The sequence below is a fragment of the Catharus ustulatus genome, chromosome 2, assembly GCF_009819885.2.
Source record: "Catharus ustulatus isolate bCatUst1 chromosome 2, bCatUst1.pri.v2, whole genome shotgun sequence".
NCBI lineage: Eukaryota > Metazoa > Chordata > Aves > Passeriformes > Turdidae > Catharus > Catharus ustulatus.
Window position 1 is genome coordinate 53,102,724 of NC_046222.1, and position 555,005 is coordinate 53,657,728.

At 39.0% G+C, this 555,005-nt stretch overlaps 6 protein-coding genes and 1 long non-coding RNA gene across 21 annotated transcripts; 4 read left to right on the forward strand and 3 right to left on the reverse strand.

Moving 5' to 3' along the window:
* The first annotated feature begins 51,255 nt into the window (after positions 1-51,255).
* FRY (FRY microtubule binding protein) lies at positions 51,256-252,349 on the forward strand. Of its 8 annotated transcripts, none has more exons than XM_033053179.1 (63): positions 51,256-51,432; positions 117,923-118,122; positions 132,582-132,635; positions 141,779-141,918; positions 143,844-143,934; positions 144,320-144,399; positions 144,516-144,596; positions 146,068-146,236; positions 148,573-148,665; positions 148,762-148,860; positions 151,315-151,416; positions 154,273-154,376; positions 154,840-154,948; positions 155,880-155,966; positions 157,693-157,864; positions 158,913-159,045; positions 164,000-164,107; positions 169,166-169,421; positions 170,508-170,690; positions 171,579-171,665; positions 173,161-173,420; positions 173,735-173,924; positions 174,680-174,804; positions 174,998-175,055; positions 178,284-178,375; positions 178,576-178,748; positions 179,826-179,986; positions 180,802-180,912; positions 182,123-182,277; positions 184,319-184,418; positions 184,721-184,892; positions 186,597-186,853; positions 187,222-187,368; positions 190,745-190,913; positions 191,681-191,771; positions 195,301-195,383; positions 198,553-198,703; positions 199,254-199,357; positions 202,464-202,649; positions 204,609-204,807; positions 205,394-205,515; positions 206,345-206,532; positions 207,448-207,542; positions 209,243-209,844; positions 211,425-211,522; positions 211,615-211,785; positions 216,992-217,132; positions 217,801-217,980; positions 218,661-218,822; positions 219,651-219,725; positions 220,773-220,943; positions 223,046-223,054; positions 226,602-226,802; positions 227,216-227,377; positions 230,781-230,944; positions 231,806-231,995; positions 236,083-236,232; positions 237,729-237,827; positions 238,284-238,367; positions 244,245-244,262; positions 247,875-247,985; positions 250,135-250,328; positions 250,891-252,349. In XM_033053179.1, exons 2-63 carry the CDS (start codon positions 118,003-118,005, stop codon positions 251,147-251,149), a joined length of 8,898 nt encoding a protein of 2,965 aa, XP_032909070.1. In that variant the 5' UTR covers positions 51,256-51,432; positions 117,923-118,002; the 3' UTR covers positions 251,150-252,349. The 8 variants fall into 8 exon arrangements, with proteins under 8 accessions (XP_032909070.1, XP_032909071.1, XP_032909065.1 ...); XM_033053180.1 differs by lacking the exon at positions 51,256-51,432 and adding an exon at positions 70,567-70,644; XM_033053173.2 differs by lacking the exon at positions 51,256-51,432 and adding an exon at positions 87,302-88,165.
* A 780-nt stretch (positions 252,350-253,129) lies between these two features.
* ZAR1L (zygote arrest 1 like) lies at positions 253,130-255,227 on the reverse strand. Its single transcript, XM_033053061.1, is given in 6 exon segments — positions 253,130-253,354; positions 253,753-253,827; positions 253,976-254,068; positions 254,469-255,018; positions 255,077-255,144; positions 255,147-255,227. Coding segments are annotated over 6 exon segments (1,011 nt in total). The 3' UTR covers positions 253,130-253,210.
* A 1,850-nt stretch (positions 255,228-257,077) lies between these two features.
* On the forward strand, positions 257,078-292,039 carry BRCA2 (BRCA2 DNA repair associated). Its single transcript, XM_033053597.2, has 27 exons — positions 257,078-257,133; positions 258,019-258,122; positions 258,733-258,978; positions 260,839-260,944; positions 261,664-261,716; positions 261,813-261,853; positions 261,952-262,063; positions 263,661-263,716; positions 264,590-264,704; positions 266,412-267,596; positions 269,027-273,784; positions 274,976-275,068; positions 275,963-276,032; positions 276,380-276,798; positions 277,803-277,993; positions 278,563-278,750; positions 279,101-279,271; positions 279,617-279,968; positions 280,720-280,875; positions 282,831-282,975; positions 285,709-285,830; positions 286,905-287,106; positions 287,331-287,497; positions 287,586-287,721; positions 288,379-288,635; positions 289,079-289,222; positions 290,539-292,039. The coding sequence occupies exons 2-27, from the start codon at positions 258,044-258,046 to the stop codon at positions 291,082-291,084; spliced, it is 10,110 nt and encodes a 3,369-aa protein (XP_032909488.1). The 5' UTR covers positions 257,078-257,133; positions 258,019-258,043; the 3' UTR covers positions 291,085-292,039.
* Positions 292,040-292,137: 98 nt separating this feature from the next.
* Positions 292,138-302,088, reverse strand: N4BP2L1 (NEDD4 binding protein 2 like 1). The gene is made up of 5 exons (XM_033053603.1): positions 301,601-302,088; positions 295,845-295,969; positions 295,018-295,106; positions 294,464-294,540; positions 292,138-292,699 (listed from the first exon to the last, which is right to left on the reverse strand). Exons 1-5 carry the CDS (start codon positions 301,873-301,875, stop codon positions 292,474-292,476), a joined length of 792 nt encoding a protein of 263 aa, XP_032909494.1. The 5' UTR covers positions 301,876-302,088; the 3' UTR covers positions 292,138-292,473.
* Positions 302,089-302,848: 760 nt separating this feature from the next.
* Positions 302,849-345,503, reverse strand: LOC116993207 (NEDD4-binding protein 2-like 2). 5 transcript variants are annotated; one of them, XM_033053598.1, is made up of 12 exons: positions 345,417-345,503; positions 344,105-344,189; positions 341,594-343,005; positions 332,959-333,083; positions 332,467-332,555; positions 332,035-332,111; positions 328,242-328,385; positions 313,463-315,234; positions 311,157-311,242; positions 310,523-310,568; positions 308,798-308,984; positions 302,849-304,346 (listed from the first exon to the last, which is right to left on the reverse strand). In XM_033053598.1, exons 3-11 carry the CDS (start codon positions 342,928-342,930, stop codon positions 308,830-308,832), a joined length of 3,831 nt encoding a protein of 1,276 aa, XP_032909489.1. In that variant the 5' UTR covers positions 342,931-343,005; positions 344,105-344,189; positions 345,417-345,503; the 3' UTR covers positions 302,849-304,346; positions 308,798-308,829. The 5 variants fall into 5 exon arrangements, with proteins under 5 accessions (XP_032909489.1, XP_032909490.1, XP_032909492.1 ...); XM_033053599.1 differs by having other exon boundaries at positions 344,101-344,189; XM_033053601.2 differs by lacking the exon at positions 345,417-345,503 and adding an exon at positions 345,238-345,389.
* Positions 345,504-345,614: 111 nt separating this feature from the next.
* LOC116992572 lies at positions 345,615-348,600 on the forward strand. The gene is made up of 3 exons (XR_004417075.1): positions 345,615-345,694; positions 346,289-346,353; positions 348,235-348,600. It is a non-coding gene; the product is annotated as an uncharacterized LOC116992572 (long non-coding RNA).
* A 6,046-nt stretch (positions 348,601-354,646) lies between these two features.
* On the forward strand, positions 354,647-462,286 carry PDS5B (PDS5 cohesin associated factor B). Of its 4 annotated transcripts, none has more exons than XM_033051349.1 (35): positions 354,647-354,810; positions 374,862-374,987; positions 378,360-378,563; positions 383,038-383,124; positions 383,224-383,321; positions 384,395-384,521; positions 392,352-392,432; positions 394,205-394,345; positions 402,509-402,624; positions 404,255-404,349; positions 406,625-406,770; positions 407,684-407,835; positions 409,492-409,605; positions 411,117-411,198; positions 414,311-414,359; positions 415,845-415,984; positions 416,059-416,174; positions 417,145-417,250; positions 418,885-419,045; positions 419,680-419,803; positions 421,454-421,612; positions 422,398-422,466; positions 425,372-425,508; positions 428,800-428,923; positions 434,236-434,440; positions 438,529-438,643; positions 439,000-439,132; positions 439,935-440,054; positions 440,385-440,447; positions 442,660-442,805; positions 444,850-444,949; positions 448,337-448,779; positions 448,871-448,972; positions 451,865-452,006; positions 452,823-462,286. In XM_033051349.1, exons 2-35 carry the CDS (start codon positions 374,880-374,882, stop codon positions 452,856-452,858), a joined length of 4,341 nt encoding a protein of 1,446 aa, XP_032907240.1. In that variant the 5' UTR covers positions 354,647-354,810; positions 374,862-374,879; the 3' UTR covers positions 452,859-462,286. The 4 variants fall into 4 exon arrangements, with proteins under 4 accessions (XP_032907240.1, XP_032907239.1, XP_032907241.1 ...); XM_033051348.1 differs by having other exon boundaries at positions 354,729-354,810; positions 444,850-444,955; XM_033051350.1 differs by lacking the exon at positions 448,871-448,972 and having other exon boundaries at positions 354,729-354,810; positions 444,850-444,955.
* Positions 462,287-555,005: the final 92,719 nt, after the last annotated feature.

Sequence of the window (555,005 nt, forward strand, 5' to 3'; positions counted from 1 at the left end):
GTGTCAGTCTGCCTGCCCACATGGATGTCTCAGTTACCACAGGACATGCCCAAAAATACCTGATGGAGAGTTACTCTGGAGAGCCACACGGCAACCCAAAAGGTAGCCCAGATTGAGTAAGTCTTTCTGCAGACCCCTGTGGTGAGTAAGTCTTTCTGCAGACCCCTGTGGCTGTGTTCACCTCTGCCTGATCCAGTTGCCCATGTACAGAACTCTGGTGCCATTGGAGATGCCTGTAGATATCCTGCTAATCCATAAAGCCACAGGTACCCTGTAGGTCTTCTGTCTTACTAGACAGCTCTACACGGGCACCTCAAATGGGTGTCTCCAGGACACAAATTGGTTTTTGATGGATAACTGAATCAATTATGCAGCAGCTGGGCCAGAACCATTTCCTTTTAGATTCTTTTTGAAGTTGCCTTACAGCCCACAGTTTCATTATTAGTCACAGAATTAAATGCATCAGGAATCAGTATTCTAGTCCATAAGCCAACGCAGGAACAAGGCACTAATCATAAGACAGGACATTGTTTTAAACCATGGAGGGAGACGTGCTCTGCTGCCACACAAACTTCAACCAGAGAGGGAAAGTGTAGCTATTTCAATCTGAGAGCACATTAATGTGACAGATTTGGTCCTGCCAGTGTAATAGTACCACCTGCCTGCCTGTCAAAATGACTGCCTGATCTACATTTCCAGGCGAGAATATGCAGCGCAGAAACAAAGAATGTAAGACAGACATAATGTCACCCCTGAAATCTAACTGAGCTAGAATTAACCAGAACAAAGTGATTCAGTAATCATTCATTTTTTTCCAGAAGCACTGCTGACAGGATGACAGGCATTTCATTTCATGGGATAGACAGTATATAATCCAAAAAAAAAAGAGTTTAAAGTTAAAAATCTTGAGGGGGGAAAATGTCTGTTGGCTCAGGTCAGGACAAAAACCAAACAAAATCCTGAAATAAAATTTGAGATTCTTGTCAAAAAGAATCTTCCCTGTGTCTTCCTAGAAGTGAAGCAGACAATAGAGCAGGGAATAGCTGAGGCAGGAACATCTACTAGGTTCTATGGAAATACAGGAAATCCTGGATTAGGTATCATGTCTGCCGTAGCACCAAGGCCATGGAGTTTGCAACCCAGGATTTAGCCTTTTCCTATAACTGGCATGAGCACTCTTCTGTCTTTTTCATAGAATTGTAGGATGGTTTGGGAGAGAAGGAAATTATAAAGCTCATCTGGTCCAATCCCTGCAATAAGCAGGGACATCTTGTACTAGATCAGGTTGTTCAGAGTCCTCTTCAACCTAACCTTGAATGTTTCCAGGATGGGGCATCAACCACATCTCTGGGCAGCCTTGACACAGCCATAGCAATAATATTGTTTGTATTGGTCCTAAGTCCTGGACAGATGCTGCACACACATTGTCACACGTGTCAAGAGGACCCTCACAGTTCTGGCTCTGATATTCTTTGAATATGCAGAAATCGTTGTTTTTCTCCTTTCATCAAAGCAATTTCAAAGTGACACAACCCAAGTGCCTTTTATCCAAGTAGATCACCTGTCTTGGTTATTTTTCTTTTGACCTCAGTTGTGATGTTTTCCTTTTCTAAAACATGATCAAAGAATGTTTTTTACACACTCTTGCCATTGCTGGGAACCAATTTCAAGTTACACCAACTGAATCATATGAATATCATGGGGTTTGTTTTTCAGGTTCCTAGAGCCTCTTTGACAGGAATTCAGTTCCTGTCACTCTTCCGATAATAACCCTAACCCTTTCCCTGAAATATCATGCGCAGATATTGTACCAAATTGCTTGAAATGCTATTTTTCAGCGGATTAGGTGAAATTTATACAATGCAGCTCAGATGTGCCAGTATCTGCACTGAGTGTCTCCTGCAATGGACTCACAGGTTTCTGTCACCATTTTTGCCTCTGTCAGGTAGCTACCCTTGGCTTTGAGTATGCCAGCTGTTTCTCCTCCTTTTTGGATCACAGATAATCAAATAAACTATTTCCATGGTTTGCTGTTTATTTCTTTTACCAGTATAGACAGATTATGCAAAAGAAGGAGATTCTGTCACTGTTTCTGGCCTTGCTGGGTCTGTTCATCCTTCAGGACATGCACTGCTGACACTGAATTTGCAGACTGAAGGTCTAGAGGGATGCTGCAGAATGAAGCTCGGCTTTCAGACATTTCAGGAAATGCTTACTGAATATACTGAGTACACAAAGTGCTCTTTCACGGCAGCATCACCATTAGGTCCTTTATAAAGTTGAACACTTTTAAGGCTCTCAGTGCCAATGCTGGTTTTTGCTTGCACGTTTGTAATGTTATACAAACCTTGCTTTCTTGTCTTATGTCTTCCTCTCTTCTGCTTCCGATAGCAGAAGTTGCCTTTTATCTCTGCCTGTTCTGGGCTTATTCACGCTTTCAGTTCTGTGACTCCTTTGTTAGTTGGAGGGCCCTCTGGCCAAGGTTTTAACAATAAGATTTTAAATCACCCTGCTGTCAGCAGTTGAGCTTAGCACCCAGGAAAAGAGACAAAACCCTGTGCAATCACTCCTTGTGTTTCCCTTAATGGCGATCACATCATTTCAGCATGGCATAACTGCAAAGGAAGTTCAGGCTAAATGTATCTCCCTGCAACAATCTTCGAGTAAAAAGCTCAGTGTGATAAACAATCATAGGATCATTCCTACTGAATATAGTCAGGATTTCTTCCAGAAGTTAATTTCTTTAAGACCTATCACCTAAGAAAAGGTTTGCTTGTGTAATTAAAAATTTAATAACTACAAATCCCCCCTTTTAATATATTTCATTTACAGATCACAACATTTACATATTTTACTGATACCTGGAAATGACTGAGCTTCTAGATGTAAGTGGAAGAATTTTTCAACCCAGGAGTAACCCTCTAGAAGAGGTTAATAAAGGGGGTGGGAGGCTGACATATAAATGTCCAAAACCATCCCAGGGTGTTGCTTTTTCATATTAATTCCTGAAAAATAAACAAAATATTTCATGGTTTAACACAGGTCCTCATTTTTTCCCCTCATTTCTACATCATATCACGTTACATTTTTTCTGGCTGAAGTGGAATAAATAAAATTGTTTGCTTGCTTGGGAGTTACTGTAGCCTTAAGCTTAGCAGGCAGAAGTAGAATATTCATTCACATGTTCCCAAAAGTGGGAAGTGAGTTAAGAAACAGAAATGTGATTATATTTTTGGACATGAATAAAAGCCATCTATGGTCATAGAGAAGATAGGATGTGTGCTGAATAGACATCTTAATTAGCTGCCATAATGCATGTTCTTTTCCGTCACGATATGTCACAGCCACAGATCAGTAACACCAAGTGACTCTGAACTACAACCCCTGAGCTGTGGCAAAGGGCTTTGGGCGTGTCACACCTTCAAAATTCAGGACAGCCAGGATAAATACTCAAATACTTCTTGCCTCTCTGAATGGCTGAATTGTCCTTCTTGATGAGAAATCTTTAGGCTTAACTTTTCCTTGTCTTTGATCTTTTAGTCTAGAATAATTTTAAAGTACTTATATTTGCTTATTCTATACCATTAATGAAAGTTGCTTCTTCAACTGACTTTTTCAATCATCTTCTTCCTTACTTTATTGCTAAAGAACTCACACTATACTTCACTCGACTCCTTCCTACCTCTTGAAAAATAAAACTCAAATCAGCTACCGTCCACTCACTTACCAGCAGATGATGGACACAATTAGTAAGACCACATAAACATTCTTACAAGGTTTGTGAAAACAAAAACATATGCCAGCTCTGACTACTGCATATTAGAGTGACCTGAAAGAAATCACTGGTGACTGCGGCCACTACCAGCAGCATTGTTACCAGGGACTGAAAGGACGTGAGCTGCTATCAAATACCTAAGAGAATCCTCCTTTGATTTAGTATCTCAAAACATGCCCCTAATACACACTGGGAACTATTTTGTTAAAATTTCATCTCTGATTACTGTATGTCCCTTCCAGCTGAAGTCATCTATCCTCTTCTAGTCTAGTCCAGTCTATCTCCTCTTTTTTTTTGGAACAGGAACTAATAAGTGCTTCTGTTATTTTTTAATGTTGTATTTCAAAACGTGCTATTTCCAAATGATTGCACCATATCCTGTCCAGCAGTCGTTCCCAAATAAAGAATAATAGAGCCAGTAGAAATGGGGCTCAAATTCATACTTGCTGTGGCTAAAAGCTGCTTCCTTGCAAGCTTATGGTGCAATGTTGTTGGGCAATTAATCCTTTAAAAGCATACAAGATCTATTATTATTTCCTCTCTCTTTGTTCAAATTAGTCAAACCTGTAAACTCTGCTCTCTGACTGCCTGTTAACTTCACACAGGAAAGATTCTATCTTGGATGACTTCAGGGGTTTACAGTGCAGATGTTTATGAAAAGGTCACTTGCTCTCTCTTTATAGTCAATGAGTTGTACAATTTACCTAATTCTGAAGAAGACATCCAAAGCAGGCCTAGTGAATCATATCCCAAAATCATCTGTTGACTTCATTGGCTGTAAAGACAGACAAGGCATGACTGGCTCAGATCTTCAGCTTTGCAAAGGATCAAAGACAGGTAAAATTAATTCATTGTTTATAGGTATGAAGAGCTGAATCCAAGGCAAGGCATCAGAGGTGTCCTGTGTATCTATTCCACAGTGCCATGTATATATTGTATAGTGACATTGTATAGTGCCTGAGATCCTTCCTGCTTGCTCCTGGCTGGAATGCTGCCACTGCAGAATCTCTAACCTGAGGAGTACCCAGACACTCTTGCAGCTCTCTCTAGGTCTGGCTGCCTGTTTGCCAAATATTGCAGGGATTCAATATTCTGCTGCAGAAGTCCCTGTGCCGGCCAGAGCCAGGGAGCTTGACCCCGGATCATTGCGTGCTCACAGAAGACCCATTTGGCAACACTTCCATTCTTATATCCTGACACAAATTTTCACTCTCATTTGTAATAAGAAGGTTTGCAGCCCCACAGCAAATGAATTCTGATGCCACAAACACAGGGTTAAATTATTTTTGAGTACTACCTCAGGTTTGGCTAAACATGTAAGTATATTATTGATGGAGTATTTTTCATTGCTATTTTTCGGTGTGCTGTGAAATCTATTTCTGAAATGGGTGCTGATTGTCTAATGGGGGCATATTTGTTAGATGTTTTGATATTGAATACTGTGGACAACATAAAAATAAAATTGTAGATATCATGGGCTTCATTGCATGCTATCTACAGAGTTATTAGTCTTGCTGTTGACATATCTGACACGTATTTCCTGTTTGTCTTTCCCGTCAGTTAATCCATCCTGGAAAGCAACATACAGTAGTGATTCTTATATCTGTATGGATTGATGGATTGTTTGTTCCAATCTGTATTTCTAAGCAAGAGCCTGTTTTTAGGTTGTGGTGGGCTGACCCTGGCACACATCAAAGCTGCTCTATCACTCCCCTTCTCAGCTGGGCAGGGAGATACCAGTCAGCTATTACTGTCATGGGCAAAACAGGTTTGGTTTGGGGAAATTACGTGGATTTATTGCAAATCATACCAAAGTAGGATAATAAGAAATAAACCCAAATATTAAAAACACCTTTTCTCAACCCCTCCTTTCCAGGTTTAAGTTTGCCCTCAATTTTCTCTCCCACCTCCTCCGCTCCTCCCCTCAGGGGGACAGAGAACCGAGGCTGTGCCCTGTTCATGATGTGTTGTCTACACTCTTCCTTCCTCCTCAGGATGAGGACTCCTCACACCCTCCCCTGCTCCAGGATGTGGCCCCTTCCACAGGAGACACTTCTCCATGTGGGTCCTTTCCATGGGCTGCAGTTCTTCACAAATTGCTCCAGCATGGATCCCTTCCCTGGAGTGCAATCGTTCAGGAACAGGCTGCTCCAGACTGGGTCCCCTGTGAGATCACAAGTCCTGCCAGCAAAACCTGCTCCAGCATGGGTCCCTCTCTTCACAAGGCCAGAGGTCTTTGCTAAGAGCCTGGTCCAACATGGGTTTTCCAGAGGGTCACAGTCTCCTTTGGGCATCCACCTGCAGTGGCGTGAGATCTTCCAGGGGCTGCAATGGATATCTGCTGCACAGTGGACCTTCATGGGCTGCAGGGGGACAGCTGCTTCAACACAGTGTTCCCCATGGGCTGCAAGGGAATTTCTGTTCTGGCACATGGAGCACCTCCTCCCCCTCCTTCTTCACTGACCTTGGTGTCTGCAGGGCTGTTTCACATATTTTAATTCTCCACTCTGCTGCTGTTCTCCATTTTCCCCCCCACTCCTTAAATAGTGTTATCCCAGAGTTGCTGCCACCGTTGCTGATGGGCTCAGCCCCGACGGGTGGCAGGTCCATCTTGGAGCTGGCTGGTATTGGCTCGGTCCGACATGCAGGAAGCTTCTGGTAGCTTCTCACACAAGGCATCCCTTGAAGCTCCCACTGCTAAATTCTTGCCACACAAACTCAATACACAGGTGCTGAGATCTTGACATAAATGGCTCTTTTAATGGTTCTCAGCTACTTATCACAGTTCTCCACTCCATGGTGTTGCCATTTGGTGAACAGTAAAAGCCTAGCTCTGAAACACAGCACAATGTGATTAAAATATGAGTCGCATAGCTTGTGCTGCACATGGCCTTCCACCAGTACTTTGGGACAGATATTAATGCAGAGCCAAGGAAACCAACATACTCCTCAATCAGTTTGTCACAATGCTGGGGAATGTTAGTTTTTCCATACTACTGCAGAGAGATCTGCAGGTGGTTTCTGCTTCAGGTTTACTGCAGCATTTCCAGTTGGGAGACCAGATCTCTGTGGAATCACGAGCCCACCCATGCTGTGCATTAATTGTGTTTCTATAGTAACTTCTTACAACTTATTCACATCTTGCTGTATAACAGATGGGAGCACGTGATATACAACATATAAGCAGGATGTATGGCAGCAGATGATATGGAGGAGCTGTTTCTAACATAAAATTGGTATCTATATACTACAGATACATCAAAATTATAACAAAATAATGGAAAAGAATGAAAAAGAAAAGTGGTTAGAAGAAAAAGAAGAGAGGAAAGACCATTTCAATGCTCTTTGTTCTGAATCTCATTTCCCCACAGGTGTGACCTGGCTACCCTCCATCACCATTGTATTTTCATAGGTTAGCATGTTTTGTTTTGTTCCATTCAAAAGAAAGCCCTTCAGGCATCAGAGTTAAGAAATCACATACACAGGAATGTAGTGGTTGACAATCAATATATTTTTCAATAGTATTCACTGATGCCATCTGCTGGAATTGTGCATTTGTCACTGAAATCCTCTCCTCATTCCAGGTGGAAATTCCGAGTAATGCTCTGTGTGTGTAACTTCCTTTGTTGAATATTCAATTTAAACCAAATCAATTCTGCCAGAGGAATTCTAGCTAACCATTGGTGAAGAGTAAGTATTGCTCAAAATATTTGACCCTGTCTACATTCAGAAATTGACTAAAACAGTAAATATGTGAGTACTATTCATCCCCCTACCCCAAAGAGTCAGTTTATCATAATCTTTATATAATATATAGATTAAAGGAAAGGATCTTTTTCTCATTTGGTCTGTACCTCCTATTTCAGGATCCATCTTTCTGGGGAGGTGTTTCGCACAGGATTGGAAGTCTTTGGTGGGAGAAAGCCAGAACAGTCTGTGCAATGTGTAAATCTATATTAATCTTGCAGGATTTAAGTAATATATGAGCTCTGCAGAGAGGTGAATGTCTCTTTGTGCATATAAAGTCACTACTCAGGGCTGCAAGACCCGAGCAGTGTTATTACTATATTTTAAGGCACTAAAAGTCAAGTGAAACTTCCTGTGTAAGCAACAGAGCCCAGACTGAAATAAGAATTAAATAATGAAGCTCTCAGAACGACCCCTGAAAGCAGTCAATTCAGTTTTCATTGCACCAAGTTTTATGAAGCATAGGCATCCGGGCATCATGGGCAAGCACATGCTTATGGGGAGTATTTATGGCACTGAGGCACTTGTAAGGAAGAACAAGGCCCTGCTATTACCTGTGTTTTCATAACCACCTTAGCTATATATTGATTTTATTGCATATGAGTTGCTGACCTGTTATAACCAGAAGAATCAAGCTCTTAGAGAGAGAATAAAGCAAAATTTTCAGCAAACTTTTATTTTGTTTTAATATTTCACAAATATTAAAATATTTCCAGAAAATGTCTCAGAAGCTCTAGTTCATAAATCATTTTGAAGTGTCATCAAAGGGGTTTGGAACAATGAGGAAGATCCAGAAATGGAGAAAAAACAAGTATGTGGGAAAATCACTGAAAATGAGGAGCCTGAAGAGTTAACATTTCAGAGCTGAGATGGTGGGACTGAGAATGTGCTTCAGGCCCACCCAGGCTCCAAAATATGATGGATATATTTAAACCACCACGAAAGCAGGAAGTGAATAATAAGGTGATTTTACTGTGGCAATGAGCCCAACTGTGAAGTTTTGACCCAAGTATTCACACAGCACAGACTTCAACATGGGATTCTGCCTCAAGGTATCTCTATTTCCATTTAAGTACCAGAAGATTCTCTCAGATAGTGACATGGTTGACCTACTTTCCAGTACTGACCAACTCACCGTAATTTGGTAGACACTGTCCTACTTGTCCTTCAGCGTCCCTGGAGCCTCCTGGGTTCAGAATGTGCCTGGTGACAACAGAGCAGGAGTCCAGGGGCAGAGGAGCTCGAGCAGCCTGAGGGTTTGTATCAGTGGTTTCTCTGTCTGTATCTGTGCATCTTGGCTACTCCACTCCAGGTACTTCCCTAGGATAATGTAGGCACAGTCTGTCATCTTTTCCTCTCCTTGACAAAATCTTCACTTGAAACTTACTTTCTCTTGAACTTTGGGATAAAGTAGAAATTGATCTTTATCCAGCCTTTTCTGCCCACTCAGATTTGATTCATAAAGACAGAAGTACACTTTTCTACATTAATTTTCAATCTCTTCCAGTATGCCATTTTTTAAAATAAACAAATTAATTCAAATTTGTCTTTTTTGGGTTTCCATGTGTAACTGAACTGCCTATAACTATGAAAGAAGCAAAAAAGCTATCCTTTTTCTGACTAAAATACCTAAAACACCAAAGTCTCATGGTAAATTCTTAAAAGCTATTTGATCTTTTCAATACTGCTGTTTTTGTTAAGTTGTGCACCATTACGGCCCTGTTATCCTCTGATAAGTGGCAAAAAATGAAAGACAGATTGTTAAAAAGCAATAAAGGAGAAATTATGCAAAGAATAGAGATTATAGAATCACAGAACCATGGAGAAATTGAGGTTGGAAGGCACCTCTAGGGATATAATCCAAAATCTGAATTTAAGCTGGATCAACTAGCAGGTCTTGCAGGATCATGACCACCTTTGTTTTGAGCATCTTTCAAGAACGAAGATATCACAACATCTGTGTATTGCCTCTTCCAGTGTTTGACAACTGTGCAGTAAAGATTTTTTATTTTGCTCACACTTAAACAGAATTTTCTGTATTTAAATTTATGCCCATGGTTCCCTGTCCTGGCATCAGGCATGACAAAGAAAAGTCTGTCTCTGTCTTCTTTGCTCCTCCCCAACAGGTATTGAAACACGCTGGTAAGATCCTCACTGAACCTTCTCTTCTCCCATCCTCCTCTTGCATACCAGGTGCTTGCAGCCCTGAACGATCTTCATGGACCTCTTCCTTCATCACACCTCTGCAAGTACATCTCTCTGACACGGACCCAGCACTCCAGATGTGCCTCTCCAGGGCTGAGCAGGGACAAAGGATGGCTTCCCTTGACCTTGTGGAAACACTCTTCCTATCCCAGCCCAGGAGTCTTTGCTCTTTTTTGCTGCAAAGGCACTTTGCTGGCTATGAACCTGTTAGTGGTCCACAAGGACTCTCAAGTCCTTCAGTGCTGCCTTCCAGAAGGTGGGTCCCCAGGGTGTACTGGTGCATGGCAGGATTCCTCCACAGAGGAAGGGATTGGCTTTTTCCTTTGTTGAATTATATGAAGTCCTTGTTAGCCCATCTCTCCAGCCTGTTAAAGTCCCCCTGAATGGCAACACAACCAATTGGTGCATCAACCCTTCCTCACTGCCTTATATCTTGTGCAAACTCCGTCCCACTGTCCAGGTCATTGGTGAAGACAATAAACAATGCTGGATCCAGTATCAAGCTCTCGATTACTTCACTAGTGACTGGTCTGCAAGCTGGCCTGCTTGCCTCTCAGCTGCTGAGCAGTTCAGTTTTCAGTCCACCTTACTGTCCATTTATCTAATTCATATTTCATCAGATTGTCTATGGGACCTTACAGGAGACAGTTTCAAAAGACTTTCTTAAGTTGAGATACACTGCATCCACTGCTCACCCTTCATCCACCAAGGCAGTAAAGTCATTCAAGAAGGCTATCAAGTTAAAAACACGCTGACTGCTCCCAGTCATCTATTTGTCCTTTATATATGTTTTGAAATGGTTTACAGGATTATTTGCTCTGTCACCTTTCCAAGTATCAAGGTGAAGCTGACTGATCTGTGGTTCCTTAGATCCTCTTTCTTGACCTTCCTGAATATAGAAAGTGACATATTCTTTTTCTTTTTTCAGTCTCAGAAATGGCCTATCATTTGACAGAGTAAAGTTTCTTAGCATATAAAATATTTGGAAGTCGAAAAGATTTGTCTCCAATGTCTGTAATTCTCTATAATTATTTCCATGGCTATTTGCTTAATTTTGAATTAAAATAAAAGAAAATAAGATCAGAACAAACAGCTGTGCCTGGACAAATATTGTTCAGATAATTGCCCACCATGAAGAACTGAAAGGAGAATTGCTTTTGTACTGTGCTAAACATTTTTACTCTGTTCTTACTGGGTTTAACAAGCAAATATTAAAAAAACTAAAGTTAGCTTTACAACATAATTTTTTGACAGAACACAATCATGAATAAAGTAATATCTTGTCCCTAAGAGCTAGTATGTAATCAATGACAATTGAAACACAGTGGCAGGAACTGAAGGTGAACACTGAAAATCCCAAGTGCAGTTCAATTGTCTGCAATGCAGGGAAGTTTTTTAAGGTCATTATCACCCTGATAGAAGCAGAGAAAATTCCCTTGTACCTTTTATCAGCGTACAACTAAGCAACTAACACTTCATCCTTAGAAATCCTAACAGGAGATAATCTAACTCAGAGAAAGATCTTTCAAAAGGTAATCTTCTTTTATGTTATCTTCCTACTTGAAATACAAGATAAAATGGATCAGACAGGACTGGCTGCAATGCTCCAGAGGATGAAGTATCTTAAAACAGGGATTTTCAAACTGTTGCAGAAGTCCGTATTACTCAGCATTTTCAGTTTAGTGTTTTACAATAAGTATGTGCCCTTAGGATAGTTCTAAAATACTGTGCATTATTCATCGTTTGTCCAGGATAAAAACACTTGGTTTTCCTACTCTGAACAAAGGTTGTTCAGGAGGCACACTGTAATATCAACAAAGGTAATCTCAGGTCAACACATGAATAATGGAACAGAAAGCAAAGTTAGACACCTTCCTATCTGCATAAATCTGTAAAAAGTACTTCAGTATGATGGATGGTGGTGATGCTGGACTGAACATAGAACTGTCTCTGCATTCAAACACATACATGCCTTACATAATTTATCAAAAGAGAGTATCTTAATTCTAAAGACAAGGCTGCACCAAAACATATTCATAGTTTGGGCTGCTCTCTCTTATTATTCTACTCATTAGAAATCAATAATATCAATGCTTTCTGAAAGGTCAAAAATATGATTCCTTCATTGGTATAAGTAGTATTTCAGTGTTATTTGTCCTGCAGTCTAAAAACAAGCACTGAAATACTTGTCACATGCAATACCTATCACAGTTGCAACGCTGGTTGGGCACACTAGTTGAAATTTAAGTTTTTATTTAATGCCTTTGTTTATAATTTGAAATTCATTAATAAAGGCAAAGGCAAAAAGTGCAAGTATTTCCTACAAGACACCCCTCCTTCCTTGAAAAAGCTAGGAACCCCCAAAAATGTTCTGGGAATTTCCTCTGCACCTTAACCTAGAGTTTTAGGGATTTCAACCAGCTCTACACTTTTTGAAGTACAGTGTAATTGTAATGCTTGTAATGGTACTGTTTTATAACCTCACTGCAAGTCAAGACACAAAACTAGGGAGTTCAATGAGAAAAAGGAAGATGCTCTACTCTTTCAAGGTTACATATTTTTTTCAATGCTCCCTGCCATTTACTGTCTTCTCTCCATCTGTGTTTTATTCCTTTATTATTTTTCAGCTCTTTTTTGTGCACTGATAATAACACTGTGTAACTGAATGAAATGATGCCTTTCAGAAGCTGACATTTTAGTTACTTTTGCTTTGTTTCTGCTACCACACAGAGAAAGGGCCAAGGGAATGACAATGGAGGAATTGGAGAGTAAATAATCTCGTTTGTAAAGGTTCACCAAGCAGCACAGCACAAAGGAATTAACAAAATGTTCATGGCAGCTCTTTAGCTCTTTAATCACTTCTCTAGCATGTGGGAGTAGTGAAAAGGTATCTCAAGAGAGGAGTTTACTTTTACTAGAGATATTTTTGCCCTTATTGATAGCACTATTAAAGGTAACAGCTGTCCTAGGATTTTATTTCCACTTAACAATTAATGTCTCTTATACACTCCAAGAGCCCACACCTCTGTTTCAAGAGCCTCTACACTGACTGCCTGGAGCAAATCTCCCATATACTCCTTCAGAGACCCTTTGGCACAAAACAATACCCCTAGGGTTTGTGGCATCAATTACAAGTCACTGCTGACCTTGGTCCTAACTCATATATTCCCCCATCATGTCCTGTGATGCCCTCATAAAATTCCAGGTAATGAGCTGCTCCTGCTGCAGTCTCTCAGCATCCACACTAACCCTGGTGGTCCCTGTGTGACCATACCCATGAAACCGAGAATAGGAAGAGAGGAGAGCTGGGTGCTTCAAACAGCTCCAGGAACTGGACAAAACACCATCTGTCATTCTGCAGTGACAGATGCAAGGAACAGCCAAGCAATCGTGCCACCCAAACTGACACCAGACACAATTTTAGGATCCAGCATTTCCCATGCTTTGGGAGCATGGGTGAGGGTTACCAAGCACTATCAGGCAGGGAATTTATTTGCTAAGGAAGTGGCACAAGCAATATAAGAAGACTTCAGACACAGTCTACAAAGCTTTAATGTTTTTACATCAATCAGCAGCAGTTGGCTGAACAACAAGGAGAGTTCATACTGTACCTATTCAAAGGGAAGCAGAGCTGTGACCGCAGCATGACATCCCTGTGGACCTCCAGGGTTCAAGGTAGCTTTGCTACATCTGATCCCTCCCCACATGACTGTGCTGCCCAGAAAAGATCCAGCTACCCAGGAACTGCTTACTGTCTTGCTTTTCAACACAAACAGTATTAAATCATTGGAGGCATTTGAACTAAAAAAAAATCAAGAGACAAGGGGAAACTAAACTAAATTTTTTTAAAATGGCATATATAGATGAAACTATACACAATTTGAATGCAAAAGTGTTATTGAATGCTGCACTTATCAGTATTTATTGTGATGGGAGAAAAGCATTAATGCCATAAATCTTAAAAATCACCCATATATAGCCACTCAGATTCCAACTCTTTTTTCACTCTAACAGCCGCTGAGAGGATTATGTCAGAGTAAAGTGTCCTTTGCCACATCAGACAAATGTTCTCTGACACTTTTGTTACAAAATACTTATTAAAAGGGAAGGAGTCCCTCAGCTTCACTTTTCGATGCTAGGTGATCCTTGATGAGATAGTTTCCCAGATGCAGAGAATGAAGTAGGAGCCGCGAGACAATGAAATCCAAAAGGGGTACAGACCCAAAAGTGTGGCTCATGATGGCAGAAGTGTTTTAACTGAAATACCTCTCACATTTCTCCTACGATTTCCCCTTTATGAATCAGTTCTGCACCTTGGGTAAGAAAGCAGACAAATAAAGAAATGTCCTCCTATTGCTGACTAGTGTAAAACTGGCCCTCAGTTCCCCAAAATCAGCTCCACTCAGCATGAGAGAAATGTTATTCCAAGACAGAAATATCCAAACAGAGCTCAGATCATACACTGAATGAGTTTCCACTGCTTCATACCTACAAAGAAATCAGTAGTCTTCTTTGGGGGTATAAAACTCCTCTGCTTTGACTTCCTGAGATCTCTTAGTACCACTTGTTTAAATCAGTTTTGGGCACAAAGACAAGATGGTAAACAACCTGCTGCTAACAAATAGATTAAAAAGCATGAAGAATATAAGAGACACATTTAATATGAACATACTCTAAAATAATTTCATCCTTCCTACACATTACTCTTCATCCGTAGATTTGAAAACCATTACTTTATCACAAAACTCCTTTTTTTTCAATTGAGGTATTCATTTCTTATATCACAAATTGAGTATTCAAACAAGATCCTTGGAAAAAGGATCTGTTTGAAAGGATGTACTATGTACTATAGTATATATTGTTTAACAGTATCCATAATTACATTTTCTAATGAAGACACAGCTACCAGAACCTTCCAAGAGGCAATTTTTATCTACTTAAGCATGAGTTTTCAGATTTGTATTTTCTGTCAATAACCCTAAAAACTATGACACTTATAACAAAGATTGCATTGCATAAGAAAACAGAGCCCTTGATAATAGCCAGTTTTAATTTAGGATGGTGACACACCAAGCATTTATGTGAAATGAGCAAGAGAGATGAGGAGATTATAGCCCTGTGCAACATACAGTAACTTCAGGTATAGAACTAATGACATCAGAAAGACAACCTAGAAACTTCTGCTGCAGATCTGGGTTGAGGAAGAAGAGGGAATTTCTGACAATTTCTAAAGAAGTATATGCACTCCTGCCCATCTTTATCTGTTCATAAAAGTTTAAACAGTGCTTGTTGATTTTTGCTGCTTCATCCTTGCAGTTACAATCACTTAGCAAAGGTGAGATACACTGCTTTCTGAAGTTTGATACTGAAAATTATACTGTATAAGGAGGTAAATCCCTTACACCAGAGAGATGTAGAGGAACGGGAGGCAGGAGGACATAGCAGGTTGTAGAACTGATTTTCACCCAGATAAATGAGAAATAAAAGCTGCAACAGATGTTGAAGCAGACCATATTAGACCTTCACCACCCTTCCAGCCCAGAGGACTCCCAAGAGCAAAGCAAAATCAGGTGATCTGGTGTTCTGTGTTACAGCTCATCATGAGCATGGTGAGAGAAGAAGGGTGAAAAGACACAGGGCTGTGTACACATACGTGCCCTTGAAATATGGTACCAACATATTTCAACGCCATCAGGGGCTAAGGCTGAAGCCTGTCCACTTTATGCTACCTTTCCAACTTCCACCTGTTTTTCCAACTGATTTATTGGGACAAGTGTTTTGCCCTCAGGTGAAAAGCCTCTCCTGCTTGTTGCTTCACTATTTAATATATGGGCAAAACAGTTTCATCATTCATAATAAATTTGAAAAGAAGGTAAGCCAAGGGACAGCTGCCTAAGTCACCTGGATTCCAAGAACAGACATGAAAGCAAGGTCTAATTATATCCTATTTCCTTTCTAGAGTTTCTGGAAATGTGATGATGTTTCAGGTAGCAAAGGGAAACTAGTTTTTCATGAGCAGCACACACATACTTTATAACCACTCTTCCTCAAGTAGCTTCATCATGTCACCTCAGTCCTGTATTTTCTTTTAATTCATTAAGAACATCTCACCTCCCATTTTGGACAAGCTTTGTTTCCACTGATGTAACAGCTATGAAAAACAAGCACTATATGCTGTGAAATCAAAGTGGAAAAGGGCTCTTACTGGCTATTTGACTCATCATGCAATAATATCCAGCCAGCCCTTGCACTACTGAGACAACAGAACATTTGATTTGAGACATAATAACAGTCAGAGACAGCATTTGTTTCTAGAATTTCAAAGAACCCATGTGTTAACACATGCTAGGCTTATTATCACTCCTGACAGTCTCCAGGTGAGCATGAGAAGTCTTGCTTCTGAAATTAGGCTCTCCAGTGTCTCCAGAATCTTAGCAAGTGACAACACACTGGATTTGTGTGCCGTTCTTTTTGGTCATGCTGCTACACACAAATCCAGTCAAGCAGACTAAAGTTAGATTCCCATATGTCTTATTCAAGGCACAGCTATGTCATTCACCAGTGTGTAGATCAGGGAAGCAGCATGCAGATGAAGCTGCTGTAGTGCGTATTTAGTGAGTAACATCTTCTTCTGTGTGCTTTGTCAAATGTTCTAACATGGGGAAAGTAATTTCTGTGCTTGGTCTAATATTGTACGTCCTGTTAAACAAGTATGAATGCTTCATTAAGGTTGATTTCCCAAACACCCGTGATCCTATTCAAAATTGCTCTAAATCAGATCATGCTGTTAGAGAAGTCACTTGTGCAAAGTGTTATAAATCATCATCTTTTTGCACCCGCATTTGCACTGGTAAGAATGAAGAGAGGCAAGCAGTACTGAAAACTGTATTGAAAGCTTGAGTCCTTTAGAGAGGACAAACAATTACAGCCTTATTTATTCATACAGACTTTGGCAACCAATTTCTACCTTTTGGTTCTCCTGTCAGAAAAATCAGTACAATTAGATGCAAGTGCACAGCAAACAGAATGAGGAAGACATCTGAACAGTGTGTAGGCATCTGAAGGATGGTGAACATGAGTACAGTAATTTCACTAATACAAGCCGCACCGTTTTGACCAAAATTTTGCTCCCATACCAGAAATGCAGCTAATACTCAGGAGCAGCCAATATGTGAATAATTTTCTGACATTTTCAACCCCGGGAGTGCAAACCAAGTCAGTGCAAACTGCAAAGTTGAGCTCCTGCCAGTAAAACCCTGCATTTACGCGGTTGTTACAAATTGGTTACTCTGTTGCGCGGCGGGTGGAGCTGCTCTGTGCAGGCAGCACAGGGGGTGGGGAAGGCAGGGCAGCTCCCTCCTGCTGGCCCCACGGCTCGGGGGAGGACGGGGCAGCTCTCTCCTGCTTAGCCCCGCAGCTCGGAGGAGACAGGGGCTCTCTCCTGCTTGGCCCCACAGCTCGAGGGAAGCAGGGGTTCTCTCCTGCTGGTCCCGCGGCTCGGGGGGCTCCCGTCCCCGCGTGCCACCGCCACAGGAGCAGGCAGGCTCTGTGCCCCCCCTGCCGCCGTGGGGCAGCGCCGGGCTGGGGTGACCGAGCCCAGCGGTGGTGGCGGCCGGCCCCGAGTGGCCCCGCCGAGCGGCAGCGCCGAGCTGGGCCACCCAGCCCTGTCGGCAGCCCCGAGCCCTCATGGCCTGAGCCGAGCCAGTAAACCCCGCCCTGCCACGGTTCTGTTATTATTTGGCAACTTTGTTGCACACGGATCCTCGCTGCGAAGGACAGAGCGGCTTATATTCGGGTGCGGCTTATTTATGGACAAAGAACGAAATGTTTGCCAACACCCGGCGATGCGGCTTATACTCAGTGCGGCTTGTATTCGTGAATTTACTGTACATTAAGATGGTGCCTCACTCCATGAATAGATGAAAGCCATCTTCTAAATGCATTTCCTCCATTATTCCCCAAGGATGAATCTGCACGTGGCATGTTTTGCAACTGGTGTTTTGCAGTCATCTAACCTACTCCCCTCCTTACTTCTGACAGATGCCAAAGTAACTCCACCATCACCTCCCATTCAGTTCATCCACCCTCAGACCAACCAGCAGAAACTGGCAGAGGTCAGTTCACACATCTCACAAGTCAGAAGCTGCCAGAGCCCTGCCTGAAATCTCATTGCTGGAATAAGATGCTCTTGGACAAAAGACTCTGCTAAGAAAGGCAAACTTTTAAAAGGTAAGATCCATTCCAGACACTGGAAACAAGTGTGACTGTATCTAAGAATGTGATTTCTACATATTTCTGTGATCCAGGCCTTCAGTGAATGGAAACAGGATTTCCTTGGAGCAAAATTAAAAGAAATGGGTGAGCTCTGATTAGCACAAAATGACATTCACAATTTACTTAAAAATAGTTCTCAATATCAGGAGAAAAAGGAAGTGTCAGCTCTTAGCACTAACAACTTCCTCTTTTATTTCTGTTAATGTAACGTGTTATCTTAGGAAAAGGAATTTGAAAAACCACATATATAAACGAACTTGTCACAACTGAGCAAATAGTTGATCTTTGAGTGTTAGCAAAGTGTGAGTAAATTTAATACAGCAGCTGCAGAACACTCATTCTCAGTACACTTTGAAAAAGCAGGCAAGAGTCAAGCAGAAAGATGCATAATGCCCTGTCTCGCCATCATACCAAATCATTTGAATATGTTAACTTTAAGTTTTTTGGAAGTTTCCCTTGTCCTTCATTGTTGATAGGCCATAAATTGAAGAAATGAGAAGAGCTGAAAAATTGGGTAAATAAAGCTGTGTTAGCTGCTCTGAGAGTTGCTCTCTCTTCCAAGATACAGTGTGACAATATTCTGCTCTTGGGTACGTCAAAATGCCCAAACTAGGAAAACTATTTGTTATTAATTTAATCAAACAATAAATTACCATTTACAACTCCAAATTATTTTTCCAGACATTCATTTCAAGCATGTTTCCTTGTTTCCTTGGAAACTAAGAAATGAAGAAGTCAAATTAATCCAAACTGCTCTTCCAGATCATGGTCAGTGTACAAAATTTGTTCTCATTAAAAGTTGTGCTATAAAATTTCTGTTCTGTGTAGCTTCCAAATATTTGTTAAGTCGTCAAAATAGGCATCTTTAAGGTCAAATGATGCACAGGTCAAATTTTTTAAGATCCAGCTTCCTACTCTAAAATATACTGAGCTTTAGAGAGCTTCCACACAAATCATGTGATCTTTACAAGTGTGCAGGCCAGTTCATTAAATGACAGACCAGGTCTCAGCCCTGAAGCCAGTAAGGATGCATACCTTGTGAGTAATCACTTCAGGCTGGAAATTCAGCTTCCAGCAACCTTGTAGGAACAGAGGTATTCAAATTTGCGCTTGCAAGGGACTTAAGTATTGTCATTTACTCTTATAAAGGGTTACCACAGTTATTAGACAAATCATAGAAAATAAGGCCAAAAGAGTTCAGATATAGTCCATTGTCTTCCTCTTCCATGCAGTGACCTTTCTTGCACAAATTCCAGTTCAATATTTCCTCCACATCACCGTGTCTCCTCTACAATGTCCTTCGATTTCCCACTTCATACCCTGGTCCTCACATTCAGCAACCAAATACTCTTTCCCAGTATACCCTTCATAATATCTTCATCATCATCTTCCTTCCTGGTTTTCATGGATGCGGAGGGAGGGTACTTGTGTGACACAAAATTAATGCTGGCCCTTTCCATTCACTGTAAAACACATCACAGTCTGACTATTTCCTATTTTTGTCTGCTTCTAGTACCTGTCAAATATGGCACACAGAGATGTAGGATATCGTGGGTTTCGCGTTTTATTGAAGTCAATTATTTCAAAGAGGAATAGATAAATAAAGCATTATGTTGTCATAGCTCTCTCCTTCTGTACCAAAAGGACAAATGGGATAAAATTGCCTTCTACAGGATGTCACTGGTTCTCAAAACTGCTTTACATAAAAACGAGAAAATCAGATTTTCTCTGACCTGTGGCTTTAAGAGATATCCTAATTAAATGTAATTACAAAATCTAGCTGCCCATAAGACAAAGGGGCTCATCCAGTCCTTTCTAAATCACAGTATCACTCTGTTCCTCTTTTTCCCTTGAATGGTAGAAATTTTGTCCCAGTATTCACAATCACCATCAGACCCATAGTGGCTCAGCTGCATTGGTTAGTCTACTCTAGGGAATCAGCCAAGATTTAATTTATTGCCCTCTAGGAGATGAATATTGTGTAACCTTTAAATTAGGTTACTGTATAACCTTTAAATTCTTGTTTCCCAGTGGCTTTTGAAAGCTGTGTGAAGAGATTTAATTGGGCTTCTCATGCAACTTTACACCCCTACAAAATTCCAAGATGTTTTCTGAGAGCTCAGTCTCAATCTGTAAGACGGCACAGCCTGAAAAGACATTACAGGTGCTCAAGGTAATGACACATGTTATTCTTGTATCTCCTCAGAGTGCCCTTCCTTTTCTAATGAATCATTATAAAAGTCAAAATACAAAATGAAGATTCTGATTTTTCTTATAATATAATCCCCAAGACACAGGTCTGGGTAGATAAGATGTCTCCAGACCAAGACAAACAAGTGACATCACGTGCAGTGTAAAGGGATACAATGAGAAACACAGTAAAGCTGGTTAATCAGGAAAAGGGAATGAGAAACATGAACTCACAGTAAGGGGGATACTGGTTCTCAGGTATAAGTATTTATATGCAGTGTTTCTACAGAACATCAAAGATGAGATTTTTGGGAAGGTTGAAGCAGCGGGGTAGCTGATGGTATAGAAAACACTCTCTGTTACCTCCTCACTCTGAATGCTCTGACACTGACACAGAACATTTAAGAGCCTGCTCTGCAGAATGCCGAGAGCACTAAAAGGCGGAGGTCTATTACCCCACTCTCCTCTAATGGCTCTGTGCTGCCTGGCAGTAATGCACAGCACAGATGGTGTATGGATGATATACAGACAATACCCAATTTTCACCAGCCTGCAGTACCCTGCTAGACACATCCTTGTTAGATAAAAAATTGCCATTTTTAATTACTGAGATGCACAAGAATTTAGCTCCCATAGAGGTGTCTAACTGTAATACAAATATGCTTTACAATAGACGACAAACTAACATGAGTCATATGGGGTCCAGTACTAGCCTGGAATTAACCCTAAGCAATGTGGGGCTTATATGACTATTTTGTTATTCCATCCTTTTGTCTGTGAGTGCCTTTTGCCCCTCCTTACAGATTTTGAAGCCTCTGCGAGTTTGACAAGTCAAGTGGAAAATTGGGATAGAAATATCAAAGACACTACATTTTCTGAAATTTCATGAGAATTCAAGGAGTAAAAGAGACACTCCAATTTGTCTCTTGACTAATGTCACCACTAATTTCACAGTTTTACTTGACGCTCTTATGAATTTGGAAAGAGTAATGACACATCTCTTGATTGGTGGCTCTGCACATGGATGCCAGCCCGGCATAAGCGCAGGAGGAAAAAACTACAGGTGACTTTGGCAGGAGGGAGAGATCCAGAGGACTCAGTGGAAATAAACAGAACGAACATCCCTCCCTAGGCAACCAGGCCTCATCAGCTGTGGCACTTAAGCAACAGTGTGTTCCTTGTAGGAAAACGACACCAACCTACTTTTACAAGCCCATCTGTCGAAAGCTGAGTAGAACTTGATACATATCTTAGTATTAACAGCTGACAAACTTTTTATTTCCCAAGCAAACACATTCACCTTTATAAGAATAACCTTCTCATACCTGTCTGTGTTCCTACCGCTATTCCTTGGTATTATTACAAATGATCTAAAGCAGCATGAATGGGTTTCAGTCTTTCCCGGTTGACTTCTTTCACACATACTGTCACCTTTTAAGTTACCTGAGACCACAGACTTAAAACCCCATCCTTCACCAGCCCCGCGGCGAGCAGATAATGGAGCGCTGTTCTCCTCGGGATGCCTCTCAGCAGCGGCACTGAGCTCCTGCTCCTCCCGATCGCAGCGCGGAGCATCCGCTGCAGCTTCTCTTTTTCTGGACTTCACTTAACCCTTTCCGCCTTATTTTAAACCCTCACCCCATGCAAGAATTCAGATCAAGACTTCCTTGCCGTCAGGTACTACCAGAACTGCCGTTTCCCTGAAAAGTCCCCCATTTTACACCCTCCTTTGTATTTCGCACACCGAGCATCTCTCCTCACGAGCGGGGTTATCCGATCCGGCACACTCGCTGCGGGATCGTGTGACACGGAGGGAACCCGCCTGGCCTGCAGCCGCCCCCGGCGCTGCCAGCCGGGCTCCACAGCCCCACCGCCGGCTCCTGCCACCTCCTCCCGAGACAGCGGCGCGATCCCGGTCGGCTCTCCCGGGAAAGCTGCCGAGCGTTCCTGCCGCGATGCCCAGGTCTCTCCGCGTCTCCCCGAGGGGCAGGAGGCGGCCGCGCCCGCCATGCCCACCCGCTGCCGGCACGGCACGGCACGGCACGGCACGGCACGGCACGGCACAGCACGGCACGGCACGGCACGGCACGGCACTGCCCGCCGCCCCCCTCGCCTCTCGGGGCGTCCCGGCGGGGAGGAGCCCACGGAGCTCCGGGCGGGGCGGCGCGATCTCGCCGCTGGCTGGCACTGCCCGGAGCCGCCTCCGCTGTCCCCATCTTGCCCCGCTGCCCCCGCGGCGGCGGCGGGACCAGGTGAGAGCGGGGCGGTGCCCGGCTCCGCCGGGGGAGGGCTCCGGCGGTGGCGGCGGCTCCCGGTGGCGAAGGAGGGGCCGGGCGGGGGGAGGTCGGGCGGAGGGAGGCCGGGCTCAACTTGACAGGAGGGAGGGAGGGAGCGAGGGCAGGAGGCGCTGGTGGCTGCGCGAGCCGGCCGCGGGTGAGTGAGCGGCGGCGGCGCGGGGAGGGCGGCGGAGCGCGGCGGGCGCGTCCCGGCGGATGGCGGGCGGCCGGAGCGGGGAGGCGGCGCTCGGCCGCGCCCGGCGGACGGGGGGAGAGGCGGGGACACCGCGCGGTCCCCGGCTCCGCTCCGGGGGCTCGGGCGGCGGCGGCCCGGAGGAAAGTTTCGGGGATGCCGGTGAGGCGGGGGCTCTCCCTTCCCCTGCGCCGCCCGCGCCTCTCCGCCTGCTCCCTGGAGCCCGGTCGCCAGCCGGCGGCTGCCCGCCTTGACGCCGCCGTCGCTTAGCGCCCGATCGCAGACAAAGCCGCCTCCCCACCTGCAGCCCCGGCCCCCTCCCCGCCCCAGGCGGCCCCGGGGAGTGGGGACCGGGCCGGCTGCCCTGCCGGGGACGGGCGTGGGGAGCAACACTGGCCCGCTGAGCGCCAGCCAACTTATTTTTAGATGTGCTTCCCATCACAATGCGTCTTAAAAATAGCACCGTTCTTATTTATGGAGTGGGAAATAAACTGGTTTTCGAGGCCTCCTGGTGGGATTTTTTTTTTTGTAAGCCCTTTCTTTTTTAGAGAGAAAAAAAAATGTTTCAGTGGTATAGGCGACTGTGGGCTGGTTAATATCCACAGGTCACCCGGGATGCTTTTACTACGTCTTCATTAAGGTCACCCCTGAAGCATGTGAACAAAGGTACCCATGGCGTTGTCCTCCGCAGTGTGCCTTCGGTGTCTGATGTACGTGCACACCTGATTCATGCAGTACTTACTGTAGGGTCACTCGAGCTTTTTTTGGTCTGTTTCCTTCGTTTTCTGTCACTCATCTCCAAACGCCTGCAACATGTGGGTGATGCAGGCTGATGGAGTGATAACAGCCTGCAAGGATCAGAGCTGTTTATTGCTTTATAAATGAGTGTTTTGCTTTTGTTTTAGCTACTGTATCTCAGCAGACTGTGGTGATGGAACTACCATAAAATAAATGGGTCTTATCGCTCCAAATGTGTAATATTACATCATTTGTATTAATGACCTTGTCGTGATTGCTCACATGACAGAGTTCTGATTTTTATTTTGAAGCCACTACAAATAATTGGGAGACTTGTGCAAAATGAAGCATAATTGAAAATGGAAAAGTACACCTCCAATAAGGAAAAGAACTTTAGGGGGAAAAGCACTGAATTGTAGAGTGTTTTAAGTTGCAAAAGACCTCTGGATATCACCTAGTTCTCTCTCCACACTCAAAGCAAGTCCAGCTGGGAATGTTCCTCAGACTTTGTCCATGTGAGTTTTGAGTGTTTCCAGGAATGGAGGTTGTACAGTCTCTGTGATTATGGTGGTGCCAGTCTTTGTGGTGATTTTTTTTTTTTTTTCCATAATCTATTGCCAGTTTCCTGTGTTGCAGTTTGTTTGTGTTTCTTCTTATTCTGCCACTGTGCACCTCACATCCATCCACGGGTGATCACACTCATGTACATCTCTAGTTTTAGACACTGGAAGAAACCATGCTAGTGTTTGGAACCATGGATATCATGTTTCATTATATCATTTTAAGTATAATAGCTAGAATTTATTCTTATACCTCGGAAATTTATTAATCCCAAATATTTGCTTAACATTTCCTATTTATTTGAATGTGGTTGATAGCAGATTAGCATATTAATTTGAAGTGCATAAACACCTGATGGAGACTGTTTGTTGGTGCTTTCCTTAAATAAATGTCTCAAATAATTTACCCATCTCTGTCCATTGGCCTTGTGTTCCTTAACATGAAATTGAGATTGCTTGCTCACAACTTTTTACTAGAGTCCTTTCACCATCAACAGTGTCATATATAGTCTTATGGAATGACAAAGAGTCTACTCATTTTAATAGAAGGAAAGCTTTTTGGCTTTAGTCCTGAAATAGATTTTCCTTGGGAAGGGATGTGCCATGAACAATACAGTACAACTTGTTATTACTGAGAAGTTGCCTTTGTACTGTACAAGCGTTGTTTAATGCTGTGGAGTTGTTTGATATTTACAATGCTGTTGATGTGGTAAATGATGTGGGCACCTTTTTTTTTTTTTTTTTAAGTCCAGCAGGAAAATAGAAAAGTTTCTGCACTGTGCAGAATAAAAATCTGCATGTTCTCCACCATGGCATAAGGCTGTTAAAATTACTTGTTTCTTAATTTGCGTAAATTCTTGGATATTGCTGATACTACCTCAAAAGCAGGGGAATGTATTTGTAATGTGATTTATAGCATGTCACTTCTGGACATGTCTGGGTAGAATTTCAAAACATTAGTATGATGCTGCTTAATGGCAAATGCTTCCGAGTAACTCATGCTTTCCATTACAACAGTATCAAATAATTTATTAGAAGCCATGTGAATGACTGGCTGCACTGAATTTGATGATATTTAGAATAATTTCACATATAATTTAATTTATGTTTCCAGATATAAGCTGCCTTTTCATAATGATGGGAACACCTGATGGGTCCATTCATTGACTTGAATTAATAGTAGTGAGTTTCCACTCGAGAAGAAATCAAATGTATGGGTCATTTTTTGGTGGTAGTGTTTCATATTTTTTTATTTACTCCTGTAATGACTGTGTGAGTCTTAGATACTCTTGACACTTATAAATCTCTTCTCCAAGCTTACTAAACTCTATAGCACATATTCAAGATTTTAAATTTCACCACCACTCATATTTTGGTCGTATAAAATGGTATTTTCTATTTGAAATGTGGACTGCTTAGTCTGTTTATGTTTTTCCCAGTCTCTACTAATCTCCTGCTAGCATGTAAATATGGTAGAATAAATAAGTAAATGACATGACACTTCCACAAAATAAAACTTTTCAGGGGTATAAAGGCTATATTTTATTTGACAGTATTTGAGGGTGATTTGCATAATTGGAAAAAACAGTTTATCTTGGACTGTTAAGATCAAAGTCTTGGAAGAGATCATCATCAGCATAGCAGCAATTCATATAATAAATTTCAGTTTGAATTTGGTCAACAACACAAAACTGGGAATGCTATTGTTAGACTCACAAATGGTTTGCTTATTGTAGTAAGTACAGAAAGGCTGTCAGTGGCTTTATTGTTATAGGACAGAATTTCATAATGCAGCTCATACGTTTTCAGTTTTATGGCCTCGAGGACTGAATGTTGGAACGGCTGTGCTAAATTAAACCTGGGGTCTGTGACAACGACTAATAAAACATGCTTCAGAGGGAATTGTGAGAACAAATGGGAAGTAATTTGCATCCCCTGCTCAAGGTGAATAAGATGCTTTGTAGTTTGAAATTGGTTTAAAACCTGAATAATGTTTAATAGCCACTTCAGATGTTATTATGCATAATTATGATAATTTTGGACATATTTGTTGCTGATAAAAGTAACCAGTCGAGAGCTGTGGCTAATTTGGGGGCAGATAGTTTATGCTGGTGTTTTATTTGCTTGCTTGTTGCCAGACTGTTTCTAGACTCAGGCCAAATTCACTTAATATGCTCCACCAGATTCAATGATTGGGGTTAATGTGACATTTGGGGAAAAGAGATTCTTCTGCCCACGAAGTTTATTGTTTGAACCGTAGTGGTGACAACCACTCATCTGGGTGTGAAACCTGCCCAGTTGCAGATTGTGTTTCTGTTTGTGTTGGAGCAAGGTCTGGAACAGAAACTGTTTCTCAGAGAATCCCATTATCACCAGTTTGTAGGAAGGTCTGGGGTGTGTATGTCTCACTTTCTCTTGTGGAATTAACATAGAGACCATGCCTGTACTTGTTAATTACGTCTTTTATTTTGAACTTGGAACATTTGTGACATTTGTGTTCCAACAGACGTCCTAGTGAGTATTCAGGTATTATAAATATAAAACAGCATCTACAAAAAAGCCTGCAATTACGCTGATACATACTAACTTGAGTCTCCTGAGCTCTGGGCTTGACTTAAAAGTTGGGGTAAAAAAGCATTGTCATGGTACATTCTGTTCCTGAATATTGCTTAATTCCAGAATCATATCATCTTGAATGAGGGATGCTTATCATCTTTCATTTATTCTGAGCAGTTGCTTCTGAATACTGTTAGGTTTTTGGTGTTGATGGCTTCTGGTAAGAATAGATTATGTGCTGTATGAGTATTTATTTATGAACTTGCCATTGTGTGATGGAATGGCACCAGTCAGTATTATTCAGTGAATAACTGTGAGTCTAAGTATAAATTTCATTATGTTATCGATTAGGAATTTTTAATGACTTTTTTTTAATCTTCATAGATTTCACATGCAGCCTTATGAAGGGTTTTGAAATAGCGAAATTCCGCAGTTCCTACCACAAGCTCCTGACAGGCTCCATACTGTGTTTGAGGACTTATATGTTTGAGCTTTGATTGAAATTGCAGACAGTGCTGTTCCAAATCAGTGTTCCCTCAGCTTCTGTGTGTGGTGGATGGCTTTATAGTCGTCTTTTCCACAAAGAAATCCATTATTTGCATATATATACCCAACTGGCCCTGAAAGGAGTGCTCTGCTTCTGCTGGAGAGTTACCTTTCCTAGACTAGAAGTCAGTAGGCTGCTGTGTTAATCCCATGAAAACTCCACCAGTTTAAATCATGGGTCACTAATATTTGTGCTAATGTATGATCAAACCCATTTTTTACAAAATACTTTGTGTTTGCAACACGACCACGCATTCTGTTCTCATCAGTGCTGGCATCACTGCTGCAAGCACGAGACTGCTATAGATGGCAGTGTCAGGCTGGGGAAATGATGGGAGAATTTCTGGTGACTACAGCCACAGGAGGTGAGAACTGAATTTAAAACCTGGATTTCTGTCCCCAGTAATTGAAGTTTCTTTCCCAAAATAGCACTGATAAAAATCATAGCTTCCATTGACTTTTTGTTTTATTATCCATGTCAACCAGGAAGTGTTCTTAAATGCTTTAGGTAAATGTCTAAAAGGAGGGTTAAAAATGTAGTGGGTGTTTACTGTCATACTTAAGATTTATTTCTTGGAAATTTGTACTTCAGAAAAAATGATTCTTATAAACCTCTTAACATATTTTTAAATGAGCTGGAACAAAACGTGATATTACAAATAGTATTACTAATGTCTATTAAATATTAGCCCATGTTTCACAGTAGAACGTTTTGTTTTCTTTCAGTTACGTAAGAGCACAGGTAATTAGAGTGCTTTGAAAGGACTTTAAATACAAGTGTTGGTTGTCATCGTAAATGAGTGATTGTTAGGATGTGGATTTATTTTATTCTTTGCATCATAATACATACTTTGTCTTGGAGCAGCAATTGCAAGACCTTCAGACCAGGCCATGACAGTGTATACAAATGCAATTCCAAACTGGAGCACCTTGCTGTAGTAAGATTGGAACTTCTTGGGACATTCCACTTACAAGGGAGTGGAAGACATTCAACAGTGCTATAGGATATTGCTGTCTTCTAAGTTAAATAATAGGTGTATTCTTATTTAGATAGAAATTAGTTTTCAAAGATAGGCTCTTTGCACAACAGATCCCTGAAAAAGAATCTTTGTCTCACCTTGTGGAAAGCTTTATTTGGAAACAGAACACCTCTATTCATTCACTGCAGAACTTTCACTGTGATCATTTTATGTGTACCTGAGAAGCTGTACAAAAACAGTGAAGTGACATTTGAGTCTGTTTTTTTTTTAACTTGATGAAATCAACCACTACATCCTTAACATTTTGTTTCAGATACCTTTACTAAAAATCTGATTCCATGCAAAAGCAAAAATATTTTGAACAGATGATCCTGTTCTTCGGAAAAAGTACTGCATACTTGTGTACTTGGCATAAGGAAAATAAAACTGGTGCTTTCAGAAAGCAAGCTAAATTTCTCCAGTGGTAGAAACAGGCTTACTTGTCGAGACTGACAAGGTTAGTGTTGCTGGGCAAGAGCATGACTCTAACCTCTGCGTGTGTGATGATTTACTACAAATGATGCTGTAGTTAGCGTTGGCATTGAGGGTGAAATGACAGACCACAAGTAACATAGTTGTTTGTAATTGTACCAAAACTGCCTAGACTATTCCCAAGTCAGTGATTCCATACATTGCTGTTTAAAAGGAAATTTTAACCAACTTCACATAATTCATATGTCTCACTTTTTTCCTTTGTCCCCACAGCATGACGAGTTTTGAAATGAGTTAGAAGGAAAACTCTATGCTTAGCAATTTTTCAGAAATTATTTAATGGATCTGGTTAATCTATAGATGCACTGTCAACTTGGTTATTATTGAATGAACATTTTCAGTATCTTAAAATTCTTCATCTTGTATACATAAAAAGTTGTATGCGTTGTTTGCTAATGAATATTTGTAGCAATAGATGTTGTGAGAGAGAGATTGTTTTGGCTATTGATTGTTTCATTAGACAACCTTTATTAGAAGATTTAAAATTAAAATAACATGATTCACATCTTTCTTATTATATTTGCCTATTTCTTCTGTCTCCTGATTAAATGTGATCACCATTAAGAGCAAGTATGCTCTCTTGTGAAGTCTGGAATTAGTAAAACTCATTTTCTTATAAATTTATTTTACAATTCCTCCGGTGGTTATGATCAGTGTTTTTATTATGTTGAAGGCATGGTACGGTTTCTCTCCACGTGGATTCTGTTAATGTGTAATATGATGCAAATCCATACTGCAGCCTTCATCTCATTCAGGCATCTATTAGAGGTGTTTGTCAGAAGCTTGTTCTTCACTTGACCATCTGTTTCTGTAAAGCATGTAGCAATTTAACTACCTTAGAGGTTTCTATCCTGTCAAAAATCAGTAATATATGTCAAGTGGTTCAAAACTATTGGGAAGGGAAGAGAGAGAGATGTTCGCAGACCTCGTGATCGCATAAGCTTCTTAGCTTTAGCAAAGCAGACCTGAAATCTGTATTTTAATTATTCTGCAGCACTTGGGATTCTGATGCTTTCTTAAAGAGATATATCCCAAAAAGAAAATTATTTGTGTATGAAGAGTTTAAAACGTGCTGAAACCAGGTAATGTTTCATATAATGCTTAGTGTCAATAGGACACTTCCGAAAATACTGATTTATTTTTAAGAACCGTTAGACCCACCTTTTTCCTGCTGTGAATTCTAAGATTTCAAGAATATTTTGTAAGCAGTAATAGCTACAATTCATTCAGGCAAGACATTTTGATGAGTGTTTATTTTACTTAATATCCTTTACTTGATACCCTTCAGCTTAATATCCTGAATATCTGGAGGAGTTTGTACAAGGAGTGCAGAGTCACATGTAGTTCACCTGTAAAGAAAAGTAGCTTAAACATGTAGTGTAAATATAAGGCTTCTGCTTCCCCTAGTAGACATACTTGTGGGATCACATACTCCAACACAATGTTTGTCTCAGGTTTTTTATGATGTGTTATTTCAGTTCTGGTCTGTTGCAGTGTCATTTAGCAATCTTGTTCTGGAAGTCATATTGAAATTAATCCATACCATGCAAATAGGAAGTTGCCCCATAACAAATTAAAATCAATATCCTGCTTCTTTAATTGCAGAAAGAAGAATAGAAGACTGTTTTCTGTCAATAATGATCAATCACAGTTAAACCTTGCAGGACTCTGGAGTGTGCTACTGGTATTGACATGCTGTACATTTTCAGGAGTTTTCTTGCTGTAAAAACAGGAGATGACAAGTAAAATCCCGAAGAGGGAGATAAAAGCAGAGATTACAAAAATAAATGTTACTCTTAATTTAAGGAAATTTGATAGATTGATAGGAAGGCATTGGAAGGGTGAGATTGGAAAGAGATAGAATGAATGGAGAGCATAATCAAGAATGAATGGGAAGAAATTACCATTGATGGGGAAAAAAGTGAGGACTGGTAAAGCCTTTTGGAAATCATTGGTGTCCCACTCAAAGTAGAGCATATATGAATTTGAATAAATTCTTCAAAGGGATCTGCATTATAGGTTTATGTCAAGCTGACTTTTTGAATAGCTTCTTAGGTTTTATTGCATGATTTGTTAGCTGTAACTAATTTGCAAGCTGTAAATAATCTAGGGTTGAATCTTCACTTCTCAAAGTTTGTCTTATAGAAAGATAAAGTAAAATACTTTGTAAGTCTGGACAGGCATTGTCAGAACCATGTGAGAATTTTGTATTGGTGATTCTCCCTGTTTAGGAACAATACTGGAAAGTTTTACACAAGGAGGACTTTCTGTCACCACATAGGCTTAATAATGCTACAGGGGTATTTTTTCCCCAGTCTAAGCATGGCAAGTAAAACAACAGTAGTCACATTAGGCAGGTGCCCTTCAGAACAAAAATATTTTATTTTGCTCTTGCAGTTCCTCAAATGCTTGCTAGCATCATCTTGGAAGGTAAAAAGACACAATTTGTACACATAGTGAACCTTGTTGGAAAACTGCTATAATGTTATCATAAAAGGACAAGAGAACAGCTGGCTGTACATTTAGCCCTGATTGTTTTCTTGGATCAGACTGAATGTTTCTGGAAGGGGGAGAGAAGGTCAGCTACCGTCAAGGAAGCTGTGATCCAACTGCAGCAGCTTCTGAGGTGTAACAAGGAGGGAGCAAATCAGAAGGTGCACTGCTGGTAAAGTTTGGGAGATGGAGAAGAATGGGTCTGCCCCCAGCAGCAGTCAGTCCTCAGCAGCTATGTCTGTCTGCACCACTGCATGCACAGGTCTGGATCTGGACACGTTGCTGAGCTGAGCTCAGTCTGCAGCAGCTGGATTGTACAGGGCATGAATCCAGATCCAAGGACAAGCTGAGTGCTGAGCAGAATAACGAGTTGGTTTGGTGCTCAGGATGGCTTCTTGTACTGCCTTTTGTTCTTCTGGTAAAAGATTTTAGGGCTCCTAAAACTGTATATAGGCTTATGGAAATACCAAATTCTCAGTGATGTTATTTAGAAAGTGTGGTTCTAAATTATTTATTAGTCTTTGGAGGAAACTATATGAATATTCTTTGCCTGAGGAAGTGGCTGAAGATTGCTGGGCAGAAAATAAGGTCCAGAGGAAAGTGTATTTCCCGCAGGGGCATAGCTATGGGTTAGATTTGGTTCTGAGCTTTTTTTAATACTGGCAACAAACCAGCTTGAATTCTTGTGCCCAGTTGCATTGCTTAAGGTTCCTATTTTTGTGTTTTAATTATATACAACTTCAGATCTCAAAAGCTATAGCCTGAGGGGTTTTTTCTTCTTACTTTTGCCTCTGTTTTAGGGGTGATGGGGAAGCAAGACTGTTTTCATCTGAATTCTGCACTGGGATTCAGCTGCAAGTGCTAATGCAATTTACACAAATAACAGGCTAAAAGGAACAGTCAAGAGCATATTCTTATCTCTGATAGAATGCGCAGTGCACAAAGTTCTTTGTAAATATAGGTATTTAATACGATGACATGATTAACTTTTGCCAGCTTTCCACCGAATTTTTTTAGTGAATTTACAATTAAAATTTACAATATATAATATTTTAAAATATATATAAAATATAAATATATTTAAATTTATTGTAAAAAATGGAAAAGGCTAAAATTTCCTTAGTTCATACAGTGAAATTGTGATTAGAGAGAAACAGTGTGGAAAGTGGATGTTGCTGTAGCTGGCTGTTTTTCATTATCTTTAGAGTGATTTCCATGCTATCCTTTTCCTATCACTACTTTCTTTCTCCTGCCTTGTAAGTGTTGCTGTGGAGTCTTTCTTCCCTTAATAATTCTGGTCTAGTAATTCACATGCTAATACCTAGCTTTGAGGTATATAGTAACAGGATCTACATTCCCACTATTCACAAATGAGTCTACATTCTTGAAACAATCTGATTATGTTCCCCATCCCTTGGGAGGATCCACAGTGCTGCCTCCAGGACTCTAGAACAATTTGTGACTGATGAAAGTCTGATGGTCCTCAGGCCGGTGAATCCACTTGAGAAGGAGCCCTGTTCAAATGATGTCTGAAACATTCTGTAACATTATAACCCTTCTTATTTCTGCCACGATTCAAAAGTGAGAGAAAGGGGGAAATGGCCAAGCTGGTTGCCTGCTGTTTTCAAAGATTTGCATAAATCGCATAGGTGGTTTGTTGTTTCTTTTCCCCTTTGGGAGATAGGGAAGAGTAGATCTATGCTTAATATGCCATGTAAGCCGTATTTGAGCAGTGCTGTGGCAGGTAGTTCTTTCTATACAGCTGATGTTGTTGTTACAGTAGTATTTAGAGTAGGTTAAAACTGTAAATTAACATTTTGTTCTTGTAATAAGAACTGTTTGAAAAGGAGCGCAAAAGGCAATAGTTAAACTGCTACCTATTGATTGAATATTGTGATACTGTGCTGGATGAAAAGTTAATATCAATATGCTTGAGGATGGCAGATTGCTTAGGGGAAATTACAGAAGATTCTGGGTAAGTTTGTGTTGTGTGAAATTCAGTGTTGACGTATATTAGGTTCTACTTTGTTGACAAAAGGAATAAAATAAAATACATATACATCATTGGGACATCAGAGTAAATATCCTTCTGTGTTGATGGCTTGATAGATAAGCCAGACATATATGTAGAATACTAGCCTTGATGAGGAAAGGGGAATTGTGTGTTCTATCTGTTTTGATGAAAGACTAAAGTTTGTGTAATAAACTAAAAAAAATTCAAGTATGCAAGAACTTCTTTTTAGACGGTGTGTTGTTAGCTTGTGTAATTAACTGACAAGAATATCTGAGCAGTGAGAAAACGCTATTATTTCTACAACAATTGCTTAAATGCAATATATGCATTCAGGTATTCTTGAAGTCCTTTCTTCTGTAAATCCTTGCACTTCAGAATGCAAGCAAACTAGTTGGATCAACTGAAGAGACACTTTCCCAATCCAGAATTGTCCGCTGACAAATTTCTTGCACCTTCTGTCAAACCATCTGCCACAGGCTAATGAACAGACAGCGTGCTGGATTAGATGTAGCACTTGTATGAGCTATTTTGATAGCTCCTGTGCTCCTTTCAGTGGGAACTCTGTGATTAATGAAGCTTAGAGTTAAATTTTTGAGGCCAGGGGTGGCAAAGTGTTCTTTCTTTGAGCTTCCGCACTGCAGGATGCCGTTGACGGAGAGGAGTGACAAACCCGCATCACTGTTTTTGAAGCACGTTTCAATGTTTTCTTATAGGCTTTTATTTAGCAAAAGAACATCTCAGTAACCTGTGTCACATGCCCATGGGAAGCAATGACTGAGTTGAGAGGAGCGTGGAGTTGTGCCTGTTTTGGGCTGGGGGATTTCATAATTCCAGGCACCAAACATACTCTGTAATACAAAGCAGATACCAGAGCTGGAGCTACAGCCTAGCTAGAACAAATAGCAGCTTCATTTCAGACCTCTGTCTCTGAGGAATCAGAAGCATGCTCTCTTAGAGTTTCTTCCTGCTATCTGGGCTAGATACCACACTGCAGGAGCTGACGCTGGCAGGCCATGCAACAAGCACAAATTAGCAGCTAGGACACAAAAAATAAATTTATTTCTATTACCTCACTAACTGGGGGATCCCCCAGCAATAACCAAGGAGAGGCACACAAGTGGAGAGACAGGCACTATTAAGTTTTGGTCCAATGCTAGAAAATCACTGGCCTGCAGTTCACATAGGTTAATCAAGGGCTATTCTAGCTGCAAGGTCATTTGAGTGATTTACAGTCCTTCTCACCAATCTTTGACTTTTTAACACATTCCTCCCAACACACACAAGTATTTTTTCCAGTAGCAGACACAGATCTTGTATTTGAAACTCTTTCTATACAGACTGCCAGAGAAAGTATTCACTTATTTAATTAATTCCAGCATATGCTCTTTTGAAGTATTCTTAGATATACTTCATAGATGTACTTGTGAAGGATCCAGTTCTACTTTAAGTCAATCATTCTTGCATTTTTCAGGATTTAAAAAAGGTTAATGATGCTTTTTGGTCACTCTTCAGTGATTGTTATGATGACTGTTGAAGTGAGAGCTGCTCATAAACATCAAAGATCCAGTACCAACAACAGTAGGTGGAAGTGACTGGCATTACCATCAAAGCTGCTGCTGGATTTCCAGTCTCTAAACCTGCTCATGATCAAAGCAGAAGCACATCACTGAACACAGGTGGGCTGCTCTAAGGACTAAGGAGCAGTGAACCAAAGGAGGCTCTTCCTACGGTGTGGTAGCTGCAGGAAGAACATCCTTTTTGCCTACTAAACCAGTCTTCCTGAATCTAGACTAAATCTGTGTTGGACTGTTAAGAATTCTTGCTGGAAGCTTTTGCCATACTACATTTGCTCTCCATACAATAATATTTGGCTCATCATTACTGGGATTTCGCATGTAGATCAACAATGCAATTTTTTTCTTTTGTTTGTTGTTTTTTTATAAAGTGTTGAAGGGTGAGCATGTTCAGGTGTTCCTCAGCACCACAGGTGCTTCTCTGCTTGCAGAAATTCTGATGGCTTAAAAGTTTTGCTAAATCAGCTATGACTTAATGATGCCATTGCAAGAAGATCCATAAAGTGAAAAACTATTATGGTCATATTGGAACAGTCTGTGTGTTGTGCCTGCGTGCGTTGTGTTAATAACCAATCACTGGAACTAATTGATTTTTTTGCTCAATCTGATATACAGCGTGTTATCTTTGATGTATTTAATGAACTCTCCTAATACAATAAGTTGTATGTAGATAGTGCACAAACCAAGAAAAACGCTGTGGACATGACTGATAGATCAACCTCTTTCATGAGTTCTGTCCTAGCATAACTAGAGTGACTTCCTGCTCTCAGTGTGCCTACTTGCAATAAACTGACCAGTTTAGTTTATGCAACCACCAAAGAGGGCAAGAGTCATTGCAGTTCATTTGTCATTCCTCATCTCCCCCAGCTGAACATAAATCCATGGAAGTTAAAAGTAGATTTGAGGACTTTCTGTAGTTAATGTAACTGGGTTGTGATCTCCATTTCATACCTGAAAAGGCTCTGACATCTCTGTGTAAACACTTACTTTTATTATTTAATATGTAGCGATGTCAGTGAGAAGCTAAAGTTGCTAATCATTGGCATTCTGGTGACCAACTAGGGCATGATATTGTGTAATGCAATTTGTAGCAAGTCTCCTTGATTTTTACACAGGATATAGCTAAATGACCTTAGACTGATCAGTTAGAATTCCTTTTCTCTTTCTCTCTCTCTGCCTGTTTATTTACCAGCATAAATGCTTTAAAACAGCCATTGTTGTTTCCTGAAGCATATTCAAATTTCTCCAGTGTTTGAGGGAGTGGAGAACAGATTTCAGGGTCTGTCTCTTAGTTTTGTTTGTCCTAAGCAAGGCCATGAAAGGGTAACTAATTTCACCCATCTGAGATCTGTATCCTCCTCTCAAGCAGCACTGGACATTTGTGTGTGTGTGAAACTAAATCAAGACCCTAAAGCCATATAAAAGACATAAAACTGTTACAGTATCCCATAGCTACAATATCCTAATAATTGCTGATGTGTCCTTTGAAATGTCTTGAGGAAAAATACTAAGGTCAGAAATTTTATGGCATCTGATGCTCTTAAGGAGGAAAGGGGCATCATTTAATGAACTTTTAAGATGTGTGCTACTGTACTGTAACTTTTAAATTTGTCTGTATTCTTGCTCTGCTGGAAGGATCAATCCCACTAACAGCAATTTGGGCCGGGTGCAGTTATCATTACAAATGATCTTTCAGATCAAAACCATTTTAAAATTTGGAGTGTAGTCATATATATCTTTGAATAGATAGTGTTGCTATTTTTAATTAAGTTGGAGCTGGTTTATTTTTATTTCATTTCCACTTAAACCTATCAGTCATAACCAGAATGTACTGCATCCAGTAATTGTCTGGCCTTTTCTTTTCTAAAAGATCTGAAAACTCAGTTAAGTTTTAATTAGTGTGTATAGTGCAGATTGTGGTGGGTGCATTGCTAATCTTTTTTTTTTTTTAAGATTGAAAATAAATCCACTCTAACTTGCCTTATATAACCTTACACTTCTGAATATCAGCTGTGGAATATTGCTCTACAATCCAAATTTAAAAAATCCCCATACTAAGTCTCCATCATCAGGCTACATATGATTCAGAAAGCCCTGTGGATTTCACTGCTGGTCAGATGGAAAGCTATGTTAAATAAGAAAATAACACTTTCCACCATAGTCTTGTTTAATATTCGTGATGGAAGTTTTACTACTTAAATAAAGAGCTGAGCTATAAGTGTAATCCTAGGGCCCTCTGTTGCTGGTGGACCAGCTTCTACTCTCTGAAAAATGTACAATGTAGTGGTTTATATTCACATATGGACCCTTATGGTTAACTATTGGGAATGTGTGCATCACTGGCTGGCTCAAAATATGGAGATGTGGTGATCTTGTTACTGATGCATAGGAAAAATATTTTAAAAATCCTAACTACATGCATTTTTCAGTGGTATTTTGAGTCTTCCCCCCACAGTCAACTCCCCCCAGTTTATATACTGGTCATGGTGTTCTATAGTATGGAATATCTCTTTAACCAGTTTGAGTCAGCTCTCCCAGTCACACTCTGTCCCAGCTTTTTGTGCACCTACTCACTGGCAAAGTATGGGAAGCTGAAAAGTCCTTGACTTAGAGTGTGCACTACTTAGCAACAATCAAAACATCACAGCATTATCAACATGATTCCCATACTGAATCCAAAACACAGCACTGTACCAGCTACTAAGAATTCCATGTCAGCTGAAACCAGAGGGAGGCTGCCTACTCTCAAAGGTGGCACAGTGTAGTCCCACACTTCCCAAACAAGAAGAGTGGAGCAGTCTTGACACTATCCAGCTTCAGCCAAAGAACAGCCCCCTTTGCCAGACAGTCTTGTGATCGTGAAGCAACTTCCTTGTAACTGTGGTGAAGATAATGAATGTTTAAGGGAAATATCTCACAGTTCATAATTTTAACTAAGAACAATATAGGAAAAATATTAAGGATTTACTGGGAAGGGGCATGAACTTTCTGTGCATATCACAGTTTCTGTGCTGTTAACACTGTAGTTAGATTTTTACATATTAGAGACATATTAAGATTTTTATATATTATTAAAACCTTTGAAATTGATGCCAGGATGATAATGAGATGCTCAGGAGCATAACTTTAATCAGTGCTCCCTAGAGATCCCAGCAGAAGTATCACATGTCGAACACCTTTGTGAAAAAGCAAGGGTTGGGAAACAAGAAATGTTGGCTGTTCTGCTTTACAAGGCGAGGGGAGAAACCTTGCATTAAATGAATAAAAAAGCATTCAAGATGTCTCTTCTGGATTAATGAGCTACATAAACAATTTTCACAATCTGGAGAGGAAAGGAAGCATGATTGTGTGATGGAGCAGCTAAAAGAAGGCAAGAATTAATAGGATCAAGAGTGTTGGAGAAACGCAGGGGAAATGGGTGAAGAAAAAGACAAAAAGACAAAGAGAAGACAAAAAGAAGAGAGAAATTAGAAAAAAATCACTGAAAGGGACAAAATAACTCAAATGAACTAGAAAAATATGCATTTATGTGGGTGTGTATATATGTTTAATAATGCTGGAAAACATAAAAAAGCAGAAAGAAAACATTGAAATTGTATAATACCAAGAAGACTGTCAGATATCACATATTTAAATTAAGGTACAGTAGTTTCACGAATACAAGCCACACGGATTATAAGCCGCACCCCCGGTGCCTCGACAATGTTGCTGTCTTTGTCAATAGATAAGCCGCACCCCGAATATTAGCCGCACTTTCATTCGTCGCGAGAATCCGTGCGCAGCTTTCACAAATTGGCCAATTAGTAAGAGGATCGCGGCATAGCGGGCTTTACTGGCTCGGGGCGGGGCCAGGCAGGCTCAGCCCGCTCATGGTTGCCGACGGGGCCGGGTGGCCCAGCTCAGCGCCACGGCTCGGCGGGGCTGGCCGGGTGGTGCTGCCGCCGCCGCCGGGCTCGCTGGCCCCCCTCTCCCGTCAGCACCGCCCCGCTGCCACGTTCGCTCGCCCGGCTGGCAGGGCTGCCGCCGCCGGGCTCGCCGTCCGCCCCGCTGCCGCTTTCGCTCGCCCCGCGCCTCGCGAGCGCCGCGCCCGCCCCGCGCCGCGCCCGCCCCGCGGCGCTTTCGCGGCTCGCGGTTCGCGGCTCGCGGCGGCGCTTTCGCGGCTCGCGGTTCGCGGCTCGCGGCGGCGCTTTCGCGGCTCGCGGCGAGCGGTTCGCGGCGAGCGGTTCGCGGCGAGCGGTTCGCGGCGAGCGGCGGCGCTTTCGCGGCGAGCGGCGGCGCTTTCGCGAGCGGCGGCGCTTTCGCTCGCCCCGCCGGCAGGGCTGCCGCCGCCGCCACCAGGCTCGCCGGCCGCCCCCTCCCGTCTGCACCGCCGCCGCGTTTCCTCGCCCTGGCTGGCACTGCAGGCCCCCGCACCGCCGGGCTCCCCCACGCTGCTGGCCCCGATTCTGCTGGGCTTCCCCCGCTGCCAGGCAGCCCCACCCGCCGGCCTTCCTGCTTCTGCCATGCTCCCCTGCACTGCTAGCCCCAGTTCTCCCGGGCTCCCCCACCCTGCTGGCTCAGGCTCTGCCGCCCGCCCCCGACACTGCTGGCCCCGCCTCTGCCAGGCTTTCCCACCTCTGCCGGGGCCGGCCGGGCTCCAGCTTGGCTTGGGGCTGCCGCGGGCTCTCACTTCCGTGTTGGCAGCTTTTAGAATTTTGTTAATAGATTAGCCGCCCCGGAATATTAGCCGCACTTCCGGGTTTCCACCAAAATTTTGGTCAAATTGGTGCGGCTTGTATTCGTGAAATTACTGTACTTGCTGAAAACAAGCGAAATTTTTCTAAAACTGAAGAGTGACTAAAATTTATGGGTTTTGGAAGGTCAGCCATTTCCCAGTTTGTGAAAAAAACCATAGAAGTATTGCATCCAGACACTAAAATCCATTCTGAATTGTGCTAGTGGTAATTCAAAGCTACGTATTTATATTTAGCAGTAAGAGAGGAACCGGCTGGTTCTTAGACAGTTACCATCTCAATATTGCTAAGCAAATGAAAATTTATTTGTATCTTGGAAACTGTATAGGGTTCATGATGTAATAAGAGAGACATGCCTATGTTCATGGTGCAATAAGTGGAATATTAAGTAATGCAGCAGCTAGGTCTAATATTAGTTTACAGATTCACTGATTAAGGCTAACAAGGGAAGAATAGTGTTGCCATGGTGAAGTCTATATGATAAAGCACAAGAAGAACAAGCTAGTGAATAATTGATACATGTCTAAGATTAGAAACGATCATTTGCACTGTGTGCTTTGATGTTCATGCATGCTTTTTATTTTAAAAAAGCTCAGAGAAACACATTAGCACAGACTGTGACAGATTTTTGCATAAACTTTTAGGTGAAGTACCATTGGCTTGTGTGTGAAAGAACACACAAATATACAATTACTGCAGTGCTAAGGTTCAAAATTCGGGCATAAGCCAAAATGTTCCAAAATTGAAAGCTATTAACATAGGATATATTTGGCCAGCCTGCATGTATTACTATATTTCTTTAACACAGAACACAAATGAATAAGAATGTTTGTCATAAAATTCAGTACGATAATTTATAACTTTGTGCCTGTGTCCATATCTCCTTCTGGGTTTAGCCATGTATTTTTAAAATCTTTAGTTTAGAAGTAATTTAGTAAGATATCCTAGACCATCTTGAATTAAGGAACAGTGTTTACAAGTCCTGGCAAAATTTAAAAAAAAACCATTTTTCAAACAGATAAAAATTTGACTGCTGTTACAAAGGGATCTGAGTAAAATAATGGAGAACATTTTGCCAGGATAAACCTGTAGATCTGCTAGAGCAAAGAATTGCAGGCATCATGCTTTTATAAACAGGTTTGCTTAATGAATCTGTGATTTAGTTTTATAAATATATGATGGAAATCAGTGAACATGCACAATAATTCTAAATATAGTCTATCTGCCCTGTAGCAAACTTCTCATAAATTCCCTTTTAGAAATCTCAGTAGCAAGGTCTATTTTTCCTTATTAGTTAGGCCCTTAAAATAAATAAAATGCATGAAGTTGGCTTGTGTAGAACTATCCTGAGGCTGAGGGTGTTGTGGTTTTTTGTTTGCAAGCGGAATGAAATTACTTATGGGGGAAAAAATGACCTGTATGGATTAATCTCTGTATAAATACTGCATGATCAATTTTTATAATTTTTTTTTCACTTTTTTGATGCCTCAAGTTTGCAGGGCATTTTATAGTAATCATTAAAGGAAACATCTGCATGTTCACTAGTGTGAGTTACAAGTTAGGTTAATCTCTGGTTGTGCCCACATACTAGTTCAATAGTTTCTGTGAAATAGTGGTGGCAATTGTCAAAGGATAGAATTGAGAGATATTTTAAAGAATGATGGCAAATGTCAGTATCAGGTTCAATTTTAGTTCATTTACTGCCTAGAATAAGTAAGGAGTAGCATGCAGCACATAACAAAAAGTTTGGATTTATATTACATGATGAGGCACTTGATTTCTTTCATTAACTTACAAAGCTGCACAGCCTTCCTGTGCTTTTATCTGTTGAAAAATAGACAATCTGGGGCTAATGATTACATAGGAATCAAGACATAAAAGCTAAAATGAAAGGGAGTTTGGATTTCTTAAACACAGTATGGATAGAGGATCATTGAGGTACTTGATACATATAAACGTAATTAGGTGGTTTTTTTGTCTGCTGGTTTGTAGTATGCCTAAATATTCTTATTTTCCACAGACCAGTGTATTTAAAGATTGTGGTTTCAGACTGGACTTTTGTTGCCTGTCCCAGAACTGAATCAAGTGCATTGGTGTTTCATATATTGAATGTTTTATACAGATCAGCCATGGTCTGTATAGAAGAAACTAGTCCAAACTTTTATGTTTTTCATACTTGTGTGCATACTTCCCTGCACAATGCTTTAAAAATGGATTTATACAGAAAAGGAAAGAGTCTTTGTGTCTGAAGAAGCAATCCATGTAGATGTAATAATAATACTTTGTGAGGTCCTCTTCAAAAAGATCTTCATGTAGAATGGTTGTGTTTCCCCCTGTGTTCTTCAGTCAGTGTTATACTTGATATTTGAAAACATCCTTATTAATTGCAAAGCAAGGGTAGGATTTTCCAGTACCTTGAAGGTCTTGGATAAACATGTCATTAGGGAATGTGGACTTGATAAATATACCTTTGATAGCAGACTGGTGAAGGTTACTTTTTGCAAGAAGGGAGTTCTAACTCAGCAATTAAAATAGAAGTGAAAATGATACAGATCAAAAGCTAATAACTGTAATTATCCTCAAAATTAAAAAGCACTTGTCTTTTAGCATGGCCTCATCATTAATGGGAGACTTGAGTGAATGGCAGCTGTTGTCTGGTCTGTGCCTTCCTGTTCATCCCTTTGAAATGGAAGTCTGAGGGCTGCAAAGGTTCCCTTCCAGATGTTGCAGTCAGCAACTCTTCATGTGCTGCACTGAGCCAGGGTCACAGTGTTGGCAGCAGAGGTGCACTTTGTGTGACCAGTCCCATACTGTCCTGTGAGGCACTGCTGGATGGAGTTGATGTGGGCTGGGTTTTCAGGTCTACTGCTCAGTTAAAATTGCATTTCAAAATTACACACAATTACAAAAATCTGTGTAATTCCATAAAATCTAGACATCATTATTTTCCCTAATTAGCTCTTCAGAAGTTTCAAAGTAACATCTTGGAAAAAGCATTGAAGTCTGTCTGGTTTTGTGTGCACACCTCCTACAAGGCAAAGGGGGTATCTTCCTTTTAATAGATGAGTGAAGGGTTATGCCTGTATTTATCCTACCTGGTACTTGCTGTTTTTCTATTAGACATTTCCATAGAACTTAGATGTTTTTTCCTATGCCTTATTTCCCATATAGGTTGCTAAACATCAATAAATGAATTCTATATATATTGCTGTCTGTGATTTGCATACGGGGGGACATTATCACAGAAGTTGCGTGCATTTGTTAATATTTGTTTCCATCATTTCTTTATAAGTGGTGGTTTGGTTTGGTTTGGTTTGGTTTGGGTTGGGTTATTTTTCAGAATAGCAGATAGTACTTAGTATTGCAAATCAGTATTTGCAATTCTCAAGTTTGCAAGATATTCCCAAGTTTGCAAGATGTTCTCAAGTTTTCCTGTTAAAACTTGGAACTGTATCATGTAGTTTTCCCACCTTTTTTATGATAGAGTGGTAAACATTTATCAGAGGCTTCGCTGTCAGAAACAAACAGATCTGAATCTTCTGAGCATGGTGGAGACGAGAAACACATTAAGGACTCACTGTTATACTTTTGAGAAAAGGTAGCTAAGATACGTGTTCATCTCGTTTTGTTGGTCTTAGTTTTGAATAAGGTATCATCTGCTTTATTCTGAAGCAGTTTGCTGGCAGCATGATTAATAGTGGTATATTGTACTACCAAAAAAAGCAATACTGATTGCAAATATAAAAGGCATCCTTACAGATACTTTCTGAATTGTTTAGTTTTCCTAAATGAAGTAATTTTTAAAATAATGTTACAACTAAATGCTCTTTTAAATTTATCTATTGTTCTGGAAATCTTTATGATTCTGATTCCTGATTTCATTTTTGAGATTGCCAGTTGCGTGACATCTAGAAAGTGCACATACTAAAAGAATTAATCAGAGCACTCGTATTATCAAGTCTAGACACCTGGTTTTGTATTTCTGTTCCTGTCTCTTTTTTGGCTTTAAGTATTTTAGTAAGTAAGTGGGCTGTAAACTGATTGGTATTACAACTGAAAGTGACTTATGCTATCTTTGTTAGCCTTTCTTAATTATTCACTCCGAAGGAGTGTACTTTAAGTGTAAAGACATAACAGATGGATAAGTCAGTTCTAAGTCAAGGGGAGGCCTTGTTTGGTTGTTGTATATATTTATTATTCAATTTATTATTGTACTCTTCCATATCTAAAATGCTAAAGAGTTACTTGAGATGGAAAAAGCAAAAAGTAATGCTATACTGAAGAAGTTGCCTATTAGTTAGACAAAAGGAAATTTAAACTAAAGAGATGGCTAATTTTATGACATGAAGGGAAAGTACTGGCTGAGGTGGGTGTTTTGTTTCTTTTCTTAAACTATTTAGCTGCTGGCAAAATATTTGCAGATCATGAAAGGGTCTCTGTAAAACAAGTTTCTGTTCTACACTTTTTGGTACCCATGTTTCAAGCTGTTCTTCATGCTTGTGCCTCCAAGTAAAGCTGAAAAAGTTCAGGTCTTATTCTTGTTCAGGATTTAATCTTGTTCAGGATGTTGTACAGACAGTGTAAGAGTTTCATCCAGAGTTTATTTACTGAAAGTTGCATGACCTATTGTCTGGGTCACTGAAGTTGCTTCCATATCTGATTAATCAAAACAGAATGGGGAGGAAGTTCAGAAAAAGGAAAGTTATTAAATGAAATGCCATTTTAGAGGTTGAGTTTAATTAAAACTAGCACGACAAAAGTAGTAGTTCCTATCTGAATACTATTGCTGCCAGCCACATCAAAGAAGACTAGTAAAATAAAGATCAGATTTTCGTCTCCAAATAAAAATTTGAGGTTTTTAAATAAGGGGATTATTTTACATATTTTTATTCAAATGGACTCTCACTCTTGCTGTAGTCACCAAACCAACACCTGATGCAGCATTAGAGATGCTTGCAGTAGGAAGCCTTTTAGTCACAGGTAGAAAATTCCTTACCTTTTGAGCAATTAAGCGCTTTCTTTTTATTGCTTTGAGTCCCAATTTGAGGCCATGGGTTATGTGATCACTTCCACCAGGAGGAAATCAGGCCTGATGCTGGAAAATCAGATTCTGTCTTCCTACATTCTTCTCCATCCCACTAACTCTTTTGTGTTGGCTGTGCTCAAGTTTTCCCAATGAAAGTTAATGTGAAATAGTAGGAGGGTTGGGTTGTTTGGGGGATTTTTTGTGGTTTGTTTAATTCCCTACCATAGACATTAAGACCTTTTTAGAATACAGTCTCTTTTTGTCCTTTTCACTTCTGAGTTCCTTGACAAATGCAAGTTATTCAGGACTGAAAGGCAATTTTGAGGTGAAATGTGTCTAGAACTGTTGGGTTTTGAAATGTTCTCTTATGAAATAGTCATGAGAGTTTAAAACTAGAATGGGATGGCATTTATTGATGCTAACTCTCAAAGTATTTATCAACGTGGAGCTCTCCAGAGAGCTGGCTTGGAGCTGTCAGTGACCACAGTGGGGACAATAATCCAGGTACTGTCAGCCTGCTGGTAATCAAGGTTGATCCTAGCCTTCACTTAGCAATTTTTCATAGTTAAGGTGTTTTATTTTTCACTCTATCTTCTTTTCTACCAGTGAATTAAGTAATCTTCAGGGCCACAGAATGCTTTTTAGCAAACTGCCTTTGCTAATAGCAGTCAGGTCATACGATGTACAGTGTATCAGTAAGGCGAGCATTTTGTCATTAATTAGGTAAATCTTAAAGAGGCACATCATCTTGTGTGTGATGGGTAAGAGACACTGCCAAGTTGAGCTCTAGACACTGTGTAATAACACATCAGGGAATAGTGCCTTCCTGCTGGTATGTTTATCAATGTGTTCCACAGCATGAATGATGTATCTCAACTCTTCATTTAGGGTATTTACTAAATGAGTAGTTCATACTAAATAAGCATTTACTTAGTGTGTGAAGCAACATAGTTACTGAGAAGGCTCCTGTGTAAGAGCCAGTGTACTGGGATGAGAGTTGAAGTGTAAGTGAGGAGCAGTAGCACTTGTCTGTGAGCTGCATGCACAGTGTGAGCTGGACCAGCAGAAATGCTCATGCTGCCTTCCTGAGCTTCTTGCACCAATTCAGAGCTGCAGGTTGTCCAGGCCTGGCCAGGGAAAACCAAACACTCAAATGAGCAGTTCTTTGGGTGGATGTGGACAACTGATAGGGCTCTGCTCCTTCCAGCCCCCAGACCAAAGGCTTCATATTGTGTAGCTGCTCTGAAGCAAGCACAGATGTTCCTAGGGGGGCATTGCACTCCGTGGGCTGGCCAAGAGCATCCCTGCAGCTCAGAAGGTGTGCTCCTCTCTCCTGCATGAAATACTTAAAAAAATTAACAGTGTCACTTCTGTATGAACATAAGTGGTCAGCATCCCCAGCTAAGCTTGTTGTCTCTGTGGTATATAATAAGTTCCTGGCCAAATAGAGAATTCTTTGAATTTTGGAGGGTGGAAAAATTGTTAACGGGAACAATTTTTTTATGAACACAGAAGTGACACTATTTTGTGTACCAAAATAGTTTTGGGTAGTTTTGTGGGGTTTTTAATTTGGAGGTTTTTTTATACATTACTGTTTGACGTACTGGTTTAATTGGTTCTTTCACAGAATGTTTATTTATAAATCTTTGAAGTCATGTGTTTTATCCCATAATTATGCCTATTGTTAACCAGCACAAACTTAGTAAATTAATAGTTAATTTTATTCCTAAAATTGTCAACAGTATCTTTAATGTTTGCCTTCACTGTTTAAAAAAAAAGTAACATCTTGATACGAAGATACTAGTACTGAACTTTTCTCTGTAAGTTTTCAACATATTCGGCTATTTAACCAGGAACATTTTTACAGGATTTTGTTGTAAGTGAAGATTTTTTTCAGGTTTCGGTGGTAAGGGAAGATTAGTGCAAGAATAGCAAAGTATTTTCATGATCTTTTGCAGAGATTAACATGTTCTCTGCATTAATTATTTCTCTTAAGAATCATTATCATATTATGATCTCAGAACTAATTACCACTCTGAGTGAGAAATAGTTTAGCTGCTTTTGATTCATTCTTCTATGTTGTTTGTTGCCTTATTTTCTTAGACAGTTACATTTCTCATGAAGAAAAGTGGTATTTCTCCTTGCACATCCCATTCCTGTCTCTTTTTTCTCCTCTGCCATTAGTTGCAGAATGTGACTGGTGCAGTTGCTGGTTTGGACCCCTCCCTTGGGGTTACTAAGCAGAGGAATGTGGTTGCATAAGTAACCTGTTACTGAACAGGCTACTGCAGCCCTAATCAGCCACCTAATGACAGCCAAGACCTAAAGGAAATAACTCCTACCATTTACTGTTTGGATCCAGACCTTTTAAACATGGAAAAAATTAAGTGTTGAGTTTGTTTTAAAATAACAAAACAGATAAAGAAATCTACCAGCAGGAACTAGTATAAAGCAAAAATATAAATATCTGAAAATAACTGTCACAATGATAACCCCTGAAAGGGAAAATGCAAGTGGTCTGTTGGGGTTTTTTTTTTTTCGGTTTTGAGGTTTGGGGATGTGGATGCAATTTGGGTCCACCTCTGGCTTCTTGGATTGGTTAGTCAGTGACCTCAAATGAACCGCATGGATTTTGTGAGGTAGTTTCTACTTTGTTTGGTGTAAAAAATATTTGACTCTAATAATTCAGATCTTGACATTCCAAATCAAACTGATTTCTTCATCCCAGTTAAGTGGTATAATATAAATTACCCAAAGTAGAAGCATGTGTGTAAATATTTGAAATAGGGTAGTAATGCTTTCTGACAAATAGTACCACAGATTTGTTTGGTAAAATGTTTGTATGCATTTCTGCATGTTCTGGAGATTGTTATCAAATGGATCATTGTTTATTAGCACCATCTTAAAGTTGATAAACATTGAAATATTAGGAGATAATCATGTGAAGCTGCATGTGGGAAAGAAGAGAAGCAGAGACCAGAGCCTGGGAGGGTGGTGAGACAGTGGGTATGAATTTCAGGTGAGCAGACAGGATGCTGTGAAAACAAAACTAAGGAGATACACAACTGTAGAGAGGTTAAAGGTGCAAAGTTAGGAGGCAGTGAGAGGAGCAGGTTTGCAATAGCTGATGACATTTTTGAGAATAAATTTTCCCCTGTTGTTAAGATCAGCAAAGAAAAGCTCTTTTGTTGTTTTTTTGGGCTCTGGCCAGTGCTGGCTTAGCCACAGGCAGATAAAGTAGTCAGTTTCTCAACCGCTCGGCTGGTGGAAGCAGACAGACAGCTCCATAAGATCTGCTTGTGTCCTGCCTCCCCTTTGTTTGTGGCTCCTCTTGAGTGGTGGTCCAAGGACTGTGAGGTGGCCAGGCTGCAGGTCTTTGCCTCTTGCTGCACAGCCAGGCACAAGCTGCTTTCCCTTGTTGTCACACACTGAGGGGCCAGAAAGGACCAGGCAGCCCCGATAACCACCCTGCGTGGTTTTTCTCAGAAGCAGCTCTTACCACCCATACCTCCCCCAGCACCATGGGAGCACACCCGCCTCTCCATCTCAGCCCTCCTGCTTCCTCCTTCCTCTTCCTCTCTGCTCCCCACTGCAACTTCACATCTGTCTTTGCAAAGCTCTGAGCCGGCTTTGCGAAGCAGCTGCCAGGCTCACTGGGCTAAGGGCCCTTGCTTCTGGAAATTACACCATCTGGCTGTGCACTGTGTAGGGAGTTTATATTTAGATCACCTTGTGTCTGGCATCTGGACTTTATTCTGTGTGCTTGATGAGACCTGGTTGCAGCATTTTCTTTTGTGGACGATATTCTGTATAATGTATGCATTGTTAGTTCTCAGCAGCCACGGTGAATAATGTTCCATAAAGAGAGTTGTTCATTCTGTAGAGCTGGTGTTTCTATTGGTGAGATCTGCATGCAAGGTGCCATTTATTATTGGTGCTTGTCAGAAATATCAGACACAGACAAGGCTTGTAAAGAACATTTTGCCCTTGAAATTAGATGAAGTACAAATATCTGTAAAGATTGTCTAATGCATGACAGAACCAGCAATACTGAGTTATCTGATATTAAAATATGTTGTGGTATATAGCTGAAGATTTTATACATAGAACTGCATTGCACAGTAGGTTTCTGTTCACTTTTTATGTGGTTTTTTTCTGTAAAAGAATCTTTGTCATAGCTTCGGGGTCCAACAACTGACTTTATTGAGTGCACAAAGTACCATGCTGCCTGAAGGCCAACAGAGGGTGCTGGAGTGATGCAGCTCTTAACTTCACTCGTTTTTATTGGTTTCTGGAGAACAAGGTGCATTTTGACAAATCTCTTATTTGGGATGTCTTACTCTACATCTATGAAGTTACTGCATTTTTTGTGGATTTAATATCATAATTTTGATACTTCTAAAGATTATTACATGTTACAAAGGTTATTTCAGGAATGCATGTTTAACAGTAATATTTACAAGAAGAATGTGTACATACTTAAGGCATTTTAAAATTTTCTTTACTGCTAAAAAAGATACAAATAAAAATTATTCTTGTTGAGCACAGTGGGAGTATCAATTATTTCTGTGACTTGTGTACATGTATTATTGCATATATATTATATAATGAGGCTGATGTAGCAAACCACAGATCTATGAAAGTTGTGGTTTGGTGTAAATAATACCTGGATAGAGATAGCATGCTTTCAATGGAATCGTTCAAGGAGGATAATAAAAAGTTAGATAGCATATGGCATATCATTGTGCAACACTTCACCGTTAAACAAATTATTTCCACACTGTACTTTATTTCAGGTTCCTCATTTTTATCCTTGTTCAGGGTCTGGTTTTCCTCACTTTGTTGAGGACCCTGTGCCCTTTGTATACTGAACTGAAAAGGTGATGTGTCTGCAAAGGGTTGTAATATTTGACTTGAAACTGCTTGTTTCAGGTTGTGCCTGTTCTTAGAAGTAATGTCCATGAAAGTCAGTAATTACACTGTATTACACAGTCTGGTATGGAAAGCTCTTCCTCCCTCTCCTCCTCACCATCCTCCTTCCCCAGAGCACAGGACAGTGGCTTCACGTTACCAGAGACTGAAAAGTGCAATTTGTCACAGGGAAATGCAAAAGTAGGTGATTACTTCTAACATTCAGTCTCTCCTTACTGCACAGATGTGATGTAAGATGCCTAAATCTGCTCTCTTGTACTGATGATGATAACCTGAAGCATTCCATGTAATTGGGATTTCCTTTCATGATTTTAAAACTTGATAACCCATTTTTGTCCAGAAATCTTGTATGTCTCTGACAGCATCTCCCAGGCATTAGCAGACTTCTCAGCAGGGAGATAAAATAGGGTGGTTTCAGTAACCTGTCAGATTTACTGTCTGTCATTTCTTATATTACAAAACCAAAAAGCATCTAAACAATGGATGCATCTTTAAAATGTATCTGGAGTATAACATAGAAAAAAATACCCAAATCTGCAGAAATATTGAAGGAGCAGATCTGACCTGTGACTGCCCTGTATCTCTGAGTGACTTTACTCAGATGCCACAGTTTGATACTCTTAATATTCAGGAAACCTGATAAACATAATAGAAGAGAATTATTCAGACTTAGAGTAGTGCTGCTTTAAGTGTGGACAGAGGTACTATTGTGTTTTTGTAAACATCAGCTGCAAGGACTATGCAGAAGGATAAAGGCAGCGAAAAGAGAAATCAAGCTGTATAACCCCTTTAATAATGCATGCTGAAGTGGCAAGGGTGGTTCTGTTGTCACGGGAAGGGTGGGGAGAGGAGACAGGTTGAAAAATACCCCCTTATGAGATAGGTGACTACAACTACTCAGTATCATTTGTTAATATCAACTCAGGAGATCTTTTAATTATATGCTCTTGTCAAACATTTCATGGGGCTGAACAAGTCGAGGGGGAGATGGACTGTCCTGCTTGCTGGCATGGATCTGGAGTATTCAGGTGGAGACACACTGCCCAAGAGGCTGCTCTGACAGCACTGTGACTGTCCAGAGAAGTGTCTCTCTGTCCTTGGAGGTATTCAATGCTTTGGTTGGACAAAGCCCTGCTAACTGCACTTCAAGTTAGCAAACAAGGTGTCTTACACGTCACAGATCTACATAGCATCATCATTCCTTCAGCTCTCAGAGAATATTCAAACTGCCTTTGCAGTAACAAGATTCAACTTGGACTTGGTAATTCCGCATTATGGGACTCTGGGCATACCAATCAGGGGTTGGTGCTCTCCCTCCAAAGTGTACCTGCATCTGCTGCCAGTGCTTTTGCAGGTGGTAGTCTTGGCTTCAGAGCCTTTTGGCAGCCAGATGCCTGTGTTTGCACCAAACAGGAGTATAATGTTTCCTGTTCTAGTAGGGCCCTTGCAGTTATACCCAAATAGATAGCAAAGCACATTCCTACTTTCAGCACTTTTTTCCTCCCACAGGCACCATTCTGTTTACTTCTGCTTAAGGAATTACATTATAAGTCAGTTTTTGCTGTTGCTTATAGCTTCTGACCAAAAATCTACCCCAAAAAAGTCTAGTTTAAAGTCTAGTTTATAGTTCATATTGTCAGTGTAAAGGCAAATTGTAATTTTTTAAAAATATGACATTTGTATATAATTTTTTCTCACTTGTTTTATGTCTCTTTCCAAGAACATGAACTCCTGGTAAGAAAGCATGCAATAATTCTTCTAACAGCATCTGTTATGAAATGTTTGGTAGATAAATACAAATTTTAACATCATGTTTTAAGCCATGGATTTCTTTTAAACGTTTTGTTTAATCTGGGAGCAGTAATATATCACATTGTCCAGGTGACTGAGGGTTGGCTGTTATTTTTCCTAGGTAGTTGTGATGGCTCACAAAGCAAAACAGTGATCTCCAGGAAGCAAGCAAGATAGCATCCAGACTGCTTGCAGTTAACCCACCTCTGCCTGAACTAGAAAACCATTTATGAACAGCACATTGCAGAATTAAAGCATTAAGAAAGATCACTGCTGGAAACTGTTTCTTTGGGGAAAGGTAAGACTTTGCATTAATTATCCTGTCATTATGGATTTACATGAGATTTTTTTGGTAAGACTGATAATAAATTCTAGGTATTAATGCATTTCTTTATTGAATATAACTATTCTAAAATTTTGAGTAAATAGTTAAAAATATTTTGCATAGCTATGAAGAATATAAAACAGATTGGAATTTGGAAGCTCTTGTATACGTGCTTCTTACCGAAAAAATTGTGAGCATAAATTTAAATATTGGTAATGACAAGTTTTGGGTTCTTATGACCTGACTTTAAACATGAATTGCAAAGATATATTTGAGACCTTCACATGTGACATGAGACTGTGCATACTTTACTACGGATGTTTGTGGATTCTTTGTCTTAATGTTGTTGAAAGCTGCCAAACCATTAACAGGAGCTGAAGAAACCTGTGGCTTTTAACTAATCTGATACAGTGCAAGTGTTTAGTTAAAGTCTTCCTGGGGCTGAAATTCCTTATAGCAAAGAGTTGGCTGTATTTGTTTTTGTAAATGCTGATACGTTGCTGGAAAGCAGATGAACAAGCATATTGCAAGTGTACTAATTAAAGGATATAAAATAGCTGCAATTGCTGCCATGCATTCATATCAAGGAGCCAGGGGAAAAATATACAGCAACATAAGTACATCAGTGTCCTCTTGAACAAAACAAAGCCTTTCTTTTCCTGCTAGAAAGAGGGTTGTATTGGTTTCAAACTACTGTTAGGCTGTATTTAGTCCTTCTGTCATAAAAATAAAATTTATTGGAGAGAATTAATATTGCTGTGTAATCAGCTATAAGCCACATGAAATTATATTGTTAGCATAATTTCTCCCAGAGTGCTGGCTTCTATAGTGCTCCCAATTCTACTCCAAAGGGAAGTGAAATATTTTCTTTTGCTTTTAAAGAGCAGTACTATAAAGACTCTTGACAGGGTCACAGCCTTTTCAGTCAAATAGTTATGTTATTTTTTTTGTTGATTGCTTAAATACAGATATTTCTGTTTTAGTTTTCCTAGATTTTTGAGTGATGGTTTTAAGTACATTGGACAATTATTATAAAGCCATTTATTATTCAGTGCTTATTTTATTTTGATGTAGTGCAGACAGTGCAGATCAAAAGAAGAGAAAGGATGCATTTATGCTGTAGAGCATAGAGATTTGTAAATGTGTGATATGTATTCTGGACCTTTATGACCCCTGTGAAGATGGTGATTTTCATTGCCTAGAGAGAAGCTGTTGTGTACACCACAGATGTGTATCTTACAGCTGACATGAAAAGAGCTCCATTTGACTGACTCTGGAAGTTTGCTTTGGCTTGACATGGGGCTCTAGGACACATCTTCACAGCAGAATGTCCAGTTTCAACCTGGTGCATCGTTGGAACAAGAGGAAATTCCCATGACAGTCACGGGAGGGTGTAAGGGGGACCTCACACCTTGGCTCTTGTAGAGCAGTGCAGCCCCAGGAGTCCAGAGCACGATCCCCTGTGCTCCAGACACGAGACTGAGCACGAATCATTGCACCACGTGAGCCAGGAGGGAATGAGTGCCTGATGACTCTGGTCTGGAAAAGTACAGCTGTTGGAATAACAGGCTGGTAAGCTGGGAAATGCAGGAGCTGTTTCCTATACTACCTTGCAACTGTAATTGTAAGACCTCCAGGTTTAAGCAAGCTCAGGAAATACTAGATCTGGCCACTTTGGTTTTTTGCCTGTTTTACTGTGCCTTCAAAAAACTGATTATACTAATGGTTCTCCTTCATGAAGCAATTTGAGAAGATACAACATCTCAGCAGTTAAGCTAATGGCTTCTGAGTGGAAATGGTCTCTCATGGCAGCAAACTTCCCACTCCAATGAATACAAATTTGGCATAATAGCAGATGTCTTGTAAGCATCCTTAAACTCAGAGACAGAACTATGTGAATATGCAAACATATTTGTGGGCTTTTATTTTCTAAAGGGAGATGAGACCAAATGGCATAATGAACTATTGTGAATTTCTTCTACAGTTTAGAAAAACTTCCAGGGAACTGAGGGACTGATTTAGTTCCATTTAACTAGAGCAGTGGGGTTTTTTAATCACACTGGTTTCATGTCAGAAAAATTAGCAGTACTGAAGTCTGATGGATGTGTGACCTATTATATTCCCATAGATCTTTCAGGTTTTGGAGGATGCCAGTGCTGGCCTCAACAAGAGAGTGCTAGAAAGAGGGGAGATCATATCTGTTGCTTCTCATAAACACAACTGCCTTATTTTCCCTTATTTATTTTAATGCTTCAGGGTGAATTTATGCTATTTGTTTTATTTCATCTGATGATATTTTAATAGTATATTTGTCCAGCTGTAGATTGAAGTCAATTAGTTCTGTGCCTTTGGCTTTTAGAATTAACAAATTAAAACTGTGTATTTCAACCCAGCAAGGCATGTGACAAGCTATCTGGCAGTAATCTAGGAATGCAATTAATCGTGTTTAATTATGCACTTTCTTTGCTAGGCTAGAGTTTTATAATTTTGCAAGGTGGACACAGGACATAAAAGTTCAACCGTTTTATTTTTTTTTATTACTTTGACTTCATTTTTCAGAGTTTGAAAAACTCCATAATTTCTTCACTCAGTTAATTGTGCAGCCTGTGTTACCTTGGAAGTTTCTAATTTTTGCTTAAGTTCAATAGCAAACATCTTTGACAGTTTGCTGTCAAAGAAAAGTGCAGAACCACCAGCTGTAGGTTCAGGGAGTTGTTCTCCATTTTGGTTTCCCTTCTTGGAAGGCCTGGCTCTGTGGAAGATCCAATTCTCTAACTGCCTAAAATATGTACATCTATATGTGGATTATAGTACTTCACAAACTGGAGTATGAAATGTTTAAACAGGTCTGATTGATACAGGAAAATAAATGAGAGCTAAGTGTCCAAGAATTGAGATGGGACACCAATATAACAGTAGTTCAAAAAAAATAAAGCAAGAAAAAAAGCCCCAGAGAATGAAGAGCTAAAAATAGACTTGGTTTGTTATTTTTAGGAATTCCTACTGGTTGCATAGAAATCACTGAACTTAAAAGGTCATCCTACCAATGCTCAGTACCTTTCAAACATTCATTTTAATCTAGTGCAGAGATCCAAATGAAGACTGACACTTGGAATTTGAGGGAGGCAATATAAATTTTTCCTAATTAAATATATCAGTGTTCTAGCTTGAAACCTGTTCTGGGAAGGAGATCAGCATCATACATCATGTTGAAGCCAGCAGTATTGATACTGACTTGAGTCAGGTGATATTTTAGAGCTAATGAGCATTATTTAATATTGTCTAAGAGTGGATTTTGGTTTTCTTTTCATGTTAAGGAATAAGTTAATAGTTCAGGAAAGAAGTTTGTCAATATTAGTTCCAGAAGAATTCTTAAGAATCTCTATAGCTATAAGATGTGTGAGTGCTTAAGTAATTCAGTTTTTGCTTTAGCTTTTTTAATTTCTTAAAAATGGGGATGGGTGAATAAATAAAAGAAAATATGGGAATAAATAAAAGAAAATATTTTTCTTGAAGAGTGTGCCTAGCATAAAAGATATAACAAAATAGGCAGCAATTCTTACTGCAGCATCAGATACTAAAAAAAAAAATACAAAACAAACAACCAAAAAAATCCCCACAAGAAGAACAACAAAATCATAGACAGTATGCTGTTATTTCCAAAGTAAATATTTTACCAAATAGGTTTGTGATACGAGGAACAAGATGTGCAAGGAACAGGATGTGATACATATCCAGTACAACATTTTAAACACATTTTAAACATCCTGGCGTTTCCTTTGGTTATATTTAGATAAAGCTTAAATGGTTTCACTCAATGTTGTTTTGCTTTGATTAAAACAGAAAATATTTTACCCATGTAGGTGGTTTATTTGGGGGCTTTTTTAAGTATAAGCAATTTTTTCTTGTGCATACAGTAGAATAAGAAATAGGCTTTCATCCTTCATTTCCCCCTACAGAGAGATGAGCTAAAAAGTCCAAAGGTGCAGATATACTACTTTTTCTTTCAGTGCTGATGTGCTATTTTGGAATATGTGCTGACCTACTTTCTGTGTTTCCAGAAAATAAGCTGAAAAATTCTAGCTTAGGCTGCAGACATGGGTTTATTTTTCAGTGTATTTTTGTACATACTTTCACATAGATATGCACACACACACATTGGCTAATGTGGGGGTTGATGTACAATAGCAAATCAAGATTGCCAATTTTGGTGCAATTTCAAACCACTCACAGCAGAAATCTGCTGCTAGACATCTTCCTTAAGAGGATTTGACAGGAGGATATTTTCAATCTAGTGGTGCCATTATTTAGAGTTACATCATAAGATAGAAAGTTTTCAGTTCCCAACTTCAAATAAATTTGATACCTAAATAGAATCATCCAAAATTGCAGTGAAAAATGCTGTAAGAATTTCATTATTACATTTTTTGCTATTTCTTCCACATTTTCTTAGACACTAGAAGATAAAATCCCTTTGAATCATTTACTTTCACTCCATGCATCTTTTTATGCTGCACTCTGACCATCAAAGAAAGTTCAGCCCATTAGTTTGCCAGTCCCAATTAAAATAATGATACATAAAACTTTGGAATTGTACGAGCAAATTAGGAGAAAACAAGTAATGAGAGATGAAGCCCTGCTCTGTCCTCTGCTTAGGGCAGAAAAAATTTATCAGTTTTGGCAACTCTGTGCTCACTTCTGAGTTTTCCCCAGCAGAGTGGTGGAAGAAAATTGTTTTTAGTGTAAATTGTATTTAATGTACTTCACTTACAATTACTGTAGTGCTGAAGGTCTTGGTGTGGCTTTCCTCTCATCTAACCTGTGTGAGAATTCAAAGGGTAAGCATCTGTAAGTCTCAGTAAAAGGCTGCAGTTGGGGGAAAATACAATTTCCCCTCTCCTCAGGTAGAGGAGATGAATTCTGCCTTGCAAAGGTGCATTTCTATGTCTCTGTTAACTACAGATGGGATTTAGACTTTGGCAACTTAATCTTTGAATGTGTGCAGCTAGGTGTGGGAAATGCAGTCTCCTTTCTTTGTATACACCACAGTGTCCTGATGTACTGCAGGGAAAGGTAAGACAGTGTAAATGAGACCTCAGAATATCATGAGTGGTAGATCTGAGTCTTTCTGTGACTGACGGGCATCTTACTTCTCTGGAAAATATTATGGCCTCCTTAAGCTAGCTGTGGATATGTTGTATTATTCTAAGACATTTGAATTTCTACTTCCCTTCTTTAAATTTACACTGTATACCTTGAAGACTATATACAGTATTTTAAAAAACCTGTCTTACAGGTCTTCACTTATAGTTAATAATTGAGATGAGTTTTAGCTCTACATGACAGTTTAGAATTCTACAGTTTAAAGGCTTTTTTGTATTTTTTTTAAGCATTTGAGTGATGTAAAATTTTCACTTGGTAAGTATCCTCAACAGTTCTACTATTTTGCAGGGTGTCTAAAATTGGTGAGGTACTAGGTAATAATCAAGTTAAATCAATGTAACAGCCTGATAGTCATATGTGAATTGTGTAGTTAAGTGCTCATGGTGGAACAAAGCAAGTTCTTAATGCTGTTACATGGAAGGTAACTGGCATAGATAGACAGGTTGCAAATACAAAACTATTCTGGGTAGTAACCTAAAGAAAAACCAAGGGGCAATTTAAGAAGCTTCTTCATCTGGGCTGTTGTTGTGATGCTACAATATGGTGGTACCAAAATATTGTATCCACTGCCTTAATATTTCCACTTAACAAAGAGGCATAAATAAGGGAGAGAGCTCAAAAAAAGAAGCCTGTGGAATCTTTGAATGTTGGGAGAAGAAAAAAAAAAAGGAAAACTTTTATATTGTGAGGCTTCAGGAGTTCAGTTGAATTGATTTATAGAACAGAATTTTGCACAATGAGTTGATCATCATAAACAAATTCTTGTATTTTAAAAAGCCATCTCAAAGCAAGTAATTTCTCAGCCTTAGGTTTCTCAGCCTGAATGTTGAAGCTGAACTAGCTTCATACAAACCCAATTTTTCTCACAAGAAGGAAATACTAATACTGAAATAGATGAGTTGTCATATCTTCTGCCAAAGACAGAGGGATAATCCTATGACTGTGGGACAGGCACTCCCAAAAGCTAATTTTACCCCTGCCACTATTCAGTATAGTTAGTGAAGAGGCAAAGGTTATTCCCAGCCCTGAATCAATGGGTCTATCCATGGTAAAACAGGTATGGGAGAATAGCCTCTCAGGCTGAAATTAGGCTTTGTGAGTTAATTCATATGAGTCCCCAGTACTTTCCAAAAACCTGTTCTTAGCTAGCAGGAAAAACTCTGCAGCCTTCTGTATGTGGTTGGTCAGAGCCTCGTTTACACTTGCCTCTTGGGTTTTGTATTCCTGTGCTCTATTCTTCCCCATGCAAGATGTGTCCTGCTTGTTAGACTAAAGAAACATATCTGAAAATCTCATTTCTGCTGAAGTGTGATCTGAACTTCACCCATTTCTCCACATGCTTCCAATCTGTGTAAGAACCAAGGGAATCTCTGGTTATTTAGGTCCCCTTGGGCTTCTTATATTTTTCACCCTTCCCAAAATTATTTGTTATGTTTGCACACTGTGTTGAAAGAGCTGTTTCCCTAATACTTGCTGTTTGGAGTCAAGACTTGTAGAGATAGCCTCCAAGTAATTCTTTCCATAATAATAATTCCCTCTCTAAGAAAGATAGGAATTATACTGCACCAGCAGTGCAAAGTGCCATGGGTAGGTCTGACCCTTACTCTAGTACTTTTTCACTCCCATACCTGTAATATGTTCTCAGTGCAGAGTCACTTAGCTAAATTTATAAGTGCTAACAGTAGTGCTTAACTGCAGAAAGGTAGGGGTAGTGTCTCCTAACACAAACTGATTGAAGGACTTACTTTACTGACATATGTCTCTCTGAACAGAATTCCTTTCTACAGTATGACAGCTTTTTATTGGATGTTTGCGTAATTGCAGAAGGCTCCAAGCATGTGTTTGCCTGTTCTAGAGACTGGTAACAACTTCCCAGAGATAAGCCAAATTGTGGTGTTCTATGCTATCATATACATTAGTTCTTCAAATTCCTCTTGAAACTGATCTGAAATGTCAGGAAATTATTGTTTATCCAAGCTGTATGTTTGCGTATCTTTGAATCTGGATTAATTTCAGGATTGTCATCCTGAGTCTAGAAGCCCTTAATTAATTAGCCAACAGTCCAGCTGAAAAATGTATTGCTTCTCGATATTTGGCTGCCCATCTTCATTCCAGGGTTATAAGCCTGAAGCTGAACTTGGAAGAAGCATGATGATGGTGGTGTTTCATGCACCTCCCTGGACAGTGGAATGAATGACTGGAAAAGTTCAGTGGGAGTCTCACTAAGGTTTGGGAGCATTTCAGGGTTTATCTCTTTTGGCAAGCTTTTTTTCTCGCTGACTAAGCTCTTAATTAACTTTGGGTGAAATAAATTCCCTGTTTCTGGAGCCCTGTATAAAGACAACAGTAGAGGGCATTAAGGAGTGAAGGGCGTTTCCTTTTCTTGACAGCACTGATACTAGCATGGATTAAATGTTCACAGTCGGTGGGCAAACAGTTGTCTCAAAATTCATATTTGCTGCAGTGAGTGTCTGACTTGAGCTAGGTTATTGCAGAGTTTCATTTTACACCAATGCTGTGTTTTTCTCAGCTGTTTTCATTTGTATTACTACTCAAAATAGGGTTGTGTTGTCTTAGTTTAAAATTTCCTGGTTGCACAGCTGACATTCAGAAAAGTAACTCTCCTTTTCTATTGTGTTGATGCAAGAGTGATCTTTGTTTCTGATTTCCGTGGCGTACAACAGTCTGTGTGTACATATATATGTGTGTGTATTTGGTGTTTATCCTGAAAGCCTTGGGCCAGTGCAGCACTTGGAGCAGCACAACCCCTAAGGGAGCATCTGTTCAGCACATGATCTCTCTTACCATTTTGACTGTGTTTAGGGGGCTTTTGAAGGGGACACAACTACCCACTTCTGCTAATACTGTTTTGAATGCATTCACTGTCATTCTTGCAAATTAATTGTCAAATTAGTCTAAATTGTTATCTCAGGCCTGTACAAAGTCACAAACAATCCCATCCAAATTCTAAAATGTTCTTCTAATTTGTTCTTTTTCTGTTCTTTTTCTGTGTCTTAATATGAATGTTAATAGTACTAGACATGTTAAATATCTACATATTTATATATGAAATGCACAAGCACACTGCTTTAAATTTAGCGTTGTCATACAGGCTATACAAATTGTGTCATATTTATGGCAGAGTAATAGAATATGGTATTTTTCCAGTCCAGTCTAGGAATAATGTTTCAGGCATGATTTGGAAACAATCTTTGTCATGCAGCTGATTCTTCAAGAAGTCAGAGGAAAATAATCAGTAAAATCGGGAATTTTAATGTTGTTGTTTAAAATGGTGATGCTCTTTACCTAGTTAGGTTCTCAAACCTCTCTAGTAAACAAGGTGGATGAAAGTGTACCTGAAAATATCTCTGGCTTCAAATAAATCTGTACAGCATCTCTTATTCTTCTTTTCATGTTTTGTGGATTTTTCTCTCTTTTTCAGTCTTTAAGCATTTGAAATGTTTTCACTTACCATAAAGCTTGCTTTAGGGTTCAGGCCCTGCTTGTGCTTGCCAGGCAGGGCTCACTGTTGCTCTGTCACAACACTCTGTTACTTGCTGTTGGCCACTGCTTCCTGTGGTTTGGAGACCCTGAGTTTCCTCACATCCTTTCTATTTCCCCATCCTTCTCACATGCAGACTGGTTGTCATTTTTTTTAATATTGTAAAATTAAACATGGACAAATGTTCAGCTGTGGGATTTTGTTTCTGTAACTGGAGGTTTAAAGGTCATTTACACATCCTGCTTTATGATGCTGTAGCAGTGTCACAGAGATTCTTGTATGCTGCTGACTTCTGTAGCAAAAGCTGAAATCCAGGCGGGGGTTGTGCATCAGTCAGACATTTATAGTTGTTTGGGATGTGTTCTGGTGTTTCTAGAGGTCTGGCCTTAGGTGGAGCACCTTCATTTTATATTGATTGCTCTTGCGCTTGAGATGGTGATCCCCTCTAAGAAGTACTTTCAAGTTCCATACATGGTGATTTTTTTGCTCTATAGCTGTATCACTTTTTTTTTTTAACAGAAGCTCAAATGCTGTTATAATCTCACACATATGTGCTAACAGAATTTATTTTATGTAGAATACTGAATGCTCAGAAGTAGTTTTAAATAGAAAATTGTCTCTGAAATCTGTAACCTTCATATGCATAGTTTGCTGGCAGTATTCACTTTCAACATAGGAGGCAAGAGGAAAACCATCTGCCATGTTTATTCAGGACTAATACTACCTCATACTGAGTAAAATTCCCTGAGAGCCTCAGGCCTTTCTCTTACCACTGTACCCAGGGCATAGGCTCAATGTCCCAGGTTGCAGTGGAATCATATCAAGCATGATTTTGTGATTGCAAGTGTTACCATTGTGCCGATTCTGCCTTTGGTCTTTGGAAGATGTCCAGCCACTGCCACTTGGGCAGAGCCACGTGTACTGACAGCTCTGGGGCCATCTGCAAGGAGCCCTGTCAGCTAGCTGGGTGCTTGTCCTGTGCCTCTCCACCCTGCCAGAAAATGCCTATTTCCTGGGTTTGCACTGCTTTTCTGTTGGAGAAGGATTGACTTTCGAGTCCTCATGAAAAGAAGGCTGCGACAGCCATCATGTGATGGGAATATCAGCATGAAGTGAAATTATTACAAATGGACATTTGCATATGAATTGTTCTGCCTATGAAATGCTGTGATTTTAATCAGCTTTCTGTTTTAATAGGGGACGTGCACATTATAGATCAAACCGTAAAGGACTAATAGTATCTTAGAAACAGATTACAGCTTTAGCTATATGTTTTTTTTTGTTGTTAACAGGCAAGAATATGACTTCAAATTAAAGGTGTTTATCTTCTTTCAGCTGAAGGACAATGCATTTGAAATACTTTGCCAAATCTCTTCTCAATATTCATCTATTGAAACCAACATTCCAGCAGAGAAAGCAACTCTGTAAAACCTCTGTTCTTTTCTTCATGTTTTATCTATTAGTATTTGATAATTCGTATCATCTTGGCTGAAAGCCTACTTCTCTTTTCATAATTCAGTGTTAAGTTATCTACCACAAGTTAAAACCATAAATGCAGTGCATGATATGATGAATCTAATACTCTTATTTAGCTCCTCAAAGGCCAGGTGTAGCTTGGCAACTAAGTCCTATTTGCAAAATTCTATGAGCCAGTGTTTGCTACAGGGTAGAAATTAATGTGAATCTGAAGTGATCTCTTTGCTTTCTTTTAGACTGATTTTTGCACTTTAAGACTGCGACCATGACTGATTATTTGCTGACCTTTTCCTCTTATACTCACTTCTGAGAAATGATGCTTGACTGAAGATTAATTTTTTGGATGCTAAGGCTCTCCTTGTCCAGACTCTGCTTCTAACAGCATTAAACCAGAAGAAATAGGTTAATTGAAGCAGAGAACATCAGATGTTCACATCCTATGGATTAAGACAACCAGGATATTCCAGAAAATTAAACAAATACTTTTTTGAACAACAGTTGGAGGATTTGAACAGGTGATATTTCCCTCCTTCCTTATTTTTGATACCCTGTTTTCTCCCTCTTTGTTGTTTAGCTTTTCTATTTAAAATGCAAAGCAAAAGGAATTAGAGACTTCATGGCACAGATAACTTCTGAGGTCTGTGACTGTACTGCTGTGTACAGGGTGTGAGACCTGGGTAATAAGTGCTTACAGGGAATAAAAGAAGATTGGTTTGCTAAATTGGTGTGTACATTTTAACAGTCTTCTCAACAAGCAGGTACCCAGGAATATTCAGCTCAATTGGTAACAACTTAATTTCTTTAAATATCTGAGTCCTGTAAAATGTACTCTAATTAATTAAGTAGCTTGAGCGTTGCCTTTATAACCTTATTTTTACAAATATTTTAAAGGGTAACACTTAAAATTTTCTAACCTGGCACAGTCACTAAAAGAAGTAATTCATATATCCCTGTCCTGGATGCTTACTCTTGTCTTTCTGTCCTTTGGGGCAGCATGACTACAAATAAATAAACAAATAAACTAAAGGTGACCTAGGTTTGTGCCGTAGTTTGCTGTGCAACATCACAAAATAGGTGTTAATGCAACAAGGGGGGAAGCTCTATGGGCCACAGGCAAGAAGGATGAGGTTTGGTTGATAAAAGTTTTCTGGTTTAAAATATTAGTAAAGCTCAAACTTTCCCTTCATGCCTTTGCAGTTCCTCCAACATACATGGCTTAGAGGCCTCGTCCTCCCTTGAGGTACTATTCTGTTCTGGTGTGCTGTCAAGGGCCATGAATCCCTGTACACTGATACAGAAGTTACTTTACTCAACCAGACAGGAGCTCACTGCAGAGCTGGTTTTCCTTTTCCATAGTACAAATTTTCTGAGTCAGCCTTCAGAAGGTGACACATTGATAACACTTTTTCTAAAAACCTTTTATTGCTTCTGCTGTTGATAAGCCCAAATATTTCCTCAGCTGAAAAGTCAGCTCTAATGCAGTCATAATAACAACTGGCTTACTGCACATGAAATATAACAGGGTTTCCTGCTGCATTATTTTTTAAAAAGCTAATGATAATTCCCATGTGAGAATTTTTTAAATTATTTTTTGGACCAGGCTAATTTTGTAACTTCCAGTCTGTATTACTGCAGTACAGGGCACCATCCAAACAGAAATCAAACATCAGTTACCTTCAGCACTTACTTACAGCAATAGAAACTGTAGACACTGCAACTGGGTAATTTGCTGGAGGCAAGGGGTAAGATGTTCTGATTTAGCCTTTGACTGTAATGGACAAACCAAATGGTTATTATACTGACCTTTTAAAATCATAGGAAAGTACTGAACTACACCAAACCTACCAGAGAAAACTGAAGCCTAATAAACTTTTGCCAGCCTGAAAATGTAGCCTAGTATTTGTTTTTCATAATTTGAGCACTTTCATGATTCAGTTCTGAATGTAACACAGTGGTTACTTTCTTGTAGTATTCTTTTCTGAAGGATCTTGTGTAAACCTTTGACAAGATAAATAACAGAGTTAAGCTACTAAAATGACACTTGGGCATCTCATTCTCAACAACTTGCAGACGTCACTAGAATTCTCAGTTTCTGTCTCACCACTGCATATTCCTTTGCTTTACCTACTCAGGGTTTTCACTTTTCAGAACAAATGTTTGCCTTTTTTGATTTTCAGTTCTGAATGCATTTTCAAGAATGTGTTCTAGAGTAGATCCTGTAAAAGGCAATTTGGAAGCCCCTCAGAATTAAACTGTTCTTAGATTCTGGTGTACTCTGACTGGATGAGAGGTTTGTGTCCCTGACAGATTTTCCCCATCTGAAAGAGTATGACCACTACACAAATTTGAGTGTCCCAGCAGCAATTTCTCCCGTTAGAAATGTTCCACTCGGCATGAATATTCATTGGGCTGGAGAAGGTAAGATTGTATGGTGCAGCAATTGTATCACTCAGTGAGAATATGGGACACTCACTCTTCAAATGAGTATTTAATTATTTATATGTGTTAGAGTTTTTTAAGCAGGAAAAGTTCAGAGCTGTTTTCATAATATCCTGTAGCCTGGAGCTTAGATTACTTACTGGAGATGTTGAAATATTATTTAAAGTTTCCTTCAAATTCAGTTTATAGCTCCTCAAAAGTTAATTCCTGCATTATTTATTTCTCAGTCCTCACTCCTGGTTCAAATATATTCATTTGCTCAGATTTAAGCATTTTCTGTTGTTTTGAAAAGCATTTGATGAATTTACTTTGATTTATTTGGGCTATTAGGAATGGACTAAATATTGTTTTGCTGATTCAACCTAAGCTGAAAAAACAAATGGAGTTGGAAGAGAAGAGGAAGCAAGGAAAACTTCTTGGACCTATTTTTTGTGGGTTTTTTTAATTAACTGGGAAAAGCAGGATGAGATCCAGAGATTATACAGGTTTGAAGGACATTAAATATTTTGGTGTTGAATTATGAAGACCAGAGTGTAGAGAAGTTTTTAGAATGTAATCGACCGATTTAGACACAATTCCCTTTGGTTATAACCTAATTCTCACCACCTAACCTCTTTTGGAATCCAGTGGAATTTTCAAAAGCTTTTTTCCACATGTGAAAAGAGTTCATGATCCCTAGAATACTCAGCAAGATCAGAAATAGTCTGTTTTCTATCTACATTTAATGTTCATTTGGTTTAAATGATCAGTTTGTGCTGAATGCACGGTATGATTTCTGAGTCCAATGTATTTAAGATTGGATCCTTCCATTTCTAATTTCAATTTTCAGCCTAATGTGATATAATTCCCAGAGGAACAAGACAGAATCTAGCAGACTATTTGCATCCTTCTGCATTTCTAGCACAATAAAATACTTTAAAAGCTGCACACTTTATATATATGTGTGTGTTCATATATAAAATTTCTCCTCTTCCATTCCAAAAGCATGTAGATGAACCATTTACTTTTTTCAGCCATAAAACTGTGAAAGGTTGTAATGAACTTCAAACAAAAACTATATTTGGAACAGCCAACCTTGTGATCATTGTACCAATCTTACAGTGTCCCTATCTTTAGGAAAGAGTTAAAGCATTTGTTTTTTAATTGTTATTTAAAAATTAAAGAAATCAAGTTCTATCTTCAGGTGTTAAAATCACTTTTCCTTAGGTGTCCACAGTTGAAACATTATTTACTCTCCTCCTTTGAATTAGGAGGAAAGTAAATAAATCTCTCTGCTTCTTCACTTTGCCATATTAAGCGCTGTTTTTTAAAAGCAAAATACATATAGTCAGAAGATTTGTTAGTTTTAATTTACTATTTCATTTTGCCTCATTTATGGTAGAATTCAATAAGAAAATTACCTGGTTCATAGAAGATGTTTCTATTTGTCTTCTTTCTGAACATTTGAAAAAGGAAGATCACATCCTTGGGGGGCTCAAAAGATTTCATTGGGATAACTGAAACAATACAAGAAAAATACCTGGAGTTTTATTTAAATGGATAATTTATTGACCATCTTTATCATACATGTATTTAAATGTCTTATTTTTCCAGTCAGCAGTTACATAGAGAAACTTGTCACACTACCGCATTTTGATTTCTTCAGTAGGAAATAACATTATTGCTCCTTGAGGAAAGAAACCCCAAACTGATAGTTGTGTCCATAAAACCCTTCGTGATTTGGACTGTTTATCACTCTTCAAAATGTAAGTTTGTAAAACAACAGGACTAAAAACCCAAACATATTGATTGGGTAGTGCCTTTCCCCAGACAACTCCCCAGGCTGGCTTCTGGAATTGGGTTGTTTGTTTGGTTGTTGGCTTGTCATTGTTTGTGTGTTATTTTTATTTGTTTGTGGGTTGGGGTTTTTGAATTTTGGTTTGTTTGTTTTTCTCTCACATTGTTTTCTTTTTGTAAGGTTAAGCAACACCTGTTTAACTTGCCAAGTTAATGAACTATTAATGAACTGATGTGAGAATGCTTTGGGTATGATATAAACCATACTAACCCTAGACAGTGCTTGATATTCAATTGTATCTTCCACTTTGCAGAGATTGTGCTGCTGAGCTCAGGTTTGCTGAACTTCCTAATTACCTCAAAACTTCCAAAGGCATTATTTCAGCCTGCCTCCTCCCTGCGCTGTTTCACTGATGCAAGGAGGGGCGATGCAGTAACTCTACACCTGGCCCAGCACACGCCTCTCAACCTGCTCAGCTTCCCCAACGAGTGAGTTGAGCATGAGAACGTCCGAGATTGCTCGGTCTGTGCCCACGGGTCCCCACACCTCTGGGTGCTGGGGCTGGCTTTGTGCTGGGGTGGCTTTAGCGCTCGCGCCTCCATCATGGCACTCGATGACAGCAGCTTGTACTCCAGGACTAAGAGTAAACTTAATCCCCATCAGACTCGCTATAAATCAACAAGACGGAGAAGCCTGCCACCAGACATCCTGCTAGAAAATGACTTTAAAGGAAAGTTGCAAAAGAATATTAGGAATATAGACCCTATACTCCCAAGGCGCACTAAGAAAAGACCTTCTATATTTTCAGGTAGGAAATGCTATTTCAGTGGTATGTTAGTGCAGTATCTTTTAACCTTTTTGGTAATACAATGATTCAGCAGTGGATTACAGTCAGAATTTAGTCTGTTTTAAAACCTAAAACAGATTTCATGGATAGATTTAATCAAGTGCCATTTATATTAAATTATGTCAGTCATTAGAGTTAAAATGATGGAACCAAAAAGAGACTTCATGCTTTTGATTTCATTTTACTTGCTTGAGGGTTGTTTTTTTTTTTTAAAGCTTAGCATTTAAAGAAAGCCAGTTGTTTCTCCAGAGCTTTAAACTGCATTTTCCTTAACCCCACGTACAAGTAATACAGTAAACAGTAGCAGTGTAAGAATCTCTCTTGCTGCTCTAATGCTGTATCTCATTGCTTTTCTGGAGGAGAGTGCTTTGGGGAGTTCTTCAGTCTGGCAGATTTTTTTTGTGTAGCCAGAAATTAACATCACTAAATAATCAAATGCATGCTTTAAATTCCTGGTTTGAACTGAAGCCTGTAATGTCAGGAGTTAATAATTTAGTTTAACTCTGTAGTTGTTAAGAAGTAGGAACAAGGTGTGAGTGGATTTCAGTCAAACTTATGGCAAGTCTGGAATATTTTGTTGCGTTGTGCTTTTCAATAATTTTAAATGTGGCCTAAAAATAGGCAACAGATTATTATGAGGACAAAGGATTTGTTGAAAAACATTCAGGTCATCTTTATGAGAAGGACTTAAAAGGTTCTAGGGGGAGAAATCAATACCAGCTCATCCCTGCTGAAACTGAAAATGTATTTGTGTGAGGTGATCAGAGGAAATGAAATCCTTTATAGAAACAAAACTTCTTTAAATTAAAGTATCTCCCTTTTTAGATGAAAATCAGGATTTTCACATTTCTGGGGGAATTAGTACAATCATACAGATCTTAGAAGAGTTGTGAAGTATATCAAATTATTTAAATATTAATTTATATTAGAGACAGCTAAGCTTACATGGGTACCTTTTCAAGAGCTGAAACACTGGTGAAGGAATGGGAGTACAATGTTCAGAGACAGCACAAGGCAGCAGCAGCATTGTTTGTGTGGGATTTAGATCCTCTATTGAAACTTTGTTAAGGCAGTTGAAATATTTCAACACCTCAGGAAATAAAGCTTTTTTTCCTCCTTCCTATTCTACTTCTCTAGCTTAAAAAAAATGCAAAAAAGCCTTAGCAGATTTTGAGCCAGATGACTCAGACATGCCCAAGGCTCCTGGGCTTCCCAGTGCCTGAACTACAGTGATGTGGTCTGTTGGTGCCTCTCAAATCACATTATTTTGGACAGAATAGACCCTCTGTATCTTACCTGACTTTGTATCTTATCTTTATCTCAGTTGCCACTTTTTATGTTTCACTTACATTTTCTGCTTCTTAATTACTTGTGTCTGTGGTTTTTTCCCTCCTGTAACTTTTCAGGTTTTTTCCTGTACATCAAGATTTTTGTTAGGAAACAAACTTATTAAATATGTTTTTGGCCTTGTGTTTGGTCTTCAAAACCCACGCTTTGTTGTGCTTACCCAGATTTCACCTTTATTCTGTGATTTTTTTTTTTTAACACAGTTCTTTCTCTCTGCTCTTTTTCCACACTCCTAAATTACCACATTAGGAGGAGTACTCCATTCTTTGTGCTGTGTCAGACATGAGCACTTTAATGCCTTTTGTGTGTCTGGAACACTGCCATTATGCTTATGAAATCCACTGCAGATGTGTTACTGTACACTCAAGGGCACTTAACTCAAAGGTAATGCAAATTGATTCCTATAAGCAACTGATGGAGCATGATGGAAAGATGGGTGTAGCCTTTCATGTGGTAGGTCAGCAGTATACATGGGAGAAGCTTTACTTGATTTGCTTTTGAAAACAGGTTAACAAAGTACGCTTGAAGTCCTCCAGACCATTGTGTTTCACACAGTAAATGTAGGTTAGAGTGGGAAAAAAACTGTATCATAGAATCAGGGAATGGTCTGGGTTGAAGGGACTTCTAAAATCCATGTTGTACAGCCACCCTCCTGTGAGCAAGGACATGTTCCACCATTATCAGATTGCTCAAGGTCCTGTCCAACCTTGAATAGATGGATGGATGGATAGATAGATAGATAGATAGATAGACAGATAGATAGATAGATAGATAGATAGATAGATAGATAGATAGATAGATAGATAGATAGATCTATCTTAAATGTAAATGTAAATAAATAGACAGGCTTGCTCTGCAGTCTTTTGGATGAATGAAAAATTTGAAGAATGTGGTAATTCCTATGTCCTCGTTTCAGCCTAGTCACCTATTAAAATAGGTATTTTAAATTTATATCATATTGACTCTTCCACATTCTTCTAATCCCTGCTTAGTATGACTTAGTGTGTCTGCCAAGTCTGTTATAACACTGTTAGCTGGTCTTGCATTTAGAACAATTTAGGCTGAAGTCATGGACTTGTTTTCTTCTCTTTTATTCTACCTTACAGAAGTTAGTAGTTCATGTATGTCTAGGCAGGGATGTCCACCCAATGGTATCGTTGGGTTATTGTGTTCATCCATTTGTGGCAAGGGGAAGACAGAACCTGTGTTCTGAGAAACCATGGCATTGCCCAAGGGATACACTGCAGAGAGATGCCTTTCTCTTCTTTCACAAAGCACTTAATTTCTTCTTTTTCTTGAAATTTGAAATGTTTAGAGCTGCCATGTACTTCAGGACTTGGTGAACATCAACTGCTATTTATATATTTATACATAAATTTTGATTTTTACTGTTACATGGTTACTCTTTAAAATAAAAGTAAGAATAAAAAAAAGACACAGGCACAAGGGACCATAGTCAACGTTATAGGGCCATTTATTGCCAAAAGAGAGGTTCATCACCTTAATTAGTGGATTTTGTTCAGATCTGCTGATATACTCTCAGTTCAGCATACTCTTATGTCAATGACTGAACCTTGCTCTGGCAGGACCATGCAAAATTGAATAGTGTCTTGTTTTAACCTGGAGATAAACTCCTCACTTCTTAAAGAGACAAGAAAGAATTGTATAAAGGGTGGGCAATGAAAGGACCTTAGGAGACCATGTCTTGACAGAGCTACCTAGGACAAGTAAATTGGACTAACTGAAGCAGCATAAAATCAAAAGAGGTTAGCTAAACATCATTAAACGTGTATGCTGACTTATGTTCAAAAGCATAATAGCCTTTAGAAAATTAGTCTGTATTTTTAAATTTTAATCTAGGGAAGTGAAGGGTGAGTTTTCACTCCTGTTTCTTTTTGAAAGAAGTTTGCTGATGTTGTTTGGGTTTTCTCTTTATGTATGGAAAAGACAAGAGATTTTGGCTGGGAATGTTAATTTTCTATAGAAAATAGGGTAAGACAGAAATAGCAAAGGTCACAGTGCTAAAAAAATTGTAATGGTCAAATTCTACTTGGAAGCCCCTTGTATTGTGGGCTAGGGATGTTTGTTTAACTAAGTACCATTAAAAGTCCTCTTACAGTACTGTTATTAGTATCTCATAGGCTTTCTTTTCTTCTCCTTCATCCCTTGCTTATGTAGGTAGTCCATATTATTGTTTAATGATGCTTGCTCACTGATGTGTCAGGGAAAGTGAGAAAAATACTTGGGATTTTCCACCTTTCCCAGGACCAGGCACACCTCCATTTCATGGCTGTATGCCTGTGCCTCAGGTGTTGTCTTCCCAACCAAAATAAGCCCTGTGTATTCTGTGGGACAGCATATGATCACTACTTTGGTAAAAGCAGTGTGGTGTTGCTCTGAGTTAATGTAACAAAGGTCACTGGTTGACAGTACTTTACAGACCTACTCAAAATAACAATATAGGTTGCTAGTCTGTTATTTTACAACTGAATAGCTAGTATTTTTTAACAAATTCACTGCCTTTTTTTTTTCCAGTGAAAATATTGTCGCAGTTAGAAGTCTTGAGGTACTCTCTCAAAGCATTTCTGGAGTTCAAGCCAGCATACAGTCTAGCAAAGTCACTTTCTAAAATAAGTAAGTTGATTTGACGTCATATTTGCATGTAAATTGTAATAAAGAAAAATAATGAAAAAAAGAAAAAGTTTTATATATATGAAAAATTCAAGTTGTTCAACAGTGACATGAATAAATTATTTAATTTCCCATGAGTCATGCAGCTAAGACAGCCAGTATGTAAGACTTACTTTTTACTTTTGACTGGCTGTGTTAATTGGGAAAGACTTGCCAAAATCTAATTACTTTTAATAAGGATGCTTAAAGTCATGGGTACAGTATGTGTCTTGATTCAAATGAGTAATAATGATCTGTGTTCAGTATTTTAATTTGGTGAAGATTTGAATATCCTACCTCCTCTGTGAATAAATTGTACTGCATGGAAATAATGTATGCTTGTGATCTGCATATGATAATTGCTGTTCACTTATTCCCTGTTGACATTTGGGAGATTGGCCTGTGTTGGTGCTGCATTTTACAAGTATCATCCAGTAGACGGAATGGAAGGCAAGTCTGACTTGTCCCGAAGTTTTTCTCCTCCATACCTTACTTGAAAATATTGGCTTGGTTTCCCACTAATTACCCACTGTTACCAAGACCTTCTGTTGACTGAAAATGCAGGAGGAGGGAAGGGTAGCATTTTTTGTTGTTTGCTGTTCGTGTTGTAAGCTGGCATTAGTTCTGCTGTACTGTTTTTTTATTGAGCCTTATGCTAAGATATGCCATTGGTACATTGCTGATTGTGTGTCCACCCATTGATCTGGGTGAGTGGCCACTGCTTCATTAACAGAAATTATATTACTGATATTATCTTGCTTTGATCTAGCCTTCTGCATTTTTGTGGTCTCATACATATTTGCATATATATTACTTAATATACTATTCAGCATTTTAGTTAATGCATAATTCTATTAAAGTGACATATTCTTTAGGAAGGATGGGTTGGTTGATGACTCAGAGAAAAGCTCTGGATTTCTCATGAAGTCTGATGTAATAGATATATGTTGTCAGACTCGTTTTCTTCTTGGGTTCACTGGCATTTTATGGACTGGGGAGAATGATTTCCAAATCATCTTCTAAGCAAGTGATGAAAATGCTGCCTCATCTTTAAGTTATATTTAGGACTTAATTGAGGTTCTCTATGTCCATTGCAGAGTACAGTAGTTTCACGAATACAAGCCGCACGGATTATAAGCCGCACCCCCGGTGCCTCGACAATGTTGCTGTCTTTGTCAATAGCTAAGCCACACCCCGAATATTAGCCGCACTTTCGTTCGTCGCGAGAATCCGTGCGCAGCTTTCACAAATTGGCCAATTAGTAACAGGATCGCGGCATAGCGGGCTTTACTGGCTCGGCCCGCTCATGGTTGCCGACGGGGCCGGGTGGCCCAGCTCAGCGCCACGGCTCGGCGGGGCTGGCCGGGTGGTGCTGCCGCCGCCGCCGGGCTCGCTGGCCCCCCTCTCCCGTCAGCACCGCCCCGCTGCCGCGTTCGCTCGCCCGGCTGGCAGGGCTGCCGCCGCCGGGCTCGCCGCCCGCCCCGCTGCCGCTTTCGCTCGCCCCGCTGCCGCTTTCGCTCGCCCTGCGCCGCGCCCGCCCCGCGCCGCGCCCGCCCTGCCCCGCGCCGCTTTCGCGAGCGCGGCGCTTTCGCTCGCCGAGCGGCGCTTTCGCGAGCGCGGCGCTTTCGCTCGCCGAGCGGCGCTTTCGCGAGCACAGCGCTTTCGCGAGTGCGGCGCTTTCGCTCGCCGAGCGGCGCTTTCGCGAGCGCGGCGCTTTCGCTCGCCGAGCGGCGCTTTCGCGAGCACAGCGCTTTCGCGAGTGCGGCGCTTTCGCTCGCCGAGCGGCGCTTTCGCGAGCGCGGCGCTTTCGCGAGCGCGGCGCTTTCGCTCACCGAGCGCCGCTTTCGCGAGCGCCGCCGGCAGGGCTGCCGCCGCCGCCACCAGGCTCGCCGGCCGCCCCCTCCCGTCTGCACCGCCGCCGCGTTTCCTCGCCCTGGCCGGCACTGCAGGCCCCCGCACCGCCGGGCTCCCCCACGCTGCTGGCCCCGATTCTGCTGGGCTTCCCCCGCTGCCACGCAGCCCCAGCCGCCGGCCTTCCTGCTTCTGCCATGCTCCCCTGCACTGCTAGCCCCAGTTCTCCCGGGCTCCCCCGCCATGCTGGCTCAGGCTCTGCCGCCCTCCCTGCCCCGCCCTGCTGGCTCAGGCTCTGCCGCCCGCCCCCCACACTGCTGGCCCCGCCTCTGCCAGGCTTTCCCACCTCTGCCGGGGCCGGCCGGGCTCCAGCTTGGCTTGGGGCTGCCGCGGGCTCTCACTTCCGTGTTGGCAGCTTTTAGAATTTTGTTAATAGATTAACCGCCCCGGAATATTAGCCGCACTTCCGGGTTTCCACCAAAATTTTGGTCAAATTGGTGCGGCTTGTATTCGTGAAATTACTGTAACCTGAACATGGCAATGAGAGAGGAGGTAGGGAGGAAGGTGAGGTTAAGATAAGGAAGGCTTCTTCTGCTGTTATGTCTTGGATTTTGTGTTTTGATTTATTGTTTGTTTCTTTTAAAAACTGTTTAGTTGTCTCCTAGATTTAAATTGCCACCATAAGTTGTTATAGATGTTAAGACTCTTCTTGAAAGCAAAGACTCCAGTGTTCAAGTGAATGAATCTCATTGTATTACACAGTATATACCTCAAATATACCTCAAATCTTAAATGTCTAAGGATTTGTAGACTTCATTTGTGCTGAGAGACCGGTGAAACCCCTCTGTTTCAAGGTAAAAAGGTCTGTACTTATGCAATGTATATTGTGTGTGACACAATCCCGTGGCTCCTCTTACAAGGACCTGTTGTGTAGTGGGCTTTTTATTTATTTAGTTGGTTTAGAACTGCCTGAGGGTATTGACGTGGCTTTCTGTGGGGTTTTGCTCTTCGCCTTTGGAGTTACTGTTTCATGTTGGCTGTAATGGCAACATGCTTTAGTTGCAGAATGTGTTAGAGTTTATCTATACTTATCTGTATGCTCGATTTGTTGTGAATTATCTGCTATCAGAGTAAACCTTTTCTGGGGTAATTTATGCTGCAAACAATATAAGGCTGGCACAATAATTTTTAAGTCTAATCTTAAGTCTGTGTTTTGGTAAGGAGAGGGACAGTTCATAAGTGCCATCTTTCTGACTGTAATCTCATTTGTCCTGTATTTCCTGCTTCCTTTAGGATCTTTGAGGCAGGCAGTCTCTTGCTGACCTGTCCTCTCCTGTTCTTCTTATGCTCCATTTCTTCTGCATTTTGCCTGGATGGCTCTCCTGGCAATTCTCAGACCCAGTTCAGAAGTTGGCAAGAGCTGAGGAATTGAGAGAGAACTGGATTTGCCACCAGAATTTAGATGGTGTTTTTCTGTACACTTATAGGCTGCTTCATGGTACCTGGCCTCACCAGTCTGTCCAGCAAGACATACAGTAATTTCACGAATACAAGCCGCACCAATTTGACCAAAATTTTGGTGGAAACCCGGAAGTGCGGCTAATATTCCGGGGCGGCTAATACATTAACAAAATTCTAAAAGCTGTCAACACGGAAGTGAGAGCCCGCGGCAGCCCCAAGCCAAGCTGGAGCCCGGCCGGCCCCGGCTGAGGTGGGAAAGCCTGGCAGAGGCGGGGCCAGCAGTGTGGGGGGCGGGCGGCAGAGCCTGAGCCAGCAGGGCGGGGCAGGGGGGGCGGCAGAGCCCGGGCCAGCAGGGCGGGGGAGCCCGGGAGAACTGGGGCTAGCAGTGCAGGGGAGCATGGCAGAAGCAGGAAGGCCGACGGGTGGGGCTGCCTGGCAGCGGGGGAAGCCCAGCAGAATCGGGGCCAGCAGCGTGGGGGAACCCGGCGGTGCGGGGGCCTGCAGTGCCGGCCAGGACGAGGAAACGCGGCGGCGGTGCAGATGGGAGGGGGCGGCCGGCGAACCTGGCAGCGGCGGCAGCGGGTGGCCCGCCGGCAGGGTGAGTACGTGAACGCAGCGGCGAGGCGGCCGGCATGCCTGCCAGCGGCGGCAGTGGCTGGCCCGCCGGCAGGGCGAGTACGTGAACGCAGCGGCGACGCGGCCGGCATGCCTGCCAGCGGCGGCAGTGGCTGGCCCGCCGGCAGGGCTAGGGAACGCGGCGCGGCCGCCGAGCCGGGCGGAGGCGGCGGCAGACCGCCGGCAGGGCTAGGGAACGCGGCGTGGCCGCCGAGCCGGGCGGCGGCAGCCCGCCGGCAGGGCTAGGGAACGCGGCGCGGCCGCCGAGCCGGGCGGCGGCAGGCCGCCGGCAGGGCTAGGGAACGCGGCAGCGGGGCGGTGCTGACGGGAGAGGGGGGCCAGCGAGCCCGGCGGCAGCGGCAGCACCACCCGGCCAGCCCCGCCGAGCCGTGGCGCTGAGCTGGGCTACCCGGCCCCGTCGGCAACTATGAGCGGGCCGAGCCTGCCTGGCCCCGCCCCTAGCCAGTAAAGCCCGCTATGCCGCGATCCTGTTACTAATTGGCCAATTTGTGAAAGCTGCGCACGGATTCTCGCGACGAACGAAAGTGCGGCTAATATTCGGGGTGCGGCTTATCTATTGACAAAGACAGCAACATTGTCGAGGCACCGGAAGTGCGGCTTATAATCCGTGCGGCTTGTATTCGTGAAACTACTGTAACTTTAATTACCATAGGGGTCATTAAAACTCAGCACCAGTTTGTTCAGTGAGTCACAATAAAGTACTTCTGATCAGACTTGTTTATGTTTATCATGGACAGTTACTGACTCCTCTGTAAAGAATCATTCAAGTATTAAATTTCCACTAGTTGCTGAGGCTCTGCTCCGAAGCATAAAGTCTTATCTGCAGCAGAGGTTTTACTATTACACAAAGATGCCAAGGTGAAAGAAGGATGACAAGAAAAGCAGAATACCACAGACTAAATTAAGCTCACAAGTTGGAATTTCAAGGTCTGAAATGTAATTTTCTGCCCAGTGAATTGAGGATAAACAAAACATATGTGTACAAGTCCAATTTAAAATCTATTCTGGAACTAGAAAATCAGCAGTTCTCCCTTCAGAAGCCAGTAATAATGTAATTTAAGTTTAGATTTGTCATACTAAATGTTGTTTTACTCTTAAGTAAGAGTAGTCACAGTTTGTCCTTTATCTGTTTTCAGGGTTAAGAATGTATCTGTATAATCTATTGTTATATTTTTATTCTTCCCACTTGAAAGCCCATCCTAAAAGAGGTCGCAGTGACTGTGTAAACTTCCCTCAAGAGCAAAGACAATGATGGTGATGGAGATGGAAAAGGCCCAGGTAGTCAGTGCTGCCTTTGCCTCAGTCTTTACGTTCAGGAGATCTTCAGGAATCCCAAGGGACAGAGACCAGTGGGAAGGCCTGAACTAAGGCTTTGCCCTTGGTACAGGGATAACAGGTTAGGGAACATTTGAAACAAGCTGGACATCCATGGGACCTTGTAGAATGTAACCCCAGTGCTGAGGAAGCTGGCTGGTATCATGGTCTGACCAGTCCTGAGAGTTTTGGAAAGCTCATGGCTACTGGGGGAGGTTCCTGAGGACTGAACGAGACCAAATGTGACTCCTTTCTCCAAAAAAGGCAAGAAGGAGGATCTGGGAGCTGCTGGCTGGTAATCCTCACCATAATCCCTGGGAAAGTGATGGGGCAAATAATCCTCTAATCCATTTCCAAACATAAGAAAAGTAGACGACTGGCAGCATGTTGGTATGAAAGGGAAATCTATTAGTAGCTTTAACAGAGTTATCATCCTATAAAGACTGGTTTTCACTGTCCATACTGGCTTTTTCAAGCTCATTTTCTGACCATGCTCCTTGCAATTAGAGCTAAAATGTATCTGTTCCTGACAGCCAAAGTTTAATAAGGGCTGAGCCAGAAAAAATGGCTTGGAAGAATGTTCTTACTATAAAAAGCAGTGCCTCTTATAGGTAAAAGTGCCTCTTACAGGTGTTTGTAAATGCATATGAGCAGTTGGGAAAGCTATTTAACCACGTAATACCTATGAAAAGCATGTCTCTGGGTTTTTTTAAACAGGTTGGGTTGTTTATTGGGTTTTTTTTCAATTTAGAAGCATAATTTTCTTTTGCTTCTTTCCCTCACCTGAACACCCATGAGCCTCCATTGCATTGACCTGTGGGGGCAACTGAAGGTGATGAAGGTAACACTGTAACCCCAAGACACACCTGCTCCTCAAATCAAATTTCTGCTTCTAACTAGTACTGGCACAAGGAGACCTGGTGGAAATTTTGGGGGAAAGGGAGGGGATGGAAGAATTTCACAGCTCTTTCAACAGTAGCACAACCTCAGGTTAGCTGAGGTTGCTTAATCAAACGAGAAAACACACTCTGGGTGAAATCTGTCATATTATCCTTTGGGTGGGAAGTTCCTTCTGTTCTTGGAGAAGTTTCCATTTTATAAAGGGTTCTGCCTGTGCTGATGCTACGTTTTTAGTTCACTGAATTAGTCAGTAGCTGGTGATGACCTCCCTTGATCTGTGGAAGAGGTCAGGCAAGGTTTGTGCATTGGAGCCCAGTGTGAGTTGGGAGGATATGGTGTCACTGAGTGCTGGTACCCGACTGAGCATCAGCTCAGGTTCCACACCCAGCACTGCCTGCAGCTACACTGAAAGATTTCAAAGCAGGTGAATCCCAGTTAGTATTTTTTTATGGTCACCATTTCCTTTTGAATTAGGTTGCAATAATAGTTAACTGGATTTTTTCCAGATCTACGCACCGTATTCAGATAAAAGAATTCTGTCTCAGTGGATTGTTTTCAGTTATATATCCTATATTTCAGATCTCACTTCACAGCTGAGAAGCCAAACCAGAGATGAAAAAGAAAGAACTATTTTCCTCTTCTGATCTGGGAAAATAAAAAAAGGGAAAGAATAAGATCTGCTCATTTTAATAAGTTTAAAAAAAAAAAAAAAGTTTAGATTTTCAAAGCCTTTAATGATGCAGTGGACAAACAAGTACATGGGAGTTTGATACTTACCCAGATTAGACACTTAATAATATACAAAGCATTTGTTAGATGTTTCAGAAGCTAAATGCCTTTGAAAATCTAGGCTGTGGTGACTCAAAATCATTAATCATTTTAAGTGTATTAAAGGCAGCTGTAATTACTACTGCCTTTTCTAGGAAACCATTCAATTTAAAATGTGGTATCTTTTTGTGCTTTCTTCCTGGTGTACTGAACCTAAAGTACTTTCTTTTGTCTTTTAGTTAATAAAAAGCAGATTGTATATTTTGTTCTGTACATTTTTTTGCTAAATGACATCTTCCATTCAAATGTAGCATGTAAGAAACTTTGAGTAACATAACCCTCTTAAACAGGAAGACAATTTACCTTTTTTCAACATAAGCAGGCAGTGGTATTAGACCTCATGTCTCCGGGAGACCCAAGACATTTTCTGGTTTAGCAGGAAGGGATGGACTCTGAAGGATAGAAAAGGCCCAGTTACAAAGGCTGCACATATATTTAACTTGGCCTCAGTGAGGACACTTGTCCTTCTGTAGAACAGCAGCAAGTTGGAGAATGCTGGAGCTCTTCTATTGCCTGTGCCCAGATCAAAGCATTGCTGTTGCAAAACCTTCACCACTGCAAGGGAGAGCCCTTGAACAAGTGCTCATCAGTTAGAAAGTACAGGGGGGAAAAATCAGGAAAGAAAGATTCTACCTCTCAAATTGATGTCTCTCCTGGCACAGATTACTCCAAAGGGTCAAACAATACACACTTACAGATGATGTTCTAATTTAAAAAAAAAAATGTTTTGCTTCCCAGTACTAAAAAAAAAATATAAAAAATATTTTGCAAGTCCGAGCAAGCATTCTTATGTAAGATCAGTGAGATTTTTTTAATCCAAATTATTGTCTCCTATCTAGCCAGCAACTAAACACACTGTTGTGCTAGTTAAGGGTGTCACATAGGAAATTCCAGATGCTGTGTTTCACCAGTGCTTGTCTAGGAGGGTTGTATGAAAAGTGAATTCAAAACTGCATAAAACAAGACATTCTCTTCAACAACTGTTTAGGATTGAAATCAATTCTTGAAAGAATGGGAAAAATAATTTTGAATAGTAACAGGAGAGCGCTGAGGCAGAAGTTGTAACTGAAAGATATGCATGTAATGAGAAACAGAAATTTCACTGTAAAATCATTTGGCCTGATTTTTGCTGACAGCACCTCACAGCACTGTTGTCATTTATGTAAAGTTGCTGTAAAGTAGCCAGTGGCTTGAGTCATGAAGATTTTTGCTGACAGCTATTTATGTTTACTTTGGATATTCAGAAATATTTTCAAAGGGATGAAGGGGATGGCGACAGCCTAACTATTAAAGGTATCAAGTGAGCTAAGAAGTGTATGTGCATGTACTGTTTATAACCTACAGTGAGGGAAAGAAACATTTTTTTTTTCGGTCTACCACCTGGCATGACATCTGGGGTAATTCTGATTTTTGAAATGTGAGTTCTTCCCACCTTGAAGCAAAAAAGTTTTAAAAATTGCTGATGTTGTGTAGCTTAGTCATTAAGTTCCTGGTCTAATGGGAGGTAGCTCTGTTCTTGAGCTCCCTGCACCTGAACTTTCTATTAGCACCTCTGAGTAAAATGAGAAAAAAGCTCTTATACTATAATGAGCCAGGCTCCAGCTATTCCAGGCACTTCCCTCACAGCAGGGGCCTGAGTCCTGGAGGATGTACAGTCTTGTTTGTGGTGGTGCATGCCAGGGAAGTACACGTCAAGGAAGGACAATTGATGGCAGTGATACAAACAAATTGATACTTCATAGTTTGAAAGACTGGTAGATAACCTATGGTCAGCTAAATGTGATGGTGCTCAGTTTCCTTGTTTCAGCCACATAATTCTGATGCAGCTGTTGCAAGAGGTAGCATTTTTTGGAATCATTTAGAGTGGACACTGTATGCACAAGGCCCACCTGAGGACACTGGAGGTGTTTGCATTACAGGGGCATGTGTGCCAGCTCAGATCCAAAGCCTGGCTGGTCTGACCCTCTCTGATCGTGGGCAGAGCCTGATACCTGATAGGAGGGTGTAGGAGGCAGCAAATGTGGTACAATCTGATCCTATGTCCATCTCATCTTGATCTATAGAAGATGGAAGCTGGTTGAAATCCAACATTTTTGTTCTCATTTTATGAGAGAAGTAAAAAATTTACTTCTCTTCTACGGTTGATGTTTCTAATGGAGCAAAGGGACATAAGCAGAAGGATGCCTTTCTGCAGAATAATGTAAACATTGAGGTGTGAGTATCAAATAGGTCAGCCAGAAAGGAAGAAGTGTTAATAATTAAAGACAGAATGAGAGAATGGAAAGGAAAGTTTAAAAAAAGAACAAGTAAGCAAGTAGCCTGTCACTGGACCATTGTATTTAAAGTCAGCAAAAACTTGAGGAACTGCTCTGGCAGAATTAAGAGAAAGAAAATATATCTAAAATATATGTAAATGTATTTGAGATTGTTAAAAATCACATTCAGGAAGTGCACTGAGGTAAGATCTGTCTAAGGGATGGTTTAGTATTAGAGAACAAATTGGAGCTACTGCACTGAAAATTCCACCTTCTAATTAGATAATCAATGAAAACATTATACATGTGCAACATATTACAGGGAGGTGTCTTGTGGAAAATGGGCATTTTGAACATGTTATCTACGAGGGAGACAAAACCAAGGTGTGTGATATAGTTTGGGTCGGGGTGCCTTCCTTTTGGCATCAGCTCACCATTCCAAGTGGGTAACCCCTCTCCTTGTGTGTCTTGCTGTGCTTTCCATCCCATCTCAGGCACCTCTCTGAAAAGGTGGGAGCTTTTCCTTTCCAGGTTCTGTGCCTGGGGAGGAAAGGGAAAGGGGAATTTTCCCCAGCTCCATGGCCCTGGCAGAACAGGGCCAGGGAAGCTGTGCTTGGAATCTCAGGGTGTGTCTGAGCACAAGATTGAGGAGAAATGAAGCTGAGAACTCTTATGATCTCAGCTGCAGTAATTTGTGAGCCATCCCCAGAGATCCTGTAGGAACAAACAGGTTGCTTAGAACAATGCCGTGTAATCGAAGGTGTCCCTGGCCATGGCAGGGGTTTGGAATAGTCAATCTTCAAAGGTCCCATCCAACCCAAACCTTTCCATGACTCTGTTAACATCTAGCAATGGGCATGCTCCAGCCCTTCCCCTTCCTGGCTTCCACCTCTCTGCCTTCCCATAGAGTTTCCTGGAGGGTAGAAGACATACAACTGCCTGACAGAAGGGAAGTGGAAAAGGGAGTTTATGACTTATTTGGCCCTAAATTTTGCAGTATTTGAGGGTTCAGTCTATGCATTGTGTAATGAGGAAATATGTGTAATAACTTGAGAAAAAGAGGGACAGCCAAAGTCTGGATTCCTTCTGTGCTGGACCTGGTACCAATCTCTTAAGAGTAAATTAGCAAATACAAATTATACTTTGAATGTGTGGGTGGGGTTCAGTTACTCCATCTCATCTCTGAAACAAGCACCCAGAATCAGTCACCTTCAGTGGTGGTTTGGAAACTTCCTGCCATGAGGAAGTTCTGACACCTGATGCGAGGATGTTTGGAGAGTATGATATATAATCTTGTCTCTAAAATACAGGTAAGGGTTTGCTTCAAAACTGAGAAGGGAAGAAGTTTATAGGATTTCAGTAATGAAAAACAGCTTGTTTAGGGATGGTTCCTGGAAACTTCAGATGAAGAGCAGGAAGAAAATACTGCTTAAGTTATTCTTTGTGCCTGCTGATGCCTGTGGTCTGTGCTTGTGGGACACAGGCTGCATTTTGACATGCACAGCAGTATTTCTTGCATCAGTGTTGCCTGTGTCCCAGTGGTAGTGGTGCAGATTTCCTAATGGCTTTCAGGATGGTATATTTTTAGCATGTGTTTGGTAAATCTGGGCAAACAAAATCTGTTCCTGGCTGGCCTATGCTTCCAGGCACTGTTCAGCTAGGGAGAAACTCAGAGGTGAATGACAGAGTCCTAAGAGGACATGTCAGTTTGACAGCTCCAAAGAAATTTCAAGGGAAGAATAATAGTACCTTGAATCTTGAAGGCACAATTCCAACGTTAACCAATTAATCCTCTGCAACATGCCTAGTTATCATTTGTTATTTATAGATTAAGTACAAACTCCTTACAGCCTATTTAATTACTCTAATGAATTCACTAAACAACCTGAGGTTGAGAGCTGGGTAATGTATAAATCTATAATGTATCTCAGAAAATATGTTATTTTATTCTATTAAATACCATTCAGTAGGTTTCTGTCTAAATATTTTATATAACTGTACCCAAATTGTCTGATGCCCTTGCTTCGGAAATACAAACACGTGCTTCATTTCAATGCTGCTGTCTTCCATTTTGACACAGTTTGTGATGTAAACATGCATTCCTTATGCATTGTTTACCGTTCTCTTGTTGCTGCCTGTTTTGCTTCCCGTCACTAGGTGGCAATAGCTGAACAGCCACTTGCAAACAGGAGGCAAAACAAAATGGTGCAGCGAAATTAATGATACATAAACTAAGAAGGATTTCTATTACTTTATTTAGCAATTATTATATTAAATGAGATTTCCTTGATGAAATCTTATTTTGTGGAGTGCTTTCAGTCACTCTATAGTTTTAGTTTGGATCATAGCAAGATGTTTGTTTTACCTTGGTAAAACATGGGACATCATAGTACATAAAACTTGGTTGATTTAGATACTACAGTTTTGATCTGTGATCCAGCAGAGGACGTTAGTAAAGCTGTGGATCTAATGTATGTGTTATGTCATATCTGCCAGTCTCTGTGAATAGCTCCCATACCTTGGGCTATCTATAATTGTCCTAGACGCCTATATTTAGGCACTGGAATACCATTGAGTTATGACCAGCATCCCTCTGAAAGCTAGCACAGTCTTTCAAGAGCAGGGCAGAGAGAGGTTCCCAGAGAAGGGAATGTGAAACCATGAATGCAATGCAGCCTATCCCAGAACAGGACAATATATTTTTTGTTTTCCTCTGTTAGGTGTGTTCTGCACTGGCATCAAATAAATCTGGGGATCACTCTTTGTAGGGTTGCTTTATTTTGCCCAGGAGGACTAGACTGTATCAAAACCACAGAGATGCTAATAAGCAGCCCTCACTTATTCCTGAGGTGAAAAACTCAAGGCAGCCAAATTTTTATACAAAGTGTACCGCTGTGAATCCAATCTGATTCCATGGAAATCAGAGACAAAGATGTAATTCAATATATAGTATTACTTGGCTAAAAGGACATAGTATTTGACTCAAAATAAGGAGGAAAAGCTAAATGAAGCCACAGAAATTATTAATCATAATCATAATAAGGTATGTTAAAACCTTCAGTAATTCAGCAGGGCTACTTTTGGCTTTGAGATGTGTCCACATCACTGCTTGAAAGACAAAATTTGCATCTATATTTGCTTTGTTACTGTTGTCATCGCTTAAAGGCTTTCGGCTACTCTTTGCATTTAGCCTCAGATTCTGAAGAGTTAAGATTGCAAAATCCACATAGGCCCTTTCATTCCAAGCTAAAATGAGCCCTAGAAGATTGTGCAAGACTGTGCTATATTCAAATCTCCATGTGCTTTTTTAAGGATTCCTGCAAGCATTGCTGAAAACATAGAGGACTAAATTGCCTGAATGACTGTAATAAACAGCAGTCACTAAAACTGTAAACAAAATTGGTACCTATGCTACTAAATATTAAGTATCTAAAAATCCAGTATACAAAAGTACTTACCCTAAGTATCATGTATATACAGCAAGGAGAAACAGGCTGCTTTGAACAAATAATTGTGCTCTTTACTGGAACTCTTTGGAACTATTGTGTCATGCTGAAGGCACTCACCTCCCAGTGTAGGCATCTGAGCTGGATGCCTCAAGATAGATATTGTGAATACCTCCAGCAGTATGTGGTTTTGTTATTCTTGTTCCTTTACTGAGTGAAAGCTTTGGAAGTCTATTTTTCAGATGTTTTGCATTGACAATAGATGTTCATGCAGCATTCTGCTCACAAGAACAGTTCTGACCCTGCTGACGAACAGTATCTCCCAGGTCTCTTCCCCAAAATTGGGGTATGGAAACTCCACAGCTCCAGAGTCTGTTCAGACAGAGAAGGGTATTAGCCAGGTAACAAAGGCTCCTGGATATTTGTTACCTCTGATCTCAGAAAACAGTGAGAGAACAGAAGGTGCTCAGTGTGTCACAAATGTGGAGTGTGAGTTACACACAAATGTTTATAATTTAAACAATGCTTACGGTAATCAGCAGGTTTATCATGGCAGACAAATGAAAATCCTTACATTTTGAATCTATGATTTTGTATGGTGAAAAAAAAAAAGGCGACTTATTGTCAATTCCCATGTAGCAATATCATAAAGAAGGAGCCCACTGTAATTCTGTAATAGCCTTCATCAAATAATTTACTTTCACTCACAGATTTCATATGCTCATGCCTGTCTCTTTCACAGCCTAGAACATATAACTAAATTGTGAATATCGCAAAGTCAACAAAAATGAAAGTGGAACTTCAAAATTGCTTAGTCTTGTGAGCCTACCAAAAATAAGTTCAGAACACTAAATTAGAGTGCTGATGTTTCTACCATTTCAGTGTGTTATTCCTGCTTTAGGAGTGTTTCCAAAATATGAGTAAAGTCATTACATATGGAAGATGTTGTACATGCAAATTTTGACTTGCAAATATTTAAATTCAATTTAGCATTCAAATTTTTTCAAAAATATTTTATGACTAATCATAGAAACTAGAAAGATTTTAGTTGATTATACTTTTAATTTTAAAGAAGCTGTTAGAATAAAAGTTAAATTCTGAGGCATTTATGTTATGAATGATACTTTTGAAAGCAGAACCAGTAATGGAGGAGTGTCACACTTGAATTAAACTTAACAACTACCATTCTGTATGAACTCACTCATATGATGCCAAAAATATAGACTCTTAGAGAGGTGGCATTTTTCCCTAATATACTTTGTCTTAATATACCCATTAAGCTTTTCAGTATTTTAGTACAGTTTCATACTGTCAGTGGAAGCACACAATAGGCAGTTCTTCAGAAAGAATACTAAATGGTGAGAGCAGTGAGATTCTGCATTCACGTTATGACGCAATGCTTGAAAAAGACCTGGAATATACATGAAATTGGATTACTATGGCTTCATATCACTTTGGAGGAAGTCAGTAAGAAAGGTGCTGGGAATCTGCCTCTCCTAGGCAGACAGCTGAATGTAGCTGTAGCCTTTTTAATGTTATTCCATAAGGAAGTGCAAATAGGCATTAGGTGATACTTTAACATACCAGACAAAAACTCTACCTATGGTAGTCAAATACATTGATTTGACTTGGATGCAATAGCCCATTTATTTCTTCACCAAATGATCACAAAGTCAAGGAAAGACTGTTAGACTGGTTAGACTTGATAACTGGTGAAGACCAAGTGGCAGGAACATTACTGAATCCTGTTCATACAAGGTGACTCAAAATAAACAAGGATAGATCTGCAGATTTGAAAATACAAACTTTAGAACTAAAAGGGAGCTGGATAGTGACAGTTAAGAAAACTGCCTGTGTGGGATGTCTGAAATTTCTTTTACTCGCAAGCACCAAAACCAACCAACCAAACCCTGAATTTTTCATTCTGCCTTTGAGGGACACTTGGGACCCTCAGAGCATCCCATGGAGCTAACAGGTCACCCATGTCAGCTGGTATTCTCCTGATAGCAGCAGTACAAAAGATAAGCTGAGTAAGACTATGTGAAGGAATAAAAAGCAAATGGTTAAACATCCTTACTCCTTTACAACTTCAAAACAAGAACATTGATTTTAAAGACTCCAGTATCCAGTGAGGTTGAGAGATGGTGCAAGAATAAGATCTGAGTGCTAAATACATGAATACCTTTAGTTTTCATTTTTGCCTTGTAGAAGAACAGAGGTAGGAGAAGTAATAGAACAAAAAAGTCAATTGTGAGGTGTAAAAAAACCCTCAAAGATCTTCAAATTCGTATTACAAAAACCAATTAGCTTCCCATTCATTCACTCAAGGAAGAGCAGGCATATGACGTTGCAACTTGCGTAGTAACATTTTTGTTGAGCATATGAAAAGAGAGATTCTGCCCTGTAAATATAAACCACAGGTTTATTGGAGGGAAACCATCTGCATCAACAGAAAGGTTGCTTGATACTCAAGACTGAAACAAAATTTGGTGGGAGATTATATTTAAAAGTGTGAATTTCACTTCAAATTGGATAAAATCTAATATGGATTTAGGAAATACAACTACTTGCAAATTAATCTCCTGTGTTTATTTTCAACAAGATAGTTGCAAAAAAATTAATTTATCAGTCATCTCCAGAAAAGCATATGTTATAGTGCCACAAGGGAAATTATTACTTATATCCTTGAACATAGGAATTGATGCAGTATTTGTGAGGGTGAATAAGGACTTCCAAACCTACTTTGCATTGCGTCTGATGAAAAATCAGTTAGCAGGATGGTGGAAAGTCATCAGTCTTAGATCTTAGGACTTCCCTTATTTGGTGCTAAATTTAACTTTAACTGTAAAACACTGGATTGTGCTGGCTAAAACAGGATGGCACAAAGAGGAGACTGTTAGTGGAGAGGTAAGGAAGGAGGTACAAATGGGATAGCAGGGTCTCAATATAAATTGGGGATGCAGAGTGACAGCAGTGGGATGATAACAGCATAGAGAGGAAGAACTGTTCAGCTCTCATTGACATGGGTGGTGAGATCAAACCTGAGTTACTCTGAACATTTCTGGTTGTTCAAGTCCATGAAAGGGTGTAAACAGGTTTTGAGTGAAGTTCATTTAGGAACTGAAAGGTTTACAAAGTGAATTTAAACAACAGCCTGTCATTAGTGAGGACACAAAACCTTATCTCTAGATGAGGTATGTTTGCAGAAGACATTTAGCATATTTTCAGTGAGAACCACAGGAGCTTGGTCTCAGTAACCCTTGGTTTCCTCAGTTTCCAGTCCAAACATCAAATATTCTGCATACTGAAACTAAAAGTAATGTGTGAATACAATTGCTGGCAACGTTTTTAGAAGAATCAGCAGCAGACAAGCTCTATTTTGTCTCAGATACTGTAATTATGAAATGCTGCAGGAAATTTATTTCACTAAGTGAGAAAAAAAAAGTACTGTTATTCCCAGGAAATAATATCTGGAAGGATGATATCAAGAATATGTGAAACAAAAAGTATTTTGGAAACTGATTCTTCTTTTTCTTAATTACCATTGAAATACGCATAGTGATGTAGTGTGATTATATGAAATAAAACCTCAGGAATATGGAAATCGTACCTAGCAATTAAGTATTTTGTAGAAAATACAGAGAGATTAACAAGCAGTGAATTGCTTCTGCCTTATTTTTCTTATGTGAATTCAGTTCCTTTTAGAAACCATTATTCAAGATAAAAAAAGATATCAAACTGAGTTTTCTGTGGCTCTTTCAGGGGTGAATACAAAGCAGTGAGCTCTCTGGCTTATTTGCCCTTATGAATTCAGCTTGCTGTCTCTCATCTTTGTTGGGGGGGGCAGCAAAAGTGTCAAGAAAAAAATAACAACACGTTTTTCTGTAGCAGTGAAAGAAAAGCAGAAGCAGCCAGCCTGAATGCCGTGGGTTTAGTACTCTGGAAGCGCTTCTCTTGTGCAAGTGAGGCAGAGCCTTTTTTCCTTCCCGGCGTCACTGCAATCAGATCTATGGGTGCAGCTCTGCTTTACCGCAGCATGATGCAGTTGTGTAGAGTTCAGCGCGCTCTTCTTGGAAGCAGGCGGAAGGAGAGCAGCTGACCAGAGCAGGCGGAGGATGTTCATTAGAGGGTGCTTTTTTCCCCCTAAAGCTAAGCAGTGCGTGTGAGATCCCTGCAGCTGCACAGGGAAGGTTTCGGCGAGGCTCCGAGCTGCTCCTGGGCTGGCGAGAGGAGGCGCGTCCATCGGGCTGGAGCTTCTGCTGGGAGAGACCTCCAGCCAGGCTCGGGGCTAAGGCACGGCTCTGCCAGCCCTCGGGAACACGCTCCAGCTGTGCCCATGGAACAAGTGCTCTGCTGCTGCGTGTGCCTTCACCGAGCAGACGAGATGTGCCCGCTTGCGGAATGGAATAAATGAAAATACTGAGTACTGAGGGGGCGAGGGAGTAAAACACTCCTCAGATAGAATTAAGAACAAGCCCCGAAGGAAGAGCAAAGGACAAAAATCTCATGGTGTGTTTTTGTTGTTGTTGTTGTTGAGCTTTTTTTTATTTTTTTTTTTTTAATGAGCTTACCTACCATGAACGGAAGAAGTGGATCTGCGGAGACTTCATTTCCTCCTCTGACCCCTCGTTTACATCACTGACTGGTGACAGTCACATCTACATACATAGTACCTGCCACTTCAGCTGCTCAGAATTATAGAAGCCTCTTTGTATGCAGCAGACATGGCTAGCCAGCAGGATTCAGGCTTCTTTGAAATCAGTATCAAATATTTACTGAAATCCTGGAGCAATAGTGAGTAGCAGAAGAGTAATCTTTTCATATTACGCATTGCTTGGTAAACAGCTAGGATAACCTAAAGGATAGAATCTTACCTTTCTGTATGTTTGTGTTATTATAAACCAAGTAATTCTTGTTTTTGTCGGCTCTAAAAATCAAAATGTCAGAGATTTAAATAGGTTTCATTAACTGCAAAGGCTGTAATGAGATTATACTAGATTTTGCTTGATTGAATTCTGAAGTTAGGCTGCTTTCTGGGTCTAACAGTACATTGCAGGGAGTGCATTCCAAACAACATTTCCTGCCTACATGTTTGTTTGATTTGTTCAGACTTTATCTAATTCTTTTTCTTTTTAAATTATGTTTAATCACAAGGGTGTGGCATTGCTCGGAAGTTGGTTTTTATTAATTGTGCACCAAGGACAAAATGTAATTATTCTGCTTCAGGTCTGAAAGTCATTCTGGTGTGATGGGAAGCAAAACATCAATTGCTTATAGCTGCACTTCCCACCCTCTATGCTTAATTTCAGAATCTTATGCAATATTTCTGGCCAGAAAGAATCCATCTGTTTATCTGATCCAGGCTGGGTTTTGCAGAATGTAAACAAATAGCATTTTAGTCTGCCTTAGTATTTTCAGTACTGCTGTTCCTGATTTCCATTGCTTTTTAAATCAATTACTCTATAGACGTTTTAGCTATATTATGTAATGAAGATGTCTGAATAAAATTTAGTGCTTGCAAATATATTCAGATTAGGTAAGGTGATGAGATAACACTGGCAGAAATTTGCTTTTTAAGTTAAAGTACATGAACAGTATATTCCTTCTCTGTAGAAGCTTTTATTAACAGTGCTGAATCTCCCTATTTAACTGTTTTTAAAAGATAGGACACAATGTCTCTGGAAAAATCCAACTTGGCTACGTGTGAAATAAGGTTCTGATCATCCTACTAGCTATAATTTAATAATTTCTGCATAAAAGTCTAGTGTTTAAAAATTCTATGGTATAAAAGAATTGCAAAATGTGCTCAATACAAGAAGAGTACCTTATACGTGCAAAGAAATAAACAAAAACTATATTAGATGTGTGACATGCAAGACTTGTATTCATTAAATTATATCCATAGAAACTGTTTTTTCCAGGTCATTTGTAACCTCAGTAGCACTGTAGTGCTTGTTTGAATCTGTTTTTCTACCACAAGTGTGAAGTCACCAGGGAATAATAGTATTACCTAAATAACATTGCTTATCTGCCCTCCTACAAAAAAATATTTAGTGCATATTCATTCAAATAAGTGATCCCACAAGGACTAGGAGAGAATTTTATGACTCAGTTACCTTCTTGGACTAATATTAATCAAATACTGAGAGCATAAGTGTGTATTGTGACAGCACATATTTTATAACAAGCTAGGCACAGCTTATGACAGAAGAAAAACAAGTCAGTTTATGGTGCAGAAATCAAATCAGTTCTGGCATTAATTTTGTAATAGCCTACTGTGTCTTGAAGTAAAACCAGCACCTAAGAATATAAAACCAACTACATTATAGAATTAAATATAAAATGTTGGTTTTTTCTTCTTCCTTTGTCTTGAAGTATATTGAAGGTAGTTCAATATAGGAGAAGTATTTCTAGTCTGAAATTAGAAGTCCTTCAGTTCTAGTTTGGGGAAATGGAAACAGTATAAGGATAATTGATATTTCTGACATTCTTTTAGTGGATAAACACCTCTTCTGCTGTATCTGAAGGAACAGTAAGAAGAAATAGAGTAAATTAACCCAAGTGGCCTTAAACTTGTTGCCTACTGGGGTTTTTTTTGCTTTCATACTGGAAGGGTATGTTCATAAATCTGAATGTATCCTTTCTAGCTGAAAAACAAACGATTTGATAAGAAGACAGTAGGGAGTTAAAAAAAAACCTAGGGCTTTCTTCAGCTCTGCTATGTGATGGGTGGAGCAGAGGAAAACACTTCCCTTGCTTGAGAAACTGCTGGGAAGCCTGCACATGCATGCACAGGAGCATGTTTTTCAGAGAATTGGTGCTCTGTCTGCACACCCAAGACCAGAAGTAAGCCATAAATTATGCCGGGGCATTTATATAGCAGCAAGAGGTCTAACATTTTTAAAAGAAAAATAACTTTGGTTCCTACAGTGTATGTTTTGCTGCAGTGTTAATAGCCTAGAGGTGCTGTCCATATATGTTTCTGCAAACTGGCACTTTAAAACATCGGTTTAAACAGCATTTATCCTTCCCAGGCTTTTTAGTCCCACCAAAACCAGGTGGGACTAAGCCAGGTCTTTCCACTGATTTGTGTTTTGGCTTACATAGAACATCAGCACTTGCTAGCAGATTGCCATCCATGTCTGTTGCCCATACCCTGAAATATACTCAATTATTCTACTTGGAATGACGTTTTCCCCTGATTTCGCTAAGGAGTTTAGCAAACTAGTGTTCTTGACATGCCAGGCAGGATTTCAGTTCAGTGTCACATAGCACTCCCTGAGGTGTTCCCCTAGCATGCTGCTTGCATGTTCATCGTCCAGTTAAGGAGGCAGGTGATTTATGGACAATGGGGTCGGTTCACTTTAACTGTTGCAGTCAGGGTGATACAGTCCAACACAGTCCGTGGTGTGTTCTCAGAGAGCCTGCGCTCTTCCTCCTGGCTGGTAAAAAAGCCAAGTCACAGTCTGGCCTTCGAATCATCCCATCAAACTGAGCAATCTCAAAATACTCCTTTGTGCAGTTCCCAAGACAGACTTTTGCTCTGCATGCGTCTATAAGATACTCTGCAAGTCATGCTGTCTGTAAAATATTCCTGTGTTGTGTTGGAGATGGAATCAGAACCTCAATTCTCTGGTTCGAAAATAAGAACAACGGGATTTTATTAACCATCTCATGTGTGTTCTTATATTTTCTTAAATATTGAGTGTTTTTGATCTGCTACATTAATCAACAACTTCATTAATAATTTGCATTACTTAGTTTTGAAAGTACTGCTAAAATGCCTAGGACTGCACAAGGTGAGTGGTGCTCACTTGGCCAACTGAGGTCAATAAGCTGACAAGAATAAAATAGGGTTTACCAAAACTAGGACAATTAAGAGTCTTTTCCTCAGATGTGTTGAGGAAATACTGCAAAATGCATTTTTGAAAATAAACATTTGTAATTTATTCAAGGAATAATACATAAATATAAATGTTAAGAACTTGAAGCCTGATCTTTCCTAAGATTTTTTTTAATGAATAAGGTAGATTTATTCTGAATTTAATTTCCAAAGGTATTTTTCAAATTCATAGTTTACAAAGCTATCTGAACAGAAATTTTGAAATCTAGCTACAAGCGCCTAGAGTACCGTCATTATGAACTGCAGAAAAGTCTGTAATAAATTCTGCCTTTTGCAGTTCCTAGATCTGATCAGCAATTAAGTTTATTGGAGGAAAGGATTCTAAATGGCTCAGGTAGAAGAATCTAAATGGCACAGGTAGATGGCTCACTCATGCTCTCACAAGTCAGCTTCTGTGTGGGCTTGTAGAAGCTGCATTTCTTTGTCTCACTAGAGATAGGTTTTAAGGTTTCTTTCTTTGTAATGAAATGAAACTGCATATTTTGCATAGGGAATATTATATTTGGCACTCACAGAACAGAGTTACCTGCAGGGCCTGATTTTAAGGATTGAAATTCTTGTTTATCTACCTTTCAATAGCAAAAGGGTTTTTTGCGGACTTGCATTTCATGCAGCCTCAGAATAAGGACTTCTTATCAGGTCTCTTTCCCATGGCCATACTTCCTTGCCTTCTTCCATAGCAGCCAACATTCACACCAAAATCCTCATATCATCATCCCCTTCCCCTTTGTGCTGTACAGAGCCCATTGCTCAGTCCTACAGCAGAGTGTTCTCTTCCCTGTGCCCCTGTGTGCCCAGTCCCTGTAGCAGTTGTCAAAAGCTACTTCTTGTTTACTAGTGGTGGTAGCATCAGAGACAGCCAGGGCTGGGACCACACAGACACCCACATCAGCTCACATCCCACAGCACTCCCAGTAGGATCTCTGGCTCCTCCACAACTTGCAGGTCACATACCGAACACAGGGCTAGCATCAAAACAAGTTCTGTGCTCAAAAGAGCATCAGGTGTCAGAGACTTTCCAGGGGCCAACATGAAGCTGAAGGGTTCCTAGCTGCCATGTGGTCAGCCATTTTCTGTTCTTCTCTTGAAGATATGTTTCTACCATGTCAGGAAAAGAAATTAATGAGGAACGTTTAGTCCTTCAATAAATGAACATGGCAATAAAACTCAGCCTTTTTACAGAGAATATTCATGAAGTCCTGTGTCGATGAGCAAGAGGAAAGGGAAGGCCACAGACACATTCTTAGCTGAAAGTCTCTGTTATGTCCAAGTCTGTGATGCACTTGTTTGAGCTTCTAATAAGATTTTATTGTGCATAAGGGTGATAACAGCTGTTTTGTAGGGTTCCCTTATCTGCAGTCAAACACAGGCCTGTTTAAGGCTGAATACCCTGAGCACACCATGCTATCAGAGATTTCTAGCAAGATACCACTCTTGGAAAGAGGGCTCCATCGTGTGTCCCAGTGCCCACTTAGATAAATACATTCACTGAACAAGGAGAACCTATCCTTCCTTTCCCTATCTGTTGCTCTGGCATCTGTACTCTTGCAGGCCCAAATAACCTGATTCCAGAAGCTGATGTGCTGCAAACTCACCCTACAGGGAGAGGATCAGTTCTTGCCTGAAGCAGCTGGGGAAGGGATGGGGCCAGTGCTGAGTAGACCGAGAAACTGGGATTTGTGTGTTCTGCTGGCTCCTGATGTCTCACTCCGATACACCTGCAGAGTGCACACCTTCCTTTGGGCAGCCCTCGGCACAAGGTTTAGCATCTGCTCCTGTCTTGGCATCTGAGCCTGCCTGGGACAGGGGATGCCATTAATTCAAGCTGTTGTGCTATGTGTAGGGGATTGATTACTCTGTCCATTGAACCTGAAGGGAGGGTGCTTAGTGTATTCTTCAGCTCTAAGTAGTCTGTGATTGTCAGCAGTGAAGTGTCTTGCTTGATAATGGTGACTGCTATCTCCCAGGAACTTCCTTTGTATTTGGTCTGATCCGAAGGAAAAGGTAGTAAACCACAACGTTTAGACTGTTTATGTTCTGGTGGTTCCCATTTTAGAACTTGCATTTTGACATGGTTATTCTCAGAAGTAAGGGAAAATGAAAATTTTATTACTTTGGAAACATGAGAACTCTTTAAAAAAATTTTTTTTTTGTTTATTTTGGTATTTGCTACTCAGTTGAGGACATTCCAGAAGCATTTTTACCATACGGGAGGGAAAACAGGGATGAGAAAATCATAAATACTTTATTGCAAGATTCAGTTGATTTGTAGAATGAGTTGCCTTGTCATTAAAAAGTTTGAATTGCTGCAGTAAAAATCTACAAATGCTTTGACTGTAATATGGTATACATAAATTTTTGTGGTAAAACCTCAAAACACCAAAATATAAGATGACCTGGAAACTAGGCTTTGTTAATTACTAGTAGATATTCCATCAATGTTCTATTTTACCTGTGGTAAAAATAAAACTATTCTGTTATACTGTATGTATTCACTTTGAGTGAATACGTATTTGTTATATCCTTGATGTTATCAAAATACCAGCAGTTTGTTTTTTTCTAGTGTTGCTAGTTATTATTCAGAAGGATCCAGGAAAAAACTAACAATTGTTGTTTCTTCTATTCATGTAATATACCATTGAATAAGCTGTGGTATCTTTTATTTTTATATGTCTATATAATTACAAAAACTCTAATTATGAAAAAGGGAGTATATATATGTATAAGGAAAGTGATAAACAGAATACCTTAGGAGTAGAAAATGTACAATAGTGTTTAAAATTTAATACTGGAGAATATAAGTTATTGTATTAATATGTTAAATTGCTACTTAATAATCATTTTGTATTTTCTCCACTTTTGATACACTCATTGCATTGACAGTTTAACTCTTTTCTGTGTATTGACTTGGGGGCAGTAGGAAGCAGGCTCCACACCTACAGAATTACAGTTGCATGTGCTTGCCCAACTTTATTTTCTGTATTCTTTTCCTGAGTTTCTAAACAAGCAGAAACTATAGACCCTTGCTAAGAGTTGGTAGCTCTAGAGACTGAATTCCTGTGGGTGTTGAAACCATGAATGGTACATATGGCACTGCAGTAGCTGTGACTGGGAGGGACAATCTCATCCCAGTCTCTTACTCCTGTCCCCTTGCCTCCTGCCCCTTCTCTGCCACCCTAGTTACCCACAGAGTTACAGTAATTTCGCAATTATAAGCCACAACATTTTGACTAAAATTTTGGTCCAAACCCAAAGCGCAGCTTGTAATCAGGTGCGGCTTATAATCATGAAATTACTGTAATATCCTGAATGCTAAACTTCCTAAAATGGTGTAGATGCTGGTGTCAGCATGAGAAAGGGGATGAGGGTACACTGCTAGGAATGGGAAGCACTTTTGGCTGATCCATGCTATTAGGCTGGTGGAACTGTATGGTAAATCATATTTACTTTAATAGTGACTCCTGTACCTATGCCCACTTCTAAATATTGGTAATAGTTCCTTTCCCAGGAGGAAGACAAGTCTAGCTTTTGCATCCCTCTCTTTTCAGACCATCAGCAGCGATGTTGTTGCCATTGTTTCCATGATAAATTTGGAATGCAGAATAATTTCACAGAGATAAGTAGCTGAGTTATTTGTGAGTCAGTAATTTTTCAGTCTCTGCAGTTACCTAAACTAGATTAAAATCAATTGTTCATGGAAAGAAAATTGCTTCTCCTCAAATATTTTCTTCTGAATCATCCAATCCTTTGTCTATTGCACTAGCTAAAAGGAATACTAAACATCAAACTTTGCAGTAGCTCTATCAGCGAGATATTTTAAGTTCTTGCATGGTTTATATTTTTAAGAATGCAAGTAGAAAGGTGTTCAACAGTATGAGAAAGCAGGACAAAACACCTGCTGCCTGGCTCATCATCCTACTGAGAGCTGGAAACTAGGGGTGCCAGTAGAGGGGGGATTATGACCCATAGTTCAGTTAGCTGGCAGTGAACAGGGGTGGAAAGCAAAGGATGCAGGGCAAAGGGAATAAGAGAAACATAGTAGGAACTGCAGAACAGGATGAAGAGACAACCTTTTATATATATTAAATGTATGTACACAAATAGCATGCATTCTGGAAAACATTCATGAAGAAATCAGGTGCTGCATGCAGGCACAAGTTACAATGTCACAGCAGTAGCAAGCTGGGTGTTAACGGCTCTCGCTGTTGGAATGCTGGGATGGATGTGATGGATGGATGGATACAAGCTCTTGAGGGAGGGCCTTCAGGGAACTAAGGAGTGAAAGATGCTGTCTTTGTGAAGGAACTCCTTGTGGATCTGGAACTCTTCTATGGGATGAATGGGTGACAGTATGATGGAGAGTTTGTGGGTCAGGATTACAACAGATGGCTTGAAGTGTTACAGGGTGATGATGGGAATATGTTACAGGGCATTGATCAGATGAAGTGTAGAATTCTTCTTTGAACAACTTGAGGAAGTTCATGAATTGTTGATATTGGTTCACATGAGAGACTTCCTGATGTCTGCTGCAAGTGTGAAATAGTAGGATGCAAGCAGACAAGATTTCTTGAGAGTATTGGAAATAGCTTCCTGAATTACAGTGGACGAAATAGGTGAAGTGCAACTGGGTCTGTTACCCATTAACATGGAAAACCTGACTGGAGCTCAAAATCCTGAAAAAAGTGGGGAAAGAGTGGTTATGTACAGACCCTGCAGATAGGGAGAGTAGATTTCAGTTTTTGAGATTTCAGAAGCTATTAGTGGGGATCTCATGAGGGACAGCTCTAGAAAGCAAAGGAACTTCGGAAAGCTGGCAGGTCTTTGAGGTCAGCATCTTCCAAGAACAAGAATGGACTCCCCATGCTTAAGGGAACAAACAGGAGTATGGGGAGACTGACTTGACTTATCAGGGACCTCTTGGCTGAGCTCCACTGTGAAAAAGGCAATACATCCAAGGCAGAAGTGTGATTTGGCTGCAAAGAAGGAATTTATAGACATTGCCTGGGCATGCAGGGACAGTGCTTGGAAATTCAAAACACAGCTGGAGGTGGGCTTTGCAAGGAATATCAAAGTCAAGAGGGAGAGTTACTCTTGCTTCCTTAGTGGCAAAAGGCTGAGCAAGGGCAATGTGGACCCTGAATGAGGAAGGGAATTTAGTGATAGTGGAGTGAAGTACTGAGCGAAACTTCTGTCTCCTTCTTCAGTAAGATGGTCTCTCTGGCCTCTGTCTTCCAGATTCTGGTGTTCCCTTTGACATGGCGCATCTCAAAGGGGGAAACGTAGAACTTGTTCAAGTTCAGAGTTCAGAAGCCCAGACTCTCTTCTTCACAGGAACTACAGAGAAGCCTGGCAATTCCTTACACATTTATGATCTTCTATATATTGGCAAATTCACATTCAAAACCGAAGGATGGCAGAGTTTTTCTTTTCAAGGTAGACAGCAGAACTTACTAAAACAAGGCACTGAATAAAACACGTCTGAGAAACAATGACTTCCTGGTTTTCTCTCAGCCAACTAGCAGTAGTTTCACTGAGTTACTGAATGCCACTTGCTTCCTCATCTGTGTGAAAAAGAGATCACAAATACAGAAACACCCTCAAAATATTGATGTTTGTGCATAATATAAGATCACTGATACAATTGGTATTAGAGGTGCATGAGAGATTCATCTTTGTCCTGTCTCAGAAGAGAGATTTTGGGGCTCTTTTCAGGAAGAAGAGAAATCCAGGTGTTGTTTTGTAAATACTGTGGGATCACTATAGTGACAGTATCGTGTTTTTCTAGGGGAATACATTGCTGATAAAGGGTTTAATTATGTGATTGGAACCTTAGGAGAGAAGTTTCACACATTAAAATAAAAAAGGGAGGCCCTTTTGGGAGACATGCTATACAATCTTTATCCTGGATACTTTCTATTCTTTCAGAAATTTGCAGTCATCACATGTAGTGCTAATGCATACAAGTTGAGAGACTGCTGTGGTTTTTCTCTAGTCAGTGAGGGAGTGAGAAATCACAGTTCGTGTATGGCTAAAATGTGAAGATGTTAGATGAATTAGTATCAGACAAGGGTTGATCAACAGAATGCATCAGATCTTGATTTTATTTGTAATAATGAAATTACAGAAATTACAGGTTTTAGTTTTATTTTGAAAAGCTTGAGTTTGGAAGACTAATTTATATTCCCTTGAGTTCTTAAGTAGTATGTGGCTCAGCACAGAAGTCTGACAAAGATATTGGTTTGAAGGAATTATCCTGTAATTGGGTGGTCATTATGCTAACATTTTTTCCTAATCTCAAGCTATCTCCTCTCTCTCTGTAACTTTGAAGAGTCTCAACTTGTGTGTGGAGTAAACTAAACTTCAAAGGATGTCCATTTATAAATTGGTTTGTTTAGATACTGTTTTCCTTGAACAAGATAATATACAGAATTATCTTTCTTACTGCATTTCTGATTGTTATTTATGAATGCCTTTAAATGTGTCCGTTAATTTCTTTTTTTAATCAGAAGGTTACCTGGATCGAGTTCTTGTCAAAGTTCTTCCTTGAGAGGTTTGCAGAATGGATTTCTGCATATATTCACAACAATGCCTAGTTGTATGTTTTCATAAGGAGGTTTATTCTTTGCACATTACTGAGATACCAAGTGCCAAAAGTAGCCATTCCCTTGTAGCTGGAAATGTTTTAGATAGCTTTCCTGTGGAAGCAAAACTTATTCAGTCTGCCTGCCTACCGTTTTTTTGACATCTTAATCAAATTCAGAACAATTCATAGAAGGGTAGAATTCATAAAGATACTTAAGTTTCTATGAATTTGCAAGTTGAGGCTGTTTGTCAGAGAAGAGGGAATCTCAGATGTTGGAAAATGACTGCATGAGCCTCCGGCCTTCTTAGATGCAGGGAAATCCTTGCTGTGACAGCCTTCATTAGTACCCCAGCTGTGAAACAAGCTTCAGTCACACCTTTGAGAGGACTGCACACAAAACTCATTGTGTTGCCTGTTTTAAACTACATTCACAAGATGCAAATTGACATTCATTAATTCAGGTGCAGGGAAACCACTGCAAATAACTTCATTGCTATGGTCTCCATTATAATAATATTCTCACAGTGCTTCCCATCTGGAAGCTTTACAGACTTAAATTCTTCCAGCATTATTACCTGAATATGAAGGATTGCTGTATTGCTATTCCTGGGCAAATCAAAACAGAGAAATTAACTGAGAAACACATATCCTGTGCTGGATCTGGAAATGACGCCCTGTCTTCTATTTTTGAACTGGAAGAACCTTTTTTCCTTCACATTCTTGGTAGCCAAGTGACACATTGTAAATTGGAACTCAGCCAGTTAATATATAGAATGAGATTTTTAATTGACAGTAAGTAGTAATTTTCATATGGAAATATCATTGGATTGTTTTAAAATTCCACAGCATGCATATTTGTTGCTACTGATGTCTTAAATGATGAGAAAATTACTTAGCTGTATTTCTTTTTCTATGAAGGCAGATATTTGAAAAAAATAACCTCACTCCACCCTTTATCTGTGTGCCATCTGAACTGAAGCTAGGTGGTCATTTTGATTTTTGTTGTACTGTTCATAGGCAGGAAAATGGGACAGAATAGACTATGTATTCTTTACTGGGATGAGTGTTTGATCAAAAGCATTTCTGATTCTCTGGGAATCTGAAGTTGGAATGTATCACGTCTTGAAATACACAAGTCATCAGTGTTTGTAGTAAATTAAGCAAAGTCTCAGTGTGTCCTTGGTGAATCTTTAACAAATATGTCATGGAAGATGAAAATATTTTCCAAGGGTATGTGAGGTTAAAAATACTGGGGTTTTTTTTACTCATTTGTCTGTAATGTATTTAAGCAGTAAAGGATAGGACAGGTAGAAGTGAGTGTTATAGGGAGCTGCAGACCTCCATGGCAACTGAAATAATTTGAATTGTAGTTTTAATGAACTTTTAAAAGTTGTTAATACAGAGAAGTTGGAATATTTTATATATTTTTTTTAAATTTAATATTGTTGTTGTTATTGTTGTGCCTACTTTTAAAATGCAAATCCCCTCTTTTCCTGAGCTCTGCAGTTTGGGCTAAAGCACTTCTAAACTTAACGTCCCCACAAGTGAACTTTAGAATTTTCTGCCAAAATGGTTCTACCCTCTCTAGGAATGAGAAAATGCAAAATAAACCCTGTTGTTAGTTCATATTCAAAATTCTCTTGTTGGGATGGGTGGGGGACAGAGACCTTACAGCCAGCTGCCTCTGCACAGTGACTGCACAAAGAAAGTAGGGACAGAGGGGAGTGAATCTGCAATAAAAGCCCAGCAAAGAGCCTGTGGGAATGAAAGGAGAAGACGCAGGGGAATCATTATGGGGAAGGAATCAGAAGCAGAGGAACTGATACTTCCCAGACAGTGGGAGTGGAAATTGAGAGTGCCTGGCATGAGATGGAACCAAGGGCGTGCTGGAGAGGGGTAGGTGAAAAGATAGGGATGGGAGGAGGAATGGGATGGGGTTAAGAGTGCTGGAAGGGTGAGATGAGCAAAGTTTAGATGAGTGAACAGTGCCTGGGAGTCCAGAACTGGAATAGGGAGCCTGAAGTGGGGAAGACACAGCCATGAGACCAGATTGTAGAGATGGAGTAAGAAGAGAGCAGCTGGGAAGATGGGGGAGGTGAGAGACAGAGAAATTCCCTCCCAAGAGCAGAATGCAGTGCAGGAAACCTGATTTCCATCCTACATCCTTGCTTTATAGCACATCCTTCCAGCAGAGGGTCTGCCTTCCTTTGCCTCAGTGCTGGGGGGGACATAAAGTGTTAAATGTTACCAGGTGAGGAGAACAGCAAGTGCCTTGCACATGCTGTTAAGGTAACTGGGTCAACAGTTGGTTCATTTGGCATCAGATTAATCATACATCCTCTGTATTACCTCACTTCTGAAAGCCTGAGTCCAATGAGGTAATGCAGCACAGTGGAAAGCACACAGGTGTACAAAGAAATGTCCTCTCAGCTCACCATTCTATTTATTATTATTTGTAGTTCAGTAGCAGGTAACTTCCTAATGGACTTCTCCTCCAATACAGGAGGTAATGTCTAAGCTAATAATAAAAACTATTCTGTAGTAGCATCTCCCAGGGGAGGGTGTCAGACAGATCTGGGCACTTTTGACAGTTCTCAGCTGAATGAAGAAACAAACCATGTTTTTGGGCATTAGGGAATATTTGAGTGTCACTCAGTATACATTCAGGCATAATAGTTTTATGAGCAATGTGTTAAAAACTGGCATGAGGCACTGTAAATATTAAAAGTATCCTCGTGGATGGTTTGTTATCACATTAGATTGAGCTAAGAAGTTGTGTACTGCAGGGATGGGCTCTCGGCTTTACTTTATCTCCTCATCAGGGATTTGAAAGAAGGTAAATGGCATGTTGTGACATTTAAGTATATGTATATACATTTGAGTATCTAAGTATTAGTAATGAAAAAAGAGAAAAAATAATCAAGTGAAATAAATTATTTATTGGAATTGTTTAGAGTAGAAATCTGGAAACTTATTTACCATCTCAACCTGTAAATGTCTTTCAAGATAGAATTTATTTTTAAAACATGATAAAAAAAGACTGACTACATCCTTAAACTGCAGTGTAAGGGCCAGCTCTTCACTGAAAGGGGAAAAACAGGATTTCTCACTGCAGCTGTAGTGACAGAAGGTGCATGTATATGCATAGATGCTCCTGGGCAAATTCCCAGCTCTGTTTTGCCCGAAGTGGGAATTCCAGGTGACTGCTACAATGGAGCTCTGAGAATGGCATTTACAAGTAAGGGGTTTTCATTTATTTGAGGACAAGCAGTAGTCCTTCAAGGAGTAAAATGGAAGTGTCACACTGCTGGCAAGTTAGATATTTATTTAAATTTATCATATGTTTTGATATTAATAGATACTTAGAAGGACTATCTGCCTAATATTAATACCATTGTTTCTAGATCACCATAAAGTCTGTTACTAATTTCTGCAGTAATTTCCTTGTTGCATTAAGGAATCTATCCGTGGAAGGTAATGAAACAGTTTTTTCAAACGTGCTACCACTGATTTTAATAAAACATTTTTCTCAATCAAGTACAAAAAGGTACATAATACTTTTCAGAACCTCTTGAACAGCTAGCACACTTACTTGCCAAATTTTTTTTTAATTGGTAAATTTTCCTAAAGCCTGACTGAGATGTCATGCATTTTAACAATTCCATTTGTATTATGACAATGTCCTCGGGGCATGAATTTTTGTTACAAAATGTTCAGTTTTATAATATTAAATCCAGAAAAGATGTTTCAAATTGGTATTGTTTACATTTATTGGGTTGGATATGATTACCTGCTTTATAGGGAGCACAGTTCGAAATATTTGCCTAGAAGATTCTAATATCTACATTACTGTTACCTGTATGTGTGTGTGTAAATATGAATAACAAATTATATACAGTAATTTCACGAATACAAGCCGCACCAATTTGACCAAAATTTTGGTGGAAACCCGGAAGTGCGGCTAATATTCCGGGGCGGCTAATCTATTAACAAAATTCTAAAAGCTGCCAACACGGAAGTGAGAGCCCGCGGCAGCCCCAAGCCAAGCTGGAGCCCGGCCGGCCCCGGCAGAGGTGGGAAAGCCTGGCAGAGGCGGGGCCAGCAGTGTCGGGGGCGGGCGGCAGAGCCTGAGCCAGCAGGGCGGAGGAGCCCGGGAGAACTGGGGCTAGCAGTGCAGGGGAGCATGGCAGAAGCAGGAAGGCCGGCGGGTGGGGCTGCCTGGCAGCGGGGGAAGCCCAGCATAATCGGGGCCAGCAGCGTGGGGGAGCCCGGCGGTGCGGGGGCCTGCAGTGCCGGCCAGGGCGAGGAAACGCGGCGGCGGTGCAGACGGGAGGGGGCGGCCGGCGAGCGTGGTGGCGGCGGCGGCAGCCCTGCCGGCGGGGCGAGCGAAAGCGCCGCCGCTCGCCGCGAACCGCGAGCCGCGAAAGCGCCGCTCGCGAAAGCGCCGCCGCGAGCCGTGAGCCGCGAACCGCGAGCCGCGAACCGCGAGCCGCGAGCCGCGAGCCGCGAGCCGCGAACCGCGAGCCGCGAAAGCGCCGCCGCGAGCCGCGAACCGCGAGCCGCGAGCCGCGAACCGCGAGCCGCGAAAGCGCCGCCGCGAGCCGCGAGCCGCGAGCCGCGAGCCGCGTGCCGCGAGCCGCGAGCCGCGAGCCGCGAGCCGCGAGCCGCGAACCGCGAGCCGCGAACCGCGAGCCGCGAGCCGCGAGCCGCGAAAGCGCCGCCGCGAACCGCGAGCCGCGAACCGCGAGCCGCGAGCCGCGAGCCGCGAGCCGCGAGCCGCGAACCGCGAGCCGCGAACCGCGAAAGCGCCGCCGCGAACCGCGAACCGCGAGCCGCGAAAGCGCCGCCGCGAGCCGCGAACCGCGAGCCGCGAAAGCGCCGCGGGTCGGGCGCGGCGCGGGGCGGGCGCGGCGCTCGCGAGGCGCGGCGCGGGGCGAGCGAAAGCGGCAGCGGGGCGGACGGCGAGCCCGGCGGCGGCGGCGGCAGCCCTGCCAGCCGGGCGAGCGAACGCGGCAGCGGGGCGGTGCTGACGGGAGAGGGGGGCCAGCGAGCCCGGCGGCGGCGGCAGCACCACCCGGCCAGCCCCGCCGAGCCGTGGCGCTGAGCTGGGCCACCCGGCCCCGTCGGCAACCATGAGCGGGCCGAGCCTGCCTGGCCCCGCCCCGAGCCAGTAAAGCCCGCTATGCCGCGATCCTCTTACTAATTGGCCAATTTGTGAAAGCTGCGCACGGATTCTCGCGACGAACGAAAGTGCGGCTAATATTCGGGGTGCGGCTTATCTATTGACAAAGACAGCAACATTGTCGAGGCACCGGGGGTGCGGCTTATAATCCGTGCGGCTTGTATTCGTGAAACTACTGTAATTATGATGAATACAGAAAATTATCTTTAGTCATTGAACTTCCTAAACACAAGTTACTAGTGAACATTTTATATCATTAAACGCAACTGATCAGTGTGATCAATGGCAATCTTTTTCAATCTCTTTTTTCTGTTTTGAATCATGCAGTCATATGCATTTTGGATTCAAATTATAGCTATGATTTTCCATAAACTGTAGAAGAACTGGCACTGTGTCCTGAAAATCTAATAAGTATCTGCATTGATAATTTAAGTACGATATACTGAATAGCATTTTCAGAAAGCTGAATATTGTCCTAAGGGTTTTCAAGGAAAACTAGAGAGTATTTATCTGTTTACATCAGTGGAATTGGAACTAGATTGATTTCATTAAAAGGAAAACAAACACAAAACAAAACCATCACAAACTTTATTTTAAAATTACTGTTTTAGTTATTCCACATGAAGGCTTTTTTAAAGCCTTGAAGTCTAATTAAGCATTTAACCCCAAACTGTCACATTCTGGGTGAGTTTTTTAGCCATTAAGTTGTTATATAAAAAGCGATTACAGCCAACTGAAAAGGAGAGAAGCTGCTTCTGTGTTCTGCTTTGAACATTTGAGGTGACCCAATAATGTGAGGTCGCTGTGGGAATGTATCTAAGGCAGTGTTGTCTGTTGTGGATCATCTTCTGAGATGCTACTTTACCCAGTAAATTTACCAGCAAGTTTTACCTAGATTTATCCAAGTGATTCACCATTTGGGTAATTTTTTTATGGCTTCAGTTCCACAGGCTGATTTTAAGCACTCAGCTTTCCCAATTGGTAAGACCTGAGAAGAAGTGTCTTGGAAATGCCACGTCCCCACCAAGGCAATGATTGGCTGACAACATGGGGAAAATTTCCTTGTATATCCAGAAAGAAGTGTCAGTGCTGGTGTTTAAATTCTTAATGTGTTAACAGCCTTATGTACCATTTCAGGTGCCTGAGGTTCATGCTTTGTATAGTTTTCTACATTCTTACTGACAAAGGCGTTCATTATCGTTGGGTTGCCATGGAGTACTGATCACATGGATCTGGGAATAATAACCCATTATGCTAATATAGCTTGTCATTGTTTTTGATGCGAAGTGATGTCCCATAACAACATCTGATGCTTGTAACTAATGGAATTTATGGTAAGATCACAGGTCATGGAGCAGTCTTGGCAAAATTGCCTGCACTCTTCACTTTGAATTCTCTGGTTGCATACCTATTAGCAAAATCATTTGTGCCTTTTTAGGTCAGTATTCTTCTGGTTTTAATGTCCTTCTACAGTGAAAATTAGAGGTTTCTAACAGAACAATTCTGTCCTATTTGCTTAATGCTAGAAATGTGTGTTTTTCTTCTGAGCTCTCCTGCCCCTTTAGGAGTCGCAACTTTGATACCCTGATCATACAATTTATATTTGTACCTGGATGTACAAAGAGAAATCAAGTACTGATAGGAATTCAGACTTCTGCTTCTTGATGTTATCATGATTAGAGAAAGAAGAATCCTTTTATAACATCTGTATCCTAGCTTTACCAATGAGAGATTGTTCTCAGAACTATGTTTTCTACTAATATATTCAACAAGTCATAAATTATACAATCAGAAAAAACATTGTGTCATCCAATCTGTGCTCTGCATAGAACAGGCTTTATGGCTTCTCTGAATTAATTTCTGTTTGAGACAAAGCACATCTTAAAAAAATCTTAATTTAAAATTCACAGTAATGGAAGAATCAGCACCAGACTTAATAGCATTCTGGCAGTTAATTTTCCTCTCTTTGTGTTTAACTTCTTTAATACATTTGTCTAGTCTAAAATTCCAGACATTGGATGTTAATGAACAAAATGCTGTCTCTTAGCAAATTTCTATTCCTGATATTCATGCTTAATGGGCACAGAAATCATCTCATCTACTTTTCAGGGATCCTTACTATTTATATTTTAAATCTTACACAATCAAGCCTGGTTTTCTGGATAGCTAGTGAAGAGGTTGGGGGGTACAGTTCAGATGAGCTGCTTTGAGTGTCTGTGCTGTCTATAAAAGGCATTTGGTGGTAAGTGGTTCCATTAAATAAGTTTTGCAAATAAGTGCCATTGTAGGAACAATAAGTGCAAATTTCTGCCATCAGAGGATATGATGATGTCACTTTCTCATGATCCAACTAAACTAAACTTCAAGGCAACTTTTGCAGTGTGGGTTATTTTTCACCTTTCCCGAATGTTCTCTGCTTCACCAGTGCCTTTTCTCAAGCTGCAGACACCAGCGCAGGACTGGGCATCCAGCAGTGGTGGCAGAGCCCCTGACAATGAAACAGTAGGGCTTTCCTGCTTTTGCTTTTTTTCATACTGCTTGAAAAGGCTCTCCATAGCTCTTCAGGTCACAAGAATAGCTGCCTGTTTCCAACATATTAGTCATCCTGGTCTCAGGCCTTTTTTCATCATCAGTGTTTCCCAGGAAGAGAAAGCTGCCTTCTGTCTGTGTGGCCTTGTTTCTGGCTATGCAATCCTCCATAGGTTAAAATTAATATCTCATGTATTATTTGCTCATTTAAGTTTCAAATGGTATTCAGAGTAGAAAGACTCTTTTTTTTGCTATTTTTTTCTGTCTGCCACTTTTAATTTTTATTTTGCTTGTAAACTTTATAGAGAAGTTTTTCTTTTATGTCATTTACAGTAATGATAAATAGTACAGAACCACTAGAAGTACATTCATTACAGTATGATTCTTCCTTAGTTTATAGATGTTACCTATCTTTTAATCTATATTGGTTATAAATGTTGATTTTACAGTTTGGTAAAATATCAATCCAATTGCCAAGCAGAAATGTAGGACTACACTTTCAACCTTGCTAACCAAATTTATAATATCATTAAAAGATATAGTTAATTTAATAAAATTTATTTTCGATAAACCTATGGTTATGGCATTGTATTATCATACTTTGGTTCTTTATTAATCAAATGCAGCCACTCCAGGATGAGTCTCAAGCCAACTGTGCTGTGGTTTGCCTGGATTGCCCTTGCTCACACTTGAGAAAATCTGATACAACATTGATTTTGTCCCAGCCCTCAGGAATACTGAATTTCTCTTTGAATATACTATAAAAAGCATATTTTTATTGTTTTCAGATTTCATCAGGCTCTTTGGTTTTCCTAATGAATTACTATGTTTTTCCAGAGTTTAAGCTGTTTATTTGAAAAATCCTATGTGAACCCTAGGATTCTTTCTTTATTTTTGTAATTAAATTACACAGAGTTCATCTCTATAGGTGCCTGTTCCTCTCTAAATTTAATAACAAAATTATGGCATTCCAAAACATTTAGACATTTCAATGCATGGAAGGAGTTTTCAGTCATGGCCCAGCATGAGAGCAATGTCCTGTCCATGTTGCATTAGGAATTTGCAACTGACTGGTCATGCAGAAGGTCCCTGGGACAGCAACTAAATTCCATGCACTCCACTTAGCTTTTCAAGTGAAAGTTTCTCAGTGGGCAGCTGCACTCGAGCCAAATTTTCAGAAGCCTTAACTGAGCTCATGTGGATGGTAGAATACATTATCTTGTATTTCAGTCACCATAAAAAGTATTTATATCCTGGAGCCACAGTCTACCAAAGCAGCAAACATTTGTATTTGCATTTGCATTTAGGTTTGTGGCTAAGGAGTAAATGAACCCACTTTCAAAGAATTGCTAATGTATGTAATAAAGGGTTATTAGATACAATGGCATCACAATGGTCTGTGGCTAATAAAAGATGGCTGTAAGCAAAGAGACCAGGTAGCACTGAATATGGAAGATAGAAAATGTTATGAGTGTGCTGCTGCTGTCAGTGTTAAGTAATGATAGTAGTGATTCAATCAGACATACAGTAGGGGATTGATAGCAAATATTAATCCAGATTTTGGCTGCAAATTTTTTTCTTTGTATAAATATTACTTTGTGTGCTCCACTGTAGAGGGAAACATGAATTGAAGTCTCTCTCATGTTAGTCTTTATTCAGAAAAATCCCTCCTAGGGTGTCATCACAGAAAGCTTCTCAAAATTTTGTGAAATTCTTGGTTTGTGATGGTTTAACTTGCCAGTCCACAGATCCAGCTTGTGGCTTGGTTTACTGCTGGTGTTATGCCATTTTCCACCCACACAAGCAAGGACAAGAATTTGAGCCAGCAGCAGCTAAAATGCACCACAGTGCAGTTTAGTCTATACAAGGTGCTCTTGAAGAGTCTACAGATTTAAGAGTGAGAATCATCACTTAATAACTTTGGGTATCTTCATTGTCAGTTCTCTTTCAGTAGTCACTGAATGAATGATAGGCACCTCTAGAAAGTGATTTATTCTGTCTTAAGATAAGGATCTAAGAAAGGTTTGATGGATCACCTAGAAATGTCGGTCTCAATTTGCCCAGAGTCTGGATGGCTAGATTAAGTTTGATATTTGGTTGGTGGGTGGCTAAATTTGTAACTTTCCCTAAAAGGCACCCATATAGTAGATGAAGTGCACCAGAAGATATAAGAAAGCAAGTATAGTTTTAAAAATTTTCCTTAGTAGTACTACACTTTGAAACATAACTAGACATGACATCTTTATTATGGAATGAAATAAACAAAGCTGGAGGAAACCAACCCTTAGACATTGGTAATAAAGTACTGCTTGTTTGCATCACAACACTCAGGTTTTCATACACATGTGTACATTGCACAGAAGACACGTCATCCACAAGCAATATGCTGTTTCATTCCAGTGAAAGGAGTTTTTAACAGCATGATCCAACATGCCAGTAGTTTGGAAGAGCAAGTGTGAACAGACAACAAAAATTCAGGGATGGTTCCAATTCTAACATCTGAGGTAGCTACTGAAATTGGAAGAGGACTGAGATGCAGGCATTTAATGTCTCTCTCTGGTAAAAAATAAATGGTTTAAATATATTTTCAAAATTCTATTTTATCCAGACTCTCAGTTGTATTACAGAACATTTAAGTAGAAAAGGAAAAGTAAATTAACTCTACCCTGACCGAAATCTGCACAATAGGGAAAGAAGATATAGTTCACATCCTCCCTGCTTGCAAGTCAGTCCCTCTTCTGGAATTAACAATTCCTTCTCTTTTGGCTCTTTTAGCCTTGTACTTCCTTGGCCTTTTCCCAAGTTCCCTAAAAATAATTCTTCTGCTAACACCCATCAGCCACAAAATGACAGGAATATCTTCATCTCCTTGTCTCTGAAAAGGAAAGCAAATGCAACAAAATGTCTGTCTGAAAATCTCATAGGAGACTATTTTCTTCTCCAACAAAACCAAAGTGGAGCTTAGCCTCTTTGCCCTAGTACCTGAAAAAAGTGTAAAAGAGTATGAATGTCTTTATTCAAAAATCAAATTCTTTTTAAGTTCTGTTTGAGCTCAAGGAAATTCTAGTGTCGCTTCAGAAATAAACCTTGTCTCTGTTTTAATTTTTTTAGAAATAAACCCAACAATTACTCCTCTGAAAATATCTTTTCACCCGTCTTTGGAGGTTTTTTTTTTCTGTTTGAATAACTGGAAAAGGTAAAAAACAACCTTGTGAAGTTACGTAGAAAAGATACCAAGATTTTGAAATCTTTTGAAAGTATATTGTTATTCTCAAGTCAGCCTTCAAAGAGGCAGCATGTCAATACCATATAAAACACAGAAACTGAGAAGTATTTTTGTTTGATTTGGGTCCTATCAGAAGCAAGAAAGGTATTTCCTTTAGTGAGAAGTCACCCCTAAATAAAACACACAAATGTGAAAATTTTAGATTTTCCGCAAGATTTTCCATGTCATTTAGTGTTTTCAGTCTTTAATCTCATAATAAACCAAGCAATTTCTAGAATTGGTGCAGTCAAAAATCTTTGTGTTACATGTATACATTCCCACTTATCTCCAGCACAGTGGTATATGTAAACAAGAAAATGATTTAAAGAAAAAGAAGCAGAAAAATAGATGGTGAGCAAAGAGAATGAGAGGGAAGGAGAATTGCTTTCCTGCCTCACTCACATGTCTTGCAAGAATCTGAGATAAGAACCTAGAGAGCTCTGTTAAGCTACTCAACCCCCTGACCTGCCAGTTAGGAGAAAGAGAGGGGAAAGTCTATATTTAACAGGATACTTATCCAAGTCAGTGAAAAGACCCTTAAAAAGTCAATGGACACATGTGACAGGATTTCCTGTTTGTTTATTTGTTTTGGTAGTCATCGTTCTTGAATCCTCTGCACATGCAAGGGAAGAAAATGTGTTCCACTCACTGCTTTCCTCTACAGGCTCTCACATCAATTACCCCTCTCTTGCAGGGAATTGCAGTACTCCTCTGAGGATTACAAAGCTTAACACTTACCTGCCATCAACTGGACCAGAAGGTTGCTAGAGGCTAATAAAGCCAAACCAAGAGTTTTATTCTTTCCAAGGTTCTAGGTTAAACAAGAACCTTTGGCTTCAAAGCTAACAGGCACTTCACCAGATCAATCTCAAATAAGACCTGTCTATATCTTACAGTCATGTAAGGACTGTTTTAATGTTTTCCCCAAGTTTGGGAAAAGGGATCTATATTAAACTTATTTCCTGGTGGGGTCCATCACAGAAGATGGCTGCTTCATAAGCATCTCTGAGTGGAATGAATGTATGTGCTCTTTGTAGATGTGCAGAGAAGAGCATTTCCCACACGTGCTATTTTAGCATCCATAAGGCCTACTGAGTGACCATATATTTATTTCCAGGTTGCATTTTGTTTCTATCCTGTGGAGGATTAGATCTGATTGTTAAAAAATGATCACATCTGGGGCAGGTTCTTAGACTTCATTTCTGCAAATTGTTGTCCACTCTTGGATTGAGGGAAGGGCTGAATGAGTTTGCTACAAGGAATTAGCCTTATGTCCCAAGATGTTCAGTGTCACTGAGAATACCACATGGTCTGTTTCAGGCCTTTTTTTAATAAGATACTGAAAATAAATTCAAGAATGGCAAACATATGCACACACAGACACACACACACATACAACATTCAAGTCTCCTTTTCCTTGGGTAAAGTAGTTGGATTGGCCAAAGCTTACGCATTATTGTCAATTCTTCCACTTCTTAGTGGATGTAATAATTAATTTGTCTCCTGTTTTCTGTCTTTGCTGTTCCTTGAGTTCACATGAAATTTGTGAATTCTCCTATTACAGTGAAAGGAATAGGAGGTTTGGACAAAAATTGCCTAACCAAGTCTACAGGATTTGGAACTGGTCTTTTGTAGCTCCACAAGTACTGTGAAAGGAGTGGGATAATCATATCTAAACCTGGCAATAGCATTTTTTTCGCTAAGTACTCAGTCAGAAATAATTTAAAATATTGATCTTATCTTGGGTAAATCAGTAACCAAGTCCTGGAGTGCCTTTATTATGGAAGCTTTCTTCCTTTCTCTTCCCCATGCCGGTTTACACAAATGAATCTCCTGAGGCATGTCTCTTTAAAGAAATTAAGGAATCTGAGATGTATAAATTAGCCTTTTCTCCCTTATAGTTTCAGCATAATCAAGTATTTGATGATATCCATTTTGGAGATCTGAGGTCATCTCAACGCCTTATTGGATATCCTCCCAAATCTATTCTCTTTAAACTTGTTTTCCAGATGAACTGTTTTGCTCCAGAATCTTGAATTTCTGTTGTACTTTTCCCTGCTGAACCTACTGTCTCTTCTCTATTTTATCTTCTAGACTAGTACTTGCTCTGGCATAAGGATTTCCAGACTTTTGTTTTGCATGTAATTGTTTGGTTTTTATCTTTGTTGCATCACAGACTGTCTATGTAATTGGTCAACGAAAGAAGCTCTTGCTGAAGAATCCTGTATTTGGGTTAAACAGGCTTTTGAATGTCAGGATGAGTTGGGATAATTTTATGTCATGTTCTTGTGTTGAGCAACTGTACAAAATGACTGATTGTCTTCTCCAGTAGTTGCCTGAACAGTTTTAGACAGTCTTCAGAGTCTAGAATTTTAGAATACATGTTTGCTGAGATTTCACTGCATCACAGAATTAACTAGGTTGGAAAAGACCTTTAAGATCATCAAGTCTAACCAATGACCTGACACCTCCTCATCAACTAAACCAAGGCACTGAGTGCCACATCCAGTCCTTTTTTAAATACATCCAGGGACGGTGACTCCAGCACCTTCCTGGGCCAACGATTCCATTGCCCAGTCACTCTTTTGATGAAGAACTTCTTTCTAACATCCAACCTAAATTTCCCTTGGTGCAGCTTAGGACTGTGTCCTCTCATTCTGTCAGTTGCTGTGTGGGAGAATAGTCACACCTCCCAGCTGACCACAGCCACCTTTCAGGAAGTTGTGGAGAGTGCTAAGGTCACCTCTGAGTCTCCTTTTCTCCAGACTAAACAATCCCAGCACTCTCAGCCGTTCCTCACAGGGCTTGTGTTCCAATCCACTCACCAGCCTTGTTTACTTCTCTAGATTCACTCGAGAATCTCAACGTCCTTCCTAAACTGAGGGGCTCAGAACTGGACACACGCAAATTAATTATGAAAATAATGTTTACATTAAAATAGTGCTATTGGTGCATCTTACTAACACACTGGAATAATATTTTCCTTGGGAATCTTGCAATTTATTTCACCGAGATAAAAATGGATCTGCTTTAGTTTGTTTCTTTCAGCAAAAGTTTCTTTTTTTTATTCTCTGTCTATCAAACTTGAATAAATTTGGAAAGTTCTCCTTCAGAAGGTGAAAAAACAGCCTTTTGTGGCAACCTTGTAAATTAAATTCTTCATGCTTTATTTAATATTTTCCTTTTAATATTATAATTACTCTTTTAAAGCAAAGCAAATTTTTCAAGACTACAGCAAATGTACAGTTATTCTTAAGGATATGTGGTTCCTCACTGTTTCTTGGCATGGGAAAAGAAGAGATACTGAGTTGGCGTTATCGTAAGGCATTTAGACTGTATGTACTTTTGGCCAAAAGACTTCAGTTACAAAACAAAAACCCATCCTGTGTTGTCACTGTGCTTCACATTTCTATGCTAATTGCTTTTAGCTTGGATTGTATGATAATACATGTGTTTGATATGTGTGGTTTGTTTTTGTCGAACTCCATTATCCTGTCTCATGTTCTTGGAGTGCCTGAAGTAGTTTCACTAATCTGTCAGCATAGTATGTACTTGTGGATAAATATAGACGTGCAGCCACTCTGTGAGTGGTCATCATCATATGCTGAAGCTAAAAATTACCCCTTTGGTTATGGAAAGGCTGAGCTGATCTGCAGGCCTGCTCTAGCTCACACATTGCAGGTCTTCAGCATTTGTCTATTGAGAAACAATACCAAGAAACTGGAGGAAATGTCTTCCTCACAAGCAGTGAGGAAGTGTGAAACAGGATTATGAAACAACTAATTTATCTTTCAATTTTAGTTAGAAAAGGATTCTAACTTTTCTAACTGAAGGAGTGGAACATTTCAGGTATTCACAGGCTCATGGATATTACAGTAGCATGTTGGAGAAAATCCAGCGTGATCGGCTTTATAAAGGGGCTCGGTAGGTATGAAAATACTGTAAATAGATGTTTGCGTTTGTCTTACTGGTTTGTTCATTGTTGCTAAAGTGTAAATTTGACACAGTTTACTAAAAAAATGCAACCTCTGCTTTTCTGCTTAAAGATACTGAAAATTCAGTAACTGTATGGCTGAAGTTATATTCAGTGTAGCACAGATTCTTGGCTTGTGCATTATGATCGTTCAGTTGTTTTGATTAATCTTGCAGCTCTAAGAAACATACCTTCAGTGCAGATCGTAGCAGGGGCTCTCTTATGATCATTTAATTTTGTACTCATCCCCAGTATCAGCTTTTGATCGTGTGTTGCACTAGAACTACTATGCTTTTTTACAGCTGTTTTTCTGATCAGGGAAATGATCAATACATGGAAAAATCTAGCAGTGATTTTACGTCAGGAGGCCTTTCTGTAGCTGTAGGGTATGGTTGTGGTGACAACCATGTGTGATATTTCACTGATACTTCCATATTTATTCCTTGTCTTTAATTATTTTAAAAATACATAAAATTGAGAAAATAATATGGTTATAGCCTGCGCTAAACGAAAATGCTCTGTGGGATAAGAGTATAATTTGAAATACAGCTTATTGCACATTTAGTAGAAAAATAAAGGACCATGTTAGAAACAAGAAAAGATGCTTCAGACAGAATTACACCCCCAAATGGTACAGACATTTTATAGTTGATCTAACATGGTTAAACTTTGTTACAGATTTTCATAATACAGGAGCTTTAAATATGTATACAACTTTCTAAACTTGATCTGTAGATTCTCTGCTATGGCAGAGTCCTTGGGCACCAGGGTTACCATGGTCTCCTCCATGTGCATCACCATTCATTCTCTTTGGGGATGAGCTACTTTTCTCTAGGTAAAGGGTTTAGCTTAATTCAGTACTTGTGTAATACCTTACAATATGTAGACATTCAAACTAAATGCTTCTGTGGTCACTTCTGGTACTTCTCTTTGTATAGCATTTACTATTTTGAAATCAGGCAGAAAAAACTAAATTTGTTAAGGAAATCAGTGTCTCAAGTATAACTCCTTCCTTCCACCTACCTCCCTCCATATATCTTCTCCATGAACTGCATGAACCCACAAAAGCTATACATGGTGATTTCTCATATTAAAATTATGAGGGAGTGTTTCACTGGTGTAGATGACAAAACTGAGCACATCTTTTTTATTGCTGTTTCTAAGGTTCCCATTATAATGTGTCAACACAAAGCGACCAACCAGGGATGACTTGAATGCAGCTACTTCTTAAATTTTGAGTTCTTGATTTCTAATTTTATGTCTCAGAGGCAACTTTTTTTTGGTGATCTTTATAAGGCTGTCGGTCTAGGCATAAAAGCCATATTGTTAGAGCTCATGCGTTATCAGTATAGGTATCAGTGACAGTCTTGTCACTGGGCCAGATTTTTGCAATGCAAATATCAAACATATGCAAATGCTGGAGCTAATGAAGCTGGAAAGATGCCTTAGAAAGCCAAACCTAAATATAATAGTTCATGATCAACCCCAGACCTTCAGAGTATTGGCAGTGTTAGCTTTTGGACTAAAGATGCTTAAATGGAGTTAACAGCTACAAAATGGTATTTTAAAAAATTGAACTAAATCAATGTCATATGTCAGTCATTTCTCTTAACTGCTGTAATTGCTGTAGTAATGATAGATGTTAACCCCCAGGATGTGCTTTTTTTCTGTATTTGGGGTAAGGCTGAAAAGTTCTTTATTTCCGAGAAGAACTAGAATAAAACTTTTTGCTGCACTGGCAAATCTCACAGACAATTACATTCCACTATTACAGTGTGCAAATATGTGATTTTTCAGTTAGATGTCTGAAAAAAAATTTAAATCCACCTGTGTCACAGACGTAACAGAATCATTGTTAAAAGGCTTCCTGCTAACAATGACTATGTGGATTTAAATTCCAGTCTCAGAATCCTGGCTGAATGCTACGGTGATTGAAGATTAGGGTGGCAGCTCCCAGGTAGCATGGCTAAGGCTTTTTAAACTTAATTTGACCAGGACGTGGAGCGTACCTGCTCTCACACACGACCTGCCTGCCTCCCTTCAATCCTGCTTGCCAAAAAATTCTCCTGACTGAGCACTTGGAGATCAAGATGATTTCATGGGTAGATGTGAACCGGTCAAAACCACACATTTGGCAAATATATTCCTAATTGTAAAAATATTGTCTGACTCCATCCTAAAACTATTTGTGGAGAGATTTCCGTTGCTGGGTGTATTTGATAGCCCATAAAAATTTGCATCTGATCCTTTGCATCCCACTGTCTTCATGTTTAAGTTTTAAGAGAGCCTAGGTGATGACAGAAGAGCAGTAGCATTTACACTCTTCTCTGGTGGCACTTTTTTCAGTACTTTGAAGTAGATTATTATTGAGAACAAAAGTGCATTTTTAGAACAATTTTATGTAATATAAATGTAGGGCTGTTTTATATACTTTGTATTATGCAAAGAGTCCTAATGCCAGGAAGATTCCATTATAATGCTTTTGCCCTCAAAAATCAAGTGAAACTGCAGGAAACAAATCTAGCAGGAAACATCTGTTGCAGTGGGAGAAGTGCTGCTGCTGTGCTGAAGAGTGATGCTGCACCTCGCCAGTGAGGGGTTATTTTCAAAGAAAAGTATAGCTTTGTTATGCTTGCAGAATAATAGCTACATGAAGAGGAGCATTTTTGTCTTCTATTATTGTCATATAGGAAATTCTAAACTGATTTTTCTAAAGGAAAACGTTCTCTTTTCTCTAGCAGATCCTTTTTGTTTTTCAGTGTGTAACTTTGAGTTCTGATTTAAATACTCTCAAACCATAAAGTTTCTTCTTTTAAATTTTTATTTTTTTCTGTTCAGCAATGAAGTCTTAAAGTCCACAGGAAGGATCAAAAATCTAATTTATCCTTAAAACAATCATATATCACTAATAATTGACAATTAATTTCAGTAACACTTGCAATTCTGTTCCTCAAAGGAACAGACTAAAGGTGTTAGATGTGAGACAACCATCATTGTAGTTCATTTTTCTTTCTCTCTTTCTTTCTTTCTTTGCAACTTGGATGAGACACAAAATGTAACACTCTGGAGTGCAGTGCTATAGGGAAGTGCTGTAATGGTTTTAGTTCACAGTGTTTCCATGGTTTGTATTGCATTAAAGCATCTCTGTCCCAATCACCAGTAGCACTCATGGGCATTGCGACACTTTTATTACATTCAGAGTGGATAATGGCTGGTCTTGCCAGTGTTTCTGAATTTGCTATTTTTAAAGTCGCTGGCAAAACTAACAGAGAGAGGATGCTACCAGTACCTCCCTGAAAACCAAACATGACTTTCATTGCCAATAAGAGATGAGCCCTGAGGATCTGGGGTTGTAAATTTTATGTGTGAAATGGTAGCATTTGAAGTGCTTCCGTCTATTTTTCCTTCATTCACAGAAAAACAGCAAGTAGAGTTCAGTCTAGCATACAATATCTTGATACTCATTATGGGGAATTCAATCACAGGATAATTTAGATTGGTGGTAGATCACCCTAGTGGTTGATTAGTCCAACCCCAGGTTGCTCATGAGTTAGGGAATGTTTCTCACGACCTTGTCTGGTCAACTTTCAAGTGTCTCCAAAAGTGGAGTTTCTGCTGTATATCTGGAAAACATGTATCCATGTTTGATCACCCTCTTACAGTGGAAATTATTTCTATATATCTAATAGAAATTTCCCACATTCAGACTAGTGTCTGTTGCCTCTTGTTCTGTCATCCTCAGCTCAAAGAAGAATCTAGTTCCTCGGCATCTTTGCAATACTCGATTAGGTAGCTAAAGAGTGCTAAAGAGTCCAGCACTCTCAGCCTTTACTAATCTAGCAAACCCCTGACCATCTTTATGGTCCTCTCTTGGCCTTGCTTCAGAAGAGCAATGTCATTCTTGTATGGGAGAGCACAAAACTGAACGAAACACACCAGGTGTAATCTCAAAAGTGCCAGATGAAACTGTAGGGTTTGGTACCTTCAGGAAAGCTAATGTGTAATTAGTAATTTCATTAATATAAGCCGCATGTCCGGGTGTCGGCGACTTTTCGTTCTTTGTCCATATATAAGCCACACCGGATTATTAGCCACACTTTCATTCGCAGTGAGGATCCACGTGCAACTTTCACAAAGTTGCCAATTAGTAACAGAATCACGGGATTGTGGGTTTACTGGCTCGACTCAGGGCTGGGCGAACTCGGCTCGGTGCTGCCCCACCACCACCGGGGCCGTGTGGGCTCGGCTTGGCGCTGCCCCACCACCAGGGCCGGCTGGCTGCCGCTTGGCGCGGGGCTGCCCTGGCACCGCTGGGGCCAGGCAGCTGCCACTCAGTGCTGCCCTACCGCTGCCAGAGCCAGGCGGACTCCGACTCGGCTCAGGGCTGCTGTGGGCTCACACTTCCGGGTTGGCAAATTTCTGAACTTCATTCATATATTGATCACTCCGGAGTATAAGCTACACTTCCAGGTTTGGACCAAAATTTTAGTCAAAAGGGTGCAGCTTATACTCGTGAAATTACTGTATTTTTTGGCCATGGAAAACATTCCATGTCTGACTCTTCATGTAAGATTTAGACTGGTAACATGTATGTTGTTTCTTGAGTCATTCTTGATGGACCTCAGTATAGATTACAGGAAGAATAAGACCCTTTACAAATCAGCATAGTCAAAAGACCAGACTCCTAACTTTTGCAAAGCTAAACCTTGCAAAACGGTTTAAGTTTGAATAGCAATTAAGAATAAATTTTTGCTACTTGGCAACTGAGTTACAGGTCTGACTTGCATGCAAAAGATAAAAACTGAGGATGTTTTTCAGTTAGGTGTCAGCAAGTCTTACCATGTAAAAAAAAAAAAAAGAGGATTGAGTATGCACAGCATAGTAAACACCACTCAATTTTAGCATAAAAGATTTGGTCTTTGATTTCTTCTTCCAGTTAGGTAATGTGTATTTTACCTATGGTTCCATGGGAGTTATATCAATGTATTATATATTTCTTTGATTAGCAGTTAGTCTCCCATTTTGCTTTGGCAGTGTAGTGAGCTGTTGAGGTGCTCTATGAAAGTTAAACCATGTTGAATTACCCAGAAGTAAATGTGTCTCTTCTCCCTTTCAGCTTCTCCAGTTGGTAACGGATATATCAAGCCACCTGTCCCTCCGGTTTCTGGTACACAGAGAGAAAAAGGACCTCCAACCATGCTGCCCATCAGCATTGACCCCGACAGTAAACCAGGAGAATATGTCCTGAAGAGCTTGTTTGTTAACTTCACTACTCTGGCTGAACGCAAGATTCGCATCATCATGGCAGAGCCTCTTGTGAGTAAAAAGAAACTCCATGCATTTATATATATGTACTGTGCTTTTTTTAAAAAACAGGCTTACTTGCTCTGCAGTGAAGAATATTTTGCTGCAATCTGCGTTGGAGTTTGATAGTGTTTCCCAAAGTGTAAGATATGCTGCTATGGCAATTAGAATGTTGTGGGAGAGGGCAGAGGTATGCAAGATATGCCAAAGGGGTGACATGAAAAGGAATTAATATTTAATTTCTGTTTGCAATATGGGCACGTGCTAATGGGATTGAGAGGCAGAAGAGGTGTCAGCCAGCATAGATTTCACAGCTGGGAGAGCAGTCACTTGAGTCAAGATGTATTAGAAAATAATGAACTATGATAAAAATAGTATTTTTGAACATTACAGGTTTTCACCCAAAACATGGAAATGGCTACAACTGCTGGTCTCTCTTTTATTTCTGACAGTAGTAGATTTCATAGTCTAACAGAGGACTATGGCACCTATTTTTCAGATAGGAAAAACATGCAGCAACTTGAAAAAGGAGTTACATTACAAGGTCTTGCACAGTGAGAGAGCCATTGTTATTTGTATTTTTAGGCAAATTTAGCATACAAGTATGTCTGTTACAATTTGACTTATGTAACTGAACTTCCAGGACTCTGCTCATTTAACTTGAGATTACATTTCATATATATTCTTGTTATTTTGATTAAGGTAGAATATTTCTATAATTTATATTTTAGTTCTGATGAGGCAAAAAACCTGACTGAAATCTCTACTTCTGTACAATAAGAGAATTTTAACAAAATCGTAGAATGTTTTTGTTATAAAGTCCAATGTAGAATACTTAGTTTGGTTCCCCATATTCAGGATATTTTGAAGAGCAGAATTAAAATTTTCTTTGTTCTGATGGCATCTGTTTAGCTTTGATTTAGATTCAGAAGCATTTGATGCTTGGAAAGTTTTACCAGGCTTTCTTCTGAAACATTAGCTTAGATGCAAGATGACAGAACTATCTTACATAATTTGGAAGTAACACCAAAAAAAGCTTACAGTAAAGAATATTATGACAAAAATCTATTTTTTTCTTCTTTGATGAGTTCCCTCCAAATCACAAAAAGTAGAATAAATTGACAGTCATAGTGTAGGTTCTTTTAAAAAATAAAATACCAGCAACTATTTATTACCATCCAGTCTTCATGTGATGCTCAGAGAACATCTTTAAAATTTTAAAACAAAATGTGCATAAAATTACTTGACAAGATCAGGAAAACAGCAAGACAACCAGTACTGAATACATAATTTCCTTGCAGCACATTTGTTAGTATTAAACATGAAACTCTGCATTTTCATATAAGATTTCAGGCATGGATTTATTCCCATTTCACCTTGTGTTAAAATGATTTTAAGTTACTGTGTGGTAATATGTTGGGTTTTTTCACTTGAAACTATTATTATCTGAATGTTGATCTTATTCTGGTTCAATGGAATTTTATTTGGTAAATTCTGGACATTTATTTGGTAAATGTAGAATGTAGAAATACTACAACAGACTGGAATGTCACCTTCTTGTCATCATTTTCAGAATGTATTTTTTACAGGGGTCTGACCATGAGACACTAACAATAATTCAATTACATACTCACATCTCATTAGTACTAATAAAACTTACAAGTCATGGCATGCTGCTATTTGAGGCTGGTTGTGACCAATGAGTCAGCAGGATTCTGTAGACATGCAGTCAAAATGATCTTGAAATAATTAAGTTGTAATGAAAGAAGTGACAAGGGAAAATGGCAAAAATTATTCTCGAATAACAGCTAAGAATTTAAGTCTACCCTTTTTGTGATGTAGCTGCTGGATGTTTAGCAGATTTGTTCCCACATTTTACTCTACTGATTAGAAATGTGACCACGAAGTCCCAGGGATTTGGGAGATGAAGTTTATAAATTGATGGTGAAAAGCCTTTTGGCCTGTTTTCACAATAGGCAGTCAGATGGTGAACTCTTTGAAGTTTATGTTCTAATTAAACTCAAGTGCACTTCAAAGAAAGTCAAACTTGCACAGTGCTCAACACTGAGATGTTTCTAGTTTGATTTCTCCAAGTCATTACAAGATATGACAGTTTAATTTTATAATGAATGAGGAATATTTGGGATATCTTCTAGAGAAGATAAAATTATCTGTTTATAATATTGTTGCCTTTGCATCTCTTTTATCACATAGTCTAACTCACAGTGAAGCCCTGAAGTTACTATGGTTAAATTAAATATTTACTGACACCTTTTTTACCTAGATTATTCTTTTCATGCACCTATTCTGCCTGCTTATATTTTCTGTTTATCATTCTATTTATCTATTTATCATTATCATTTTTCTATTTATCATTTCTCTCTGTTTTGTTGGGTTCTCTATGCCCATGTGATATATAGGTTTCTTTCTTTTCTGATGCACACAGAGCCAAAGTGTAAATTAAGTGTTCTGACAACTGTGTTGGAAAACCGTGTTTGTGTCACACCATGAGTTGCAGATGCTAGAAAGGACTAGAAATCTTTGCTGTCTTCTAGGGTGTCAGTGAAGGACAGAGCAAACCGCACCCCTTCCATGAAGCTTCATCTGGGATAGCAATATTCCAGTGGGAGAGAAAGCAGAGGGCAATGTCACCTACTTCTGCTGCCTTGGCTGGCAACTGATTATAATTTGAAATTTTGGTTACTGGATCTGGCAGTGATCATCATAAAAAACACACTTCCCAGTTAATATATTTCCTAGACATGAATATAATGTCAACTATCCACTGCTATGTCTTTAACAAGTCAAAACAGAAAACTTTTGTTTCCAGATTTGACATTTTTTAACTTTGTCTGCAGACTATTTTATTCAGGTCAGTTTTTCCCATTTTTAGGATCTCTTATTTATAAAATAATAATTCAGTAATTTGAAGTTCACAATCATGTGGCTAATTTTTAATGATTAACTACTGTACCCAGATTGTCAAATTGTATTATTTCAAAGTATTTGATGGCAGACTTGATTGAAGTGGATTGTCCAGTTTATAAAATTAAATTCCCATAAATGAAATGTAAATAATTTTTCCTTGATAATCTTTAACAATTTCTTGGTTCTTTTCTGTAGATAATTTGTTCTTATTTGTAACAAATATTAAAGATTTTATCCCGCAGACCTTTTTTCACAGCTCATTTAATTCATATTAATTTTTATCAATTTTTATTCTAAATCTTCTCTGCATTGCTTCACATATAAACACAATTTGATATTTTATTACTGCTGATTTTTTTCAAGTAGAGGTGACCTTGAAATGAAGCTAGAAAGAGGAAGTGAGGGAAATATTCTTACCAGTTCAAATGAAAGAATATGTTTCATAGCTCTGTAAAGAGGAAGCCCAGAAAACAGTTTTCCTTTTTTAGGACTGTTGATTATCACTTTGGGTAATAATTCATCCTGTGCATACAGAGCAGGCTAATCTTTAAATACGGCTTTCAGCAGTACTTACACACAGCTGTAGACATTGATAAAACATAGGGAGCTACAGGCATTGACAGTTGTTAATGGTTAATTTAGCTGTTGGTAAACTTTCATTATGCTCTTCTCCTGCAAGCATCTTCTTTTAGTGAGCTTGTCTAAATTCAGGATCTCTCTGAATACTGAAGTCAGGGACAGAATTTACTCATTATAGGATTGGGACTATAAGCATATTCATGTATTCTGCATGTAGCTCTTTCCTTTTATTCAGCAGGTTTCATCTCACCATTAGGAAAAAACGCTGAAAGGACTGATGTGGTTGATACTAGTGTCTTTATTACGCCCATTTCATTAGAAGCTTGAAGACATTAAAGTAGAGATCTATTTCAAGACAGGGCTGGTGATAACAACCTAGCAGATGGTTCAGACAACTTTGAAAAAAAGGAAAGAATAATGGAAAGTGCAGAGACTGACCAACAAATAGATATAATGGGACTGGTTTCTGATTAGCTTCAGTCTAGGTTTTACTTTCTCTAGGCAAGAGAAGAATATGCTAAGAATGGGGAAAAGGAAGAAAAGGAAGTAGGTTTTTTGTTTTCAGAGGACTGTGATAACTAGTAAGATTTATGTAGGCTATGATAATTCCAAGCAGTTTTATCCCACAGCTGTAATGTAGAATTTTCTGGTTTACATGGACTAAAACTTCAGCTGCATCACACAAGGTGACAACTCCTTGGTTGTCACCTGTATTGGAACACATTACTATTGCACATATTTTATATTTGAAGTCCTCATTAATAGTTTGGCATGTACAGGGACTTTGGACCCCTGTTTGTTCACAGTGAATAGATAGTAGTTACTGTAAGGGACAAGTAATTTCCTGGAAAAGAGGAAATGCGAGCTGCCTTGCTCTGTTCTAGCTATTCACTCAGTATATGTATGCCCAGACAAATTCACAATTGCACAACTTTATTTGAATATCTTTTTGCAAATATATATTGAAAATTCTGTTATCTTTTCTCATACAAAACCTATCTCCCTAGGACCTTTCCTGTATAAATGCTACAAGCATGCTTGCTTCCCATTGTCATCTGTCCCCATCCACCTCTGTGTCACTGAAGGATTATGCCACTTATCATTAATCTAATTCTTTTATTCCACGAGTGTTTGTGCTACTCAAAATTTTGTGAGTAGTCAATCCCAGCTCTACGGACCTCATCATCCATAATACCATAACTCTGTAACTAATGTCTCATACTGTATTTATTATTTATTTATTTAGCATTTAAATTATAGAAATAAATATTATTATAGTAGCATTTATAGACCTAGTTGCAACAAATAATGTGTAGGTCATTAAGAATAATTATTCGTAATTATTCTTTCAATAATTGTCTCTGAAGATACTTCTTTATGAAATTCTGCCTCACTTTATTATACTGTGCTGAGGACTGTTCTCTCACCTCTTCATAAGAAAGGGAAACATCTCCACAACATATTACTTTAGGTACTCAATATGTAACCTGAACATGTATGATCCTTTCATTGTAGGGAGCCCCACAGATCTGTGACAGTGCATATGTTAATTGAATGTGTAAATTTATGTCTGTCAATTGGAGGACAGTCTGGAGCCCCAAGAACAGTCATTCACCTCAGGAAAGGATCTGTTTCCTAGTCCTCCCAGAAAGTGTCAGCTCAGCAGAGTTCCTTTCCTTAAAGTCATTGGCTGGATCCTGGGTCAACTTTTTAGACTAGTAGCTGGTCTTAGCATTTTATTTAACATCTAGCCCCATCTAAGGACTTCTTGTTGCCCAGAGAGGCTGTAAGTGCTGAATCCCTGGAAGTATTCAAGACCAGAATAGAGAAATCTAGGGTAAGGTGTCCCTGCCCATGCCAGGAGGGTTGGAGTTTAATGATCTTTAAAGTCCTTCCAACCCATACCATTCCATGATTCTATGATTCTGAGTTTAGTTTCAGTGTCGACTCTCTCCTCATTTCTGTTTCCTTTTACTCAGATTTTCCAGCAGCTAATTTATCTGTTTCAAGAATCAGTTAAGCAGAACAATGGTTCAGTCATCTCTCCCCTCCTTCACTAATCAGCTTTCCTTGGGAGTTCACTGCCTTTTCAAGTATAGTCCAGTGATAACGAAGTCCAAGCTCAGCCAGTGTGTTCTTTTCTCCAGCAGAAGGAAAGCAGAGAACCTACCATATGCCCTTAATCACATTTTTGTGTCATTTAAGTTTCAGGGAAATATATCCATATATCTGGGTGCTCTTACCACTCTCCAGAAAATGAAAGACCTACTACAGTAATTTCAGGCCAATCTCATCACTGGTATGCCATCATGAAGGACAGAAGAAAATCAAGCATACACTTGGTAGCATTCTTGCCAGATAAGTAGCAATTCAGTAAAGAGGTATCTTCCCATAGCTTCACAACAGCTTCATCCTTTGCATGCTTTCACAGTTACATTTGAAGTCAGTGAGGTACTGCTTAATTTATGTGCTCTTTTCTGGGACTGATTCTGGCATGACACCATTTATACATCAGACAGCTTTAATTATACCATATTTGACCCTGCCTATCTGGTGGCATGACAAATGTGAGAAAACTCGAAATACTTCACATAACTACCTTCCTAAATTGGAGATCCACCCAATTTTTCCACCCAATTGTTTCACCAGCTGGGCATGCAATAGGTGTGGAACCTATGGCTTCTAGGGCCAACATATTTGTAGCAAAAGAACAGTGAAGGTTTACATTTGCTCTGCAAGGGCATCTGGCTTCCTCCTTGAAAGTCTGTCAAATCAGTACCAGTAACCAGGAAGAAAAGGTTTCAGATCAAATCACCTGGGAACACCTCTCATATGGCACAGTTACAGCCTTTTAAATAGACACATAGCCAAGAGAGCTCCAAGTAACAGAATTTTAAAGAAAACTACTGGCAGTAATTCTCAAGGTCACTTTAAAAATACACTTTCCCCATCTGTTTTTCTGTTCTGTGAAAACAGGTGCAGTTGGTGACAATAAGTATCTACTTGATGTTGAAGCAGTAGTGGACGTCAGACAGCACACCAAGGGCAGGGGCATTTGCTGTCCTTTATTACCCCTGATTGTTTGGATCATGAGAGAATGTGGTTCCTGTTTGCAGAGATCTCTACTGTGCTTGGAGCAGCCCTGCAATTACAACCCTAAATTTATTCAAATCAACTGATAAGGGTTTCCCATAGGCTTTATTGAATTAGGTCACATTATTCTGAGTGGGTAACCAATGGTCAGGGCCCTAAGGGCACTAATAAGCCTTAATGGCCTCCTCTGAGTCTCTCCCACACCTGCCCATAGGCCAGGGCTCATTCCCATGTTTTGGAGCCATCAGTCCCTGCCACAACAGGACTAGTCTCCTGCTCCCACAGCCCTGCCCCCCGTAAGCCAGGTCACATAGCTAAAAAACCTTTAAAAACTTCAATAAACAGTTGAAACAATACCTTGAATAGTAGTTTCATGCAAAGGTCTTAACATAGACTTGGAAGTTTTCATCTCTATCATCTATCATTCTTATTGTTACATGGAAATCACTGTATCAAAGATTTTTTTTAGAGAATCATGCTTATTCCAGTCCAAAGGCTCATAAGTGAAAGATCTTGGACTCTCATACTTCATCCATCCTATGACACCACTCCTGACTACGGCCCTATACATTCCCTACCCTAGCAAATTAGATTCCAATCAATAAAATTTTATATTCTTATATTGAAATATTTTAGGTTAGAATCACACAGTCTGCTAACACAGGGCTGTGATGGACTTACAGTGTCAACATTAAGTGCCCACATTTTGTCTACAGATGGTCTTCTAAAATTTATCATACTTACAGGTTGTAAAATCTACCTCTTTTTCTATACATTGTAGTGTTGGAATAAATAAAATCAGGGAAAACTAAGGGACAGTGTTATAGTACTAACCAGGAGGATCCTAATAGACAGAGGATTTTGATGTGTTCATTAAGTTACAATTTCAAAAAGGCATTTCTATTAAAACGAACTCTGAAAACAGCCAAAAAATTTCCTTTCTCACTTGTACTAGAGTGTACCTCAAATATCTATAAAGTTATCCTTAGTACTCTTTTCAACTTACAGGCTTCACAAAAGCATGCATTTGAAATATTTCCTTCAGGTTTTACATGTCTTTAAAATATTTATTTCAGAACTTGTCCACTGGTAGTTGTCAGATTTATTGGGCTTAAAATATGGTAGTAAAAGAAATGTTTTACTTTCTGCCTAAAATCATCTTACTTTGCAATGGAAAATAGAAACTGTGAGAGTAGTAGGTTTGTTGTTTTGATTTGTTGCGGGGTTTTTTTTTGTTTGGGTTGGTTTGGGGGATTGTTTTGTTTTGTTTGTTTGTTTGGTTTGGTTTGGTTTTCTGGGGTTTTTTTGCTGTTGCCTGCATAACTGTAACAGCATTTAACTTTTGTAATAGTTTATTGCCAACAGTTGAGGGAATATCTGGGAAATTTTGTACTGTTCAGGTGAGAATGGTAGAGTTCTTGGGTTGCTTGCTAAAGGCGAGTTGAAGAAAATTGGGTTTGTTTGTTGGGAGTTGTTTTGTTTGGGTTTTTTATACATTCTTGTTGTCTCAGGAATGTAATTTTTGTACTGTGCATCCAATAACAATCTATAGTTCAATGGATTTGCTTCTTTCTTCTGGATGCTTGAAATTTACTTCCACGGAATATTACTTCTGAAAATCATTTTGGTATTTTTTTGGCCTGTATGGCCATTTTTTAATGGCATACCAGTTACTTCAGACTAAACATTTGTATAATCAAAATTTATGTGTCCACATTTTAGTTTCCTTGGTAGACAGCCTAGGTAAAAGATGCCTTTTGCAGAGAATGTGGCAATCAGACAAAAATTAACCTGCAATACCTGATGTGATGGCACAGTCTATTATTGAATCAAAACAGTACATGACGGGGATGCCAAAGAGTCAAAGCCAGGGATTGAAAATGTGTATTTGAAGCTGAACTGATATTTTCCTGGGTTTTTTAATATACAGCAGCATACATGCACATCGTTTTTCACATGAACAAAACAGGAACTGTTACAAAAAAATCCCCAAAGCAATTACGTGAGGAAAGGAGAGATTCGGTAATACTGAGCTTGTCTTTTGAACATGCGCCTTTCATTATTTTTGCACATTAACTGTAATGACAAGTAGGTTTTTAACTTGAGCTTGTTAAATAATTTTCTTTCCGAGATGTAGCATATTTTTACATATATTTCATGGCCACTTGAAATATGCTTATTTCCACCAGATGATGTACTATGCATAATTAGCATTGCTTTTTTACTCAATTTTCAACTGTTAAATGAAGTCCATCACAGGTTTTGTTAACATTCTGTAATTTTGTCTTGTGCAAAGTTGTGGTTTTTCCTTGAAGCTGTATTGTCATATCTTTTTTATTATGTTTGTCTTTAGAATTTCCAGTTGCTGTATGCTTGGAATTTCATCTTATTTTACTCTCTGTGTATCGTGGTCACTGACACAGTTTCTTAAAAGAAGTGTCTAGCATCTAATTGATGCTAAGAGAAGTCAAAGATTCTGTTGTCAACCACCGAACAGGCAATTTATGTGTTTATGCATGAGGACCTGCTGACTTGCAAAGGATGGTTAATGAAAACAGGACACTAATTTGCCTGTTTCATAGAACTTGCAGGTGGGAGACAGTTGGGAGACTATCAGAGTAAACAGATTATCCTTTTCAGTCAAAAATCTCTGCCCTCTTAATTGCTTAGGTATAAGTTAATTAGACTCCTTGGGGTGGTGATGGGAATTTCCAAATAGTAATAAGGTATATAAGCAACAAAAAACACTTCCTGAGAAGTTCAGAGCTATTTTCCATACAAGAGCTTTTAATGGGACCATACAGTGTTCCATATCCAATTTTGAAAGGGCTAAACAGATGTAAAAGCAGGATGCATTCTGGGAGGGAGGAGGCAGGAGCACACAGCTGGAGTGGAGGACATGGGTTACCCATCACACGAGTGCAGGATTGACAGTGCTGCATTTTCCTGGGTTTTGTATGTACAAAATAATCAAGGCCAAAAAAAGTTACTGGTATGCTTGGGAGCAGACCTTTTCCTACAAACAACAATGCTCTTCCTGCTGAAAAGTATGTAAGACAGAGATGTTCATTTGGGAGAGGGGTGATTCATCATGAGAAGAAAGAATTACACTTGCGGTTTTTGGTCTCTTAAGATTGTTCTTACATGCATTTTGCATAGATTGTAGCGACAGTAGTTGAATGTGTTCTATGTCTACTCCATTTTACATGAAAAAGACCATTCTTTCTGTTAGGTGAGTCTTCCACCTCAGCAGAGCAGAGCTCTCAGTAGAGTATGTCTGGCTGCTTTTTAGTGTGTGGTGCAAAAGTTAAAAATTGTGTGAAAATATCCTTTCACCATGCTTTTTTGGGGGGGGGGGGGGGGGGGGGTGGCAGAAACAACAACAACAAAAAATGGGTTTTTATCTCAATCAGTAATACAGTAGCCTGTCACAATTCAGTAGGAAAAGCAGGCCTAATGGTTGCTGAGATTAAAAATAGCTTTAAGGGGCATTATATATCATTATAACACGGTGACATAGTGAAGCTTAATAGCCACTACAACATCCTTTTGTTTTTGTGTTTCCCTGAACACTCAGTTCTGTGACAGGTGGCTATTTCTGTGTAAATTTACCCAATTATATTTGTGTAGCAGCCCTGAAAAAGCCTAAATATATTAACCATTAAAAGTCGCCGACAGTCTTTGGAGAAATATTTCAGTGTGCCTGTGTGAGTAGCAGGTTTGAATAATATGTTGGTTTTTATGTAATTTATAAATATTATATTTAGTTGATGCATGCAAATATGATAAAATATGTATTTTCCATTGCATAGTTAACATATTCTGTTTTATCATATTCTATTTATGTTTTCCCAAGAGCAATGAGAGAGAGGAAGGAGGTTAAGTTTTAGTTGAGCATTTTGTTTTGTAGGCATTGGTGACACAATACATTTGGCTGGTTTTATTGAAAAACAATCATTTCAAATATTAAATTGCCTTTTCTATTTATCTCTAACGTGTTTATATCATGGGAGTTCCCAGTGTGAACAAATACAGAGTACGCAATTGAAGGCAACACTTCAAACATGAAATAAGGATGTTTAGTTTAGTGATTAAAAATAGAAATGTTGCTATTGAGAGTCCATTCTTCTGAAATTTTCTGATGTTTTTGATAGTTCAGTAAGCTATGGGCCCTTCCATACTAATCAAAACTTTCTTTATTAATATTTTGTTGTAGGCTTTGGCTCCAAATTCAGCCAAACTATTCATCTAAGATTTGGATGACATTTCTGTAAAATGTATTATCAACAGAGACTTGAATAAGTCAGCTTATTATATAAAAAGGCCTCTTTGCCATTCCTGAGTTGGGTGGGCAAGATAATAAATTGAAGTAAAATTGTGCCATGGGGCTAGAAAACAGTTTTGGGATTTTTTGAAAACTAATTAAGTGTATCTCCAGGGTGAGTAGACTACTATGGAATCTATTGCCCAGAGACAGTTTCATATTATTACGCATTTTAACCTTTCTTTGCAAGTCCTGAACCTGTGGTATGCAGTAAAGACACCTACCATGAGTATAAATGTATTCTATATAGTATCTGCCATAGCAACAGTGTTGAAAATACTGCGATGTATTACAATGAAATTGTAAGATTTGTAAGGATATTAGAACTAAGCAAATAGAATAGGCAAGTTGTTTACAGTCGATGAAAAGAAAATATTTATTGAATAAAGAAAAATTGCTGTTTTCAAAGGACACTTGAGTATCTGCATATAATTGATTTGCCTTTGAATTTACTCAGTAATGTCTCCCTGACACGGTGAGTTGTTACTCTTACCATGAATGTATTCACACTTTTTAATTTTGGGAGTGCTTAGACAACAAAACCCCACATTTCTATCTGGCCCTTCATCTTTAATCAGTTCTTTACACATTCAGCACTCAGCATTAGTAATAAGTAGTACTGAGTTCTACACTGAGTTCTCTCAAACCTCCAAACCCCAATACAATCTTACATGGCAGGGATACAGTGGGTGGCTCTGGTGGCTCCCAGAACTGCAAGGGTGTGTGCAAAGATCGTGGTCTCCATGGGGTCAGGTCGGGTCCTGCAGTGGCTGCAGGCAGCACCAGTGGCAGCACTGTCCTTGGAAAGAGTCAAGGAAGAAGCAGAAGCAGCAGCAGCAACCCAAACAGGGGCATGACAAAGAGGCAGAGACAGCTGCAGCAGCAGCTGCTGCCTGGCAAGAGCGTGCGGGGCAGGGAACAGCAGGAACAGCGGTAGGTGCAGGATGGGATGAAGGGAGGAAAAAGGCCTGAACTGAAGACCTGAACTGGAGACATTGAGAAGTCATGGCAGCAGAAACCTTCCTGGCTTTTGGTAGTTCATCCCAGCTGCCTTCTGCTGCCACCAAGGCTGCTGCATGGCCTGGGAGTGGTTTCTTTAGGTCAATGCTCCATGGCTGGGGAAACCCTGGTGTAGCACCTGTGATGACTTGTACTGCATTGTCAAATGGAGGCATCTTCTTTAACTTAGGGGTGCACCCCCTGGGGAGTGTCATCATCAGAAACTAAACTCTCCGGGAGGTGTATGTGCTTCTCCAGATAGGTTTCAGGTGGTGAGGACATGCTCAACATTGCAATTCCTGACTGGGGTTTGTCTTGTTTAATTGTGTCCCCCTTAGAGACAGCATGTGATGAGGAATCCCACACCTCATTTCTGCCTGAAACTCTGCTCTCTGAAAGCCAAGTACTACAGTGTTGACCATGGAAACACAAAGCTTCTGCATGCTGATGCCCTTTTTGTTGAAACAGACTTTAAGAAGCTGTGGTAACACAAGTCTTTTGTAACAGAATCAGAAATTTCACAATTAAAAAGAAAAAAAGGGGGTGTTTCTTTTTTTTCCTATACTGCAGTAATTCTTAATATGCTGATTTGTCCAGGATCCATGAAAACTTAAGAATCCTTTTCCTTTAAATAAGTTGAACACTACTTTTAGAAGTTCATTTACTGTCCTTTTCAGTGAGCAGCAATAGACAAAAGAAGTATCGTCCTCCTGTGAGACAGAACTCGACAGGATAGCACCGACTTACTGATTGAGGAGGAGGAGGACTGTGGGTGGGGCAGTGTCCGTGTTTTTCTCAAGGTTACAAGGTTTTTTACTGCAGATGTTCATCACCAATAATCTGTGATAAAGTTATAATTAATAGCCTGTTGTGCCCGTAATGTAACCTGGAGGAGTCACTTCAGATATGGGAGAAAACAATGAAAAAGAATGATCGCTGTTCGGGTAAATCAGTGACTCAGTAGAAAGCATTTTGTTGATTTTTGTATTTGGTAGGTAGTCAGGGGATACTGCGGTCACCCCCCAGTTGGCCTCCTTGCCAGCTGGCATTACAAGTGGATCAGCATAATTAATTTCAAAATCAGTCAGCATATTATACTGGGTAACATTTGCTTCTGAAAAAAAAAAATGAAATAATAGAAGTCTTTGGTCCATCTAAAGTCTCTCCATTTCCTTATCTAATCAGCTGTACAGATTTCCTTATTTTATATCTAATATCCCCTGGCAGGGATGGTATTTTGTCTGCTACATTAACAGATGCTGATGAGTGTAATAGTTTATCAAAAGCTGAACACAAAATCTCATTCTGGGCTTGTGGGAGAGCCCCAGTCTTGCAGCTGTAGGAGAAGAAAGAGTCATGATTTATAGAAGAATAAGGCACTGGCACATTGCAGAAACCAAAAACAGTAGTGTAATTCACAGCAGAATTGTGATGGTGACAAGTGATGTGTTTTTCAGACTGTCATCTGCCCTCATGTGTTGTTTATTTTCATTGTGATGTGGGAGATTCATGTTTTGGATACTGTTGCATGCATCTAGAATATAGGCCTGTGTACTTCTCCATGTCTCAGTAGTTCTACCTGCTTGACAAAGCCATGCAGGTGAATGGACGTTCACACGTTGTTTCTCTGAGTTGGGCAGTTCTCTTTGCCTTTTCCAATTACTCTGAGAATATGACCTGAAAATTTGCTTCCATTCTGAAAATACCTTTTTAAATTTTTTTTAGTAACAATTTTCCCCACAACTGTCTTCCTTAAAAATGAACTCTATGGTCTTTGATTCTTCTAGGACTACCTTTCTTTCAGTATGCCCTGCATGATGTGTTATATCTATGGACATGTTTGTATTGCCTGGTAGTTTTATAACAAGAATGTACATCATGTAACAGAATCACAGAATCACTGGGTTGGAAGAGACCTCCAAGATCATCGAGGCCAACCCATGCCCTAACAACTGAACTAGACCATGGCACTGAGTGTCACATCCAGTCTTTTTTTAAACACATACAGGGATGGTGACTCCACCACCTCTCTGGGCAGACCATTCCAGTACTTTATCACTCTTTCTGTTAAAAACTTTTTCCTAACATCCAACCTGTCTTTTCCTTGGTGAAGCTTCAGACTGTGTCCTCTAGCTGCCTGGAGGAAGAGACCAACCCTCACCTGATTACAAACACCTTTCAGGGAGTTGCAGAGTGATAAAGTCACCTCTGAGCCTCCTTTTAGCCTAAATAGAGCCTCGTGTTTATGTGTTAGAGGAAACACTAGGTGCTTTTGAGGATGTTGAAACAATTTATCATTAGTGTGAGCACCAACTCAGATGTAATGAATGCCCAATATTCTTTTGTGAAAAGACACCAAAATCACTCAAAACACTCTGTCAATATTGGCTTGTGCATATGCAGAGGCCTCCTTTGCAACAATTATCCTGGTATCTCCAGGATCAGATCAGGAGGCACATTATGTGAGTAAAAACTCTACCAGAAAAATAGTAGTAGAATATCGTGGTATTGATCTTAAGTAATACATATTTAATATACTTTCTTTCAGGAGAAGCCACTGACCAAATCTCTGCAACGAGGAGAAGATCCCCAGTTTGATCAAGTAAGACACTTGAAATTACATAATTTCCATTCCTCAGGCTAGAAGAGGAGTGCATTGGAAGGCATTCTAGTGTCCTTATACTGTTGTTGCATACTGCGAAAGTAGTATTTCTTGATGTGCTTTGGTAGCATGATAAGTGGTTGCCTAACCATTCTTGGATATAAATTGGAAGAATTTTTCCTCTGTTTCCAAGGTCAATATTTTTCTACCATAGAATTTGTTACTTTTTCTAGTGTATTAGACACGTGTATTGTTTCTTGTCTGTTTCCCCTGATGGGGATCTTGAAGCAAAATTTGTGCTTTTTCAAATTATGTGGTTTTTGAAACAGGTGTGTGGCCCCCAGTCTTTCTTTTATGAGGTTTCTTTTACAGTTAATATGAGGGCCTATAAAATCATGGTTGTTGCCATCAGTCTCATCAGTCTGGTCTATCTCTGTAGCTGTGGCAGCATGACTTGTGTGTGTGTTGCACTTCTGATAGGCTAAGCCAACCTGTTGTATTTAAAATTAAGTTCAATTGTCATGATAAATGCCTGTATATGACAAGGTAAATAATTATTAGGAAAATATTGGGCAGGGGAAAAGTATTAAAAACTAAGTAGAGTTTATGTAGTTGGTCTGATTTGATTTAGTAGAACAATAAAATTGTAATTAATAAAATGAGATTTATATCTGGCATTAGATTCATTTATTATGTACGGGAAATAGAACAAGTATAAAAATAAAAACAAGGGCAATATACGCACTTCTAATTGATTACATAAAGCAATTTATTTTCGTCAGCAGTCTTTCTTTTTGTCAGCAACATCTAGAATAACTTGTGAAATAAAGGCAAATAGATTCTAAAGAGTTTAAGTTACATAAAGGATGCCAGAACTGGCAAATCTCACTCCCCATGAAGAGGAATGATAAAATCTAGTTGTGCCATTGCTGTCACCATTGCTACCCACCCCACATCTGCCCACACCACTGTGCTGCCAGCAGGGCTAGAAACACAGGACAGAAAGGCAGAGCAGAAGTACCACCAACAGAAACAATTCAAAAGGAAGTTGTGACCAATGCCATTAGATGCAGGTACCATATTGATTAAGTTTGGGAGAGGAGATAGGTATAAGTACCATTTCAGAACCTCAGCTGAACATTTATTGAGTTTTCTGAGACATTTCGCCAGAAGTAAAGATACCTTGTGAGACTCCACTGGCATTAACTAAGGTTCCTTTTGTAGTTTTAGCTTGACAAAGTAGCTCTAGATTATTCTGTAACTGCTTTTTGGGCAGAGAGAGCCTGTTTGGAGGGCTGCAGGAGATGAGCAGAGGAGGTGAGACTTCTGCTTTATCCTGGGGAGCTCCCTGTCTGCCTCACTGACCACAGAGTCCCCGCAGGGAAACCAGCCACTGCAGGCTAAAGGACGTTCTTTCTGAGTTCTCCCTACCTGCCTCATGAAATTCTTTGTGGTATTCTTACCTTAATTTTACATACATACTCTTTTCCTTCCTGTGGGAAGAATGTTGCACTCAAATGGGAAAGTAAAACAAATTAAGCCGCCCAGATGCAAACCTTGTGATACTGTTCCTGCAGTGCATAAAGCAACCTCAGAATGGGTGGCTGTGATTTGATTAAATATTTATGGTTTAGCAAATCTGGCCCTTTAAAAGGAAGAATTGGAAGACTGATACTTCTCCTAGTTATTGGTAAGTAGACAGAAAATTGAGTAATTAAGTCAAGATCATTTAATGAGAACAGCAAAAGCTTCCTAGAGTGAAGCAACTGTGTGTTTACTGCCATAGCAATTTACTCTGAATGCAGGCAGAAGGGAAAAAACAGATGCAGACCAAACACCAAGGTACAGTAATTTCACAATTATAAGCCACACCATTTTGACTAAAATTTTGGTCTGAATCCAAAGTGCGGCTTATAATCAGGTGCGGCTTGTATACGGACAAAGAACGAAAAGTTGCTGTTTTAGTTTGGAGGACAGGTGTCTGCTGAGAAAGGCAGAAACTTCTCTTTGAAATGGAGAATGTAAACCCCCTCCCTCCAAATTATTATAATTTTGAAGTCAAGGGGCTTTCAGGCAAAAATATGGGAATTAAGAATAACAGTTATTTTCTAGGGAAATTAAAATAGAAATACAGTACTACAAAGAAACAAACTCCAAACCCTGACAAAGTCAGAGTACAACCTGACACCCTGTCAGGTAGGGTGTTGGTAGCAGTCCCATTAAATGATGGCTGCATCCTCCTGCAGTGACAGATGTGATTCAGTTGGAGCAGTGCTCCTGTACAAGGTGCAGTTTCTCTCTAAAGGTCCAATGGTGATGTGGAGAAATCCGGTTTTCCTCTGGAGTCCAGTAGAGAAAGGGGCTCCCTTAGTGTCCCAAAACCTCTGTTTTTATCTTGGTAAGAAATGTTGAGCTCTTCCTGCTGGCTGGAGCAACTTCCAATGGGATGAAGTAATTTTATCAGTCCCACAGTGGGACTCAATGGGTCATTAGCAGAAAATGACTCGCTGGAGGAAGGATGGGTTGTGAAAAGATAATAACAATGCCCCACCTGGTTTCAATGGATGGCCCATTAGCAGAATGTCTCCCACGGAGATAAGGATCACTGCCCCCACCCTCAACAGATGCTGATAGAACGGATACCTTTTATCACACTCTGTATTGTAACGTGCGGCTTATAATCAGGTGAGGCTTATGTATGGACAAAGAATGAAAAGTTGCTGGCACCTGGAAGTGCGGCTTATACTCAGTGCGGCTTATAATCGTGAAATTACTGTAAATTTTCTTATATGTGACATTCATATATCTTTCTATCCACATATCTGAAGTCCTACCTAGGTGCAGAGTTGATAGAAAAGTACAGTGGTGAGACTGACTCAGATGTCTTGTCAGAAAACCTGGCTTTCAGTTGCTTGAAATTTTTAGAACAAACTATTTAAGCTGAAATTTTCAGAATTTTTCAGCCTCAGACCAGGTTGCTGGCAATGTTTCCCTCTTCGGTTTTCACATTGTTTTCTACTTAAACAACATTATAATTTTGAGATGTTCTGGTGCTTCTGGGTTGATGTAGGCCCGTGATCAGCAGATGGAAGCCTGAACCTGGCTTACAAGCCCATTTTCAAGAACATGGTTCATACTTACCAAAATTATTTTAGTTCAGCTAAATCCATGCAATCATAGAATGGTTTTAATTGCATTCAAATAGTTTGCATTCAAAATTTTGTAGTGCACAATACGGATTTGATAGAACTGAGCTAGAGTAGAGACAGGAAGACAGAGCAAAAAAATCTTTCTTTACCTGGCATGTTTCAGTCACTAGATTATATGAGTACATCACATTATTAAGCTGTTTTTCAAATGATAACATGTCGGTATAAATTTGTCATGAAATAAGGATAATAAAATTAAGGTATGGACTGCCTAAAGATAATGATATGACATGGTACCAAAACCCAAGTAAGAAGGCATGTGCTTTTAAGTGAAAGCACTTAAGTTTTATTTTTGAAGTTACCTCAAGTATTTAAAGAATCTATGGGGTGAGGGAAGACCAGGAGGGTAATCCCTTACTTCCCTTTTCCAGTTAGGGTGCAGAAAGCTTTGGTGTTTATTTCTGAAACCCATAAAGTCATCTAGCAAAAACAAAAAAGGCCAGCCATGACATTCCTGATATTTTTGCTATTAAGTGGGAAAAGAGGGACAATCCTTGTGAACAAACTTCAAGAAGTGTCTAACAATTTTTGCTTTCAGTTTTAGGGCATATAAGTGACAGATTGTCAAAGGAACCTATTTTTCTCTCTTTTCTCATAATCAAAATTACTCAATTTGAGTGAAATTAATAAGTAATGCTGAAGTGAGTAGGTCACTATTTACTTTGAAATGTCTGAGCTCAATCTTCTAATGGTACATTAAAAAGCAACAAAAATAAGGCATGACCTGATTTAAAATTTGCTTTTTGCAAGTCAGCTTCAGAGGTGGAAAAAACAGTCCAAAAGTAGCTTAACAATGAGCAGAATGGCACTTTGGGCGCTAACCAAAGCAATCATCATCAATTTTAACATTGAAACCCCAAACCATTTGAGATGGCTGTGAAAGAATTGCTTACTACCCCTGAATAGTTCTATATCTGGCTCCTTGAGAACCAGCATTTTCCCTGCCTGTTCTTAAACACCGTTTTAGGAACACTGGTTATGATGGTGGTGATGGATCCAGTGTCTGGAAACCTGGCTATTTCTTTCCACATAGGTGTAGTCATTGTCTCCTGTTGGGCAGACAGCATGTCTGGCTGCCAATTGCATCACCCTCCTCGAACAAATAATAGGATCTTGAGCAATGTATGAAGTGATGATACTTATCCTGACTTGCCAAATGTCTCACCGTTGCCCTAACAAACTGCATTCCTTAGGCTGACTGCGTTTTCCTTTCTAGGTGTGCATGTGTGTAAAGAAAATATATACAGGAAATTATGTAGGCTTTTTCATACGGTTTCAAAATATTTTTATAGTATATTTAAAATTATGTTTTGAAAGTCCTAGATTAGACAGCTCTCGTTGCCTACTGGCAAAGAGCATTACAGCTCCAGCATTAGCATGCTCAGTGTCCCCAGTTACAGAAATGTTATTAAACATTGTACTAGTGAACTATGACTTAAACTTCCTATTACAGGAAACCATAAAGTTGCAGTACATGAAAAGATCAAAAGCTAGCAAAAACCCATAATTCTCCAAGAGGGTTATCCTCACCTAAGGAAACATTTTTATTACTCTTTTCTCCGCCTCTACTAATGTATCATTTGTTCTTACCACGGTGTATGAGTGTTCCACGAACTGGCAACGCTGGAGGTAGCAGAAGGGTGCTGTGTAATCTGAGACTGAGTTACAGACTGTTTTCCGTATAAAAACACAAAATGAATGTAATGTTTTGGCCACGGAAGTGAAAATGTAACAGGAAGGCTTACTTTTCATATAAAGCTATCTATCCAGGGTGCCTGTTGCAGAAGTTTCAGCTCTTGCTACAGTTTTATTTTGCTACTCTCTTCTTAGAAGTGCACTAGGTTGGAGACTGCAGATTGGAGAGCAAAAACATTTAATATTTTTTATATTTTAAGAAGATTTTAAAAAGAAATCAGCCAAGGTAAAGAAATTAAACTAAAATGAATAATATAATAACAATCATAAAAAAATTGGAAAATGCAATAAATAAATAAGGCACTAAGCAGCATACTGGTGATAAAATGTCATTTTTCATGACAGCCTAAATGTTTTTAATGATATGCTGATAATGATTCCTTTATTATTTTTTAGATGTAGTTAGTGAATACTAATATCATTGTCACTGCAGTAGCACTGCAGTTGGATGCTTTTGTGTTTTCCCTTTCCCTAAGTTTCACACATTGTCCCTCATCACAAGAAAAAGGCACAGGGTAGAGAAAGTATAAGAAATGGTGGTCATGGGGTCATAAAATAACCTTTGACTCCTGGTCAGAGATTTGGGTTCAAGCAGTGCGTAAAAAAGTACATCTGAAGGCAAATTAAAGGTAACACCTACAGAACTGAATTTGCTGTCCACTAAAAATAAATGGGTTTTCTTGTAAACTGTTATACTGGCAGTAAAATAACTAAACATTGGTAGTGTATAAGTATGCTAACTGAAATTACCCATCCACAAAATTATGGTACTAAAAAAGTCCTACTTTCTTTTTTTGTCTCACAAAGCCAAGGCCATTAATGAAATCTAGTGAGTTCCACTTGAATAGTTATCAGTTTTAACCATTTCCAGGGAGATTTAACTTCACAGCACAGTCCAAAAAAATACTTAGAACAAAGATGTGAATGAAAGGAGATTGCCACAATCACAAATGCATTCAGAAGCGTTGTTAGAAAGTGTAGAACCTTACTTGTGCTTGTCCATAATTTAGAATCTGCACAACAACAATTTAAAGATAAAATATGCATACACTGTACAAAAAATAGAGTCACAAGAAATAAACCAAGTGCAAAAATGAAGTACTGCAATTCTGCTTTATTAAAATGGCTATAAAATGCCCATTCAACATATATATTGACATATGTGGTATAGAAAAAAAATGCCCAGCCAAAAAATTAATGATACTGCTGGAAATTGGGTGCAGTTTTGAATATATTTAGTGTTAAAGCACATATAAATTCATTAGTGAAATAAAAAAGGTAATCATATCAATTTGCTGCTAGTGGAAACATTTCTTATGTTTGAATTTTGACAGTATAGCGAGACTTTTATGAAAGTATATAATTTGTAGTGAGCTGTCTGAGCAGAATTTCATTAAATCTACTCTTGCATTTTAATCCAAAATAAATACTAAACATTTACATAAAGTATATTTAGTGCTCTGTGAACTCAGGTTTTAAACAGCTCCCTACTTGTGCAGCTTTCTTATCCTTAAGCTATACAGTAGGTAGTTCATTTATGATGGAAGAATATGATCACTTGTCCAACAAGGACATATTTGTACATCTGTGCACTCCCTTTCAGGAGCAGCACAGAGCTAGAATTCATCTCACTCCTGGATTTACTTCCAGTAAATGAAAGGGTTGAGTAACTGGCATGCTGGCTAGACTTCCCTCCCTTCCTGTTCCCTGAGAGCCAGGTCTTTTCCCAGTCCACCCTTCCTTCCTGTCTTAAAAGTGCAATGACAGAAAGATTAAAAAAAAAAAAAAGGAAAAAGTAAAAAGCTATATTGACCTTTTATCCCAAAAGAAGTCAGACGCTGTAAAGTCAGCAGAGAAAGTATAGCATGAGAATATTTAACAGGAATCACCTTGACTTTTTCTGGTGAAATTGTGTAGGTGAAATTTAGAGAACAGCTGTGATAAGTATGTCAGTGAACATGCAGGAAGATCTGATTGAAACAACTTTTCATTTATAGTTAGATACTGTGATTTCTGAAAAGATATTTGGGTCTGTTTGAGGACAGACTTTTTAGTAGGGCCCCTGCACGTAGAACAAAGGCTAAGGATTTTAAACTATAAGAGGGTCAATTTTTACTAACTAGAAGGAAGCTAGTTCTTACTGTGAGGCTGGAGCAGGTTGCCCAGAGAAGCTGTGGATGCCCCATCCCTAGAAGTGTTCGAAACCACGTTGGTTGAAGCTTTGATGAGCCTGGTCCAGTGGAAGGTTTCCCTGTCAATGTTAGGGAGGTTGGAATTAGATGACCTTTAAGGCGCCTTCCAACCCAAACCATTCTGTGATTCTATGATTTTATTATTCTTTTCTGGTCTTCCCTAGGAAATCCATTTTCATTGTATTTCATCATTAATAATCAGTGTTGTGCTAACTTCATAAAAAGTTTTGGAAAACAGTAAAGAAGTGGGTTGTTAGTGTGTAGTTTGCCCTGACACCAGGTGATTGACTTTTTCTGAGTGTTTATCTGAAGCCTTAACACTAGAAGGCTTTGGTTAATTGAGCCTGAACTCCTAAAGTAATTCTTTATGAAAGACCTCCTGTCAGGGCTGCAAGCAATTGCTTCACCATCTCTTCCACAGCAACTTGTTTCATATTTCAGATAATAAAATCTATTGCAAAGACTAGATTGAAAGTTTTCCAAAAATATTACTTTTATTGAAATTTTTAATTTAACTGGGGCAATTTTTAAATCTTTCTAATGCAGCATGTTTAATTTTAATTTAATACCTAATAATAATATTATTATATAATATTATATAATAATGCTTCATCCTCCAAGTGTCTCATTAACTTTAGCCCACAACATCACTGTGAATTAGTTAAATCCTGAGGCTGAAAACTACAAGGGAGATTCAGAGTTGCTCATCTAGACTAAGGGTCATCCACAAAAGTTCTCAGTTAAGGCTATAGTAATATTTGTGAATGCTTGGTCTGCCAATTTTGCTCGTGACGTAGTCACAACATTCACACAAGTGTGGTGTTACATGAGACATTAAACTCTATTGTTTTTCCACAAGCATTGAAACATGCTGGTTTAAGTTTAAGCAGGTGAATAAACCTGACAGTTAATTACAGGATCAGTGTACTTGGCATGTAGTATACACTTCAGCTCTTCACTCCTGATACTCAGCACTTTGCAGGATCAAGTCCTGCATGATCATGAGGTTGTCAAAAATCTCCATATCACTAATTTCTTCCCTATTTTAAGCAGTTGTTTTTTATCTTCTTAGAATATTCACAAATGCTGTAGCTGTGAACATTCAGTTCCAATACATATATTATCCTCTTGTATAATAATGGGGGTTTTTTTAACCGTGCTTTTTGGTCTTTTTGTTTTTGTACCTTTATGGTTTCCTGTAATAGGATGTTTAAGTCACAGTTCAGTCCAACATGCTCAGTAACATTTCTGTAATTGGTGACACAGTTAATACTGAGTGAGCAATAATCTTCTTATCCAGTATGCCACTAGAGCTGTTTAATCATCAACCTCTAAGGAATAATTCTAAACTATGTTTTGTTTATTTGTGCCCACAAGAAACTCTAAACACTTTTCTGTATATAAAAGAGAAGTTTTCAGATTTTCATAAGAAACTTACTCCATAAGAGTAAGATATATGCATATGCATATTCAGTTGATTAAAATTATTGCAGAACTTGTGGTGTTTCTCAATATATTCTGAGTTTCAGGGGAGCATCCAGCAGTCAGGTATAACCCCTGAAGACAGACCTCTGATCCATGACTTTTTATTTTCTTGCAATCTATTTCAACTCAAATCAATGTTGTGTAACAAATCAAAGTAACCTTCTTGAAGAACTAGATGGCTTACTCGTATGTTGGAAGATGTTATACACTATTTTAATGCATTTTCATATCATCAATATAAAGACTGTATCGACATACATTTCAGTGTTGCATTTCTCTTTATGTTTTATATAATCATAGATTCACTTAGGTTGGAAAAGACTTGAGACCATCAAGTTCAACCACAAACCCAACACTTCCAAGTCTAAACACTAAACCATGTTCCTATGTGCTGTGTCCACACATCTTTTAAAGACAGGAAATGCAGAATACTAAGTCACTGCTTGGGCCATGGTTCTCAAAAAAGGATGAAAACAAGAAAGAACCATTGAATTAGTACTTCTTTAAGGAGGAGAGAAAACTTGAACAGCATTTCATTTGTTGACTTGTATTTTCCCAATAGGTTATAAGCTCAATGAGCTCACTCTCCGAATATTGTCTACCCTCTATCCTGCGCACTTTGTTTGATTGGTATAAAAGGCAGAATGGCATAGAAGATGAATCTCATGAGTACAGACCAAGAACAAGCACTAAATCCAAAAGGTATGATTTTGAAAATGCATTATTGATAAATTCTAAGGTAAACTGTGTTACATTTCACCCATCAGCTCTTGTGAGGTAACAGTTGCTTGAAAGTTTTTTTTTTTTTTCTACTTGTTCCTGGAATTCTTCTCTTGGCTTCTTGATGGATGGAATAATTGTGTCTTTCATGTTACACTCCTCATAGTTCAAACATAACTGTGATGTTGTAATTGTCTTAATGATGTTTTGGATGCTTTCACATCATTTAAATACCAGTTTGTATAAACTGTATTTACTCAAGTGATCGGGCAATAATTCTATGCCACTTGGAAGAATTTTTCTTACATAGAGTTCTGCTTACACAGACAAAAATTCACACATACCTACCCTCAATCGGAAACCTTGAGAATCAGTCAGAGAGTTTTAGCAGCATACTTCTTAAAAGTAGCAAGCACACAAAAATAATGGTATCAGTAGTTTCTCAGTGATAAGGCAGCAGACTGATCTTGGTTATATTGAGGTCTGGCAGTGTGATTCAGATATATTCTTCAAACTTTGAGTTTTTCTGAATACTTCAGTACTACATTTGCACACTTCAATGAAACAGCAGCAGAATCAACACTGTCAGACCTGGTGTTCTGAAATGCATAGGCAGATCTTCACACTGGGATTGTATGATAACCCAGTAACTACAAAGAGCATTAGTTGCTGGAACAGAGGGGTAGGGGCTAGGTTTAGATACCAAGGTATAAATGAACCTGAATTAGATTATTTATGTCCGTAGAAGTAGGCAGTATGAAGACACAGGTCATTAGATGTCTGCTTTTGGGTGAGATGAATCCCTGCCTTGAATTGCTTCTTTCTCTCAACTTGTTCCACATCTACCTGCTCATAAATAGCTGTCTTCGAGAACTCCACCCAAAATTTAGTTGAAAGTCAGTATAGCAGTGAAACAGACCACTAGTGTTACAGAAAGAATGTGTAACAAGTCCTTTCTCCAGTTAATGTAAAACCAAAGGAAACCAAAATGCAAATAACTTGCTTCATCTGATCAAGGTGTACTCTTAAATGCCTGTTTTATTACAAACACAGAAGTACAATTGAAATCACTAAAACTCTCAATGTTTATAAAAATTGTGCTGAATTTACACAAAAATCTCACTGAAATAATTTGAACATTTAACATTTCAACGTTAAATGCTTCAAATGGACTGCAGAACTGTTTCTTTAATGTTTAATTTTACAAAAAGTACTGTCTATTTCATGTTATCATTTCAGTACACTTTGAAACTTTGGTCAGTTTATTCAATTAGGTATTTTTTGGTATTTTTATTGGAAGCTATTCATTTCAGACTTTTATTCATCTGTGTTGTTCTGTACAAGAAATATGTTTGAAAAGTTTGACAGGTGTTGTCAAAGTTAAAAAAAATAACACTGGAACAGTTTTTAAGAGATAATATAGTTTGGTTGTGAAGTCTCCATTGGTGCTTTTAAGGCATTTTTCAAAAGTTCATGACAAGTCTAAATATGAATTTGATAGCACAAGGTTACATTTGCCTCCAAAGTGTAATTAAGAATAGTCTAAATGGTGTCATCAGCAAGGAATTTGAAGTTAAGTCCATTTTTCAGAATACAAAATCCACAAGTTCCCTTGGTTTTGTTTTGGTTTTTTTATTGTTCTGTATCTTTAACTGGGAAAAAAAGAGAGGGGAAATGGATACGTGATATTTAGCCATTAGAAAAAACGTCACAGTAACAAGTTAGATTTGGTCTGTTTATCTCAAATTTTAAGAGCATAACAGTACATTATTTTCTGAAATGCTGGCCTGCAGTTTAAAAGGTAGAACACAGTTCATTGTTTTCTGTATTTGTATAATTGAAGAAGGTATATAATATGAATTGTGACACTTCTCCAAAATATTGTGTTTCTTGGTTTGATTTTGCAGCGATGAACAGCAGAGGGACTATTTAATGGAGAGAAGAGATCTGGCTATTGATTTTATTTTTTCTTTAGTATTAATAGAAGTTTTGAAACAGGTAGGATTTCTTAAATTATTCATTAACTAATAAATGATGGAAATAACCAATGCAAGTGAATTCTGGGATTCTTCTTTCTGTTTGCATCTTTAAGATTATAATAAAAAACATGGAGTACATCCTGCATGCTTCTTCATTGCTGTCTTTCTTACACTTGTATGATGCATAGCATTCTGTGCTCATACAGACCTTACTTTTTCAAGTCTTTGGAGCTAAAGTATTTCTCTTCAAAATGAAATAAACATTAAATGTCTGGCTCATTTTAACCATTTTATTAGCTACATGCTATTTTAACTGATATATTTTTGAATGGATGATATCCATGACTAATACTTGCACCAGTGTAATATATGTGTACTTGTTATATTTTATTTTGTGCTTTCAGATTCCACTTCACCCTGTAATAGACAGTTTGGTAAATGATGTTATTAACTTGGCTTTCAAGCACTTTAAGTACAAAGAAGGGTAAGGCTCTTTTTCATGCAAGAATTCTATATAAAAGATATATTCTAATTTTTTTAATAGTTGTGGTTTAAACAGTATGTTTTCTCAGCTGAGAATTCTTTCTTGTCTCTTGCTAGGTACCTTGGTCCTAACACTGGAAATATGCACATTGTTGCAGATTTGTATGCAGAAGTAATAGGTGTTCTAGCTCAAGCAAAGTAAGCAAAATTCACTATATTATTTCCTCTATAAATATGACAAAGTCTACTTGCTTAGCATGTGAATATTCTGATTTTCTCACTTTCTTTAAGTATTCTGTAGGAATAAGTCATTTCAGTTCATTGGCCTTCTATTTATCCAGATGTTCTAGAACATAGGCCTCTAGGGAATCACAGGCTTTCTGCATTTAGTCCAGTGATACTGAATAAATTCAACTCAACTACAGCAGCATTATTTTTCCTATCTCAGCAATGACGTCTGTAGAAAGCCCAAAGGGGTGAAGAGAGCTGTTTTAACTATTTTTTTTTGGTAGATGCTATTTTTTTCTTTAGCTGGGCAAACCTATAAATGGCTATCCTCCTACATAGCAACAATATTAAGGCTCTCTGCAGCTATTTCAGATCAGAACTTAATGCATGTGCTTCTGAACCCTTCATCCTTCTTAGAGCGGATGACGTAAAACACATTGTGGGTCAGATCTTAAATTTTGAATCTGAAAACAGTCAAACTCAGGATCCCAGGTATCCAATATAGCATCTCATTGTACACTTAAACCACAAACTAATCAGAGGATGAATTTTGCTGCCCTGATGTAATGCTGTCTGTCTCTTGACACTTAGGTTTTGCTGGGGGTGAGTCTCAGCTCTACAAAACCAATCAGTTTAGCTTGATGTGGCTAAAACAGTTTGAGATTCTGGAAATCTTATCAATTCAGCTAAGATCTTACCTGGGCCTCCAAGTTGGCTGGGTCCGATGCAAAAGGAGAAGTTGCATCTGGATCCAAAGCTTCAATTTGACTGTCAAAGTTCTGAAGGGCCCTGCTAAGATGTTTCTATCACTGAAGGGCTTCTTCCCACTCACCTGTTTGTTTCAGTTCACTTGGGTTGTCTCTTAAAGGGGGTAACAAAAAGTTGTTAAATGCTATGCCTTCCCCGACAATTAAAATCTTTCCATTTTGTGTGGGAGACCAGAAATGATCACAGAACTCCAAATTATTGTAGTTAAGGCTTAAGTATTACTGTAATGGCTATTAGGAAAAAAAAAAAAAAAAAAGGAGAAACTGCCTAAATGAATATTTTTAGGATTATAATATTAAAAAAATTTTTTTAAAATATTACATGTACTTGCAAGATAGCTATCTTTCATTATGGATTTTTGAAAAATATTTGAAGAGGTTATTTAAATGATATTGTTAGCTCCTATGTAAAAGAGGTGCATGGTAATAAAATAATTTGAAAGATGTGGTTATCTAGAAGGGCTAAAATCAGGCTGTGTACTTCCTTTTCTCAGTTTATTAGAAGTGAAAGAAAGCTAAACCAAAAAAAAAAAGAAATTCAAATACTGAGTGAAATGATACTTTTATACAACCTAAGTTTTATCTTCTGTAAGAATGTCCTGATTTATATACTTTACAACTTATTTCAAATATTGATTTTGAACTTTTTGAAACTAACCAATCTGAATTCTTAGATTTCCTGCTGTAAAGAAGAAATTTATGGCAGAACTAAAAGAGCTGCGGCATAAAGAACAAAGCCCGTATGTAGTTCAAAGCATTATCAGTCTTATAATGGGAATGAAATTCTTTCGCATTAAGATGTATCCTGTGGAGGACTTTGAAGCTTCTCTTCAGTTTATGCAGGTAAAATTCTTAGGTACATAGCTGAGGTTTCCCAGACCTTTTTGAATGGGCTAGCCTTTATTTTCCATGTAATATTCTAGGAGATTTTCCATGTATCATTGAAGCATAAACCTACATGCTGCTACTTTCTGCTTTTTCTGAACCCCTCAGTGCTCTGGTCTCTGCAGTGTGCCCTCCCATTCCAACTTTTCATCAGTCACTTACCTCTAGTCTCTACACCTCACCCTCCAGCTAGAAGAGGTTTTGTTCTGTAGACCCCAGCCCTTCTAGCCACTATCCCACAGCTGTCCCTTGCCCTGTGTCTGTGCCTAGCTGCTCACTGCTTCCAAAGTGAGCCTTCCAATACTGACACATTTCCAGAAAAGAGAGAAACTTCTGATGGAGGAAAACACTGAGGAAAAGACAGAGAATTAAGGCAAAAGCTGGACAGAATTTCCTTTGGATGTGTTGTCTCCTTCCACCACACCTTCACCCTGCTTGCTGTAGAGTGCAGTCTCTACCCTCCTGGTTTAAAAGTCACTAGTACAGAGCGTAGTTCTATTACAATGAATGCTTTAAATCAATAGATTACATAATTTTACAAAACGCAAGAAAACATTTCATGTTTCAGCATTCTTGCTGGTAATGTACAATTGGTTTTGTTCCCACCAGCAAGTTTCTTTAGCTTAATCTTTTTATTCCCCTGTTTTATCTTGGGATCACCCACATGGCTACATGGTTTGTAGTCTCTTATCCGGTAAAATAAATGTTTCATATAAACCTCCATGTAAAGATTAGTGTATTGGTGGTGTAAATGGAGGAAAAAAATCTATATTAGATCCCCACAAGTAAGGATTTGACATTGGAATACAAATATACAGGCATACTGACACATTGAGCTTTTTCTTTTAAGTCCTGAACTGAAAGCACATTATATTTCAGCTTTGCAATATGTTCTAAACCATATTTAATAGCATATTTAAGACATATTTAAGCATTTTTAACAACTCAGAAAAAGGTAGTTTTTCTTCTTACCTTATTCTTAACTATGTAGACACATGCTAGTATGTGTCAACTTAGTTTAAGTCATCCAGAGCTGGCAAAATATCAAAGTAATGTGTGTTCAGTGCACTAGACTTGATGAGTGAATGGGGTTGTGGCTTAGCTTTATCCAGTGTTCCCTACTATTAAAATCTGTGGTAAAACTCCTATATAGTAAAACTGAAGTTTAGATCTCTACCTTCCCCTGCTAGAATATCTCAGTACTAAATGAATTCTTGTATTTACTACTCTGCATCATAAGATGCACAGTGCATGTGGGAAAACCTTGTTTGCTCAGTTCAGTGAAGTACATTTCAACTCTTTGGGTAGTTTGTCTGTCTGAGTATCTCCATGCAGCGTTTCAACTAAAACCTCTGTCACACCAGTGCTGCTGTAGGAGAGAGAGGCACTTTTAAAAGGTGAGATAATTTCAGGAGTGAGGTCCAGAAAAGCCTGTCTTCCTGCAAAGTGTGCAGAAGCACCTCGGGAAGGCTGGTTGGAGTGCCTGAAGCCGTGTGCTGGATAATCCTGTTAGCACACAGGAAAAAAACCCTCATGATGTGAGGTGTAAACTGCTCTGCATGACTGTGGTCGGTGGGGACCTTCCTCACACAGTCGGGGACTGTTTGGGCCTTGGACCTGGAGAAAAAGTAACTGGAGCAATAGGATTTGTCATCTTCAGAGAAGCTGTACACACAAGTGGGTGGATGCTTATCTCCCCTCCCTCACTTCCTGAGAAACACAGCTGTCTGGAGAGTAGTTTGCTGCATGTTTAGGACAAAGTCTGCTTTTATTTTTTTCTTAATCCCCACTTGCAGGCTGGAAATTGTCCTCACATAGCACAATTCTATATTGGCCCTCAATATGCAATGAATCCTAGCAATTAAATTCATCCAAAAATATTTACAGTAAGATTGTTCATTGCCCTGTGTATCTTAACAGAGAATTACATTCCTTTTTTGGCCTCTCAAAGCATTGTGTAAAGCAGTCCATGTTGACTATTTGTTTTGCTCCTGAAGATACAGACAGGGGAGACAACTGAGTCCAACTCCTTTTCCAGTCCAAAACACCACCAGGCACAGCTGGAGTCAGTAGAGACTTTCTGGATTAGAGTAACAGCTCCTTGATCTTGACTTATGTCCTGCTTTGTGCTTGCTGCAAAATGCAGATTTAGAAGTTAAGAGGCAAATGTTTTCAGTGGGATTTGCGCGATAAAAATAGTCACTGACACATGATACGCATCCAGCAAACGTTCAAAGGTCTTTATTCCAGCTGATATGCAATTTATGTTTCTTGTTTTTGTTTTTTTTATTTAGGAATGTGCACATTATTTCCTTGAAGTTAAAGACAAAGATATCAAGCATGCACTGGCAGGACTGTTTGTTGAAATTCTTGTCCCCGTAGCTGCTGTGAGTTTATTTTTGATGTTGTTTGCATAATTTTTTTTAAAATTGGATAAACCAGCTTGTGAAATAGTGTTTTACTAACATGAAATTTTCTTTCAGGCTGTTAAAAATGAAGTGAATGTCCCCTGTCTGAGGAACTTTGTTGAAAGCCTGTATGATACAACTCTTGAACTTTCATCACGAAAGAAACACTCACTGGTTAGTAACCCTAAGAAGCAGAGGTTAAAATTCTTTGTCACAAATATTTCTGAGCAAGATTCTTGGGAAATTGCAAAACATTTTATTTGCATTTTGCTATAACCAATACATTTCTATTTGCAGGGAAGATTATTTTGTTTGAAGAAAATAACTGTACTTATTTTACCCATTTTATGATATAAATTAGTTTGAATCAATTATGTTGTCAGCTTCTGGTTCTGTGATTATTAAATGGTTAGGTTGTCTCACGGTTGTTATGTGTAAACATTAGGAGAAGAGAAAGAATAGAGTTCACTTCTTGTCAAGCGAGAACAAATGAGGCATGTGGGAACAACTCTTTCACGGGGTTTAAATAATACATTTTAGGAAGGAAAAAATGCCCTTTTAAATCCATAACTTGGCTACTGTGTAGCTCCCTATTTCATTTTTTTTCATGTGAGATGAACAGTGGCACTGCAGTATATTTTTGGAATCATGAGTTGATCTGAATTAAATGAGGATCTGAGTCAGTTTGATGCTGGCTGCCTTAAGCAGTCTGTCTCTCCAACTGGGTCAGCGCCCGTCAGCAGTGTGGCATTAGCTAATTCATTTTGAAGTCTTGGACCTTTTAAGTAAAGAAAGTTTGTCATTTGTCCTCCCTCATTCCAGGGGAAAGTCAAAAAGACTTCCCTGTTTCCAGTTCTTTCGGCAAATGCTGGTCACTGGCTCTAGTGAAACTGCTGGGAGGACTGCAGGAGTGTGCCTGAGCTCTCTGCCTGTTACAGCATTCCCAGGGGACAGTCAGAGAATCCCCTGGGGCGCAGTCCTGATCCAGTTTGAATTAGTGGGAGGCTTGAGATGGATTTCTGATTTCACTCTGCTTGCGTCTGTGTGGCTCTGTTCCACTCTACCGAGTTAATAAAACATTGTTGGAACTTCAGCAGGGTAGAGCTTTTCTGCACAGTTTTTACATTAAATAGAACTTCCCAAACTGTGGCCATACTTGCCAAAGTCAATACTACATTCTTGAGAAAGGATTGCACAGCTGGGCCTTTGCATTTGATTGCTTGTCTACACATACCACACTGGAGGCTACATAGTTAAAAGTGACAAAATAGAATAGATTCTTGTGAGGGTGTGATTAGAAATACAAACATTGCAAGGAGGAGGAGGAGGGGAAAGGCAAACAGTAGACAGAAATAGCTGCAGTGCATATTTCCAGGCTTCCAGGAAGAAAGCACCCTCCTTAAAGTCTGAACGGGACCAAGATTGATGTTTGGTGAATCCATGCACTCACTGTACAGACAGGATGGGGGAATTATCTTGTTTCATTTTCTATCTAAAAGTACCTCTTATGAGCTAGTCATTAAGGTTCTCTTGGTAGTGAATGGAGAGAATTAGGAAATTCTGGGAGATGGTTTATCTTCCCTTCTAGGGATCTTCCTTAGGATGGTTTGAAATGCTCTTGGAGTGTTACTAAACTCCACGATCCAATCAAGTACGCAGTGGTGTACTAAGAAAGTCTTCTATGAGAAGTCTTCAGTTATCCTGCCCTATATGTGTTTTGGACGTGAAGATTATAAAAATAAAAATTAATTTACATTTGCCATTTCCTCAAGAATTTAACCTATAGCTATGGACAGTTTATGTTATGAGTTAATGGAACAGAAGCTGAGATTTATTATATGTTTGTACTTTGAGCTGTGACTGAAGTTAGAATTAGAGATAATTTTAAGAATCATTCGTCTTAAAGTGGACATTGCCTTATTTTTGACTTACACCTTGTGAGTCCTGACTGGGTTTATCAGCATTACAACTGAAACCTTAGTCTTCTTGAAGTAGTGGAGTCAGTTTCAAAATCATTAGGTGCATTTTAGCTTCTTTTTTAGTGTAACATTTACAAGTGTTAAAGTAAGTGTCGACAAAGAGGCTGCGTTCTGGTGTTTCAAATTCTATGTTCTGTTTTGCTTCTTTTTTTTTTTTTCACTTCACAAGCTGTAACTCCCAGCAGATCCAGGCATTCCCTGTATTTTCACACAATTCTTTTGGGTGTTTGACGTGTCTCACGGTAAATATTGTGACTGTAGATTTTGAGGAGTAATAGTCATCTGATTCATAAGTTCCAACAAGCTCTGTGGGTCCTGTTGTTAAAATAATAAGGTTTAGTTATTTCCATGCTTTTATTTCTCAGCAAATGGCAGAACTTAGCCCTGAGAGTGTGTAAAATTGTGCCCTGTCTTACACTGCTGTGAGTACATATATGTTTGGTTTTAGTTCATCCATGAAATGTATCTGTAACAGCTTTAGAGAAGGCTCCTTTTAAATAGTACTACTTACTAATGTGTTTATGTTGGCTAGCTTGTATTGCACAAAATGGAGGAGTTAGAACTTCAGGTTTACAGTAGCTGTATTAAGTTAGTTTTGCGTTGTGTAGATGTGCAAATAACACTGTATTGACATCCATTTCCTGTTTAGGCTTTGTACCCCTTGGTAACATGCCTGCTTTGTGTCAGTCAGAAGCAGTTCTTTCTAAACAGATGGCATATTTTCCTCAACAACTGCCTTTCTAATCTCAAGGTTAGTATCTCCTGGTTTTAATATTCTATTCAGACTTCGGTATGCACTGTTGATCTGTTGGATAGCCTTTTTAGGTAAATATGCTGAGTTATTGCTATTATCTGATTCCATACATAATTTTATTCCTGATAGTACAAGTTCTTTAGCTGTGCAGGTTTTTTTCAATAGTAAAAATGTATTCTTGGGCCTATTTTAAATTTCTACTGTTTCTCTAACTCAAGCCAAGCTTGAGTCAAATACCTGTGAAACAGAAAAAAATTGCTGATGAAAGTTTTTAGGTTGAGTGACATACCAAAACTGACCTAGTACGTAGTAACCTGCTTTTTCCACAAAAGCATTGGAAACAAAGAACTTGTTAGTACTTTTTCAAAATGGAACTACTTGTAGGACACTGATTCCATGACTTTTTTCACTCATGTTAAGGGTTTGCATTGCAAAAACCCCAAACAGTTTCAAGTTTTTTCCTCCATTCTCATTCCCTTGCCATTTGTTATATCTTTGAGATTTAAGGTTAGCTTTCCACTGCAATCTGCTGTGGTTCCCAGGCTGCACGCACCGTTCAACGCACATGTGCTGGTTATCATTACTGCTCCTTGACTTGCCTTTTACTTTTGCAATAACTCATGTCCCATGCCATGCTAAAACTGCATCCCTGTGAAAGGATTTTCCTGTGCCCATCTGTAAAGGGCAATGTAAGAAACACAGTGAAGTGATTAGAGCAAGTGAAGGGCCTCCCAACTGTGTCTTGATGAACCAGTGGTTAGGAGGCTTCTGCTAACAGCAAACTTCAAACTTCACACAAACTTCACATTTCAGCCACTTGCTCAGCTCAGAGGCAAATACCTGTTCTCCAAAAGTTGAGTTCTCAAGCTTATCAAGAAGGCATATATTACATTCTTTTTTGCTCTTGTTTTCTGATTTGTTCGGACTCTCTTCATATGGATCCTATTGTTAGAATAGCTCTTCAGAGTGTTCCATCTGCCTGAAGATTTTTTCTGCCAGTACCTAAATACCTTACTTTTGGTGACGATGCCTTATAATCTTACTTGTGAAGAGATTCAGAAAATAAGCATGTTGTTACTGAAATTAGTTTTATGGGGTTTTATGCAGTTGTACAAGCTTCAGAAAAGGCAAAGCCAGCTGGGAATATATATTTCTCTAAAAATTAAGGAGATCCTGACAAATTATTTGAAACCATCAGAGAAAATATAAGAAAAATTTGGTCCTATCTTACTGATTGAAAATAAAATTGAGATTTATCTTGCAAACTGTAATTCATTGATATATACTTCAATTTATAGGGCTCTCAGAAAGATCTCTCTCTGGGGAGAAAGTAAGGTAGCTGAATACATGGCTAAAGTAAGAAAGTGGTTGTCCACTCCTTCTCAGTACAGAGCAGGAGATGCCTCAACCATTGAAATAATATTTTCACCAGACAGGTTGGCACCTCAAAACCCAAGCTGAACTCACATTGCTGGAGGAAAAGCTGGAAATTCATCTGTTAGAGGGAGAATTGTGCATATCAACACCACGAGCTTGGACAGATCTTGCTCATGGACATGCTCATAGTGTCCCTGGATGTATCTTAGGCTTTTTGTCATCTTCCTCTTAATCCTGTTTCTGCCGTGCAGCTTGCTGTTCTAACAAAAAACTGGTCCACTATTTTTTGAAAACTGCAATGGTACTGGTGTCAGCCCCTTTCTCCTCCCTCTTTCTCAGTGGGCCTCACAGCTGTCTCATCACTGGGATATTTGGACATTTGCTAATTTGATTAATGTGCCAAGTAAACTTTGGCATTCCTTTTACTATTTATTCTAAACATGTGCAACAACCATTGTATGCTGCTATAATAAAAAAATTACATTCCAATTTCGTCCGTATAAAACTTTATTGCATAAAATTGTCAAGGAGTTGAAAATTGTTGCCCAAAAACAGTGTTTCTGTTCCTATGCTTGTGACAGGTGCCACGTTGAAAGTTAAAATCCTCTCCCACATCACTGGTAAATTGTCTTCCCATCATTTTGCAGGACCCAGAGCAATGCACATTCAGGAATTACTGATGGCATCAGTTGCAGTTTCTTTGATCAAACCGCAGTCTTTGATCCGTGACTCAACATTTGTCTGTTGAAAATATCTCAGATTTTTGCCATGGAGATTTGCCCTGTGGGCCAGGCAAACCTTATCTCAGGTCAAAGTGTACTGGACTCCTTCAAAGTTTAACCCAGCAGATGGCTCAACATGTGGGAGACCATCTGATTGGACTGCACTTACTTGTTTTTTACTCAGACAGCCCTTACCACTGCCGTAGAAACAGAAAACTGCATTTGACTGGAGACCCAAAGAAGATCCTGTACTAGTTTCTAAAAATAAGCAGCAATCCAGACAGATAAACCAATTCAGTCCAGCTAATCACAGATGCCATGTTAATTAGGACAACCTGAGCATCCACAGATTTTTTGTCCTTTCACTTTTGAGTATGTGTGGTACATTCCCTTATCTGTTCTATGTACCAACCTCCACCATAGGGCAACAACTTTTGAATTGATGTAATTTACTGAATAGGAGATTTTCTTTTCATAGTCAAATTATGGGGGTTTTCAAACAGAGATTTTAAATTCTAACATGTATCTAATTTAACTAACTTGACACTTGGGTTTTTCAACAACTTAAGTAATAACAGAAGCAGGGTCGAATGCATGAGCATCCTACAGCTACAGGAATGGTGCACTGAGCAGTTATGACTCTCTGTCTTTTTATAGTTTCATTATCAAAATGCTGAACCTTGGCATCCATTAAGTGTAGAACTTCCTTCTAATTTGTGCCTGAAGTTTTTTCTTATGTGATATATTTCTCTAGAATAAGGACCCAAAAATGGCTCGAGTTGCACTGGAATCTCTGTACAGACTACTGTGGGTTTACATGATCAGAATTAAATGTGAAAGCAACACAGCTACCCAAAGGTAATATGCTTTATTTGTAATGAAAATCCATTGTAGAGTGGATGTTGCCAGTGAAGAGGTTTTATAGTTCTCCTGAATTCCATCAAATTGAACCTATTTTTGCTGTAAAACAAGAAACTCAACTGTACACAACAAAATATTCCCTCTTGTGGCACTGTCAGTTATTCTGTCACCTATGAAAATTACTGTATAAAGTGTTTCTGCTTTTGGAAAAATTAGAAGTCACTCCTTGTTCAGTGTAAGTTAGAAATACTTTTGTAGTGGCCATTGACTAGTTAATTTACTTGTAATGTAGTAATGAAATAAAAGAATTACACTGGATTTGTAGCAAAGGATCAGAACAAGATACTCCATTGCATTTTCATTTCAAAGGAAGTTTTTTCTGGTCTTCCTAAATGGAGTGTCATGCTAAATAAAGGTCTGTGAGATCCAAAAATATCTAATGTCTCTTTTTCTTTTACAGTCGACTCATTACTATTGTCACAACCCTTTTCCCAAAAGGGTCCCGTGGTGTTGTGCCAAGAGATATGCCTCTAAACATCTTTGTGAAGATAATACAGTTTATTGCACAGGTATGGGAGAACAATGCATGTATCTTTCCATATAAAGAACAACTCATTTTCCCCAAAACAAATTAACAAATATATAAATTTCTAATGACTGAATTTTTTGCAACCCTGTTGACATTATCTTTCATCCAGGGAATTAAGAAATTGTAGACTGAGCTCAGGCAAACTTCTTTTGAACAGCAGGTTTTGATTAGCCTCATTCCACTGAAAATAGATTAAAATGTGCTCACTTCAACTCACACGTAATTTTTGTAAGTTTTTAAAATTTCCAGCAAGTCAAAAAATGCATTTGTTGGCACACTCTGTCAATAAATTTCGAAATAATAGACCGTGTTTTATCCCGATACAGAGTCATCCCTGCTGTACAGGACAGTAAGTTGCACTGCTTTCAAAGCAGTAAGTCAGATGTCAGCCAAGTTCAGCATGGAGTTGATGCATGTGGTTTTCAGTTCAAATGGGAACTACTAAAATAGACTAACCTACAGCACTGGAAGTTGCATCTCTTTTATGACTTAAATTCAGAAAATTTTCCCATTGAGCAAAGCACTTAAGCACGTACTTAAAGTCTGTGAATAGGAATGAAGCAAACAGATGCTTAAAATCTTTCCTTAACTGTGCCATCTGTGAATAAGCTCTCTTTATGTAAAATACTGTGTTAGTGACATAATTACTGTGCTTTAAAAGAAATAATTAAAAGCTTTATTTCCAAAATGGATCATTTTGTATTTAAATGCTATACATTTTTGATTTTGTCAACAAAAAGCATTGTAAAAAGCCTAGATCTGATAATATGTTCTACATACTTCTGAAAATCTGTTTTTCCATATATTTAAATAAACCCTGATTAAAGTGGTTTTCAGTGTTCTGTAGCCTTAATGAAAATAACTACCAGAAGTGAGCATCTTAATGATTTGCAGCATTTTTGCTATTTTAGGAACGTTTAGATTTTGCAATGAAAGAAATTATCTTTGACTTCCTTTGTGTTGGAAAACCAGCAAAAGCTTTCAGTCTCAACCCTGAGGTATGATTTACATCTGCTTCTTCTTTTTTGTTTAGTTGTATGTATTGCATTGGGCTACTTTTACTTCCTGGTTACATTCTAGGCATGCTTTCACCTTTGTGCACTTTTCAGGTCAAATCTTGAATCTGATTTATTGGTAAAATATATCTGTGAATTTCTGTCTGTAAAATGTCACATTGTTTATGCCTTTCTGATGTTTTCTCAGTGACGAATATCAAATGTGAACTAGTGCAAATGTATAGAACAAAAAGTGAAGTATAAATGAAACTATTGGTCACAGTATGAACTTATCATTCTGCTATTGTTGTATGTAACACCTTAAACAATTTTAATATAACAATAGTTTTTCTGCAACAGTGTCAATGTTTTTCCAAACAGTTTTACTGAGAATACATGATGCAAGAAAACTTGAAGAAGAAAACACTCTAATAAAATTTTACCACTCTGACAAGCAAAGCTCCACTGGTGTTGGTGTCATGAGTCAACTTCCTAGTGCTTTTCCTAGAGAAAACAATCAGAAACTTGAAAAACTTTTCAAGAAAATTAAAATATAAATAAATACTAAAATAATAAAAATTTCTCTTAAAAATATATCATTTCTTGAAATTTTGAAACTATTTTCATTTGAAAATTAAGAAAAAATACAAAATAGTTTGTGATCCTCTTATAAAACATGTCTGTTAATCTTGCAGAATTAAACTGGTGTATCTTTTCACTAAGATGTTAAAATAGAGTGATTGCCTTGCACAAATTATATTTGCTACAAAAAATGTGGAAAAGTAGATTAAACTTTCTACTGACAAAGGCAGGAAAAATGAAAGGCAAGCTTTACTTTGAACACGGCTTTCATCTTTCTGTAGCATAGTGAAAAAGAATGAAACAGAATTTTTGCGCGGGCAGTCCACACCATGCTCTGGGTCAGCCACCTGCAGCATTGACTAAGAAGAGCCCTACAAAGGGCATTTTGTGTTAGCCCAGCTGAGAGGGGGTGGACATAATCCATAGCTTCTTGTCAAATCAACATCTGAAATTTTACTGTTTCTCAACAGCATTGCAAGTCTGAAAAACAAAATTACAGCACCGCTTTTTAATGTACATAGACTTTAGCATTCTAAAAAAAACCAAAAAAACATAATCTGTATAAATGTATCTCTGGCTTAGTTTTTGGAACACATTCCAGAGAAACTGAAAACATTTTAGTCTTTCAATCACTGCAGTGTGAAGCTTGCAAGTTTTCCTCTGGTGCATTCCCAGAAGGCATTCAGGTCACTTAGATTCAGCTTCCTTATATTTTCACATTGTAGTTTTTGCATTGAACATTCCAGACTTTGTCAGTATGATAAACCCTGGGGCCTTTCAAGACAGTTATTGATCTTTTTTTCATAACAGATGTAGGTGATTTATGTGTAACTGAAGGTCCATTTAAGATGCATTGCTACACTACACTGTGGATCATATCCAGGTATTTTATCCTGAAGATAAAAAGATTATGTGCTAATGCAAATACTTAAAGTTCTGAGGGAGGAGAGCACTGCTCACAGTGGAGATAAGAATTCACTATTTATTTCATGGGCACTTTTTGTGAAATATATCAGACTAGTTAATTTAGTGAAGATACAGGAAAAAATGCCAGCAAGTGCATTCTCAAAATTTCAAAGTGAATGAAGAATATGAGTAGAATATGATTATTTGATTATGGTACTCATCCATCTTCTAAACTTCACAGAGAATGAATATTGGCCTGAGAGCTTTCTTGGTAATTGCTGATAGCTTGCAGCAAAAAGATGGTGAACCGCCAATGCCAGTGACTGGAGCTGTTCTGCCCTCTGGAAACACTCTCAGAGTGAAGAAAACTTATTTGAGCAAAACTCTTACAGAGGAGGAAGCTAAAATGATAGGTCAGTAAGAGAATGGACAACATAGAAACTTGTGTGAGAATGGATGTGAGCGTTTTCAGCACCTGATCAGAATAGTTTATTATTGTTAAGTATTTGATTTATTTTTCTGTTGTAAGCATTTAATTTGTTGTGTGTTCTAATGAAATGTATGGTTCAGTTTGACAAATGCTGCTTTTTGTAGGTTATTCTGAAAAGTCCTCAGTCATGCTTCACAAGAGGTAGTCACCCTGTATTCTGCAAGGGTTTAAAGACTTTAATCTTTCAGTAGTAGCCTTTAATCTTTCAATGCTGATAGCTGTGTTTATTCATGGATATTCATCCTATTAGAAGCAGTACCTGTGCTCAAAGACGTGCCAGCTTTGAAAACCATCGAAGATTCCATTGATAGCCTCATTTTAATTGCAATATCTTAAACTTTCAAAATGGCAAAACTTTTACATGTAATATAATGTTGTACTGAAGTGCCTAAGTTATTAACACTACTGTCATGGCCTTCAATGTAGAGCAAGAATCTTGTGCTGTAGAAGAGCCTGTCTATCATGTCCTGAAGGTGCCTGGTTTTGTTGGCAAAGAGATAAAATCTGGCTGCTCACCTTCACATTTCATTAAGTCCCCAAGTTACATGAATGAAATGAAGTCTACAGCAGTGGTAAAGACCTGTATTGTACTGTGCTAGATCACTGTAGTAATATCAAGAAAATAAGCAGTGTAGGACCCACTGCTGTTGAAGTATTCGAAGATACTATTTTGTACAGTATAATGTTTGCAGTATTAAATTTTTGTATTAGCCATTTTATTGCTGTCTTATGATCCAGTATTCCAGGTTCCATGTGTAGTATGTAAGCATTCCTTTTGGAGAAGGCAACATATTCTGGTTCTGGATCAGGATATCATTACTAGTGGAACATTCTATCTCATGAGGAAAGCATTTTTCTTACTTCATGAACCACAGCATGACTAAGCAATTTTCTTTTCCAGAATATATATATATATATATATATATGTATCTATAGATATCCCAAATTATACAAAAAACATATTTTTGCAGGTATGTCATTATATTATTCTCAAGTAAGGAAAGCTGTGGACAACATACTCAGACACCTTGACAAGGAAGTGGGTCGGTGCATGATGCTAACCAACATACAGATGCTTAACAAAGAACCTGAAGACATGATTACGTGAGTGCTAAAGAACACTAATTCCCATGAAACATGGAGATGTAATTTTGGAACTTTTTCTCTATTTCTGTCCATCACGAGTCATCAGAGAAACAGCAAGAAACAGGAATATTTAGCTTAATTAGTATATACTTTGAAAAAATGTGTAAGACAAGTCGACTGTGCTTCTTTGAATGCTGCACTGTTTGGAAGTGAAGATGTTCATGATGTAGGTAGAATCATGTGTGAATCCCATGGCTGTTTAGATGGTAGAAGTAGAATGCTAAAGTAGAAAACATGGCAGCCTAGTCTCAGAACACTGTCTTAGGGTATATTTGCATCACTGAACTTCAAAATGAATGCAATGAATTCTGTTAATCCCTATTAATAATAATATTCAAAAATCCGCTTTGCTTTTCATACCTGTAATCAAAATCAAATCTTAATTAAAAAACAAGTAATCTTGTGGTAAGGCTTGGATTTGAGCAATATCCCGCTGGAACAGAATCAAACCAGTGTGCTACAAGCTGCCTTGAACAGCACCATTTTTCACTTTCATCCAAAATGATTAGAGGTGGAAGTTTCCTGGAGAGTTCTGGTGAGGTGAACATCAAGCAGAGGTTAGAGACACAGAGACATCATCTGAACATGCAGAGCAGAGATTGTGGAGATCTCAACTGTAAGGAGACCTTGCATACTTCTCTTGTTAGAGCAGCGGACATGGTCATTATTCTAGAAAAGAAACAACCCCTGGAAAAATTCTGAGATGTAATGAAAAGGACACTCGTCTCTTTGAGATTTTTTTATTTACTGCTCAAAAAAGTCAACTTCCAAGGAATGCTGTGGGTAATAGACTGACTGCAATGACTGGCCAAAATTGAACTACCTTCTACAACTGATTCAATCTTTATGTTTTTGTATCTCTGCCCGTATATTGTTGCAGTGCCTCTAGGTGAGACTGTAAGCTGTGTCACCAGCACTCTTACTTTATTTATATTCGTAGCTAATATTACTATCCAATAATATTTCATTTTTTTCTTGCAGTCCTACCCCGCATCCTGTTCAGTTCCCACTCACAGTTTTCGTAACCATTTTGGGTGTTCAGGCTTTTGTGGTAGGGAAAGCAAGTTTTGAAACTCACATTTTATTCTTAGAGATAATTGTACAGTGAAACCTTGGGCACTAAGATAAGAAGTGTACTTAATCTTTGCAATAAATATCCTTTGGTGGTTTCTCAGCATCACCAAAATGTTGTTTGTTTTTAGAGTCAGCAAACAAATAGACTCAAAAGAATTTTAAATTTCAGGAAGTCTTAAGATTTGGTAGTAACATGAAGATTGGAATATTTAGGTACTGCCTTTTGTGTTGTACTTTATATCCAGATGAGCTCTAATATATACACTTGAAAGGCAAAACAGATTATAACACATTTTTACTTGTTCTTTCAAGGGAAAGTATCTGGGATACTTAATTATCAGTTGATCTCAAATCCTGTGAACTCACAAGAAACATCAGTGGCTATTACTATCAGGATTGAAAATGATCCTTTAAAAAACTGCATTGTGGATATGTGAAAAGCCAACATTGTTTTTATGTAATTGCTTCCCATTTTATTCACAGAATTCTGTGCTTCACTAGAGTTACATATTTATTTGAATTCTTATGAGCTTTAATTGGTAGATATCACACTATATTTATGTAGATTTTAAAGTTATTGCTTTTGTCATATGTAAAGTTTATGTGCAAACTGTACAAAATGAATAGCACTGTGGTATTTTTATTAACCAATAAAATAAGAATCAAAGGGAAGTAGCTAAACAGTGAGCAGACAAAACATTGTAAAGTATGCAGATTCTGGAATTTTCTTTGGCAGTGTTAGGCTTGCTTCTTGACAATATTTAATTAGTGATCCTTTAAGCATTTATTGTTGAAATAATGAATGCCAGTATGGAGGGTCTTATTAAAATCCTGAGTAAGAAGCATCCTTTGCATCCTGCACTGGGATATGAATTTCAATAGTGGTTATAATTACTTTCCAACATTTAGTTAGAATAGGGCACCCATTTTTCTAAAACACAAACCTGTCCTTGCAAGCACTTCAAAGGCTTTCCTTTCCTCCCTTGTGTGCTGTGCCTGGTAGCTCAGATGGTGAACTGGGTACTTGAGCCTGAGGTTTGAATCTTCTCCTGCTACTCTTCTGAGCAGCTGATAAACCACGGAACACCCACAGATTTTATATTTATAAATAATTACTCATTTGCCTTCAGAAGAGTTTCCTCTCAGACTATTATTTTACAAATCTCCATTTGAAATGCACAAACTTTGCCCTTGCTAGGGTCTGAGCATAAGGAAACTCAGCAAAGTTCATTTTCCATTTCAAGTCATGAAGGAAGACTTGTTTTGCCTGCACATGAAATTCCCAATGGCACTTTAACGTTAATAACTGTAAAAATACAGCATTTTGTGCTAGTTATTAATCCATCTACAGTAATTTCACAATTACAAGCCGCACTGACTATAAGCCGCATCTCCGGGTGTTGGCAACATTTCGTTCTTTGTCCATACACAAGCCACACCCAATTATAAGCCGCTCTGTCGTTCGCAGCGAGGACCCGCATGGAACAAAGTTGCCAAATAGTAACAGAATCGTGGGATGACGGGGTTTACTGGTTTGACTCGGGCCGTGAGGGGTCGGCCCGCTCGGCGCTGCCGACAGGGCCAGGTGGCCCAGCCCGGCGCTGCCGCTCGGCAGGGTCACTTGGGGCTGGCCACCGCTGCCGCTGGGCGCGCTCGCCCCGGCCCGGCGCTGCCCCGTGGTGGCAGGCGGGGTCGGAGCCCGCCGGCACTTGCAGCGGCAGGAGGGGAAGGAGCCCCCCCGCTCCTGCGGCGGCGGGAGGGGAAGGAGCCTGCCTACTCCTGCGGCAGCAGGCTAGGCGGCAGGCGCCCACCTCCCCCCCGAGCCACGGGGCGGCAGGAGGGAGCCCCCGCCTCCCCCCTGGGCCGCAGGGATGGTAGCACGGAGCCCCTCGCCTCTGCCCTGGGCTGCGCTGCCTGAAGGAGGGAGCCCCCTGCCTTCCCCCCACCCTGCGCTGCTGGCAGGTGCTCAGCTCAGCACCTCGGCTCACACTTTCGGGGTTGGAAATTTCAGAAAATTTTTCACATATTAGCTACTCCTGAGTGTAGGCCGCATTTCCGGGGTGGGAGCAAAATTTTAGTCAAAATGATGCGGCTTATAATCGTGAAATTACTGTACTAGTATTTGCTTTAGTGGTAATAGTTGAAAGGGATTTGTTTATAAACAAATTCTAAGTGAGATGTTGTATTGTACTCCTTTTCCAGTCAATTGCTGACACTTTTCAAGTTCTATCTGTTAGAATACAGACACAATGAGACAGAGGTAATTAATCATGAATATAGTTTCCTCCTAACTGTACCATTAAGACAGTTAATTAAAAATATGTCAAGATTTTATTCATGTAATATATGTCTAAGCTGATAAGTAGGGTTTTAAGAGACAGTACGATATTCACTACAAAACTGTCTTTAATCTTAGAATTAAGTAAGTCTAATACCAGTTTATGTCTTTTCTGTACTCACTGAACTGTACTCAGTGTTACTCACAGAAATAATGAATACAGAAAATCTTCTTTCAGACTGCATTGCATCCAGGCTTTTTCTGTGACTGAACACAAAAGTAAGATACCCAAATGCAATGTCGTCTGTTGGGTGGAGAGACAGGGTAATGTAGTAACCAGGGCAACGGACTGGGGTGCAGGATAACTAAATTCATTTTTTGTTTTGTCACTCCATTTCAGTGTGGTGTTAATTTAAGTAGCTTACAATGCTTCTTGGTGTCTCTTTTTCTCCCCTTATTCTTTTCTAGTTTTATTGGAAGCATATTAAAAGAGGAACAATCTTTCTCTGCATGTTTATAATATGGCCTCTAAATAGGACCTTACTTTTTTGATTCTTCCAAAGCGTATTACAGGCTAATAATTACTAATATTGTGGGAAAGACTGCACAGTTTGAAATGCTGTTATGCTTTGGTAATTTCCTCTACTTTCCACCATCAGATAATAGATGACTGAGATAAAAATGAGCAAATTTTTAAAAATCCACACTTTGAGGTTTATCTGAAGGACTTATTTAATCTGCAGACTTATCAAAAATGTTGAAAACAAGTCAGAAAACAACTGCATCTGTTTTGAAAATAATCAACAGCTGAAACTTGAGCTACTTATAGAAGACTCGTGGACTTCCAACCTAATGTTTGGTTCATGCTGAACTTTGGGCTTAATGACTTTCACAGGCTATTAGGGAACAGTTGTGCCATTCCACAGATCAGAACAACCTTAGGGCTGCTAAAACATGTTGTAGCTGATAAGAGTTGCCAAAATGCTGTTATCTCTGGCAGTGATCAACAGAAACTCTCTGACCATGGCTACCTCTAAATTACACACCTTTTTCAGTATAAAAATGTATCATGATGGTTTTCCATAGGCTTGTCCTCTGTTGGGGCAAATCTCTGGGTCTACAGTCATGTTATTTGAACTTGTTACACACATCCTATTTGCTTTATACAACTGGTAAAATAAAACTGCACTGTGATGGAGAACACCCCAACTCTTTCCTCATTGCCTCATCCAAAGCTTGCATCATATAAGTGCTGATGGAGGATCTTGATGGCGGAATCCTCCTACATTATACCTTCATTTTTTATATATATGCCAATTCCTCTCAGAGAGAAACAAATGAATCCTTAATAATTGTTTTTTCAAGCAATATGATGCATGAGAAGTGTAAAAATCAAAACCATTTATTCAGTGGGAAAATGTAATTATGTTTCCTTCTTATTTCATTTTAGTGTCTAGCTGTCCATTCTGATGCTTGTAGTAGGCCTCTGGCACTTTAGAGGTGGATCATTTAAAACAATTCCTTCTTAAGTTTAGTCAAAATTCTGTTTTAATTTTTCAGTGGTGAAAGAAAACCAAAAATTGATCTGTTCAGAACATGTGTTGCTGCTATTCCTCGATTACTTCCTGATGGAATGTCAAAACTTGAGTTGATCGACTTGCTGGCAAGGTGAGAATTGAATGATTGCTCCAGGGGAACACTGTGAAAAGCTGAGCTACAGAATATGAAACTGTTTCTTTTTATATATGCTTTATAAAAGTAAATTGTTCTTAGTGAATTAGAGATGTCATAGCAACTTAATACGGTTTTTGCGGTTTTATTATGGTTCATTATTTTATGAAAAAGTGGGGATGTCCTCCAGAACTTTCCTATCAGTATGTAGGTTACATGATATTCGCTATTACACAGGAAAGTCACAACATATTACTGTTTTCTATCCATCACAGCATTCTGATTAACAGGAGAAAACATCTTTTCTGTGAAGTGGAAAAACATGGAGATACTTGTTTAGTTTTGATTTATGATTCCACATGTCGCTGGTAAAACAGAATGTGCCAAATGTAGTATATTACAAAAAACTTTTTACATTTTTATTATTATTGTTATTATTATTTTTTAAGCCGTAAAATAAAGAAAATATAAGTTAGAAAAATATTATATCCCTCCATTTAATTTGTCTGAGTAGACTTCACTGAACAAGGTAGTCTGTGACATGACTGCTACACCACTTAAGTTTCAGGACATCAAATCAGTGACTTGTGGCAAATAATTATAATAAAAGGTTCTGGTCAGTACAGAAAAGTCTATTACATTTCAGTATGTAAGTGGATTATGGTAGTAAATTGAACCAAGAGAATTTTGCAGCGTATTGCAAAGCAAACTTTGCCACCCTGTTCTTGCTTTTCAAACATCACAAATGTGGGAATGGCAGATGTGGGAGCCCGAAGGCTACATACAAATACAGTCTTTTCTCCTCTATGAACAACTAATTCCCAGTGATGTGCCGAAACAGTGAAACAATTGATTCTGGCAGTAGTGGAGAGTGCAAACAGCCAAATAAGCCAAATCATCAACCAGCAGTAGGTGTGCTGTAGTGCATGACCAGCTTGATTTCCTTGTGTGCACATTGTCTGCTATAAATCACTTGTAGGTTGTTTTAAATCATTACATTATTAAATTATACAGATACCTTATTAAACAGTTGCATCAATTCTGCTTAAGGGAAATTTAAAAGGACATGTTTTCCTTTAATCCAATATTTTAACTAGAGTTCTATCCTTATTAATGGCCTTAACTGAATTGCTAAAAAACACATATCTATTCTGGTCACAGCTCTTCAATCACAGTATTGTCCAGGTCAGACCTGTCACTACCCTTAAGAAAATTTGGAGACTGGTGTGAGTTTCTTCCTAAATTAATGCTATCCTCCTTAAGTCTCACAACTGTCAATATAACCACTGGCCTATTTTTATTCTGTCATCAAACTTCATTCAGAAAAGGTCAGCTGTGATTCTAAGTATTTCTTGGGTAATTGCCCTGCTGGGACAGTGCAAGCCCTAAGTTTGCTGAGTTGTCTGACTCTGTGAAAAGAAGTGAGATACAAGAGGGCCTGAGGGAAGCTTCTCTAGAGCAACTTCAGAAACAAATACATGCTCAGCCTTTCCCCAAAGAAGACAAACTCTGGAAATCTGTTCTATCCTTCATGTACTCATGCTACAGCATCTTTGAGACTTTGGTTGTGTTTTAAGTCGTATCCCTAAGTATAAGCAAGGGAAAAACAAATAACTTAAAAGAGGTAGGTACACAATAGGTTGGAAAGCAGTTAACAAACTGTTTAGGGTTTGGAAGCTGTACAGAGTGATGTTGAAACAACTGGGTATGGTCTCAGTATTGCAGAGCAGGATCACAAACTGAGCAGATACAAAGAAGTGATGTTCCTATGAAAAGACAAACCTTATTCACATGTATAGGTCTAGAAGGTTTTCAAAAAACTGCTTCTGGTCATATCAATATCAAGAATGCCTGATTTGGAGAAGGAACATGCAAACTGGGGCATTGTAGTTGAAGAAGAGACTCACCAGAGAACAAGGGAAAAAAAGATAAGTGAATTGAAAAAAATGAGTCTATTTAGCCTGGGACAGCACGAACTGAAAACTGTCTTCAGAAACATACAGTAATTTCACGATTATAAGCCACACCATTTTGACTAAAATTTTGGTCCGAACCCAAAGTGAGGCTTATAATCAGGTGCGGCTTATATATGGACAAAGAATGAAAAGTTGCTGTTTTAGTTTGGAGGACAGGTGTCTGCTGAGAAAGGCAGGAACTTCTCTTTGAAATGGAGAATGTAAACCCCTCCCTCCAAATTATTATAATTTTTAAATCAAGGGGCTTTCAGGCAAAAATACGGGAATTAGGAATAACAGTTCTTTTCTAGGGAAATTAAAATAGAAATACAGTACTACAAAGAAACAAACTCCAAACCCTGACAGAGTCAGAGTACAACCTGACACCCCATCAGGCAGGGTGTTGGTAGCAGTCCCATTAAATGGTGGCTGCATCCTCTTCCAGTGACAGATGTGATTCAGTTGAAGCAGTGCTCCTGTACAAGGTGCAGTTTCCCTCCAGAGGTCCAGCAGTGATGTGGAGAAATCTGGTTTTCCTCTGGAGTCCAGTAGAGAAAGGGGCTCCCTTAGTGTCCCAAAGCCTCTGTTTTTATCTTGGTAAGAAATGTTGGGCTCTTCCCCCTGGCTGGAGCAACTTCCAATGGGATGAAGTAATTTTATCAGTCCCACAGTGAGACTCAATGGGCATTAGCAGAAAATGACTCTCTGGAGGAAGGACGGGTTGTGAAAAGATAAAGAACAATGCCCAACCTTGTTTCAATGGATGGCCCATTAGCAGAATATCTGCCGTTGAGGTAAGGATCACTGCCCCCACCCTCAACAGATGGTGATAGAATAGATACCTTTTATCACACTCTGTATTGTAATGTGCGGCTTATAATCAGGTGCGGCTTATGTATGGACAAGGAATGAAAAGTTGCTGGCATCCGGAAGTGCGGCTTATACTCAGTGCGGCTTATAATCGTGACATTACTGTACCTTCAGAGAAGAAAGTAATAAACTGTTTAAAGAATTAATACCTCGCCTAAACTTAATGTAAATCATCAGAATGCCCCAGTATCAGAACTGCTTCTGCATTCTGTATACTGTCCCATGTTTATTTGGGACCAGACTGACTACTCCCAATTCTGAAAGTGTAGGCCCAGAAGGTAAGCATCTGCAGTTCTAGAGAACTCTACATTACAGTATTGTGTGTTCTTGGTCAGAAACTAGACTCAATATAGGGATAAGAAATTCAGAAGAGGTAAAGTTTCCATTTCTCCCTGTTTTTTAAAAGAATCCTAGAAGCTGTTCCACCGGGGATTTCTGTGGGCCTGTGCTGTTGAGATGGAAAACTTAAATATTTTCTTTTCACAAGAGATGAAGTTACGACTTTGAGTTAATTGCTTCTTTTATTCACCGTTTGGTTTGAGTTTTTCATCCTCACAACAGATGTGTCATTTAGTCGTTTTCAGAAGGAGTCTGTAAGTCAGCAGCTAGACTTTTTGCCAGGACAGCTGTATTCAAATTATAAACCATGAAGCAGATGTCAAGTATACACTGTACTTTTTGCCCTTTCACTGCCCACTGCAACCATTCATTAGGAATTCCTGAGTTGGTCTTAAATTTAACTGACTCAAGTGCAAACAAACTTGTACTTGCTTCCTGCACTGCCTGTCATACGGTGATAATACATAGATGCATTCTTATGCTCAATTTTAATTTCGTTTCATTAGATAAAACCACTGGGCAGTAACTTTGGCTTAGGAGATGTCTTTGGTATCCTCTCCTCTGCTATTGTTCTGTGTCATTGTGAATGTCATTTCATGGGTGACTTAATTGTGGTCTCGAAAGGTTTCGCTTGTTTATCTGGTTTTGGCATTCCAAAAGGGAGACAAAAATGATCATTTCTTAGCACAACAAAATACTGTGTTTCTAAATATATATGGGAAGTCACATGATTATTAAAGCATAAGTTATTTTTGGAGTCCTACTCGCCAGGGGTGAATTTTCATGGCAGTTGTTTTCTTTTCGCTTAAATAAAATGTCCCCTGCCTCCAAATTAGGCAGCTATAATGAACCAGATTTTTTATGAACCACATCTTATCATACACTTCCAACTGAATGGACTTTGGTTCCACTCCATTTGCTATTTTGGGTTTTTTTTCTCCTAGCTTTCTGTCCATTTCATTATAATGAGTCCTCCTTTTCAACTGTGTAGATTAAATGTAGATAAAATACTTTGAAAATGAGTTCTAACACACTACAGAAAATTACAGTCTCATGGGTAATTAAAACAAAATGCATCATAAAGGCAATGAACCAAAAATTGCAGAACACACTAATCTGAATTTACTTCATCCTGCCAACTTCTAACACAGAAGTGGTTTGATGATTTCTGTGTCAAAAGAAAGTATGATTTTTTTTTTAATGTCGAGAAGGACTTCAACATGATACAAATAAAGAAGAAAATAAAATTTGAATATGAGATCTCAAATGTCACCATCTTTCAGAATGACTTTGAGGATGTTCAATGTATTTCTGAAAGTATAGAAAGTTCTGAGGCTGTTTTCCCCACTTCCTCATCCTAAGTTATTTAAAACATAACATGTTTTTTAATTCAACTGCCTCATTTGAATTCTTTTGAAGATTTGCTTTCATTAATTGTGATTTGCATCTTGGCTAAAGTTTTGTTTTAACTGTTAGCTGACCTGTTGTGATTCTTTTATTTTTATATTTATTGCTAAAAAATAAATATATAAGTCCTGAAATTATGTATTTATTTGTAAGCCTTTTATTATCATACCTATATGGAAGTTATTGAGTTATGAGTGAATTAAAAATATACTTAGCTTGAGAAAAGTTGCCTAATTATGTATTTTAGAGATTTTATGTACTTTCCTGTTTCAGGAAGGGAGTACACTTCTTTTGAATCCTTGAATATCTTCTGCTATAGCAAGAACTACAATATAGAAAACAGGTCAAGGATGTTAATTGTGGTCAGCAATAATGAACCAAGATAGCATCATCCGCCACTGTCAGTGAGGATTTTCCGTGCCTGTCATGTACTGATAAACACGCCTTATATCTTTTATTATCTGACTTTTACTTTTACTTACAGGCTGTCCATCCATATGGATGATGAACTTCGACACATTGCACAGAATTCTCTTCAGGGCCTACTTGTTGACTTTGTTGACTGGCGGGAGGATGTACTCTTTGGTTTCACCAATTTTCTGCTCCGTGAAGTGAATGACATGCATCATACCCTTCTTGATACTTCACTCAAGTTGCTGCTACAATTGCTGACGCAATGGAAGCTTGTAATACACACTCCAGGAAAAGCTTCTGAGCAGGCCAAAACCAGATCTGCAGAGGTATGGAATCAAATTATCTGTGTCCTAACATTTTTACTCATTGAAGGCAGAAATTATGTTCCTTGGTACTGCTGTGGTTTGTGTGTTTTGTATTTACTCACCTGAGAAGAATTCACCATGCAAAATTTTTTTAGGTAATTAGTTCACGTGTCTTTTGAGGACAGCCATGTCCTTGTGTAATACAGCAGATGTTGTTGTTGAGCAACATAAGAGAATGCATGTCAAACTAAAATATGCACATCAACAAAAGCACATAAAGTGAAATATGTGTATGTAGATGTGGCAGAAGGACATTTTCCCAGGGCTGAAACAGATTGATAATGCTAGTGGGAATGCTGTAAAGAGTGAGGTAGATGTTCTTTTCCCTTGGTTGATTCAGAAACATCAAAGAACCTGATTGTTACCATAGCCTGCTGTCTCCACGTATAGCAAACATTTCTGGGAACTGAACAGCTTTTCTCCTGCTCCTCCCATCTGCACTGTCCCACAGATATTTTCATTATGAAAAATTATTTTAGGCTTATCTCCTGCACTAATCACACTGAGTATGTTTTCGTTTGGGCAAACAAGATGTGTGTTTTATGTCACAGAGGACCAGTAATTAATAGGTAATAATAGGAGTACATTAAAATGTAGAAAAGAGAGATCCTTGCATATTTTTCATTGAATATTATTGTGCTTTACTGGTGGAGTTGGATTCTAGAGGCCACCTACCTAAGGTGTTGGCTGCTACAGGACCAAAGAAGCACCTGAGGACAGGCTCTCTGGAGTAGAAAAAGTGTGGTGTTCACCATCTGATGATTCATTCATGTTTTAGTGGAGGATGGAAAAAAGTGGGTAGATTAACTGAAAATTAGAGGGAAGGATTTGTTCAAAGGACTCTGCTCATACATTGCTTATGTGGAACAAGGTAACCTAAAGCAACAAAACTTGATTGTCTGAGAGAAAATGTCAGGTTTCCCAGTCTGGCATCTACATGGCCTCTGCATTTTGATTCTTTACATGTCCTAGTTAAGTAGAACATTTCTTGGAGATGTGGCTTGCAAAACCACCACTGCATTTTCTCCCCCTTGCACTGTTCTCCAGCTGATACCAAATGGATCCAGCCACAGGATCCAGTCTGAGAGAAGCCCCTACTCTAACGTCCTGCACGCCGTCGAAGGATTCGCGCTGGTTCTGCTGTGCAGTTTCCAGGTTGCAACACGGAAGCTGGCTGTTTTAATCCTCAGAGAAATCCGGTCTTTGTTCTTGGTCCTTGGCCAGCCAGAGGTAGGATTTTTCTCTTCTGGAACTTTGGGTTAAAATTTCCCAAAGATAAAGCTCAAAACTGCTCTTACAGTTGCTTTTAACGTAATTGCTGCAGTGTAGCATGTATGCACTTAGTTTATGAAAAGGCTTTTGATCTCAGCTTATTATTTCTGTTTGCCTTAACACTGCAAACCTTTCTGTGGACTCAACAATGTAACATGAATGGCAAATGTCCTATATAATAATTTGAAGGGAAATGTACAGCAACTTCTATTTTCTCTTGGAATGATGTGAATGTAAAATACACTGTAAAACCTTTTTTGCTGCATGGTCATTTTTGTATTGTCAAGGTTATGAATTTATATTGGAAATGAAACCCATTCCTGTGGCATACCATTGTGGATGAAAAAGCTCCCAGCATAAGACACCTTTAGATCATTCACATGTATTTTCCTTCTATAGTAAAGATGTCTAAGTCTTTTTTATGGATATAGAAATCTGGAGAGTGATGTTGTGTACTGGCGGTCACAGCTCAGTGAGCCATCTAAATGCCTAAGAACACAAATATGTGTGTTCATGGCAAAGGAATGCTTCAATAAACAGTAAGCTAATTTTTCAGTCTTTTGATACCAGCTATCCAAAGTCATTTGGGATTTTCTGATATGTGCTTTTGTTCGCTAAGCAGTGAGCTATAGCCACAAATTAACTTCATTTCAAACCACAGCTTGGACTTACTTCTGAGATTAATTTGAAATAGACAAAATGTACCCATCATTAACAATGAATATTTTTAGCTACTTCAGATTCATGTCCTAATTTTTAGATGTTTCTGTTGCATATCCCAGAGACATAAGAAAGGAAATAATTTGGTCAGGAGAGCAATAAACTTGTATTCTCTGTGTTATGCAGGATGATGACAGACCTATGATTGATGTTATGGATCAGTTGAGTTCTTCTATTCTTGAAAGCTTTATTCATGTGGCTGTTTCAGATTCAGTAAGTACTACTTTACTGTTACTGCTTGTGTTTATATAACAAATATCAGACATGAAATACTAAAAATAATACTGCTAGAATTCAAAGAAATCATACAGTTTTCAGGCTCCAACCCAAGAGCTCCAAGGCTCCACAATGTCCCAGACAATCTGTTCCATGAAAGAAATCATATATGGATATGGAAGATACTGCACACAGAAAATAGAGCAGTTGAGAAAGTCTTATCGCTAGCACCACCTAATGCTGGAGGAACTCACTGCTATCATCTGAGAAGGGAATATTAAGCTTTAGCTCCCTTGTGTCCTCAGAAAGTGGCCGTGCCTACACACCTGAGCATAAGCTCCACAGTAATTCACAGCTGGGGTCAGTCTCTCATTTCGCTCTCTCAGGGGCCTGATGTGTCTGACACGCATCAGAGGAAGCCGAGATTGAGCATTTTAAATAAAAAAAGTGTCAGTAGACATAAGACAACTGATTTTACACGCTGTCCTAGAGATTAATGAAAGGCCCATTTCCAGAGGGCAGGAACAATCAGTTTGGGACACTTTTCAGCCTGAGTAAGTTTAAACCAACAAATGGTCCTTGCCACATTGAGTGCCCTTTCCAGGGCTGTGGGTTTGTGCCACATGTTGGGTGCTTAAAAAGGTTACCCCAGCTAGCAGTCAAGCCTCACATACCCACTCACTCACTTCCCTGCCAGTGGGATCGGGGAGAGAATCAGGAGGGCAAAAGCTGGAAAACTCATGGGTTGAGATATGGACAGTTTAACTGGGAAAGCAAAAGTTGTGCACACAAGCAAAGCAAAACAAGGAATTAATTCACCACTTTCCATGGGCAGGCAGCTATTCAGCCATCTCCAGGAGAGCAGGGTCCCATCACATATAACAGTGAATTGGGAAGGCAAAGATATTCACTCCAAATGCCCCTCTTCCATCTTCTTCTCCCACTTCATACACTGAGCATGATGTCATATGGTCTGGAATCTCCCTTTGGGCAGGTGGGGTCACCTGTCCTGGCTGTGTTTCCTCCCAGCCTCCCCAGCATCCTCACCAGTGTGGCACTACAAGAAACAGAAAAACCCTTGGCTCTCTGCAAGCCCAGCTCAGCAATAACAAAAACATCTCTGTATTATCTACCCTGTGTTCAGCACAAATCAAAACACAGCCCCATACCAGTCACTGCGAAGAAAATAAACTCTACCCCAGCCAAAACCAGCACTGAAAGGGACATTAAACTGGTGGGGAGGTTGGGCCCCTCTGCATCTGAAAACAGAAACTGAGCAAGAAAGAGACATTCTGACTTCATAATACAGGAATTAGGAAATTTGTCTGAAATAACAACACCTGGGTTTGGGTGTTTCATTTTCTAGAGACCAATATTTGAATTTTTGTGTTCATTCTGTTCATTAATAATAAAGCAAACCAAATGTGTTGCCTCTGTGCCTGGTTTCTGACTAGTACAGCAAGGAGTGTTAATTTATCTTTTCTCTCTGTAGACAACAATCCCGTTAACACACAGCGTGGATTTGCAGTGGCTGGTGGAGTGGAATGCTGTCCTAGTAAATAGCCATTATGATGTGAAAAGTCCTTCCCATGTCTGGATTTTTGCGCAGTCTGTTAAAGACCCATGGGTTCTCTGCCTCTTCAGTTTTCTTAGGCAGGAGAATTTACCAAAACACTGTCCTACAGCTCTCAGCTATGCTTGGCCATATGCCTTCACGAGGCTGCAGCTGATAATGCCTCTTGTGGATCCAAAGTAAGTGGCCATCTGCATTTCACTTTATTTTGTATGGGCTGTGTGATTTTAGTATAAACTTTCCTTTGGTCTCGTGTTTGAGTATCAGTCCACACATCCTGCAAGGTGCCATACAGAAATCGGTGCCACATGGGTTTGAGTTTCATAATTACAACTTGTAAATTTTTATTTATTGATTTTTCCTGTGTATCATGTCATGTTGAATTGCAGTTGGTAGATGCATACCATGTTTTATTCTCTCTTAAATGTTTTTAAATACTGTAATTAAGACTGGAAGATCACTTTAATAATTATAATTTATTTGTAAATTCTAGTATTCCTGTTAATGCAAAGAAAACAAGTACAGCAAGCAGTGGAGACAACTATGTTACTTTGTGGAGAAACTACCTTATTCTGTGTTTTGGAGTAGCAAAGCCCAGTATTATGAGCCCAGGACACCTGCGTGCTTCAACACCAGAGATCATGGCTACCACTCCTGATGGAACCACGAACTATGATAATAAGGTGATGCAACCTGTTGCAAGCAAACTGTAATTTTGTTTAGGAGAATTTTAAGCTGCATCCACATGCAAAATCATGTCCTGATGAAAATATTTCAGTTAGGGAATATTTGATATATGCAAACTACGTAACACATATAATTAACAATTAAAACATCTTTATGATATGGTGTGTTGATAAATATTTGGCAAAAGCCATAGTGTTTTCAATATATTGTTTGGGGTATTTTTGCATTCTGGGTGATGTGCATTCAAAATATAGAAGGTCTGGATATGTGTTTAAGTTAAATTTAGTTTGTCACCCCCTTTCTTTCCTTGTAGAGCACTCCAACTTGTAAATTTGAAGCGTTAAGCAATGAAGCAGATTTCCAAATGCAAACTGTATTCCTGTTGGATATGTGCCTGTCAGAAGCAATAATATATAAAATACACTTTCAAGTAGTAGCAACCTGTGAGGAAAAGTAGCTCCAAAATGCAGTTACTGGAATATTTTAATGAAGCAATTAATTAAGTAAATTACAATAATCTGAACTAAAGCAAAGAGATTTCCCAGATGTATTTATATGTTAGGTATTATTGAGATGACTGTCAGGTAACAGACATCCAGTTAGACTGGTGGATTGATATCCATAATAGCAAAATCATTCCAGCATGTTTTTAAAATATGTATTAATTCTCAGACAGTTTGTAAAAAAAATTGTGTTTACTTAATATTGATATTCTGACAAATAAATTCAACAATATTTTAATATATTTTAGGCTATTGGAACTCCATCTGTTGGAGTCTTACTAAAGCAGCTAGTTCCTTTGATGAGACTTGAAAGCATAGAAATAACAGAATCACTTGTATTGGGATTTGGAAGAACAAATTCCCTTGTTTTCAGGTACTTTTCCACTTATCATATATTCTCAGTTATTTGCCTCTAATACAACTGCTTTATTTTTGTTGTAACTTAAATATATATTTAAATTTTTATTTGCACTTCAGAGCTTTGTTTTTATATGTTGGATAAAATATTTATGCTTTTCAAAGGTCATTAGATTTTGTGTACAAGTATTTATGTTTTTTTGATTTAGGGAATTAGTAGAAGAACTCCACCCACTAATGAAAGAGGCCCTAGAAAGAAGACCAGAGGTTAGTTGCAAAAACCAAATGTACTAGCTTTTTAAATGAAAAATTATTTTTAAAATAGTAATTCTGTTGTTTTGAAATGTATATATATTGTTTTGTACTAACTAGCAAATTAAACTCTCTGTGCAACAAGAATTTTATTAATTACATAATTTAAAATAATTCCATTAAAACCTAGTTTAATTTAAATTCTATCAGTGATCTGAAATGTACAATATAGAATTCCATTCTGAGGAGAAAAATTTCCCATCCAATATGGAATGTCCCGATAGAGAACTTCGATATATTGGAAATTCATTTTCAGTATCTGGAAAAAAAAAATCTTTAACACAGCTGGGCTACAAGCACATTTTTTAGCAGAGTTTAGATGTGCTTTTATTTTCAGGGCAAGCAGGGTCACATATTTCAACTTCATGGAATCACAGAATCACAGAATGGCTGGAAGGGACCAGAATGGTCCAACCTCCCTGCTCAGGCAGGGTCATCCTGAATCACATGGCACAAGATTCATTCTAAATAAGATCAGTTTACTGACAAATTCATCAGAGTTTTAACCTTCATTGTAGTACAGTAATTTCACGACTATAAGGCGCACCCTTTTGACTAAAATTTTTGCTCGAACCCAGAAGTGCGCCTTATAGTCCGGTGCACCTTATATGTGGGCAAAAGTTCGGAAATTTGCCTACTCGGAAGTGTGAGCCGCGAGCCGCGGGGGGAGCCGGCAGGGCTGCGGGAGCGGGGTGGAGGCGGGGCCGTGGCTACTGGGTGGAGGCGAGTCCAGGGGCCCGCGGCGCCGCAGCTGCTGGGTGCAGGGGGGCCGGGGGCCCGCGACTACCGGGTGCACGGGGGCCCGCGGCGCCACGGCTCCTGGGTACAGGCATGCCCGAGTGGAGGCGGAGCCATGGCTGCTGGGTGCAGGGGGCCAGCGGAGCCACGGGTCCTGGGTACAGGCGGGCCCGCGGCGTCCCTCCTGCCGGGTACAGGCAGGCCTGGGCCCATGGCTTCCGGGTTGAGGCGGGGCCTCAGCCAGCAACCGCGTGGGCGGAGCTGGGGGCGGAGCCTCTCTGCAAAAAAAAAGTGCGCCTTATAGTCCGGGGCGCCTTATATGATCTACAAAGTTGCGAATTTTGCCAACTCCCGGGGGGTGCGCCTTATAGTCTGGTGCGTCTTATGGTCGTGAAATTACTGTACTCTCTTTTGTTACAAATGAAAGTAGTGCTGGAAGGGTTACCAACAGATCTTCAATCCACACAAGAGAGAATTCTGTGTTCTTAAAAACCTCTGGTGATAAAATCTGTAGCCTCAGTAAGCAGTTTAGTTTCAGGATGTGTCTATGCAGCTAACCAGAAAAGTCATGGGGAGAGCTTCAATACTGGACTCAAGTTCTGCTGTTTTCCCTCCTTGACTCAGTTTTAGACCATTCCATCTGGCTCCAAGATAGAAATCTGAGATGGCTCATGGACAATTCTTAATAATTCTGTGTCTGGTAAATGTCCACAATCATTTCCATTCTGTGTTACTTCACACCTCAGTTCAGTAGTGTGGCGTCCATCCCTATGAAGTCACTCATTTGAAGGTCACTTGTTTTGATACTGTGCAGAAGTGGATTAATACACCTTGGTGCAGCCGCTTGCCTCTGCATTTTGTCTGTGCAAAATGACAACTTAGACTTGAAAAGCCTTTTCTGGAGATGTACATATCTAGTGTACCCTTGGGCAAGGAATTTCAAGGATTCAGAGGTTTACTGTATGCAGTAAAAGCAAATTTAGCACATGGAATTTTCAGTAGAGGAGTATGAGAACAAGAGACTGCAATGTTAATTGCTGTATTTTTCCTGATATGAATAAATGGGACACCCTCCTGCAAGCAGTGCCACCTGGAAACCCAAGAGTGACTGTATGGGCTGTGTGGCTGTAGAGAGCATGGCAGGCCTCCATGTCAGCAGGCAGGTATCCAACACACCAGAAACAAGGTCCTTGAACATATGCTGTGACTAGGAAGAGAATTCCCAGCATGGCCAAGAGCTGCAGGGATAAGCCAAAATGGACATTACACAAGATCCGCCCTGTGGGCACTGGCACGGAGCTTGCCAGACCACCTCTGACACTGCTGCAGGAGGCAGCTGTGTCTGGCAAATACTGTATTACAATAAAACTGCTTTTTTCTCTACATGTGCTTCCTGGAGCCTTAAAGGTGCAACAGGAGAAAAACAGGGCTCTGAATAGAACAAATCAAATGGCATAATTATTTGAATAAAATCTTTGGCTGGGATGCTGCAATTCTGCCATTTCTTGGTCAGAATACCAGACAAAGCATCATTTTGTTCTCCCACACATCTAATACTGGCCATGGACAGAGCCAGAGTCCTAGAAGAGATAAGCCTTTGATCTCAGTATTACTCAGTTTTGAAGAGCAAAATCTGCATTTTCTCTGAGCTTTTCTTGTTTCTTTGAGTGCAACAGCAGTTTTTTTTTACCTTCTCATGTTTTTCTTGTGTAGACAAGAGCCAGAATACAAACAAGTCAATTTAGCCTTTCAGCAAAGAACAGGCCTTGTTGCATTCACATCTTTCCAGGAAAGTTAGAAGACAGAAAGGACAGCTTTCTAGAAGACAGGGAAATACAATGAGCCAGTTAACAGCCGTGCAGTCCTGTTCTGTGGGAGGAGTACATCACTGTGGGCAAAACTCCTGCAGTCAACACTGCAGCATTGGACTGGAGTAGTGTGTGCTAGGAGCTCATTTGAATGTGAGTGTTGATGTGTATTGCCAAGTTCAGGAATCAGGCTAATCACTAAGATACCTTCCTTGGTTTGGATATACATTCTGCATTATGAGTGCCTCCAGCACCCAAACTATATGACATTAAACTAACATGAATATCCCTGAAGATAGCATGGGATTTTGGTACAGGAACCTTGAATATTAGTTATTTTTATCCAGTATTTCATTGTTTTGTTTCCACATTTTCAAGTGGAAAGGCAGTTGTTAAGAATTTTTTCAAGAATAGTTACAAAGACAAAAAAATTTATCATATTCAGTTCTTTGTTGATGTATAAACTCAATGTCCAAGTGCAATATCCAAAAGTACTTGGGTTTCTTTTCAAGGAAATTTCAAAGAAATTCTTGAACTGTAATTCTTAAATCTCACTACAATACTGGCATTTCTGAAGCTACAGTTTTTAATGTGTACACCTATGCATATAAACATGCTTGTTATTTTAAATTCCAAGAACAAGAAACGTCGAGAACGACGAGATCTACTAAGACTGCAGCTCCTGAGAATTTTTGAACTCCTTGCTGATGCTGGTGTTATAAGTGACAGGTAGGACTATCATTCTTCATAAATACTGATTTTTAGATGAAACAATTTTCAGTGTTTGCCACACTGAGATTATGTCAGTATGTTCTTTGAAGAATTGTGTGGTCTGTCAGATATGGAGACATTTGCATGCACTTCTGAAGAAAACTGTAGTATAACTACTCTGTTATTCTATATTAATGTGCAACTTTCCTTTATGCTAGCACAAATGGAGCCTTAGAAAGAGACACACTAGCCCTTGGAGCCTTGTTCTTAGAGTATGTTGATCTAACTCGCATGCTTTTGGAGGCTGAAAATGATAAAGAAGTCGAGATCCTTAAGGATATGAGAGCACATTTCAGTGCAATGATTGCCAACTTGATTCAGTGTGTTCCAGGTACGGAGTTAAATTGTGCATTTATATAGGTATTGTAAAAGTAATTTTTTGTTTCTTTTTTTTGTCTGTGCTTTCTTCATTGCTTGTGAATTTTCATATAATGAATGTAAAGTGCAATGTAGGAAAAAGGTGTTCAGAAGTCTACTAAGGTTGAAATAAAAATACCTATAAAGCTTGATGAAGCTTGTAATAGTCATGTCTAAGAATCACCTCTTTAAAAGCCTAGCAAAGAAATTGTCTGTGACCTCCAGGGACTCCAGATTTCTTTGGCACAAGGCTTTATTTTCTCACATCTGACTTGATTGCCAGACTATTCATAAACTCAGACAGGCCTTGAAAAATACAAGTGGGTACAGACAATGTGCGATATTAAATGCAGTGAAAAACTTGCCCAAGGTGTTGAGACAGTATCTCACATTACCTGAGTCCAGCTGTATCACAAAGATTTATCCAACTTATTTCATGCTTTTTATATATTGCAATATCACTTCAGAAATGTAAATAATTACATTAGCAAAAAAAAGGAAAAAAAAGACTCTGCTTTAAAGGCCTGAATGCAATTACTGGAAGATGTGGTCTGAGGCTTTTTTTTCATTTGCTCGGGTAATTCAACTGTTTAGAATATATACCATGTATTTTTCATAAACAAAGAGTCACCAAATTTCTTTTATTTATTGTTCCTACCTATAACTGTATTAGAGTAAGACACATGTGTTTTTCAGGCTCAAATTTAACTAATTGGAAGAGCCAAGTAAATATTTGCCACTAAAGGAATGCAGGAGACAGTGAAAAATCCTGATTTTATAATTAGATTCTCAAATGTTTTTCTGTAGTCAGATGTACATGTTTGTATAACTACACATTTATTCAGAGCTGAAGCTTCTTAGAAATAAGATGCATGTTACTCACTTGGTTAGATTTTTTAAAGTAACTTAGATACTTCTGAGGAAGTGTATTTTAAACATATTAAAAACCCTTCTCTTTTTGTAGAAATTGGAAAATCATGGCATCATTGTGCCACATGAATGTGTATTTAATATTAGCAAATCACAACTATTTCTATTTCTGTTCACTTAGTTCACCACAGGAGGTTTCTCTTCCCTCAGCAGAGCTTGAGGCATCACCTGTTCATCTTATTCAGTCAGTGGGCAGGACCTTTCAGCATTATGTTCACACCACTGGACCGTTACAGTGATAGAAATCACCAGATTACAAGATACCAGTATTGTGCATTAAAGGTACTGAAGTTTCCCTGTAACCAGTAACAGCAATTTTTCAGTGAAAATACAAGTAGTTGTGGGGTCTATTTCTTTTTATTTCAAAGAAATTTGAATGGGCATACTTGATGTAAACTTGTATGCTCATATGTAATGGTACTGTGATGTCACAGAATGTAGCTCTGAAGTTACTTTTTTTTCTTTGTTGACATTTTTCAAGGCTAACCATTTTAAAAACCAGAGTGCATTCTGAAATTCTACTTAGCTGTTCATTAATGAGTTAGCAGATTCAGCAAGGAGATGTTAGGCTCTGAAATTAGGTGTAGCTCCAATTCAGTACCTCAGGATACCAAATCTGTACCAATGTACACCTCAGGAATGCCTCCCACACTTGGAGACATACTGAGTTATAATGTACTTCTCTGGCAAAACTAGTTCCAATTCCCCTGCATGAGTAAGCTGGGAAAGTAATAACTTATGTACTTACATAAGCTGCACCACCTGCTGTAAGACAGTTTGAATTTTTAGTAGTGTACTGTTGAAACATCTGAGTATATTTTAATTGTTTTTGTAGCTTGATTTGTGAAAACTGAGTAAAATGACAAAATGTAACTTGAATATAGTACTCCCTCTGAAATGCTTTGAGCATGATGTGGAATCCAGTAAAATCTATAGCAAAATAATTCTTGAATTCAAGCAGTCAGCTGGAATTGCCATTTTCACCATAGTTCCCTCCAAACAGAAAGCAAGTGGCAGTCCTGTTAGCCTGGACTCAGATCATTCTGAAAGACTCCTTGTGTTATTTTTTATGTAACTGAAGTTTCACCTGTTTCTAGGCCATGTCAGCTGTGCTCTGCTGTGGACCTGTGTTTGATAATGTTGGTCTCTCCCCCGATGGATATCTTTACAAATGGCTTGATAATATTCTGGCTTGTCAAGACTTACGTGTAAGTACTGACCAAAACACTACACTGATGGACAATTACTCTGTACTGGGTGAGGAAAAAGTTTGTAAAGTGTTGGTTTTTTTTCTTCTTAAAGAACATGTAATAGATTATTCTTGCCATTTTCCATTTTTGTGAAGATGAACTTTGACTTTGTACCTACACAGTCATAGTTCTGTGTTTGTAGCTGATTGCTGGACTGCCTCTTTGATTAAGGAGGAGTAGGCTGGTGATTTTAATCAAGTGGAGAGAGGGAAAACAATCTTTCCCTTTTGATATCTTGCACTTTGTCCTGCTGTTCTTCCTAAAACTCTCGTACCAGCACACATAACTCTGCTAAGGAAAGGTAGATAGCAGAAGCTAAATAAATGCATGTGAAGCAGCTGGAGTATAGAGGTTGTGGAAATTGTAATTGATTAGGAAAAAAAAAAAAAAGAGGTTGAACAATTTAAAGAAAGAATTAATAGCTTCAGAGAAAATCCTTCAGAGATTGCATAGGATTTTGGAATATTGGTAGGGACAGAGCTGTAAAGATATGTGCAAGTGATATGCAGGCTCTACAAGCAGTCATCTGCACTTGGTGACAGAATATTAATAGGCCTTAGTGTTTGGTGCACCAGCACTATCCTGTACTGAAAGGACACGATGTCCAAGCCTTAGCTGTGAAGTGTTTGTAGCAGTGGTGGTACCAGGGTTAAGTGATTCATGCTCTGTAGGGAGAGTCATTACATTGCTTGATGTAGTTGGATTAAACATACAAGTTTTCAGTCTTGTAAAAGGTATTTTTCTTTGTCTGCCTTGCTTGTATGTTAGGCAAAAGAAGGATAAACATGAAAGTTTGTCAGTCTGTGAAATTCACATGAAGTAGGAAACCACTTAACAAGTCCGTTAATTGATATAAAAGAAAGTTGCCCAAGAACGCGTATCAAGTATCTTAGATTTTACAACGATTCTACTTTTTTGTTGCGCCCAATTTTGGAAAATTTATTTCATTTGTGTAGTCTTTATACATACCATTTTTTCAAGTGATGAGTATTGAAACCTGAATCACATTCCAACTCTACTGTCCCTAAAATATATTTATTACAAATATTCTGATTTCTTCTTACATATTTGAGTTGTCCATTTTTGCCCTGTTTTGCCTATGTCACTCTGAGAATTTTAGGGAATGAACATATCTGACCCCATTAATCGTGTTTTGATGTTTGCTCAGGTTCACCAGCTTGGCTGTGAAGTTGTAGTCCTGTTGCTAGAACTGAATCCTGATCAAATCAATCTCTTCAACTGGGCTATAGATCGATGTTACACAGGATCATACCAGCTTGCCTCTGGGTGTTTCAAAGCCATTGCCACTGTGTGTGGAAGCAGGTATAATTTAATTTATTATTCTACACTTTCAAATGTAAAGAAGACTGAAGGTTCAGCTTGCTGTACTGATAGGAGTTGTTGGTCACACTCATCTCAAACAGTTCTTGGAACAGTATTGCTTGATTTTTGTGATTCTGAAAGCAAAGTGATGTGCTTGGTAGAAGATGTTCTTACTGTATTTGAAATCTGGGGAATTTTGATGCTATTTTGCTAAGAAATATACCAAAAAAAGCTACAACAGTTTTATTGGAATGTAGGTCATTAATCTGGTTTCAAAAGATTAGGCATAGTTTTTAATTTAATTTATAAAAGGAAAAATGTTTTAAATGCCAATAGCTTGAAAATCATTGCTTTTACTTATCATTATCTTGAAAGTCATGTTCTTTTTTTAAACTGGCTTTCATTTGATTTGTTTAGTTCCTTTCCTGTCAACTGGTATCATCATTACTGCTAATGCTGAGCAAGCACAAGCTACATGAAGACATGAATACAAATATTACTTTTGTGTCAGGCCTTCATAAAACTCTATCCCCTTCTTTATTTTCAAAGACAAAATTTATAGAAAAATACAATAATGCAGTAATTTGCATTTTATTAAAATAAATGTGAAAATTTACTCTTCACAAAAATAATATGGCAAGATGTCTGATGAGCATAGAGAAATAAGCAGTAGAGAAATAATTGGGATTTGGAAAATCAAAATAAGTCATGTATTTCATAGTTTTCATAGTGCAAAACTGTTTTGTTCTTGCAGGAACAACTAGACTAGAGACTGCGTTATATGGAGATTTTTAAAATATCAATGTAATTTTGTGTTTGCAAATTCAGTTATGTTAACAGTGGTTTTATTTTAATGAACACAGAAACACAGTTTCAGCCAGTCTTTTTTCCTCAAATTGTGTTACCTGCACCACTGTGACATAAAAATTAATCTCTTCCATTCTTACAGTAAAAATTGACAGTATGATCTTTGTGATTTATTTTGAAGGGAAAGTCCTCTTTATGGCAAGTTGGGAATTTTTATTAATATTTGAAAGCTGTTAATAGTTTTTCCTCTATCATCTATCAAAATGTATCAGAAGGCCACTGTTTAAACTACCTGTAAAATGAGCAGCAATTGATAAGGTCCATCCAGCTTTCTACAGAGAAACCACTTCCCTTCACTTCTTTTCTCTTTGTATTTATTTTTTAAGCAGTGGAAGGGCAAAGAGCCAGTTACAGAGCTTGGCTTGCAGCTAGTAGATGGAATTACCGAAAAGGTCCCATGCCACACTTGTATCTGCCGTATTAAAAAGTCCATACAGGCATCCTGCAACCATCCAGGAGCACTGTAGCTGACATCTGGGGTGATAAATTGATAGTTCACAATTCAATCAGTTCATTTACAAATCATCATGAGAAAACAGAAACCTATTTAGTGCAAATCCAAATATTGTGATGTGGGATTTACTCCTCTAACAATATTCTTGTTAACACTTTGATATGTTTAACCTTACAATTGATGCTGACTTTATAGATAGCAGACTTTTTGAAGCAGTTTACTCTTTCATATTTACTCTTTGAAAACAAGTTTCATAGAATTATCTAATACCTCATGTCAGAGATAGTGTCTTTTGTCCAAAGGGACTGTTTTAATTGCAGCTTGGCTTAAAAATTTCTTTATCCCTGGAAATTTTCATACTCCCCATTTTCTTTCATGGGTGTCAGCCTGCCTACTATAAACAGTTTATGCTATAAATTAAAATGAATTGACAGTCATAGACATAGGTATTTCATTTCTCATTGTGGGTAACTCAGTGCATTCCTAAGCATTAGTCTAAAGTAATTATAAATAATCCTTTCTTTCTTCCCATTCACCAGATGGTCCTTTGATCAAGCAGTGTGTATTCATAAGAGCTCCCTTTCCCATATTCTGATGGTAGAAGAGAAAAAAGAAAGATTTCTTTTAATTCTTTTTAGACCATATTACAGAGTAAATCAGAGTGAATATAATCTGCATTCCTCACCAGCATTCACAAAAATGTTCTTTTTATTCTTCTAGGAACTATCCTTTTGATATCGTGACGCTTTTAAATTTGGTGCTGTTCAAGGCATCTGACACCAACAGAGAGATTTATGAAATTTCCATGCAACTTATGCAGGCATGTATTAGCTACTTAATTTTTCCTCCTATCGTTGGAGACTTTTTTGGTGAACTTCTTATAAAGTACTCTTATTTGTACATTAGTCTTGTTTTCAAAATAAGCAGTCTGTTTTGTCTTGGCTATAAAAACTTCAACAAATATTTATATTAAAATAAATGTTATAGTGTCTTTCATATTTGGAGCATATACCCTGGAACATAGAGCATTCTTTGGCAGCTAAAGTTCAAGTGCTAGTATTTTCTGATTTAATGATTTTTTATTGTCTCATTCCTTTTTTTTTTTTCTTTTGTCTTCTATAGATCCTTGAATCAAAGCTTTTTGTTTATTCAAAAAAGGTAGCTGAGCAAAGACCAGGCAGTATCCTGTATGGAACACATGGTCCATTGCCACCTCTTTACAGTGTCTCCCTCGCCCTTCTTTCATGTGAACTAGCAAGGATGTATCCTGAACTTACCCTTCCACTTTTTTCAGGTACCTATATTTATTTCACTTATTATCTCCTTTACATTTTTGTACAAATGCTAGGCTGCTACCATTTTGAACCATAGTTCTGTTTCATAAATTTAGCTTGACCTGTTTTCATTCTAGTTCAGGTCAAATGAGATTTAGGAATTCAATATATATTTCCTAGAGGTACTCACACGAAGTCCCTCTGTGGGGACTCTGTGCCACTTACGTGATCTTAGAGTAACTTTGAAATTACAAGTGCTCTGAATGAGTTACAATGACATTGGCAAACTCTACTATGATGCGTTCTCAAGTTATTCTTCTTACACATGGATTTACACAGATCATACTTGTGAGGATATGTTTCTTCATTTTGTATAAACATGATTTTAACCTTGGGCAGATTGATTGCCTCTGAGTGATCTCTCTTCCTGTTATTTGCCACATCTGCATGTCTCAGAATTTTTAAATTTTGTCAGAAATATGTATTTTCAGAATTACTGAAAAAAGTGTTAAAGAATGAGACCTGCAGGAGCACAATTCAGAATATGCCAACTGTGAGGCCATTCCTGGGAACAGTGATGTTTTGAGACACGTCTATCCAGTTTAATCAATCTTATGTGTTGCTCTAGTTTTTAAATAACAAAATGCAAATGTCTGTAACCATAGGAATTTTTACTGGCTCTTAAAATCCCTTTCTGTTGTTCTTACTCAGTCTGTAGGGGCTGGAGGGAGGGTAAAGGAACAATACATCACCCTTACATTTCTCAGTGCCCAAGATACCATGAGTTATAAATAACTGGTGTAGGGAAATTCTGATGGCTCATTTGTCATTAAGCAAATGCTGTTCGCTATCTCTGTTACCGTCTACTCATGTTGCTGTGACAACTGTGTTGTTTAAAAAAAATCTCAGATATACAGGATATTACAGTCCAAGTGAGACATTCTTTCTGTACATCTAGAATCATAAGGAGGAGGGAACAGTGTGTGTCTTCATGATTTTTAAAAACCAGGCAGTGAGTGAAAAAAGGAAATGTTTGCTCTACTGATTTTACAGAAGAATTCTGGTGAAGAGAGATAAAGTTGTTCACTTTGGCAGGAAGTTGTATTTCTATCCCAGATTTTCCAAATCCCTTTGCCTTACAGTGCCAGTTCTTTTTTTGTAAACTATATAAAGTGCTGTATGCAAGCATTCCTGAACTGACAGCCAGCTATGAATTTTATAGACATTCCCACAGGAAGTAGGATCCCAATATATGCAAGATATTTTTTTGTAAATTCAGTATAATAAGTGCCTTATTATTTAAATGATAGCTTAGAAACCTGGGGGCCAGTGAGGCATTTGTAATCTGCAGAACACTTTTGTATGCTCTCCAGAAGCTCTTGGCATTCTAGAGTAACCACCAGTAACTGAATTATCCTTTTTTCTCTTTATTGACATCCACCTCACTTAATACATAACATGGAATAGTAACAAGAATTGACTTTCTGTTTCTAAGCCCAGACTGAGTTATTTAGACAAAAGACATGACCAATTGTTTGCTATTATTGAACATTAATTCCAGGTTTCTCTTCAAGAAACTCAAGAATGTGTTTTTTTATGTTTGTGGTGTGCAAGGTAAAAACCATAAAGTAGTTTAACAAATGTCAGAAATGTGATTGAAACAGTATATTTAGGATTTTCATCATATATTCATATGTCATTCTTTTCAACTCTTACTATTTTAGAGGTAAGCCAGCGATTTCCAACAACACATCCAAATGGAAGACAGATCATGCTTACCTACCTGCTACCATGGCTTCATAATATTGAACTGGTAGACAACAGACTGCTCCTCCCTGGCTCAAGCCCTACCACTCCAGAAGATGAGCTGAAGGACAAGGACGGGGAAATAGCAGTCACAAGTGGACTAAAAGGCAATGGCTGGGGCTCACCGGAGGCCACCTCCCTGGTTCTTAATAATCTCATGTATATGACAGCCAAGGTAAAAATACAAATCAAAGAAACCTGTAAAACTTTTGTTTCTTTCCTCCAGTACCACAAATTTACACTGAAACAGTCTGTACCAATCAAACAAAACCTGCTTAATTTTAGGATTACTTTTTGAATTTACAGTCCTCAAGACTTATTTTTTCTCTTATGATTTAAGTCCTTCTGTGGACTTCAGAACCTAAATATTTTTAAATGGAGTTCATGGTCTGAAATCTCTCAGGTAACTTTTTAAAATACTGGTTTGCAACTTTTTACAGCATTTCTCTGGCGTTCTTTTGCATGAGAAAATGTTCTAAAAGAACCTTCTTTAGTCTAGAAGGCTGCATATTTCAACAAATGTATGCCTATGTTTCTTTGCAGTATGGAGATGAAATTCCTGGACCAGAGATGGAAAATGTCTGGAATGCTTTGGCCAACAATGAAAAATGGAGTAACAACCTTAGGATAACATTGCAGTTCCTTATTAGTCTGTGTGGTGTTAGCAGTGATACCATCCTTTTACCCTATGTAAGTCTTGGTGCTTTATTTTATTTAATGCTGATTACACAGGTTGTAGTGAAGAAAACATCTATTACTTACAGAAAATTAATTTCTGTATCAAAACCAAGAAATACCAACATAACTGTACAAAATTAAAGGGCAGGAATAAAAGTACCAGGAAACTGAAATTTAAAAAAAGAAATTGAATAGTTCAAATCTCAGCCTGCACCAGCAGAGCACACTCCATTGCAAGTGAGAGGTGGGTTTCTCTCAAGCAAAGAGAAACTTTTCATGTCTGTGAATGGGGACAGTAACAGAGACTGGCCATAAATTGCCAGAAAATGCTACATCCTCTTCTTCAGCAGACTAGAGCTTTCTGTGGGACATCTTAAGAGACTGAAGATAGCTAACCTTTATAAGCTCCTTACCATTTCAGCTCCTGCCTCTGCATGACTGTCATAAATTATCTAACATTTGCTGCAGTGTGCAACTCAAACTGTGCTGGATATTGTTATTATTCAAGTTAAAATAAAATCAGGGCAGTCTGAGAAAACCAGGCTACTTACATTCCCATGTTCCTTATTGCTCAGTTGCTGAGTGAAACAGAATCTAAATTTAGTGAGTTTTCCAGCCCAATTAAAATATTGTTTTATTACTTAGCCTCTTTCCATTTATTTCCCTGAAATAAATCTGAAATTACTGTTAATGTGATGAAATTTATCTAAAAAGCCTCATGAGCATACTTTATTTACATTTGCTGAAATAATGGTTTGGCCAAAGTGTTTATGTTATGCATATTAGAATAAAGAAAATAAAGAAGCCTGTAAAAATCTTCAGAATGTCATTGTTGTACTATAGGCATCCTGTTTGTTTCCTTTCATTTGTAGGGTTTACTATTCTACATTTTCAAATCAATGTATATATATGCCTAGCTAGTCAAAAGTAGAAAAATTTAAAAGTGGAATTGGTATAAGAACAAAGCATACAAGAACAAAGCTCAATGTTTATGTGGGAGGAAGACAAGGGGGTTGATCTGAAATAAGACTGCTCCCTCAGTTGCTCAGAGCCTTTCCATTCAGTGTTGACCATGACCCAGCTCCTTTCCAACCTGCCTCATCCTACATCTGTGACAGATTTGGGATTAGGCCCAAAGGTGCTCTTCATCTCTGTTGGCAGCAGACAAGTGGAAATCACTTCTTAGAGATAAGACAGAAAATAGGGCTGTTGCCCTCATTTCTGGCAGCTTACAAAAGGAACAGGGGCATTTTCTGAGAGGAAGTAGTCCTGTGCCGAGTATGTCTGACTCCTATTGTAGCCTGACTGGAAAAGCCTGAGCCTGATAACCCTCTCACCCCTTGCCCAGCAGCCCCTCACATACCTTATCCCCCATCCAGACACTTGCTGAACCAAAGCTTTCAGCACCTCCTTTTTCCATAACTGTTGCCATCCCATAGCTCTGAGCAGCTTTTCCTCCAACCCCCTCCACCCAGTTCACTTCTCTCTTCATATTCTTTTTTTGCCTCAAAGCCTTGGCTTTTCACAGTCCTGTCCTCCTCCAGGACAGTACAGCACTCTTACTTCAGGAAGAGAGCAATCTGTTCTGACATCTCCAGCTTCATCTGCTCAGCATCTCCTATTTTGCCTGTGGGACTTTTCTGGTCTCCCTCCCAGGCTTCTCGTGGCTGGTGGCAGCAGCAGCTGACAAGGTTTCCGTGTTTTCTACCACTCAGTTAGTCTGTAATGTTTTGTAATGTTGAGGTAAAAGCCTAATTCTCAGATTTTGCAAAATTTGAAAAAGTTCTTGGCTTCTGTAGGAAGCCTGACTGTGCTTATGAGTCACTCCTTCACTGCTAGCTTTGTCTGGAGTAGGAAAACACACTGGTCTTATCGCATGCATCTGCTCAGTGTTTTGCTAATGCCCTGGAGTTTACAGATAAGAAATCCTACCTAACTCTGTTAACTACACAAGACTGCTGATACCATAAACATGTGTCTTCCATTATCATGTAGATAACAGATACACTTTAGCAAATAGATCATTTGGACAGTTTATCAGCAGTGTTCCAGGTCACCTGGGCATAAAAGACCACAGAGCTGCAAGATTGCCAGTTTACCCATCTCCTGTGGAAGCCCCCTGTGCCCTGAGGCAGTCACCAGCTGCTTTGTGCCTTCAGCCATCTGTTCTCCCTGTGTGGGTCCAAGCCAAAAGCATGCCTGACTCACATTTTTTGAATTTTTTTTATATCATCTAAACTAATAGCTTTGTCTCTTATGTTTCCTTTAAACATTTTTTCCCAGTGCCCCAGTACAAATTGCTGAGCTGTCCATTCTTTAACATTATGCACTGAAAGATTTCTTAGGGTATTTACAGTTCAGAAATCTCTTCAGCAAAGACTCGGTGTCAGGAGCGTGACCTCTTCTGCAGTGAGAGAAGCTGGAAGTGGCACTGTGAGCTCAACCAGAAATGAGCTCAGGAAGGAGATGGTTTTGCCTCTGGAAAGTCCCTGGGAAATTTTTAGCACAGTAGAGTTAAAGAGACCTTGCATATGTGCATTTTCTCTACCAAAAAAAAAAAAAAAAAAAAAAAAAAAAAAAAAAGAAGGAAAGAGAAGCAGGAAGGAAGTTATTTTAATGGAAGTGTTTAAAAGTATAAGAACAGCAATAAGTATTGCTGATGAGGCCAACAGGCAGTTCAGTCTAATATATTAGCTCCCCTATAAGCATCCGTTTAGGGACATCTTTAAAAACAAGCAGGCAAGCACAGAGAGATATTCCCCATATGGTCTCCCAGCTCCAGCAGTTTATGAATCAAGTGATTTTGAGCTGGAGAGAGTCTTTGCTTTTAATAGTGATCAAAGGTTTTTTTTTCCTCAAGAGTTCAGCTGAATTTGGTCTCAGTATCTCAACAGTCTTCATTGCTGCAGTGCAAGTTTGAGATCTTGTTCAAAGATTTATAGATATTTCCAGAGTTTCTATAAATTATACTCTCAGATTTTTCTAATCAGGATACATTAAGTCTGTGTACATAATTGCTGTGACTTTCTTCCATTTGCTATTACTTTGCTTGCAGACACAGGTAGCAACTCAAAGCCTGGCTTAGTCTTTGTGGCCCCAGCTACAGTTTTGTACATGTGCATGTTATATAGCTAGATACATAAACAATTCATTGTGAATGGTAAGCAAAAAAATTGAAGTAATCATATCATAGATTCAGTCTGCTGGGGAAATTATCTTGATGTCAAAGTGAGAAATTTTATTTCTGTATGAACTGTATATGGTTGTGGTGTCTGCCCAGGAGCAACACTTGCACTCTAGATCATTTCAGTACTGCGGTGTAACATTCATTCATTCCTTTGGAAATTCAGTTTAGTCAGAGTTTAACAACTGTTACTTTCTTCCCCAGATAAAGAAGGTTGCAATATATCTATGTCGCAATAACACTATTCAGACAATGGAAGAACTTCTTTTTGAGCTGCAACAAACTGACCCAGTGAATCCCATAGTCCAACATTGTGATAATCCTCCATTCTACCGTTTTGCTGCCAGTAACAAAGCCTCAGCTGCAGCTTCTGGTATGACCTGAATGTGTTTACTTTATGCTCTCCTGCTCTTTTGAGTCTTCATCTCTTTGCAAAAAACAATCTCTTACTTTTGCATTCATTCAGACCGGGGTACATAAAGTATGAGTTTCGGGGCCTTGTTGCATGTCTAAATTACAGTTCTTTTTAATTCCTACTGATGTGTATGCTTTGTTAACATGTGCTTAATTCTCTTAGCTATTTTAATAGCATATTACCAATATTTGATGCTGTTCAGAATTCTGCCACTGTTTAGAAAATTCCACACTCTAGTGGTTGTTTCACTCAGAACAAGAAGTCATCATCAATGCTGTACACCAGATGCATCAAGCAGAGTTTCCTGAAAACTGAAAGCCTCAGTGGTGTGAAAGTTCTGTTTTGAAAGGCCTAATGCCATGTTCCAAGCTGCAGCAGTCGAATATACTTAAGACCAACCCCACATTTAACCTTGTCAATGTTTTGCCAAGTCCTTGAAAAAAACAATGAACTGTGTCTCTTGAGCATGAGCTTAGTTTAAGGAGTAGAAGACCATTATTCTGTTAATCTGCCTCTCAAAGCATGTAAACTTTACACCATCCAGCTGTGGAAGCAGGTCCTCGTTTGTAGAAGTAACACTGTTCATTTATTCATATGTGAAGTACTTGCAGGATGATCACTTTGACTGTAGCTGCTAAAAAACCCTGCAAGTTATGGGGTTTTATTGCTTTGCAGATGCTCTCTGCTGCGTGTAACAGGTGTTCTTATTCTCATTTCCTATACAGGAACCACCTCCAGCAGTAACACTGTTGTAGCTGGCCAAGATAGTTTTCCTGACGCAGAGGAGAACAGAGTGGTGAAAGAGACTGATGAAAGGTTTGTGGTTTGGGGTTTTTTAGTCCAAAATATAGGTGTTTTCCTAGGCTGAGGGTGAGATGCTGGACAAAGTTCTGCATTGTACTGTGAGGAATTCTGGTGCTAAGATCGATCCCAAGTGGCATTATCCCAGTATATATAATTAAAAAAAAAAAATAAACCTATTCTCATTATTCTAGTTCCTGACTCTTGTTTAATTGTAAAGGAACAACTGTTAAACATGCATTCAGTGAATTGTGCCATTCAGTGGTCATGGTTTTGTAGGAATTACCCACAAAGGTGAAAGAAAAAACAGGAATGTGCACCAAATAATGACTACTAAAATCTTTACAAAAAATCAGATTTGATTACAGTAGTTTCACGAATACAAGCCGCACGGATTATAAGCCGCACCCCCGGTGCCTCGACAATGTTGCTGTCTTTGTCAATAGATAAGCCGCACCCCGAATATTAGCCGCACTTTCGTTCGTAGCGAGAATCCGTGCGCAGCTTTCACAAATTGGCCAATTAGTAACAGGATCGCGGCATAGCGGGCTTTACTGGCTCGGGGCGGGGCCAGGCAGGCTCGGCCCGCTCATGGTTGCCGACGGGGCCGGGTGGCCCAGCTCAGCGCCACGGCTCGGCGGGGCTGGCCGGGTGGTACTGCCGCCGCCGCCGGGCTCGCTGGCCCCCCTCTCCCGTCAGCACCGCCCCGCTGCCGCGTTCCCTAGCCCCGCCGGCGGGCTCGCCGGCCGCGGCGCGCCGCGTTCCCTAGCCCTGCCGGCGGGCTCGCCGGCCGCAGCGCGCCGCGTTCCCTAGCCCCACCGCCGGGCTCGCCGGCCGCGGCGCGTTCCCTAGCCCCGCCGGCGGGCTCGCCGGCCGCGGCGCGCCGCGTTCCCTAGCCCCGCCGCCGGGCTCGCCGGCCGCGGCGCGCCGCGTTCCCTAGCCCCGCCGCCGGGCTCGCCGGCCACCCCCTCCCGTCTGCACCACCGCCGCGTTTCCTCGCCCTGGCTGGCACTGCAGGCCCCCACACCGCCAGGCTCCCCCACGCTGCTGGCCCCGATTCTGCTGGGCTTCCCCCGCTGCCAGGCAGCTCCACCCGTCGGCCTTCCTGCTTCTGCCATGCTCCCCTGCACTGCTAGCCCCAGTTCTCCCGGGCTCCCCCGCCCTGCTGGCTCAGGCTCTGCCGCCCTCCCTGCCCCGCCCTGCTGGCTCAGGCTCAGCCGCCCGCCCCCCACACTGCTGGCCCCGCCTCTGCCAGGCTTTCCCACCTCTGCCGGGGCCGGCCGGGCTCCAGCTTGGCTTGGGGCTGCCGCGGGCTCTCACTTCCGTGTTGGCAGCTTTTAGAATTTTGTTAATGTATTAGCCGCCCCGGAATATTGGCCGCACTTCCGGGTTTCCACCAAAATTTTGGTCAAATTGGTGCAGCTTGTATTCGTGAAATTACTGTACATCTTTCGATTTCATGGACAGTGAGTAAAATTTAGTTTGCAGATTTATATCATTGATTGTAAGGACACTTCCTTTATCTGGATGAAATGTTTTATAGAGGAGAGCTATGGAAAATAACTTGCTTATAAATGATATATTCCATTTAGACTTCTGCTACTTACGGTACGTACTGACAACTGATGAATGAACCAATGCAAAGTCTAGGGGCATTAGACCCTAGAGCACAGACATATAGATTATTTCTCTCACAGAAACATTCTTAGTTTTGCAAGACAACTTTGGACAATTTGCAATGGCATTTGTCAGTTAGTGTATTACATTAATCACTGGTAGTCAGTAGTATCACTTCAGTAGTCCAGCCTTCCTTCTCTAAGGTGCAGGGCTTAGAGGTACAGAGATAATTATGCGAGCAAACCTTTCTGTACTTCAAAACTTTTTAATTACTTGCTCTCTCCATGTTACAAACAAGAATAGCATTTTGTCAGGTTAGTTATATGTGTCTGCTAATTTAAATATAAGTAAAAAATGGCCCTCAGTGCTAAGTTTCAAATTGATAGTAAAACAGATTTGACTCTAAGTGATGTTTTTCAACATACGCACTAGAAATATGCATCAAAGGATAATAAAACAAATTTCTCCTCTGAATTGTTTTATTATTCTTTACATGAATGTTTATGGCTGCATAGCTTTAAAATAAATTTTTATCAGTTGTTTTACAGCCAAGTTGAACAAATGTCACTTATAGTAGTTCAAGTCAGGATTTCTTGTCTCATTTAAGTTTTAAATGTGACTCCAGAAAGATTTTTAGAATTCAGATCTGCCAGAGACTTTATGATAAAAATGAAAGAAAAATTACAAAGTTCTGATATTGGTATTTAGGATCCTGCTAAAAGACACCTCAGAAGCAAATGGAAAACAATTTGCCTGAACTCATTGCATTGATGTTACCGAAGCCAGCTGTAAGTGCACCTGCACTTCAAAACCAGTGTGTCAATCTTAGAATGCTCATTAATATTGACTTCATATGCCAGGACATATGAAATAATGAGGGTCATCGATAGAATACCGTGAATTGGATGGCTCACAATGCCTTTTTGTCAACTGTACAAGGAATTTATTGCATGCTTATGAGACATGTGCTTTGGAAACAGTGCAATATATTGATGTATAGTGTAATACCCTACACTAAGGTGTGTGGACATCAGTAAAAAATTGAATTGAATTTTGTCTAGAAAATCTTGAGTCTTGTCTTGTTTGATCCATGTTTATTTGTAATTAGTTTCCTAGCTTTGCAGGAATGGTGATTTTTTAGATCATGACTAGTGTGTGAGCTGTGAGTATGGCTCCTCTCATTCCACTTCAGTCCTGATTACCCTGAGAACACAAGGTGGAGGAAGTAAAAGGAGATCACCAGGAAAAATCAGCTTACCATGAATGTGTGGCAGATTTGAGGACAGCTGTGAGCAGTTTGCTCTGGCTCTCATTTCCCTTCACTTTTCTGTTAGGTCTGCTCTGGCATTTGCTGGGTTCTGCTCTTGAAGGGTAATCTACTGTAGTTTTTCCTACTTGGTACCTGTGTGGGCTTGGTTTTGGACTATCCAGTCAGTCACAGAATCACAAAATATTCTGAGCTGGAAGAGACCCACAAGGATCATGGAGTTCAACTCTCAAGTGAATGGTCCATATGGGGATTGAACCCACAGCCTTGGTGTTATTAGCACCATGCTTGGAATGTTTTATCAGTTTGGCAGGATTTTACCCATGAACATGATCTGTGACAAATACTAGCTGTGAACAGTTTATATCTCAGTTCATCCTTAGCAGTTTCTTCCTTAAAAAAATCACACATTTGCAGCATGAGTTTCCCTTTGCTAAATTTTAAAGGCTTGCGACACAGGAGCACACCGTCAGAACTTCTCAAAAACTGGCTCAAAAATGTTTTGTGGAAAGAATCAGCATTACATTCATTTGCTTCTACGCCTGTGTGAAAATGAATGCTTAAGGAAATGTTCTTTTTTTTTTTTGGGTAAACATAATGGCCAGATGTTTAATGTCAGTCTGTGTTGCTAATGAAGATGTTTTTTTCTTGTATTTGAAGGTTCAGTAATGTCACTAGAGCACATACCCGACTAGAATCGAGGTACAGTAACAGCTCTGGAGGATCTTATGATGATGACAAAAGTAAGTTATATTTGATGAAATTTCTGGTGTTTTGGTTGGAGAGGAAAACATTCTAATGACCAGAAGAGCCTCTCTGTTTAAGTTCTGTATAAACAGTAATGTAGCATCGCTATGCAGGAGTGTCCTTATTTTACCTCCATTCCTCATTTAAGTAATTTACTTTGTTTAATCTGGGTTCAGTCAAACCTATTTGAAGGCCAGAGAACTTCACAGAAAGCAGCAGCTGAGAATCCTCCAGAGGGTAACACATTGGGCCTTTCATACCTGGCAAGGCAAAAGACTTGTAAGAGCATTAGAGCAAGTACTTTGAGTTGTGCCATTTGGCAGTATATCTCTCCAGATCAAGTGCTGTTATATGATCATGAAAAGAGGCTCAGAAGCTTCCAAATATGAGATCTTATCTCCTCATTAACTTTTATCTTCTTCTGCAACCGTTTTCTGGCTGTGCTGTGCCAGAAACTGTGTTAGAGGGGAGATGGGCTCCTGAGCATACTTCTTGTTCTTTATGTATTTCTGCTAAATGGGCTGTAAATGGATGGTGGTGCTCAGCAGAGATTCCAAAGAAAACCAGTTAACTATTAAACAATAGTGCAAAACTGAGGAGTTGGACCGTTTGACTTTATTTCTGGAGTGAATTCAATTTACAGATTTTGTCTAGGCCCTAACCAAACATAAAAAAGGCAACATCTTGTTATTTACTTTCATCACTGGCTTATTAAAGCCAAGTCAAGTACTGTATTAGCCATAATGTCATGGTGTGATATTACAGACACCATTTTGGAACAATATTTTGACATAAAAAGTAAAGATTTCATATATTTTTCAATCCAAGTAATTTTTGGCATTACTCTTCTGCAAAATATGCAAAGATTAAAATACAATACAGTAGGATAATTTAATGTACACCAACAACTATTATTCACAATTATGAAGCACAGTATTGACAAAATAATGTGTATGTACAAATTCCAGTGTTTAAATGCATAAGAAAGTGGGCAACATCTTAAACTCAGTGGGGTTTATTATATTTGTCTTGGATTTTTTATGGCTTTCCAGTGCTGCAGCTACTTAAAATGCTTCACCAGATGTTAATTGAAGCCCTGGTGCTAATCTGATTTGCATGAACTTTCATTCAAGGCAGAACAGTGTTTATATTATAAGAACAGCCTTCACAAATACCTGGTTTTGACATGAGCTTAGAGTGATAAAAGGTTAAAAAATACTGACATTTTCTTTGCTCTTTTGGAATGTCTCCTCCAGCCAGTGCCCAAATGTTTTTTCCTGCCTATACCTGCAAGCTTTGTAGTACTGTGAGTATTTATGCAAAGTGTGCTTCTCACAGGGGTTCCTTTAGCAAATATATAAATACCTAGAAGGAAAATAAAATGTACTTTTCTTAGCTACTGACATTTATATAGAATGCTAATAAGATAAAGGAATTTTTATACCTCTTGTCATTCTACAAGAAACATAATGCAACTTCCATTAAGAAAACAACTTACTCCCTCAGACAGGCAGCCCAGGCTAGGAAGGATTTGGTGGCATGGCTTCTCCCCTCTCTCCAGTCTAATTTGACACTCATTTATTGCTGAGGATATAAATAGGGGCAGCACTCAAACTTTTCTGTTCTGTTTTCCTTCAAGGTCCTTCTTTTGTTTTTTTCTCAGTCTAAGCATAAACCTGTGCAAACAGAAGTGAGGATCTAGGTCTAGGTGTGAACTTCATGAAGCCCTTTTCTATGAAACACTTAAACTGATAGAGATAAGTAGTTCCTGTGCAGTGCTTTCTCTGTGAAAAGCATCTGGTAAACATTATCTGGTTAATTCTTAGAAGAAGAGTATTTGAAAATGCAATACTTTGCTACATTATTAAGTTATTTTATTCTTCTTTATCTGTAACTAATCAATCATCCTCCAGAGAATCTAAGTAGAGATCTAAATCATAAAGATATAAAGTGTTCCTTAAAAAAACAGCACTTAAAAATGGGAGTTATAAAGCTGACATTTTAGAAGTAATTGGAGAAGCAGCTACTTCATTGAAAGTCTCCTGAAGATCTGGAAATCTGAAGATGTTTTTCTAAAACTAAGAAGTGATATGCATTAGAAGAATCCAGCTCAGATACTTTTGTAGGCATCAAAACAGATTTGTTTCCCGTGGGAAAGCTGACAAGCATCAGATACATGCTGTTAAAAAAAAAAAGAAAAGGAAAATGCTGAGGGTTTCAAGCTTACCTAAAATACAGAAGTGTAACAAAACAAAACCAAAACAAAACAAACAAATGAAAGCACAAAAAGAAGGAACTCATTAAAAAATAACACTCATTAAAAATTCATTAAGGGCAACGTTTGAATGTATGTCAAAAACAGACCTAGAAAGGATACTTTCCATGGCAGGTATCACAGACTGCCAGACCTCAGAAATAAAAACTGAACAGTGAGAAAACCAAGAGAAATGAGAGGGAACAAAATACAGGAGAGATGAATGAAACTGTGCAGTTGAGATAAGACAGAAAGTGGTGGAAATAAATTATTTGACCCACATCATTGCAGATAAACAGGTGGAAGGAAAAATCCTAACACTCATTAACAAACAGCAGCTGTCACACTAAAGCAAAATTAAATACATCTTTGAGAAATTCAAGATATAATTTATCCCTGTTGAAAGAAAATTACCCTGAAGACTTTTTTTTCATTCCTTATGTCTCCTTGTTAATTCAGGACATTTCACTTCTGCCTTTGTAGCATTGCTCAGCAGGGCACTGGTGAGGAGTTGCAAGAATGTGTCCCTGGTACTCGGCTCCTTGCAGCAGATGGCTTCTGACAGCGGCTCTGTTGGCTGAACTTTTCCCTCATTTTTGAAGAGAAAGTCTGTTGCTTGGTGCTTTGTGATCTGGATCCAAAGCAACTAAGTGACAGCAGGGATTCAGCTGCCGCTCCTACCATTCAGTGCTGTCTGCCTGGAATCTCTTTAATTTCCAGCAGCATGAAAGAGGGATTAAAAATGCATCACTTGTTATTGAACACAGGAATTTGCAAACCTCATGGCGTCTTATCACATTGTTCCAAACAGCTGAACTCATATGTTAGGGTAAAATCTATTCTAGTATTTCACAAAAATAGGTAACCAGCCTTGAGTTTTATGCACTTTTTTTGAATGTTTTTCCATGCAGATGATCCTGTTTCCCCGTATACAAGCTGGTTATTGAATATTGTTGAAACCAAACAGCCACATCCCCTGCCCATGCCTTACAGTGGAGGATGCTGGGCACCACTTGTGGACTATCTCCCAGAAACCATCACACCCCGGGGACCCCTTCACAGGTGAGCAGCTTCTCATTCTGACATTTCAGACAGTGAGATGCTTCCTCTTAGTAGCTGACCGACACCAATCCAACTGTCCCACCATTCAGAACATCTGAAAATCATACATTCAATTTCTGCTGATTCCCAGTGCAAAAATCAACATGAAGTGAAAGCTCACAATTCTACCACATTTTTACCAGAAAGCCTATTTACAATGTAGGACATCACTGATAAGAATAAGACTGATGAAACAACTGAAACAGAAAAGGAAAATTTCTTTTTCCCGGGCCTCTATGACTGTTATTCATAGCACTTTGATCTTTTATTCTAACTAGGCCATGCATATTCTGAAATTCCTCTTTTACATAATTTATATTGACAATAATAGGGTCTTTTTCAGTAATGGGTACTTGTTTGCTTGATACTGTAACTAGAGTGCTCCAGCATTAATTGTATTGAGAAGAAATGCTACAAAACTATAGATTTTGTATCTCTTCAGAATAGGCAGCCTGTTTGTGCTTTCCTGTTTCCAAGAGGTTTGAAACTGATGCTGTGGTTTAACTTCCAGGTGCAATATTGCTGTTATCTTCATGACGGAGATGGTAGTGGATCACAGTGTGAGAGAAGATTGGGCTCTTCACCTCCCTTTATTGCTACATGCTCTCTTTTTAGGTAAGACCAACAGAACAAGAAAGAAAGTATAAATTTACTCACTCCTTTTACTTTAGTTTTGCTGAAGCTATAGAACTGTGTTTCTTACATATTTTATGATTTCCTCCCTGCACCCTAAAAAAAAAAGCCCAAGGTAGTTGCAGCATGTAATTAGTCTCAAAACTCTGAATATTTTATCTCAAAATATCTCAAAACTTTTTTGAATGTTTTGATAAATTTCACCTTAATTTGAGAGGTGTGTTGAAACTTGAAGATGAATGACGTCCTAAAATAGCTCTATAAAAATGTGTGGCATCGCCCCTGTAAGAAAAGAAGATGAAACTCATGCTTTTGTCCTGCTTGGTTAGTGATGACAGTCTGCATGTACCTTGGACCTGGACTACACACACCTGTGCTGTCTCTTGTCTTCACAAAAATAATCTGTGAGAGAGCCAGGACAGCTGCACTGCAGAGGTAGTGGAGGTAGGACACAGACCGCTGGAAAGCAAAGCTTCATTAATTTCAGTGCTGATGGAATACTTTATCATCACTGTGTTCCCTTATGTACCTGAGCACTGAGCTTTTTCCCCACTGCTGTGTCTGTTCCTGACTGTCACACAGTTCATCTGGAGGCTGTTACCTTCCTTGTCCTGCCATTCAACATTACCAAAAGTGAGTGGCCTAATTTTTTAGCACACAAGAGTATTTAGCATTATAAAGCCATTCCCCGACTTCTGTGGTTGATTAATAATAGTGTTCACAAATAAACCCAGTTGTGAAATAAATTTATTATAGCTGAGATCACAGTTCCCTTCTCATTCAGTCACCATAGTTACCACTAAGTATTCATGGTCAGTCTGGGAAGAGTCTGCTGATCAGCAGGCAAAAAGAGATTAAATTGGGATGTTATAGCACAGTGGGAAAATGAAGTATGTGTTGAAGAAAGTACTTGTTCTCCTTTACTGCTACTCTGTTACCAACTGTTCTGCTCAAAAGTTTTTGGTGAAGTAAGGTTTCGTATATCAGTACATTGATTTCACAGACTTCTAATGAAACACAGGACTAACAAACTAGGATTGTGTTGGATGGGACTTCCAGAGTAATTTTTTATGATATTTCACATATATTTGCTTAAAATTTATTTTGTGGCTGCCTATAACAATTTTCTCATTTTTTGTGTCTATTTCTCTGATCTTTCTAAGTGTAAGAGGGAGCTGAAAGAGAACTGAGTAATTTTATGGATCAAATCAATAACGATTAACTGATCAAACAACATCTTTATTATAATTTGTAACAAGTGTGAGAAAACCAGTGCTTACAGTTAGAAATTGTCACAAGAATAAATCAAGAACTTAAGAAGGAGTAGAGCAATGTGACCATTTCAGTTAAGATGGCTTTAAGGATCCGTCAGGGAGCCATGAAAATAAACATATGCAGAAACAGAGTTATGATACTAGTAATCCGTTCAGAAAATATCTTTAGTTGTTTGTTTGTGCAATAAGGTTTCAACATTACAGATTTTTAATAAGGAATAAGTAGAAATTTATTAATACCATATGAGACAATCCCTTGGCTAAAAACTGTCAATTCTGAATTGTGAAATTAAAATTAAATGTAACTGGTAACTAAACGTAAGTGGTTTAGTGGTAACTAAAGTGAGATCACAGCTTTCAGGCTTCAAGGTCAGTTTGTCTAGAGTTGTTATACCTCCTGTAGACAATTTTTCTGTTCTGTAGTAGAGCTCTTGTGATGATGTAAAGAAGTTATGCCACACATTAGCTAAAGGTATGAATGTAATTAATAAAGTATTATCCTGTTGGAATGTGAGCAGGCAGATGCATCTGACTGAAAAGCAGACTAGAAATTAGTATGTTGGCTACCTGAAGAGCTGGTATCCTTTCATTTATCGAAAGGAGTGAAAAAATATTAAAATGAAAGGATTTTGCAATGTCTGTGTGTCTAATAGGCTATTGCATGGTTTGTAGCACTGTTGGTGAAGCAGGCAGGCTGGCTGCAGTTTTGAACTTGCCTATCTCTGGTGCATGAAAATCACTGCTGTTTGAAATCTCTTTTGCAACCAGTGTGAAATTAGTTGAGCAGCTAAACTCCTTTCCCATGGAAATGTGTCCATGTCACAGAAGCTTCCCCTCCTTGGAACTCTTACAGGTTAAAGAAGGGACCAGTACTGGGAAAGCACAAAGACTGAACTGTCCTTCTCAGTTCCTAGTTAGCAGATCTGTGCCAATAATGGGCAGCTTCATTACTGCAGGCCAAACAAGAACCAGCATGACTAGAGAGTATTAGAAAACACCTGACTTGAAAGATCTGTTGGCTGCTGCCACACAGAGTAATGAAGTAGCTGCTTTTTTGAAAAGGAATATATCCTGAAAGGAGAGGAGTTGAAGAAGAAAATATTTAAGTTTTTCAGCACTGAAACTACTCTTAAACAGAAGAAAGTATGTTTAAATATACTGCAAGGTACTGAAAGAGAATCAATGCGAGATTACTAAAACAGAGTGTAGAAATATCTGTTTCCTTCGTATTTGTAATTTGTGAACTATTCTGGCTGTTTTAAAATCTTACAGACAGCAGTAGTGTAAACCAAATCAACCTGTCAGTGCTAGACTTTCAGTTTGAGTTCTGCATCCTGAGTTAGGGGCTAATTTCTCATGCTGCTTACTGGTAGTAGAAGTTCTTTTTCAAGTGATTTGTCTGCCACTTCCTTTTTAATAAATCAGTACCTGCCTCTTACAGTTTACACTCGTTCTAAAACTGATGTCTGTGCTAGAAGGCCAGATACTGTGGTAAGCAATGTAATTACAACCACCACAGAAAATACCTCATCTTTAAAGGTTTTCCACATCTGTCAAATTAGGTGCAGTGAGACAGAATGCATAAATCTGTATTGCCACTCATTCTTTGTAGCTCCTGTGTGGGACCTCAATCTGGAAACTGAATATCCACATACATTTAAGTAACAGCACGGGTAACTGTGTCTGGATATACTACATCTTTTGTTTATTTGCACTGTTGTCATGAACTGCCTTGGAATTTTTGCTATTTCTGGAATGTGAACTTGTTTATTATTACTTCATATTCAGAGATTGCTGTAACCTTTTCTTTTTAGGTCTTGACCATTACCGCCCGGAGGTCTTTGAACACAGTAAAAAGTTACTGCTTCACCTTTTGATTGCATTATCTTGCAATAACAACTATCAAGCCATTGCATCTGTACTTCTTCAGACCAGAGAGATGAATGAGACCAAGACTCTGACAGTACAACCTGCATACTTACCTGAATATCTTTACACAGGTAATGAAGCAAAAGAAGAACACTGTATCATACTGTCAGGTTTGGATAGGTCAAAGTAATAAAGGGGCAAATATGAACAGTTCCCATTAATAGTAATTCCACATGAACTACCCTAGGGATGCATGCAATTTATTATTAGACAACTTTTCATGATAGTGAGAAAGTTATCTAGTGTAAGGCAAGATATGTAACGTAGTACTTTAAAATTCATAGGGTTAATATTAATAATTTCTTGATTCCCCCCTCATGGATCCAGAGCTGCTTTAAATGAAGGCAATCATTCCTCAACCTTAAAAGAAATGAATAAATAATTCTGACACAGAGCAGCAAGAATGTGCAGCTCAGATTTTCCATTATTAAATTAAGTTTCTCTTGATACACACCCTCCTTTATATCACTGATACATTGCATTTCTGTCCTGAAATCTGTTTCTACATTAGGAGTCTTATTTCAGACCTCTGCTGAGGTCAGTGTTCTATTACTTTTAGCAATTTACCTGTTCTTAAGGAGTTGGTTGGAACCAATTTGTAGAAAGCTACTTGTTAGATTTACTGTTGTCATATAATATTACCAAAAGGAGGTGTACTCTTCAGTTTTGAAGGAATTACAGAACCAATATAGGGTTGTGGATGTAGGATTGATCATGAGGAACAGGGTGAGGAACTTTACCATACAGTGAAAAATGAAAAGTAAAGATTCTCAAATCAGTGGCATTCCCATGGTTCTTTAGGAAATAATAAGTAATTTGTCTTTATAAAAAATATTGCATGATAACTTACTATTTTTTCTGAGACACAACAAAATTATTTTAAAGTAATGAGCAGAAGAGATGGGTATTTTAGATTCATGAATTATTTTGGCCAAAGAAATTTCATTCTGAATAACTTCTGTGAAAAATTATCTCACATGAATTTCCTGTATTGAGTTGGGTGAATTTCTTTCCCAATGTGCATCTATGAATTATTAAATACAGAATAAAATTCTTACATTAAAATTACAGTACTGCTTTTCTGCCAAAATGCAAAACTGTTTTCATTCTTGCATCTAAAAAATGTAATTCGTACCCTGAGTCTGGCCCTCTGGAGTTCAAGAAGTTACCAAGACTTGATATTTTGGACTGGTTTTTGAGAAGCTAATATAAAGAATGGGAGTGTGGGTGAGTAGCTATAGCAAAAATCCTACCTGAAAGTGCTTCAGCTCAGGTTTGTTCCACATAATGTCAGGCAACTAAATTAAGAGTCTTCTGGCTTGCAAGGGGTTTTGTCTTGCTCCCATTTTTCTCTCAAGGCCATTTTTTTTCTGTTGTAGATACAGCCTAAACATGACTAGAAGTCTAACCTTAAGAAAACAGGTCTTGATTCCTAATCTTACCTCTGAAACTGTGGCAAACTTTTGATTTAGCAGAAGTCTTACTCAGGTGTTTCATCCTAATGCTGAAAATATTTTGCATGACTAGTCCAGTAGGTACAATTACTAAAGGTGTTGAACAGAAGCCTTAAACATTTGTGTCTTGATTTCCATTACATTAGTAAAATTGGATCAGCACAATTGCTCTAAAAATTCCACCCTGCAGTTTTTTTTCACATCAGACAAGTCCAGAGAAGTGAACTTTGCGTGCACTTGGCCAACTTCTAAATTCACTTTTCAAAATTCCTACTTCTGAATTTAAAATGCCGTAGAATATTTGCTTTCCAACTACTATTGTCCTTGTGCAGTAAAAAAAGAAATCTTGACTTGGACAGTTTTCATTTTATTCTGGATTCTACACATTTAGAAACAAAGTACCATTTTCACCCCCATCAGTATTTGAGGGTGGCTGTGTTCTGCAGGTTTTCCACGATTCCCAGTGGAAGGTTTCAGCTGCTGCTGACTCTGAAGGAGCTGCTTGGCAGACACTTTCATCTGCAAAGCTGGCCCAGCAGTGCATTCCATCTTTATCTCCCCCCTTTTGGCTGGCAGGTGGCTTTGACTTTCTGCGGGAATACCAGTCATCTCCAGTGCCAGACTCCGGCTTGAGCTCCAGCTCCACCTCCTCCAGTATCAGCCTGGGAGGCAGCAGTGGAAATCTCCCACAGATTACACAAGAAGTTGAGGACATGGACACTGCTGCTGAATCAGATGAGAAAGCAAACAAATTAATTGAGTTTCTGACAACCAGGTAATGCAGATAAGCAGAGGATACATTTGTACTCCAATACTTTCATGAAGTCACTTAAAGGAAAATGACTGAGCTTTAGTAGTAATTACAGACCCCACTCCTCTTTTATTGATACTTACAGTACTAGGTAGGTGCTTAAAAGCACTACAGTGTCAGAAAAAACAGAAAAAAATATTGCCTGGCAGAAATAAAATATTTATTTGACTGACAGTTTTATGTTACGAAATGAACTAATAAAAGAAGCCAGTTTCTTTATTATAAAATAAGATACAAAGTGTACAGTGCATAGTAAAAGGCCATAGTGAAACAAATATTAGCTACCAACTACAGCCAGCAGATTCTAGGCACAATGTTAAATGAAAAACAAGAATTTGTTTAGGCTGCTCTTTCCACAGCATAGCTTATATTTTAAAATACAGCATAGGAATATTTATTTACTTTTGTTTAAAATTCTGTTTGGTTGCATCTTTACCAGGTCATGGCCCTGTAAATACCTAAATGCCTGTACAGATGATATATTTAAACTGATCACATTTATTTCAGATAACTCAAAGAAATTTTTCACTTTGTTATGTATTTCTTTAAGGGCATTTGGTCCACTTTGGTGCCATGAAGATATCACTCCCAAAAATCAGAACACCAAGAGTGCTGAGCAGCTCACTAATTTTCTGCGCCATGTTGTATCTGTATTTAAAGATTCCAAGTCAGGTAGTAAATATTTTCCTTTCACAACTAAAAAAATATTCCCTCACGCTCCCACTTAATGTTTATCCTGTGAGTTAGTAGATTTGCTTATGCAGAAGCACAGTAAATGTGTCTTAAAAAGGATGTATGACAAATGAAAGAATTGCTTTAAAACAGTCATATTAGATTAAACTGGGGCTAAATATTGAATTGCATATTTCTTCAAAGCTGTTGTTAGAAAGCCTTTTGATTGATTCTGCCAGATAAAATCTCCTCTGTGTCCTGTTAGTAATCACAGCTACCAAGTAAATATACTTTGTTAAATTTCTTCTGGCAATAGGAGTTTAGTTTTCATTTATTATGGTTTTTAGAACATAAGGAATGTGATGATTGCATTTTGAAAACCAGCACAGTCACTAATTAAATAATTTCCAAGATCAAAGTAGAATGCAGCATCAGTATTTATATTAAAGATCTTATCCAAAGCCTCGTGAAGCTAATAGAAAGACTCCTAATTCAATTTGGCTTTAGGTTTGGGAGTTTTCAGAAGTTACTCTTGCTGCCAGCAAGAATAGTGGATGGCTTGAAAGTTTGTCCAGGAATTGTAAAAAAAAAAAAATCAGATTATCAATTTCAGACTCAGAATTTTGTTCTGCAGTTAATTTTCTTACATTCTGTGCAAAATAAATGTAAAATTCTCCAAAGCACACACATTTCTGCACCCCATTTCTCAGTGTTTGCAGCATATCTTAACGAGCATATCCTCCTCAGAGCAGATTCAGATTTATGACCCACAGTAAAGTCTGCAATAAAAATGGGGGCAAAAAACCTGATATCCTATTCTTTTGCTTAGGTTTTCATTTGGAGCAGCATCTGAGTGAAGTTGCTTTACAAACAGCTCTTTCAAGCTCTTCCAGACATTACGCTGGTCGCTCTTTCCAGATATTCAGGGCCCTAAAGCAGCCCCTTTCTGCACACGCATTGTCTGACCTCCTGTCAAGATTGGTGGAAGTTATTGGAGAGCATGGAGATGAGATTCAGGTATGCACGTGTAAATAATACTTTTAGAACTGTTGATTCAATGCATAGTTAATTTAAAGTTACCATTTTAACAAGGTGTTCTGGAGTCACGTGGTGAAGGGTAGAATGTGGCCTTGGAGAAGGTTACTTCTGAGTTTGCTGAATTCTTATGTACCTTGTCCAAGCCTTCATCAGGCTGTTACAATCTTAAATAGCTCTTAAGAGAACAATTAGAAAATTTTAGGAATTGTCACTCAAACTTAAATCTTTGTGATGACCATTTTTTCCAACTTCATTAATTTGGGCTTAAGGAATCAATCATCTATCTGGTGATGTAATCTCACAACATGAAGTAGACACTATCTCATTCCTCAAAAGTTATCATGTTTACGAGTAAAGAAATCTGCACCATCCATAATAATACAAAGCTTACATTGATTTAATTCGATACAGACCTTTCACAGCATTATGATGTTCAGTCTGTTGAAATTTTACAATCAGAGACTATTTATTGCAAGATTCAAGGCTTAATAAAGAGAAATACTGGCTCTCAGTAAGAAATAGACTGACATCACCTCCATATTTTTACTTAGGTAATGAAACTGCCACAAGATGACAGTAATACTCTGTCACATCTGCTTGTTGAATTTAAATCAGCGACCTGCAAGTCAAAGGTTCAGTGTGTCATTACCAACCCCTTGATGAGATATGTGCTCTTCTTGCACACCTTCATAGATCATTCAGAGGCAGAAGATAAAACACACTTGTGGTGACATTTTAATGTTATGGGCAGTGGCTTTGATGTGAATGTTGGGGTTTTTATCAGGAGAAATTATAGGTTTTCAGTAGGTGCCTGTTCCTTTTATGAGCTGAAAATTTTTAAATGTTGCTATTTTGAATGTCTTTGCTAAAATGCTTAACCTCCTGCATTGATAGGGGTATGTAATGGAGGCACTACTTACTTTGGAAGCTGCAGTGGATAATCTCTCTGACTGTTTGAAGAACAGTGATCTTTTGACAGTGTTATCGCGGTAAGAATCGGTTCTCCTAACTGTATTTTTTCAATGTTTCATGACATTGAGTGTGCAGTTCTGCAGTCTAACAGCAAAAAATAATTTTGATAAGATTGAGCACATTTGTAACCTTCCAAGAACCAGACTATGAGCATATTTCAGCCAAAATTTGCCATAGTTGAAATAATGTTGATAGAACTAATAAAACCTTAAAATGTATTGTAAATTCTACCTTGCTGCCATTTGGCTGTAATCTACTTTAACGTCCTTTAAAAATACTGTATTTTTGCACCTTTGTGTCATAAACTTGAAAATATATCTGGGAAGGATCATGGGTTTTCTAGTACGGGTTTCATACAGCATGTCATTCTCAGGTGAAATATTCCCCAGAAATAAATGATCATGGCTTGTTCTCAATAAAAGTAGGGAGAATTTTGTCCCATGTAGACATGGATTTTACTTGATGTGTTGACCATCTTTGTGAAACCCTTGGCCTGAAAGTAGACCTTTGTACATGGAGGGAAGTCACAAGCTCCCTCTATAACATGGCTATTGATAATACTGAGGGAGGTGAATGTCTATCTGACTCCTAATAGTAACAACAGAATACGTAAATATTTTTTATAAAATATCCATAAATTACTATGCTTTACCTGCTGCACAAAAATACCAGTCCTTTCTGAAGCTAGCAGACAGGGTGCTGTGCCATGGCAGAACCCAAGGAGTGCCTTGGGACAGAGTAGAGTACGGTAAATACACTTCTACTTTCTAAACTAAGAGCTGTTTATCTTTCTTTAGTGCACATTTCAGCAAAGAGCAAGATGGAACAAAGAGTAGGACACACTCCAGAAAGCAGTAGGATGCAACATACTTTACCTTGACACTTGATTCTAGGATAAGATTCTCTTCAAGTGTTACAGACAGTACAGACTCATAGTGTATGAGGTAGGAATGGGATCAGAGTCAGGAATTAGCTGTTCTCCAGAACAAACTTCCCTTGCATGTATCAACACAGCATGTTCCTCTGTGCACATAATTGATAGGTATTGTCTGGATCATTGCATGGTAGTCCATGAGGAGGCATTAGTCATTGAAATGGAAACGTCTACACTTTCCGTAAAACATCTTGAAGAGATCTTAGAATACAGGGAGGATAGGATACAATGACAACTAATTTTCAGAAGGACCTGTATTTGCAAGAGCCTGGACAATTGCATGACAGGTTTCTTGAGGATAATGGGGAATATTTGTTGTTCTGCTTAAGGCTATTTTTTCTGCCCACAGTTCTCACATTACCCAGCAAGCAATTGTGCATTTGCCTGCCAGCTGTGCCAAGTTCAGGGCTTGCTCCATTGATGAGGACATTTTAAAGAGCAAAGTTGTTTTCAGTTCTGCCAGTGTCCCATTGGGAATTGCCATAAGTCACTTCACAGTTCTGTATTTCTTGCCTATGTCCTTCTTCCTCATGTCATTCTTGCCTATGTAGACTGTAGGCTATCCTGCTGTGGTTTGGTGCGGTGCCACGTGAATCTCATCTCTTTATGCCTGAATCTGTCTTCTGGAAAAAAGAAGACAGGCTGCAATAGGTGGTTTGGTGTTCTACTTCTACCATTTAAATATTTTTTTACAGTCTGATAAATACTTAGCTCGCATCTAATATGTACCCTTTCAAGCTGTGCATTCACACAAGTAATGGATGTTACAAATCTTGGTTTCAGTTCATCTTCACCAGATTTGACATCAAACACCAAACTGACAGCAAACCGGAAGAGCACAGGGCAGCTGAATATGAATCCTGCAAGTGGCAACACAGCCACTGCTGAGCGGAGCAGACACCAGAGAAGCTTCTCTGTACCCAAAAAGTTTGGAGATGTGGACAAGTCCTCGGACCCACCGCGCAGTGCCACACTAGACAGAATTCAAGCATGCACCCAGCAAGGCCTGTCCTCTAAAACAAGAAGTTCATCCTCTCTAAAGGACAGCCTCACCGATCCATCCCATATTAACAATCCAACCAACCTCCTGGCCACCATCTTCTGGGTTGCTGTAGCTTTGATGGAATCAGATTTTGAGTTTGAGTACCTAATGGCACTGCGGTTGCTGAATAAACTTCTGGCTCATCTGCCACTAGATAAAGCTGAAAACCGGGAGAAGTTAGAGAAGCTGCAAGGGCAGCTGAAATGGGCAGACTTCTCAGGACTTCAGCAGCTACTCCTGAAAGGATTCACTTCCCTTACTACCACTGACCTCACACTCCAGCTCTTCAGTTTGCTGACACCAGTGTCTCGAATATCCATGGTGGATTCCTCTCAAGCTATAGGTAAAACCATTATCTTTTCCTCTCTTTCTGTTTCTGTTGCATTGACATTTGCTGAGAGACCTCACTCAGCTATCTGAACAAAACCAAAAATAGTAATTTTTCTTTCTCTTTGAATATAGCATAATGTACTATTGCTTTGAGCTGGGTGAGCTTTTTTGAAATTTCATAGAAGTAATGACCTGTTTCTAGAAAGTGAGTCTATTGCACAATAAGGTTTTGGAGGAGAGAAATCGCGTATTGTTTAGCATTTCATTTCTAGGGCTTTAGCAGCATATAAAGTTTCTGAGCATGTAAGGACATACTGTCAAAGCTTCTTTTAGCTATTTTGGTCAGTTTTTCTGTTCAATTGACTTAAAACTATGTCCAACTGCTTGATTTTAAATTAGTGTTTTGTGGTATTTTCTCAAAAAAAATAAATATCAAAAACTCTTATACATTCTAGATAAACTACAATAGCGCAATGGTGAGTGAGGAGAGAGGCCTGGGTGGTAAGGAAATAAGATTTCCTTAATAAGATTTTGAAATTCCCCATTATTTAGCTGAGGTTGCTGCCGCTTCTAAATTATATTTCTTTAAGAGGCTTTCTGCATTGTTCCAGATTTTTACTCCTCTCTTTTGGTCAGAAACACAGATACTAAGACAAATGTCCAGGCTTTACAACTAAGTCGTAACAAGCCTAGACACAGAGTAAATGCTAGACATAGAGTGATGAATGCCATGAACAGCCTGTACATCTCTAAGCACCTGTGTGGTGCCTGTATTCCAGTTTTGCTTGGGCAATTCACACACTGAATTGCTGGGACAGTACCATCTGGAGGTATCTTTCTTTTTCCCTGAATACAGAGGGAGAATAGGGAAACCATGATTCTAATTTCAGCAACTCGTTTAATTGTGTAGAGTGAGAGGGAATGAACAGTTAAAAAATTATTTTCATAGAACAAATTCTTTCCTTTCAAAAAGCAGATTCTGTCCAGATACAATTTAGTTGACTTCTGAGCTCCCACCTAAACTAGAACAGCATTTGTTAGAGCTCTCTGTTGCAGCTGCTGCAGGTATTTCATCAATTACCTTGAGCTATGAATTGGTGCAGAAGAGCTGAATCCCAGTTCCAGACAGCACTTAAGCTAATTACAGCACCCAGAATCTGGTGCATTATTATTATCTTGAACAGTATAAAACAATGGAAGCTGTGCCTGGCAGCTGACCAAAACAGTTGTTTATTAATCAATACTTACTGAATTTCTTGTGTTTTAGCAGCTGTAGTGAAAATGCCACTGGCTAAGACTGTCAATAAACCAGTTAAGTGGAAAAGATAAAAATTATCTCTAATAGGAATGTGCAGTAGTGTTTGCAGAAATGGGCTCATGCTTTACAAAACTGTTGTTGCCTAAATGACATACTGGATTTTCAAATTGAGGCCCCTTTAAGACAAATGTGCTGTGGCCAGTGGTGTGGCCAGCTTGACAGGGCCTGTGTGAGTTTATGGCTGCTGTAATATTGAAACCGTGAAATGCCAATATAAAGATCACTGTGGCTCTTGCTGTCCAGAATGTATGTTTTGTTCTGTGTTTTTGTTCTAGGATTTCCACTGAATGTTTTGTGTCTCCTGCCCCATTTAATTCAGCATTTTGACAGCCCAAACCAGTTTTGTAAAGATATAGCCGAAAGGATTGCTCAGGTATCAAAATCATTTACTGTTTTGTACATCCTCAAACCCTGTAAATGCAGTTGCCTTGTTCTTGATATATTTTGATGTTTATATTTAATTAGGTTTGTTTGGAGGAGAAGAATCCCAAGCTATCAAATCTTGCACATGTCATGACCCTTTATAAAACACACAGCTATACAAGGGACTGTGCTACCTGGGTAAATGTGGTTTGCCGTTACCTTCATGAAGCATTTGCTGATATTACTTTGAGTATGGTTACATATTTGGCTGAGGTAAGTTTTCAAAAACTTTTTGGTTCTCTAACTCTTCTGTTGCCCAACAGCCCAAAGAGATGAAGTATGCCAGCAAATTACTGAGAGCTCTGCATCTATTACTTATAATTAGAAAATAAAAGCAGAAATTGGCAGGAAAAAAGTAGAATTACTTTTAAAATGCAACAATATTGAACACTAAAACAAAAGCTGATACATCTTAAAGCAGAATCCTTCATCAGCCAGTTGGATTTTCCAGTGTGAAAGTGAGAGGAAACTGGATAGTTATTTAGATCTCATTGAGGAAGATCAGAAGACTAATTCCACAATGGGTTTTCCAGCATAGTAAGATACCATTTGCTATATAAGGATCTGGTTCTTTATACAAATTTGTATGCATTCCTCTAATACTGAATGGTATAATCTTGCTGCAAAGGTTTTCCCATGTTCATTGTTTACTCCTAACACTTTTCACATGTGGAGTATAGTGCTGATACAGTACTGGGCGTCCAAGGTTCAGTTCTGCTCTTTAGCATGAGGCTGCTTGGTATTCTGTCCTCTCCATTGTCAGATCACTTTCACAACAACATTTTCTTACAGGGTTCTCAGGTTTATCCCTTCCCTGCTGAGTTGTCTTCAGTCTCCCCTCTCATCCAGAGAGAAGACAGTTCTGTGTTCACAGAATCATTTTTAGGCTGGAAAAGACCTTTGAGATCATCAAGTCCAGCCCCAAATCTAACATTGCCAAGTCCACCACTAAACCATTTCCCTCACTGCCACATTTATACATCTTTTAAATATCTCCAGGGATAATGAGTCCACCCTTTTCCTGGGCAGCCTGTTCCAATGCTGGGCAACTGTTTTCATGAAGGTATTTTTCCAAACACTCAATCTAAACTTTCCCTGGCCCGACTTGAGACCATTTCCTCTTACACTATCAATTGCTACTCTGGAGAAGAGGTTGACACCCACCTCTCTACATAAATTAACTAGTGCCTGCCAAAGGATCTATAAAAAGCCCTCAGGCATCTCTGATACTGGCTATTCACAAATTTTCAAGAGCCTGAAAAGCCAGGTGCTGCTCCCACACTCACTTAAGGCTTCAGAGCAAGCTAAGCCCTGCTACACCGGGCTGCAATTCCTCACCTTGCTTGCACATAGAGGCTCTAAGTAAACAATCGTATGTGATCTTAAGTGATGGTGAAAGCCATTGACTCCTGTGGGAGCCTTAAACAGGACCTTGAGGTTTTTCAGTCTCTTTTCAAGTCCAATTACTCTGGAGAATTATTAGCTCTTCCAATGAAGAGTTCTTCATGGCATTGAACCCTCCATAGTCAAGTGTCTTCTTCACACTGGAAGCTTGTATTCCTAATAAAAAAATGCTATTAAAACTATATTTGTAGTAAGGAAATGCTATAAAAATGTAAGTGTTCAGATTCTTTCTCCTTTGCTTTCCCAGCCTTAGGAAAGCAGTTGCCCTTCTGTTTTCCCTTCAGTGCTCCCTGTACAGTCACTGGTCCCACAAAGGCCATTGCTCGTGATCCTGCTCCCCTTGAAACCAGTTGAGACGTGCATGTGGAGCCTCCTTCCTGCACAGTTCCCCCTTGCTGTAGATTGGCACCACCTACTGTATCAACAGCAAGCCAGGCAGGCTTTTTACTGTAATTAAGACACATTCCTCACATAGCACCACCAGCAACAGGATGGCAGAGTTGTAAGCACTGACTTCCTTTCTCTGTATTTACATTGAGTACAGCTCTGTTGAGTCATGTCTGGAGAATATTTATATGGGCATAGAGTAGCTACCACTCTGGTGGTGTATCAAAAGACAAGAAACCATCTTATTCAGCGCACTGTGGCTTTGAATATTTTTTTCCCCGGCTTTCAGAATGTTTCCTCTTTACTTCTTAGTTAATCCCCCAGCCAGGATAAGCAATGTGCCCCTGTCTCCTGTAAACCAGCTGTAGGATATACTGTCAATTGGTAAAGCCAGAGAGGTTAACAGCCCTACTGGGCAACCTGCACTTGAATGTTTAAGCCTTACACAGCCTTGAGCTTTCACAATCCTGGTTCAGTCCCCAGGCTCGGACAGAGGGAAATTGTGAGACAGGCAGAGTTTAAGAATATCAAAGGAAATCGAACTGCAACAGTGACCCTTCCAAACACAGGTATAGCTTCAGAAGGAGACACTGTACCACAAATCAAGACTGTGAAAACAAATGCTCTCAGCACAAAGTAGAAGTTTCAATTACTGGCATTCAGATAAATTTTATTTCTAACTTATTCAGTGGCAGGTCATTGCTTGTCACCAAGGGATATGATTCTAGCACAAAATAAAATATTTGAGCTCTGTTATTATCCAAATCTTACAGTGACAAGTAGTGCTCCTTACTTACTTTTACATATGCTCCATTAAAGAAAGATTATAATTTCTTCTAGAAAAATACTGGGAGATCTCAATCTACAGATGAGGAAAAATCACTATTCAGTTGTGCAGTTGTGCAGTAGAACTCCACAACCAAAATCAGATTAGTATACAAACATATTACTGAAGGCTTACTGTGGTTTTATGCTAGATTTTTGCAGATTAATTTTTAAATATTTAAACTTTAGTCATGACAGCATACTCATTCTGGGAGTATATCTGAATTGGCATGGATCATATTAAACTGGTGACTCATTAAGTCCAGGGTCATGCTCAAACTTAAGTAGCTCATGCTATTAATAGACAAGAAGGGACAAGAATCCGTAGTGCATAGTAATATGCTTATGGTAGATTTTTCCACCTCCTCCCTGTTAGATGGAGGAGGATTGCTTGTGATAAAAACATAAGCATTTATAACCTGTTCAAAACCAAAGAATCGGTAGAAACTAAACCATCTGTATTGCAAGGGGAAGCACACCCTAGATAAGGCATTAACCTGAGTAATAGCTTGTCTATCAGACATGGCTTTTGAAATGCCCTCTGTGTTTCCTCAAAACATTTGTTTGACTTCATGGCATTGCCTCAGAGCCAAGTATCTCTTCACACTTCCTGCCAGACTGGGAGGGGCAAAGGGAACTGTCTCCTTTGGTAACAGCCCAGACAGCCCTTGAAAGAGAAGGCTTCTTCACGTAGTTCTGGGCTAGATGTTGCTTCGTGAAGGGGGCAAATGTTGCTAATAGAGTGTGAATTCCTGACCCCAAATAAGACCCCCAATAGTTACCACACAGAACAAAAGAGGAATCCACAATTCTCCAAAGCAGGTCATATGTACAAGAGTCAAAAAAAAAAAAAAAAAGAAATAATTCTGGGAACAGAATTATTTCTTTTTACATATACAGTGGAAACTCATTGTCCTGGAATTCTCTTATCCAAATGATGTGTTACCACAACTCCATCTTGCTGCTATTTTTGTTACTTCTGGCAGCAACAGAATTCATATTGCACTAAAGGCATGTTAAGGTTGCTATTCTTTTTTGAAACAGAAATACTCTTTCAAATTCATTATGTATTTAAGGACACCCTTGAACTACCAACTGCCACATATTTTCATCTGAGCAGATGAAAACTGATACAGTCCTCAAATATGTCAGATTTAAGAACCAAGAACTGTTTCAGTCAACAAATTATTTTGACAACAAATTTATACAAACTGTAATGGAAATGACAAACTTTCAGAGGTAAGGTTCCTATAACAGCTTTCTAAACAGCAGTTGAGACAAAACTCCCATTATTTCCCAATAATTCCTTTTCCTATCCCAAAAGGGATTGTCTGATGCAGTAGCCTCTATCAGAGAACAAAAGCATTTCTTTCTGTCATCCAGATAGTTTTTTCTAATCCTACATTGAAATGGTATGCTGGCTGATGTGCTGCATCACACAAACTATTTGCAAACAAGGAGTCAAACTTTCCATTGCAAGATCCTAACAGAAGGCAAAAAACCCCTCTGTAACCCGATTTTGAAGAGGAATTGCTAAGCACATTTTCTCTCTCAATAAAGGTATCTGATAGGTTGAAGGCATCTAAGGTCAGAAGCAGGTTGCCATGTAGTACCTTTAATTTAAAATTCCTCCTGTCTATTTGTGGAGGAATGGATAAGTATAATGAGTTCCCTTTATTGTGCTCTTAATGGAATTTGCTTGCTTTCTTTTATGAATCCCTAATGGCTGCTCACTTCTGCTGATGAGAGAAATCAGAGGATATTTAGTGGGATAAAATAGGTTCCATTTGCACTGGCATGAAACATTCTCATTCAATAAAAGGAGAAACCCTATCCTTCTATATCCTTAGAAAGATATCTAAAAAATTACTAAAGTCTACTTGGATAGGAATTAAAATTTTTCTCTGATAGAAGGCAGGAGGCATCTTAGAGTTTTTATAGGCAATTTTTTTCTAGAATCAAATAAGTCTAACAGCCAGTGATTGAACTTTTCTGCCAGCCTGAATTGGGAGAATGGTGTCTAGTACTGAGGCTCTGATAACCTCCAGCAAAAATATTTGATTGCCTCTGAAATTTGTGGAGTGGAACAGTGCCTGTCACCAGTGAAAGAACATGCTGCCTGCCAGGAAATTTTCAGCTGGGATATTTCACACATACACAAACAAATCATGGTTGTCTATATGCCTCTGGAATTACTTGCATTTCTAAGGTTCACCGTGATATTCCAGGATCTACACTCAGGTGTCTGAAAATTCCAGGATTTAGATCAAGCCCTTCTTTGTATTACTCTCTACAGTAAGAGAGCCCAGGGACTCCACCTCCTCCTAAATAGAAATGTTTCTTTGGCACTTACAGCCAGTGAGCACTGGCAGTGAAATATATTTGATAAATATTTATTGATGTCTGAATAGTAGTAGTTTTGTTTCTTCAGCAAGTTTTCTTTTTTCTCACTGACTTCCAGCAAATGTAGACATGAAAAGATCCACCCCTGTTTTTATTGGACGTGCTTACCCAATTACAGTGTAAATTTTGCCTACCAGTTTACTCAGTTGCTGAGTGTGTTCTCTGGATAAGTTAGGGCAGGCATATATAAAATTAAACAGGCTGGCATTTGGCTTCAAACTTAAACTCTTTTTTACTTCATTCCTATATCATCATCAGTTGTGAAATTATTGTAAAATGGCATTGCAAAATCAGTGAGTGCAGAGTGATGAAGAGTACAATTGCTGTTTGTGAAACTGGTAGCTTTTTACTTAAGAAGAAATGTCTCAAAATTTTGTTATATTCACTTTTCTTTTAACAGCTTCTAGAAAAGGGCCTTCCTAGTATGCAACAGTCCCTCTTACAGATGATCTACAGTCTTCTTAGTTATATGGACTTGTCAGCTATTCCTGTGAAACAGTTTAACATGGAAGTGCTAAAAACCATTGAAAAATATGTACAGGTAAATACCATACTGTTTTTATATTAATGTAGGAACTTGGCAACATTTACTATCATAAGTTGATTTTCTATGTAAGAATTTAAGACTAGATTAGCAGGGAGGGCTGCAAGTGTCTAGTGTGGAAGAATTACCACTTCTTACCTCAGAGCAATCTTAATACCACTCAGAGATTGAGTGACCATTCTTTAATTGTCAGCGCAAGAGAGATGTGGCATAAGCACTTCTCTTCAGAGACCTCTGTACCTAATTCTTGACAAGTGAAAAATACCTGGGAATACTAGGAATTCACAGAGGTAAAAACCTGTGACAAGTCACCTTTTTTGTTAAATGGGGATTCTGCTATGGCCCTTATATTTATTCATACTGATTAAGACATTCAGGTAGGAGATTTTAAATCCTCTGCCAAGTTGGCTTTGTCCACGGGTTTCCCTGCTTATGGGCCAGTTCCCTAACAGTGGCACCTTAGGCAAGTTTTGGTCTTAGGCAAGTCTGGTTTCTTGGTTGAAATTATTTTGCAATTACACACCTTGTCACTGGCCCAGAGAGACAAAGAATATGGATCTTCCAATTCTACATTTTAATTATGTGGTGAAAGAAAACAACTGTAAGTGTAAATAATCTTGAATGTGTGTGAATTTCTGTTTGCTGAGTAAATATGTTATTTCTAGAGCATTCACTGGAGAGAAGCCTTGAATATCCTGAAATTGGTAGTTTCTCGTTCTGCCAGTTTAGTTCTACCTTCCTATCAACATAGTGATCTTTCAAAAATGGAAATACATCGAGTGTGGAACAGTGCCTCCAAGGAGTTACCAGGGAAGACTTTGGAGTTTCATTTTGATATTTCAGAGGTATTTTTTGTAGATTTGCTACTTAACACTTTGATTCTGACTTCTGACTGGACTCTCTTACAGCAGTCTTTATCCTGCAAACCCTTGTAACTTTATAGAACCGAATGGTCCTAGTGACTTTAAAGGGCAACTCACTTTATTTTTAGAAGCTGCAGAATTTTTTGCATCATTATAGATTATTTCATATTCATATGTTGAGGTTAAAAGGAAATACAAACATAAAAAGGCATATGGTACTTTTGGCTTTCCTGTCAGTTATAGAAAATGCTGAGCATCCTATTGTCAATCCAGGAAAGCATTTCAATACCTGTTGGAAAAGGGCCAAAATATTCAGCACTCTGAGGAAAAAAATTAAAAATATGCAAGAAGTGCAGATTTGGCATTAACTTTATAAGCTTTCTTGGGGTTTTGCTGGTTCTTATGTCAGGAACTTGTCTGGCAGTTGCTTTCAGTATTATCTATCCATGAACATAAGTTCTGGCTACTAAGTATGGCTGTTGCTACTGAGATATTCACAGTGGAAAATAAGAAACCTACCAAGTGATGTGAAATTTGCTGCACTCCTTGTTTTACCCCTGTATACAATCTTCAAAATAATCTTTTCCTTCAACTGAAGCAATATGGCTCTTCTAAGTCCATCCTGAAGCAGGGTGCTACTGAATAATTATTGTCTGTTTAAGACTCCAATTATTGGGAGACGATACGATGAGCTGCAGAGTTCTTCTGGGCGAGATGGTAAACCCAGGGCCATGGCTGTCACCAGAAGCACTTCTTCAACCTCGTCAGGATCTAACTCCAATGTCCTTGTTCCTGTGAGCTGGAAGAGACCCCAGTACTCTCAGGTAGGTTGCCCCACTATTCATTAGCAAGTTGCAGTCAGAGCAACTGAATTAACACATTTGGATCCTTAAATGCTTGTGCCCTCTGTGCCCTGTGAAGTGCTCCTGGCTGTCTGGAGCAGTGGCAGCACAACATCCAACCCTATGTGCTGAGTCTTTCATGGACTCAAAAATGGACTGAGTTATGTCACCTTATGTCCCAAAGCTGTTTATCTTTCAACCTGCAGGAAATGCATCTCTTTAAGACCTCTTAAGTCTAGGCCAGATTTAAGTAAACACAACAGGTGAATTCAGATATTAGCAAGGGGAGCAGGTGGATAGCTTGCGCAACTTTTAAAGTTGTTTTCTTGGGAAATTCAGTAAAAATAACAATTTTCCTAGAAGTGATATTTGATTACCTTAATGATTTTACTTATTTGGCAGTTAAAATAAAGCCATGCGGAATAAACTTATTTTTTGTTCTTTTCTCTTTTTTGATATAGCAGGTTGTATAGCAGTGCCTCAGGCCCAATTCTGCAAAAAAAAAAAAGCATGTGCTTAATTTTATGCTTCAGAACTGTCTTTTTTAAGTGATGCGGATGATACAATGTTTCCTTAATATACTCAATGGAATTTATAGACTAATTTAAATATAATAAACAGCAAAATCATTAACAGCTATTTTTATGTTTTCTTGATGCATAGTTGCTCTGAAAGCAACAATCCTTTGAGCATTTAATCACTAATTCTTTGTTGGTTCCTCCTAATTAAAAATTGCTAATGTATGTTTCTAGCCACAAGGAGAATGGGTGGTTAAAAACATGCTCACTTGAGAAATATCTTGTTTTCTAGAAAAGAACAAAGGAAAAGCTGGTGCATGTCCTTTCCCTATGCGGTCAGGAAGTTGGGCTGAGTAAAAACCCTTCAGTAAGTAGCCTTGTATTGACCAGATTTTTGTTTCATTGTGTCCTAAGTGTTGAAAGCAAAGAACTGTGTTTCCCAGAGTTGCTGACCAGATCTGCATAGTTCTGAAGTCACTACTGTCATTATCCTTTGTACTGGCCCAGGCTGTGTTTCTCAGCATATGGACCAGGGAGCGAATGGCCCTTTCACTTAAAGTGGATTCACTTTGAGAGCTGTGTGTGGTTTTCATGTGAGAATCTGTGATGCAGTAGGTTTTATTTATGCCATCTCAGTGGGTAGAGAGTAATGACATATTACCAATCCAGAACCTTTATAAAGTAAAAAATTAAATTACAGAAATAAAATGGGAGGGGAAAGGGTGTGTGGGTCTGATTTTTCCATTAGGCACTAGTTCTGATGTTACTCTTTAAAAAGTGTTATCTGGTGCCAGGAAAAGGATGATTGATCATTCAGGGTGGGAAGCTCTTAAAATATTTCTGAAATATTTTCTACAGAAAAAAGAAAAAATTCTGAATGTTTGTGAACGTGGCATATGTCGTGTATTACGGAGCACAGGTCCTTTGTTTCTGCAAGATGGGAACTGTTTAATTTTTGCAACTGAATTGCAGACACAAGTATCCACAGTGGGAAAGAAAAAAATTATAGCTTGTTGTATTTTCTAATCCTGACATATTTTTTAACAACTTGTTAACTGGAGGGTTTTTTTAAATGAACTTACTATATCATCCCCTTGACAGTATTTTCTCTGCTAAGTTCTCTGAATTTTGTTCCTATATATGTATACAAACATCCAGGCAACATCAATCTGCAGCCATTAGGCGGTAGCTGTAATATTCTTGGACGTGTTCCCACAGTATGAAGTTGTTTCTTTGTACGAGTTTAATCTGAAGGCACCTGTCCAACATAAATAATAAAGAGTGTTCTAAAAATACTCAGTGAAGGAATTAGGTGTGTACTGGAAATACAGTCTTCTGAATAACCAATTACAGCTTTTAGGAAGAAACAACCAGAGGGAACAGTTTGTAACAAAAGCAATCCTTTGAACTGTAGGTGATTTTTTCTTCCTGTGGTGATTTGGATCTGATTGAGCACCAGACGAGCTTGGTCTCTTCAGAAGACGGAACAAGGGAGCAGGAGAACATGGATGATTCAAACAGTGAACAACAATTCAGAGTCTTTAGGGACTTTGATTTCCTAGATGTTGAGCTGGAAGATGGGGAGGTACAGTATATTTTCTCTGAAACCACTTCTTATATTAAAACACTTTTATGCTCCTTCTGCTAAACACTTCTCTTCTTGTAACATAAAACTTTAACTGCGTAACTATAAACGTACTTTTAAGTTCAGATTATTTATGATCTTCGCTTAGTGTTTATTTCAGTAGTGTAGCAGTAAAAAGACTACCACACCCTTCCTTTCTGAATCTACTTTAGGAAACACTGCAAAACTGGTGGTGGAAAATAAAGCCTCTGTTCTAGTACCTTTTTGGTGAATTTACTTTTAAGTGAACTTTTTAAAATACAGTTTATAAAGATCTAAGTTTTTAAGAAAATATATATATTTGCTAATTAAAAACATATAAAACGAAATTGTTACAAATCTGTTGGTTCATAGGAACCCTCTGAAACATTAATTCAGGCCTTCAGGCTGCTGTTATTCCTGCAAGTGCCGATGAAATCACTTGGAGATGTACCTTCCACTCTGCTGAGGTGTCTGTGATTTTGTCATTTCAAGCAGGAACTACGCAAAATCCTGAGCACCCAGATCAAGTCTTGACAGGTGGAGCCTGTCAGCTCACCTTGAGCTGAAATTGCTGAAGGGAAAAATTTGAAGAACGGATAAATTTGTGGGGGCTACACCCTTTAACCTTGCTAATATCAAACTTGGGGTATTTCTTTCTGTTTGATCAGGAAAAACCAAAAATTAATATCCGTTGCCAAACAAGTCAAACAACTTTGTTGCTGTTTAAAAGTTCAGAAACTTTTAGTTCTTTTGAAGGACTTAAGACTCAGACATTCAGCAAACTTAGAATTTAATAACTTGTCATAATCTGGACTTGTTTTTAACATAAATTCGGTCATCACTCCTAGCCCTGAGAAGAACATGTGTACAGGAAGAAATATTCATTTTTCTATCTAATTTTACTACAGTCGTAAAATAATTTTAAGGTAAACAGAGCACTCAGATGTGAACTCTTGTACATCTGATTTTTTTTTCCAATGAAGACAAAGGATGAAGGAATGGGGAAAAAAAACTGTTCCAAAGTCCTTATTTTTCCAAATCAGGAATTTCTGTATCAAAATAATAGTAATCTTGGCTCACAGCTGCCCATGACTTTGCTAAGGAGAAAAAAAAAAAAAAACAACAACAGCAAAAAGAACCTGAAAGGGTAGTTGGCAGCAATGGTTGAAAATACATTAGACAAATATTGAAGGAGCTTCAAGGTTCCAAACAAGGATGAATGATAAAACAATAATGCCAGGTTGTTTGGCAAAAATATACTGGCTGCAGTAATTTCTGTGTCTTAAATGCTGTGTCTTAAATCCTACAAGGATGCAGGACTGCAATTTTGACTGAAGATCATTTGATAATTTTTTGACCTGAAATTCAGGAATTTCTTTCTCTTCACCAGTTAAAACCATATAGAGAGTATATATAATTGTGCAGAACAATTCTTTTTAAAATAAATTTGCTTTCATGGACTCTGATTCTGCACTGACTTTTTTTATACATGTGGCAAACTTCAAGACTGAGGCCTAAATTAATTGGTATCCTACTAGTCTTAAGTTGGCCATGAAACAGATACCAAGCTTCTCTAGTTTTATGTGAAGTAAAATTTAAAATGTTGAGTTTCACTTAGTGGTTTTAAATTGCCCTGGATTATGTTCCAAAGTTTAGTTCAGCCTTGACTTACTACTATTTTAAAAATAAATTCAGACCTGGTGGAAAAGGCTCGTTCTCTAATGACTGAGTTGAAACTGTAACATTTACATCATATCTGAGTGTGTTATATTCATAAAAATGAAAAACCAGTGTTAGAAAATTTAAGCTAGCAAGAGCAACATCAGTCCAAAAGAATGCATATGATTTTAACAAGCCAGTGATGCTTGGATCAACCTCAGACACAAGGTATACTTGTTTGAAGTTTCCTAAAGATGTGAAAGCAAGAAATAATTATTTTCAGATTTGAAAGGTAGAGTTGAAGTTTCTGTGATAATATTTGATAAAATTGTAGGCAAATGTTTGTCGATGATGTCTTTCATGCAGTGATTTTACATAGATTCTTTCTATTTGTTTTTCTATCTGTTATATCTGCTACCCAGGAACTTCAGGTAAGAATGCTACTTGAATTCAGATGTGCCAGCATATGTTATGCCTTCTTGCAAATTTATATTGTAGAATAACATCATAGTTTTGCTGTTGCCTCCCCCCCTTCAGTGTGTGCGTAGGTGAGTGTGTGTGTGCGCTTGCATTTTAGACAGGTGCTTCATTTTTTGTCTTGTGTTAGAAATATTCCTGAGGTATTTTTCAAAAATTTTGATTCACTTTAAGTTTGTTTTTGACATGTTCAACAGTCTTCACAAATTTTAAAATATCTTAATTCTAGTGTCAATGTTTTTCAAACTGAGCCCTTTCTCCTTGAGATATCCTTGTGCATGGTTAATATGTAGAAACTTCATTATTTATACAGTTTGGGCCATTTGTTTGTAGGGGAAAATTATAGTAATTTCTACCTTTTCTGTTATGTCATATTGTCTCCTGTTCGCACCTTGCTAAAGCTGATGTCTGAGACCTCTTAGGACAGTTTACATTATTGCTATCAGACTGAATTTAATTGAATAAATAAATTAATTTCTGCAGCCTAATTTAATACAGCTGTATGGTCCTACCGATTTTGCTGACTCATTTACCCTGTGAGGAAAGCTGAAAAGACACATCAGTCATTGGCAGTTTGGTGCCTAAATTTTAAGTTTGTCGATGTATGGAGAGAACTGAAATGATAGAGATTTTTATGGGTTGTACAAACAATACAATCAGCAACCACGGAATTTTGCATATCTGTTTCTGATCATTTGTACATCAGTTAGTATGCAAACACAACCCCCAGGAATCTTTGTCTCAAAATGCCTGTGCTGTAAGAGATACATCCATATGGGAACAGTACCTTACTATGTAGTTCCAAAATACTTCTGCCCATACCCTACAATAGTTGAGCGTTTCCATTAACTTTGTGTGCTTTGTCAATACAGTAAGGATGAAAACTTGTGTGAAAGAGGTTTTGCATGATTCTTACTGCCTCTGTGGAGGAGCTTTACTGCTCTCCCCCACACAGGATTACCTTCCCTTCTGTCTCTACTTTCCCCTGGGCTGTTGTAAAGTTTGAAGTAGCTGCAAGGGCACATCTGCTCCTTCACCAGAGGGTGGTGACTGTAGGAAGTTCTGTGTGGTACCTGCTCACCAGACACGCTTATAACATGACTGTATTCCTCTGAATTGATGTTTATCACTGGTGACTTTTCAGAAAGGAGATGGCTTTGCTCCTGCTGTAGATAAAAATGAACAGCCTCTCAAACACATCTTTGCTCTTTCTTCTTAACTGTGAAAGAAAGATTGCTAAATAGACTACAAAAGCAACAACTCCATCTTCATAGACGTGCTGACCTCTTGTTTAAACTCGATATGGTTCTGGGTGCCCCTGTAGTAAACTTACTCTAATCCAAATGCTATGGGTATTTGCGTTACAGTGTTTCATCTCTTTTACCCTTTTCCCTGACTTTTAATTCACTACCCCTTCTAACTGCATGCCCTGAAAGTGTCCCTTTTATTTTTCTTTTTTGCTGGCTTCCTTCTTTAAGGCTTGCAGAATAAAACTGCAACAGGAAGCATTCCCATAGACATGGACTGCTAAATTTACTGATGGCTTTACTAGGCATCATGAGGATAAGGGTGTGATGGCAGTCATCTTTGCTTGCTTATTTATGTCATTTTGTCATTTGTTAGTTCAGTAATTGATATGTTTGTGGAGGATGTCTCATTGCTGCATGTGCCTTTGAGGGGGAGGATGGACAACCAAAGAATTTGTTAAAATAAATAGCTTGGAACTGAACAGTCATTTTTATGATTTAAAGAGACCTGACTTCTTAAGTTAGATGTGTTCTGTTGTCTTTCCACACAAAACTACTATATCATACCAGTCCCAGGATGAAAACACAGGGTTCTTCCAATAATGTGCCAGGCTTCATAAAAATGTCATCTTTATTTTCTCTTCATTATAGTGCATTCCTTAGTTCTAAATGTCCTTGTGAATTGCAAGGGTTGTCTTTTTCCTTAAAAATATTTTTTTCTATTTTCATCCTATTTTTTCATGAAATGGTGAGCTTAATGTCATGAAACTGAGCTTTCCCTCCTATTCAAATTCCACAGTCCATTGCATTAAATGGTAATGATGCAAAATAGAACAATTTGTTGATTATTAAGGTGGTAAGATTGCAATTTAATTCTTTGCACTTTATGCAATTTGGTCCCCATTCAGTAAATGTCTGAGTAGTCCCAAAAGGGCATCACCCAAGTGTTTAAAATCCCGAGTCTGCTTAAGGGACCTTACTGAACTGAGACCTCTTTCTCAATGGCTGCACCCAGGAAATAATCATAATTAGTTATTTGATAATCATATTATTTTTTAGGCAGAACTATTTTTTAAATTAATATTTAAAATATCACTGTTAGCTTGAATTTTCAGTGATTGACTTGCTTGTCAAAGAGTATTGCAAAAAAGAGTCTTGTTTAAAACAGAAAGCCCTGAACCTTGAAAGGAAACATTTTTCTCTATAAATTTCCTTCCCATGTTGATGCAGGATTGAGGGCTTTCACCTAGCTAAAGTACCCAAAACTGCATCTGAATACTTCTGGGAAGATCTTTCTTGCTGTGTAAGGCCCCTTTTGCCTCTGGAGGTCCATGGCAGGAGCAGTTGTGGTCCTGCATTTGCCAGAGAGGAACCTGGCTAGACATAGGAAGGGAGCAAGAGATTATTGCAAACAGGGAAAAGGCATACAGTCCACTGGAAAATACATACAGTAAATAAATGGAAAAAGGGTGGGAAGCTTATTGTCATTTTTATACATGAAAGAAATAAAGTGATCTTTTTATCAGTTTACCAGCCTAACAAATGGTTACATGATTTGCTTAATGCACTCAGCTTTTATGTAACTAAGTGTGGGATTGGAACTGAAAGTCTGATAAATATAAAATGTTTGGTCCATTTGACTGTGTCCTTTTTTATAGTGTGAGATCACAGGCAATGCTTATCAGGCTATTCCCAAAATATAGTTTCAAATAATTCAAGTAGATTCAAAAATAAACAATATGGGCCTAGAATAAAAGTTTAAAAGGTGTGCTGCTTAAGGTGTTACATTTTTTGTGTAAAGCAATGGTTTGTTCAAATCTAATCACCATTATGGTTATGTATATAAAGCAAAGAATCTAAATTCTTTAACACAAGTTTTGCAATTGAACCATTGGTATGAACTGTGCTTCTAATACTTTTAAACATCGTGAAAAAATCCTTTGAAATTGCTTTCAAACTTTTTCTTTGCGTGTCACTGCTCTACTGGTATCGAGGAGTGTGTATATGTGGACTTACAAAAACAAATTCTTAAATTAGCAAATGCATGAAAAATACCTAATACTGAAAAGAATGAGTGTTCATTTAACTGCCATTTCCATGCTTCTGCTCTTATCTCCAGGTGAACAAGCAAGATAATGCTTATTTCAAGTTTTTACTATACTTTTACATAAAAATATTTCTGGAGCTAACTTTGATCGGATGCTAGCATATGGTTGGTTATACATCAAGCAAGCTGACCTCTGTCTGATTTCAGGGTGAGAGCATGGACAACTTCAACTGGGGGGTGCGCAGACGGTCCCTGGACAGCCTGGACAAGTGTGACATGCAGCTGATGGAAGAGAACCAGCTCTCAGGGAGCACACCCAGCTTGAACAAAATGAACCATGAGGACTCAGATGAGTCATCAGAGGAGGAGGACCTGACCACCAGCCAAATCTTGGAGAACTCAGATCTAGTAAGTTGCAAACTTAAAATTTAGGTAAAGATAGGGTGGTGGGTTTAAATAAGCTGGGCTTTTAGTTTGGTCTGCCCAATTGGTGCAATCTAATGAGCTGATATTGGTGGGTGCATTTTCCCTTATTTGCAAAGGTAAACAGGAATTTTAATGCAAAGTTTGAAACACGGGAATCATCAGATCTTACTATTTGCCTTTTTTACTATGGGACAATTTTTGACAATTGGCCAATGGCAGATTTTTTCTGATATATTTAATGTTTAGAGAAATAGAACGAGACTCTGGGTTGGTAAATGGTGTCAGATTTTCATTGTTCACTTCTGGGATGCTTTTAATAAAATTTTTATGACTGAAATATTGAAATATACAGCTGTATACTCAGTTCTTTTACACTTTTATTGTCTTTTAAACAGATTATAAATCTTTCCCCATCTGAGGATGCAAATCATATTGACTCACTTTCTACATCATGTGACACAACTTCAGCAGACCCTCATCATTTTAACATGGGAACATCCAGTTTTGATGTGTCTTTGCCTGGTATGAATAATCTCCAGGTATCTGAAGGAACCAAGGTGAATACATTTTTTTTTCTTTTTCAACTGGACTGTATTCTATGTAGCACTGTTACAATTTTTTTTGCTTGCACTTTCATAAAGGGTTTGATCTGTGAAATCAAATACATTCTGGCTTCCTCTGTCTAATGGCATAGTACAATACATTCATGCACTACTGCACTTTCATACCATTTCCTTTCTACTTATACTTTCTTTATTAAGAGGTTTTATTTATTGTTTCTTAAATATGTTGCACTACATATGCACCAAAATACTACAAGCTTGTCAGAAGACAAGTTCATGAACTGACTACAAGTTATAACTCCAAGGCAATATTCTTTTGCTCTTCATGCTGAATTAAAGAACAATATGCCAGCTCATGTGGTGGGTGTATGCGTGTATTCTCATATTTTTGTATGTGGGGACTTATTGTACAGTTGTGTGCCCTGGATTCAGTACTTGCCTTTTGGCAGACACACAGAAATTTTAAATTCATGACCACAATATTAAACCATCCTGGGGGTGGGGAGGCAGGATTTGCAAGGATACAACAACCATGTCCAGCACAGCATATTTCAGAGAACTGTGTGAGAAGATGAAGACAGAGCAAGGTTGGAAAATCATTATTAGTAATGGGGATGGTTTCTTTAATTTTCTGTTCGACAGTACTTGCTCATGAGAGATGAGGTGAGCCTACTCCTTTGAGTGTCTTTCCAGAAATATAATCTGGTTTTCAGGGTGTGTGTGAATTAGTGGCTTGATGATACTGTTGACTTCTGTCAGTAAAGCTTCTCTATCATGTCTAAATTATGTGACTTCTGCAGAAAGTGCAGTGTATGTGACTGGGGTAGAGGAGGAATGCATCCTCTGTAATCATTGGCTTTCCTTCTTGCCCTTGCCCCCTCTAAATGCAGCCACACAAAAAATTGATCCTGCTAGCACTGCATGTTTCAGAAGTAATGGAAACTTCTGCTGAAGAGGTCATCGAAAAGGAGTTTGGAATTATGCTGAATATTGAACAAATTGTTTGTGTCAGAAACTGCTGCAGTAGGAAAAAAGGATAGGAGGAGGGAAGTGTTTGTAAGGATAGGAAAGGAGGGGAGCCTCTCCAAACAGTGGCTGTGGAGAAGGTAAACTCATTATCATTTGTCAAGACAACTGTTGGTAGACAAGTAACCACATAACAATGGTAAACAGCAGAAGCTGGCAGAATTTCAGTTCAGGAAGCAGCAGTCAGAACAGACACATTTGCAGGTGGTAACTGCAGCTGATCTCATGCATCCAGCTGCAGTAGCTGTTGATGTGTACATTAAGAACTGAAAATCACAGCTTAGGAGTTCAGTGTATGTCTGGAGGTTTGAAATCTTTATTGTGAAAATCTCTTTAATGTCCCATGTGCCAATATTCATCAAAAATGAAAAGCTTTGGAATAAATAAGTAAGTGAAGAATGTAAAATCAGAGCAGTTTCTTGTGGAATTGACAGGCAAATTCAGCTAGTCCTGGTAGAGGTTTGATATTGGTGTAAAACATAACCCATGTTACCACTGTTACAAAGATGATTGATTTCGTAAGCACAGAATGCTTAATTGGTGGGGGTTTTGCCTCAAAGCTATTTTCTTCTAGTGTGCATACTTCTGTATATTTACTCAAAATAATTAGGAGTCAATGTAGACAAGAAGTTATCCAGGTTTTAGTCAGAAATCTTGAAACTTTAACCTAAGTAATTTTTACTTAGTTTCATATCAGAAAATCTGAGCTCTTTACTGTTTCTCTTTTCTCTGAATTCTTCTTTTCAGAGAGCTGATGAGGTGTCATCAATGCAAAGTTTCTTCTGCTTCTTTAGTGATTTACAAAATGTTTACTTGTTGCATTATAAGCAAAACCAAAAAATATATCAACCTTTAAATAGATATACAGCAATTGAGAGAAACAGACTGATTATGCAGCCTCTTCCTAGATGTTTCAATGCCAAAATCCAGTTATTATTGTTAACAGCACTAAATTAGTTAAGCTTATTTTCTGTTAAAGATAGTGGGATAATTCTGTGAGGATTACAAAAATTCAGATGATGCTTTGTTATGTAGTTTTTCAAGTTACCTAAACTGACATATTTCTGGAAGTGTACTACAGTCCTCCATGAATATTTAAAGTTCACATTTCTCTTTTGCTTTTGGGGCATCATATTAGACTCCAGTGGGTGGGAGGTGTTTGCTTCCTCTTCCTTCCTCCCATACTCTATCCCATCAAAATGTGTTTTCCTCCTACAAACTCTGTCATTGCAGTGAAGAAACTTCAGTGGTTCTTTCAAGCTAATATTTAATATTTGAAGGTGGTTACTACTAATTATAAGCATGAAACCTTTACACTTTTTACCAGGTGCTTTGGTTCCTATTCTGATAATTCAGCCATATAGCTTGCATTTCTCTTTTCAAGGTGGTTTGGGCTCTATTTCATTTCATTCACCATGAACTCAGGAATATTCCTATCACTTTTGTTTAGAAAACAAAGCAAACCAAAAGATTATTCTACTTAATTTCTGATCCTGTTCCCTCTTTTACAAGTCTTGTTTAATTTTTACAAATACAAATTGCCATAATTTATCTGTAGGATCCAAGCAGCTTTGATAAACTGCAGAGGGCCACTTTCCTCATTTAATTCCACTTGCCATGGATTTCCCTCCCTATTCATTTCCAACACATGTATGTACCTGCACATGGGCATATGTGCACAAAGGTTTCAGCAACCCACTGCAGTCATCCCTACAGGAACTGCTTTGACTGCCATCGATGAGGCAGACAAAAGTAAAAAGATTAAAGCTGAAACAAAACTTGTTCAGAGTAAAAATGTGAGAGAAATTGGAATGTTTCAAAAAGAAATCATGAGCTTTAAGTGCTGATAGATGAAAAAGGAAGGAAATTAAGCATAATCCTTTTAATGGCCTGTTACAGTGCTTTGATTCCTCTTGAATGTAAATGACATGTTAAAATTAATTCCCAGTTCTAAATAGGCATATAGGTTTCCAGACAGTGATTGTTTTCAATATATTCTGAGAGGCTTTAGTACAGTCTTGGGCACTATAAAGTGTTAAGAGACAAGGATGGACTGACAGTAACAGGAACCCTATTGTTTTTCCTGAAAAATTACTTCCTTGCTTTGTTTCCACATGCGTTGGAATCTGAAATTCTTTGCTAGACAAGTTGAAAAAATACCTTAAAAATAATATTTATCCAAGGCAGTAAGTTGAGCAAATGCAGTATTTTTGAAGAAGTGTAAGTTGATTCATGTCATTTATAGGTGGTTTTATATCTGTGCAGTTTAACATGTTGTCAAGTGGGTTTTTTCATTAAATGCTTTATATTTATTAGAGGAATTAACTTACTAATTTGCTGTTTTCTAAGACATCATCATTCACTCCCCTAGGCTGAAGCTGTACCTGAAGAACAAGATATAGCAGTCCATGAGGATGACCTTTCAGGGTCTACAAATGAACTCCCTGGAGCATTTGAATGCAGTGATAGCCTTAGTCTGGACATGACAGAAACTGAAGAGAAAGCTGACAGGCTGGAACAATTTGCTCTTGCTAGGTACTTTGATGCACTATTATTCACACAAGTTCTTTTACAATGTACAACAAAACAACAACAAGGTGGTAGTTAATGGAATGGATGTTTTAGCCACAGGAGTTATAAAATTCTCATGAGTTTGGAGCAATGAGAAGACAATGCCCTGATTACCTGCACAATTATCACACAACTGAAAAAAAAAAAGCAAAACAAAACCAAGCTTTTAATTCTAGGAAAAATAAGATATAAAAGTTACGTACATTTATGCAGCTAGGCATTATGTATATAATATGCTTAATTAAAATAAAAAGATTTATTTTTTATTTGCAGTAATGGAGATATTACCTAGGTACCTGTTCAACAGATCAGATATGTATTCATCCTTCTGATTTCTCATGAAACAAAGTCTCAGTATTGTTAAAAATCCCAGCTATATGCTCTTAAGGCTGCTTGTGAGTGTGGCTGGACCCCAGTATATGTTATAAAAAGGCTGTAAGATATTTTTACATGCCATTGGGAGCTCTTCCAGGTTTTGTATGCTGAGTTAGACTGCAGTTAGCCTGGGGAGGGGGAGAGAGAGAGAGAGCTTTATTCCCCTGTAAAATTACAGCCTTCTTCAGTGAAATGATAGTACAAGGAAACAATTCAAGTGTTCTGGAATGGAGAAAGATAGATGATAATGACCTGAAGATAGGGAATATGATTTGGAAGTTTATCTCATTGCAGCCAACATCTTGTCATCCTTCAGAAGTAATTTGAAAATTCATTAATTAGGAAGGAGCTGTAATTGGTCCTGTAATTTTATTTCCCTGTTATAGCATATTTTATCCGCCACCTTCTTGGTATTTTCCTTTCATCACCTTTTTCTGTTTTCTCTTTCAGTTTTGGGGATGTTGATCGAAATGCCTCCCCTCCTCCCTCACCCTTTTTTTCCGCCATCCTTGCTGCATTTCAGCCAGCAGCATGTGATGATGCAGAAGAAGCCTGGCGTAGTCATATCAACCAGCTCATGTGTGACTCTGATGGTTCCTGTGCAGTTTATACATTTCATGTGTTCTCTTCCCTGTTTAAGGTGAGAAAATAAGTTTAAGATGCAAAATCATAATTTCTGTTGTGTGGCAATTAGTATTTCTTGATAGCAGCCCCAGTAATGAATTACTATATATATAAGTCTTGTAATTTTGCATACAGCAGAATTGCTGTGCTACATTTTGATTCAGCACTGTCTTCTGTGACCAGTTTTGTCATGAAAATACTATGTATCTCATACTTGCAGGTTTGGAGGTCATGTTGCAAAATACACATCCACTTTAAAGAGTGTTTCCTTCAGTACTTTACAAACAGACTGCAGGAACAGTAACTTCAAAAGACAAGGAACTAACCTTTTTAAACTGTTGTTAATCTGTTCTTTTATCTCAAACTCTTGAAATCTGAGCGTGTTCATATAAATGTCAGCATAATTAAATGGTTTGTACCTACTCATCTGCATAGAAATACCCAGGTGCTACCATGTAACATAAATTCCAGAGACTGAGTCTGCAGACTAGAAATACATTTCTCTTTTCTAAAACTTTATGCTTGCAAAGATAAGAATCTTGCAAAAAGATAAGAAAAGAAGGAGTCAAATGTGCACGTTGTTCTAAGGAATGATTGTCTGGTTTTACCTGTAGCTAGTTTTAAAACCTTTTTTAATTGTTTCTCCTGCAGCTGCAGGATGGTTAGCATGCTCCAGCAGTGAAAGCAGTAGCCAGGTAACTTCAGTACCTATGATCTCAGAGTACACAACGTTTTATTAACAAGGAATACCCTGTTAATAAATTCACAGGATCTTTTCTTCCTTCTAAAACTAACCTAAAACTATGAAAGACGCATCCTACAGTAAGAAACTCTTCTTCATCATGTTTTCTCTGTGCTCCACTGGAGTTTTGTGTCTTATTTACCTACACATTGTCCTCCTTTAAACATTATGCCACTGTAAATATGGGTTTCTTATAAGCATTCTTTTAAACACTCATAAATAACCATTTGGAAGGGGAAAAAACCCGCAGTGCTGACTTGAGTGTTAATCCTGTGTTTATTCATTATGTCGGCTTTTCTGTCTTAATCTCAGTGCTAGAGGTTAATAGGCCTATCTGTTTAGAGACTTATTTGCCCTTGATTGTCCTCTTTGAAGAGGTGAAAAGGAACTGGTGTTGCACTTCTGAAGACTAAATAAATAATACTGTGTAATGAAAGACATAAACATCACTTGTAAAGTACCTGTTTAACTCCAAATCCCAGTATGCACACACTACATTTGCTGTTGTGCATGCCCTGTATTCAGAAGATACCCTACTCATTTTCTTCAGTTGATATTGGAGGAGAAAGAAAAAGGCATTAATAGTATCAACAACTTACAATTTTTAGCTGGCGTCACTGCCATCTTTTTAGTTTATAAAATTAACTTTGTTTTTACTTTAGTATTATTTTCCCTTATTTTTTCATAAGATCCCGGCTTGTCTGGAATTGTATTTTGTTTGCACTATTAAACTTTACTACTCATCTCCCAACTTTGACTTTAGACCCTCATTAACAGGAAATTTCAGAAACAAATCCTGTATGTGCTAAGCTTGCAATGCAAAGTACTGCCAAAATATTTGACTGTGAAACAAAATCCTTGTTTGGAGGAGCTTGTCAACTAAATACTTGGTGAAGTGAAAGAAGTGCATTTTCCAGGGCACCTACATTTCAGTCCTGTATTAAGTTAATGGTATCTTGGATGTTTGCCCACAACATACTAAACTTGTTTAAAATTCCTGGAATTATTGAAGCACTTTTCCTGTAAACAAGTCAGAGATGTCTGGATTATCTTTACTGCTGCCTCTTCATCTTGCCTCAAATTTAATGTCTTTCAGCAGATCAGACAGCTGCAAGTCAAGTAGATTTCAGATTTAGCAAGTACTTTCCACAATCAAACTCTTTAGTTATGTATAGTCCTCTTCCCAGGAGAGGAAACATGAGGTTAAGAAGAAAGCTTTCTGAGAATATTTTTTTATTATTTACATGGACAGTGACTATATGCAGGTATATATTTATTCATAATATGCTGACAGCTGGCATTACTATTCACAGTAACCTCATTTCATTCAAGGTCTGCATTCAGACTTTGCTTGATAGATTTCAGCTCCTAGTCTGCACCTAAAAGGACATAGCCGAGATGATAATTTATTGTAGAGCTGTTAGCCCATGTAATCGCACAATGAATATATTTACTGAAGTATTATACATTGATAGCAAAGTATAGTCTCTCACTGTTTCACACTTAATAATTTAAAACACTCTTCAAGAACCATTATCATCTTAGCTGTAGATTGATTGTTGCTTTTATGAATATCTGAAAAGGAAAGGAGTAAAGAAAGAATATCTCTTACTTTTTCTCTAATCTGTCTCCTCACTGCCTCAGATTTACAAACTCAGTTGTTGTTCCCCAGGAGGGCATTGCAGCAACTAAACAGGTTACCCAAAGCCTTGAGAAATGTTGGAGATATTAAGGCTCAGCGAGTTAAAAGCAAGTCTGACACAATCTGGGGTCAGCAATAGTCCCACTTGGAGTTGAAGGTTGCATCAGATGTTCTCCAGAGGTCCTTTTCAACCAAGGTCTCTTAGATTCTCTTTCCTAATCTGTTGTTTTAAATTTCCTTCCACTTCTTTGTTCTCAGCTGGGTCTTTTCTGTTGATTAAGATCAAATCTAGATCTCTTTGCTTTGCCAGGAGAGTTATCAGCAGCAGTTTCATGAAGACTTGGCTGAATCTTTCTTTCCGGAAGACATCACAGTAGTAAATCTCCAGTGGTCACCAAGCCCTATGATTCAGATGATTCTGCTAGTTGCTTATAAAAATAATAATTTATCTGGTTTAGTGGTAATTAGTGATAACCCCTTGCCTCTAACAGACTCAGTGCAGCAGAAAATCTGTACCATGTGCTGAGTGAGGTGTGTAGCACTTTGTTTCTGTGTTGAAGTAAGATGGTAGAAACAGTAAGACCAGCAGCAGTCTGCCTTCTCCCTGTCTGTGCTCAGATGGGCTGTTGAGATGCTTTCAAGAGAGATTCACAAATAAGTAGTAATGAAATAGATTGGTACAGGAACTCTGACCATTTTGTAAATCATTGATAGTGTATCTCACTAATCAGTTGCCTGGCTTTAGTTACTTAACTTCCATGCACCAGTGCAGGAGCAGCAACAGGCTGCTTCTATGTCTATCATCTAGACTGCATTTGGGAAGTGCTTCACTCCAGTGAGAGAGTACTTATGGTGCAGGTCCTAACCTACCTTCCTCCGAGAAATGCCTTTGGTAGCAAATAAATGTTGCATACATTTATTTTTAAAAATATTCTCATATTGCTCCTATCTGCTGAGCACTAGGCTTTAATGAGATATATTTGGGCAGTGAAAACTGATGGGTATTCATCAAAATCATTGTTTCAGTTAGTGCAAGTTTAATAAATTATTTTTATTCATTATTCACTTCATATATTAGTCACTGAAAAGCACTAGAATGTTTCTGGAAGACTAGACTGGTTTAGGACTCAAAACATTAAAAAAATCTGCTGAGAAGAATAATTCCTGGATGCAGTGCAGTATTTCTGGAATCTTCCCAAGCAGCAGTAAAGTTTTAGTAAGAAGGTTCTTCCCACAGGGGAAAACAAAAGGGTTTTTTCTGATTTTTCCGTGCTGCTGTTTGGCATTAGTATGTCCATTATATTATGTGATTAGCCATTTGACAGGAATATTAACAAAACAATGCCCGGAATGGGCAGAAAAAGTAATGTGCTGATCAACTCTGTTAACCCTACAGACACAAGAAAACAAAGCTACCTATAGCTAAAAGGCTTGTAAAGATTGATTTGTCTTTACAGGATGTAAAGAATGCATTTCAGTAGTAGGTTGTGATGAACTCTGTAATTACTTTCACAGCTGCCCAGCTGTACACTGTCTCCAGCATAATGACTCTTATTCATTATCCTAGAGCAGACATTCAGTTCTCCACAGGGAAATGGTCTCTTTTTTACACTTTTTTTGCACTTTATTGTGCAAAGAAAAATAACATGCCATTTGTTAACAAAGCAGAGCAGCTCATGCTTGAGTAAATAATGTAATAAACTGTATTTTACCTTCCAGAATATTCAGAAAAGATTCTGCTTCCTAACCTGTGATGCAGCTAGTTACTTGGGAGACAACTTGAGAGGAATAGGCTCCAAGTTTGTGAGGTCTTCTCAGATGTTAACAACATGTTCAGAATGTCCCACCCTCTTTGTAGATGCAGAAACAGTGAGTATATTCCTTTCAAAAGTCATGTACTTCATTGCAGTCTGTTATTTTACTGGCTGTTCACTTTTGAGCAACTCCTGAACAAATATGTCAAAAAGGAATTCTCCTCCTATCTTGTATTTTTTATCTGCTGTTCATAACCATATTTCCATTCATCTTCTGTATTATTTTACTAGGTAAGTAGTGACAGGTGGGCAGTATAAAATCTTAGACTCATACAACAGTTACAATGTGTTGAGCCTGTGTGCCAAACCCCAGTATAAAGCAGACGCCCACTGGACCCAGCTGGCTCCATAAATGAAAAAGAAGCAGCTATATTTTACATAGTTCATCAGGAAAGATGGTAATATGTGTGGAGGTTTCATTTGAGTCAACTGTGATGTGAGCTGGATGATGCTGGCTGAAGATGAACCAGCTGTGCCCAGGTGGCCAAGAAGGCCAATGGCGAACAGGACCAAAGCAGTGACAGTCCCCCTGTCCTCGGCACTGGTGAGGCCACAGCTCCAATCCTGTGCTCAGTTCTGGGCCCCTCACTACAAGGAGGACATTGAGGGGCTGGAGCGTGTCCAGAGAAGAGCAACGGGGCTGGGGAAAGGTCTGGATCACAAGTCCTGTGAGGAGCAGCTGAGGGAGCTGGGGGTGTTCAGCCTGGAGAAAAGGAGGCTCAGGAGAAACCTCATCCCCCTACAACTGCCAAAAGGAGGGGGTAGCCAGGGTGGTGGGCAGGCTTTTCTGCCTTGCAACCAGCGACAGGACAAGAGGGAACAGTTGTTATGCCAACAACTCCCCTGGTTGTGCCAAAGGAGGTCTAGGTTAGATATTGCGAAAAGTTTCTTCCCTGAAAGAGTGTTAAGTTTTGGAACGGGATGCCCAGGGAAGCAGTAGAGTCACCGTCCCTGGAAATGTTTAAAAAACAAGAGGATGTGGTACTTTGTGATATGGTTTAGTGGGCATGATGGTATTTGTCAAAATTGGACTTGATCTTGAAAGTATTTTTCAACCTCAATTATTCTGCAATTCTATGAAAATATATGTTAGGGAATTAATGAGATGGCCCTTCCCATTATCTTCATTCTGGCTCATGTTTATCCAGCAGCATCAGGAGAGTGTGACTTCCCACACTGAAGTCTAGCGGTAGAAACTGGCCAAGTGTAATCTTGGGCCCACTGCTGTGACTGTGGAAGAGCTGTGCCTTACATCATCAGAGAGATGTGGAGAGAAGCTGGTTAAGCTTTGTGTACTGTTTCATTTTAGAGAAGTCCTCTGCTAAATCATTAAACACAGAGCACAATTTCAATTCCACATTATCATAGGTGCAACTTTTACTTTTCAGTATAGTATCCTAGTTATGTAGATTTTTGCATAAATGTAAATATTTTTCAGTATTAGTATATGTAAATCTAAGTATCCTTTTGCAATATCTTTTTTATACTGTCTACCAATATTTGCGTTCTTTTATAGTGACATTTACAGACCCTTTGATTTCATTTCTCCAGCTGCTCTCTTGTGGCCTTCTTGAGAAGCTGAAGTTCAGTGTTCTAGAGCTGCAGGAGTACCTGGACACATACAACAACAGAAAAGAGGCAACACTCTCGGTATGCTGAATTGTGCTCTTGGTCTTGTCTGTATACTTAGGCTATGTCAGGAAACTGCACAGCCACTGAGATCTGTTTAAACTAACATTCAGTAGAAAAACATGTTTCAGATGCTGGATTCATCGAATGTTTCTTCTTGGACATATGAACCAGAACTAAAAAGTAGCTGTTGTGTCTCTTAATGTTAGAAACGATGGTATCTTTAATACCCCTGGTCTCTCTCCTACTTATTCATTAATTAATTTTCTTAGTTCATGCAATTGAAATACTAATAGAAATCAAGACTACACTTTTTTAAATTACAGTCAAAGGAAATTGTCACAGTCTGTGGTAATAAAAATGCAATTGCATATTTTTATTTACATGATGTGCTGTAAAACTAAAATACTGCTTATCTTTCTTTGAATCAAACCACAGATCTTTTTCATATTTTCTTTAATTTCTTTCTGAAAACAGTGGCTTGCAAACTGCAAAGCAACATTTGCTGGGGGCTCACGAGATGGAGTTATTACCTGCCAGCCAGGGGACTCTGAAGAGAAGGTAATGAATAGCCAGTACTATTTCTCTCCCATAAAGTCACATGTGTGTGATATATCTTGTTCTTGAACCCACAAGAGCCTGCTCTACTTCCTCCTTGATTCTCTGCTGGGCTTGGGCATAATCCAGTTTTCACACTTTAGGCTTGAAGCTATTGTTGTTGCCTCAGTCCTGGCCACAGGAAAAGGGAAATATTCACAGGAGGCACTTCTGCTGTCCTACTCCAGACAAAGAAGCAGAGATGACCCTAACCCTGTGCTCTCCCCTTTAGAAAGATGTTGCAGCAGCAGTTTTCCACAGTGTCTCTGAAAGTCATTCCTGCTGTACTCTCCTTCCATGTTACTACCATTTTATCTTCAGCTGTTGCAGTCTCTGTCTGCCCAACAGCAAAAATGGCCTGGTTGAAATACAATTAGACCAGTAGCTACAAAACAATGACTGCAAAATTATTTATGCTGTAGTTAAGTATTTAGAGCTAAGACAAAATATCTCTTTATAAATTTTTAAGAAAAAATTCATACACACATGTACATGTATTTCTTGATTCCGGTTAAGGAATCATATTTTCACATATCAATACCATCAGCAGTTAATACTGTTATTTGATATACTAAGTATATGTTATTTGATATACTAAAGTGTAGGAAACAGATGGTATCTTGGTGATTTATAATGAGTTAAGGACTGTTATGTTGTTGGGCTGTTTCCTTTTGGAAGAAAAACAGCAGAGTGATGGGAAAAGAGGGAGCTGGACAGAATTAGCCAAAATTGGGAAGCAGGCAAACAGCACGTAGAAAAAAGTGATGTTTCCTCTTCCCATGTATTTTAACTTATAAAAGAAAATTGTGACATATTCAGAACACATACTTGTCTGTTGTAGCTGTTTTTTTCAAATACCTTGTTTTATTCTTATGTTGGTTTCAGTTTGTCTCCTCCTCCAAGTCACTTTATTTTCTTCTGTCTTTATCTTAACCTCTCTTTCTCATCTCTATGTATTTGCCTTCTTGTCTTTGAACTCCCTTGATTTTTGTTTTCTTATGCCATTTTCCAAGACTCCCAAGTCCTTGCCATCCCTGCATTTTGGCTTCCTTGACCTTATTAGCAAATCTGATTTTCTAATAAATCCTCTGGCTGCAATCACAGGCAGTGGCAAAATTGTTCGATCTTCCCTCCCCTAGCACTGGCACCAGCATAAGTTAGTGCATTTAAATAAGATACTCTCTCTTCTGTAATTTTGATGGTGTGCAAGGAAGTTACAAGTGAGCTATTCTTAAGTCTAAAAAGAGAGACCTAGAATACATACCACTGCCTCTCCTGTGAGTACATGGCAGAGTACATGGCACTACAGGGATGTGCATGGGCATTCCATTCCCTCTGATGTACAAACATCCTGAACAGTGACTTCAGACTGTGATGTTACATACCTTGCTGTAGACTAGCTTAATTTATCCTCTGCATCTCTCTTTTGGAAATGCACAGAATGGGATGGAGAATGATACATCTTGCTGATCAACTGCATTGTTTCTTTTTTTTTTTTTTTTAAATAAAGAAATAATGCTAAGGAGAAGGAATAACTTGTGAACTGAACTCATATAGCTGGCCTAAACACTTCTGAAAGTTAGTAAATGTCATATTCCACTTGTGTGGGTTTTTATAACTAGGTGTTCTCTGTTTCGGAATTAAATGTGGGTTTTGTGAAGCCAGGGTTGGTATTTATACTTCTTATCAGACAGACTGAAAAGAAGGGTTTCTCATTCCTTCAGGAGTCCTTGGTTTCTCCCCAGCAGTATTCATTCAGGCAAAAATGCATTATTCCTTGGAAGTCGACAGGATGATCAGGCATATTCCTTTTCTTCTTCTTCACCTCAATTGAAGCAGCTTTTCCCAAAGGAACAATCTGTTTATTCAATGAAAGTGTAATGGGAGGAAAAGACAAGGGAAAACTGAGGAAATGCAATTAGGAAGGGACAAGGAAAAATTACTTCTAGACTGGCAAGTATTTGTTTTCTTATCTTTCCTCTCCACTTCTCCCTCAACACGAAAGGGTAAATAATCTAATAATTGTAGGGGGGAAAAGTCTGTCTTACAGTGGTAGTCACAAGGGAACCTGCCTAAACTCTCAAACTCATAGTCTAGGGCCATAAATCCTGCTGAAAACATCTGTCCTACAAAAAAATTGTTTAGCCAAGCACAAAATCAGGCTACTTACTTCTGGAAAAGGTTCAGAATTGATTGTAAGGAAGAGAAAGCAACAGCTTGCTCTGCAGAAGGCAGAAATCTTAGATTCTTAGAACTCCCTACCTGGTAAAAAGCTTGAGGGGAAAACAGACCCCTTTACAGATGAGACAGATGTGAGACCAAATTCAGCATTGTCACAAGTGGTTGTGTCACAAATGCCTCCTGATACTGGTAACTAATTTGGCACAGTTTCTCTAATCAGATCTTATTTCTGAATAATTGCACATGATTTGTTGACTATTGTTACTGTTACTGAAAATGGGCAAAGGCAAAAATTGTTTATTCTGACATTAAAGAAGCTTGAAATAGAAGTTGTCTAGGTCAGCTGCTAGAGCTAGCAGCTTTTCTGAAATCGGGTAAAAGCTTCATGTCCCAGAATGCCTTTTCCCAGCCTTATTATTGCAACAAATTACATTATTTGAATGTGTGTGATTTATAAGCTTTGATGCTACTTTGAGCAACAAACACAATGACATAGGAGCCAATTTATAGACAAAAGATAACTGTACATGCCATTGTGCTGTCTGTCCAGGTGATAGTCTTATCTAAGTACAGCTATCAGTGCATTCTTCAGCCTTACTAAGAAAGGAGTTTTTTAAATCTGGTCAAAGACTGGATTGGTTTGTTTCTTTGTTTGCTCTTCTGGAAAAACTGTATTTGGAAAATCCTCTTTTTCTTGTCAATTAACCCTGCTAATTCAAATAAATATTTATTTCCCAATGAGATATTCCATTTACTCTAGAAGTCTAAAGTCAGTATGCACCTTTCTCAAACCTTCCTCACCACAAGCTAATGGATGTGAACTTTGCAAACTCAAAATGTTAATGGATATTTAAAACATGCTGCACCCCATAAAAATTTGCCCCCAAAAATCAGAATATACCTGCTGCTGTGAGTTTCCCTGTGGCTAAAGGTACAATCACTCTAGGCCACCAATAAGGCTGGAGGTGTGCCCATTAGTACCACAGTCATCTGGAGCTGAGTTGAGATACAGTAAAGCTCAAGGCACAGTGAGACCACTGTTACGCTACAAATTCTTAACAGTCAATTATCTGATTGTTGCTTGAAAGATCCATGGTTTGACAATGAGGTAAAATTGCCCCAGGTAGGAAACTTCCCTAAAGGAGGGACACAGCTGTGTGTAGATTTCCCCATGCAGGGAAGTTTCTACTATCCTTCAAGACCAGTGGATATTCAAGAATGCACAGCATATGCTGTTCTCTCTGTATCTCTGGTATATATACAAGTTTGTGTATATACTCAACTTCCTAGATCATGGGAAAAGGTTCTGTCTGCTGGCATATTAAGGCAAATAGAATACCTTAATAAAATGCTCTTGCATTTTATAAAACATTGCATGCAGTGGTTATTTTGTTCTGCTGGGACTCTCCTGTGCCAGTAAATCACTGAAGTAATTATGTAACTGTCATCTCTTTTCAGTATGTAAAAATTATTCCTTAAAAAAGCAAGAAAATCTGAGATCTAAAAATTAGTGCCTTGCTGTCTTTCTGGTCTGCTAACAGTACAAAACAGTAATTCTAGGAATAAAAAACTAGAAGTGTTGCTCCTAGGTACTGTGTCCTTCTTAGATGTTGCATTTACTGGCTGCTTTAAAGAATAGTGCAAATGGTCCAAGTACTCTAAATATTTGGTATTTTCAGCTGCCAAAATCACTGTTTGTGTAGTATCTATCAACTAATCTAAAACACTTCCCTTACTCTAAGAATTGAACCAGAAATTGAAAAGTGTGAAGGCTGTGATGATTCCACCTGAGCCCTTGATGCTCTGGAATAAAAGAAATATCACTCGAGCCAGTAATTAATCTCTTCTCAACTTCCAAGGAATCTTTCATTTTATGCTGAAGGAGAGAGGACGTTATAATCATGATATTGGAGACCAGTATGGAGCTGAGCATCGGTGGCTCAGGGAAATTTTGTATCCAGTATATTTTCTTCCAGTGAAGAAGGGTTTTTCATGTAATGTGAAACCCCTTCCTCATCCTTTTTTTTTTTTTTTTTTTTTTTTTTTGCTTGCCCTGGTTTTGGAAATAGTACAGAGGAGACAGTATTTTCTGGCAAAAAAAGACCATGGAATTCACTTATTTGCTGCTTTTGCCTCCCTCTTCCCCCCTCCTTTAAAGTAAATTCCATGGCAAATTAGAAATTATATATGGATTCCAGTATTTCTGAAAGTCCAAGTCAAACTTGGTGGCATGCTAAACTTCAGAGTAGCTTGAGACAGCAAGATTTGAAAAACATGAGCTAGCACACCTGTGAGTTTACTGGAACACAATGATCTGTCTGCTCCTGCTCTTGTCCTCCTATCTTGAATTTAGCTTTATAAAGCTTCATTTATGTAAACTGCATGGAAGCCAAAATATAAAGGATTTTTTTTTAAGAGTACTAAATAGAAGAAGAAACTATTCAAGCAATGTTAAAGGCAAAAAAATAAGCATCACAAGAGCTCAAAGCTTAGTTTGTCATGGTTTTATAGAAAAGTAGTGCAGGATTTTAATACTAAGGCAAATGTAAAGAAAACAGACTGAAATACTTTGTTAGATTCATCAAAGTTAATATTATTTCACATTTCTTTGTTTTGTATTGATGGTAAGGTAAATAATTTTAATAAGAATTCCATGTGCTTATTAACACTGTGTGCATATGCACGGACATCAGGCTATAACCGGGCAGATGTGGTTGTGTTTGTTACTTACAGAATTTACATGATGACTCTCTTCATGTAAAATGTAATGAGATGGTAATATTTATAAAATAAGAAAAGCTGCATTGAGCAAACACAGAGTACAAATGTTAGTTCTTGGCAAAGAGAAGAGGAACACTTATGTTTTGAAGACAGCACTTAGTCCCCTAATCTTTGAAATGCTAATGTAAGTCAATTAGAATTTTTATTACTGTTGCAACAGGATTTAAACTGACATTTTAATGGCTTCAGAATTATAAACCAGTGAATCATTACTGGTCAGAGGAAGGGATACAAGGCTGCCTCAACTTGTGGCATTGCCATGGAGTTAAACAAAACTGGCATTTTTAATGCATTTTTTTCTTTATGATATTCGTAACTTGAAAGTTGTATGCAAAACGTTTCCATTGTAATGTGCCAAGTAATAAGCCCAGCAGCTATAAAACTTATCCTGCCAATTTCATTAGATCTCTTCATCAAAAAAGAGAAGTATTTTTAAACAAGAAAATATTTAGAAATAGCACAGTTCAGTTTTGTTCTCTTGGAAATCCTTTCTAATTGTTTTAGTACTTTGCAATATAAGCTCTTTTTAATAAGAAAGAAAGGTAATTTAAATAAAAGTATTACTTCAAGAGTTATCTAACACTATTTCACTGTAAGTTCTTGAGCTACTGGGTGGGATAAATCTAAACTAATAAATCTGAAGATCTAACAAAGGATATTTAGACTGGAATTTACCATTAGAATTAAAGCTTGATTTTATTAAGAATGCTGTGCATGTTGAATGTGATATTCCAACCACTTATCAGGTTGAGGCAAGCATTGCTAATACTGCTGACAAGTTATGCTATTACAGATGGGCTGTGCTTCCTACTGCATGCATTACACTGACACTATACTTTCTTTCCTTTCCTTTTCTCCTGTGCCATGCTTGCTGTGTAGCAAATGGAATCTCTTGCAGTAAGTTGAAGTTCTTTCATATTTTTTGTCCATCTGTGGATGGGCTAATACACCCCAATTCTACTGTTTTACTTCTAAGCATGTTTTCTTTTTTTTGTTATAATTTTCCTATACAATAGGTGGTTCTAAATGTGGTGACTAAAATAATTTACTAATGTATGTTTTGTGAAGTCAAAAAATACTGTGACAAAATTTTGACACTTTCATATGCTGTTTCAAATGGTCATTTACATACATTTTTACAAAACAAGCTTTTGAATGGATGCAATAGGCCGGGGCAGGAAACATTTTTTGATATTTTATAATTAATAGTTTTCCATTTGTCCTAGTGAAAAACTACAATTTATAATTGGCAGTTACGTTTCAAATGGGTTTTGTGTATATGTTGATGAACAGTTTCACCATTATTGGTTTCTAATACTTACTCAGGAAGAAAAAAAATTTAGTTACTTGATACAAATAGCTAAATATTAAGTGAGTCAAACTAGAACAATTAGTTTGACCTTAGTTTGTTTTCATTCAGGTTAGCAGCCAGAAGGGTGAAACTGAATTATTGTTCTCTAAGGACTAAAAAAAATCCAGTATTACATGCCAAGCTATCATGAGATGTTTTGGGGTTTTTTTTTAATGATGTTATGCTTGTTTTCAATTAATTATTAACTCCCTGAGTGCTCCAACTATATGTGTGTATAATTGCTATGTAGTGTTGCCAGGTCTCCAAAATTTGAATAGAGTGAATTTGATCCCTGTGGGGAACCTCAGGCTGTGTCCTTACTTGTGAGCTGAACAGGACCAAGGAGGAAGAGAATGTTCCTGGGCTGGTGCTCGCTCGGATAAGCAGTCAGCACCTTCCCTGGCTGGGCAACCAGCCAGCCCCTGGCATGCCCAAGCATGGTTTGAGAGAAGACAGAAGCCAGAGACATCTCCAGGAGGCTGTATCTAAACCGTCAATCTTAATTTTGGGAAGAGAATGGTTAGCCACCCAATTGAAAATTTGGCAGTGCTCTGTGACCTTGGTTACAGAGAACAGCCCCTGGGCAGGTTTATTTCCCTGGCAGTGTTCCTCATGCCCTGCCTCTTTGTTCTGATAGGTTTTGTCCCTGTCCACAAGTCAGTTCTGCCCTAGCACATCTGCTCCCCACTGTGGATCTGCTGGGCCTTCTTTCTACATTTGTGGATCTTTGCTGTCATACCCAGTCTGGTGGGGTCATAGAATGGTTTGAGTTGGAAGGTACCTTAAAGATCATATAGTTCCAATCCCCCTGCCATAGGCAGGGACACCTTCCACCAGACCAGGTTGCTGAAAACCTCATCCAACCTGGTCTTGAACACTTACAGGGGTAGCGCATCCACAACTTCTCTAGACAATCTAGTGCCTCACTACCCTCCATGCAAATAAATTCTTCCTAACACCTAATCTAAATCTCTCCTCTTTTTGTTTAAAGCTCTTGCCCCTTTCCTGCCATGATCTGTTTTTTTAAAACATTGCTCTCCATGTTTTTATATGCCCCTTTATGTACTGGAAGATTATTATAAGACCTTCCTGGAGCCTTCTCTTTAGCCTTCCCAGGCTAAACCCTCTCAGTCTGTCTTCACAGGAGAGGTGCTCCTGATGCTGCATAGGATGTGGTTTGTCTTCTGGGCTGTGAGCACACACTGCTGGCTCATGTTCAGTTCATGTTCCCCAACTATTCCACACGGATGCTCCCAATGAGTTCTTATCCCAATGAGTTCTTACCTCAATCAGTCTGTGCTCATGTCTGGGATTGCCCTAATGCAAGTCCAGCCCCCTGCACCTGGGCTTGTTGAACCTCATTAGGTTCTCATGGGTCCACTTCCCAGGTTTGTCCATGTCCCCTAGAGAGCATCCCATCCTTCTGTCTCATCTGCAAACTTGCTGAAGGACTCCTCCTTGCTGAAATTCCTCCTTTCCATTTGGGACAGGAGCTGCCCACCAGTAACAGAGATTAAACATAACAATGTAGATACCAGATCCAGAATGGCACAGAGCTCAGACCAGGGAAGCTCACAGTGCTGAGCTCTGCTGCTGTGGTGGTGCTGAGGTGTGAGCAGCCTCATCTGCCTGGCCTTCAGCAGGACAAACCCTGCTAGGCTGACACCAGCTGGTTTGCCACTATCCTCCTGCTCCCACTTTCCTCCATAAACCCCCTTTAGAAGGGGACTAGCTCTGCTTCATCTTGGCAGTGCCCTTGGCTGTCTGTTCATAGATGGGTAGTTGGTGCCCACCTCACCCTGATGAACAGAGATGAAATTTGCTTTTGACCTTAGCCCCTCAGCCTTGTGAGGCTGGTACAGAAATCTGGGGAACTGGGAACACCAAACTGTGGTTCTAATTTTGGCTTGTTAATAAAAAATGTAGCAGTTAAATGTTGAACCATATGTAAATAAAACACTTCAGTCAAATTAACACTTATAATGTAATTAAACTACCTTCTATTAGTGTTTGTGCTGACATTTGCACAGTCTCAAATTCAGCAAAGAGCTGCAGCATGTGCTGGTAACTGAGCATGTATGTTTGCTTTAAAGAAGCAAACATGAGTAGCTTCTTTTCTGACAACTTTGGCGTGAAACTCTGCTTTAGTTCCTCCAAGCAGATGGAAAGATCGTTGAGCCCACCCTTGGTCACGGTGTCTGTCACAGTAGGCAAATCAAATACGGTTGGAAGTCTGTAAGGTCTTCCTGCCAAAGGGTCAGTACAAGGTCAGGACTTGTACTTGCAGAATTTTCACTTTTTATATAATTAGCTGAAGATTAAATGTTCCTCCCTTCTTCACCATGATCCAGCTGTGGAACTATGAGATTCCTCTCCTGTTAGACACAAGAATACCAGGAACCATAGGCATATTAACTTGAACCTCTCTAGCAGCTGTGCTCATCACCCATTATTTCAAAATGTCTGACATCTTTTATGTCATGCTGCACTTCACAGTGGAAGAAACAAGTGAATATTCATACAGCAGTATCTACTTAATCTGGGAGAATACTTCATAGAAGTCAAATACCATGTTATACATTAAACTCCTTCCATCTGTTCTATAGTGTCTTTAAGACAGTGGAAAATCCACGAGCAGTGTTTTAAGTTCCAGGGCTGGCATTTCCTCCTTCTCGCTCCTAGACAGATTTATCACCTCTGTTTCTCTCTCCTCAGAGGAGCAGGCAGGAGATTTGACCATTTTGGACAACTATTTCAAGGCTTTTTTCTTAGATTTCCATCCCTTAGAAGAGGTCTTCAACCATATCTGAAATTCAGAAGTTCATATTCTGTACAGGAAAGTCACTTCCCTCATATTCTGTCTCTGCTTTCCTGCTGCAAACTGGAGACAGTGAAGCTAGCCAAATTAGAATGTTTTGAGGCTGATGCTGACATGTGCTGTGTGAGAGCTAGACATCATAGTTTTACTTTCAATGTCATAGATGACTTAGCTGTAGAAGAAAAATCATTACTTATTATCTGAAATAGTATATGATCATACTTCAGTAAAAAAATGTTTTTGAGAACAAATGATCTCATTGTGTTTTGTTAGTTATCAAAAATTATCTGAACTCACTAATATTTATTAATTATTTCATCTCTTACAAATCTTTCCCTAGCAATTGGAACTCTGTCAGAGATTATATAAACTGCACTTCCAGCTGCTGTTACTTTTTCAGTCCTACTGTAAACTTATTGGACAAGTGCACGAAGTGAGTTCTATGCCAGAGGTATGTAACAAGCTACAAAGTCCTGTACTGAAAAATTCCACTTTATTTTAATGTTCTTATTTTTTCTTTCTATGGACTTAACAACAAGGATCACATTATTTCACCGTGACTATAAACCTGAAAGCATATATAACTAAATACCTTAATGTCCCGTATTTTTAATTCTGTAATGTTTACAAGCCTTTTTCTTGAAATATTTTTGAAATGGCACACTCACTTTTTACCTAAAACAGCTTTTTGTTTTTAAATAAATCCATGCATCTTACTTTAAAAAAACTTCACAAGAACAGTACTGTTAGTCAAGTTTATTTTCAGCAGTTGCTTAAAATATGTAATACTTTGAAACATCTTTGAGGTGATCGCTTTCAGCTGTATAATTATCTTTTAAGGATAGATTTAATTTACCATTCAATGCGTATTTTTCTCCTGGAAAGGAGAAAAATGTATATGTTTTAAGTTATTGATGAGAAGAGGTTGTTGCACTCTGCTTTGTAAAATAAAATTTGAAGCTACTATCTGTATTTTATGACATATTATAGTACTTTAGAGGTGGCCTATAAACAGAAATTGTTTTACCAGATGTGCTGTCAGAGTAAAAAGAGTTTGAATATTTATTGTATCTTAAGAATACAATAAATGGTATGTTGTGAAGGCCGGCTCACAATGTGACTGGGCTGTTCACTTTTAAGAGAAGATGGGAGAATAGACATTTATTACTGGAGCAGTCTAAGTTTTAGAACTGTTTTGTATTCTTTATAATCAATTTCTGTAAGTATATTTCACAGTTATGACTTTGTTAAATTGTTATAAATAATGCAGCCCATGGAACTGAGAAACAATTGTACAAAGAATAGCTATTTCACCATGACATTTGCATATTTTGCTGGAGCCATAAGTTATTACAGTAATTTCACGATTATAAGCCGCACCATTTTGACTAAAATTTTGCTCCCACCCCGGAAATGTGGCTTACACTCAGGAGCGGCTAATATGTGAAAAATATTCTGAAATTATCAACCCCGGAAGTGCAGCTGAGGTGCTGAGCCAAGCACCTGCCAGTAAAACCCGGAATTGCGCGATTGTTACAAATTTGTTACTCTGTTGCGTGGCGGGTGCAAGCGGGCTCCGTGCTGGCAGCGCGGGGGGGGAGGGAGGCAGGGGGCTCTGTGCTGCCATCCCCGTGGCCCAGGGAATAAGCGAGGGGGCTCCTGCCCCCGCCTGCCGCCGCAGGAGCAGACAGGCTCCACCCCCGCCTGCCGCCGCGGGTGCCGGCGGGCTCCGTCCCCGCCTGCTGCCGCAGGGCAGCGCCAGGCCGGGGCGAGCGAGCCCGGCGCAGCAGCGGCTGTCCCCAAGCGGCCCCGCTGAGCTGGGCCACCTTGCCCCGTCGGCAGCCCCGTGCCCGCACAGCCCGACCCGAGCCAGTAAACCCCATCATCCCGCGATTCTGTTACTAATTGGCAACTTTGTTGCACGCGGGTCCTCACTGCAAACGACAGAGTGGCTTATAATCAGGTGCGGCTTATTTATGGACAAAGAACGAAATCTTGCCAACACCCGGAGATGTGGCTTATAGTCAGTGTGGCTTGTAATCATGAAATTACTGTACTTGAAGGAAATTCCATTGTTAGTTCATGTGACAGTGGTTATTTTTAGCATGTACAACCATGAAAAAGGAGATACTTGGAAATTATTAACTTGCTAAGTATTTATTAATCTTGTGCCATATTAACTTTTCAACCTGAGAAAGGGTTATACATTTCCTGTCCATCTGTTAGTCATGTCAGATGCTGCATGTGTTTTATAAATAAATATCAACATCTTGCTAGGAGAAGTACGTGCTTTCTTCAGCTCTTCAACTATGATGTGGAAAAAGTAGCAAGGGTGAAAAATAAAAGCTTGTTTAGATATACTCCTGCATTTTAGCAAGCCAAAACTACATAATGTTAAAGGATGCACAGAGGTAAAAAACCCTGTAGTTTGCATTTTGTCTATATTGTAGAGAGATCAAGAAATGTCCTTGTATTAAACTGGGGTCTTTTCCATAATGTGTACATCCAATGTAGTAGTAAGGAAAAACTTGAAGTACCTACTCCATGTGGAGCTTATGGAGAATGAAAATACCCATCTCCTATTTTTCTCCTTGGAACAGCTGTTAAATATGTCACGAGAACTGAGTGAGCTGAAGAAAAATCTGAAGGATGCTACTGCTGCAATCGCAGCTGAGCCTCTGACAACAGAATCTGAGCCCACATTCAACTCTACTGAAGCAGCTATTCAGTCCATGCTGGAGTGTTTAAAAAACAATGAACTTGTTAAAGCTGTCAGACAAATAAGAGAATGCAGGCAAGTTTTGCTTCGTGGTTCATATTAGACTTTCATGTTATTAGAAAAATATGCATTTATTATCTTCCTAATGAAACGTAATGCACAGGATCAGCATAATTAATTAATTGTTTCAGCAAGGCTCATGGTGGGGGCATTGATACTGACTTTTGGAGAAGTGTGCCACAAGTAACTATCAAACATATGCTTGCAACAATTAATATGTTTAATTACATTCTGTAGATCAAAAGTCCTGTGAGGCTCTTAAGAATGTTTTTATTGAGTTAATTCCATACAGGTGCATGTCATTGCCATGAGCTAACATTCAGCCCAATTTCACTTACACCTATTTGAATGAGTTTTCTTAAGGTTTTTTTTTTTTTTAGATAATGGAAATTGCACTTTTATGTGTTTTCAGTACCTGATACCAGAATATGAGTAACAAATGAGGTGTAAAACAGTGAGTTGCTTTAGGCTTATAAGCATGTGCAAGTCTATTCTTTTAGAGATCTCTGTCATATAGCCTCTGTCTCTGCTAATAAACCCATAATGAAATGCCTGTTCTTTCCCTGTTTCATTGCAGGATTTTGTGGCCCAATGATATCTTTGGAAGCAGCTCTGATGATGAAGTCCAGACACTACTGAATATTTACTTCCGCCACCAAACCCTGGGTCAGACAGGCACCTATGCACTGGTGGGCTCCAACCAGAGCCTGACTGAAATCTGCACCAAATTAATGGAACTGAACATAGAGATCCGTGATATGATTCGCAGGGCTCAGAGCTACCGGGTCATCAATACTTTTCTTCCAGACTCCAGCGTTTCCGGCACAAGTCTCTGACAGGACCTTTGGGCCCCCTTTCAAGCTGGGAGTGCTGCCCTGTGGGAGTGAGGTGGCTCGATGTCTTCTCAGCCTTACAAAGGTTTGGTCAAACTGTACTCACTCTTGTTACATTTAGGATTTCTTCTAAAAAGCGATGGGCTGAACTTCAAACACGTAGCAATACTGTAAGGACAGAGGTAGCATAGAGCACCTGGGACAACGTCCTTTGGTCTGTGTTGCACAAAAAACAGTTAGCATTTCACTGAGCAACTGCAACTCACTACTGAAGAAGTGACTTCCATTGCATACCAAAGCCTACTACACTGAACAATACTTCCTTTATAGCAAATTAATTTTTGGTTGGCAAAAGTGCAATGTTTCCTTCACAAAATAGTATTTTTTGTTAAAAAAACAAGCCTTGTACATTTTTTCCTTTTTTTTTCTTATTTAGTCGAGTGAAAGATGGGCAGAATGAAGCTGGCCACGGAATCTCACAAACTTGTTGGTCAAAAGCTGAGAGCCTGTGTATATGAAACAAACTGTAAACAGACTATAATTTAATGTACACTGTAATTCAAATATGATTACTGTATCTTAAAAGAATGAGCTGCTATGAAGTACATTTCCTAATGTTACTAGGCTACTGTCTCTGAAGGTACTGGATCATATTGCAGAGGTCTGTTCTTAGGCCCCCCCAAGGATCATGAAAGGTCTTGGCAGATTTTCTTTTTTTTTTTTTATTAAGGACCTTGGCTGCTTTTTACTAGAGGTTTGCTTTTATGAATATATTTATACTATTAAAGGATAGTTGATCTAATTTAACTTGCCATTTTGTAGGAGAAAGTCCCATCACAGAGTCAAATCTTTTGAACTGTTAAGCATGCATATTTTTATTTAATATAAATTTTGAGCATAAAAAGTAAAAATATGAACGTGAAACGCGAGTTCTCATGTTAAGTTTCTTCAAAGATGTCTTATTTTATTTGTAATGTATATATAAAAGTCATAACTATGTTTTTTTCTTACATTTAACTGCTGTCCAGTGTTAAATGTATGCATGTAAATCTGTTGCACATCTGAGACACTTTTATTCTGACAACTATGTAACTTATTCACAATGTAAATACACTTAATTGTTTTTGTGAAGTAACTTTGAAATTTGGATTAGTACATCCATTTAACTAAAGTATAAAAGTCATATATAGTCACAACACAGTACATGCTTGTTCTGAAAATTGTGTTTTTTACTAACTCAGTACTATTGCATGTAGTACCCATGAGCAGCCGTCCCTCAAAGATACTTATCTCCTGGTTTATGCTGAAGCCATTCATAAAAAATGTGAGAAACCTAACTACAGCCTGACAAAAAAAATATCCTTACACTTCAGTGTGGAAGACTACAACAGCAAAAATAGTTCCATTCAGTGAAAACCTTCCACCTTCCCTCTACCCTAAAGAGGTGGTTTGTTTTTTTTTTTTGTTTTTTTTTTTTTTTTTACACTGGAACAGATACTGCCCTTCAAAAGGTTTTTCCCCCTCCTCATTTCAAATTTGGGCAGCTTAACACCCTTTTCCCTCCTCTTTTACAGCCACAGTCTTTTTCTGTCAGACTGACTTTATTACCAAGCAGCCATGGTTTTATATATGGACATTTGACAGAGGCAGGGGGAAGACATTTGCATTTACACCAGACTTTATGCTCCAGAACACTTGCATCTTCCACCCTAGTTCAGCGTGAGTGACTGAAGGAAAACCTTGCTAGTGTAGCTTGCATCTTAGCATTCTCTGAAGACTTCAAAACAAAGTCTACTATCTTCAGGAAATCAAATTGCTTGCTTCCTTACAGATATACTTTCTTCTTTCATCCAAGGAAGATGAAACTAAGGGGTATCAAACTAGTGCAAACTTTTATTGAACTTTATTTACAGAATATATACAGTGAAATTACATACTTTAGGTTATTATACTTTACAATAATACTGAAGTCTTCATCCATTATCCAATGCCAGGTCAAAAGCCTTAAGTCAAAACATTGCAATAGACAAAGTGCAAAGCACAAAACAGAAGAGGGCTGGTGGATCAGACAATGTATTTGAAGCTGTAAGTGCTATCACAGGACAGCCTTTTGCCTCTGCAGCGGCCACAGAGTTCTTGGCGATGGGGTCTCTTGAGATCAATGCGTCTCTTCCTCTGAGGGCAAGAACAACGATTCTTGGAACAGATCTTAAGAAACAAAGACATGTTAGTAGTAGTAGATCAAAGAGGATGCACTTCATGTTAGACTAACATTTGGTTTTCCTTAATCACAGCAACACATTGGGGCTGATACAGTTAAGAGCTCTTGTAGTAAAAACCTGGTGGATTTAAGGCTTAAGAGTCTTCTCACCTAGAAGCACAAAACCCTAGCAGCATACATGCAGCAAGCCACAATGCTGTATGAAAACTGTTCGAGCCATCCATGGGAGGAGGGAGGCCTACCCCAACACACAATCCCCAAATAACATTTCCTGGTATTTTGAAGAAATGAAGTTTACTTTCAGATAAAGTCAATATCAAGTTCAACAACAGTGTAAGTGTATATGATAACATCTGACAATCTAATTGGAGTACAGTTAACCTACCTGGCACTGGATTGCTTCCACTCGATAGGGATTGAAGCCCTTTTGGCATTTGCGACAGAGCTGCTTGAAGTACACCTGAAAAAAAAGGCAAGTTCTGTTAGTATAGAGACTTATTCGAAGTGTTCTGTACAAGTATCCAAACTTGTGTCAAAACACCTGATTTATCAGAGATTTTATGCCATTCTTACAAGCCTCAGGAAAAAAGAAATTACTTGTTAACTACCTTGTTGCTTCCAGAAATGCACCACACGTAAGCACTCTCCCATCTGGTCTTGCAGTCCTTGCAGTGGAAATAGCCATACTTCTGCTCCAAGAACTGCAGAGACAGAGTTCACTGAGCATCCTCCAACACCCAGAGAACACCCAGCCCAGCTTCCCTCACACTACTAGTCCCCGAGGATGGTGAGACACTGAAAAAGGCTGCCCAGGAGGCCACATGGAAATATTTGAAGTGTATTAAATGGGGCTCTGATCGGTATGGTCTAGTGGGTGGCATCTCTGCCCATGGAAGGGAGGTTGCAACTGGAGGATCTTTAAGGTCACTTCCAACCCAAACCACACTGCCAAGCTTTGATCCACACGTGGGTTTTCACAGGCTGGAGGCCCTTTTGCTCTAGGTGAGACAGAGCCAGCCCAGGGCAGGACAGGGACCACCGTGCTGCTCACGAGGTGATTTCTGGCCGCCCTGCTTGAGGGCTCGCCCCATCCCAGCGCACCTGGAAGGTAGCTCTCTGCTTGGGAGCCGCGGTCTCGTCCCGCGGCGTCCCCACGGGCTCCTGGCGTGGCGGCAGCGTGGTCCCGGCCGGGCCACCGTCCGCCGTCGGGGTCTCGTCGGTCGACGCCGCCTTCTCCGGGAGCGGCGCGGCGTCGGGCAGCGCGAAGAAGCGGCGGTCGGGCGCGGGTGAGTAGAGGGCGAGGCGTCCCGGGGAGCGCAGGGCGGCGGGGCTGAAGGGGCGGGCGGGCGGCAGCGTGCGCGGCCCCAGCGAGCACTGCACGGCCGCGTCGGCCCGCAGGCTCACCTGCACCGCCGCCTCCTTGGTGCTGGCCCGGCGCGGCCGCGGCGCCAGCGCGGGGCCCACCTGCGACAGCAGCGCCTGCAGCTGCACCCGCCGGTAGCTGTCCAGGTAATCGGAGGGCAGCGGCGTGAAGGGGCCCCCGAGGAATGGGCTGATGCTGCCGCTCTTATTCTGCTTCCAGCTGGGCTGCTTGGCCGCAGCGTCCCAGCCGCGGCCGAGCGGGGGGCTGCTCCTGAAGTTCTGGTACGTGCTGAAGGGGGAACAGACAAAGCTGTCCATGGTTATCGCCGCTGAAGGGTCAGCCCTACCTGTCCCCCTGCTCTGCTTTTATCTTACCTGGGGAGCTAATTGATGGGGAAAGTGGGGCCAGCTGGGGGTGCTGGGGTGTGCTGATGGCAGGGGAAGGCCGGCCGGCCTGCCTTCCCTCTCTGCCACGCTCTAATGGTGAAGAGATGTCATTCAGCCACAGCTGGGAAAACCACGGCCTGCATAGCGAGAAGCCTGCTTGCTCGCAGTTCCTTCTGCTCATGGTCTTGAAGGAAAAGGGGGTTTGGGAAACTAACAAAGCCCAGATAAACTGGGTGTCCTCTGGAGTTGAGCAGAGAATTCAGGAAATTACGTCTCTGAAAAGAAGTCTTTACCAGTGTTAAAAAGGTCAGAGCATCCCCACTGTTCCATTACTTGGGCATTATCTACCTGAAACCTTTTCTGTCAACTGAACTGCTTTAGGAAAAGATGGAATATACTTGTGTATACAAACTGACATAGGGGAAAGCAGTGGCTTGATTCCTGTATAATGAAATAAGTGTTAGTAATACAAGCAAGTAATAGAAGCACGTTTGTATTAGACTAATAGTCCTTCCATTATTACACCAATTCAGTTCAATTTTAAGGTAATACAGTTAAAATAAGGTAATGAAATCATCCGAACTGTGTGTGTAAGCCTTTAGAGACTGGAGAAACCTTAACTCCCTGGAACTGCTGTGATGTGAAATCCTTTCTTTGTTTGGCTCCACACCATCTTTATAAATGCATCACTTTATAAAATTCAATGGGTCAGCAAGAGGAGGGCTAGTGGAAACCTGATAGGAATGATGTCTTAAAACATTCATAGTGTATCTGACACTTCCAAGTATCTGAGATAAATCAGTAGGAAACAGCACTTTTACAGGGCACAAGGAGGTTCAGATTCAGGAACCCCATTCATCATAATTAAAAGAAACATGTCTCAAAGCTCCATGTTGTGCTTGGGTTTTCAAAGAACTGTTGGTATCAACTCAAAGCAAAAATGGGGTATCGAGATAGCCAAGTTAAAACTTAATGATTACAGTTTGGCAGCAAAAAGAGGAAGTTTTTAAGGTGCTTTGGGAATGGAGATGGAAATCTAATTGGAAACTACATGCCATCATTTAAACCAACAGTTTGAGTTCCTCTAAAATGCCTTGGGAAGGTTAGTGCTGCTCCCCAGAACACTGCAGGTTTAGAAGTTAAAGTTTCCTGAAAGGATGAGGAATATGGAAAATTATTTTATGACAAGAAACTGATGAAAGTGACAGGTAGTAAAACTGTGCAACATAGGGACTGGTGTGGACAGGTAAGAAGAAACCTCTCTATGGCACAAGAATAGATGAACATCCCACTAAAATGAAGATGGTGAACTGAAAGTTGGTGGTGATGAGTGTTCCACCCATCTTGAAGATGTCGCATCGCCAAAGCCAAGAATTTAATCAAGAGACAAAGCGGGAATGGACGTGTATGTGGAGGATAGTAACATTCCCTTTATTGGCACGCCAGCAACCATTTCATGTCAAGGCCTACAAAACCCCCTGAGAAGCAGAGGCTGAGGCTTGCACCGGCCGTGGCACTTGCCCGCTGGGAGCCTTCCAGAGCCTTTCCCGGGAAGGTCGGTGTTTGCTGTTGCCCAGCAACACGGGTCATGTCAGCCGTGGATGTGGTGCTTCATCCCCTCGCCCCTACACGCGTGAGGGAAGCTGCTGGCGGCCATCCCGGCTCGGAGCACGCTCCCTTTCCGTCCTGTGCGGAGTCAGCCACGGGGGACATCCCTTACGGCGGGCACCACGCCTGTCCCGGCTGCACCGCCGGGCCCCGGGCAGGGCGGGCCGGGGCGGGGCCGGTTCCCGGTTCGCCGCCTCCGTGCCGGGAGGAGGGCGGAGGGCGGGAGCGGCGGATGCTCCGGCTGCGCAGGCGCGGGGCTGCGTTGGCGCCAAGCTTCGAACGGGGCGGCCGGGCCGGGGGTCTGCGCTGCCTCCTCATCCCCCGCCGCCTTCCCTGCCCGCCCCGCCCGCCCCCTCCCCTGCGTGAGGCGATGCTGCGGCCGCCGCCCCGCCCGAGGCGCCGCCGGCAGGTAACGGCGCCGCGTGGGGCTCGGCCCTGCGCCGGGGCTGCGCTGTGCTCTGGGGGTGTCCCGGCCGCCCCTCGGGGGACCCTCACTCTTGTCAGAGCCGGCCGAGGCTCTGCAGTCACCGGGTGTGGGAATGGGGGGTTTGGGCCTGTCCCCGGAGACCCCGCGCTGACCCGGCGGGGCTGCGCAGGCCGCGCTCCGTGCGGGGTCATTGCCCGGGAGGAGCTTCCCCTCACGCAAAGCAGCGCGGACTGCTCAAATCGCACTCTTAAAAATGTGCTGCTGAGGCAATGCTGAGTTCCTCCGTGTTTTGTCGTAATGCAGCCCGTACCATATTTTAAAGCCCCCGTTTTCCCCATGGTTTTGGTAAGACAACGTGTGTGACACGGCCATCGTGTGGGAAACAGCTATTAGTGTGGAAGGCATAAACGTGTTATACGGTGAAGTCTCACCGTGGGCTTATTTATACATGTTTTTAATAGAACTGTGAAACTGGCAGTGTCTGCTTCACTTGAAAGCAACTTTGAATCAAATTCTTGAGGTGTAAGTTGTAGTGGTTGTAAGAGTAAATATGTGATAGTACATATTCCAACCTAACATGTCGTAGTGAGTGTGGGGTTTTGATTTGTGTTTAAAACACCTCAGAAGTGTTCTGCCAATTCCATCTCGGTTTTCTCCTGTGTTTGCTGAGTGTTTTCATTATCTCTGGTATAATTCCCTATGCTCTTGTCTGTTGTTTTCCTACCATGTTCATTATTGTGGTGTTTGAATGCTCACATCACATTCAAAGCTGAACAAGCTGGGCTGTGGCACACCACGAAATGCAGGAAAGCAGGCCTAAGACATTCAAGCAGAAGTGTGTGAAAGTGTTTTCTTATTGCTTCTCAGGCTTTTCGACTGTTCCAATAATGTAATGGATAAGAAAATGGCTTGCAAACCTGTGGAAAGACCAAGTTTCTTTGAAATATTTAAGGCACACTGCAGTGAATCAGGTACAGCTTATCTAAAGTAAATAATTCTTATTAGGATTGCTTTCTGGGCACCAATTTTTTATACACATTTGCTGTATGTTCCACAGAAAGCTTTATACAAGTTGTTAGCTGCTGTTCTTGCCCCAAACCTGTATTTCCTAATACCTAGATTTCTTCAAGTTTGTATTTGTAGTTTTCTTCTATGATGTATGCTTAGTTACTTTTTGTACTTGCTTTTTTAGAGTTGTCACCTCTATACATATCCACATGCAGACCAGGCTTAGTCTTTTGCTAAAGGCACCTGTGGTGGTCAGTAATTTTAAAGGGAACCTGTTTAACTTGCCAGTCTGAGCAAAACCAAGAGAGACTCTAAAAGTCAGAGTATACTTGTAATTTTAAACAAATTGGACATTTTTTTCTGGTCCTTTGGTTATTTTATTAATAGTCTGAGAATCTGGGAAGACATCCCTTTATATTTTGTGGTTATCAGAGTTCAAAGCCATGTAGAAGCCAGAAGTATGGCAGTGAAAGGAGCAATGTGTTTTGCTGTTAGCATTTAAATGCCAGGTGCATTTTCACATCCTCCATGGAGGAACCTTTTTCCTTTTCATGTGTATGTTTTCCTTCGTAGATTTAGGGCCTATCAGTCTTAATTGGTTTGAAGAACTCAGTGCAGAAGCACCCCCATATGAGCCCAAATCGTTTGGAGAGGTTGATGGGCCCTCTGGCTGGCCTGATCAAACAGCTTTTAAAACTCCAAGGACAAAACCCTCTACATACAGTCAGCTGGCATCAACCCCACTACTCTTTAAAGAACAAAATGCAATATTGCCACCTTCTCCTGAAAAAGAGCCAGATCAGAAAAAAATAGGAGCAAGTGAGTAACTTCTTTTCTTTCTTTTGACCTTTTGTTGCAGCTGGTGGTCGTTAATGTAATAGATAACGCTACTGCAGGAATAGTGTGACTAAGAAGCTTATTTTAGTAGTCTTCTGAAGATCATCTATAAAAACTAATCTTTATAGTGAATTCAGCTTGTGATAAACTGGTAATATGTAAGCAAAATTCTGTTTATAAAAGATACTGTTGTGGTCCAGACATTCTAAATACTGTTAATATGAGGGGATATGAACTTACTAGTGTAACCTGTTGACTGCAAATCAGAGTGAAGTTTTTTAGCAGTCTCGTTTTTGTTTCATGCAAAAGTTTTGAAGCTTTTCAAGGGGGAGAATCATCCTTATCATGATGAAGCATGAGGCAATCTGTAGGGCACTCAACCTTACTTGGAAAGTTTTAGACGCACCATCTCTTTGAGTTACTAAGATTGTAAGTTATAGAAAAAATTACAGTCTTCCATTTGGAAAAAAAAAATGAATTTATGAGGTACTTCTCATACATTATAATCCCAAGTATGTCATGGAAGTACATGTCATTCTGCTCCTTTCTGATGTACCCAGCCTCCCTGGACAGCGAGAAGAATCTTTTCTATGGAGAATGTATGCAAGATTGTATGTAAGAATCTCTTCTATGGAAGAGTATTTAATCCCATTCCTGAAGTATGTGATTGGTACTTCTGCTGTGTCTGTGTCCTTCTGATAAGCTTTTCTAACCAGGTTACAGACGAACTAAAGACTCCCTTTATTACCAGAATTGTTCTTAGATCCTGAGCAAATTCTGTGAAGGGTTAGAGCTGTGCTGCAGTCCAAGTATACTTTATAGCGCTACTTCCATAGAATATTGTAACTCTCTTTGTTTCCCTGAAGTTTGCTGCTGAACTTAAATGTTGCTATTTGTATTTTACAGTGTTAAGTCCCTAGGGAATTCTTGGTTTCAGGAGTTTCATCTGGCAGTTTCACAAATGGCAAAGAAAGGAACCTTATGATTGTTTATTTCAAAATTATCAGTTTTGCTCTGCATATATGCAAAGTTCACATGAGACTGCCTGAAATATTCTATTTTCTTTCAAATGGAGCCTGGATGGGAGCTCATGGATTTCATACTTTGGTATGGTACTGAGATGCACCTGTGCTGTGCATGTGAACTCAGGAACTCAGAAGCAGAAAGAAATGCAGAAATTAAAGTGTGATTTCTGGTACTAAGGTTGTTTGGAAACTTCAGAGTAGAAATTCCCTTTAGTAGATTATTGTCCATGTAAGGGTCTCACCGTTCAGAGGATTCTGCAGCTTTTGGTGGGAATTCTCTCTTTTGCCTGGAGATGCTTTGCAAATAAATGGGTGCTGCTGACAGTGAGTCCAACAACAGTTCTGGAAATAATTTTTGCTTTTTGGTGCTTACTTGAATCAATTAAGTGTATGACTTGGTAAATTTGAGGGGAAGCTGCACAAACCTGTGTTTCCATGTATTGCATATTTGCTAAGAATAACTTCTGCAATTACAAGAAAGGCACAATGCAGTACATTAAAACTGAAATAGAATATATTACTTGATTAATACCAAGTGAATAAAGTAACATAATGAGGGGTCTTCTTGGCTGTGCATTTGAAACATGTTTACCATTGTTTGGATATAAAATTTGAACATACTTAAAATGCTAGAAGAGAAATTAGGATTGGGGTTTTTGTTCTTGTTTTTTGTTGTTGGTTGGGTTTTTGTTGTTTTGTTTGTTTGTTGTTTTATTTTTGTTTAGGGTTTTTTTGAAGCTTGGCTTTAAGCTTCAAAATTGAAACTGTTACCTGGAGTTCTGCAAAGTTTTGCTGATTATTATATTCTATGTTGCAGATAAAGAGACTTTGATAAGTCCAAGTAACATAAGAAAGAAAACAGACCAAGAAAATGAAATACTTTCTTCTCCTCCTGGTACCTTCCACAACTGCTTTGCTGCTAGGTATGCTAAATATGTCAACACATATAGAAAATAAGCTGGACCTTAAGCAAAAAGCAATATTTAACCCACCATATTTGAACTTTAAAAGCAGTGAATAATCTTGTATGTCTGGTATGTTTATGATACTTGTAGGTTGCTAAGTGAGTTGAAAATAAAACACTTGCTCAATCTGTAAATGTCCTTGCTTTCAGGTGATCTTTCTTCCTATTTTTCTGGTCTTTCACAGCTGGAATACACAATCTTTAACATGATTTTAGCTTTCCAAGTCCAAACATTCAAAGAAAGAGGATCTTTGCTTCATGTATTATGTGCTTAATAATAGCCTTGATTTTGACACTTAAATGTCTGTATTTCAGATAGATTTTATCAAAGTACTCATGTTGATTATAAGAAGAGTTAAAGTAGTTAAGCCAGTTTCCCTAATTTCATACAGCATATTATAAAATGTGTGGTTACACTGGCATTTATTGCTTCTCAGACAATTCATCACTGAAAATATTTCTTGAAAGAAATATTTTACAGTTTATAGTGGACTTACGGTAATGTTTACAATACTGACATGGTTGGGAGGAATCTGCATTTTATCTAGTCAGGAAAGTAACCATGGTGCAAAGAAAAGAAATGATGTAGATGGCAATATATGTAATGTTTGAAATATTCAATTATTTTAAGAAATTGAGACATTAAATTAATATTTTGGTTTTACTTTTATTTTGCAGTCCAGCTATTTTAAGGAATATTTACAGAACACCTCAGAGAAATAATATCCCTGGTTTGTATTTTTGCTTTTTGGTTCTACAAAATATTTTACCTCTAGATAAAAATGCTCATTTTTTACTGTTTAATGTTCTTTTTACATGTTTTTTAGGACCATATGGAAACTTGTTTTGCACACCAAAACTTTCCGAGGTACGTATTTTATTCATGCATTTTGTTTCCTTTTCCTGAGTTGTACATTTAGAATTTGGCATAGAAATTATATATATGATTATTAAATGTGTTTCTAGGTCAGAACTCCAAAATGTATTTCTGAAAGTCTGGGAGCAGAAGTGGATCCAGATATGTCCTGGTCAAGTTCATTAGCCACACCTCCTACCCTTGGTGAAACAGTGATAATAGGTATTTCTAAAAATGAGCAATTGCTAAGGGTTTAAAGCTTTTGGTTTTGACACTGGAAGTTCACTCAATATGAACGGTTTGCTTTTCAACTAAAAAAAGACAAAATTCTTAGAGTGATTATTAGTGGGTGCCTTTAGATATGCAGCCCTAAACAGAAAACTTTTCAGAAGTTTTCTTCTCTTTTTCTGAGGGGTTAGGGAATATAAATTTAGAAGTAGCATAGCAAAGCATAGAAGGAGGATTAGATACATTGGCTTGCCTTATCACAAAACTAGAAACTATTGGGCTAAGTTAAATTGATTTGTTTATGAAGTGTAAAAAGGTGGCCTGCTGACTAAACCTCCCAACAGCTGTGTTGTCTTCAGCATTTTTAACCGCTCTCACTGTGCCTGCCATCATAGCAATCCAATGAGACTGACTGGGATACTCGTCCAATTTAAGACCCGAGCTCCTGGGTTCGTATTTCCTGGGTTGTTTGGACAGGGCGATTCCTGGAGCTCATTTACTGTACAGCTGCACAAACAGCTGTGTCAGCAGAGCTGTGAATGAGAATGAGTGGGTGATAATTGCTGCAGTGGTAATCAACAGTGATGATAAACATCAAGCCTCAACCTAAGGTGTTGGTGCAAGTGAGATTTCATTAGCATATGGTAAGCAAAATGAAATCTGAATGTATGATTTAAGATGAGAATCAATTTATTGATGAAAATTCTTGAGAAAATGGGAAGACCTGGGTGTGTCTCCTTAGCTTCTGCTATTGCTCTTTTTCATGTTGTTAAACTATCACTACATAGAGCATATAAGGGATATTAAGAACAGATTCTAGGAGTAGGAATCTCTTTCGAGATGTAGGGGGTGGTACAATTCAGGGCTATTGAGTTGTGCCATTTTGGATGTTCTTTGGTCCAGAAAGGTGTGAGCTGAAAAGGAACGCAAGGGAAGTATCCATACCTTAATGATGGTGTTCTGGGAGATGAGCTGTGGTTTGAGCTCTCATTCTCCCATGTCCTGGATAAGCCTAGTATTTTATAATAGTGATATTATACTCTGTGCCTTCTGACACCTGTGAAAAGAAAGAGCTGCTATACAGAACCTAGATGCCACATCTATAAAACATTTAAGTATACTGCTCTTCAGACATTTTAAAAATAGGGTTTATTTTCTCCTTTTTTAACAAAAGTGAAGATAGTATTGCTGTTTGGGGAGGAAGTGGGGAAAAACCCCAAATTCCTGAAAGGCTTGAAGATCTCATCCAGATCTTTGGACAGAAGAAAATGGGGAGTAGTGCCACGAATAACTGCTTGAAAGGGGAATGGCAGTGCTGTTTCAAGGTGGAGATAACTGGAAACAACAGAAACCATAACCTGTGATTTGGGGCGGTTTGTGCTATTACAGAACTGCTTTTGTACACTGTCTTTCAGCCTCATCTGTATGACTTTTTGTTTAGAACTTTTAATTTTTTAGTAGTTTATTTACATATTTGAGTGGAATTTAAAATAATCCAATGAAAACCCTCCCAAAACACAGCTGTATTTGAACACACTCAGCAGAACACTCAGGAAAAAAATAAATTGACTTGTCTGTCTTTCTTCTAAAGCTAGAGAAAATTATTCTATTTCTGAAGCAAAGCAGCAGGATGGAAGGGCTGATACAGTAAGTAGTTTTAAGAGCTGTGTTGTTCTTTAATTTCAGTTACGCTGTTTGGTTACATGTTTACATTCCTTGACCCAGGAATAAAAAATTCTGTCCTTTTCATTTTAAGCTCTCCTGACTGTTTTTTAAAAAGTTACCGATCACATGCCTGAATTTGCAGTATATGGTTGTAGAATGTGTTCTCTCTGAGGGTTACTAAAAAAACCAAAGCACCTCCACCCCCCCAAGCCACTTGGCTTCAGCAGCACTCAGTATTACTCAGAGAGAAATCAAACCTAGAAATTATGGCTTGTTTTGTTTTTCCCCACTTCCATCAAATTGTTGAAAACTATTCTTTGGGAATAACTTCTTGCTCTCAACCACTACAATTAAGAATTGAGACTGAGTATTAATTTCAGTCCTTTGATAGTGGTAGGGAGAGTTCTTGCATGATTGGAATTTGACTCTGTGTACATGAAAGCTGAAACATTATTGAGACTGAAAACCAAGGATGGCACTAGAAGCATTCAGTTACAAATTTAAGTTTGATCCTTAACGACCTGAAACTTCACAGTTAATAAACTGTTACAAGTGAAAATAAGCAAAATGTCTCTCTCCTTCCTCATATTTCCTTTGTTCCCTTTTTGGGAGGATTACAGTGAACTGCTGAACTCATTCACTGCCCTTAAGGTGACTTGAGAATGGAACCTGATTTGCATCAAAAACAGGGGTTATCTGCTTGCTTGTTTTTCACTGGAACCTGTGGAAATGGTACCTTTCATTTTAAAAGATGGAGCATTAGTCAGGTGCTGCAGTAAATGCAGTTCTGTCCTTGACTGTTAAAAATGACACTTACTAGTACATGATATAACAGCTTTTGTCTTTGGTTTACAGATTTTGCACAACTGTTTTTCCAAGCATGATAAGTGTCCTGGAATAATGGATGCAAGTATACTGTCTATACCAGAGACAGTAAAGCTAAATGCTGAAGATGACATCAAAGATTTGGGTATGCATTGGTGCTTTACCTAATGAGTATTCAGTGAAGCAAGACTGAGGGTAAAACAACATTCAGTGTTTTGGGCTGTTGTTATGGCTGGTTTGTTCTGCCAGCTGTGTACTCCCAGTTTCTGAATTGATTCAACTTTGTAAAATTAATCTAGCCTTAAAAAGAGAGTGTCTGTTGAGTCAGTGAATTAAATCAGTGTCCTGGTTAAGCCAGGAAAGTCAGGTTATGGTGCCACTGGACAAGAACCAGATTAGTACTGTGAAGTGTACTCACTGCAGTTGGAGAGGTTAGACTGTGTGAGAGCTGAGACAGAAAAATGGTACAGGCTCAAGGGGGAGCAAGACTACTGCTTCTAGCTATTGATCTAACTTTATCAGGAAGTTTCATCGCAGCATTCACTATTCTGTGGTGAGCTTGTTTTTTGATCTTGCTGTATCATTTCCTCATTTCTTTCACTTGTTCAAAATAGGTAGTTCAAAATGTGACAAATCCTTTTGGAAAAAGAGTGTTTTGGATTTTTTTTTAATGAATGCAGAAAAATAGACAAGACAAGAGAAAAAATGTTTTCATTCTGCATTCTTAGATCATGTTAGTGAACAAACAAAAGTGTAAATTCCAGTGGAAGGTTTTTTGATTTTAGTTGAGAAATGATGGCAGAAGGGGACATTATTACCAGAAGTTTGTTCAGCATACATTGATGTAAAAGGGTGCTGTATGGATTCACTCTGGCTAGACAGGATAGTATATAGTTAGGATTTTATGTACAGTAATTTGACGATTATAAGCCGCACCATTTTGACTAAAATTTTGCTCCCAAACCGGAAATGCGGCTTACACTCAGGACCGGCCAATATATGAACAAATTTTGGAAATTTCCCAACCTGGAAATCCAAGCCCTCAGCAGCCCCGAGCCCAGCCAGAGCCCGCCCGGCCCCGGGCAGCGGGGCAGTGGCAGCGCAGCGGCAGCACTGCCTGGCCCAGGGGGGCACGGCAGCAGCCGGGCACGCTGCACCCCCGCTTCCCTGTGGCAGCGGCGAGCGGGGCCGGGGCCGCTCCCTGGCGGCCGCCCCGAGCAGAGCCGAGCCAGTAAACCCTGTGATCCCACGATTCTGTTACTAATTGGCAACTTTGTGAAGGTTGCACACAGATCCTCGCTGTGAATGAAAGTGCGACTAATAATCCGGTGCGGCTTATTTATGAACAAAGACCTAAACGTTGCTGACACCCAGAGCTGCAGCTTATAATCAGGTGCGGCTTGTAATCGTGAAATTACTGTAACTTTATCTGAATTGAATGGCCTGCCCTAAAAATAACGTTTGGTGCTACATGCCTATGAAAATAGGCAGCTTCTTAATGTGTCTACCATCAGGTATAAGTTTTGGAAGAAAAAAATCAATATATTTTTCTTGTCAAATTAACTACCCATTCTCTGCCTGTAGAGTGAAAAAATCCTCTTTTAAGATAGCCAGGTTGTATCTTGGCAGCCTTAACCACTACAGAGCTCAGGAGGCCAGGACATTTACATGTATTTCCTTTGCCTCCTGTTTCCTCTAACAGCTGCTTACATATCTCTTTACCAACTCACTCCTGAGTAAAGGTAATGCCTATAAAACTAAAAGTTCTATTTACCAGTACTGTTCCCAAGTTATTTCCTAAAGGTTATTTTCTTACTTCTTTTCCTCTCTCCATCTTCTCTAAACTCTTTAGAGTCGGAGGTGTTAGATGGCTTACTGTGTGACATGGATAGCTTTGAGGACACATTCAGCATACCAGCTGAGTCCAGTGGAACTCTTCTGCCGATGCCACATGCTCTGGATGCAGTAGAGAAATACGAGATAAATACAGATAAAACACAAGAAAAGGGGGATGTTCCCTCTCAGCAGCCTAATGGAAGAAAAAATGGCATTTCACAGGAAGTCAAAACAAATAGCTGGACTGAAAACAGCCACTGTACTCAGGTGAACGGTTCTTTACTGCAAAACACCAGTGAAGATACAGGGGATGGTAAAGATGGCTGTTTAATAGGACACAAAAAAGAGTTGGAGTCTCTTAGAAAGGCAGGAGATGTGCATGATTATAGAGCACACAAGTCCTTTGAGAACGAGAGACCTATGAAAGAAGGTGTGCAGTCTCCATCAAACCAGTGGTCTCAACTGAACTTCTCTGATCTTGATGTAACTCACCAGGAGATGTCTGTATGTAGCTCTCCGCCCTCTGACTTACATAGGGAGGAAAATTCAGAAGAAAAGTCATTACTAACAGCTGAGGATGATGCTGTGGAAACATCTTTACTGAACTCTTCAGGCTTGATAAAAGCACAAAAGCTGTTCAGTGTCGATTTGTCAGAAAAATGCTGTAAAATGAAAAACACTGAAAGCAACCCAACATCGGAAATAACTCCAGTAAAATCTGTGTCATTGGGTGTTCAAGATCCAGAGTTAGTAAAAGAATGTGCAGCTGAGGTTTCCAAAATGAGCTTCTTAAACTGTAATTCTTTTTCAATTGAACATGCAAATGTCACGGAGTATTCTTTAGTCTGCAGTGGCAACTTTTACAAGCATTTAAAAGCAGCTTCTAAATCTGTTGTAACTGATGTTCCCTCTCACCCGCTTGTGCATAGTGGCACATCTCCAGATAACTGTGATGACCTACATTCAATAAATAGTGAAAATACTCTTACAAAGTCTGACTTTAAAAACCTGAAGATGTTACCCAACTTGAGAAAGAGATCCAAGAAATTTATTTATAGAATAAATAATACTTTACCGTATCAAGAAGAAAAAATACAAAAAGAAATAACCTCTGAATTACCTATTCATACTGTATTGCCACATTTGGAATCCGATTCATACGAATTTAGAGGGTGTCTGCTGGCCAGTGATGTTGAGCAAGGTATATTGTTAAACTTTTCATCATTTGTGGAGGATTAATTATTTGTTATGAGCCCTTCATGTAAATGTTTCAGATAAAATCATGTGAAATCTTGTATTTGTGGAAAAGTAACTGGGCAATTGGGAATCAACATATGGGATTGGTCTGTTATACACTGATAAGGATACCATAATTTTCAAGTAATCTTGTACTAACTTTTTTCCTGACAGGTTAGTTTCTGGAATAGAAACTTCCACCCGGAACCATTACTCTAATTGACAAGTTTAATTACCTTTGTTGATTTTAGATCCATAGTGTCAAGGGCCATTTTGTCTGAGTTGGTTACTTCCAAGCGATCATAAAGAATGTTAAAGTTGTATAGTTATTTTTCTAGAATTAGGTGCTTTAAAGAGGTACATCTGCTTCTTCAAAAAACAAAATATTTTAAAAAACAATATAATGAAAGCAAGCACATGCTTCTGTTTTTAGAAACTGTTGTTCTTGCTAGAAGAATTACAGTAATTTCTTGATTACAAACCACACCTGATTATAAGCCACAGGTCTGGGTGTTGGCAACATTTCTTTCTTTGTCCATAAATAAGTCGCACCGCATTATTAGCCGCACTTTTGTTCGCAGCGAGGATCCGCGTGCAACTTTCACAAAGTTGCCAATTAGTAACAGAATTGCAGGATCACGGGGTTTACTGGCTCAGCCCTGCTTGGGACGGCCGCCAGGGAGCGGCTCCGGCCTCGCTTGCTGTTGCTGCTGGGAGGCAGGGGAGGGGCGTGCCCGACCAGTGCCACCGGGAAGAGGGAGAGGGGCGTGCCTGGCCAGTGCCACTGGGAAGCAGGAGAGCGGCATGCCTGGCCACTACCGCTGCTGCGCCCTCCGGGGCTGGGCAGTGCAGCCGCTGTGCCTCCCCTGCTCCGGGCCCGGGCGGCTCCGGCTCAGCTCGGGGCTGCTGCTGTCTTGGACTTCTGGGTTGGGAAATTTCCAAAATTTGTTCATATATTGGCCGCTCCTGAATGAAAACCGCACTTCTGGTTTGGGAGCAAAATTTTAGTCAAAATGGTGCAGCTTATAATCGTGAAATTACTTCATATTAGGAGTTTAACTACTTTAAGTTTGAACCAAGTCGTCATGTTGAGACGCAAGGAGTTGAAGCCCATCTTTTGAAATTTCATTACAACTAAAAATTTATTTACTGTTTTTTACTTGGTAGCATTAACTGCAGCCAAATCTCTCATTTCTGGCTGTTAGAATATAATTAGGTCAAACAGACCTCCAGCCTTGTTAAGGTATTTGCATTTGAAAACAAAAGTGATGCTTTGGGTTCTGCTGTTAAACTTGTGTAGAAATTATTCAATCAGCCAAAAGTTTATTAAAATCGAAACCTACATTTATTTGAATAAATTTATTCACTTTTTCTCTGTAATGTCTTGTCTTGTAGACCACTTTCTTCCTGATGAGAGAAATCATTTGGAATCAGATACCAGGACAAAGAACTTCAGCACTTCTACTTTAAAAATGGATATAATGGATAACTCATCCGATAACTCCTTCAGTGGCAGGCTGAAACAACAAGACCTGAGAGACTTGGGGCAAAATGCAGGAGAGGATCAACCTGCTACATCAATAAAATGCTTAGAAGTATCTAATATGCTAAAAGAAGACACAACTAATTATTTAAATAGTGAGATTATTTCAAATATAAAACGTAAAGTTCTGACTTCGGCATGCCTAATGGCAAGAAAGCGTTCCAGATTTCTCCCTAAAACAGCCTGTGCTTTAGAGAAAGGTAAAGAAGATGACATGAGTGCTAAGGTGAACGATGGAGCTGCTGTACCACAGAGCCTGAAAGAACTTGGGTCTTCTCACAGGGACAGGGAAGTCTTGGTTGATATGCAGGGTGACTCTACATCTGTGACAAACAGCAGTTCCCATGATGCATTGTGTCAGACCAACTTGGGCATAACTGGAGTCAGCAGTGACTGTTGCAATAAATTATCACCCCATAAAAGGCATGCTACAGATCAGAGGTCAGGAGTTGACTGTAGAGGAGTACACAGACCCTTGGGAATAAACTGCTCAGAATATGACAGTACTGGATTAAAACAAGGGGAGAAAACAGATGCAGGTTCCTTTTCAGAGGATGCAGCCAACAATGAAGACCCAAAGCCAGATGAAAACAGTAAAAGCCCTCAAGCAGCTGCATTCAGTAATGTAGCTGTAGACATTTCTAAAGAATTAATAGATTGTGTAGATAGTAATTCTTTAAATGAAGTAATTTCTGCGGAAGAGAAACAAGCACCACCCATGTATTCCAGCAAAAAGCCAAACAAGAACCTAAAGTGTCAAGGGGAGTCATCAGTGAATCTTGATGCATGCAGTTTGAATCTGGGCTTCAGTGGCTTTCAGACTGCTTCCAATAAGCAGATTAAATTCTCTGAAGCCAGTATAACAAAAGGCAGATTGCTGTTCAAGGATATTGAAAATGAATGCTTTGAAGCCTCTTCCATGGAAGGAGTCAGTAACTTTCCACATCAAGTTAAAAAGGAAAATACGTTGTTCTCAGGTTCAAAAAGCAAGTTGCACAGTAATTTATCTGCTTCTTCAGTTTCACAGGCAAGTTTTCTTGAATCCAGGCATACAGAGTTTACTCCACATAAAGTTGGCTTGTGCAAAAGTTTTCCTAAAACTCCACAAGCCTCGCAAGAAGCAAATCAAACCTTGACAGCAAGTCAAGAAGCTGAAATTGCTGAACTTTCCAGTATCTTGGAAGAAACTGGTAGTCAGTTTGAATTTACACAGTTTAGAAAGCAAAATAACACAGTACAAAGTCACAGCCTGCAAAAATTAGGAACTGTAGAAGCACATGGAATAAAAAATGTAGAAAATATTTCTGAAACAAGGAAAGATGTGGAGGTTTGTAGCACTTTCAAATCAGAAAATCAAGTGAAAAATGACAAGTATTGTACTCAAGAGGAGAACACAAATGAGGACTCTGAACTGGTGGAAAATGAAAAAGAAAATCCAGTGTTCTCCCACAGAAATGGCAAAAAGGTTACTTTTACTAACTTAGACATAAATCAAAGTAGAAGATCTGATGAGAGCTTTCCTATACCTAAGCAGGACGGCTTTTCTAATTTCATAGGCTTTACTTCAGCTGGAGGTAAAAAAATAAATATTTCAAAGGCAGCTTTGAGTAGGTCTGCAGAGCTCTTCCGAGATTTGGATGATGACAACTATTTGTTCAAATCTTCTGAAACTGGTACTAGATCTATGTCTTCTAACAGTAATTTTTCCAGATGCCTGACAAAAGAAAACAAAGAAAAAACTGTTTGTGTTTCAGATTTCAAAAGTGTGAATGTTGTTTCCCACACAGGTTCTGTTTCCTACCATGCACAGAATAAAAATGAGGAAAATACTAGTTCAGCGTTCAAGGAAAATATGGAAAATATGACAAAAATATCAGTAAACAATACTGAAAATGTTAGCTTCAGTAGTATTCTCAACAGCCTATTATCCACTAAAAATCATAAGCAGAATTATAAAATTTCCAAACAAATTTTAAATCAAGGAGATGATGAAGGCAATTTGCAAGACCACTCATTGGATGTAATGTGTCTAGAAGATGCTGTTATGACTGCAGAAGAACACAGTTTAAGTACATCATATGAAATGGAAAACCAGTCTCCTAAGCAGAAACAAGAAGACAGAAAGGAAGATAATTGTTTGTCACCAAAGCTTCAGACTCCAGCTGGTGGTGATACTTCCATTCCTGGTGCAGCTTTGGATCATTCTCTGCCCTTGTTCAGTGTACAGTGCGGAGAAGGAGATGTAAATGTTTTGGAGAATTCTGATAAAGAAAAAACAAATTGTAAAAATATGGAAGACACCACTCATGGTAAGGACCTGCTAGTGAATGAAAGCAGGATAGAAATAGGTTCCTACCATCATTATCAAATTCATCTTGAACAAGAGGTAAATGTGGGGGAAAATAAAGTGGAAGGGAGTTATCTGACTGGTTTTCATACTGCTAGTGGCAAGAAGATAGCAATTGCTGATGGATTTTTGGCTAAAGCAGAACAGTTTTTTGCAGATGTTGATGCAGGAAAGGAACATAATGACAATTTTGAGAACCTCATCAAGAAAAGGAAATGTGGCAAGAACTTTGTTAAAGACTGCGATTTAGGTATTGAAAGCATTGCTCAGTGCGACTCAGAAAAACTCGATTTTAATGAAAAGCTTGTTCCTGAAGAGCTTGGAGATCAGTTTAATCAGGCAATAGAGAGCAGTCCTGTTAAACATGCTGTTATTCTTGATCCTGCTAAAGTAGATGCATTTGTTGATCTAGGTGAGGCTTGTGAAGGGAGTTTGGTAACTTCGCATGCACATAAAAAAGCTGATGTCAGACCTGGAAAGTCAGCACTGGAATCCTTTACAGGAAAGAAATGTGATACCTTAAGTAGAACTCATTTGTCTGAAGATGGAAAATTCCTTGCAGAGAAAAAGGTGGACTACTCACCAAGAAAGAGGGATGATTTAGAAAACACGGATGACTTTCCTGTGCACTCTGCTGCATCTGTGCATTTAATGAAGGTGCCACATGACCTCGAAGATAACTGTGTGCCTGGAGATACAAAAATAACTTTATTTGTTGAGGAGAGCAAAAATAAAGCTGATCAGTTACTCCTCTTAGATTCAAAAAGTAGCTGCTCTTACATGAATGATGACAGTAAGGAATCCAACGTGGAACATTTAAATGAATCTGCTGCTGATAAAAATTGCTTCACAGACTCCATAGCTAGTGCTTACCAAAACCAATCACTAGTCAGTCTTCCTGAAGAGGAAACTAATTTTAACAGATTAAAAGAAACAACACTTAAAGTTGAAAAGCGAAGAGGTGATCTGAAACAAACTGTGTTTAGCACAGCAAAAGGGAGAGCTGTGTCTGTTTCAGAAAGTGCATTAGCAAGAGTCAGACAAATATTTCAAGACTGCAGTGAAGCGTTAAAATATGAAATTGAGCCTAACTCAAGAATTAATCATACAGAAATTGCTAGAAATTCATCTGTAGTCCTTCACTCTGAGTGTCCTAATTCTGCTGAATTTTTTAATTCTACAACAAGTAAAGAGGTTAATTCAGCCACATCCCAATTTATTAAAGTAAATGCAAGTGCTGATGAAGACTGTCACCAAGAAAGAAACACATCTGCAGATGAAAAGTCTATTTCAAAGTCTCAGAAGCAATCCTTTGAGCAGAATGTTAAGCTTTTAGGGCACTTTGTTCCAAATAAGCAGATAAAGCCATCAGATGCTTCTACAAGCAATTTTGGATTTTTTAGTACAGCAAGTGGAAAGTCTGTACAGCTTTCAGAAGAGTCACTCAGGAAAGCTAGACAACTCTTTTCTGAAATGGAAGGTAATCATTCACCACATGTACAAGAAGCATTTTTAATTGAGGAAGATGTTGAAAAGTCTAAAATGCACACTGATGTACTTCCTAGGAAAATGCAGGTAGTATCCTCAAAAGGGGAAGAAAATACCAGCCCTGAATTGATTTCAGGTTCTGCTTTTGGCTTCAGCACTGCTAGTGGAAAGCAAGTAAAAGTTTCTAAAGATGCCTATCAAAAAGCAAAGGCAATTTTAGAAGAATCTGATTATTTTTTGAATAGTGGGCTTTGCACTACAGATCAGCTTAGTTCAGTTAAAGACAGTGGTCAACATGTAAAATCTTTAACAGATAAGGTGATCTCAGAATTCAAAACTGAAAAAAGCTGCAATCAAGACTCTGACTTTGAAAACATCTGTCCTCAGGAAATAAAATATTTTCCAAGCACTTACCATGTCAAAATGCCTGAGCACACACCATACAATCAGAAAAGCAAGCAGTTAACACCATTTAAAAGTGACTTTGAACGAGAGGAAACTGAGTTTTTTGGAAAAGGGCAGCTGAATCTGGGGTCAAAACCTGAAGCAATTTCATGCAGTGCTACTGCTAAAGCAGAAATTAATACTAATCTCCAAAGTCCAAAAAATTACTTGGAAGCAGAGGCTGTGGAAAGTGCAAGAGCTTTTATGCAAGACAGTTTTTCCAGTTCTGGAGTACAAATTAATGCTGCACAGACCTTCAGTGGCAGACTGGATAAAAATTTCCAAAATAAAACCTTTGGGAAGAGGCACTTTGAAGAAAACAACTCACTTGGTAGGTGTTTTATCTTACATATGTTCAACTCCATATTTCTGCATAGGATTGGTTTACGTTTTGGGGGATTTTTTTGCAGATCACGTTGATTTTTAGGTCATAGAGACATTCAGGTTCTTTGTCTAGGTGTCAGTGACAAAAGCTCTTCTTGCTACAGGGTAGTTTATCTATTCTTTCCAGGCTTGAGTATGCACAGTAGAAGCTAAATTTGTGGTTAGTAATTTTGAAGATGTACTGGTTTGCTGTTTTACCATAAACTTACAGAAGAAAGCTGCTGCTCATTTTCTCCCTGAGCAGACTTCCTTCTTTTTTTTCCTTTCTGTACAAATTTAGTGGTTTCTTTCATTGAAAAATAAGTAGTATTTTCATTTTCTCCTTTTTGTGCATTGTAGGCAAGGCCAATGTTTTGCTTGTATCAAGATTGCTAGTCTGGTATGAAAAATAGTTGTTGGTCTAAAAGCAGTTTCTTGCCCTCTGAAACTGATCTGTCTAGAGCTGAAGTGTTGGTACTTGGTGCTTGCACAGACACCCAGACCAGTTCAGGGACCTGGACTACCTGGAAACTCCTTGTGGAAGGGGAGATTGCAGCGGAGTCCCTGCCTGGCTGCACGGGTTCAGGTGCAAAGGCCAGTGCTGGAAAGTTTGGCTAGGTGGCAAAAGCCAGGGAAGGACTCTTATCAATCCAGCTTGAAGCAGCTGTGCCACAGCTGAATCCTGACCTCAGTTACAGCTTCTGTAAAAGATGAGCTGCTCTTAAAAGTTTGGAGGTCTTTAGTTACTGGAAGTTCAAAGAGAGATGCAAGTGAAGTGCACTGTGAGAGCTGTTCTGCCAGAGTGCACTGTGATGCACTTACTGAGGCAAACTGAGCACGTTTGGTAACTTCAGACTTACAGACTTTAATTTTGGGTGGAAGAGAATTACTGGTCATGAAAGTTTAGTAACTTCATTATGTGGGGTTTTGTTGTCACTCTTGGTAGCACAATATGCAGTCATTCTGTACAGCAAAAACTTCTGCAATTTGTGGTGAGGTGGCTGTGTTTGAAATTTAAGACATGTAACCTGAAAATTTGCTAATTCTGCTTGCTCTGGCTTCAGTGTTCTATTTAGAAATTACAGTTACGTTGTACCAATTGATAAGAAACTGAGCTTGAAAGGAACGTCACTTTTAAAACTCTGTGTATTTATTCTAGGTGAACCTCCAATTAAGAGACAGCTTCTGCTTGAATTTAACAGAACAAAGAATTCCCCCAGGTCTTTGCAAGCTTCAAAAAGCACCCCTGATGGTAATTTTAGTCATCTTGTGTTCTAAGCAGTAATCCAATGTCAGTTGTTACCTTGAGAAGTCTTTAATTTCCAATAACCTAACATATAATAAGTTTGCTTAACTACTGCATTTATCAATATAGTAATGGAAATTCAGGAAAGCTGCTGTGGTAATGTCTCTGCAGACTTGAAATCACATGATTAATGATATGCTTTATTGCATAGACTACAAATATATTCCTTCTGCAAGAACTGTGGTTGAATTTCCAGTTCAGAAGGAATTTACCCGCTCTCTCAAAACGCTAAATCTCACAAATTCTAGTCTCAATAGGAAGAATGTATTTTATTGAGTAATCTACAGAATGTATTTAATTTATTAACTTTTGTAAATACTTACTGGTAATATAATTACTATATAATTACTTCACTTTGAAAACTTCCTCTTTGCAGCCTAAGGGCATAGCACAAATGGGTTTACATTCCAGGTAGATATGATTTAGTTGTGTCAATAATTCCAAGATGTCCTTCAATAATGGAAGAAGGAGTTTGTTCAAATGTGCCTTTTTCTGTTGTAACTTCAAATAAAAGAATAGAAGTTGCTGAAAGAGTTCTGAATGGAATGGTGAGCCTACCTGGAGTTAAATATATAATAAACATTTCCCTTTCAGGAGCCTAAAAGTATCCTGCTGGTTCACAAACACAAACTCTTGAGAGCTCAACATTGTGAACACTTACCCTTTGGATCTCTCTGGAAAGATGTTTAAATAAACATTTTTGGGGGCAAGAAAGAATAAAACTGTTTAAATACACTCCAAAAATTTCCTGTATATGGTTAATAGATAAAAAATGTGCTGTAAATTTCTATTTTCTATGAAATTTGCCATTTCAAACTTTTTTTCCTAATTATTTTACAGGCATTTTTAAAGACAGAAGAAAATTTATGTACCATGTGCCTTTAAAACCCATAACTTGTCAACCTTTTGGGTGAGAAATTTTAGAGTTCTTCTTTGTAACTGTCTAAAAATATACAGTAATAATTTACTACCCAACTTTATAAAAGACTAGTAATTTTATGACAGTATAAATATTAAGTTACCACATATAACACATGCTGCTGCAGTAGACCAGTGAGATGCGAAACAAACTATACCCTGTTGCACTCTTCTCAATAGATAGAAGTTAAGTATTCTAGTTTTAACATATCAGAGACTTTGTCTTTTTATTGATTCGGAATAGAAATTTGTATTACTAAATTAAGAATACAAAACTCCTGACAAAGATTTTTGTCAGGAAAATGAAAACTGTATGCTTAAATGTTTTCATTTCTGTAGGTTGACTAAAGAACGACAAGAAATCAAGAATCCTACCCTTACTCTGCCAGATCAAGACTTCAGAGGATTCCAGTCTAAACCTGCCATTTTTCAGCACTGTGCTCACAGGCACTCTTCAGACAGTGCTGCAGAGGTTTCCACTCCCTGTAAGACCTCAACAAAAGAGAGTGAAGAAGCAAGAAGTTTGTACAAACCTGGAAAAGCTGCTAAAACTTTTATTCCACCCTTCAAAACCAAGCTGACATTTCCTACATGTGAACAAGGCAACAGCAAAAGATGTGACTCGCCCATCAGCAAAAATATGACCAAGGAGATGGAACTAAATCAGATCAGAATTGAACAAAATACTACTGACCCTCAGGATCACCAGTCTGATATCCAGCAGGCAGCAGACACTGACCTAGAAAATGGCAATTTAGGTATTTTCAGATTTTACTCTCTTATTGTAAATACTAACTGTCAGAGTTGATTCTTAAAGGAGTTTTTGCATCATTTATCAACTTTTTTTTTTTATAAAAAGAAGCTTCTTTTTAAGGCTTTTTTAATTTTGGCAGAAAAACTAGGAAATTACTACTTTCCTAATATTTTATATTACACTCCTAGAAGACCAATATTGTTTCTCTCCGAAGTTAATTGAGAAGGTTGTTGAAGTGTGTGAAAAGTATTTCACAGTGCTTAGAAACAAGATAGCTTATGTTTCATTTGCTATTTGAGTCTTCTTATATACCTCATAGGTAAAATAATCTAGGAACCTTAGATTAGCCTTGCTGTACTTCATTCTCTTTTACAGAAGCTTGTTTTCATTCTGTTCTCTAATTAAAATGTAGACTTAGCCATATAAATTGTTGATTGTATCATTTTCAAAGAGGCAGACTTTAAATACTTGACTGTTCAACTTGAGAATGTGGGCTTATGCCTTCTGAGCTCTCTTGCATGCTTTGGTGTGTGTTAATTCTACAATTTACAATCAAATAATTTGGATTTTTTCAGAAGGACTTGTGTATATTTGAACAGGTGTATGAACATTTGCATATGAACATTTACAGAATTAGATCCTGCAGTAATAGGCCAAAATTTCAGGATTATGAATTCTGTAGTTATCAACTAATTATTTTCCATTTAGAGTTTTCAACAAAGACTGGGTTCAGTCTGATGAGAAAAATATGTGGATAGAAGTTTAGTTCAGGGACTTGTATAAAATTAATATGGATATATGCTTGGTTTCATATAAATATTCGAATGCCTTCAGTAAACAGTGCTTTCTAAATGCATTAATCTTTTAATATTTAGACTTGCAGTTTCTAAAAGTCTGCAAAGTGACTCAGAAAAAAGGCTACTCTGAATCTGCTACAGTGTGACTGTGTATCTTTATTTGACAATGCTTTTAAAAAGTTTTGATATTTTGGGTTTTTTTAATTTGCAGCTGTGGCCTGGATGGTGACAAATCTCCGCTGTGCTAGAGATCTGCAGGAAATGAGAATTAAAAAGAAGTGTAGGCAAAATATTCGTTCACAGCCAGGCACTCTTTATGTCCTTAAAACATCTGCAAGCAATAGAATCTCTCTGAAATCTGCAGTAGAAGAAAAATCTCCTAGCTTTTATTCTACAGAAGAGGTATATTGATATATTTCTATTTTCTGTCGCACATCTGTTTCTCAAGTCTAGCAAATAAAAACTCAGTAGCTTTTGAATAGATACGCTCTTCAGTTTTTAGGTATTTACAGTAACTATTGCACCAGTTGCTACAGTACATAAGAAGCATATATGCAGTTTTTAAGGCTATTCCAAATAGTAAAGGTCATAAATCTCTCATGTTATAATCAAACAGAAAAAAAAACCCCACCAATTATAATGCATATGAAGAACTGGTTTAAAAGAACAGTTAAAAATAAGCTTAGGTAAATCTATATGAAATTGCTCTTGCTTTCAAGTACAGTGAAAGGACAAAACCTATTGAATTTTTTTAAATTCTTTCAAAGAACACGGTGATGCTGTTCTGCTAAAACAGTTGTTGGGAATCTTCCATTCTCCATGGTTTACATATGAAATGGCAAAGTCAGACAAAAACTGTCTCAGCCTTTAGGAAATAGTTAATCTGAATTTGTAAGATTGGATATCTAAACTCTCTGTTGAATTCTTACTGTATTGTCATTATTTTGTTTTTTCCATCTGATTTTTTTCAGCTATACACATACGGTGTTTCAAAACAGTGTGTACAAGTTAACAGCACAAATGCAGAATCTTTCCAGTTTCTCATCAAAGACTTTTTCAGTAAGGAGTATTTGTTAGCTGGAAATGGAATGCAGCTTGCTGATGGAGGATGGCTAATACCTACAGATGAGGGAAAAGCTGGAAAAAAGGAGTTTTACAGGTACTGTTACTTATGAACTTGGGACAACTATGTTATTTATTAGTTAGCAATTCTCTTGTCTCCTAGAATAAATCCAACACAGTGGTATTTTAAAGCCTCTGACTACTGTTTTTTTACTATAAATTTTTAACACCTCTGTTAGTGTAATGAAAGATATTATAGGATTGTAAATTTGATATGTAGATTAATGTTGCTAGTGACTGATATTCACTGACTCCTAAAGAAAGAAAAGTCAATTTGGAAAATTTCTGGAAATTCTTAAATGGTGTAAATAGCCTAAAAAATAGGCAAGTTAAAATTTGCAGTGGATTTGTGGATTTCAGGTTAATTTATTAACAATTTATCTGCAGAGCCCTCTGTGACACTCCTGGTGTGGATCCCAATCTAGTAACGGAGGCCTGGGTTTACAATCACTACAGATGGATTGTATGGAAATTGGCAGCCATGGAAGTGTCTTTCCCACATGAATTTGCTAACAGATGTTTGACACCAGAAATGGTCCTGTTGCAGTTGAAATATAGGTATGTGTGTAGCAATGTGTTGGGAGCTGTAATTTGTGTTACTGTGTGCTTTCTGGTTTGTCAATATTACAAAATAAGCACATCTATCTTGCATTCATTACTTAGCAGAATGGTTGTATTGTTGAACTTAGACATAGCAGTATTAAAAACAAAGTGTGTGTTACTTGCAAAAATGTAGAAAACATTTGCTTTGCTACAGTGGTGCAGTGCTTAATTATTACTTAATGATTAAGTGGTCTTAATCATATAGATTGAGTAACCAACAGTTTGCTACAATTGTGTTTAAAGAAAAACAGTATGATGGATTTTGTTTGCTGTAACAAAGAAAAAAATTCTTTATTGTAGGTATGATTTGGAAGTTGATAAAAGTAAACGATCAGCAATCAAAAAAATAATGGAAAGAGATGATGCAGCAGGTAAAACACTTGTACTGTGTATTTCCAAAATCATATCACTGAACACAGCTGTATCTCCTAGCAGTAGCAATAAGAACATGGAAAGTAAAAAAGCAGCAGCTTTAATTGAAGTTACTGATGGCTGGTATGGGATCAGAGCTCTTCTGGATCCACCTCTCAAAGCTTTCTTAGATAGCAGAAGGCTGACTGTTGGTCAGAAGATCATAGTGCACGGAGCAGAACTTGTTGGTCCTCAAAACGCATGTACACCACTGGAAGCCCCAGATTCCCTTATGTTAAAGGTAAATAAAATATTAGTTCAGCTTGATTGAATGTGACTGAGAGATTTGATAAATGCTACTTAGTTGAGCCACATTTTGTAAACAGAAAAAGATATTGAGGCTTTACAAACAGATGGAGCTTTGCTGAAGTTTAATAACCAGATTTGTTAGACATGATACAAGTGTGTTATTCAATACAGTTGGAAGAGAAGTTTGTAGTATAAAATTCTGCCAAGTTTTGCTGTGTGTATTGGCAGTTCCAGCTCCTTCCTTTGGTTAAACACCAAGTTGCAAAAAAGTATTTATCCATCTCAGACAATATGGAACTCAGAGGAGGAATCAGGGAAGGGGGGTGGGAAACCAAGTCATGAGACGGTAAAATGGTGGAAGAGGGCCTTGGCTCATTTGAGGTTAGTTAAAGAGCTTTAACTTTAAAGAGGACTTTCAGCATAATACTGAAATTGCTTGTCCAGTACAAAGCAATGGTTTGTTCCATAGATTCTCATTTCCCAGAGAATTTTAACTTAACAGATTTTTATATTATGTTTAAAATATATTAAATATATTAAATTAAATTATTAAATTAAATATATATCTTCTTCTTGAAAGGAAACCTTCAAATTAAAATGTGATCAGCTCAAGTGCAAAAGTGATTTATTCTTAGTGAGGTCAGTGTGAAAATAGATATGTAGATATTCCTATAGATAAAATAAGTTATATCTAACTTTGACTTAGCAGTGACAGTTTCTCATTCAGCATTTCCCTTGCTCAGATCTCAGCAAACAGCACTCGCCGTGCGCGATGGCACACAAAACTAGGATTTCATCGGGATCCCAGACCATTTCCTTTGCCTTTGTCATCGCTCTACAGTGAGGGTGGTGCTGTGGGGTGTATTGATGTGGTTATTCAAAGAACTTACCCTGTTCAGGTATGGTGTAAATATTTTATGAATCTAACAGCTTTCTATAAGATCTCAATTATATTTATTGATATATCATTCCTCAAATCAGACACAATATAGAGAACTAATTTTTTTTTTAAGATACCATCATGTGTAAAATAAACAGGAGTAGTTCCTGCACTGTGCATGTATTTAGTATTTCAGGACTGGAGTATCCTGCTATAAGAAGAATTTGGGTTTCTGTTCAGTATCTTTTGGTTGGCTTTGCTTTCAGCATCAAAACCCAGAAATAATTGAATTCCAATTCCGTACTCTAAAAAGTACAGCACTTGTTTTATTACTAACATATTAACAAAAAGTTACATATTTCTAAGCATTGGTAGGATTTCTTTTTTCTTACATGTAGCTGACTGTATTGTGTAATATTACTGAAAATACAGTGTATAATTATGGTGTAAAGTAGAGTTAAGATCTTTTAAATACCACTTGATATCTAGACTTTTTAAATAATATCAGACTTCTCTGCAACTACTCGGTTTTATAACAATACCAGACACAAAAAGAAACAATATTTCTGTTAGGAATCAATTCTTTTAATATGAACAGTTTAACCAGGACACAACTTTCATATTTTATTAACTTTTCTCGGGACAGGTTATACTTGGTACATAGATCTAGGATTCTTTCTTCATTGCCTTTTTTCTAAAGTATTTTATTGTTGGTGGATGTGGAATGAATTCTGCAAAGGTACTAGCAACATTTGGTTTGGATCATTACTTTTCTATTTAGATCATTATTTTAATGGAGGAAATTGCAGTACTTATGTGAGCTGTCTGGTAGAACAAACATTTATTTAGATCTCAGAAAGGGGACTGTAATCTGTATCTGTATCAGAGTAAATGGTTTCCAGACTGGGGACAAAAGTGCTTCTTCGTATCTGGCTGTGTAAAGAGATTGATGTACCCTTTTCTTTTTTAAACACTGAGACTCTTGCTCAAACATACCAAAAGTAGATATGGACTACCAAAAAGAAGATTTGGGCTGTCTGTCTCCTTTTACCTCAAGAGTCGAGTGTAGGAATCACAGTAACCTTAATTAAATGTGTCAAACTGTGAGTAATGCAGGAAATACATGGTGTGCAATTAATGAGGTAGGCAGAGCCTATTTCAACAATTCACTGCCTCATAAGGATTAGTCTGCAACCTTTCCTTATCTTGCTTTCACTATATGCTCCTGCTTCTCTGGAGGCTCTAAACCTGGAGCTCACCTGGTCTGGTTACATAGGTAACTGAATTCATTAAACCAGGAAAAAGTAACTAGTAATAATATTAAAAACACACAATGAACTGCTGGAGCCAGAGCAAGGCAGAAGACAGAACTGTGCAGAAAATGGGAAGGGAAGGGACCACTTCTGGCAGCTGTGGATCTGCTTGTTTAGCTCACTGGCCTCTTAACATCAGGCAAGCTAGTTCTGGCAGGGTTGTGGACAAAGCTCTAGTCCTATGGAACCATCTCAGGCAGAAAAGGTTTAGGAACATCTGCAGAACTACATCAAAGTTCTTCTACAGCATCTAATCTAGGATGTTAAAACAGACAGTACAGTAGATGTGGAAAGACAAGTTAGTAGAATGCAGTCTGGTATATTTTTAAGCATAGAGTTTGATGGTTTGTATCTTAATGTATCTAATGGGATCCATTTATCATCTAAATTATCACACTGATACCCACTACATGAAGCTATGTTTTCTTCAGCTGTTAAATCATCTGGTCTTGGATACTTCTCCATTCTGTGTGTCTTTGACAAGTTACCAACCAATGCTGTGGAGTTTTGCCATTTATCTGTTATACTGGAAGAACTTAAGGTCTGCTACCTGTTCATTTTTAAGGCATTTTTGCTTAACAGTGAGTATGAAGGAGAAGCTAGATAATGTTAAAAAAAATTTTTAGAAGTCTGGGTTTAGTTTTAATCTTTTTAATTTCAGTGGATGGAAAAGACTTCAGCTGGTTCCTACGTTTTTCGTAACAGCCGAGCTGAAGAAAGGGAAGCTGCCAAGCATGCAGAGGATCAGCAAAAGAAACTGGAAGCTCTGTTTGCAAAAATCCAAGCAGAATATGAAAAGCATGAAGGTAAAGCTTTCATTCTTTCAGAACACATATTAAGAACAGGAAAACATTTTGATGTTTTCAGAAAAGTCTAAAGAAATTGTCAAAAATCTTCTCTGGTGATAGAGAAGCAGAGAATGAGATTTCGGGTTGCTTTCTTCGTTGTTGTTTTTGGTTTGTATTGTTTCAGTTTTTTGCTTCCTGTGTACAGAATGGTTACGTGCTTATCTACATGGCTTTGCAGCTATCTAGGAAACACATCTTGAACATATTGGTAGCCAGGCCACTAAAAAATTATCCTTGAGAGGATTCTCAGGGAAATGCCATAAAATTGTAGAATTCATAACTTCATTCCCTTCAGGGACGTGACACTGTAAGATTTCACCCAGAGGTGGGCACTACTAGGATGTATCTCAGTAGACCTTAACACCAAGACTGAGCACTAAGCATCTTTCTTCATGAATAATTGCATGACTCTGCAGATACTGAGGTCAGTGGAGCTGCTCAGTGGGACAGGCACTCTGGTGACACAGGCTGAGAATGCTCAGTTACTGAGTGCCCTTGGCTGGCAATCCCAGGCCACAGAGACCAGGGGAAATTCTGAAGCAAGGAAGACATACCCTCGGTGGAAGAGGATCAAGTTAGAGAACACTCAGGCAAACTGGACATATGTAAGTCCATGGCTGATGATGGGATTAACTCAGAAGTGCTGAAGGAGCTGACTGATGTCTGTGGGGCTGCTTTTGATCCTCTTTGAATGATCATTAGTTGATTGGTAGAGGTGCCTGGAGACTGAAAGAAAGCAAATGTGTCTGCTGTATTCAGAAAAGATAGGGAGGAGCGCCCAAAAAACTACAGGCCAGTCAGCCTTACCCTTATCAGAAGATGATGGAACAAATAATCCTGGGAGCTCTTAATAGGCACAGGAAGGAAAAATATGTGATTTGCAGTATTCAGCAGGCATTCACTCAGGGGAAGTCATGTTTGACCAACCTGACGACATTCTGTGATGAAATCACTGGCTTGGGCAGTTGAGGTGAGAGCAATGCTGTTGTGTACCTGGACTTCAGAAAGTCTTTTGACACTGTGTCCCTTAATATCTGCAGAGAGAAGCTGATGGATGGGCTGGATGAGCAGGCCGGCAGTTGGATTGAAAACTCTCTGAACAGTAGGGCCCAGAGGGTGGTGATCAGTGGCACAAAGTCTCTTGGAGGCCAATAACTCCTGGTGTATGCCAAGGATGAGTACTGGACCTAGTCCTGTTTTAACAAATTCTTTAATGATCTGGAGAATGGGGTGGTGTGCTTACAGCAGGTTTGATGCTGAAAATTAGCATAAGTGATGGGTACACTAGAGGATTATGCTGCCATCCAGAGGGATTTCGGCAGCTGGAGAAATAGGCTGACAGAAACCTCATGAAGTTCAACAAAGCAAATTGCAAATCTTGCGCCTGGGGAGGAGCAGTGCCATGCACCAGTACGTGCTGGGGGCCACCCATCTGGAAAGCAGCTTGGAAGAAAGAGCCCTAGGGGTCCTGGAGGACAAGTTGAGGATTGTTGCGGGAAGGACTAAGAAAGGTGATCCTTCCCTTCTGTTTAGCACTGGTAAGGCCACATGTGGAATGCCGTGTCCAATTCTGGCTCCATTACAAAAGAGATACAGACTGGAGATATTACAATAAAGGGCCATGAATGTATTTAAGGGATTGGAACATCTGACACAGGAAATGCTGAGAAACTTGGGACCATTGAGTTTGGAGAAGGCTCAGGGACATCTGATAATGTACTTAAATACCTGAAAGGATAGTAGTGCAGAGAAGATGGAGCTAGGCTTCTGTCAGTGATGTCCAGTGACAGGTCCAGAGCCAAATGGGCACAAACTGGAACACAAGAAGTTCCCTCTGGACATCAGGAAACACTTTTTCACTATGTTGGCTAGAGAGACTGTGAAATCTTCATCCTTGGAGATAATAAAAAGCTTTATGGACATGGTCTTGGTCAGCCTTCTGTAGGGTGGCCCAATGACCTGCAGAAGTCCCTTCCACTTTAAATATATTCTAATTCTGTGATGGCTGACACTGTCCACCTCTGCCAGTGATTTCTAATAGTAGTTCTAGCATGGAATTCTTAGTTGAAATCAGAGATGACCTTGTAATTCTTAACACAAAATGTCATGGCAGTGAAGTTGTTTTATGTTTGGTAAACTTGTGTACACAAGAGTCTACTATGCTGAAGGAATTCATCAAAATTCTGGCAGCAAAGTGAGTTACCTAAGGAGAGGGTAATAGTTTAAGGTAAGTTAACTTGGCATTTAGCTGATGTCCTCAGGAGGCTTTGTGTACAGGCCTGTGGTCACTTGCTGTCCCACATCTTACTGTCTTTAAGACTTTTCTGCTGCATAAGAGGAAGAGGAAGTGATGGACATAAAGAAAATGTAGTCAAGTTATCTGTGAAGGTTCTTGGTAGCCCATCAAATCTCCCACCCTCTCCTAAGTGCAGACACTGATACTGGCTTCCCAAAGTTTGTATAATATTCTAATCGTAGTTGTGTTTAAAGGAATGAGATTTTCTGTTCTGCTTGTATTTTCCTTATATGTATACACACACACACACACATACACATATATATACATCATTTCCTGTACATGTATTTTTATTCTGGCAAGGCCCAAGTACTACTGTGCTTCTTACATAATTATTTCTTCCTTCACTTTAAAGTGTATTGGTTGTACTCTACATAAAGGCTTTTTCTCAACAGAGAGAACCAGTAGAAGAACACCAAAATCACGGATAGTCACAAGACAGCAAATCCATAATTTGCAAGATGGTGCAGAACTTTATGAAGCAATTCAGAATGCATCTGATCCTGGTTATATGGAGGTAACTTGTAGATCCTACAGGGCTAATTTTGAAAAGCTTGTGAAATAAATTAAAATTTAATAACTCCTGCTAAAATTGACCATTAAATTACTCTTTGGTTTTGCTGCCTTTTGATATTTTCTACAGCATGCTTATTGCTAAATAAACTAGCATAAAAATTTTTGAAAAATACTTAATGAAGGCTTGTTGTAACTGATTAATATTATCTCAGATGGCAATTTTGTCTTGGAATAAAAATCCAGGATATAGCACAATTAAAAGTTAATGTTATTTGTAATTTTATTACTTTGCTTTGTCTTGCATATATGAAAACAATGCATCTCATCAGTCTCGAGTTTTATGCACATACTCTTGCATGCTGTTCACTGAATTGTGTGAATAATTATATTGTCTTTGTTGTCTTCATTCCCTGTTCCAGTTAAATCACAACTTTTAAGTGTTCATGCCTTTACTAATAAAGATGCAGGTGATTAGTCCCTGCCAGTTGTTAAAAATTAAATACATGCCTTGCCTTTTGCAAGTGAGGATCCTTGTCTGTCGTAAAGCCATATGATCTGTGTCTTTATTTGATAAAATGGTGTCCATGTCTCTGGAGCTGCATGTACAGATGTCTGGGTCTTGAAGGCTTGGTCAGAAAAGTGATGGGTTTGATACATTTTAGTGTAAATCATTGCGTCAGCTCAGAGACAGCAGCCTGAGGAGAAGTGCAACTCTTCCTTTATTCTTACAGAAATTTTTCCTAGTATATCTTCATATGAAACAGGCAAGCCTGCCTGTTATATTAAATATTCACCTTAGTTATGCACTCTCAAGCAGGCTTCTCACTAATTGTCACATAAAGACAGTGTGTAAGTGTAATGCTCTGCACAGACCAGAGAGCACTGGCTGAGTACCAGGTGAGACTGCTGCCTCCTGTTGTTTTATTATACCTCATTTCAAGTCCTAGTAGTGTATCAGCTGGAAATAAATTGCTTCTAACAGATGAACACTCAAGAAGGAGGCTGTCTAAAAATCTTGACAGTGTTTTTATTGATTAATAAAAAAGATACTGAGTTCATTTTCTCTTGGTTGCAGGGATATCTCAGTGATGACCAATTAAAAGCCCTGAAGGCTTACAGGCAGCTGATGAATGACAAAAAACAAACTCAGATGCAGGAACAATTCAAGAAGGCTTTAGAGGCAGCAGAACAGGAAGAAAATGGTTGTTACAAAAGGGACGTGTCTGCAGTATGGAGATTATATGTGGTAGACTACAGAAAGCAAGAAAAACATAAAGGTTAGTTCTTGAAAAAGTATAAATAACCTTTAACTAAATGTGGGAACTGGCCAGCATAGGAAGATTTGAAACTTCCCAACAGTATTTTAGCTTGCATGTTAATATTTCCAGTTTGATTCTTGGTTTAGGGCTTTTGGGTAGGAGGGAGTGTTGTAGATTTATTTTGTTTAAAAACCTTCAAGTTATTACTGAGCAGGTAACTGAGCTTACTGTGCTGTTGCCAGGAGCAATACTGAGTATCTGGCGCCCGCTGCCCGACGTGTGTTCCTTGCTGAAGGAAGGCGCTCGCTACAGGATCTTCCAGCTGTCAGCATCCCAGTCCAGGGGCAGGGCAGACTCCACCAACATCCAGTTAACAACCACCAAGAAAACTCAGTATCTACAGCTACCAGTAAGTGTTTTACATGCATAAAGGTGCATCATTAAAATACTTCACACTCTGAAAGTGTGATAAATACTGAATTTTTGTGTTTCATCAGGTATCAGAGGAGATGCTGGTACAGATTTTCTTTCCAAGAAGAGCTCTAGAATTCACCAGTTTGTTGGATCCTTCTTTTCAGCCACCATGTGCTGAAGTGGATTTAGTCGGAGTTGTAATTTCTGTTAGCAGAACAGGTACGTTGTAGACCACATTCATGTCCTCCCATTGAGTAAGCACTGAAAATTTTATTTCAAAAGTCAGAGTTATCTTGGTGTTGTACTTGCATCTCAGGCTTGTAAAACCTGCTAGCCCATCATAGTAACATGCTGGAAGATAAATCTATATTTCTGAAGAAAAACTGTCTCTGCTTATTAGCTCAGGAAGTTAGTAAGGTAGGATCTAAGTTCAAAAGCAGCTTATATTTCAATATTTTTATATTTCTATTGTTTTCCATAAATGGTGGGCATAATATCTCACATCTGTGTTCAGCATCTGCAGAAACACCATCATGCATGTACATGAACTCCCTCTTTGGCGTACAGTGTCACAAAATGAGTGGAATTCAGGCACTGGAGCTCATGGATGGGGAGAGGTGGATAACCTTCTGGATAAAAAGGAAAAGTTCCATAGCAGTGTTGTTTCTAAAGACACAGATTTTGAGTTGTTTTCTGTAATCAGTAGGGAGCTGGTATAGAATATGAAAGAAGGATGAGAAACCTGTCACCATGCAGATGGGCTGCCATGTAGCTCTTTCAAGATGTGTGTGACTTTTTTTTTTAGTAGATCCAAATCACAGTATCTTTACTTAAAGAGATGTAAAGGCTTAATTCAGACTTTTTTCCTGCTTTTAGGTTTCACTACTGTGGTGTACTTATCTGATGAAAGCTATAATTTAGTGGCAATAAAGATCTGGACAGATCTTAGACACTTGGCTATTGAAGATGTAGTTGTCCGCTGCTCACTCATTTCTGCAAGCAACCTTCAGTGGCAGTCTGAATTCAGATCAGAAATTCCCGTGCTGTTGGCTGGAGATCTTTCTTTATTCTCAGCCAGTCCAAAGGAATACTATCTTCAAGAGAAGATTAATGAACTAAGAAGTGTGATAGAGGTAAACCTGTAGAAATGTCTTTGATGGTTAATTTTAGTTACTGCTGTGTTACATACTTCACCAAAAAGTCTGTTAGTACTGATAAATCCTTAAAACAAGTAATGCACATAATGCTGAATTTGAGGGTGATTTTCTGGGTAATGGACTAAGATGTTAATGCAATTTTCCTGGTAGATTGAATGTCTGGATTTTTTTATTTTTTCCCAACTCATCCAGCACTATCTTTAGGGCGTGCCACAGAATCTCTGGCTGGCAAAAGATCTTGTACCTGTCAATAGGGAATCTGCCGTGGACAGAAAGTGCAGCAATCTTATGTTTTTGGTTGGATAAAAAATAAAAATCCAGTTGGATAATGATGAGAAAAAAAGTCTTAAATGTAGTGTGTATAGTCCTTACATAGTTTGAAAGCCATTCTGCATTGCAAACTCTGTTCTCCCTTACAGAACATGGCCTCCTTTTGCTCTGATGCAGAAAGTAAATTGATGAATTTGCTACGAAGAAATCTCTTGCTTACGCCCAGTTTAACAAAAAGATGTGGCTTGGAAAGCCCCTCTCCTTCCTGCGGCTTTGCAGAGGATAAAAGTTTGGTAAGCTTCTGGTAATTAATGCTGTGTTTGTACTGGCTGTACATGCAGTAAGGATTTAAGCAAGTGTTAAAGCTGGGGTGAATAGTCTCACTTCTCAGTCCACTTCATCCCATCTTTTCTGGGCAATGCAAGCTGATTAGAAGCTTTCTCTGTGTGTGGGTTTAGGATTATTCCCCAGGAGGAGCCATGAGATTATCCTTTCTCCAAACAGTATATAAAAACTTCCCCTTGTGGCCTGTGTTTCCACAACATACTTTAAGTATTTTGAATTTGATGGGAGTAAAATGAATCATCCTTTCTTTATAAATGATTTAGGGCTTCTTTGGTCCCACTGTGAAAATTATCCAATGTGAATGTCACAGAAGGGAAAATCTTGATCTGTATACATTTTTATTTCAAGGCATTTTGCAGTTCACACCTTGTTGAGAGAATTTACTTCCTGGTCTTTTCCTAGATATTTCTAGGATTTAAAAGGGAAGAGGTATCACCTAATAAATGTATTTTAGCAGTCTTGACAAAAATTTATTTAAATAGTACTTAAGTTTCCCATGAAAGCTGCTGGTGGTGAGTTCTTTGTGGTGGTGCTTCTGATGTGGAGTACTGAGCACAGTCAGAACAAAAATTTTTCCTGGCATGAGTTGCAAGGAAGGTGGAAAGACCCTGGTGTGATACCAGTTCCTGGGGACTAAGTTTAAGCTTATAAGGCATTCTCTTCCATTTCAGAGGGAGAGCTAGTTTTTAATTCTGAAGGTTTAGTTTATATATTTTATAGACTAACTAGTTTATATTTTTATGGTTTATTAAATACATTAATCTTCTTTAAAAAATGAGACATTAAGTGTATTCTCAAGCTTGTGTTTGAAGAATTTGCTATGCAGCATCAGTCTTGTGTGTGTTGTTATCTTCAAATTGTTTGGTCTATGTTCTATCCTGGTTTTTCTTCAAATTTTTTTCTCCTTTTTACTTATTTAACCAATCACATGTGGAGGACATAGCCAAGGCAGTAGAAGATTTATGAGTGCTTTGATTTCTTACAATCTGGCATAGAAAAATTCCCATACATTTTGCTTAGCTCTTAGAAACAAAATGTAAATGTACAGGTGAACAGTGATTTATCAATCACTAGCACTTGAAGGAATAATATTAATCACCATCGGGAGATATCAAACTAACCTTAAATGGGATATCAATGATGATGTAGTGGTTTTACATCGGGGGTGGGGGTGGGGCACACAGTCCCCTATTTTTTGGAAGTCATTGAGGAAGTTCATGAAACAGAACATTTGATTCAACATAAAACTTCTCTTTTTACCCAGATCTCTTCTAGAATTGAAATGAAGCATCCAAGCCCTTTGTCAACTAGCACACCACATATAAAAATTGTCACACCATGGTCAGCAAAAACACCTTCACCCACTACAGTTAATGAAGACCATCTCAAAACCAGCAAAAAGAGAAAAGCTATGGACTTCCTCAGTTGCATACCTGCCCCTCCACCACTGACACCAATATGTTCAGTAATTTCTCCATCTGTTAAAAGAGCATTTCAGCCTCCACGAAGTTTGGGTTTGCAGCACAGCAAGTCACCTAAAGAGACAGATCAGAATATTGGCCGTGTCACCCCTTGCAGAAAAGTGAGAGAAACTGTCCATCTTCCTGAGAATGACCTGGTTGCTGATGAAGAACTGGCAATGATTAATACACAAGCACTCGTGAATAATTTAGCAGAAGAAAAGAAGATGGATTGTGTAAATGAAAACAGCAATGCAAGAGCTACTACTTTATCTGATGATCTTTCATCCAGAAATAGTTGCAGGTCTACTGGAGAAGCAAATAACTCATCAAAAGCAGTTCTGAAGTAGCTGAGGCTCTTCAGAAGAACCCAAAGGAACCTGAAGACTCATTATCACCCAACAGAATCTACAAAGCCCAAAATCCCGAAAATGCTGCTAATGTACATGTACAGTATTGTATATATTTCAAATTCAAATTATTTTTGCACTTTGTACATTAAAATTTGATTGTATTTAATAAAGTTCTATTACAAAAACAGACTCATTAAATACCACTTCATTTGCAAAATAGTTTGAAGTTTAGTACGTAAACGCTTCTCACAAAGATGTATTGTATAATAGCTTCAGTGTGGCTGAAGGTTTGATGACATTTTGTAAGCCATTGATTCTGTGTTCTTATATTACAGCAGGATCTTTGTTTCAGTCTAAAGTCATCAGTTTTGTTACCCTCTGAAACATTAGTATAGTTGTTTGGCTGCCCAAAGGGACACAGGGCATAATAAAAAGTTCTCTTATTTTCACCAATCAGAGCACTTTAATTCTGAAAGTTGCTCTGCTATTCTGGTACAGTTCTTGTACTTTTCTCCTCACTTTCATATAGCACTAAAAGAGCTTTAAAGAACAGCTTTCAGAGCAGAATGAGGATTCAGAGCAAAATGCTATGCAGAGTTATTCAATAGTTCCTTGGTCTGTGTTTCTGCTTCCGCTGTTCAGAGCTGCTCCTGTAGCCCTGTTCCCACTTAGGAGATAACATGCACAAGCCTAACAGTAATGTTTCATTTTTGGAGCCTCTCACTTGGGATCAGTGAGCTCCTGTGTCTTGGCGAGATGAAGAGCTAAGTTTGCTTTGTTGAAGTGTTTTGCTTCCAGGCTGGAGAAGCTGTTTGTGTATGAGGCAAGACCAGCATGAATCCAGTTAGTGAAAAGGGAACAGCGTCAAATCTTGCTACAATCTGTTGAACTACTTTTGCCATCGTTCACTTTGCCTCTGAAAGTTACAATAATGCTGTAGGCAAGACAGTAGATACAAAAAATTTATACAGTCAGATATAAAGCATAAAAATGGCAAGAAATGCCAATTGTGTGGGGAAAGAATTGGCCACAAAGGCCTTAAGACAGAAATAAGTTAGGAATGTTTATTGCTAGTGTCAGACTGTGATGCAGAGAAAAACATCCAAAATGTGGCATGTGCTAGATCCAGTACATTTGACATCTGCCTCAATGGATTTTCCTGGAGGAAGAGGGATGTTAGAGAGTACATTTGTACTGGATACAGTGCTCTTACAGTGTCCTGTAGAGCTGTGAGATCACAGTCCCATGCCTTTTAAAGGCTTGTAAGAAATAAAAGTCATTTAGAAATGTAGTAGAAAAACACAAGAATAAAAAACAGTTTAGAGAAAAATGTAAAACTAGAGACTCTTGTACCCTGATAATCGAAACACCAAGGAATGCACATCTTCAGTTAAATGTCACATTTGTGCGTGCCGTGCCAGGTCTCCTCCTTGGCAAGGCGGAAGGGTGGGTGGGATGGGGACCCCTGCCACAAGCTGCACTTGCTCCACTGTAGCTTCCTTCATCCCTGCTTGGTTTTTCAGACCGGAGAACACTGTGGAAGGTAACATTGTGCTCGTATTGTTCTTTCATCCGTTGTATCTTTTCCCGGGGGACATGATGAATATTTCTTCTGTAGAGTCAACAGTAACAGAAAATACAAGTATTTAGCTGCCTGTGTATGAGAGGTTATCTTCGGTTTGCTAAATCAGCATAATGCTTCAAGTCTCCACTGATCTCTTTATGGCCTTTTCTTTCAAATTTCTGTTTACTTCCACCTACTTCTTTAGGAATATTACTGTGACTGCTGAAAAACATAACACCATTATTTTTGGGAGGCAGACAGAACATAGGAAGTTGACAAACGTCCAAAATAAGAGTTGTGTAGAACTGACCTGTGTGGTATTTTATACAAATGTTGCTGTGTTTTAGCACTAACAACTTATTGGCCTCAATGAGCTTTTGTACAGCTGGAGATGCAGCCAAGGGCTGCAGCCAGCCCAGACACTGACATAGCAGCAAGGACAGAGGTCACAAACTACAGTTGCTCTGAGAGCAAGTAGGGGAGCACCACACGTAATGTGGCTCAGGCTGCAGGGTGGACTGGTAAATGACAGGTTTGAGAAGGAGGGGAACACAATGCTCAAACATGCAGGGTTTCCTGGATAGAGTAGCCAGAGTAGCACCAGTCACAATCCCTCCATAATTTAGTGGGAATTGTCTTCCCAAAGACCACCAGGAATTTCTGTTTGTAAGTTTGCAAGCCCTGAATACCTTTGGGTTTGCCATGTAGTGCTATTAAGGTACAACTTGTGCCCTAGTGAGTGTATGTGAATTAGCTTTACAATGCTGCTGTGAAAAGTCAATGTGTGTCAAATATTTAATAAAACAAATTGCAAGTTGCTACAACCAATGATCAGATTGTGCCCGTGCAGTGCTCCCCTACCAATGGCTGGTGCTGCTGAGGCCAGGGCTGGTTGACAGCTCAGGCTGGTGGTGTCCTCACCTGTCCCCAGCCCTGAGCCATCATCTGCCATGTCCTGCCTCCCCCTGCAACCATGAGTGCTCTGGGCTTGGCCCTCTGCCATTCGTGTCCATCACACACAGACAGGAGCAGCATTAATTTCTGACGAGAGCTCCTGGCTGGTAGAAAACAAATCCATCCATTGCAATGAAGTACCCATGCCTTGTTTCCTTGTACTAATAAGTTAGCATTTGCTATCTTCTGGATTTGGTAGCTGGGAGAGCACTGTCCCCTGTAACTCACTTCACATCAGGCTGGCTAAAGGCTAGGAAGTCAGCCTGCTTAATTTTTTTCAGTGACTACAGCCATTAACCCTGCAGCCACTGTTCAACATAACATTTTTAGAACCACATTCAGCTGCCTCTATATGTGCAGAGTGGATACAATCTTTATATCCCTTGTGTGTGTGTGTGTGTTAAGATCTTTACAAAGATCCTCTAGAACCCCATTTCTTACCTACACTTGATGTACCATCCCTCCATGATGCAGCAGGACAGCATCTGTTATGGTTAGAGTCTTAAAGGACAGAAGCCTGAATATTGTCTGTAGTGCTTAGATTCGTGTCTGTGCCCAAGCAAAAGAGACTGCTGCTCAAAATACAAAATGAAAATCAGGGCTTCTGCCCCATCAAGCCTGCAGCACAAAAAACATGCTTCAGGGCTTGTTGCTTTTTCTACTGCCCGACTCACTTCAAGCTCTTTCAGGGTGAATTCACTACAGACCAGATACTCAGTAATGGAAATTTTCCACAACAATCCTTCTATTGTCATTTACCAGGCTACATTCTTCCTTAAATGAAGAGAAAGAAGGCTTTCTCAGAGCATGTCAACAAAATGAGAAGCTGTCTGCTCTAGCAAAGAGAAAGCTATGTACCTTGTTAGTTCTTGAACATTGAACTTCCAGGGTGTGTCCGGCTCTTGGAATGTAACTTCATACCTATTTTCACGTGCCTAAAGGACACAAAGGTGATATCATGAAACTGCACTAAAAGAATTCCCACCTCTGCCAGAACTCCCACAAGAGACACCAGTGTGTCGTCAAAGATTGTATAGTGTGTTTTTCACAAGTCATGAACTACAATTATAAATCATATCTTGTCAACAAATAGCTTGGGAACTGTTCAATTCATGTCACTACTGGGGAAGGGTATGATGCCCTCATCACCAAGAAGTAGCAGTGGAAGTTCAAAGGCCATTGAATCTCTTCAAGTTGTTTTGCTTTCACTGAATTACAAAGTTGACCAGCTAAAAAACTACATCAGCACCTCTGCCCCTACTTCATCAAAATATCCATCCTGAACTATAATTAGAGAACAATGGGAAAACTGAGGTAAATGTTTTTAGCCATGTAAAGAACCTTTTCAGTCAGATCACCTTGTAAATGTCATAGCCAGGCATATAAAAGCAATAAATCAGAGCTTTCCCTACCATCATCACATACGGCTTCATTTCCCAAGCATGGATGTTGGTATTATCAATAATAACCGGGCTTTTCCCATTCTTCATTGCTTTGTGTGCTGCAATGTAACATATTAAAGCTAAAATATATTAAATTACAGAGCCAGGCCTTACTAACCCTAAAGTGTCCTTTCTTTGCCCACTGCTCACACACTTGGTTCCCCACCAGACCTGGGTTTGCAGCTACCACCCAAAAGGGAGCCAAGGTCAGTGCCCAGCAGCTCTCATGGAAGAGGTGGTGCAGCCTCTGGCTGATCTGAAGCTAGAACACACAACAGCCAAAAATTACTGTCATTTGCAAGAGATCCCTGTTACATGACCTCAAAGCATGTTCACAATCATTACAAATTTCTTCAGAGCACAGCCACAAAAGCATGGTGCATTGAGTAGAGACCTGAGTTGTTTAATTCTCAAACTCAGCCTGTAAGTTTTCTTCCTGTTTATCATTACATTCCCACACCCTTCAGATCAGGACAGACACCTAAGAAATTAGAGGCAATGTACTGCAGGGAGCAGCATCTGGGCTGGTGTCTGAGGGCTATCAAGATTCAGTAGTGCTTCCTCTAAAATAACATTAACAAACCTCCAAAATGTTTTCCTTTACAAATTTCCCTTTCATAACTCAGAAGAAATAAAATGAAAAGTGGTAAATGCATTTTTTCAGCCAACACCCCATGAACTGCAGTGTATGACACCACCTTGAGATATTTTATTCTGGAGACTAAGTTTAAAGACACCCTGAAATGCTGCTGAAATGCAAAACTATTTTCCTCAGCCCCTGGATCAAGTCTGGTCACCTCTTTTCTGGTTCCACTTGTGTGCATCTTCTAGGAAGTCAGGCTCAAAGATGTAGACACCATTTTCAACAAAGAAGTCATCAGTACTAAGGACTACAGCACTGGGGTGGTCACGTTTCAGCTGCCTGCAGGAAAGAAAAATAAAGATTAAAGAAGGATTAGTACCTGGTAACATCCTTCAACAGAGAGCATTACATCATGAGCTATTTGAGTGCTCTGCAAGTACACACAGTGCTTCATTTGAAAAATCCCTGTTTAAAGGATATGGAATTACTGCAATCAGTAGATGGACACATAGGAAGAAAGGAATGGAACTTGAATTCACAAAAAGTATCTATGTGATAATTTCTATATTTTCTATTATTTTATGTAATTTTGTCCCTGTTCCACTTAACCCTCCTCTTGTAAAGTTGAGTAATTTTTATATCTTCAGCTTTTAAACAAATTTTATAAACAAATCTGAGTTTATAAGAAATATTTTATAGACAAATTTGCAGATCCATAAAGCAGGCTGCTGTGGTGAGTGGCTCTGGGCAATCCCACTTCCCTTCACAGGGGTGCATGTCCCCCAGCAATGCTCCTGCAGGCTGGGGATGCCATGGGAGCAGATGTGTGTCCTGCTGGACACAAACCACAGGCAGCCACTGGCTCTTGGAGGTGGAAGGAAGTGCTGCCTTGTGTGGAGTTTTAAATATGAAACACTCCTCTGCCAGACTTTAGAGACCAAAAACAAAACAAAACAAAACAAAACCAACAAACAAACATCTTAATGTATGATTTTGTGCCCATTTGTGTATAACCCATAAATTTTTTAAAAATAGACAGAATTTTCTTTTTTTTTTTTCACTCAGAGAAGAGTGAGGGGAGGGGGGAGTCTGCAAGAAGTCAGGGAAAGCCCATGGCGTCATCCCTCTATTTCCTGTCTTCCTAAGGCCTGGAATGTCTTGGGGAAAAAAAGAAAGGTCAATCAAGAAACCCTGTGTTTCTCAGACATGAATGCTGCTGCCCTGCTGTCTCACACCACACATGGTCTCCAGCCCCTGTGACTCATTTCAGCTTTCCTAATAAAACACTTCTTCCATCCCCACAGGTTGCAACACAACAATTTCTCCGTGTCTTGTCTTTGTGGGCAAGAGCAAGGGAAAAGGTATCTCCAGGTTATCAGCAGAAGAACAGGCACACAGATAGAACAACCTTAATTCTGTCCAGTTCTGTTCCAACCATTTACTTACCAGTTGTACCCCGGTCTGCAGCGTGCATTTAGCTGAATAAAGGTCAGCTTCTGACTTTGCTCTGTCTCCACTGTAACTTCCACCACCTGCTGATTAAGTAATATTATTTTGTGGTGGGGTCCACCCCAGTGAGCAGTGACTCGGTGCTGATGGGGCCAGGACTGGACTGCACCCCCTGCCCTGCATCAGTCAGCACCTACCTGTCCAGCCCCAAATGGATGCTTTATTCACAAAATTACTGCTGGGTAAACTGATTTAAGAAAAATAATGTTTCAAACTGTTAGCAAACAGTAAAATTTTGTTGCTTTAATTTTGGCCTCAGGCAAAAAATTCTTATAAATGAAAATCACAGCAACACCTAATGCTTATCTGGTTATTGCTGTGGATAACCTGATATATTCAGGTCTCACTATGATTCAGCACCTCACCTTTGCCACTGCTTTACTTATTGCAATTTCTTCTCTAAAAAATTGACTGCTAAAATATGTGTTCTCCCTTTAGCTACTAATAGGCACATAAAATTGTGCACATTAATAAAAGATCTCAATACTTTTTTTCCCTCTTCAGTATTTCTTTATAAATGTTCTTAACCAGAGAAAATTTAAAAATCCATTTTCTTAAGCACTTACCTTACTGAATTTTCAACACTTTTAAGAGCTTTGATACTACCCTTAAGCAATCTAAACTGTAGGTGAATAGTTGTAAGCTCAGTCTCTGGTCCTCACAGCAACAATTAAATTAGATAAAACTTGTATTTCAAAGGAGGAAAAATATGGGACAAAATGGGCTAAGAGCCATGAAATACTGTCACATTTGCTATATTCATATCAAATGAGCTCCTGCTAACAGCAACATAAGAAAACATGAAGTGGGAAAAAGATGGTTTACCTTCTGTTTATTTTGCTAGTTTTAACTTTTAGCAAAACAACCAAACTGTGACTGAAGTTTACAGCTGTTTTCTGTAATCCTTTCCATATTGCCTACAAAGCTGACAAAACTCCTATTTCTTCTATCCCTTATCATTCCAAAGGGCATCAAGAACCCTTTTGTGTGTTCTTTATGAAATGAGCCTTCCACAATCTTCACAGGACCTCAGGTTGGTTTAGAAGAAAGGTCCTGCATCATCACATCAGGCTCTTAATCACTGTAAGCAATTAAAATGCCTGTGTTTTAGAAAAATACGCACCAGCTATGCAAAATGGGAGGGCTTGTGACCATGGCTATTTATGAATAAATCTTGAACTGCCCTGTAAAAAGAAAATTACCCCCTGCTGGTAGATCAGCAAGTGCAAAGCTTGCTAAGGAGGAAAAGAAAAATGCAATCTCTTTACAAGATTAAAGGATACATAGCGTGTATGTTTGCATTTTTTAAAGAGCCTGTGAACTAGAAGCACTGCATTGTGACAGGCAGCATCCATGAAAGGTTCAGTATCAATTTGATTTGGACACATAATTGCACAGTTCTACATCTCTTCACATTGCAGAGGATATGGTATCTCCTTCACCTCGTAGAGGGGCAAGGAGAAAAGACCAGAACATGGATGTACCTGCACCACATGCAACCACTTGCTCTGGCCACTCTTCCAAATAGCTGAGTGTTCTGTGGCTTTTAAAAGGTGTCTAAAGCCATTCTGTTTCAGCAGGAAAGTGGGGCAGTGAGATCTGGAGCTCATACCCAGCACTTGCCCCTGTCTACTGTGTTTGGACAACTCCTGGTGCCCTGAGGACTTTGCCTGGCCGAGCTGCCAGGTGCTGCTGGCAGAACACAGCCGTGCCTTTGTGTCTCTTTGCGGGGGTCCAACCATGTAAAGCACCAGGCTCATGTGGTATTCGATCAAAGCACTTGGGAGACTCACCTGAAGTGGTTTCACACAAAGGTAAATGTTTACAGTGCAATGCTGCCTGGAGGCAGCAGCTGCAGAGCTGAAGTCCATGAACCCATCAGAGTTCTGCAGTGGGGTCAGGTGCTGATAACGCTGGGAACAGCTGGCCCAGGACCAAAGGTGCTGGGATAAACTGGGCAACAGCAGCAGAGAGAACTGGAGAAGACACAGATTGTGCCAAGCTGTGATGCCACAGTGCCAGCGCATTTTTGAATTCCAAAAACCAGATCTGAACTGGTCCATTTAATGTAGGGCTGCTCTGAGCTGAGAGCAACCAGGATGAGGAAATAACTTTAACAAAAATGCCATAACTAAAGCTTACAAAGCTGTGTCCAAACTCTGCTGAGTGACACTGAAAGGTCAGGGAAACAAGCCATGGATCCAAGGCTGTTTCTGAGACTATGTGATGAATGGAAAAGGGGCCTTTTGACTGGAGTTATCACTGGGTTGCTGTAGATAACATTCATGGTTCGAGACCCATGAGCATTGTAAAGATGTAGAGGTTGTGACAGAAATACTGGCTGATATGCAGAATGAATGAATGTAGGTGTGTGTGAAAGCATGAGAAGAAAGAACAGAGCAAAGGTTAAAACAATGGTAGCCAAGATCATTAACAGCAATGAAACTGGGACAGGTGCTGTTTACACCCCTCCAGGCCAGCACTCAGCTGAGGCCCAGCACTGGTGACCTGCCACAGGAAAACCCATGCTCTGAGAGCTGGAGGATGGCCACTAGTCACACCAGCCCCTCCACACCTGCCTCCTTCCCCTTGTTCCAAGAGAGGCAGAGGACGAAGACACCCAAAATGGGAAAATGCATATAACGGGGGGAAAAAGCCACCTAAGCATACATAAAGCACCAAGTAAGCAGAATTCATAGGCAAAAAAAATTGCCCTATAGAAGCTGTTGGCTGGAGATGGCACAGCAGGCCTGGACAAAACTCACTCTGTCATCACCACTGAGAGCAACCCAGCAGAGAAAGCGAGGGTGGGACAGCTGATGGTCCTTGTCTGCTCTGATTTTGGGCAGACAACCTGTGTACACGCATCTTGATGCTTGCAATTATTAAGCTGTGATACTGTGAGTGAATAAAATCTGAGAAAATAAACCTGAATTTATAAAATGAGGTTACGGAGTGTTTTTGCAAATAAACAACCACCTTCCTCCTCCAGTGGGTCTTGCACTGAGATCTGCTGCAGTTATTTTTTGCAAGCTTTTCCTTGTGCAGCACGTAGCATTTACCAATACCAAAAGGTATGCCATGTAAGAACAGCAAACAAATTGGCACAGTCTTTCCCTATCTGGATTAAAAAGAGGTACTAAATGCTGCTTTTTTATCTGTGTGCTGCTGAACAGCTAAACACAATTATGCAATTAACAGGGGCTAGAAACAGTAAGATACGCAAATGTTCATCTCACAGAGGACTACTACAACAATACTTAACAACTGATTTTGTAAATATGTCATTAACAATTAACCTTGTGTTTTGACCTAAATAGTACAGGTAAGTAGTCACTTGCACGGCCTGAGAATATGCCCCCAAACCTTTCTGTTCTTCCTGCGCTACAAGAAGGCACAAATCCCCCTGAAGGAGCAGGCCCACACTTACCCACCTCTCCCTTAAGAGGTTGTGTATTTTGGGTGTGAGCAAAACACAGCATTTGGCAATTCCTAAAAGAATTTCGTCTGCCAAAGTGAGGCAGAAGGCCCAGTGGGACAGGGAAGTGTTGCACTGAGAAGAGGAAACTGGAGATGAAACAAGGGTATCACAGCTTCGTGCAGCCAGCTCTCACAGCAGAGCCCTTCCTGCGGCAGCCCATGATCCCCGCATGGGCTCCTCAGCCCAGCAGAGCACGAAGACAGGGAACGTTCCTCTTTCGATAGAGTGGGTGGCACTGGAAGCTGCACAATACCAGACTGTGAAATTTTGTGATACCAAACTACGGCTGCATGGTCACACCGACTGCGGTGCTGCTTCCCAGCGCTCCCCACCGTGTTTTTCCACCTATTTACAATCAGCCTTTGAGATGTGGGAGAGTGGCGTGGTCTCTGCTCATTTTATACACCACTAAAGCTCTCACCAGGAGTGCAGGACATTATGAAAACAGAAGTCAGAGTTGTCAATTCTCAGCCAGAGAGAGGAAGCGTTTTACCGTGTTCGTGATTAACAACAAAAAACTCCCAAAACACCAAAAAAAAAACCAACTCAACAAAACCACACCTAACCAAACAACCAAAACAATTAATTAAAAAATAAAATTAAAAGAAAATAAAATTAAAAGAAAAGAAAAAAGAAAAACATCACCACTCTGGCACCTTCGAGACAAGGAACAAGTACCGCCTTAGTCGGGGTGATCAGTCCATCTCACCAGGAGCATCCCCGCAGGTACCGATCGCTCGGAACAGGAGCTCGCACAGCCCCACGGGCAGGACACCCAGACACGGCCACAGGTGCCCGGGACAGCGCAGCCTGGAGCGGGCTGGAGCCGGGGGAATTCCGGGCGGCTGCGATCAGCCAAGGCTCCCCCGAGGGTCCCGCTTCCCCCCGGCCCCCATCCCAGCGCTGCCCGGCGGGGCTGCAGCCAGTGCCGGCCGGGCACACGGGCTCCCGAAGCACTGCCCCGCCTGCCCCCGGCTTACCTGGCCAGGGTGCTCTTGCCGGCGCCCGGCAGCCCCCGCAGCAGCACCAGGCTCCCGCCGGCCCGCGGGGGGCCCAGGCTCAGCCCCCCCAGCGCCTGCAGCAGCCGCTCCTCCCCGGCCGCGGGGCCGGGCCCGGCGGGGCGCGGGGTCGGAACCGGCCCGGGATGGGGGACCCGGGGGAGCCGCTCCGCAGCCCGGCCCCGACCCCGCGTCCCTCGGCCCCGCGTCCCTCGGCCGCCGCGGGCGGGGCCCGGCGGGAACGCGCGTCCCTCCATGTCCCGAGCCTCGGGCCGAGACTTTGCCCCGCGAAAGCGAAAGCTGCCGGCAGCAGAGACACGGGCAAGGACGGGCGGCTGCACAGCCACAGCGCTCGGCTACGGCACTCGCTGCTGACCCGGAACTCTGGCCCGAGATACCATCTCCACTTATTTAAAGTCAGGATTATTCCCCAAATTCTCAAAGGCTGGTAGCGCTGACAGCGTTCCAGTCACATGTGCTGCCTCTCTGTATTGCGACCTACGGGGCAGGCTCGAAAGGGAATGAATCATCAAAGCCCGAAAGAGAAGTGGGGCTGGTTTCAGGACACCCACCAGGAATGCACGGAGACTTCTTCGCCGCCCGTCCCTTCGCTAGCAACGAGCTATGGGAATCCTCTTCAGCCACAGGAGCAACAAGGATACCAAGGGGATGTAGCTAAACAACCGCCCAGCACGGAACAAATGACCCCGGGCATCACGCTCGCTACACCATCCTATTTTTTTTTTTCTTCAAACATATTATCATAAGAGAAAGTAAAGGAAGTTTTAAAGATTTCTGTCCTCTAAAGAAAACCTGATTTCCATTAACTTGATCACCAAAGAAGTCAAAGAAATTACAGTTTTCAGTAAAACCAAAAATAGTTGGGGTGGTATCACACCCTCCCTCTCAGAGCTACACACAGCATCATGCCCTGCTTGGTTAGGAGCCAGTCCCAGGTATGCCCCAAGCACACACCACCACCAAACCTCAATGCTGGAGCTTAAGGTTCTGAGGTCCTAAACAGTGCTAAGGAGAGTGTCCACACCCAGGGAGAAAGCTTAGCTCCCCAGGGACGTGGCACACCAATGCTAACTGAAGCAAGTGGGGTAAATGTGGCAGGAAAGAAGTGACAGAAAATTTGAAATGCATAGATACTGGGAAGGGGGTTAAAATATACTCAAACTGGCAACACCCTACTAAGAGATGAAACATGACTTGCCCGTGCAAGAGTACTGTGAGATTTTGAAAACTGTTTTTATTTCAAGCATTCTGGAAGGCCAGGATTCATTAACAGAAAATAGAGGCATTCAGATTTCTTGCTCAATAAATAGAAGTAGGAAGACAGTATTAATCCTTGAGTGACATTTTCCTGAAATCAAACTAACTTGTCTGCTGCCACTAGTAAAACACAGAAGTCTAAAGCCATGGTTATAGCAGGTATGAACTCCCTTCCTCCTCCCGTTCACATTTTGTATAATCTGCTGGTGGGAGAGTAGAACATTTCCAGCCAAGGAAGACACACACAGGTACATGGGAGATGCATTCAAACAGTGTAGCCAGAAACATTTTACCAGTGGTACAACATTAATTTAGAAATACATACATTGTTAACTCCTTTCATGTAGATGCAGTATTTAAGTGGAGACACATCGGCAAATTCAACCATGGTGGAGCTTCAGCACGAGATCGGTCAAATCCTGGCTCTTCAGCTCATGTATGTGGGGAAAGGTGAGGAAGAAGAGATGAAAGAAAAAATGGAATATTCTGGATCTGCAAGCTGCACAAGTGGGAAATATTATTTCTGACAAATAGACACAACCAAGTTTCCTGCTTCTCCTCAATCTTTTCTCACACTTTTATTGTTAAGTGAGGTGACAGTTGTCTTTCCTGTCATTCCCACTCCCTACAGGCAAGTGTCCAGCCTTATGCATGCCTCATATTTTACAGATGTTTATAATTAATTATAATTTGTCTATCTCTACATACAAAAATATTTCCAACACCACTAACAGAAACATCAAAACACTGGTTACCAGTGCTAGTTATACATCTTCTCAGTCTACCACAAACCATACACACCCTTCCTCCAGCATGTTTGAATGAGTTCTGTAGTGAAATGTTCTTGTTTCAGTAGTCCCAAATTCCCAAATGAGTCTAGATGAAGGAAACCATGAAGCCTGGTTTCAGGAGAAAAGAAGGGAAGTTGTGCACCCCTGGATGAGTGAATAGAAATGACAAATGAAGATTTTTACCTTTTGAGATTGTAAAGGGACTGGGTGCAGTTATGACTGAGGGTGAAAGGCAGAAGGAAGCTAAGACACATAAAAAGCACCATTCCCTGCAGGTGAGCATCACTGCCTGTGGCAACATCCTGGATCCTGATACAGGTGAACTAAACTCCACAGCCTGAAGCTCACAGCCCATAGTGACAGATGCCTCTGGTCTCCACTCTCAATCTCTTCATACCACACTTGAGGATATACTGAGAAAGTGCAAATCCCAAATAGCTTCAGAAAATTACCTTTTGCCATACACAAATTTATCTCAATTTTGATCATTATTACATGGACAGAGAGGTTGATATCAGGGGGCAGTGTTGGGGGGAGGTGGCCAAAGATGTACACCAAAAAAATCTACAGTGGTTTCTTTCTTCCAGGTCATCCCTCACATTTAAAAGCCTTGATGGTCAACTGAAGTCCTTCCATGGTGGAATCAAAGCGAGAAGTTTCTGAAATAAAAAAATAAAGAGAGTCTACTGAAGTTCCACAACAGCACAGGCAGCAAAAAGACTTAACTGATAACCCAGTCCTCAGATGAGAAGAGTCTGTCCAATCTTTTTTACAGTTTTTAATACTCAGTCGTTGGTTATTGCTTTAAAAAGTTAAAAAGAATGGAGAGGAAGCAGACAATGGAAAGCAAAGGAAGAATAAAAGAATGCAAGGAAAGTAGAAAAGGAAGATAAAAACTTGGATATCAAAACTAGAGGCTGTAAGCAGCTTATCACCTCAAAGCTGAAAAATAAAGAGAAAAGTAATACAGTGGATTTTTTTTTTCTCTACATAAGAAGCTGTTCAACCAATACCGCCATAGTACAGCTAAGTTTCCCCTGTTAACATGCACTCAGGAACTCAGGCTCTCATGTTACAGAGCTTGTGAAAGGCACCTGCACTACCCAATTGTTGCTCTTTCCTGTGAGCTCCAGAAACTGCTGTGGGCAGCTCTTAGTCCCCCGGGTAATCAGCCTCTCTGCTTAAGTGATTTTTTGAGCCAGGTTTTCTTGGTAAGCACTGTAAAAGGCAGGTGAGGTTTTCTGGTCACAATTCTGTGCACTTTTTCATGCTTCATTTTGTTTATTAGTGGTTAAATATCAAAGGACAGATAAGTTTTTTCACTATTATCTGTGTATCAAAGTAGCAACTGGAAGAGGTTTGACCATGGGATGCTATTTTATGTGGCAATACTGGAAGACTGCTTTAGTCTGCTTTGTATTCTTCAGATACAAATCAGACTGTCCTTTTTAAATTTTAGCCAAAAACCAGTCCTGCCTGTCCCAGCTATACACTCTTGCTTTTTTGCCCATGTCCTGCTGATCTCATGGGCTCTAGGACAATTTGTTTCATTTCCCTAGTCCAGACCAGAAACATTTTGGATGTCTTTATGCATTAGATGTTAGAGCTGCACTGCCTCGCTCAGAAGCATTACAGCCAGCAAAGGGAAGTGCTAGGAATAGCACAGCCAGGGAAAGGAGGAGTGATAACACAGGGTTATGAAGAGATTTGTCCCATCAAGACCACACCCTTCAGGCTATTGTGGAAGAAGTATTCCTGCAGGGAGTTACTGACTACTGTACTTCAAAAAGAAATATGCCAGCTTCTGCTTTGCAATAGTGCTGCAGATAAATGCTTGAACAGACACATTTGTATTGCACTGGCATCTGTGAATCCTGGTCTAAGGAGAATTTCTAGGCACCAAAATACTGCTGTTTTCACTGATCTCAACATTTCTCAAACTGGGAACTCTTGCTTAATCTCCAGAACAAATACTGATGTGCTGCCAATGCTGCAATAAGGAGCTCTCACTAAAACTTGAGATTAACCCTGTGTTTTCACAGAGAAACACTCTTCATCCTCCCATTGGAATAAATACACTCCTTCACAACATGAATACAGAAGCATGATCATTTGGCTAACATATTAAGTTCACTTGGCCAGTAATGCTCAGTTTGCTTTCCAATCTAAAGGGACCAAAGTGATCATATTAGCTCTCCCTTGATTTCCTATTATTTTAAAATCTTTTGGTGGGAATGTCTCAATTTTCCTAGTTTTTTATTTCGCCCCTGACATTTGAAGGAATGAAATCCATTTCAACATTTACAGTTGCTCACTTGAGCAGTTTCACAACCACTCCAGGACATCATTCTTGGCAAGTCTGCTTTAATCAGCAACCAGAGGGGAATTATTTTGTGGTGAGGCAAGACAACCTTATCCCTCAAAGCCAGGGGCACTATCGATGAGGAAAACTCACCTGTCTTATACAATGCCTGCATGCAGACATTGTGGAAGCACTGGAATACTCACCCAGTCTCCTGTGCCTGACAGTATGAGCCAGTTGAAAACCCTAAGACATGCTTCTTCCTGTCCACATACTTTTCTTGGTTTAATTACTTTAACATTCTTCATTTGTAAAAGCTTAAAAGAGTCCTTCACCTGAAGGTTTGGTTGCAGAATACATGGCCCCTGGTATCAGAGCTGACTGCTGCCCAGACAGGGCACTCTGCACGTCATCTCCTCGTATCTGCAGCAGCACGACCTCATCTGCTCCCTTGCCTCAGCCTTGGCACTGAGCTGGACCTTACAGCTTATCTAAATGCCTGAGTCCAGCAGAAATTATTGATTTGTTTGCTGTGGGGTTGGTGAGTTAAATGATAGCCTTCACATCAGCCAGCAAGTGCTGGAGCTGCTATCTGGGGCAGGGCTGTGTGGGAGGGCACTTTGGGCAGCAGTTACCCATTGCAACAGCCTGGTCTGAGATGGTAGATCCCAACTCCAGAGCAGCCTAAACCCATCTGACCTCTGGTGTCTCATCCTCTCCCTCGAACAGCCTTCAGGACTCTCTTTGACTCATTTCAGATGCTGAACTAAAACAAAGCAAAACAAAAAACCCCCAACATAAAACTCCAGCTGTATCACCCCATTCCAACATAGATCTCAATGACCAAGCTCTGCAGAGACAGCGCAAGGCTTTTGCTAAGCCAAACACTGATGGGGAGTCTTCTTTTGTGGCAAAGTCTGCATTGCTCCTATTCTACATTCCATAGAACTAACACAGGCTGACACAGTAGAGTGTTAGACTGCAACACCACAACATAACAAACTGGGGTTTCCTGGCAGCAGCCAGTGGCTGGGTCACAAACACACAGGGCTCTGGGTCATTTCTGCTGCACTTGTGACCAGCAGAGAGGAAGATTAAAACAATTCTTGGAGTAGCAGAGCAGACAGACAAAGGGAGTAAATCTGATGGGGAAAAAACAGTTTGTTGGATTCAGCAACCACAAAAAGGTACAGACAATAAGGCAGGATAATCTGCTAGCATGTGTCTTTCCTTTCTTGAAGTACAAAAGGAAAAAGTTTCATATTTCACGATTTTCTCCAAGGAAGATGGCAAAGTTCTTCACATCTTTTTCTTTAGCATATAAACATTTAATCAATAACCTGGACATTTCTGGATAATAGCTTAGGATACAAACCCGCACAGACATCTAATTAGGACCCTAAGCCAAAATCATGCTTCTAGAATGTTTGTATTTACAATATTATAAACAAGTAGCTTCTAAAAATTGGTAACAGGTGTAGGCCTAAGCGTTTTGTGAAAAAATTTTTCATTTGCTTATCCAATATTGTAGTATTTGATACTATAAGAGGAAAATACTGTTACCAGATGTTATTAATGATCTGTGCTGAGAGGACCCTGTGAGACCAGTGCCCTCTGGGCCATGTGGTGCACAGAGATCTCCCTCATCCTCCTACATTGGTAGCTGGTACCAGCTAATCAGCCTGCAATGTCATTTTTGTCATCAATGACATACAATCAAATGAATCCCCATTCAAGATGTTTCAATTCCAACCAAAACTATTAAACTACTTCCCCTCTGACATGAACATCCACTGTGAAAACTACCATGTTTGTAACAATCCCAACACAGTGCACATCCACCTCCTTGACTCCTGCTCCAGCCATCGACTGGAGGCACAGGCAGGTCAGGCACAGGGCACCAGGTGACAAAGACCCCCTGACCAGACCCCATATGGATGATATTCCAGCAGTCCTGTGATGTTTGGATGGGAACAATTTAAGCCTCGGGATATGCAATCTTTTTCTGGCTCAGTTTGCTCATAGTGCAAGTTATTCTACTTCCACGTACCTCAATTTATTTGTTTAAAAACTACAGATAAATCCATTTTCCATTTTGGAAAGAACAACTGGCAGCAAATGATAGAGAAGTTAAGCTAGCATTTTCCTGCTGGAACTCATAATCCTTTCTTCATATCTCAACCTTCCCAGAATATCTCTCATAAACAAACCACAGAAACTTTGCCAAATTACCAAAGGGCTCAAAAATTCATGAGACAAATAAGAACATGATAGCACACTTTGCCACACCAAATGAAAACATTAATGGAAATATGGAGTCTTACTGCAACCTCCTGCTACTGTTTCTCCACTGCCACAGTGAAATACTGTTTTATTACTCATGGAGTTCTTTTCATAATTAGACCCTTAATGGAGCCAGCATTACTCTCCATGCTGAAAAGACAAGGAAAGTAGAACTGTGATGACTCACAACAGATTGCCACAGCAACCAAAATGGGAATAAATTCCAGCTCTTAGGCATCCTCCCCTGCTGCTTTCACTTCACCATGCATTTTCTAGATTTCTGAGGAAAAAATAAAATCATATGGCTTTAATAACAAAATACTGCCTTGTTTTTTCCCCATTCAGGCTTGAAAGAAACAAAATCTGAACAAAACAAAATCTGAACAACCCTCAACCATAACTCAATTAAAACCCAAGTAAATTGGGGGATACTAAATGCACCTTAAAAATTCTAACAAGCAATATTCTTTATATATTTGGTCAAATATAATAAAAGAGTGAAATATTCACAAGATGACTGATTACCTGTTTGCTCATGCAGAGTTTAAGACAGTCAGTCATGATTGATGATATGCAGCATCCAGACAGTCAGTACAAGTTATGATGTTCTCCTCTATCACATCTTGACACAGCTCCATGTCTGATAGTGTTTCAGAAGAGTCTTGATTCTCTTGGTCATTTTTATTTAGATCTTCAAGACTAATAATATCATCTAAAAAATAAAGAACTTACAAACTGTAGCAAAAAACACCTGAAATCGCCTTACAAAATCTGTCATTTCTGTTGTGTCAGGACAGAATATTTCTAGACAAATCTTTTATTTTATCAGAATTGCCTTGATTTTTGCCTCCTAAATGGCCTATAAAAGAAATAAAACCTTTCAGTTTTGTCTCTCATAGGGGGCAGAGAGTCAGAGACAACACCCATGCATGTGTGTGTCTATTCCCACTTTAGCACTGCCTCTCCAAAAGCAGCCTTTCTTCTAAAACAGAGAAACTTCTCCTATTTTAGACAGCAAATTCTATCAGCTTTCAGGGAACTACTATTGTGTATTTTTAAATTCGTTACAGAACCTGTGAAAGTGTACTGCATTAGTATGGAAATCATGGGAAAAGGCAACGAGCAACCTTATCCCATAACCTCCACACTGCAGGAATTAATGCATACGGAAGTCCAGAGTCTCACATGAACCCTGATATCTCTTACTGCTCAAATGTGTGACCTCAAGTGCTGTTTGACAGCAGCTGAACATGAGCCAGCTGTGCTCAGGTGGCCAAGAAGGCATTCTGGCCTGTGTCAGCAGTAGTGTGGCCAGCAGGACCAGAGCAGTGATTGTCCCCTTGTGCCCGTCACTGGCGAGGCCACACCTCAATTCTGGGCTCAGTTTTTGGCCCCTCACTATAAAAAAAGACACTGGGGCACTGGAGCATGTCCAGAGAAGGGCAACTGAACTGGGGAAGGGTCTGGAGACAGGTGTGATGAGAAGCAGCTGAGGGAGTTGGGGGTGTTCAGCCTGAAGGAAAGTAGGCTCAGGGGGGAACTTCTTGCTCTCCACAACTGGCTGAGACTGTAGCCAGGTGGGGGTTGGTCTCTTCTCCCATGTAACAAGTCACAGGACAAGAGGAAATGGCCTCAAGTTGCACTGGGGAGGTTTAGATTGGATATTAGGGAAAATTTCTTCACTGAAAGGGAGGCTGGGCATTGGAACAGGCTGCCCAGGAAGTAGTGAAAGCATCATCCCCGAAAGTGTTCAAAAAGCAGGTAGATGTGGCACTGAGGGACATGGCTTAGTGGAGGACTTGGGCAGTGCTGGGTTAATGGTTGGACTCAATGATCTTATAGGCCTTTTACAACCTAAATAATTCCATGATTCTATGATTATGCTGCCAACATTTAGTGCTAATGAAGTTTAATTAACTTGAAGATACTCAACCTTTCAGGGAAGTAAAGTCTCAAGAAAGACTATGCCATGCTAAACACCATTTTGATATAGAATGGATAAAATTAAGCTAATTACTGGAATATTTCCATGTGGGAAACTTTATAAGGCAGTTTTAGCGCTTAGATGAAGAAAAGTGAAATGATGATAGCAACCACAGGTTTGTGAACCACGAACACGATCAATGGCATCACAAATTCATTTATCACATGATCGTGCTTTTGCACAAAGAGGAGTGTTATCACTCATTGGTAATGAAAAACCCTTTGATAAGAATTTTATACAGTTTTTGTATCACAGAATAGACTTACCAGTCAAGCCATCTCCATTCTGCAATCCATTTGTTTTCTGTTTTTCCTAAAATAGATAACAATAGTCCAGCAAAAAGAAAGTATGTGACAAAAGATGTTATTTTGGGCAAGAACAAAATCCGTGTTCTGTTTCATAATTACTAGTTCATTGTAGTAATAGTTTGAACATATTAGTTCAAATCAGAATTTTCCTGATTTCCACTACCAGACAAGGAAAAAAGTAATTTGTAAGTTAACACTTTCCAGCTATACAAAGAGAATTAATTTGCCCACAGTCACACAGAATAACTTCTCTGCTGCAGCTCTAGCAGAGGTGATGGAATAGGAGATTTGCTCAGATGATGAGAGAAAACTATAAAAAGTAAAACATCTGAATGATGGTAGCTTGTACTCAACAAAGGTCAGGTGAGGTATCAAAGTTTTTTCACCCTTTTTAAAGTACTTCTGAATTTGATCTTTCAAAACCTGAATCCTACCATGCCAATGAGCTGGTTTTAGAAATATTCAGAAGAGGCCAGAAAACATCCATCTTCTCATTGTGGATATTAAAGCAAATTTACTAACAAAGAACTGAAGAATTCCCCTTTGTACCTGAAATATTGGAAAGCCTTCCAAAATCCCCTAAAATTCATACCTCCACAGAGGTCTTCCACAGTAAATAGATCATCTTTGAGACTTTCCAGTCAAGGGGAACTATATAATCATCTGGCAACAAGGAGTCTGCAGAAGAAAATATTTTTTGCAGTTGAGTGTTCAGATCTCTCCACAGCCAAAACAAAACACTAAATTACAATTTTTGCAAACATTATTTATATATAACTTTTTAAAAAGCAGATATTTAGATGAGCCAGCAGCAAAATCAGTATTTAGAGTTTCTAGAATCTAAGGTCAGTGCACAAGAGGGGAAAGAGGGGGAAGGAGATCTGGGTTTGGCTTCTTTATTTAGACAAAAGCTTTCCCCCACATACTCCCCTAAAAATAGGCACACAGAAGAAAAACAAAGTTTTCAGCCAATAAATTAAAAGAAATGGAACTTAAATAACAACCTTTAAATTTTAAAATGCTTGATTGCAAGAATTGGTGCACTATCAGTAGAGAATCTGCCTCCTAAAATGTTTTAATTCTAACACTGTTTAAGAAGATGAAAAAAGGTTCTTTATAGGAAAATTGTGTGAAATATGTTTACACTTATATGAGAACCATACAAAAAGCAATTAAATATTTCATTTATAAATAACTAAAGACATTTATTTACCAAAAATTTCCCCTCCAAAATTACTGCAATATTGATTTAAATTCCCATTGTTGTAAAATAATACCACTTGAATGTGTGCATCAATAGTTGCCTGTCAATATAACTGTATGCCACAGGAAAAAAAAAAAAAAAAGCTGGCAGAGCTTCAGAGAGATCTCAGGGTGAATTTGTATTTCTTAAAGATTATTTCCAAAGGAAACTCACCTAAACTCCAGAGTATGCCACCTGTTACTGACTGAGAGAAGGACATTTGGTTCACTACCTACTGAATATTTCTGAATGCCTGGTTATTTTTTTCTTTCTTGGAAGATGCCCTTTTTCAAGTCATGGCCAACTCCCTCTATATGAAATTTAAGACCACAAATATGAAGATTCACCAAGGTTAGAGAAGAAAAGTGTTTTATATGTAACAGTTGGGGACATCAACAGTGCTTCCTTGCTGGATATCAGCTCTATATGGCAAGTTCTTTGGTGTTTGGTGCCAGATTGATGTAAAGCAGCACTACAGGTCCTTTAGGGATCAAGCCAAGTAACGCTTCCTATGATTTGCATCATTGTTCTGGCAGGTGGCATTACCATTGACTTTTAAAAAACAACAAAGGATCCTGAGGTCAGTTTGAGCAGATAAACAGACATAAGCTGCTCCTCCTCAGTTGTCAGATTAAAATTTTCATATGAAAATTCATGCTTAGCTTTCAATTCTGCTGAAACAAACAAGGTAAAGGTATACAGAAAAGCTGGTCTGTGTTTTTTAAGCCTATTTGTTGGTTAACTGAAAGTTACAGTTTCTCCACTAAATTTGGGCCCAATAAGCTGAAATACATTCTGCATGGGGAATGTGGCTCTTTCAGCAGGTGTTCTGGGGTGACTTCCAGGCAATATTCTGTTGTAGTCACTGGTTACAGGTCTGTGGGATTACATTAGCCTGCAGTACACTGGGAAGTGATGGTTGCACACTCAATTCCTTTGAGGACTGATAATTTTTAACCTGCTAACTTAAAATTATTAAAATTATAAAAGTACAAAAATCAGACATCTGGATCTCTGCAAGGAAAGTATACAACACTGGGACACTTATTAATCAGGCACACTTAAAAAGAAGACATTCACTATCAGAAGGCATCTTGTAAATCTGATATTCAATTTCAAACTAAATAAGATTTTGGGAAAGATTTTCAACAGCATCTAAAGCCATGTAAGAGTGTATGAAAACTACTAAAGAAACAAAAAAAAAGAATGTTACTATCTGGAATATAGAACCAAACATGCAGCCTTTATATAAGAGCACACATTTTGTACCACATCAGTAGGATGTTTTAAAACATCACTTAGTTCTGTAATCAACACAGCAAAGTCTTACTAGGATATATTAAAATGTCAGCAAGCGTTTCATATTTGGATTTCGTCAATTTTTGTTACTAAAAAGACTGCAAGTGCAAGGCCAGACCAAAAGCCATTCTGAAAGAGACTGAGGTTTTTAGGAAAAGCTAAAAGCTATCACCAAAACAGAAGTGACTTTTTTCAATAGCACTAATAGTTAACTAAGAACTGCAATAAAAATTAGTTTGTAACCACAGTATTTTATTTTGTTTTTTTGGTTTGGAGAGAGTACTTTATTTTTTGTGGTTTTGAGGGGGTTGTGGGTTTTTTTATTTTATATAGGAGTAGTAAGAAAAATGTTATACCCAGTGGAAGGCCTGGAGAACCAAAGAGCTGCACAAGTTGAAAGGCAAATCCTAATGATAAGGGAAGCCCCAGAAAACTACATTTCATATCTGCATCTTGATAATCTTCAAGTTGTGATGCCTTTGCTGTCTCAGAGCCATCTGCACCATTTGCATTTTCACCGCAGCTTGCCAATGTATTAGAATCTTCTAGATATTCAGAGACAATTTGAGCAGAAGACAAAACATCTGGTTGGCCATTTGTAACCTCTGAACAAACGTGTTCATCCTCGTCCTCTTTTTTATTAACTACCTGTTGTGACTGAAGGGTTGTAGCTTGTTCCTCCTTTGTTTTGGAATTTACACAAACCCTGCAGGCATATTTTGATATAGGAGAACATAGTCCTGAATGAATGTAAGAAATACTATGTAATAGAGCATCTGCATCTGGAGTGGGTAAGGAATATTCCTGCAATGCATGGTCCTGTTCACATGCTTCTTCACAGTTCTTGCTTAGAAAGTGTTTTCGCCTCACTTCCAAAACACTGTTCTGAGGAATATCGTCTCCTGTCGGGATATCCTTCCCTCCCTCTGTATGACCAAAGATCTGTCTTGGTAGGTTAAACTTTGGTGCTAAGTTGACAATTCTCCTGTATCGCTTTCTCTTCAACGTAATTGGTGTAGCATCAATTATTGGTACATTTATTTCACTTGAAGCCTGCATGAAGGTAGCCCTGGCTTCCACTAGGGAATCAAAGTGCACTTTACCAGTTGGAGATGCAGACAGACCATTGCTCATTACATTGCCAACTTCCTCTCTTTCTGTTTCATGATGGTTTTCCTTCACCAATCCCTCATTTGACTGATAGCAGTTTAGCTCTGCTGAACTGTTCATGTGAGACTGTTCAGGTTTCCTCACTTTTTGAGACCTTTGTTCACTTACAAATTTATCCTCAGAGCAAGGAGAGAGAGAACCTTGAGTATTGAAGTCCATCTGCAACACCTCAGTAGATAAATTAATTGAAAAAAAAGCCCAGGCATTGGAATTAGTCTCTTCTGTTTTTAATGGACATTTGCCCTCTGTGTTATCAGGCACATTATCAAGTACATTTGAATTGTAACACTGAGAGATCTCTTTTTCTTCACTGTTTAAACTTATCAGCTTGGTTTCCAAGTCAGGTTCACATGTAATTTGACATGACCCCAGTTTGTTTTCTGTGCTTAACAATGACGTATCATAGTCTTCAGAAATGCCTTCTGTTTCTTGGATGGAATTTTTATCATTGCTTATTGTTAGGAAACTGCAGAGATTGTCTTTGTGCCTTTGTTTTTCTTCCTCATCATCTAATGCATTTATGGTTAGGTTTTTGGTACAAAAAGGTTTTACGTCTCTTAAAAGCAAATTGTCACTTTCTACAGCAAATTCATTTTTCCATGCACTATTTGACACCACTGAGACCTCAGGCAGAGCAACCAGTAAGCTCTCTCTTGAAACCTCTGCAGCTTCTTTTAGGCTTTCATCACCACTCTTAGGCTGCTCTTCACAAACTGTTACTGGATCCTCTGGGCCTTTGCCGAATGTACACAATGATTTTTTGTTTTCTTCTTCCAAGTCATCCTCTTCGCTTTCGGATCCATCACGGTCACCTGGAACTGGATGATGAGCTACTCCACACAACATTTTCTTTGTAATTTCTGTACAATTACTTTTCGTTGTTTTGTTTCTTTTTCTCTTTTTCTTCTGTTTTGCTTTTGTTAAAAGGTATCCAGGGTTCTTGCTTAAAATTGTGTCCCTATGTGAAAACAAAGAAGATCAAATGTAAAATCCCAAACAAAATAAACAAACCCCCACTAGATTGGAGCAATATTGTATTCATGGTGATCGATTTGAAGAATAGGTACTTTATGTTACTATGATGATCAAACACAGACTATCTGCTTTTTTCAGTAGATAACATCTCAGATAACACCTTCTATTGATTAAACAAATGCTTCATCAATACAATTCAGAACAATCCTGAACGTTTAAATCCATTTAAGTAAACCCAGCTACCATTTCAATAACTTTGTTTAACAAAAAACAAATCCTCATTAGACCAAACATTGTGTGCGGATGTCTTACTAGCATGATGTTTGAATAATAGATCCTGAAGAGCTGGTTCTATTCTGAAATTTCATGACATGCTACGTGGAGCAGAAAGGTCCTAAGCAGAAGACAGTGTCATCCATTAAGATCAAATACTCAAATTCAAAATATACTAACCAAAATCCAAATAATGTAAAGTTACAGTGACTACAGCAACTCTGATATTTACTGTTCAGTATATTAAGTGTTAATTCATATATATTTGGAAGAAATATTTCATATTTTATTACCAACAAAATAATACACTGTGGAAAAAATTAAGATGCTTAATTAAAATTAAGAAAAAGAACATTTAATTAGAATTAATTTTATTTATTTATTTTGTCTGCATTTCTCACCAAATTTAACAGAAAGCTGCCCTGACTTTTCTGAAATCTTGACATTGGCCCATCAGCCAGCTAACCCTGAAATTAATACCCAGAAAAACTCAGTCCAGCATTCTACCCAGGAACTTAATATCTCCCTTTACAATTCTTCAGAGAAATGAGGTTTTCAGAGCTAAATTTGATTGATAAATCTTTGTACTGAAGACCTGCTCCTTTTCTGTAATTCTTCACTTTTCTGAAACGCTCTGTTTGGGATGGTACTTCACACAACACTCTAAGGCCAAGCAGCAGCTGGAATTACAGCTTGGGGACTGATTTTGGGGAATGCGTATGCAAAATCACCTGCTCTATAAAGTGCTGTATTCTGAAATTCTTGAGAGAAACAATACAAAACAAATCATAAAAGGGTGACTTTCAATGTAGAGGGAAAGCTGATCACTAAGAGGCAGCCTGGGAACTAATGGGAATCTATCCTTACCCTTCATTGATTCTTAAATTTATTTACTGTTAGTCTCTTAAAAGTTCTTCCTTAAATTGAACTCTATACAAAGTAAACCCTCCTAATTCTCTGATTGCAAAGGTCAGCAGCAGCCTTCTCAGCACAGCAATGAAGTTTGTTGACAGGATTCAAAAGTCCTGGTGCCTTAAATACTGCTGCAAAAGGCACTGCAGATCTTCATAGTGATCTTGTTGGAAAGCACACAAAATATATTTCCCTATAAGAGGGACATATACATGTCCAGATAAGAAATCCTACTAAGAAAGGGGATTTCCTTCAAATGTTGGCATTTAAGTCCAAATGGTGTTTTTCTCCAAGTAATGAAAACTGACTTCTCCTTTTCGAGATCTGTGTATTTTCAATACAGTGCCCTATGGTTTAAGTGGGAATGTCCACACCACTGATGACTGAAGTTAGCCAAGACAAGTTACATGTTGAATTCTGCTCACAATACACTCCATAGTCAGCAACGAGCCTCCTATCTCTTCTCCAGACAAAGAGACATAGGATGCCAAAGTTTTAGGACTGAATAGATCTTATTTGTCTATTGAAATAAATGATATCAAAGTGAAGTACCTGCAATAGTAGCTGGAGAGATTACTTGCTTACATATACCCCACATATGCAGAAATCATATACTAAAGCAAGATTATACCTTAAATCTTGACAATAACTTTCTTCTTCAGTGAATAAAATTGATAACTTGAAAGTGGTTTTAGACAAGGAAATTTCTGGAATTTTCAGATTTAAAAACCCCCTTACCAGTGAAATAATGTCCCAATTTTAACTGTTTTTAATGTAGTGGGTAATAAAACATCAGACCTGTGCACCAATTCCAAGAAGAATTTATTGTTGCACCTAAAAGTCCTTGTGCTGCCAGAACAACTGCAGAAATGACAAGCAAATTACCCCATGTCAGCACTGTCACAGGAAAGGAATGAACTTCCCAAGCCTTGATATTATTGTAGCTAAACTTGGCTTATCACTCACTTCTCCCAGATGTGTATTTGCACTGCTGCTACTGGAAATGAACTTACCTAATACTGGTGCAAGCATGTTTCTGATGTCTAACCCCTTACACATCTGACAAGACTTTCAGGACAATGCTGACAGAAACCTTCTTGGGCTGGGATGTTGCATCAAAGGTTGCAGAAATGAGGGAAGAAGTCTTAAAGGTCTGTGTACTTTCTTAGTCTCCTTACTATTATTTCTGAATCAGGAAGGAAAATCACACTGGATGGGATTCACTTTGGAATGCAAAAACAGAAAAAACTACCTTCACCAAATAATGGGAAAAGAATCCCCCAGATGATCCAGAAAAACTAACAGTTATTACTGCATTGAAATTGTTGCACATCAAAAAAATAACAAATCAAAATGTTGATCCAGGATGATGATTTAGCATACCTAGATATGACCATGAATAGTGACATTGAGCAGCTCATCATAAATATAACTATATAATTTCTGTGCGTTGGAAATATGGAGGTTTTATAACAGTCCAAGGAAATCAGTTTTTGAAATATCTGAATTTCCTAAAGAAAGGACTAAAGTAAAAAGGAAAGTGATTATTAAGTGTAGAATAACAAAATGCATTATTCTTCATGGTTCCAGGAAACTTTTGTTTTTCAATTGATTCTAAGAAAATACAACTCCAAGGAAATATTCTAATGCACTGTGAAGGCATAGCTAAAAGTTCCTGCCTACTAGTTTTAGTAAGATTTGTCTTTGTTCCTTCTCTTGTAGTCCTTCTCATGTAGTCCACCTACATGCCTTTTGAGAGTTTCTCTTACTGTAAAACTGTAAGGCATACAACTGCTGGGAAAACATAGGAACCAGCATGGAGACAGACTTCTCTTCTTAACAGGGACATTTGCTAGTGGGCTATTATTAAACCCATACAACACATGCAAAAGGGAAAAGAAAAAAAAAGGTGCTATTTCAGCTGGTATTTAAATTTTGCTACATATTATGCATTTAGAAACCTGGTTAGTAATAAAAAGAACTGAAAAAATGCAACTGTATCTTTGTTGAAATAGGAATTCCCCTTCTGCAACACTTCAAAATTTCTCAGCCTACTGTTTAGACAATAATAAAAGGTTTTTGCCATAACTCTGTTACATGTGACTTTAAGGTTTACCCTACTCAAAATAGCACTGACCAGCTTGATTGAGAGACAGTGCTCAGACAACACTCAACTGGAGAAACAAATACACTTTCAGTGAAGCAGAACATATGAACTAATTAATCTAAAGCAATTAGTCACATTTTGCTGGAAAATGGCAAAACCAGAAGAGTTACTTATTTGCAGTTGTACAGACTTCAGCTTCTGCATGCGTCTAAGTTGATGTCTGCTTGATATAGAAAAATGCCTGCAATCACTGCTGTACTGAAATACAGGACAGAATCATAGAGTCATTTAGGTTGGACGAGATCTGAGATCATTGAGTCCAACTGTTAACTCAGCACTTCCAAGTCCATCACTAAACCATGTACCCAAGTGCTACATGTCTATTAAAATACCTCCAGATGGTGACTCCACCACTTCCCTGGACAGTCTGTTCCAATGCCTGACCATTAGTAAAAAAATGTTTCCTAATCATCAGGCAAGACAGAGGAACACAAATTTAAAATCCAATTCTATATGACATTTAGCAATGAGGTACATGGTCTTTCAGAAATGTATGCCATAATTAATCTCCAAAGTCTCTGGACTGTGTTTTCAACATAAAAATTACAGAGGAGCAGTGTGCTTAAGATGGCATTTACTGGGATATACTTCACTTTCCCCATCTGGTAAGTCCAAGTACATTCTTGAATTCCTTGTGACTTAATTTTGCTTCAGAAACAACTAAAAATTGAAGTTATAATTTTGGAATTAAAAAAAAAAAGCCAAAGTATCAGCCTCTTTGTTAAACATCTTGCCTTTAACACTGAAATGAGTGATAAAGAACTAGTTCCACAACACCAAATGGAAAACTGGGTTATATTATCAGGTGATCAAGCACCTGGAAAAAACCACAAAACTTGCCAGCATTACTGGGTTTCCTGAAAGCTGAAATTCCATTAGACAACTGAGCATTCAACTTAGCACTTTGCTGCTGAAGAGACAGTCTTTGTCACCCTTTGCTACTCTGCTCCAGATGTCGCCCTTGCACTACGGTCTTTTGCTGGGTCTACCACTGTCCTTGTGGGTGGATTCACCTGCCTGACCCTGCATCAAAAGAAAAGAAGTACATGCTTCATTGTTACGCTCATTTAACTCTCCAAAGCAAGAAGTAAAAAAAGTGTCTAGCTAAGAAAGAAGTGGTTGGTGGGAACAAGTGAGTACCTTCAGCAGTAACACATCAGGTTGCCTCACAGCAAGGAAATACACCACAAATGATTTGTAAAAAATGTTTACGCATTCCAGTGTTGCAAATTAATTCTCTCTGCTCGAAACCAGTGAAGATCCTACTAGCTGAATTAAATCTGAAGTAACTCAGTATTATTCTTTTGCCTCTCAACAGCATCGCCAGTGTGGTGAGACTTAAGTACCTTTATAAAATAAACTAATCTATCACAATGCTCAAAGAGCTGGTTCAATCTTCATATTTTCTACAGGAGTGATGTATATACAGTTCTATGTAATGTATAATCAGTCATCAGACTGCTGCCCTGTTATAGTTCAGACACTAAAAACCTTGATCTAGAGAGTACACAGAGAACAGCACACAACTGGTGTGATTAAAGCACACCTTTAGAAGCTGTACATTTAATCAAACACATGACAAAGTGCAAGCACTTTACTTTCCAAGGTCAAAAATCCAAACAACCCACCCACCAAAACCCCCATGTTCTTGAGGTAACAACAATTCAGTTTCAAATGACAATCCATTCACTCCACAGAAATTTCAGGTGGGGTGACTTTACTGATCTTTGTCCTGGTGGGGTGACTTTACTGATCTTCGTCCTGCCTGCTTCATGAAAGTCATTAATATCTCATTATTTAACTGTCCTGTTTTGGCTCTTTAGTAATGGAATATGCTGATCAAAATTAAAGAAATCAATCCTGAATATACCGTTTGATACCTATGCTTATGTGTACAGAATATACTTGAGCCTAGTATGAAACACCTACTTTCTGAACAAGTCAAAAAAAAGCTGTTTCAACTTCCTCTAGATGCAATAAATATCTCACTTGACAATTCAAAACTGAGAAGAGAAACAAAGTCCCCCAGCAATAGATGGACACCAACAAATGGAGAGGAGGTGCCATTTTTTTTTTTTACTGAATTTTTTCTGCACTATTAAGTATGACTTGGTGTTAAAAAGCAGGTTAAGGCAAAAAAACCAAAACAACAAAACAGAAGTGATCTGATTACATCTTAAGGGGATGTACTTCCAATACACAGAAAAAACCCTGCAGTTTCATCATCAGCCTTTCCCCCATGAAGGCTCAGATGTTCAATTTTAAATTTTGGCAACGTTTAGCCCTTTGAAGAGAAACTGATGAGCATCAATGCCAATGTAGTGCACTGCAAGTAGTACCAATCATCTTGTCATCCACTCTAAAGTTACTGTTCAAATACATAAATAAATATTTTAACCAGAATAAGACGACCCACCTACTGTGATACATTGTCCTAGCACCTGAACACAGATGACAGACATCATAACAGGATGCAAAAGATAAGCAAGTACAACAAAAGGGTTTTAAAAGTACTAATAAAATTTATAGGGGGAAGTGTTGACCTTTCTTACCAATGCACATTCACACCAAAAACAAATGTAAAATGAAATTTGAGATGACACACAAGCAAAATCAAGTTGAAGAAAAATATGGGTTGGAGACTAAGGAAGCATAATGAAAGCAGAATTAAATATCTGGAGATTAATAAACTATTCCCTGTTAGGAACTGTCAATGAAAAATGATAGATTTTAGCTGTACTTAAAATAACTTCAATTAGCAAAATTATAGCAAAGACCTAACTATTCACCAAAGCACTGACTATAATTCTGGAACAAAAGCATGAGTTTTAGAAACACAAGAAGATACTGTAAACTTAGAAATAAAAAAAAGTATGAAGACAAATATACTGTAGGACACAAAATACTACTTTTAACAGAACAAGAAAAAAATTCAAAAGGACAGCTTAGGGGATGGGGTACAATATGCTCAGCAAGGGTTAGGACTGAGGCATTAAAAAAAATTAGAGAATAAGGTGTTGTTCTCCACACAAGTTTATAATAAAGGGAAAAGGGAAGGAGATGGATCCAGAGCTAAAAAGACAACTGTAATAACAAACACACAGGAGTCACATGAGAAAAACGCAGTTCAAGAATAAACCAAAAAGAGAGGGGGGAAGTTACAACAGGAAAACAGTAAAAGAAAACAGTATCAGCAACTATTAAGTAACCAGCCTCTAACCTAGATTACAGCAACATTAAAATTCAAATACTGGTAACTGCAGACAATGTTACTATACAGAGTATCTGCTTCATTCATTGCACTCATTCTGTGCATCTCAAATGCTCTATGAAATACCGAGAACTACAGAGCATCCAGATAAAATGAACATTCCATGGACATTATTATACCTTTTTCAACAAATCTCCATACTTCATCATGCTAGCATTCAAATTTTACTTACTATTTCCACATACTACACTTTGGTATTCACTCATTTCCATTTTCAAATACCTTTTACCAAAGGACTGAAGATACACAAAAGACATAATGAATTACCTCCTTAAAGATGATTACTTTTTACAAAACAGTCCTGTATTATTCCTAGAGTGTTGGGGATGAATAGATGCAGAAAACCGTCTTTCAATTCTGCAATTTAGTGAGCATCAATAGAAATTTTCTTTTGGACAGAAAATAGAAAAATACTTTAGATAAGCGCCAGCATATGCTATTATTTTCTAGTTCTGGAAAGACAATACTGCTAACAAATGGACACTGCTAACAAATGAGGAACAGAAAAGGGGAGCAGCTAAAGGTGTTGTCAGGAACCTGTGAGCAACTCTGCCAACACAGCTATGAAACAACATAACCAGATAAAGGGTACAGCCAGTTTGGCTGCTAGTTAAAGTCAGAAATTTAGCGTCCGTCTGAGAATAAGAACAGCATCACAGTCGGCATCCAACACCTTGAGACCAGGCAGCACTTCCATTAGTGATTTACAGTTCTGCTCTGATAGGTAAGGGTTAACTCTTCTGATGTTCTGGACTCTGCTCTCACTCAATCACTTCGAATATAATAACTTCTGTTTCTGTCAGAAAGGGCCTCTGGAGATCATATGGTCCAACCTCTGCTCAAAGCAATACCATGACCTCGTTGCTCAGTGCCTTGCCCATACAAGTTTTGAATATTTTAAGGATGAGATTACACAAGCCACTATACAGTACAAATTTCCCATGTTGCAACCTCCACCCGTTGCTTCTCATCTAAGAGGACCTAGACCTAGGACAAAGAAAGACACCTATGTACGTATTAGAACCAGGAACTCAATCTAGACTACAGTAACAATGAAACACAACACTCTGCCATCCACATATTGTATACGAAGAATTCCATTTATAATCCTATATAATGGATTTTTGCTGCACTGCCATAAGCAGTCTCCATAAAGTGAAGAATAATGCTAAATGTTCACTGAGTATTTAGCACATCCAGCAAATGGCTACAAAGAGCCAAAAATGCAGCTCAGACAGATAGACCTGACCTGCTTCAGGGAGACCATCCCATGTCTATACTTTGGTTGTCACGGTCCCTGTAAAGCACTGTATCCACCTTAGAAGCTATCAGGAAAAATGCTATATGGGGGAAAACAATACAGTCAATCCACTCCTAAGCCAGGCTCCTGAGCCTTCAGAAACTATTAATGGTTAAGAGCAAGATGTGGGTGGGATAAGCTGTTCAGTAACTTCTCATAGACTATTATAACCTATAATACAGACCTAGAGCTAATGAATAAAGAAAAAAATATTAAAAGTATAATGAATAATATAACAGCCACACAGGATTATGGGCCTATGACTAAGACTAATTTGCACATGATACAATACATCCCGCAGAAATAAGCAAATGTTTACTCAGTAAGCTAAAGCTGCACTTCTTAGTCTGTTAGCAACTTAGAAAGAGGTTAAACAATATTACCAACAGAATTCAGCCTTGTTAAAATCAGTAGTTAGAAAACATGCAACTACATGCTCCAAAAGAAAACTCAAGATTGGATTAACACACCCATTACAAAATTAAAAAAAAAAAAATCAACACTAAAAAGACTGCAAGTACAACTGATTTTTGTTTTTGGTTCCCATGGATATAGCATATTGTGGTTTGGCACAACATGATATTGTTACAAGAACACTATAAATCAGTAAGGTACACGTGACACGGTCAAGGACTGTCTGCCTACCAGAGAAATGAACTGGTAGCATTATCAGCTAAAAGGAAGCTGCAAAGACCAATTCTAGACAAAATACTTCAATGCTTTTTTTATCCTTGATCTAGAATTACACTGACAACCTACCTCAAACAAAACCCACCATTTGCAGCTTCTCCATCACTACAGAAATAAATTAAGAAAAATTTGAGATGATCAAACTGTTACTTTTTTTTTCAAAATAAGACCAATTATGTTTTCACACATTTTTCTATGAACTCAATATGCAGATTTACAGCTAATTTCAACCAATTAGCCTATTAAAAAAAAATCACAACCAAAAAAAAACCAAACAAATAAACCTCAACAAATTTATTCATGTACAAGATTTTTTTTTTCACCTATGATATTAATAGAGAGCTTTATTCTCTGCTTTTGCTTTTTTTCCCAAAAGGACGAGAACACACACATTAAAGTGAGACAATCATCACTTTAGAAACACCAAAGCAAAATATTTCTACACCTGATCCACATGAAACATCTGATCACTTAAAACAAGGGCTTACTTTCAATTTAATTTCAATACTCTTTTTAATGCTTTAGAGGGAATTGTAATACATGTGTCTGTTCTTTTGAAGTCTCAACATATATCTAGTCACCTCATCTCCACGATGTACCAGCACTGAGCAAAAACATTTCCTCCAGAAAATATCATTGCTAGAAGACAACAGCAGTTAAAACTACATGTCACACATGAATGTGAGATTTCCTCTAATTCACTGAGAATGAAACTTACTGTTCAGCTAAAAGAAGAAAATACCAACAGTCTAAATTACAACAGGGAAGACACACAAAAAATTAAATATAAATGTTATGGGTTCTATCTCAGAGAAAACCTTGTTTTCAGTTATCTATCAGCAGAGAAACAACCATCTCTGCGAAAGGTTTCAAGAGACAGATGACAAGAGAAAATCTGTCCTGGTGGAATGAACAAGAGGATCAGAAGGGTAACAGTGAGAAAACTCGTGGTTTAGGATAAAGACATTTCAAGAGGTAAAGCAAGAGCTGCACATGCAAGCAGAACAAAACAAGGAATTAATTCACCACTTCCCACAGGCAGGCAGGTGTTCAGCCATGTCCCAGGAAAGCCAGGCTCCATCACACGGATGTTACTTCAGAAGACGACCACCACAATACTGAACCCCCTCACTCCTTCCTCCAGCTCTATGTACCTTATGCTATAAGGTCTGGGATCTCCCTTTGGTCAGCTGGGGTCAGCTGTCCCAGCTGTGTCCCCTCCCAACTCCCCATGAGGAGCAGAAAGGCCTTGATGTTGTGTAAGCACCGCTCAGCAGTAACAAAAACATCCCTGTGTTATCAATACTGTTTCCAGGGCAAATCTAAAACACAGTCCCAGACCAGCTTTTCTAAACACAACTAACTTTACCCTATCCAAAACCAGCACCCAGATTTTTTAGGGTTTCGTCTTGGGGTGCTGATTTTTTTCTCGTCCATACAAAATTAAAGTAAGAAAACTGAATCACCCAATGAATGCCAATGATAACTTTTGATAATTTGGGAATTAAACCAGGGAATGGTAACTTAGATGAAAAATTAAAACTAGAACCACTTTTCCCTATACAGCTGATGCTAAGCAGTCTGCTATAGGCACCAATTTATGCATGTTCTACAAAGTAATTTTCATTTAAATGTCATGCTTAGAAAAGTTAAGTCTTAAATTTACTTACCAAACATCCCACTAGTTTCAAGTATGCAGGAGAAACTTAGGATTTGTATTTATATTATGGTTCTGTACATTAGTTAAATTTTAAAAAAACCCAATCTGACATTATTAATTCACGAAATATGATGAACTAGCAATTTATTTAAAAAGTGAACAATGGGAAACTGTGTTCTGGGTACATTATCATAATCAACAGAAGTACTGCATAGAAAGTACAGACAGTAAGAATTTTCAGATCCCCTGCCTAGCTGAGCAGCAAGTTCTTACATTTCTTGCACATACATTTTGACCAAAAAACTAATTTTCCTTGGTTTTGAGGGCATGAGAAATTCAGTACCTGCAACATGTACTTCACATTTCTTTTTTTTTAACCTATAGTGTAGTATAAAATCAACTTCTGAGATAGGTCTGCCTGTGACTGTCATACCCTCACAAAATATGATTACACCATGAAACAGAGCAGCATTACACTGACAGTAATTCCAGTGGGTTTTCACCTATCATGTCACTGTACTTACCTTAGAAAACAGCTGTACAGATTAAGCAATTTACAAATGTTTGATACACAAATTGCAAAGCTTCCCTTTCCTAAATGTCCTTTTCAAACTGCAGGCCTATTGATCAGCATGCCTTGCACAGCAAAAACACTCCCATGCACCAATAATTAAAAAGGTAACACAAGAAAAGCTGCATCATCTTAAAATAGCAAGAAATTAGTACCTATTCAAATAAATAATGCTAAATAACCTCATTTCAATCTTCAACAATCAGCTCTTTGTCATGCCTTAGCACACTGTATGAATATTACATAAGCCTCAATAAATTTTATCATGTTACAGTTTACAGTAAAATAGACTAAATGAGTCTAAAACCTTTTTATCTCCCCCAAACTTGAAATGTGCTTTCAAGTTTAAATATAAAAACTTTGGCATAATTAAAGTATTACTGAGCATTTACAATAATATCCATGTTTCTTATGAGACATGGAAAAAGATAGTGATAACTAAAATGCAGTAAGATATTTAATATGAATAACAAACAATGAAGGAAGATAATATAGTTGGGGAGCCTCTTTTCTACACAGACACATAATTCAGTATATTAACAACGCATGTGCTAATGAAACATTTTAAATTCTGTTGCAAATAATTAAAACAAATTTGCACAATAGGTGTAGAAAACCACAGAAAGATACTTCATTATATACCTGGACTTCCAGTTCTCATGGTATTCAAACTTTATTGACGAAGTAATTTTTAGGGCCTATTCAAAAATTGTCTACGCTTTAAAAAAATTAAGCTGGCCTTGCAATTCTCAAAATTCTGATACTGTGATATGAAATGAGTAATAGATAACCATCAAAATTCTTTTAGTTACATACTCATGTTCTTGACCATTTCCTAGGCAACATTTGGTCATTCAGTGTATAAGGAAGTCAAGCGTAGTTAGGTTATTTCAGCTAATAGGTTAGCAACAATGCTCATCTGTATAAAATCCTACAAGCCTGAAAATAGAAACTGTTGCATTGAACTACTTCAACATTACTGAACACAAATATACTTTATTAATACAGCAAGTTGTTAGAAAAAAGGCAAAGTGAACACTTACAAATTCATCATTTTTTAAGAGAAAAAGAGCAGTAAGCTAGTCTCCATTCTGGCTCATTCTTTGTTATGTGCTAAACAGATTACATTGGCTATGCCAAAATTAGGAATGCAAGATGGCTTTACAGAATTATATCCACTATTTATACTGAATTGATTAATCCCAACTGTGGACTGCGAATTGACAGCCTAATTCTTCAAAACTTCATTTTTATCACAAATGAAAGAAACTGACTTAGAAAGATACAGTTGTGACATTTCAGTGGATCAGTGATAAAATTTAGGGGTTTTTTCAGTCAGCACCGAAGTTGGTGGTGTTCCAACATCATAGTTTATATACTACCAATTAGAGTAAATAAAAAAATTATCCAGATGGCACAGTTTATGGCTGGTGCGTACTGTACTGGCAGAATGTTGCTTCAACTGCCACATGAACTTCTTAGATAAAAAAAAAAAAAAAAAAAAAAAGGAAAAACCACCCAAAACCAACAAAACAACAACCAGAAGAAAATCAAACCTCTTAATTGAAATCCAACAACACATGCCAGAATGTTGCCAATTGGCAATACATGCCAAACAGAACTAAAGGACAATCCAGAACATAGTTGCTTTCAAAAAAATAACTAAAATGGTAAGAAGACTAAATAACAATCACTAAAATTAACTACTGTGTAAATAAACTCTTCTTGGTGGGCTTTACTTCTAAAAGATCCTTAATATGACCCCTTCTTTTAAAAAAAACTGTTCAACAGTTACCTAATGTATGACAACATCATTGTCTTAGATTTATGAAGAAAGACTCTGCTATATACCATACTATATTAAATATTTTACTAAAATCCAAGGTCTTACAACTTTAATAAATATAGTTTTAAAAAGCATTAAATGTACAATTTTATTTACATGCAAGTCCATTAAGAAGAACAACCTCTAGAAGAAAATGGGTCTTGAAATAGTCCTATTTAAAACACAGAAGATCACTACTTCATTGGAGGTGATGATGTGTTTTAAAAGGGCAAATAAGAGATTCTTATTAACTGACTGCAGCTGTGTTACTGGCTACTGGAAACACTGAAAGAACTCCATGAGTCTGTATTGTCTCCCCACCTAGGTCTTCTCTGCAGAGGTGGTCTTTGAGTATGTTTGTGGGGAGGTACCACTGAATTCATGACAATAGGGATGGATATTTGATATTCGTATCGTTCCAACATCTGAGCAATCTTCTCACGAGTGACCCCATGCTTATTCCTCCTATTAAAAAAAAAAATCAATAAATCATCTGGTATGTTTATGGTTATATATAGTTATATGTAAGAACATATATAATTGCCTATTACAGTCTTTAAGAAAAATACCCTCTAAATTCTCTTTTTTTTTCCTGCTTGCTTTTATTACACTATAACCTCATCTCTTGGTATTCAACTTGCGTTTTTATTTTAACAATTCACAGTTGCATATACTGAGTAGCAGTAAACAATACAGTTATTCTTCTTCATACACAAATGTGATGTTACTCACTATAACTATACACCTGAATTACCCTAGAAGGATTTTACTATTTATTAGTCAGATTTTACACTGTATACCAGCTAATGAGCAGAGGGATGAATACTAGCATAGACTACTCCTTATGAAAGAAATATTTAACCTAGCGTCATATATACAACTAACACTGTTTCAAGACTTAATGACAGATTATTTTCTCATAAAGAAACCTCTCCACAGAATAAGAAGCAACTTCAGTTCTGAACTAGAACAACATGCTCACAATACTTTCCTCTACTAGCTGTAACTGACACTTGTAAATTTAGGAATGTACTGGAACACATGTAAGGGAAAAGGTATCAGAAATGTTGTCCTATTCTTGCAGTGCTTGGTGACCAGCTACTTTCAGGGACAACTTGATCTATTAAGAACCTGAGCTGTTACACATGACATTAGAGTATCTGTATCTCCTTGGTATCTATGGAATTGAACCTTAAAATCCATGTTAGCAGAGAATTTCAGACTCTGCCAGAAGAAAACCATAAGCCTCATGCACAAACTGAAAGTTGGAGAATTGACAGAACTGTAACAGAAATTAATCTAAAAGAGACATAAAACAGAACCAAAGGTTTTGATAGCATCAACAAGCATTTATCATAACCCAATACTTATTGTAGACAAAAAACCTCGTCAAAACTAAATTATGTCATCAACAAACCAACAGAGAATACACTTTAGCACCTCTGTGCCTTCTGCCAGGGACAGAAGAGGTATGGGCCTTACCAACTTGTTCAGTTCTACAGAGGAGAAATCAACACTGGGAACAAACAGGCTATATCGGAAAGATGATATTCCATACAGAAATATTTTAGAAGATTGATTCCTCACCACCTAGTGCCCTCAGGACTTTATGAGTATTACTACAAGAAAGAAGTAACTATCAAGTTGACAAAGGCTCAAAGCACACTGCAGTAGCACACTTGTTTCATATTCAGAATGGAAGCAGAACTGGTGATCTCAGAACTATTCAAAATTACATTGCCTCCTTTAAAGGTGTATTTTATCAGCTCTTTTTCTGTGAAGAAAATGATTAAGCAGAGCATTTCTCTCACACTCTTCCCTGAGACAACACCAGAAGCTGGAGTGACCATCGCATGTGGCTCATTGTTTAAATGCTTCTAATTTCTACATTGTGCTAAAGCAGCCCAGGAGCAGCTGCATGTTGAACTAATCACTTGGTGAGTCTTAGCAGTTTTGATTTTATTCACAAATGTGAACAAGGTTAATGGTAGAGAAAAAAGTCAACTCACTAGAAATATGTGGATTTTACAAAGCACTTGACATTCATGACAGACAAAAAATGAGAAGAGCAAGTCTAAGTCTTTTAATGCAAATGTTGGAAGCAGAAAGTTATTCAATATTTTCCCTCTCTTGGTACTCCTGGAAAAAGATTACAACTCGAGTGCTCTGGACATAAAGTGCACACTCGTCCACAATTGAATGGACTTGTGCATGATCACTTTATAAAAGAGGAAGTACCTTTCCTTGCAGAATAAGGCAGGATAATAAAATCACCCACAGCAAAATTGCATTAAGCATAGAAACTGATTTAAAAAAGGAAATCAATTTGCTGTATAGTGTCATTTAATACTGGTATCTCCTCATCAGGCATGTCTTCACTCATTCTTTGGCAGCCTGGCTATGCTGAGAGAGCATAAAGTCATCTATCTGAAGCAAGGCAGACATGGCAGCAAAAGCTCCTAACAGATGGGAGGAAGGAAGACTGTTTTGCGTGGAGGAGCACAGAACATACTGATAAAAGCAAAGTTCTGCCACTATCAAATGCTTCCATACTACTCTCCACAACTGCACCTTCAGCAAGCTTGCTAATGAAACAAAACTGAGGGGTCCACTCCCAAAGTCATTAAAGAACAACATGAAAACTTACATCACCACCTTTCTTAAACTCCCCAAAAAATAAAGTTTCCAGACAATGGGCCTCTGTTTAAATATTTAAAGCAACAAGAACTGCTAAAATATTTCTAGGAATCTTATAAAAAATGGTAACAGCACTTCACAGTCCAAGGGTTTTGCCCTGGGAAAGATATCAACTTTACTCCAACAATTAATACTTGAACAATAAAATTCAACAGTAATAACACACCAGTTTATCCTGTTACTTTTTAAGATCATGAGGAAACATGAATTTTCCTGGAAAATTAGTCTGTTTCATGTAATGGAAATCTCATGCTGAGTATCTCAGACATGCCTGATCACTAGGATTCCTAACTTGGCTATGCAGCATGCCAAACTAGAAAAGCCTACTATTCTATAGAGAGAGAACTTCATCTCTAGATACAAGTGAATGGTGGTTTAGGATCAAAAAATGAAAACTTCAGAACATTTATAAACACAATAAAGTCCAAGTCAGTAATGCAAGCATTATACGCATATACAGTAATTTCACGACCATAAGGCACACCGGACTATAAGGCGCACCCCCCGGGAGTCGGCAAAATTCGCAACTTTGTACATCATATAAGGCGCACCGGACTATAAGGTGCCCCTTTTTTTTGTAGCGAGGCTCCGCCCCCAGCTCACCCCGTGTGGTTGCTGGCCAAGGCCTCGCCTCAACCCAGCAGCCATTGGCCCCCGGGCCCGCCTCCACCTGGCAGGGGTGGTGCCGCAAGCCACTGGGCCCCCCCTGGACCCAGCAGCCATGGGCCCCCGGGACTGCCTGGACCCAGGAAGGGGGGTGCTGCGGGCTCCCTGCCCTGCCTTCACCCGGCAGGGGTGGTGCCACGGGCCTCCGGGCCCGCCTCCAGCTGGCTGCTGTGGCACTTCCGGCTCCCCCCACGGCTCACAGCTCACACTTCCGGTTTGGCAAATTTCGCAACTTTGTACATCAGATAAGGCGCACCAGACTATAAGGCGCACTTCCAGGTTCAAGGGAAAATTTTAGTCAAAAGGGTGTGCCTTATAGTCGTGAAATTACTGTACTTTGTGCACTACAGGGGCTACTTTACAGAGCTGAAACAATTAGAGGCAAAGTCAGCTGGATGTATATAAAACAAAAACCAGTCAGAGCTGTCATCATGATGACAGCCTTCATCAACTGTGAAAATATCACACTAATTTTCAAACAAAGAAATATCCCCGAGCTGGTTTGATACCTTACAGATTCCTAAAGCAGATATATCTGAGACAAAAGGACATTAGCCAGGAAGAATAAGCAGCTTCTCAAGCACTAAGAACCCAGAAGTCCAATGACCCATGCTCAACAGTACTCTAAATCACATCTACACATGTCCAATAAAATTTTAATATTGACATTTTGGGCCAACAAGATGGAGCTGGTATTTATTTGTCTACTTGTTTATCCATAAAACTTTCTCTACAGTAAGAGAAACCTTACTTTTCTAATTCTTCAGGATCAAACTTCCACCAAGTATTTGGCTCATGGAATTCCACTCTGTATCCTTTTTCTAGAGCCTGCAGCAAGCAAAGAAATATGTGTGATGTGTATCATGATCACATAGAACATAAGACAAAAAATAAAAGACAAGAATAATAAACAGATGCAGCAGCCTACTCTGCTGTGGTACTATGCTGAATTTCACTTACCCGCAATCTGTCTTAGCTTTTGTTGCAGGCTAAGCAAATTGAACCGAGCCAATCCTTGAATTGATCTAAACCACTGCCACAGCAATTACTAAACATTATCAATAAGCAGTCTCTGTCTTTAAAAACTTGAGTAAAAATGTTTCTGAAAAACACACATCAACTTATCACATGCCAGGGTAATGTGAAAAATTGTTACAGGTGACAATCATGCAACAAAACCTACCACTTCCACGTATGGCTTCATTTCCCAGGCTTGAGTATTAGTGTTATCTATTATAACTGGAGATTTTCCCTGCTCCATTGCTTGCTTTGCTGCAATGAAAAATTGGTCAAGTTAATAAACCACATGTAGTTCAACTGAAAAAAAAAATCTGGCCCAGATTTTCTCTCACTAATCTATTCTGACTGAAACACTATGTTCTAAGAGAAATAATAAAAGGTACAGGCAGGAATGAAAAGAAGTAGAAATAAGAACTTAATGCCCAAAGAAACAAGGATATCTATTTTTAACTCTGAACCTTGTAGAAGTTCAAAACTTAAGGCATATATATACATGAATTAAACTATAATAACTATTTGAAATACTCCTATATATGCTTTGCTAAAATAAACAAAATCCTTTTCATACAGACTCTCAATACTCATACATGTTATGCTACACTTCTATTTCCTCTATGTAACACAGCTTAATAGGATGCCTTTTATTCATTCCAACCTCTCTTCCGGTTCCACTCATGGGCATCACCAAGCTGAGCAGCATTATAGGTGTATCCATACTGCTGACGAAAATAATCATCGGTGCTGAGCACAACGCCATCACAACTTTGACCAAGCAGAATACTGTTAAGAGAAAAGATAAAAATACATTCACTTTTAATTTTCAGATAGATTAATACATTAAAGAAATATGAACTGCGACCTATTTCTGAACTTCTTGCAAACTTCTAACAGATTTATAAAAAGCATACTCATATTATCAATAATTCTAATCCAAATCAAAGCAATATTTCCTCTCTGTACTATTTCTGTACTTGTTTCTTCTCCACTCCCAAGACAATATCCATCTAATTTTACCACTACACTACATTAAGTTCCAAGTACCTTGTAATAACTCAATACATTTGCTAACATTTTCCATCTCAATCCTCACTCAGAAATATGTCTAGAAAGCAATCTGGTCATGAGAACTCTTCATTCCTCAAATGTAAACCTAGTTTCAGAAAGTCCTTGGAAATTGGTGTTTAAAGGAAAACCTTATATAACGGACACAACAGTACAATTCTGTTTAAAATCCAGCCTGCAGAATAGGTGTAGATTGGACTTCAAACCGCCTTGTCTCTTTTTAATTTCATGGCATATTTAAATCTGAAAACAGAAATCAGCCAGTTAGTGACACAGAGTATGTAGAGTTCACTGCAACACTGAGATATCACTGTCCTATGGAAATTTAGGCAACTATTCCAGCTCAGAAATAGGCAACCTACCCACAGGTTACAAAAGCACAACTGCACTAGCAGTATGTGGGACTGCACTACTGCTGAGGTGGCAGGAAGAAAAAAGAATTGGCCAGATCCCAAATAGGGGAACAAAGATATGCTAGTTCTAAGTTACCAAGCTTTCCCACACATATCTGCATGAAAAGTTACTTAAATGTAATCCCTACATAAGAAATTAGCTGTGTTTTGCCACCTGTCACCAACAACAGCCCGTTATGGATCACAGTTTAATGACTGGGACGCTCTATTACACGCTAGATTATACTCCTACAGGTTTATTGTACCACAACTATCTTGCTGGTTATTCCTGCTCTTCAGATACAGACATATGGACAACAAAATTCAGATTACTAAAAACCAGAAGAAACTACTAATGGTGCAGTGTCAAGTAACGTGATCAAAGCTGCATATAAACTGTTATTTCCTCCTTGTTCTTCCTTTTCCAGAGCTTTAGGGTTGCTTCAGGACAAATAGCAATGCTGTTTGAAAAGTGTGCCCACTTTATTTGAACACTGATAAATAACTGGCTTTGTCAGAGCCTAGATCTTTCAATAGGGTGTGTATTATACTGGTTTAGAAGAGTGTAAGAGGATTAATCATCTATTTTTTTTCTAAATAGATCAAATGGCACCAGTAAATCATACACCACACACACACAGCACCAATTTTTTTATCCCTCTTCCTCTCTGGTATAAAATATTTAACAAATGAATACTCATTAAGTTACTTGGCTGTGATTTCACACACAGCTCAATTATCTTATTTACAGTATGCTACATTTGCCAACTAATAATGCTAGGAAAACTGGATCCATCTTCCACACTCACTCCTTGTGTGCTGAATGTATATACACATACCTATAGAACCATCTACCTTAATAAAAAGATAGCAAATACTATCTGGGATTCTTCTATTGACTGAGTAGGGGGACACACCCCTACAGTTCCTAGTGGCCTGAGCATCGGGTTTCTATAGGAATATATCAAATGACAAATCAACACTAATGAGACACTGATTTTCATTTTTATTTCTAAGAACTGACTATTTCCTCATGTTCTGAATAATAGCTCTCTTATTCGAATTCTTTTGTTGTATCTTCCAGACACCATTAGTAGCAATAAAGAAATACAGTGACAAGGGTTCAGAAATCTTGCACACCCATCAATAAAGTGTATTCTTGAAATCGCTTGTTAGTATTCCTTGAAGTTCAGAACACACCACAATTATTAATTAACCAATATAACCAAAATAACAGATTTAATATAGTAAACTGTATTTGCAATAATCCTAAACCCATAAAATTTGAGAAGGCAAAGTAGTTACCAAAGAGGCCAAGGTAACAGAGCCCGTATCCCATACACAACACACAAGCTATCACAAAATCATTAGTTTATGAACTGAAACTTCAAGTACTACAGTAATGACTGGAACCTCTTTCTAAATTGTGAAATTAAATGACAAAACATAACTTTAAAAGCCTGACAATTACCTCCTTCAGAATTCACAGTATTTAAACTTCTAAAATTCAAAGCAGAAAACTATTGGTTGACATCTTATGGAATAATTAATTTATCTCTAACACATGTTTGGAAATAAAAAATTATCCCAGGCCCATGAACTAGAGAACAGAAAGAACAAAACGGAAGGAAGAAAGCATCATTACTATCTAAACCCACTTTTAAGAGATGAAAAAAGAAAAAAAGATAAATGTATTTCTAATGAGAGTCAAATGACAGATTAGTCAGCATGCACATGAGCCTATGCTTGAAATGAGCAGCATATTATCCAACTGCTGTAATACATCTTCTCCACTATAAACCTTCCCTCCAAGCAAACACACACCTCTGAACACAGTAGGACACTGAAATTACAGCAGCTCACCTACTTTTTCCAGAAATGCTATCTGATCTAATAGAAGCTATTATCCTGACATACAAAAATCTCATGTTGAAACCAAAATATTAACTAGTCATCAAACCAATATACATTTTTTCCAATGCATGTGTGCATGCATGCACACACGCCAATCTTTTTTCTTTAAAACTAAAATGGTCCCCTAATCTGTAACCTGTTAAACCTACTTTGATAAATGATTTTATAATAAAAAAAGTATCTCAATCTAATAATTCACTTATTTAAAATTGCTAACATATTGTGGATGAGGAAAAAAATAGGCAGTAACTAAATATAGTTTCAACATGTGCAACATTACTGAATTGTGTAAATGCTCCTCTAAAAACATGGTTTAATAAATACATAATTAGAAACAACAGTACACCACTGCTTCTACATGCAGCTATAAAACACCAACTCTAACTCTTCCGTTCAGAAGACTTTGCTCTGAGGAAGAATGGCCCCGAGAAAGACAACTGTCTTTAAATATTCCTGGATTTAATTAAAAGTGGACTTCTTAAATTACACTAATATATGTTCTTTCAATTTCATTAAGCTCCCTTTTATTCAAATTGATGCTTAGATATTTATGGAGAAAAGCCAAATTGCAATTGCTGCCAACTTCAATAGCAAAATATTTTTAAAATACAAGTCTCTTTTCCTGTAACTTTTCCAGGACTGTAAGATCACATTACCATCTACTTCTCATTGCAGCAGACTTTGATTACTTGGGCTAAAGTTAACACTGCTGGGTATCTGTCTGGCCAAACTGTTTTCAACCATTTTCAACTAAATGCTCAATCTCTTACAAAAATCAAGGAAAAAACAAAGTATTTGTATAGCATTTTGTTATTCCAAGTTTTTCTCTGAGAAGTTTTGGATTGAGGAAGTGAAATCTGACAAAGCACATGTGTTTGTTTGCCCTGCAAAAATTTTTTGTAAATCTGCCCAATGCATACAACTTTAAAATGCCATGTGCACAGCAAATATACTGAAAAGAACTCATGACTCTCACTGCAGTGAACCCAAGCCTGAACAGAGCGATCTGGCAGTGGCAGGAAGTTGATTCAGGATCAATACTGCATTATAAGAACACATTTCTTCCAACACAAGAATGGTAACAGAAAGAACAAAATTGGCCTAAAATAGGAGGACACAGGAAGCATCGTGGTATAAACACTGAACAAGTGACTTGGTAGTGGCAGTAGAGCTAGGAAACAGGGCCAAGAGTGAAGCAGAGGGAAGACATTTGGTCTAATGAAGTTGGGAGGGAGATAATACAACTGTCTGAAACAGGGAGAAAATGAACCCAGGAAGAAACAGGATGGAGACAGAATTGAAGAAATCAGCTTAGAATTTAGAAGCAGGTATGTAGTTAGTGAGGACAGACCAAAAGCCATGACTGGAAATCAACAGGAAAACAAAAATGGAAATGGATGGTTAAGAAACAGGATTTCATATCAGCCTTAGGGGTTAGGATTATCTAAGTCAAGTGGACACAGGAAATAAATCCATGAGATGAGGGGAGCTCCCCAGTGAGCCAGACATGGCTGACGTTATGCTTATATTTAAAGCAAGTAAAGACAAAGAACTAATGGCTGCTCAACCTCACGTAAGCTCTGTTCTGGAAACAATGGCAGGCATCCATCTGTTTCCAAACATATTAAGGAAATTAACCAAGAAGAGTCAATGTGGGGTTTGCAACAAACAAATCATTCTTTATTGACCAGAATGCACTCTCTGATGAAACAAGTGCCTATGTCAATAAGGACTGAGTGACGACTGCAGCATACTCAGAAATTATCAAAGCTTCCAACATCATCTCCCAGCCAGTAACAAGCAGAGAACAACAAAGGACATAGCAAGACCACTTTTTTGGTATCTTCATTAACCTAGACAATGAGGCAAAGAACTTGCAGATGACATCAAATCAGCAGTGAAGCTCAACACTGAGCTGAACAGTGAAGTATCTATCCAGAAGGCCACAGAGAAACCTGAGAACTGGGCTAAGCAAAACACCAGGAAGCTCAACAAGGAAAGAGTAAAGTTCTACAACTGATGAAACCTAAGCCTCAGCACAGGCAGGAAAGTGAGTGGTCAAGCAGCTATGCTGAAGAGTCTGAGGATTACAGTGGACACCAAACGAGATGAGTGACTCAAAGGTGGCGCAAATTACCACCTGGGCTTTAGTAGAGGAAGTGTGGCCAGCAGATCACCTGAGAAGGTATCACCCACACTCTGCCTGACTCTCGTGCAGTCAATTCTGAAACACTGTGTCCAGTGTGGGACTTCCCAGTTCAAAAGACATGCTGAAAAAATCGGAGGGCTGAACAGATGGCTACCAAGATGGCTACAGGCGTACGACCTCCAAGGAGAGATTAATAGCAGCTAGCTTTGTTTAGTCTGGCAGTGGAGACAGTAAAAGATCTGATGTCAGCCCACTACAGTGAATAAAGCTCTCCCTTATCAGAAGGGAAGCTGCAAATAAGATGAGCCATATTCTACCATGTAACAACACATTTTATTACACAGGACATGCAAATTATGGCTTGGGAACTTCAGTTTGGAGATCAGGAAGAACTTCCTTACTTAGGTGGTTTGTACTGAACTGGAGAAGTTTGGTAAGGCCACAGAAATTTCTGTGCTGCTTTTAAGATCAGGCCTGACAAAGGCATACCTGACCTGATCCAGTGACTGTGACAGACCTCCACCAAACAGAACAATGGATTGGTTCACATCCACTACTCTCTTCCAAAAAATGTGCCCAAAATTCCAACAGATTAGGTGTAATGGAAGAAATGAAAAAAATGAAAGAAATGAAAAAAAAAAACTTCGGTGGAGGATTCAAGACATACACAAGCCAAGTTTGTGAGCGGGAAGAAAAGTGGCTGTACTTAAGAACCCTTACTCAGCACAAAACATAAATAGAAATTTGAGATTCCAAGGTCTCACTACTGGCTCTGCTGGGTTTCCTGCTTGGGAAACCCACTTGCAAGATACACCTCCTTTCCCTCTAGCACTGATCCACACAGAAAATGTCCGTTTTCTGCTTTTCCTTCATACAGTCATTTTACCAGCACAAATGGTAGTTTTGTTTGCCAAAAATGCTGCATCTGCAAAGATACCTGCAGGTACTAACATGACCTCAGATATAACATCACTGCTCTCCTAGTCTATGCTGCAGAATTCTATCATGTTACATAGAAAAACAGGTTCAAAACATGTTTATTAAGACTTAACTAATAATAAAGGTATTTTCCCCATCAGCACCCATTTATTTATTCTGGGATGTTTTTTCCCCAAGGTATCCAAGACCCATGATTTCATAGGAACTAACAATTGCAAGCAAGCATTAAACACATGAAACTGCATGTAATTGAATACACTGAAAAACAAGCCCCATGCCACTCAAATTCTGCACTCACTTTTGGTAACTATTCTTAACCTTGATCTCATAGTGCCCACTTTTCCATCTGCTAAATAAAATTAGTAACTGATCTCACTAATGAGAGATGAAAAAAGCACAAAAATGTGTTCTTAAAAACCTGAAAATACTTAGAATTTTTCAGATAATATGAGTCATATTTGGAGAAAGATTTAGAGATAATTTAGCACACTAAACATGGAAAACAAGTATATCTGGTATCTTCATATTAAGTATTATCCAATCTCTGAACTGAATGAGGCAGGAGTTTTTTCCACAGGGTTATTTAAAAAATTGTTTATGTTGCCTTCACATATTAAAGGAATTATTGCAGTAATACCAACTGGAGATAGGAAGATTCAAAAATGCAGGTTTGCAAAATACAGCAATCATTAACTATAAAAAGTTATAGCAAAAATTACTGAAACATGTAAGACAAATACCTACTAGAGATTTCTAGCTGTAATATGAAGATGACTGTCTCCTAAATCCACTAACAGAATATTACTCTTTTACATAAAAAACAAGTAAGAAGGTGATCACCTTAACTATTTCACAGACTCCTTGCATACAACAGATGATAACTACAGAAGACATGCCATCTGTGAGGTAGTTTCTGGATGAATCTCAATCAGTAAGTAGTGATTTAGCAACTTCCTTTTCGTGCTTATTAAAATAGGTCAAAAAAAAACACAAAGGGAAAATCCAAGCTGGAGGCAGTACCTGCTTTTAACCCTGTCAGACTCTAACAAGTATATTTTGAAGAAAAAGTAACACTTTTCTTGTGAGTTGTTCATAAATAAGAAAGCAACTGACAGACCATACTGTGAAAAAAAAGAATGAGATAATGCTCAGTTTCAATACACCCAAACAATTATTTTCAGAGTAGCAGCATTCTTCTAATGGTCTTTGAAAATTTTTGCATGGGCATGAAAAAGGACTTCTGGTTCAGTCAAACTGACATTGTTAGATTTGATGGAGGATTTTTTTTAAATTAGGGAATTTAAAAATTAAAAAAGAAGCAGACCATCACATACTAGTATAAAAATTTCAGAGTAAGACTATGCAATTTAACGGATGGTCAACATTTTAAATTTAACACAGAGGAGCTCCAGCTGATCAAAACTCTGAGGGAGACAAAACCCCCAAATAAACCTTTTTAGGGTTTACAGTAATTTCACGACTATAAGATGCACCCTTTTGACTAAAATTTTCCCCCGAACCTGGAAGTGCACCTTATAGTCCGGTGCGCCTTATATGACGGACAAAGTTGCGACATTTGCCACCCCGGCAGTGTGAGTCGCAAGCAGGGGGCGGTGCTGCGGGAGCGCCGAGTCACGAGGAGGGGCGGGAGCGGGCAGCCACAGCTGGCAGGAGCTGCGCAGGGAGGGAGGGAGCTGCCCCAGCCCTGGCGGAGAGGGAATGAGCAGCCGCCGGCTGTGGGGGGAGCGAAGAGCTGCCAGGCGCGGGAAAGCGGTGGTGCAGCCCCTGCGGCCGTGGGAAAGGGGCGAGAAGAGGCGGCGCTGCCCATGCAGCCGCCGGAAAGGTGCGAGAAGCGGTGGTGCTGCCACCAACTGCGGGGAAGGGGTGAGAAGCGGCCAGAGCGGCCATGCCGCCAAGCTGAGCGAGGAGGGGCACCAGAGTGGCCGAGCCGCCAAGTGAGGACGGGCGCCAGGGCAATCGAGCCGCCGAGCCGAGCAAGGACGGGTGCCAATGCGGTCGTGCCACCGAGCGAGGACAGGTGCCAGGGCAGCCGAGCCGCCGAGCTGAGCGAGGACAGGGGCCAGGGCTACCACGCCGCCAAGCGAGGAGGGGGGCCAGGGTGGCCGTGCCGCTGAGTGAGGATGGGCGTCAGGGCGGCCGAACCACGGAGCGAGGGACGGGCGTCAGGGCGGCTCCGCGGAGCCTCAAGGGGGAACAGCATGATGGCACAACAGAGCCGTGAGGGGGAACGGCATGGCAGGAGCGCTGAGCCGAGCGAGGGAACGGCACAGTGGCTCCGCGGAGCCACAAGGGGGAACAGCATCGCGGCAGCACGGAGCCGCAAGGGGGAGACGGCCCCGCAGCTGCGCTGAGCCACGCCTGCCGGCACCGGGGGCAGGCAGGAGTGCCAGGGCCCACTGCACGGGGAGGGTGCCTGGGGCTGCCTTTGAAAGCCTACGCCGATCTGTGAAAAATGTTTCCAAATTGTGCTCCTGCCAGTAAACTCCATGATCGCGAGTTTCCATTACTAATTCGTTACTTTGTTGCGTGCAGCACGGATCTTCGTGGCAAATAAAAAGTGCGCCTTATAGTCCGGTGCACCTTATATGATCTACAAAGTTGTGAATTCTGCAGATTCCTGGGGGGTGCACGTTATGGTTGTGAAACTACTGTACTGTCACTTGCACTCTTTAAGTACAAATGACAGCATTAAAGTACTGCATTTTAAGAGTCTAATTTACAAATGAAAAAGTTTCCTTAGTGCTTACAGATATACTTGAATTCTTTAAAAATTTTACTTGAATAAGCTTCTCAAGCTTTAATTCTTTACTTACCGAGAAAGGGTTGATTTCCCTGAACCTGGGAGGCCTCTTAAGATTAGAAGCAATTTCTGTGAACAACTGAATCTTTCTTCAGATAACTGCAATGAAGAAAAGCTGTGCATTCCTTCTGTACTGTCAGCTTTCGGATCCTTCCAACACTCTTCTCTGGTTTCACAGAAACCACTGCTTTGGAGTCCAATCTGATCATTATTCCCATTCCTGAAGACCTGAGTAGTATGGATGTCAGTAGGACCAGAATAGTTGGTATTTTGATCAAGCAATGGACCATGACTGTTGGTATCAGTATTTCCATGGCAATGATAGTAACTTTGGTAAGGAAGTCCCCCATTCTGAGAAAGGGGAACATTTGGGATTTGTGGTGGGGGATCAAATATGTGAAAACAGGATTGATGGTTTAATCTAGGAGGAAAAGGTCCCTGAGGTTTTTTGAAAGATGCTCTATTCTGCCAAGCAGGTCTGAATTCAGGCACTGAGCAGTTCCAAGTATCTACTTGATCATTAAAGGTATTTTCAGTTGTTTCCACAACTAACTGCTGCTCATTGTTTGTTTTCTGACTGTTCTGTTCTCCCAAACAACACTGTCCATTCTCATAAAATGGCTGTGGAGTTCCCAAAAGCACAGGTTGATAATTCTCTTGTGAGCTTTGACTAGAGTTAAATGGAGAGTGTTGCTCCTGAGAAATTTCAGTTTCTTTTTCCTGAACATTAGTATCTAAATTTTCTTTTTCCAGCTCATGAATCTCTTTATAGAACTGATTCAGTTCATCATCTATTTCTGGTACAGTGGCAGAAACAGCCTGTAGCTTCTTCACCTCCTTTCTCTTACATCTGTTTTCATGTAACTCACTCTCATCTCCTCCAGTGTTCCATTCATTGCAATTGCCAGATTTGTCCTCTTCGTTACTTTTGCTAGGTTTGTAAATAGGTCCTATAAAATCCTTGCTTGTAAAAAAGTCTTCATCTGATTCATTTCTATTTACTAAGAATGATGTACCGCTTTTCTCAATATTATCTTCATCAGCATTATTTGTAATAGAAGGGTCCTTCTCTTCTTCAACTTTAGAGTCAAATGGAGGATGTATATTCTGCACAGTTTCTAAATCAACTGGCTGACTAAGCACTGGATTATTTTCAGGGAGAACTTCATTCAAGGATCCCAAGGCACCAGCAGGTATTTTCTCTTGCTTCTGCATTTCATTTTGCCCTTGGTTACCTAAGGCACACGTAGGTATCCAATCATTTGATTTTCTCTCAACATCCATTTTGTTCTGAGTACCTTTGTTATCATCCTCAGGGAATTTCTCACAAGCCCCTTCTGTTGACTTCATTCTTTTGGAATATGGTCCAATTCTGATTTCGTCCTAAGACTCCAAGAGCCTTACTGTATTTTCAGCATGAAGCACCTTAGAAAAAAGAATGAATACTTTATCAGCATGCACTTTTTTAAAGTAAAGTATCAAAAAACTGAAGTTATTCAGGCCTATGACATCACACTCTCCATGGTCACAACTAGAATGTACTCATCCACATGAAAAACATACATCACCTACCACAAGTATAGTTTAAAAGAGATTGCTACATGACTTATCGCTCATCTTTAATAAAAAGCATGAGTGCTGTATCAGTGCAGCAGTCACATTTTATGATATGCCTTAAATAATTTAGAAATCATGCTTTTAAAATGTGACTATTTGAAAAATTAATTACATCAGCAATCTCTGACCTATGTTACTAGTGTTCTCTACCAGTTGTTATTTGACAAGCATTTGAAAATCTCCTTTCCAATGCACAAACTGATGCCTGACATCATTACTAATATGAACAAAAATGCAAATACTACAACCATGAGCACTGTTTTCTGCGACATGAACCAAAATCAACTAACTCATTTAACATCAATCAAACAGGTGCTGGTTGCTATTTGTAATTTTGAACTAGTCAAGTAAAAATCAAAGCTGCAACCTGTTATGGATGGTTCTGGTTTTGGAACTACTAAAGACTTTTGTTAGGGACCAAGACCATTTGCTTGCATATCTTCTAAAATAAAACACACAAAAAATACCTGTCCAAAACAGATTGCATTCTAAGAACTAAACCACTAAGTTTCGGACAGATTCAGAGACAGGCTATTAGAAAGGAAGATTGCATTAACCACTATGGTATACTATTATCCATCCCTTAGTCTGAATTTCTTGGATTTTGAAGCCTACACAGGATACAACAAAGAGCAAATTTTTCCCCTCAAAATAAATTCAAACAAGAAAGAATACATTTCTCCTACTGGAAGGTTTATTTTACTGTTTTCTGAAACATTTCAAATTTCTACAACTAAACATTAGCAAAGTATCTCATATCCTCCATCCTGGATAAGAAAATAATTTCTTTATCTGAAAAGGATCTGTAGGTAGTGTTATGTGAAGATTTTTAAGTAACCGTTACCCGATCACATTCATTTGCAAAACCGACAAGAAAAGCTGTTACTCTAGGCATTTTCTCACCTACCGTCCAAAAGAAGAGAAATCTGCCATTCTCATTCTCAAACTGGCTAAACCAAGGAGATTCTACTGTCCACACTTGACTTTAGTACCTGGAAGAAAGCATTACTGTCAGAAGGGGAAGAAACATAGCCATGCAACTCTCTCTCTTCCCCAGAACCGGTACAATGTTCTCCTCCTCTCAAGATTTATGTGTTTTATGTATACCTCCAGCTTCTTAGCTCTTCATTTTTGTCTATAAGTAAGCAAGTATGACATTACTACTAATCATAAAATCTATCCCCATCTATTAAAAAAAAAAGTTACTTTGCCTCCCCTCAAATACAGTACTGGGGTAAAAGAAGTTACTTCATTTGTTTCTATGTCCTCATCTTCTTCTGGGATGGTGTTTAAGCAGACCCCATTTCCTGATGTGGCATTAAAACAGTAACCGTGTGAACACTTGCTGCATGACAAGATCTCCAATGACACAAAATGCTGCTCTGTGACTGTCCCACATATGAAAATCTTTTCTTGCTAACCTCTAAAAGACTTTCCCTCACTAACCTTGGAGAGAGTGAAGCTGCATGCAAAAGCACATCCACCTGCGTCCTTGGCGAGGACAGAGCAAACATCTTTAAGGAAAGTGCAGTCTCTTTGACACTCTCACCTCTAGAATGGGGCAAGTTCGGGTCTGTATCATTTCTGTAAAGAACTAGTTGTAAGCATCGAACGACGCCAGAACTTATTCACACTTTAACTGACATGTGAAACACCCAGAAGGTTCAATCAACTAACTAACTCAAGGTCTTGAACTCCACCTGTACAACACCTTTCCCAAACGGAAAAATAAGGCCTATTTGGCAGAACCTGCAGAGAGGAGAACTGGCTGGGTTTCCTCGCACGGAACGTAGGGCGGTCACAAGGCGCACAGCCCAGCGCCCCTCACATGGCGCCAGGACACACCTGGGAGCCGGGGAAGCGGGCGCTGCTCCCGCACCGGCCTCGCAGCGCCGTGTCCGAGGCGAAGGCCCGACCGCCGGCCCCAAGCCTCAGGAAGGTGCATCAGCCGCCCCGTCCCTCCCTTCCCCACGGTGCAAAGCCCACTCCTCTCTCCCACACACAAACACTTCCCTCAGCGCGGCGCCCACACCACACAACCTCAGCGGCCGCCGGCTCCTGCGCGCTGACACCGCCATCCCCACGCTGCCCCTTCCGCGCCCGGCGGTGGCACGCGGCGATGGCAGCAGCGGCGGTGGCGGAGGAGAAGCGGCTTCGTTTCCCTTCCCGACCCGGCCGAGCAGCAGCCGCCGCAGCCACACGCCGGGGAGGACACGAACCTCAAGGCAGCGGCTCCAGGCCGCCGGAGGGGCAGCGCGGCCGACCCCCGCTCCCAAGATGGCGCCGCCTCCCGCTGCCCCCTCACCCCGCGCGTGGCGCCGCGAGGGGCGGGAGTGGGCGGAGCCTTCCCCCCGCGCCGCGCGCTCTGCCCGGCGGGAAGGGCTCGGCGCCAGCGCTGGGGTTGGGGTTGGGATTTACGGTGCTCTGCCCTCAGCCCGTCGGGCGCTCGCTTTGGGTCGTGTGCTGGTCTTTCTGAGGGTGTGCCAACAGAGCTCAGGTGAGGATTGTCACTAGTGAAAAAACTGAAAAAAGTTTCTCAGACGCGTGTTGTATACTTAACGTGGATTTGCAACTTCCCTCCTGCATGTATAAAGTAAAAGTTTAATATAGTGCAACTACTTTTTTTTTTTTTCCAAATCTTATGAATCTATGCAATGCAAACCACATTTTTCCCAAAAAACCCCCCTCAGTCTTGTAATAATAATTCCCCAAATTTCATTAGTGCACACACGAGCCCCAGTAAGTGATGCGCCCATTCTAAATACCTGCAACATTTATTCTTTCACGTCACCCGAATGGATTATGAACATTTTAAAGTACATGATTTGTAAAGTCACTGCAATTTGTTTATTTACTATAAATGGTGGAAAGAAAACTGTCCAAATCCACTGACCAGGCATTCCTTCCTGCCAACTCTGCAACCGAATCGTGATCTCCTTTCCTGTGTCAGATGATGGCCTTGTTTTGTTGGAAAGTATGGATGTGTCTTTGGTAGCATTTTAATCTAGATCAGAAGTGAGCTGTTGAAGTGAATCTCCCAGTTTGCCACTATTTTTCATCTGTAATAGTAATTATGTGCTTCCCTACACAGGCTATGTTATGCAACACCCAAGCTAACCATTTAGAGAAAGAGTGCTGTACATGGACATTTTGAAGGTAATATCTGGAGATCAGAGCTCTCAAACATTCATGTTGTGTGTGTAGTAATTGTCTTAGATGTTTTTAATTTGGGGAGTTCTCCTGTTACTTGTACCTAATTAAATAAGCCACGTGTTGCAACTGGCAGTATCCTAATGTCATTTTTTCAACCTCATTGAGTATAATGAAATACACTTTCCCTGATGATCCTGTTACAGCTGCTACAGCTCCTACATGGGAATTATGTAGTGCATGGGAAGTCTCTTGCTTGAGACAAAGCTGCAAATAATTCCCACATATTCCTTGTCCTGCACTAGATCATAAAAAAAAAAAATTGAAACGTAAGGAGAAGCTGATAGGGTAGGAAAACGCAATGTCCAAGAGGGTGAACACTGTAATACTGAAAATATTTACAAACAAGCATTAAGAGATCACATTTTTTCTTTGTTTTCAGAGGAGTCTGAATTTTATAATTTCATTTTTATCTATGTTTATAAAGTTACTCAGAATGCTACCATGTAGCACTGCTATGGGTCACCCAAACAACGCTTCTGTAACATGCATCTATGATTGGGGTGGAAGTGTCTCACAGAGGTAAAAATCTAAGAGTGAGGTAGTGATATTGCATAGATAATAAGTTATGAAAAAATATCCTGTGTACCTAGACATTTATTAGTTCTTCATATTAGCTGATGAATTATAGGCTTTAACTGATCTAAGAGAAGAGTGAAAGGAAAATTTGCCACCTTATGTAATCAGATTTTGATTCCTTTTTCCAAGTAAGTTTAAGTTGATTCAAACCTTACATATCACATCAATTTATATGTATATGGGAAATGAGTAATATTATTTAAAAAAAAAAAAAAGAGTTTTGAGTTATATAACTTGAGTGTTCAAACTTGCAAATGGAGCATTTTCTTAGAGTAGTTTTTCCATTTGATTTTCCTACATTAAAAAGGGAAGATGGCAACTGACCATTTTGGAGGACCATCCTGATTCCTTTATGGTTCACTGATATAGTTGATACTTTAAATGTAATGCAGAGATCTCTGGTACTTGTGCCAAGCAAAGTTGTTGCACTGCTTTCTTGTGCATGGGCCCAATTTCAGGTTCTGTAGGAAAAAAAAAAGCTTTAAGGTGCAATTTCAAATTACAGGTAAACCACACTAAAATGAAACTGCTGCCAGAGAAAGTGCTTTTGTTACTCTTTCCCACCCATTGTGTTGCCTAATTGCTGTCCTGCCTCCTCTAAGCTGGTGGCTTTTGTTCCTGTTTGAGAACTAGGTATTTTTAATAAAAACATCATACTGTTCTTTTGTGTATGGAAAGGTTTCTATTAAATTGGCTTTCAGAAACATTTTAGATAAAACTTTGCAAAATAACTCAGCATAAAGAAGGTAGCTGGCATGAAAATATTAACTCAGAAAATTAAATACTTGTTAGTGAAACAATAAATGCCTGTGTTATGCCTTTTAATATAAAAGATCAGGCAAATTTAAGATAGACAGAATGATGACACTCCATCTGTTATTAAAAGGGGAAAAAATAAAATTATCCAATGGACACTATTTGAGATTGGCTTTTTTGTTTAAGGGTTAATATGGAATGATAGCTCAGTTATTTAGATCTTGTAATATCATTATCAGATGACATAGTAGAGTGTTCTTTCTTCTTCTCATAACACTGTTCTAATAACATTTAAATATAGCATCTATTTGAGTTCAAGAGGACTAGTTACAGACTTAGATTTAATTATGCCTCTTTCTAAAGGGCCTTAGGTCATAATTTGTCTTGTTACTCTACTAAATCTTGTTTGTAAATGTGAGGCTTCAAGATGACTGAAGATATTCTTTTGTGTAATTCTTTGACTTTAAATCTTTGACTTTAGACTATCTCTAGGGAGAAATTCTGGTGAACTTTAAGAGAATTGATTCACTCAACAAACCAGGAATGTTGCTTGCCAAATCATTTTTCTGAAGCTTTTATATGGCAATGAGGAATTCTGGTATGTAAATGTCACATCAAAGTGGTAAAAATATGGTAAGAGCTTTTTACTTATTATTTTCTACAGATAATATGGAGGCTTTTATTTTCAAACTTCAACTTGAAAATCACCTCAAGTATTAGAGTTTTGATAAAGTTATATATTTTGACAAATAAAAAAAAATAGTTCCAGGTAGCCTGCTGATTATGTGAGGTAGTAGTGTTATTTTATATATTCAACAGATTGTAGCAAGTGATGTTTAAGCCATGGCTAGGTTAGTATTTCTTTTGACTATGATATAACTAGTTTGTAATTTAAATATTGTTATTTGATTCCCTTCTGGTACTGGATGAATACTTTCAGAGATAAAAATAGTGGGGCAAAAATAAAAGTAATACCAAGTTAGTTTATTTTGGAGGTTCTTGAAATCTTTCATTTAATAATTTTTTAAAATCTGAAATCTGCAGGATACATAGATTTTTTTCTTGGCAGTAAGGCACCTGTTCTGTTATTTAGGTCTCAAGTGCTACAGCAAAACAGAAGTAAAAGAATGGTGAGATTTAACTTTTAAGACTCTAGACAATATAACAACTGCTGGCCCACAACAAAGCTGAGCTTTTGGGCTGTGAAAGCCAGCCAAGGAAACAGGATTCGAAACAATTCATGTCTTTCAAAGTAGAGCATGGGGAGTTTCTAGGAAGCTGACACTCAAGGTGAGGGTCCAGTCACTGCTTAGTCTGCGGGACTCTCTAAATAGCATCTCCCATTTACATAAAAATGAAAGAGGCTGAGTGCAGTGCCTTCAGTAGACTGAAATTCAATGGGACATTAAAGTAAGTAGCTTTAAACAGAGGGCAGACAGTGGAATGGTAAAAGCAAGAAGTGTGAGTAGAAGAAAGAAAGCATTAGATAGAGCAACTAAAAAATACCCAGCATTTTATGAAGCACAATATATTAAAGTATTAAATGCTTAATATACTAATGTTTAAGCAAGAAGAAAAAAGCTGATCAAATACTACAAAAGTTTAGTGCAACGTGCTTAGTTATGTCCATATTGACATCCCCTCTGTTTGGTCAAATACTTGTTCATTTTAGCCACTCAGCTTTTACCTTAAATTACTTTTATTTCTTGAAGCTGAACAACTGAGATGCTCACTTTACAGATACAACTTACAGTAGAAAGTTCTTTTTTCCCCCCATTTTGTAATGCTAATGGCATTGCTTAAGAATATTCAAGTTGTGTACTATCCTCTCCCACCTCCTATCCCTATATCTCAATTAAGGATGGAGAGCACTTAAATCAATTATAGGTAACTCAGAGGAGAAACTAATTTAATTCACTGACTAACTGAGCTAATCACCAGGGAAAGAAAGACTACTGGTACAGGCTCCCAAAATACCAATTCACTACTGTATTCACTGCTGTCATACCTATCTGCAAGGCACCAAGGCAAGAAAAAAATTTTCCCCTTACTAGTGTGATTTTTTACATGCTGACTTCCATAGGTTATGTTAATGCTAAATTGTAGGAATACATTGCGCAAATACGGTCAGCAAGAAGATTCTGTGACATTTAGCAACAAAGCAGCTGTTAAGTCATACTGGAATTTTTAAAAAGCTATTAAAAAAACCCCAACAACAAACTTGTTTTAGAAGATGTAAGGTTTGTGTATTAATGCTCTCTAACCTATTCCTATGAGATAGTAAGATAGTTTGATTTGTTGAGTTAAGGCATAAAGAATGCTCTGGTTGGTCACAAAATATGTACCATCACTTCCTGACTTCAGTGAGGAGACAGACTCTGCTTTAGGACATTAAAAATCTAAATTGTGTTTTTGTTTCTGTGATTACTGTAACATTAAGCATTTTATTGTTCTCTTCCATGCATGTCTCCAAATAGGCAATGACCTCTTTAGCAAAAAGTCGGAGATAAAGATAAGTCTATGACGGACTCCTGAGGACATGTTTTGTGAAGGGGTAATGCTTCTTGCTTTAATAGACTGCCTTACTTTAGTAGGTCATTTAATCTTAATGGTGTCCCAGTGTAGCTATTAACTATTTAATGAAGAAAACAGATGAGTAGGTGGAGTGAAAGGCTTTCTGCAGTCCTTGCCCTGAAGAATAACATCACATCCTCATATCCTCTCTAGTTTTGTTCTTGTTGGTTTTTGTTTGGTTTGGTTTGCTTGTTTTTGTGAAATATCATATAGTACTTAATGACGCTTGCCTTCCTATTAGAAAACATCCACAAGACAGTCACAAACAGGTATTTCTGGTAAAATCAGACTTGTTAGCACTAAGATGAAAGTGGTACTTTTAAACTTCAGAATTTATATTGCACATATATTGAAGCTAGTAGATTCTGAGCATCTCTGTCTTATTCAGCTGTTTGATTTTTGTTTGCAAGGAGACAGTGTTGGAAACAGCACACACAGAGACAGTAAGTCTGAAAATTCCAGTCATCTAAAGTCACTGTTTCCATGTGGCTTCCTTGCAAATTACTTAAGAGACATATGAGATACTAAAATTAGTTGCAAAGTTAACTCTTGTTCATAATAGTATCAGTTATTTAGTTGAAGAGGAGCACTAATAAAGGAACAATTTTTTCTTTCTCTGAGACAAGTCACTACTCATGCAAGTAGAAAGTCTTCCTCCTACGTATCAAAAGCCCGTTCCAGGGTGAAGGGCTCAGTATATAAATTACATATATTTAACCTGAATTGTTTTGCTAGTGAAATACTTTTGATTAATTGTTTTAGAGTCACAATTAAAAGAGAAACAAAGGGAAGTGTTTTATCTATGCTGGAAACAAAAGTATCATTTTCACAAACCTGACATTACCTTGACAGTTGTTCCTACTTACACTGAGAGGCCAACACCATAAAAGAGTGTTATCACAGCGCCAATGGATAAAGACAGTGTGTTGGGAAAGGCCAGTGTAATTTCTGTGAAGGGAGATAGTGACACAATCATGGACTTCCAGCAGGTTTGTGAGTCAGGAAGTGCATGGGCAAGGACAATACAGGGAACGTACTTGTACTTTCAAAGAGCATTTGTGCAGCTTTCTTACTAAAAGCTGTCAAACAAAATTGTCATGGAATTGAAGTAAATGTCCTATGCTGAGTTGGAAATATGGTTGAAGGACGGGAGCAGAAAGTACTTTTGGTTACTTTCTTGGATGGAGAAAAGTCAGCAAAAGTCAGTTTGGCCTTACTTATGTTGCTTTATGCAACAATCTTTAATTTTCATCAATGACTCAGAAAAAGGAACATACACAGAATGATACTTGCATGATATTAAACACTTTCAGCTAATCAGGTGCTGTGCTGGTAAAGAGCTTCAGAAGGCCTCACAAAAGGGGATGGGTAAAAAGATAGGCTTTGAGAAGTAGGTCAGTGGAAGGTAAAGCATAAAATTACCTGTCAAACCTGGAAGTCTAAGTTCATGGAATTTTGAAGTTGCTGATGTCAGCTCTCTGAAATCTTTGACTGAAACTGCAACAGCAACCAAAACAAACAAACAAACAAACAAAAAAAACCAACCTGAAAAAACCCACAGACTCTAAACAACAGAGATGTAAGGTGTCATCAGGAATAGTACTGAGAGCAAGACAGAACGTAGTTCACTGCTCTGAGGGAAATCTCAATGTATTCCTATCTTGAGTACAGTGCACAGTTGTGGTCTGCAAGGACACAACAAATTTAAAGAATTAATTGAGAAAGATAACTAAAATTATCTAAGGGGAGAGATTGTCAATCTGATAAAGTAGGGACTAAAAGGCCCTTGTTACTGCAGTCTTCTGTTTTCACACAATGTTTTTACAGACAAAGAGCTGTGAGAAGAATACTGCTGTAAAAGGGTGTTCTTTGACTATGTTCATCATTGTCACTCGAACACTGAGATGCAGAAAGTGTCTTCAGCACACACAGTCTGGAGCACAAGTCTTATGGGGAGTGACTGAGGGAGCTGGGGTTGTTTAGCATGGGCAAAAGGAGGCTGCAGGGGTCTTGTTGCTCTCTACAATTGCGTGAAAGGAGGTTGTAGTAAGGAGGGGATCACTCTGTTCTTCCAAGTAACAAGTGGCAGGGCAAGAGGAAATGGCTTCAAGTTGTGTGCCAGTGAAGATTTAGGATATTAGGAAAAATTTCTTCACTTGAAAGGATGGTCAAGCACTGGAACAGGCTGTCCAGGGAAGTGGTGGTATCACCATCTCTAGAGGTGTTTAGAAGACATGTGAATATGGCACTTGGGGACATTGTTTAGTGGTGGACTTGGCAGTGGTGGGTCAATGGTTGGGCACGGGGAGCCTAAAAGTCTTCTTCAACCTTAAATGATTCTATGATCTTGGAAGTTCTGTGGCACTGACATTCCCTGTACGTCCTACTGCAAGCAAAATATTTATTTTTCACAAATATTTTTAATCTTTCTCAAGTATACAGTTTCTGTAAGTAACACAATTTGCCCACACTTCCAGGCAGGAGGTGGCAAATCCCCTAAAATTTAGCATTCAAAGCTCACCAGTTCCATGAAAGACGCAACATTTCTCGTGGGGAAGGCTGAGCCTGCCCTCGGGGCACAGCCAGGGCTGACACGGCGTGCGCTGTGCTGCTCTTTCCTGGTGGGACCGCGTGGAGAAGGGAGCGGGTGCGTGTTGCCCTCTCCCGTGGGCAGAGCGTTGGTTCCCGGCGCTTTCCGAGGCGGTGAGCGCGGCTGAGCGAGCAGCGGCGGCGGACGGGCTCCCTCCTCAGGGCCGCGCGCGCTACTGCGGAGCCGGGAAGGACGAGTCAAGAGTCACCTCTAAAATGCCGATTCCCAAAAAATCCTGAAGTGTCTCGGTGCCGGCGGGAAACCAGGGCGGAGTGTGCCCGGGAAAGGTCCCGCTATTCAGCGCCTCGTCCAACTCCGAGGGGCGTCCGCCGCTCCTGGCGTCCTGATCAGGCGCTGGAAGTGGTGCTGCTGTGACCTGCTCCATCAGAAAAAGGGTGCAAAATGTTTGCTACGGAGCATCTCAGCGCACGGGTTGCTTTCACAGTCATGCGCTGGCTTTTGCAGTTTCAATAGCTGTCTTACGAGAGTTCTAAGAGTGTTTCAGTTTTCTGCTGCTTTGTAACACTGCACGCATCTGCAAGCGCTCCACTGAGAAAGGACGCATTCCCCAACCTAAGGCTTTCTACTCGGTGAGCCCAGATAAACAGCGATGGGGGAGCTGAGGGGAAATTGTTCAACCTGCATCGAAAAGTTATATCTTGACTTCAAGGGCTCCAAGTTCAGTTCAGGATCCTTCCCAATAAAGGATTGTCAGACAAACCTTCCTGTCTTTCTGTCTTTTATGTCTCTACTTTTTTTTTCTTCCCAAAAGGAGTTGACCAAATATAAGTCACTGGGAAAAAACCCAAACCTACAAACAAGGGGAGTTTTGGGGCCTGAGAGTGATTTGTATGTAATAATTCTGGTTGGGCTGATGTAATGTGTATTAGACAATGAGGTAGTTTAGCACTGAATGAAGATAAGGCATACTGGGTACAATGTATTAACAGTTCAGAAAGCTTGAAGGGACTTTCTGAAGGATTTAAACCACTAGTTACAATGTCTTAGCTAACAGTCTGTCGAAGTGCGTTTCTTGCACTAGACAAAGCCATGAGTATATTTGAGCAGATCTGTTAAGTGTGGTTTTTGTTTTTAAAATCATAATCCTCTAAACACTTACATGCTGTCCTGATGCATCAGGAGAACGTTCTTCTCCCAGAGAGGGCTCAGGCCATGGAACAAGCCACCAGGGAAGCGGTCACAGCGCCAAGCCGGACAGACTTCAGGAAAACTTTGGACAACGCTCTCTGGAACGTGGTGTATGACTCTAGGGTATGGTGCTGGGCAGGGCCATGGGTCCCTTTCAGCTTATTCCATGATTCTACAATAAATGAAGCCTTTTAGCTGTAGCGGCGAGAAGAAACCACAGTGTTTTTATGTTTGTATTTTCCTGCGAGAGCACCCCTCAAACTCCTGCAGTCTCCGGAGCAAGAGCAAAGGGCTGGATGAGTGACTTATGCTACTTTTTCTGCTCTTTCTCCGCAGTTAAGCGACTTTATTCCTCATTTTTTCCACAACAATCCTTTAATAATTCATCGTTTTGGGGAAGTGCTTGCCTCAGTGGCCCGCAGAGCGGCGGGAGCGGGCCCGGGCTCACCCTCAGCCCCTCTCGGGCCGGGCCGGGCCGCGCCGCGGGCTGTGGGTGCTGCCCGCGCGGGCCGGCAGGGGGCGCTGCTGCCCCGCGCTGGCCGCGCTCGCTCCCCTCGGCGGTTCCATTGGAGCAGCCGGAGACGAGTTGGCGCCATTTTGAAGCCGGCAGGGGGACCGGGGCGAACTGCGGAAGGGGAGGGGGCTGGCGGCGATTGGCTGCGGCGGCGGCGGCGGCAGCGCCTCTCCGAGCCCGGAGCGGCGGCAGCGCGGAGCGGACCCGCCTGCGACCAGCGAGGCGAGGCGGCTGCAGCGGGGTAAGGAGCGCGGCACCTCGGCCGTGGGTACCCCCACCCCGTCCCCACTCCATTTTCCCTTCCCGAGGGCGTGGGGGGGTGCCCGCCCGGACCGAGCTCCATGGCCAGCGCTGGAGGAGGACGGGGAGTGGAAGGGGAGCGGGAGGGCAGAGCTCCCCTTGGCCCGTGGTGGAGCTCCCCCTTCCCATCCCCCTCGCCCCTCCGCGGGGCTGCTCCCCTCCCCCTTTTCCGTGGCCGCCGTCAAATACTGAATTTCCCCCCCCTCCCGCCCAGCACCCCGGGCGATGGGATGACCTTGGCTGGGTGCGCGGGGGCCCGGGGGTCAGCCCTCGCCCCGGTGGCCCGGCGGGCGGTGTCGCGCCCAGCGCCGGTGGCTCCTCGCGGCGCGAAGTGGCGGGGAGGGGGGGCGGGGAGGCTGCTCACCCGTGGCTGTGAGTGAGTGAGTGATCGCGGCTTCCCGGGTGTCCCTTTCCTTCCTGCCCCGGGCGTCCCCTCCCTCCCCGGCTGCCCCGGGCGGCCGGCCTGGTCCCCGCTCCGCGGGGCAGCGCGGGGCTCCCGCCGCCCCGCGCGGCTGCTGCCCGGGCTGAGCGCGGGGACATCCCCGTCCCCTCCCCGCCCGGCTCGGGCTCTCCGCGCCGCACTTCGCAGTGCTCCTCAGCGGGAAGAGCTGCTGGGGACCGTGCTTTGGGGGTCCCTACTTGTGTGCGAGCCCGGTTCTTTCATACTGGCTTAGCTTTTTTTCTTCCTCCCTTTCCTTTCCTCCTCTTTCTTTTTCCCTCCCACTTTGCATCAGGCTCTGTTAGAAAGCGCTCGAGAAGGGAGGACGGTGGGGGGAAGCTGTGGGGGGGGGGGGGGGGCATTGCCGCCGCCTGGTAGATTGAAAACTATGAATTTTACATCTGAATTGCCAGATGGAGAATGGTTAATTTATAGGTTATGTATTGTTTACGTTGAGAGCCTCCGGTCAGGAATTTAGGTCCGTAACTTCATCCCGCTGCAAATAAATCACTATCTGTTCTTCATAACAAGTCAACAATTAATGACGGTGAACAGTCCTGGAAAATTAAACTGCAGCAGACCAGCTCCTACAGAGCTGGATTTTGTCTTGCCAGCCTTATTCTGACTTTTATGCTTGCTTGCTGCGCGGTTGCGTTCTGAGAGCTGTGATTATTTAGTTAGGCGTTGTGTTTTCCCATTTAACACAACTGCTGAAGCGTTCTCGTGTTGGTCTTTGTTTTGTGCTTGCCGGGTAGATGCTTTGGCTGTAATTGATTTCTCTTCGCTGGGGATGGAGTAGAAGGAGCGTTGAAAATTTGAGCGGCTTTATAGTTGAAAACGAGTGTCAAATCACGTTTTGGGAGTGGAGTAAGACGACGTGCATTCTTGCAGGTTTTCCCCTTCAAAACTAGTGGAGTTGTTCAGTTTTCAGGTGGTAGAAATTTTGCCTGGTATGTTTTGTATGTACCATAGATATGCTAAATAATATTATACTGTGTAAAGTAACTTCCCCAAAAGAAGTGAAAGAGCTGAATGTATGCCATGCTCAGACCACCTGAAAGAGGAATGACAGTGAAAGGCCATCAGGTAAGGTGGTTTAGCAGAGGTGTGTGTATCGTGTTCATCACAGCGTTTGAAAGGGTGCCCTGCTGTAGAAAGTAGTTTAGTACTTTAGCACTTGCATGACATCTTGTGTCTATGCCTGAAGTAAGGTTGAACTTCATTACTCTAGGGTTGGGGGGGGTATGGTGTGTCTGGGTGTGGTGTGGTGTTTTTTTATGTAGATCCTTCCTATATTGGAGTATTTTCCTATGCGTTTCTTGTATCCTCTTTACTAGTTAGTATACAGACTAGATAAAGTATAGTTCAGTTTTTGATTAAAAACTAAATAAATTAAAATGGAAAATCATGTTTTTAGCACTTGTATACAGATACTTCTTTTCTCTTGTAAATATTTAATTTAGACTTTTTCTAACATGCTTACTTATGGACTGAAATTGAGCAAGTCACCTAAGTTGTTATTAAGCTGTAATTAACCATATAAAAGCCAACAGTCATCGCTAGCATTTGGAAAAGCACAGTAATGAAATATGGGCATAACCTCAGGCATTATCCACTCTTGTCTGTAGAACAGGAGGTTCTGTTACCTCCTGTAGATTGGGAGAGATGCATTTTCTTTTGGGGTATGTTGCTCTCTACCAGGCTTTCAGGTTATACCTTTTCCCTCTCTTTCTTTCTTCAGTCACACAATTTCTAGTCATAAAGAAGAGTAAGAGGATGTATCCATATATATATGTATATATGGGTATGAGTCTTCTGGTTTAGTAAAGGATTTTCATTTAAAGGTGTTTGGAGTTAATGTTTTTTTCTTTTCTTTAAACCTGAATTGGGAGAGGTGATAAAGACTACTTGTTGCACAAGGAGACTTTTTGTGGGAGCAACAATTAAGAAAATGTGAAGCTGAACAGTAAAAGCGTGCAAAATTGGTGATGGAAGGAAAGTGTGATATTGCAACTTGTTATTTTTCCCTATCAGTTTCACCTTAATATCCTTATCCCTTTATATTGCTTGCCCCAAATATTATGCCAAGGAAGAGGAAGGAATGTCTTTCCTGCTACCTTCAGGGAAGTTACTTTTTAGAATCAAAAAGTAGTTCTGATGTGTGGAACATTATCTTACCACTTGTCAGTATCATTTTCCTTTTAACAGATATCTAAAGTAATGGTGTTTTTACTCTTGGCACAAAATGTCAATACTGCAACCTGAAATGATCTTTGGATAGACTGAGAGAATATTGGAGGCTTTCAGTCAATTATGAAAATAGGTGGTAAGCTAAAACTGAGGAGACTTTTAAAAGGTGTGTTAGTGTAGTAGTCCTCAGTGGTGAAGTGTGTTAATTTTTCAGATTTTTTGACCCTCTGGACTGTCTGAACAGCACTGACATATCCTGGAAGGAATCAAGGCTTTTAAAGAATTGTAAAATATATGCTTTAAAAAAAATAATATTTTCTTTCCCTCAGAGATTGAACATCTAAAAGTTGAGACTGTGCATGTATATAAATTACATTCCTATTGTTTTTTGATTGGTAGCCTCTTCAGTTAAATGTAGTCTTGTAGAAAAGCTGAGGTGTTTTTTATCTGCTTTACTCTGTTACTAAGAAAAGAGCTTAACATAGTTCTGTAAAGTAAAAAATAAGAAAAAATACATGAAAAGTGAAGTGTATGAATGAAAATTAACTTTGTTGTTTTAGGAAGTTAGTGGTTTGTTTCAAAACCTCTTTGGAACATTAAGGATTCCACAATAAAAAAAACTGTTTATGTGAATATTTGCTGTAACAAATCCAATTTGAAAGAATTCAATGAAATGCAAGTAAATATTTTCATTTCTGAGAATCAAAATGTTCAAAGTTATTACTGTCTGTCACCGTGTATACTGCTTTTCAGCATTTTCTAAAGTGTGAAGAAGTCCTTGAAGTAGGTTCTGAGGATTAAGACCTCTATTACTTTGTCCTCATCTGTGGAATTCAGTCTTTTGCATCCCATCCCAAGCACTGGAAAAATATTCTGCTTGTTTAGTACTGCCTGATTTTCAATTCTGTTTTTTCAGCTCACAAAAACTTTGGTATTAATATGCTTCAAGAAATAATGCTTTAAAAAGTGCCATACCTCATTGGGAACAGATGGGGATGTTTGTACTAATTGTCTTGTGTCTGTCACCATTTATATGGGAGTACCGTAACCAGGGATCAGGACCCCATCTGGGGCTTCCTAATTCAGACCCCGTTCTTTAAAGATCAGTTCCAGACAATACTGTGTGTACTTTTTCTCTGACTTAATTAGGAATCCTGGTGAATGTTTCTGCTGCAGAAATTATGTGCTTCATTTTCATGTTTTTTAATGGACAAAAAAAAAGACATAAAGTTACCAGTCAAAAATATTGTCTTAATTGCTTCCATTGTAGTCACCTAAACTGTATTTTATAGAACGTAGAATGACCTGGGTTGGAAGCGACCTTAAAGATTATATCGTTCCAACTACCCTGCCATGGACAGGGAGCCTTCCACTAGACCAGGTTGCTCAGGGCCCCATGCAACCTTTCCTTAAACACTTCCAGGGATGGGGCATCCACAACTTCTGTGGGCAGCCTTTTCCACTATCTTCCTACCCTCAGAGTAAAGAACTTTCCCCCAATATGTAATCTAAACCTACTGTCATTTTGAAGCCAATCCCTTTTATCCTGTCACTACATGCTGTTGTGAAAAGTCCATCCGTCTTTCTCAGTGGCTCCCATCATGTACTGTAAAGTCACAGTTAGGTCAGCCTCAAGTCTTCATGCTGAACAATCCCAATTCTCTCAGCCTTTCCTCATAGGAGAGGTGGTCCACGCTACTTTAATCAACTTTGTGGCCCTCCTCTGGACTTGCTGTCTGTCCTTCATGTGCTGGGGATAGGAGTCTGTAGCTCTTTTAGAGAGTATTTGATTCTGCTAAAATGATAACTTAGGAAGTGGCTCTTTAGAAGCTGTTTGTCCACAACTTCTTCCAAAGCAACCTTTTGTTCTTTCTGAGACATCCCAGTATATCCAGGCTGTACTTCACTTCAATGTCAGAAACCGTCATTCTGAAAATCTTAGAAAGGGAAGAAATAAAAAACTACCAAAAGGATAAAAACCAATCTATCAAAAATGTAAATTACCTACAATAAGTAGAAACATACTGCTTGTGAGGAAGTCCTGAAAAAAATTTACATCAAAACTTCCTGTATGTAGTCCTTGGGCCACCTTGAGTTTGACTGTTCACTTCTGTTAGTACTGCTTTGTGACTTAGATGTACATTCCAATGATGACAATCAGATTTCTAGGAAATCTTTGTCACTGCATACATTACGGTTTTGTTCTTAACAAAAAAGAATTGAATTGTCAGTTATGAAAATTGAGCAGAAGACACTTCATGGAAACTTGTAATTTCATTTAGGGATTTTTTTTCCCCCCTGCATCTGCCTATGTAAAATTTCAGATACTTTTCTCAGGGAAAATGTACAGAGATGCAAGGCAGCTTGCCATTAGGTGTGGTATTTTCTCTGGTAATTTTGTTGAGTTTGTTACTTGGCAGTTCAGGATGAAGTGTTATGTGTGGTTCCTGAACATAGAAACAAAGTGTATGGAAGTAACTGTAGCTTTTTGTGTCATCACTTGGTGAAAACTTTTGTGAGGGAAAATGTCTGTGGACAGTCCAAGTGCCACCTAGGGCTTTTCAAAAGTCTAAGTGAGGCAAATTCACTTAATTCATGGTACAAAATAGAGTTTGCATTTGCTATTCTTCCTCCGAGTATGAGATGATCAGAGTAAGGCCATAACTTTTATTTTACTGGGTTTACAGAATGGAAGAAAGAATAGATAAAGCCAATACTAAACTCTTCAAAAGAGTTGTGAGGAAGTTTTTCAAAGAGACAACAGGAGATGCATTTTGTCTTCCATTTGCCTAACTTGCATCATGCAGTTCATAATTCCTTCAGTTACAGAAATGCTTCCAAGAGTTATGAAAAAATATTTTGATGCATGTACAAGTTTAAGGGAAAGAAATATTTTGCACTCTTTTTTATGACTGGCTGATCTGCGCTTTGAGAATGGGAAGCATTTTGAAAGTTTTCCCCAAAGTTACAAATGTTGCCTGTAGTAAGTTCTCCATTAGAGTGTCTGTACTGCATTTTGTATATACATATGAAAGCACATTTAAGGTAACTTTTTATTTCTTAATGGGCCATTGCCCCCTGAATCTTCTGTACTACTTACAAAAAAGCTTTAAAAGAATATTAAAACTGCAAATTCTTTTTAAAGATAGTAAACAGTTTAAATTAATTTTTACCCTTGTAAGTATATGTTATGGTACTCTCTAGTTATAATGTGTTGGAGTTTTTTTCAACCCACTACATTTAGGAATTAGAGCTGCGTATCAAAGTCGGTACACATTTTTGAAAAACTAGAAAATGTAAAATGAATTGACAGGGGACTGTGGGAAGGGAGAAGTGTATCTAGTAACTTGAATGATTGAATGTCACTTTGGGATTCATTCCTTCTGTTAGTTTCTTGTGATCCCAGGCAAATCTGTTTAAACCAAACTTCCCACAAGAGCTTATTAGTAGTGCATTGATTTCCTGGGAGACAGGCTCTAGACCCGGACTACTTCTGCTTGGCTCAACAGATGCTTTAGTTTTACATGCAGCGCTGGATAAATTGGCATACTCTAAAAGTTGTGTCCTAAATTCCTGACTGTATAGGCAAAATTGATTACCAGTTCTTAAATTCCAGTCTGTATCTTGGGTTAGTTAATCTATGAAATGAGACAAATACTTATTTTTATGAAAAATTAGTGAAAATGTTGCAAAGACAAGTTAATTTTTATGGCACGCTAGCATAATACAGCCGTGAAACCTTTTAAAAGCCCAGTAAGAAATGAAGTCTCTTCAGAGTATGGCTTAAATAGAGTCTAATAAGGTACACACATAAAATTATAAGGAGAAAAGTTGAACAGCTTGTTTGCTTTGATTGGAAAAGGAATCCTGTGTTATGGAAAAAAAGGTGAAGGATTAGGTATATCAGCTCCTTTGTATGCATTTTCTTTAATATTTTTTAAGAAACTTAAATTCTGTTTCTTAACTTTTAGTAAGTGATTTTGCAACTATTTCTGTATTTTCATTGTTCCATTTTAATAAAACTTGGTAAACAAATTCACAGTATGGATGTGCTCTGACCGGTCTTCAGGTTGTAACCTTTAGCTTTGTATCTATGACTAACTGATGGAATGCTATTAGTAGCAAAGAGTTTTCTCTTTTAGCAGCTTAATGTGGGGTGAGGTATGAGAACTTTTCAGTGGATTCTTACAAGTATTTGTTATTGGTAGAAGGGCAGTGTAATGTGTGTTTGCACACTGTATGCTCTGGAAAGGATGGAGATCTGCTGGGGTTGCATTCCCCTTCTTCCAGCTGCAGCTGGTCTCTGTACTCTGGTCTCTCTTTAGTGACTTTTCTGTCTAGTTTGTCCTCATACCTCTTGGGCTTCCAGTCCTTCATTGTACAATGTGCTTCCTCTCTCACCTTCTTTAACACGTCTTAGGCTTTACAGGATCATAGAATAGATAAAGTTGGAGGGACCACTGGAGGTAATCTAGTCCAACCCCCTGGCTCCAATAGTGTCCCCGAGAGCACATTACTTGGGACTGTGTCCTGATGGCTTTTGAATGTCTCTGGGGAAGGAGACTTCACAACTTCTCTAGGAAGCCTGTTTCAGTGCTCAGTCATCCCTATGGAAAAGGAGTTCTTCCTTGTGTTCAGGTGAAACTTTGTGCAGCAGTTTCTGCCCGTTGCCTCTTGTCCTATTGCTCGGCACCCTAATGAAGAGCCTGGCTCCAATCCTTGATGGTCTCCCTTCAGATACTTGTGTACATTGTGTATTTTAGGAACCTCTAGGCTGATAGAGTATGTTGCCTGTGGTGTATTGTGGTAGGGTTTTATTTGTATTTTTGTATTTTTTTTTCTCCTTCCGTCTCCAATTAACTTTGCTTCTAGGTTGAATGCTTTTCCTGTAACCCCTAAACTTTCTAGTCACTTTGTCTGATAGAACTTGTTGGTCTCATCAGTTGAGTTAGTAGAAGTATGTCCAAACCTGAGCTATTTCTACGGTAAGATGAGCTTTTTTCTTAAGACAGACTGCTCTTGAGCTGAGAATCTGCTGAGGTGTGAACAAATCCAGCTTCTTGTGCTAAAGAAACAGCAACATCTGGCTGTAAGCAGACAGGTGGATTAGTGATGGGTTCAGCTGTCAGCAGGATTTACCAGATGTGATTGTTAGTCTGGTTTGGCTATGTTAACCTTCTAACTTCAGGGGAATAAGGAGAGAGCAATGAGCAATTCTTGTGTGTGCATGAACAGTTCTTGTTAACAGTTCTTACGTTAAGTAATAGGTAGAAACTCTCTGGACTGTTGTATCATGATTGTATGCTTACAGTCATAGTGCAAGAAGCGATATTTATTTATTAATAATTTAAAGCTTCCTCGTTTCAGTTGAAAACCTTGTCCTTTTAAAATGAATAAATATTTGTTTCCTATAGGTCTTACTTGCATCCTAGAGGTTTCTATATATGGAACACAGTCTAGTGGGGCGTATATGCAGTTTTTCATCATTATTTTTGATTTGATTTTTTGTTAATGCTCTCCTGGGTAGGAGGAGAGGTCTTCTTGGGGAGTGGGTTACAGGGTACTGCAAGGCAGTGATCCAGTCTAGTAAAATGAGGTCTGTGTCCTTGCTGCACATCAGCACAGGTCTGAGCCTGGTGGAAGCACAGCTCACATACTGATGCACCCATGAGTTTGTCATTGTGCAGCAAATGTGGCATAGAACCATAGAAATTCTCAAGCTGGAAGGGAACTCATAAGAGTCATTTAGTCCAAATCCCTGCTCCACACTGGACTACCCAAAATTAAGTCATATAATTAAGAGTGTTTTCCAGACACTTCTTGAACTCTGACAAGTTTGGTGTCACGGTCACATCCCTGAGGTGAAGAACCTGTCAGTGAGGAACCTTTTCCTAAAGTCCAATCTGAACTTCCTCTGATGCAGCTTCATTCTACCTCTTTGTGTCCTAATGTGAGTGATGAACTGCAACTGAAGGATGACTAAATATTAAACATGCATTTCAAAACAGAACACAAATCAGAGTTTGGAAATTTACTGTCAAGAAAGTTGACATAGCTGTACATATGTTCCTGTTTATACAAAATCCAGGATTAAAATGTACTAGTGTATATAAATTTTTCAAAGTGACATAGAAAGAAGAGACAGACTCCACTCAGTGGTATCCAGTAATAGATCCAGAGGCAGTGTGCACAAACTGGAACACAAGAGGTTTGTTCTGAATGTTTTCATCGTGATGGTGGTCAAGAACTGGCACATGTTGCTCTGGGCTTTTGCGAGGTCACTATCCTGGGAGATTCTCAAAATGCCATCTGGATGCACTCCTTGGCAAACTGGCTTTAGGTGTCCTTTCTTCAGCAGGGAGATTCGACTAGGTGACTTCCGGAGTTCCCTTCCAACCTCAACCATTCTGTGAAAATTCAACCTCATAGGCTAAATAGTTGTAAGGGATTAATAACTGTAGTAGAAAAATTTACAGGAGTCAATGTATTATTGGCAGAGAACTTACATATTGATTGAGTGTTGAGGTAGGTGTCAAAGGTAAGTTAAGACTTAAATATTAAAAGAATCTTCAGCTTTTTAAAATAGTGATTTCACTGATAGATCCATATATGACAGTAGGTGACTAGATTGTGAAACTGCTGCTGGTCCTTGTGGTCTTATAATTAATTTAGTTCACCTGTTTGTAGTATGTCTACATCTAATTTGTGCATTGTGATCAATTATGGGTTCTTTCTCTGTCTTTGGAGACAGTTTTTTTTTTTTTTTTTTCAGTCTGCTTTTCTGCCAGAGTTTCGCAAAAAACAAAATAAAAAAGCTGGGAAGAAAAGCTGAACTGATAGAAGCCATCTGGGTAGACAACTTCTATTTGTAAAACACCCAGCTGAATGTGTTTTTGGTACTAAGATGGCTATATGCAGTTATAATATAAATGTCTGTTTATAATTCATATTGATCAGGAGTGGATGCACTGTTGTGTAGAACAGCATCCGACTTTACAGTTGAATACCTCTGTTTTCTTTCAGGTCTTACAGTTCAATCTATCCCACTAGCATTCCTTGTCTGATCTTTAGTAATTCTGTATCAAATAGTTTGCAGTAGGTTGTAAAGCGTATAATTTTGTATTTTATAACGTTGTGTGCAAAGTTAGGAATGGAAGTGCATCTCATTTAGGTATATAAATTCTGACTTGTACAGAAGCAACTTTGTATTGGTTAACCATTGTGTAATTTTACATAATGTCATTTTGCTTCTCTGGTAGCATACTAGTATTCTTCTTTCTTTTTTTTTTTTAATTTTTTAAAAAATCTTTTAGTTGTTTATTTTATTTCTTTTCAGTATTTTATTTTGTTTTTTTACTATTCTTGGTGTTGCAGCTTTTTTTCCTTGGGGGGACATTTGTTTAATTTTAATTCTTGCCAAAAACTCCCAAAACAAAAAAACCAACAAAGTTTCATTGTATGACTCAATAAGGCACTTTTAACCAAATAAATGGTACACTAAGGTAATACCAAGTGTTGTTTCCTCCCAAGGGTCAACACAGAGGTACAACTTGATTTGTGCCTGATGTCTGTGTGTTGTGCTTGTCTTTTGCTTCCTGTTACATTCCCCTTATTTTCCTCATGGCTTCCATGCCATTCTAACTACAGCTCTTAATCATTTGAAATCTTGTAATGCACGGTATCTGAGGTCCCTATGTCTACTTTTTGTTACTCCATTTTGAAAATAGTTAATGGAAAATAATAATTCCTGCCTCTTTTCCCCCATTCTTTTCTAGCAGTTGGAGGAAGGAAACAAATAATTCCTGCCTTACTAAATCTTAAAGTAACTTCCCTGGTAAAAGATGGCTGTGTCAATATTATGACCATAAACCAGTAATATTGTGGAGTTTTGATACCTAGGCTGGTTGTCAGTTCTTTTCTTATTTTAGAGTACTGGTGTAAGAACTTCCAGTGTTTCTGGTGATTCTGGAAAAAGAAGGTTTTATGGAATGCATGGTCTGCTCTTTGAATGTACCATATGAGAGCAAGGGGCTAATCTCTGCATATTGATCAAGTTGTCATGTATTTTATTTGGATATTTTGTTTCAGATATTGACAAGAAAATAATTCTTAAATTTTAATTTAAAAACTAGAAGTCTGCTTCTCCTGATCAGTTTTTATTCATTGAGCTATTTATCTTTGACCTTTCATCTTATGGTGGTTGATATTCTTTGAGTGGGATCTCCTGGTATTTGTGTGATTTATGGTGATTTCTACCTCTTTTCAACTTACCCTCCTGGCAGTCTCTTCTTGCCACCTCTGTGCACGTGCTGTCCTCATGAGACTTCAGTTTATATTATCTGAATGATAGGTACTGTTGGCTGCACATAGTATTCCAAGCAAGTGCCTTAAAATAGGTGTTAGCTGCGGAAGTTTTGGGTTTGTGGGGTGGGTTGGTTTCTTTGTTCCACAGAATCACAGAATGGGTCGGTTTGGAAGGGACCACAGTGGGTCACCTGGTCCGACCTCTTTGCTTAGATCACATTGCACAGGACTGTGTCCAGATAGTGCTTGATTATCTTCAGTGTGGGGAGGAGGTTCTTGAGGTACCTTGTCCTAGAATTAATGCTGAGAAGAAAAATCATCATGAGACTGTACTTGGACCTAGGCATTGGACCCTTTGTGATACCCCCATTGTTTTCCCCTTACAGCTGATTGGTTTTCAGAGTTAGAGTCTATATTCTTGTCTAAATGTTCATATGCACTTTTTAGAGAAACAGAAATGTTTGCAAATATGAACTTTCAGTGTTTTACTGAATGACGATCTCATCCATCTCTGCCTCTCTATGATTTCTAATCTAATGCTTCCATAGTAAATGATACTTGGTGCAAGGAAAGTACTAATTGTTTTATCACAGTTGAACCAAACATAAATTGTCCTAGGGTAATATGATAAGGCTAGAAGTTACATTTATCCCTGTCTTTGAAATTCTGACTTCAGCATGCAGATTTTTTTCTTAAACTGCTAAAATATTATTGATATCAAACTAGTGCAGCTCTAGTAGTAATATTATTACTTTTTTGCTCTGCATTATTAACAGGAGTGCTGCTTTTATTTTCTTGCAATGTACCTTAACTTTTAAAGTTCATAAAAATTTTTTTAATTGAAGGGTACTGCACCTTAATTTTTAAATACCTTTAAAAAGCTTTACATTCCACAGTGGTTCATGAATTCTTAGGTGATGCCCATGTAGTTGATTTGATTTGAAAATATGAAGTTTGTAAGTGTCGACAAAGAGCATAGCTTCTGATTAAGGGTACCTGTTACCAGTTGTAACTGGAAAGTTTTACCTGTCATTTCTTTGCAAATGGGTATTCAACTGACTATAGGTTATTTCAGTAATAACTTCTTTCTTTACAGTCATTACTCTACCGCAGTATTTTTTCCTTTTTGATTCTAGCTACTGAGATGCAGTTTCTTTTTTTTTTTTTTTCCTTTTTTTTAAAACTTATTACAGCGGATATCTCAGTTTGGCTTCAATTCTATCTTTATTTTTTTAATTTCCTGGTCTTTGTGGTAGAACTGTCCTGTTTTGAGGACTCTAATTACTACTTAGAACCTCACTAAGTGGTTGTTGGAGCTTGGTTAATAGTATAAAAACTTTTCTTGCACCCCAGTCAAGGGTACAAAAGCTTAAAGCTTAATTTTGTTCCTTTGGCACAGACATTGCCTGTGATACCCCTGTTGGAGCTGTGTATATCACCAAATCACTTCTGTTTGAGCACTCTGGACATAGTTTGTCTTTTCTTAAGATTTTGTATAGTGTGGTTGCATAGTGTGACCACCTGAGGAATGTTTTCCGTAGTATTTGGCTAACTGACAAATACATCGCAGATGTCTATTTTATTAAAATCATGTTTAGTCAGCCTACACTCTTCTTTCTCTGTCAGATTATTTTACTATCGCCTTCCAGTTTTTATATCTTTGTAATTTCTTTTCCTGCAGCCATGCACAGAAACATGCCATTTTAATTCCTACAGTTTCTTTTACTTAGTCTTGAGTGGAAGTGTGAAAGCAGAGATCCCACAATAATAAGTCAGTTTTCTTTTTCCTTAGGTTGTTGAATGATTTAATGTTGAATTCTTTTATATAGTTTCTGATAAATTTATTTCAACTGAGTGTGTTTCAGTGAAAATACTGTTTCATAAATGGCCTAAAAATGAGGCAGTTTTATTAAAAGAAAAATGACAGTTATAGCATCTGGAAAAATACTGAAACTTAGTTTGGTCACTTACATTTTGTGGAAGCTGCAAGTGTCTGCAACACCACTGGAGAGAGCTGTGCACTGAGATAAGTTGGTACTGAATACTTTCTACTTGCTAAATCTTTGGGAGGGTTTCTTTAATGAAGTTTGAAAAAAAATCTTATCAGCAGAAGTGGGGACTTGCCTGGGATCATTTTCTAGCTGATTGCAACTCTGTTTAAGTTGCTTGAGGCCCTTTAGTGCACATGTGCTCATTTTGGTATAGTGTCTTAATCTTTTCTTCTTTGTTCTTTTCCTGAATCCTCCAAATCCTCTCTACATTGTGATGATGTCTCTTCTTGCACAGGTACCACCCGCACATCTTAATTTCCCAGAAAGTGCTTACTTAATATGTTAATAAAGAAACTTAATGTGCTTTACTGTATTTTCTAGTGTAAGTTTGAAAAAAGTATTTCCTAATTTAAATAGGTGTTATTACTTCTGTATGATTGTCAAAGGACTGCCATTAATGGCATTCTCTAGTGAAACCCAGTACTTTTTATGTCATTTGTTGGACTGAGAGTGTTACTTTTACCTTATAGTTTAGGTCTTCATTCCAGAAGACATTAATTAGTGGCTTCTGTAACTTCTTCCTGTATCAGTTCTAACTATGCTGCCTTACGGAAATGGGAAGCTCGCATTTTATTGATATTATGGATGATACTAGTATCTTGATTTAATGATAGTTAAGTAAACAGTATAACATGATACATTTCTAAAAGAGAATGGAAAGCATTAGTCTAGGCATTATACCTGAATCTGTGTAAAAATGACTCGGATTTACATAAGCACCCTTGGTCCAGCACACTAAAGTTTTCTATTTTATTCAATAGCCAAAAATTAACTGCCAAATTTCAGCTTGGAGTGGCTTTTTATAGCCAAGTTATAACTCCCTAGCAGTAGATACATTATGGAAATAGATTTAGTTTAGTGCTAGTTGGATGATGCAAGTCTCTTAACACCTAAGTCACTTTGTACCTTGATCAATTGTTGCCAATCAGCTGTATGCCAGCAGGAATTTACCAGAATGTAAAGAATTTCTGTAAATTACTTTGGTTGTTACATTATTTGTGTTTTATTAATATATTAATACTGATGAAGTAGAAAGATGCCTGCCTCTTCCACTTCTGTATGTTGCTGAGTAATCTCTTGACGATATCTTGTTGCATCTTTTGTGGAAATTACATCTTGACAAATTTTTTTCGCATCCTTGTTGTTGAAACAAAGTTAGTGATCTTCAAGCATTTGTCCTGGTTTATATTAATACAAGGATGTTACCCACTAATGGTGCAAAAATAAAAAATGTATATAAATAATAAAAAGAAATTACAAACTGTGTGTTGAAAAAGGAATAGAGCTTGGGAGTGAAATCTGTAGTGTGATTTGTGAGATGGGAAAGATTTTGCTTTCTTACAATATCCCATGAGACAGTTTAGGAAAGTGTTTTTGCATCTTCTAAACTGTTTTTTTTATTGTTGATGGAATGGCCTGTGACAATGAGAGGCCACTGGTCATCCTGCTTGGTTATGGAAAAAGTATTGATGAATATTTGCCAATACTTTTTTTTTTTTAAAATCACTTACTTATTGGAATGATATGAACTGTGGAAATGTATATTTAGTCCTTTACACATTCAAATTTTTTTTCTATGCCAACCATTTACTAAATTCACTTGAGCTTCTGATACCTTTGTGAACACAAAGAAAGTGTTATTAAATTTGATATATATTTTCTTAGATTTTCTATACATGATTTTAAAATTATCTCAAGAATAGCGATATAAATAATTATGTGTATTCAGTGAAAGTTCTGAAAAATAATCATGGTGGTAGAATTTGCTAAACTGATCATTGTTCCTGGTAATCTTCTAAGTCCTTATGTTTGGATTCTGGATTTTAAAGAGGAAGTGATAGTAAGGCAGGAGACAAAGAATATAGGATGATTTGCTAAAGTTTGTTTCATCACTTGGGTAAGACTTCTGCAAAATTATCTGGAGGATGAGGATTTAAACACATGTATAGATCTCTGGAAAATCACTGTTGACACATGATGACTTCATGTGTGTTAAGGCACAGTTTGCTTAATGATTAGCACAGTTAATTAAATCACCATAGGCAATGTAAACTGTCAACCAAACAAAATGCAATTAAATGGAGTATGGTTTAAGTCCTCCACTTAGGTCCTTGACTTAACATCCTCTAATGATATTTAATGATATTTATTGACCTATGAAGTATATTTGCATAGATTCTTAATATGCAAGATATCAATCCATATTTTATTTGCATGATCACAATCTGTATTTTTAGAGTATTGAGCAAGTAGTGTGTGTGTAGTTAAGCTATTCATAAAGTTATCTGCGATATAGAAAACATCTGAATATTTCAATAATACAATGGCTGGTAGACTTAGTTGCAACTGAGTAGCTAGTGGGTGCTACTCATGATGTACAGAACTCATTTGTACTTTGAGTTTGGCCAAATTTTGGCAGTGGTAATTATTACTAATTAACTCTCTTTAGTTTAATTGAGTTCCCATTTGTGGTCTGGCTGATTAGATATGAACTTTTGATTTTTTGTCGCAAGAGGTGAAAGACTTTTTAATCCATCCTATTGTAATGCCCAATAAATGTAACTTCCACTTTTGGGTTTTTTTCCATGCTTTAGTTTTCCTGTTGTCATTGTACAAAGGGTATGTGTTTTGTCATCTTTCTTTCCTTTTTCTGTATTAGTTTTCCACCTTCCTTATAACTTAGTTTTTAATTTGCCATGCTGTTTTATACTTAGTATTTTTCAATGCAGTTTTACAGACTTGCTCTTGATTCCTGACTTTAGGACTTTGAGAAATTATAATTGCAGTGGGACTTCTGTGTTGAAGAACATGTTAAGTCTTACTGTATCATAATTTTGTGTACAAAGTGTAGGATTTGTATTTTGAATGCTCTGTTATCTTAAAATAGATTTATTTTCTTCATAGTTTTTGAAGACTTAACTTACTGTTTAACAAAGCCTGACTGAATTGTGGTTTTTATTTCTGTTTATTAGCACTGGAATTTTTTTGTTACATATTTGTTCAAGCTTCTTGTGACATCTATCTCCCTTCTTTTTCCTCATATAACAGCAGAAACAGTGCACATCTCAAAGTTTAGTTTATGTGCTTGGATTCTGCATGGTGCAAAACATTTCATGGTCTGAAGTGTTTTCTTGCCTTAAAAAAGGCATCTATGTGAACATTTTCCTTTTTCATAGAATCATTAAGGTTGGCAAAGACCTCTAAGATCAAGTCCAACTGTTAACCCAGAACCACTGTGTTGTCCCCAAGTGCTGTATCCATGTACCTTTTGAACACTGCAAGGAATGGTGATTCTACAACTTCCCTGGGAAGCCTATTTCAATGCCTGACAACTCTTCTGGTGAAGAAATTTTTCCTAATGTTAAACTTAAACCTCCCCTAGTGCCACTTGAGACCGTTTCCTCTTGTATTGTCATACATTACCAGGAGAAAAGACCAATCCCCACCTTACCTCACCTTTCTTCAGGTAGTTGTTGAGAGCAGTAACAACTGCTCTCCTGACTCCTCCCTGAGTGTCCTCTTCTCCAAGCTAAACAACCCCAGCTCCCTCAGCCTCTTGTGAGACTTGGGCTCCATCCCTTCTGATGGCGTATATGGAATAATACTGAAATTTTGAAAACATGGTGGAGAACTTCTGAAATTTAATTTTTAAAAAAGAAATAATAGAAGCTGTCACCTGAGTCTGTTGAATCTCAAAGATACTTTCAAAGAAATTCCTTCTTTCAAAAGGCTTATAGTCTTAGACTGTTTTCTTTTGAAATACACTGAATCTATAAAAATGAATTTTAAAAACTTTATGAAATTCAGTCATTGGATATTACATCACTGGCTTATGGCTTATGTTTTTAACATGTTGTAGATACAACTGACCTTGAGGCTGTTGTTCTTAGCTCTTACTGTCTTTGTTTTCCCTGACGGAAGTTCACTGAAACAGCTGATGTATCTGTAATGTGAAATCACAGGCACTTGCGTTCAGTTAGAATCTCCCTCCCCCCCAGAATAAAATTCTAGATTCTGCTACATGTTCAACACAGATTATTCTGATAAAGCTAGGTATCATAAAGCTTTGATAAAGCTAGCACAGCTATATTGGCAGTCCAGAAGAACAGGAACTTCTAGCAATGGAATGTAATGAAGTTTTATTTAGGTAATTGTTGAAATTATAACTGTAGTACAAGGGGGTTGCTTAGCACTGAATTTATTTTCTTTCTTTTTTTTTTTTTTGAATGCTAGGTCTTTTGTTTTCTGCTGTTTCTTTTGAATGATTTTTGTTTCTGTCAGTGTTAGAAGTTCTATAATTCTTTATCCTTTATGTTCTATTTCTGATAACCTTTTAAGAATTACTTTTGACCGTATAAGGCTAGATGTATTAATTCTCAAGAAAATGAAGTCTTATTTATTTTTTTGCTGTGTACATCCCTTCTGTAACCTTGTCTGACTGTTAGGTGCTTATACTGCTGCTCTCTCACTCTTCTTGCTTAATGGGACAGGGAAGGAAATAAGACTAAAAAGCTCATGGGTCAAGGTAAATGGAGGGAGATTGCTTTTATTCTTCACCAACCTTGATGTCTGGAGGGTTGTTTCATGTTTTTCTCACTTTTCTTTCTAGTAACTGCTGTGCAGCATTTTTTGTCCGTTTTTAAATACGTTATCACAGAGGCGCTACCAGCGTCACTGATGGTTCAACTTTGGCAAGGGATGAGTCCATTTTGGTGCTGTCTGGATCTGACTCTGTTTGCTATGGGAGCAGCCCCTATGGGGACCATCCCTTCAGCCTCCCCCACTACGAAAACCTTGCCACATAAACACAATACAGATGTTCAGTTTCATCCAGACCTTGGATACCACTGAAACGTAAAAGCTTGGTTGTGTGGCCGTTGGACATATTGACTGCACATTTCAACTTGACTGTAATGTATGAGTTTCAGTCTTTGAATTCTTTCAAAATGTGCCCCAAATGGAACTACATCATCATGTTCTAATCAAGTTGCCACTGCATTTGATCTGATCTGACAGCTATCCACCACTGGAAAATGGAGTTTTGTTCCCCAGTTCCCTTAGTTCCTGTTCTTTCCCTTGAGTTAGCTTTGATGCTTGTCACACGCTTTTCAAAAACAATTAGGCTTGTTTTTTGAGTTGATGAGTTTGATTGGTCCAACAAAGCATCTGATGCTTTTATACGTTCTCAGATTGCGTTGAGCAAGGCTCCCTTCTGCTGTGATGAGCTGTTACAATGAATTTAGCTGTAATATTTAACATCATCCCATCTGAAAGGTGAAATGGAATATCTATGTCAAATGGCAAGAAGAGTGAACTTCATTACAATTTCCATGTGCTTTTGAGGAGTCCTGGACTTACTGTCGTGACAGTGCATTAAAGAAATATAACGGGGATAAAAGTGATACCATATTTTAGTATTAGAAAAAGTTACTTCAATGAGTTTTGCTTCCTCCCAGCTTTGTCATTGTCAATTTTTAGTACCACTGCTAGCACGTGTTGCTGTTCCACTGCAAGGTGTTTGTAGGTGCAGAGAAGATGACAGAAACTGAGTTGGCTTTCATGTATCTGTTGAAGTACATTGCATGTCACGCCTGTTGAATGAAATCTGATTATGTTCATTTTACTCATGTTTTCCCTATTTTCAAAAATAAAATGTATTGTACTGTATATGTTCTTCGCAAAAAAAAAAAAAAAAACCAAAAAAACCACCAAAAGCAACACAATGTTAACTTTTTGTTTGGTAAAAAATTAGGTGAAGATGAAGCAAAATCTGTAATTTCTGTTGTTTTAATGAAATGAGAACTGAAGAATACAGAAGACGTTGACGTGTTTTGAAGGGTTTGGGTAGATGAATACATTTCTAGTTTTTTAGTTCTCCTTCAGTGTAGAATGACCTTGACTTGGGAGTCAGTAAGTTTTAATTATGGCTGTTATGGAACATGTTGCTAGCGCAGCTCTTCTTGTGAATTCTGGCTGATTTTTATTTCTGGTGTTATAGTTTTAAGAAATTCAAAGTATACATAGATTCTTTTATAGGAGGTCTTACTTGGAATTCCAGTTCAGAGCAGTCATGACCGCTGGAAGTGGATCATACTTTTAGCTAAGTAAATAAAAATATCAAGACAATGAAATTTGTTTCTTTTGTTACATTCTTGATTTGTAACTGCCCTGGTACAGTCTTTTTCTGAGATCCTGATTGTCCCCACACATGCTGTTTAGATTTTTTCACCAGCTTTTGTATTGATTGCTTTTATGTAAGTAAAGGTCTCAGTTCAGCTTCCTCCTCTACAGCAATGAAACTCTGCATAATTTAGAGTGGATTACATGGTAGTCTGCATTTGCATCAGTTTAAAGGGACTGAGAAACTGAGTAACTGGGTTGCATTCCTAGTCAGAATTCAGGAGGAAGATACCGTTGCTTATCTGCTTTCCTTCACTTGAAAACGGCCTTAATGGCATAGAATAAAGACTTGTATTTGGTCTGCTCTGTTTCTGTCTCTAATTTCATTCTCTATCTGCTGCTTGTCTGGCAGTACTGGTGAGCTACAACTGATGATGTGTAATGATTAACAGCACTGGTGTTCAGGCTTTTTTGCATTTTCCACAAGAGTAAAGAGAACACATCTTTTGGATGTCTGAACACCCAAGCTAGCTAGGATCTATTATTACCAAGAGGTGGAAACAGATCATACAGTACAGCAAGATTTTTGGTTGGGTCTTGTTAGTGTGAAGATCGAATACATTCCAGAATGAGGAGTTTTAGTTTTTTTCTGATGTGTACTTCTTGAAATCTTTATTGTGTCATAGGACAATCTGATTACCTGGATATCAAAACTGTGTTTGTGTCCCACAGTACAGATTAATGAAATCAATCACAATATTTTGTCTTTTTCAGGTTTGTATATGTTTGTTGGTATATTTTTAGTTGGATTTTGTTTGTCAGAGTGGGGCAGATGTGGTTAAGCATGAACTAGTTAAACAACATTGTCTTCTTAATTTCTTTCCACAGTTTTAAAACCGTGAAATCATGGCTCATTCAAAGACGAGAGCCAATGATGGAAAAATCACATATCCTCCAGGAGTCAAAGAAATCTCTGATAAAATATCTAAAGAAGAGATGGTGAGAAGGCTAAAGGTTAGTAAGCAAATAATTGCTTGCAGATTAAAGTTTGTTATAAAAGATATTCAATAGTCCTATTACTATAGTTTATATCTGGAAGGAATTTTTTCCCTTTGGGCTTTACCTTTTCTATGTGTAGAAGGAGAAACTTGTTTGCTCTTGTGCCTTCTCTTCTACCACTTTCTTGAAATAGTTTGTTCAAAAATGGTTTAAATGCATTTAAAGATCACAAATAGAAATGAGCTACCTTAATTTCAAATACTACTTAAATTTTATTTCAGCTACTATACTAAGTCAGTACTTTCATTGTTTTCAAGTATTTTCCTCTCTGAGAGTCATAATTTTGGAAATAACTTGGATACCTCTCAATGCATTCCTTTTATGCTTTCATGCTCTTTGATTTGTTTATAAAAAACATTATTCTCACTGTTTTAGCCTGTATCATCATGAAGGTAGTCTTTGTTATACTTTTGTGTATATACTTTGATTGTACTTAATCTTTGTTATACTTTTGTCTTGAGTTTCTTGACCACTTTATTTGGCCTGAGTGTACTGGAAGGTTGGACAGATTTGGAGGCTGATTTTGTTACTAGAGTTCTGTATCTACCTGTGTCCTCTCACAAAAAGGCAGCCCTGTATTGTGCAGAAGCAATGCTGCAACTTGGGCTTGCCCTGTGAAACAGGATGGAAACAGATGTTGGAGAGGAACCTTAAGTGTTCTAACTTTATTTGGAGTTTTTCTGAAGAAATATTTTTAAGTCAGTTGGAACTATGGGTAAATGAACAAAAACCAATAAAATCCCAAAACACAAGGATTGCTTCTCCTCTTCCCCCCAGTAACCTATCTAGGCTTTGGATTTTGATTGGTGGACTTTGTTGAGTATATTGCATTCTATGTGCTGATTAAAAGACAACATTTATAACTTTGCATATGAGTGATTCCTAAGAAAAATAATTCTTTTTTAACACTTGCATATTTTTTTCAGCTTGTGGAAATGCAGCACTGCAGTTCTTACTAACCCTTTTTCTCCTGCAGCTTAATTTCATTTTTGAATGAAATTTTTGGCCTTGAATGTCTAGTCTCTTTCATCATCTTGATTTGTCTTGCAGAATAGGAGGACTTTTAAAGATGTCTTGTGTTTCTTGTTAGCTGTTTATTTTGGCTGTGAATTCAGTGGTGCTCAGGCAGGGAAAAAACTGCACAGTGTTTCTATTATAACAGGTTGGATGATCTGTTCTACAACACAAGTGTACAAAACTTCAGTATAAACACAGTTGCAGGTGCTAAAGAGCAGTAGTTGATAAATAAGTGAACTATTAGCCTCTTGATTTCTCTGACTGCCAAATTCACATAATTATTAGGGAAAAAGCACCTTTCTGTGCACAGGTAGACATTCTGCTGTTTGTTGCTGATGGTATATTAATATAAATGCAAATTATTGGGAAATCTGAGAATAAAATGGAAAATATGCAGAGTGAATTTCTGTATCAGCATAATCTACCTTGGAAATTTTGAGCGTTTTGAATTGATGCCCTCTTGACGTTTATAATAGATTTGGAAATGAGATAGAAGCTAAGTGGTGTCAGTCGTGAACTAGCACTGAAGAGAGAAAGGTGGTAAACACTTGGAAATGATGAATAGTGTGAGAAAAGCATTTTTCCACAGTTTCTTTTAATGCACATAACCAAGTCATCATCTAATTTTAGACCAGCAGTCTAATAATACACTTTTCTGTAAGTTTTATACAAGTAAATTCCAAAGCTTGTTTCTGTAAATGACGTAGTAAAAATTGAATGGGTTAAGGAATATGTGCCACATCTGGAAATGAAGCTCCAGGAGTATAAATTGTAGTGGTCTGGGTATGATTTCAGGCTCTGGAGTCCTCTAATCTATTGCTTTGCAGGAACCTGGAAAACTGTGCTGGGACAACTAGCTTGTTTTCCTTTGTTTTTCCTTAAACACTGTGATGGATTGCTCTGCAGACAGGGTGACTGATCTTTGTTGTCCTGACTTGTGCAGATGTTCACGTTATCAGGGAAAAAACCACTCAAGGTTCATTTCCAGAGAAGAAAAAACCCATACTTGTTACAAGAAGTTTGAAAAGACTACTTTTCATAGAAATGAAAACAATTCTGACTTGCAAATTAATAAGTATTTAAGGGCACCAGTGCACTTGAAGTAGTTCATCTTGTGCCAGTCTGGGGAGGACTTTATTTTTCTTGCAGTGGAAGTTGTGTCTGCCTAAGTTGTTGATCCTCTGTGTCTTTTTGTAAAGGATTCTCCTATGTTTGAAAACAGCTTCTGTGATCCTAATTATGCAGAAGCTTGGGGATTTTTGAGTTGGGCTTGTTGCTCCCTGATCACTTATAGTAAATTTTTTTTGAGGGGGAAAAAAACCCAATCAAACAACTAACTATAGCAAAGTAAAGTAATTTACAGTGTTATAAGATTCTAGGACTTGACATTATTGTTCTTTGAATAATATCTCTTCCTGCACTGAAGAAATAGATGGGAGTTTTGACTTTAATTCTCAGGATTGTGTGATTAAGTCTGTAGTATAATTTTGTTCATTTTACAAGAGTCGAACACCTTAAAATAACTCTGCCTCTGAGTCAGATAAAGAATTGGGGAAGGAGATAATTACTTTGTTTGGTCAATAAATTTCCCTCCTTCAGAAAGATTTTAAATGTAAGAATTCTCACCAATTAGTAGTTACTAAATATAGATTTTCCTGCTTTTGTTTTATTTAACATGTTAAATATTTGGTGTCCTAGACTCTTTTTTTTTCTTCCATAACTTCAGTAACTACATCCTAATAATCCTAGTGGTCATTTTAGTTATGTTGGACAACATCCATGCCGCTGAGCTACCTGGATTTATTATATACATTTGCTGAGAGTGTGTGCTATGCTTCTGGACAGCAAAGGGAATATAATTTTCCTCAGAGCAGTAATAGGCAAAAATCTGAAACTGAAAGAGAATAGAAGGAGAACAAACCATCACTGAACAGTTGAGGGAGAAAGAAATATTTTTAATAACATTTTGCTGTTTTCTGAATTTGAAGTCAATGGCTGTAACAGTGAATGCTGTTGCGCTTCTTCAGTTGTCCAACTTGATTATATGGTTTTTCAAAAAGATTTGAGAAGTCTACAACTAGACTTTCAATAGTTCTGCTGAGACTTTGTGTTGGGATAGTCGATACAGGACTTGGCCGGTTCTTTCCTGTGCCCTGAAAAATGAAAACACTGGTTGCTCAAGTAAGTACTAGTGCATAGCTAACAATGCTTCTTACAGAAGTTGCACAAAACCAGAAAAGTAACTTTTAGTAAGGATTCTGTTACACAGAGTAATTAATTTTATGTACTAATGTGTGTCTGTCTATTTAGATGGTTGTGAAAACGTTCATGGATATGGACCAGGACTCTGAAGAAGAAAAGGAGCTCTACCTAAATCTTGCTTTACATCTTGCTTCAGATTTTTTCCTCAAACATCCCGATAAGGATGTACGTTTGTTGGTAGCATGTTGTCTTGCTGATATTTTCAGAATTTATGCCCCTGAAGCTCCATACACTTCACCAGATAAACTGAAGGTAAATTAATCTGTTTTTCCATTCCATGTTTTTACACTCAGTAATTAATATAATTGGTTATGACTGCTTTTTCCCTCCTTTTATTTCTGGTTCAGCCTAAACAGTTCAAAGTTTTCACTTGATTTTGTAATATGATTGGTCAAGTCAATTGCCCATGACATAAAGGGCTGTACAGCACATCTTCCAATAACTTGCAGAGTTTTGGATTTGTATTGAAAAAGTATTTTATTGAACTGTTTTGGGGATTTGCAGGTTACTTTACTTTAGAAATATTTATGATATGTATAGCTTTTATCATAATCTCTTGCAAGATAGCTAATACCTTCACTTGGGAAAATATCCTTGAATCTCAAATTAAACTGCCAAGAGGCAAGTACTTCTATATTTATAGATAAAGTTTCTGTTGAAATAAAGTACTTTTGTACTGAGTTTAATGATTTTTGATGTGACTTGGAAAATTCTGCAGTTACAAACATCACTGATCCCACTAGATGGAGATGGTTGATAGAGAAATGTCAGCTTTGAAAAGGAAGTACAGATCTGACTCATTTGTTTCAGAAAAAAATAAATTTTATATTGTTTTGTGGGGATTTTTTTTACTTTTTAAAGTAGAAATCGAACTTAGTTCCCAACTCTAAATCAAACTGTTTCCCTTGTGCAATCAGAATCTAGAGTGATGAACTGAGTTTTGGGGGAAGTATACAAAAAAACAGGTGAAAGTAACACTGAAAAACGCATGCTTTTTTTGTCTCCTTGATTTAGGAGTGTGTGTGGTCTTTTTTGTTTCGTTTGGTTTGGTCTTTGTTTATTCCACAGTAGAATAAAAACATGGTTGTGGTGGATAGGCTATCTATTATCACTTAAGAGGAAATCACTCAGTTACTCATCTAGTGGTTGCACCAGCAGTGCTTCCTAATTAGGGAAACAGTGCAGTTTCAACTACCATAGTACATCTTTTGTTAACAGACATACTGGAGACATATCTAGGGATTTTTCTTAGTTCTGTTTTCTTAATTCTGAATGGGTGTGTAATCAGAGGTACAATATCTATTTACCTTACTTATTGATTGTGCTACCTTCAACTGGAGATAAATATTAACTTTCTCTACTGTGCAATATTTAAGTCTGGTTTCCAAGTGTCCTGATTTATATTTCGGTTTTGAGTATATGTTTTCATCTGCTTCGTAGGCTTAGAGCTTGAATGTCTCTCTTTCTGAGTTGGGATAAGTTCCTCCTTAGAGTATTTGATCTACCAAATGCTACTAAGCTTCAGATTTTGTAGTGTACAATATTGGAAGGTTTACAGTACTGATCTCTGAAGTGTCAGAATACTGCAACCACTGCTTGGACAGAGCTCAGAATGGATGAGGGACTTCCACTGCCAGCATTGAGTTCTGTAATCTATGTGGATTTCAGAATTCAGTTTCTTGATGCAGCTTTCTAAACGCATTTTGAGAAATGAAGAAAAGCCAAACAATAGGGACCTTTTCCTAGGGCTGCTGGGGTAGGTTTTTTTGCCAACCCGTTTCCTCTGAACTCAGCTTTTGTGGTTGCAGGACAAGCTCTGGTAGAAATGTCGAAGAGTTCCCTCCACTTTATGACAGAGGTAAGAGGAAGAATGCTTCCTCTTGGGTTATATCTTGGCACTATTTTTACCCAGTATTTAATATCAAATCCATACTGCAGCTGAGTCTATTCTTGTGTGTTTAACACCAGAGTTAGAAATGGCAAAGGGGAGTGCTGAAAAGTATTCATTTGTTGAGAGGAAAATACTTAAAATCTTAGGTTTTTTGCCCTTGTTTCAGATTCAGTGGATCTCTTTGTAACTTACATATTGTGCAAGTGAGATGCTGAGCAAAGGACTAAGAATCTCAGGTTTCTCTCTTCTGTGTGTATCATCGGTGTAAATCTTACATTCCCTGCTGATCATTGAAAGAGCATTGATAACAGGGATGGAAAACACCATGAGTGGACTAAAAACAGAGCTAGAGTAGTAGGTTTGCTCTGCTGGGATATCAAAACTTCTGACTTTAAGCCCTCCTCAGTCTGTGTAAAGCCTAGAGGCCAAATTATATTTTTGGTGGGAAGATAATCTAATCACTTGTATGTTAATTGAAAATGACTTGGACACGTCTGTCTGCCTGTCTCTGCTGAAATATAGATATTAAAAAGGGTATATGGTAGCAGAACCTTGGTTATCTGAGGGTGTTCTCTGGTGAAAACCATGGCTCTGATGATTATTGAAACCATTATGTAGTTAATTGACATCAAGACAGCAATCCATGCGAAAAAATATTTTCCCTAAAGTTGAAGTGTGAGCAGTTTTGTTTTTAAAGTCTGGATTCTAATGCAGACCTGCTTTATGCAGTCTCATGCAAAAGTATATTGTCCAGTTGCAAAATTATTGCAATTTTTTGGCTACAGCCAAAGTTTATTTTAGCCTGTTTTGAATTTATAAATGTATGTTCAAGTAGTATGTTATGTATGCTTAAAAAAGGGAAAAACGTGGTTAAAAAGGGGAAAAATGTTTGGTCATAGTGCATGAGATATTAAAAATTAGTGAGTACCTCTAAGTTTAGTCTGTCTTGCTTTCTTTAAATAGGAATAGGAAAAAATAGTTAGGGAGTAAATGCCTACTTTTTCAAACTGTGCTATTATTTGAAGCATTCAGGTGTTGGACTTCTTGTACATGTACACTATTCATTAATGTCTGTAGTTATATACAGCACAGTGATGAGAACTCTTGGAAAATTAGTAGGGTCCTTGAATCACATTTGGTAGCTAAGTACTGCATTTTGAGCAGCAGGATAAAAAGTAAGGTACTTGGTTAAGTGAACTGATTGAGATTTACCTCTGCAAGTAAAGTTTAACAAATAATTAACACAGAGCATGGGTTCTGAGATTAAGTAGGTTTTATGTTTGGCATTGGTCAGTATGTCATGTTCCCCCCTTTCTTCAGTTGTTTCTTATTCTTCCCTGAGACTCAGTTTGTATGTCTTCTAAACTTAACAAAACCTTCCAGTGTACCTGTTTTCCATAAGACGGCATTCATTTTTGGATGGGGAATGATGGCCTGCTAGTGTTCAGGCACTAATTTTTAAAGGAGGGATTCTTCAGATGGGCATTTGCATGGGGACTGAATGCTCCTGAGAGATTGGAGACCATTAAATGTGTCCTTTGTGCCTTTTGGTTTAATTTCAACTGAAGAGTCTAGATGGTTTGCTCTGTAGGGAATCTGAAGTGTGAACCAGACAGTGATCCTTCTGACCATCCTTAACTCTTAAAAATCAGTTTCAAACCTAATTAAAATATGAACATAGCTGTATCTCTGAACAGTGTGTTAGCTGTGCTTTCTTGCCAAGAGTTGGTGATGCCACATGTAATCTAGTTCTTGATTTTACCCAGATCCACAGTAAGTGCGCAACTTAGTGATTAAGGCTGGATTTTGTGGTTATAGTGTTAGAAAAAAAGAAACTCTATTATTTATTATTTTCTTTTGTCTGTGTATTATTCTTGGGCAACTTAGGGGAAATGGTCGTTTTGAAAGTGATATAGAAAAGCCTTATAGACTATTTCAGGATTAACAGGCTCTCTTCTATTTATTATGGCGATAAATTTATACCTTTTGGAATTTATTTGATTTACACCTAGGTTGTTAGATGAAACATGGATATAGATGAGGCTGTGAAGAGTGTTTCTGGTGATACTTATTTCTATATATTTTGATTTAATATAGTCATATTAGAGTAATATAGTTGTAGTTGTGGATTTCCAGCTGTTAATTATCTGAACGTAAAATATAAATATATATATATGTATATACACCTTCCTATGTGTTTCCATTCTGTTCATAATTGACTATTTGTTCCTTGTCACCTGCTTCAATTTACTCTGTGTGAGACTTTTTCTGTAGGAGACTTCTGGTGGTGAAAGTTGACAGAGAAAGTAGGAGGAACTTGGTTTATTAGTTTTTGCAAGAGGTGTTTTCTGGGTCAGTATCTTGGTGACTGAGAAATGCACAAACAATGCGGAGTGAACATATAATAATACTCTTAGGAAAGATGTAGTTGCATACTGCTCTTTTCCCCTTCTTTTGAAACTCATTGTAGTATGAAGCAAAAATATTTAATTCATTGTCCTGCTGAATAATAATCTCTTGACTTCTGCAGCCAGACAGTTGCAACTGTGTTTGTCAAGTTTAATGCTTTTCTTTGGAAATGAAAAACATTTGTTTCCTTCTCCTTAGGAGAACGTTACTTTCTCAACCCTTTAAAGAAACATGAAGTATTTTAAAATTTCTCCTTGATATTTTCCATGTTTTTGTAGATTATCTTCTTTTGGATAGTGAAATAATGTCTGTCATTGCTGCATATTTTGTAGTGACTAAATAATACAAGTAACTTTAAAAGGTAATTATTTTATTTTGAAGGTTTAATTGCAGTTGATTGAATAACTAGCACTTCTTTCTTTTCAGGATATATTTATGTTCATAACAAGGCAACTTAAAGGTTTAGAAGATACAAAAAGCCCCCAGTTTAATCGATACTTTTATTTGCTTGAGGTAAGCTTCATAACTTACTTCATAATAAACTGTTAAACACAATCTTTCAATTTAATTTTATATTAAATACTCATATTATTTTTTCCTATTCCCACACAGAACATTGCTTGGGTCAAGTCTTATAACATATGCTTTGAATTAGAAGACAGCAATGAGATCTTTACACAGCTGTATAGAACGCTGTTTTCAGTAATAAAGTAAGTATTTTCACCCCAAATTATGGTCTATTATTGCATGATTGAGGTCAACAACTTCTAACATAGCTGTTCAGCATTAAAGACCGTAGTTTTGCAATTTAGTTTAACTAAAGGTAGTCAGTTTTTTCTGTTTTAATGAAACAAGACACACTGCATATCATCTTTTTTTCCTAAGAAACTTAGCTTTGGTTGTCATTTATTGCATTTATTTTATTCTGTTCTTGAAATCGAATGGTATAATATGCAGTTCTAAGGAATTTAGAGGATTATTGCTGTAAAAACATGAGTCAGAAAGTAGTGGACACTGAAAGGTACTGTTAGAGGTAGTCTAGTCTTTTCCCTTTGTTCAAACCAGAGCAGATTGCCCAAAACTGTAGCCAGTTAGGTTTTGGGCATCTTCAAGGATCGAGAGGCTATGCCCTCTTTGGGGAACTTTCTAGTGCTCAGTCACCCATATATTAAAAAAGTTTCTTATGTCTGGGTGGTATGTCTTGTATTTCACCCTGTGCCCATTGCCTCTTGTTCTGTGACTGGACACCACTGAGTGTATGGTGCCAAGACAGTCTTGCCCTCTCTTCTCTATTCCTAACATCAGGTATTTAAATTTATCATTAAGTTCTTTCCTAAGCCATCTCTTCTCAAGGCTAAAACAATGATGTCAGCTACCTCAACCCCTCCTTCCATGAGAACAGCTCCAGGCCCTTAATCATTTTTATGAACCTTTGCTGGGCTGAGTCCAGGATGTGTGTATCTCTTTTATGCTGGGAAACCCAGAACTTCATACAGCACTCCAGAGGAAGTTTCCCAAGTGCTGGCAGAGCAGAGATGTTCTAATACAATGTCTTTTCATGGTAGGGACAGATACAGTCTTACTGCAGTAGTGAATGTGGAGAGCATGAAATTTAAGAATGATGGTATATGCAATCAAGGAATCTAAGCATTTTGATTTCGAAGACAACTTGTGATTTTCTGATTTTATTCCTTGTTGTTTGGCATGACCACAGGAAGTACTCGGAACAGAAGTTGTACTTTATATAGATATTGCACTAAAAATTCTCTTTTTTTAATTTCAGCAATGGTCATAACCAAAAAGTACACATGCACATGGTTGATCTAATGAGCTCTATCATTTGTGAGGGAGATACTGTGTCGCAGGAACTTCTGGATACAGTGTTAGTTAATCTAGTGCCAGCGCATAAGGTAAGATTTAGTGGCTTTTGTTTTGTTCTATTGGCTTTTTGTAATCATGATTTCTTAGAGCTGTGTGTTAAGATATGTAGATCTAATTGAGAGGATGGCTGTAGCAATTGTCTGTATTATCTGGATCTCTTTCAGCAAACAAATAATTTTAATAGACAGAAAATTCAGTCAAGTTTCACTGCTCTGATATACTTGCCATAAGTGAAGTATCAGTAGTCTAAAAGGTTGAGTGTCATATGAATTTAAACACAGTTTCCTTTTGTCCCATCAATGCCTGTATAATGGACCAGAAGTTACAAATATCCTTTGAAAAGTTTGTAATTCATGTACTGCTATATCAACAGTTCAAACTAAGGTGCTGCCCTGAGTGGGAAGGAAAAAGTTGTTAGGACTGCTGATTTGTAATTGTCTCTGCTGTATTTTAGAAATGTTGGCTTGATGTTATTGGTATTTTTCTGATGCAGCCATAGAATTAAAACTGTGTGCAGAAATGGCGATTTTAGAAGAACTGAAGGAATGTCTGTCTTTCTTACCTTAATGAATAATGTCATATTAAACAAAAGTCTCCTATAGATGAACTAAAGAAAAAACTTCAGAACACTTGCATGTGTTTTGATGCTTAAATGTTTAAAAAGCGTAGAAGTCTGACTCCTTAGTTCAGGACTCTGTCTTAATGAAATCTCTTGAGCTGCTGACTTGCAAGTTGTGCATGATGAAAAAAGACTGTGGGGAATTATCTATTAAGTGTGTCTTTAGCTGTATTTTGTATACTTCTAGTAGCTGTTTTTATTAAATTATTTTCAGGAAAGTGCTAACTACTGTAGTTTCTGAAAAGTGTAAAGTTAAGTGGTTATTAACAGAGATTTGGAATGCTTTGGAATGCTTGCTAGTGTGCCTTTATTACTAACCATTAATCTCAGTAAATAAATAGCACATAAATTATCCTCTGTTGACAGTGAAAGACTAAATGCTTAATATAGGTTCAGTCATTATTTTTCACCACTGGAAATGTTTTAGCTGTGTCCTTCAAGGCATCTGATCCTTCTGTGCCAGGACTAGACTTAAATTTGTGTGGCTAAAGTCCAAATTTCTGAAGTAAAGCTTTGGAATACAGAAAACAACAGCAAGAATATGCAAAATACTTCAGTTTGTATTTTCTCAGTTATTAAGAATCTATTGTTTCATTGTGTCATGTTTCATGTTTAATAAACAGACTTCTAGTTGAAGAATTTACATCCTGTTAGGATGTTTGTAGCATTAAAACAATTCTGTTTCATAGTGGATTTAAAATTACTGACTGAATATTTTAATAAGGGTAATATATTTGGGGGTTTGCATTTTCTGCATCTTGTCTTTTAATTGAAGTCTCTCTATGGATAGGATGCTCATTTATAGCCTGCTTTCTAACTGAAGTAGTTAGATAATATCAGACTGTAATGTAAGTATGTTTACCTTTATTTTTTTTTTCTATACTAATAGAAAGGGGCTTCTAATATTTTTCTGTTTCATCTCAAAATCTTCACATAGTGAAATTTTATTTAAAATTACTTAAAATTTGGGTCCTCTAACCACTTTCTGTGACTGCTGATGTCAAGTTGGAAAAGTGTAATAAATTCAGAGTTGAGAATTTTTCCGCTCTCCCATTGAGCACAAAACTAGAAGGAGATAAAGGATGAAGCCCATCAGAAAAAAGAACTGTGTCTTGGCTGACCTCACTGTTCAGCTGGGTGGGCTGTGGGAAAGGGAAATTGAATAATCAGAGTGGTCACCAAAAATGGCATAAAGGCAGACATTGGTATAATGGTTTGTAGGGAATAGTGAGATCTCCTAGGGACGGGAATATATTTTTGGTGGAGTGGAAGGAACATAGATTTGCTATTAACTTGGGCTTGAAGATTATCAGATTGAGAGATTGTTGAAGAAAAGGCAATTATATTGGTAGAAAGTGACACAGGCAAATAGTGTATTTTTAATATGCCCAAAAGGAAGGTTGTGTATCAGAGGGAATGTGTAGTGGCCTTGTGAACTGCATGGCTGCATCATAGAAAACAGTTGTATTGGTAAAACAAGACTGAGCTTCTCAAATCTCTGTCTGTATAATTTATCTAGCCTGTGGTCTATATATTTTGAGAACAGAAGGTTCATCATTGGACATCATTCAACATTGGACAGGAAGCAAAAATTACTCAAATAGTTTTAAGAAATGTAGTTATTAGTTGAGCAGTTTATAAAATGTTAATTCGTTACTGTTACCCCTTAAACCAAGAAAATATTTTTCCGAAGATGAAAAGTAGGTGTGGTCCATAGTCCTGAGTAGTAAGTGTAAAAAGCAGTGGTGCTTGCAGGATGGCTGCAAAAACTTGGGCATAAGGAGCATATGCTGGGTACGTGATGTATTATCAAATGTCTGTACACCATAATTAGTAGTCACTGAAGTAGTGACAACTCTAAACTACTCTATCTCCCTTGAGTTTGTCATCCATCTCACTTGGTCAGGATAAAAGCCATACTAATGTAAACCTGAATGAAAGCAGCTGACACCAGTATCAGAAAACAGGCACACTGGAGTGTGCACAGGCTTGCTTAACTAGTACAGCTGTCAGATAAGCCAATAAAATGGCAAGCTTAACTTCTCTGACCCTGTGCTTAACTCTTAATTTTGATGCTGAATTATTTTTTCCTTTTGTAATTTCTCTTATTTTCTATCAACTCAACTGAAATTCTTTTGATAGGATTGCATTAAGAAGGAATGAATTTAAGCGACCTAAACCCAGATAAGGCCTAGAAGCAAGGGAAGAAGAGGTAGTTAGTATATGAAAAGGCAAGAAAAATTAATAGTTTTCTTTTCCCCTTTAATGATCTTTTCGCGTTATAAGGCTTTTATGGCAGACCTGCAAACAATTTTGTGTTTGTGCAGTGTGTTAGAAGGCAAATTGTACTTGATTTGCTTAGGTGTTTGCCAGTGTTCCATTTTCAGTCTCAGGACTGCTATAGGGAATCCCAGATTGCACATCCCACATGTTTTACATGCCTATGTTTTAGAAAAAGCGATATTGACAATTAAATCCTTAACTGTCTGTACTAGGGATTCGCTTAATATTTAGTGTTATTTATCTTGGCTACGCGTCAACTGAGCTTTTTCTTTGTCAACTGTCCTTAAGAATCTGTTTACCTTCCCCAGAAGAACAAGAGAATCACTTGAAACTATTCTGTCAGGTGCTCTTGTATACTAATTCAGCTGTTGTGTGTGTCATCGATAAAAAGAAAAAAACTGAAGTCACTTTTCAAATTCCAATAAAATAATATGTGAAAATATATACTTTTCAGGAATATTTGTACTAGATACACACTTAATATTTGATTTTTCCTCCCAAAGCTACAAAATAAAGGCTGGATTGATGCTAGCTTAGTCATCTTCTGTAAATAAAAATTAAGGGGCATGGGTTTGTTTTCTGTTGCCTTTTCTTATTTCACTCTCATTTTTTTCATCTGTGTTAAATTGGTTTTTGAGAAGTACAGTAGTTTCACGAATACAAGCCGCACGGATTATAAGCCGCACCCCCGGTGCCTCGACAATGTTGCTGTCTTTGTCAATAGATAAGCCGCACCCCGAATATTAGCCGCACTTTCGTTCGTCGCGAGAATCCGTGCACAGCTTTCACAAATTGGCCAATTAGTAACAGGATCGCGGCATAGCGGGCTTTACTGGCTCGGGGCGGGGCCAGGAAGGCTCGGCCCGCTCATGGTTGCCGACGGGGCCGGGTGGCCCAGCTCAGCGCCACGGCTCGGCGGGGCTGGCCGGCTGGTGCTGCCGCCGGGCTCGCTGGCCCCCCTCTCCCGTCAGCACCGCCCCGCTGCCGCGTTCGCTCGCCCGGCTGGCAGGGCTGCCGCCGCCGGGCTCGCCGCCCGCCCCGCTGCCGCTTTCGCTCGCCCTGCGCCGCGCCTCGCGAGCGCCGCGCCTCGCGAGCGCCGCGCCCGCCCCGCGGCGGCGCTTTCGCTCGCGGCGGCGCTTTCGCTCGCGGCGGCGGCGCTTCGCTCGCGGCGGCGGCGCTTCCGCGAGCGGCGGCGGCGCTTCGCTCGCGGCGGCGGCGCTTTCGCGAGCGGCGGCGGCGCTTCGCTCGCGGCGGCGGCGCTTTCGCTCGCGGCGGCGGCGCTTCCGCGAGCGGCGGCGGCGCTTCGCTCGCGGCGGCGCTTCGCGAGCGCCGCTTTCGCTCGCCCCGCCGGCAGGGCTGCCGCCGCCGCCACCAGGCTCGCCGGCCGCCCCCTCCCGTCTGCACCGCCGCCGCGTTTCCTCGCCCTGGCCGGCACTGCAGGCCCCCGCACCGCCGGGCTCCCCCACGCTGCTGGCCCCGATTATGCTGGGCTTCCCCCGCTGCCAGGCAGCCCCACCCGCCGGCCTTCCTGCTTCTGCCATGCTCCCCTGCACTGCTAGCCCCAGTTCTCCCGGGCTCCCCCGCCATGCTGGCTCAGGCTCTGCCGCCCTCCCTGCCCCGCCCTGCTGGCTCAGGCTCTGCCGCCCGCCCCCACACTGCTGGCCCCGCCTCTGCCAGGCTTTCCCACCTTAGCCGGGGCCGGCCGGGCTCCAGCTTGGCTTGGGGCTGCCGCGGGCTCTCACTTCCGTGTTGGCAGCTTTTAGAATTTTGTTAATAGATTAGCCGCCCCGGAATATTAGCCGCACTTCCGGGTTTCCACCAAAATTTTGGTCAAATTGGTGCGGCTTGTATTCGTGAAATTACTGTAACTGGAAAAGAAGGAATTGAGAAAAAGTCAAGTGGGTATGAATTTCCTACCCCATTGTACAAGAACAAATTATTTTGACTCTGTGGCATATTCTGCTGGAGAATATTGTCTGTATAAGCACAAAAATGTGTGCCATACTGTCAGAGATGTTGCCACTACTTCTTCTGTCAAAAAGTAGAAGTTTATAATTCTAGACAAAAACAGGAATGAAAAATGAGTTGACCAAACTGTTCATGTGTTCCCAAAGTATAAAAACTTGAAATACCAGCAATAAATCTCTAAAAATCGTGGTACAAACTGAGACAAAGGAGAGGATTAGTGGTGGACCAAAATAGCCTCTGTTCAGATATTATTGCTGGAGGTCTCCCAAGGTTTTAAAAAATGTAAATGTTCTCCGCTATTAACATTCTTTTCTGAAACAAAACTGGAATTTTTCTGGAGAAAAGTCTGGTTCAGATATTAAATGTAACCTCCAGTTTCTTGCAGTAGATTTATGTTCTACCTTCTCAGGGGTGGTTCTTTGGTTTCTGCTTATCGATTAATATTTATTTTGTTTTTTTCCTTCAAGTTGGAGTAATTGCTAATGATTATTTTAACTAAGGCCGCCAACTGATGGCTTTGTTTCTACCCCATTCACGACTCTAAAAACCTCATGTCTTCTGGATACTTATATTCTCCTAAAGGCATCCTGATTAAGATAATTGTCCCTATCATGAGGGATTTCTTAAATCATTAAAAGATCTTGAAATACACATCAGTTTTCTTTCCAAACGTGTGGGAAGATTGTCAAGATGATAATGGTAGAACAGCTTATCTAAGAACAGAGAAGAAATGTGTTAAATTAGATGTCATCCTTTTAAAATTTCTCCTTCAGGAGAAGGAAGTTTAGAATATTTTTGTTGAATTGGTCAGAAAGCTTGGTTTGTAAAAGAACCCACTTGGTAAAGGATGGACTGCTCTTGTTTTCATTTCACCTAAGGCAGTGCCACTTTTGCTTGTTTCTGCTTTTATCCTGAAGCTGGAAAATGAGGAGAAAACTCTTGTGTGCTTTTAAGACTTCTTTGATATTGTAAATTTCAGAAAGTGGGGCCTCTGGACATTTGAGGGTCATGACTATTGGCACTATTAAATCAAGTACATGAGGCATGAAAATAATAGCTGACTTTCCTTAGCTGCTTGTGCTCTAGACTGTTTTTCCTCTTTGGAGCTTTTTTTTTAGATAGATATTTGCATTATACTTCCTTACTCAAGATTGCAACTAGCCTCTTGTAGCATTTATCTTTGGAAACATTAAGCTTTGAAGTGAACTTTTGTGCAAAAGATACAAGCTGAAACTGTAACTGATGTGAATCAGAATAGATCTGCCTGTTGGAACTCTTCTAAACAACTAGGTCTGCTCTTTTAGACCTGTTTTATGCTAAATCAGATCTTGCTCATGGTCCTGACTTCCCTCTTACCCAAGTGAAAGTGGTTTTATTTGTGTGCTGCAGGTGAGCTGTGAAGTCAAGAAGGATCAGAACAAGAATTGCAAGTTATAGTTATTTGTTATAGTTATTTGTGCCTTTTATTTCCTGTACCATTACAATTCTGAATAACAGAAAACAAATAAATCCAGTGAAAATACTTTTTTTTTTGTATTGTAACCATAAAGAATGATCCAGCATGCAGTGTTTGCCCGTTTCTGGGACATGGAACAACTGTACAGTTTTGTAATAAGATGAAAGTATTTTATATACTAAAGTATCTTTCCAGAATTTGAAAGATTGTATTGGCTTTGAATAAAAGAGACATTTCAGGCATGGGTCTTGGTAGTGTTTCAAGTTCAATCACCTGACTTAAATCTACCAATAGGCAAGTCAAATACTTCTTTGTTTTATATTTTCAGAAAATGTTAGTCTATTCCCACTGCTGTTTATTAGCCCGTGGTTCTATAAGGTTTTTAAAATTTCAGGCAGTACTCTCCGTATCTTTGCAAATCTTCTCTTTCATTCAGACAACTCTAAAGAGCCCAGCTTATTCAGGTAAAGAACTAGCCTGGGTGTGGCAAGACCTCTTGTGTTTGCTTTTCATTGTGCTAAAAGAAGTTATTTCCCTTTTATGGTGAGAAATATTTTTAAAAAGCAACCAGAAACTGCCTCTTTTTTACTACTGAATTATCAACTGAATGTACTGGGTTTTTTGGGTTTTTTTTTAATTGCAAAGACTAATAAAAATTGTGGAAACTAGGTTTTTGTAGAATTTTTTTAGCTGTTAAAATACTACATATTATTGTGTATTGAAGACTTTTTTTCTTCATTCTTTTGTGTGTTAATCAATTCTACAGTGGGTGTTGCAAGGGCTGAGTTGTGTTTTCTTCTTAAAATTTTTGAAAAATAATTGTCATATAGAAGTTGAAGAAAGGATGAAACAACTAGAGTGTGGAAAATGTGTGGAGGGAAAGGGACAAAACAATGATAGAGCAATAACCCAATTAGACAAATGGAAGGATAGGAATGTTGAAGAGGGATTTATGTATTTTAAAGTTTTTGTATTAGTTTAATTTTTATTTTCCCATAAACTGAAGTTCTAGGGTCAGTTTTGCTTGCTGTCTCAGACTATAGACTGAGTATCTTTGCATGGTGCGATGTAGAAGCTATGGTGATGGCTCACTGGTGGCTGCATGGTGCAAGGGAAGAATTGCATTTTCTGTACTCCTGTTGAGAGTCTCTCTTCTGTGGTGACTGTAAATACCTCTGTGTTTCTTTATATCACTTTCCTGTTTTTTGGGGAAATTGATAAAGAGGAGCAGTAAAATGCAGGCACTGAGTTCACTGAGTATCAGTTTTAGGTGTGTGAATGTAAAGTAAGCCCTCATCTGCCAGGAGTTTTTTTTTTTTATTTTCTCATTAATACCAGTGGACACTACTAAGTTTTCTTTGGAATAGATTTGTTTTTACTATATTGTCTTTATGACTGAAAATATAAAAAAACAGGCTATTTCTTTAATGCATTTACCAGTACATGATGGCTTTAAATTCTTGGATTTGTTTTTAGATAAATGCATGTGCTTATAACACTTTTGATTTTTTTTGTTTGTTTGTTTTCCTCCAGAATTTAAACAAGCAAGCTTATGATTTGGCAAAGGCTTTACTAAAGAGGACGGCGCAAGCAATTGAACCATACATCACTAATGTAAGTGAGGACTGCAACCAAAACATGGAAATCAATACTTTCTGTAACTGAACTGTGTTGTAAAAAGAATGAATTGCATGAAAAAAAATGAAAAGGACTGAAAAATAACTTTTTACAGGTTTCTTTGGGAGAATGATTGTATTAATGAAGCATTGCATAACCTGTCCTTTCTAGTCTAATTCTTTACCATATAGAAACTATTAAGTACTTAATACTTCCAATTTGGGAAAAGCAATGTATAATCTATTTTCTGTTGTCTTGGAAGACCTTGTGATTCAATCCTTACAGTGACTGGAATGCCAAGTGTATTTATATACGTTGTTCTGATAAAAATATATAAACACATTGTTTCTGTAGCAAAATTTGTTTTTTAGTGAGGAGATAAGACTACTTAGATCCGAGAGAACTGAAGATAGAGCAGAATTTTAGTGCTGTTATTGCAGCAGTAGAAGAGGAAGCAATATAAGAATAGATAGTAAAGAAGAAAACCTACTGGATTGAGGATTGTAGCAGAGTTGAACATAGACATCATAGACATAGTAATAGAAGAGGGATGAGGGGAAGTAAAGATAGAGGGGGGGTATGCTCTAACTTGAGTTGCACAATAGTAAAAAACCCACCTCTTCTTTTTTAAGTAGTTGAGGATTTAGCAGGTCTTAGGGTAGCTATCCAAAACCTCAGGAGCTTGAAAACAATAGAAAACCTTCAATGCTTTCTGTTACTTTCAGACTAGTAACAAAGTGGGTACTTCCTAAGATTTTTTTTTTAAATCCTCTATAAAAACTCTTACATCAAACCTGGTGTTTGAGGTGTTGCTGCATGGGAATGTGTTCTTGATGTTGTTCATCTGTATGGTTAGATTTACTAAGTGAAGTTTTCTGAGCTTTGAGGAAGTCTGTACAGTAAGAATCTTCCTTCATGGGAAGAGTGCACATGGATTCTTCTTTTCTTTGTTTCTCACAAGAGAGAAGTATTTGAGGTTTTGAAATTTTCTTTATTGAGATACTGTGTCTTTAATGTATCAGTTAGTTTCATAACCAGGATTATATACATTGAGGCAATTCTGTATCCAGAAAAGCAATACATTTCTTCAAGATGGTCTTTAACTTACAATAAGATGCACTGTGTTAGATGTATTCCTCTTTAGTTGCTTCTTGCCCATCAGAGAGGATGTAGTTGAAAATAGTGTGGAAATATGATCTTTAATGAGAAGTATGAAGTTTCCCTCAAATATGTCAAGTTTACCAAGAAGGAATATTTACTTTACAGTTGCATTATGAAGCTTGTAAATACAAATTCTGGAACAGTTATCAATTCCTATGCCTTTATTTTCAACTCTTTAACTTGTCAACTGTGAGCTGTGTAGTGTAGTAGTTAACCGTTGTTTCAGCCTTGCTTTAAATGTTAGAATACTTTTGAAATTACCCTTTTCATTAGTGGAATAACTCTGAATATAGTCCCATTGTAAAAAGATACGATGCACTGAAACTCCTGAAGAGTTGTGTTTCTTAAATTATTTTTAGGCCTGCTGGGATAAACATCATGTTTAGTGTGTTTTCCTTTATGTATAATATTTGATATGAGACAATGATATTTTAAGACTTCTGTTATGGAATTCTGATCTATGTTTGCCACCTTCCATACTTTTTCTTATAGAAGTGAAATTAATGTTGTAAGGTTAAAAGTGATTTAATGTTTTAGGATTTAGCATAGGATTTAGAAGAGTGCATGTGTACTCTCGTTGTTGATGTGTAATCTGTTTTGTTTTCCAGTTCTTCAATCAAGTCCTTATGCTTGGTAAAACATCAATTAGTGACCTGTCAGAGCATGTGTTTGATTTAATTCTGGAGTTATATAATATTGACAGTCACCTCTTGCTTTCTGTTCTACCACAGCTTGAATTCAAACTTAAGGTAAGCACCTTCTACCCTCTTTATATATTTGAAACGTGTATGCTTTGACCATTATTATGGTGGGGTTTTTTTTTTTTTCTTGCTGACAAGTTCTTCAAATTATTTGGCAAATAAAACTAATAACTATATGTAAAAATTACCTTCTCTGCATTGTTTAAAGGAAAACCCATAAAACCTCTGAAAAATGTAGTTTAACTTCAAGTGTGTTAACCTACAGTGCATGTGTGTATATATTTGGGATTTGGTTGGAAGATTGTTTTGGCTTGTATATTTCTAGTAATAACTCAATTTTTTTAGATGACTTGAGAATTTGACCTGTTTTATTTCTGGGTTTACTTATTATTTATTGTGAAAGACCTTACGTTTTGAATGTATATACTAATAATTTTTTTCCAAATTGTAGTTACCTGACAGATTTAAGTAGACAACTGGAAAGCATCATATGACTTGTAGTAATTGCTGCAATGACTTACAATTTTTCAGGCTTGTTTCATATGTCTGGAGGATAGCTGGTGCTAGCTCTCTATTTTAATGGGTATCATTCTTTTTGACTTCATTTTTGAAGTGTCTCCATCACCTGACTAAATGCAGTGTAACAGTTGGTTCTCCCTTTGTTCTGCACTACTTTTATCTGTCATTCCACCGGGTTTCTGTGAGGAGTGTGATTTGATTAATACTGCTCCATTTGTATGTGATCTGTTACTAAACTTGAGGGCTGGTGTGCAATGGGCCACTTGTAAGTTTGAATGTATTTTTATTATAGAGGGCAGATTTTAGATTTGTAGCACCTTTGGCCTCTTATTGTGAAATTTATTATCATAGTGGCTTGATCATGCCTATTACTTTTCCCTAATGTTGCTAGGCAGGCACGCTACACTTGTTGGATGAGGGATTTTTAAAATGCTTTCATCATTCCATTCACATTTCTGAGAGAAGTAGGGTTCAATTTACTGCTTGCTGTTTGTGTCTTCAAAGTAGACCTTTTTTCAGCCTTTAATTCCTGTTCCTACAGATGGCAAACAATTATCATTCTTGCTCCAATAAAAATAGTACTTCTGCAGCTGAAGGTGTTATTCAGGAAATTTACAGCAATTTCACGATTACAAGCCGCACCGTTTTGAATAAAATTTTCCTCCCACACTGGAAATGCGGCTTACACTCAGGAGCGGCTAATATGTGAATAATTTTCTGACATTTTCAACCCTGGAAGTGCAAACCAGGGTGCCGAGTCGAGCAACCTGCCAGTAAAACCCGGCTTTACGTGATTGTTACAAATTGGTTACTCAGTTGTGTGGCGGGTGGAGCCGGCTCAGTGCCAGCAGCGTGGGAGAGTGGGGAAGGTGGGGGAGCTCCCTCCTTCAGGCAGCCCAGCCTGGGGGAGGCAGGGGGCTCCTTCCTGCTGACCCCGCGGCTCGGAGGGAGGCTGGGGGCTCCTGTCCCCGCCTGCTGTCGCCGTGGGTGCCGGCGGGCTCCGTGCCCTCCTGCCACTGCGGCAACCCTGAGCCCTCACGACCCAAGCCGAGCCAGTAAACCCTGCCTTCCCGCGGTTCTGTTACTATTTGGCAACTTTGTTGCATGCGGGTCCTCGCTGCGAGCGACAGAGCAGCTTATAATTGGGTGCGGCTTGTGTATGGACAAAGAACGAAACGTTTGCCAACACCCAGAGATGTGGCTTATAGTCAGTGTGGCTTGTAATCGTGAAATAACTGTAATCTTACCTGCTGCCACAATAGCATGTAATTGCAGTACCTTTCCTATCTTTAAGTCCACTAAAATCTGCAGGTTCCTAAATTGTCGTCCTACTCCTTCATTGACTCGTATTTCATGATCTTCAATGCTGATGTAATTTTTGAATCTTGTTTTATTGGAATCAAAGTATAGTAGCCAGTGTCAACTTGATTTTTTGTTTTTTTGGTTGGTGATTTTGTTTCCTCTTTCCCCACTCCAGAAAAAGTTCTGGTCTCTTTCTTCAGCTGGCTGATTTCAGCCCTAAGCATTTCCATGTTTTCTTTGTACTTCTTAATTTACAACACATTTTTTAATGTTTGCATTTCTGTTCTTCTTTTCTGTTTAGCATACTCTTTTCATGTGATGTACATGTATTTTGTTGTTTTCTGTCTCCTTTATCCTTAGTGTAGTTTTCTCATGTGGTCCAAACCTTAAGGGTAAGTGGTTCATGCCTGATATCTGCAAGATCCAGTTTAACAATGTTTCCAGGAGATATGTAGGAGCTGATAGTTACGTTCTTACCACTCTTACTCCTTGATGTGTTCTTGAACTCAGTGTAGTTTGTAGCTATTCCGAAAACACTGAAATTATCTTGTTTCTCCAGGCGTGTGTTTTGGTACTTTAGGTTGTAAGAAAAAATAATATATGCCTTTTTTTTCCCATTGGCTGTCAAGTGACCCATCTTTTAAAGAAGAAAGAAAGCACCTCTATTTGGAATAGATTTAAATAGGTTTAAATTTTGGGATGCTGGAACTGGTTTCCCAGAGAACTTGTGGATACTTCATCTCTTTAAGTGTTTGAGGTCCTGTTGGGAGGGACTTTGAGCAATCTGGTCTGTTGAGGGTGTTTCTGTCCTTAGAAGTCCCAAATAATTTTATGGCTCTAAATGGGTTGAGGGGTCTTTGAGATCTTTCTGTGGTGAGAAGAGTACTTTGAAGATAAGTGTTCTAAAATATTAATGAAAAATATTCAACCTATGTTTTTTTCTGAGATCAACACGACTTCATTCTACATGCAGACCTGCTGATGATGATTAAATACTTTCCACTCCAGCAATAGTTTTAGCTTTATTTTAAGCAGCAGCAGTTAGTGTTGACATTTTAAAATTCAGTTCCAGGTAAATAACTCATTAGTGTGTTGAAAAGAGTGTGATTTCAATGAAAATGAAATGAGAGTGATTATGATTGAAGACAACCAATTTTTTATTGCTTTGAGTGAAAAGAAATTGGACAGCCGTAGCCCTTTTAAGCTTGATGAATCCTTGGGTAGAGGTGGCTGGTAAAGGAAAAAAACATGCGTGGTGGTCCCTACTGAAAATTGGGAGAGGGGAGTTGTCTTTTTCAATAAAGGTCAATTAAAATTAATGATGCAATAGCAGAGAGCTTCAGTAAGCCCTGCATATCATTCAGAGCTTGACTCTTGTCTTTTCTGAATTTGGCACATACTACTGTATCTCTATATGCCCAGTTAAGGAGCCTTGTACTTCTGAGCTCGCCTACCATAGCTTTAAATAAAAGTTTGTAAGGTATGTTTAGATCAAATACACAGTTTCACAAGAACATCCAGTTTTTGTTCTATGAAATTGTCTGATATGGCTCTTGAATGGAGTTGTGATAATAGAAGGCAAATACTTGAGGCAAATACTCCAGTAGTGCTCAAGAGGTGGTGGGATGGGACCTATCTCTGTGTTTTGCAAGATCTCATATTGCTGCTTTGCTGCTTAGATTTATATTATTCCTTAGCAGATGATCATAGAATCATAGAATACCAGGTTGAAAGGGACCTCAAGGATCATCTGGATAAAATATTCTTGGCAAAAGCACAGTCTAGACAAAATGGCCCAGCACTCTGTCTAGCTGGATCTTAAAATGTCCTATAATGGGGAATCTACCATTTCCCTGAGGAGATTACCCCAATGGCTCATCGATCTCATGGTGAAAAACTTCCCTCTTGTGTCCAGTGTTGAAGGAAAGCTGTGATTGTCTGAAAAACTGAGTTGTGGAGATGTGCCAGAATGATCTCATCTTGCATGCGTTGAACACGTGGAAGGGGGCACATTATCTGTGCTTTACAAAGACAAATTGAATTATTTTCTTTGTATTTTTGAAAATATGCATTTCTTTTTAGGCGGCTTCAAAAGCAGTAGGTGAAAACAAATTTTGACCAGATGAAGCACACTCATGGTACACTAACCCGAGAAAGACATCAGGTGTTCTGGCTCACTTGAAAACTGAGGTGCAAGCTTGATTTCAGGTGTAAAATTGGCAAGTTCTGCATGAATTTGAATGGATTCCTCCTGGTATCAGCAATATTACCTCTAGTTGCATATTCTGTACATGAAACAGATGTTCTGTATAGTATCTTATTTCTTTGCCTCTAAATATTTAGCCTTGAGAAAAAGAGGCTTGAGGGAGATCCTGTCTCCATTCTACAGCGCCCTGAAAGGAGGTTGTAGCAAAGTGCGGGGGTCAGTCTCTTCTCCCAGGTAGTAAGTGACAGGACGAGAGAAAAGGCCTTTGATTTGCACTATGGGAAACTTAGATTTGGTATTTGGAAAAAATTCTTCACTTCAAGACTTGTCAATAATTGGAACAGGCTTCTTAGGGAAGTGGTGAAATCACTGTCTGGAAGTTTTGAGAAGGAAAGTGGAGGAAATAGTTCTTTGTAAACACAGCGCTGCTTGATTAATTGTTGACCTTAAAGATTATATTTTTCCAACCTTTACGACTCTGTGATCCTACGGTTTTGTGGCATGTTTTGAAAATGAAGTGATGATGATTTTCCCCTAACCACCAGTGAGCTTCACTGAACCATCTCCACTGCTTTTGATTGGGCTGCCTTGTTCCCAGTCTCTGTGGCTGATGGGAGTTTGAGGATGTAAACAAACTTGACAGAATCCAAATCTTTTGCACTCTTTCTGACAGGGAGACTTCTGGTTTGTCTTCATGTGTTTGGGGCTGTAGACTGTCTCTTTGAGTGGGGGTGACATCCAAGGACTTTCTCTTCAGAGACCAAATAAGTTTTTGACCATATGCAGAGGGGTTAAAAACTTAGTACAAAACTTGTGAGAAAGTTTAGGTGCCTCAGTAATACTGTTGAACCCACTCACTACTTGGGATGTAAATGATGTGGCCACCTAGTGTTCAAGCACCTTGCCGTTTTGGTACAGCAGTGAAGGCACAGGTAAAGGCTTTCTCCTTTAAAAGGAGGAACATGTGCTCAGCAATAAAAGGTCAGGGAAAGGAGGAGGAAAGGATTAATTTGTGTTCATGCTGTTTGTCTTCCCAAGTGACCCCTATGTGGGTAGAGACCCTATTTTCCAGGAGCTGCTAGGACATCTCCCTGCCTGATGGCAGATAGTGAATGAATCTGTCTTTTTGCTCTGCTTGCACACGCAACTTTTATTTTACCTATTGAACTCTTGTTCTCTTGATCTATGGGCCTTTTAACCTTCATTCTCTTCCTTTCTCTGTTGGAGAGAAGAAAGAGAGTGGCTGGGTAAGCGTTTGGCTTCTGGCTCGGGTCAGCCTGCCCCACCTCCGTAGATTTATGTAAAGAAAAAGCTCGTGTGTTCTCAGGTGGCAGAACTGTGTTGTTAAGCTCTGTGAGAGCTGTGTGAAGTCATGGTTGCATCTTATTAGTAATTTGGTTTTTGCCTGATTATGGAAAGAAGTCTGAGGAATTAACAGTAGAATGAGCACTATTTTAATTTAACTTAACCTCTTCTGTGAGGGTCCGTCATTTGTGCCTGATCTTGGCATTTTAATGTGGTGTGTTTAGAGATCTAGTACTGACACAGAGGCATTATGGATTTGGGAAAGAGCTAAGAATGTATTATTGTAAAGGTCAGCTTGTAGAAGAAACTGAAGGAAAGGAATTTTTTCAAATTTCATACTTGAATTTTAGAAATTTCTGTTACAGAAAACAAGTAAATTTTAAATGTTCAGGACAATGAAAAGCTCATGAATAGATTGTTTTGGAAATAATTGTCATGGGGTTTAGGCTTTTATCTTACTGGTTTACGGTACAAATATTATTTGATTAATAAAATCAATAAAAGGTTGACTTCTTATTTTAGCACTGTCTTTCTTCCTGGATATGGTAATTAAAATTTTCAAAAGTTTCAGGTTATATGTCCACTTCTTATTCCCAGATCTCTCCAGATCCTAAGTGCTGCCTATCCTTTTGGACTCAGTAGTGGTAACAATCTGACTGGCTTCAGCTACTGTTACTGACTCCGTGTCTAGGCCAAGGAGCACCTGCCTGTGTTCTGGGACCATGTGTGAGGAACTGAAAATACCCATGGTCGGTGTCACTTTATATTGACAAACCAGGATGGAACACTATTAGAGTGCTGGATTTACTGAAAAGCTGAAGGGTGTGATTACCTAAGTACAGAGTGTCTCATAGAATGGAGAAAGATTAGGATTTTTTTAAGAGTTTGATGCTGTTTTTTTGACCCTCAGAGAAAGGTTGGAGATTAAAGTAGAATAAAGGAGAAAGGCTGTAGTAGCAATGTATCAATTCAATAGGAAGTACAGGTTTATTTTTGTTACCCCTTGGAGTGTATATAACACTGTTTCAAGGAAACCAACATCAGGTCACAAAACTTAGAAAGGACCAAATAATTATGTACCAAGGTCCATAATAATGAGTATTCATGGTTTCTACAACAGGACTAGAAACATATGTGGGTAGTCTTATAATTGGATTAGTGGCTGATACACCGAAAACTTCTGCAACTAATTAATGAAGGATATTTTAAGGTGTTGTGGGTTTGTTTTGTTCTGTTTGGTTGTCTTTTTTTCCTCTATATTTCTGGCTGTATAATTAGGGAGTTGAATGTTTGGTGTGCTCCTTCCTTCCACCTTCTTGAGTGTCTTGCTCTGAGTCTGTATTGGTTACCTAAAAAAAAATGCAGAGATGCTTAATATTTTAATGTTTTGTTTGTTTATGCGAGAGTGTATAGGGTGTAAGTCATGGAGGCTGGACTAATGTAGGCTGAAAAAAGTAAAATTAGGAGCTCTTAACCGTGGCCCACAGAATAAGAATTTGTAGTAGTAGTAGTGGGCTGAAACTCATTAAGAAAAAGCTATCATTTATTGCAGATTAAGAGGAGGTGGTTGTAGAATGCTTTCAGTAATGTTAATGTGAATGTTAATTGGAAAAAATTAGTCAAATGCAAAAAGCCATTTTATAATGGATTTGCTATTAATGTTTTGAATACCTAATACTAAAGTGTATTCAAAAGAATTAGTCTTTTGTAATGTGGTAATATCACTGTTAGAAATTACTGCATCCATCACTTCTCTTGCTCTTCTACTTTAAGAATTTTACAAATGCTTTTACTGTTCTTGGAGTTCTGAATTAAAAAGACATGCTGGCAAACATTCAGCCCTTTTATGGTATTGAGTCAAGAGAAATAGTTTGTCTCTAACACTGTGGTGTCATATAAAAGAACTCCGACAGCTATATTGTGCTCTTACTTCTTGTTCGTGTTAGAAAGGTGATGCTGAGCTAATAAGAATTTAAAGATGCTAGAAAAAAAGCAGTATTTTACACAGTTCTTATCTTTTACAAGAAAAAAACTGGGAATGATAAGGGATTAGTAATATCCAATTAATTTAAATTAGTTTTAGCTACCGCTTTTCAAGGAATTGTTGCAACCAATTGAGTTTTCTCCCTTTTCTTTAATAAACAAAGGAAAAACTTTATGAACGGTAAGTACACGCTAATTACACAAATGTTAGCATACATTTCCAAAGTATGTATAAAGGTTCACATACTGTGTGTTGTATTAAAGAATGTAATGCAAAACAATGATAAAACAAGACCTTTTCCAGTATATTTCCACTATCATTGTTAGTGCTCATTTTAAATAGAAAAGGAAGACTGTCTGTTGTAACTCAGCAATTTTGAATATGAGCTCAAATACAGGACTACATCCTTTGGAAGTCAGATCTTGGGTACTTAATCTGATGTTCTCTAGAAATTTGTATTCTGGAAAATGTTATTTTTAACTTTTTAATTAAGCAATTAAGCATTCTTCTGTAGAGCTGTAAACCTTTCTGTGCAGCATAGACTGACTTCAGTAAGTTTTGTGTTGTGTCTGAACTTGTACAGGCACATATCAGATTTCCTAACAATCAGTAAACTGTAGAAAAGTGTTATAAAGATGTTTTTAGGCTTAGTTCACAACGTTTTTTTGTCTCTGCATTTTTAAAAAATTTTTACAGTCTTTATTATTTTGTCTTCTCAAAAAAATAATGAAGGGTTTTTGTCTTGAGAAAGGCATTTGTATATAAGAGAAGTCCATTGATCTATTTTGTGATATTTCTAGAAATATGTAAAGTATAAAAACTGTACAAAACAAAACTCTGTTTTTTAGGTTAGTTTTCCTTTTAAATAAAAAAAAAAAATCTCCTCATTTTCCAGAGCAATGACAATGAAGAACGTCTGCAGGTTGTAAAGCTTCTAGCCAAAATGTTTGGGGCGAAGGATTCGGAGTTGGCATCTCAAAACAAACCACTTTGGCAGTGCTACCTGGGGAGGTATATTCTGTTTTATTTCCTTGTCTAGGGAGAAAAAGCATTCAATGAAGTCAAATGCAGTTGGTTTGGTTTTCTTTTAAAGTGACACAGCTAAGCTTGAATTCCCTCCTGCTGCTTTATCTCAGATCTGGCAGATAATGCTAAAGTAATTTTACACATATCTTCCACATCTGTCATTCTGCAGGGTGAACGTTTACAAATCATCTGCTTTAATGTTCATTTTTTTCAACTAGTTTTATTGCCATTGTCAAGAAAAATGAATACTTTATTTTAATTTCTTCTCAAGTGAAACTGTTCAGTGATGGATTAATTTTAAAACAGCATCAAATGACATTTTTAGTATCAGGTGATATTAGAAATACTTTTGAGGCTTTATAGTCTTTGTGTATAATTTTCAATTGTAAAAGAAGTATGTAATAATTACAATGCTGCAAACATACTTAGTCATTTGTTTTTTAAAATATTCTGCCAGTTTGAGATAAAAACTGCAACTGGAGCTTGTAGTCAGGAGAAACTAAAGTTTGGCTACTATAAAGAAGATGTTTTTGATTTGAGTAAAAGAGGATAAATTCTAAGTTATTACAAATGTTGCATTCAATCATCAAAAACAGAGTCCTCAAAGAAATGCTACTTTTAAGAATAGAAGACAAGTAATTGAAGCAAAGTATTTGGCTTGATAGTATGTAACTATTGAAAACATGAATTGTCATAAAAAAATACCACATCTGATTGGGCCCAAAGGAAAATGCATCATTGTGTTACAATGTAGTTATGTGCAGTTTGTTCTCAATAAGTGTTTTCTACTAGTTAAGAATCACATATATGTATTTACTCCTAAAGATTTTCACAAAGTTGTAATAGCTTGTTGTTGAAGGAAGCACTCAAAATCTCTTGATTTTGAAAATGTACCTGGCTTTTACTAAAACAGCTATTCCTTGAAACCTGTTTATTTGGTAAATAAGTGTTTCAACAGTGTTCTAAAATTATATTTTTAGCTTGTTTCATGCCAAGGATTTTGAGGATAGCTTGAAAATGCATTGAATTTTCAAAGAGTTGTCTGTAACTAATTGCATCAACAGTTTAGTTATAAAATGACTTATATAAAAATTAAAGATGAGAAAATACTAGTTTTCAAGCATCAAATCTAGGTCAGTCTTCCAAAAGGAAATCCTATTAAATGATCCACCTCAGAAGAAATTTTTAGTAGACTAAATGTGCATTTGTCTGTTATGCAGTGTAAGAAAGGGATGAATGTCACATTCTTATAAAATTTTGAGTTTCTGATACATGGTTCATGGTTAATTATGTGTAGCATTGCAGAAAAGAAATTAAAATATATCACACATCTTTCTTAGTTTTTTGTCTGCCTGGGAGTTTTTAATGTGTACCAGGAGAAGATAATTCTTTTAATGTTCAGATCATGAATCAAAAAATGAGTATGAGAAATTTTTTTTAAGCTAAAGAGAATCTACTTGATACTGTGAAATTGGAGATGCTGTATGTGTGTAACTATGCATTGGAAGCATAAAAAAAATTTTCAGAAGTATTTGATATTGTGTAGAAATGAACAGATTGCTTTAGTAAAAGTGGAATTTTTGTTGCTGTAATGCAATGTCTTGTTTCTAACTAGGTTTAATGATATCCACGTACCTATTCGCCTTGAGTGTGTCAAATTTGCAAGTCACTGCCTTATGAACCATCCCGATCTGGCAAAGGACTTAACAGGTATCAGTTTTTTTACAACATTAAAATACCATTTTAAGTCTTCTGGAAGAGTCAAAAAGGCTAGAAGGCTAGTTGTAACCCTAAGTAATGCTGTCAGATATGGAGGAAATAGTTGATGGTGGAGTTCTGAGTCAAAATCCCTGCTTTCAGTGTTTCTTCTCAGGCTGAGGGGATTGTGCATAAAAAATGCCTCAGCTGGAGACATTGCTCTCCTTCTCATGCAGTAGTTGCATTCCCAACTGCTGCTGAAATTAAGCACCATGGGATCAGGTAAAGACAGCCTGCCTAACCTGATGGTCCTGGCATTTATTAGTTGGGGTGCATAGGGAAGCCTTAAGTTTCACAAAGCTGCAATATTTGATTATTGTACAGCCACTGTCTAAAACATGATAACAGTCCTCATAACTGACCACAGCTTCACAGTTACACCTTCTTCAGATCAAACACAGCCTGTAATTCAGGAGCTCTGTAGGAAGAAAGCAACTGGCATCAATGGAAGCATTTAGTATCTGCTGTTTCCCATGTCTTAATAAATAAAGTGCAATTAGTAAGAATTGGTTGGTTTGCTTTGTAGACTCTCTTCCCCTGATCATTAAATTCCTACTTGCAGTTTTTTTGAGGCAGTATCGGAGTTAAAATGACTGTAAAGTGCATGGAATTGCTCTCCTGCTTGCTGAGTATTTGTCAAATTGGACACAAAGAGGCAGACTGGAGTCACACTGTAGTTACAGTGTTATCCAGAGATTACCTCAGTTGGTTGGAACATGGAACAGCATGGTCATAGGTTTGATCCCCATATAGACCATTCACTTAAGAGTTGGTCTTGATGACCCTTGTGAGTCCCTTCCCAACTTAGAATATTTTGTGATTCAGAATTGTGAAACCAGCTTAAAAAACCCAGAAGGTTCTGGTTCTTTCCTTAATGGAGTGGTAAGAATATTTTAATTTTTCATTATCAGAATTATATTTTCAACTTGTCTTTTTTTTACATTGCAGAAAGACTTTGTGCCCCCTCTAATGGTATCCTCTGGGAAATGTAATTTTGCTTACCCCTCCTCTCTCCCTCCTCTCTCTCCCCACAGTACTTACCAAAGTCAAATTGTTGAAAAATTTCTGTGGCTCACTGGTGTTGGAGACGAGAATTGTTTTGTGTAATGGCAGTATTTTTCATTTGTTTTAGTTTATGTTCCTGTTAAACAATAACCTTTTTTAAACAGGCCTATTTGGATTTAAAATTTTATAGCCTCCATAACTGCAAAGCATTATTTTGAAGTGTGCTCTTTTGACACTTGGGCTGATTATTAGTAGTGTTAATGGCCAGTGTTTCAGATGAGACTTCAAAATTTTCACTGGTCATTGAACAGTGATGAGACAACAATAACCTCTGGTTATTTCATTCAGAATGAAGTTTGAATTTGCAAGGTTTCTTAAAGTTGTCAACATTGCACTGATGTATGCAGTGAACTGTGATCTTAACTTCTGTGTGTATGTTCCTACCCTTTTGTGCTTCTAAAATAACCTAAAATGCAGCTAAAAAGATAAATTAATTTTGCCATTTTATTTGACAGCTTTTAGAAATGACAATAGTTAGCTAACAGACACTTAAAAGCAGAATTTTCCAAGTGTCGATAGTAAAGCTTATTGGTGTTAGTGAATAAGTAGCAGTGTACCAGAATAATCTAGAAAAATTATTCAAGATGGATAAAGTAGGAATTGTCTAAATAAGCATTATAATTTGAAGTATCTCTTGATATGTCCCTGCTTACGATGCTTACATGGCTCATACTGTTGAGTGCTCCTGGAGCAGGTGAACTAGATTCCTTGTGGATAATACAGAAGTTGTGAGCAGGAGTACAACTAATGTTCTCTAGGAGCCAAAGGGGATGGAGTCTGCAGGAAGAGAGTAGCCTCTAGCCTGACCTAAGACTTTAAAATGTGTATGGTGTGGTTTGCAAGTTCTCAAGCACTGTCTATTCTACTTTACAGATCCAGTCCTGCTTAGTTATGATAGTTGCCAATCTGTACATAGTGTAACTACTATAAGAAATTTTAAAAAATTTGTTGCCACATAATTCTTATTACAATAATGCCAGTAATATACATATTTAATATTCTAAGCTAATACAAAGTTTTACTGACATTCCAGTTAGTCTTGGAGAAAACTATTGGTTTCTTACTGCTGATGCTTCAAACATAATCAATATTTTTTCTGTTTCTCTGTAGTGGGGAAAGGAGCTGAATTGTATACTTACACTTACTCAATTTTTCCCCCCAGAATATCTGAAAGTAAGGTCACATGATCCTGAGGAGGCCATACGGCATGATGTTATAGTATCCATAGTTACTGCTGCTAAAAAAGATCTTTTGCTTGTCAATGATCACCTGCTAAATTTCGTCAGAGAAAGGACACTGGACAAGCGGGTAAGACATAATTAGCATTGATAATAGCTGTGTTTTATACTTCTAAGCTGTAATATTCACCTTCTTTAAAATCAGCACTTCTGAAAAATGCTACAGTGATCTTAAAATTACAAATGAAAACCAATATAAATTAAAAAATCTTGATGCAATCTGTTTAGTGAGGTATCATCTTCCCAGGACTTAGAATGCTACATTTTTCATTATGCTATATTTTATTAAAGATGATATGATTTAAATGATTAAATTGGCTGCAACAGAACAATGTTGTTCCAGTTGTCTAGTCTAGTAAAACTTTTAATTCAAAGAAAACTCTTGTAAAACATTCTAGCATTTTTAAGAAATTTTTCAAGCTGGTTTCAGAATATATTGTATATATTGTAGATTACCAGCTTTTAATTAGATCATTGAAAGACTGCAAAATCGGTGCAGTATCTTTAAAATTTGAATAGTCTTGAATTCTAGTTAAGGTATATTTAGATATATTATTTGGTAAGATTTATGAGGTTTGCTACTTAATTTAAAGCATAGTAAACAGGTTTGTTGATGGCAAACTAAAAACAATAGCCTAATTTTTTTTTCAATTTGGTGACATGCTTTTTCTTGTTGCAGCTATAACAGAAATGCAGATATTGAGTATAGAGTGTGAGAAAGGGTGTTGGCTTAAATCTGTAGTAATTCGAAATTCAAGAGACATACTTACATGGTAGTTACTGGTGTTGAAAGATTTAGTGTAATAGATATGACGCAACATATGTCCTAATGAGAAACTGTTGTACTTAGAACTCAGTTTAACTTTTTTGCAAATTAAATTGTTATTTTGGTGTAGAACAGGAAATACCTAACAGAAAATTCTGCAGTCTTTTTAGTTTTGTGTTTTGAACTGCTAAACTGACTGCTATTTCTTTTTGTCAAGTGGAGAGTGAGGAAGGAAGCTATGATGGGACTTGCACAGATATACAAGAAATATTCATTGCAATCAGAAGCAGGAAAAGAAGCTGCAAAACAGATATCATGGATCAAAGATAAACTTCTCCATATATATTATCAAAACAGTATTGATGACCGGTAAGTTAGTTGTTGGGTGATTCAATGGCTAAGTGTTATAACTTGTTATGAGGATTTGTTTTTCCTGTATCTTCCAGTGCTGATGAGAATCTTGATAATCCTGTATGTTTTGATTCAGTGCATAATCTTACATAGCTGCAACCAAGTGTTTTGTTTTCTTCTACTGTCCTGTTTTCTTCTACTTTATAAGTGGTTCTAAAGGGTGTGAGAGGTTGCGATATTTCAGAAGTCTCAGGTGTACTTTGCCACTGCTTCAGGAGAGGGGATTTTTGTTTGAATTTCAGTAACCTGTTAATTTTTATGCTAAAATTTAGTAAGTAAACTTGCTTGAATAATGTTGATTTAGATTTGCATGTTGTTCCTGTATGTTTTAAAGGTAGCAGGTGTTGTGACAACGGGCAAGCCATTTCACTCTCCAGAAAGTTAGGTTTCTGTAGCATAGAAACTGTGAATTAGGGCCTTGTCCTGGATTTGTGGTAAAATCAGTGCCTCTGTCATACCAGCTGTAGGGTTGTATATTGTTGCTGGTATTGAAAAATAGATGGTTGCACATGGATAACAAGTTTGGGAACAAGTCTGCCTTGACTAATCGAGGTCATCATGTTGGCTTTGCAAATGAACCTTCACTGTGTGTTCAGATACAAATGACGTTGCAAACCCATACAAGTATTTTCAAAAATTCAAAACCTTCAAAATAAGTAGTTATTTAATGATATTGTGGAAATGGACTGTTTGGATTCTTAGATCCAGTCTTAACCACTGATGTTTTTCTTAAACTTTTTAAACTAGCTAAATTTGGGGTTTGATCACCTGTTCCAAGTGTGCGTAAGGAATTTTGTTTTCTTTTCCAGCATAAATGTAGATGATTGTTTTTACCTGTTTGCTCCGTTCTATTAATACTTATCTCAGTACTGGACTTCAGTCTTGGGCTTCTTGTCTTTAGGAGTACCATGTGGGTTTGGTTTCCTTTTTTTTTTTTTTCTCAGTCTTTTCTAGGTAACTGTCAGGCCCAAACCTCTCTCTCCCCCTTTTTCCAAATAAAGGAGCTGCTTTATACAGAAGCTTTTAATAATTCCCTTGGGAACATACCTGCATTTTTATTGCAGAAGCAAAAGACATGAGATAAACTCAGTCTGTGGGAAAGGGGCCAGAAAAGGGTGGAAGGAAGTCAGCTCCTTCTAGTTAGTATCTGAATTCTCCTTCTGGGCTTCATGATACTGTGTGATATAATCGACATGATATTTCTGTTTTTATAAGCATTATTATTATTATTAGTAGTAGTGATATTATTTTAGGCCAATTTGGACCAGTTCATGAATTTATCCCAATACTGGCTTGTAATGAAATTAAATGATAACATCTTATTGGGTTGATAATTAACAACTTTCTCAAATTGTTTGATTTCTTCTAGATTGATACATCTGATTTTGATAATGTCATCTATTAAATCTCCTACTACCAGCATTAACATTGAGTTTTCTATAATGATAAATTTATTTTTAATTTATGCTGAGTTATATCAAATAACTTGACCTTTAGGTTATTGAATATCCCTATTTTTTATTCAACAACCAATGTCTAGATAGGGCTGAGAATTTTTGTGTTGATGTTTCAACAATTCCAATTGTTTTAATGTGTTTTAATCCTGTCTTTCAGGTTACTTGTTGAACGCATTTTTGCTCAGTACATGGTCCCTCATAACCTGGAAACAAACGAACGAATGAAGTGTTTGTATTACCTGTACGCAACTCTGGATTCACATGCTGTGAAGTACGTGCAGCTTTTTACTACTTTCAAAATAATTTTTAATACAAATATTACTGTAAAGTAATTCTGAATTGTAATGAGTAGCCTAGGTCAGTGGACAGAAGTAGTTTATAAGCTATTAGAAAAAAGACTATAGAAGTAGCATCTATTTTTCAAGTGAGATTTTGAAGAAATGCTAAACTTATAGGGTGTTTTCTAACAAGATGCAGTACTTTTCAACCATAAACACGTAAAAAAGTAGTGTCAAAGATCTGGAAAGAAGCTTGAGTGTGTGTCAGTCCTTTTATGTCTGCAAAGAGATAACATAGACATGGTAGATCAGCCCTTAATCTTACTTGACAAGTTCTTAATTAATATACTACACGTTGCAGCAGCCGAGGTGACTTAAGACTGAGAAAAACTTGTTTGTTTTTCCTCCTTCATTATTATTAAGTTATGTGTTTTCTCCAGCTTAAAAGAGGTATTTACCCATGTGAATTTGCCTCATAATGGTTATACTGCTGTAATGTTCACATTGATTTGATTGACTTTAGATAGTTTTACTTTGTTTTTCATATAGTAGTACTGAGTCATTTGAAAATCAACTAGAGGTTTTTTTTCCCTGTGTAAGAGACTAGAAGAGGCTTTGTATATGAATGAATGCCTTAAAAGATCCCACAGCCTCCCCATACTACAAAAACTGATATTTGACCCCCCTGAATTTCTTGTATTGCCTGTCCAAAGATAGGACAACTATAAAAACCTGAAACTATTAATAGTACATTAAAAGTAAAAAGTTACTGTTATAGTAATTTTTAGTGTAAACTAAATGAAAATGCAGAATGGATTCTTTTGTGTTATTTGTTACTTCAAGCAACAAGTAACTTCTGAATTCTACAGTTCTTGTATGCAGCAGTAATCATTTTAAAGACATAATTTGTTCTATTATTCATACAAAAATTATTTTTTTACTTGTGGATTTTGTAAGTTTTGTAAATGTGACTGTGACCTCTATTTATATGGCTTGCTATTACTGGAAAGTGTGCTGATTTTCTATTCTTCTGAGTATCTTTCATGCATCTCTTATAAGCCTAATCATGTTCACTTTTCACAATTTATTCATCTAGTAACTGCTTCCTATCTACAAGACAAACATTTGTTTTGGTGATAAAAATCTGAAACATCTGCTTTAACCTACTTCTTGGTATGTTTTTAGAAGAGTCATTTCAGAACAAATAAGTTCTTAATGGACAAGGCATTAGTTACTTCCTTGTTCTTTGAAAGGCAGTGTACTTGAGCATCTGAAATTAAACTTATTTCAAAATCTCACTTTGTTTCAGTCTAATATTACAAAGTACATTTTCTGTATTATCCTACTAGGAAATATTTAACCTTTGCTTACACAACTGTGAAAGTTCAGGTAATAAGTACATTTCTGAGTCTGAAATTGAGAAGACTCTATAGACTCATTTTGGACAGGTGGGTTACTCTTTGAATAGATAATTTTGACAATTCTTTTAAAATTTTTTTTTTAGAGCATTGAATGAAATGTGGAAATGTCAAAATCTGCTACGACATCAAGTAAAGGATTTAGTTGACCTAATAAAACAGCCGAAAGTGAGTTCAACTTATCTTTATTCCCCAGTGAATATGTAGTTTTACTGTTTTTTAATTGTCTTTGTAAGCTTATTTGTAACAACAGATTGAAAATATTGTGAAAGTTAACTGATACTCCATTAGACTACATTTGCTGAAGGAAGTGCATATACATTGTGTTTGTAAAATTGAAGAGGTAAAGGGTATTATAGCAACTTCTAAAATGTTTTGTGAGTCATTTAATACTAAAATATTTTCTCCGAGTATTTGAGTTACATCTTGCCATGACTATTCTGGCTCTTGAGACAGTATATTATTTTTGACTGCCAAATCAAGTAATTAAGAAAAAGTTCCTATATATACCCTCTGAAATTGTTGTCTTATGTGTGATTAGTAACTTTAAAGAAATTTTTGTCCCAAGAGGTTAAAAGTTTCTCTTCCCTCTCAGAAATTTCTTGAATATTGTCTGGAGATACCAGACTGCAATTTTATTTTCTTGTTTACAGATTTGCTCAGAAGGGAAAAATGAAAATTTATATAAAGTGAATTTCAGTTTGTTTTAGTTACATCAATGTTCATACATAGTCTGGGATAGGGAAACTATAAAACTAAATTCTTGATATGGTTTGGAATATAATTAAAACTTGGCTTTAATGCTAGAAATTTGATCTGATGCTTTTTTAACAGAAATAATATAGAAGAGAAAATGTTGCCACGCTCAAATTTCTATGTGTCTGTCTGTGTGATTTTTATTTTCGGTATGTGTATATAGTTGTACTGAGGTAAATTTAATGATTATCCATTTGCTGAAATTATCTGTACCAGGAAGGGTGCGTAGCTTGTATGGTTGGATTATCTAATGTATCTGCTTAGAAAATCTAGTGTCTTGCCAATAGAGACTGCAGTGAAATTACTAATTTTGACTTAGTGCATTAAAAACATGCTGTAAAGTATTAAATTCTAAGTGCAGTAAATGTTAGCACAACAGTACTTCATTGTATTTTGGTGACTGTATTGAAATGCTTTTCATGTACTGTTTTTTGGTATAGGTTAAATACATTTCTACATTTAATACCTGAGTTAGTTCCTTGATATTTTTCTGCTTTTCAGTTGAAAGTGAAATTTCAACTTTTCCTTCTGTTTTCAGGGAGTTATGAAAGTTCTTTCTCAGTGTAAAGTATCAAATATGATATGGAATTTACCAGAAATGTTTTGATGCCAGCATAAGCATTGCATGCAAGACTGTGCATGCTTTTGTCATGTTTGCCTTTGTCCATCTGGATTTTATCCTAGTTTTTACTCTTAAATGCTAATTCTCTACACTTGGTTGTTCTCTTGAATAACAAGACTACATGGGAGAATTTAGATGGCTTGTGATAGAGCAGGAAAGAGACATGTCTGAGGTGGAACCGAATGATGTTTTTTAGTGTTCATTTGTTTGCTTTTATTTCTCAATACCTGAAGAAATAAGTAAAACTTTGTGTAAATTGACATACTAAATGTAAGTAAATTTCTCTGACTTAAAACTGTTTTGCTGCCTGCAGTGGCACCTCAGACTATCACATACAGTCCAAATAATAATCTTGAGACAAATACTCATTAGCAATTCAGAGCTATGTAAATATATCTTTCTTTCAGGAAACAAAACTGGGATTAAATAGTAATCTTTTAAAGAGGTGTCTTTGTGTGCTTTTTCACTTCAGTCTAATTTCTTCATTTAATCATTACAGCTTAGTTGTTGATTTGTTCTCCTGTAATTGTTGTCCCTGTGCCAAGTGTAGGCATTGAGAGCTGTCGGAGATAAAGAGGAATAGAACAAGAAATAGTGTACAGATTTTACCACAAAGAAACTTTGATTAGGTAGTAAGAAAAAAAAATTGCACTAATGGTGGTCAAATATGGGAACAAGTAGCCCAGAGATGCTGAAAAAACTTCATCCTTGTAAGTATTTAAAATGCAAGTAGAAGTTTGCCTGAAGCAAAACCTGATCCTGCTTTGAGTAGGCAGTTCAACTGCATGACCTAAAGTTGTCACTGCCAACCTGCATTATTCTGTAACTATAAATCTTTGAACTTTCCAGTCTACCTTTCTGCCATTTACTGAAACTCTACGACCATCCTCCTTTTTTCCTATTCAAGGTCTCCTCAGACAAAGCACTATTGAGGAGGCTGAAAATGTGTTAAGAACTTTTTACTGCTGTTGGTCATAATTTTGCCTGACTTAAGACAGAAGGGACATCAAACTTGCCTTTAAGACAAGTTATTTTTCTGAAGAGCGAAAGCATAAATCACAGCTCCTCTTGTTTTCTCCTTCAGCAGTGGTGTACAGCAAAATAAAATCCATAACCTGTTCTTATGTAGAAAAGTGGGTGAATGCTGTGTTGTGTCTATTGGAGTATAGTCTTCATTTGCTGCAGGTGAATGCAAGATTATATGGATCAAGTGCCACAGCAGATTTTCCAAGAAGAAATGTTTTTTGAACTTCTTTAATCTATCATAATTCTATAGAGGTATACTGGTTCAAATTAATACTTCTGCCTCAGTTATTTTGATGTTTGGCTGAATTATTAGTAGTTTGCTCAAACTTTTTTGATGGGAGCTTTAGCTGGGACTTGAAGACTTAGCTAGTATTAGGAGACCAGAGCAGTCGGGATGAAAGAAACTCCACAGTTTCTGTTTTTCTCTTGAGTCACAAGAGGTTTGAATATGGGAAGTCTATATCTGCTGACAACATTACTTGAATCCTGTAAATGATATCTGATTTGTCTTTTATCACTTTTTTGTCTGAACATGGGAATTCAGCTGTGACAGCTAAGAGCCCTGAAAATGAAGGCATTCTTCTCAGACTACACATGGCAGAAATAGCCCATTCGTGCTGTTCATAAGTTATATGGTAGATTGAAAAGTAATAAAAGTATTTTATGTAAGTGATGCTGTAGGGATGATCTGCCTTTTACTTCCTGTGTCTACATGGAATTTTCAGTGGTAGTTTTTGATTTCTAACGCACTGATGTTTTAACAGAATGGATGCTGACTTTTTGTTAATGCAGTCTGGAATCTTCCTCACACAATATTCAAATGGAAATAAATAATGTAAAATTTTTACTTAATCCATTTTTTTTTGTGACTTGCAGACAGATGCCAGCAGTAAAGCTATATTCTCAAAAGTGATGGTTATAACAAGTAAGTCAGTAAAATATTTAGAGTAACTAAAAATTACAGTAGAACTATATTGATTTCTTGCTTTAAACATAATTTGGGGTAAGTTTATAAAAAGATGTTTTACAGCAAATAAAATTTAAAGCAGATCATGATAAATGTAATGCAGCAATATGCTTTTAAGAATGAAGGTAACTCTAAACGGAATTACTTTCTTACTGTAAGAAGTCATGAGTCATGAAGCCTATCACATAGCATTTTGTCTGCATTGTGGACTAATTCAAGATCTAGATGATCTAGGGTGTTAATGTCTATTTTAGCATTTATTATAGAGTATATATTCATAGATGTTAACTAAACTACTAAGCTATGTACTAACTTGCTTGTCTTCTGATGTTTTAATATTGTAAATGTCATTGGAATGCAAAAGAGTTTGGATTTCAGTAGCAAGGAAAGCACTTGGAAAACTGAAGAATTCCTGTGTAAACTGAACTATTGATGAAGAAATACCCATCAATTCAAAAGCAACATTTTTTGTTCCCTGGGCCCATCATATCAATAGCATTAAAACTAATATGAAGAAAAACTTGCTTTACAACTCTGAAAATTTGTTTTCAAATACACCTTTTTAAAAAAAAATGCAATCTGTTCTGGCAAAAAAAAAAGACTACATAAGACTATGCATATTTTTGCAAAAAATGCAGAGGGAAAATATGAACCTTGCTGCTTCATTGGCCATGATCCCAATCATTTTTCATCAGTTTGTATTTTTTCTTATACTTTTAGTTCTGGGTTGTATTTAAAAAGAAAATTGATATGGCAAAACAAATTTGTAATAGAACTTGTTTTGAACTAATCATCCTGTAGTGCTACACCACATTCTGTACAAGCTTTGCTTAACACTGACTGGACCAAAAATAAATTGTAAACTAATCCTTTGCCAATAAATTACCTTGCTATAATATAAAATGTAAATATAAAATGAGGATGTAGTTTAAGAAAGTAATTTTAAATGCCTTTTTTTTTTTTAGGGGGGATGTTTTAAGCTGTTGTAAAGCTTATAGTTATTTAATGCATTTTAAATGCCTCTTTTTTGAAAGTTTTAAGCTGTTGTAAAGCATATGTTTACTTAAGGGGTAATATAGCAAAAATACCCTTTTTGTTTTTCACACTTGTTGCATTGGGTGATCTGTATACAGTGTATATTTTGTTGTGGAGTTTAGGCTATGCAGTCTGAGGTCAGCTTCAGCTGTTAGTAATACTATTAACAGCATGACCAACTAGACTTGCTGGAAAATGAGTGTGAAGGGTGGGGAAAGCAAATAGCCAAAGGAAATTTCTAGAAATTTGTGAGCTCATAGATATGTCTGTACATTTTGAGGAGTTTTGTAGTTTGGGTTTTTTGTGGTTTTTCTTTCTGTATGATTTGGGTTTTCTGTGGTTTGTATGATGTTCTAAACTTGCGTAATGTACAATACATAAATAGTGATTTATTTTGGTTATTTAAAGGAAACCTTCCTGATCCAGGGAAAGCTCAAGATTTCATGAAGAAGTTCACACAAGTTCTAGAAGATGATGAAAAAATACGAAGTCAGTTAGAAATGCTTGTTAGCCCAACATGTTCTTGCAAACAGGCTGAAGGATGTGTGGTAAGAATTGCTTGTAAAGTGTGAATATTTTTGGAACAGAATTATTAGAAATTTAATTGCAACTTATATTTCAGAGGGAAATAACAAAGAAGTTGGGCAATCCAAAGCAACCAACAAATCCTTTCTTGGAAATGATAAAGTTTCTTCTTGAGAGAATTGCTCCTGTGCACATTGATACTGAATCCATCAGGTATTTTTTTGTGTGTGTTGTCAGCCATAATCACACGGTTTGTAATTGGGGTTTCTTACTTTGCCTTTAAGCACAAGCAATTATAGGCTGGGTAGGTGTGGCTTAAGGCTTGGTGACCTGCAATGTTTTCTTTTGTTTCACCTTGTGTAGGGGTTTTTGTGTCCTTGTCCAGAATGTAGTCACAGAAACATTGTCATTCAGCATAGATGAGATGACCTGTCAGTAAAAGTGGATGTGTTGCTGATGGACAAAGTATGGTTTGTAACCAGCTGACTTTTTTTTAAAACAAATATCTGTCCTGACTATTCAGCTGGAACTTTCCACCCAGAATATTAGCTCACAGTGGCATAAATAGTAATGTAACTGAGGAAGTAAAGGTGATGATGATGAGGCAGCAAGACTTCAAAGAAGAGTAAGCCAATGAAGTTATGGAGGGGCAGAGGAAAGTAATTGCTGAAATTATTATTTAACTAACAGCAGTATTTGAAATTAGCCTTACTGTCAAGAAGAAATATTCAGGAGATAGGTCTTCTAAATTTGTCATCAGCTCTTAACAGAACTGTTAAATGGTTGGGTTTTTTTTCCTCTTGTTTAGAGACCAAGTACTGTAAACAGTTATTTTCCATCAGTTATGAAGAATCTGTAGTCAGTTGTAACCTCAGCATAGTACTTATTGAGTTTGTTGCTTGTGATGCTCAAATTGTTTTCTTATCTTGATCATCCTTCCAGAGTAATTTGTATATAGTTCTTAATTCATGATGGAAAAATATTTTTGAATGTAAGGCTTCATAACCTTTGATTTGGATAAGAAATGAGGGTAACCAGATTATGTATGTAGTTGACATATTTGTTTTATAATAAGATTGTTTTATATAAGTTACTTTAATACAATTGTCTTTGCAAGTTTGAGATACAATCATGCCGAGTGGAATTGCATTAACTACAAAGCCATGTTTTGTTTTCCCTTCAGTGCCCTTATCAAGCAAGTGAACAAGTCTATAGATGGAACAGCTGATGATGAAGATGAGGGTGTGCCTACTGACCAGGCAATCAGAGCGGGTCTTGAATTGCTGAAGGCAAGTATAGATAGTCCTGGTGGTCAGTGAGCATGGGAAACTTTGCAAACACTTTCATTAAAATAAATTTTTAATTAGCACTTACTATTTTTAGTCAAAAGCCTACCTAGAAGAACCTTTTTGGTCTTTTGTGCTTTATACTCATCTTGTGTGGCACATAAGTAAGGTTATTTTTTAAAATGATTTAGAAGCTTTTCTGGAAGCCGAAAGTAGTTGCGTGTGAGCAGCAGTGGAGTTTAGTTTATTAGAGCATGAATTCAGCAATTTGTAAATATATACTCTGCTGTTGTATATCAATACAACACTGTGGTTCCTCTGTACTCCACGTAAATTGGGGTCTTACCTATTTTAGCTATGAGTAATTTTCAGACTCAGCTAACATAGCAGAGACCATCAAGTAGTCCAGCTGGGAGTTCACTTCAGAGGCCTAAAAATCTGAAGGACTCCCACACTGAAGTTTTTGGAATATTCTAGATTAACTAAAGACTGAGTAGATTCACCTGAAAGGGTGTGGATCTTTATCCAGATGTGCACAATTAGATAAAAGTGCAAGATACCTAGTAGCACAAGAATGCATCTGAATAAGAAAGAAGGAATCATGTTGTGAAGGACAATGTGCTTGAATGAAGGCTTCCAAGTCAGTATTTACATATTTGTATGAACTGGCAATGACACATTTAAGGAAGAGGAGTAAGACTGCCCTAAACAAAAAGGTCTATATATCGTGAGAATAATACAGAGAGGACAAATATAGGAGTCCAGCATTGAGAATGCTGTGCAAAGAGGTGGGAAGAACGGTAACTTAGTTAAAATATAAAACTGCATATGCAGAAGTTTCTAGATTTTGAGGATTGTTTCTCTGCCATGGGTCAGAATATCACGTGGAATGAGGCTAATAATCAACAGCCACCTAAAAATGAAGAGAAGACCAAATTTCAAGGAGGATCAATTGAGGGTTTTTTATTTAATTTTTTTTTAACATGGGAAGACTGTCATACTTGAAAACAATCAAGTCCAAGAATCTGAAGGAGAGGTACAGAATCTGCTAAGTTACTGCGGAAAGCTTGAAGGACTAGAGATCCTATTGAATGTGTCTATGCTGCTATTTTAGAGATAGGAATTTCACTTCAGAGCAGAATCAATTCTTCCCCTGAGGAAACAAACATGAAGTCTGGAGGCATACAGGCTGGGTTTGTTTCAGAGAAACAAAATTGAAATGGCTTCAGAAGCACATGTTGTGTTGCAGTGGCTAAAGTGGATTTAGTCAGTCGAAAAAAACTCTGAAGTAAAACTCCTGGAACATGAATATTGCTTCCTTAGCATTGGTTGTGTTTCTGTTAAGACCTACTCCTGCTGGAACCCAGTACTTGCTAATGTAGATGTAGCCGCTAAGAAGTACATGGTCAGAAGAAACTGAGACTGGGGAAATAACTTAATTCTAATGAAGTCATATATAAAGACAGAACTTTAGTAGCTACTAAAAAAATAAGAAGAGAAATGTGCATCATGAGTCAAAACCAGGGAGAATATTATAAATGTTCCAGTATGGCTGTGGAAAATGACTCTTGATTAAGTGTTCTGGTATAAGTGGACCTTTAAAAAATGTTAACGTGGCTTTCATCATATTTTGGCAGGTACTTTCGTTTACGCACCCTATCTCATTTCATTCAGCTGAAACTTTTGAATCTCTCCTTGCTTGCTTGAAAATGGATGATGAAAAAGTGGCAGAAGCTGCATTACAAATTTTCAAAAATACAGGAAGTAAAATTGAAGAAGACTTTCCTCACATACGATCGTAAGTTGTCTATCTTACTCTGAGGAGTGATCTTTACTGTATTGGATTTTGGAAGTTCTCACTCTTCTTTTCATCTGCTGTAGATGAAAATGCTATTATCCTGCATTCTTTTGGAATTAAGTGTTACTTCCAGTTTTCCAAGATAGTAAAAACTAAAATGTAGTGCTTTTTGAAGAATGGAAGTAAAATGAATGTACCCAAAGTAGTGACAACTGGTATGTCACTAAAACCACTAATTTATATTGTTGCCCTTCAGAATTACTTTTTCTTTCCTAGGTTATATATATATATATATACATATACACAGTATTAAAACATTCTTTGAAATTTAATGGTGATATGTATGCAAAAATATTTCCAAAAGAACGTTTAGTACCTGTGCAGATATAAATGCCTATTTTACCACATGATATTTTTATCAACAAAAAGTTGGGGATTTTTGATAGCAGGTTATATAAATGACTTCTAAAAAGAAATTACCTGGGCAAAAGCGATTAGTGCTTTTGCAGAAGTGTTGAGTTTTTTATATGTACATCTCTACTTCTCTGCTAGCTTGTTTTGAAAGATTCTCAATTTGTGAAATTACTTATCTCTTGGTCTGTTTGTCTATTTGTTTTGTTACACAACTATTTAGTGCTTTGCTTCCAGTGTTGCATCATAAAGCTAAAAAGGGACCCCCTCGTCAAGCCAAGTATGCTATTCACTGCATCCATGCAATATTTTCCAGCAAAGAAACACAGTTTGCACAGATATTTGAGGTAACATTAGATATTTAACTTACTTTTACTGATTTTTTTATATTGCACTTGTAAACTAAGGGATGTAGTTGCAAGTTGTAGCAGATTTTGGAAATATGTTTTTCCCCTTTACTTTTGTTCGTACATGACTTTGACCTGAAGAGTGATAGTAGAGGGTATTCTTGTATCTCATGGTTCGTCATGTTTTAGGTTACATATTTTGAAAGGTGATGGAGTGAAACCAAGTGTTGGGCAATGTACTGGAATTATCAACTATTTATGGAAAGAGGAACCGTTTGCTACTCCTTACCTGGTTGAAAATGGTCAAAAGTATTTAAATAGTAGAAGAAATTATGGAAAACAGAATTGTGGTACAGACTAAATAACTTTTATAGTTTCAACTGCAAATGTACAGTAATTTCACGATTACAAGCTGCACCATTTTGACTAAAATTCTACTCCCACCCGGAAATGTGGCTTACACTCAGGAGCAGCTAATATGTGAATAATTTTCTGACATTTCCAACCCCAGAAGTGCAAACCGAGGTGCCGAATCGAGCAACTGCCAGTAAAACCCGGCTTTTCGCAATTGTTACAAATTGGTTGCTCTGTTTCGCGGCGGGTAGAGCCGGCTCAGTGCCAGCAGCGTGGGAGACAGGGAGGGGGAAGGCGGGGAACCCCCTCCTTCAGGCAGCGCAGCCCAGGGGAGAGACGGGGAGCCCTGTGCTACCATCCCTGCGGCCCGGGGGGATGGCAGGGGCTCCCTTCTGCTGGCCCCGTGGCCCGGAGGGAGGCAGGGGGCTCCATGCTGCCATCCCCGTGTCCCGGGGGGAAGGCGGGGGGCTCCCGTCCTCACCTGCCGCCACAGGAGCAGACAGGCTCCCGTCCCTGCCTGCTGCAGGGGTGGGGGGTACTCCTTTTCCACCTGCCGCCGTGGGTGCCAATGGGCTCCATCCCCGCCTGCCACCACCGCCGCAGGTGCTGGTTGGCTCCGTGCCGTCCAGGGTGAGCGAGCCCGACGGCAGTGGCGGCTGGCTCCGAGGGGCAGCGCCGAGCTGGGCCACCTGGCCCCGTCAGCAGCCCCGAACCCTCACGGCCCGAGCCGAGCCAGTAAACCCCGCGATCCCGCGATTCTGTTACTATTTGGTAACTTTGTTACGCGCGGGTCCTCCTCGCTGCGAACGACAGAGCGGCTTATAATTGGCTGCGGCTTGTGTATGGACAAAGAACGAAATGTTTGCCAACACCCAGAGATGCGACTGATAGTCAGTGCGGCTTGTAATCGTGAAATTACTGTACTTTTTAATTAGTGACCATCAACCTCTTACCTTGAAGGCTGAATCATAGTCCATCATGGGAATTACTGTCTCAAGATCTAATTCTCCCACAAGAAAAAAGGTTTTTTAATTCTTTGTTTCCTAACTGGTCATGCATGACCTGTCACTTTTTGAACTATGCAGAGGTGATAAATATTTTGTCGTCATCGTGATGTTTCCTCTGACTTGAGGACTTGATGGGTTGGTGAATGTGTCTTTAGAATGAGATAATTAGTAGTTCTTTTAAAATTGTTTTTCTGAAGTGGATATGGACAACTTGGTATGAAGTCATTCCCATCCCCTCAGTAAGACACAGATTATATCAGTAATACCTGAATTTTTTGCTCTTTTTTAGCCTCTGCATAAAAGTCTGGATCCAAGCAATTTTGAGCACCTCATTACACCGTTGGTTACTATTGGCCATATAGCCATGCTTGCCCCTGACCAGTTTGCTGCCCCTTTGAAATCTTTGGTTGCTACTTTTATTGTTAAAGATTTGCTAATGAATGATAGGGTGAGTATTTATAAAACCTTGTATTAAGACTACTTTTCCTGTAGTGTCATACTCAGCAAGTGCTTGGGAAAATACTTGGCATGCTGGTTCTGCTTTTTGTATATGGTATTTTGAGTTCTTCATGAAGTTTGAACACCTCCATTGAAAACCTATGGTACAGGAAAGGAGAGTTCTACTAATTTGGGAATCTTACAAAAGTGATGAGCTGCGTAGCACAGCATTTCATCACTTGTGACTTGGCTTTGGTTAAAAAGGGGAAAGTTGTTATGACTTCACTCTGTTTCTTATCTTGAGCGACTTGTGATTTTTAGGAAGTATATTACATTTGAAATTAAAATACGCTATTTAAATGGAAGACTGAATTTCAATTTTTTGGAACAATTTTGTATTGTTTATAAAGTGACTATGAAATAAAAAAAATAACTTATGCATTGCATTGTTAGAAATTGCTTAGGGAAAGATACACTGTTTAAAACAGTAAAATGTGTGTGAGGTTCTAATCTACTGGATATGGAAAAACTGGTAGTTATTTTCAAAGCAATGGCTATTACGCTCTAAAGGAATATTTTCAGGTAACAACAACAACCAATCCCTTTACTAAACTTAAATTTGCTGATACTTGGATAGTGAGTTATGTCACTTGTAGTGGCTGCTTCTGTAAGATAAGGAAGGCAAAAAGCTGACCAGGGAGTGCTGCTGTATTGTTTCCAGAAGCAAACAGGAAAGAGAATTACAAGTTTCACTGAAGAGTAACAGCAGTGTAACAAATGAAACATTTGTTTTAGCTTCCCGGAAAAAAGACAACAAAACTTTGGGTCCCAGATGAAGAAGTGTCTCCTGAAACCCTTGTTAAAGTAAGTAGCACATACTGTTTTCCTGTCTCTTATGTTTATAATACTTAATAAGGATTTGCTCTTGGGAACATATTTTTTAATTAATATTTTATGCATAAATTTACGTACGTGATTCATTAAATTTGTATATAAGCTCTTTATAGGTTTTAGTTTTGTTTTCTGACACTTAACTGTGATGATAGCTGGATTACTTAAAGTAAAATTATTATTTTCCCTTCTCATCAACTTAGGAGTTAAATAATACAGAAATTTTGTTAAGTTTTTCCTTTGTCTCTTGAATATTTATGACATTCCAAGAAACTTTCAGTGTTGTTTTGGAAGAAGAAAAAATGGGGTTTGGATTTGTCAGTTTCCTCAAATGAATTACAGTAGTTTCACGAATACAAGCCGCACGGATTATAAGCCGCACTTCCGGTGCCTCGACAATGTTGCTGTCTTTGTCAATAGATAAGCCGCACCCCGAATATTAGCCGCACTTTCGTTCGTCGCGAGAATCCGTGCGCAGCTTTCACAAATTGGCCAATTAGTAACAGGATCGCGGCATAGCGGGCTTTACTGGCTCGGGGCGGGGCCAGGAAGGCTCGGCCCGCTCATGGTTGCCGACGGGGCCGGGTAGCCCAACTCAGCACCACGGCTCGGCGGGGCTGGCCGGGTGGTGCTGCTGCCGCCGCCGGGCTCGCTGGCCCCCCTCTCCCGTCGGCACCGCCCCGCTGCCGCGTTCGCTCGCCTGGCCGGCGGGCTGCCACCGTCGCCACCCGGCTCGCCGGCCGCGCCGCGTTCCCTAGCCCTGCCGGCGGGCTGCCGCCGCCCGGCTCGCCGGCCGCGCCGCGTTCCCTAGCCCTGCGAGCGGGCTGCCGCCGCCGCCGCCGGGCTCGCTGGCCGCCCCCTCCCGTCTGCACCGCCGCCGCGTTTCCTCGCCCTGGCCGGCACTGCAGGCCCCCGCACCGCCGGGCTCCCCCACGCTGCTGGCCTCGATTCTGCTGGGCTTCCCCCGCTGCCAGGCAGCCCCACCCGCCGGGCTTCCTGCTTCTGCCATGCTCCCCTGCACTGCTAGCCCCAGTTCTCCCGGGCTCCCCCGCCCTGCTGGCCCGGGCTCTGCCGCCCCCCTGCCCCGCCCTGCTGGCTCAGGCTCTGCCGCCCACCCCCCACACTGCTGGCCCCGCCTCTGCCAGGCTTTCCCACCTCTGCCGGGGCCGGCCGGGCTCCAGCTTGGCTTGGGGCTGCCGCGGGCTCTCACTTCCGTGTTGGCAGCTTTTAGAATTTTGTTAATGTATTAGCCGCCCCGGAATATTGGCCGCACTTCCGGGTTTCCACCAAAATTTTGGTCAAATTGGTGCGACTTGTATTCGTGAAATTACTGTAATCTGTTCCATTGCTTATTTTTCTATGTGTGCAATATGTATCAGAGGAAAACCTGAATTTAAGAAAAATATCACTTTAAAATGGTAGGGGGTTTGTTTTGGTACTTTACTTTAAAATGTCATCTCAAACTTTTTCTTATTTTGGAGTAAGTGTATTACATTTTCTGTAAGAGATACTGTCAGTCAACTTTTTAGTGAATTAGAAATAGACTCACGGTGTGGAAGACATATTATTTATCTGTGTTTGGTTTTTAAATGCCCGTCGGAACAGGGATAGATTTTTACTTTCACTTCTTTCAGAGTGGGATGCTTGACTTTTGTAGTACATTCTATGTTATATCAGCTGTTTAGTTTCTAATGTCTTTTCAGTGAAGTTGCTCTGATTTTAAAAAATTATTTGCCTTCTTGCAAAATTGTTAAACTATTCCTAACAGACCCCTTTTTTACTAGGTTAGTAAGTACTTTGGTTTGCAGTTTGGTGCAGAACTCATTACTGGAAAGTCTTGGATTTTTTTGGAGTTGATTTGTTGTTTGTGTAGTCAAGCAACTAAAAGCGATATTTTTTATATTTGTGCGATTCCATAGTTACATACACTCCGAAAATTGCTAAAATAATGCACCTTTGTTTTAATCTAATGAGGTACTTGTTTTAAATATACATAATTTCACTTTAGTGATTATACATGTAACTTGAAGTAGTAAATATTGTTTTTCTTAATTATTTGTGAAGCTGTAATAACTCTCTAAAATGTAATTTTATATTGCTAAAACTTCTCACACATTTGACTATTTGGAAGGGGATTAATTTGCAGAAATTCTTAAGGCAATTTGAAGTTGAAGCCAAGTCTGAAAACTGTAAGAAACATTTATTTACAGGTGAAAACAGGTTATTGTGAAAATGGATTTGCAAATTTAATTAACGTTTATGGCTACTGAGGAGCCTGAATGTAATGTATGCTGTAGACCATGCCATTAGTTTATAAATTATTTCTCTGCGTACTTTTCTGAACTCTTGTTTTACAAGCCTCTTTTTTCTTTTGTAATGTTATTATATATCTAATGGGAATTTTAGCAAGTTGGAGTATTGAAAGTGGGAAGGACTGCTGAAAAGTAAATTTTAGTATTGTCCAGCCTAGTTCAATCCCGGTTCATTCACTGGACTTGTTGGTCCCTATGGGTCTCTTCCAACTCAGAATATTCTGTGAATTATAGTAATATATAAAGATGAAAATATGTTCTGCTTTTTGATCCAGTAACATTTTCTTAGTAAGTATAAATTGTATAGCCTAGATCTAACTAAATGTATAATTTTTATTTGCTGTAATATATGCTTGAAACTTTCAGTGAAAAGTTACTGTCTAGTGAGAGTATGTCTAGTTATCTTTCAGTATTTAAATGATGTTTTACAGTCCTGACAGACTTACATTTGTACCAGCAAAAAGCACTTGGGGGAAAAAATATTCTGTGATTAAAATAAGAAAGATTATTTTAAAAATGAGGCTTATGATATGACTTGACTTTTTGGTATCAATGGTTTTTTTCAGATTCAGGCTATCAAGATGATGGTTCGGTGGTTGCTAGGAATGAAGAACAACCACAGCAAGTCAGGAACATCTACTCTGAGATTGCTAACAACAATATTACACAGTGATGGAGATTTAACAGAACAGGGAAAAATAAGGTATGTAACAGATGGTAATGTTTTCATGTCTGATGATGGAGTGGGGGGGGAGAGTTTTATTCGAAGTAGCATGTAAACTATTCCGTTAGACTGCTTAATAATTTATACATCTTATTTCATAAGATATGATGGTAAACTTGGCTGGTTCCTACATAAACTTGCTGAGTCTCAGGTTTTATAACACTGTACACACAACTGAATTTTAGGTTTTTTTTTCTTGCTTTTATTTCTCTCTTCCATAGGCTATTATTCATATTTCAGGAATAAAATGTGCAACTTCTTCCTTCCCACTGAAAACTGGTTTTAATTTTTTATGCTACTTGCTGTTCCTGGTGTACCAATTGCTGTGTATGCCAAATGCCAATGGGTGGGCTTTCTAATAAAGGATAATAGTGTGTTGTATAAACCAGGTGGAAATATTTAATACACAAGACACTTCTGCTTGAAGGCAGGCTAATCCCTTGAGGTCTCTAAAATTGAAAGCAAGAAGGAAATGGGTAAACAGGATTAAGTCTCAATAAATAATTTACCTTTTAGGTGACTGTTAGACAAGTTGTTTTTCTGGATATCTTCTTAATCCTCTGTGGTAGGAAATGTGACAAATTGTCAACTACTATTGCTTGCCAAACATTGAATATTTACGTCTACAAAAGCCATTAAGGGCATGGGTAGATTGTGCCAGTGTGTTTAAAAAGGTCCTGATTTTCAGGTAATGTTATACAGTAGTTATGCAGATAGAATGCATATTGTGTGTGCTAAATTGCAAACCTGGGAGCTATCTAGTATATTATCTTTGTAGCAACTGTGTAGTCTATCCTAAAGTTCATCGTAAATAATTGTTTCATAGTTTTAAATGCTGTAATGTGACCATTGGTAGCAGTTGCCAGGGAGTTGAGTGGCAGTAATGTAGCTTTTCAGCAGGACTACTTGGAACACATAGTTGTGTTATGCAGTAGTTAGTGAATAGATTGGTTCTCTAGACCCTGTGTGATTTCATGCTTGGAATGATGATACCTTACTGTGCATGTCTCAGAAAGTTGATTTCCCCATTCCTTTTTTACTCAAAAGTAATAGTAGAAACTTTATGTAATGTTGTGATCAGTTCTTAATTTTTAAATCAAGTTTGTGGAGGTCTAGGGCTCCCTTATCCTTTTAGGGTAGGGAGAATGCTGCAGTGACGTGATGTTGCTGTGGAGGTAATCCTTCAGCCCCTGAGCTTGGAGCTCTGCCTGGGGATGGATGTTGAGCCAACAGAGCTTATCAGTTAGGATTGAAGAGCAGACTGCTCTGGGTAACATGGTGAGTGTCTGCTGTGGGACCTCTGATGAGCTGAAAACAACTTCATGTATGCAGTCTTTTGCCCTCGTGGGGAAATTCAACCTCTCTGATATCTGCTGGAAGAACAACACAGCAGTGCATAACAATTCAGGACAGCATTGATGACAACTGGGATAGAATTTAGTGAGACGTGGCAAAGGCAGCCAGAAGAACTTCTTTAAGTAACTAAGTGACAAAAAGAAGACTAGGGAAAATGTGCACCCACTGCTGAATGAGGCAAGAGCGTTGTTGACGGGACATGTAATAATTATTTCGTGATTCTCACTATTGCTTTTCAGGAAAGCTTCAAACTGGTGGAAGGGCCAGTCCATTGTTTCTGTATGAGCTATACTGCCTAACAATTGCTCTCAAAACCTGAAGCAGAGGAGATGATGTTTCAGGCCTGTTAGTTCTGCATGGAACTTGCTGACACTTCTGACCTTTGTTCTTCACCCATTGAGTGCAATAAGGATATCTTCTTTCTGGCAATACTTTCTGTGTCCCTTCTGGGCAAACCTGATACTGCTCCTTCTGACTCAGAGTAGGCTTTGAAAAGAGTAAAATTGTCCATTCAGTACAGAACATAACCTTTTAGACTGTACTTGATATGAGGTCATTGTATGTGAGTCAGTTTTAGTGTTCATGGCTTGCACTTGTGTTTTAAACAATGTTTAATAATTTGACGAAGATAATTAAATTAAATCAAAGGCTCAGGAGCCTTAGATGCTGTTGAGCTCATCAGTCATATTGTAATCTTCTTACTGTTACTGCCCTCATCAGCCCTTATCTGGCTCCTATGCCTCTTGAAATCTACATAACTCTACCTTTCAGTGACAGTGTAAGGGATATTTTTTTTTTTTTAAAACAAGGTCCTACTTGGACAACAAATTCCTTCTGTTGTTCATCCTTCACACTTTGAAGCAGTAGGATTGATGACTTTCTTGAATTGCTTTTTAATCAACAACTGATTTCTTGTTAGCATGTGTAGGTTAAATTCACCACTCTTGTAATTTTTTTAATATCAATTTTTATCAATAATCAGTATCTCAGCTGCCCTTTCCAAGTCTTTCTACTTTTATAAGTCATAAACAATCCTACAAAATTTAAGATTCTATTTGTGGTTAAGTAGAACATCTAGTTTGAATATTTAATGTCTTTCTAGTAGGTTTCTGATTTTAGTCTATACTAAGCATAAAATAAGACTATTTCAGTATCAGAGGATGCTAGCAGTTGCTGAAAGTATTGATATTAGATATGAAGTTGAATTGAGATTTTCTTGAAATACTATCTGCATTTTTTTCTTAAACTAATGCTCACCAAGAGAAAAATTATTAAAAACCTTTTGGAGTTTAGAATGTCATAGTTCTGTACTGTAGAAAATTTACCACACATCTGATATACAACATTTTCAGTGGTTGCATTCAAAAGACATTTTGCTATTGTCTTAAAATAAAAGTCACTTAATCACATATGACAGTGTCTAATTAATTTTAATTTTTTTTGGCCTGAAGAATGGATTTTGAGCTGGGAAAGTTTGGCAACTTTGGGGACTAGAAATGGGCTGGCTACTTCTTTGGTAGGACTTCCTTGCTGAAGGAGAGCCAGCAAGCTGAATAGAAGTATCTTACTGACAGATACAGTCTCTGAGGGGCAGTATGGACTGTCCTGGCTCAATGCACAACTAGAACCATTTCACACCTGTGTGGAACTTTTAGGAAGCTTGATGGAAAATTTTTTATTGTCAGGTTGTGACCAGGTAGGGGTAAGTGGGAATAGTCTGTAAAATGTGGTGCCATGAAAATTACTTTGTGTTTGAAATTGCTTCCGCTGGCATGGGGGTGGCTAAGTGCACAGAAACTCCTTTCCTTTTAAGGACTTGTTTTTCAGTGGTGCAAAATTATTGGATTTAATTAAGTAAAATAATTACATTTTTTTTATTAATTAACCTTCACAATCCATGTGCTTGTTTTTCAGTAAACCTGATATGTCTCGCTTGAGGCTGGCTGCAGGAAATGCTATTGTGAAGTTGGCACAAGAGCCTTGTTACCATGAAATCATCACCTTAGAACAATACCAGCTGTGTGCACTAGCCATAAATGTAAGGAAATTTGTTGTGGGTTATCAGCAGATGTACGAGTATATATATTGTTTGTTCTGTGTGTTATGTATATTTCTGTGAATCTGGGTTTAGGCAAAATATTCAGCCTTGCCACAAAATTATTTCTCCATTACATAATCTGGAAAACTCATTTTAGATGAGAATAAGATCTGTAGTACTAGGCTGTCCATTGGGTGAATACTAATTTAGAGTAGTCAAATGTTAGAATACTGATAAACTAGGAAATACAGTATGTATTTAAGTAACACCTCAACTGCATTATAACATTACTAGAAGTTACAGTGAGATGATGTAAAGTATGTTGAACTGTAGTGAAAACAGTGACCTTGGTTTCTCAATGCTTGTGTAGAATATATTTGGAATGTAGAGGTCTGCAAAAATAATTAGCATCTTTCAAATATTAGAAGAAATAGAGAGATTCTCCTTAGCAGATGCTGGAATTTTCCCCTTCAACTTCTGCCTGTGAGCCCATGGTAAGGAAATAACTCTCAAATTGTAAGTAGAGATATAGGGACCCTCTCTATTTCTGGCTTGTAGGCGTAGCAAATTATATAGAAATTGGTTCATACCCCAAGAGTAAGGTGCCCATGAAGGGACTTCTGTGGTTTTATTTGTATAGCTGCTGCTATTCTCCTGGCTTTCTAGAAGTCAATAAATCCTCCAGAAGGAATCCTGACAAGAAGATAGTTGCAGTAATAATGACCATTTTAGACCTTACTTCCTGTGTCCAGCTAAAGCTTTAAAAGCTGTGACCCATTTTAAATATCAGACGACTTTAAACTGGCATTTAATGTGAAAAAATACAGAGTGTGGCTCTTGTGTGGATATTGTTTGCTTTCATAGGGTATCTTTTTTTAGTTTCCAAAGTTGCTTGGAGTTGAAAAATCATTCCTGTACCAGAGTAAGACAATCCCTATTAGACTTGTATATTGTTTTAAGTATGTTTATGTGGATTTTAAGCTTCTGTGTTGCTATGAAAAGGAGCCCTTACTCAGTTCCGAAATGCTATGAAGAACAAGACAAATGGAACAAAGCTTTAAACTACTTAAGCAGATGAAATCTAGCAAAACTACAGCAGCGATTCAGTGGTAATAACTGAAGGTCTTTACACCCAAAGCAAAGTCTGATACTTTTCAGCTTTCCTATTCCCAAACTGAATAGAAATGTTAGTCTTGTCTCACAATGAGTTATAAAGATTTTTACAGTTTGAAACAAAATTATTTGAGAGAAAAATAGGCTCTCACTGTAATGACAAGTAAGTTCTGTCTCTGCTCCAGAAAGGATACTCAAGCTGGATAATGTCATGCCAAACTAGCCTTGTCAATATAGTGTTTGCATATTCTGTTTTCTTGTGAACCCAGTGATCAAAATCTGTTCATTTCTTCAGTCATTTTCCTCCTGTGCTAAATCTTTCTTTCTTGCAAATGTTAACCTTGTAGTTCCTATCAGAACTTTGCTTCATTGTTTTGATACTCTTCTCAGTATGTTAAGCTGCAGGCTCTTCGCCCTCCACTGTCTCTCACTTTTATCACTTATTTTTCCAGCTATGATAGTCTTAACTGTTAGTGGATATTCTAACAGCTGTATTGTCACCTTTTTTTTGTCTAATGCTTACTTTCCCTGAGTTTTTAAAAGGGAATTTTGAGAGATAAGATTCAAATTAGAACATAATAGGATTCTCAACATTTATGAAGCAGTTAGTATCACATTTTATTGTAGCATTATAGCATACTTTTTACCATAAAGATCATTTCATTAAACTCCCCTGCTGTGGTCAGAGACATGTTCCACTAGAACAGGTTGCTCAAAGCCCTGTCCAACCTGGCCCTGAACATCGCCAATGATGGAGTGTCCACAGATTCTCTGGGCAACCTGTTCCAGTGTCCTGCCACTCTCACAGTAAAAAATCTCATCCATATGCCCAATCTAAACCTCACCTCTTTCAGTTTAAAACTGTTGCTCTAGAGCTGGACACAGCCTTCCAGACAAGGGGTGCCATGAGAACAGAGTAGATATTGAGAATCCCCTCTCTGGCTCTGCTGGCCACTCTCTTTCTGATGCAGCCCAGGACATGGTTGGCTTTCTGGGCTGCGAGCTCATGTCCGGTTTTTCATCCACCAGTGACCCCAGTCCTTCTCTGCAGGACTGCTCTCAATCCCTTCATCCCTCAGCCTGTGTGGATACTGAGGATTGCCTGGAGCCAGGTGCAGGACCTTGCACTTGAAGCTCTTCAACCTCCTGGTGTTCTCCTGGGCCCAGTCCTCAAACCTGTCAAGGCTCCTCTGGATGGCAGCCCTTCCTGCAGTGTATCAACTGCACCACTTGGCTTGCTGTTATCCACAGGCATGCTGAGGGATGTTATCAACCCTCCAATCTGGGTAATTAACAAAGATGAGCAATGCTGGTCCCTGTATTCCCCCCTGAGTGCACCAGCTGTTACTGATCTCCATTTGGACATTTTTTTTTTTTTTTTTACTGCAATCCCTTGGACATGGCCATCCAACCAGTTTCTTATAAGTTGAGTAGTCCATCTCTGAAACCCATATCACTCCAATTTAGAGACAACAATGTTGGCTCTACCTGTGTCAAAGCCCTTACAGAAATCCAGGTAGGCAACAGCAATTACTTATTCCTTATACATTTGCACATTCACTTTATTGTAAAAGGTTAGACCGGTCAGGTATTATTTGTCCTTTGTAAAGACATGTTGGGTATCTGTAATCCCCTCCCTATGGATATGGATATATGCTTTGTCATTGCTTCCAGGAGAATCTGTTCCTTTGTAGTATCATTTCTGTCACTTTTCCCTCTGCATTTATTGATATTTCTTTGCCTTTTGTGACTTTCTAAGTTGTTTTCTAGAATTTAGATTGTAAACTCAGCCAGTTCAGGAGTTCTACCTTTCATTTGCACTGCAGCTCATAATGGATTTTTAATACTTACAAATAACTTCGAGATGTTTTTGAGGCCGCCTCCAATTTCCTTTTTCACTGTCAGTGGAGATGCTTAGATGCAGAGTAGCTGTAGTGGCTTTCATGACTTTTTCACTTAAAAGTGGTACTGTTTTTTGTTGATTTTTTTTTTAGGTTTATCATGTGCACATATGCATATGTATGTGTTAATGCTTAAAGTGGTTAGTATTAGAATCCGTTTCTTGATGGTAGATACTGATTACTCTAAAAGTTTATTTATTCTTAACGCTTTCAAGTCTAGCCACAAATCATTTGACATCAAGGCCAACTCTAGTTGTGTTATTTAATTCACAGCAAAGATTCTTTAAATGGACAGATCAGAAAACAGATTAAATAGCAGGAAAAATCTTACTTTTTAAGGCCTGCGATGGTTGCACAGGTTTTGCTGTGGTTCTATGCTGGCATTTTTTTTTTCCTCTCATGCTGCTGTTTTGTAATATATAATGGTTGGAGTGCAGAATGCAGAGATTTTGTCACTAATTGCTGTATGAAAGTGGCACTGATAAACAGGGGCTTTATGATGATGAAATGCCTATGGTTTTAATAATTTTAAAATAAGTTACGTATGTGTTTGGCCAATCTTATAAACTCATCAACAGTTGACTTTGATTTCCAGAACAAATTTTGTTGTAAGCAGAGCTTCATATTGTAGGAGAGTGAAAAGTAATTGATGATAGTACTTCAGTGTTTAAAAGCTTTAAGATCAGATTTAAGATCTGATAAGCTTTGCTGTTGAAAATGCAATTTAATTGTATTTAGAATAAATCTTGTAGATTGCATAAATTTCATTTGTTTAAAAAAATCCCAGAACTTTTTTGGTTTTCTTTGTTAACTGAAGGTGTTGTATTCGATGAATCAGAGCTGTGTCTGAGTGGTACATGATGCTTTGCAAATATGTATTTTTTCAATGCTTTTAAATGGTGAACTTCTGATGATTTGGCATTAAATTAAGAGATGTAGATATATAAAATTGGATTCGTTTATGAAGTTTATGTATGCTGTTAAAAATAGCATACCTTGGTTTTGTCCCCCATCTTCCTTGTGAGCTAGTGTGAGTCAAATTTAAGGTTATTCCCAATATTAAAAGATAAAGAAATTATAGTCATTCCAATTGACCTCACAATACCATCGTAACAACCAACTGTATCTCCCTTGTCCTCTGAGACAAAGAATATTGCTTGAAGCACAGAAATGAGAAAATGGGGCTCAATTGAAAAATGTTTCTTCTCGATTTCATTTCTGGTGGGGGCAGAGGGACAATTCTTTTATCTAATAGATGATCTCTTGATACCATTTGCAAATTTAGCAAAGCCAGTGTTTCCAGTGGCTGGGTTTTGGCTCTGCACTTCCAGTTGGCTGATAACTGGAAACCCTCTTCAATCCTTTCTGACTTCAAAACTGTCATTTGACTAAAATAGCTGCTTACTCCTGTTAACATTTTTTTCTTCACATTTAGAGGAAATCTTTCCTCTTGACCTTTATTTGGCAGGTTAAACATGCCAAGCTATTTTGGTGACCTTGTTTAACTTAAACTTTTTTGTATATTTTCTTCCAAGTCTTTTCTACACGTTTTTCTGTTGAGCTTCCTTGTCCTGAGTTAGTAAATGGTTTGTCAGGTATTAAATAGTACATGTAGATTATTTTAATTAAAAAAAAAAATAAAGTTCATGCCTTTTCTGGGAACATTGCTTAATAAACTGTATAGCTACAATTGCTGCCTTCATATTATTTTGCTTCATGTTATTTGGCAGCTATTAGACAGATAATTCTCTTCCATGGTAACTTGTGCATAGGTTTCCACAGTGTAATAGAAATGCTTGGTACTTTCTTCAGTGTTTCACCTTATCTGGTAATTTTGTTAAATTTATTCAGTTTTTAATGTTAATGTCTTGATGAAAATGTGTGAAATCATAGCAGTAAAATCAACACTGGTGGTGGTTACTGGTGGCTAAAATGTTTTCATGCAGATATTTGACTTTGGCTTTACAAAGCAAGTGATCCAACTGTAAACAAATTCAGTAACTCTGTACCTTACTATTGTGCTAAATTAGACCTTAAGTCCTGAGTGTGATATCTTCCTGCACAATTTTTGACTCTTAACTCTTCTTCTGAGCTTAAAGGAAGCTTCAGCTGATTAATTCAATTAAATTCCTCTGAACTGTACTTAAAAAAAATAATTATTGCAATTCCTATGTTTTAATGGCTTCAAGGTCTGATTTTAGCATATTTACCTAAACTTCCCTGCTTTATTTTACAGTTTATATTGCTTTAAGAAAAATTTACTGTTATCTTTTTTGGTTTTGCCTTTGTTTTTAATAGGATGAATGTTACCAAGTGAGACAAATATTTGCTCAGAAACTTCACAAAGGCCTTTCTAGACTACGGCTGCCACTAGAATATATGGCTATTTGTGCACTGTGTGCAAAAGATCCCGTGAAAGAGAGAAGAGCTCATGCTAGGCAGTGCCTTGTGAAGAACATAAATGTCAGAAGGGAATATCTGAAGCAACATGCAGCAGTTAGTGGTAAGAGAACAGAAATCACTTTTTGCTAAAAGTGCTGTAGTTCAAACATAAATGTGAGTAGTCTGAAAACATTGATAATTGTCTGTTTTTATACACAAAACCACTGTAAATTTGGTTTGGAGGTAACTAATGAAAACTGAAAATTTTCAAGTTCTATGGTTTTCTTTTGTCCAAATTTTCCTTTGATTTTTTTTTTTTTTTAACAGGCACTGCTGAGGTCTTTGAGTTCTGTTGAAAACTATGCAAATGCTTATGCCTAAATATATTGGAAGTGGAGTAATTTTCCAAGGCAATTACGTGTACTGTTTCAACTTAATAATGTTCTAAGTGAAGTGACAATGATTAATTTTACTTCAGCAATTACTAATAAGTAACTTTATTACATAAATGCTGTACTAAATAGACTGTCCTTGCACTGCTGTATTGAGTAGCATCTTGTGTTATTCCTGCAAAGGGCTATGTTTGTTGGCATTTCAGGATGAGTTTATGCAATTTTTTCTTCGCAGTGCCAGCAATCTGATCGTGGGAATGCTTTGGAAGTTATTATGGACTCATGTCAGCTATTTTTCTTTTATTAAATCAGTCCTTTTGACTTAAAGCTACACACATACAGTATTACAATGCTGGTTACAGGGTCATAGGAAAAAGTAGACCTTTATGAAGAGCTACTGCATTTTTAAATAAGAGGTTTTGAAAGTTTTATTTCTTTGAAAGATTACTGATGGTTTGACCTTTGTGGAATGAGAGGATTTTTTTTCTTGCTTTTAGCCTAAACCAGACCTGTTTCATGAATCTAATCTCAGAGATGCTGCCAGATAACTGACTTCCTTCTGTGTTTGTGAATCGCTTTATATTGGCTATGTCAGTCTTTCTCAGTCCCCTTAGACTTTGATCAGAGAATAAGTCTGCAGACAAATCCTTTTGTGTATCATTAATTAGAGTTAAGGAAAAAAGTAGTACTTTTCTCCATTTAATAACATGTAGAAAAGAAAAAAATAAATTGAACAAACACCTCTAAACCATTTAAAGACTATTCCATTTGAAAGTTGAAAACTTTTTAGTTATTAGAGAGAAAGTATAAGAATTCTCATATTTTTTAAATAGATGCTGCAAAGTTACTACCAAAAATCTGTGGAAGAAATTAAGAGGAGTCTCGGTGTATGTGATTTTCTTTATCCAGTAGGACCTCAAAGAGCACCTGATAAATTCTTTTCTTGCTGAAATAATTGAATGATGCCTTTGATTTGACATGCTGTAATGCATGGGGAGCCTGGATTAAATATAGATTGCAGGATTTTTTTAGGATTACAATCTTAACTTCATGCCATTCAGATTTACCAGTCTGAGCTTTTAGCAAATAAAATGTCTTGAACTGTTTGCATCCTAAAAAATCCATACTGCAGCAGTTCAGCAGAAGCTCAGTTCTGGAAACAATGTGATATTTAAATGTCTGTCTCACTCTGCTACTCTCCCTGCTGACCATGCAGTAATTGAGGGTGGCAATGATGGTAGTACCTCCTTTGGAAATCTGCATCTTTGATTATTCCAGCTACTTGTCTGAATCTATAAATGTGTGATTTTGTGATACGTTTTGTCTCAAACCTCATATGGGTGAGGAGGATATCTCTTGGATATTTTGGAGGGATTTCAGTTTTCATTGAAAATATGGTAAAATTTCTGTTTACCCTGCCTGAAGAAAACTTTCTAAGAACTCGTACCAGACAGTGAAACACCTCTTCTTTTCCACACTGACCTTTTATAGGCTGGCAGGAATTATTCTCAGCCCTCTTTAAATGCTATTCAGAGTGGAAGCCACTCAAGAAGAGACTTATTTTGATTATGTGTCTGTTACTAGTTTCATCTGTGTAGAGACGTGTCTTGCATAGGAATTATAGTTTCATGATGGGCTTTTACTTGAAAGTCAGTAAGAAGAAAAATTACAAGATTAATTTTTTATAACAAGTTTTCTTCCTGAAGGCTCATAAAGGACTCTTGTGAAGGGTTTTGGCACATTGTAGTTTTATGTGCTGGTAGGAAAACCACCCCACCTGTCAGGTAGTGTCTTCTTTCATTAGAGATAAAAGCTCTATTTATTTTTTTTTTACTTTTTTTTTTCTACTGTTTTTTGTCATGACAGGGATAAATAGAGTATGCATCAATATTTGTTCTTTTCCTCTTTTGTCTGGACCTAGTTAATTTTATTTTCCAGACCCAGTTGGAATTTTTGTTATAGTTAAATGAGAAATTGTCCAAGGCAGGAAGTTACTGAAAAACTGCATTTATGAGCTCTTGATGAGCATTCTATTGAGGTTGCTAATTAGTACAAATAATAGTGGGTTGGTTTGTCTGGGGCATGTCTAAAGCAAGCCAATTTTGCTAGTGTTCTGAAGTTGTAATTATGTTTTCTTCCTTTCCTGCTGCATCTTTATTTTTTGTTTAGTAATGTGAACAGCTGCTGTCTAAAATGCAGGGCAGTGCATAGTGCAGTGTCAATTGAAGCACACTAAAAACTACTTTACAAAGTACACTGTATTTCAATTACATAAATATGGCTTGAAATAGACACTGGGTGATTTTATATTTTATATATATTTTATGTAGACTGTGCATTATCCCTATTTGTACACACCTCTAAGAAATGGATAGGTTAAGACTTTATGTACACATGACATCAAGTTATATTGTTAGTTTTGTAAAATCTACAATAATGGTGTACTTTGTGCATAATATTTGTCAAGCACATCTCATATGAATACATATATTGGAGGTAAAACTATTAGTGTTCTAATGTATTTTTAAATAGTTATATTAGTGTATGTGATGATTTACAGATGTTTGGACTTATTCGTAACTGAATATGGAATAGATAAAAGTTTACTGAAAAAAAATTTTCCATACTTGATCATGCACTTACTATCGCAATATGTAACTTTTCAAAGGCAGAGCTGGGAATTTTCCTCTTCCCTTCACATGTATGTTCAAGTAATGTCAATACTATGATATTGCATTTGCCACAAGCACTTAAGATCAGATGCTTGTGCCATAGCAATGTACATGCAATACCAGGATGCCTTCCTTTGACCATTATCTTTCCTGTTGCACAGGGTACAGGTTTAGTAACTCAGGTGTGCTGTGTGTCCTCTGACTTCACTCAGGCATCAGGCTAAAGAAAGCAGTGCGGATTTGCTGAAAAATGTTTGTTTACTTTTGGTGTGCAACTCGTCCATCTGTTGTCCTTGCCTCTTGGGAGGTGATGTGTGAGGTGCTAGAGTTCATGCTGCATGGTGTTGGTTGGGTCAGAGAATTTGTTACCTTACAGAAAGTGTGATCGTAACTCTGAGAGGGCCATTGGCAACAACCCTTGCTTTTTGGATCCCCAGGGGAAATAGGCCTTTGGACTGTTATGATGGAGGAAAGACTTTCTTGCAGTCCTGCCTAGGATTCTCAAAGTCTCAGAGAATGCTAGAAAATTTTTTGAATGCTTTGAATGTCACAGTAGAGTTGCACTGCTCTGTTTAGGTAGAATTGAGCCTTTCAAGCTCAGTGCACTACTATGTTGTTACAACTTTTGTAACCTCCCTCTCCTCTTGAAACAGATATTCAATTTGATTGTCATTGGCAATTTGACTGCAAAATCAATTTGAATATCAGTGGCAATTTGACTGCAGAATCCCTGCAGAAAGCCTTTGCTCTCTTGACAGCAAGGCTATATGTACACTGGAATGTCTGAAGAAATAGTGACAGCTTATCCTGCAGTTGTGCTGGTCTCACATCTTGCAGTCAACATGGATTTTGTGATCCATTCTCACTTCTGCTTTTCAAAATCTTTTAGAATACAGGCTTTGAACTGAGTAAAGGATTGGGAGTAGGAGGTGACTGTAGCTGTATCTCAAGGTAGTTCGAAAACAAACAGCCCTGAGAGATACTTAAAATCTTAATTCTTGCACACATGAAACATGTGCACATCAGTCATGAAATGGAGCATCATAGAGAAATGATGTGTTTATACCTTAATGCATGCTGACTCAAAATCTGCCCTCTCCTCCTTGCTATGTAGTTTTCTGATGCATCTTTATTCTGCTTTTCAGAGAAACTGTTGTCACTTCTACCAGAGTATGTTGTTCCTTATACTATCCATCTTCTAGCTCATGACCCAGATTATGTCAAAGTCCAGGACATTGAACAACTCAAGGACATTAAAGAGTAAGACCACTTTTCATAGTGTTACTTCTAACTTTATTCTAAGTGAATTTCTGATTCATTGTGGTACCCTGCTACACAGTCCAGTGTGCATGATGATGCCAGTTTCTTCTGTAAAATATTGAAAGAAGTAGTATAGGTGCTTTTTAAGTGCTCTGTGATATTTTATAGAGGAACCCTTCACCTTCTACTTATCTTCATTTCATTTTCTAAAAGAACTGTTATCTCAGAGTTAGTCTGGTTCAAATTCATAATACTAGTAAAAGCTGGACTAAATCATATTCTCATATTCAAAAGTGCTTTTTCGAGGAATTTGTTTTGTACTTTGATTCATGTGGGATACTGCATTTCTCCTTCAGGTGCCTGTGGTTCATACTAGAAATATTAATGGCTAAAAATGAAAACAACAGTCATGCATTTATCAGAAAAATGGTAGAAAATATCAAACAGACTAAGGATGCTCAAGGACCAGACGATCAAAAAATGAATGAAGTAGGTGATACTTTTTGATTGGAAATTGCATTTAATTCTGGCCTGCTAATGAAAAGGAGTTGCTTTTTGTTTATACACCAACTTCAAAACGTCTTTCAATAGAATTGTATGTATGAAAAGATATTTTATTTACTGTAATGATTATATTTATTGTAGTTTAGATGATAGTCATTTTCCTGTGCTTCAGTAATTCTTGCACATATGCAAGTGAGTAGTAATAGTTTTCAGTTTGTCTGTTTCTGTCTCAGTAAGATAACTAAACACTAACTTCAAATAGATACAAACTATAAAATTTACTGTTTAAATCATCCACTAAAGTACTTTTTAGTATTTAATTTCTAAAGTGCAAGAGTAAACTTAATAGAGGAAAAAAAATACATTAGAAATCTCATGTATTGTGTAGTACATGCATCAAACCTTCTTTTTCTTTTTATCATCACATCATGTCCAGATATGTCCCTTTTCTGCTTTTCCCATAGAGATTTGTTTTGGGTAGTGGGTGGGAATGTGTGAGTTCATTTGATTAACATTGACTTAGAAACTAAGGCAAGCACTACTCTTAAGTGTACAAACACCATGAAATCACCTGTCTTCAACTGTTAGACTTAGAATGCTTTTGCTTTTACCATCTGTATTTCAGTATCCCGAGGGACACTGTTTAGAGATGAAGGCTAGTGTTAAATGCTTAAGATGAATGCTTTTAAACTGATTTCTTGTGGTCCTGTGCGCAAGAGAGATCTTTTGTCAAAATTTTCAATGAACTTCTTAAGTGTTATTCATTTTTTAATTTTATTATTTACAGAAACTATATACAGTCTGTGATGTAGCAATGAATATCATTATGTCAAAGAGTACAACATACAGTTTGGAATCCCCTAAAGACCCTGTACTTCCAGCCAGATACTTTACTCAACCTGACAAGGTATACTTGGGCATTTAATTTTTCTTGAGATAAGTCTGTTTAAATATTTGCTAGTTGAAATTCGTGGGTTTTTTTCTTAAATATTTCTTGCAACTTCAGACTTCTCCCTCTTATATTGTAGTTGAAAATGCATGTATTTATATGTTTTCATAAATAAACTGGTGTGTGCACATATATATCTCTTACCTCCTACTTCCATATTTACAGCTCTAGTTTAAAAATTCAAAAGCATAGATGATGTAAATGAAATCTTTCAGTGCAATCTCCACAATATATCTGTATCTTGTTCACTGATTGTTGCTGTAATTGCCTCCACCCCTTTTTTTACAGAATTTCAGTAACACCAAAAATTATCTTCCTCCGGAAATGAAGTCTTTTTTCACTCCTGGAAAGGTAGGTATGGGGTGGGGATTGGGGTTTGGTGCTGTGTTTGCTTGTGTTCTAGTCTTTGTTTTCAGATGGTTTTGGTTTTTTTCTTAGTGGGTTTTTTGGTTGTTTAGTTTTTTAAAGAAAACAAGCATGTATTAATGAAACACTAAGAGAACAGATTATTTTTTTATATAGAGAAAGATATGGGTAAAGGGAAAACTGCTGCTGTCTATGCTGAGTGGGGGCAACAATAGGCAAAACTTGTTGTCTTTAGAAGGACAGAGTCTAAAAACACCCCAATACAACCCATATTTGTTAAGTTTACAAAATGGTTAAGCATTTTAGATTGCAGAAGACTACAGTGTTGCATACAAAGTGGCAGCTCTGGAAAACTGGAACAGAAATGATTTTAAAAATCACATCATTAATCTTTGGCAAAGCTGAATACCATTTTACAGTACCTTATAAGTTAACTGACTGTTCTACAGTTTTGTTAATTTGTTCTCTCAGAATATGCATTCTATTGAATGGTAGTGTTCTTTCTTCACTAAAACTAAACCCAGGTACTCTTTAGGATAAAATTAAAGGGAATGACAAACTGTGGTTTTCATCTGGATTAATGCATCCTGTTCTAGATGACAAAGAACATGAATTTGTCACCTTGTGAAAGAAAGAAATTGCAGCATGTTCATTGCCCTTAACTTTGCTAATGAAGCACTGACTGTCAGCTAGTAACTTAATAATAAAGGAGGAGTGCAAGCTAGGAAAAGAAGCAGATTTCTCTTTGAGAAATTGAAAGTCAACATTTATGGATTGGAATAGATAATAATTGAAATTCTTCTGAATCCTAACTTAATTTTATATTATTTTCAATTTCTAGTGCTGAGTACTCTAGCTCTTCTTGTGTTGTTTTGAAACTTTATAGCAAACAGGAGAGGTGTATTTGACTACCAACATTTTTAGTTTCTTCACTATCATGAGAGGGACATGAAATGAAAGTTGGTGTGAGGAGTCTTATTTTTTTGACTGGGAGACTGACTTGGGTGGATGTTAGAAAAGTGCATATAAGCAGGGAGCACTAAGGGCAGGAAGGCTTTGAGTGTAGATTCTCTGAAAGGGAGGAGCTGTTTGTGCAGGCCCTCCTAGTCCCTCCTTAGCAGGAAGTTCAGTTCAGTGTGAATTTGAAAATCTCTTTGCTTTTGAACTCTTTCAACATACACTGATTAACATTTAGTTCTAAACTAATAGATGTAAATTGTTAAGCTGGATTTAGTTCTCCAAGGTTTATTTTTGGAAAGCATATGCTATTTTTTTTTGTGTGCTCAGTGCAGAATATATCTTTGTAAGTGTAAAATTCCCCTCTGGCTATAAAAGTATAACCAGAACTTCGATGGTCTGTAGCTCTGAGAAGGAAATACCCAAGACTGATATGATATGCATGTTGAACTTTTTGAAGCTGTCACTAACTGCAGACATAGCTAAAATCTAATATTAAAGAAGACGGATAATGAGAAATGCAAGCAATGGTCTTTAAATCAACATTTTTTTTTTTACATGGCTGTGGCATTCTCTTTAGGAGTAATTGAACTCTTTTAACTCTCTCAAAAGTTAGTAAGAGCTGGAGGCGTTCAGCAGGTCTGAAAGATAATCCAGTTAAATTAATAACCTGAAGCTCACCAGTGTCTGGAAATTGTAGCACTTATTAAAAGCCTAACATTTTTAAATCTGTGCAAGAAGTATCAGAATCTTCTCCACAGTATCTGGCTTTTGAGATTCTCATTTATCCCCAGTTGAAACTAATGTGGTTGCCAGTTTAATGTCTCCTTTGCTGGAAGGGCCATCCTGCTATTTCTGCTTCACTGGGCCAGGTGCTTATCTGATGCAGATGGGGAGCTGGTCCAGGTAGATAAATCAGCAGAAAGCAAATGGCACACAAAGTGATGCAGTGCCTGACTGCAGGGTCTGGTGAGCACACAGCACTACCAATGGGAAGAGGACAGAATCTAAGGCTAGAGAGAAGAATACCAGCTTCGGTGGCAGCTAGTTATTTGATTGCAGCTCCCTCAGCTTCCTTCTGGTGTCTGCTGTAGCCTTCATATGAAAATGTTTATCACTTTGTGTTAAAATTAACATAATGATTGCAGAAAGTGAAATCTGTGAATATTTTAAGCATAGTACATGTTAACAATGTCTGAATGTGTAGCTTAAAATAAAGGAAATATATTTTTGGTTTCAGCCCAAAGCAGCCAATGTTCTTGGAGCAGTTAATAAGCCTCTTTCGTCAGCAGGCAAGCAGTCTCAATCCAAATCTGCACGAATGGAAACTGTAAGCAATGCCAGCAGCAGTTCAAATCCAAGCTCTCCAGGAAGGATCAAAGGGAGGTTGGTAGAAAACAAAGGATCTTTGATATTTAAAATATTTGTAATGGAAACTTTGAATACTTGTATAATGTTTTCTAAGTAAAAGACAGAATTATTTTCTCTTACATTGAAGTAAAATTACAGTTTTACATTGGTATAACTGAAACCATGAATTTGGCTTTCTAACTCCAGGAATAAATTTTGTTTTTAAAAAACCCAAAAACAAACCCAAAAAACCTCCAACAAACAAACAAACCCCCAAAACAAACAAACAAAAAACAACACCAAAAACCAAAACACAAACCCCGCCCCCACAAAATAAAAAAAATACCCAGAATCAAATTGCATCCAGGATTGGCTGAAGGAGGAAAGGAAAGTCTCATATGTTTTAATTTTTTGGGGGATGTGTTTTAGGTAGATAGATATTCCCCCCCCCACGTATATATATACGTGTGTGTGTGTGTGTGTGTATATATATATATGTCTATATGTGTATACACACAGCTGCAGTCCTGGGAACCTGTCTGTAATACTACAAACACATCCCACCCCCAGGGAGAACTGGTAGGCCATTTTGGTGGTCCTGCATGATTTCCTCCTTGAGTCCTGCGCTTTGCTGGACTTTTCAGACCAATATTTTCAGATTCTAGATTAGTTTTGCGATGAAGAGGTGAGTGTACTGTAATGCTAAAGTAATATTCTAGTTATCTATCTTTAAAATTACAGCTTTTTTGTGTTAGTTTTGTAGGCTATTCATCAGTTACTGCATCCTATGTTCTTTTTTTTTAACTGAAAGTCACATTGTTATTAAGTTTTGATTTTTTTCACTGACAGTGAGAGATTGTATAGCCTCCACTATTTGTATTCTTTCTACTGTTTCACATTTTTTCAAGACTGTTAGGAAATGTTTTTTTGAATTTAAGACTTCTCATTTGGTAGTTCTGTGACTATTCAATATATAATATTAATTTTAAATGAAGTGCAGTGTTTTATAAGGTATATTTCTCCACTGCAAAAGTCTGCAAAAAGGCTTATTTCTTAAGTCACGCAGGTTCACATGCTGGACTGTATTACTGGCTAATGGCAGGTGGAATCCAAATTCTTCTCTATATCCAGCAAAACGAATCTGAGATCAAATTTTAAAAAATGCTGCACTCACAGCCTAACATGTTCTGTCATCTTCATGATTTCTCTAGTTCACTTAGTTAAAGGGATTAGTGTTTTGAGATGCCAAAGAGAAGAGACAGGAATGACTGAGGATGCAGGATATTTCTAGTTCAGTCTGTCTGAATATGTACAGGCAGATTTGCATCTTTTGACAGGATATATAAAACCTAAGCTTCCCATTACATCCCAGTTAATACAGATTGTGAACCTGTAGGAGTGAGAACATCTTTTTCTCACTATGCAGGGAATCGAGTTTGTGTGATTGAATACCACTTTTCACTTCAACACATAGCATATTTATTTTCATTTAAAAACGTGCACAGGTATTTAAAAATGTTTCTTCTGCAGATGAAATGAAGTTACTTGTGTATTGGCTTTTGTGCACTACCTTTCATCTGTGGGACTCGGTGTTTTACATATGCAGGAGGCATTACTGTCCATATTTACATTTATAGAAACTGAAATAAAAATGAAATTGCTGCTGCAAAAAGCAGAGAGAAATTTGAATTTCAGTTTTATTGCCTAAATCTCACCATAGGAAGGTGTGTGTGCTTTGGCTGGTCTCTGTGGGGATCTTGGCTGTCTATAGGAGAGTGTAGGCAATTGTATCCAAACACAGATCTCTTGCAACTCACACTTTCCTGTTTTAAAACGCTGCTTATCTTTCCACTGAAAAAAGAAAATTGAACGTGGTTTATGATCCAAACATTTGTGTTGACTTAGATGATGTGGCTTGTGATACTTGGTATCTACAGTACCCACAGCGAAAGGTTCCTTCTGCCAAAATGTTCTTGGTTTATTAATAATTTTTTTATGACAATTGTTGTCCTTAGTATTTTTTTTAATGATTACCCAATATATTATAATAATGAGGGAAATATATGTTTGTTCATCTTAGGCTTGACAGTTCTGAAATGGACCATAGTGAAAATGAGGAATTCACACTGGCTTCACCCTTACCTGGAAAGAAAACTGACAAAAGGGACGACTCTGATCTTGTAAGGGTGAGCTATTAAAAATTAACATGATGATATTTGAGATCATTAAAAAAAATAAATGCTGTAACATGAAACTGAGCTGATATTTTAAGCTACCGGAAAATATGCTTAGAGTTGGATATGAAAATACAGTCAAAAAAGGTTCTGTTTCTCATAGAATCATATAGGTTTCAAAAGACCTTTAAAGGTCATCAAGTCCAGCCCTTAACTCCAAAGACTGAAGTCCAGCACAAAAATTATGTCCCTGAGGTTACTGAGGCTTTGGAGAGTGGTAGTATCCTTGCTAATTCTTGCCAGTGGATATAAATATATGTAGCTCAGTAATGAGAAAGGTTCCTAATGAGGATGTAAAACATTATTTGGACTCTCAGATGTAGAGCTTTAATATGTAAAAGAAGTTGTAAGCAGACTAAATATTATCTTAAGCAGTGTTTATACCTGTATCAAAGCAGAGAAAAATAAACCACCGAAGAAAGTTATAATTTTATTGTAATTCTAAAAGCAGGTCAAATAAAACAATAATTTCCGATACCACAAGTAAATTTCACTTCTTTGTGCCTTAATAGCAGTTGGCAGTCTGTAAATTTTGTAGTATTTGAGATATGCATGAGAAAGTAATAAGATCAGTTTTACTAGAATTGGATTTTCTAGGCTGCATTAAAGATGTCCTGTGTCTGATGTCACCGCTGCTTTATTTGTTTTTACTGTCTCTGACATTTTTCTTTTCCCTCTTATGACATTCTGGTGCATTTTTCTAGGTTGCTTGGGACATAAGCTACTGACTAGTAAAAGTTCTGAACTTTTGCTTGTCTTGAAGTATAAATAACTATCTTATACTGTGGGAAAAGCAAACCGGTTTATAACTAAATAAGAAAAATCTGGAATCTCTTGTCCAAAAAAGAACCAATTGCTTCTGTAAACCTTAAAGTCAGAGTCCAGACAGCTCCTGGCATGCAATTCATGTTTAGAAGCATTGGCTTGGACTGATAACTACTGAGAAAGCTCAGTGATAAAGCAAATACTGCTCAGTGTCTTGAGTCCTTTTGAGAGCATCATTCCACTTTGAATCTGTAAGTGAGTTGCTCCAGGTTATGGATTCAGAACTCATTTTTGGTTTTGTGGAGATGGGGATCAGATTACAGGAAGCATTAGCTGAGAAGCAGGATATTAACTGGGTAGCAGAAGGTCCATGTTTTAAAGGTATCACTCTTCAGGATATTTGTCCAGATTAACAGATTAACACCTGTAGAATAACACCTTGGTTCTGAGGTTGTGGGACACTGTTTAGCCCCAGGGAAAAATTTTACTTTGAAAATTGGCAGCAGTTACTGCCTAAAAGGAGCTGCAGTGACCAATGTGCATCTGCAAAAACAAATAAAGTGGGTAATGGCAAGAATGTCACTGAAGACTTGAACTCACAGGAAATGTCATCATTGTTCAAAGGTTTTTCTTATTTTCTTCTAGTGTAATATTTTGTCCTTCAATTTCTTTTCCTTTTTACTCTCATACCCTTCCAAGATTCTCTTTCTGCTTTTCTTGAAAAACGTTTTTGGTTAAAATGGAGACATGAATGAATATGTAAGCTGACCTCCGTCTTATGTCATGAGGCAGATGTAAAGGGAAAAATATCTTCATTCAGGTTTTAAATGATGTATCTCTGATTATGTAGATGAAATTTCGATGCAGCAAATACTAATAAATGTGTTGAAATACAGTAGTATTAGTATGAAACAAACATTGATATGAAACAGAAAAAGAGCAAATCTTTGGTCTTTCGGATAATTACATGATGTGAAATGAGCGAGTCATCGTTCCCATGAAATAGTGGATGAGTAATATTTTCTGCTTTTATTTATCTGAGGGTCGGTTGGGGCAATAGGGCCCTAGTAGCTCCTTATTGAAATCTTTGCACTGTTTATGGCTCTTTACTGTGCTCTTTAGAGAACTAGAGCATGGAGAGGTAAAGGAACACTTTCTGTTTTCAAAGTTATGATTCAGAATGGGTTCTACCTTTGTTGATATGTTAGAGGGAAGGGCTGCCATCCAGAGGAGCCTTGACAGGCTTGAGGACTGGGCCTAGGGGAAAACATCAGGAGGTTGAAGAGCCCCAGGTGCAAAGACCTGCACCTGGCTGCAGGCAATCCTCAGTATCCATATAGGCTGAGGGCAACCCTGCAGAGGATGACACTCAGGGTCACTCATGTATGAGAAACAGGACATGAGCCAGCCACATGTGCTCTCAGCCCAGAAAGCCAACTGTGCCTGGGCTGGTCAAAAGGAGAGTGGCCAGCGGGGCCAGGGAGGGGATTCTTGATGTCTCATTTCTGGGGACTCTCATCTGGAGTGCTGCGTCCAGCTCCAGATCCCCATTAGAAGACAGACATGAAGCTGTTACAGCAGATCCAGAGAAAGGCCATGAGAATGATGAGAGGGCTGGAACACCTTTGCTCGCAGGAAAGGTGGGAGAGTTGAGATTGTTCAGCTTGAAACAGAGAAGGCTCTGGGAAGACCTTATTTTGGCCTTCCAATATGATGGGGGCATATAAGAAAAATGGAGAAAGATTTGACTTGTCCTGCAGCAGTGGGACAAGGGGCAGCAGTCTTAAACTGAAAATGGTGAGGTTTAGATTGGACATAAAGGGATTTTTTACAGTGAGGGTGATGGGACACTGGAATAGGTTGCCCAGATAAGTTGGGGATACCCCATCATTGGAGATATTCAGGGCCAGCCTGGATCTTTCAGCAACCTGGTCTAGTGAAAGGTGTCACTGCCCATGGCAGGGTGGTTGGAATGAGATGATCTTCAGAGGCCCCTTCTGATCCAAACTGTTTAAAGCTTTGGTGGGTTGTTTTGCTGCTCAGAGGAAATGCTGGTACAGCTTTGACAATAGTGACTTGGCAGCTACCACTAATTCCTGTGCTTCTTTCTACAGTTGTAAGGTCGGTCAGGTTGTCCACTGTCTCCTGTATTAGTGCCTTGCCAGTGCCAGCATAGGAGCCAGGCATAAGCACCCTGCAACTCACAACAAGAGCTGAAGCCACAAGTTGGCAATTCTTTATATATGTCTATTTATTTTTGATAGAAATACAGTTATGGATGTTCTGTCCTACTGTGTTGGACACAGCAGAGGATACAAATGAGGAAGGCCTTGCACATTTCAGGGTTTTAACTACTCAGCTTTCAAATAATCTTTCCCTCTTGTCTGGTATTTTATATGTAGGTGTGTGTTTATATTTTTGCAAATGTTTTTGAGATGGATATGGTAAACAATCTGAGACAACTTGTATCATTTGAAGACTCTGTCTTGTTGGAGGAAGCTTCTATATGTGACTGTTTAATATGGCAGTTTAATTTTTTAATTTAATGGTGCAATCTTGTCTTTTCAGTCAGAAATGGAGAAACCTAGAGGAAGGAAGAAAGCCACTATCACAGATTCAGAAGAAAAGCTAAGCATAGATGACCTGAATAAACTGGGTCAAGAGCAAAAGCTTAGAGGTAATCAACGGGGAAGGAAGAGACCTGCAGTTGTATCAGAAGCTGATGAAACACAATGGCAAGAGGAAAAAAGGCTAAAAGAAGATGTGATAGAGAGTGAGGATGAACAGAACAGTCCACCGAAGAAAGGGAGAAGAGGACGCCCTACCAGAACAAATAATGGGGCAACACCAAAGGAAGAACCAGTGGCAAAGTCATCAAAAAGGAGCAAAAAAAAACAACCACCAGCAGCTGCAGTGGAAGAGGAGGAGGAGGAGGAAGAAAGGCAAACTGAAAACATTGAACAAAAACCAAAAGGCAGACAAAATAGGACATCAAAAAGAACACAGCAGAGGTAAGTCCATCTTCTTGTAAGCTGTGTATTTTTTATCTCTGGACACTAGTTATAATTTGATGCTTTGCAATTTGGGTCTTCCTCAAAACAGAGCAGAACCATCTGAAACTAGTACAGTTGAATCAGCACAGTCTACGCCACAGAAAAGACGAGGAAGGTCATCACAAACACCACCAGCACAGCAAAAAAAAGTGTAAGTGTTCTAAATCTGTGTTTAGTTAAAATTAAATAATGCCTCTGTGCCCACTAGCAAACCTTTACTGAAAATATTTCAGAGTACTGTAGTTGACAGTTAAGAAAATAAATTGCTATTATTATTTCTAAAATGTTTTCCTTAGCTACTTCTCCTAGGGCATCTTACAGCAGAGCAAGAGGCTGTAAATAATTTTAATGTGCTCAGGTAGCATGTATGTAGCTTTACTTTTCTAGGAGAAAAGTCAATAAAGCATATAAAGGTCTTGAAGACAGGACTTTATTAGGACTTAAAGGAAAGTGGCCCTGTTTGTTTCAGATAGCGGGGAAGAGTCAAATTGTTACTGTGGTGAAACAGATTTGTGGAGAATTAAGTTTATTCTGATTCTCCTTAAATTAATGTTCACATTCTAATTTGTGACCTTACTATCCACTTGAATAATTTTCATGTGAATAAAATGTGTTGTGATCACTGAAGTGTTGCAACTTCTGAAAATTCTGAAGTGCGTCAAGTTCCCAAATGAAGGTAAAAACTCTGTAGTTGGCTAGCTTCATGTTCTTGTGCCTGCTGTAGGAAAATACAGGTAGCTGTACCTTTTCTGTACATGCAAGGTAATATATGTAAGTAGAGGTGCACAAGGGGTTATTTGCCCACTTGTATCAAACTGCAGCTCATGGGGAATATTTACTTTTCCAGAACTTGATATAAATTCCTCAGGGCACTACTTGGGGACATCTACTGTCTGACACTTGTATATCTCTGTTGTCTTTCTGGCTTCTGGGCTTAGTTAGCGTCGCATTGCTCTTTCTCTGGCAGTGTAGTGTACTGACTGCCTTATACCAGGGATCTTCCCTACAGGAGAACCTTGTCTGAATGGGCTTGTACCCTCATTTTAAATTCTGGGCTCACTCTGGATCACACGATCTGGCATTTTGCATGCACAACATCCCAACCTTTCCAGTTCCCCTGCCTCAGGTCAGATCTCTGCTGCTTCTTTACTCTGTAACCAGGAGCACAGGACCCAACACTGGTTGGTTACTTCAGGAGTCACTGCTACATGTGCAGTAGAACAAGAGTTGGAAACTGCTACTGCCATGCAGGGAAGACAAACCAACAAGTTATTGTTAGGTGATGTGCTATGTGGTGTTTGTTAAAGATGCCCTTTAGAAAATATTTAAATAACTTTTCTCAGTGAAGTTGGTATGTTTCTTTACTCCATTTTAAGCTGACAGTAAATTATATCACTACCCACAATCAGTAACAACCATAGCTCTCATTCACGTGTATGTCAGGGGGAGCCCAAGAAAGTTGTTTTGGGGTTCAAAGTTGTTGAATCTATTCTAGATTTCATTAAAAAAAATAAAAAAAAGAAGGTGGGTTGTTTTTTGTTTGTTTGTTTTATCAAACCTCCCACATTTTGACTGTACGTTTTCCAAATCTGCAAGAGACAGGCAGAGACAGTAGCTATTTTTCAGTCTTCAAAGTGCATTGTAGTCAAGCCTTTCTCCCTCATCTACATCATTTTTAACTGAAGGAAGTTGACAGACTGAACCAGAATTGTGTACCACAAGATAAATATATTTATACTAAATGTGTAAAGCATTCTGAGCTCCATGGGAATGGATTTGGCATAAGAATTTGGGATTTTGTGTATGAGGTGATAATGTATCCTGTGGGTGGTAGTGTATAACCTATTTCTGATAGCAAATTGGGTTACCAATTAGCACATGTGAACAGGCTTATTTTTGTGGTATGTGAAAGTAAGACCCTAGCTTGTACATAATTCTTCTGCTTCCTTTTCAATTCCATTGCTTCTATCAGTCTTGGCAAACTTGAGTTGGGCTAATTTGTTTTAAGGGATGGCATGTTGCCTGGTTTGGAAATACTATTATTGCTATGCAGTTGAGAAATTTTATCAGAATTTTTGTGGTTGTCAGGGTTGAAAATTCCTACCACTTTCATGATGTGATGGCATCTGAGTATGATTGTTTTGGATTTGTGCCCCCACTGGAGACTGAAGTCTGTCTGTTGTGTACCCAGAACTGAGATTCTGGTTTCATTCCAACCAAAATGTCACCAACTTTGGGTGCACCATTTACCTGCAGTAAATGGGATGGTTCAGTGATTTGATTCTGAATTGTGCTGCTCTAATGTGGTGCAGCTGTGGAATTTTGGAAACATCTGTAGTTGGCTTTTTTTTTAAAGGCAAGGGGTGTTGGATAATTCTCATTTTAAGCAAATGGGTGCTTTTTGCTTGTGGCACAAATCCCTTAACCAACACAGGCAGTTTAAGATATCGTTGACTGATTATTCTTGATTATCCTGAGTAAGGTATTATTATGCTGGTTATCCCTAAGATAGCTTGAAAGATTTACTTTTAAGTTCATTCTAGTGTTAATTTCATGAGTAGCAATATGCGTTCTTCTAGGTCTGAAAAAACATAGATGCAGTTATTCACATTTGTTGTGTAAAAAGTCCTGGAGAAGTAGAGTCCATCTGTTTGTGGAATTGAATAGTGAGAAAACCAACAAACAGTATTCAGTCTCTGGCTGGCTTTTCCTGTTCACTGGTTAATGTTGTGTCAACCCATTTTGGCCTGTATTTTGGCACTGAAGAGAAAAATCTGCCATGTCTACAGAGGCAAAATTGTTCAACTTTGTGCTCCTGGCCCTCTATTATGGAACAATTTTGTTTTCAAATGGTGTTGTCCAGCCTCCTAGTTTCACTTCAGTTCTGTGCATGGATGAACTAGACAGGTGTAAAAGACTGCAACATTATGTAACGTGAAGAAGTAAGGCTGCTGTTTTTGTGAACTGGAATGTTTGCTCATGCATTTTATACATATTGCAGATGTACATGTGAAGCTGATCTTTATTTTTCTTCTCATTGTAGCCGTGCAGGACGTTCCAAACAAGCAGCCAGTAAAGAGAATGAATCCAGTGAAGAGATGGATGTGTTTCAGAGTGGTTCACCTGTCAGTGATGACATTCCCCAGGAAGAAGTAATGGAAGAAGAGGAAGTTTCCACAATCAATGTAAGAAAACTATCTAAGCTTTTCTGTGTGAATCTTTGTGGTGTGCTCTGTGTATTGATGATCAGAGAATGACCTCTGTTCTTAGAATGACTTCTCCCCATTTTTAGGACTTAACCTTCCTCCTTTAAAATGAACGGGGTGGTTGTCAGCTGCCACTGCTGTGTAGTGGATTTGCAGCATAGTTTCCTAGAGAAGCTGCATTTCTTGGAAGATACCACTTTTTGTCAAGTATCTTGAAGTTTCTGTCCTGTGTAGCCTTTCTTATCTGTATGCCAAAACTGTGTAGCATCTAATGGAAATTACTTTCCAGGTAACTCCTGCCCATTCTTCTCATCTAGATTTTAAGAGTGAATGAAGCTTCTTTATACAAAACAGACACACAAAATGAATAGTGCTGGAAAATAAGCCTTGATCTCTTCCTCTTACCAGTATTTGTTAAAATGAGTTCACTTTTATATTTATTTCATACAAATACATTGACAAGTTTAGTAGTCATACTAAAACTGAGAATGCCTTCACACTTTTGGATACATCTGATGATCAGAGCATCTGAGTGTATGAAAACTCTGAGAAAGGAAGCTGCATTGTTGTGAATTCCATTAAGGATGTGGGCTCAGTAACATCAAATGAAGTAAGGTCCTGGTCATTGACTGAGACTCGTACTTGTGACAAAATGAGTAATGAATGCCACTGTATGTGGATACTCAAACAGTATTGAATGACCCTGAGCATTTTTTCCATTATAAAATGTATTTGTTCTTGAATTTTTCAAATTTTTTCTGTAAAAAAAATTTAAAATATCTTTTCTCCGAATAGGTCCGTCGCAGAAGTTCCAAAAGGGAAAGACGATGAGTGGGCAGGTAGTTACCAGCCTTCCAGGTGAAAGCTTTGAAGAATGCTTTTAATATAAAGCTTGAGACTGAATGAAACTGTTAGTGCACAAATGGGGTTGCTGAAGAAAAGACAAAACCTATTGTACTGCCCCTGCATTTGCAGTCCCTAGGTCACAAGCTTTATCCACACACATGTCGATATCATTAACTGTGGATTTTTGTGAAGTGTAATGTGCGCTGGCTTTGTAGACATATGAACTAAAGAAGAAAACTGTAAATAGTTCTTTTTTTAATGTTTCTGACTTATAAAGTGCTTGTATAGCTTTTATCTGCGGCTTTAAACTGACAGTACCCCACTGTTTATTGGATTGATTGATTTTAAAAAAGAACAGAGTTTGTTGAAAATTGATCTCAAGCAATATCTGTCAGTGTTCGTATTTGTATTCTTGTTGACATTTAACTGTGAAAAACAAGTCAGTTGAACAAATAGTGCCACATTCTTTTGCCACTATTTGTCAAGGAGAAGAAGAAGAAGAAAAAAAAGTCTTTGTTTCCTTCATGAATTTAACCTGGTGTTTACCTTCAGGCACCTACTTATCATCAGAGGTGCTAAATTATTTTCTTTTACAGTTGAACAATATTGGATAGAATAATACAAGAGATGCAAATCTGGAAAGAAGTTTTGTTTTACACCTCAGTATTGACGCCAGACTTTTCTGGACTTGTAGTGGCATTGAAAATTCAAAAAGGATTTAAAATACTTTAATTTTAAAAGTGTGTTATTAAATAATGTACTGAATACCCTACCCATTTTATCTTCCCCTATCAGTTTTTATTAATCTACTGTATCAATAAAATTCTGTAACTGAATTTTTAATAGTCTAGTATGTTAATGTGTATAGATATTTCCTTCTGAACATGATGTTCACAAAGAGCAAATTATTACTACATTATAATATGAAATCTGATATATAAACATTAGTGAAAATACAGTTCTTATTACAATGTAAAGTTAATCGCAAAGAGAAATTTTATTGATGCAGTGTGTCTTTATAAAGCTGTTCTTGAGAGCCAAGTGTTTTGTATTTTATAGTGAAGTTGCATGTTTATGAAAAATGTGCTGAAAATGGGATGTAATGTTTTTTTTGAAACTCGTATCTAGCAGTAGTATATGGTAGGTTGCCTCATGAGAGATCCTTTTATTGAGAGTTTATTGTACCTTTCTGTTTTGTTTTTGTTTTTTGAGCCAATTTTTTTTGGTATGAAGAGCTAAGTTTTTGTTGAAGAACCAACTGTCAACTATTACAGTCAAGATATTCAAGATTTGAATGAAGCTCCATTTTTATTTTGTGCTACAATAGAGGTTGGTTTGTATTGGGTTTTTTGTTGGATTTTTTTTTAGTTATAATCTGCAAAAAAACAAAGACGAAAATTCATAGAGCAGTATCCTGTATACAGTTTAAGAGTTTACAAACTGTCTTTAAACCAAAAAATATCAGTAAATTTACTCTGCTTAGCCAAGCACACATCATAATTTCAGGTGCTGTTCTCCCTCTGGTTCCTTACAGTTGATAAGACATGAAAAATCAGTTTCTAACTGAAGAGAATTTAATTGAATAATGGAACATTTTCACATAATCCATCAATAAATAAGTTATTGTTGCAAGGTTGCCTGTAAAGATGACAGGAAAGGATAATACTAAACCACAGATTTACTGATTTCCAAACTGTAAGATCACTAATAAAGCAAGCAACCCTTAGAATTTTTTCATTATTCATTTTCTTTGGTACCACTAGGAAAAAGTATTATAAACAATTAGATTATTCTGCCACATCTTAACTTTTCCCCCTCTTTCAGTATTCAAGTTTTCAACATCTACACCTATAGATACAGGGGAAATGCTGACTAGAAAGGCAGATAGGTTTGATGTGAATTGACTTTGAAATAGTTGGCACAACAGAACTGGCTTACTTGTGCTTCAGCAGTGCAAATGCAGGTTGTTGAGGGTTTTTTATGGTATAAAATGACTGAAAACTAGCTTTGTATTTTCCTCTTTGACAGAATTGCACTGAAAACATTTATGGAAGATGTACCTTTAAGTCAATTTTATACAAAATATGAAAAATTAATGCTGAAACTGCTGCAGACTCTTGAGGCTTTATGTGCATAAACATGGTTAGGTTAAACTTCATGGAATATTGATGCATCATTACTGATCATAATGTTTATTGTAAATTTAAACTATAGTTTTGCAATTTAAATGTTGATTTCTTGGGTAATAATGTGTAAATCATTATTTCTTGAGAAATAGGCACAGCAAATATGTCATTTTATTCAAACCTCTTCTAAGTTCATTCTCATCTCATATAAAGAAAATGAATATTTTATGTACTAACATTTTGAGATCTGCGTACAGTAGCTACAGTAGATTATAATTATGTATAAAAGATAAATTGCTAACATTCAGTTAGCATGCTCTTCTGCAATGATAATGTTAAGTTTATAAAAATGTACTGTATTACATTAAAAGATCAAATTGAACTCACTGTAACAAGTTCCAGTATGACATTTTTGTGAGATTACCAAAGTATCTTGCTGTACTTTGCAGCAAATAAAGCTTTTGTTACATTTCCTTTCTTTTGCTGCAGTGCAACAGGAAACTTTCAGTGATCCGTAGTTCATGAGTGAAATCCAAACAGGGATTGAAATCTTTATACTAGTATTTAAAAATAATTCACTGATTCCAGAAGCATGGTGGTTTTTTTACCTGTCACAGACTGAGATAATGAGTATTTAGGGCTAGCTAACCCACTAATAGGAAGGAAACATGAAAGTGTTTGAAAGTTCTAAATTGACTATACCTGTCCCACCTCAGATAATTAGAATCCATTAACTTTACTCGACTCTCCAATTGAATTTATTTTCTAGCAAAATTGAACCCTTTTTCAAATATTTTGACATTTGTTGTTGTGACATTTGGATCTCTGTGAACAAAAATATTAGTTTACAAAAAAGATACTAATATTAAAGACATTTTTCTCAAAAATGAATATGCTCAGTTTGTGAGTAACTTGGAAGAAACTTAAGTGTTGAATCCTAAATACTTTATTCTGGCATAGCATTTGTCATCTGGTACTCTAGAAAAGGCACCACCAAACGTGAGAGGGGTGTGTGCAGTTTTCTTGCTGCTCTTATTTGCATGTGTAGGTTTTGACAGATTATCCAAATCTGCTTTTGTGAATGCACATAGTAGGTTTTGGATCCTGCAAGTTCTGCAAGTTTACTTATCATTCATACTTATCCCTATGACTCTGTGGGGTTAATTCTTAAATGCAGTCATCCTGTGCAAATACAAGTACAAACCCAAGAACGCTGTTTGAATATTCTTATGGTTGTGTACACAGAGGACATGAGGATCTTAGAACAGGACACCAGTGATAAGCAAAATTGTGAGTTTGTGGATGGAATAATTTTACAAACTTGCCTGTGTTTAAATATATGTCGTGTAGAGATGGATATATCTCTACCTCATCCAAGTAGGTGCAGTATATATTTTGCAAACACTTTTTAAAAGAGACACATTCAGGTACGCCACTGTGTTTGATCAAGGCCTCATGTCTAAACACACACTGCTGAGATAAGTTCTAGATGGCCATCCTGCTACTCTGATGGTTCTGTAATGACCAAAATCATAAAATTCACTTAAGACCAGTTATCCATCAGGAGGAGTAGAGGACTCTGAATGCATTCTTCTGTTCTCACTGATTGCCATTCTAGTCTTTGCATCTTTGTTGGATGTTGCCTTTACAATGTTTACTAATTTAGGTGCAATATCCTGACACTGACTGAAGTGACTTCTATTTCACAGACAAGCAAACTTCCTGATGTGTCAGTAGGTTTACCCCATATCCTTAGGATGCCCTCTTCATTTCATACAGTACAGCTTCTTATGTTTTGTTGATCATGGAAAAGTAAGAAGCTGAATGTTGGCAACTGGTGTAGAAATACAGAAAAAAAAAACTTCACCCAATTTGCTTTAAAGTTCTTCAAATTCTGCTGTGTAAAAGATCTGATCTTTTCACAGTGGTCCCCAAGTGCCATTGTATTTGTGTGGGCAGGATAAACATGGTCTTGTACAGTGTTTACAGTAATGAAAAGGTTTTATGCTTGCATTTTTTTCAGTGCCTCAGTACAGTAATGATGTGCTTTTTAAAAGCACTTTCATTTCTGTAATGAAGTTGTATATTCTTTTTGAAATGGCAACATCATATTGATGTAAAAAGGAAGAAAGCCTCTAAATACAGATTTCTACCCCTGGAAATAAGTATTTCAGTAATCACATGGTATGTTGGAATTACTTTAACATACAGGTTCTTTGAAGGATGGATAAGAAAGTACTTGATTTGGCTAGCTGTGTTTCCCATGCTTGTATCCTACCTCACACATGTAGACATAAAGGAATGCAGTATTTTGCAAATCAAAGCAGTATTACTGAACACTGTCTCTGCTTACTTGGACATAATTTTGTTATTAAAAAAGAAATTGCAGGTCACAAATTTGTTAGTGATTCTGAACAGACTCAGTGAGCTGATGGCTTCAGATAATATCTTCTGTAATACTGTCAGTATTTTTTTTTTCCTTTTTTTTTCTGTAGATAGAAGACAGTTACACAAGTTATGACATACAGTGTAAGAGATATTTAGTTGCAGTATCAATAGTGGTAACTTTAGTTGCTGTTACAGTATAGAAGATTGTGTTAGAATGAAACAACCTTGAAAATTTTCTTAACTATGTTGGGAAGACAAGCTGATAACGTAAAACAGCTTTCTTCTTGATCACAGCACCTTGAAATAGTCTGATTTGGAATAGCTGGCTTTTTTGGTAGATATACTTTAAACTTGCAGGTTCCTGTGTTCCTTGTAGTATATTTCTATTCAGCAAAATTAAGTTCTTGTAAACTAAAGATATTTTGAAGAATAGTTTTTAATCCTTATTTAATAAAATAATATGGTATTCATTTTAAGCAAAGAGGTTTTTGGGGGTTGGATTTTGTTGGGTATTTTTTATAGCCATGCCTATAGATGGAGTAACATGTTACAGGTGTGATGTGCATCACCATTTTTCTGAAGTCTTTGACCTGCAAGACACTGAATGGGAGTAGAAGCTGTCTTTGTGTTTTCCCCAAAATGCATTTACTCTTGTCCTTCAGTGACCACTTCAAAAGAGGAATAAATGATGATTTAATTATCTTCTGCTTTAATCTCTATGGTTTAGATTATGAAAAAACAACAGTGGGATCAACCATGTTGTTGGGTGAAAAGAGGGATATTAGAGATGGATTATTGATCTCAAAGGTGCTGGAGCGATCAGTAAAGAGTAGGGAATCAGCAGATAAATGAAGTAGGAATGCAGTTTCTTGATACAGGATCACCTATGACAGGAATGTTCTACTAAAGATGAAAGCCAAGATGGGGAAAATTAAGTTGGTGATGGTGGTATTATTGTTATTATTTATTTAAGAGAGGAGAACTGAGGGTAAGTTGCTTTCTCTGGTGTGTAAGAACATGCATAGAATTGAGACTAATGCCAGGCGTGTTTATGGAAAGAGAGCAATGGCTACTGCTGAGGGCAAATGTCATCAGTTAAGGAATTTGGAATAGTTTGGCAAAAGAGGATTCTAACCTCCATAGGTAGGAAGTAGGGCAGCATTCATTTATGTGCTAAACTAAAATTAGGGCAAAAGAGGTCAAGGCATAAGCCATTGGGAAACAAGGGCTTTCACAGCTCCCTAATAGCAGCAGTCCACACAGGTCCAGCAGCATCTGAGCATTGCAATGATGTTTCCTACAGTGCCTCTCATTAAATCTTTCAATGTGACCTCTTAGCAGTATTTTGTGAAACCCTGATTATCTGCTCTTCCTTACTAATATTAGTATTCTTTCTTAGGAGCCTGGGATGATTCTCCCCTTCCTTCACATATGGATGTCCTCTTCTACAGGACAGTGTGAGTCCTGTGCCCAGTCACTGCTGCTTTTCATTCCTTTCAGTGTGCCCCAACCAACCAGGTTTCTGAATCTTTCTGTTTGCGATATGGGCTCTTTGGTGAGACGGTGCTCAGTCGCTGAATCGCCTCTGCAGAGAACCAGTCACAGCAACAAGCCTGATAGAGTTCAGGAGTGTCTGGATGACAGTCTTGGTCATTAAGTTTATTTTTAGGTAGGCCTGCGAGGAGCAGGGAGTTGGACCTGATGATCCTTACGGTTTCTTTCTAGCTTGAGATAATCTGTGTCTAAATGCAGCAGTTGTGCTGTTTGTTTCACAGGCATTGAGCTGTAAAGCAAAAGCTGTCCTTGGACTGCAGGGTGTATTGAAAAAGGTCTGGACAGGTTTGGTAATTCAAAAGAGAAGTAGTAGTTGAACTGCTGCTACACTCTGATACTTCATTTTCCCAACATCTAGTGAACCAAATTCCTTCCAAGGTTATAGGTAATAGTACTTCTCCAGAATTAGGAAGATGTTTTCCAAAAGCTGGCCTGTGTTGTCCAGTGAAATGGCAAGTAAGGACTCCCCTGAAACATAAGTAACCAACCATGTGTTCCCAAATACACTTTGTTTTGGAAGTCAAGAGGACGAATAATACGGAGAGATTCAGTCAGAAGTTTCCATTCACTCTTTCTTGCTCCTGGTATTAGGGAAGAAACAAGTCTGTGGTTGGAATATGAAAGAAAATGAAGACTCTTGCAGTAGGGAAGATCAGGTTTTGCCAAACCATTTTTTGTAGTCATGGAAAGATCAGGAAAAGTTACTCAGGAAATATGTATCACTTCAGCAACATTTAATGATTATGTACTTGGATGCTATCCTGACAAATGTGTGATAGTGGGCTATGGGATATTACTCTAATTCTCCATGGGATAGTATTTAATCTCTGTAAAGATCTAAAAATTAATTTTGTTTTCATTTGAAGCTATTGTGTTACTTTGATTGTTTATCTTTCTATAACTGTCATTAAGTATCTGGTCAGCATCCATTGCTTGTTTTCAACTGTAGCATTAAACAAAATATGGCAGCGAGAGATGACACATAATTGCTGTCATTTAGTGCTATCATATTTACTTTAGATAAAAATATTTTAAGTAACATACTTTAAATCCATACTTCATTAATATGTTCAAAACTTGTGACTTTGTCATCTTAGTTTCTGTGCTACTACTTGATATTGAATTTGAACATTATTTTATGTTTTTTTCTGTTTATGTAAGAAAAAGAAGTCCTTAGTACTGTACCCATCCCTGCTTAGGACCCACCATCCTATTTAAATTCAAGACTGATGAGGACTTCTAAATAGTTGTTTAAATAGCTGGATTGTCCCATTTTTGTTATAAAGTTAAAAAATAGCCCAGGTACTCCTCAGTTAAAATTTTTGGGGTGAATGACTGAGACAACTGGAGGACTTCTCACAGTGGATTCCCTGTTTGAATTTCTGGATTCTGTGTTCCTGTTAATGAAGTGGGATGTTCCTGAGAACCATCACCTCTGCTATACATAGGGACATACTAAACCTCACATCTTTTTCTATAGTCTTTCAGCCACACATCTGTTGTGTTAATTTCAAAAAGAGTGGGAGTTTCATATCTGCCAGGAAATTACTTCAAATCTTTAAATCTTTTTCTTGTGACCCTTTTGCTTTTATGTGTAATTTGTGTGTCATGGTGTTGATTTCAAAAGGCGTTTTGATGTTTTGTTGTTTTGGGGTTTTTTTAACCACATAAATTCACACCTTTGGACATCTTAAGCTTAGTCCCCCTGCAGGCATTCTGTCAAGGTGTTCTGCTATTTCTATCCAGTGACTGTACAACAGGATAGTAGTCTGTGTCCAGGCCTTCTGGAAATACTTGTAGGAGGTGAGTGGTCAGAGTGGCTTCTGCCAGGACTCGGGTGACTTCTGGAACACTGAAGATCTGCTGTATTCTGGTTATCCCTTGTACACCTGCATGCCGCCTCATCCATGCCCTTGCAAATCTGGATTTCACCACACAAATTCCATCATCAGAACTGATGGGGGTCATTTCGCCCACTGATGTGACACAGCATGGTGGGTTTTTTTGAGAACCTTTTTCTGTGCTTGGCAGTGGCTAATGACTGCTGAACTACCAACTGCACTAAAAGTGGTGTAACATTTTCATGGGAGTGCTGGCCAACTCACCTGAAGAAAGCATTAGTTAGTGCATGTACTGTGGGTAAGCTTTGGGAGACATGAACATTCTACTTGGGCTTTCTGTGATTTGGTGTTTGCTGCTGATAAATTCCTGCAGCTGAGAGGTGGTGAAATGCTGAGTATGAGAGGAGTGAGAATCCAGAACATGGCAGCTTTGAGTATGGCAAGGAGAACTCTCCTGTCTCATGTGCCAGAAAGAAATACAACTATGTAGGAACCATTGTTATTAAAGTAACAGATGTGTGTATTTGCTTCCTTTCTGCCATTTCTGCTGTTAGTCTTCTAAAACATCTGATATTTTAATTTTCTACAGAGCAGAAACTGAAATGCAACAGTTTTGTCATGTGTGCATTTGTAAGAGAGGTCAGAGTGGGCGTATGTGCTGAAAAACCCAGGTGTTCCATGGCCTTGGCTTCTGTGCAGAATTGTGGCAATGTTTATTTGTAAGAACTCCAGTGCCTGTTGAGTCGTGCCTCGTTCTTTCCTCTTACAGATTTACATTTTTAATATGCTGAAAAAGGTATGGAAATAAGGTGTCAAGACTTAAACGTATTATATTTTTCTTATTTGAACCATGCTTCTTACTTTTCATACAGTGTAGACTGTTGAGGAAATAGTGACTATGAAGGGGATAACTACCAAACCAGGGAGAAGTCCTCATGGGAGAATGGAGTTCACTGTTGCTGTACACAACAGGTAGCATCTGAGTTCAATAAAACATTGGCAGTAGCCATGGAAAATTCAGAAGGAAAGTGTTATGTGCTGAAAAAATAAAATAATCGGCACATACCTTGTTATCTATTTGGGATTTTTATATCTTTTATACCATTCTCTTTCTTTTGATGTTTCTGCCATGTTCCTGTCCACTTTCATACTGTTCCTTTGTGTTAGTCATGTCTAATGACACAAATACAAATAAGGAAAACTAAGTTTATCTTAAGAAAAAGACTGACTAAAGTTCTGCCTGCTTTGTTATCAACGGGTGCTTTCTGCTCTTTTCTGTATGTTCCTGGGCCCACAAGGCTTTGATGAACAGCAGTGATTAAAAACAGCCTCTGAGAACAAAGGTTCATCCCACCTCCCCCATCACTGGAACATGTACCTGTTCACACAGATCTGCTGTGGCTGAGAGCCAGAGCTCTGCAAGAGGAAAACTCATAAATGAAAAATGATGGAATAGAGTAAGGAAGTAAATATACTTTACAAACCCTATGAGAATATCACAGGACAAAAAAAAAAAGAGATTCACATGGCCTTTTAAAGTAATGCAGTGAATTAGATATTGGTTGTGTTTGGGTGACTTATTGAGAAAGTGCCTCTATAAATAAAAAATCAGAAGTATTTTAGTCCTCTGCAATGAGAAGTAAGTTCATTGAACACTGCATGGACAGTCATGTGGTGACCAAGTCACACAACACTCTCTGCTGAAGGGAAGCAGTATAAATGGGTAATGGGTTTATTTTCTGGCAATGGGGTATCAATTCTTTCAACTTAGTGAGCTTGTGGCTGAGGGAGCTCTTTGCCCAATCAGGATGCAGGGTTAGATGATTTCCTGCTCAGGTGGAGCAACAGGTCAAGGGAGGAACATGCAGTTAGAGATACAGAACAGGCACTGGTCAAAATTATTTTGTCAGTTAATGATTTAAATATGCAATAGTGGATGGAGCTGCAAGATGAAGATGTGATTCTTGGCATGGGAAGAAGCTGCAAGCTAAACTCCACCCTGGGCTGATCCAGCGTAATCCATAAAGTGTCTCTATCCAGGCCACATTTGAATTAGATGAGGCTGGGAATGAATATTCTAGCTGCTCATACTAAAACATGTTTGTTTGTTTGTTTGTTTTCTCTTATACCTGTAGATAGCCCAGTTCTTGGCTTAGGAAGTATCAGGCAACCAGAGAGGTAGAAACAGTGGTTTGATGAGTGGACTCAGAGAGCAAGGGGTTCAAGGGCTACTCTGCCTCAAGGCTTGTAACAACTGTCCGGGATCTGTCCTGGGATGTGCTGTGTTTAATGCCTTTATCAGTGACCTGGAGGAGATGGCAGAGTGCTCGCTTATGAAGTTCACAGATAACAGAACATGGAAAAGGTCAGTCAGCATGCTGGCATACAGAAACATCTAGAATTCCTGGGGAAATGGGACCACCTCATGAAGTTGAATAAACACCTATGGGAAATCCAGCCCCTGCACAGGAAGAACCCTTGACCATGATGCAAGGCTGGGGGCTGACTAATTTGAGGTAGCAGATCTGTTGAAAATTAGCTGGGGGAGTTGGTTTTAATACATCACAGTAGGATATATTAATAGGAGTGAAGCAAGTGGGTGATTAGTAGGTGGTGATTATCCCCTCTACCTAGTAGTTATTAGGCCACATCTGGATACTGTGCTCAGCTTTGGCACCCTGAGAACCTGATAAATTCTTATGAGTTCAGTGGAGAGCTGCCATGATGGTCAGGCCCCGAACACAGGCTCTGTGTGCGGAGGCTGGTGGAGCTGGACTTTCAGCACAGCTTTGGAAGGAGAGCAAAGAAGGGCAGCCTGCTGACTCTGGCAGGGAGGGTACTGAAATGATTGACCCCGGCTTTTACAGCAACACATGGTGGGAAGAAGGGAGACAGAGTCAGTCACTGAACCTGGGTGTAAGGCTGGATGCAGGGAGAAACTTATAAAGACAAACTGACCAGAATGGGATCAGTAAGGCTTGGGATCAGGTTGCCCAAGGAGAATATAATCTCTCATGTAGATTTTAAAGAACCAACTGTGTAAAGCCCTGAGCAACTTGGCCTCACCTTATGGCTGACCCTACTTTGAAATAGATTTTGGCCTACAGACCTTCTGAGGTCCCTTTCAACCTGAATTATCGTATGACCCCATTCCTGTAACATCATAGCTTTTGATGTGGGAATCACGAAATAGGACAAGTTTCCCTGGCTTGAAAAATTTAGGTCACTCTATTATAGCAATCCATTTTTATTCCACCTGCCATTTAGCTTCACTGCTGGTGAGTGCTAGCATAGTTTAGAAGATAACAAATAAGAAACAAATAGATTGCTTATTCTTAATTTTTTTAGACCTGGGTTTAGAATAGTTTCTCATACATTTGTGACATATATATATTTGCACATATATATATATAGCCATACCTACACATACAGAGGCAGTTTGAAATCAGATTTTCACTTCTAGGTGATTTCTAGTTATCACTGCCAGGAACATATGCATAGTTATACTAACACAGTATGTATTATTATTATTATTATTATTATTATTATTATTAGTCATGTAGTATATTCAAGGTCCTCTATGGCCATGGCCTTAATTAATGATTCTCCTAATCCACTGAGTACTAAATTTAAATCTTGAGATACTGTGATGGACTTTTGATCTGAATAAGTAAGGAACTACTTCAGCATAGTCAGACTTGTTTGAAGAATTTTAAATTCTTTTGCTATGGTAAGATTAATATTCCTTGGTGAATGATTGCCAGCACTGAAGACAGACTTGGGTTGCTGGAGACAGATTTGAGGAGCTGCACATCTGTTAGGGCAGCCAACAGGTGCAGCAGTTTCAGAACTGAGCTTTGAAATCTTGTGGGTGTTCTGAAAGTTTCTCCTAAGACTGACAGAGGACTCTCAGAGACATTTGAGGAGCATCAGTGTGCTGCTTCTGCATATGAGGTTGCTGTAACCTTGAATGCGTCTGGCCTGTTCCTGAAGAAGGGGGGCTCTGAGCTACTGTTCAGATGATTCCTGGCTGAAGTGGACATGGGCCTTTTCAGTAGGGGGCATCCATCCAGAAGCATTGCCTGGCTGAGAACATGGCTTCCCATAGCAGCAGTCAGTGCAGGACAGAAGCAGGGACCTCACTGTGAGCAGCCGACACATGCCCTGCCGTGGTGAGGATGTGCCACAGAGCACAGATCCCAGCAGTGTTGGGCCAGTGGCTCCTGTGACATCAGCAGCCTCAGCCTGAGTGCAGCTTCACAGGGTGGACTGAGGAATTCTGGAGCTCCACCAGGGCTGAGGACATGGGCTTTTGTGCCTGGTAGGGTCCATGCTGCCAATTAGCAGAGCTGTGGGAGCATGAAAGTGGCTGTGCATCATCAGCCATGACAAGAAACATCCACCAGATCTCTAGGACCCTGCAGGTGCAAAAGCCTGAAAGCCCCCAAAGCTCCACTTGAGGTACAGGCAGAGTCTGTTGAGTGGGGAAGCAAGACTCCCACTATGGCAAAGGCTGGTGTCTCCCTGGGCCTGGCAGTGCGGCTCCTGCTCCCCCTGCAGATCTGCTCCCAGGGAAGGGATTCACTCCAGCAGCAAACCAGAAGCTGGAGACTCCCTCTAGTGTATCTCTGTACCTCAGCTGGTACGGAGAAAGCAGATAATGGCAGCAGTGGGAGACTATCTGCTGACACAATCTGGTATCTAGGGAGGCCTGCTGTGGTCTTGGATTGTGCTTTTGCTTGTGGGCACCAACAGTGCACCTTGGAGATTTAGGAGTGACAGAGGAGGAAATAGTGACCCACCACCAACTTGTCAGGTTAATTAGATTGTCAAACAAATGGAATTGGAAAAAAATGGGCTGAAGAGGCCAATTTTGAGAAAAGCAGAGCTTTATGAGGAAAAATCTGCCTCTACTGGGAAGCTGAAACACCTGCATGCCTCTCTGAAGTGCTGATACACTGACACATACAGCATGAGGAGCAAACAGCAGAAACTGAAGATCTGTGTGCAGTTGCAGGGCTGTGATCCAGTTCAGATCACGGAGGTTTGATGAGGTAGCTCACATGACTGGAGTGCCACCATGGATGGATCAAAGCTCTTCAGGGAGGTTGGAACAGGAGGGGGAGCTGTTCTGCACATGAGTGCAGTGGGGGTGCACTGAGCTCTCTGTGGGGTGGAGGAAGAGCCAGCAGAGGGTTTATGGGTCAGGATTAGCAGGCAGGCCAACGGGTGATGTTGTGTGTCTAATACAGACCGCCTTCTCAAGAAGTGGACAACTTTAGGCAACTGAAGCCTGGTCCCTGGGGTACTTTTGCCTCCAGAGGCCCCTTGCTGTGGGTTTGTGTTACCTTCTAGGTAACTGCGATGAAAACACCAGCCATGGGAGCAAAACCCTGAAGAATTACATAAGGAGCTGAGTGTTATTTCTGCGTTTGAAGGAAGGCAGTCTAGATGATTTATCTCACTGCAAAAGGACCAAAAACCATGGATGTCTGTAGCCTCATCTACCAGATTCTTCCTCTTTTAATGGGGATGGTTATGTTTTGGCTACTGTATGTGCCTGGCTGCTTATAGCAGAGACAGCAGGTTGGACCTTAACCTTTCTATCCTAGAAAGGCAAAATTTTAGCCCCTATATCTTGAACAGAAATACTGTGTTACCTTCTCTCCAGTGGGCTTTTTTATTCCCCTAAACTGGACAAGATAAAGAGCCTGATTTGTAGAACTGTTCTGCTGGCAAGAACTGGAGAGAAAAGCGTGATGGAACATCTTCTACCTCATTGGCAAAAAGGTTTTATTTAACACATGGTATATTTTGTCACCCAGTTCTCTCCTATAGCACTAGAGACTCCCAAGAATTATTCATGGGTAAACAGGGAGTTTCATTAAGCAGACACAGTACTGTATCCAGGACTGTTTCCATTAACATGGTATTCCACAGGGATAAGTCTGTGTGTCCCTTCATCATAGAACTTATCTACTGAAGAAAAAACAGGCCAAAACAAACCCAACAGGCCTTTTCCTGTGTTCTGTATGTAATAGTTATTGGCAAGGATTTTAACTTTCCTTCCTGCAAGGATGGCTTAAGGTTTCTTTCAGGATGTGGGAGATGCCCATGTGCGCGATGTCAATAACCAAAACCAGGTCAAGCAGAGGAGTTCATGACTGGACTGGAATTTGTTGGGGAGAGAGGCTGAGATCAAGGAACGGAAAAGTGGCTGTACTGGGAACTGTACTGTACAAGAGAGACAGGCTGCCTCCAGGAGCGGCCAGAAATGGGTATCTAGGGGAGAATAAGAACAGGATAAAAATATACAGTAACTCCCCCAGACATCACTGTTGCTGTGGGCTATTTTCAGTCCACAGGATTTCCTGAGCTAGTTGTGATTTAACTGTTTAATAACTTTCAATGGATCTCTCTTCCAAGTCCAGCTTCCCTTTCAGCCCACAAAAGCTATGCATGCAGGGTGCTCTCTAGCAGGCAGCTACTGTGTGAACTGCTTCTGATGATGTGTTTCTGAATCCAGTTCCTGCTGCTTTCATTTGACCATGCCTATTTCTGGGGGCAGAGGATGCTAAATGAGCCCTTGCCACTCTTAATAATGATTAGACATTCATGATACTGCTTCAGTTACCTCTGGATTAGGTTTTTTTTTTTAAGATTATAAGGAAGCCATTCCATATCTTTCATTAAAAAAATGATAGCAAGGATAATCAAATTTTCCCAGTCCTGTTGTTTCTTTTTGACAAGAGAAGACTGTCCCCAGTTTTGGTATAGAGATGGTTCTTGATTTCTTCTTTTAATTCCTACCAGTGGGTTTTCTTCTTTGAGCACTGAACTGCTGTTTTAATGAAAATATCTCCCAAAATGTCAAAACTTTGCTCAGGAAGGGTTACAGTCAGTGGAGAGTGTATCTAGAAAATTCCCTAGCTATGGGAGAAATTTAATTCTTCCAGCAGGGACTGCAATCCTTTGCCTTACTCAAATAAAGCTTAAATGGCAGAAAACATGAGGAGAAGAGACAGTACTTCCTTAAACCTTTGTTTCCTTTAAATGCTGTTTGCTCTTTGTCTTGGACAGCTGAGCCCTCTTGCTTAGGATCATGAGCACTGCACTGGACCCAGTGTAACAAAAGCTGTAGGTGAGCCAATACTTCATTATCCAAACTCAGGATAGAATTTCTTCGTCTGAAACTGTTCAGTTTCCCCTTAATGTCTATTCTTGTTAACTTTCTACAATCTATTAAATACTGCCAAATTTCTCAGTAGCTCTATTACCTTGCTTATAATGCAAATTTTTACAAAATGTTTGAAATACCTTCCATGACAGCTGCATTTGCCACTTGGCTATCAGCTTGGAATTGTAGGTAACTACTTCTTTCTGTTTTTTCCCCGCTGTTAAAAAATTACCAGTCTTGCAATCTAAGTCTTTGAATGCACCAAAATCAGTAAGATTTGTTTACAGCAGGATGAGAAAACTGTCCAAGATCAATCTGTAATTCACTGGAACGTGGCCTGGTTTTTATACCTAAGGAGAGGGTGTACATTTCTCAGTTGTATGGCCAGTATAGTATTTGATGAACTTAGTAACTAGTAATTAGTTAGCAGCACATATAGCATGACCATAATACTCTCTTAGTCTTCTACTAAACAGTCAAAAAACCCCAACTGCGTAGGTAACACCTGAAGAGGAAAGACCTCACTGGTAGTGCCACTCTTAGCAGGAGCTCCCAGTGCTTACAAATTGCTTGTTACATGCAAGCAGATTTTTTCATGGCTTACTTCTTCAAAATTTATGGTCAACTCTGCAACATTTGATTCTTTAACTTGTGTTTCACTTAGCCTGTGGTGCTATCATCTGTTTACACTTCTTTGTCTCTCTGTTCCATGTCGTGTTGGCATTTAATATGAATGAGCTTCATAGCCTTGGTTTTATTTTTTCCTGGGTAAATATACATTCCTAAAGGTTCTTCAGAAACAGGCCTGATTGTGTGAATGACTTAGGAGGCAGCTGAATGTGAACAGCCACGAAAAAGGTGCCAACCCTCCCACATACATAGATTTCATGTTGCTGTGAACAATGCCTGAATGTGTCCATGATTCTATTGGGTAGGATGATGTCATCCTGGCTTTTTTCACACTGGTACAGATGCACGCATCAAACTTTGAGAGACTCAAAACCTTCATGCTGTGATCAGTGACAGAAAGACAGAGTCATAATGGCTCAAAATGTTTTGGTAGTTTCTCTAAAGTTGAATAATACCCTCACACTGGAATACCCTGTGGCTTATGGTGAGAGGGATCCCAGGAGCCAACTCATGGTGGCCTGATCTGGGGAACTGCAGGTCAGCCTGGGGTATCCTGCTCACAGGTACTGGGATAGCAGCAGAAGGTTGCTCCCAAGCAAGGGAGAGATGTCTACAGACCCCAGATGGTCTCTGCTGAGTTGACCCATCCATGCTGTTACTGCAATGAAAATTATCTGCTTCTGCAAGATTTATATATTTTAATTAGCATGGCCTGATGTGTGATGTGTGGGTATAGATGAGCACATTCTCAAAGTAGTTTCTGCTAATGTTTTGAACCTCTGCATCCATAAATCCAAGACTGTCAACATGTATTAGGTTTGATGCTGTCTCCAAAGTGTTTTATATTCATGTTGATGCTGTACATGTATTGAATAATTTCTTTTAAATCTAGGAAATTAATGTTATTGTTGTGAGCAACAAATAGGCTGTTTGAAAAGGCTAAGGCTGAATTATCAGTGTGGCCAGTGGGCGTTAACAGGAACTGCTTTCTTTGTTATTTTAATCCAGTGACATTGCTGATAAGGGGCTTTGAGTTAGGAGAAGAAAGCAGGTTCGGTGCCTCTGCTTTATAGGCAGGCATTCTCTCTGAACTGTGCATTACGGATCATAATAAACAATTTAAAAGTACAACATGCAGACAAGACAAAAATATCCAATCATCTGGTATTAATTTGGATTGCAGTGCAGTCATTTAAAACTTGTATACTTTCAGGAAAGAATAGATGATGCTACAGAATCTATATTAAAAAAAAAAGAATTGCAGGACCAGTTAGGGTATGTGCATAATGGCTTTAAATAGATAAACAGTGTGGCAATTAATTTGAATGCGGCTTGGTAGTATAAGTGCCCAGGAAGGTGTGGAAAAAAGCTGAAGGGAGCAAAAATTCCTGTAAGGAATTTACAGGATACTCCTGTAAGAAGCTGATGAAAGAAGAAGGATTACTTAAAATAATTTAAATATTGATTTGTGCTCTGGGTAATCTCCATTTGACTTAGTGGAAGTTCCTTTTTATCCAGATTTTAGTCAAATCCATCCATGCACATTGTTATGCTGAAGGAATATTTTCTCAAATACAATGTTTACAGTTTGCAAGATGATCAAACAGATGGTTTAAATTTGTTCTGATATTCTGTGTTTTTTCACAGTCTCTTTGTAAGTTAAATAAACTTGAAAATGATTTGTCTAGAGCAATGTCATTTCCCAGATGAGATAGCTGCTTGAGGACATGCCTGTCTTCTCTCTCTGAAAAGATAATCCTCATCTTCAGTAAATAGCAATGACTGCGGTTCCCTGCTATTCCAGAACTTTTGCTTCTCTCTCTGCTCTCCAAAATGAGCCCATGACCTCACTGCCTCATATCGTAGCTTCTAAAAGAGGTCCTTCATTATCCATTGTCTGTGGACATTGTCCATGTCCTTTTCTGTTCCTTGTTCTGTTCCTGTTAGTCACCCTGACTGATCCAGTATAGATCCTGTCTTGCATGACAAGAGGGAGCTGGGAAAAGGCAGGACAGCATGAAAGAGGTGATATTCCCAGTGTGCCAGAAGTGATATTCCCAGCGTGCAGCTATTCAGAAGTGCAGACATTTCCTTTTAGCATCCCTCCAATTGTTCAAAGTCTCTTTTTCCTTGCTGGCAAAGCAGCCACAGAAGTTCACAAATGATAGCCATGTGGGTCGTCTTCCAGCACGCTGAACATGTCACTGTTTGTCCTGTGTGTTACAGGCTGACGCTGCTTTCTGAACTAGCTCCACTTTGTTCAGACAGGCTGGTTTCAGTCCTTGGTAGCAGGCAGAGCAGCAGTGCTGTTCTGCCGCTTATGCAGCGAATGCAGTTAACAAAGATCTTTTGATGCGCTCAGGGAAGCCTTGATAACGGAGGAGCTCTAGAAATTGTATTTGTGCATGACAAAACAGCAGGGGAAAAGTTATTTGTTCCATTCCTTTCCCCCTCCCCCCGCCCCCCTCCGATTTTGGGACAGGGCTTCAGCCTCTGTTTGCTGTGCACATTGCTGGCACCGTTTTAATGAAGCATGTCTCTTGCCTTTGTGAAGGACGAGAGTCTACCCCTGGATCTACCTCAGCAAAGAGTTTGGCAAGGTGCTGGACTAATTCCATATTTAATTTAAGCAGAGCAGAATTAGGTTGTAATTGGACACCCTTGAACTCTTCTTCGTAATTGTTGTCTCTAAACCATTGTTAGTAGAGCCAAGTAGTCCTTCAAACCAATGTAAAGACCAGCCAAGAATATAAATCTAGTGGCTCTTTATCTTCTTCACCTGGCATGGAAATGCAGTGTCAGAAAAGTGTGTAACTACACAGAAACTGAAACTTTCCCTTTCTTTCCACTCCACGTCTTTTATTTCTTTTTTTTTTTTTTCCCAAGAAAAGGGACTGCTATTGGTATAGAGATTTTTCTTCTTCTTCCTCTCCACATTTTACTTAATAACTGAATGAGAATCTTTGTTCTTTTCTCATACATCTACTACTGACAAGCAGAATTAAATACCATTGAGATAGAAATTTCTTTGCTGCCTTTAGCAGCAGCAGAACAGTCAAAATGGTGGACCTTGTATTTGTCCCTCTTCTTTCTTTAGAAAAGGCCTCAGCAATCAGATCCACCTGAGCCAAGATAGTTTGAGTGGTCAGTTTTAATGGGACCAGGGTAACACCAGGCAACCATAGTAAGTCTAATGTGGACATTATTTAGCTAGTGCTAAATTATAATTTGCTATTAGCTCTGTGAAAAGACCATGGCTGTGGGCATAGATGACACCATAGTGTTTGGAAAAGTTAGAAGGCAATTTTTTTCTTTTTTAGAAAAATGTTTGTAGTGAGAAAATCAGAGTACATTCTTTGTAAGCACCTTTTTTTTTATAAAATGGCGTATTTTTTTACAAGCTTGTATGTATCTATGATCTATTAATTTAGGCTCTGCAAGCAGGTTTGGACATAATGCTGTTTGCTTGTGGAGAGAGTGGGGCCTGGCAGTGCTGTGAGGAAAAGGAAACATTGGGTTGTAACCATCTTCTTTAGATTATATTCTAGTGTATTTTTCTGTCGCCCTGAATGAACAATATAGTTAATCTTTCAGATGACATATATGATGTAAAACTTAAGGTACTCATTTTGGGATACCTCTGTTACATTAGCCTGGATTTCCAGATGAAAAATCATGTTTCCAGGTCACAAATATGGTTCTAGTGCCCACATAGATAGAAGAAAATTATCCAGTGAAAATGTCATTTCATCCAGAGAGGGAACGGAAATTTAAATCATAGATGCAAATGCAAATTTAAATCATAGAATAATAGAATTCTAAGGTTTAGAAGGGATCTTAAATAGCATCCCATCCCAACTCCCCTCTGCCATGGGCAGGCACACTTCTCACTTGACCAGGTTGCTCAAGGCCTTATCCAACCTGGCCTTAAGCACTGCCAGAGTTGAGGCATCCACAACCTCCCCAAGCAACTGTTCCAGTGTCTCACGACCCCCATAGTAAAACATTTTTTCTAGTATCTAAGTTAAATTCCCCCTCTTTCAGCTTGTATCCATTACTCCTTGTCCTTTCACTATAGTTCCTGATGAAGTATCCCTCTCCAGCTTCCCTGTAGGACCCTTCAGGTACTGGAAGGTTGCTGTGAGGTTTTCTCACAACCTTCTCTTCTGCAGGCTGAACAGCCCCAACTTTCCCAGCCATATATTTTGGTGTTTCAGCCAGCCTAATCCTCTCAGCAATAAGAGACCTCATAGTACTCATGGGGTGAAGGGAAAAGATTCAAGCCTCTCTTGCTTTCTGGGAGGGTATGGCCTGCCAGAGCTCCCTGGCAAAGGTGAGCCCTGCAGGGATCATGCCCTGTGTACACGTCTCTTGGGCTACAAAGTGCTAGATTTTCCAACACGTGTTGTCTTTTTTGTTCAACACCCAACACCCCCATTTTTTTTCTGTAACAAGTAACTTGTCACTGCAGCTCCACTACTCTCTTGGGTGAGAACTCCACTGGGAATTTATTATTTACACTTTTGTGCTCCAAGACGGGCACTGACAAATGTGCAGTAGCAGACGAGGGTTTCTGGTGTAAACTGAGGTGACAGGAGAGTGAAGGGGTGTGGGGACAGCCATCAGCTCGACCTCTAGTTAGAGAAATGTTTGTTGGAGCTGGGCTTTTTCTTCCCGTGTTTACAACCAACCAAGGGATCTGCTAAATGTGTTCAATGACCTATATAGGGATGGAAATTAAGCAGAATTTTAATGAAAAACCTCTGAAAAATGGACACTTTGGCTTCCCCCCCCCCCCCCCCAGGTAAATGTTCAAGAGCTTAATATTAATCTAGAGCAGGTTTCCTGAAGATTCCTGAAGCGCAGCAGGGATTTAAGCAAGGTGAGGGGACATTGCATGAGGGGAAAGCGGACAAAGGGCACGGCCCACTGTTAGGAGAAGAAAGGGGGGAAAAAAATCCCAGAAAGGAGTGTAAGCTGTGGCTTGAGGGTACGGATGGACAAATTTACGTGATAAAGGTTCATTTGTGGTAAAACTACAAATCCCTGGACAAAAGCAGCTCTGCGGCTGTAAACAGCGCTTTGCTGGGGGTGGACATCGCCGGTCCCGAGGAAACAACGACGACGCTGGCCGGGGAGGTGGCAGGCCCACGCGGCTGCAAGCCGGCGTGCCGTCCTTATGCCCAAGGGAAAAGGAAAACTAAACAGAAAGGGAAAAGTAAAGAGCAGGGGGAGGCGTGGCTGCGGCCCTGAGGGCCCGGCCCCGCGGCGGCCCCGCGGCCCTGAGGGGCGGCGGGCGCGGCCGGCAGGTGGCGCCAGCGGCCCCGCGGCGGGCGCGGGGGAGGGGCCGTGAGGGAGCCGGGCCCGCGCGGGCAGCGCCTCGCGGGGCGGGACAACTGGGCCTGGAAATTAAAAATCCTCTCTGGAGCTGCCGGGCCGCTCAGCACCCCGCACACTGCATTAGCGTTAACGGTTTCTAGTGCTGGGCTGCTTTCCTTAATAATGGTAAGGGGAGGGGTACTGTGGAGTGAGTGATGTTTGTTTCCATTTTATTTCTTCAGAAAACAAACAACATGCTCAAAGCTGATTGGGTAAACATAACCTCGAATGAGAGTTTATACACGCACACACACGCACAAAGGGGAATTTGCAGGTAAATTAGTTTATACTACAAAGATGTTATCCAATACAACCATACAACATATCACGTCTCTGTTTGGTATATGACATCCAAGCACATGATTTCTATGCAAAAATAAATCAAAACCTGAAAGCTGTTGCTGTAAATTGCTTCTAGTTGCTCTTCGAAGTAGAAGCCTTTTCCATAATTTTTTTCTTCCTGTTTACTGGCTTTATATTTTTCTCCTTGTTTTCTTCTCTTTTCTCTTAATACCGTGGGGGAAAAAAGGTCAAAAGTGTACATGACTTTCAAAGGGCTGCTTTTCATACTAGAAAAAAAAAATTTCCCAAGAAAATGTTGTGAGCAACTATGTTTCAGAAAACGAGTTGCCCAACCAAGGCTTGGGAACATCTTCTCCATTCTTCAGATTGTCCTTCCCACTGCGACTGAAACATCAGTTTCGGCTTTACACCACAGAAATACACGCCCTGATTTTGGCAGGGAAGTCACCTCCCATTGTATAGACACTGGTAGGACAGTGTTCCTCAGTGTTGACGTTTGTGTTTAGTGACACAAGTTGTTGAGGTACCAAGGAAGTGCCATAAAAATGGTCCAATATCTAGGAAAGATACCTTATGGTGCGAGACTTACACAGCAAAACTTATGCAGCTCTTTGGAATGATGAAAGATGTCCACATAAAAGTTTATGTGTTTGGAGTCTTTTTTCCATTTTGGTGATGTAGCTGAAAGTTAATGTACCTTCCACAGCCTGAGTGTGGCCAGGAAGTGAGACACATGTAGGAGTGAAATCACCCATATGAAGGCCAAAAGCAGAACACAATTTCTCTATTTGTGCCTGTGGCATGGCTTGAGAAGCTTACTAATGGTTTTCATATTCTGTAAATACTCACATGAACAGGAGTATCAAGGGGAGAGAGAACAGCTAATTGCCCTGACTTTGTCTACCCAATTTCTTGCCCAGTTAAATAAGGTTGACAAACACCTTGCATGGAGATTAAAGCTGCTTTGTCATGGAAAATTGTAATTAGGGCCGATCATCTAGTTGTGTAGAAGCACTAGTCATCCTGGTGGTAGCTCCAAAGAGCGCAATGGCTGTTTGATTTGATGTGAATGGCAGAACCCTGCATATCATGATAAATCTGACAGGCCTTTTAGCTGGTTGAAAACAAACCCCAACAATGGCTAGATGTTTAGCTGGTTAAAAGCCAGACATTGGTCACTTCCTCTGTTGTCCGAAGCAGTCTTGAGAAGGCAATATTTTTATGTTAGCTTTCTAGCTTTCTGGCCTATTTTTTACCAATGAATTTAAGAAAGATGGAAGTGAGTGAGGAATAAAATCGATAGGGTCAGAAGTTATCTTTTCCAGAGCAGTACTACATACAAGAAAAATGAAAATATCTTTTTGTCCCCCTATTTTTTTTTTAAAGGAAACATTAGAGTCAGTGCTGGACTCTCACCCATGATGGCAGGTAGTGGCAGCATGGAGCTGACCCCAGGCGTGTACATGCCATGGGGCTGCATTCCTCACTCCTCACCTGTGCTCTGTGAGCTGCCTTCCAGCACTGAAACAAGCTTTTTGTGAAGGATCCCTCAAATTCTTGTCTTTAGCAAGGCTGTGACCCAGGAGGAAGATTAGTTCATCATTTAAAGCTTTCCACGTTAAACTTAGCTTATCTCTATCCAGGTATGTGTCACAGCAGAGCTCTGGGGTACAGCACTCATCAGGGAGTCCTGTGGAGACAGAATTGCCCATTTCTTTTGGGCTAGGGCTGACTTTGCTCCTTTTTCTTTTCTTAGCAACGGTTATGATGGGACTGGTTGAATTTGTCTCTGCCTTTCAGACAACTATTTAGCAGAACACCTGCACCTGCCCAATGTCATCTTTCTTTTAAAAGATGTCTGGAGTCTTCTGTTCCCTTGCACAGGGCTGCATCACAGGGTGGCTGTCAGCAGGGAAGACATCCACAGCGTGCAGAAAGCTTGGGCAGGAGAGGAGAGATGAGAGGACTGGCAAACCTGACAGCACTCACAAACCATAAATGCATTTCCCACATCTCCAGTACTTTAAAGCCAAGGTTTGGGCTCAAATGTGTCAGCAACAGTCTCATCACCACCAAATACTCTTACATAGGTAGCAGTAGTGCTCCTTTTGTTACAGCAGTGGTGCTGATGATGCCAGAGTGCTGCTCTGGCACTGCTCTGCTGGGATTTCCTATGTCCTTTTCAGAGGTGTTTCTTAGTAGGATCTGACTCCTTGTTCCACAGCAAGTGTGTCTCTATTGTTCCCAGACACACGACCTTGTATTTGTATGCATTGATTCTCAATTAAATTTGGCCTGCTTCTGTCCACCTCTGGCTTTGAGCAAGATGAGAGCACAGGATAGGCCTAATACCTATTGATTAAAACGAAAAAAAAAAGAAAAAGAAAAATCACTTAAACTAGATTGCGGTGGCTCCTGAACTCACTAGGAATAAAGTCCACTTTAAAAATCAAACTCCTGTGGAATATAAAATGAATACTTCAGATGGCTCTTTTGCATCAATTCTATCTTCTCAGTGTAAAAGTCAAGAAAATAAGCAGGAGTTATGTTTTAGGCTTCCATGCAGAAAGACAAGGAGTGTAATCTCTCTCATTTTCCTTCTGATTAGGTTGTTGTGTTCAAGATGTGATGTGAAACCAGCTTACAGCAAAGCAATTCCATTTCTCTGAGAGATGAGAACACAGAGGAAGGACCATCAGAGTGGCAAGGTAGCAAGTGAGATGTATCAAGTATCAAATAGAACATAGGCTCCTCCACCTCCTGTGTGCTATTCCTGCCAAAGTGAAACAGGATCATGTTGAAACACTGAAATACACTGACCCTTTAAGCCCCAAATCATGTCCTGAGGACATTGTGCCCTACACCTCAGACAGACATGTGAGTCCTCCTCAGCACGCCAGGGCTCAGGGTTTGAAAGTGAAGCATGGTGTAATTTTAAGATCAGCCCATTTCCTTAAGGAATACAGGTCTGTACTGTCTTGTTGGGGAACCACAGGAGCTGATGTAATGTTATTCGTTAATGAAGTTCAAGGCTGATAAAGGGCAATGGGGATGGGATGATGACAAGAAATAACATGAGCAGCAGATGTGACCTTCCAAGCCAACTGGGCTAACTGGGCAAGAGCTTGCAGGGGCACAAAAATGTTCATGTTAGACGAGGCTTTTCTTCAGAGTGCTGAAGAGCTGTTTACTTGTTCTGCTGATTGCCTCTGGCCAATTTTAATCCTGAGAGTATGCCTGCCATGTTCTCTGCTTTGATCTCTTTCCTTCTGACTCAAAACACAAAGATGTTATTAAGATAAATTAGTAAAGACAGCTCAGGAACTGGGTGGGAAATGCTGATCATCATCTCCCCTGGAGATAAAGTAATCCCCATGCTCAATCAATTCCAAGTGTGTAACAACCCTGAACAGCTCCTTTGAAACATGGGAAAACAATGGTGCTCTATTAATTGATTGCATTTGGCCTAATTATAGTAGACCTTTGAATAGGAGTACTTAGAAGTAAACTGGAGAGAGTGCTAGAAATGTGCAGTGCTGAACAGGCACATAGAGTACATGGTTACATGGGCTGAGTAACCTGTGTGCTGTAACATTAAATACCATCTCTCTGTGCAGGCCAGGTTTCATTAACTGTCATAAGCAAAGGAGTGGAAATGCTCTGGAAAAAAAAAAGCTGTATAAACTCTAGTAAAACAGTTGAGAGTGTCTGAATCATGTGACACTGTTTCCATTTGAGAACATCAGGAATTGTTTGATTTTGGGCAAAATGAATGAAAGTTGCAATTTGGGCTTTTTGTGCTTTTAGTGTCTGTGTGCTGAGATGACAGACCCTTTTGGGGGCACCTAGGTTAAACTGGTTAACTTGAGCAATTGGAGATGAAAAATACCCTAAAAAGAGAAGATAAGTTGAAGAGTTATTTTGAAGAGAAAAAAGATAAATAACCTCAGGGTATTAGGTAATTTCATTAGGAAAACTCTGATTTAGACTCAGTGTAGAGCTATAATGCAAACCACTTATGTAACTATTACACTCCTCAGTAATTTCTACTTCTAGAATAATCACTAATAGAAACAATCACCTGTTGACATAATCTCTCATAAATGGTATAGTAAAAAATTGCTAAAAGTATATTGCCTTTTATTTAGTTACTTGTATACAGTAACTAAAGTTGCTGTGAGTTTTATAGTTTGTGAAAGTTCATGAACATTTAACATTGCTTGCAACCTGAAGGACACACATCAGCAACATGAAGCACCAGGGTGATACCATGTGAGGCTGCCTAGAACAGAGGCTAGATAATGTTAATGGAATAAAGTAGGTATTTATTAAAAGGCCTTCAAAGGATGCACCTTGGGCAGTACAAGAGCCTGGCCATGGCTCTACCCAAGATGGATCCTCAAGTCATGAGTTTTCACACTTCTATAAATGTTGGTCAATGTACATATTGTGTTAATTGTCCAATTACTGCTTCAGGTTATGGAGTCCCACCCTCCCAGACTGTTCTCCTCAATTCACTGTTTATAATTTTTGGGCCTGAAGCTGCAACTGTGTCCTTGGTTCTCAGGCTGGAAAAGGATTGTTTTGTCTAACTGTGAAGAGAACTTGCTAACACTTTATATGAAGTTCAGAGTTATATACTACAGCAACATAGAATCTGGAAAATATGAAAACTAAAACTTAAGGCATCAAGGGTACATTGCAGAAAACTGGATGGGGTAGTATCTCAATGTTTATAACAATGTTCATAACTCTCCATCAGCCTGGCAGGGAGGCTGACCATGTTAAACAAAAATATGTGGTTTTTTTAAAAAGTGTGTTTTGTTCCTTGTGGTAACTCCGGGACTCCTCTTGCATTTGCCTAATGAGGAGTTGCTTTTCAAGTATCAGTGGGTAGATAACCCAAGCATCTTTTGACAACATGTACCATAGGGAACAGTGAGGAGTAATTATGAATACAGGAATCTTTGAATTTTTGTTTTAGGGCAAAATAAAAATTACAGTGTGATTGGGAGCTGGGATCAGTCAGGATAGAGGCGGCCAAGGGTTTAAGGAAATCCTCTCTGGAAGTCCATTAAATTGGACATGTTTGTGACCTTGAACCTTCAGTTAAACAAAGCTGAATTTTTGTTGGCTTCCAAGTTCTATTCAGCCTGGTCTAAAATGAAGACTAAGTCAAGTGAGCACAAACAGCACGTGTTTCTGAGGCACAGGAGTTGCTCTAACAATATCATAGGGAGCTGCACAGCAGGAGCTGTTTTGAAGCTGACTTGAAGCTGGCAAGGTCAGAACTGAGGGAAGAAAAATAAAGGAGCTACAGCATGAAGTATGAGTTTTTGCCTCCCTCCTTCCTTTTTTGTTTTTTTTTTTGTTCCCTAGGCTTCTCCCAGAAGAATGCTGATGAAAAACACAGCATCCCAATACTCACTTTCGGAATATGACTGAATTCCAGTTGAAAATGCAATCAAGGAATCAAGGCAGGTAGGGCAGCTTCTTTCTCGCAGCTCATCCAGCTATACATGCAGTGCTTGCTTCAGGTGACTGTTCACTGGGATCTGACATTCAGGCCTGATGCAGCGTTTCAGTGCAAGTTAAAAGGGTTTGTGTCAGAAATGACAAAATTGGCTCGGAGGTGAGTTTTGTGGATAATAAAATAGTAGTGTGCTTTTAAGTGCCGTATTTTATCTATAGCTGTTGAACTGCTTTGGTGTAATGGCTTAAGGGACAATACTGTCTCAATTTAGCAGGAGAAACAGATTACCAGTGACTTCCCCAAGGTCATGCAAGAACTGCTGAAGAACTGAGAACAGAACCCAATTAAACTGGCTCCTAGGTCTATGATCCCATTTATGGCTCAGTATTAAACCAGGTCCTGCTCCTCCAGGCAGATAAAGAAACATTTCCCTGTGTGCTCTTGCCTGGGCTAAAGTACATGGAAAAGCCAGTAACCAACAAAAGAAATCTTGTAAGTTTTTCTTTCTTTAAAGCAGGGTGACTTTCATCAAGGTAGGAAGGAAACAGAAGAGACTCCAGTTGGCTGGGTCGGGATAGATACCAATATCTGTTGGTAAGGAGAAGTCATTTACTTCCACATGAGATGCAAATGACTGCAAAGAGGAGATTGTTGATCCAAGGTCCTTTCTCTGACTGTGAGGCACTATGACTACATGACTGAACTTTTCAAAGATGGACTACATTTGTAGGTTCCCATGTACCCAAACTTTGTGTAGCACTGTAGCTCAGTATTTACTGTACTCATGGTAACACACACTGATGTTGTTTCAAACAGCCCAGAGGGTCTGCAGTGATACCTTAAGGTTTGGCTTCCATATTTTCCAGATTCTATACTGCTTTAGTATATAACTCTGAACTTCATATAAAGTGTTAGCAAGTTCTCTTCACAGTTTAGTTAGACAAAACAATCCTTTTCCAGCCTGAGAACCAAGGACACAGTTGCAGCTTCGGGCCCAAAAAGTTTAAACAGTAAATTGAGAAGAACAATCTGGGAGAATGTGACTTCCTAACCTGAAGTGGTAATTGGACAATCAACTCCAATATGTTCATGGACCAACATTTATAGAAATGTGAAAACTTGTGAATGGTTGTCCATCTTGGGTCCGTCTTGGGTAGAGCCATGGCCAGGCTCTTGTACTGCCCAAGGTGTATCCTTTGAAGGCCTTTTAATAAATATCTACTTTATTCCTTTAACACTGTCTAGCCTCTTTTCTAGGTAGCCTCCCAAGGTATCAGCAGGAGCTCTATAAGGCCTCAGGACTTATGGCTTTGTCTGGGCTTGTTTTGGCCTGTCTGGGACTTTGCTTTAGTTTGTTTAGCTGGAACAGCAATTTCCAGATGTAACCAGGTAACTATTACACAATTTGTTCTGCTTTTGCTTAGCTTTGTGTGATTTAACCGTAATTTTAATTTAGCTGAGACTAACAAGTGATTATTTTATGTGGAATGAAGAATTCAGGGCCCTAGCAAAATGATGTGGAGTAGAGGACTATAAACATGGTGTCATGGTACAGTTCTTTTAAGGAAAGCTGCTGGATGCACTGCAGAGGAGTACAGATCTGAGATGTCAGTAGAAGGCATGGACTGACACTTGAGCCCCCAGAGCTATAAATGACACATAAATAGTCAATGACTAATAGTTAAATAAAGGCAGACCTGACAACTGGGTGAAACTGTTTATAGGAGTAACAAAGAGAATATAAAATCAGTGTATATAAAATCAGTGTATATAAAATCTTATATATGGTGAGAGGCCAGCCATCTTAGGATCAAGGTGGGCAGTGGTAAGGTGAGTGTAAAGTGGAGAAGGCAGATAGGTACTATGTGATTGGTGTTCCAGTTTCACCTTTATCATTATTGAGACTTCATAGCATTCTCCTTTTATTTTCTAAAATAATTAGCTCAAGATTAATATTGTGTGATTGCAAGTTAAAGATTCAGTTGGCTTTGCTCATAAGTTGTGTCTCTTTGGCCATACCAGGACTTTTGAACAAAGTACATCCAAATGCCTTCCTAAAAGGTGGTCGTCATACATTGAGAATTCTAAGCAAAAACCTCTGGGGGTGAAATAGCTCAGAAATTCCCTAATGTCAATCCTACATGTTTTCCTTAGCCATTTATTTACAAGAAAATGAATTGCTTATTCAAATTGTAGGAAGTGAAACAATATGATAAAATTCTGAAAAGGCATCCCCTGTGATTTAGCTGTTTCAGTCAAATATGAATCTTTTACTCAAGATGTTTGCTATCAGTACATCAGTAAGATTTGGGGAAAGTTGTTTACATCTTATGTTTTTGAAGGAAAGGATGGTGAAAGGATCGCTGGTTATTAAGAAATAAGCTGAGAAGTTTGTTATTGATTCATCCATTGCATACAGTAAATATTTCATCCAGTTATTTCATGAGACTGTATACAAAATATAATGTGTTGTATTTTGGTTTGCTTGTAACATGGATATACTACAAGAAACCTGCAAGAAAACAAGATTTATTGTTATTTTTTAGTATATGATTTGAATCATATGCCTTTGTAGTGAGGTTTTACACATGTATTATGACTTTATTTTCCCTGAGCAAATATGAATGTTAACATACCTTATCATAAAACAATTATATTAAAAAATCATATAATTTACACCAATCTGGTGGATTTATTAGAATATATCCTGATTTTACAGTTCAGTTTAAACACACTTTTTGAAAAATCTTCTAGTACATCAGTCAAATTTGCTGATAGTGAAATTTTCGCTTGATGAATTTTAATGGCAAATTTCACTCAGTGTAGAGATCTCCAAACGAGATGGTTCTAATTCTCATAGTGCAGCTGTTGCCTATCAAGTAATTTTCCATTAAGATACAACCTGTATCCTGCACACTTGCACTGTGAAATAAGCAATGAGCATTTTGAGTGCCTGAGTACTCTGAGAAATAGAGTTCTAGATTGATTTCTGATGTCAAACTTGTAAAGATCATGTAATGTGAGATTTTTTTTCCACATCAAATATTCTGCTTGTAAGCATCTAGGGTTTTGAACTGCAGCTCAAATTTCTTCCCTGAATTATGATACTTGGCTTGCAACTTTGTACTGCAGTAGTGAGACTTTGGCCCAGAAAGTAGGACAAGCAGTGATGGGAGATTCAGATTTACTGAAAGCATATGACTTGTTTGCAAATTCCAGGATTGGATAAGTTGCCTTAAAAGCCCACGAAGATTAAAAAACAAGGTGAGACAGTGACCATCCATTCTCATTAGCTACTGCTGATGCTGCATGGCAAAATATCATTAGGGACTCTTCCATTCCTGCCTGCCTCTGAACTACTTGTCTGATTACCTTTGGAAATGGAGTTTATAAACTCTTACCTGGCTCCCATGTGCTGGCCTACAGAGTGCAGCTGGAAATGAGGACATCATTTGAGTTTGAATTTATATTTCTCTGTCCTACTGCCCTGAAGGTTTATGTGGCCTGAAAATATCTTCACGTGTGAAGAATATCTGTACAACGTCTGACATCTTGCTGAATGCAGAGGAAAAAGTGTGAGCCCTTTACTGCTAAGCAGAGGTGTCAGCTTTTTATTAACATATTGTGCTGAGGATCCATGTGTATACTCTTGAAAAAAACTTTATGTACTCCGCTTATCTTAACAAGAGCATTAAATTATTTCTGGATTTTTTGCTGTACTTCCCATTTGCTACAAAAAAAACCCCCTACAGATGATCAAGTAATGATAGAAAACGTAATTTAATAGAAGTGTTGAATCTTCATACAAGTTAAGAAAAAATGTGCATTCTATCTTCTCTTCTGCCCTTGGTGGCATCTTCTATGTTGACTCCTAGGTCCCTCCTTCAGACAGTGTCTGCCGCTGTGTCATCTCTTGTTCTTGCTGAGCCACAGAACAGTTCTTTTGGAGGACAGGAGTTGAATCTCCTCAAAGGGCTGCCCACACTTGAGCCTCACGTCACATGATCAAAGTCACATACTTCCTCCAGTGTAATTGGTGCTCACTGTAACGGCGTGTCACTGCACTGCTCTGTGACTTGGGAATCCTGCTCCAGACTTGACAGTGCCTCTCAGGGCTCACAGGGCACTTGAGGCAGCCCATACATACAATAAACCCCATTGGAGCCTCTAGACCACTGCATGGTTTTTTGGGGCAGATACAACTGTGAGGTGAGGTGCGTGGGGACTGCAATCCATAACTATCCCAGACAGGGATGTAGCTTTGAGGTAATGACAAATTGGAGCTGGAACAACTGAGTTTCTTGTTGCTGTGTAATTTTCTGAATCCCTTCTTCCACCAGCTGACTTTACTCTTCAAATTCCCATTTCCCTTTCTCCTACCCCTGGCCCTCCTTCTGCCATTGGCAATATAAACAACTGGAGTTGTTTGAACAACTTGGTTCTTGTCAGTGATAGGAAGAGAGCTTCTCTTTTTGTATAGACCAGGTGCAGTAGGACCATAAGGAAAAAGAGAAGGCTGTCTCTTCCTTTTGTTCTGAGCATCCCATAACAACCTAGGATTGACTAAACTGTTGCTTGCTGCTTGCTATGTGCATCTGTCTGGATGTATGTCTGGGTAATATTTTTTCTGGTCTGCCTTGCAAATGGCAAAGGCTGGCAGCTTTTCTTGGTCTCAAAGAGAAGCTGACTCCTCCTCCAGCATGCACTTACTTTTTGTCAAGGAATGTGGGCCCCTGTGCTTGCCTGCCTTGTGAATTACCTGGAATACACAGTCGATGGATAGTACCTGTCAGCACATTTCACCAGACAGCTCCAGAGGGGAAAAAAAGAGTTTAAATAATCATCTCTCTCCCCTGTGCATGAGGGAAGAGTGATAAAAAAATGGAGATAAAAGACTATTGAAGCCTTAGGACATTTCATCTCTTTTCCTTGGGGCAAATGCAGGTCTCTTTTCTATAGTAAACACATTTCAAGCTGTTCAGTTTGAAATTTATTTGGTGACAATACTTCTGAGGCTTCCCTGGAGAGGTTATTTTGTAATTTAATAGATGCCACTGTTGGGGTAGTTTTTGTTCTAATTTTCTAAGCACTCAGTGGTCTTCTGCTTTAAAGCACATTACAGACATTAAATAATCTGCAGACAGTCACTGAGAGGTAGCTAAGCCATCACCTCTCTCACCCTGAGCCTTTCTGTTAATGATTCTGTGGGAACTGCATTCAACTTATATTTCTGCAGTTAAATCAGAATTTGTAGTATGGTAAAATAGCAGGTCAGGCACAGATTTTTTTTTTAATTTTTTTTGGTTTTGTTTTGTTGTTTTGTGTTTTCATTTTTAACTGTACCACTTATTCATCCTTTCAGATAGATGTCTCTTAACATTCAGCTTTAATGATGTTTTTGTTTTGCCATCTACATCTCATTGTTTTTAGCTCTACCCCAAACAACAATTCTTTCTTCTCCCGTTGAGGTGCGCAAAGTGTGCATGGATGGTTCATTTAACGTTGCCTTGTCTTTGCAGGCTCAGCTCCCTCTCCTGGTGCTATCATGCTTACCTTCCTTCTAGGCCATCTTCCGCACTGACGTCAAACTCATCTGGCACCTCCAAGGACCGGCTTGTGGTTGCATCTGTGTTTCTTCTCTCCTCCCAGCAGCAAAAGCTGCTTCATTGCCCGAAACCCCTAGAAAAATTACTACTGACACGTGCCACTCCATGTGGAATGACAGCTCCACTGCAGCTTGGAACCTCTGTGCCTACATACTGGAAAAACTTACCGGAAGGACAGAGGTCTTGAGATAACAACAGTGCCCAGTAATATCCGTATGGGAAGGAAAAGTGTAAAAAGAGCCTCTATTATGGGTGGTCAACAAAATGAATGCCTCTAGTTAGCCTGTTCTAGAGCTGGCCTGGGGCTGTGTTCATTTGGCCTTGGTGAGCCTGTGTCCTTGAACCCTCACCCTGGCTGCTGGGTCATAGGCGAGGAGGCTGAGGTGGATGTTGACCTGCCTTCTGAGAGTCCCTCTGTATTCTGCATGAATACAGAGCCAGTGTGAATGCAGAATTTAAAATAGATTGGTCAGAACTAAGTTTTTCAGGCCATAAGGACAGGGAGGCTGCTTTTACAGTGGCAGCTCTGTTTCACCCCTTTTCCTGGTTAAAGAGAGCACCAGACAAAAACATCCATGTCACTTGGCCACCTGTGTTGGAGGGCATATATATTTGCACTAGATTTTGATATGGAGATATTATAAACCAGCTCTTGACTAGGATTTTGTTCAAGCAGCAGTTACAAGGCTTCATGCTCTCAGGCAAGAATTGCTTGTGCTGTGCTGGTGTGAATTGCCCTACATTTCTGTTGCTTTGCGATGTGTACACAGCTAAAAATAGCACTGGCCTTTTAACCGTCACACTGCACACCCAGCACTTACCTGAGAGTAGGCAAACACAGGCACATGGAACTAGGAAATTCAAGGTAGCGATCAAAAGAGCATGTGTCTGCTTTGTTCTCCTCGTAATTCCTCCTGTGGATTGGGCTGTCATTTTAAATGTAGCAAGTGCCTATGTATTCAACTCATACCACTCCAGATGGCAAGTTCCACCTGTTTTGCATTTTATAGTCTTGTATTGCAGGGCAGTGCCTGAAACTTACTAGAAAGTTGCATTTTTAATAGTTAACTCTGTGGCAGAGTTACATACTGCCTAAATTGTAGTAAATGGCTTAAAGAAGTATATAGGACCATGGCTTTTTAATGCTCTAGTCCACTTCCTGTTTTCACCTGGGTTAGCCTGCACAATACAGAGCTGTGTCCTATCCTGACACATATGGCAGAGCAGATCAGAGTTTAGTCTGGAATTCACATCAGTCAGAAAACAGGGTTTCAGTCACTGTCATAGACACATTTAAGTCAAAGTCTGAAAGAAAATCCCTCTTTGTATTTGTATATAACTCTATAATTTTCTTTGCAGAATACCACACAATGAAATACTATTCACCAGCTTACTGGCTGTAAAACTGGCATTTCACTTTTGGGGTGATGAACTTGGAGGAAGGACTGTATTCTGCACAGTTTCACTGATAGCACATGTCTTCCCCTGGCACCACCTCTGGGAGGTTTGCACGCCATTTCACATTTGTCAGCAAGACTAACGCCAGCCCTCTTGAGCATCATGAGTCCAGAGACAGTATGTTCCCCTGACAAAATCCCTAAGTCATGCTAAGTCATGCTACACTATCTGTTGTAAATAGACCTCCAGAAGGTATTCCATAGTCTGTGAGTGTGGATATCTGTCCTGGGAGAATGTGATAGTTTTTTTAAGGATTAGAAGTTAGTGGACAGCTGAAGGTGCACCTCCCTGTACAAATCTGAAATGCACAACTAGGTAAAGACCCTGCGGCATTAGCAATGTCAGGCATTTTAACATTGTATCCCATTTGGAGTACTCTGAACTCTTGCTTCCATTCTTTGTCTTTACTACTCTGAAAATCAACAAGGCAACAATCCCTTTTGGTGTAATTGGTTTACTTCAGCTGTTTACATTAGCAAACCTAATGAAAGCAAAAATACTGTAAGGAATATTCAAATGGTCACAAATACTTGGGGTTTTTTGGTGTTATTCTTATCTAGGGCAGGCAAACAGTTCCTAGAGATATAATTTAAGGCATTGGAAATAGCAGAAAATGTATAGGCAGGTGATCATTTGATTAAAATGAATGGTATTGTAAAACATAGCAAACCATTCTGTTAGCATTCAATCTGTATCAATTTTACAATTGACTTTGTAATGTAAACAGGAAAATTGCAGTCCTTTGAATTTCCATTGAAAGGTACCAGAACCAGCAGCCTTCTGTTTTTCTGTGATGTAGGGTTAGAAGGAGAATACATGAAATTTTTCTGTCTCAAGGTACTTTGAATATGCTTGCAGAATACACAATGGTAACAAACATTTCCTCAGGCTGTTTGGCCTGGTTGTGTCTCTTACTCTCTGGCACTGTGTTAAAGATGTTATAAAGTATGTATTTCTAAAGTATGCCTGCCTTGAGAAGAGCTGCTTTTCTTTCTCAGTCCTTTAATTTTTTTCCCTTTGCTTGGCACTCCTGGGAGGGAATAAAAGGGTTGAAATAATGACTACTTGCATTGAGTTTAGTTTTACAAGTACTGTTATAACTAAATTATCTGGCTATCTAGCCAGAAAGACTAGAAAAGGCTTTAATAAGTCTCCCTAACTCACCAGCTGAACTTCACTAAAGGAAGCACTATGACTGGGAAGATGTATGACTGGGTCATATCTGTTTATCATGTCTGGTTTATCCTTTCCTAAGATAAACTTCCTACACCAGTCAGTCTCTTTTCAAATAAAAAATGTCTACACCTCCAGTTGTTCTCCCTACTACTTCACCATGTGGTCTAAGTGAGTTAACTTAGATGTGAGAGGTAACAGTTAGTCTTCGAACATGGACCTTACCAAAGCTTGAACATCGTGAAGACAGATGTTTAAAAGGCTCAACACAAACAAGCTCTAAATGGACACTTTTGCTAATGGGTTGATAGCTAGTAAAGGCTGAGAAGGGAAGTTTACATTTACACAGCATTCAGCTGGAATGTTCCCATGAATCCTCAGAACTTTTGTCTTCCATAACTGTGAATTGCCAGGTAATAGATTTGATAAGAACCCTAAACGCCCATTCCCTCCAGGGTACATCAAGCTACAGAACATTTCTGTAGTACACAGCAGTGACTCAATCAATATCCTGCAGGATGAACCTTGTCTGTAGAAGAAAAGGGATAGAGTTGCTCTGACATTGACTCTTGTCCTTACAGCTGATTTTCTTCATGCCTTCTTTCTGACCAGGGAAACTACCTACAAAGGGAATGGAAAAAGAGAAAGGGACCAAAACCCTAACACCTCTAGTACAAAGACCCCCAGATTTTATGTGCTAAGTGAACATGCAATAAAACAGCAGAGTATTGCCACTGTGTTATATGAGGCATGCATCTTCAAGCACTCTGTTAATAATGTTATTACATTTAGTAGTGCAGCTTAAATTTAAGAACTAGACTTGCTCAGAAGGTCAGTATTAATAATTTAGAATAAATATTCTAATTAGGGTAGCCATGAGAAAAGTATTTAGCAATTTTAAAATAAACTACACAGCATTATTATATTTGTTGCTATGTTAATCCCTCATAAACATGTTTTCATTAACATTCTTTTTATTGAATGCTAAGATTATTGCAAATGAAGGTCACAACAAGAGTTTTATACAATACAAAATTGCAAAGCAACCCTGCTAATTACTGCCAAACCTTACTGCATACATGCCAAGGAAAATATCTAGCAAGACTGCTGGAACAATGCCCTCACAGTCTGACCAAGTGGATCTCAACATTGTGTGTGCAGGCGACAAGAATGTCTCAGGGCTTCCCCATGGATTGTGTACAAATAGCTAGGCAGAAGTTTGAGAGAGAGGAGAAAAAAGTGACAGTCCCACAGTGCATAAAGCGGCCATGCTCCCAGCAGATGTGGTTAGGATGGAGCATTTGCCTCCCCAGAAGCTGAGTGTTCTGTTCAGGGTAAACAGTCATGTGTTCATTCATTTCAAGCCCTTTGTATTTCTCAACTGTAAGAGTTACCAAATAACTCTTAGTGAATTCTCTGCAACTTCATGCTTCACCCCAGATTGTGTTTGTGTGGGGGTGGGGATTGTTCAGGGATTGTTCATTTCCTCATTACCAGATGGCCATGTGCATATAGACAGATAGAGAGGTACATGTCTTTTCTACATGGAGAAATTAGAGACATTTAAATAGACTATTAAAAACAGTTTTGTTAGAGTAACACAGCCCTCCCAGGTGCATGTAGACAAGATAACACCTGGCTAGTACTGATTTTTTGGATGTCAGTGATGGGATGATACAGGTAGTTTCCTGTCTTACAGCATAGTGTGTGTTTATGAATTGATTTTTGTAAGCTGCATTGAAAATAGACCATGTAATACAAACATATCATTCATGTGCCTTTTTCTGTGAGAGTTGAAAACTTTAAAAATTGCTTTAAGGTGAAGGCTATAGTAGTTATAGAGCTTTTTAGCTTCTTAGGGGGCAAAAGGAAGGGTTTATTGTTTTAATATTAAAATTATTCATAGGACTCATGGTTGTATTTGATGATCTTATAGGCCTTCTCCAACCCTAAACATCTATGATACTATGTAAGCTGGTTCTCAATTCCTGAGCAGACTGAGGCATTCCTGGAGTCAACATTCAATGTTTAAAATAAATCAATTTTATTTGGTGCTAATGATCTTTAATATCTGATGGAACAGGGACACCTATGTAAGTTGTGAGGGAGAAAACCCAGCAATTTCCTTTTGGTGTGTGCAGTGCTTTTACTCCTCCTTGCTCTTGGTGTGTGAGCCCATGGGAAACAGATTGTGGTGCTTTCCACAATTCTAGTGGGAGAGAAAGTTTTCAATGAAGGTAAAATATCATGGCCCCATCAAAGTACAAATGTTTTTCAGTTTTTAACAAAATCTCTTCCATCCTGCATTAGTGGCGAAAGGCTTTGGCAGTAAGGCCACTTGCTGACCTTGGACAGACATCAAGAGAGAAGTTAAATGGCCTGCTTGCAGTCAGAAAGCAGAATGTCTCATTCCCAAAAAGTTCCTGTTCTTCAGCCTCAAGACTATTTTTCTTTCCCAAAGGCAGTTGCCTTGCTGCCTAGGCAAGAGATATGCCTACTTTGGTGTTTACTGTTCAAAAAAAGAGGTTTTCAATCTGTGCTTAGACTGCTGGATTCTGCTGATGCTTTCTCATGGTTCTGTGACAGGTGTGGAGGAAAATCAAAGATGTTACAAGGCTAAAGTGCATTTTATTGGAACCCTCAGTCACCATGGAAGTCCAATATGCTTAGAAAAGATGAAAAATCATTGTCTTGAGATTGTAATTTCTAAGATCTGGAATAATATTTCTTATGGGTACAATTCTGGAGATTAATGTATCTCCCAACTACCTCGTAATGCCACAGGAGATTCAGTTCTAGACATTTATTTTTATAAATCTTAACTCTTCCAATATTAGATATTTTAATATTTATAATTTAATATTATGAACATATTACTAATAATTATTACTTATATAATTTAATAGTACGATGATATATTTATTACAGATGCAATATCCCAGTGACAGATTAAATTTTGCATTCTCAGGGATGTAACTTTACTATGTACTAATATTGTAGTTCTGAAAATTTACTCTCCAAAGCAAATAGATTTCTGAGTGCTTCTGAAGCATGGTCAGCAGTTTTTAGTCTTTCTATTGAATTTTGTGTTTTAAAATTTGCGCAGTCCCTAATCTGGGGAGTTTAAATAGACCAGGATCCTTTGGAAATAAATCTCTGGGCAGCCTCACAGACAACAAGGTAAAGTTGGGCAATGCTCATTTCTTTTGTTAACATGGAGATGTGCCAAGAAGGCTGTGATTCATTCTTTTAGCACAAACAATATGTTGGTTTAGTTTCTTTCATTCAATTGTGAAATAAAATCTCCTCCTGCTACAAAGCAGCACTAACTTGACATTCAGAAAGAGTGGACAGAGTTGTCAGTGAATGCGGTAAATGGCTTCATTTCCATCAATATTTTGAAAGTATTTTTTAAAGTCTGGTAAAATTGTTTGGTTTATGGATTGGTTTTTAAAGTTGCCACTGTCAGTAGAGATCAGAGTAAGAAAATGAGTATAGGCTGGCTTGAGCCACAGAATCTGAAACAGAAACACAGCCTTGAAAGTTATAGTTGTTTATATTTAGGGTTCCACATCATCCAATTGTAGCGAGGAAGGGCAGACACCTGCTTGGATTTCCTGCCAGATTTCCTTAAATATGAGAATAATTTTAGCTCTGGGAGCTCTTTGGTTTGGGCCCATTTGCAGTTAGAGTATACAGCTGTGGAAGACCAGTGACAGAAAGGCAAGGGTTACATGGAGGAGTAGTTATTCACAGCTACAGTGCAGGAATAGGCAGGATGTTAGTAAGGTTGCTTAGCAGCTGTATTCCCACAGTCTAAGCTGTGCTGTGTCTCCACTGAGGATCTAATGTGTTTTCTGTTAAAGTAAAGCAGTTCATGGTGTAGGGGAATATATTCAAAGAGAGAAGAGCTTACTAGGCTTTTCTTACAATTTAAGCAGTCACTGTCCACTTATTGCTGTTGCCAATACTCAAATTGAAAGCTGGGCTCACCATGTTAGCCTTCTTTTGAACCAGTGCTTGTTGCAAGAGACTGTGTTTCTTTTTTTGCTCTCACTGGAAGTTTTTCAATCTTGTAGCCTTGCTGGGAAGACTGATGGCCAGGTCTGGGCCACCACATGCACTGATGTGACTAGATGTGTGGTGCCTGGCAATCTCCACCTGAGTGAAGCATTTGTTGCTCTCTGTTGACCAATGTTCCTCATGACTCCTGCTTGACAGGTAGCCCGCAGGGATCCTAAGCAGAGATGTCTGTACTGGATTCTGTCCCTGGCAGACCATCTTGTCCCTTCTGATTCTCCCAGCTGCTACTTGTCTAGCCGTAGTTCACAGGTACTGAGACAATTGGCACTGATCTAAACTGCCAGTCTGTAAAATAAAATTACATATATCAGGAGCTGTTCCAGAAACTGTGGTGGTGCCCAGGCAGCTGTGGGGCTGGAGTATATGCTGTCCACCCTGCAGCAGCTAAACTATGCAACAGGATAGGAACCTCTAAGAAAAGAATTAAGCAGATAATTGGGAGATAGGTATCAGTCTCTGTGTTTGAAAACAGAGTTAGCAATACCAGCAGGAATTTTAGAGGTGGAAAGTCCTGTATTAAAACCAGATGTCACTGTAGAACCTCACACATAAACAGTGTATAGGCTGAGAGTTAGTAGAAAATTAGTGGTTAGAAGCCACTGACAAAAGTTAGGTTGTGTCTCCAGTTTTTTGTGTGTAGCTTTTCAAGATTCTGATATGTAACAGTTCTCTATTTAAAATAAGCTTTATTCCACCATTGGCTCAATGCATGAGTGTGAGTGCAACTTCAGTAGGCATGGAGGAGTCACAGAAAGGCAGTAGGGTGAGACAGACGGGTAAAACTGCTACTCTTATTGATAACATTTTTCTACACTGCAATTCTAACAATAAAGGTAATGGTTATCTTTCTGTTGCCTGGTACAATGGGCTCTGGGGTGTATAGAGCAATAGTTCTCCAGAGGGCCTGGATACAGCTCATCCACAACCTTGATTACTGCTCTGAATGTTGCATATCCTCTTGTGTGGCATTGCATCTCAGTGCTCCTGTGCAGGCTGTGCATCACCTGGGCTTTTCCTCTTTATTTTGCCACACGCCACGCACCAGAGAATAGGTCTTACTCATCCGAAAGTGATGTGAAAAATGGTGTCACCTCTTTCTTCAAATATTAAGAAAGCTCAAACCAGTGAACTACCTTTAAATCATGTAGGATGTGATTGCTCCCTCCTGTACTTTTAGCTGTCTCATCCTTCCACTATTGCTGGTAATCCATGCATGCTCTGGCCTATGGGACCAGGAGAAACTGGCGATGGGAGCATGGACAGTGGATGCCTCTTTGTCAGTGTCATCACATTCAAATGATGAGAAACAGAACAGAGACAACTGTCTGTGCCTGGGATGTGTGGAGGAAATGGCAGATCTGGTTAAAGATCATCCCATCCATTGCAGCACTCCAGTTGTGCAAGTCATGCCGCCACATTTTCATGATGGCAGCTATGTCACAGTCTTCCTGCTGCACAATGCTTTAACAGATCTACTTTTCCTCTGTGATTCAGCTGTGTGATCTCAGTCATCAGCCATTTAATGACTTGCTTTCAAGATGCTTGCTTTAATTTTCTGTTTTTGGACTCATATTTAATGCCAAGACATCTTTTATTCATTCACTATGTACACAAATGACTGTAAACAACTTCAACATTTTTCCCATGTCTGGAGAATTTGCTGCTGTTCTATTATGGAAAATCTCTCCACTCTTCATCAGTGGTAATGGTCAGATTCTACTCTAATGTTGTTTTGACATATTTCAATTTTTCCTTGCTAAAGGAAAATATTTACTTGTTTATTATCAGCCGTAAAGTCAAGGTTTTGCTGTTCACAGAAATAAATTGCTTATTATCACTGCAATTCTTTTTTTCCAAAGCCTGAGGAAAACAACTTGTAATGGAAATTAGCAATGACTATTACTGGAGAGGTGAATTAAACATTTTCTTTTTATTTTCTGTCCTATTAATAGTTACTAAGAAATGCCAGGTGACAAAATAGAAAAAGTAGATAAAAATCAAGTCATGTTTTAATCTTAGTTAGTTTCTTGTAATGATGAACCAGAGGAGACCCTAATTATGCAGTTACATGACTTAAATAGTCTTGCTATTGCAGATAATTACATTTGCAACATGCCTTGAAAGTGTTAGTGGAGTCATGTAGCTGATTCTAAAATAAATTTCTTATTTAATACTTTCATACAGAGGCAGATACATCTCTGTTTGAAAATGTGAAATTAATTTCTCAAGCAGTGGTAACACCACTTTTTAAAGTTTAAGGTGATGTGTGCCTCAAAGGCTGTTTATGTCTGTCTTCACGGTTTATTCGGTTGGGAAAGCAAAAAAGAAGATTTTCCTATGTCACCCAAAATGGAGAGTTCCTCTAGCGGATTTACTCAAAGAACATAGGGTTTTCAACAAAATTACAGTTTGTAGGCAGGATACTTCACTGATCTCTAGATTACACTCAGAATTTAGTAATTTCCATTCCAGTAATTAGGAAAACCAGATATGGTTTTATATGATTTTATTTTGACCATGGCAGAGCAGTGGTTTGTTGTTTCAATGCTGTCTCGCTAGGAACCTGCTCTGTCTTTTGTGTATTATAGAGAGGATGGAAGTACTAATGTGGTAAAATTTAAGCAAACACTTTGCTTCCAATTTTAGCTCTCACTCCTAACACTCCTGAATATTCATCCATGTCTATCTTTATAGCTTGAAATTACAGCAATTTTTAAACAATTATTGAATTATATTTCTTTTTCTCAGAAATCTTTTGCCATTTAATCTGTATATATTGTACAAAGAGATCTTGGAATGCCAAGTGTTATGGGGATCTCAGAAATACAATATGTAATAAATGTTTAAGTGCATAAGAAATTGTAGGACTTAAGTAGTAATACAGTGGGATTCAATAAGAGGGTCATCTTTTCAGCCGCTTCTTGTGTTATGTTTTTTGTTTATCCTGGAAATAATTTACAGTCAAATTACCAACTTGTACATAAGATTTAGTTAAAGGGAAAAAAGAATACTTTTAAAAAGTGGGATTTCAAAATTGTCCATTGTTGATTGTACTTACAGGGACGTGAAAGATGCATCCTTATGCAAATGCTTTTCCTTTTATTTTCTGAGGGTGGCAACACCTCAAACTTTCAGTGAATTCAGAACCACATTTTCTGGCATGTCAAAAAGATGGGTCCAAGTGCTGGACCAGAATGAAACTATGCACCATCTGTTTTACTACAGTAAACAGTGCTAGGAAAAGGTCATAATCTGTATAAATAGAATAGTTTGGGTTGGAAGGGACCTTTAAAGGTCATCTAGAGCAAACCCACTGAAATTAGCAGGGACAAATAGATCATGTAGTCCTTGTAGCTCAGCGAGAAGAATAGATGCAGTATCATTCCAAGTGTTTTTTCTTCCATGTGATGCTTTTCCTCACTGTGCCAAGTGCCTACAGGTAAAAGAAGGCAACAGCATTTCAGGGAAAGCCAGTGAGATTAAAAGGCCATCACACTCCTGCTGTCATGAGGATGATGCTTTGTCACCGTATTCACTCTCATGAGTAAAGCGCTTCCTTGTTCTGTCGCTGTTCACTTATTCAAGCCTTTGAGCAAACCAGCGTGAGAGGCTGCGCATCAATATTAACGCACACCATGACGTGAGGAATCTGGAAGGGGGGCTTGACTTGTTCCCTTCTAAATAGGATGGAAATTGTTGAGTATCTAGTTCTCACAGACCCCCTTTTTCCAAAGGGCCTCAAAAGGTTTCACAAAGTTAACCATATTTAGGGGGCAATAAAGGACTTGTATAAGAAAAGTGAAGGATTAGCCCTCGGCAGAGGCATTGCTCTTGCTTTTCCACCTGGGCAGTGCTGCCTTTTTCCCTTGTGCACCGTACCTTGTCCCACCGGGAGCTGTGGAAGGAGCCTGTTGCACCAGGACGACTGGCAGGTGCTTTCCCAGGACTGTCAGCTGTGCCTGTGCCAGCCCCTTGTCCTGCTGGGCTCTGCCCAGGGAGCAGGGCAGCCCGGTACTCCCAAAACTGCCCTGCAGGCTTCCCACATACCCAGCCGCCATCTCTGCATTCCGCATTATTAGCAGGGTTGTGTTCAGGACTGCGGGAGGCAGCGATTCTTTTCCAAGAGGCTGTGATGGATTTGCGGTAGGGGACCTGTGGCAGTTGGTGCTTGGCAAATGCTGTGAGAGGCTGTGGGTCGAGCGACTCAGGGAAGCTATTAACACTCTCTGCTGAGAAGCTTATATTGCCTCAATAACATGGATCATTAATTTTGCTTTTTAATCATTAAGAAAATGCCTTTGTTTGATGGAATGTTTGGGACGAAGTAAGATGTAAAAAACTTTCCAGCTTTTCTTACTCATGTAGCACTAGCTATTAACTAATTCACTAAGCTTTTAATTAACCTGTTTTTCATAATTTAAAGCTGATGGAATAGTTCTATTTGTATGTATACAAATTAGTTGCTGCTAGATCATTATTTTGAGTTGTCTTGCTTTCTGAGCACTCTGTGTCTGTCGATGAGGAACCCAGAGCAATAGAAATGTAATGCAAGTAAATTAAAGGAAATGTTATAGGAATCTACCCAAGGCATTTATCCTGCATAAATGCCAGTTCCTAATTAAATTATGAAGAAATAAATGGAATTTATTCCCTAATATACATTATTTTCTCCTTTTTAAAAATATCTACTGCAAGATAAGGATGTCTTCTCCTTAAGTTCTCACCCCCCTCACTTTCTCAGTATACAGCTGTTCTCTCCTCAGTGCCATTTTCACTTGGTTCTCTCTCCTAAAAATCAAACAGGTAATAAATAATCAGTCTCTGGGGCAAGCTGTGATTCATAAAGGAAATAAACAGTGCACCATGCACAAAAAATACAATGGATGGGTTAAAAATAAGATGTGCATCTCTCTGACTTTTCCTACCACCACGCCATGCAATGAAGGACATAAATAGGTGTTGACGGCCAACCTACATCCTTTTTTTGTCTTGAATGTATGTGGTTGTACAAGTCATCAACAAGAGCAGGATTTGCAGCTCCTCCCGAGAGTCTGCAGCAGCTACTGGGTGCTTTGCCCACAGAGACGGGGCTGGAGCCCAGGCAGCTGAACCAGAGCAGCAGGGGCTTGTGCTACAGTCTCCACAGGCTGACTGCTGCCAACAGCACTCTGTAGAACAAAGTGACTGTGGTTTTTTATGTCTGGTACAAATGATGATTACTGCATCCAAAAATGCACAAATGGCAGCTGCCTATTCCCAGAGTCAGATGTCACCCTGAGCAGGGAGGAGTGAATGACTCTCTAGAGACGCTCTCTGCTTTCCCACCCAGTACAGGTGCCTTTTCATGCCCTTGTTCCCCATGGGGCTGACAACATCTGCTCTACCACTGCCTGCTTCTCTCCTGATCCCAGTCTGTTCCACTTACTGAGGTCTCCCTTGTGCCAGATTAAAAAATGTCTTCCATGTGTACTGGGCACTGCACAGTTTTCTTGAAAGTGAACATCTTGCATTTCGATAACTGAGGTTATTAATGCGGAAAATCAGTACCAGTTTATTATGTTTGGAGCCTTTCCATGCTATGTTCATTAAAATCTCACTGTGTTGGATTTTTTCAGTAAAATCTTAAAGAGACTTTTTATATCAACGGACCATAGAAAACTTTTGAAGACTAAAATTAATATTATTGAGACTCTTTTACTATCAGTTTAGCTCCTGAAGGCTCTTTTAACCATAAAAAAACCCCTTACCAATCCAGTTTCTAAACTTACTATGAGCCATGGAAAAGAAGTAACCAAATTACAAGCAAGCAGTGCATTTCAAAATATGATTTATAAAATCGTTACTCTCTTAATAACCTGAAACACAAAAAAACCAATGTTGTAATGGACCTTAAGGACAGCTCCAGAGAATGCAAATTGTAGTGTTATAGACAGAAAATGTCTCAACAGGGACACAACTGTTACAGAACAGGGATGAATTTTCCTTGGCCTTTACTAAAGGCTCATGCTTTCCCCACTGTGTGAAACATCAAGAAGCACACGGTGAGTAAAATCCATTCATGATTCCTCACAACCTCAAAAATTGGACTTTATATTGCTGTTTTATCATAGTTAGTATAGATATGCTCCAGTGCTGACAGCAGTGCAAATGCAATTACAGTGTGTCTGCATCTCCCATTGCCTGTTCTGCTGCTGCTCCTTATTAGGGACTTTCCCAGTGGAGTCTGGCAATGTACACTTTTTGATGTGATAAATGAAATCATAAAATCACAGAATAGTTTAGATCACAAGTGGTCATCTAGTTCAAGTTCACTCAACATAAATCCAACAGAATCAGGTGATACTGGGCTTTCTCTAATGAAGTTTTACATTTCTACAGAGAAGGAATTTGTTTCCTGTTTAACTGGCATTTCATTGGGTTAATTTCTTCTTGTCCCATTGCCATCTGTCCCTGAGATGACTCAGGCTGTTTCCTCTGCTGAACCTCTTAAGGCTCAACAAACCCAGCTCTCAGTGTCCCCTTGCATGTGCTGAGCTTCAGTCCCCTGGCTGATTCGGTAACCCTCTAACAGACTTAGGTCCATGCAGTGAGCTTGACTGTGCTATGACGGAGTGAGATTAAACACTGCTGTGTAGGAGTAAAAATGGGAGGAGATGTGGAGGAGAATTTACTCTTTCCAGGTTTCATAACAATAGGAAGAAACTCTGGAGATGCTACATCCAGACTAGGGGGGCAGTGCTGTCGCAGTTGGGTGAAGTAACTTCTCTCTGCAAGGACACCACTTATATCAACCTGTGCCAGTGACTACTTAATTAGTTAAAAGCAAAAGAGAAGAGCTTGTTCAGTCCTCTTTGGCATGAGAGGGTGGCTCAGAAAGGTGAGGAGTTCTTGAGAAAAGAGAAGGACAGGGGTTCAGAGGGCAGGACAGATTGAGAGCTTCAAGGGATATGCACCCTGATTCACCAATTTTGATGAAGCCTGAGAGGTTTGTGTACAGTCTTGGGGTGATGAATGAACCTGATTGTTCCAGGTGGGTAATATAAATGGACAAGGATGTGCCATGGACAATATAAGCCACCAGCATGAACTGCTGGAAGGCATAATCTAAAGTCACTTTTGGCCTCTAAACTTCCCCTGTTCAAACACAACACCAAAAGGATCGCCAGCACTAGGATTAGAGCCATGCGAGAGGGGTAATGTCTTCTTGTCAAACTCATTTTCCTTGAGCCCAGCTACTGGATTGTGACAGTGATGCTCAAGATCCTGTTGTCTCAAGAAGGAAACATTTCTCCCATGGCCTCAGGTCAACTGCAGGTTCAACCAGAGTCTTAAGCTCCCCTTCAGTGCTCTTTGCTGTGCTTGCAGAGCAAGCACAGTGCTTCAGACTTTGTATTTTGCACTTCTAACCCATCTGCTTTGATGTTGCTTTAAGGACAATACAGTCAAACTCATACTAGTAGGTAAACTATTTTGCCAGCTGAGAGACTGCCTCTAAAATGCATAAGTCATGCATAGACAAGGAGTCAGCCATGACCTGTGGGTTTGGACTTTCAAACAGACCTAACACAAAGTACACTAGAGGTTGACAGTGGTAGAAGTTCATGGAATCTTGATTTATGTTCCCCAGTCTGTCACACACAGGTCCCCATCCTTTCTCTCCCTGCTCATCCTCCCTGCCAGGTTGCCTCAAGCAGTATGTCAAAACCTTCTGTTTTTTTCCATAAGGTAGCTGTAGATAAACATGTTCCTGATACTTATCACTGCAGGGTGTTTAGGTGGTTGAAAGTGCTCTGCAATTCTTTGAACCTCTCTCTGCCAGCTCTCAGCCCTGGTCACTGTATTTGCAGCTGGTGCAGGAGAGAAGCTGCCATCTTAATTCAATGTGGGTGTTGCCTCAAGCTTTCTTGGGTAAATGCTGGACATTTACTCCTAAAATCAAACTCTACTGTCCTTTTTCTTGCGTGATTGTTGAAAAGGTCTCCATGAGATGCAACTGTCTTGTAAGAAGTGTCCTCAGACAGTGTGGTAAACTCACACAGACTCTCCCAGGATGATAGACGGGGTGATGTCAGCATGAAGATCCCCGTTGTTGTTTAGACTGGCAATCTCTCTCCCTTCCTAATTTTTTTTTTTTTTTTAAATTTAAGTACCGATTGAATATCCTTGATAACTCCACTATCCAAAACATTTTTGGGACAAGCCATGCTACTACTGTTCTCTAAGGGCAGGACCACTGCTGGAGGTAATGACCTCTTCCCTGTTTAAAAGCTCCATGACATTCTACAGGAAGTGAAGGGGCAAAAAGAGATGGTCGAACTGACTAGCTTTCAGTGCCTGTCAGTGCATGTAAGTGGCAGTGCAGGCCCTCTCTATTTGGTATATTCACACATTCACCAGAATGGCTCTTTCTATATCACTCAGGGAGTGTTATTTTAATTAAAGCATGTTGGTGAAGTCCGAGATGTAAAATCTGACCATCAAAATGGAAGGATCAATTCCTTTTCCTTTACCTTGTGTGGGCTTCAGGACATCTGAACCCTTAAGGACCACATTTTGTTGCTGTCTATTTTAAATGGGAAACTTGCAGGTTTGCACTTCAGTAAAAATGACCCAGTTGTGCATTTTTTCTTCCACAACCAGCAGAACCACAACTGCTCTACGCCTGTGTGAAGCACGTTCCTTTCTGTCTCTTAGCTTGTCTCCTAGCAGCTGGCTTGTGGATGTGTGTATATTTGAAAAAAAAAATCACTTAAATTTGAAAAAAAGCAGATTGATTTTGTTAAAGAAAAGAGTTCTTTATCGATTTTTCTTTCTCACTCTCCCCTAACTGTAACAGATGTGTAGAGGTGAGAAAGGCCCATCCTTTCAATCAGAGCATGATGTTGGGATAGCCCCATGCTTTACCTGGAAGATCCTGTATGCATGCCAAAGCATAGTGTAATCTACCAGCTTGTGAAAAATCAGTTGTGAAATCTCTGCCATGACATCGCTGCCAGTGAAAAAGGCAGCCCCCATCTACAGTACAAAAGTGTGTTAACTGGCTGCTGAGATGTAGGTAGATTTTTGCCTCTTTCAGTTCCTCTCAGCACGTATTAGATATGATAAACTGTGCAGTAGTTTATATTGATCTTCCTGTAAAATCACGTTATTTTATTTTTCAGGCAGTTTCCAGTCTCCCCCAATTAAACCAACATTTTTACTGTGATATGTGTCCTGCTCAAGAGATGAGGATTTTTCCTATTTGATTCATGTAATTTCATTTTGACTATGAATTTTTAAACAAGTGTAATAAATTGTGACAAAGTGCAGTGTTCACTCAACATCTGGAAACTTTTGTATGTTTCTTAACTCATTATGCTAGTTAATACCAACTTGCCAGGTTTCTGAGATTTTTACAGGCCATCTGCATTACTATAATTTCTTCCGTGCAATTAAATGACGATTTAAAAAAATCTCTTTTCCCAACTAGGGTTACAGGTGTTTGATATTACAGGTATTGGAATGACTTTGGCTCAGGGTGGGCTCCTGAAGCTGCCATATGTTCCTGTGGTGACTGCGTCCTGTAGACCCTTCCCATGGTCCCATCACAGTATCTGCCTCCCTGCTCCCAGCAGTGCAGCATCTCCAGCTGACAGCTGTGCAGGGCTCTGCCAAATCCTTCTGGGATTTTGTTCAGACTTAGGCACTTGAATTTTCTCTGTTTTTCCTCTTAGATTTGCACATGAACAAAACAGTACTCTGAATGAAGAAAGGTCACTGTTATTTGCAATTCCCTCTGAAACTAATTATTATGGCTGTTTTCATAGAATCATAGAATTGTTTAGGTGAAAAAGACCTTTAAGATGATCAAGTCTAAGCATTAGCCTAGCACTGCCAAGTCCACCACTAAACCATGTGCCTCCATGCCACATCGACACATTTTTAAATACCTTCAGGGATGCTGATTGCCCAACTTCCCTAGGCAGCCTGCCCCCAATGTATGAACATCCTTTTGGTGAAGAAATTTTTGCCGCTATCCAATCTAAACTTACCGTGGTGCAACTTGAAGCCGTTTCCTCTCATCCAGTCACTTGTTGCCTAGGAGAGAGGCTGACCTCCAGCTCATTACAATATTCTTCCAGAAAGCTGTGGACAGGGATAAGGTCTTGCTTTAGCTAAATGACCCCAGCTCCCTCAGTGGCTTCTCATCAGACTTGTGCTCTAAACCTTTCCCCAACTCCATTGTCCTCTCTGGACACACTCTGTGAGAACACTGTGGGAAATGGTGTCAGAAGCTTTACTAAAGTCCAGGCAGAGGACATCCACAGCCTTTCCCTCATCCACTGCGTGGGTCACAGAATGATATGAAGTTGGTCAAGCAGGGTCTGATTTTTGCAAACCCAATCTGGCTGTGCCTGACACCCTGGTTGTCCTGCCCATGTTGCATGATGGCACTCAAGGTTATCTGCTCCATGACTTTTCCCAGGACCGCAATCAGGTTGACAAACCTGTAGTACCCCAAATCCTCGTTCTGTTCCTTCTTGTAGAGGGGCGCCACCTAAGCTAACCTCCTGTCTATTGGGTCTGTTGGGACTTCCCTGGTTAGCTAGGACTGGTGGTAAATGGTGGCAAGTGTTTCACTGAGCTATTCAGGCAGCTCCCTTAATACACTTGGGCAATTTTATCTTCTGTGGTTTTGTAGGACCTCATTGCAATGTTTTGTAAACATTGGTTAAAACCATTATATATATATATATATATATATATATATATATATATATGTATATGTATAATAGTTTTTTGTACCAGCTGAAGCCCTGAGTCTGTTTGAAGCTATTTGGTTGGAGTGGGGACACCGTTTGTCCACAGATATGGAGGACTTCTTTCAGGAGTAGTGCTTAGCAAACAGTCAAATCTCTGAGCCTCTATGGCTAAGTAGTTCAAGGCAGATCCAGTACTGTACTGTCTAAAGGTCCAGACAGTGACTAAATCATAACAGAAATAGAAACAATAAATTCCTTCAAAACATCATGAGGACTCTCCTTTTCCAGAAAACACAGTGAGGTTACTTTGTCTTCATTGTCCTGTCTGTTTTTGACTGCTGTCTATCTATGGTAAAATCTAAACTAGGGCTATTAAACTCATCGCTAGCAAGGAAATAAGTTAAAAATCCAAGTACTCCAGAAAACTATGGCTTCCATTTCAAAGACTAGGCACATGCACCCATTTCCCAGAATATATGCTTCAGTAGACAAAATGGACAAAGTGGACAAAGGAAAAATTTACCTTGGAGACACTACTGTCCTGAAACAGAAGACTGATGTTAGGTCTATGAGCTAACTGGATTCTGGAATAGATCCAGAATGGAGCACCTCTCCTCACTGGCGTATGGCTGTGATCCTGGGACCAGCCTCCCCCAAGGAAGAGCTACTCTTTGTGAATCACTCTCTTAATGTCAGCTGGACTGTTGCTTTCCCCCACATGATGCTTAGTAAGAGCTGTGTAGAACATGTGCAGAGCTGTTGGATGACTACGTATTCCTTAGTTTAAACCTGCGTCTTATTCTTTCAAGTGTCCCTGAGGGTGATTACTTCTCTCTTTTTTTATGAGTCATCACTTCATCTTTTGCGTAAGTAAAAGGCAGGTTGACTCAACTCAACCTTTTCACAGCCCTGATAATATATTGATTAAGTCTTATTTTCAGGCTAGAAAAACCCATGGTCATAAGAAAAGCAAGAGAAAAATCTCATTGGTTTTTTTTCTCTGTAAGCTTTCCTTAGACTTCATTGAATTTCACAGAAATAGGAAGAGTCAGTAGGAAGAGTCACAAAATGGCTTGTGCTTCTGGTTTGCCTATTAGACATATATTCATGTTATATAGATTTTGAATAGCTAAAAGGACGTTGCACTCAGGAAAAAAAAAAAAGAGTATTTTTTTGTAGCCAGCAAATACTTGCTGCACATGAGTGTTATATATTTTGTTGCAAGATGGATTAGAGGTACAGAAAAGGTTTTTTAAGTAACATAGCATATTATCTTTTTCTGAATTTACCTGATTGTTCCTAGGTAGACCCCCTTATCAGTGCCCTGTGGAGATATTAGTGCAAATTTAGCAACTTTGAAAAAGAAGGACAATGAACTGTCATGAGCTGGTTGGCACTGATAGGAGGAGCACTTTCAGTGTTAAAGCTATTGCAGGGAAAAATATTTGGAGCCCTGTGCTAGAAATGTACTGATAGCAGTTTTTTCCCTTGGATCTTACATACTGGCCAGGACTGAGCTGCACTTCTGGGGACTTCTGAGGGCAAGAAACTCACAAATAAGCTGAATGTGAGGGACTCACTGTGACTTTGCTGGAAGTCTGCAGTGTGAAGATTGAACAGCCTGGTCAGAAAAAAATGGAGATTTGGGAATGGTTGAGAGAAGTGATGTAAGCTGTTCCTCTGGAGGAAATTCTGAGTTATGTTTGCTGAAGGGTGCTACCTTCCCAGAAATCCTGTTTAAAATGAAGTTGTACATACTTGATCTCAGACATTGTGTTTTATGTGAGATATGCACAAAGAATGCATCCTAAATTTCTCTGACTGTATATGGATATGTGTTCTGCTGCCTGAAAAAAACATTGGGATGAATTTACAGCAGAGGTAAAGTACACCTGAAAGAATTACATCTAGAATTACAGGAAAATTACTGTCTGAGTACTCTAACTTTTGTTGGCTGAAGAAGATCCATCATATATATCACCTGGGAGTAAATAATAGCAGTGTGGGACACAGCACTTTGGGCTTGTTGACTCAATGTGCAGCAAGGTAGAGCTGTCAAAGTGATCGTCATCTGACTTTGTGTCCGACTATTGTTCTTGTATGTTTGATCCTTTGAATTATATTCTTGCGTGCTCTGTGTCTGTGGTCTGTAATTAAATCCTATCAAAAAGGAAAGCTATCCTCTTGAATCTAAAAATATGCTTTGCAATTTATGATGTAAATGATAATATGATTTTGCATTTATCAGTAAAGACAGGAGGACTGTCAGATCAAAAACAGTTGATAAACACTGCCCTGGACTTCATGAGAGAAGACATTGGTCTCTTCAAGGGTTTCCTTGGTGCAGCGCCATAGGACAGAGCGCTAGTGGGAAGAGGGGCCCAAGAGTGCTGGATGGTTTTCCAGGACTGTTTCCTCCAGCCTCAAGCGCAATGCATCCCTACAAAAAGGTGGTTTACAGAGGGCGAAAGCAGGAAAAGGTAGCCTGAGAGGAATACAAAGAAATTGTCTAAACAGCAAAGGATCTGGTAGACAAAGCTAGAGCACTGGAAGAAATTAATCTGGAGAAGGATAAAGGTAATGTACATCAGCAGTAAAGGAAAGACTATTGAAACTGTGGGTCCTCTCAGAAAGGATATAGGAGACCTAGTTACTCAGGACATAGAAAAAGTCGAGGCACTCATGACTTTATTGCCTCATCAGCGAGCATTCCAGACACAGTATCCAAGTTCCAGAAGGTGATAGCAGGGGGTGTGAGAATGAAGAACTGCTTGTTCTAGAAGACCAGAGGTGGGCTTGTGTGAACCTCATGAAGTTCAACAAAGCCAAGTGCACAAGGTCCTGCACCTGGGTCAGAGCAATCACAAGCACAATTACAGGCTGGGTGTAGAATGGATTAATGTTAGCCTTTGGGAGAAAGACTTGGAGGTGTTTGTGAATGAAAAGCTGGACCTGGGCTGGCAGTATGCACTCACAGCCCAAAAAACCAACCATGTAGTGGGCTCCATCAAAAGCAGTGTGGCCAGCAAGTCAAGGAAGGTGATTCTCCCCTTCTACTCTGCTCTTGTGAGACCTCTCCTGGAGTGCTGCATCCTGATTTGTGTCCCCCAACAAAAGAAGGCGCTGACCTGTTAGAACGAGTCCAGAGGAGGGGCACTGCATTGGTCACCTCTCCTATGAAGATAGGCTGAGAGTGTCTGGGCTGTTCAATCCAGAGAAGAGAAGGCTTCAAGGACATGTTATAGAAGCCTTCCAAAAGGTCAGAGAGGGACTTTTCACAAGGGCATGTAGTGATAGTACAAGGGGGAATGGCCTTCAGCTGAAGGAGGGTAGATTAGATGTAAGGAATAAATTCTTTGCTTTAAGGATGTGAGGCACTGGAACAGGTTGCCCAGAGCTGTTGTGGACCCCTCATCCCTAGAGGTGTTCAAGTCCAGGTTGGATGGGGCTCTGACTAAACTGGTTTAGTGGAAGGTTTTCTGCCAATGGCAGGAGGGTTGGAAATAGATGATCTTTAAGGTCCCTTTCAGCCCAAACCATTCTATGATTCTATAAATACAGATTATAAAAATAATTCTACTTTTAAGAATGAAACTCTTGGAATATATTTGGCGTTGTATTTATATTTTGCTTCTAGAAACAACATCACAACTGGTGCAGAAGCAAGAGAACTGTATTGCAGAACACCAGATATCTCTGGATATATGTAGGTCTTCAAACAGCTATCACTTGGTCATGACAGAAAACTAAAAACTACCGTTTTTTAGATTCATCCACAGTTAAACTGGAGTTACTGACAGAATAGATTAGTTACTTTTTTCAGCAGAAAAAACAATTAAAGGGTTCACTGAAAAATGAGTGTTTCCTTTTGTGGTCCATGGTTCCTTGAACAATTTAATGTCAAAATGCTTTTCATAGCTTGTTACTAGTTGAAAGATAAATCATCCATTGTGTGTCTATTTTAAAGACAACAATGAAGCTGGAGAAAGAGAATTAATATTTACTTTCACCCAACTGCTTTTCTCACATCATGAAAACATCTCAATGAGCAACTCATCATTTTACCTTGAAAGCTTTGCATCATAGAATCACAGAACCATAGAACAGTCTATCTTGTGTTGGAAGGGACCTTTAAAGGTCATCTAGTCCAACCCTTTGTAATGAACATCACGCTTTTTAATTGTTCCTTTCCTTGTCTAGCAAAGGAGTTTTAGAATTAGAGTTTTAGAATTTAGAATTAGAGTTCTATCTTATTTTGTTAACACGAATACATAGAAATGTTGAGGCATGTCACCTCTACAAAGTCATTGAAGGGTGAAGGGATATGAAATTGGTTTTCAAACTGTGAAAGGTAATAAGTAATAAAGACCTCCTGGTTGACAATAGAAAAATTAAATTTATATAAAATTTCAGGTTATTATAAAGAGGTAATGATGAAGAGAAATAAGTAGCTAAATACCATTCAAATTTATTTCAAATGTTGAGAATGCATCTTTAAAACGAGAATCAACAATTCCCATATACCTCCAAATTTATTACTTAATCTGTTAAGTTACGAATAATTTACTATGGTGAATTACTAGGAAGCCAAAGGCCTGCAGGGTGGAACCCAACCAAAAAAAAAAAGAAAAAAAGTGCCAATTTCTCTAGAGAAAGAGGTTTATATGTTGTGTTGGGGTTGAGGGGAATATATGAGCCTCTGTCACTAGAGTGTCTTGGAAGAATGTGCACTGTTTGATCTATGAAGAATAGCTATCTCGGCATTAGTAAACTCACCAAAATTGTGACACTTCTATAGACCTTCATCCTTAAATTCAACAGCAGAATGTTTAGTTTTCTTGTGTAAACAGGAGTTCATACATTGTAGAAATCTGCTACATATTTTTTCTAAGGCCAATCTTTCAATCACAGTTTTATCTGTATGCATAAATACTTTTATTAACAAAATTTAAAGAGAGATATTTAAAAAGAAATTTAAAAATAGATATTGAAATAAACAATATGTTAAATTGATGCTAAGCGCAATTTTAAACAGCCTTCATCCCAACTGTACCCATTGCTTTGTGATTTCTGTACTATTTCTCCACAGACACTACCTTTTTAGTGACTGCCTCTTTGGTAAAAAGAGCTGGAGACAGTTAGATCTGAGGACAGGGTATCCTTATATACTGTCTAGACAGATAAAACTCCAGTTTCATTTTATCTAACTTAAAAGACTTAAGAGATATCTAGGCAGACTCAACCTAGGTCAATAGAGAAAGCACATCCCAGAGATGAAGAGAGATGTCATGCACCATAGTTCATTCTTTTCTGAAAGTGGATGAAACATGAACTACTTATCTGTAAATTAAGATGTTAATACACAACTATCTGTGGCACAAAGTTTGAGTTATATATATTAATCTATTAAAGATGTCTATTCAACCAACACTTTTACAGTTTAGTAGCAGGTAAAAAAACTCCATCCAAACAGTTCTGAAAATCAGAGTGTAGTAGAAGATGCCCTCATGAGGATATTTAAGTTGAAAAGTGGCTTTGTCCAAGAGAAAAGAACACATGTTTAAGCTGCATTCCATCAACCTGACCTCTAGATATGCAACCAGTGTTTCAGGTGTGGGCATCACAAGATGCTCTTCTTCAAAATATTCTGGTCTTGCATGCATGTGGGCACAACATCTGAGGAATAGCTGTCAGCATAGGATAAATGTCTGCTCTTTATCAGCATGTACATGCCTGTTTGTTCATGTCTTTAAAGTAAATCAGCTTAGCATACTATTAAAAACTGAAAGACGAAAGGGTAAGAAGCAAACTGAGACAGGGAATGCCAGCTCAGCCAGATTTACTAGCAAATCCAAAGCACCCAACAAAACAAATACACATCAAACTGTGCCTCAGCAACAAAAGGAAATGAAGCTAAACAGCCTGTGCAGTTTTGCCAGTCACTGCTTTCATGGCTAACAGCAGCACAAGACCTTACAAGATATATGAGAAAGCATCAATCAGAGAAAAAAAGTATCCTAGTCTCAGCACCATGCACTTCACGTAAGTGAAAACTATTAAGGTGTGCCTGAATGTTCTGCACTTGAAAGTAATATGTTTCTAGAAATGTATGTTTTATAGCACTTGATCTTGAGGCATCACTAGCTGTTACATTCAGATAATTTCCTCACCCTACTGGAGGGGCTGCTGACATTACAACAGATTGAGCATGGAGATCTGGCTAATTTTTCAGAAAGAAATATACTTTCCCACACAATACAGCTGAAAGCAGCAGTTGCACAGGGCTAGGAGGGGAACAAAAAGCCTCCAGGGTCCAAGAGCTGACAGGTTGGACAGGAACCAAGGTCAGTGTAGTGCAAATTCATGCCATGATCTAGTACCAGATACCTCAGGAGGAAGGCACCAGGAAACAGCACATTGCAAGTATGGTATACTTCCCACTTGGAAATGTCTCTTCCACTGGTGGTGGAAACTGTAAATTTGTGTAGTTAGGAATCCCCTTAGCCACAGAAATAGGGAGGACTTCCAAATCACCTTGCCGTTAGTTTGTGAAAATACCACATATTCTTTGTCTAAAATGTACAAGTCTTTAAATTATTATAAATTCTTCACCACATATTCTAGTCTTTTGTGTTGTGACACAAGAATCTTGCTGAAGTACCTATGGAGGGTTCAAGACACAATGCTTTTTTTTTTTTAAAGAATAAAAGATAACATTTAATTGATAATGAAACTCAGATGGAAACAGCATGTGTCAAGGATTCTTGGGGAAAAATTGTATTCTGTCTCGGTAGCAGATGCTGCCAATTCATAGGTTATCAATGGAGAATCTGCAGTTGTTTGATTTTTTTTTTTTTTTAAATTTAGGTATTCTTAATATCTCTTACTAAGTTTGGAATATTTTTCAGATTTTGTCTTTCATGATTTGTGCAGCAGTATGCATCTTGTCAGTGATAGTAGTGATGATGTTTAGAGGAAACAATTTTTCTCATAAATTTAGTTCAGTTTTGATGGCAGTTATTTTCTTACAAAGATGCTGGGTTTGCTGGAACTTGTTCGACTGAAGTTTGTATTTTGTTTAGGCACATTCTGTATTTACCTTTGTGTTACTGTTGTTGCAATTTTTAGGACATTCACAGTATTATGAAGCAGACCATTTTTTCTAACTTTTGGGCTCTTTAGATGTATGTACATAAACAGACAAACATATAAATATGCAATATGAATTACAGACATTGTGTGATACTTGCATAACATTTCCAAGAGAAGGCATACTGGATATTTAATTAAACTGTATTACAGACACCAGTTAAAAATGGTTTTCAGCATTTTTAATTTCATTTTGCCTTTAACTTCAGAACACATGACTGAAAAGCCTTATGTTAAAAGCTGCATCCTACCAGCAGTAGAAACCATTCAGTACCCTCTGAATTCCTTTGGAATTTAGGAGCTGAAGCACCTTGCAGCACGAGCCATAGTCATCACCTACTGGCATCCCACACCACAAACCCATAAACCAGAAGGGGCCCCTGTGGCTCTGCACAAACTGATGTGAAAGTCTGGAACATTTCCGGTGGTGGGTTGAACCAGTGCAGAGCAGAGTGGGACAATCACATCCCTGGAATGTCTGGCAATGTCCTGATGCATCCCAGGACATAATTAGTTAAGCATTTGCATTCATCATTAAAATCAGGCAGGCTATTAAGTGATTTTCTTGTCTCAGTTTCATAACTCAGTGGTTCTGGTTTTGAAATAGTACAACCATATCCCCTGCTGTGTGCTGTGCTACGATTAAGTGGTGAGATAACCCAGAGGTGAACAGTCCTGTGTTGCAGAGCCAGCAGAGGTACAACCATCATACTGATGGGTGAAAAAGCTCTATTTCATACTGATGTCTGGTCTTTGGTGTGATTATTTTTCCCCCTTGATTCTTGTGTGGAGATCACTGCTTTAGAGGTTAGCTTAATTCTCTGGGATGTACAAGTGCTTTCATGGTCTGCATTGCCACACCGCAGGGAGCACAAGTTTGGCAAGATGAGATTGACTGAACACAGTGCAGTGAAAAAAGAGACTGACAGTGCTCGAGGGAGGTGGGGCCTGATCTGGGATGCAAAATGATAGGAACTTTCAGGTCTTTTTTATCAACTGTCCTGAAATTGCCTCAGTTGTTATAATGCAAACCTTTTAATTGTACATCTTGATAAACATTCCCAATTTCTAGAAAGAAAATGTATTTCTTTTAAATAAATTGTGAATTACAACCCAGGAGAAAATCCTTTATAAGTGAAATGCTGGTGGATGATGCCATTTGCAGTCTGAAAGTCAGAAAACACATGCTCCTCTCTGCTGCCTGGTGAGATGGTAGTGTTGGGCAGGGGCAAGGTGCTTGCACTGGAGCAGAGGCTTTCCTCCTTCTCTGTTCCGTGAGCAGTCAGCTGTAATGGGGTGGCTTTGTGCCCTCTCAGACTGGGGTGTAACCCAGACCAAAGGGAAGGAGGGACAAGACGAGGAGTGTAACACTAGCTGGCTGCAGCACATTGCCTCTTTGCCTTCCTTGTACTGGCAGCCTGGCACTGCTTAAGGCTGTCCTCAAATGTGCTCTTGTGCTTCTCCTCTCATGTTGGCATCAGGAGAGGAAGACCAAAACAGTGCCCCAAACCATCTCTGTCTTTGTGATTTCTCCTGGGGCTTCATCAGCTCAAACCCCTTGTGATGATACCCTTCAGCACTTCCTGAGACTCAGGATGGCCATGACTCTTGCACTGCAACCAACAGAGCTCTGATGCTCAGGCTTCTGGTTTTTTATTCTTATGGTAAATTACTGGTATAGAAGATGCTGAGTAATTCACTGGATTGGCTTCAAACTTCACTAGAAATTAAAGATAAATTAATTCCACATAATTTTAGCTTCCCTCCTTTGTTTCAGAATTGGCTAAGCTGACGTAGGAGAGTGGGCAGGTGCCTGGGGCTGTGATGAGGTTTGAATCAGAGTGATTGGTACCTGTAGGAAGGTTTGGTTTGGTTTGGTTTTGTGGGGGGCTTTTTTGTTTGGTTGGTTTGGGTTTTTTTTTTGTCAAAGGGCAGTACATTAGTTAATTTTGCCTCAGTCTGGGGAAATGGGCTAGTGTCAAACACTACAGCTTACAACAGGTGTCCTACTCCTTTAAACCTTAGTAGTCATTGACACCAATGTCAAGGGAGTATTAAATAAAAATGTGGTGTCTGTGGTTTAACTGGTTACATAAGGACAAATCAAATGAAAATCAAACCCAAAGCTACCTCCTCAATCTTCCTGGGACCTTGCTCAGAAAAATCAGAGTAGATTTTTATTTTTTTGAGAGACATTGTTGAAATTTTATATGGCTTATAAAATGGAAGATTGGTAAAATCCTCCATCCTGAACTAGAGAGATGCTACTGTCTTCAGCAGGGATCCCTTCATCATCTTTTCTGTGCAAAGCAACAGCGATTTGCAAGTGAATGTTTATTTTCTCTTACCAAGGACAGATAGCCCACATTTTTGCATTTCTAATGGTGAAGAAAGGGCCAAACAAATCAAGGAGAAATTGTCCATCTAGCAAAGCTACTGTTCCAGATATGGTGGAATAGGAAATGGAGCTGGGGAAGATTGGTTACAATATCAGCCTTGGGTTCAAGACAGACTTGTCTTTCAGACTGATTTATGGCCCATTAAATACATGGTTATTGACAGTGCAGTTGACTGGTCTCTGTTTAATTCCAGGTGATAGTGTGAGTTAATGAAACAGTTAAAAAATTTTTGTGTGCTTTTCCAGCACATTTTCCAGTTCCAGGAGTCCTTACAGTTGACAAGGTTGTTTGCAATGGGCGAGGACAATTTCTCAGGCTGTGGTTAATGAGGGAGATGGCTCTCAAGATTTTCTCTGCCTTGAACTACAGCTCTGACTGTGGGGAGATCGCGGCTGTGAAGTTGCTGACTAATGACATTTTCAGCTAGAGATGCATCTCCAGCATGGTTTTTTTTTAAAAGCCCAAACATTTATTTATTCCTTCCTTTACTATGTGATAATGTATGCAGTTAACGTTGAACTTCAAAGGCACTTTCATGCTTTAAGGGAGAGGTGTCAAATAATGCTGTAGAGAGGTGTTTTTCCATCTGTTTGTACTGTGTTTATTTTTATGTTACTTTTTGTGGGGGTTTTTCCTTTTTTTTAATGTAATCCAAGCTTTTTATTTTTTAATCTAACTGATTACTTCAGAACTGCAGGATCTGTTGCTATACACCTTGTGTCTTTGGAGGTTATTTCTCTGAATCCTTCTACTATAGTGAAAAGCTGAAGAGAAAGTGTCACCAATAGCAAAGTCACCAATAGCTACCTGAGGTAACCTCTGCAGGGGGAGCAACTCAGAGTATAGCACAATCCAAAGAGTCCTGGGAAGAGGGATACAGGAGGCATGCACTGTGTTTTGTTATATGGTGAACATCCCACAGCAATCTCTGCTCCTCAGAAAAGTTGACCTTTCATGCTATCATCTAACAAATGCTCAGGAGGAGAAGAGGAGACTGTTACTTGATGCTGATTGATTGTGATCCTGTGGTTCCACAGGATCCGGAGTGCTGGGGATGCCTGTAAATGATGGTGGTTATTTCTTCTGACCTTCTCCTATGCTGGTGTCATGCCTGGGTCCGACATACGAAAATCTCAGGTGTTAGAGTTTTCCCTGTATTTTACTGTTTTACCATTCCTACTGCTACATAGTTTCCCCTCAGCTGTTTCTTCGACTTTTTATATTGAGAGTTAAATCCATTTGTTTTAATTTGTCCAGCCCAAAGCAGATATGGATAAATGATTTTATTTTTCACTTTGCAGCACCCATTTACATACTTGAGAGCTTTGTTGTATTTCTCTCAGCCTCCTCTTCAGGCTAAGCAATCCCACTGCATTCAGTTTTTCTTCATATACATGATTTATAGATCTGTGACCATTCATAGTGCTCTGTTCACCTCCTCCTGAATCACAGCACCCATGACCTTCTGCATCTTCAAGCTGCAGTTCTGTTTTTATAACTGAGCATGGTGATGATTTTTCATTACAGAAAGGACATTGCTGAGTCAAGTCCACTCTTGTTCTGCACTACTCCTAGCATCACTCCAGCACAGTGACTGTGGTGTAATTAATTTATGGTTTCACATTTTGTATTTGTTGATGATCATACCTGACTGGTAAAGCAACTTGCATTTTCTTCTAGAAAGGCACATTTTTTTTGTCAAAAAGATCTGATCTTTGTCCTCTGCTGTGATGCTATGGAGAAAGAATGTCCTGTTTAACCTTTCTACAAATCAATTAACATTGTCAGTGTACTTGGGGTACTTGGGAGACACTTCCCTGGGACTGACTATTTTGGTTGTGCCCAGCTGTGTGATTTTTGGATAGTGTTAAGGTCCTTTGGGAAGCTGCAGTGTGCCACAGGGTAACTATTCACAAACTGCAAGCTATGCTGTCAATCACTGCTAGTCACCACAGTATTTACTACCCAAACTGTCTTACAATAGACCTTAGCCAGTTACTTTACAGTCAAAAGACAAAAGTAGGCATCCTCCAGGCAGCAGGCGACAATGAATGCCTCCTGAGGCAGGCACATAAATCACATCAGCTGAATCATCCTCTGAAAGTGCCAGTCCCTCAGAACTGACTTCAGATAGAGCACGGGGTGATTGTCTCAGACATAGTCATGGCACAGATGAATCCTAGCCCATCTTTTTAGTGGTCATTTTACTCAGTGGAGTGAGAAAGGTTTGTGAAGAGCCTAATTTTCCAGTGACCTGTGAAGAAAACTCTGTTTCTGTTTGTGTAACCAAAATTAATATAATAAACTATCAGCTGTGGGAAACTACAGCTTTCATTCAAATCTGTGACTGTAGAACTGATATCAGTGCATCTGTTAGTTCTCTTTAGTCTGAAAAAAGGTGGTCTGTTCAGTGGAATAACCACCAAAGTATTTCTGTGGACTCCAGAGGCTAGTATTCAAGCAAAGGAAAGACACATGTTCAGACAAGGAGAGAAAACGGCTTCATGAGCAGCATTGTATTTGGTTCTTTGATATTTATTTAGTAAAACCAAGTTGTATTAATGTAGCTCACTGTTCTTATTGATATATTCAGTGCATTTCCCTGGTATGCATTCTGTACTTAGGAATGGAAATTACTCAGTAACATTCTACTTCATGAACATTCTGATTTCAATGTAATGGTTCATGAACTATGTTAATGTATAGAGAATAATCTAATAATGCAATAATACCATAATGATATAATATATTTTATATGTGTATGTGTGTATCCCCCTCAGAACCTTTCCTATACTGAAATTTTCATACCATCTGCACCACTGTTGTGCTGGAGTAATCCTGCTGGGAAATTCTCAGGCACTGTCTCACTGACAGTGTACATTTTTCCTTGCTAATGCACTCACTATTCACTGACCATAACAACAGTAAGCCTTCTCACACGACTCACTAGAGACTCTTGTTTTTCCTTTTGTGATGAATTCTTCAGGACTCTAGAAGCTGCAAGAAGAGATGCCTTGAAACCTGATTTTCTTTTTGTCAGAAGGTTGTGCCTACACCACCGACAGCAGTCAGTATCATCAGATTGCCAGATCTGTCTATATTCTTTCCTCATGTTACTGGGAGATGTGAGACTCCATGAAACAGCAGAAATGAAAATATTTATTTGTAATACTCATAAAGGTATATAAAAATGAAATACTTTTTCTGGGGCATAACTGACTAATTTGAGGACAGAAAAACTCCCCATAGGGTAAACTGGATTTGTTCCTGAGCACTAGTAATGTTATTATGCTTTTGTGGTTTGCTTTTTAGAGAGCTTAAAGACCCTGTGACGCAAGGTACTCTATAACTATTAGGTGTTGCCATTGATTTCTACAGGGATGATGCATCAGTTAGCAAAGCTTCATCTATCATAGCTGTAAGATATTTCAAATTGGAGCATGTGAAGTGTAAAGGCTTAAATCTATTTGTTATCCAGATCTCGCACAGTGGCTGCAAAATCCTCTTTGACCTTGAAAATCCCTGAGTTTGGGATTTCCAAAACAAGCTGTCAGTAACGAGGTTGGGGGATATGGGGGTGGGATAGTAGTCCATGTGAAAACTTGCAGTGTTCAGTGCTTGATGATAAGATAATTTCATCAAGAAAAAGAACTCACTGATACCTGATATTTTTGTTGTCATGTAAAGCAACAAAAGAGAGCAACAGCCCATACAGGTGATTAACTTTGCCTGCTCCCCCAAGGGCTGGCTGCTCACAAGCAAGGTCAAAGGCAGATGATAGCTTAGCCGAGAAAGCTGACTCCATCACTACTTGACCTGTATCTGTATGGTAGATAAATGCATGTTTGGGAATGCAATGTTTTGTGCTCTCCACTGAAGCATGCCTACTGTTCACATCCTGTGCACCTGGCTCTAGGTGGCTCTGCTTGAGCAAGGTGGTTGGACTGGATGACCTCCAGAGGTTCCCTCCAACCTCAGCTCTTCCGTGCTTATACCTTAAAATCACACAAGCTCCTTACTAATTTCTCCCTAAATTGAGAGGATTTTGTTTCAATGCCTGATAAGTGTTTCTTCCAGCATCAGCCTGGGATTATACCACACTGTGTTTGCATGCTGACAATGTGCACATCTGGTAAGTGTCATGTTGCTTACAGCACCATGGCTTTTACTGAATGTGTGACAAATGCACTGCAATATGAAATACTGCGAACCACATAGAGATTATCAGCTAAAATGTTTTCAATTATGTTATCTTTGCTTTTTATCTGTGCTTGCTCATTTTCAAAATGCAATCATTTGCAATTGGCCTGCCTGTTGTTAGTTCAAGTTGGTTCTGTTGAATATTGAACTCAAATAATTTGAGAGTGTTATTCAATATGATGCCTAGTTTATTAGTTTCATTTTAATGTGTTGGAAATCTGCATAGAGAGCTTAGTCTTAATGACCATTGCAGGGGAAGATCAGGTTCCAAGCCAGCTGCAGTGCTGCAATCTGCATTTTCTGACAAAATGATAGAAAAACAATTTAGGAATCTATGTAGCTTGTCAATCTATGCTTCTTCTAGTCTATGATGTGAAGGCTCTTGTAAAGACTGAACTCATCACATATCAGCTTGTGTAAACAGGTCATGCTACATGCCATTCATTTAAGATTGTGTGTATTTTGAGTGCATCACTGAAGTTTAAGCACTGAAAAAAAACTAGTTGAAAAACCTAGTGGATTTATCACCCAGCAGGTATTTGGTGACAGCTCTTGCCACAGGGATTATGACTCTTCTCATGTCACTTTCTCCTTGAGCACAAGCTACACAGCCTGGGAATTTAAAACACCAGCTAATGAGGGATTAGAGGCATGTAATTTTTAGAGCCCTTGTACTGTCAGGAGAAAAAATAATAGTAGGTTTCCTCTGTCATTCACACCAACCTGATCTAAATTAGCTGGAGAGACGGCAGTGAAGGACACTTCAGTTTAAAACTCTTATTTTCATGTCAACTACATGGCATTTCCTGGCAAACCTCTTTGCTTCCCGTGAAGAATGACAAGACACATTCAGCTCTAGAGGTGGCTGAGAGGATACTTTATTGCTTTTTGGACTGCAGTCTAAGGTGCAGCACAGAGTATTGTCTGGATATGCACCATTGTGCTTGTTAAACTGGGGGCTTTAGGCTCTTCCTATGCAGAGCTCTTTGGTGGTCAGAACTGCAGATTTTGGTGTTCGTGGTTCCAGCTGTCTTGGTTTGTCCTGACCTCCAAAACCAGCTTATCCTAAAAGAGTCTTAGAGATGTGCCTTGCAAAAGCTAAGGAGATGGCAAAACGAGATGGCAAAGAGACAGCCCTGGCCAGAGCTGAGCAGAGTGACTACAGCTGGTTTTACCCACACACCTGTGAAGTTAAGTTTTCATGTTTCCAGGATGTGGGGGGACGTTTGTTACTGTGCTTCTGAAAACAGGGTCTAAGGCTCCTGTTATTTATTGTGTGTTTTCCCAGGCCTCTTTTTAGAGAGCTAATGTGAAAAATTATGCAGAGGTTTAGACATAGCAAGAATTAAAATGCATAAAATTATGAAGATGGTATTTTAAAATAATCTTCCACACTGGTAAAGAAGAGGTCTTTTAACAAAGGAGTAAAAAAAAATGGTCTGGCAACAGTGGGCCACTGTGACCTTGAATTCATATTTCATCCTTAATACCATGATTCAAGCAAGTAGGATAAATAACTCCATGCCCTTTGGGCACAGAGTGCTGTACACAGCGGGTGCTTTCCAGCAATGCGGATATTCTGTCCAATCTCCTCAGAGACAGAGAGACTTTGGGCCAGGTTCAAGCCCCTTATAAACACAGTTGAGACCTCTTCTTTGGTATTCAGCTATTTCAGCTGACATTTGTACTAATTTATCCCTTTTAAAGTTGTTCAGCTGGACTGCCACCTACATCTAGAGCATGGAAAGTTGTTACACAGGAGTGCTCTGAACAGACAGATAAGCAACCCAGCCACAAAAAGCAAAGCCCCTTTGACAACTTCAGCTTTTTCAGGCACTGATTACTGGCAGTGACAATCACTTCTAATGTACTCCCTGCCTGTAGGTATTGACGTGTTTGTTCTGATTCTCAGTCTTTGTTTAGGGCTTATTACTGTGATCACTTTTTCTGTTGTAGGTTTGCACATCAGCAGTTTAATTACAAAGACAGTTCTCTTAAATGTCAGCTTGCTATATTTTTGCTGTCCCTGTAGCCATTAACTCCTTTGTACTGATTCATGGACATGGTTTTACACAGTAGACCTTGCTACCAACCTTGACGTAAATTTTATTTGTCGTTCTCATTTAGAACAGGAAAAAATAATTAAAAAGAGCTCCTGCTTTTCCTCTGATACAAAGATTTTTGTGTCATGTTTATGTATGCACATTTACAGTTGTTTGTGAGGAAGATATATACTCATGAAAATGGGGGACATTTATTTTGATGAATGGCAGTATGTTGCTTAGTGATACATCTGGTCATATAAAATTGCCACTAAGCAACTAAAGGTGATCTGACAATGTTACGAATTCTTTTTCATGCGTTTACTGGTTTCTTAGAGGTGCAAGTATTTTTTTACTTTGACCACCAGTAGTTAACTGTAAAAATCTATTTAATGCATTCATTTTCACTGGTTTTGTGGTTATTATTAAGTCTCTTCTGTTTGTCATAATTTTTCTCATTCCAGATATCTCAGGTGGCAATGCACTCAGTTTTTCCAAATGGGAGTTACAGCTAAGTGAAATAAAATTACAGTAATTTCACGACTATAAGGCGCACCCTTTTGACTAAAATTTTCCCTCGAACCCAGAAGTGCGCCTTATAGTCCTGTGTGCCTTATCTGATGTGCAAAGTTGCGACATTTGCCAAACTGGAAGTGTGAGCTGTGAGCCGTGGGAGGAGCCGGCAGTGCCAAGGCAGCCGGGTGAAGGCGGGCCAAGGGGCCCGTGGCACCGCCCCTGTCGGGTGGAGGTGGGCCTGGGGGCCTGCGGCACCGCCCCTCCCAGGTCCAGGCAGTCCCGGGGGCCCATGGCTGCCGGGTCCAGGGGGGCCCGGTGGCTCGCGGCACCGCCCCTGCTGGGTACAGGCGGGCCCAGGGGCCAATGGCTGCCGGGTTGAGGCGGGGCCTCGGCCAGCAACTGCGCGGGGGGAGCTGGGGGCGGAGCCTCGCTGCAAAAAAAAAGTGCGCCTTATAGTCCGGTGCGTCTTATCTGATCTACAAAGTTGCGAATTTTGGCGCCTTATGGGCGTGAAATTACTGTACTGTCTTTTTTATCATGTTAGTTTTTGTGCTCTTCTAACTCTCATCACTAGGAAGTGACAGTGATTCTCTGTGTCAATTCACTTATCAAATTACAAAGGTATTTTTAGCCAGGTCATGGTTTATTAGGTAGAAATAACTATGTTTTCATATGATACAGACTGAAACTGAAAAGGAACTAGTGAACCAGAATATGCAGGTAACTAAACATAGAATCACAGAAGCACAGAATGAGCTGAGTTGGGATTGACCCACAAGGATTATCGAGTTCAACTTCTGGCCCTGCACAGGACACCCCAAGAGTCACACTATGTGCCTCAGAGCAGTGTCCAAACTCTTCTTGAACTCTGTTAGGCTGGTACTGTGACCACTTCCCTGGGGCACTTGTTTCAGTGCCTGACCAGCCTTTCGGTGAAGAATCTTTTCTAATATCCAACCTAAACTTGATTGCCTCATGGTCAGTGTGGCCAAAATAGCCACCAATCTCTACTTCAATCATGAGATCCACCCTGTTGACAAGCAGATAAAGGAGGGGCATCTTTCTGAGTTAGTTACCCTTAGGACCTGTTCCATACAGTTGTCATCCAGGTACTTTAGGAATCTTCTAGCCTCCGTTGTACCAGTTGTGTGATGCTCCCAGTTAATTTCTGCCAAGTTGAAGCCCACCATTAGGACAAGGGCAGTTGACTTGGAAGTGTTCCTTGGTTCCTCAAAGAATAATTCATTGGTGCCATTGTCCTGGCTGGAAGGCCTATAGAAGATTCCCAAGGTGACATTCACATTATATATTACTCTTGTGATCCACTTGGTCCTTCTTCCAAGCCACCCCTTCTCAAAATTTGGAAGATTTTTTTCTCATATAAGCCCTTCTCTTCATACAGGCACCGGGCCATGTACTTTTTGGAGAGTGTGACTGAGTCGGGTGCTACTCAGCCTTTTGGGTGTCCTCCTGTATAAATGTCTTGTGACTCATGGGAGTGACCATTATGATCAATTATTAGAGAGATACCTCTGTCTGAATTATAGTGCAGATGACACCATAGGCCCAAGTCAATAGTATAGATTTTATTTAACAGTAAATGAGAGGGAGAGAAAGAGAGAGAGGAAGGGGTGGGAGGGAAGGAACAAGAAACACATTAAGTAGGAAAAAAGGTATCACCACTCCATAGATTCCTATGACACCCTGTCGCTCCTCTTTTTCTGGTCTCAGAAGTTGCGGGTTGTATCCGTGAAGTGGTGGAGGGTAGGAGTCCACAAAACTGGTCCATTAGCTCAGTCTCTTGGGTGGGTACTGCAGGTGGTCAAATTTTTGCAGTTCAACCCTTTACACTTGTGGATACATTCTTCTCCTTTGACCTGGAATACTTGGACGATATCACCTTGTCTTATCTCAAGGTTCTTTTGCTGTCCAAATTAGAAGACATTCAGGAGGGGGTGGGCTTCAGTGGATGAGCAGCTGTTTCTTTGCAGTTTGCTACAGTGGACAAAAGACTTCTAGTGATCTTAACAATGGTTAAGCCATTAACCATTTCAATCTTTGACTGTGACTCCAATGTAGAGCAATCAATTGGCTTGAAACCTTTTGAAAATGTGAATTATTGGGTAGGAAAGCTAAAATAACACTAACTTGCTCTGAAATCTCCAGCTGTCTGCCTCTGCTTTCCTCTGTGCCATCCTCAGCATCAGGATGACAGAAGTGCTAGTTTTCTGTGGTGGGCAGAGACCAGCATGGGGGCATTCACCTCCCTTTCCTAGCTTGTGGATTTCACATAGACCCCTTTGGCTTTATGTCCTATGTTTTGGGGAAAAGTTGAGAAACAAAAGTGAATGTTTCATGTTTGGGGTCCTGTTGGGTCACTTGGCCAGAAGACACTTGCTCATCTTAACTGAGGCTAAGAATAAGGTAAATATTAATTCCAGGTGGCATGGTGGTGAACCATGCATAGAATAGGGAAACATCCCTAAGAATAGAATTGCTGCCTTCCAGGAAAAAAAGTAGTTTTGAAGGGCAGGAGTAACCATTAACTAAGCTGGCACCCTCCCAGCCTTTGCTTGCAAAATTTTAGTATTAGTTCTGGTCAGGCTATCTGAGCATTATTGGAGTGTAAATGTCACCTAAATAAGTAACAAATCAGACAGGCCCTGCCTGATGAGAAGTAGAATCACCTGCCCTAAAAGAATTGCATGAAACTAGGGCAATTTCACATATCTTTCAAATGTGCAAGCAAATGGTGCTGTCTGTGTGGGCGATAGGCAGTCTATTTGCAATAGTGTTGCCAACATGCTTTCAGTCCTGTGGTCTGCATTGCGCATCTTGCATGCCCATGTGTGCTGCTGTGTAAAGCTGATCCAGGTAAAGTGAGCCTGCTGTGCCTCTGTCACATCTCTCTCACCTCCTGCATCTGGGTCCTCTGCTCCAAGCGGTGAAGGTGAGGGATGGTGGCAGCTGCCCTGAGCATAGCTTGGGTGGGAGTGGAGGGTGCAGCAAGAACCAGCAAGGAGTGCCATCAGCTTGGATGGATGGCAAACCTGCCCTGCAGCCTCACTGACCCTGGGCTGAAAAAGTTAATAATTGCAAGAGGGCTGATTACATCTGGCAGGGAATGTGTCAAACAGCACAGTGTGGCAGCACTTTCCACCTGGTCCGAGGGCAGTCACTACTTCCTGGTCCCCCCACATCCCCTGCAACAATGTTTTTCTCAGGATAGCTCATTAGGATTTGACTTGTTCAGAGCAGCGCAAGCAAAAAGCTTCTTGTGGGGAGGCATCCCATTCTGTACATTCCCTCCCCGAAAAAACGCTATCAATACAGGATTGCTGTCTTTTCCAAGAACATTTTAACTGCACCATACCTCTCTTAAAATAAAAAAGAAAATAAATTTATTGGGTACAGAAGCCTTGCTGTACAAAGTGTTGTAAATCTGAGGGTATCTGTCTCTTCCCATGGATCAGAGGGGAAATCAACAACGCTCGACTTATCTTACACTCTCCTTGCTTTACCCACCTTCTCTGCTTTTCAAAAGATGAATATTAAGACCCATGTTTTAAAACTCATGTTTAGACTCCTTGGCCAGGCTCTGTTGGGCTCTGTTTGCCAAAGTCCAGTAGAGTTTGTTCTAGAAAATTAACAGAGATGCAGAAGCAGCTATATCCACTTAATTCTGTAGATTCTGGCTGATGGAGAATGGTACCAGGTCATGCCCCCCCAATACTGCACTTGGGAAGTGAGAAGAAAATTCTGGGTGCAATTCTGGTCCCTGAGGCTTGCTGTGTACACTGGTAATATTAAATCAGTGTCAGGCCACAGGCTCCAGCACCTGTAATCACCCATCATGCTGGGCACAGCCATTACTATTTTGACCAGTGCTGACTTGCACTCTTAGCTGGATCTAGATTTAGAGTGGGCTGGGTGTGATTTTCAGCAGTCTGCCTGTATGATACCCTATCATTGTGGAGGCCGAGGGAGTGGTAAACTGGCTATAGGCTGCTCCAGGGCCAAGGAAAAGTCTCATGAACTTGTAATCTGCTGGAATGGATGCAGTTATGGTGTTGGGAGCATACCCGATTTCTTGGAATAATTTGCATATTTGATGTAATCACCAGTGTAATTAACATTGATCGAAAGCACATTTACATTTGCTGGGTCTTACACACTGAATATTGCTGACCACCATCAATCTTCCAAAAGGGAGCAACACTTTGATGACCTGAACCAGCCAGATGCAGCAACAACTGTCACGAAAGACAAGCAACCTTCCTTTTGGGCTGTTTTTGCAAATTTTAATAAAATGTTTCTCCTGCAACCAGCTTTCTGACCAGGGGCCCAAGTTTCTAGTATATATAAAAAGAATCAGTCAGTGGAGTTTTACCACTTCTGGGGTTTTATACTAAAGAGCATTGAAAAACATTTAAATAGCAAGAGCAGAAAAGAAAGAGTTGGTCTGTTTTCTTCAGCTGCAGAAAGAACTGCATGAATCCCTCTGCTTGTGCTTCAGGACAGACTAGTGCCTAAATTCACCCTGGAGAAAAAATTGTCTTGTGTGCAAACAGTTTAAAACTTGGAGGGAAGAGGAAGGAATTGGGCAGATCAGCAAAGAACCATTACTTGATGAATAAGGCAGTAGTGGTTGCAATGTTGAAATTGTTTTATCTGTCACCTTTTCATGAACTAGAGGTGTTAGTTAGCCACCAAGCTGCCAGTGGGCACTTGCTGTCCATGTGTGAAAGGAGCTTCTGCTGGGATTGCTAAATTTCAGAAGGGTTTCTGTGAAATATATCACTGTGAATGGCATGTAGGGATTTTGAGGAAAGTGTATCTACTTTAATCCAACTTTCTTTTTGTGTTTTTGTGACTTCTGACCCCTTTTTACACCTTTAAAGTCACAACTTTTTCTTGTGGTTGTTATTCTTTACCCTGGAGGAGCAAGCCACTCAAAAGAGTCCCAAGCCTTCTGTCTGGAGCTCAAATCTTTTGTGAAAGCTAAATTGCCTCTCACATATGCATCACCTTAGTGTTAACATTGGTAGGAAATAGATTTTCATTTAATTTTTAAGAAGAGCTAATAGGTAAAGGAGATTAGTTGAATGAGACAGAAGCAATTAATTTAAACAACCAAGAATTCAGAGATCTGTTAGTGCAAAGATGTTGGTTTTTAGCTGATAACATTTTGCACAGTTGCAATTAAGGATAAGAAAAAATTATACAAATTCAAAAATACATTTTCTTAGAGCAGCAGGTAATTTTTAAAATTCAAACACAACTGTAAAAAGACTTTTTGATACAACCATACAGGATACGTGTTGTGTGAGTGCAGACAACAATCCATGGCCAAATGCACGGCAATTACCATGACAAGACTTGATTGCTGTGCAGTCTTGGTCAAAGTGGCAGTCACAGACCAGATCTGCCAGCTGGTGGGGGAAGACCAGAGAAGTGACGGGGAAGAATCCCATAGAAAATCCAATGTACACAACACCCACTGAATTTATATTCACTCAGGTTCAGTTGGGAATGCCCAGGTACCTCACCCAGAGCAGGGGCTTTACACTGGGAGATGTAATGTTGTGGATCATGTCCTTGAAATCTTCTAATGCAACACAGCTACCTGTCACACTAGCTCATTATGGCCCATTTTGGTCCATCAGCAGGGTTCAATGACCTCAGGTTACACCCCTGTGTCCTGGTACTTCTCTAGGGAGAGGAGGAAGAGCCCCACAATCCAGAGGTGTGTGCAAGGAAGGGCAACTCAGCACAAGAAGAGGCACCACAGGATCTGTCTCCTATCTCACTCATAGGTCATCTTCGACCCTCTGCTTTATCAGATCAGGAGCTCACCTCCTCCATTTCAACAAAGCACCCTGACTCTCAACAAACTAGGGAATGCTTTGAGTCATTACCCCTAAACAGTTCAGTCTCTCACAGTGATGCCAATAATTTGGTGACTTTTCCAAGCTGAGCTGTACTCACTTGGAACTCAGACTGATCCCTTAGACCACTATAATAGAATGGAATAAAAGAAAATTCATTAAGGAAAGAAACATGAATCAGGTTAGAATACAGAAATTTGTAAGGGGTCCATAACAAGGAATGGTGGGTCAAGTGTTACTGGGGTAACCATGTGTCTTTGCAGGGCTGAATTTAAATCTTGCTTTGGTTTCATCACAGACCCTGTTTGTTTGTGCCACAAAATAGCTGACAAATGCTGCCTAGTTAAGGTCCAGAGTAGGAATTATAGGAGATCTCTAGGCTAAAAGGGCAGGAAAACCTCCACAGACATCTTTGATGCACACTTGGCACTTGCTAGTATTGGTTGAGCAAATGGCTCATCACTGCACCCTCAACCCAAGGAAAATAAATGGGGACTAGAGTTAAAATGTCTTGTGTGAACCAGTGGAAAACCTGAATCATTCAAACGTAGAGCAGAAGAAGGCAGTTTAGTCGCACAAGAATGGCTCGTTTCAAGGTAACTGTCAATGACTGGCAATAATTGATTGCCCCAATATTGGACACAGGAGCACTCAGTTGATAGATCTGAAAGGTTTGACTAAAGGAGCAAGGCATATTTTCTCCCAACTGTGTGACTCTGTTCCTGTGAATGATTTGCTCTCTGTCACATTCAAATGCTTATTAAATGAATATTTCGTTCTGGACAGATACAAACTTGGTATGAAAAAGGGAAAGTGGCTGAGGAAGTCTCAGGAACAATTTGCATCTCCCACATGTAGGCAGCAACTACTTGCTGTGCTGCACTGAGAACAGTGAACTCCCATCACTGCATTGTGGAAGCAGGAACTGGGAGTTCACAGCTCTTCTCTCCCTTGGCCTCAATTTCAGATGGAACCAGTCTGTTCTTAGGTCACATGGAGTTAGCTGATGTCTATGGCCATGCATGTATAGGCTTTTTCATTTCTAGTTGCAAGTAGGAAAAAAGCCTATTGTATATTCTAGATTTTTAACATTTATTCAATTTTATATTGCAAATACTTATATGATTTTGTAAGTATGTAAATGAATCTGCAAAACTCCAAAGTATACTTTCATTAGTAGTCTAAAATTAAGTACTTAATGTAAAATGTGATATTTTTGCATTTCTTCACAAGTAGGAGTCATTACATGTTTTCTATTATGAATACAAAGTCCCAAGATTTCAGCATGCTGTTTGCTTTATAAGCAATGCAATATTGGTAGTCAGACTATGCCCTCCAAGCAAGCATCCAGACATTTCTCTTAAAAAAGGGACATTGTGTTATGTTAGATTTTTGAACAGTGCAGGAAGGGCAGGTACACAGTGATTTTCCGTGCCTAGCTTCATATTCAGCTTATTTACTGACACCTCTCTTAAGATTTGTTAGAGAACACTTCAAATGTTTTACTGGTTTCTCAGAATTTAGCCCCGAGTGTGACTGTCTCAGTGCAGTGATTTGCCCCAGATTTTGTGCCCATCTCTTTGCAGGTGAAGTTTGGCAGCATACACCAAGAACAGCCTTGGCATTTATGTCCTTGGCATTACTGATTTCAGTCCTAGATTTAAAAGAGATCTGAAATACTGTGGAAATATAAAAAGTTAGTAAGGCTTTTTTTCCTCTCTGCCAGGTGAAAAAACACTCAGTTTCAGCGTACACAGCCTAATAGTCTCCTCTGTGGTCTGAAGTGGGTATGAGAAAGTCAGGAGACTCCTGTGTTCTTTATAAAGTCCTCTAAACACCTCAAGCTACATCGTGGTAAAGTCTGTGTTCAACCTCAAACTGCTCTCTATAGCTTCACAAAGAAACTGTAAATTTCCAAAATTGCTGAGAAAGGAGGTGCTCACATCAGTGGCAGTGCACTCCAGTGTGGCATGGTTTTCTCCTCTTTTAGCAGGGTCTTTATATAAAAACACAGATAATTGCTCGTGTAATTTACCATTGGTAGTCAACTTAGCCTTCCAGAACCAAAAGGGGCCTACAGGAAAGCTGCTGAGGGACTTTGCATGAGGGTATGTAGTGATAGGACAAGGGGTAATGGCTTTAAACCTAAAGAGAGTACATTTAGATTAAATGTCAGGAAGAAAGTACTTTCTCAGAGGGTGGTAAGACACAGGAACAAGTTTCCCAGAGAAGGTGTGGATGCCCCATCCTTAGAAGTGTTCAAGGGCAGGCTGAATGGGGCTTTAAGCAACCTGGAAGCTGTCTCTGCCCATGGCAAGGGAGTTGGAACTAGGTGATCTTTAAGGTCCCTTCCAACCCAGGTACAGTAATTTCACGAATACAAGCCACACTGTTTTGACCAAAATTTTGCTCCCATACCGGGAATGCGGCTAATATTCAGGTGTGGCCAATATGTGAATAATTTTCTGACATTTTCAACCCTAGGAGTGCAAACCGAGTCAGTGCAAACTGCAAAGTCGAGCACCTGCCAGTAAAACCCTGCATTTACGCAGTTGTTACAAATTGTTACTCAGTTGCATGGTGGGTGGAGCTGCTCTGTGCAGGCAGCACAGGGGGTGGGGAAGGCGGGGCAGCTCTCCTCTGCTGGCCCCACGGCCCGGGGGAAGGCAGGGCAGCTCTCTCCTGCTGGCCCCGCAGCTCGGAGGAGACACGGGCTCTCTCCTGCTTGGCCCCGCGGCTCGGGGGGGCTCCCGTCCCTGCGTGCCGCCACCGCAGGAGCAGGCAGGCTCCATCCCCGGCTCCCATGGCCGCCGCAGGTGCCGGCGGGCTCTGTGCACCCCCTGCTGCCACGGGGCAGCGCCGGGCCGGGGTGACCGAGCCCAGTGGTGGCGGCGGCCGGCCCCGCCAAGCAGCAGCGCCGAGCTGGGCCACCCAGCCCTGTCGGCAGCCCCGAGCCGAGCCAGTAAACCCTGCCCTGCCACGGTTCTGTTGCACGCGGGTCCTCGCTGCGAACACAGAGCGGCTTATACTCGGGTGCGGCTTATTTATGGACAAAAAACAAAATGTTTGCCAACACCTGGCGATGCGGCTTATACTCAGTGGGGCTTGTATCCGTGAATTTACTGTAATTCTATGATTCTACACATTTCTATGGATTTCATAGGCTTTAGTAACCCACATGCAAAGTAGGACAAAATAGTACTGCTTTTCTCCTGGTATTTGTCTATTTGACTGATTTAAATTGAAAGCTTTCTGAGCTAGACCATCTTTGCAATTTGTGTGTACATGAACTCTCATAAAGGGCTTTAGAGTCTCATCTGGGTTAGAGAGACATCGCTGCACTAAAAATATTTACCAATTATTGGCAATAATTATTCCTTCATGGAGATGTACTGAAAAACAGCAAAGACTATTTGGGGAAAGAAAAATTTGCTATCAGTTGGCTGAATTGTTTGTATTGGCCTGTGTAACTGTGCAGACTGGAAATATTTTGCTTTACATGATTGTTCTTGTAACTAAGGAAACTTCAGAGCAGCTACTGACTTATTGTTGATTTGTTTGCCTGTTAAATTTTCTAGAAAAAACAAAGAAATTAAATTCCGGGAAACTAAAAGACCAAAATGGGCACATTAATTATTTCTCTGTCTTTTCTTTATAACTGAGATAACCCTGCATGCCTCAGCAAATTATTGTTGAAGTATCTGAAGTATTAACATAGAAAGCTTTAATTGAAAATATATCTCCTGAGAATTTCGATTCTTTAGCTGTGGGCTCAGACCTCCAAGATTTTTATACATATCGCTAAGGGCTAGTGCACTGGGACATACAATCTTCAGCAGTAGATGATGCAAGTAATTAATTATTATAAAAAGTACTCAGTTGTCAGATTTTCCTCGTCACTGAGCTTGGTAAAGCACCAAAGCAGATATGTTCTTGCCCCAAAGAGCCTTCTTTTTATTAGCATGAAATATGGGGAGAGAAAGCTAAGCAGAGCCATGAGGATGTTTTTTTAAAGATAATCCTCACAGTGTCTTAATTTTCAAATATTTTTTCAGTTTTGCTTTATTCCTAATTATTGGGTTTTTTTTAAAGAAGTGAGACTTATGAAATTGTACTAACTTTCTTTTAGTATGCCTGCCTACAGTATATAAAAGATACCATGTTTCGGAATGTGTCAGAACTGAGAAATTCTGAGAAGAGCAAAGATCTAGTTTTAGTCCCCTGTGAAGAGAAAGGCACTAAGAGGAGAGAGACAACACAGAACTTTTGGGAAATTTACCATAAAAACATGTGTCAGAAAAGCTATGTGTATTTGGGCTCGGTTTTTCAGGAAAAATCAACAATACATCTGGACATGGAAATATGGAAAGTCTTCCTTTTTAATAATTTAAACCTCACTGCTCTGTGGTTTTGGTCTTATTTTATCTAAGCTCATAAAAAGTTTGGATCCAATATGGATTAAAATTTTAAGGGCTGAGATCTAAAACTTTCAACAGGGTTCCCAGCAGGACCTGATGCCTTTAAACACTGTTGAAAACTCAAATAGAGACTGATCTGCTCTGAAAAGTCATCATCAGGATCAGATGTCCTCATTAATCTGGAATGTAGGTCCTCATCCTGGCAGCCCAAAGAATTTTTTCAAGGGCTGTTTTAAAGCGGATTTCCCTCATTTTCTTCCACTTCTGAGAAGAGCAAACTGTAGATATCAACTCCCTACTGGACATAACTGAAATAATTTCCACCTTAAAATCTGGATGAGAAAATATTTTCATAATAGGACTGTCTGATCTCACACAGAGGTTTGAACCTTCAGATGTAAGTAAAGCTAAAGCCATGCCCTAGATGTCCCCATTATGTTTTTTTCTCTAGTTCATGTACTGTAGAGGAATGTTTTATAATACCTGAAAAGATAACAGGAAGAGCAGTTGTCAGCCATCAAATGATGTTTTTTCTAATGAAGTTCCTCAGGAATCACTAGCAGCCATGCACCTTGCCAACAATTTTATGAGCATTCTAGGAGTAAACCACAAATTAAATTTAAATTATTTGTAATGAAAGCAGGACAGCCACTTTTAGAAATGTGAGGTACAGTAATTTCACGATTATAAGCCACACTATTTTGACTAAAATTTTTGTCCGAACCCAAAGTGAGGCTTATAATCAGGTGCAGCTTATATATGGACAAAGAACAAAAAGTTGCTATTTTAGTTTGGAGGACAGGTGTCTGCTGAGAAAGGCAGACGCTTCTCTTTGAAATGGAGAATGTAAACCCCCTCCCTCCAAATTATTATAATTTTGAAATCAAGGGGCTTTCAGGCAAAAATATGGGAATTAGGAATAACAGTTCTTTTCTGGGGAAATTAAAATAGAAATAAAGTAGTACAAAGAAACAAACTCCAAACCCTGACAAAGTCAGAGTACAACCTGACACCCTGTCAGGCAGGGTGTTGGCAGCAGTCCCGTTAAATGGTGGCTGCATCCTCCTGCAGTGACAGATGTGATTCAGTTGAAGCAGTGCTCCTGTAGAAGGTGCAGTTTCCTTCCGGAGAACAAGTGGTGATGTGGAAAAAACCGGTTTCCCTCTGGAGTCCAGTGGAGAAAGGGGCTCCCTTAGTGTCCTAAAACCTCTGGTTTATATTGGTAAGAAATGTTGGGCTCTTCCCCCTGGCTGGAGCAACTTCCAATGGGATGCAGTAATTTTATCAGTCCCACAGTGGGACTCAATGGGCCATTAGCAGAAAATGACTCGCTGGAGGAAGGATGGGTTGTGAAAAGATAAAGAACAATGCCCCGCCTGGTTTCAATGGATGGCCCATTAGCAGAATATCTGCCGTGGAGATAAGGATCACTGCCCCCACCCTCAACAGATGGTGATAGAATAGATACCTTTTATCACACTCTGTATTGTAACATGCGGCTTATAATCAGGTACGGCTTATATGTGGACAAAGAATGAAAAGTTGCTGACACCCAGAGATGTGGCTTATAATCGTGAAATTACTGTACTTGGTGACTGCAGGAAAGGATCACTCTAAAGCCTGTTTCCTTCTAGGGAATTCAAGGCTTTGTAGCTAGAAGTAAGAGCTGCAAAAATATTACAGAACTCATTGAAGAGCTGATAGGGAGCAACACTGAAACAGTTAATGGACAGTGGATGGAAATGGAAGAATGAGGAGGTGTCTTTTCTTTTGCATGTGGCATTATTGAGACTGATGTGGGAAGGCTGAATCCTCTTGGCAGTATTTTTAGCAGATGTGAAAAACTGGAAAGCTCCAGAAAGAAGCACAAGAAAAGGACAAAGGTCTCACTTATCAGCTTCAGCAAGGGACACTTTTGGATAGGCTGAAGGAAATGGTATTTTTACAGTGGTAAAAAACTTGGAGGAAGTCCTTTCCCTTCTTTTTCCTTTTGCATTGGATGTCTGTCAGTATTTTAACAAATGGTAGGATTTAAGCATGACTGACATCTTCAATAAAGTTCAGGGGCTGGTGCTGTGTGACCCAAGAGACAAATCTGATTTAATCCTTTTTGTTTCATGCAAGTATGGATATTTGTAGCACTCAGTTCTCACAGGACACTTTATCAGTAGACCTTGGAGCAGGTTGAAAATTATTTTTTTGTAATTTCCTCTCTTTCTCTTCCATGGAAATTGAAATGTTGAGAAGTCAAATGACAGAGTTTTCTAGGGGTAGATGTGGGAATAGAGTGAAAGTGAGAAGGGTTACACTTAAGCGACAAAACTATGCTTGGCTTTCTCTTTAGTCCTTTTTTAATCTTTTAGTCTAAATGTGAACAAGCATTTTAGCCTTCCTGTGATAGTATTTTCACACTGAATAAAAGTGAATACTATTTCCCAAATTTTTAGCAGCTCCTTGAAATCCTTCACTTGTGAGGTGTCAGAGGTCAGTGATTGTGTTTGTTGTTTGGTTGTATTTTTCCACAACGAACCATAGAGAAGCACAGGATAATACAAAGCAGTAAATTCTCTTAAAAATGTAGCTCATAAATATCTGGAACGAAATAATAAAAGGGGGATTCAGATTTCTTGAAGACCACAGGAATAATAAAGCATACATATAATAACATTTGACGCATTCATTTTAAAATAAATGTGGTGGTTTAATTTGTATGTATGAAGTATGCCCAACATTTTCTTTTAATTCAAAACTGCTCATAAAAGAACAATATCCCTCTTTCTACTTTTTTTGAGACTTCATTTTTCCAATTTTAGATTTGATGATCTGGGAAAACCTGAATCTATTGGTAGAACCATTTTGTTTAGCTGCTCTTATAAAACTCCTATCACAATTCACAGGTTTTATCTAGCAAGAAAATGCTATTAAAGTCCTTGAGCTTAAAAAAGCATCTGTGCTTAAGAAGAAAAAGAAATGCCAAATAATACAAACAAGTACAACAACAAAGCACAAAATAAAAATGGTAGACGTACACTACTCTTTGCGGTAATGTGCTGTAGAGGAATGGCTTAATTTCCTGAGGATCAACTGAAGTTCAACATTTTGAAGATAACTTATCATTTCCTGTGATTTTTTCAAAGTAGTATCTTGAAGAAGTACCCAGCAGTCTTATCAAAAGTGTTTTGAAGACCAGATATCTGTAAAGCTCCTTTTGCATCATAGTCAGTGAAGCAGGACAAGACTAAGAAAACAAGTTCAAGACCTTTACACTAAGTGTGTACAAAGTGTGTTTAGCTTCAGCAATTACTGGGACTCTGAACCGCTGTCATCCCATTAATTATTAACTTGGGTAAATACATTTCAGGCTACCTCAAAATTAAAAAAACAAACAACAAAAACAACTTAGAATGCTTATAGTGGCCTCTTGGACATGTCCTAAATATTACAATTAATATTTGGTGTGCAGGGATATATGGTGGGATCCTTCAGGATAGTCCAAGCCATGACCAAAGGACTGTCTGGTTTGCTTTGGAGGCTGTGCCCTTCCAGATCAGTTTGAAAGTCCCTTGTCTGAGAGCAACATCTGTGTTGTAGAGTGCTTGATGCCACATGTGGACAGTGTATTTCCAGTGCCATCACTGCAACGTTGCACTTTTTTTGGGTCTGCAGGAACAAATATTTTTGAATCAGTGCTTTGTGGGTGCTCTTTTCTTCTACAAAATATGCAAGTGCATTTGATTGTTTTTTGCACAAACCTAAAGTGAAAATTAATGTATTCTCTAAGACTGTCTTGTTTTCTTGTAATCAGTAATGCAATGGTTAATAATTATTGAATGTTATTTGTTATGTAAGTTTTCCCTTTGCTTTCTTTTATTGTGGTGCAGCAAGTATTGTTCCATTAGAAGATAAAATGTGACTGTGAACAATGTTTTTCTACATTTTTAACATCATTAGTATTGATTTACTAATTGTATGCTGAATTTCTTCCAGTGAATTTACTACCATGGTGATTCTTGTTCCTTCTTCTTAGGTAGTGTATTTCTTTTTAAGTTCAACAGATGAAAAAATATTCTGATTGTAACCAGTCACTGAAGATATGTCTATATATCTTTATGTCTATATATACATATGGTACTGAAAAATATTTTTAAAAGTATTTAAGGCAAAACAACATAAGAACAATATACTACAGAAGCCCAATTTTTAAACCTTTTAACTGTATCTTACCTCAGTGCATATTAGTGAAATTATCTCCCTGGCCCATGTGGAGAAGCATGTATGTGGAATACTTCTGCTGGCAACCGGTTTGGCCTGCCTTATGTTGCCACTTTTTAAAATTTTTTCCGCAAAAACCCTCTAAATAATAACTAAAAAATCATCAGCAGCTCAGTGCATCTCATCTTAACCCCTGAAAGTGGCCAGAGCTCATTGTTCACAGGCAAAACATGTGAGATCAACGGCTTTGTAACAGCCTGGAAAGGTGAAGTGTCTTAATGGACTGTGTTTTGAGGCTTGAGATTGTTCAAATGATATCATATCCCTTACGTGATTCTGAATACTTCTTTTTCCTTCAATATGTAATAATTTTAATTCCAGTTATGTAATATTTTTATGCAGGAATAAGACACCCTCTAAGACTTGAGAGTTTTTTTTAGTACTCTATTTTCCTAGATTCCAGTCAGATAGTTCTGAATGTGAAGCTGACTATTTTCCACATGCTGCTGGGAAGATGGAAGAAGAGAAAACTAAGACGTTTTAAATTTTATTGTTACTTCTCAGACATCAAAATACCAGATCAGAGCTAAAGTCTTAAATTTAATAACTGTTTGTCCTGGATGTCAAAGTTGCCTTGGATGTCAAAAAATGTTTTTTCTGTTCTTGATGTTTGCTCACCAACTCTTTTAGAAAGAATTGCTTGTGAACCTTATGCTTCCAAGGGAGCAGTTCTAGATACTATCCAGGTATGATTTGTGTTCTTGTCCATGCCGATCACTTGCTTTTCCCAGTAGTCTTAAATTTCAGGAGCCACAAGTTGAAAGTCTCACCATACCAACAACATGGCTGCACCATGAAATTCAAGTTTATCAGAGCTTGCAGGCCAATTTTCAAAAGCATTTACCATGATGAGACTGAGCGAAATCCAAAAGCATCGCAAAAATGGTAACAAAAGTAGCAATGAAAGTAATAACAGTTGAATAATGTTGAAAATTCTGGTATGGAGAGATGTCCTATTTTTCTCATGTCACTCCTCTTCCAGAATAGCTAATCATGATATGGAAGAAAGATGTACACAGAGCCTAGTTTAAAAGGTTTAGTTCCCTAATATCCTCATCCCCGGGATGCTGAGTACTTCTCTGCTTTCTGTGCAGTTTTTCCAGCTCAAATCCTGAAGAAGTAGCAATTAGGTTTTACTATTGAATTTTCTCTTCTCCCACTCTCAGGCACAGCATAGAGTATGCAAAACAAGGAACGAAAAGCAGAAATTGTCTTGCTACTAATGGAGCAGGCAGGTGGCAACCCCATTTTCAGCCCCTAATGTGTATGGGTGATGGAGAAAGGCTGTAATCAACCAAGTCAGAATGAAGTGCCTTTGCACGAAGCAATCTCTGAATGATGTAAACCCATGGTTGCCTGGCAATCTTTTTAAGCCATTGATACTGCTAATTTGTTATGTATTTTTCACACAGCACCATCCTTAGATGATTACTGTAGCTGGTGCCATACAAAGAAATCTTTAAACTGTCCATGCTAGATGGTTTTGCTGATAAGACTGATAAGACTGTTAGCAGTCTTCTTATTGTCCTGTGATGATTCAAAGTGATTTTTTACAGAGTGTGAACATAAGCTGGAAGCGTGAGAATTATTGGATAAGAGTTCCAATCTTGGCAACAACAAAATGAATTGCATGGTGGTATGCGAATGGCAAAAATCCACTGTGTTCCCGTATCACTGGGTGTTCAGTAGAGAAATGACAAAAAATGATGCCTACCTCAAGCAGATGCTGGTACACTGTATTACTGTGAGGGATGGCAAGAGCTCCTGCAGTCAAGCTGTGAGCATACGGCAATGGTTATCTGGACATTTTATTAGTTTTCCTACAGGAGGTACTGAGACCCTTGCTCTAACAGCTAATGGTCACCTCAGCTATTGTTGCTTGGAATTTCCTCACCTTCCAAATGCTACTATGGCTGACAATAAAAATAAAATTAATTTTTCACTTTTTCATCCTTTTTTCTTTCTGTCACATGCTTCCATCTCATTTTACTTTCCTTTTTGCCATCCAGATTTCATCTCCTTCTCCTTTTTCCTTTTCTCACACCTCTGTTTTTTCTCCTTGTGTCTCCCTCCTTTATATTGTTTTCCTTTTCCTTCACAGCATTTTGTGCTCTCTTCATTTCTTGTCTTTCAACTTCTGTCTTTTTCTTTTCTACTGCTAAATTCTTTGTGTTTTTTGTTTCTACTCAGTATGTTAATAAAACATTTGACCATTCAAACATTTTCTGTCTCTGCTTTTCAGGCTTCTGAATTATTGCTATAGTTCTACCAAAACTTAATTACCACATCAAAGAAGAACTGTCCTCATTTAGGCAGGATTTCAGCCTTTCCAGATTTTTTTAAACATGTTTGACCTAATTAGAAGTCCCATTTAAAATGACACTGCTACAGAACCAGAAGGAAATTGTACAAGTAGTTTCCAGGATATTGAACTTGTCTTACACAAAATTTGAGAAATACAAAAATGTTAGAATTTTTTATTGAGGTGTTGAAATAATACTGATGGTTAGATATAATAACATCCATCTTTTATAATAATAGTACGTGCTTTCTCTGCCAAGTAAATATATTCATTTTAATATAATAAGTAATAATCATGTGTCAATGCCTGCAATTACTCCACTTTATGACAGCAGTCATTATTTAATTAATTATTTGCAGGAAACTCACTTTTTTTCATTGCATACTTTTTATGGCTTACTTATTCCTAATGAGGTAAATTCTTTTCCCTTGTAAGAACTGTATATAATAAATTGGTGAGTGCTATGATTTCTCTTCTGTAAGTATAAGTTATTACATTCTCCAACTACAAAGTCTTTGTATGTAAGCCTATGCTGTAACTGCTTGTTACTTTAACTCTGAATCATTACTGGTCCCTTCCAACCTTGTTTCTGAGATGGTGAGTTTGCACTTATTAAATCTGTTAAAATTAAGATTGGCAGTAAAATGAAACATGTTAACAATCACACTTATTAATAAATCAGGCGAATAATTTACTATGGAAAATGGCAAATTCAAAACTGCCCGGGAATTGTAATCAGGAGCACATATCCTTCTGAAATGCACAGGGATACTTAGGCTGACAGATGTGGCTTGTTTAGCACAAAAAAAAATTTCTTCTGCAGGCAGGATGTTCTGTGCTCTGTGTCATGTAAGAGACCAGCATACTGGGATCTCGCTGACCTTAAAAACTATAGGAAGCAACTTCTGCTGGCTAAGTTCTGTTGGGAGGGACTTGGAGGAAGTTAAAAGAGCAGAGAATTTATTACTGCCTCCAGTTTCCTTAAATCCCTTGGAACATGTGGATCCCTCAAAGGTGTGTCTTAAAATGCCACAGCAAAACTTAAGGGTATAAATAAGACAGACTGCTGTGAGAATGAAGTACTTTACCTGTTCCCTCCTTCTGCAGCTGAGCTCCACAGGGTGGTAAGGATCCTGCTTTGCAAGTCTCTGAGATAATTACCAGTAGTTTTCAGACCTGTTTTAGTATCTCCCTAGGATTCATTGAACACTACTATGACAAAAAAGAAAAAAGTGGATGGTTGTGGTATTGTCTCATTTTATTTTGTTTAAATGAACTGTTCTATATCTGGAATGGCTGGGAACCAAAGGCTGAATGTTGAATGTGGGAGAAAATTAGAACCAACTGAATAATGTTCTAACTCTGCAAACACTAACCTTCAGTAGGTTATGCTAGGGTATATTGTCCATTATAATTTTTACATGTACAATAGCTATTTAATAGAGAATGACCTGTGAAGGTCAGATTCAGAAGAAAGGCAGCCTGTGCTGTGTCTATGTTTGTAGCTAATTTAGCAGCACAGAAAATATGCACTTTGAATAGAGGGAGATTTTGATGTTACAATTCCCATTCATTTCAGTGATCACAGTAGGGTCCCTGCATCTTCTGATATGCCAGATCAATAAGTCAGAGATTGAATAAGCCTCACTGAACGTTTCTTGGCTCTGGTTCATTTTCTCATGAAGTCCTTGGCCATCTGTTTACTGACTCCAGCTCAAGGGGGAGCAGACCAATAACATAAAAACACCAGTTTCATGCCAAATAGCCTGAAACCAAATGGCTCTAGATTATGTATGGATTATGAATTTACAAGCAGAATACTGATTTCATGAACCAGTTAAAAAGCTGAAAGAAATGGGCCTTCATTTCACTAAGGCCTGCAGATATGACAATAATTTAAGTGCGCAATGATGCATTTCATGATGATGTTCAAAGTCTTGAGGAATTTACCATATATATTTGGTTCTTTTCACTTTTTTGTAGTTCTTTTTCTGAGTGATTGCTGATGTAATGGATAATGTGATTAAGGAAACCAGTCCAGAAGTGGCTGCTTTTCGATGGTCTCATTTTTTATCTGTGATCACTTAGTTTGCTCCACATCTTTCAGGGTGATCAGCAGTTAAGTTCCAGTTATTACAGTAAAGCAACCACTATTGACTAGTGTCTGTAGCTGTTTGTCATGGGGTTGGAAGGTTTTTTGTTATTTTGGAATATACATTTTCATAATTTCCTCTATTCTTGGCCTCTTAGCACTAGTGAGGGATTTGTGAACAGCAAATATATAGTGTCTTTCTGAGCATCACACATGGCAGCAGGAATGCTAACCAGAAACAAAGAAACAAACCAAATCCTAGGCAGTAAAATTCCACTAATTCTATAAAACCACATTCTTCTTTTGCCATATAAGATGCATATCAATAAAGGCAGACGCTCTGCTGGATAGTAGACTGGTAGATTTCCCAAGTAGAACAGAGCAAAACTAAATATCTTTCATTTAATACCATTAAAATAAATAGTTTCTTGGTATAATTTTGTGCTGTCGCAGATTAGCTGTGTGAAGCAACTTATGCCAGAAATTATACTGCATATTATGGGAGCCATTAAAGTAAATGTTGCTACTATTCCATTAATTTAAATGGGAAATTACGGGTGTGATAAACCATTAAGAAACTTGGCTTGCAGCAAACACGCAAGGGCACTTCTTTTAGAAACAAAGGACCTTGGACTGTTCCAAGCAGAATTCTGTTTGGGAGACTTATGGTCATACACTTTACATTAATTTTCCATGGCTCACCATCATCTGGAGGTGTTCAGCATCCCCCAGTGAAACATTAGGTAGGTGTAGAATGAGGCCTTGTGCTCCAGAGATATGTTTGGGACATAAGTATTTTCAAATCTGAGTCAAGCTATTCATGGAATGAGCAGATTTGGTAGTGTGATAATCCTGATTGTGTTAACTTTGTGGATTTTTACAAGTGCTGATTCAGCAAAATGGTGTGCGACCATCCCAGAAGAGCTTGCTTTGAAAGTTACTGTCTTAAAATATAACCTTTCTTTCTTAATAGCCAGCATGAGAAAAAGAGGTTTTTCAGTGCCATGTGAATGAACTCTAGGAGCAGGTAGGTGAATATAACACCACAAGAGAAAGAGCTAATAGGCACACAGGGCAGAATTTATCATTGCTTCCAGTTAAATCTTGAGTTTCTCTGTGGTGAATATGAGACAATGCAGTAGTATATATATAATTATTGCTTTTGAATGCATTTTCAATAGCATTTCTATTGTGTCTTGGTTACTTGTAGTGAAATAGCATCCATACACTAGAAGTGTACCTGTGCTAGGTACAAACATGTGCAAACACATGGAAAAAAGTCAGTTCCTTTCATATATGCATTTTCTTTTCACCGTTTGAACACAAAAACAGAATTCTCTGTTGAGAGCAAGAGGAATGTGCCTCCACATTCAAATCTCAAATGGACACGGCCCTGTGCAAATTGCTCTCAGTTTGAGGCCCTGAGCAATGGGTCTAGAGGTCCCTTCCAGCATAAATATTGAGTGATGCTACTCTGTACTTTGAGTTATAGATGATTATGAACTTCTATTGTAATCTCAAGGGCATATGAAAAGATATTTAAAATTTATTGTGTTGCACAGAAGGCATTTGAAATCTACAGGAATAGTCAGAACTCATGTTTCTGTTTACTCAGTGGTACTGATCATATTCCTTGACTCCTCTCACAAACTCAGTTCCAGTCAGGCTGAACAAACCCCTACAGAATAAACTTCTTAAGGTGCAGGAAATAGAGCAAGCCAGAAAAAAAAAAATCTCAATCACCTCTCAGATGCAGTTGCATTTTCCAATTTGAGGCTTAAATGCAACTGCAAACTGTTTTTTTGGTCATATTTAGGTATTTGTAGGTTTTGGTTTTTGGTTGGTTTTATTTTTTTGTGGGGTTTTTTTTGGTTGGTTGGGTTGTTTTTTTTTTTTTTTTTTTTAGTGAGGTTTGCTGCTCACAGGAATTTCTGACAAAATAAAATCAGGGTGAAGAAAAATGTGCCCTTGACCTCAGGTATGATAAGGTTCTGCTGTCATGAGGCTATGCTGTGTCCCACAGATTCTTTTTGTGTGTGTTTGCACTAGTTGAAAGGATTTGCTCTATTTGCAGTTCCTTCAAAAGATGAGGATGGCAAGACCACAGAAACATCATATAATTAGGGATGCTCTTGGATTTGAAATTGTTGTGTCTCCCAGATATGATAACAATGATATTAGTTCTGCTTCCATCTCCAGTGGCAGATATTTAATAGAAATATCTTGGCTGAATGCAGCCAAGAAAATACCACACAATGGGTAGAGAAAATTGCACTCTGAACAACTTTAGGACTATCAGGTTAGTTTTGTGTTAATGTCAGAAATCTGATTTTCTGAATTGTTGGAGAAGAAAGAGAAAATAGGAATAACGTGTGAAAAAAGTAATGAAAACTTTTATTTTGTTGTAGATTGCCAAAGTAGATTTGCCATTATTTTTCTCTATTGCTTTGGGAAATAGAAAGCTTACTTTTTAATGAAAAGTACAGATTTCATAGACTTTGTTGCAAATTAAGGAAAATTGACAGTTATTCTTTTTAGTGATTCAGTCTAGTGGAGCAGAACTGGGATCTCCCCCTTTGTCAAGTGGGTCTGCAAGTCTAGTAGCTGCAACAATAGGTAAAGAAGCTTATACCCATTCATTATTACTAAGTGGAGACATCAGAGCTCCCTTATGTATTCCCCTACCTCCAGTGGGTGTACAGATGGGATTTATGATGTTACATCTCCTCAAGGTCATTGCCAGCCACGGGCTTCACACTGTTGCTAGTTCAGTCCTGTAGTTCACCTCATGCCCATTTTGCATCCAAGGAGAATTCATATTCTCACTGGGCTAGGCTATGAAGTTGCAAATATGAGACTTTTTTAGTGCTATCTTTTTGCTGTTTCTCAATATTTTCCACCTAATTTCTTGTTTCGTGCTGACAGTGAATATATTTAGTGCATTTTATGCAACATAGGAGGGACTTTATTGTTCCCACAACTCTAAAACAGGTGACCAAAGTTAGGTGGCCTTAGACTGGAATCAAAGTTGTCTGCAAACACTACTTGTTTGCTGTTGTTTGTCACAGACATAAGGGTTTTATACTTTGATGCATTATGGAAAAAAAGCAAACCTGCAGAATATAATGAAAAACCAGAAAAACTGCACATATTGCATTTTAATCTCTGGTAAGTTTTTCTATGGTACATCAAAATAACTAGAAGAGTTTACAGGCAATGTTTCTTGCTGTGGATGCTTCTTGCTGTGGCTTAGCTATTGAAATTAATGGGACTGTTATACAATTCAGAAACTTGAAAATGGAATTTATGTTTTCACATTCTTTGGGTGTAAAGAAATGTATTAGGCAGACTATGTCTTACAAAAGCTTCTATTGTAATGAATGCGGTATTCATAATTTTTCCTAGACAAGTTTATTTTAGAAAAAGAAAATTAATACAAATGGGTTATTGAAAGTCATTTGTGAATTCACTCAATATTTTGAAAGAATAAGAAAAATGTCTTGGCCATTGGTGGATAAAATAACTATCTTTAACATTGCAGAGAGATGGTTATATAACACAGGCTGTTCTCTTTTCTGTCCCTTGCTACTGTTTTCCAAGTTGCTGGGTACCTGCATTGTGGCTTTCTAGCTCATCTAAGCCATGAATTGCAACTCTTTTTCTGAAAAGTGCACTGATAAAAGACCTGTCTGCATTTCAGGCTTTTGGCTCAACACAGCTTTCATTTTCACACACTTGCCTTTTATCCAGGCAGGTCGGGAATGGAGAGGATGCAACCTGTGTCTGTCACCTCAGTCTGAGCTGTGGCAGCTGGAAAGGGAGGATGCCTTATGGGCTGGAAGACAGCAATTAGCTCCCTGGGAGAAGATGGCAAATGGACCCTTTCCTAAGCCTTGTGCTCTGTGCAGCTCTCATGCTCACAGTCTAAAATGCATCCTGTCCCACATAAAGCTGCAAAAATTAATAAGGGAGGAGGGGTGTAGGGAAGGAATAGGAGGAATGAGGAAAAGGTGAGATAGTCAGAAAGTGGCATAATACAATCTGCTGTAGGCAAGTAACATTTTTAAATGAGTATATGAGTACTTGGAACACAGTGTGTAACACAAAGAATGAAGAGAAGGTCCCTGACTGTTAAAGCTTCTTCTTGATGATCTGCTCTGTGGCATTAGGGGGTAGAAATTGTGCTCCAGCAGAGACTTCTCCAGCAACTCTCAGCTGTGTGTTGTCTTAACAATGCCAAAGGCAGAACTGCATAAATCAAGCAATTTGCTGGTTCAGAGCTAAAAAGGTACAGAAGAGTCATTAGTTTATATCCATCAGAAAAACGCCAACCCCACACCATCTTTTATTATTTTTTCACTGAATAGAATGGGTCATATGTAACAAAATCTAAGGAATGAGGCCTTCAATTCACAATAGTGAAGGGGCTGCGGGCCTTTGTAATGTTCCAGTGGCTGAGTCTAATGCAAAAAACCAACCCACCTTCAAAGCCCTCCAGCATTAAAAAGCATTTCTCTCACTCTTCACCTTCTAGAAGCTCCAACACAATGCTATTGCATATCCCAAGAGTGCTGCTCTGATCTTGTCAGAGGTGTTACATAGGTTTTGACAGGCAGTCACAGCTGCTGAAGTAAGATTTGGAACTCACATATCCTTCCTTTTAAGTATGCGTCTTACTGAGTCACATGTGGCGTTAATGCTAGGTTCAACAAAGTAAGATATCTTAATGTGAGTCTGGTTCTTTTCCCTGAAAATTCAATAAAAACCTGTTTTGAAGCTGCTCAGTATTTCTGGTTAAAAAGCTTAGATACTGCCCTCTGGAGTTATCATCCTTTAGCCATCCCACTTTCCACTGTTGCTGTAAGTAAAGTGTGCTTAAGATAGCCAAGCAGCTATTTATGTTTGAAAGAGGTCATATTTTTAATTACACACTTCCTATTATTGATTCTGCATGACAGTGCACAGTAAAATTTGAAGTGCTATGTTCAAAATGTTGCACCAGAAGAAACAGGAAAAAATGAACTTCCTGGGGATGTTGTGCTATCATCTGGCATCAACTCCCCAGAAACCCTGTTGTGACGTACACAGAATCATAAATGCCTGTCAAACCTGGCCTTGAGCATTCCCAGGGATTTGGCATCCATTACTTCCCAGGGCAACCTGTTTAAAAAAAATTTCTTCCTCATGATCAACCTAAATCTACCCTCTTCCAGTTTGAAACCATAACCTTTTGTGTCACTACAGGCCTTTGTAAAATGTTTTTCTCTGTCTATCTTGTAAGCCTCCTTTATACATTGAAAGGCTGCAGTAAGGTCTTGCCAGTCACTTCTCTACTCTAGGCTAAACAACCTCAATTCTCGTAGTTTTTACTTCACAGGACAAGTGTTCCAGCCCCCTGATCATTTTTATGTGTTCCTCCTCTGGATCTGATGGGTGTCACTATGTGCTACTCACCTCACAGGTTGCTCTGATTCTTCCTTCTATCTTCCTTTAAAAGCAGTTGTCACCAGGTGTGCCTGGATTCCCTCTACAGAGATTCTCTGCTATTCAACCTATTCTCTTAAACTTTGGAGAAAAGCAATACAACAACTACTAACCACAGTGAAACATGGTAATGACATTTGATCTGTTTGTGTATGAACAGAACTAAAGTCAGGACATGAATCATGACTTCTGAGCTACAGCCCAACTTGTAGAAAAGCAAACGGGTTTGGAAACTACTCCAGTTTTCACAATTGTCACTGATGAAGTCCCCAGCACAAACACATTTTCAGTGGATAAGTGTTCCATGATTTATTAAATGTACTTGTCTAGATTCAGCTTTCAATGCCAATAAATCTTTTCTTTGCAAGATCTCTGCTGGTTTGCTGTTTGTGCAGATACTTATTCTCTGGTTCAAACACCTTATAACCACTCTTTTTTTTCCTGCTGTATCTGAAATGCTTGAGTTTTCACTGAATTTTCTTGTCTTCTTATCCATTTAAATTTTCTCAAGTTTTTGCCATCAACTTCCGTCTTGGACTTCACACACCAGTCTGGTAGCTGGATATTCCACGACCAGCTGTGGCAATGCCAAATACAGCAGAGAGCTCCCACAAGATAGGGAGTTTTCTGGACACTCTATTGGAGCCCAGCTACTGGACTTTTTCGTCTTCAGGTGTTCTTGGGTCTCCTGGTGCTGTAACATGACCTGTTATTATTACCTCCAGCAGCTATCACCTGTTAGCTGGGCACAGTCACTCAGGTTATTTTTTTTCTGTGAAATTTGCCCCACCAGCTCAGCCTGCTGATAAATGTCACATCTCCAGCAGTTTATGCATGGTGTTTCCCCAAATCTTGCTACAGTAAGCAATGAAGCACACCTTTGGATAAGGGTAAGAAATTGTCAGCTTAGACTTTTCATAGTGTTCTTAAACACATTACTTAGATGTTGGGAGCAATATACTGATTGAAGGAAAGATTTCCCCTGTTTACTTTCATTTCCTTTTCATTTGTAGCTTGGGCAACAACCCTTATAGCTAGAGGAGAAGCAGTGGCTGTTACATGTCTTGTGTACACAGAATATTTGACACAGACTCACATTCCTTCAATTAAAGAAGGCAAAATGGTCTAGATGAAACATCTGTGAAATAAGTGCAAAAGTGTTCGGAAAATTGTATTCTCAAAGTCATGATCAGCTTTTCCCTGCCAAAGGAGGAGGAGGAGGAGGAGGAGTAGGTATTGACTGCTGCTCTGCAGAAGGGCTGCCCAGCAACTGACACTCTAATCAATGGAGCAATTGAGTGGAAACCACATTTTTCATTTTCCAGGTGATGTCAAGCTTGGAGGGACTGCAAGGCTACCAGTGAAGTGGCTCATGTTTCAGAGTGGTCCTGACAACCGTGTGGAAACCACTTGACCTTTCCCTTCTATGCCAATTCAGTTCAACAGAGGCAGGCACATTTGACTGGGAACATGTGCAGGAAGGCAAATGGATGATTTGGCAGCAGCTCTGCAGAAAGCATTCTGAGAATCACAGGGGACAAGAAGAACATGAATCAGCATTGTGCAAAAAAGGCAAACATCATATGGGGATATATAAATAGGAGCCTTAAATATAGGCCAGTTAAAATAGGCCCCCTGCTCCACTTTAGAGAACTTGGCTGGTATAAAGCTGTCTCTGAATCTGTAATTACAAAAAGATTCACTGACTGGTTTTTGGTTGTTTTTGTTTTGTTTTGTTTTAATCAATTGTGAAGAAAATGGAAAAGATAATACAAAAGTAATAGAATTAAGCAGAATCAAAGTTAATTCCATTAAAGAAAAAGTTTACTCTCTTAGCACTTGATGCATATCCTAAAGATAGGAGTAGTAAACACTGGTAAGTAGCACTGGCCATGAGGTTATGGAGTCTCTATTATTGGTTGTTTTTAAAAATAGGTAGGACAAACTGATATTAGGACTCTAGCTTGTAGAGAATGTGATCCTACCTTTTGGCAAGAGGATGGACTTCAGGGAGCACATGTACCACCAAGAGCCCTCCCAGCTCCACCTCAGCCTTTCCCTGATTTGGCACTGGATTAATGACATGAAGCTGGAAAGTGAAGCATATGGGAAAGAGTAACCAGAGACCTTGGTTGTTGTCAACCTCTCTACTGGCCAGGAAATGACAAGGAGATGTGGAAAACATGAAAATGATTGCCTATCCATGCTACACATGACACCATTTTCTTATAAATAAAGATATGCCAGCTTGAAAATAAATTGCATGATGCATATTCTCTTTTGTACTGCATTAGTAGTGCAGTAAAAAATGGACACTTGTTAATATGAAGACATTTTCTTCTGGGGCTTGACCTTAAACAGATTTAGGAGAATTCATTCAACAACAGATTGTCAAGCTAAAAATTCAACTCTCAAAATGCCACTTGGATTTCCTAGTCCACAGAAATCAACCTAATTCTTCCAAAACCTCAGTGTGTTCATATGCAGATTCACTTTTGTGCAAGGCTAGCAAGAAAATCACAAGCTCTCTTTATCTAGCCTAAGTAAAAGAAAAATGGATTTGACAGCTGGCCTTAAACACTTTATCCTTGATGATTTAAAGAAAAGGGAATCCATCTAAAGCTCCTGATTAATTCTTCAAATACAGATGGAGAGCAATACCTTGAAAATATACCACTTAGAAGTATAATAAATGAATGCTTGGAGGTGGAGGAAGGGCTTTTTTTTTACAAGATTTTCAAACAGCTCTTTCCAAGGGATCTAATACCTATTTTGGATTACAGAATGACTTTACAATTTATGAAATGTAAAAGAAGAGCTTTATAGATTCTCATAAAGGTGATATGTACTACACAGAGCCTAGACTTTGAGGAGTTATCATAGATCCAAGCTAAATCTCTTCCTCTTCATACAGTCCAAGTAATTAACAGAGGTGGCATGACAAAATATTATTTCAGATAAAGTATCTTCTAAAATACGTTTCAACATTTGGAAAGAATAGCAATTGCCATGGATTGCAAGGTACATTTCTAGAAAGTACCAGAATATATCATCAAAGAATTAAAATGTATTTCAATGTATTTGAGATATTTAATAATTACATTATCTCTTTAGGTCTAGTTTTAGCACACAGGAAATTTTTACTGTTGCTGTCAATAGTATGCGTTGTAGAGTTAACCAAACTAAAAGTTTGAGAATTCCTCTAATTTCTTACATCTATATCCAAGTTTTCAAAAAATTGAGCTTTTTATCATGACTGAACTGAAATCTGTCTCAAATTTAAAAATATTATAATAAATTTGGCTAAATGTAGTCTGTCATTCTTTGTTTATATGTACCTTTAAGGGAGATGAGAGCAATAAGAATTTTATTGAACACCCATATGCACACATTCAGTGTGCTACGAAATATCTGATTAAATCTAATTAAAGGAGAACATTGCAATTAGAAAATCCCTCTTTTACTTCTTCTGAAAATGGCATCTTTTTATTAAAAGGAATGTTGTAGAAATGTATAATTTGCAGAAACTAATTTGTCTTCTTTTTTTTATTATTATTTCTTGCAAAATTATTGGAGACTTTTAGAAGTAATTTCGTCCCCAGAAAGTAGGAAATAAAATACAGTAACTTTTATTGCATCTGGAGAATATAGTTTCCCCGATTGTGCCATTCAGTGGTAGTTACATGACTCTTCTAGACATGTTGACATAAAAAAACCAAAACAATTTTTGAAGGGTGAAAAAAGAAACTCAAGGAATATGTTTCTGAGGTTGTCCCCATTGAAGACCGCAGTATAAAACCTCCATCTTTTTATGACCCGTCATTTCTAATAGTAGAACATATTAACAAAGGAAAGAAGCAAGTCAAATATATTCTTACAAGGCAAGGCACATTGTGCATGCAAATGGGATCGCATAAAATCCCATAAAATCCTCCCTTTTGGTGAAATATTGTATTGGAACTCTTTTAGAATGCAAAGAGAAGCAGATATAGCATACATATGCCCTCTAAGCAGAGAAATCTTCCTTTCCTTTTAAAAGAGGGATTTTAATTGGCAGTGATTAATCCCCAGATAAAAATGAAATTGATATTCTCATTCCAATAATTAGAACAGTATCTTAGGCTACTGTTGTAGTCATTGTTTAGCAGAGGACCAGAAGTGTCCAAGAGAAAGTTGTTGCTGGACACATCCCACACCAATACACTGAGCAAAACATTATGGGACACCTGTTCAGGACCAGCAAGTGAACTGAGCTTGAGAGTTGGTTCCAGTTCATTCCATCTAGCAAATGACGCTGGGGATGAAATCCCAGTTTGAACTGGATGTCACCTAAGAGGTTATCTACACCTTACAAACATAAGATAAGGCAAAGCACAATTGATTTCAAAAAACAACACCAGTCCCCCATGCTCCAACCCTGGCAGCTAAAAACCAACTGGCTTCACCTAACATGATCTCCTGCCACTCTGACTGTAACTGGTTGGTGAGTTTATGTTAGTGATGAAGTCTCTAGGGTCAAGTACATTCCTGGGCCAAGGCTCAAGATTTGTGTATCATTTAACTCCTTCCTCTAAGTGAGAATTAAAAAAAAATGTAGTCTGTTTTTTAAATGGGTGGTGTACATGTCCTTCATAAAGAAGATGCACCAGTTAAAAATAATCAGAAGACTGATGTCTGTTTGATAAAAGAGTATGGTAAAGAATAGAGAAATGTTATTCGTTACACTGAGTCTTAGAGGCTTAGTATAAAGAATAAAAGTAAATTTATAAGAGGCTAGTTAATGATTAATGTATGCTATAAACATGTTACATAGCTACAGAAAATCAGTATATTGTATTCTGGGAGACAGCAAACAATGTCTTCAAAGCAACCTATTAGGACTCATGGTAGGATTTTGACTCTAAAGTAATAACTCTAATCTACTTAAAACCATTTATAATTAGATTTTAAATATAAAATATGAGCAGAAAAAAGATTAACATCATTATCTATAGTTATATCTGGTACAAACAACATAGTATGTCTGCGAACAACTTTCATGTATAAGGAAGTGAAAGCTGAATTGGAAATATTTGAAAAGTGTTCTTGCTTTGCTACAAAATGAACTCTGGACTTTCTACATTAATCAGACAGAAACCAAGCAGACAAAAGAATTTTAAGTACTGCAGTGGGGAAGAGCTTTCAGCTATTATCAGTATGAAGACATTCATGTGAAGGTCAGGTGTTCCCACAATAAAAGGTACAAAAATCACACCTGTCATGACAGCTTGTAATGGGAAACAAAGCATTAAATTGGCAGAAGTCCATTCATGGCAGTATAATTGCAAAACATATTTTTGCAACACAGAAATAAAGTGTGGGTGACCCTTCTCCACTAGGTATGAAACTTCATTTTTGTAATAAATTCCATGACAATTTTTGTGTTTAATTTCTGTCTATATATATTTTTCAAGGGGAGTGGCTACATTGCAAATGGATGGATGATAATTCAAAGTGTGTGACTTACAGTTTGTTATACCCTTTGCATAAGGTACATGTATACTTAGATTATGCTATCTACTTTTGTGCCTGGCCATACGAGATAACACAGTTGTTAAGCAAGTCACATTTATCATCTTGCTACAGCGTGTTCTTTTATTGCTACAGCATGCTTACTCAGCAATTCTGGATACCTGGAGAAAATCTGAAATGCCTGAACTCCTGTCAAGAGATAAGATATGTGTAGGCAAAAGCCTCTTATTTTTACAGATCACAGAGTGTTTCTCTAGAATATATCTATGCTTTCATCGTCAGTCAGTCCCTTGGAAAGATGAAATACTTTTCCCTTCTTGAGTCTCTTCTCCATTTGTAGCCCTTTATATCATTGGAATACCATGTTCTGAGGGCATCTGCTGCCAAGTGTATTTTCTATGCATACTGTGTCTGGCTGCAGTCACAAGATGTAATTGGAACTAAAATGGGAGAAGGCAGATCATTCAATCTTCTCTGCTGTTGTCTGACCAGAGACATGAACGCCCTTTGGCTTCTTTTCTTGTATGTTGGTGCTATCATCACATTGCATCTCTGGCAATGACACTGCATGTGTGAGTCATGACCACCAGGCTGCAAAGCAAACCTCATTTTCTCACTCTCTTCCCTCTAGATGAAAAATAACTCATCCCAGCACAGCTGGGTGAAAGTAGTACTTTCCTTGAGGGTAGAAAACAGATCCTCAAGTCTCCAGGCAGAGTCATGCTCATCCAGAAATCTCAGTCATCCCCACAGCCAGATAAATGAGCCAAGCTAGAAGGCTGTTATGACTTAGGCTTCTCTACTTCTTTGATTTTTTGATATGAAAATTCCATCTGTATCAAAGCTGGCATGTACATTTTTATTTAAAAAAACCCCAGTGGTTTTGATAAAGCTGCATTTTCCAACCAAAAATAGTTTCTGTTGGAAAATTCCCAACATATCCTATAAAATCCCATTTGGATGACAAACTCACTAAGATAAAATCACCTTAATAATAACTTAGGGTTTAATATACATTTACTAGCAAGGAAGGCTAATCCTCAAAAATTTTCAGAAGTCATTTAAAGAACACTATGCCTCATCCATCAGACTTGCTTTTGAAGTAGTCTTCTGAACTTGGATATTTAATGACATCCTTTCTGTAGCATCATTAGGGGCTTGAGCTCTGGAGACAAATCTCTGTTGGAAGCTACTGATAACCACTGCAACAACTTGTATTATTATAATACCTTTCATCCCTTTCCAAAGCTTTCACGTTCACATTGATGACATCTTCACTTTCCCTTTTTCGATCTGAGTGCCAAGAAAAACTTTAGGAGAAAGTCAAAATTATTATAGATTAGACTTTTAAAGAAGTAATTAAATAATATTAATGACAGACAGTATGCTACATGCTATCAGCTCAAGTACTGTAAAGTTTTGGGGGCTTAAAAACAATTTTTTTTTTCCAGAAAGATAGGTAAACTTTGCAAATCTAAGGCATGGGAATAAAAAAAGCTATGCTCTACTGTATAATCATGATCTAAAGTTGCCACCATTTAGCACCAGTTTTATCACCAGTGTTTAGAAATATGTCATGCATGTGTGTACACGCTGAATTTCTTCCCTATCTAGTCGATGATCATGGAACTTTCTCAGAAGTGAGAGGATTAGGAATGTTTGTAAACGTGTCTGAGCCATGGTAACTACACTATTCATTTAGATAATAAATATAAAATACATTAACCGCTATAAATTTTTCCCCTTCTCTTAACATATGTGAATCAGAGCTCTTGTTTACACTCTGAGCCCACCAGCAAACCTTTCATGGAATCAACAACGTGCAGTTGCCCAGCTGGCCTGACAATAACTTTTCTTATACCTTCCTTCTCTCACAGTTCCAGGAACCATGAGTCTCCTTGGCCTCACCTAGACCAATCCTATCTCACCTGACAAGAAGCATCCCAGATTTTTGTCCTTGATGTTTCCGAATCTGGGAAATTCAATCACTCTGTGCAGGTTGGCGTCACACAGTGTCTTGGAGTGGAACAGAGAAGAGCAGAGGGTTTCACATCTCAGCAATAACAATGGTAGGTCTGTGTGTGAGGTGTTATTCCTTAGACAACAGTATGAACACAGAATCATAGAACTATCTAATTTGGCAAAGATCTTTAAGAACATTGAGTCCAGATATTAACCAGCACTGCCAGGTCCACCACTAAACCATGTCCCTCAGTGCCACATACACATGTTTTTTGAATAACTCCAGGGATGGTGACTCAGCCGTTTCCCTGAGCAGCCTGTTCCAGTGCTTAACAATCCTTTCAGTAAAGAAATTTTTCTTAATATCCAATCTAAAATTCCCCTGATGAAACCTGAGGCCATTTCTACAGTAAAATAAAGTACAACAGCTGGTTAAAAGCTGGAAAGAAAAGTTTGTAAGGACTTACGTAGGTGTTTATACCAATTGTCAGAAATCTTCACAGAATTCTGTGTATACACAGATATGTCCTCTGAATAGGAGCTGGTAGGGAAGTAGGCTAGATAAGCTATGGACATGTTTTGCTAGTTACTGCTGCATGTGTAGATTTAAAAAAAAATAAATCCTTGTACCAAACAGAAAGGGCTAATTGCACTTTTAGCCATTTTCATGATGCTGAAGAAAAGCAAATAAAAGAGACTGATTCCTGTGCCTAGGGCTAAGCAGCACCATTTGGCTCAGGTCTGCAGTGGTTATGGCTGCTTCCCTTTGTAGCAGATTTGTCTTGCAGAGAGTTGTGCAAAAAGAGAGACAGAACAACAAACAGATTAGGCGATGAATGTACATGCACACCATATTCTCTTTTATTTATCAGTACAGTTGGACCTATAGGTTAGTTTAGGACAGAATAGATCTGGAAGGACCCCCATTGTTTTATTGCCCTATATGGCTGCTGGCTTACTTTACTCAGTGGCTCTGTGAGTGACCAAAACATTCCCCACGTCCAAATAGGAATAGAAATTAAAATCACATGCAAATAAGTTTGTCTCCTGCTTATGGGTCGTGTGTTGCCCCTGTCCTCCTGGTCCCTGGCTCCATCTGAGTGCATCAGGGGAGAGGTTACTGGAAAAAGAGGGTGCATGTGAGGAAGGATCAAAGTGGTTGGATTATTAGTCACATATTGAAAGAAGCAGGCTGCTTTGCTAAAGCAGAAGGGCTGGGTGTTGAGGGGAAAGGGTTTGCTGTAGATATACAATGGAACAACTTCTCCCTTGCCTTCTCCCTATTGCGTGTAAGTCCCAGACTTTGTGGCTAGGAATTTGCTCCACAAGCCCTTATGTGAGACCTCCCTAGTCCCTGGAGTAGCTGCAGTATTGACTGCTGAGGTCAAGCACCTGGAGGAGGAGAAAGGGAGGGGAAGCCTTTCATGTAAGGCATGACAGCTTCACAGTGCATGTACCAAACATGCCCAAACAGACTGTTATTGCAGATCAGATAGCACTTGTCACCAACCAGAGACCTTCTCATGCATCCATGTCCCCTGCAAAGAAGCCTAAAGATGCTTCTGTTGATGAACATAAGTCCCATTTTAGAAGAGGCACAAACTAAGCCACAATTAACATAGTTATGCCCATCATAGAATTGTTTACTAATATACTATTCCATTGCATATTAAAGAGATTTTGCTGAAAGGCTTCATTCTTTGTATACTGCCTTAGTATAATCAAAAAATGGTTTGTGTTGGAAGGGACCTTAAAGATCATCTCCCTTATATAATGGTGTAGGGGAAGCTGACACTCAAAGAAGGCAGTCCTTCCAGTTTACATATATTTCACAGCTAGAAGCCTTCCTAGTTCTTCTTTAAGTAGTGGCCACCTCCTTATGGGTATTTAGCTGATATTTGCTGTTGAGAGAGTTCACTCTGCAGCCCCATTTAATACTGCTCAAATATAGGCCCAACACAACGCTGGGCAAAGAAAGCCTGTAGAGTGATTTGAAAATAAAAGTGGAAATCCTTAAGCTAAGCTAAAATAGTAATGTGAAAGTATAGGCAAGATGCTGCTGTGGAGTGTGATGTCCTTTCATGGTAGGAGAAGTGCCTTGTATTATGATATGGTCTGGGACTCAGGTGGAGAATGGGAACAGTGCAGGATGCAGTTGAGCAATGATAGGTGTGAAATGAGACACCTGATCTGATTTGAGCACTGCAAAAGAGTTAGAAATCAAGACACATTGTGTTAGTCCCAGGGAGCTACAGGGGGGGCCTTATGAACACCTTGTTACAGGAAAACATGAAATGCCTCACCAGGCAGATCATGAGTGTGTAAGGGGCATGGCTTGAAGACACCAAACCAGGCAGATCCTTTGCCACCAAACGAAGCCTGTCAGCATTTTAAAGAGGCAAGAGTAGTGCTGCAGTCTCTGGAGGCAAAATCCACTGACCTTGAAGTCTTCCAGTGCTGACTGCACTGACAGCTGAGATGGATCTGGAGGATGCCAGCAGCTTTGGGAAGCATGCTCTCCCCATGGTGTGAAATTTTGCTAAGCTTTTTTTGAGATACCTGCCTCACTTTGAAAAATCACATTTTCTGGCTTTCATTTGTGATCCTTGGGAAACTGCTGCTGGTCTGCTGAAATAATAATAGCAAACATGCTAAGACAAGCCTAGCACACTGCAGGCATTGATGCTCTGTCCTCACAGTGCATCCACTGTAAGGGAACATCCAGAAAAACTCTTTCATACACAAGAGGGACTCTCAGGCGGCAATGAAAAATTGGCATGAAAAATAAGTGGATGTGTTTAGTAGATCACGTTCCTCAAAATTTCCAGATTTTTAAGTTAAAAACTGATTTGAACTGAAGATAGAAATAATAGAGAGAAATGGACACAGATACCTTCCTTTCAGTGACCATCTGTTTGTCAGCTGAAAGCTAGGCCTAGAGGAAATTAAATGCTAAGTTAATTAAAAACAAAGACCAAATTAACCTTTCTTTGTATCTATGACTAAGCTACATAATTCAGAAAGAAAAGTGCCATATCAGCCTTTGTTGCCAGATGATACCTAATCTGATAAATTGCCCAGATGATACCTGATCTGACAGCATACCCCAAAAACTGTAGCTCACTCAATAGCTACCCCTTGCTACCTAACAGAGAAATTGGTCTGGAAAATGCTTTCTCCCCCATGGTCCTTGCAAAGAGCCCTTTCCCTGTTTCAGTCTAAAGAAGGAATTGCTTGATGATGCCTAACTATAGTACATTAAAAAAAATCTAATAGGTTTAAAACTCACATGCTGCTGCCTCCTATGAAGCACTTTCACAATGGCAGGGATCTGCTTTTCTCTCTATGAGTGGACTGCCTCACTGTGTATATATAAACAATTTTTTGCTACAAGGAAATTTTTTTGTACAGTAATTTCACGAATACAAGCCACAGCAATTAGACGAAATTTTGGTGGAAACCCGGAAGTGCGGCTAATACTTGGGGGCGGCTAATTTATGAACAAAAATGTGATATCTGCCCTTACCTAGTATCATGCCAGTCCAATCCCGAGTCGAAACAGTTTGAAATCCATGGTTTCCCGTTGTTCTGTCGATGAACCAATCAGAGAACAGCTTATTGCCTGCCTGTGGATGGCGGCGTTACTGAGGGGCGGGGGTTGTTATCGGGGTGAGTTACCTCGGCGAGTTACCTCGGCAGTTGATAAAAGTGTGTGATATTTCTCTGTACTTTTTAAAGTGTTTTCAGTCTTGTGCGGCTGCGCAGCTGGCTGGGTTCGCAGGGAGAGGGGTGAGGGGGGCCACTCGCCCCGCAGGGAGAGGGGTAGAGCGGCCGCTCGGCTCACAGGGAGAGGGGTAGAGCGGCCACTCGTCCCACAGGGAGAGGGGTGGGGGGGGGGGCGCTCGCCCGCGGGCTGAGCGGGGTGGCTGTGCTAGCACGGAGATGTGGCTCCGCTCGGAGCTCA

Excerpts from the sequence above, each read along its gene's own strand:
- FRY (XM_033053174.2), top strand. The coding sequence starts at position 88,096 with ATGGCTAGCCAGCAGGATTCAGGCTTCTTTGAAATCAGTATCAAATAT. Across the intron at positions 144,400-144,515 it reads CACTTTAAGTACAAAGAAGG|GTACCTTGGTCCTAACACTG; the intron begins GTAAGGCTCTTT and ends GTCTCTTGCTAG. Across the intron at positions 230,945-231,805 it reads GAACAATTTGCTCTTGCTAG|TTTTGGGGATGTTGATCGAA; the intron begins GTACTTTGATGC and ends TTTCTCTTTCAG.
- BRCA2 (XM_033053597.2), top strand. The coding sequence starts at position 258,044 with ATGGATAAGAAAATGGCTTGCAAACCTGTGGAAAGACCAAGTTTCTTT. Across the intron at positions 279,969-280,719 it reads CAGATTCCCTTATGTTAAAG|ATCTCAGCAAACAGCACTCG; the intron begins GTAAATAAAATA and ends TCCCTTGCTCAG. Across the intron at positions 282,976-285,708 it reads AGAATATGAAAAGCATGAAG|AGAGAACCAGTAGAAGAACA; the intron begins GTAAAGCTTTCA and ends TTTTCTCAACAG.
- N4BP2L1 (XM_033053603.1), bottom strand. The coding sequence starts at position 301,875 with ATGGAGGGACGCGCGTTCCCGCCGGGCCCCGCCCGCGGCGGCCGAGGG. Across the intron at positions 294,541-295,017 it reads TGAAGCCGTATGTGATGATG|GCACGTGAAAATAGGTATGA; the intron begins GTAGGGAAAGCT and ends TGTGTCCTTTAG. Across the intron at positions 292,700-294,463 it reads AATGTTCAAGAACTAACAAG|AAGAAATATTCATCATGTCC; the intron begins GTACATAGCTTT and ends TTGACTCTACAG.
- LOC116993207 (XM_033053598.1), bottom strand. The coding sequence starts at position 342,930 with ATGAAGTCAACAGAAGGGGCTTGTGAGAAATTCCCTGAGGATGATAAC. Across the intron at positions 333,084-341,593 it reads GGGAAATCAACCCTTTCTCG|TATTCTGCTTGGTCAAAGTT; the intron begins GTAAGTAAAGAA and ends TTCTCTTAACAG. Across the intron at positions 332,112-332,466 it reads TGAAGCCATACGTGGAAGTG|GCTCTAGAAAAAGGATACAG; the intron begins GTAGGTTTTGTT and ends TGCTTGCTGCAG.
- PDS5B (XM_033051348.1), top strand. The coding sequence starts at position 374,880 with ATGGCTCATTCAAAGACGAGAGCCAATGATGGAAAAATCACATATCCT. Across the intron at positions 384,522-392,351 it reads ATCTAGTGCCAGCGCATAAG|AATTTAAACAAGCAAGCTTA; the intron begins GTAAGATTTAGT and ends GTTTTCCTCCAG. Across the intron at positions 434,441-438,528 it reads GCAACATGCAGCAGTTAGTG|AGAAACTGTTGTCACTTCTA; the intron begins GTAAGAGAACAG and ends TCTGCTTTTCAG.